Source organism: Ischnura elegans, chromosome 5 (genome assembly GCF_921293095.1).
Source record: "Ischnura elegans chromosome 5, ioIscEleg1.1, whole genome shotgun sequence".
Classification (NCBI taxonomy): Eukaryota; Metazoa; Arthropoda; class Insecta; order Odonata; family Coenagrionidae; genus Ischnura; species Ischnura elegans.
Window position 1 is genome coordinate 27,296,151 of NC_060250.1, and position 461,096 is coordinate 27,757,246.

Sequence of the window (461,096 nt, forward strand, 5' to 3'; positions counted from 1 at the left end):
CTGTTCCGATGATTCTAATCCAACCAGAAATTTTGACCAATCTTAACTATTCATTGATCCAATCAATCAGTTTTCATTTAAGTTTACCAACATTTTGATCCTCTCAAAGTTTCTCAATAAATCTGTATTTTTTTGGAAAACGATGGATCTTATTACGACTGCAATATTGGCGATTCCATTTTTGCTTCTTCTGGGCTTTCAGATTATAACGGGGATAATAAAACACAAAATCTAATATTGCCTACTTCAGCAAAATATTGCATCCAGAAAAATTTTCTCCTTATTTATTTCTACCTCTCTCAATCTATCTGAAAGTTTTCATTTATTTAATTCATTTATTTTGTCATGAAAGGCGATTATAGTACTTTTAATTCATATTAAAATTCACTAATGAAATGGCGGAACAGCATTACATTTTTCCTCAGAACACCACTATTGTCTTTATCCATCAAAGTATTTTCGTTCTCGGAATATATTTTACAAAATATATTTCTAAGAAAACATCTGCTCCATTTAGAGCATAAGGAGTGCTACGGAGAGATAAAGTGGAATGAGCGCCATATAAAAAAAAACAATTATATTTATGGTTTCCCTCGTCAAGTCCTGTTGACCTAAACTAACAGTGTGATCAAAATTGCTCACATGAAATGACTGATACTCCATAAGAAATTACCCTTTTCCAGGAATAGCTTTGAAATTATCAGCTTCATCGCAGATGCTCGACTTGGCGCTGTTAAGTCATTGCCCTTAATTCATACGATCTCAAGGCCGGTTTATAGAAAGAATTTACGAACAATTAAATGCATTGAGATTAATAGATTTAACCCATTTCCACCCACTACCCCTACGTTAATTCAAAACCGACCTAGATGGTAATTTGTCCGTTACATTAACGAAATTACGCGTTAAATTTTTCTTATGGACGCCACTATATGTGCAAAGGAACTTAAATCTCATACCAAGTGCTTTCCACGTTTATTTAATTTATCGCTATGTTTTCGATGAATCGGCTTTAACGCTTTATCCAGCGTCTCTTTTAAAAAAAACTGTCCAGTGCAGGTGAGATATAAGGAGGATGCTATGATCTTTGCAATTTTGCTTTGAATAGAGCTTTGTTGAGGATGAAAATAAAGTCACAAATAGAGACGCTTATGGGCTCTATCGTTTGAAGCTATGATAAAACAATATACATTTGATATTTTTCGCTTTCCTATAATCACAAGTTATTCAAAGGCTGATGCACTTACTTAATCTTTTCGCTGGAATTATTATTTTCCGTTCATGTAATCGCTCCGCTCATTTTAATTCAGATACTTTAAAGCAGTGATTTGTCTCAACAAACCATTCAAACGTCTGTGTCCGTGATTCATTCAACAAAGTTTTGTCAAGGTGGTCTTCCATGTTTTATTATAATACCTCTCGGAAGTTCATACGAAACTGGAAAGTTACACTCCCTCCTTTCTACCGCTATAACAATGCTAATTAGTCTTTATTCAATGGCCAAATTCTTATAATTACCAGAAAAACAGTGTCAGTGGGTACTAAGCATAAGAGTGGGGATAGTAGTTTTTTCTTTACCTTTGAATTTAGGATGATTGCAAAGAATGCTTTTTAAAACAACTTCAGCACCAAAAATTAACTTTTAGCCGCTAGGTGAGTTGCAAAAATAGATTTGTGGATAATGCAGCCAGAGTAAATGTAAACAAAATTGGCCTATTAATCGAAAATATATCATGTAAGAAGTTATTTTTAAAATTTTCCCTGAATTTTTAATTGTCGTTCACAAATATTGGTACTCCGTTGCATCATGTGTTTCCAGAAAAGCTAAAATATTTCGTGTTAAAAGTCTTTACGACAATTTTTAGAGATGGTTTTCATGTTTAGGAACCTAGGACAAGATTTAAAAGGATTGAAAAACTCCATCATTGAGATATTTCATCTCAAGGTAATAATCCTTTGTTATGAAGTTATTACTGATTTCTTTGACAGAAAATTGGAAGTTAATGGCTATTTTACCATCATTGCGGTCATGCTCTATTAGCAAAATTTTATCACATTAGCTTGCCTCGGCTATTTTTTGGGCTTATATCATGTTGTTGCGGCGTGAAAGCTTCATAATTTCAACCGACCACATTAGCATTAATGGAGCCATAATTTATCGGTGTTTTGACCTGTATCGATTTCATCGGTGAGTTTTTTTTTTTAAATGCGTATTAAACTGGCTCAGATAAAAATGCCGCATCCCCTCCGGAACAAAGCGCGGTGGTATTTATGCAAAAAATTCTCTTTAATTCGCATTCCATGCGAAGCACTGGGGGCACTTGGGTAGTCGAGGAAACGAGAGTGAATTTGCAAGAGCCCGCCTCGATGTGCCTTCCTCGTCTACCCCTGAGGCCATTCCTACGATCTCCAACTGTAATTTCATGCACGAACGTGCCTCACTGTTTGAATCTCCTGAGAAGGCTCTCTAGTTTTCAAATTCGTTCAGCGTTACTCTACGAATAAATGTAGAATCATTTTCCTCGCGCATTCGTCTTTGTATTTTTTATTTTTTTATTTTATTTTTTCAGTTTATAGAAAAATAGCGAAAAGTATATTTAAACGAAAAATTAACTCGATACCTTTGGGGCTTTTATGAAAATACTCGCGTTCGCTCGCTGGGAGGGAGGCAGACCCATCCCCCGGAAATAGCGTGCGGTCTTTTCTGATCACTGCCAGTTCTTACAATTTTTGTTTTGAAATTTTTACCTTATGACGCCATAACGTATCTATCATCGCTGCTGAGGTAATTCACGAAATAGTGAATTTTCACGAAAAATTAAAGTGCTCCGATCGATCTGCAAATTGGTTTCTCGACGTTTTACGAGGTCTATATTCGTAAACTGACATTTTTGAAAAATCATTATTTTGAACCCCTGGTGTTCCCAAAAAGGAGAGGCATAGAGTAAGTTGGAAACATTGTAATAGATAGAAAATTAATGTTTTTAAAATTTTTTGCTTGAGTTTCAGGCGTTTTGAGGGGGGGTGGATTCCATGACTTATTGTCGTATCTCGTCCCGTCCACCCCAAACAATTCCGTAAATGAGTGATTCATTCAGTGAGTTGCCGGAGGTGGGTTTTATAGTATATTTATAGATTAGCTCTCACAGGACGCCATCAATAATTCTTGTGAAGGACAAACCGCAATCCACCCAGCACACTCTATTGAAATTGAATTGAGTAATTTCATTGCCTCCTCGATGTCTCTTCCGCAGTTTAATTCTCCATTCCATATTGAATTAGAGTAATTTTTCATACCGAGAAACAAGATCCCATTTTTCGTGTCTCCTTCCATAATCCGCGGTTTGTGTTTGCAAAACACGAATGAAATGTGCACGAATCAAATTACTGCGACGCTGCGTGTTTAAAATATTTCAATCTAAAATCTCGTCAGTGCGAATTCAACCACACCCCACGGTAGATGTCGCATTAATATCACCAAATTCCTCGCTAACTTTTTTCTATGAACACCGCCATTTACGTTAAGGTACTTGTTACGATTTTCACGGTTATTGCTTCGGACCGATACTTTATTGCTAACTTTTACGTCACATATGACCCATATAATGCATTAAAAGGATCGTTCACATCTGAACAGAGATATATTTTTTGAATAGTTGTTTGATTTTACCGTTGAATTGGAATTGCTTTTTGAGGAAAAAATACGAAAAACTAAAAAATGGCAGTGATATTTTGCTGTAATTTTTAAATGTATTAATAGCGCGTTATTAGATGTAGCAACAATTTTTATTAATTAAAAATATTGGTGGTAGTTGCCATGTTACAGTTTTCTATTTCCGATAATGTTTGTTCACAGGTAGTTAAGGTTGTTGCCTTATGCCTGGGTAGAGTGAAAATGAATCACAATAAAAATAAAGGTGTTATTGGTGGAAAATCTGAAAAAAACAAGCAATGAGAGTCAAATTTTGCTTTAATTTTTTATACTTATAGCGAATATCGGAAATATGCCATATGAAATTAATTCTAGCATGGAATGATTACCTAATTTTAATTTTTTTCTAAACAAACACGAAGACATTCGTTTTTACTATTGTAGGTCCACTCTCAAGTCACTGAAAACAGACGCAACAAAATAAGAGCGCGATCTTGGGACTCGGAGCAGGCAGTTATATTTGACTTGCCGCTCCGAAAACCTGTGTATTCTCCGAAATCCTCTAGTTCATCCTATTACCTCCGTTCCCATACCTCGCCTTCGATTGACGCCCGACCTACGTCGGTGGTACTGTATAGGTCTCCAGAGAAAGCGCTGTGATGGTATTCAACGATTTCATCACCAGAGAAATGCCTCCAGTTCGCAGCACTAGTGCCCAAGCGGGAGTTGAAAATGGAAATGAGAACGCCCAGGTGTAGATGGCGCATTCCAACTACGAAAACTGTAGCCATACATCTTCCTCGTACAAATTGGTTTTGCCTTCTCCGCCAACTTCTCTCCGTAGCCCGAGGAGATTTGACTAGGACGTAGCTTCCTGAAAGTATTTTCCCTAGCCATTTGATCAACTTTATATCCTCCTGCGTACCTATCTGTTTCCGGGGAATAGAGAGAGAAAGGGTGAAGAATGATCGAATTAGATTCCTAGGACGTGATGGTGATCTTCATGTTTAAAGTTCCCCAGCATCAATGTCTGCGCTTTCAGTAAAGGTAGTTTTTGAGAGAACTCGTTCTTTTAAACCAGCGTTTCCCGAACTTTTTCTTTCCATGACCCATTTTAGCCCATACGTTTTAGCCGCGACCCCTTAAAAATGGTTGTCTAAGTTTAAGTACATAGTTCACCATATTATTTGTATACATCTCGCGACCCCTTTCCGAACGGCCCGCGACCCCGCTGGGGGTCGCGACCCCCAGTTTGGGAACCGCTGTTTTAAACGATTTGTTATTAGCACTGAACTTCATCTCAGAGTAAATACTAATGCTGCAACAGTTGATTGTAAGATTCCGCATAATTATTCGCCCCTGAATGTAAATAAACTATTACATAATTACACTCCAAATGAGGTTCCTCAAGCTAGTCTAAATTAGCTACTTAATTCTATTGGTACAAGTATTTAATGCTATGACTTGCGAAGAAAATTTAAAGTTCTTGTCCATGCGCCACATTAACAATAACAATACTTATTATTATTGTCATCTCTACTACCGGTATCGTCCCAAAACAAATACGAAATAGTTTTTAATATATCTGTTTGCCGTTACGGAGCGTTCGTCCGACAATCGTAAAAGGACGTCTAAGAAACAATTATCGGATCGGTTGGCCCTGCATCTTACATCATATCGGTATAGTAATCCCTACAGGGACGTCTGAGAATACGGTCATCAGTCCTAATCGTCCTAATCCAAATACATATTTTATGTGTACTGAAAAAGGCCATAATAATCTCAACTTGCCACATCACGAAAAAATTTCCCAGCTCAACACAACAGTTAAGAGTTACTTTGGTGATAACCCGCACTCCTTAAATAAAACATCGTGAAAACTGGATAATAAATAATGAGAAACGATAATAATAATATTAATAACAGCAATAATAATAGAAAAAGAATCGGTAAAGCGCGGTATCTTTATCATATCATTAGAATGTTATTTCGGGTCTCTTTAAGCCCTTGATTCTCGACGGGAAGGATGAAAAATGCATGAATCACGCAGCGCGCGCACGGGAGACGGTCTCGTTTTCCACTCGGCTCCTCGTTGAAATTCAAGAGTCGATGCGACGGCGTATGAATTGGAATTTATTAATTCGAACGGCGCACTTCTTTATGATGCCGGGTCGGTGGGCTGGATGGATGCGCTTTAGAATGGGGAGGCCACTTCACCACGCTAACGGAATGCACGAATGGATTTGTGAGAGATGATAACGAGGCAGAGGGAGGCAAAAATGTCGTGGGAGGGGAAATTTCAGCGAGGGATGATGGCGTTGCTATTAGTAACGGGAGAACGATTTTTTTTCATATTCATCATTATTTCATCATGTAAATAATCGATTTCCCTTCACAAAAGTTGAGTAGATAAGTTAATAATCTTAGGGTCTTGAAATATTATTGCTATTAGATCTAATTCATACTATATTGAAAAAAATAATACTTAGGGAGCATATTTTTCATATCATGATGAGAGTCGGAGGAGACAGAAGGTATAGATGGAGCGAATAGTTAGCGGGAAGGGATTTTGAAAACAGTGATAGATGGTAGAATGTTGGGTAAACGAGGGAGAGGAAGAAAGAGAATATGGTTTTAAGATAGAATGGAAGGCTGCAGGCTTTATTGTGAATTTCAGAGAGAAGTCCATGAAGGGAGGGATGACTGCCAGAATAATTATTTAGTACTCCATAGAAGCCAACCTTAATCGGTGGAATACTTTAATAATAATAAATATGTTAAAATATGGCATTTCTACCAGATGAATCTCTATGCCTTCGTATTCTATTGCAATTAATATCAGTATGAACGAAAATAGTGGCCGTGATAATCATAAGTCAATAATGAAATGATTGATTTGATGCGTATCACCATTTTGCTCTCCTATCTGCTAACCTTTTCATAGATGCATATTTATTCTCTTTTACATCCTTAAAAATCTATCCGATGTAATTCTCTCGGGGCCGACCCTTCCATCCATCCGCTTGTCCTTCGACGATTGTGTCCATCGGGTCATAATGCACGACCAATTAATTTATTTTATCTTCTCATTAAGCTTTTTAGAAGACTGCTATTTTCCCCCCTTCCTGTTAGCTGTTCCACCTGGCATACTCGGTCGATCCATTTTATGGCTTGATAAAATTTTGGAAAAAATCATCATCATAGGCAATTTAATGAAGAAATCACTGATTTAACTATCAAATCAGTGATATAATAATGATTGGTTAATAATATTCAATAATCCATCTCATTTTTCGAATTTGTTTCGTCTTCATTAGTTTTTTCGTCATTTTCTTGAGGTTTTTTTTAGAAGACTTCTATTTTCATCCACTCTTCGTGAAAGGAGGAATCACTGATTTGGCTATCAAATCAGTAATCCGATAATGATAAGGTAATATTGTTTAATTATGCATCAAATACCTCGAAACCTCGTTTGGAAACGGAAAGGGGTGATGAGATGCAAAACGGGAGGCACGTATAAGTGAGGGAGGAGAGGTAGGGATTTGAATGGAGGAGCTGTTGGCAAATGAAGGTGAGGGTGGGAGAGGTAGAATTTGTGGGAATGAAGATGGAGGCACTCGAGGGAGGGGATCAAAGGGGATTGCTGATTGGATAGGATCCCGATCCGCAATTCGGTGAGGAAGATAGGAGGACCGAAGAAAGAGGGGAGGTTTTATTTCTCTCCCCCTAACCACTCTGTATTCTCCGCAGAAGTGATGAGCATGGGTCTTCTCCCGACTCACTCCAAAGGAATTACCTAGCAACTCATGTCGAGAAACCTCCCTCATTTGTACACTGGAAATAACAGCTCTATTTCTTATTTTTTCTAGCTAACTTCAACTTTCTAATCGTTTATGGTTCAATTGTAAGTACGAGCTGGAGTGTCTCAACGTTGATCTCAATTAAAGGAGAGTTCAAAAGATGAATAGAAATGTAACAGTGTTGTTAATTATTGTGGTATGAAATATATTGTTTTGGCGAATGTAGGCTTTAAATACACCGAAGGATGAAGTTCGCCATGAAAAAATATTTGACTTAGCCGGGAGCTCAGAGCGATCTTCGGGATGGGTTTTACCGAACAAGATGTTGACGTCACGAGTCCACACTGAGGCACACTGTTGACACGAGAGAATGGCTTGGTGATGTAACTGGCTAACACATCTGACCGGGAGATCTGGGTTCGAAATCTGGGCTAAGTCAAATATTTTTTCATGGCGAACTTCATCCTTTGATGTATTTAACTTTGCACCCGTGCGCGTGACTGAGTAGGTACAAAGTCACATGTGTCTGTAGTGCTTTGGAACGTAGGCTTAATTGAAGCATATTCGTTCGCAGGTTTTCGGGGCGTTGCATGAATTATTTCAGTATTTCCGGGCTATGTCCACGTATGTTAACAAAGATTTACGACAGTTTCGCCAACTATCTTGCTGGCAACCACAAGTGAAGGACGACAAGAAACTTCGCGGCTCTTTTGTATGTTCCCTCTTATATACTTTATATAAGATAGAAAGACGAAGAATTTTGCCATTCTCCATCCTTCACCTGAGCCCAAAAAATGCTAAAATAGTAAAAGCAATGTGCGAATCATCCAGGTCGTAGCCCCCCTCATCATTACCTTTTACACTTCTACTCTTCGACCACCCGTTTTTTTATCTCCGTTCCTATTCAACTTCGTCTACTTTTTCATCTCCATTTTGATTTTTGAAGGGATGAATCGTGAACCAGCCATTAGCATTCCTTTATGGAGGCACTCGTAGTTGCACTTGAAGTTCGTAAATTCCAAAGAGGAAAAATCATTTCCCTTGAACGGGATTCTAATCCGGTAATCCGGAAGACCCAGACTGAAATCCCTGTCAAGGCAGAAATTTTTCCTCTGGGATTTTCGCACTCGTCCATCCTCCCTTGCACCCATACCTATAACGCCTCCAGTCTTTCCTGGTCTTCTTCTGTCAGGTTCCACGTGTCCGCACCGAAGGGTCTAAGCATCAGATCAATTAATTTTTAACAGTTATAATTTCAGTTAACAAAACAGGCAGTAATGAGCAGAGCCGACCTTCCAACTCAGGATTTTTCCATATCTCTGTAGATCTATGTTTTCTCAATGCCTTTCCACTGTTCGTCTGTATCCCACCCCTTCCTCCATCTTGTTAAATCCTCCCCCATCCCTTCCTCAAAGGTATAAATGTGATTTCCTTATATGCTAGAGAGTCTTGCACCAGATGATGGCTCTGCGAGCCGAAACGCGTTATGCGCCATGATGAAAGAACATAAATGGTAATTTCCACACTTTTTAATTACAAAACTCAAAAACCGACCATGGTTTCAACACATTGCGCCATTTTCAAGGAAAAACGGTTGTTGAGTTTTGGAATTGAAAAGTGTTGAAATTATCATTTGTGTTCTCTGATCATGGATATAAAAGGATCGAGCTTCCATAAAATCAAGCCAAAAACGATTTTATGCGTCATACGCATTAAATTATTGTGGAAAAGTACCTTTATTAATAAAAGTAAATTATTGTATGTACATTTCATTTCTATATGTCGAACTTCCACCAAATCACGCTTGCATCAGTTGAATTTATTCAATAAACTTTTTTTTGCTCTCTTCAACAAAGGTACTCGAATCATAAATCTCTTTTGCTTGTACCTCTCCTACTCTAACGCTGTTACCTTCCTGATATCCTTCATAATGTGGCCGTTTTTCCCTCAGATACCCTCCTTCCCAATAAGGTGGTAAATTATTTACCACTGGATAATAAGGAAAAGAAAACTGTGAGACGCTGTTTATGAAAAAATGCCATAAAAAGCAGGAGACGTATGGGATGAATACAAATGGTACAGAAACTGCGAAAAACTCGATATATTTCACTCAGAAAATATAATCAATTTCTCATGGGAAATGGTAACATGCGGCGGCGATGGATGAAGGCTGTGAATAAATAATCACTCGGCATAAATTTCAGTTGAACTTGAAAAATTGACCTACGCGGACTAGTCGTATGATAATAGATAAAAATATGGCCGTACTTTGCCCTGTTGGGGCCATAATGGTCATCATGGATCCTTCTCAAATTATTTGAGTTTATGCGAATTTTAAAGTATTATTTGCAAAGCCGGAATTTTACCCCGAATACAAGTTCATGCGTGAATGTAAGTTTGTTATTGAAATTCAAGTAAACAATTATCATGGAGTTATATTTGATTATTAAACATTTACTAAATGTGAATTGTTTTTTGACTACGAAAGAAGTGCTATATTTTAAAGTCAAATGAGATCGAGGTTGAATCGAGTCCAACTTATTTTAGTTGATCACTCAATGTTTCAACCCAAAGGTTTGTTTAGGTGAGGGTGGAACTCGCCCAAGACTAGGCTACATTAGGGTGACATTCATACTTTCAGGGCAGGGACCATTTCCATTTTCTGGACCAACTCTTACTTAGATTTTTCAAATTAATCATTTATTTGAAGATTGATTAATAATAATTATAAGGGTGAAAGGAGTGGAGCCTTGAAAGTGAACCTCCTTTGATCGGCGCTTGCAAGGTAAGAAATTGCACATCTTCTAACCAGGGGCGCAGCTAGGAAATAAGGCTAGGAGAGGTTTTAGGCGCAACTAATGCTGGTGTGTCTGGGGGTATGGTATACCCGCCAGGGTAAGCGGGACTTGTAGATCCCTCCCCAGAAAAAATTAGGATAAATAGTAAGTTTTACGGCTTTCTGAGGGATATTTTGTAAATCCTTACAAAATTCTATAAGTAATATTAATGTAATTAATTAATTAAACTTTAAAAAATTTCTGAGCTCTTTATCCCCCAAAACCCCCCTCGCTGCGCCAACGCTTCTAACTGCTTGTTTTCTCTCACGCAGGTACAGTCATTTGGTGCAAAATAGACCTTACGATAGCAATGGCTTTTTTGCCAAATTGATTACATGAAATTCCTCTTGCGTTAGTAGAATTCGCGGCTTTACGCATTGCATTTTGAAATTCATATTTATCCATGCATCAGGTTATGCAATGACGTGCCTAATGTCAAATAGATTTAACAGGAGGGATGCCATAATTTAATAGAGGGCATGAGGTTCAAATACCCTCGACCACCTTCACCTTCATCTCTACCGCATGCTCAAATACACGTCTATAGATTTGATCTGTTTAAGTATATCCATCGTTGATACCCCTTTGAGTTTTCCTCATCCCACCCCTCTGTTTTTAAAATGAAACCGGTAGTTGACTGCATTCTCATTGGCTCTTCCCGCAACGAAATTCCCCGGAGATCGTGGAAATATAACGACGCTTGAGTTTTCAGCCTGTCTTTTGTATCCCCTCTGGAACTCACAAATATCCCACACGAAATGTTTTGGCACAAATACCTTTTAGTACAGTATCAACTGCATGTATAAATATTTTTTTGCGGGTTTCTGATCTTTTGAAGCCCTTGCTTCACGGTTAAAAGAAAAATGTCACCGAGCATACCTGCGGTGAGGTTGAAAGGGGGTGCACTGTCAACATCAGGGATTGTATGGCGTAAAAGGCTCAGGGTTTTTCGTGAGAAAAGCGTCGAAGCTAAGGGTCGAGTGAAGGGTATAGTATGGGTTTGCACGACGACTTAGGGGAGTTTGAGAAAGAGGAGGAAAGCTAGTAGGGTACAAGAGAACGGAGGGTGTGATGGAAGGAGGAGAAAGATATTTAATGACGAGAAAAGGGTTGATTTGATTGGATTGGAGCCGAGGGAGTGGATCAAGGGGTGTCGGAATTCGGAATGTATATTTTTTTCACCAAACATTGTCGCGGAAAACCGAGGAAAAGTTGCTGGATGAAAATTAAATAAACCCTCATTCCCTCTGCAATTACATCGTGCCCTGTCGACGGGAGATTCGTTAGCGTCCGCAAGAGTAATTAAATTCGTTCGTTCTGCCTTTGTGTGCCTGCAAATTTCTGCGTTCTTCGTGGTCCGACGTTTCACCTGCCCCTACCTACCGTCTCCTTTGCTGCCGTTGAGGTGGGAGACAGTTTTTTATCCATTCTCACAGGCTTCTATCCTTTTTCCTCTGCTCCTGACGTTCGAGGGATTTGGATAACGAGTTTTGTTCCGACAACTCTTTCCCTTCCTGCATATCCCTCTTCCGACCTGCGATTCGATTCACAAGAGACAGACCCAGATAACGAGGATAAACATGCAAGTGGAAGAAATCGAGATAAAATAAGGGATCCCACGAGACATTCATCTCCCCCGAGACGGTGCTCTAGACAGCGGCGATGGGAAAGAGGGAAAATTGGGCGTATGGCAGGGGAATTGAAGTGATGTGAGGCTGGGAAAGTTTTTTGAGTGACTTTTAAAGGAAATGTCACTTAGTGATATAAAAAGGATGGAGTCTCTAGGAAGTAGTAATTTTTTCCAGTTCATTTTTAATACTTCCTTGCTATGAATATCAGTTATTTCAAAATGGAATTCATCAGTGGAAATAAGGTTAAGTATTCCGTTCATACTATGGGGTTTCACAATATCATAGGCCTGTGCCATTAATTAATTTAGTTTTTTTCTCCATGAAATTTTACCATTTAATAAATATCCAGTATTCGTGAAAAAAATACCTGTCATATACTAGTTTGAGGTTATACCGCCTTTGTGAACCTGTTTTCATGTTGATAATATTATCTTACTATTAATTGAGCTCTTTTATGAAGGAATTCCATCATTTAATATGCTAAGATGCCAATCTGTTCCCAAATTTTGCCGTGCTACCACTATTGCTCAGTCAGATATTAAATATTCGTCGCAAAATCCTATAATGTTGTAATTAATCTATTGGGAAATCCTCCATTTGCGCTTGTATTCAATCATATAAGTGATTTGCACTTGGGATAATTCGACATGCGGTGCTTGATTAGGATAGAAACTTAACTTTTTTAATGGGGCTGCACGGATTAGTTCGTGTCTAAGACATTATCTATGTCTTTGTGTTTTTAATATTCAAAATTTTTGAATATTCGTCTTATATCTCCTGCTAAAGCTGTATATTTTTTTACTTTAAAGCGATTCTATAAAGCTCTGTGTGAAATAAGTAAATGTGCTCAATCGCGCACGGGTGCAAAGTGATTTTCGCCGAGGATGAAATTTTCCAGGATTCTAACGTGTTATATCTGATTGACTAGTTACTCCACCGGGGTCTACTCCTGGGGTGAACTTTGATCAAATGTCGTTTATCAAATGTCAAATCTAAAAAACATGGGCCTTAGCGAATGTTCTTTAGGGTAATACGACGCACTTCTCCACTTACGGAAACTTTCGCATCATGCCGAAGAACTTCCGCTTAAAATAAAGAAAACCTTCTAGAGTATCGGATTGCAGCGACGCGTGGCTAAAAGAGATAAGGAACCGAGTATAGCTGGAAGCCAAATGGTAAGTTCATATAGTTTCATAAGTTTCTGCTTCTACGATATCGCGTTGGGGAAAAAGTGTACGTCGTTATCGTAAAAAAATTGAAAATATCCTGACAAAGTACCTCGTGGTCTCTTGATAAGAAGTTTGGAATTTCTTGGTAAGATGCATTAGGCAGTTTCGCCAAAAAAAGCATTTACGTTCGATTATGGCCATTACATTAATGCGGATTGAAACTGCAATGTAAGTATCATTTTAGTGACCTTAATATTAATTTATGATTTCTTGGCTCAAAATTAATTCTGTTAATGAATAATGGTGAGATTCATTTGCTTGAAATTTCTGATTCAAATATTTTTTTGCCTTCAAAATTTGTTGGAGGGTTGAATCGTCAGGTTTAGGTGGGAATAAGTAGTGGTAAGTAAATAGTTACATCGGCAGCTGAGGCAGTTTAGTGCAATTCTCATTGAATGAAAATGGCGCGAGGAATAAATTATTAGTCAATGAAATGGAAATTTTAAAATATAACTTTATAACTGAACTCCATTGGCATCGGCAGTGAATGCGTTGTCCTTAATATAATTTCCAAATTTTCACTTGAACATTTTTGGAGAGGGTAATTTATCAGTAGTTGTCCAACGTTGGAAAAATATGTATAACTTACTTTTATAATATTTTTTGTAATTTTGACAAAAATTAGTGAAATATTTAATTTGCAAAAATAATCATGGTAAAAATAAAATTTCGGCTGGTGACCTTACTAATTTTTGAGTTGCTAGCTAATGAATGTTGTAATCAAATCAAAATCAAATTAGTTTTATAAAAATGGCACAACGGATGGCTCGAGTAGTTGAAAGAAGTTTGAACTTAAAAATATAAATATTAAAAGAATAAATATGAAGAATCAGGAAAAAAGGTTTTTCGAAACGACTACTTAAATGTTAGGCAGGATGTGGAGATACCCAGGGAAGGATAGATTGACGAAATTGTGTTGAATAATGTATGGAGTGCGTAAAAAGTGATCTCTGGGAGAGAGAAATACAGCATTTAGGTTGGCGTAGTAGGTGGTTGTTACGAAAGGTTTAGATTGTTGTCTGAAGGCTAGGAATGGGGATGAGTGGTAGGGAGGTGGGAGGAAGAGTTCTTTCTCCGATTCGCGGAGCAGAGGGCGCGACGCGTCAAGAGCGCGATCTTCCCCGTCTGCGGTTTCCAGTTTCGCGGCCCAATGGATCCCAGACGTCGCTCGACGGAAGAACAAAAGACGGGAACGTGGGCGCAGTCTTCGTTCGGGAGGATCACCCACCCCCTCTTCGCGTGCTCTCCCTAACCAGACTTCAAATTAAGGATCGGTGCGGGAATTCACGGAGAAGGCAAACAACCTCCAGTGCCGTGAGGGTGCTGTCGAGATGAAAGGAAAATTAAGAGCGAGGCGATACCGTTTCCACATGCACGGATGTCATGCTAGTATTCTTATTCGGATTCCCTTATTTGATTTACACGTCTCGAAGCGCCATTTTTTTACTCTTGAGATGACTTCTCCAATGTGACTGCCATTGGATTCGATCGGCACTTTTTTCTCCTCAACAATGATATTTCGCCAATAAGGCAGTTTTTTTGGGAGTGATATTCGGATTGGGATAGTGAGATTGGGAGGGAATAACGGCCGAAGGTGTGTTTCACCACTCAAAATAAAGTTATCATACATAAAAAGATGCCTATTTCATACATTGACTTTACCATTGAGGCAGTTCCCAATATCAACTCGTGTTCAAAACTCGTGAGAGGCTCATTCTCTTCTTTTCCATTCTAATTTTCTAACATGCATAACCGTTGTCAGCTCCTTAAATTAAACAGATATAGAGTGGAGATAGTCCCTTCACGTTAGCACAGAATAGATAAACTTCAGGGCCATCCTCATTGCAATGTGATTCTAATTATTTTGCAGATCTTAACGGACAGATCAAACAATAAAGTCGGCGGAAACAAAAGTGCACCGGATATTTCAATGCACCTGTATTATTTGCGTGAGCAATTATTACTACAGATTTTTGATAATATTACTTACAACTTATGAAATTGAGTTGAATTTGATAGGGTTATCGCCTACGGTATTCAGAATCTTACTAACTGTGTGATAATGAGCTTACTAAAATAACAGCAACATTTTAGTTAGTGACCGTGTATTTCCATAATTTTAGCACGATATATAATAGGTGTATTCATAAAATTTTTGGAATTTTTGTTTAAAAATAATAAATTATTTATACGTCTACATAATTTTTGTCGCCTTCAAAACAATCCCCAATAGATCGTAACCATTTCTTTCACTTTTTCCACGTTTTCTTTGGTCGTTGATGTGCTGGGGCGTTCGTCATCTTCAATGTCTACACGGCCATCTTGGAAACGCTCATATCTCTCGTAAATTCTTGTTTTACTAAATCAGACAAACCATAGTCCTTTTTAAACATTCCATACGGTTTGCTGCACATTATTTGCGGATCATTCTATGCTTTTGAAATCATTCTTTGATCCATTTCTTTTAACCAACGGAAATCGCCAAGCTCTTAAAATCACGCCCAACCTTAGCGGCCGAAACAGACGGAGAGGAAACAGCCGAAAACAGCTGAAAATTTTAACGTACTTCAGGGGAGTGTATTTAAAAAAAAATACCGATCGGACTCTTCAAACCCGCGGGATTTTTAAATTTCCGATGCATCCTGAACACACCTCGTATCATCATACTTCTTCATGAGCGAGATATGTATTAAACCGAATGGATAGATATTGGATTTCGTTTTATCCCTGATTCAAATAAAAGGTAGGTCGAACTCAAGACGTCAGATATCTAGCAATGCGCACTTTTCTTTGTAAATATTATCTAATTGTTCCCCGGCCGCCGGTCGATGTCTCAACATATCACGATTACTGAGGTGGCGTGAGGGGCGCTATGTAGAAGTAAACAAGAGTTTATGTAAAAAGGTTTCTTTGAAGAAATGTGCGCCAGCCTTTGAAGTAATACGCTTTCTACGTCAAGACAATGCCTCCTCTTTGCTTTAATCTAGGGGTTACATACTAGGGCGGATCCAGGATTTTTTCTGTGGGGAGGAGGGGGCACCAGGGTCTGACAGGCGAACGGTCTTCTCATATTTGGAATTAAAAACTACATGCAACAATTATCTAAGAAACATATTCTTGATTCTAATGTAAAAGTTATTAATAAGTGAATATTTATAGCATTTATATTAAAATATAAAATTTATTAATATTTGTATTAAAAATCTCGTCTATTTTTTAAGCGGCTGGTTGGGGGCACATGCCCCCGTGCCTCCCCCCCTAAATCCGCCTATGGTTACATACAACGCCTCTATGCAACTCGCGATGGTGGCAAGCAACAGAAAACGCAACAGCCCTTCTTTTTTTCATTCCTTTGAAGAGAGCGTCGCTCCCCCATGCAACCCAAAACCTCCCCAACCACCGCGAAACGCGCCCAAGAGACGAGAGAGAAGAGACAAGAGAAGAACGCACCGCACCCCTTCAACAACCCTCCCCCTCTCTCTGTACGTGAGAACTCTTTGGAGTGGAGACGACCACCCTTCCCACCGCAACACATGCAAAGACGACATAGTATGCGAGAATACGTACGTGACAAGTGGAAGGGAGACCGGCCCTGAGGGTGTCTCCGGGCCCTCATCATCGCCACCGTATCCTTTCATCCTTGCAACCAACATGCGCGACGCCGTGAACCTAAAGGCATATCCTCTCACGGGGCGAAATCTCTTTCATGTGCCATCGCTATGGTTGCGGTCTAGTCAACAGCGACCATGTTAATGCCAAATTATTCAATATGCAATATGTAATGAAAAAACTCAAATGGCCGTGTTGTATCCCCCAATGCTCCTCCACCTTGGAAAAATTTATCACTGAGTTGGGACGCGGGAAAGGGGGAGTTTCACCAAATACCAATACTCAAATTCACTTATAATCACATGTTCACCACCACTCACGCATATCATAGCAAGCAAGTTGTGGAATCGGCTACATTCATGCGTGTGTCCCTCTAGGTAGTCATACAACCCCAGTCCTTCTAGTGTTAATGTAAAAAATTTCCGGCCTTGATTTCTAATTAAAAAACCATATATAAATAAAATAATTAATGACATCAACTTTGTAAAATTAATTTTTGGGTCTTCTTGCATCAATTATAAAACTAGGTAACATTACTTCTACACTGCCAGTTTTACCTTTTAAAGCTAAATTTAATGTAACTATAGATGGGTATTTAATATTTTTTAACGTGGTCAAAATTAATACGCCGCTAGGTCTTTTAACCCTACGCCATCGGAGGCACTCTCTGACGACTTTTCACCCCTGAATCCAACAAACGAAACCATAGAATTCTACCGCTAATTATCTTTTGAGGAAAGCCCTTTTAATTGCTATTGCTATTCAGTCCAAAATAAATGGAATTAATATCTTTCAGGAAAATATTGTTTAAATTTTGCCTAGGATGAATTTTTTGGTATAGCATGGAATTTTTAGAAAATTGTAAATGTTAAAACTTTAGAAACCCTTAGAATGTCTCTCGGCCCTCATAATGGACACCGTGGTTCACCCTCAATATTATTTTCTTCTCGTTACCAACAAAAGTACTCAAATTGAATCTCTCTTTCCTACCGACCAAATATTACTTTCACATGCAATCGATCTCGATATTAGTTGGGTCTACAATGGCCAAAGGTGCGAGCCGATGCAGTTGCTAATTTATCTTACGGTACCTAGAGGCTTGGATTAGAGGCATTCAAAGGCCATTCATTCATATCTTTCATGAATAACTAGACAATCGCGGCATCTTGAGGAAAATATTCAATGTCCTAGTTTAAATTGAGTAAACGTTTTCCAAAAACAGTCCTTTTCGTAATATAATGATACGTAAATGATTAACTGCCTGGGGGACAGTGGTGGATAGAGATGGGGGGCGCGCGCCCCTCCCTTGCGGGTCCGCCCGAATTGCCAAACATTACAGAACCACAATTGTAACTTTTTATATCATAAGATGGCATTGTCTTTCATATGTGTATAATCACTTTAATTAAAATTTTCTTATCCTCTGTCTGTGACTTGATCATTTTTTATCACTATAAAAGTAAAGGCAACTCTTTTGCGCCCCCTCCCCTTGAGTTTTTTCTGTATCCGCTAGTGTTGGGGGATGCGGAGAACTGTAATGCTCAAGCAAGGTAACTCCTAAACTTGGCGTTGTAAATCGATTTCTTCATCATGGCCTCAATTTATACAGTAATTTCTTGGAGTGTAGGTCAGTTAAATGAAATGAAAAGTTTTGCCGAAGTTTCGGTGTTATATTATATCTTCGTCAGGGCTATGAATAACTTTAGGCTTCCTCATTTAGGGTTATCTTCCTAGAAGTGGCATGTGTTTGAGCTGCTCAGTGGTAAAATCATCAGCATTGCTCTTAAATGGCTACTTCCAGTGTATTTGGCCACGGGGGATTTACAAAAATGAACGACACAACGCTTGCTTACACTCTTACTCTCTCAGTGATTCAAACGGAAGGTTGGGAAGGATATAGAAGGACATGGTAGGCTATTAGGTAGTATTTATGGCCAAAAGGTCTTGTGTTCCCTCATGAAGCTGTCGGGAAATTTACTAATAAATAATCCTCTATGTGATAGGTGGCCCTGTACTAGAATTGGCCTCTCTAGCCCAAATAATAGGCGTTCACATTCGTGTGGCTTTATTAGCGGTGAAAGTTATCCTATCTTAACCTATGCAAATCAACTTTCGGGTTAGAAATGTGATTTAGTGAGTAAGCTTAAGGCAATATTTTATGCTCGAATCGCCAATTTTTTTTACTCTGTGTTTTAATTTTAAACACTAAGGCAACCTTATTCATAATCAAGCGTGTCATTGTGGTGGCACCTACTTATTGAGTGCACGTTGAATAGAACCACCCACCCCTTGCCTCACACCCTAGAGGTGGCCGGCAGGGTATCATGTGGGCGTAGCTGACTGAACACCATCCCCTCATCGCCACCACGTCGTCGTCTACCGTCCCCTTATCCTTTCATCCCTGCTGCAAGCGGACGCTTCCCTGCACTCCAAGCGCGAACTCCCCTCTTTGCACCGAAATCTCTTTCAGATGCCATCGCTCCTCGTTAAGGGAGGAGAGGGCGTGGCAGATTTGCGGCCGCGGCACCCCCGCACTGAGGCGCGTGAATGGGCGAAGTCGGTGGTGGATGTGTGCGCGTTTAATCTCTCGTGCGCGTTAATGACACGTGCCTCACTTTGGGTGGGAGTGAGCAACACGTAGCATCGTCGTGAACAAGGGGGGAGTGGAGATCCATGCTTATAGGGGGGTAACTTCGGAAGATTTATGGCTCGCAAATGCGTCCACCATCTTTTGGAGACCTCGTCGCAGCGATACGGGTTATAATTCATTATTAACATGGAATCATGAAGGAAGTTGATTCAGAGGAGCCATTATTCCAGCTCAGCTGGTTGTATTTTGTCATTTTTCTTTAATTATTACTTAACCCATTATAACCCATTGCTGCTTCTAAGCAACATCAAAAATGTAAAAATTTTCCGCTCTATTTAGGAAGCATTTAAATTACGCATTAGTTTGTGGTGTAGATTGTGATGACGAAATGTTTAGCTCCAGCGAAAATTGTGATTGAGTGCAAATATTTTCAAGTTTTCAAAATTAAAAAGTGCGAAAAATCCACCTCTGTGGATTTTTCGCACTATTTGTGCATTGCGGGTGACTCCGTAAAAAGTTATCACCGTGGCTAGTCCCGGTATACTTTCATAAAATTAAAAAGTCTTGAAATTTGATATTTCCCAGATGCAGCTCTGCATTAGAAAGGGTTAAAACCCTAAATTACTATCCTGATATCCTCATGGTATTCCAGTAGATCACTCCCAACATTGGCTGTATCTCCAAAATGAACATCATACATTTGAGACGATATTGAATTGAAATTTGCAAATTATAGATGCAGACAAATATTGGTAGGAGTTTTATCTCACTCACTCAATGATTCAACCCGAAGGTTTTTTTGGATAGGTAGATCTCACCTCAAACTAAGCCATAAGCGCTCGAAATTCTCACATTCATGGTAGGGGGCCGGTTCCGTTCCCTGGGCCACCTCGTACTCTGAGGATTTTGTTTGTCCAAAAAGGGATATCCGATGGATTCATCCGAAATTTATACCGCAGACCCCTTGAACAGCTGCCAATTGCTCTCCCCTCTTATTATCCATAGACCTTGAAAATTTCAAGTTGATACGTTAAGTTTTGAGCACATTGTACGTCGCGAATAAAGACTAGTCGAGGTGGGAGGTAAGTGTCTGGAAGATTGGCAAAGCAACACCTCGAATTAATTATATGAGGGAAGTCATTGGGGTTAGAAATGGGAAGACGAATAGCATGAATATTTTTTTGCTTTAAGCTTTTATTGGAAAGTTGAGTTTTACCAGACCTACGATAGCGGATCAATGGTGATGATGAAGAGTTTCGAAGATATGTCGGAATTAACTATTTTCTGCGAAAAATCACTCGAAGCCCAGTTTCGAGCTCTAAAAGTATGAACTGCTGATCGCAACATTTGCAGCACACGTGTTAGATTCTGACAACGAATTTTTAGAGGCCATAGAGTGAGAGAAAATAGGGGTGATACATTCAAGTTGATTGAAAGAGTTATTTCGGATATCATCTCATAGTTATTCACAGTGTAAAAATGGGTGGGCGATGCGTAAAATTTTTTGCGAATTGAGGGTTCAATGGAGAATCGTTTTATTTCATCTCGTGTGTCAAATATTGCATGCTTCAGTTTTTCGTCCCAACGCTACAAATTTGCTAGGAGCATGTTTTCGTTGTGAAATAACTATAGCCTTTCTCTATCTTGTCACATATACAAGTTATATTGTTTTCGTCAACTTCTCTTTCAACTTTATTATTGCCTCAGTGTCAATTTCTTCACTTTCACAAAAATACCATGTTATGGCGGGAGTTCAACGGAGCGGTTTCCTATTTTATCAAGGAGACAATCTATGGCTCGAGGGATGTCTTACGTAGCGATTCCAGCGGCGAAAACTGTGACAGGTGTCTTGTTGACGTTATTCTTTTCCTCTTACCTCCGCGAGAGAATTTAATATTTGTGTTCGGGGTCGCTTGGTGTGGTGGAAAAGTTCTCCCCCGCCGAGGGGTGCGGACGAGATTTTCCGAGGATTGGCGGTTTCAGCGGGTGCCTGGGGGGAGAGGTAAGGGGTGGATATGTAGATTACTGGAAAGTGCGATGGCAGGAGGAAGAGGGGAGAAAGGATGAATGGGCAGACCCTGAGGAGCAGGGGCTGGCGAGAAAAATGGTTACTGCTGAAAGAGACGGAAAGTTTTTTTATTTTTGGAGGACCCTTTTTTGGGAATTCGCCCCCGAAATGTCGTGTTTTTTATGGTCCTGCGTATGCAGTGCAATATTTTTCAAAATAAATATCATATCATATACTTGTGCCAAAATTCTAATTTTTTTCCTTTTTGTGAATTAACAACGTTATTTATTTCTATTTTTTATTTTTCTATAAATTTTATTGCATAAATGTAATTTAATTTGAAGCCGTGATAAAGGTTTATAGATAAACAGAAACGTTGACAAATATGAACTTCAAATATTTCAAAATCCTGATTTAATATGAAATATATAATATAAACTAAAATACAAAAGAGTGTTCCAATTTTCAAAAACGTTACCATTCAGCATTTATTGCTTCTAATAGAGAAGTGCTGAAGCTTCACATAGTCAACTAATCTAATCAAATGCATTGTCTACTCTATATGGGTGGTTTATTACGTCCTGAGCTTATGGAAATATTTGCTCTGCTCCTTTTTCCTTGACCTTTCATGCAGTAAAAAGTCCGTCTTTTTTTACTCACGTATAAACCCCGATGTCTCTGTTTAAGTTGGCCTTATTTCCCCAGAAGAAATATTTATTTATCTCATATCATCACTCTCCTTGGGTCCGCTAGAAAAAAATGTTTCTGTAAACCATAATAGAGTTTACCCTTCTTTAATTTGACGAAATGCTGATTTATTAATTTTAGGATTACTGTTTTCTGCTTAAAGTATTCATTTTAAATTCATTTGAAATAAAAGGAATATAAAGTTTTAATTTTCGATTGTTATGGCAGAGGTATTATTTTAATCATCTGTGTGGTCTTTTGATGGTTTATTCGCCAGCTTTTTTTCGTTATTGCTGGCAGAAATATTTATTTTGCGGCATATTCATCGCTTAATTAGGTAATTAATGGAGCAAAATAAACACTCTTTCCGTCATTCTCATCTTGCGGGCACCATTATTACGTGATGCACTTGATCCCTTTCGGATATCGATTTTCCACAGTTGCACAACTGCCCTTGAGGTTCGGCGTGTTCCTTGAAGTCAGTCTACCTCCTAAAGCGACCTTGGCCCGCCTTCACCTTTATGTGTGGTGCTCACAACAAGAGAATCGAGCCAATCAGGCGATGCCGTCGTGATAGCGCTTGCGATACTGTGATCACTTCAACGTTGTTGGAACTGATTAAAGACGGTGAGCGAGGAAAAAAATATTCGTAATAAGCCATTTATTATGCCGCTTCAGGTGAATTATTCGTATATCTGCGTTGCATGCACATGCATTTTTATCTGGAGAGCGAGCAAGTCACTGCTTATATTCATAAAAAATCACGCTGCTCCTTATATCTACTAAATTGGCCTCGACGAAACCATTTATTTTGTTTGCTAACTCAGGGCAAGGAAAAGTAATTTTCTCTTGAAAAAACGATGTTTAAACACTGCTTACATTAGGTGAGCAGTGGGTAGATGCTCACGAATATGAGTATTCGGTGACTTTGCGTGGGATATAGATACTTCTTTGGAATTCCTCGTCCTTTTCACTCTAGCATAGTAATTGGCGACTTCCTGCCTTCAACATCTGCGGTTGAATTTTCAGGCGTGACTTGTCGCGTTGTCAGTACTTACCTATAAAGAAGACTTGGACCCTTGCGGGTAACTTGAGCCCAACGTGAAATACTGATTGCGTTATTTATTATATGCTTTATAGCCGCTTGGATTGACCAAACTTACAGAAAGACTCATAAGATAGAAGTGACTGGCAGAAATAGAGTCCTTGTTGCATGATTTCATTACACTTGACACTTGTTGCTAAAACTAAGGTCAGCATTATTTAAGCAAGTTAATGACAAATGAGTGAAAAATTAACATTGATTCATCATGAGATAAAAGGAAGTTGCACTTTTCCACAGTTTATATAAAGCGTTCAAAACGTGGAAATTGCATTGCGTTAATTGTGGAAAATTGCAACTACCTTTTATTTCAATATGTTGAACTACCACTATATCACGCCTGGATCGGTTGAGCTAATCGATTCATCTATTACCACTTTTTTAATATTGATGTCCTACGAAATACTACTATTGTGTTTAATGATGATTTGAATCGGAAGAAAACCTACCAAATCTATCCTATTGCAATTAGGCGTTGTTTGAAACTTAGGTAAATAATATAAGTTTTTTTATTGTTAATATTGTGAAATATGTATGGGCGATTATATGTTTCCTAGATAGATAACGGGGGAAATGAGCGCTACGGCTTCTATAGATTGATGGTTCTCAACTGGCCGTAAAACGTTTACACCACTCGTTGTCGACGAGTGGTGTCAAAATTTTTACGGCCATTTGAGAACCCTCTTTTGAATCATCTATATGTTTCCTGGAATTTAATTTCTGCAGCCAGAGAGAGTGAAACTCGCTAGAGGGTTACAAAATGGAGGAAAATTCCCGAAGATGTGTCTTGAATTAAAACTTTTTTTTAGAAGAGTATATCCGTTCACCCTGGTGCGCTTGTGAGTTCATATCCTTTAAAGGGCGTGATGCCCGCCCTCGACACATGCGACTGCAAGTGGTGCGGATTGGAAGCCTAGTTCATTGCCGGGGTCCCTCTAAACGTTGCGGTGACATCACTTATTGAGGCGAAAATTCCTCGTGGGCAGTCTTGCTTGTCGATGTAAGAGGCTCTAAATCGGTGGTCACATTGTCCTCACTCAATGGCATTCTCATTCACCAAGAATTTTTTAACACTGCTGAATATTCAGGGTCACATCATTAAAATTCATTTCAACATAGCTCTATAAATCGTGAAAAATGCTAGCCGTCATTTGAAAAATGATCTGATTCGAAAACAGTAAAAAAATAACACCAGATAATATCATCATCATTATCATGATCATTGATCGGTAATCTTAAGGTTGTTTTAACTCAGTTCTCCACTCGATTCTTCTAAAATCTAGTATTTTCATATTATACTTATACAATTCTTTTCGTTTATATGCTTCATTACTTGATCTGTTTACCTCATGCGAATAAATCCTTTACCGTTCCTTAGGCTCAAGGCAAAGGAAGACCTCGCATGATTCGTATATATTAAGTGATTATGACACTATAAAGTCGGACACCCATACTAATGACGACCTGAATGATATCGGGGAGTATGGTTCAGTGGGATATTTGACCAGTGACCGAAGGTCCTGAGTTCAAAACCGTGCGACGACTGTCGTCTCCGTCATGAAAAGTCCTCAAATTGCGACTTGGCTAGGGAAATAAGCTGACCCCCCTCCCCTGAATATGAGTTATCACATACTTGCGGCTTAGTCTGGAGTGAGCTCACCCCCCGATTAGCTATAACAATCCTCGGGTTTCTGTCTGTAAGTGAGTGAGCGACCTCTCTATTACGCAATATCTGTCTTCAATTTCTTTTGTAAAGATAGACTATAGGCAGCATTGTCTTTTATAATGATTGAATTTTCCATTTTTTCCCATAAACCACTCTTAAATCTTTACTCACGTCTGCAACATTTTGGTCGTTAAGTCTTGTTTAATTAGCCTTCATTAATATTTCCATATGCTGTCGAAAGTGGCCAAACCAAGTATTCTGCATTTACTAAATAGTTACCAGTAATATTTTAGGTATGGTGAAATAAAAATGGGGAAGTGAGAAAAATTGATCATTACCATGGTTACTATTAGCTAACTCCGCTAAGTAACGCTCTGTTTCGTCAGTCTAGTAGAAAATATTATTTCCACGCTATCTAGCATCACAAAATGAAGACCTGATTAAACTTCAGGTTAAATCACAGTGCTTGAAAAATATCATAAAAATTTGAAACGTATGCATCGACTTAATCAAGGTGCGATGGAGCGTAATGCTAAATTGGCAGACTTATTCTGTCCTCGACAATTGTGAATTTGTGTCTATTTGATTTTTATTCATATTTATTTCTCCCGAAAAAAGCGCACATTTTGCCTTAGGCGACGGAGGGCATTCAACAATTAACGATGAACAAACATACGTGTCCACGATAGCGGCAACCTACTCATGTGGGACTCGAACCCGCGACCTTCGGATTCGAATCGCCATCAAACTCTTTCGCCCGGGATGCGCTGATCGAATAGAAATTCTATCTGGCATTACGGAGCTCGGGAAGAGATGGATGTGGGAGATTGCTTAGACAGGTTGCTTCTCGCGCTAGGCATGATGGGAACCGCGCGGAAACTCACGCCTCACGATCACGTCACGAGCACTCAATCTCTGGCGAAGTGCGGTGCCTACCCATGTCGCGACGTGCATCTCGGGGAAAGGATTAAGAAAAAATAGCAGCGAGGACGCAATGGTGGGTAACGGCTGCAGGAGTTATGTCAGATTCGACTTTGATTGCTTATCCGCTGACACGCGGACCCCTGGCTCTTAAATTGCGTCCCATTTTGGTTTTATCTCATATATGTGTAAAATAAACACAGCTGGATGCTGCGCTGTCTCTCCCGATTTATATTTAAAACTTGCGAATTATTAAATTCGGTTTTGGAAGTATTAAAAAGCATAATATTTCTTCGTATCGCCATAATAATTTGTACAATAAATAATTTCAATTTTCCACCGTTAAAAAAATGTATTATCACCTAGGTTTTAATTTCACTACATCATCATGGAAATTATGTAATTGCATTATTTATTTCATTAAGGAAAAAAATCCGCTGCATCACGATTGAAGCTTCGAATTTAATAATGTGTCTCTAGTGGTGGAAACGGAAATGACAACTTGCATATTTTTAAAATCTGCATGGAGTTACGATTTTTGCTACGTTTTCTGGGTTAAGTATATGCAGCCCAAATTTTCATTCACTACCCCAAGTTTTAATTCGTGTATTGATTTAGGCTATTAATTAAATTATTTATGTATATTAAATTATTAATGACGGGAAATTTTCGAAAAAATAAATTCAATCTGACCATGCATCAGCGTTAGCCGTCATATCCCTATGAAATTCCGGTCCTAATATATCTTATTCACTCAGTAAAAAAATTACATTGGTTAACAACATTGGTTAAAACATTTTTCCACTGCGCGAAACACCTTTGTTTCCGATGCCTTGCAGGACCGCCTTTGATTCCATTTTCGACTCCGTTATGTGATGAAAACATTTCCCTTTCATCACCATTGTCATCCGGGGGAACTAAAGGATATCACAAACAGCGAGATCGGGGATCGGGTTGGTGTGGTAGCTACAGTTTTGGCTTCCCACACCGTGGGCTCGGCTTCAAATTTCAGAGAATTTTCATACGAAATACCCCCCCTAGCCTTATTTCCTAGCTGCGCCCCTGGAGATACGTATGTTTCCGTTTTTCGATCCGTCGCGAAGTCATCTGGGCGATGTCGCTCCGCGATACGGGGATCGGGTTTGTGTGGTGGCTAGAGTGTTGGCTCCCCACCCCGTGGGCTCTGCTTCAAATCCCGGCGGTGGCAGAGAATTTTCAGAGACTGCCCGATCCCTGCTTGAATGTTATGTGGAGAACATTTCAAGCGCAACACTCCGTCCGTCGGATGGGACGTTAAGCCGTGGTCCCGTTGGCACTTGCCTGTTTCCATACACTTTTATTTAAACCGACCATGGTTTCGCCTTGATAATGCCTTGGACACCTTGATAATGGCACGAGTTGCCGAAACCATGGTCGGTTTAAATAAAAGTGTGTGGAAACAGACAAGTGGTTTTACTAAGCTGAGGGTTAGATTTGGCTTCATACTGACATTTTGACAGCTCCGTCTGCTGAATCACTTACTACCTGAGGACGAAAGCACAATGCGCTGTCGAAACGTCGACATGGGACAAATTATAACGCAATTTGGTAACCTAACAGTATTTCAGTAGCTCTCAGGTAAAGTAAATAATACTTCCTCTGGGGGATTTTCGTGATATAATCATAATCCGAAGTGGAGATTCAATTGCAAATTGGCAATTTGTGTCGTAACAAAATAAATGCGACATTTCAATCCATTAAATTCGTTCGCCTCTATCAAAATGGTAATTTTTGGTATTACTGGATGCCGCTCATTTCCATATCCATATATATATCGATGGCTAAGTTCTAACAACACGTATCTCAAATTCGCCCGGTTTGAATCGGGTATCTTAAACAAAGTGTAATATCATTAAAAAAGTAAATTAAAAGCAAAAAGAACAACTCTTTGTTTGCAAATGGATGCTTCTTTTTCAGTTTTATGAACTTTTGGTTTTTAATTTCAGTGTACAAGTAAAATAATAATAGTTGTTTTTTTGCACTCCTGAAAAGTTGCTATTTTTGAGATACGTGTTGTTATAACTTAGCCATCGATATATGAATCTCACCCGTGTGCACTTCAAATATCTTTCTCGAACTTGCGTATGAATTTTGCGTCTACGATTAAGGTCAAATAACGTTTTTCATTTAAAGAGGTTGCCGTTTTTTTTTAGACCGTGGCCTTATTGAATCCCTTTTCTTGGATAACTATTTTATTTATTCTTGAAAGGTCATCTCTAGTTGATAGATAATTATTGCCACGTCTCTCTTAATGGGCCCCATTTATAAAATCTTGACACCGAAAAACGTGTGTTGTACGCAGGCGATGAGGTTAAGAGCCAAATATGGCCGTTCTACCCCAAACCGTCATCGGCTGGAAGAATAATCGGCTCGTCTCCCATGCTGGTCAAGGAGCTCCTCTTTATTCGCATTCTCGAAAGTTTATTGCGGTGTTGATTTCTCTCATTTTGTCCCTTTTAGAGATGGCGAATATACGTCTGAGGTCACTATTTGCTAAATCGAACGCCTGCCATCTACTTCCACAACTGATTCCATACTGATGGTTCTGAAGGAGGGGTTAGTTCTCTCTTGAATTTCTTGCATAAAGGACTAGTAACTGTACTAAAGGTTTGAGAAAAAATGTATTCCTAATCTCTTCCCCTCGTTGAACTATTTAGTAGATTTCCTCGGCAAGTCAATTTTTACTGTGACGCTCATGATTTTTGCTAAAATAGTTCTGCCGAACTATGGCCCTCTTTTGAAACGTTGACGATAATTCTTTAGTGAATCTTAGCTATGATACAGCATAAAATTTGCATATATCACTCAATCAGTGATGCAACCCGAAGTTTGGTTTGGGCTGGTGAGAGCAGTACGTGTGTGAATTTCACAAATCCATGGAACGGTTGCTTCCACTGTGATTTTTCTTCACTGAATATTTTTGCTGATTGGCACATTTTTTGCACCGCATAAGTATTTTTGTTGAACTGAGAAGTCTACATTTGCATGGTTTAAAGATTCACGGGTGCCTAAAATGTACATGAAGGAGTCGTGAGTTAGTGAACTTGGAGATACCATTTCATAAATTCTGTATGAGGAATTATTATAAGCATGTTGTCTCATATTTATATTACAAAAATACTATATGATAACTACATATAAATAAACAATAATATTATGTTTTTTCCATGGGGTAACTGTTTCCCAAAGATAAGTTTTAATCGTAAGTGTAATAATCAGAATAGAAGGCACTTATTGTGCCATCCCTGGCAGGTTCATGCATTGTCGAAACATAGTTTGTTAATCATATAGTTTCCTTGCTGAAAAAAAGCCAAAATTAATTTTTTATCATGAAAGTGTTAGCTTGAGAGCCACTGAAGACTTTGAGGATTCACTCTAGGTGAGGCAATCTAGGATTTACCTGTGTGATGGCAATGTGACTGAATTTGAGGAATACTACTGAAGTATCCGAGATCGCTAATTGACTCAGAGATTGGGTTCTGCATTAAGGCTTAACCAATATTAAAGCTTTTAATGGCTTCCCTCGCAGGTCTACATATAAGCGAGGGGTTGAAGGGGCTCTATCTAGGAAACTGTATGACTGAGGACTGGTTTTTAAAAATATGCCTTCATGTCCTGCCTTCATGCCAATGTGCAAAATTGACTTCTTTTCATAAGTAAATAAAGACATTTTTTTTAGCAAGTGTTCCGTTCTGAAGTTCCTTTAAATTTATTTTGTTTTCGTCCCTGGTAGGGAAATTTCTCCGTCTGGCTTTAACGGGCCGCGATTGGTGGACTGCCGTAGCGTGTTGGTGTCATGGAAAGGTCAAGGACGGAGCACATTATGAGAGGCAAGGGCACTGGGCGAATGGAAGCAGCTCGGTGCCCTTGGATGTTAAACCACTGACCTCGGGGTGGTTTTCGTTGGGCTTGGAAGACAGCGACGCGGGTCGGAGCTGAAGGGAACTATGGCCACACGAAATGTAAGTGGATATATCACTTCCTCCCCTCACCTGACGTTTTATGTGCCAAAAATACCTCCTTCGCGCAGAAATTTGGAATTAAATATTGTTAAGGGTTTCATGCTTTACCTTTTAGAATCGTTTGGCAGGGAAAATAAACTTGGCTTCGTTCATTCAGTGCGTTAATTCTAGAGGCCATGGTTTTGACGCAAGACTCAGTGCTTCTATTGCGAATATTTATTGGGATTTTTTAAATTTTGAACTTAAAGCTATTGATGTGTAAGCATTCTATGAGGTCATATTATAGAAAGAAAAAGGCATAGCGATAACTTACCTTTTTTCGGAGAAAAATCAATTTCACAAAAAAATTGCGACGCATTTAAATATCACCTTGATATTTACTCATTGTATCAAAACATGGTTATTAAAAATCAAGTGCTGAATGTACGAGTATACGTTTGCTTGAAATAAATACAAGGATATAAAGCTATTTGAAAAATGATTTCATGTTTTGGAATATCCATCCAGCAATAGCATGGCTTGGTTTAAGCAATGGATTTTCTGGTGGAGAGAACGCATTTCTCTCAATCTGCCAGTCGTGTTTTGTTTTTTTATGGTACTTGCGTGGAGGAACCCTTGTCAGTAGCAGTGGACATTTCATGGCGAAATATTATTCCAGAAAAATCATAGATATCTTGGAAGTGATGAGGTCTCTCCTGGGTGGCTTGCTAGATGTGAAAACTCGCTAATGGTGGTTCTCTCAGTAGCGGATCGAAGATGGGGGCAGGGAGGGGGCTATGTATAGGGTAATCTCCCAGAAGTATTGCGGGTCCGAAAAAAATTCCATTCTATCTAGTGTAAATTGGAGGTCAAAGGGGGGGGGGCGTTAGTCCCCCCTCATACATCCGCCACTGCTTGAGAATATATAGATAACGTCTTCTCCGTTGATGTTGTTAGGGTTATTGGATGCCTTAATCTTGGGGTGGGCTCTTATCTTCGACGTGAACGTGTTTTACTCCACACTAATTACCCTGAAAATAATTTCCATGGATCAGAATTTAAGTGAAAGACCTTGAAAGTTACAGACCACTTCGCTGACCAAGTCCAATCAGATGTAGTTGAGGTACATCTCAGTAAAGGTTGGTTTTATCTTTAGACAAAGAATCTCTGAACATCTTCCATCCTGAGCGGACGAAATGTAATGCCTTGCGATTGGTATCAGAATATCAAATGCTATTTCCATCGTTAGCAAAAATGCACCAGTGCCTCCGGTGATACACTTCAACGGTCGAACGGTTAAGTAATAATATTAAATAATAAAAATTATATTTATATAAAAACCGCGATTTGTTAAGAAGAAGAAAATAACTGCCTACGGCCCCTTAAATTTTTGAAAATTTCAAGTATTATTGACGAGAAAGTAAAATAAGTTTTAGAATAATATTTCAGATAACAAATACGAAAAACGTAGTGCGCATGTAAGATTACATCCGCCTTCGCTCGGAGACAAATCTGATACATATTGACCAGCAGTTATTAATTTTATAATCTTGATGCAGAGGTACCTTACGCATTACAAACAGACACTTTATTTCACCTACTGTTATTGCAGCGCCTTCATTGGATTTAAGTCGCCATTTAGAGAACTCCACATTAAATTTTTACTTCCGAATTTTACTCGAGGAACTCTTCCAATCGTGGTAAAAGTGTAAGAACATTGCATCGTCATTTAGTTCTGAGTTATCCTGAAAATTTCAGCGCTCTAGATAATTAGGAAGTGGTTGAAATTTGAGTCGCAAGATTTTTCCCGGAAAGACAAGCAAGAAAGCGAGTGCAATAAAACGTGGTAAAAATAGAAAGCCTACGGTGGAAAATTACATATTTGATGTTTATGATGGAGTTTAAAGATCCAAATATTTTGCATTTAGCGTGGAAATATGTTTCACATGTGTCGTGAGTTTCACAATAAATTGCACAAAATCTCATATTTCACCAAGATTCATGTGCCGTAATTATCGGCCTACTAGGTCCGTACTTTAGTATGGAGCGGTAGTACGAAGAAACCTCGTTTCATGGAAATTAAGAAGCCTTGGAATGAACAATGGCCAGCAATATGGGTCGTAGCGTTTAAGATGCTTCTTAAATCGATTTCTGTTCAAGGGTAATATTTTATGTGACCCCTAATAAGGATTTCACCACCGTTTATGTGGCAGATATTAACTAACCACTAAGTTGAGGTGCCAGGAGGCCCTGTAGGTATTACTGGGTATCACCGGTGCCCGGCGATTCAACTCTATAGTGGAATGTAACACGTGAGTGTATAAGTCAGCGCTGACCAGGTCAAAGGATTCGCGCTTATCAACCTCAAGGATATTTGGGTGAGAATTTTCATATATACAAGTTATGGCGGCCTATCCTACCTCTGAACCATCTCGAAATTCAGGTATTTTTGTTCTACGAGCGTCCGATAGCCTTGGCACGGGATTTGAACCTTAAACCCCTCTACCCACAAGGCTACCATCCTCGCCTATTACTGGTAACCAATATTGAGGACTTCTGTATCAGAGCAACTCTGAAGTAAATGCGAGATTCGACCTTTTGGAAGTTAGCAACCACCTTGATATCCGCACGTGGAGACTGCTTGGCACCCTCAGTTTGTTTGGGGGGGATTTTCTGCTGGAAAGCATCTCCTGAGCGACCGCCATCATGTTTCGCTACGCCTGTTCTCAGCCACGCGAGAAAGTTGGCTGCCATGGTGACGAGTGTGGGAAACCGCGGAAGGAGAGGAACAAGAGCGAACCCTTGTCCTCATCGCCCCGTGACTCCCCTGCTCATGTCCGCGATCCTCGACCCCAAAGCGGACACCAACCCATCGTATTCTAACATACAACCAGCGTTTAATTCTTCCTCCTTAATGGAACACAAACGCAATAACTCTCCCGAAAGAGTTTCATCCTCCTTACACACCGGGAAAACCTTAAGTCATTCACCAAATGAATTCTCCTACGAGACATGTATTCCACCCTGTGTGCAACTGCAGATGACTTCGCCAAGGCAGAACGCTAAGAAATCCTAAATTAATTCCCTGAGTTATGATCATTTTTCTCTTTAAAGGATTGTCATTCAGTTTTTCACTCTCAATTAAAGTAAACGTACATAAATATTAAGACAAGAACAAGAAGGAAAACTTAAATTTACAGACCAGAGACCCAATATCGTGTGTATTTTTCATTGGAAATTCATGTCGAATAAGTATCATATTTTACAAAAGTAAATTGACTAGTAATTTTTACTTTTTGAACCCGAAATGCAGTAACTTACTCAAAAAACGTATTTTTTCTCGTATCCTTCAACTTTTATTAGAGAGCTGCAAATCGACCAGGTACAGAATCTATTAACAGAGCCGGATTCAGGGTAGTGATAAGGAGTGTTAGTTGGGGGGCCTAAAGGGTAACCTCCCAACCGTAGTGGGGTACGATCAAAATTATCATTTTACCTAGTGTGTTGAATACCTTAGGGGGATATAGTCCTACCTACCCCCTCTGTGTCCTCCACTGCCTAGTAATATTTTCAATAGTTATGCAATAATAATTATGTAAAGAACTTCGGACATTACTCTCTACTCTCATTACTCCACCATGATTTACTAACTACCCTATTTGAACACGTCCGTGTCGTTTTCAAGGGACAAACTAGTAGTCTGAATGTACCGAGGTGGAAGAAGGAGTTAATCACAGAAGTCGTAAATTGTGAAATGCTCAATTATAAGGAAGAATAACCAGTGAGTTCCATCGTTTTACGCAGCCAGAAATTTAACATTTTAAAGCAGTTGAGGAAGGTGCTATGAAGAATAATAGTCGTAATGATGTAGCTCGCTTGGAAATGACACTGATTTGTTGAAATCGGTTTGGCAATGAAATCATCGTGGAAGAGTTTGAAGTCTCTTTCAAGTGCGGTAATAATACATTGCAGTGAATGACTTGTGCGAGAACTAAGAGATATATGCCCCACGTATGATGAGATGCAATATTTTACTTTGTTTTAAAGCTAGATTATAAAGATAGGCATTTAAAATTCATATCGAATAGAATTAAATCACAAAATGGATATTTAATCAGGTGAAAAGTTAACAAAAACTCATGGAAAAATAACGCGTGGCGTAGTAAGTAAGATTTAGTTGATTCTTTTGAGGTTTGAATTACTAAATACCACTAGGCGATCGATGTAAAAAATATAAGTGCACTATACTTTTGGACCTAATTTTCCAATCTCGTTAAAAAGTTAAAATTTTTGCAAAACTTACCACTAATTAAAGCAATGCTTTGTTTTTTACAATTTTTTACAAAATGTGTCGTTAAAAAATAAATATCCAATTATTAGCTTTGTCCCATTGCGAAGTTTTTTCTGACTATTTACAACACAGCGAGACAAAAAATCTCAAGACCTCAAAAAAAAACTCAAGAACATCAAAGTTTGTTGACCTTATCTAACATGTCATTTATTTTGATAATGGCAGAGTTGAAAAGCATTGCCAACTAATGTATCTAAATAATGACGCTATGAGCAACTTTTGATATTATGTATACACAGTCAAGTTTCCTGAGATTGTTACATTTGTGCGTAAAAAGCTTTTCTACTACTAGTTTCAATCCATGGTTATTGCAATTTCATCATATCAGCACACTAATTAATGGATCAGTGGTGTTATATTTCCCTCAACTTTTGAAGTTGGCTGCGATGCAAATCAGAGGGCAACTATAATTTCGAAAATTGTCATCAAAAACTGGCCTAACATAACCTCTTATGAAAGGGAAGAGAAGTCATTTCTTTTATTCAGTTTCTGAGTTTTCCTCAAAATGGAACTCCTCTAAGTATCGACCTCAATCATCGATCATATTAAAATGTAGAAAGTCTCTTGGTGGTGGCGGGGAACAGGCGGAAGGGGGTTGTTTGGCGGAGGGGTGGGGTTTCATCAGGTCCGGTGGGTGGTTGGGAGGGTGGAAATGAGTTGGGGCGGAGAGAAGGTATTACTTTGGGGGGGGGGAGGGATTGGAGTTGGGTTGCCAAGGGTGCAGTTAGCGGGGGCAAACTGCCGGGAAAATGAGGAAAAAGTGGGCATTTGGAGCTCCGGATGGCGGTGGAGGGGAGGAGGAGGGGTGGAGTGGAGGGAGGTGGCGTGGGTGGAGGATATCAAGTCTGGGGGATTCGGGCGGTTGATGAGACTGCCAAGACTTGTCGGGGGATCACGCGCGACTCCGCAAAAAGTGCTCGGAAGTGGGAAGGAGCTGGAAAATGCCAAAAGTTAAATTTTGTAAGAAATAATTTCATGTATAATAGAAACGAAGACGTTAATTACCCTTAAAGGGAATGAATTTGGGTATTGTACGACGCCCTTATTATCCATCCGACCATCCTATAATTTAGTATTATTATTATTATTATTTAAAAGTCTTACGATAATCTCTACTGAAAGCAATTTTGGATCTTTTATGAGTTTGTTTTTCAATATCCTACCTAAATGCGGCGGATGTAACAGCGTTTAAATATTACATTTCGAAAGTCATTATCTGTAGTTTTTCGAGCTATAATTTATTTATTGGCATTTTTACATTGTTGCTACGCAAATAAATTTTATTGTAAAAAATAAACACTCATTCTGGTTTTGACGAAAATACAGTGGACATCGATGTCAGTTTTGTAGTTCACGTTGAGTTCTGGTGTTCTTATTTCGGGATTACATATTTAATTAGGTTCATGGAACCCTTAAATGCGAGCAATTCTTGCTGAGGTTATGTTCATGTTACTCATGGCATCATTAGGTTTTTCATTAGAGTCAGAGTGTTTTAATATGATGTTGCTTTAAAATGAATTACATCCAGTCAGAACCAACCAATCTAATTTTCAAATAGAGATTGCCATCACCACCATTTACCTCTTTAATCTTGTAAATATTATACTTTATCGAAGGTTTAGCATGAAAACTAGATGGAAATTTGAATGTTAGTAACTATAGTAAAATTTAACAGAAAATTTCATGTCTTCTGCCCTATACATCCGCTGTGTTTGCAAAACATCACCTATAAGTCACCATATATCACTTATTACTTTGCTTAATTACCATGGCTCACATAGTATTATACCGTTGGTGACGAAAGAAATCCAGCCTCAGGAGGAAGAAATATAAATTGAAAGCCTAATAAAATTACCAGAAAAAACATTTATGATAGAGCTATGGCATTTTCTCACATGGAGTCATGCCATAAAAATAAGTTAATTTCGTTGTCTCTTGGACTTTTCCTTCACCATATATACAACATTGAGGGTCTCAACGATCGAGAGAAAATGCTTCTGCATAAGTATTAGGTCTCGGGTCTGGACACTAGGTCCTTTAAAAAATATGGAGAAATTCTGACGGAGACGATATCCGCTCCGCTATTAAGCAGCTTAGTCTGAGATGAAGGTTTTTTGTGGAAGCACTGTCAAGCCTCTGTTTCGCACACCATTTCATGATTCTGTTATTTTCTTCTTCTTTAAGTCTTACGATAATCTCCACTGAAAGCATTTTAGATCTTTTCTGAGTTTTTTTTCAATTTCCTACCAAAATGCGGCGAAAATAACTGCCTTTAAGTTCTAAGGGATTGGGGTATCACCATAGACACTCGGTTTGGTGACTGCTCGTTGTGTGGTCTCTCTGGATGAGATTCGTGGGAAGGAAAAGATATTTCATATGAAAGTTCCTTGTTCCTTAGCAATTAAATAACATTTTTGAAGCAGAAAAATATATTTGTTACGTATTTCCATTACAACTTGTGCGACATAAATTGCTGCTTCCTATTCATCAAAATTAATACCTCCTGGCTGAGCCTGAAGATTAAACCTCCAGGCTTTATGTTGGTGAAAATGTTATAAAAGCATTCATATAATGGTATACTAGTACTTACAAGGCTAGGCGTTACTTAGCCTTCAATATGCTTCTAGAAGCCAATAGGGTCCCCATAACCAACATGTATTTACTTAGTTTGTGGTTCTTTATTATGGGACATCAATTCGTGACATTAAGTTTGGTGAAGTCTTTAAAACTGATTTTGCTTGCGTTTTAGGTGCCATTTATAGTTAAAATTAAAACAAATTTTGGGAATATAAGTGTAAGGTGGCATAAAATAATTTAAAATAGTAATCTAAATTTGCATATGGAAATGCAAATTTCTGGCCGTTAATTTTTTATTTTTTTCCATCCAATGTTGCTTTCCTTTCAAAGAAAAAAATATTTCCAGTTTGATCCATCTGCATAATGATGACGATATTTTTTCTGTCTTGTGCATGATTATAGGCAAGTTTTTTCTAGTTGGGTTTCCGAATGTTATGATTTTAGATCTTCAGTGAAATGACTTCGGATAACTTTTTGTCAAACATTTTATTATAATCCTAGTTCCCATCTCCTGAACTTTGTAGTTTGTAGTATTTATTTTTCATATTACTAGGAAAGGCGTTTGGAGAGGAAACCTCTGGAGAGAAATCCTCCAAATGAAGAAGTAATAGAAACTGTATGGCTGTGTGATGTACATGGTTCAAATTTATTATGGACGGGTTCATAATGAAGCACGAGCCTTACCCATCATCCTAAATCACAAAAATAAACTTCAAGCTTACTCAATTTTTGGGGGATGAAAATATTAAATAACAATGCCGCAATTACATGTGAAATGGAGATGAACCAAGCAATAGCGCGAAGACGAGGAAAAAATATAGTAAGGGTAAGAAATAAGGAGAAATAGAGCATTGAATCATACTATAATTTTTTCTGTCTCTTGCGAGCGATAGCTCCAGCGATCGCACCAATGATAGCGGAAAAATGACCTTTATCTCAATTTTCAGGTATTGCTCCAAGGATGGATATCACATACCTTTTTCCATCACCCGGCAAGTCCCATGTCCACAAAATGATGGACCAAGCCGGTGAGGAATTTCGCTCAGGGGGGATCCTAAACCAGGGGGGTCAATTAAAAAAAAACAGGGTACTAAGTATAGGGTTGTAAACTAATTTTAACCCTTGATCGAAAAACTTCATTTACGAAAGAAATATTTTGTAAATTCATTACTTTTCAATATTCTGTTTTCTTTATGAAGGAAAATAATAGCGTTTTTATATTTCTGGGGGGGTGTCCAGACCCCCCCCCCTCGCTAAGCCACTGGGTCGAGCGATCGCTCTTTTGGTCCGTGGAAACCAGTCACTGAAACTCTGAGGGACGGTAAAAAAATGATCGTGTGATTCAGGCTTTAGATAGGAAGATTTATTCTATCCGATCAAATCGATCCGAATATGATTTTATTGACGTTTCGGAAATGTTCCCGATAATCCCTGGAAGCGGTGGCGGAAAAGAGGGCAATTTTCCAAGTGTGGCATTATGCAGTGAAATCACCCGTAGCAAACAGCTGTGGTAATGACGATAGATTCAATATGTAATCTTAACGTATGTTTCCTCTTCTGATACCCGCCTCGGGTACTTCTTCGTCCTACTTTGATACTTCATATGATTTTTGAGAAGATTACCAGCCACTTTATGTGAATAATTTGATTCACCTCGAGCCATCATTTATGAATTGATTTTTTTAGGGCGTGCTCGGATATGGTAGCCAGACGGTCATTCATCAATCTGTATTTGCATCCTTATTTCTCGTCTGATGAGAGCTTGCAATCTCTTTAGCATGGTTGGGATATGATTGCGAGCTAATTTGTTTATTTTTCAAGCACTTAAGCACTTTATCCCCTAAATTACGCGACGAAGGGCGTGTATCAATTGAAATCAAATATGATTAATGTAAGTAGTGATTTCATAGCTTCAAGTGTTCAGAAATTGGCCAATTAAGAGGGTGATTTTTTCGTTGTTCTTTTTGTACAACTACCCACCGTTATTTACGATAAGTATCAGAGGACATCTACATGTTATTTTCAGGTTCTAGCCGATGCTTATACATATATTTTCAAACCCCAAGGCATGTTTTTCCGGTTTACCTCTTTTTCAGGACATAATTCAAGCTAGCTCTGAATTCTATGAATCCTGTCCTGCCCCGCTAGCCTAAAGTTATTTAATCAATCACGTATCATTGTTTATTTATTTGCTGTATCGAGCAAAAGTCTTGTTATTAACTCAATTGTTCAGTTGAATTTTCACATTGTCAATGGCTTTTGGGCACAGCCAGCTCATTTCAAACCATTTACTCTCCCCTATTTTCCATATAATAAATCACCTGCAACCTAGTTTCAGCTTCAAGCCCAAGTTTCTGCCAAAAGCCACGTTGAGCTCTGAACGTTTTTTCAACCGCTAATTTTAAGCTCATAAATTAAGTTCTTGCCGTAGAATCTTCCATGATGCGAAGAAGGTTGATCCGCGGAAGAAATTGCATCTCATTTTCAAGGAACATTTAAAGTTTGTCTTCCTCACTTTGCTCCATCAACCATTCCCCAAACAAATTGTGAATTTATAATACAAATTTGTTGAACATTGGACCCAAGCCATTTATTTGATTTGTATTTAAAAATCTTCAATTTTTTAGCTGTTCTTTTGGCGATTGTTTTTTTGCTAAAATAGTTCCACATAAACTGACTAGAATTATTACAGCATTGACACCAACACTAGGTTCAGATGCAACATTTCATAGAAATCTTAATTTAACTCTGCTGTGGGCACCAAATTCTAGAAAAATATTAATTTTAAAGTGCATTAGTTGTGCAATCTGCGCTGCTATGAAGTCCATGCTTACCGTTTAATATGTATGAGGAAAACATCCAAACATCCAAAACTTCGAAGCATATGATGTTTTCAAAGAAATATTTACTTGCAGAAATTAAGAAATATAAGAATTGCGTTTTGCCTTGTATCACGCTTCCGAGTTATTCTGCGTCCAGACATCACGCACACTATTTCGCCGCAATTTTGTGCCTGATATGCATGCTCATACTTTTATAAAGTCGTGAAATACTCGTGAAATCAAATTGCAACCGAATTGACAATCTGAAAAGGAGAAAGCATTTTTCATTCTTAAAAGCGGATAAACCCTCGTGAATTTCGGGGGAGCGGTCGGAGACTTCAGGGAAGCGGGCCATTCGGATGATTATCGCTGCAAATTGCTGCGCCGAGAGGGAAAATTACGCCCTCTCTGGCTTAATGCCACTCAATTGCCTTGGGAAAAAAGTAAATAGGGTGCAGCTACCATGGAAACGAATGATTTTCCTTCATCAGTGCCATGGATTACGCTTGCACGTAAAAAAATCGGAGACAAGCTCATTTTGAAATGCCTGCATTGGCATCATCTCCACTTTCTGTGTCCATTAAAATGGGCAGCCAGGGAAATATTAAACTTCATGGAGCAATTTAATGAAATTTTGATGTTACGAAGAATTTTCTTCAAGCAATATCTAATGACTAATGCCAATGTGCAGTAATAACTCTAAACGCCCGCATAGGTATCCGGTAACGATTGCTGTCATGTAATAGGTGCATTTATTTACATTTGTGTAAGACCTCTAGCATTTAATTTCAGCAAATCACCTAGAACTAACGTTTTTGTTAAAACGAGATGTTGTATCGGTGTTGATAGATTATATTGAAGCGGTATTCCCTCCGTCCATGTTAATATTTTAACCACTTTATCGTACCCTTGCTAGTAAAATGATTTATTCTCAAGAGAAAATTATGCATGGGTGGATTTAGGGGGGGGGGCGTGGGATCACGTGCCCCCCCCCTAGACGCTTAAAAAATAGACGAGATTTTTAATATCGATATTTATAAATTTTATATTTTAATATAAAAGTTTTAAATATTTCCATATTAATAAATCTTATATATAAAAATGAATCGCAAAATGTGTTGGTAAGCGCATAACTCAACAACGCCTGGACCAATTTGGCCAATTCTTTTTTTTAAATGTTCGTTGAAGTCCAAGGATGGTTCTTACGGCGAGAAAAAATCGAATAATTGCCGGGAAAACCCTAAAAACAGCCCTTTTCTTTTTCACATACAAACGTTTTCTAACTAAAACGTAGAATCAATTTGAGCTTTATTGCTATTATATAAAGTTCATATTAAATTACAAGCACTCACTGTTATCTAAGAAATGCAGGTGTGTTCCTAACGTCAAAAAGTAAATTTGCACTTTCTTACCGCTATACAAAGTTCAAATTCAATCATATCTATCAAAACAGTGTGCGTGTGTGCGTTGGAGCACAGAATACGTCGTTGGAGGATTTAATGTCGCGTTCCGAAACTAAAAAAAAGTGATCGCGGACCCGACCAAATTGAATAGTCACAAAATATAATAATAACAACTTGGTAGGCTTCGCGATATTATTTCTTTTGTTTTACTTTCGGCAGGCGACAAAAAAAAAAAAAAACATTGGTATGGCTTTAAAGGATTTGACTTCAAGTCATTTCAGATTTAAAAAAAAAAAACAAATTAAAAAAACAACTGTCAATGTCGATTTGCCGCCTTTGCCGGTGTTGTTTTTCTTGGATTTTCTGTTATACTCTACTGAGTGTGCTTTTGTTTTGTTTGCAGTGTTTTGTTATCTACCTATGAAAAAAAAGTTATTGCATGTGACACAATATTTTAATAATGCCTCCTATAAGACGAGGCAATTTAAGTAGAAGAACACGAAATGCTACAAACCAAGCTAATTACCGATCTAATCGTACTGCACAAGAACGTGATGACCGAAATGAACATGAAAGAATTAGGATATCACAAACACGTGAAGCGCGAGCACGACTTTCAACTAATAATCGCGCAAATTTGAATCGAGCTGCTTTCAGTTACGATGTGTCAATTGACTACAGTAACTACCAATGTGTTGTTATTGGTTCTATGAACTCGGTTTGCTCACATTGTAAAGCATTAAAATACAAAAACGAAGCCAATGGATTGTGTTGCGCAAATGGTAAAGTGAAATTAATACCATTGAATCCACCACCAGAGCCATTGTACTCATTGGTTTCAGGAATAGGAACAGATTCCATACACTTTTTGAAAAATATCCAACAATATAACAATTGCTTTCAAATGACTTCATTTGGGGCAACAAATGTGGTTCGGGAAAATTTTATGCCAACTTTCCGACTGATGTGCCATTTGAGTTTAAACGACTACAGTTTCCAGTGCGGCTTGCTTTTGCTATGACCATAAACAAGTCCCAGGGGCAATCATTAAGTGTTTGTGGTATTAATTTGGAAAACCCATGTTTCTCACATGGTCAATTGTATGTTGCCTGTTCCCGTATTGGAAAACCATCAGATTTGTTTGTCTATGCGCCAGGTAATCAAACAAAAAACATCGTTTATCACAAAGCACTACAATGAAAATAGAACTGATTTTTTTTTGTTAATAATTATGATTTACATGATTAAAATTACTTACTTTTAAATTATTATAGTGTTTTATTTAATTATTTTTAATTCACACAGAATTATTACCAGGGTGACGGTTCTGTTCAGGATAATTTTTTGCAAAGAATATAAAAAAGGTAGGAACAAAACACTGCCACATTACAAATTTTTTTGACAGGACGAAGTCTGTCGGGTCAGCTAGTTTTATAATAAAATTAAGAGTAAATTTCGTAGCTAAATTGTTGCTTGTAGTTTCTCATCCCAAATTTGCGAAGAACGTTTTACTGTCAGACCCTGGTGCCTTCTTCAGAAAAAAAATCCTAAATCCGCCCTTGAGAAAATGCATTATAAATTCTCACTAGTCATTGGGAAATTCAAGTATTTCGTGAAGGTTACGTGTTAGTGCTTATTATGATGCATATTTTTTGCTGAAAAAATGTTAATACACTATTCCTGTGTTGCTCAATTCAGCGTGAAGGTAAAAAATTTTCATTTTTCATATAATTCCACCGCTTACTCGCAATTTTTGGTAGGTATATACGAGCGAAATGCAATCGAAGATCCTACACCCCTCTACCACATCCGCTCTTTTTCCATTTTTTAACTTTGAATGATCTAAGTAGTCAATATTTTGGCTATTTTTATCAAAAACTGTCCACATGTTCATAGAATTTATTTTAGTAAATATCACCTCAGTGTACCCATGCTCAAAGTGGATTAGCAGTAGATTTGTTTTTTTCCAAATTTAAGGACGATCACTGATAAAATTACTCAAATATAAATCTTTGGCGTTAATTAGAGTACTTTTAGATGATAAAGGGAATCGATTTTTCCCTTAAAATAATGAAAAATAATGCTTAATATCCGAGCTCAAATGATTTGGATACATGTGATTCGAATACCATGCAAACATGCAATTAAAATATTTTTCAAGTGAAAGACAATATATTTTAGCCTTATTATTTCATTATAACTCGCCCTGCGTGCCCCTGAAGACTTCCTTTGTTTGTCTATGCATTGGTTTCAATCTAGAGGCTGCATAGCTTGCTTTTTAATGGTACTTTTGCTCAAAATTGAAGGCTAGCTTGAGGGTATTCTTTATCAGATGGCTGAGTAAATAAAATTTCTTATCCTTTATTTCGACTTCTAGTTACCCTTTGTATTCGCCTATTAAACTTATCTTTGCTAAATAATTTCACGTTTTTTAGTTAAGTCACGTATGGCATAGTTTCTTGTTAGCAAGCAATATTAATATTAAAAACCTAATGATTGTTATAGTAATTCCCGAAGGAATTGTAAATACAATACCTATTTTATTGGAAGTGCCTCAAAAGCTGGGAATTTACATGAATACCGCTCCTCTTTCAAAAAAATGTTTTACCTGCTTTATGGTTCTCACTACCTATACCTAATATATACTGAAGTAGAGAAATTTACTCCCAAAATACATCTGCCGCGTTCTGCAAATATTACATATTATTTTGGGGCGTCATTCCTTTCAAACCTTTCTCCATATAACATAACATGTTTCAAGAGAAAAATCAGTGTTGTCTGGGAAAAAACGAAATATATTCGAAACATTCCCAGAAGTTCTACATATCAGAAATTTTTTGCTTACATTGCTTCAATTCTCATCTTGATTCCTATTTTCATCAATAAAAGTTGCGAATATTCCAGAAGAACCCAATTATTGACTTCGTTTCATGATTTCATGACTGCTATATTTTAAACGGTAGTTTAAATTCAAATTCAGATAAATTATTTGGGGTCCTGAATAATTCTTTCATTTTCTTTTCCTTTCGAAAATGCGCGAAGGAACTTTTAATGATCCATTTTATTCGTGGATCGCAAATTCCAACTCCTAGAAAATATTTTTTTCATTCTCCATCTAGTTATCGTAACTTATAGGTTCCATTGGGAAAGTTTTTAATATCTCAACAGCAGCACTCTTTTCCAATACGACCGTATATCCTGTTAAAACGTAGATACCTATTCTGTCATGTTCGCATTTGATCATTAGAATTTGCATTTCGTCAGCTTCGTAATTCGCGGACCTCCTTCTCGTGGGCGTGTAGGCCATTCTGTTCGCCCATAAATTTACATGCAGATAAATAATTTGGGTTCCTGAATCAATTTCCTGCTTTTCTTATCTTTTTTTAATGCCTAGCCCAAGCAATAATGGGTACTCTTTACTGGGTGATGGGCTGCTCTCTTGATATTATCTGGCCTCAATCAATTTCTCGAGGGCAGGCATCAAAGCTCAAAAAACCTGTGCACTTTCGCTCAAAGCACAGTATTTCTCATCGTGATTCCTGTTTACATCTATAAAAGGTGCCTATGTTCTAAAAAATGCTAATTTCTTCGTTTCATACTAAAATTAATCTAACTTATTTCAAAAATAGTTTAACTTATAATACATCTATCGACTTTTGAACTTGTTTAATAATGTTTGGAAGGCACTTCAAGTAAATTAATTTGGGGAAAAAATAAACCATTGCATGTATGCTCATATAGCTGCTCTGTTAAAAATGTTTCAAAATTGAACTATTGATTTTAGAAAAATAACAAGCAGATTGGCAGAAAATATTCGCCAATGAAATATGTATGTAAGCGTGTAAATATGTATATAAATATGTATGTTGAAAGCATTCAAAAGCCTTAGGGTTGTCTTGGATACTGAAATTCTGGATAAATAAATGTAAAGTTGTTTCAAAATATGGATTCAACTGAGGTCAATTTAGTCTTAGCATTAGTACTTTAAAATAAATCAATTTTAATGTAGCCAATTTCGGGGAAATTTTACGGGAGTTAATACGTATCACCAATTAAAGCATTTCAGTAGTCTTTAGAATAAGTGACGTGAGGGAATCGTCGGAAACATCGGCGCTCTTACGTTTTCCTACCCGCGCGGATACCCGAGTAAAGTTTATTTACAACATTTCAAATATTCAGCCGCATCTGTTATTTCATCCGAATAAATGAAAACAGAAATAAATTCAACTGCTATGACTTGTTTATTGTTTTTATCGAGTTTTTAGAATAGAGAAAAGGCGTACTATTATCTTACGGTCTTAATAGAGACCAGCCATGAACATATACATCGTTATTAAGTTCCGTGTTCCCTTTTCATTGCAAAGAGAAAAGTAATTGACGGCTCACAGGCCCCGTAGCTAAAGTCGGTCTAAGGATATTTCATCGCACTTTAAGTAAAGCCAGACATGCATCAAAATTGTCTTTCGAATGCGTTTTTGTAAAGAGATCGTGTTTGAAAGAAATATTTTCCCGTGCCATCGTATATGTGTATCTTCCTAAAATGCAATAGATGATCCATTCCACCGATTGCTATGAACGAACTATTGTTTGACTTCCATTTTTTTCAAGTACTTTAGAGTAAATCAATGAAATTTCAGCGTCTAGCGGTAGTGGGGTATTTGCATTCTCATAACCGTTGGTGTTATTTTCCTTCGAACTAACCGGTTAAATTTATTGTGGTTTGTCATCCTGAGTTCATCTGATAGCAATGTTAATGAAACAATAGCAAAAAAATGAGTCTTATTCGTTTTATGTGTCATAAATTACGTATCATGGAAATTTTACGACTGATTAGAGTTTTTAGTCACATTTGGTATTATATCCCAACATATGACTTAATTAATGTTGTATGCAGATGTTATAAACTAGATAACAGCCAAATTGCTTCTTTATGGTCTTGATAGAGACCAACAATGAAGCTTTAAGATCGAAATGAAGCTACTTGTGCCCCTTTTGATCGAGAAAAGTAAATGAGGAAGGAAGAGGGTAGAATGAAAGGCAGGAAAGGATAAAGTAGAATATATAATGAGAAGGGAAGAACGCTAAATTTCTCTTCTTGTCCTCCGCCTCTTTTCAATTGGAAGCCCTGGATATAGGGAGCGGATTGAATGTAAAAGGAAGGTGGAAGGGAAGCTGCTGGCGGAGACCGTAAAGTTAGTATTTTCAGCGCTTAGTAACAGATTCAATTTAAATCCTATTATCCTATCCTCAATATAACTCCTAAATTTTACTTTACTTAAAATAGACGAGAAATACAGCAGCTGTACACGGAGTCACTGGTCTTCCCGGCCACCTAAGGGTGTTTACCTATACATATAACATTGCTGCCAGGTTTACAATCTAACGCAAGCACGCAGGAAAGGGTGATTACTACTAGTCACTGTACTTTGGCTGACCGTAAGAGCATAAGCAGGTGATGTAAATACGTATTATCTCCACATACCAAAATTTTGAAACGCCGTCACCGAGCTCTGACGTCGTGTTGCATGTTGAATCAACCATAGTTTTTCTGTATACTGCGACTGCGATAAAATGGTTATTATTCTCCTACATGTAAATATATTTAATAGTTATTTAAAATTTTATCGATAAATATTTTAAATAATAAGTTAATTGAAATGTAAAATATATAAAAATCAAACAAAAGGATTTAAAATTCTAGTGTTTCAAATAATTTTATTTCATGTTCTACAATTCCTTCGCCGGGAACAATTTTGGCAGAAGAGTATTTGTTGAGCTCGAATCAAAGAAGGGAAGTTCGAGGGTGTGAATGAGGGTCCACTTCATTTATTTGTGGCTCGATCCTCGAAGGCTCTCCTATTGTGATGCTTTGAAGTGTACGACCCTTTGGAAAATGAAGGCTTCCGCCCTTCTGTCCACCCCTGCGGGATGCTACCTCACCAGACTCTCTTTCGCCACAATTGTTAAACATTACTTTTTAGGGAACCTTGTAGCACAGTGGTAGAGGTTGGTTGTTGATCGAAGGGTTCCCGATTTATATCCTGAGTTAAACATCCGGGTACGACCAAATAATATTCTCGAGTTGTGAGGTTTCCTAGGGAAAGGAGTTGGTCCTCCTAACCTGTTTGTGTGATATTCATAAGCTTTGTAGTTTAGTCCAGGGTGAGCTCCACCGTCACCCATTCAAACCCTTCGGATTGAATGACATTAACGGATACAAAAAAAACTCAAGGGGGAGCGCAAAAGACGTTTTGAGGTTCCTATATTTTTATCGTCATGAAAAATAATCAAGTTACATGCAAAATTTAAGATAGTTTTAATGAAACTGATCATACGTATACGCAAGACGTACGTATACGATTGTATGTATTTTATATTTTATGATATAAAAAAGTAACAATTATGGTTCTGCAATGCGGGCAGCCCCATAAGGGGGGGGGGCGCATATTTATCCGCCGCTGTTGAGTGATTGAGTGATTTAGTGGGTGTGCAATGTTTAGTCTTCATCGACGCGTGCCATTCTTTGTACGTTCGCGTGTCCCTTCTGAAACGCATGTCAACGTGTCACCCTCACTGAACGCGGACTCGATCAATGCAGCATCAGTTTTCAGCATCTTCAGTGAGCGTGGCAGAAAAGAAGGGAAGAACAGATGAGGAAGGAAGGGAGGAGGATGAGAAGGAGGGTGTAGTAAAAGAGAATAGAAAATGAGAAAGGAAGAAGGGCAATCGCCGACCCTGCTCTTCTTACTTCCTCCATTGGCCGCTGTGGATATAAAGGAAGGAGAAAACAAGAGAAGGCAGAGAATTCGTGGGCTGCTGGGAGGGGGATCGTAAAGGTTTTCGTAGCGCGCTGGCACGGCAGCGGCACGGTAGGGTTTTATTCTGGCTGGGGGGAATGGACGAGTAGGGATGGGGAATGGAAGAATCGCGTCTGGAGGAGAAGGAAGAAGGAGGGAGGAAAAGAATGGAAGAAGGTGGAGGGAATTGGATGGTTTTCTGAGCGGCGAGGGAGGGTAGGAGTGGGGTTGAGCTGCTGAAAAGTCAGTTAAGCACGGGGGTGGAACGAGCGAAGGCATTGGGGTGGCTGATATGGCAAATAGGGGCGGGGTACGTTCGGAAGGGGATGCGAAGGTATTGCACGCCGCCGTGTCTAGATGCGAGAGAAGGAAAAGAGAGGGGAACCAAGAGCCTTGGGCACGGGGTTGCGGACTTCTGGGCTGCTCTGTGGAGCGTCGGATTCTTTAGGTTTTTATCTCCGACCATACAGATTCACATGTTAAGGATTCGCCCATGCGCTCCCTCCGTCTTATATAGGGGCTACGATTCCGAGGTCAAGAAAATATTGATGTTTTTGGCCATATATATTCTAATTTTAGACAGTATTTTTATTTATTCGTATTCATCGCCTCAAAAACAGTTATGTTGACTTTTATATTATGGAAGGCTATAAAAGAAAACAATGCACTACCGGAAAAGTCCATGCTAACTTTTACGTGCTTCATTTTTTATCTTTAAATTTCGATTTTATTTACTTTCGCCCTTACCACGTTGGGGAAATTCAACGCCCAGTGAAAAAAGGGGGATTCGTGTTTTTTTGTGCAGAATTGATTTTATTTTATGTTTTAATAAATTTTTAGAATTGATTTTTTTATGGTGAGGTTCAATAGTAAGCTTAAAGCAAAAAAAATGGTCTCTAGGTGTTGAAATTTTGAAATATTGGAGACATAAAAAACTAGAATTAGCCATTGAATCTGTTAAATTATGATTGGAAAGCACAAGAAACACCATGAAACTTAGCTTGTTTTCCTAAAAAAACGTGACCCCAAAAAAGTTGCATTTAGGGAATTCAATACCAATACCTTGACCTCCACAGAACACGACGACAGTCTCGCTAAACTATCTGCCTTAGATCCTTCATAAAGTGTATGAAAGGCGTTTATTTACCTACATAATCGAAGACTAAAGTTCGAGGATTGAAGTTTAATATAGGGTAACCAGCAAAATCAAATTTAGGTGCGAATAAAGTACCTTGAAAATAATATCATTTCGGTCAAAATTTCTCATGATTTACCGTTCGATTCGCTGAAGACCACTATCCGGCGCCTGTAACATGCTTTTCTGTTTATATACCTAAGTCATTATTTTATTCTAATACTATTTTCCCATCATAACTCCGCTATACTTCTTTATTAAGGCATTTCCTTTATCATCACGTAGCAGTTTATCATGCTCAAGATAAGGATGTGAGGTACTGAATGATCGTCGGTAAGGGTTGGTGACACTGTTCTAGCTAGGTGTTTGCTTTGAGCGTGTGGTTGGCCGCCTTGAGCCTTAGATGCCGGGTGGCTGCGGCTTAGCACAGCTGACGTGGTTAGGGAGGGAGTTAAGTGACGATTACGTGCCTTAGCGGTGATTGACACGATGAAGAGAGGCTCTTTGCAGGGGAGACTCGAGACGGCAATATAAATGGCAAATAACAGCCGAACCCTACTGTCGTCCACATCTCATCCATTAGAATTCCCTCACGATGCTTTGCTCTCACATTTTTCATGAGCGAGTATAATAAAGCAGCGAAAAAAATCTCTTACTGATTTCAATCAATCCAAAGGTAGGTTTAAACATGTGAGGGTCGACCTCACATCGGAATAACGTACAGAGGTGTGAATTCTAGATGATAGACAATATCTTGCCGCGGGCCACTTGGAACTGGGAAAAGTTTTATGGGAAAGTGTTTAGAGGTTTTAACCAGGCACAAACCCAGGGATTTTCGATCATCAGCCTAACTATAAACCCCCTCACTCTCCTCCGGAAGCCTCCGGATTTCAAACAGAAGGTTGGTTTGGATAGGTGAGGGTAGAGCTCATCTCGAAAAAGCCACAGACGCGTAGATTTCACACATTCAGGGTTGAGACGGTGGTTTCTTTTCCTGGCCACCTCGTGCTTCGAGGATTTTGTTTAGGGGTATCCCAAGGTTTCACTCGGAACTTGAACCCGGGACAACTAGATCAGTAACCCGGGACAACTAGTAGAACTGGGCTACCACGCCATCACTTAGCTCTGTTGATTCTCCATGAACCCGCTAGGCCAGGATAAATTCGACAAAATAAACTATTTTTGCTTTTTCATCGTAATTTTATTGCCTAATAATATTCCGTTCTCTTTATATAGCAACCGATAAGTTAATCTAAGTAGAGGTAAAATTATCTGCCATACAGAATTCCTACATAATGCCAAATGGAATGCCAAAAAGGAATGAGTTGGGCCCTTAAAAAATGCACCAATAACGAGAAAAATGGCCTCAATAAAATCTTTTATAAATACTCGTACAAAATTACTGTTTTTGAGTCCTAAAAATCATATTTTCAGCATCAAAAATCCCAGAAGGAAAGAGAAAGAAGAAAGAGAAAGGAGAAAAAAATCCCAAAAAATCCCAAAAGATTTTTCCTGGGTTGTTTTCCATACACCCCGAAATCTCTGGTAAACTCCTCCTATTTCAAAATCCTAGCCACGCCACTGAGCCTAGGAGATATCTTGGCTATCCCACGACCCTGCTTGTTTATTTTTCACTCGATAACGTCTTAGTTTGGAGATAGGAATACCCTAACCTATCCTAAAAATTCTTCAAGTTGAGCCATGAGTGGGTACTTAAAAAAAATTATAATGGGAAAAATATAAAAGCTAGTGTAAAAGAACTATTTGAAAACCTAATAATACTAGGACTAACTAAAGCTGAGCAGTTGCATTGCAAAGTAAAGATTCGGTTGTGATCAAAATTACATTATGAAAATCAGTCGTTTAAACCCGGATCATGTTATATGTTTTAGATATTTGATGTTTTGGGGTCCGTCTTTTGGGTCCTGTATAAATGTAAATAATGCCTGGAGCAAATTTGATTTAGATAGGGAATAATTCAATTTTTTAACCGAGAAGAAATTATGTCATCCAGTTTAATACTATCAGGGAAATACAAATTCCCGAAATATTTACCTACAGTTCCTGCGGATCAGTGGCGAAGCTATGAGGGGACAGATCCCCTCCAAATCCTCAGACAAATAAAAAAACTATTTAAAGCTATGGTCTATTTTTGACATATAATAACTGCATCTGCTTAAAGTTAAATTTTAAGTGCCAAAATGATGTAACATATATCTCAGACATGTCATTTTTCAAAACTTTTCCCGGAACTCCCGTTGCCTGGGAGAAAAGTCCCCCCCCCCCCTACCATGGCCATCCATCCCCCCAAAGCATATTCCTAGTTACGCCACTGCTGCGGATGATATATGGTTTCATTTATAATGAAACTCGAGAGAACTTCCTGAAATTATCAAATTCTGTTCATACTTGAGGAAAAATTATGATTTAAAAATGATAGACTCCTTATCAATGCATTGATCTATTTTTCCTAGTACGATGGAGTTGGTTATGGCTTAGTTCCGACTTTTAATTTAGAATTAAACTAAAATTTATAAAAGTTTATCTAGAGATTAGCTCCTCGAGCCGTAGTTGATGAAATATATATATTCGAAGCTTAAAATATACGGATGAAAGTGAACTTTACTCCTCTGAACGCTTTCGAGATAGGAGTGAATTTTTAAAAAAGAGATTCCAGAAAATATTATGAAACCGCTGTATCAATCATGTAAAAAGCAGCGCTTCTATGTAAGTAATATACGCAGAATCTTTACGTTGGGTACCGCTTCTCTTGTCCCCTTTATAAAAGTCATTAAACAACATAGGCAACAATGGAAATTTGGTGGCATACATTGTGTACAATCTAATACTGTATTTATTTTAAATCATGAGAATATTTTCCTATTGTAAAACATAATGTAAAATTACAGGTGGCCTTGGAACTAGCTTTACCACCATGCATGTTAAAATCTTCATGATTAAAAGAAATAAATATGTGTTAAATTCTCTTCCGATCTAGAATAGGTTTGCAATAAGTTTTTTATGAAAGAATTATTTTTGATGCAAACAGTGGTGCCAAGCTAACATGTATGACATTCTTTTTCAAAGTAATTTTTGATGAGAGCATTGATCACGATCGAGTTTTAAAAAATTAAAACATTACTACCTCTGACACATAAATGGAAGATGTATGCTTTTTGTATCCATGAATATTATTGAAATCATTTAAATTCCTAATTTAATCGCTGAACCTAAGCCAGATAGACATGCAAATCTTTTGAGCTTTATATAAAAGAAAAGTCCTCTTATGCAATTCGTATTCGTAAGCAGTGCTGAATTTTTTTTACCCTGGCAATACTTTCAATGAGGGGAGATGGGAGTGGTTTGGTCGATCGATAAAAAAAAATAAACAAGGATTAAGCGAAACGACGGAAGACATAAGGAGAATGGTTTGGTAAGACGTGGCCGAGTAGGGACGGGAACTATCATTTCCCGGAGCAATAATGCCTCCTTTATCGCATGATTCCACGTGACACTTAATATCGCTAGCGGAGGCTGAGGAGGGCAGTAGAGGGAGCTTATTGGGTAGATATATATGTGCGTGACGCAGATAAGGAGGGATGAGGGCGTCTGGATCTGGGGACTATTAGGGTTGGCACATGAGGGAGTATTGTTGGGAGTGAGGGGGATTGTTGCTGAAGGAGCCACGAGGGTTTTTGGAGAGGAAGGAAGCGGAAACGATTAGGGTTACCATGGGGGACAGGAGGGGAGGGGGAGGGGTAAAGATGGAGGCGGGGATGATGGTGCAGAAGTCAGATTTAAGTGAAAGCCTGTTTCTTTTGGGTCCGACTGTCCTGAAATGACATTCCGCATGGTATGGTACGAGCATTAGGGACACCCTCCGCGCTACGTTCCTTCGTTATCAGATTCCAAAGCTGGGAGATATCCACTGGGGAATGTAAGGTTCAATAAGCTGAAAGACAATTAAATCCCACGGCCCACCGGAATATCATTTTTGTTTTCTTTTTCAACAGTCCCAGTCTCCTGTTCATTTCAACGATAGAAGTCATTTTAGCTTAGTTCAAGGGTCTTCCACCCGCGGCCCGCCGGTTAATTTCTTGCGGCTCCTAGAGGCTAAAGAAAATATTATACAGCGCACCAAATATCGACACACTATAATCTATTCCTTTATGTTAGCGGGTGAGATTTCGTGAGAGCCCGGACACTCTCGGAGGGCTTCGCTGATAGGGGGGGGGGGGAGGTGGCACCGAGAGGGAGAGGAGGAGCGAACATAACATTGCCAAATGTACATAACCGCCCTACTTTGTCACTGAAAACGTCGGCGCCGGCACAATGTACCTACTCATTTGGAAAGTATTGAGGATAATGCTTTCACAGAAGTCCATGACATTGTCAGCTACCGTGAGGCACCGTTGGTGAAAGGCATACTTAAAGACATACAAGGAGAGGTTTGGCAACACTTCACCACGAGCAGATTCACGATGCTAACTCGGCGGAGGTCTGAGAGCGACTGAAGCACCGCCTACTGTCTGCTGGTTGACTGAGGGAAAGTCACGTGTCCAGAAACTTTCCTTCCCCTCACCCCCAGTTGCTTTAGCCAGGTCTCCCGTAAAGATAAAGTGAACGGAGTATAGTGAAAAAATGTCAAAAATCGAATACAAGAGCAGTCGCTGGTGAAAGGTACAGCATGGGATGTTGCAAGGCAATTTGAGTGGACATATAGCTATGAATAACCTCATAGCTACGTAAAGAATTGGAGAGACGCCGTAGAAAATGATTTCCTTGGTTTTCTATCACCAAAGACCCATAGTTAAAGAAGTGCGCCGTATTCATGATTTTGAATGCTACCACCACGTTATTGCCACCCGGCGCATGGTGAATGTGGGGTGCATATGCTTGAGTTTCACTTACAGGCAGCGCCGAAGGCGCGAACAATAAAACTGTACCAGTGAGCGAATCTCATCTCAACCAGTCAGATAACAGAAGTACTGAAGGTGACGTGCGCATATATTCTGTAGTGTAGTTTATGTGAAGATGAAACTTAAAAACTAAATAATACTTGAGGTATTTGAACTCAAAAAGAAACATTAATTTTTTATTATTGCTTTTTTTGATGCAATTGTTGAATAGGGACAATTGATTAATATTATTATTTTAATTATTTAATAATTTTTTGTGATTTTTATTTCTTTCTTTTCTTTTTTGTTTTATTTACTTTTTCACAAGTTCTCAACAGTGAATTAAGATATTTGAAAATGAGATGCAAATGCAATTTTTGAAAGACTTGTGATTTGAAGGAGGTTGAGACGTAGGAAAGACTCATAGGCGAGTCAGTTGGTGAGGCAGTGTGTATGTATTTGGGATAATTGGGTCGTAGTCCCATATGTCTGTCCCTGTGCCCTTCAGCCTGGACTTAAAAGTTATTTATAAGATGGGAAATAAATTCGTTGATGGTAAGGAGTTTATGAGCTGATCTGACATGATTTATATTTGTCAGTTTGCTGACATTAAGGAGGGAACGGAGAGATTTATTCCGGAAACATTCTAATTTCCTGCGGATTGTTTTATTTTTTGCGTAAATTGACGGAACGCGCCAATTTATACTTTTGGTCACGGTCCATATGTTTTGAACCGTCCGTGATGATGCTAAGATTAATTATGGGCGAACCTGTCATGACCTAAGGCCGCGGACCACCAGCTGGCCATCACTACTTTGTAATATAGTCCCTATACAAAGCCCTTGAGGCACCTTTACGAGCTTTGTCCCGGACCTTAAGGCCATGGGATACCACGTATGTCACCATAAAGCCGCCTCAGCTGTTTTGACACTCCTGCGACCACCTATCGCCTTCCTGTAAACCCCATTGCCTTAAAGCTTAGACCTCATGTTGCCGTTTACACCGATTATGTGACACTCTCTCCCCTTTGGAATATCGCCTGTATATCGCTTAAAAATGCTTACAAAATAATCCTCTCCCTTCCCGAATAACGTAATTTATTCACGGTTGAAGAGCTTTGACCTTTGGGCCACGTTCAATTAATTCTTACGTAGTGGCATGGAAATTAATAATGGGTGCCTGAAGAGAATGAAGAATTATTGGTGTTGGAGTATAGCATTTTTATTCCAGGATTAGCCCTCTTTGTTGCTGTCAGTGGCTGAAACTACGCTATTTTCCTCGTTAAAAAATGTTTTAACTCGGTATCTCAAGCTTTCACTCTTCAGAAACTAAATTTGATTTAAAATCTGTAAAATACCATTCATAAAAATTTTGTTCATTAACAGATTTTTTTAAACGATTTTAATTTTCCTGGTGAATATTTCTGACGAATATTTCTCGGACTTGCAGCCAGGTTAATGCTTTTATACAAGCCGACGTTTCGGGAGCCTTGAGGATGGGAGACAAGTCGTCTCCCGAAACGTCGGCTTGTATAAAAGCATTAACCTGGCTGCAAACCCGGGAAATATTCGTAAATTTTTTTTTAAATTTGTAGTAACAGAATTTTTAGCGTTATCCAAAAAATAAATACTTTTACCAACAAAGCTTGCACTTAAATCCTTTCTTCTTACTTGGTATCACTTTTGCTGCGCAAGTATGGTGCATTCTACTGAACGTTGTACAGATTCAATCCTTAAGTATGCATATCTCCTTCTTTATCTCCTGGCCAAAGGCAGACTATATTAGTCAAACGCGTTTAACATTCTCTATTCTGAAATATCTGTTATAAATGTTTATGTAAGCACCATTTTTATATGATCTTTTATTGTTTTATAGGGGAAAAAATTCCCGCACGTATCCGTTTGACAATAAATTTATCATACATGAATTGATATATTTCTACGTTTCTGCTAAACAAGGATATCTGTTGATGTTGTAAATAATTCCCTCAGAGTGAATGAGGTTTGTCCTCAATTATTCAAGCGATTAAATCCTATTACGTGGCCTCCGAGTCTCTGGCGTTTCCTAACCTAATTCTTTGTAGCACTCTCCGCTGATTTTAAGGCTGAAGAATAAAACGCAAGATGTTCCTATGTTTGGTCGAGAAAAATTTTAGTTCAATTAAATGATTTTAAAGGAAGTGGAAGGTTGTTTTATTTCGTCAACCGCAAAATGTTGAAATATCACATAATTTTCTGAGCTCCCATTCTTTTCACTCGTAAAAATTATTAACAAATCGCGCCGCTTTTAAGGCACTTCACCCAGTTTGTTCTATACTTATGTACACATTGAAAAGCATTACATCAAATTTTCATTTTGTGCATGTAAAGATTAAGCTCAAACTCTTCCATCGTTTATTCTAGACAATGGTAGCAAGTAAATACCAATTACTAGGTTAAGCCATGAGAATGCTTTATATACAAATTGTAAAATATTCCGTAAAATAGAAGATAAAATGCCTAGTGAGGTAATTCGTTTGCTTTTTGAGGGCAAAAAGTATTTGTGTATTCTGTTTTGGATTCGTCTATCGTTGCTGATCAGGGCTTAAGTCCTTATTTCCAATCACTCCGAATTGCTTTGGTTGATATGCACTCTCTTATAAATCCTTCCCACTTGCGTATTACCAGTATATATTTCTGAGCCGTTATTTCAAATGTGAGGATGATATCTGGAGGATGGAAAGGGACTAAAAATGAGCATGTGTACATAGCATCTATAGATCTCACTCTCTTGCTCTTTCAAGAAACAATAACCCATTCCATTATCCTCACGCTCACGTTTACGAGGCGGTCTTGGTCCTTGACCCGCCGATCACACCTGCGTCAGAAAATGTATCTTAAAAACAGGAAAACTTTAGATAGTTTTATCTGTTCTTTGGCATTGGATTTCATGGGCTTGGTGGATCCATTGTTTCGTTAAGTTCCTTTCTGGGTTTGAAAGTATCTCTTCGTGAGTGGAAATCACGAGGTATGTGGGTCGTCCGTGTTTGGGGTGAGTGGTGTCGCTTCATTTCGTTTTTACATAGAACATTTTCATATCCCTGCGAGCTTACTCCATCATAATGGTTTGCACTCTCAAAATTCTCTCTCTCACTGTGATCATGACCTTGAAGATCAATCTCTTTAGGCTTTCAAGAAATTACGATTGAGGTATAAATGGATACACAGGTATCTAGGAGAAGGCTACGCCTTAGCTTTCAATGGAATCTTCGTTTGTCTTAAACCTCTTAGTCTCAAAATCAAGTGTGGAAAGTTTTGTTGTTTTTTTTTCTTATTTTCAATTGGAGGTATCTCAAGTTGGGGTGAGATATTTTCTCTTGTTTTAAGGGCAGGAAAATTTTTACTCTGTATTTTGTTTTTTTTCATTTTTTAAGTGCAAAATATTTGGCATGAAAATGTAGCTTACCTATTTTAGCGCCCTATACGGATAGAAAACCATTATTTGTAAATCGATTTCACCTCAAATTCCTGGAGCGTGTATAAATAATTTTCAACGCATCCGTGGGTTTGAGAGTAACTATTAGATTAGTGCCTCTGAATCGCATAAATTCTTTTTCCGATTTTTCTTAATGCTTCATAGTTATGCAAAGCGTGTAAAAGGAGGGAATCATATCATTCCCATCAACAGACAAAAAAAACATATTCCCGCTGCCAGTAAAGCTCTAGGCGAGGAAACGGCGGAAAAGTGAACTCTAAGAATCCTATATATTTTATCCCCTCATGTGTTACCAAACGGTTGAATGGGTACACGTGCAAGATTGTTTGCTTGCTTCATAGACTCGATATTTTCCAGAAAATTGGTCTTGGCCCACCAGCAGATACATAATTGACCCCGAATCCATCGTTGAATGCTGAGCATCATCATGGATCTTCTGATGAATCGAAATAACCCAGGTTATATCAGTTTGGTAATTCATTGCTTTTCTTAGGCATGGAATTTGGCTGCTTCAAAACAAACGCTAAGAGGAGAAAAACAAAAGAGCGAATGAGAAGCATACATTTAACCCTTCCGTGACTGTGCCTAGAAAACTTTCCCGAACGAGTGTATGGGGTACCTCAGGTACCACATTTATAATTCATAAATTATGTGTTGTATTCAAGTCTTTCCTGGAATTCAACAACATGGCTCTTTTTTTAATGGTTTAATAACTCGTTTTTTATCATTCATAAATAAATTGTGGGCTGTATTTAGGTTTTTATATTGATTCTGTGCGAAATGGTAAGACTTTCATATTTTGTTATTTTAGCGTCTTTTAAAACCTTTTTTATTTTTCCTACTTTTTAGTGGTGAATCATGTAATCGACTAAACCATAGCTGTTCAAGGACTTTCTGCCGAAACATTTAATACTACCGCCATTTTTTGTGAAAATTTTAAATTATTATCCATATGGAAGTTTCAATTAATTAATAAGAGCGCAATGGAAAAAATCGCTTTATTTTTTAATATTGAATCATCGGGAGCAAGAAAGTTTGAAATATTGCAAGCCGATCCGATAATGGGAAGAGGGTTAAGAATCAGTTATATGTTCCATTCAGATGAAAGAGAAAATAGACCAAGTATGTTAGAAAAAGACGTGTAGTAGAGAGGAGAATAAGAGAGAGGGAGGAAAAAGGAACAGGGGACGGAGATGGGCGAGAGACATAAATTCTTGGAACGGGAGATGTTACGAAAGGGAAGAAGGGAGCGAAAAGGAGGAGGAGAGGGGGAATAAGATGGTGTGTGCATGTGGGTGATGTTTTGAGGGGCGGCAGGAGGGAGAGAAGGGGGGGGAGATGGGGAGGATTATGGAGGGAGAGGTTGACCGAAGGCTGAGTTGTCGTGGGGGCGGGGGCGAATGTGGAAGGTGGTGCGGGGTGGAAAGGATTTTGTATCTCCTCCTATCTCTTGCGGTTTTGGGGGAACCGAGTGAGTGGACATGGGATGGGGGATATAAGGAAAGATAAAGATGGGATGGGATGGGGTCGGGGGACCGTGGATATGTCATTGTATTGCCATACGGTGAGTGCGTGTGAGTTCGAGAGATCGACCAACATGAGATTGAATCGCAAGGGCGGAAAATCGATCCTCCGGGATAACTCGTTGCTGGTGGTCACTGCATCTAAGGATGCAAGAGCAAAGAGGTAAATGCAATGCGCACATGGGGTCTGTCGACTGTATCCACTATCAATACTTAGATTGCGATCTTTTGTAATCGAAAATATTTAGTTGCAGTTTTATACTGTATAGTACAGGTGAAATAAAAAAAAACAGGTGGATTATTATAGCATTTGAAGATAATAATTTTTGAAGCGTATCATGGTGCGATTGGCTGTTAAGGAGTTCCATATGAAATGTATACATACATAGATTGACTTTATTAGCGAATACAGCTTGGCCCTTCAAAGTCATATGGCTTGTCAGAAGGTTCCATTTATCCTACATAGTGGCACATTGAAAGCGTGGCATTTTTATTACATTTCAAGTTTCAACTTCATAAACAAAAAGATAACATGACAGAAATTTTTTAAGGAACTTTGACACCAAAATATGAGAATTTAATATAGTTTGAACATTTCAGATTAGTTAAAGAAATTACAAGTATACAGTTTCACTAATTAACCATTCTTTCACTTCGTTTTTAATTGCGGCCTAAGATTTTAGGTTGCATAGTGCCTTTGGCATACAATTAAAGGTATGAGATACGACATACTTCAGCACCTTTTACCATACATGTTATTGTAAAAATACGTTTTTAAAAAAGGACTGGTACGTTTATCCATAGAATGTGTTTAATTTTAAGGTTAAGCTATATGTAGTATGAATTATAATTATGGATTATTTCTGTTGGGTGGAGACTTTCAAGATGTTGGTTGTGGAAAATAATTAATGGAGAAATTGAAGTGGATAGAGGTAGAGGAACGACGAAGTGCTAGAAGTGGAGAGGGAAGAGAGGAATCATGTAGATGAGATACGAAGTGTCTGGAGGGATCGATTGAAATAATTATTGAACTGGAACGGGATACTAAAAACCGAGGCAGATGGAAGTATAAAATTTTACACAAAGATATCGTTCTGTCCCCTGAATTTTAACTTCATAAACTCTACTACACGTGTTTCGATTGGCTTGCAAACATCAGCAGACATTTGACTGAAATTAAGTGAACAGTACGATATCTTCGTGTATCATTAAATTTACTGTTCCGCGATATCTCTCCGGAAAAAGTTGGCTTCATATTGTTTTGTATTGTATTGGTATGTTGAGCGAGTTACGGGACCCCCGCCGGCCTCGGTGTCGGCAGGGTAGAGTCATCGCCTGCCAAACCGAAGGTCGCGGGTTCGAGTCCCGCCTGGTTAAGTTATTCTTATCCAGGGCAGGGCAGTAGGTCTATCCCGATCTAAAGGGCGAAAAATGCTGTTTTCGGTGGTGTATGAAGTAAATAAATAATTAAGTCCAAATTGAGAAGGACTTGCTTGCAAATTGCTATTGGAATAATTCGAAAAATGTTCCATGTTACCCACCTTGACCGGTAGAAAGAAATCTATTTTTTTAATGTCTGCGAGTCCATTTCTCGAAACGTTGGTATTGGTGTCACCTACCTCCATCGCTTGACTTGCTTCCTTGCCCAAACCAGAATGGTTGGAACAACTTATCTATTCAACTGGATGAAATGATAACCAATTTGGTTCGGTAAGAATGGTCTCTCAATTCTCTACCTCAGTCAACTTCCGATAACCGAATTGAGCTCTGTACCAAGAAATTGGCAATTTTACCTCTTTAGGTATTTCGCGCGGATCGCATCGATGCAGCCTTTTCTTCCGATCTTTATGCAGACGACCTGATTCCTTCGTAAATTTTGTGCAAAATGCACGCTGCATCTTGCCGGTGTCTTGCAAGTGCCTCACTTTGCGGATTGAGTGATCATGACTCCACTTCCTAACTCGAAATTGCCGTGCTTTCTAACGATTTGCTGTTCACAGAGCCAATTTCGTTGTCCCTCCAAGTGACGCATGGTTTTCGCTACGATTGGATACTCATTTGAATGCCCAAATTGCACCCACTTGCTTAGAGCCTATAAACGGTTTCCTCGAATGGGATTCGACGGGAATGTACATTGGAAACACTACTTATAGCGTCTTATATGTGAAGAGAGAACATTTTTATGGCTATTTTTACCACTTGACATTATAAAAATTAAGTTAATTTTTTAGGATATGTAGGCTCGATCATAAATTTAGTTTTCAATTAATTGAAGGAAATCACCAGAAAAAATATAAAGTAGGTTATTTTATTCAAATTACAGATTGTAAAATACACATTAAGTAATGGATGAAATGTAGTGGGTGATTTTTTTTTTGGTTCTCTCAGACCATTAAAACAGCAATAAAGTTCTCGTAACAGTTTGAGCGTTGCTCAGTGAAATAAAAATTGGGACATCTTAAATATTTTCATTTTCACTTTTGGCTCGACTGATTGGATTCCTTTGTTTATTTACTAATTTTTCCACTCTTTGTTGCCGCGTTAGTGTCTTTTGCCCATATTTTTTTGCTATTTTTAGCTCCAGAAATTGAAATCACGGTAAATTTATGGATGTCATCCAAAATTTCTTTCAAAGTTCATTTAAATGGATGGAGGACACTTTCACTGCTTGGATATTATAAGAATTCTAGCTCATTAATTTTAGTAGGTAATAATCAGGATTGGTGTACTGCAGAATAAATAAATAATGCTTTCCTGTTAAAGATGGACACAAGCATGGAAAATTCACATCAACGACTCCAGAAGTACACACGTTCATTTCTCAATAAGACAAAAATTCACGCCACAAACACAAACACACATCAACAAAATACGAATACCAAGAGCTCTCTCTCACAAATTTCTCGGCTATTTTTTAGACAATAAATTAACCTTCCTCCCCCATCTAAAGTACTCTTCATCAAAACCAATTATTGCGAGGCAAGCAGTTTATTCCCTATGCTTCCCATCCTTTTCACTGCCGCATATATCAAGAGTCCGTATGTTTATTTCCATTGTCCGACCTTCCCTTATTTACGGCTGCGAAATCTTCGTTCTCAATAGAACTATCCGCAGCAAACTTGAATCTTTTCAAAATAAATCCCTCCGCCTCCTCCTCAATCCCCCTCTACTTATTAACATGAACCACGTCCGATGTGCACACAAAATTCCATCAATCAACGACTTAATTAAAAGTCTGGTAAAAACATTTAAGTCCAGGCTCGGGGCAACCAAGAATACACTTATTACAGGCATCTGGAACTATCATCCAACAGTTCCAACTACATATATACTGTCTCACCAAGTTACTCTCCTATGAGTCTTTCCTATGTCTTTCCTTCGTCTAGGTTAAGTAAACTTCGTGAATGTATTTATTGTTTATATTCCACGACAAAAAATATAAAAAAAGAATAGCAGTTCAAAAAAAGAAATAATAACACAAAAATTAAAAAATAAATAAAAATAAAACGTTAAAATAAATATTAAAAACTTCATTGCTTCTTGAAATTTGACAAATAAAAATATATACATACTGTGGACTCATTGATTATTAATTTCAATATTTAATGTATCTCCAAAATAACTAAATTCATTAATGGGGTGTTTGCATGGATTTTTTTAGCGATATATGCGGAAACTTCACTTCATGCTAGATACGGAAATGCTATTTAAACTTAAATTTAGGGTAATTTTGGCCATTTCTGGCTGCGTAAAAATTACCCGGATTGAACGTCCGCGAAAACAAGAAAAATGAACATGGCCGCCTGTGACGTCACGTGCTTGTAACTTCGAGTACTTGCCGTACGGGTATGCTGTAGTAAATGGTTACGCGCTCTCTTGAACGAAAGTCAGAGATAAACTGTGCGCAATGTCGGCATATAAATGGTGTTTTGTACCAGAGTGTACAAATACAAGCAGCAGGAACCCTAGCAAAGTGTTTTTCGCGGTTCCGAAGGAAGAGAAACGGAGGAAGAAATGGTTTAGAGCTGCAAGAAGGGCTGAAAGCTGCCCTTTATTGCAGCGAGGACCATTTTAAGGTATTTTAATATTTATTACTGACACTTATTGAATAGATGCTAATGCATGTGTAAGACACGTAAATTGAGCCTTTAACATCTGCTGAATGAATCCATTAATCGTAAAAAAAATAGCCAACGTAATGAAATGGAAAATAGATGCTTACAAAAAACTGCAATTCAAAGGATGTAAATTGTTGACGAAGAAAACCTTGGAATAAGCATCTAGTAGTACAGAAGTAAACAGTTTGAGCAATGATTTTGGTATGCACAGTCAAAAATATATACCTAATGCTTTTGTTCATAGATGGAGGGCGACATGGAACATTTCATGAGGTTTTCAAAATGGTAGGAGGGCATAAGCTATTGAAAAAATGCGCTTTTCCCCACGTATATGGCTGCCAGGAAGATCAACCACCCGAAAATTACCCATGAAGACGACTCAGCAGAGATTAATAGAAGACGCACGGAGTGTAAGTTGTACATATGCAGCCCTCCCTAGGCTGGTTCTTAAGATATTTGTAACCTCAATATGAATTGATGAATATTACAGTCTTATTATGGGAAATCTTTATAAGTACCTACTTTAAGTGTAGACTGCATTGTTTATATTGGCCCTTTAAATAAATTAATATTTTAATTAATGAATAAAATAAATGATAATCACTAAATAGAAACAGTTACAGAGACATAAATGTGTTCTATAGGTATGGACTGACTTATATATGATATGCTGCCATATGATAGGCGGATCCAGGGGGGGGAACGTGCCCCCCCAGACCCTTAAAAATGTGCTAGATTTTTAATGCGGTCCCATTATCATTTCCTTTGGTTTTGTATGACGAGGTATCCTTGTGCCCCCCTGAACAAAATCCTGGATCCGCCCCTGCGCAACATTGAAGCCTAATAACAAGAGAGCAGTTAATATTTCTGAAAAATATTTCATGTTAAAATGTAGCACCCACACTCTTGGCTTCTAACTATTGGCTATACTTGGATTCTAACCCCATCATATCTTAAATAAAATGGGCAAAATAATAAGCTTGAAAGTGAAATAAAATGTTGTTAATCATATATTTAATTCTATACTTATATGCCCAGTAGGAGTTCGAATATTTTCATATAAGCCCAAGTGATTATTGAAAATTTGAAGTGAAGAGTTTGGTGCTGCTCAGGTACTCAAATAAAAAAAATCAACTTGGTACTATGGAGATAAGGGTCTCGTTAAATGTATGTCAGTTACTTGCAAATAATTGCATGAATTATTCAACTCATAAAATATATGCTTTTCTTTTAGGTTGATAAACATATCCCTCCCCATATAACCAGTCATGATTTGGATGAGGAGTCAGTGGACATAGAACTAGACTGCTCTGAAGCTCATGAGGGTGGAAATGCTGCATCAAACTATGAGCCATTGACTCTTACTAAGACATTTAATGATGCTAGTGTCCTAACTTCTGTTTCTCACAGGAGTAAGAGTATTAATTTCAATATGACAAAAAGGAAGTACTCAACATTGCCACATCACCCATCAAGTTACAGAGAGATATGTCGACATCTCCACTGAAGAGAATAGGTGGGGCTGTGGATGAAGAGGAATTGCAGTCTGTCACAACAACTGAGGGTGTGGAAAATCGCAGCGGGAGTGAATATGAGCCATGCTCATCTGAGAGTGATGAGTCTGCTCATTAATTTCAGGACCCTGCTGCAATTCTCTCTTGTGTAAATAGGAAATTCAAAATGTATTTTGACGTGCCAGATGAGTGGTTTCCTCATGCAATGTCTTTGATAATGAAATACACTAAACTTGGCCAGAGAGACATTGTATTTACTCTCATGAAAATCAAGGTAAATGATTCTTTTGAAAGGCTCGCGGATCAATTTTGCATATCACGAGGCCATGCATGTAATATTTTTAACAGAACTGTCCCAATCCTGGCACACACATTGAAGGAACTGATCTATTGGCCTGATAAGGTGACTATAAAAAGGCAGCTTCCCATACCTTTCATTGTACTATGGAGATGAAATCATCAGGTAACTTACCGAAGTGCCTTCGTTCCTCTAACTTCCGGAATGCTGAAGCAGTCCTTCCCCTTCAAATATACCACCACCATAAATACATCTACTTTTGATAGATTATTTGTATTTCCTTTATCAAAATTTACTTCTAATGCCATGCTTTCGACAATTTTCCCAGTCGCAATGAGGCCTCATACGGGTAACTACGGGCAAGTGACGTCACCAACCGTATCTTCTCCCGCTGATTTCCTTGGCATTTTAGCGATTTTATTATTCATTTAATAATATATTTCTCTATTTTACTGCATTGAGACCTATGTTCTCTTCATCTACTTCCTTTCCTCTATACGATGAAGAAATATTTAAGAGCAAAAAATTTTTATGCAAACACCCCATTGTTTAGTATGCAGCGAAGTTCTCCAATTTTTCTACTTTTTCCTCACATTGTCTTTAGTTTTCCCCAAAAACCGTATGCCTAGCTTCTCTATCAATTTCTTGTTTCCTTTTTTTTGGGGTGTCATATTCTCTCCTTCTTTTTCGCTATCATTTTATTTTTTCATAAGCATCAATTATTATATACTGTTATGACCTATCCATGAGTAGGATATACATTAGCTTGTTGGTGGTAGTTTTCGGGAAAAAAATCTTCATAAGAAAATTATACGTATATTAGCTTGTTGGCATTTTCTCTCGCTGGCTTTCCTCTATTATGCCTATCCTCAGTATACTTAGTATTTTTCGTCTAAGGCCGCCGGTTTGATCTCCAACATATTCTTGCAGGAAACATTTTTATAGTTTTCTCTTCTTATACTTCTTTGCGGTACCTTTCTCTCTATGAATATTTTATCAAATTTACTTTTTTTCGGGATAAAAGATTGTTTCTTCGCCGCAAAAGCTGTTCTTTCCGGAAATATCCTTCGCTTGATGTCCATCACCTTCCCTTGAACGAGGCTCAATGGGTGAAATTGCAGGTACGGAACGAATTTCGAGAGACCTTTCACCCAGAGATCATTGACCGTGGATGCCCTCACAATCATAGCACATTTGGTATGCATTTGCGCACCAGAGTGGATCTGCGCCCTCTGTTCGATGAAATTGGTTCGTAACATTGGGCCTTCATCACTTGCAACGGGCGCACAGTGGTCGGAAATCGAAAAACGCCGGACAAAAGTCCGAAATGGCTTTTTTTGAGGTAGACAATTGAAATTTGGCACAAATACGGGGAAATAGTTGCTGATTTTGAAATATTAAGTCATTTTTATTAAGTCTCAGCCGTTACGGAGTTACGGAGGCTTGAACATGACGAAATTTCGAAAAACACGCCATTTATCATTTTTCTTCGAAAATGTAAAAAGTTACGCAGATGGTAGAGCAGTGGATGGATTTTCATGAAATTTTTAACATGTTCATCTGTCATTATAGTTTCTTGCCTGTACTTTTCATAAGTTTCAGACATTTTTGTTGATATTTGTGTGCTGTAATGTATCAAAATGGCGGAAGCTTTTTTCAAGCAAAATTTCACTTAAAGCAGTCATTATCTTTTTTATAAGAAATATGTATGTCGAGATATTTCGTAATAATACTAAGAAAACATATTTAAACGTTTGTCTGCAAAAGGTTTGGGAAAAAATTTGCGGCCCTGAGAGAAAATTCGAATTTTCGACCGCGCGTCGCGGTCCGGCTCCACGCGGCGGACCCCGGTAATATCGATTGCGTGTGATGGTTGAAGTTGTTTGCACCTAAATTCCTCAAATTTGCCTTTTTCAAGCAAAAAACACTTTTGTGGATTTCCTAAGGTTCTATATCGAAGATATTTTGAAAGCAGTATTGGTCATTAGGTCATAAAATGGCGGACATTTTGTTAGGCAAAACTTAACATAAAGTAGTCATTATCTCTGGTTTTAGAAAAATGTATATCATGATTTTTTGTCAGGGTATTAAGTAAACATAATTTTAAAGTATTCTGTAAAAATCTGCGGAAAAAGTTTGCGACCCTGAGAAAAAATTCCAATTTTCGATCGCGTTTCCCGACCCGGCTCGGCTCAGCGCGGCCTATCCATGCTGTCAATGATAACCAAATGTCATATATTTATTATCATGGAGGGATACTATATTTAGATGGTAAGGTACGAAATATTACAAAATAAACATGGTAAACCTCCGGGATAAGCTATAAACTTTTCAGCTGATCCTTCTTGATTGCCAGAGTCCTGCTATCCCTATGACGTATAGCCGTTTCTTCCGAAAAATGTTGCCTCCTATTGAAGAATGATCGTAGGCTTCCCGGCGTATAGAATTGTGGAAGGTTACACGGGATTTCCACCGGGTCAGGTTCTCCAACTCCATCTCGGCCGACGTTTCGATGGGCGAGTTGTCCATCGTCTTCAGGGCATGTCGAGTCTAGAAAATCGTTATCCTTATATATGGAAGACGGTGGTATCAACCGGGGCAGGTGCTGTGTGATTGGTCGAGAGCTTCCTGCCTTTTTTCTCGTTCCTCACGAATTCTCCTCAGCACTGGCTTCCATGAGGCGCTCAGAGTGTAGCCAGTGTCACGGTTCATGGTGGTGTTGAGACGAATTTCATTGCCTCCTATTCATTTTCCATCCAACGTTTCAATCATCATCCTGAGAGCGTTTTCAAGAGACTTGTCTCTCTCTTGATATTTACGTAGCATTTCCTGGTAAAGAAACAGCTATTGATATAAGAAGCTGCGGAAATCTCTCACTTCAGAAAGCTAGAATTTTTCATTTTTTTCACATCAATATTTGAGAAATGAATTGAGAACTAGCTAACGTAATAAGCTTGAGTTATTCCGTATCCCAGGAAAAATTAATATCGTGATTATATTTCACTGCGTACCAGTTTAACGGGGTATTAACGAACGCCATAGTTGTATGCACCATTATTCAATCATTTATTTCCCTGAGAAAATGCTACTTAGTTCATTTAGGGTGCTACATATCCGACTTCGGAGGCCTTACGAAACAACTTGTCTCAATTAAATAAAAAAATACAAAGATTCAGCGCTAACGTCCAAGAAATGTTCTAAACAAAGGGATTAGACTCCATTGAGTTTAGCAAGAGTTTACCCGACGAAAAATGAAGTTCTGAAATTTTTAAAATTAATATAACAATATACCACCACCTAGGCGTATTGCAATGTAAAGTTTAAAAAAATGGCAAAATGAAAAATACAGAGTTGATTCTCTCATTCGTTTTTATGGCAGTTTCGTGATGATCATCACCATCGCATGTCACAAATTTATTCGGAGATGCACAAAAGATATATTTTTGAAGGAGATCTCCCCTCAATTTTTTTATCTTTCAACTCTATATTTTTCATCTTTTTTAATTGCTTCATCCGTTGTTTTGAATATCTCATAGCGTAATTTTCTTTCCGATCTCTTCTATACCGAAGTTTGCTCACAAAATGGATACGACTACGGGATTTCCTGATGGGATGTGGTCCTTTTTAGTGGCTAAAAAATGAAGACTCAAGGTCTGGTGATTTCTCTTTTCGCCCGAAAGATTTCGCGACGTCATTCCGTATTCCGCGTCCTCATCTTATTTTTCATTCGATGTCACAGGACCGATTATGCATTTCCGTTCCCCTCTCATCAAAGATGAAAATTTAAGGTCCGCCCACCAGTAAATCTCAGAGCGCTCCTTCGTAGACATTGCAGCGCAGCCCTCAGGGCGAAGGTATATGAAATGGTCGTTTTTCTCTCATCCACTTCCAACCTGGCCACTCCCATCCCTCCTACCAGCGTTCACTGAAGAAATGGACGCCTCCCCTCCCCCGTAGCTGAAAACACCGGTTCACCCAAGCGTCGCACAACGTAGATATTTTCGGCGACTCCACTGTACCATTTGAATGATCAGATAAAGGTTTTTCTGATTCCATGCCCTAATGTTTAGTTTATTTAGGTAGGTACATACATATTTTATGGTAACAAACAAAAAACTATCCCCTTTCCCAATAAATTCTTTTTCTGAGCTTCCACTCCTTAATAATCAACTCCTTAGCTTATTTATAGTGATGTATTTCTAAAATAAGAATAAATTAATTAGACTTAATTGAAGTTTACCATTAAAGTTCCAAATTAATTAAAGATACTAGCTCCCATTGCCGTATAAAACTACCTAGATAAAGTTGTTTTTTATAAAACTCGTGAAAACGTTCGAAATCGTAAAAATTTAATTGCCTGAAAAGAAAAGCTTTGTTCAGATTCTGAGGGTTTCTTTGATGCGTTCGATATAGGAAATGTCGGATAACCCCACGTGACTATCCTCAAGATCCACACATTTTGACGAGATGGTCCAATAATAGTCCAGATAGTCCGTCAAACCAATGATACTGGCGATCATAATTTTTCCTAGAAAATCTTTTCCCCAATAATACGCTCCACGAGTAAGTGGGCATGATGGGCGAGGAGAGAAAGCATCTAGATAAGATGCAGAGAAGACAGAGAGCTCAAATGGAGGGAATACTGCACGGGAGAGTAATGTTAAACGGTCTCAATATGTGTCAACGATGTCAAAACGGTGTTATAGAAATATGTAGCGCCTATTGAACACTTTGAAATCTGTTTCAAGGGGTCATGCATATCGCTGTCATCTCCATCATCATTTTCCAATGAAGTATTTCGTTGTTGCCTTAATCTCATTATTCCCCTTAGTGATTTGGCTCCCAGTTTTGCCACATTTTGATCAGGCATTGATCTCTGAGCCTCTATCAAATTATCGCCGCTATCTTTTTCCCGAAAATGTTTTTCACAAACACTGTGCTGTACAGTTTCTTTTTCAGGATATACACTCCGCTCATATAATTAATATCACCTAATGCGCTCCTTGAGGGCAGTTTCCTCTGGACATTTTCTCTTTGAGCCGCTAACCACTTATTATTCAAAGGGTTATGATGCATCTCGCTTTCATCTTTCTCTTCATAATCCGGTGGTTGGCATCAGGTATTACTTTTAAGGATTCCTACAGGCGTACATCTCCAAGTCTATCTCATTGTGACCAGAGACGTAGTCAAATCATCGTTCATATATATTACAGGACAACTTGGCTGTAAGAAAGGCATGAGACAGCCTCGAGTTCGTTACTTGGGACAGGTGATTGAGGATGAACGTAAAAGAGAAGAAGTCGGGTCGTCAGCATGAAAAGGCTAGGAGATAGGAGAGCGGAGTGTAGAGCCACGTCAAACTCGTCAGTATTCGGATTCAAAACTTATGATGCTGATTTATTGTAGAAAAAGTTTACATCAATAATATATTCTGCAAGTGAAACGAGACTCCAGGGCGATCTCGCGGGGTTACACTCCTGGGGCAGGGTCTATAAGCGCTAGCTTTTCACCTCCGCACCACAGAAGGGGTAGGACAAGGTAGGAAAAATGATGGAAGCGCCTCCGCGATGAGAGCCCGACGACGCTTCCTTGGATAGGATAGGATTGGAAGGAATGGGGAAGAGGAATCCCGCACCGTCACAGAGGCGGGTGGGTCCTACTACTAGCGAAACCATAATTTAATGTTTCTACTGAAAAAATTCCTACGATCTTCCGTAGATGATGTTCTGCAAACAGAGAATGAGGGCTCAAGGGGAGCCCTTCGAGGATACAACATACTGGGGCCGGGAACCAAGTCAGAGACTTATGCGTCCGGTCACCCGGGGAGGGGGCGGAGAGGAGGGAAAAAGGAAAGAGGCGCCGCCGCGATAGGAGCCCGTCGATGCCTCTGGGGTAGGATAGGGAAGGAAGGGGCGGGACGGGGAAAAACACCTTAACGCTATAGAAGCGAAAAGGGCCCAACTAAATAGCGAAACCAGGAAAAGCCATTAATGTCCTAGCGATTTTAGAGGATTATCCTACGAGGAAGAATAATCCATCGATCAAATCGCTAGATAGATATGTTTTGCAGTTTCATTTCTCTGAATATAAAAGTCTGTCATGTTTTGCAAAAACTCTTGCGGTCACCTCTCACCTTGATAACGTTTTCAACAGGCCATTTTCTCTCGAAGCCACCAACCTCGTATTCGAAGGGTCATGATGCATCTCGCTTTCATCTTTCTCCTCATCTTCCGGTGGGAGGATTCGCGTTACTTAGTCTCTGGATTCCCACAACCGCACTGTGTGTGTTGAGGCGATGGGTGGAGTCCCATCGTCGCAGGTGCATCCGTCACCTCCATGCGATCGTCATCATATTCCGGTCGTGGCTTGGCACGGAAATAGTGATAAAAAAAGGACCGAACGTCGGGCGCGCGAGAGGATCAGATGAATAATGAAATAAGTGAGACCGCGGAGGGAAGAGGCGATGGAGAGCACTTGTGGGCACTTGGGAGAGGGTTCCTCAGGCGATGGGAAAGTGAGTCGAGGTAAAAGGAGAGGGAATATGTTTTGGCGTTCTGAAATTGATGCAGGAAATAGCGATGACCGTGTCACCAATAGGTTGGGTCACCGGAACCTTTTCTGTGCGTATGGCTCTCATTAGGGCCTGTTTACTAGGTACATTAACACATACGGGTTAATGTCTTAAGGCCTGGTTACACGGTGCATTAACACGTACGAGTTAATGTACGTTTGCGTGAATGGTTTTGGTGAACCGGAACGGAACATGAACGAATGCATGAACCAAATTTGAACAGGTTCTATTTTCCGTTCATGCATTTGCACAAGTTGGGTGGTTACACGGTGCATTTTCGTGTTCGTTCACTCGTTCATACATTTAGACACTAACCCGAACATGTTAATGTATCGTGTAACCAGGCCTTAAGTGTATGAACGCGAGAATAAACGCCAAAATGCACCGTGTAACCACCCAAATTGTGCCAATGCATGCACAGAAAATAGAACCTTTTCTAATTTGGTCATAATCATGCATTCGCACATGTTCCGTTCCGGTCCACAAAAAGTCATTGGTGCAAACAGACATTAACTCTAACGTTTTCATGTATCGTGTAAACAGGCCTTATGAGCTCACTATCTCTGCGACGAGCGTCGGTGCAAACTATCATAATTTTTGCTCGCGTTTCCTTAGCTCGATTCGTCAGGCAAACAACAAACAAGAGTTATAATAATTTATGGAAGCAGTTCATAATACCCTTTACATTTTGAGCCCTTTTGAGCCGTATGTGGCTGATCATAAGGTTTTCTACATTCCTCATTTTTTCAAATAAAATATGCATTAAAAATCGATTAAACAGCCGAAAAATGCGTTATTGATATAATGCTATTTTTTCTTTTGAATCGCATATTTATGTTTTAATTGGTTTGAAGATACAGTTTTGAAAATGCAAATGTTTGTTTAAAGTTTTTATAACTTTTCCTCGGTATTCGTAATAAAAAGCTGAAATGTTCGTTTTTATATTTCCGTCGATACACTTATATTAAGAGAGTATTGCATTGCATTCAAATATTTGGATAGAGGGCCTGTCGTTAATATTGGTTTTCGAGTGCTACGCTTTCCGAAGAGGTTTAAGACAGTAAAACAGTTCCAATATCATCAAATATATGGAGCTCTAGCATAGATAAACTTTATATCTGTTTTCCAAAGCACTGTATGAAACAAGTGACTTTGTATGCAGTCACGCGCAAGGGTGCAAAGTTATATCCACACAAGATTAAATTCGCCGTGAGAAATTCATTACGTTTCGCCGGGTTCCGACATCGGATCTCCAGGATAGGTATGCTACCAGTTACGCAGTGGGTTTTACCCAAAGGAGATAAGGGGAAGAGAGTAAATATCTGGAGGGGAACCACTGGTTTCGAGCGTGGAACGAAGTGTGGCCGGAATGAGGGTGCTTGGGTAGGACAAACCACGTCCACCTTGACCAGAACATTGACTATCCCATATGGGTCGATGCTTTTGGGGTAATATTTGGTTGTAACTCGTTAATACGAGTACGTCAGTGGCGCCGACTCCATGGGGCCTGAGGGGGCCCGAGCCCCCTCAAAGATTCGTTTGGGGGGGCGGAGCCCCCTCAATAATTCAAGAAAATAATTAAGTTATATTATGCTTTGTGAAATCACAAAAATATATTGGTGATTTTTATTTCCCATGCTTGACGATAGTTACCTTTTAAAATAAATTCAACAATGAGTGTTGAAAAAAATAATTATAAGGTTAAGCAGGTTAACTGAATCAAGTGGTGTGAATCATGGTAGTGTTTCGGTGCTGCGACACACTTTGAATTTAACCTCTTCCTGGGGCAAGACCTCCGATATGGGCCCCCCCAATATTTTTATAAGTCGGCGCCCCTGGAGTACGTAAATTGCGTACACATACGTACATTAAAATGACCTATGGAACGCACAATGCATACCTTTTAATATTTGGTCGTAACTCGTAAATACGAGTACGTACATTGCGTACACATACGTACATTAAAATGACCTATGGAACGCACAATGCAAACCTTTTTTTTTCTTACTTCACCGGTAGGCTTTGCGAAGTTATGACTCAAACATCTTTTCTCAGGGAAAACCTATTATCAATCACCACGGTTAAGTTCTACAACCAGCTCAGCTGAAAATAAAATTTTGCGAGAGTGAACTAGTTATGTACCTGCACTTATACTGGTTTTTAATTTTATCATAGCCAACGGAAGTCTAACAATTACAGTTATAAAGTATATTTTCGAGGATATCCCCACCCGTAAAGTGGCTAGCAGAGACAGAGTATGCATTAATAGAAGTATCGCGAATGGTGGGAAAAATCCGATGACAATCGCTGGCGAAATACTAATGACTATGGTAGCATTTTTCACTTAATGTAGTTCATTTTCAGAACAAAACTTAGCCACCTCAAAATATCAGTCGGAGACTAATTGTAAGTCCAAAAATTGTCAAACCAAGATGGCGGAACTTTGACCACGCTAAAAACTCAGAAACAGGTCCTCCAGATATTTGCAACCTCCTTTGTTTGACCGAACAAACCCCGATAATTCGTGTTAGGTCTTTTGTTTCATGCAGTGCTTTGTACAACGTCCGTCGCGGAATAGCGACAATGTACGGAGTGAAGATTCCTCAGGTTACACACCGGGTAAGGTTCTCAATATCTCCTTTCGACGTTCCGATGTGCAACTCGCCCAACGTCCTCAGGGTTACAGAAATCCAATACCATTTCGTTTTTTTTTCACTTCAGATGACCGCGCCGAAAACCATGCCTCGGGATTTGTATACAAAATTGCCGTGTGGTTGCCCTCTCAGCGTCTACGGATTGGCTGCCTGTCCCGCTGGATTTTCGGAAGGTGGTGCAATATAGATATGTATGTATATCTGATGTTATTGTGGCGCGTCAAATAATATGAGATCGTCGCAGTCTCTTTTAATCGTGTTGTTGACCCTACCCGGTGTGAAATCCGAGAAATCTTCTCTGTCATTGATCGCCAGGGAAAAAACAGATATTACATAACGCGACATAGTTCGGTTTATTTCTCAGTCTTTTCTTCTTGTAGCGAAAGTAATTAAATTCTCACGGCATATTTGTTTAATTTTTGTAAATTATTTTGTTTTTGATTGATAAAAATTTTAAAAATGAAAAAGAAAAACTGCTAATTGCAATAAAAAAGAGAGAAAATAAAAAAGGAATAAATAATAAAAGAAAATCATAATAACTAAAATAATAATAAAAACTAAATGAATAAATAAATAAAAAATGCTTGTGCATAACAAAATTTTTATTTTTTATTGCAACTGGGGGATCCGAGAAATTATCATATTATTTATAACAGGGAGATCCGAGTTCGAGTCCCGGCTATGACAAATGATTATTGAATGGCTAATTTCATCCGTGGATTTATTATATGCGTTGGTGTACAATATGTAGCCGAGTGTTAGCAGTCATACTTAACTTAGGATTCAGATATTCGATTTAGATTTTGTAATATCACAAAAATACGTTTATCGTTACGAAATACCTTTTGTTCGTGATTCATTACTCGTGACTCTGACATCATCCGAAGATTCTGGCCCACAAGTGCATGAAGGCTAATGAAATTTTCAAATAAGTGGCGTCAAAATCAATTATGCCTTCGTACGAGAGAAGGTAATTTGAAAACAACACCTCACATCATTTTAACGGTGGAGATTGACGTGCTACGGAGGACTAAAATGTATTGAGTCACCCCTGTAGTCGTGACATTTTTCATCAAACAACTGACGGCGATCCTCCGAGCGGTGATGATTACCTTGGCGCGACGTGAGAGCCCTTCCTGCCGCTTGGATGAACGGACTGAGGGATTTGAGGTGAAGGATTATTATGGGATATTCGTGCGGCCGTGCTATTGATGAAGGCCTCCTTAGCAGCGAGTTGCGGCTGAACCTTTGGAACGGCTAAAATGCTCGATGCGCGCGTACTATGGGAAATTGAAGTGCTTAATGGAGTGTATCTCACATACCATTGGGATATGGTTCTTTATGCCTAAGGACCTCCTGGAATTCGCATTGGAATTTACTCCGACGTATTGAATAAAGATTGTTCACAGCTATCGCATGTGTGACTGTTCGACCGTAAGAATAAAATCTTTTAGTAGGATTTATCGGGAATATATTCCTGCAGATGCCAACATAGTCATAGATACATGCTAACTCATACATAAATGCAGGAATCAAGTCTTTTAGTAGAATTTAGTGAAAATATATTCAAAAAGATGCCAAAATAGATGTACAAACATGCCGGCCTCGATTAAGGTGGGGCAAAGTCCTTGCCTACCAAATCGAAGGTCGAGGGTTCGAATCCCGCCTGGGTAGGTGGTCCCTTTCCAGGCCATGGGTGTTTGTACCCAGCTTCGTTAAAGTTGGAATCTCTGTTGAAAATGCCGTTATGTGCTGTTTCGGAAAAATTTGAAATAAATAAATACATATCTGTTTAAATGAAGTATCTTAGGTGTGCAAGCAAATCATAAAATTAGTGTAATAGATAAGCACTACAACCCTAAGATTGGTATACTGCAGATTTCCTATTTCTCCCTTTCCTAAACTTGTTCCATCGGTTCCCTTGTGATCTTTTTCCTTTTGTCCGTCTTTATCTGCTCCAAGTATTTTTATTTTGGTCATACTTAAGAGAAATTCCCTCAATAAAATTTTCACGCATTCAGTGTCTGATGAAGTAATAAGCGAAGATTGAAGCCCATCCCAATCTCCTAGAGATCGCCTATGTTCCCAGAATGTTGGTGGTTTTCCATGGATACCTTGGAATCGACGTGTGTGTGCTTAGAAATGCTTTGTGGGTAGGTTCAACCTTTTTTACGTCTTCAGCGGAGTAAAAGTTCTCCGGTGGAACATGAGAGGCTTTCGAGGTGCTTTACCTCGCTATCAAAACCCCTTCAGACTGCGTAGACGAGGAGGAAGTAGAGATTTCGCGTTCTATGGGCAAGTCAAGGGGCGGAGGAGTTCTGATATGAAACGATGCTTCGGATGGGGTAAGTACAAGGCGGGGATGGGTTTGAAAGGAGTGGGGGAAATGGGCTACGGAAGGGAGGCAAGGATTTGGCAAGGGTTCTCTTTCAAACCCTACCTCTTCCCCTATGGAGGAAAGGAAGGAATTGGGGCTTTAAATGGATGTTTTTACTGTGAGCTTGGCAAATTTATCGCGGGACAAAAAATAATAGAAATTTCCATGTATTATTATCCTTAATCACAAGCAAATGCATTGCTTTATATCAATCCTACATTTATGTTGTAGAGAAGCACATATATATAAATGCTACAAGCTAAATACAAACCCATACGGGGCTCAGGTCTGGATTTGATTAATCTAGGACTTTATCCCGACACCAAAGGAGGCTGCTATTTACGTATTGCGATGTGTCCCATAAATACCCAGGAATAAATCGACGAATATATGTGCTTGGTAATTGTGGATTGGTTAAGTACTGATGAATTCAATTCGTTTTCTCTAAAAAAAGAAAAGTTCCACCATGGTGGGCTGAAAATGGGCGAGGAAGATATTTTTGTACTGGATTATCACATTTTCACAAACAGTTATAAAATTTAATAAAGGGTCATATCATATGGGAGAAATAAGAAATTTTCATTCTTTACGAGAATAAATTTAACTCCATGGCCTAGCTCATGCGTCCATACCCTAGGGGTAAAAATAACTCACCCATGCAGGAGCTGAACCCCCGTACCTCATGACCAAAAAAAGGAGTCTACCCCAGTACCACGGCCGGCGGTCTGATCTATCCGCAGTGACGGCGAGCATTTCCTACCCAGGGATAGATCAATGCTAGAAAAATGCGTCGGGAGGGTAGGGAGCACCAAGTTGCGCTATCGTTCGTGAACAGCATCCCTGTTTTACTTTGAAAAATGAGTGGCTCTTGAGCTGATTTACCTCTACATCGCAACCCCTTCAGACTGCGTCGACGAAAAAGAGTAAAATATCGAGGATGTTGGGGAGGCGGAGGACTTCTAACATAGAACGAAGGTATGGGGTGAGTGTACATACGGAAGGGAGGCGAAGCGCTCTCCTATACCTCCCAGACATCCCCCAATGAACAGGAATAGAGTTGGTGGGGGAAAGGATGATGTTTTTGCTGAGAACTTACTTTGCCCATTCTTCTCTGTTACATAAATGATAACAATGCGTGAAAATCCCAAATTTTCCAAACGATTTAAAATAATAATAATTACCTCTTTATTTAGCAAGCGAAAGCAATGTATTCATGTCGAATCAAAAACTCTTTCATTTCTATGTGAAATCTACAACGTTTTTTGATTCAACATGAAGTAATTTCACGAAGTCACGCCTCAAAATATCCATTTTACAAATGTATTACTCCTATGTTGCTGATTGAGAAGTTATCTCCAGAACATGTCTGGTAAAATCTTTTCCAAGCGGGATTCGAACTCTAGACCTTGAGGTGAGCTAAGTAATGACTTAGGGTGGTGTTTCTATGGTGAAGTCTGTCGCGAATACCTAGTTGAGATTCTTACGCTGGAAAAATTTCTACTGGGCAGGTAATGCGACATTTGATGATATGTTGGTTTGATGATGAAATATGCACATTTTACGGCGGATCTTAAGTGCTTGTTGTAGTGGTTTACCATGCCAACGCAACCCCCTTCGGTGGCGTAAGTGGAGTAGCGAGTCCCTGAGGAGCGCAGGGTTAGCGGGGCGGAGGACTTTTGACGTAAAATGTAGGCTGGGAAAGGAGAGATTGGGACGGGTGGGGAGGATTTCATTGCATTTAATTTTTCACGTTTTCCCCATAAAAAACATCACACTCATTTTAAAGAAGTGAAATATGGAACTTTTTAGTCTTCTAAAATGCAATCCCATCGCAGTGCACATGCATCTGGGTGCACATGTGCATCCTGGCGGGAATCGAACCCGCGACCTCGTGATAAGAAAGAAAGGAACAGCTGAAATGCCGGCATTATCCTAAAGAGTGGCGTTATGACATGCATACTCAGGGATGCTAGAAAAATGTGTCAAGCTGGGAGGTGTTACGATATTTATGCTTTGCTTTACGACGAATCGTTAGTGGTATTTTAGTACGTTTACCGTGCCAACGCAACCCCTTGATAACAAAGAGGAGCGGGAACTGTAGGAGGACTATAGCATAAGCGGCATTTACGCGTAGTAACATGTTATATAAACATGTTACATTTAACATGTTTAACGAAAAAGGTACAAATTCGTGTAACATGTTTCATATGACATTGTGTTATAATACAAAAAAATCGTGTTATACAACAAGTTTTTCATAGCATAATGTTACATGTTAAATGTCATACGGATTCGTAACCTTTTCGTAAAACATGTTATATGTAACTTGTTTACTTAACACGTTATTCAGTGTAAATCCACCTTTAAAGGCACTGAATATACTCGAATAGCGATTATTAGTTCATTTCTCTTCAACAGTTCACTTTCATAATTGTCTCGCACTCTGCAAAATATGTCTACGTAATATTTATGACATTTTCATGCTATAATGAAGTACAGGAAAAAACTTATGTTAACTGAGTATTATCATTATTCGCAAACACTCGGGAAATTTGTATTGTGTATTTGCCTTGAAATACACGGGAAAATAAGGACCTCTGCTATGAAACGAAGGTATGTGCGGGTGGAGGGAGGACTACAAATTACGTCTACATACTATTTATAACATTCCAGTATCTCTATATGCTCTGTATCACTACTTAGTACCGAAAAAAAACTTTGTTGACTAGCCTTGGCGGATTTTTGTCGGCTAAAGTTAACTGTGCGTTATTCGGTATGTGTAAGCATAGTAGGGGAGGCGGAGGACTTTTGATATAAAACGAAGGTAAGTGGGGGATGTGAGGCGGGGGTGGAGGGAGGAAATAAGGGGAAGGGACTTGTGGAAGGGAAACAACGTTTTGCGAAGGGTTCCCCTCCCGCCCTCACTTCAGGAGGGGTGCGAATGGGGCGAGGAGAGGGGAGGGGGAGAGAAGGGGAGGTTGCGCGATTTGGAGGGGCGGGGGATCGCGGCGTGGCGTGGTGGCGTGGTGGAAGGGGGAGGCGCATGGCGGGGGGAAGGCGTGGTGGTGGTGGTCTTGTCTGTCCGTTCGTCTGTGTGTGTGCTATGTTTTGGAGGGAGGTGGCTGACTGAGAGGAGTCGGCGCACAGCACAGTGCATTCTCCGCTGCTCCCTGTAGTGTGTAGTGTGCCTCCGGGCGACGTCGTTGTGTCCGTCGCGGCGAATAAACCCGCGATGAATGGTTCCGACGAGGGAACCGCCTGCCCTCCTCGCCATTCCTGCTGCTCCTGCTATTCTCTCGCCTTCTGCCAGTATCGCGGTGAGTAAAACAACTCCTCGCAGTGCTTAAACCCCTCATTCGAGTACTTCAGGACGTGAAAGGCCCTACCGTAATCAACGTGTACCTCGTGGTGGGATGAATGAACGTGGAACGCGAGAATGAGAACCTCAAAAAACACAGGGATGGCATGCAACACACCGTCCACCTTTCGTATTGTTTGTTGTACCCTGACCATGCGGTTTATCGAGGCTCATTCATGTGTTCCCTCATAAGGTACACGCTGATAGCCTTCAGCAAATTGGAGTTTTCGTGATTGGGCATTCTTGCATGCAACTTATTTAAACTTTTTTGAGTGTCGTTCTTTGATATATATTTTTTGAACCTGCGGCCGAAATTTTATCATTGTTCAATTTAGACATTCTCGTGCCCTTGTAGAATACGTCTCCAGCTATCTCAACTCATTCCCCTCTATATTTCCCTGCCTCCAAAACTATGTCCTTGTTTACAACGCCCCTACGCTGCAAGTGTTCCACCGGCTTGTTCAAATGTGCCGCGTAAACTGCTGCATAGCAACGATGCGTCGAAATAGTGATAAAACTCTTTCCTGGAGCATTTTCACTATTTCGACGCTAAGATATGGAGTCTATTTAAGGACTATGAAAAGACGTGGTATTTGACCAACACCAATGGAAAAGAAGGTTCAACAATAGGTATGCATTGCAAGCGAGGACACTTTAGCTCCTCGGTGAAACCGATTCAGCAAAGAGCTGGAGTACTGTAGATATGTACTGTATATGACGATCATCCAAGGAAACAAAAGTTGAAAAAAAGCCTTCTCCATAAGGGTATTGGTGGCTATTTAGGAAGGCCTTCACAACAAAAAGCTGTTCGAAAGGGAGACCGCGAGAAACGCGAGATGATGGACCACCACTCTACTATTATCTTCAGGAAGGCCTTCGGATTGTCCATGATGAAGAAAATTACGAAATTTCGACGGAAGAAATAGCCTGAGGATTTTCCAAACATGCCATCTTAAAGTGTTCTGACTAGCCAAGTTTTTTACGCCAAGCCCACGAATTGCTTTGTGTTAAGCCATTTACTATCCTGTGTCCCTGTCGAGACACTTTGTGCTCCGCGTTGTTCCGGACTCATGAGAATCGTGTGCGATCTTTCGCACAAACACGACCACACTGTTAAGCCGACGACGTAAACAAACATGTGGAAGGGCTGCGGACGGATCGTAAAATTCTTTCGAGTGGTTTTATTTTGACGACCTTGGTGTGTGCTACTGTGAAGCTCCAGATGGACCAAGAGGCCTCCCTCCTAGAAAGTAGACGACAGGACCATAGGACACATAACCAACGCGTAAAGTGTGAGGTCTGCCAATTTTTATTGAAGAAACACTGGAAATTCTTTTCCTCCGAAGTTTTCATTTTAAGGATTTGCTAGTTAAGAAATCACTTGAATATTTCTCATGAAATGTATTATCCGATGGCCAAATAAATTAGGAAATAAATTCTTCGAAATTACTCAATGGAGTTAAAGGAAAAGCATCGGTTTTGGTATTTTTATACTGCTTTCATTGGCTTTCGAAATATTCTTTTCTTTGCAATTTTTCGAAATCAGTAATTCACTTCAATACGTCCTTTCACACTTGCATTGAGATTATTTTTAATGCCCTTAAAACTAGTCTGGAAAAGAATAGATTTTGTGTTTTTTTACGCTCGAGCTTATCTTGTTAAGGCATATATCAACCCTCCCTCTTCCATCCAATAATCAATTTCCAGGGATTAAATTCTTGCGGCAAAGATCAATGGGTGCCAGTCTACTAATGTAACTCCGTACTATCTTATTAGATCCTAAGGAGTTCCTGAGGTGGGCAGGTGGAGGTGTTTGTGGTACAGAACTCGTAGATTCAAAGAGAAATCCCTCTTGTGGCTTCTTTATGTCACCAAACGGAGCGAAGAGAAGATAAGCAGTAGGTTAAGGTCGTTTTACACAGCGCACTCTTGTGTGTACAGTTTCGTATCGTCTAGCGTGCTTGAGAAAACTTAGTTCAGCGGCTATTTTTTACCTCATGTGTTTTCCCTTTTGTTTTTCCTTAAGCCAGTTTTTATCACATTACGAGATTCAATTTTCGCTGCACCTCTGCACGAACAAAATAATCGCATTTCATAATGCGTTTGCTTAAATGCTTTGAGTTTAACTTGCTAAGAACTGGAGTTTAACTTGCTAGAAAATTGGACATTTTTGCGGCTCCCACTCATGCATTCGTGCATTAGCTATCAAAAGTTGTCACTTCAACGATGCACTTCAAGCGATGCAATTTTCGCTGCTCTCCATTACGTGGCGAATCCAAATGCACATTAAAATGCATCGTGTTCAGCGTGCAGGAGAGAAATTAGAACATAGGCTGTCTGCCGATTTCCTATTTATGCATTTTCTCATTCTTTTCCGTAATTTTTCACGTTTTACCGCAATGTCTACTCCCCCGCAGCACTCGCTTCATAGTGTTCACTGTTCAACACGGCCTTCGTAACTCTTTTTACTCGTCTCACAGTGTTGATATTCATACTCGCTCCACTTCGCTCCGTGTTCCTCACGCGTGCCGAGGAAAAGGATGTCTCCATGGCGACCACTCCGCGCGCTCTCCGGGGTACAGCATCATCATCCAAGGGCGTCGTCATAACAACAACCCTCTCCCTGCCTGGCCGGTTGTGAGAGCGGGCGCGGCGCTCGTCTTTCGCTTGTTTTTCGCGCAGTCTCCGAGCGCCGGCACTCGCTCACTCCTCCCAATCTCACGGCAAGAGCGCGTGCGAAGCGGCAGGAATCGATGCCGAAAGGGTCTCTCTCTCTCCCCGTGTGTACCCGCCTGCCCTGCCGTCTCATTCGCCCGTGAACGTTCGCCATCCAGCTCAGTTTACTCAGGGGATGGCCCGAGAGGCCCGACTCCGGGAGATCAAGGGAGAGAAAATATGTGTTTGGTGGCAGTCGATAATTCGTGATTCCAGCCAACTACACGCCAACTACCGGTCGAAAGTAGAATCACTGGTCCGGGTATACTTTTGCGCACGGCTCATTCAGAAAAGGTTCTTCTGAGGAGAAGTAGTGTCGTTTGCTTGCGATGGAGAATATTCCGATGACTTTTTCTCCAAGAAAAGGGAAATCTAACAAGAATTGCTGTGTGCCACAGTGTTCTTTAAGGCCTGTAGGGACATCGTAGTTCGATTTCACGAATTTCCAAAGCCAGGCGATGTTTTCTATCGCAGGAATGATTGGTGTGAGATGGAGAAGGGCGATCGACGGAATTTGTGGATCCACCGGCTGAAAATCGGGAAAAAGGTGACGAAGAGCATGGTGGTGTGTTCTTTGCACTTCATAAAGAACGATTATATATTACCGGGTACGTATACATTTTTCTATTTCACTTTTTTCTCTTAATTTGTTTCAACGTGGCTGAGATCACGTTGTGAAGTCGATGCGAATGTTAACCTCCTTGTAGTTATCTATGTTTTAACGTGTTCTTTCTCAATAGATTTTCCAGCAAGACATCGATTTTTGAAGGGATGTGCTGTCCCGTCTATGAATTTACCAATATCGTCGATAGAAAAATCTCCAGTTTGAGTACACAGACGGCATGGACGACGAGGAGAGCCAATTAAGGTAGGTATTTCAAAGGAATGTATTATTTAATCTTGTAGTTTTCAGCCGTATATTAAAAATCAAAATTCATTGATTAGCAACCATAGTTAAGGCTGAAACTAATGCGAGCATAGGTGGGCCAACTGTCTAACTGAGTAGTAACAAGGAAGTGGTTATTAGCTGTTTTGGTTATAGAGTGCTGAACTTGCTATCTTTCTCGTATTTAGTGGTTGTGGTAGTATATTGGGACACTACATAAGTTGTGATTTTTTCGAATGAATTGTGGCTTGGAAGTGCAGCCCTATTTTTTTACAGATGTTTAAAAACGTTGCCGATAATTAAAAGTGCATACATCATGCAAAAGGTTGCATTATACCAGCGTGATGTGATGCAGCTATTGAAAAAAATGTATATGGATTTGAAATCTTGCAGTCTACCACCATATTTAGATATTTTAGGTTTTCAACTAGAGGCATGTAATTTAGATAAATATGGGAACGGTCAATCTTGAGTAATTGCGTGAGTAACACAAGAGAAATTGTTAGAAAAATAACAAATTATGGTATTTATGGTTATTCAAAAATAAAGTTTCCACTAAGGCCATACACTTGGTTGTTTACCTATTGGCCAAATTTCTATGGCATCAACTTATCGGATTGAAAAAATGTTTTCATATTTTATATTATCGTTTTATCTCTTATAATTTGGATAAAGATCAGTTTACATATTACTGTAGAGAACTAAATCTTCAGTCGTTTCTTTGGTCCATCTTAGCTAAGTATTACCAAATTCAGCACTGAAAGATGGTTAGCATTTCATGTGTCTCACAGTAACAAACTCAGTTTCACTTACAAATGATGATCATTAAAAGCTTTTATTAATTTTATGGAATTTATACTTAAAAGTCCCTAATGTGTCATTTACCTTAAACAATGAGGAAGGGGAACAGGAAATTTTTCGTTTTGGCCTCATCTTTTTAGTTGTCTCAATTGCCCGAATTCATAGGGATTTGGAAAGAGTTTCACTGAGGACATTTGTCATTTACCATTCTTCTATGAGGGATCTTTTCCGTGTTATTGTTTTTTACCAATGCCAAGTACTGTTTTGAATCATTGTAATCTGGTTATTTTTTATTTAGATCCAAAGTGGAGGGTTTGTGGAGGCAGTTGCTGAGTGTGATGAGGCCGATATCCACCAGATTATTGCAAGCCCCATTGATGAGCCCACTAAAGATTTTTCGATGTAAACTCAAGAGGTTGCAGCTGCTGAGGCCCTGATATCCATTGGAAATGGAGATGTTAGGGGTGTACAATGTAGTATTGGCACTCAATGTGTGAATGAGACAAGGGATTTTGGGTGCCAGGTAACTAGTGGTGACTTTCACTCGACGGTGGCTGACATGATCGTCAGTGAGAGGAACCTATACACGATGACTGGCCTCGATTCCTTTCTGCAATTGGCCAGTTTAGTTACTTTGTTTTCGGAACTTCAGCCTGACAACATGAGGTACTTCTTAAACAACTAGTGCAAAATAATTTTATCGCTCACGAAAATGAAGCTAAACTTATCCTTTGCCGTGCTGGCACATATTTTACACATTGTATGGCAGTATATAATATTTTTTTTTCATTGTTTTGCCTTCCTTAAAAAGGGGGATGAATGACATTAGTTCCATGGTGTAACTCGGCTGTTATTGAAGTCTAAATCTAGTTTGAACATTGTAAATCAGCCCAGATATTACCATCGTATAATTGTGGGGAGTTATACCACTTGGACATATTTTACTTATTGTATTGCACTGTATTATATATTTTGTCATTCTGTCTTCATTAATGTACCACAAACTTCCATATCAAGTGTATTTTTTTGCATTGTTTTGCCTTCCTAATAAAGAAGGATAAATATCATTTATTCCATTTTGAAAACTGGCTGTTATTAAAATCTAAATCTAGTTTGAACATTGTAAATCATCCAAGATATGACTACAACTGTTGGATATTACACCACTTGGCATATTTTACTTATTGTATTGCTTTGTACTATATTTTTTTTATTCCATGGTTTTATAATGTACTTAAACCACGTACTTCCGCATCAAGTGTACCATGAATGATAATGTTGTCAATGCTAATCATGTCATTTGTATATTATCTTTGTATACATCTCCCATTTGATGTCTCCGACTTCTTTGGAAAACATATATCGACTGATATAAATTTTGTTATCTTGTTTCATTTAACTCCTTCAAGACCCCAGTTGCTTGCTGTCCATGTCACCAAGGTTACCTCTTTTGCATGTTAGAATGTATTTCTAATGTTCTCTATTTAGCTTACTGTGAATGACATCTTTTTCACTCCATACTCCTTTTGAGGGAAGAAGGTACGTATTCCATGCAGGGACAATGGGCGTACATAAAATACATGAATTTCTTTTTATCTGCGCATATTTTCTGAGAAACAGATGCCATTATGGAAAAGCATTGGTCTAACCTTTGGGGGTATAATTGGTCTTAGCTAAAGGGGCTGCTGGTATCTCATGGGTCTGGGGAGGGAGGGGATAAATCCGCCTATGTGTCAGTATGTGGTTGTATTGCTGTCATCTATGATGAATTGATGATTTCATACAGGTAGGTTAGTTCTGTACATTTTTCAGTGGGCCCAATTTTAATCCTTAATCTGAGTATTTACATGTATAATTGCAGTCATATACGACCAGTGAATTGTTTAGGTAATACCTAACTATTTATCTTTCGGCTTCATTATAGTTTTTGATCGAAGCTGTAACTTTATTTATTTTTTTTATTCGAGGCATAGGATAGAGAATTGAAGGATATGTACCAGAGAAAGAGGTCAGTGTAGCCCAAAGTGGTCGTGGTCTATGGTTAAAACAGCTCCTCTTTAAGGTACCTGGCACAAAAGTTTTCTCCATTCAGTTATATCCCAACAAAAACAATTTAAATGTAAATTTAATTTATTTTGAAATTAGTAAGAAGCTTGAAATTTCTCCTTTATGACTGCTTATTTGTTAAATTTCTTTCCTTCATATTAGCTTTCTTCTGCCATAATTGTATGGTACTCTTACCACTGACTTGATGGACACTGCAACATCCACAAACTAGTAATAAATGATTGGCATTTTTTGCATTATTATTCATGAATAATAAGGTTAAATTAATGTAGCATAACATTATTAACCATTAATAGCTACTAATGTAACTGGGTTGTCTACGAATGGTTTCTACCTATTCCTAAACAATTCCCGCTTTGCGAGAACAATCAAACTTCCGGATCTCGATTTTTTCATCAATTGTTAGGCTAATGAGACCGTTTATTTGAAGCGGTACCTTGGTAAGGCCACTTTTTTGAAGAACAAGAGCCATTATTTTTAATTGACAGCCATTTCCTTGGTGAAGCCCCACAGTGATCACCAAACCCGCGTTTAAAATGCTCTCCCCTTCAAAGATATTTCGTTGGCTGCAATTTCCACCCAAATAACGCACAATTTCTTAGTAGGTCACAAAAACTTTGCTACTCATGTTCCTTAGAATACAATTTAGTCCGAAAACGAAGAACGGTGCCGATATGCGCAATCGAATCCACAGCAATAAGGAGAATCACGGAGATTGCAATTGAAATGTGTTGTTATTCACGAGAAGTATACCCGGACTGACGGCCATTTTGGATTATGACGTCAGCGACGACAGCGCCGCTAGTGGTGATTTGGTTTCCGAATATATGGTTGTGCGTGCCGAATCATTCCGATCGGTTCTCATTCCGAACGGTTCTCATTCCAAACGTTTCCTATTCCAAACGGTTCTCATTCCGATCGGTTCTCATTCCAATCTGTTTTCATTCCGATATATTTTCATTCCGATCGGTTCTCACTCCGAACGGTTCTCATTCCGAACGGTTCTCATTCCGAACGGTTCTCATTCCAAATGATTCTCATTCCGAACGGTTGATTCCGTTTGGTTGCAATACTATCGGAATTAGATGCATATGAAAACTTTCACTCCGAAGGCCGATACGAAATTTCATGTCGTCATCAGAATGAAAAAATTGAAACACAGCTAATTCTGAACGCGTTGCCAACGAATCGAAATCAAGTTCGGAATGAAAACCGCTCGGAATCATTCTCATCAGTTTTAATCACACCCAACCAGGGGGAGAAAATGTGTCCAGGGACAGTCGATAGTCTGGGGGTGGGGGGTGTGCTTTACACTGTTCGGAATTATCCCGATCGGTTTTTAACTCGAACGGTTAATTCCGATCGGTTTGCAATGGGCTGTTTTATGTGAGACCACCAATTTTTGCTCTATCGTAGCCACCAGTTGCAATTGAAAATTATCCCTGTCGCCTCTAACTGCGTGGGCTCATACCGTCATCGCAATGAAAATTTTCCAACACAACACATTTCGATAACACTGCAAATCAACCGTTGTTGTGATTGATATTAGATGATTTGTGTTGTAATAGTCATTATATTCATATCTGCGATTCTGTTGTAACCCTACTTGAGCGTAGTAATAGTAAATGACGGCACTGTATAGGTGTGATGGCTTGGTGTTATGGTATTGGTTTCCCATTCACGAAGTACCAGATCAGAAGATATATATCTGGAGATTTCTTTGGTGTAGCAATAGTTATGCTGGATTGCTATGTGGCTAGAATTTTTAAGTAAACCTATAAATCTGTCTCTCGGTTGGACGTCAAACCATTTTTGTGGCGTTTAATAGTAAGAGTGTATCAATGTGACACCGGTTTTTTTTACCATTTCTTCATTTAGAGGATTATTTATTATTTCATTTCAAAAGGTTAAAGTTCTGATTCGAATTTTTCCAGGTGCACCGCTTTCAAATGCTTATGCCGGTAAGAATATTTATGATAAATAAGTAAGGGAATTCCCCGAACTGACATGTCTTCCATTATATTACACACTCTTCACCCATTATCCTTTCTCCTATTAATATTCCCACCGCCTCGGTTCGCGCCTTCTGTTACTCTTCTGTTTTTTCAATGTTTACGTTCGTGTCATTGTTTACTGCGTGTCGCACCCAGGCATTGATACGAATGAAAAGTGGGATGAGGATGAAAGTGGCCTTATTCCCAACACTCGCATATTCACCATGGAAACCGAAGGGACATTCTTGCTTCTGACGTCTCGTCTTCCGTCACATTTTTTTCATTCAAATCTTTTTTCCCATCTTTCAATATAAAGGTGGTAGGCGGTTGTTCCGAGGTCGTCCATAAACATACATGAGGCGCATATCATACTCTTGAGGTTAAAAAAAATACTTTTTTTCGCTTTTGCCAAAATTCCCAACTTTGAACGATTGGGTAGATGTGAGATTTCGCTAAGAAATATTACCCTTTTCCTTGAATATTTTCTATCACCTATGGTATTGTGAAGTCTTTCAGCAAATGGTAATGATACGCTTTCTTGTGTTTTCCGATTGAGTTTCCAAAAAGTATGTCCACAATCACATTGTCGAAACATGCCTGGTGGCTACGATAGAGCGAAAATTGGTGGTCTCACATAAAACAGCGAAAGTGTCCCAAGAATCGATTTCGAGAGAGTAGAGGATAAAGAATTCGGAATCATTAAAAAATGAAACCGCAGAAATCGTTTTCAGTACTGGCCATCGAGAATTCGGCAAAAAAGTGAAAATTTCCTCGATTATTTCATAATTTTAGATAAATAAACCATGAAACAAGATCGAGAGAAGTTGAAAGAATGGCAAGCCTGTCCATCTATTACATACCAGTGTTACCTCTTAGTGTTTGAATTATTAGGAACTTTATTTAGACCCACAGCTTAATACCTTAGTGTCTTTCATGAGAATTGAGGGAATTTCATAAAAAAATATTTTCTAGCCATAAATATATGTATGTATTTATATGCCTAATGAAATGGAATTATTGATTTATAACCGTGAATAAGGATATTCTAGATTAGCAGTTATAAATTTGTCACACATTTTGCAGGATTTAGTCATATTTGAGATACGTCTAAGTACATTACAATCGGGACATATTGAAAAACAGCGAAGGTTGCTTGAAATTTTGTTGTCAGAATCCATAAAATATATAGGTTGCCTGTATTGCAATTAACCTAGTACCTCGGTAAATATAAGTAAAGAATAATTTCAAAATAAAACATGAATAGTCATTAAATTTTTGGATCTGGAGGCGCCGAAATCAAATGTATTTCCCCTTGTCACTCCCATTGTGTCTAGGTATTTTTCTTTGTTTACATTCATGTATAGTATTATTTTCTGCATAGCATAATCCTAGAATTAGTTAACTTCAGCCCTTTGTTTCACCTATCCTTTTGCAATTACATTTACTTCCAAAATGCCCTAATTCCTACTATCTTTCTTAATTTGTCTCAGGTCCTATGCGCAGTCAATGGGCGATTTTACTTTAGAATTGCCATTAATTAAGTTTCGCACGCATCGGTCGTGTAATCCACAGATGTCTATCAATGCACAGACATTCATTTGCCACTGCACTAAAGAACATGCATGAATTTCTTCTGTTCTTCGTCCAATGAAAGCGAAAAATGTAAATGCAAATCGCCATTCTCATAAATAAAATAGTATCAGGGCGGCCATCTCTCCCGTAGGCAAGTGATTCTTCGTTTGATGATGAGGAAGGAGAGAGACATGAGGTAAGGCAGATTAAACTGTGGACGATTGTGTCAGAGTGTGAAAGAGCCATCGAGTGGCCAGCGGTGAAGATTAAGGAGCGTGTGGAAATGAGTCAAATAATGAGAGGCTGATTGCGGTGCTCAGTGGGCAATTCCAGAACATAATGAGGGAGTGCGGCATGGCCAATCGGAGAATGGGAAATTGGAGAGTGAAATGGGACGGCCCATTTGACTGTGCATCTCCGTGAGTGCGTAGAAGAATAATATCACATTATGGCAAAGTATGAGGAATTATGGGTGATGGCGAGCGGGAAGCTGAGCCCTAGCAGTAGCGCGAAGGTATTCTGAGAATTACTTGGAAAACAATTTCTTCACGGAAATGAGCAGACTTTTTTTTCTTCTGAATCAATTCAATCACTCTTTTGTGAGCAGATTCGACCAGTAACTTCTCAAGGCTAAGCTTTATCCTTCGGATGCAAGATATCTTGACAATTGTAACTCCTATTGGACAGAGCTTTAAATTAAATATCAATGAATGGCTTCCAAACACGGTTACCCGGTGCTGTAAAGAATAATCTTTTTTCAAACTAAATATAAACATAAACACAAACAAAAGAGAGGTATTCAGTAACGCCTGATATTTTATGCTTGAATATTTGTCCATTTTATGCAGACTTTTAGAGTGTAAGCCGGAATAAGGTATCATCTTCAGATCTATTTTTGCAGGGGAATTATAACTGATGCTCCTTTCGCTCTGGGTTCTCAAAATTTTAGCAGGTGCATTTGAAACCGTTTCTCATTAATACCCGTGCGTTAATAGTGCAAATTGACCACTCACATTGAAAACCGCAATTAGGGAAGAGAAATTCGGTCTTACGCTGGCGGCCAAGATTGAAAACACCGTAGTGACACGTCTTGCTCCCATATATCGACCTTTCGGTGACAACGAAGACTGATGAATGGGCGTTTGCGTCTTTAAAGAGGTGTGCGTTGTATCTGGGAGTTTGTGTATTTTTTATGAAAATTTTTTGCCACCATTAAATCTGAAAATTGCGTGTATACATTGGTAGGTTTTTATATGTGCAATTTTTTAAAAGTCTTAACTTTATAAAATTTTCAAGGAAAATTCAAATTTTTAAGAATTAATCCGAATTCATGTTGCTTCTACGTTGGCACCGACGAATCAAATTCCATGGCGCCTCTTCCCATTTACCTTTAGATATCGAAAGGAGAGTAAATTCGGCGTCATAATCGACCCGTATCAAAGTCTGTCCCTCATGGCCCTCAAAGCAAAGATATTGACTCGTCATATCTTCTGACGCCAAAGCGTTTATCGGGGCTTTTGAGCTTACCAATCGTAAGTCAAACTGGGCACCATGTGTGCGCCCTTGTAAACCCTATCGTCCCTTCGACCTGCAGTATGATGAGGTTCCCGAAATGTTTCAACGCACGTTTTATCCAATTTTATTCTCGGAACTGCCTCGGGCATTTTTTCTTTTGATCCCTACCTTTCTTTGCGGGCAGAACAGCGTACGTGATCCGAGGGGAACCTCTTCTCAATGGACGTAGCCTTTTTTTTATATATATAGAGCGTTTCCCTTCGCGTGACAAAGTGAAATATATGATTAGCTTATTTTCGCTTCGGCGAGCAATTTTTGTCTCTGATGTAATTTCGCTCGGGAAACTAAAGGATCGAAACGAAAGGAAGATATCCGAACGTACGCTCTGGAATTTTCAGGTCAAGGAGAAATTACATTTTTCGACACGATGGAAAGGCAGTGGATCTCGAAGTTACCGCAGAAACTTTGGAAGGCAATCAAAATATTACGACAGAAAAACATCGCAACGTATTTTATTTGGTTCCATGAAATCTCTTATTGAGGCTTCATATTGTTTATTGCAAAGGAATGTCAAGTTCGCTTTCGTTTTCAGTTACATTTATCATGAATGATCCTGTAATGCTGCTTAACACGTGACTAATCTGTCTTTTTTTGATAAGACATAAATATTGATTATATATTTAAGTAAGTCTTTAATGCCTAAGTACAAATTCTAAATTTCATAAAGCCACTTCTCATGGTCAGAATTATATAACTTACCCACTTCCCTCTTTCCGAGAAGGATACTTCTTTTTTGCCCTTCGCCTTTTTATTTGAGTTTGAGAATGAATTAAGAGAATTTGGAAGCCAATATCATCGACGTGAAGTAATAGATCAAAAACATGAAACTAAGCCATGCATTTTCAGCAGAAGATTTTTATAGCTTTTCTAGATGTTTCATCGAATAGGGTTTTTCTCTGGGATATTTTTTTCTCATTACCTTTGCATCACCTCTTTATATGTGCGTTGAAGTTATCATTTAATTCTGGCCTTACATTGAAAATTTGTTTCCTAGAACCGTCAAATAATTTTAAAAGAAAATATTTATACAAGAACTTGTTCCAGAGAACAAAATTTCTAATAACTATATGTACAATGAAGCAGTGGTGGATGTATGGGGGAGCTAAGGGGGATATGGCGCCCTCTCGGGGTATCCAATTTACACTAGATGGAATGGTAATTTTTTTCAACCCCCACTACTGCTAGAATTTAAACCCCCCACTTAGCACTATCCTGGATCCACCACTGCTAAGGAGTAGCGTGAACTGGCTATTTTTCGTTCGAATTTCACTTATCACAGTGGGTAATACATGATTCAAGATAGAAAACAGTAGAAAAATATGTTTCATATTGTAGTGAGCGGTAGCTAATAATAATGTGTCGTAGAATACCTACATGCAAGCACCGGCGTATTATAATCTTCAAAATCTTCTCATCGAGATTTCCTTCAATTGGGAAGCAATGACTAACCGTAGCACTCCGCCTCGGCCTTTATGAGTCTGACATTGATATGTCGTCGAAGTTCGAGGCGTGCTATAATTATTTCTGCCAGACAAGAGATAATTTTGATTTATCACTCTTCCATTCAGTAGCCTTTCATATTATATTGATTGCTCCAGACTCAATGAATTCGATTGTTTCGGTGTCTGTCCTTTTTTACGAGAAAGTATCGCTCTTGACCCGATCTTGCAGTTATCTCAAATGGACTCTGAATATTTGCGGACCACTATCGCGACTGGTACAGGATTTTCGATAATTTTGATTTATGATGCTTATTCTTCCAAATCGCCTTTAATAATGCCCTTCCAACAAAGCTCATCGCGTTTTTTAATTTCATTTTCGTGACGTAATACTTTAAACTTCTATTTAAGGTAAATGCTCCTGCCGGGTTTGGAGAATTTGACTGATCGGGTTAAAAGGGCACCTCAATTCCATTCTTCTGGCGGTATTTTATATTTTTTTCGCATCCTATATCTATTTTTAAAAACTGTCTGAAATATTTAAATTTTTAGGGTACAAAGAAAATAATATCACCAGAATTTAACTCCATGTACTTAGCTAAATTTTAGAAAATTTTTAATCAGAAATATTGAGGTAAAATGTTTAAACTTCATAATGCTCAAAATGTAATATTTTATATATCTTGAAACTTCGTAGTGATGGCTTAATTTGTAAACAAATAATACGTCAAGATAAAAGATCGTTCGAGCTGGAACGTCTCGTCCCCCTAACTCCGGGTTTCTGGAAATCGTAAACTTAGAAACTCGTTTTCTTCGACGCTACTCCAATTTACTCCTTATAATGTCATTCAAATTACCCCTCAGATGTTTTCGTCTTTGTGATCTGCCACCTAGCTCGGGACCCACATCTCATTCATCTTCGTGACATTATAATGCTCTGTGTACTTTAAATCGAGAATTTTGAGGGTGATTTCATGTCCTAGAGACGATGTGGTTTCACGTTCATAACTAGACTCATAAGTAATTCTTTAAAGAACTGCCAATTTTCCACAAACAGTTAAATTTCACGTTCGGCTTCTTTTCAATTTGTATTAATATTCCGGTGAATTCATCTCAAAACATTTCGTTTATATACCACAGCGCTTACCTGGAAAGACTGTCTAAGACCTTACTAAAATTTCCCTGTATCTTAAATATAAAAAACACATCTGAGAAAATACTGAGGTAAAGCTTTAAGTTTGCGATACAGAAGACTCTAGCGAGAGTTTACTTTATATGTATACCAAATATTTCAAGGTGATGGCATACACGTTTTTAACTTATAAGCTCCAAAGCATAGCGGTTGATCAGTACAGATGCGACTTTGTAAATGCGACAACGGCGGCATTTTAGTTTTAAGGGGCTCATATGGGTAACCTCTAGGTACTGACAGTAAATAGGGAATTTAATCCTATCTCTTCGCCCGAAGAGCCTCACTTTCTCCCATTGAAGAGACTGAATTTGCTGCTATGACAACACACTATATTTTCGGAGAAAATACTGCAGTAAAGTTTTCAAATTTGAGATACGGTGAACTTTGACCAGAGTTTACTTTGTGTATCCAGTAAATTTCAAGGTGATAGCATAAGTTTTTAGCTGGCAATACGCCTCCGAAACATACTGTATGATCAAGAGAGATGCGACTACGCAAATGCGACCACAGCGACATTTTGGTCTTCAGGGACTCAGGATGGGAAGTAGGGTGTGCCTAAAAAAGTCAACTTCGTCCTACCAAAAATATGTCTTGCCATGTCTTAAAGTCTGTGCATTAGCAGTGGAATAAACTACTTAAACTATTAGGCGTAACGGATAATATCTTTAGACTGCGCAAACGCCTTAAGATTTAATAGTATTGTGAAAAAATGAAATTTTTAGATAAAAATTTGTTTTAATTATGTCATGGCGAAAACATGAATATCTAAAGAGTTCCGCTTTCGGTCTAGCATCAATAATAGGACTTATTTGACCTGTGGTACAGCAGTGTTAGACTTCGCAATTTGGCTAAAAAAATTATAGGCTCGTGGCTCTAGATTTTGTCTATAAACGGAGACTTTAATCCTGTCTCTTCGCCGGGGATGCCTCACTTGCTTCCGTTGAAGAGACTGCATTTGGTGCCACAGTAAACACACTTTTATATCAGAGAAAATACTGAGGTAAAGGTTTCAAAGTGGAGGAACAGCAAACTCTGACCAGAGTTTACTCTGTGTATCCGTGAAATTTCTAGGTGGTATCATAAGTTTTAAGGTAATATTACGCCTCCTATACCAGTCCAGTTGGTTAGGATAGATGCGACTTGGTAAATGCGACTACAGCGGCTTTCAGTCTAATGGAAATTTAATGGAAATCCTCTAGATTTTATCTAAAAATAGGGACTTGAATCCTGTCTCTTCGCCGTGTTAGCCTCACTTCCTTCTTTTTTGAAGAGACTGCATTTGGTGCCACAGTCAACAAACTTTTGTATCGGGCACAGCGACAGGTCTCTGATTTCATTAAGCCCTCGTGATGAACACCATCGGCCCTCCCCGCCACACCCACGACGCTCCCCTTTAATTGATTCATGACTTTAAAGACACACATACCTCCGACTGGGGCGCGTTTCGCTTACAAACATGCCTCGCTGTGTCATGTAACGCTTGCGTTAGGATCGGACTCTGCAGGTGGAGGAGAACTCTTCCGAAAAAAAAATCAGCTATCTTCGTGAAGATTTCCAGGGCTCAGCACTGTTTGTAAATATTTTTGATTGCTCGTGCGAAATTTTGGGAACCCTAGTGCGTAGAGCGTTTTGCTGCTGATTGAAGAGTTAAAATCCTGGATGAAGCCATCGTATTCCCCTCAATTAAATTCTATATATAGGTATAGTTTTCGTACTCAGGTATGAAAGGGCAACAAATGAATGGAAAAGGCGGGGAAGAATACGTAAGGGTTCAGACTACCTCGAAATATCGTATAACGCTCGAACAAAAATAGCTGCGATTTGTCCTCCACCTTTGTCTGAAAAAAACTCTTTGCAATGCTTCTTTTTTAATATAAATATACAAAGGTGATGCATACATTTTCTGATTTTTTTGTCGATAACACCGTTTACATATCAGTAAAAATTCTCAAAATATCAATAAGAATCTTTAATTATGTAGCTTTCTATTATACATTCGTCGATGGAGGACCAATATTTGTTGCGATTTCGTGATTTCTTCATGTTAGGGGTCGAATGCATGTTGGAAATTGGGGAAATTGGGATTTTTTCCTCATATTCTGCGCTATAATGCACTGGGTTACATATTGATTGCACAAATTCATTCTAACCTTAGGTTATGCAAAGAAATTGAAGTTCACCATGGGTAAGGCTATGTAACGAAATGAGCTATCGTTATGGTGTACAGCGACTCTTTTTCCCTTGGTAGTGAGCCTTGTCGAAGGTATTTTTGGGCATTCGAAGAAAATTAAGACTAACTTTAAAAATTAAGATTAGCATTAAAATTATGACTAACAGGAAAATAGGGAAACAAAACTTGAAAAGGAGGATGAATTCTATTGTTTAGGAAGCAGGATAGCTAGCGATGGGAGAAGCATGAAAAAAAATATTAGCAGGACAGCAAGGTGAAGAGAGCATCCACAAAAAGAAAGATCTACTTATAGCGAAAACTTTAAACATAGGAGTGAGGAAACAGTTTGTCAGAACTTACAGTTTGAATATGCTTCTCTACGGAAATGAGGCATGGACTATAAAAGCCGTGGAGAAATCAAGGACTGAGGCCTTCGAAATGTTGCGCTGCAGAAGAATGATGAGGATCAAATGGATCGACCGAGTAAGTAATATTTAAGGAAGTCTTAAGAAGAGTAGGAGAGAAGAGAATCCTCATGAAAACCTTGACATGAAGATGGAATAACCTTACAGGCCATATCTTGAGGCATAATGGCGTGATGGAGACAGTATTCGAGGGATAAGTAGATGGCAAAAAACGGACAAGGCCTCAAATGAAATATATGGAACAGTTAAAGAAGGATGTTAAAGAGAAGATATACCTAAGTGTGAAAAGATTAGTTGATGGAAGAATTGAGTGGTGAGCGGCGTCAAGCCAATCTTAAGATTGATTATAGGTTTCCGGGTTAATTCCACGTCGACTCATTTTTGGCGGACGACAGTTTCGGGCGCGTTCCAGTTCCCTAATGCGGGATTCTTAATTGGACGGGATAATACATGGGCGTTTCCATTTGTGACGGAATTACCTTTAGATAAAAAAGTATGCAATAGGATATTTCGATAAAATTGTAAAATACACAAAAATCGCCAAACTTCTACCTAGGCATGATCAAAAAAAATTTTTTGAAGGTGATGGTCATATACAGAAACAAAATTAATTATCGAAATACCTTCTAAATATGCCCAAAATTAACATGTGACGGAATTACTGCCAGGTCAACCCTCTAAGTGTAATATTTCAAACATCTTCAAAACTCTGTGAATCGAAGTATAATTCGAAAACTTTTAATAAGGCTCTGAATAATGTGTCTAATACTAATTTCATAAAATTATATCATTTAGCTGTTGTTTTTTAAAGATAAAATATTTCCATCCTAAATTTTAATTTTTGAGAAAACGTTGACATTTTCATGGAATTGCCCACGTACAATAAAACAATGATTGTTGACCATTGACGATGGGAGAAAATTATAGAATTTCTAGGAGGCGAGTTCTCTCGGTCATTCATGCAGGAGTAAGGTGAAGAGAGGCGTCAACCGTGTGTGATAGCTCTTGATGCTGTGAAAGGTGAGGATATTCCGTAAATGGCAAAGGAGGGGGAGGAATGCGGACCTTAAAGAGGTGTGCTCACGAGAGGGTAGTTAGCGGGGTATTGTTGCGAAGAATTTAATGGAGGCGGAGACGGAGAAGGGGGGAGGAAAGTGTTTTAAGGTGAAGTGGACGGAAAACGGGATGGGAAGAAGGGGTCAAGTGTTGCGAGGGTGGGAAACGCAGGAGAGAGGGTAAATATTGGGAGAGGGGTGTTCGAGAAAGGGTTTTCTGGGAAACGCGTGTGTGTGCTGTTCGAATTCAAAGGGCAAAGGAAGGGTACAGAGAGAGAGAGAGAGGGAGGGAAGTCTTATCGCCTTTGTGCACCCTCCATCCTGTAAGAATAAAATAGGGGTTCACCGGAAGGAGGCCGCGGAAGGAGGCGAAAGAAAAGGGTACGCATTAAGGGGGGCCGAATACCCTTATATTCAGCAGTGGGCAGTTGAATGCGAGGGAGGAGGGCGATGACTGGACTGCCGTTTGAAGAATTGTAGGTGAAATTAGTGTAGACAATAATAAAACAGGGTAAGAAATTAAATAATTTTGTTGAGTAGGGCTTCACTGGGAAGAATCAGGAAAAAGAATGGTTTAGAGAATTATCAACGAGGGTGAGGGAAGCAATTATTATGTTGGAAGATTTTTCAAAATGACAATGGAATCTGAAAACCACGGTAAATGTTTTCCTTCAGGTCACTTAAAAAATTTGTGCACTTATTAGTCTGAGAAAAGCAAGTAAAATTTGGCCATTATTTTTTATAAAATCGTTTATTCTTTTTCAACAAAAAAAACTCAAATTGAATATTCAGTGTATCCATCGTAACTGAATATAATTTTAATGCCAAAAAATTGTCAAAATCATAAATGTACATGTGAGACCTAATTATTTTCCATGTTATATGAAACATTTTGGAGAATTTTGATATCCCGTAAATAATTAATTTTTGATCCTTTGCCCTACCAATTGCATGAATACCAAGTCAAACTCCGTATTCCTGACAATCCAAACAGCTAGGTACCCAGTTTGCGACATTTGATATGTACAAGGAGACTAATTATTTTTATTGATTTAATTAATTTATGTTGATCAGTTAGTAATTCGGGATATTTTTTGTGACAAAGAAGTGGGTTCAAGCATTTTTCGTTTCTTCTTTGTTCCTGTTTACCTACTTAGCATTCTGGATGAACTACCTTCAGGGAAGGGAGCGTCATATCCTGAGAAACATCTTCATTTGAGGAGTCAACAGTGCCTGTGAACCTAATGTGACTCACACCGCGGTGGTACACACAAGTATCCGCGTCCATAAAAAGAGCATTCTTCACTTGGAGAATGCGGTCATTTTCATCCCCCTCATGTTCGTGAGGTTATCGTTCTCTCCCCACACATTCCATTCCTCGCCGTTTCAATTCGCGAGAATCCTTCTCGTCGGCCCGAGATGATATATCCTTTAACATTCCAATGAAGACGTCTCCCGTATCTGATTACGGGGGTATATCGACGTGGAGTCTTCGCAAACTCCTCGTCTTGGCAATTTGGGCCCGCCTCATTGGCACTTTACAAGCGCACCCCTTCTCGATGTGGGCTGATTGCCATGCATTGCAACCGGGGCTCATATGAGTTGAGCCTGGCGGGGATTCCACCATTGACGTTTTTCATCTGCTTCGAATGGCGTTCCGGTCATTACACTTTCATCCATGTTTCCCGTTGTTGTGGCTTGCCAAATGAATCGGGAGAAAATCTACATTCAAGCTAAATGGGAACGGAACAAGGCGTATGTATTCATAGAATCATTGGGTGCGTCTAGTTTTCTTCTGTCGCCTTAAAAGATTTGAGTTAAAAGGCATAAATTTATTCTGCATTTTTAAATGTTTATCCATTTCTTTAGTCTGATCACGTACCGTTTATTGCACTTTCCATACTCCCCGTCATTGCGCTCGTAAAATGAATCGGGGTAAAATCTACATGATAACGAGTTGGACCATATCATGGGTATTTCATTAGGATTGCTGAATTTTCTTCAGTCATCTTAAAACATTTGAGTTACTGGATATATTTTTTTACCTCTCAATTTTCTGAATCGTAAAACATTGAATTATGCATTAACCATCACAGTCACCTGGAGTACTCTTAAAAGGTCTCGAGTTCGTGAGAATGGCTTATCTTCTCCTCAAACCTGGGGTATATTCACGACTACCCCAATTAAAAGTATGAATATGAAACGGTAAAAATATAAATGTCTGCATTAAAAGTAAGCATTCCCGTTCAATTTCTATGAATGACTTAATTTCATGTAAATATGTGTAGGTAAATCATTTTTAGGGGTTCATTCTAGCTCCAGAACAAAAAATGGAGGCTTAGAAAAAGGAACATTGACGGCTTCAATGATTGCGGTTCGCTATTACGATGCGAGAAGCTGGCAAAGAAGCAGTTTTTGTTGTCTTTTGATGGCTGAGTGAATTTATGAATGGGATTTTTATACACATGTATTTATAAGTATGTAAATGTATTCCATATTTTCGTACTAATGCCTTGTTTTTTTAACTTTTGCTAGATATTTGCGATAAGGTTTCACTTAAATTTTGGATTTTTCAGTTGCTTTCTCTCCTCTCATGCAATTTCTATGAATTTTTTTACCAGTGGGTTTTTTATGATGACATGCAGCAAAAAACGCTCGGTGGACCAAAAAGTATTCGAAATTAATTCTCCTTTATTATTTTGGAGGAAAGTAATAAGAACAAACGTAAGGTTACCAAATATTTAGAAAATAGCGATACCCAAGAAGTACGCGTAACAGCTCAACTCTCCATCCATTTCGAAAAATTCGTCGTAAAATACGTTTCACTATCCCTTCGTCTTCTTTAGGAATTTCGCCGTCTGACGCGCGGCACATGAAACGGAGACGCATGCAGCGTCCTCTCGGAGGTCATAGACGAATATTTAGGACGTCCGAGTGTGTCGCTCGTATCTGCTTCGACCGATCTCATATTGGAGGGTCAAATGAGGCCTCGGTCACGTGAACGCCCTGTGTTGATCGGCATTGGGAAACCATTTGGCTGCGCTAAGATTGTGAACACATGCATTCCAGCCCGGAAGAGATGTTCAGAGGAGAAAAAAACTTTCGTTTATGGGTGAGATGGCCGCTTTTATTGCTTAAGTCGTCGAGCTTCCGAGTGATGGTTTTTAGTTATGCTTCCGTCATAATTTATTGGTTCCCGTCTTATTAATGTAAGGCAGTCCTCTGAGAGCTTTTGAAGGCTCGGGTGAAGACGTGGGGCTCAAAGGGGGCCAACGAGTCTAGTCGCTATTTTACCCTTCCCCCAGCAGAATTATCCATCGACGCGTATTTTATGTGGAATGCTTTTTCGAAAAGGAAGCTTTTTTCGAATACAGATATATCATAATGTAAGAGTGTTAAGACAAGGCTAGTGAAGAGTCTGATCTGGAGTGATGAGATTTGCGATAAGCAAACGGTATGGTACTGTATTTGTGGGAGGCAACCGATAGCTGATTTTATTTGCGCCATGAGGGAAGGGTAAGGAAGGAAGGCTGGAGAGAAACTGGGCGTCGGCATTAGCCTGCTCTTATCGAAAGGTGACGAAGAGACCGCGGCTTAACGTCCCATCCGAAGGAGGAATTGCTACGCTTTAAATGCCCTCCGCACAACGTACAAGCAGGGATGGTGCAGTCTCTGAAAATTCTCTGCCAACGCCGGGATTTTAACCCTAGCCCTCGGGGTGGGATGCCAATTCTTTAGCCACCACACCAACCCAATCCCAGGTAAGGAAATTTGGACAATGAGAGAAGAGGACAAGAGGAGACTTGAAGGCTTTGGAGATTTGGGTTCTTAGGAGAATGGAGAAGAGGAAATGGACGCAGAATAAAAGAAACGAGTAAATATGGTGGACGACGAGATGTGACTTCTTGAGGTTATACAAAGGGGACATATACAAACTATCCCACAGGTTGTGTGTCATTTTCGGCCTCTAATTTTAGTAACTTCGAGCAATATTCATGAAAATTGGCATGCTTATAGGAAAAGTTCCTAAGTTTTGTTGAGTGTAAGCAAAATTTTACAATTTTGGCCTTTTGACCTCTCAATGAGGGTCCAAACCAAAATTTTGAATTTGCCTTATGGGGTTTCAATGCTAAAAAATAGAGATACACGACCTGTGGGACAGTCTGTATAGGTTCGGTTGGTAGATGTTCCAAACAGGGAGCTGCTTTAAATAGCCCATACGAGGGTAAAATGTTAGTTGGGTAGATGGTAGGGTAGAGAATAGGATTTATAGATATCTGAAAGGAACTGCTCTCAACCATCCTGAATATGTGAAATTCACATACCTATGGCTCACACCTTGGTTAGCATCCTCTTCTTGCCTATGCAAATTATTCTACGAGTCAAAGCTGTAAGCATAACATTTCATTTTATAATCATAGTATTGAGCATAGCCTTTCATTAAAAATATTTTTTCAGCAATATCTCTGAGGTTAATGTCGCTCTCGTGGGGACTACCGATGGTCAGTCGCCCTAATGAGGGTTCACCCTCGACTCCGAGCCTAATCCGACCCTTTCCCGGGGTCCGAGCTCGCGACGGATGGACCCAAAACACCGGGAGGGCCCCCACCCATGTGGGCCACGTGTAGTACAATTTTGATTTTATATTTCCTCTCATGCTATCAATAATTTATTGCCTTTATCGTCTTCTTGATGACACCAGAAATACGGTCCTTTTTTGATCGTCTTTCTACGATGATTTTCAAGAATTTTGTCCAATGTGCACTAAAAGTCCCCTTTTGACTTGGCAACGCTGCAGCCATCATCTGTGGGGTGAGGTGAGAAAGCCCTATCGGGCCCAAAGCGTCCGACAGCCAAGAATGCCAAACTGTGCCCTGACCTTGGATTTGGAAAATTTTATGCTTACTAACTTGAATGTAGGTGGAGATTTTAACATAACTTATATGGAATGGGAGACTTTCAGCTTTATTCGTGTCCTGGCGTGCTTGGATATAATGAGCAGAAGCCTCGACAGTTGGTCTACTCTACATTCTTCGATTTCATTTTCATTATGAATTAATAGTCTCTGGTTTACGTTTAGTACCTAAATTAACGGTCACACTTGGTCGTATAAGGAGATTTTTTAGTTTCCTTGCCTTGCAATCAGGGATGCCGACTTAGGAAAAATATTGGGGGGGCCCAAACCAGGGATATTGCCCCAGGAAATTTTATAAGTATTGAGTTTTATATTTTTTAAGCATTATAGAAGACTCATATGATCAACATTAGAACAGTGATAACTTTAATCTCGATATCTGGACACTCCGGGGAAAATCAAAAGGCTGACACATTTTTTTCTCACACCCATACCGAATTTTTGAGGGGTCTCAGGCCCCCTCATGCCCCATGGAGTCGGCACAACTGCTTGCAGTATTACGAATGTGATATGATCCTATTTCTGAATTTTTGCTTTGTGTAGCTGCAACCGACAGGTTTTGATTTCAGTCGGGATCTTCCCTCTCGATCTGTTGATAGTTCCAAATAAACTAGTAAGGTTACTCTTCAGTCTCTGCAAGGTAAAGAGAAGTAAATGAACAAGATATAATCCTTCTTTTTCATAAATAGGTGGAAATCAACTATATCACCACATGGCATCCGGGACGCATATCATTTGGCCAGAGATGATATTTTCCAAGATAAGGAAAAAGCATTCATGAAGTAATTTTTATCCGTATCCACAGCTACCCACGCTTTTTGAATGTACTTACTGGGCTTTCTCGGAATGAATGACGAAAATGGATAACGGGTTTTAGTGGTGAAAAGTAATTGTTACGTAGGGCCCCAAAATTAACAATACACTACAAAGTCATGTAATCTATTTGTTCTGATCCTTGACAATGCCCGTCACCTCAGTGCTGATGCAGCCCAATAGCTCCTTTAGCAATTTCAATGGGACGTTTTCGAGCACCCGTTCAATGTCGACATAGCGCCGTGTGACTTCATATTTACGCTGAAATGAAGAATTGGCTAGGAGGGAAGCGTTTTCAAACGGGCGATGAGCTTCAAGGCTAAGACAAAATTCGTAGCAAGCCATTGGCGGCAACAACCTATGAAAAAGTATAGTAAAGCTTGTCCACAGGCTCGATATATCCTTTAGGGGTTAGATGGAAGATGGGACTTTCTAGTCCCAATCTCGCCCAATAAAGACGTATTATTATTATTATTAATAGCCGAGACGATTCTGTCGACAGGATACCACAATTTTACTCAACATTTAGCTATGAAATAATTTTTAATCAATCACTTCGTCTTCTGTTCATGAACCATCGGAGGTTGAAAACATACGGGCCCTAGTAAATCCTCGGGTCCAGACGAAATCCCTTCTCGCTTGTATAAAGAACTAGCCACAGAAATGTCCCTCTCCTTGCAGTCAATATTCAGTAAATCCAACAAGGAACACGAAGTACCTAATAACTGGAAAATTGCCTAAGTTAAGTAGTATATGATTCCTTATTGCACGCGGGAAAAACATCTAAAATATTTCGGTTTTGCAGTTAATTTCTCAAACCTTATCCTTGTGATCGTTTATACCATAATAAATTTTCACGCTCATGTATCTCCAGGTTTGTGAACAACTTTTAAAATCCGTATTATTGGCCAAAGTAGGATCAAAATTACGTTTATTTGGAAGCTGTATCAATTAAAATACGAATGGGGTACCACAGAGGCGTAACTATGGGGAGATGAGCGGATGTATCCCCTCAAATCTTAAGAGAAATCAAACATTTATTAAAAATTTTGTTTGGATTGGATACATAATAACTGCCTCTGTTTAAAAATAAATTATAAGCGCCAAAATGATGAAAATGCTTTTTCAGGCATGTAATTTTTCAAATATTTTCCTGAACTCCCCATTTCATGGGAGGGGGGGGGGTTGCCCCCACTAATCTCCCTCATCCTCCTGCAAAGTATATCTCTAGTTACTCCGCTGGGGTCCCAGATGGACCCTATTTAGTAACCAACGTTCTAGACAGAATGCTTGACTGTTTTGAAAATGTTTGAATGTATAACTGAATCTTTATTAATTAATTATTAATATATATATTAATTCTTTTACATAACTAATTTAATTATAAACAATTGATATTATTAGGCATTATTATTTTTGTGTACTGTCATCAAGATTGGGATTTTGGCGATTTTCATGAGTAACATCTAAATCTACATCTACATAATACTCTGCGAGCCACCTCTAGGGTGTTTGGCAGGGGGTGATCAATCACCAGCATGCAGCACGCATTTGGACTCCTACATGCACACCACACCGTCCAAAAAACGTCCCGTATAATAACAAACTATAAGTACTACTATATGCTGTTAGAAATAGAATATAGAATAGAAATTCAGAAACATGCATTAAGTTTTACATTGGTTAGTAGGCTACACTACAAGTCATGCAATCTATTTACGAGTTCTATTGCTGCCATTATAATCTCTTATTGATCGTGGAAAAAATGACATTCGGAATCTGTCTGTTCTGCAATCTATCTCTCTTATTTTATTTATATGATCTGATCTTCCGTAGTACGTTGGCGTCCGCAAGATATGGTTAACTTCGTCAGAAAAGACACTGCTCTTGAATTTATCTAAAAGGTTTAGTCTATTTTTCAATCTACGGTCCGACAGAGATTCCCATCCGAGTTTATCTAAGAGGTCAGTTACACTAACAAGACTATCGTAACGACCTTTCACATACCTGGCAGCTCTTCTTTGCACGCGTTCTAACTCTGTTATTAAGCCTTTTTCATGAGGGTTCCAAACACTGGCAACGTATTCCAAATGTGGTCTAACGAGGGAAAAGTAGCTAATTTCTCTCACTTTGTCGTCGCACTTTCCTAATATTCTTTTAACAAAACCCATTTTACGATTAGCTTGACCGGTTATTTCTCGAATATGTTTATTCCACGATGGATCATTATTGAGTCTATCCCCAGATATTTCACGGATTCAACTGCCTTTAACTGGGTGCCCCAAATGATATAGTTACGCTCTAGGGAGTTATTCTTCCTCCAGAAATTCATTACGACGCATTTTTCCAAATTTAATTCTAACTTCCAAGCATCGCACCAAGCTTGGATAGCAGCAAGGTCATTCGTTAGTTCATCTATATCTTTGCTGGAACGGATTTTTCTGTAAACTACAGCGTCGTCTGCAAATAATCGCAACTTACTCTGCACTACTTCGCCAATGTCGTTTATATAAAGAAGGAATAGGAGTGGGCCAATGACACTACCCTGAGGAACGCCAGAAGTGACTCTAACCTCATTGGAGACTGCACCGTCTAATACTACTCTTTGGACGCGGTCGCTCAAAAATTCTCTTATCCAGGAAATGACATCTTCGTCTAGACCATAAGATTTCAGTTTTATTATTAACTTTCCGTGGGGTACTTTATGAAATGCCTTTTTGAAATCAAGAAAAATCGCGTCTACTGGAATGTTGTCTTCCCCGGAGACTAAAATATCGCGGGCGAAAAGCGCTAACTGAGTTTCGCACGATCTGCTTTTCCTGAATCCATGTTGAGTTCCCATTAATAAGTTTTGCGCTTCTAGGTGTTTCATTACCGAGCTGACTACGATGTGTTCAAGGACTTTGCAAGAGATGGACGTTAAAGATATCGGCCTGTAATTAGATGGCTGTTCCTTGTCTCCACTTTTAAATATTGGCGTTACATTAGCGATTTTCCAGTCATTAGGTACTTCGTGTTGCTTGATGGATTTACTGAATATTAACTGCAAGTAGGGGGCAATTTCTGAGGCTAGTTCTTTATATACGCGAGAAGGGATTTCGTCTGGACCAGGTGATTTATTTAGACTAAGCGATTTCAATATATTTTCTATTCCGAGCGTACTAATGTCAATAGCTGGCATCTTATGTATACAGGGATTGTCATCGGTCTCGGGTGAGTTTTCGGAAGGCTCCGTGAACACGCTCTTAAAGTAGGAATTTAATAAATTGGCTTTATCGTAACTGCTTGTCAACACATCTCCATTGTCGTTTCTCAGCGAACATACGGTAGATCGTTTACCTTGAACTTCCCTAGCATATGATCAAAATGCTTTTGGGTTATCCTGTAAGTGCCCTACTAGTGTTTTTCTTTTAAAATTCGTGAACGCATTCCTGAACGCTTCCTTTGTGGCGGCTTTAGTCAACCTATATTTTTTAATTATTAGCTCGTGTTCATTAGCGGATAAATCCGTGCTGACTTTTTTCATTTTAGCAGGACACGCTCTCTGTCGCCTCAATGATTTTCTCACTTCCGCGTCGTACCATCTCGGTTCGCTGCCTTCTTTTACTATTTTACTAGGGATGTAGATATTTATTCCCGAAGTTACGAGCGAAAGAAAAGCTTTCCAAGTATTCTCTACATTTAACTTTAATACTGATTCTTGAAACTCGGGGAAAGCATTTTTCAGATGACTCTTAAACCCATCAAAATCAGCTCTTTTAAAAATGAAAACTTTACGCTCTTTTTTAAAGTTTACAGCGGTATTTAGAGAAATTTTGCTGTTACTACCCGATGGTCACTTATTCCTTCGACAGTGCCAACATTTATTACCTGATGTGGTATATTTGTCGCTAATAAATCAAGAATATTTTCTCCTCTGTTTGGTGCGGATACTATTTGAAACAATGAATTAGATGTAAAAGTTTGTATTAAAGCCTCTCAGATCTATTTATCCCTCCCACCAGGAATGAAGCTATAAGTCTCCCAATCTATAGAAGGTACGTTGAAATCTCCACCCACAATCAAGTTTCTTTCAGGATACTTGGATGCTACGCTGTTTATTTGATTTTGAAAATCCAACATTGACGTTATGTGTGTGTAACATGTGATCAAGAAAATTTTTATCATGGGGTTGTGTTTACTTATCCTACTGTCAGTCGTCTCACACTATGTGAATGTTCTTAGAGTAATATTACAATTATCGCACGGTCCTCTGTCCTGTTTTACGTTCCTTCACTGGCGATCTTTAGTACATGTCGTCCGTTCGTAAAATCCGTACATTTTCCCGGTGAAATACTGTTTCGTCGTATCGGACTACGCAAAATTGGTGAAATATGTAAAATATATATCTGTGATTGAGAGTTCGTGTTCTTCACAGTGGTAGTTCTCTGCTCGTTTCAGCTTTATCCCCTATTACAGTGGTAATTCACAGTCGAAATAGTAGACGCGATTTTTCTTGATTTCAAAATAGCATTTGATAAAGTACACCACGGGAAGTTAATAATAAAACTGAAATCTCATGGCCTAGATGATCTGATGATGTCATTTCCTGGATAAGAGAGCTTTTGAACGACCGCGTCCAAAGAGTAGTATTAGATGGTGTAGTCTCCAATAAGGTTGAGGTCATTTCTGGCGTCCCCCAGGGTGGTGTCATTGGCCCACTCATATTCCTTCTTTACATGAACGACACTGGCGAAGTAGTACACAGTAGGCTACGATTATTTTCGGACGACTCGGTAGTAATAGACTGCAAATCAGAGATATTGAAATCGTTATTCTTCCCTCGTACTATCAACAATAGCAATGGTGTCTCAATTACTAGAATTATTCGCGTCACTCCCTCGGACGACTCTCTGCATGTTTTGTTTTTCTTTTTAGGTTTACACTTGCATGGAGTTTCGTCTTCAATGCTGCATGTTGAAGATTAGTCGCCCCCTGCCAAACACCATGGTGTTAGGTGTAGATCTAGAATTTACTAATAGGTTGACTTGTTGTGTATCCTACTGACTTATGTATTCCTTAATTCATGTTTCAGAAATTTTCCTTTTTTTAAGGCCGCTTAACACGGTGAATTTTATTTCGCAAGATCATTCTAATGATCTTTCGAATGACCATCATTAACCGTGTGTAACGGAAATTTCCTGCGATCGAATGATCATTTGAAGAAAATTTTAGGCCTGTTCTAATTTGCTTCTACATCTACATCTACATTATACCCTGCGAGCCACCTATAGGGTGTTTGGCAGGGGGTGATCAATCACCAACATGCAGCATGCAAGAGGACCGCCACATGCACACCACACAGTCAAAGAAATATTACGCACACTAAAAAAATATACATGCTTATTCATTAAAAAATTGCTAATGGTTAGTAATTCCTAGAGCAAATGCATGCAAGGTTAGAACTACGAAAAACATGCAATGGGTGATCCTAGCGAGCGTTGCCATTAATGCTTTCAATTGAGACAACATTGCTATCCTTAATATCACGAGGGAAGAATGACATTTTAAATCTCTCTGTTTTGCAGTCTATTTATTTTATTTTTTTCTCATGATCGCGTCTACTATAGTACGATGGTAAACGAAGGATATGCTTCACGTCGTCTGAGAAAATATTATCTTCGAGTTTCCTAAGTAAGTTAAGCCTATACTTCGATCTACGCTCCTGTAAAGATTCCCATCCTAACTCGTTTAACATACTTGAAACGCTGCACTTTTTGTCGTAACAACTCATCACAAATCTGGCCGCCCTGCGCTGTACTCGATTAATTTCACCTGTTAGTCCTACCTCGTAAGGGTCCCACACGCTAGCAGCATATTCCAAGTGAGGCCTCACTAGAGTCAGGTAGCTTATTTCTTTCACCTTTTTTGGGCATTTACCGAGAATTCTTTTTACAAATCCAAGTTTACGGTTGCTTGAATGATTTCCGTGAATGATATGAGCGCACGGCGTCCATCTTGCCGTTGGCATACACCTCGGAATTTTAAGATCATATTTAAAATTTTGGAAGCAAAGTAACCATATACAAAGCTCAAATAATAATATGTACTTTGAGAGAACATAAATTCACAAACATCAATTGTCTAAAATGGGTAATTCGGAAATGACATTCGGGATATTCAATGAATAAAAACGTCGTTTTTCTCCTCGATTGCTTCAATATTTTGTGTAATTTACAATCATTAAAATATATTACATGAGATGAGCGCTGAAGTTTGGGTTGAGAGCCCCAATTAATGACAAAATCTCTGTTTATTCGGTGAACACAGTAGAACGAAAATGAGCCGTTACGTTATCTTGGCTCCCCTATGAAATCACAATATTGCCTATCTCTCATCATTGAAGGTAAACATAAGAATTAAATTTCAAGCATTTCCCAATTTGCTTGAATGATTCCGTGAATAATATAAATGATATGGTCATTTGAAGAGTAAGTTTCCTTGTGATCATGTTCTAGAGCGCACTATCTTGAAGCAGAATGATCGTTGCCCTTCAGCGAAAACAACTTATTATGTACTTCGTTACGAGTTCACAAAACGCACGATTTATGAAAGTGGTTTTCCGCTATCAATTCGTACCGTTCTAATCTCTACTTAGTACGTCATAACCCACCGAAAGACGAATGAATTTAATTCGAATGATCTTTCGAATGAAAATTCACCGTGTAAAGCGGCCTTTATGCCTTCTCATCTTGTCTGTATGAGCAGTTGGCAAGTTTTTCCTTTGCATGAATGTGGACGTATTTGTTAGCATGCAATTTTCAATTCTTTGCAACTTTCCAATTCCCAGGTCAGAACAGGGTTTGCCATTGTTGAGCGTCGAGCGAGAGGGCTTTCCTATCCCACCCCAAGGTTGATGGCTGCAGCGTTGCCAAGTCAAAAGGGGACTTTTAGTGCACATTGGACAAAATTCTTGAAAATCATCGTAGAAAGACGATCAAAAAAGGACCGTATTTCTGGTGTCATCAAGAAGACGATAAAGGCAATAAATTATTGATAGCATGAGAGGAAATATAAAATCAAAATTGTACTACACGTGGCCCACATGGGTGGGGGCCCTCCCGGTGTTTTGGGTCCATCCGTCGCGAGCTCGGACCCCGGGAAAGGGTCGGATTAGGCTCGGAGTCGAGGGTGAACCCTCATTAGGGCGACTGACCATCGGTAGTCCCCACGAGAGCGACATTAACCATCTCTGATAACAGTAAATATCTTCCCAGTGCATTTTAGCCTTTTGAGAACCAGTACCATGATCAATGTTGCTGGATGTTCATCGATATAACTGAGTATTTTAAGCCTTTGTATATTCAATGTGATATAAGTTGCATTAATCCTCATATTTTTTCAATTATTCCATTTTGACCCCTGCATTCGTAGTTTGGAAGTTTTAAGTCAAAGAATTTTTCTGTTTGTTTTCCACCTCTCCTCATAATTAAAATATTGTAAAATTTGGTAAAAATTAAATGAAGTTTTTAAAAATGTCAAAAAAATCGAGGCGTAATCCTCATATTTTTTTTCAATTATTCCATTTTGACCCCTGCATTTGTAGTTTGGAAGTTTTAAGTCAAAGAATTTTTCTGTTTTTTTTCCACATCTCCTCATAATTAAAATATTGTAAAATTTGGTAAAAATTAAATGAAGTTTTTTAAAAATGTAAAAAAAATCGAGGCGTAAAAATGTGTTGCTGAAAGTACAGAAGTGCTAATATAAGTGACCACGCATGCGGATTTGAAGGCGGAACTAGTTACGGAACGGGCCACCATGCTCGAAAAATACCATAATAATTGTCATAATATTATCGTATTTATTTTTTAAGCGCATTTAAGACAGTCAGGTTCTCCCTTGAATTTAAATCATTAGATGAAAATAACAAAATTTCATGTCGTGGTGGGTGGAAATACTCGTGTATTTGAACCCGCAACCTATCGAATAAAATCCGAAAATTCAAGCGTGGTGGAGAGGAAGTTTTCCATATTCAAATAACTACTTGCAAATTTCCAGGGTCATAAAATTTATTACGACTTAGGTTTCGATGTTACCACATCATCTTCAAGGTACAAATGGTTTGCATTGTATTCAATTTATACAACTTTTAACTGTGAAGTGGAGGAAGTAAGGGAAGAGAAGATGTCGTAGATGATGTGGTAATGTCGAAACCTAGGTCGTGATAAATTTGATAACCGTTGAAAATTGAAAGCATTTATTTAAAACTGCAACATTTCGGTTTTCAAAGCAAGGTCGTCACCCCGCTATCATCTAGGACGCCAAATACAGAATCAAAACATTTTTTTGAGCTTCAAGACTTTTAATGAAATAATTTCAATGCAACGATCCCTTATTTTTATAAAAGTGCACCCAATATGATGTCTAAGCTTCGGCTCTCCAGAATTCCGCAATACTTCAATTCCTCCTGGCGAGGGCGATGGCTATTAGGGCTATTAGGTCAGGCGAATGCAGTTCCTGGAAATAATCCCTAGCTTGGGGCCTCCCCCTGAACCACGATCTCCTAATCCATGGGATCACCGCAGCCACCCGGCATAAATTTGGCTCACTTCATGTATGATGCCGAGGGCCGGCGCGGCGATGCACTAGCGGCGGCGACTGCAGTCGTCTCTTCAGGTTAATGGGATAAGTTTCGACTCTTCGCCGGCTCCACATTCCGCTCCACCTACCCTCAGAGACGATCGTTGGAGAGATTTTTTTCGCCCTTTCATGGTTTAAATTACGCGATAGTTGAGAACTTAGGTCGTCCGTGATTCCGTCAAGCTGTGGGTGGTGCATTTTTTTGTGCTGTTGGCATCTGCAGAGATAGTACACGTGGTGGATAATTAAGGGAAAATATTAAATGGAAGATTTTAATGTGAATACCCACACTTTTTTATGCGCCTCTTATAGTTACAAATGATGTATACCTTAAGCCGTTTTTAAATTACTACGTTAAATCTGAGTTGTCCCCAAAAAATGATTTTTAGTCGTTTTTCATCAACTAGATAAGTTTTACGCTTCAAAATTCTACAAAATTTATATGCAGAAGGAACGCTTATAAAAATCCTGGGAGAACCTCGGCAGATAGAATTAATATGATCTACTTACCTAGTTCTTCCCTGAAGGAACTTTATAGTAGTATCGCTAAAAGATTTTTTTATCCTTAGATTTTGTTACATCAAAGTAAGTTTAAGTTAAATAATTTTAAATTAGGTTATCCCATGATATTAAAGATTAAAATGAATTGTGATTTATAGAGGAAGGGATAAGGATATAAAGTATCTTAATATTATCTTATTAGTACTAGCTACTAGCACATCGATAGGATAGATGCGATAGGTCGAAACGACGCGACGGGCGGTAGACAGCTTTCACGATGCAAATTCTCATTTCTGCGGCTCTAGGCCCTGTGGGCTCCCTCCTATATACCCCCTACTACGTACTAGTATAATAATATACGTGATTCATACGGTATTTTTGGACATCGGGTTGGTGTGGTGGCTAGAGTGTTGACTTCATACCTCGTGGGACCGGGATTAAATTCCGGCGGTGGCAGTAACTTTTCAGAGGTTGCCTGGACCCTGATTTTGCGTTCTGTGACAGATAAGTCTGGTGCAAAATTCCGTCCGTTGGATAGGACGTTAGACCCAAGCTGCCTCGCCAACCTCCGTATCTAATACCATACCGTACTACACTACTACCTGTATTATTGTTATATTTATGATTTATTCTTTAAAAGTTATATTCAGGGGCATAAAAAGGTAGATAAAAATGTAAAAAAGATTGAAAAATTCCAACAACACCCATAGTAATCCCTTTTTGAACTTTCACCCTCTCAATTCTTGACACCTTTGAGCTGTAGAAGTGCTTCTCATCAACCTTCGTCTCACGGCTCCTCAAGGATCCCATGATGTCACACAACACTTTGTGTATACTTGAAGCGCCCATACGTGACCGGCTTTTCGACGAACTTCCTGTTTTGAAGGAACACCCATCTCCGAACGCCACGAACACGCGGTTAAACTGAGGAGCTAAATGCCTGGGTTGATGCGGAGGATAGTTTAAGAAAACATTAATTTACTTGTACGCCAATTCACTTCAGTCAACGCCTGTTTCATGCACGCGCAGGGTAGTTCCAAGTATTTGCGAAGAGGAGACGTAAACTTGAAGAACTGATAAAAGATACTGATCTAACAGGCATCCCTTGCAACGGGCTTGATTCTGAGAAGGTAATATTTCTAGGTGGAAGGTTAAAATCAGTATTTTTAGCGCTACTCGATGTATTACCATGCTGAGGCAAAATCAGTCAGACATTTGCGGTATCTAATTTATTCTTAATATAAATTTCATTCCACTATTTAACACAGGTGATTAAATTGATGAAACAGCTTATTGATAACTGACGCATAAAATCAAAATTCTTGGAATAGCTAAAGGTGATGTTTCGAAAGCTCTGCCTTCTTAGTTGAGTAGACATTATCAATAAAGACTGTACCAAGGGTCGTGTGTCATTTTTTACCTGTAATTTCAGTAACTTTGCATTGAACAATATTCATGAAAATTGGCACACATATGGGGAAAGGTCCTACGTTTTTTTGAGTGTAAGCAAATTTTACAATTTTGACCTTTTGACCTCACAATGTGGGTTCAAACAAAAAATTTGAATTTGCCTTATGGGGTTTCGTTGTTAAAAAAATCGAGATAGAAAAAAGCCTGAATTTCATTGACCAAGATGTCAATTATTAGGTTTTCGGACACGAGGAACCCGAAAATAACACTTTTATTTGTATTGTAGCTTGAATTGGCTGGTAGTATGTGCATCGCTAATTTTTTTCCTTTAGAAGCGATGATTTCTTTCAGTTTTAAGCACTAGTGAATGAAATTCATCATATGGAAAGTGAACTACATCAGGGGCGCAGCTAGGAATTAAGTCTAGGGGGGGCGGTTTAGGCGCAAAACACTGGGGTGTCTGATGGTGTGGAATACCCGCCAGGGGAAGCGGGAGGGGCGGGGTCCCTTCCCCAGAAAGAGTTTAAGGTAGGTAAATGATTCAAAATGGTGAGTTTTACGCCCTTCTGAGGGATATTTTTCTTAATTTTTTTTACACATTTCTATAAATAATATTAATCCAACTAAGTAAAATGGATTAAACTTAAAAATTCCTCTGAGCTCTGGGGGGGGGGGGTTTATCCCCAAACCCCCCCCCCCTCGCTGCGCCACTGAACTACATTGATCATTCTGTCGGCAGCAATGCTGAAATACATCTGATGATTTAACATAAATATCAGAAATACGTCAACTGTGAAATCGCTGAAGAGCAGAAATTTTCCTTCATCTTTATGTTTTGGTGGTTTCAATGGGTATATATTCTATTCGTGTGATCTCGTCGTTGTACCCTATTTGGTAATCATTTCGCCAGTACACATCAAGGAAGCTTTTAAGGTTTTTCTTGCATTTTCTATGACTGCAAAATTGTCGACGTAGAATAGATAGCTCTAGGCAACACATCAGAGACATGAATTCGGCTCATAGGTCGTATTTCCGCTGGTATATATGACTCTATGGCTGAAGCTTTGAGATTTTCACACATTGTTTTAGTGTTTCATCCTGACATTAGGTTGGGATATCCTAAAATGGAACTCCACTGGCATTTGAAGGGTATAGGATATGATTGGGTCGTGCTCTGAGTAGAATACAGAAATATTTGGTCGAGGGAAGACTGCTGGTGAACGGAGAAATGGAAAAAAAGAGAACAATTTTGGAGAAGACCACGGATTAGCCTGCGGTCGGCTTGAATGAAGCTGCCCACAAATGACTTCGAAGCGTGAAAAATGCCGTGGAGGAAAGATCACTTGCCTTGAACTGAAAAAATTATTTTTCCTCTGTTGGACCTAACCAGGATCTTCCGTACTTGACCCTAGTTATTTCATCTTTTAGGAGCCGACGTTACTCAGAAGCATGAATAGTTGGAGAGTATTTGGAGCGAATTAAGGGAATCCTAGCCTGGTATTGAGGTTAATTATTCCAGCTAAGACATAAATGTTCCTGTCTGAAATTTCTGCGTGAAGAAAAAAATATTTTGTGCGAAATAAATGAGGACAGGAAGGTCGTTTACTACTCTGAAGAAATAATTAGAATAAGAAATAATGTCAAATGGGTAGAAAAGTTACCAGTAATATGCCTTGGCGCACTGCCTTATTTATGTTGAAGTAATCTTTACCGGTAGAATACCTGTAAAGTCAGTTATAATTTTTCGGACGGTTAAATTTATTTAGAGGTAGTATTTGATTGGATGTTTTTTATCGTGCATAATAATTTAAGGAAATTTAGGCTAATTAGCTATCAGTCCTTGAAAATTCATGGTAACCATACAAAAAATTGATTGCATTCGATTATTTACTCAGCCGTTAATGTGCAGTACTATTCTTCACTGAGATCGTTGGAGGCCTTTTGCAAGAGATTGCTCGTTGAGAGTGATTGAATGATTCAGTCAGGTGGATTGAGGTTGTGGGCTAGGTGATCGGCAAGTTCAAAAACTTGAATGAGCTTTCGCGTCCTGCAAGGGGATACTAATTGGCCGGCGTGCACGTCCTTTGGCAATCAAGGCATGCGAGAGAGGGCGTCCTCCTCCTCCCTAAGACTAAATGGACGCCATTTTTTTCTTTTATCCTCTGAGAATACGTGAGCAGCTAACGCGGCGTGAAGCGATCATTATTCAGATGATCTCCTCTCCCTATTATCTTGTCAGTAAAAGCGCGTTCTTCGAAGTTATCGGTCATTTTACGCTCTGCTGAGACAACATCTTACATGAGAGAGGTTATGCCTCTTTAGAAAGGCGAGCACGACTTGTGAAAAACCTTTTAATCTTTCGCGTCGGTAAACTTGGATTCGCTTCTCAAAAATGACCCCTGGGATATCCTCACTCAAGTTCCTTGATAGGGTGAGAGGTTTCGACGTGAATACCAAAAGGATCTGCCTGAAATAAAAGCCTCTATTTTATCATCTACTCCCTCCCTAATAGCTTTGACTAATCAATTCACAGATTTGGAAAGTTTTATACTTAGCTAATAATCAAGATTTAGTAAAAGAAATATCTGCTTACATCAGGTAATTTAAACATGGAAGTAAGGAAAAATTTATCAGAACTTGCATTTGGAGAATGCTTTTCGATGGAAGTGTGGCATGCACAATGGCGTAGAAATATTGGGTAGAGAGGCCTTCGAAACATGGCGCTACAGAAGAATGATGATGATCAAATGAATCGACCGAGTAAGTAATTAAAAAGCCCTAAGAAGAGTAGGAGAGAAGAGAAGCTCCTTGAAATTCTTGACAAGGAAACGGAACAACCTTATAGGCCATATCTTGAGACGTGATGGTCTGATGAATACAATCGTCGAGGGACATGTAGATACCAAGGCGGAAAAAGAAGACCTCGAATGAAATATGTGGAACAGGTAAAGGAGGAAGTGGAAAAGAAAAAAATAGTAGTTGCGATAAGATTAGCTGATAGGAGAATTGAGTGGAAAGCTCCGTCAAACCAATCTTAGGATAGCTGACCAGCGATGATTAGTTTCTCAACGCTCAGGTATCCTTCAATAGGTGAGGGTAGAGCTAGATTATTTCTATTTCAATCCGAATCACACGAGAATAATTTCGGTAGTGACAGAGGTTTTTCAGAGGAACTCTTTTCCCGTATTGGATACTATGCAGGAGGCATATCAAGTCCAGTACACCATTCATTGGATGGAGAGGTAATCCCTAGGTCCTTCGGGTGTTTCAAGTGCAGTCTAACGCTGAGCAATTATTTTCATATCCTCTCTCAATGATACAATTGATTTAAGCTGCCATTTGTCTCTTCCTTATTACCTTATTAATTAGTGTAACTTCTGAAGGCTGATAGCAAGGGCACAATTGCTTCATTCTCGCCATTGAGTATGGCCTTCATTGTTTCAAGCGAGAATCATTGGACTTTCTTTGTTTCTCTCTAACCTTTTGTCATCGGTAGCCTCGTTGAGTCTGATTTAATGAATTCCAACATTGTCAAGTGACAATTATTTTCCTCTTTCCTCTTGTTGATTTCCGTGTTCAGTGTTATGTTCTGTGGCTTTCGTCTCAGAGCCTCCGACCATTATGAATAAGCTTTTGCTGGTGCTTGTTATCAGGGATTGTTTGTTAATTAAAAATCACATCCTCGCTATCATTGTTCTCGTTTATTTAGCTCCTATTTATTATTATCGCTCGTATATCCATATTTAAATTAGTAGACGTTTTCATTGGTTTACTGAAGGTTGAAAATATTTGTTTTCTTTGAGTATTTGTGGCATTGTTGTTATTATAATTAATTTTTACTGTAAAAAGGAGAGTTATTTATTTTTAAGTAACTTGGTCTTGGTATTTAAGGGTAAAGGATCCCATGTGATCAAAAAAGTACTTCACAGTCTTCAAATAAAGTGCATAACTAACTCCTGCACAGAAAAGCTGAGGAATCGTAGGTTTCCTCACTGCATAGGTGTTATGATTCATGAAATATCTCTACTCCAAAGTTGTGATCAGAGGCGTCTCTAGTCCTTTTTAGCTGTAATAATCTATTGACAGATGGAGACAAATCCAAGTCACCAATCTGGAACACTTCAAAAGATACCTGATTTTTTAAAATTACACCTTTATTTTGAAGTTTATCTTTATCGATAGAATACTTATAAAGCCAATTACTGTTTTTCGGGTAGTTAAATCGCGAAGTTAGAGGTAGTATCCTATTTTATGTTTTTTATCATGTTAGATTGGAGGAAATGGAATGCTAATGCAATACAAATGATTCCGAGCCTATGTATTCCCGCCCATTCTATGCACCTGAAATCATCCAAAGAACGAAGGGAACACTAGAAAAATACAGGAGAGGATATTTCTAATGTTTTAACTCAGTTTGCATTGACTGTTAGTGCCATAGTTGCAGTAAATGAAGGTACTCTGCAATAATTGGTAATTACACGTTAAAATTGAGTTCATGGGCGTACTCAGAGAGGGGGAGGAGGGGGCTGCTGCCTCCCTCCTCTAAAAGCAATAATCGCAAATGTATTTAAGGAAAATAATATCTTTTCAAGCAAATTATTTTAAAACTAATAAAGAGCTGTTACATTTTCCTTAATATGTTGATTTCATTCACCTTTTCCATGCTTAAATCTTACCTACAACTTGAACAACCATGGCTTGCGTTATTATGTTATTCCCCCCTAGTTTTGATCCTGGGTACGACCTTGATTGAGACAACTATCATATTTATGAATTCGAGATGGTCTCTCTCTGAGCTGCTGACGACAGATATCCATTTTAGCCTATCTAAGTGAAATGTGAGTGAAGAAAAAGAATGAGTATTACAGATACGTGAAGTGTTCACGGTAAACAGGATATTTTATGTCAAATTTACGTGGGTTATGAAAGAATTTTGATAGGTCGCTCCATTACGGAGTAAGTGAGATAGGTGTGTTCCTCGCGGGTTTGGCCTTGGGCAGAGAATGACTCGAGAGCCGAATAAGGAAGCCAACCGCAACTTTCCATCTTCCGAAGCTATTTTTCCTTAAATTTGCCATCCGCAAGTATTTTCGGAGAGATCTGAATTGGCGTGTGCATGCATCAATTTTAAAAAAGTGACGCGTGTCGGTGTGGACCACCTGTGGCCATGAAAATAATGATATCACAAGCGCTTCTCTTTTGAGGCAATTTCAATTTTTCTCCACTAATTTACTCGACTCGCCGCGGTCTAAATTTACTGGTGTTATTGTCTTCATCATTTTCATGGGCTGCTCTTGGGGTCCCGGGTTCCAATCCCTTGTGTCATCCCAAAAAAATCTACGAAGTGCGACGTAGCCCAGGAAAATGGAACTGGCTTTTCCGCCCTGAATGTGTGAAATTCACAAGCCGGCGCGGCGGCTTAGTTTGGGGTGAGCTCTACCCTCTTATACGCAAACCAACCTTAGGGTTGAACCACTGAGTGGCATTACACTCATTTTTATGGAAAAGAATGGATGACGAGCGTTCAATGGTGAAGGGTAGTTAAAGAAATTTTCTCATCGGTGTATACTGAAATAACTCTGAGAAGAATTGATTTTTTTGTGAAGCATAATTCTAATATGTTCCTTTGCCCGTTATCATGATGCTTTTGATTATCAGACGCTTGGGAAGCGCAATTATGTCTGTAGCATTATGTAGAGACTGATTGTCAGTGTTCCATCCTGACAGTCGGTTTGGATAGTGAGGGGAGAGCTCAAGTATGTGAATTTCAAGTATTCAGATATGCAGACTGAGCGTCTTTTACCATGGCGCTAGAAGGCTTTCCCTTAAGGGTTTAAATAAAAACCTTTAACTTATTAATCATAATATTTTAAGCGATTAAGAGCATATTGAAATAGAAACTTGTAATTTTCCACGATTATAAAACTTATTACGACCTAGGTTACAAATTTTATTACATCATCTTCATTCACCTTGAAACATTTGTTGAAACCTAAAACATTGAAACCTAAGTTGTAATAAATTTTATTACCCTGGAAAATTGCAAATAGTTGTTTGAACACGGAAAAGTTCCTCTCCAACACGCTCGAGTATTCGGATTTTATTCGATAGGTAATGGTTTATTCGATAGATTCGATAGGTTCGAATACGCGAATATTTCCACCTACCACGACATGAAATTTTTTTATTATCATCTCATGAGTTTAACTCAAGAGAGAACCTGATTATCACTAACGCGCTTATAAAAATAAAGTATAATATTTTGACCAAAATTATGATTATTTTCAAGCATGGTGACCTGTTCTTTACCTAGGACCGCCTGCGAATACGTATGCATGGTCACTTACATTACCACTACTGTACTAACAAATTTTTGCGCCTCCATTTTTTACATCACCGAAGAACTTCATTAATTTTTACCAAATTTCGAATTATTTTAGTTAGTGGAATTTAATTCGATGATTTAAGTGGAAAGTTTGGTTAATATTCAGTGGAAAATTGCAGGTATTTTTTTATTATGGAAAAATTCCACTTCATCACGCTTTGAATATTAGGATTTTACGTAAAATTAAGAACAGACCACCCTCGGAAAAATAGACGTGTCTTTCGCATGATCCGTTTCATATCTCGAAAATGTTATTTCGAACGCTCTGAGGCCGGAGATTCGAAATCGGGACCCTGAGATCAGTAAACCAACGCTTTGCTCATGGTCAACGAGTTATCCGTGGATCTTCATCCCAAAATAACCAAACATCAACGCCCCGAAACTCACATATTATCCTTCCCGTATCGCTCCCTGGGTGGCCCTCAGGCTTTAAGACTCAGCATTAGGTTCCAGCGACCCTGGCACTCGCGTTTCTGCAATCAATGGTGGCAATTGTACTCCGGGTATGGATAGCTGGAAAAAGAGAAAAAGAAAGAAGCTGCTGGAGAGAGAGGAGTCATATTGTGGCCATCGTCCACAATGTGCGGCCGCTAAGGAGTGTTGAGACACTGGGGATTGATTGTAAGCGATGGCGAGGCTGTAAATGTGTCGACGCTATCCTTTCTTTCGCGAACGACTCCTTTCGCGGCGTTCGCTGCCACCAGCCGGTGCTTCGCGAAGGCTCGCCTGGATACTAAAACACAGCAGGCTCAACAATAATGCCCTTCTTCACGGTTGGGTCTTCGTGAGACCTTCAAAGGAGCTCCTAGGCCTACGTCTGAGAAGAGCCCAACATTCTTATTCGCATTTATTTTTTCAGACGAACTCTTTGTGGAAGTAACGTGGTATATAATTCTATTTCTAAATTTTTGAAACATTAAAAAGGTGGTATTAACGCTTTGAGTATAGGGGAGCGTTATCGCTCTCCTCCTGCAATGTTACTCTTAGACTCTGATAGTAATTCAACAGTCAATAATCATTTTATTTTAGCATTAACTATTTTTTTTAACTATAAAAAATTAATTCATATTACCTAAATTTTGTCAAATAATATATTAAAGAGGTGAAACCACATATAATAAATTTTTCCTGAAATCTTTTAAAATATACATTTAGTGGTTTTTGAGACCTAATTTTTTCCTAACCTTGTGCAAAATCAACAAAAATGTCTCGGCACTTTTAGCGTAGTACCTAGAAAATCGGTTGGCACTCAAAGATTTAAAGAAGAATAATAAAGATCAAACGGATAGATCGTGTGAGTTTGTCGAAGTTCTTAGAATATTCGCTTGAAAACCTTGGGTAGGAGATGGGACAATTTTATCGGCCACATGATTATATGCGATGGTCCGAAGAAAATAATCGTTGAAGAACTGGTGGAAAGGAAGATTGGTACAGGAAGCCCTCTAATGTTTTACATTGAGCAGGTGATAAAGGTTATTGAAAAAAATTATGGTGGTATTAAAAGATAAGCAGATAGGAGAACTGAGTGGTGAGCTGTGTCAAACCAATTTCCGCATTGTTGAAAGTTGATGATGATATAATGATATAGAGTCAGAGCATCTCTCTTATCGTATTCACAATTTGCAGCGACTAAAAAGTGATTTTGACCGTAATATTATCTCATACTTTGTGGCGTCAGCCTCGTCCATCCATTCTCACAACTATCTAACGAACAACTTTATCAACAGCCTCTTCACAGCCATAAATATTCTTCTACCTAAATAAAAGTAAAGCGTTGAAATAAAATGTCGCAAAGTAAAACACAAACACCGAAAACGGCCATTTAAAAGGTAATCAATCGCTGCAATACGAGGAACATTAATAAAAATTAGTTTGACAGTAGCATACCTATTCGATCCCTTGTTTCAAGATTCACTTCATCGAGGTAAGTAAAATCCATTGGGAATAATAGAGATTTTGTTCTTTTTTGTGCTATTTATCGTAAAAATGTAGAAAAATATACGGAAAAAAAACAAATGTTGGGCACAAAGTGAACTTGCTGAAAGTGGATTTATGATCGACTAAATTCGTTTTGGCCACCGTTAAGAGAATATTCTTCCGTTCTATTAACTGCGAAAAATGTGGAAAATACTACCAAGTGGTGTGTGCCTCAATAAGAATAAAATATGCAACAAAATAGGTATTATTTAATCTGTTCACAACATTGGTGAAACCGTAGCTATACTGCGGGTTGAAACTTCTCATATTGAGATCTATTTCAGACGAAATTAATGCTGGTAAATTCACCTCTTATAGTTTGGAAAACTTTGAAGAATGGTTGTGAGCAGATCGAGACGTGTATCCATATCGTTCTTCTTGTAAAATGAGGATATTCTCTTAAAAAGATAGACCGAAAAAAAATGTATCCCTGTTAAGTGTGTTTATTGTTTTTTACCTGAAGGCAAGCAATATTACTACCGATGCGTGACTTTTCCCTGTAAGTATTCTCGTACTGAGATTCTCGTACTAAGAAGTAAGGACTATAAAATTTCACACAAAGCGATGATAGATGAATTTAAGTTTTGAAATTGTGTCCCGATTTATATAATAAATGCCTTTATGATACTTCATTATAATAGCTTACCTTAGACGTCTTCATTGTTACTTCATCAACAGAGTAAGGCCTAAAGCAAGTTAATTCTGAAAGTGTATTGTAATATTGAAGCCAGTAAACGAATTAGATTTCCAAATGAAATATTATTTTTAGTGAAAATGGCGAATTTTGGCAATACCAGATATTTAAGTAATGCACTAGCTACTCGTGAAATTATTACATTACATTCTAACTCAAAAATATTTCTTAAACCCATCTATGGCAACTCTTTAGCAGTGACCATGAATACGGGCCTAAATCTTCGGGCCCGTTCTGATGAGATGTTTTGATGAGAGAGCCTCGGCTTGATTGAGTGTTTGTGTTGCAAGCCGTCGCGTGCCGTCAAAAGGGAGACCGAGATGAAACTTTTGAAAGCGTCGTCCGCTGAAAGCTGTGCGGAGCTGTGCGTGAGTTATTGCTGGGAACCAAGAGGTGACATTCGTGACGAGGCGAGTGCGATATATTAACAAAAAGAAAAAAAAACAAGCGACTGTCTATACGCGCGGGGCGAGACGTAATCTCGCGGATGGAGCGTATCGCTAAAGTACGACGAACGTCCTTCGCGCCATTTAGGCCCGTGCATCCCTTCCGCCCCCACTCCGTGACGTCATAGACGGACTTGCGCTAAACGCAGCAAAGAGGCGTTAACAAATTGCTCAAGAAGACCGCTCGGGGAGAGCGGAGGTGGTTATTTTTTAAATGAGGCACCGCGGTGCACCGGTTCGATTATTGCGCAGGAGATATTTAGTCACGACCTTCGAGTCACCTTTGTTGACCGTCAATATGTTGGGAATACACCTTTTTTGTCAAATATATATGTATATTGTTAAGGTATTGAACAAAATATTTTCGAAGTCCATCTTTTTTTGTCTTTTATTGAATGTATTTTATGATTTATGAAAATATTTTATGATTTTAAATTATTAAACAAAACCGCTATATTAGTGCACAGAAATAATGAGTGCAATTTTGGTCAATTTGGGGCTTTACTGTAACGAAAAAGTCTTGCTCTTATGTGGCTTATCATTTACAATAATTGTATACGATATAAACGAAATAACATAGGTAATAATTGCATTCAGCGCTAATTACAAAAGCGTAAAGTGTGATTATGCTCATAAGTGTTTATAAAGATTCTCTTTTGAGAAATTCATTTCATTACACGTACCACTTCTTTAGTATTCTTATACCACTTCTTACCATCAGAATTGCTATCATTATACTACGTTCCAAAATTGCAACTCCAATTCACAATTCCATGAAGTTCTCCGCCGTATCTCAGAAGATATTTTTCACTGGTCCCTCTACCTTGCATAAGATGATGAAATTTTTTTTCGGAATTGGTCTGCGAATAGTGCTTGAAGCATTTAGGTGGTGGTACTTAATACAAAAAAAATCGGCTTGATTAGATCAACTGCTCTCTTTCGTCAAAATTTGAAGGTATTGCGAAACATTTTAAAACTTTCGCCTCTTGATATTCCAGGAGGGATGTAATGGCAAATGAATACCGGCGCGGCGTGTTTTGACCAATTTTGGCGAGTTGAAAAAACGTTTCCCGAATCAAACGCACTCATACGCTAATGTTAGGCGATGTATATAGTTACTAGCCACCAGATCCACTATGTAACATCTATAAACCTTCTGTATAAATCGGGAACCTTCGAGTGTTTCGTAATAGTTTGCAATGTTGACACAATAACGCTTTAAGGTAGAACCATTATGGGTAATAAAGACCGTACACTTTAAGAAACTGGTCTCAGAGCGGATTCCAGGAAAAAATCGTCGCCAATCCACCATTTGGAACAAATACATATAATAGGCATTGGCTGGATGACGTGTGAGTTTTTTAGAGAAATTTTCGCATTCTACTGTTGAGAAACATAGAAATTGGCAACGTTCTAAGGCTTATTGGTGAAGGAAAGGGAGAAAATGGCTTTGTTTCACATGTCAAGCCTCGTAAGCATAAATGTAAGTCTTTGTCGTGTTGCCACTTTAGGCTAATTGGGAAAAGCATAGGCGTATGAATCTAATGCACCTTCGTCTCTAATAGGTGTTACCGAAGTAAAATGTAAAAAAAATGAAAATACAATTATTCCGTGTATTTCCATTTTTTTAAGTTTCATATTTGCCATGCCATACGCTTTTAGATTTTTGTAGTGGTGCAGATTATTTTCACTGCAATTTTCATAATTATCCTCTGGAATTACGTATGCACTGAATGAGCGGATATTAACTTTACCGTCGAATAGACATATTCCGAGTATATAAAGTGAGCAACCATCCAGATAGAAACATGAATGTTTTTAATACTACCTTGCATTCTCTTCCGATTCCTCCGGACTCGGGTGATTAAGCAGGAATAAATTGAGCACAGGTTAAAACAAATGGTTTTTCCCCTGGAGGCTTATAGGTAAGTTCAGGATGGTCTGCTTGTGTTTCCTAAAAGTCGCTGTGGAAGTCTGTTTTTGAAACCTAATTGAGTTTTTTTTAACTGTAGAAGAAAATTTTATCGAATGAAATTACCTTCTTTGGGAAAAATGTCAGCATCACAATAGAAAAGGGATGGTTCGGATTGCCCATCAAAATGCCTGTAGCGGTGAAACAATTATTTTTTTAAGAGTAATCTATTTTTTTAATTCTAACTGTGCCATTTTTTCAAATTGGTCATTTTATACGTCCTTTTATATGAATTCCGCTGGGTAAGTTTAGTGAGCCCATACCATCAACGAAATTTCCATAGTATAAAATTTAGCCTGTAAGATGAAAGAGATGTTGGAACAGCGACTTGCACAAAAAATATAATGGCTTTTGAAAATTGGATAGCCCACTCTCATTCGCTCTGTAATACTCCCTGGACTCTTTGTGAAAAAAGTAAGCCAGAGTTAATTCTGGCACTTATAACAACGATGTACCGAATTACCCCTAAATCTCTCTGAGTGACAACGTGATCCAACAACTGACATAATCATTTTCTTTCTCTGGAAGAAAAAAATTCTCATTCTCTTATAAGCTCACGATTTTAGTTTTAGTGCCTAGTTTGCTATGTGCTTCGAATAGAAAAATTCTAAGGGTGAACTAACTCTTAACGAGGTAGTAGGGTGCATTTACTGTATTTTAGTTATTTCTGTTGTATGTGAATTAGCGAAGTTTAAAACGAAGTAAATATCTTTCTCACTCGACCGGTCGTGTTTTACCTTTAGTCCCTGACTTTTTAATATTGTTCGAAACTTGCAATTTTTCATGTTATCTACCAAACTTATCTACTCTCATCAAGAATAACATGCATCTCAAACATGAAAAAGAAAATTTCCGTACCTCTTCTGGCATGCACGTAGGTGGTAATTGATAAGAGTCTAATCTATGCACCGCGATAATTTTTTTAAGGTGAAAGCATAAGGTTTACACCAGTAATTCGTCAGGAAATCAGGAAAAAAACGACCATTCGCGTGAGAATATAAAGATGCGATTTTGTGAATGGTTTTTGAGAAGTGGCAATGTTAATAACGGATTTATCAGTGAAATAAATATTCGGTATAATTATTCCTAATTGTCGGTAGGGAAAAAATCGAGGAAAACCAATTGCATATGCTCTTGAATATCTTCATTGTCAGTGTATCCAATACTGAATATATCAGATAAAGAAGCCTCTGTACAACTTTCTGTGATTTACTCATATCTGTCGCCTAGAGGTTTTTTTTCCAAGATTAGTCTCAGCCTCATATCTTTACAATCTAACAAATACCTCTTGCAACAGTAGTTACTGTGCCTATGGCCTCTACAGTCTTTGCCGTTGATCGTATATTCTACTTAACGAACATCGGTCTATCAGAATGGAAGCAATTTATATCTGAAGCAAGATACGATCTCAACTTAAGTTGATTGCGTTATCTTAACTTCGATTCTTTATCGCTCTTCCTGCGACAAAGTGTTCTGGTGTCTGCCGCTGTGAAGAACATAGGATCGGAAGGTGCGAGGCGTTTTAAGAAAGCAAGTACCGTTTTGAATAACATCATAGAAAATTATTTCAGGACCACGATTTTGTTTGCACGTATGAGGACATATCTTAAACTACCATTCTACGTAGTTTGTAAGTCTTTCGATGCACCTTTCAACCAACTTATACAATCCTTCCTCATTGAAAGACACCGCCAACAATGACATCTTCCGCTGTACAAAGGATTTTAGGTCATCGTCCTTTGCAAAACTTTCCGTATCACGCATCTTCCGCATCAACGCATGACCTTGATGCAGCCATTCCGAAATGCATCAAGGCATTGATGCCCTGATGCTGATGCGTGATTCGGAACGGATTGATGGGATGCTAGCTGGAAGTATTCCGCCGTTCAAATTATTAATAGTTCATTATCTTCATTACGAAAGTTCCAAGTCGTAACTTGCAGCTTTTATTTTTTTATAGTGATAGACTGAGTGAATTGACAGGAATTTGTGCTGCTAACTCGAACAACGGTCAACAAGGAAGTGTAGTGTATTGTATATCTCCGCCATCTGTGAGTTTTACCGGTCAAATTGTTTTGAAGAGATGATTTTACGATAAATATACGATAGTACGTTTATTTGGCTGCTGGACATCAATTTGTGGCTTTCCAATGAAGTTTGAAAATCAGTCTGTAAACTGCTTCCCCTCTTTGCCGCCCGTCGCGAACCTATGTTGCAAACGCAAGTTGTTATTCATTAGCTTACAATTATTTTACATCCGTAACATTTGAAAAAATGTTTTTAAAATACATAATATTTATTTCATCTTGACAGACATATTTTGTAGGTGCACTAAGAAAAATTCTTTACATAATTGTTAAAATAGCTCTTAAAATAGTCATATGTATAACGTTCTGCAAAAACAAGCAGTTCCTAAACTAAAAAATGACGCACAAATACTAGTGAATATATAATGCATACAAATATACTCCAAGACATTATTATTATTAAAGTATTCTACCGATTAAGCTAGGTTTGCATGGAGCATTCACTAAGCTTTCCAACTGTCCCCCCTCCCCTTATGGACTTCCATACTGAATTCACAATGGGGCCTGCACCCTTTCATTCTATCTAAAAATCCTATTCTCTTTCACACTCTCCTTTGTTTACTCAACATTCTATCCTCTAACGCTGTTTGCAGCATCCTCTCCCAGCTCAGCACTCGCCTAATCCATACCTCCTGTCTCCTTGGAATTCTATCCAGATGCTGCCTCTCCTCACTCAACATGTCCAGCATTTCCTTATTCCATCTCCTCTCAGTCCACTTCTCCTCTTTACCCACATCTCGAACACCTCCAGTCTTCTCTCGTCCTCCTCCCTAAGTGCCCATTTTCCCACACTGTAAAGTGAGAACTATACTCCAGGTCAAAATGTTCCAAATTTATCAAACAATTTACTATATGTAAGCAAGCTAGTTAAAAAAGGCATGTAGAGTTGTCTTGCTTGATGAATCTGAGTACAGCTTATTTGATGCCAGATCTTTGGAAGTAAATGGAGTGATGAAGTCACTGGTTCTGAAGAAAATGGCATATGTTGTCAAGTAATAGAGTATAACTCTTTCTACTCTTTCCTACGACCGTAAGAGCACAATAGAGTCGTATAATCATCGTAAGTCAACACCAAAGATACCGTCACAATTTTAAATGTAGCGCCCGTCCTCGCCTTCGCATCAACTGCATCAAGAATTTCTGATGCGAGCCGATGCGAGTTGATGCTTCTGGAACCTCGAAAAATGCTCGATGCGGGGCAGCATCGATGCGCATCAATGCTTGATTCGGAACGGCCTGATGCTCATCGATCCACGTGATTCGTAACGCACCCATGGTGAATAGTCTGTTTTCACGAATTAAAAAAAATTGTAGATTGGAACAGATTGCCTGCAGAGTTATTTGAACCTTTTCCTGGTAATGTAAAAATATTTATGAAAAAGCTGAAAAAAGTAACTTAATTTTTTAGAAATTTTAATTGAATTATTAAAATTTGTACACTCTCTAGTTTATATGTGACTTTGTGGATGTTTTGTGTGTTCATTTTTGGATGTACATGTTACCACCTGGCCAGTTGCCAAATTGTAACTGATTACGATAATAATAATAATAATAATTTAAAAACTTCTTCCCAATTTTCTTGAATTTGACCGTGAATTTTGTCCATCTTTAGGGTCATTACGTTCAAAAACCGAAAATATAGAATTGACGTAAAAGTCGGCGATTTTGGAATTTAAAAAAATATTTTAAATGCACCTGGATGATAAAATAAATTCTATTAATCTATAAAAAGGCACAAATTGTGGTGTACAAGCGTAGAGGACTATTTCGTAAAGGCGGAGGATCAACAGTAATGCAGCTACGGCGCTAGAAAAAAACGGTTCTTACATTATGGCTAGCCATCGTAAATATTGCATGCGTGCATGTATGGCATTAACCATTTCTTTTATCTTCGAAAAGAAGTAAGTTTCGTAGTTTATCTTAAAATTTGATATTCTAAGGTTATTTAAGTCTTCAATATAAAAAAAATCGCAAACTGCTGTTCACCACCTGCCAAAAAAATTCAGCCTTGGCAATTTTGAAAGTCGTGAATCTTGTTGAAGCGTGAAGGAGGTAAATGAAGTATTTCATCAGGTTGAAGGCCAAATAACCATTTATACCTCGGAAGGTTGTAGAAGATCAAATGCAAGAAGGAAGCGATACCTTTTTCGATTGTTTCTTTTTGGTTGAAGCTGCTGAAGAAATTTTTTATCGGAGAAAGCTACTGGGCTTGAAATATTTACTCTTTTAATAGGATTTTCAATATTTACAATAAATTCCTATCCATCAACCTTCTTAAATTCGTTATGAATCAGCGAAAATAAATAAATATCGATTTATTTGATGTATCGGATAATATTTAATAACCGGCTAATTCTTCCGTTAGCTTCTTAAGTAATGTATGTAAATGTTTGTAATGTAAAGTAATGATTAGGACAAATTTGGGAACCTGCCAATGTAATACAAGTTTGAAAGCTTCGATTAATTTGTGTGTACGTTTTCCTCTCTATTTTTCTTGTTCAAGCGACTCAATCTTCTATTATTTTCTATGTTTAATTCTTAATTTATGGGGAATCTGTTGTTTTTACGGTCTGCATGGTAACTGGTAATTCAAGAATGGCATCCTCTGGCTATGTTGTGGGAAGTAGCCTCTTCAAATAACTTTTACCCTAGTCAAAACCCTTTGAAAAGTATATTAATGCCTTTATTTTTAATTCTATTCTTCAGGTATTCTTTACTCAATACAATTACAAGACATAACTGACAAAAATTAACGTCTCTCTTCATGTCAATCAGTGGTGTTTATTTTTCTTTTATTTATTTCTGTTGGTCTCCTTTAATTGAGAAAAAAACTTTGTGAAATTCCAATAAGTTTTATTTTCAGCGGATACGAGTTTCAAATTCTTGGCAGTAATTATCAAGGTTGCAAGTGTTTGTCCACAAGTATCCTACACATTAAAAGATGGGCTGGCAAGGCAAAGAACAAAAGAAAGGCGAGAGGCGATACGAGCGCGAAGCGTCTGAAAACTATTCATCATTCATTTAGCCTCGATGGACACTAGTTACTTCCTATTCAATCCCTGTCATTTTTCATCCCAAAAAGTCATCTTCATTGGTTTTCCTTTGTCAACAGCATGTCCATGGACTGTCCCTGGCTGTAACAACCACCTTATGCTATTCCTTGAAACCATGAGTCATGTACCAAGTAATGTTCGAATCTGGCGTATACTTTCGTCTGAAAAACTCATTGTTTGCTTACCTTACCAATTCATTGTTTCTGAACTAGGTATTCGCGTTGCTATGCATTGTCTCATACAATGAGAGTCCTATTGATCAGTAAAATGGGTGGATGGCCTTAGCAATGCAGTCGACGGAAAGAATGGATAGCACGGTGGTCAGTTGCGGTTGGCAATGCTAATAGCTGAAGGCAGGCTTTGCTCCATCGCCAATGGGCATCCGAACGAGAATGCTTAACCAGCAATTCAGTATGTCATCCCATGGTGGGGTCGATGTATTATGTAACTAACCTTCCATCTAATTACCCCTTTAAAAAAACCCTAGCTCATAGAAAGAATTTCAATGAGGTATTTTCGTTGCACAATGGAAAATAAAGAATATGGCGGTTTCGAATGAGTCCGCATCATTAAACCATAAAAGTTCTGCAACCTCTGTTAGGTAACTCTCGTGAAAGTTGAAATCATATTAGATACAGCCAAGTATAAGGTTAAGAAACACTAGAAAATAGTTAATTTTGGATTTTAATTTCCCCATGAACTCGATAAATCAAGGGCATTTTGATTAATTGGTGATATTTTTCACGACTTTCAAAATAAAAGGTTTAGTGTGGTGAACATGGAATTTTCTATTATAATGGCAATAATTATTAAAATTGAATAAATTATCGCTACAAACTTACTCTTACATGACAGTAAATTTGTTTAATCTGGAAAGAAGTGACTCACAACGCGCAGCTCAAGGTGAAAGTAATTTTGAACCAACATACGTAAAAATATATCGGCTACTGAAGGATATGAGTATCAGTGAAGGCATTTGAATAGTTTTGCAGGGCTTATCTCTTCTGCTCGAACGACCTCTATTTCTTGACTGAATGAATGGCTTAAATTCATGCTATTGTCTCAAATTTTCATGGCAAATTTCATAATTATATCTTTGTAATATAATTTGTCTTTGTAAACACAAAAACTTTGTAGGAAAAAAATTCATACGCATGAAATAAAAGGAAATTTCAGGCCGCTAAGTCGTTAGGGAATTGTCAGCAGGTGATATCATTTAACTATATAATTTTATAGAAACATTTTGCTTTTTTATACGAAGCACCCATTCCAATACTCAATATATACAATAAAATATGCAATGCCAAAACCAATGCACCATAAATTATAAAAAAAACGTTTTATTCGTTGACAATATTTGTAAATTTATCCGCATTTCGATTCTTTACAATTTTATTTTAAATAATATAATCTTTAATCGACTATCTTTTAATTTTTTACCTTAGTTTCATTTCTTTTCGTATGCTTACTTAAAGTACGTTCTATCTGATAAAATTCTTAGATACTACCACTTTGAACGTGTTATTTCTATTTCTTGAACATCGGCGTGGAATAAATATACAATATGGAGCAGAATTTTATCTAAATTTACCTGTTACTCAACTTATAAAAGCCTCGTTACTTCAATATTCCTTCTGAGGTAAAGAGGATTGACTCTCACAAGTTCGAAGCAGAGTATTTCACGAAGGAGTCAAAACAAAAAATGGCCATATCGAAGGGGAGAAATGCGACTACTTAAGCTGAGAAAGTTATCTTGGTTTCATGGATGGATTTTTCCATCCTGGGCGCCAACACGCTCACCAGGCGACGCAGCCTCAATCCGGTCGTTACGTAACGACAGCGCAGCGCGTACGTCGTCCCCCGCACCTGCGGGTTGCGATGTCGTCCGGGAGACAGCCCCAGCATCCCTTCCCTCTTCCACTCCGATGGACCGCTCGCCTGTCTGATCGCGTTTGTCCCCCCCTAACCTTCCGAGAGAGCGCTCTTCGTGTGCTTGTGTGTATATGGCATATATGCATCGCCTTCTTGCTCCCTTTTTCGTGGCCGGCGGAGCGCGAAACTTTCATCCATCGATGAGAGTCAGTGGCAACAAAGGAGGCGGGAATGGAGAGGAGATGAAAGGGAAAGGTCCAAAGGATGACCGTAACAGAGAGGGAAGATAAAGAGATGATGTTATGGAATGTAAAACAAACAGCGCTGCTGTCCTCTGTGTTCATTGGTGGTCCTTACGGATAGCCACGATTCCGTTTCCTTTATGATGAAAGCATAGAACTAGAACCTCAGATGGAACCTTCTGAACTTAGAAATAGAAGTTTAACCTCGGATCGGAATTTACGTAAGTCAATATTGATGTATCTTCAAACATGCCTGCGAATTTTTACATCACTGTGTTTAGCGTTTTCATTCATTGTTTCTTAATCACAGAGTACTTACTCTTAATTTATATGCATAACCTATTACATTCACTGACATTGCCAGGGAATGACTCCATGCGTATTTCATATTCTCTTTACCACAGTGTAAGTTGGCTCATAGTCATCAAAATCTATGGTGCTATTAAATACAATTTTATAAAAACATATGATCCACTCTGTGTGATCGCTAATACGGTATGTTTTGAAGTAGGGTGGTTTCCTATTATTTTTTTATTGCCTAAATCGAAAGATTATTACTCCTGGAGTACCTACGTATTTCACGCTTTTAGATTTTTAAATGACGATATCTATTTTTCGCGTTTAAATGAAAAGTGAAAATTTTCAAGCGCGCGAAAACGTAACGCGTAAGTATGAATGCCGGGAAAACTCCGTGTGACGTCGTTCTGGTTCCCGCTGCCGCAAGTGAGGTGACCTTGGGGCGAGGCTCTGAGCGTTGATACGACGCAGGATGCTAGCAGGTAACAGAGTACCCTGCTAGCTGGTGGCGCTTGGCTTAAATAAGGATTATTAATACCTTATCAAACGAAGAAAACTTTCCGATCTTAGGCAGTTTTTATAGGTGATTATTAAGGCATGTTTCCCTGAGCTCTGTGCCTCATACATGCATTGGTAACCTCAGACGATGTAAAACTCCAATCTACTCGTATAGAAACTAGGTCCCTGTGACGTCACGTGGAGTGGCATCGCATGGGCGCCAATCTGGCCTTTTTCAAATGAGGATAAAATTGACCATTGCCATTCGTCTAAACCAGAATTTCTACAACCAAATAATTTGTATATTATGAATACACTAATGGTGGGTAACGAATCGCAATCAATGCCTTTCGTTTTCTTTGATGAAGGAAACTACCCTATTCTCAGTGTTGATTTAAATTCGAATATGCCCTGCGAATTTATGCATTATTGCGCGCAGCGTTTTCATTCAGAGATACAACGTAGGATTGGCATTTGAAATAATATTTCCAAGAAAGTGGGGCTTTGATACTTCTTTTATAATCACTCCACTGCAGAGGAAGTGACAGGCATCTATGATGTTATTAAATAAAATTTTACAAAAATATATGAATGACTCTCAATCTGTATATTCGGGGCAGTAGCATTATTTCCTTGTTTAGAAAAGCATTGCCATTCAGACTGAATATAATCAAGTTCTTATTGTATACACTAAGGAAAAATATCATTTAGCTTAGCCGGGATACTTGCATCATTCAGTGCTTTAAGACCTTGTTCTTTCCCGTCGTAATGACGGGGATGGCAGCAATGGAATCAATGCTAGCGCACTTGAATCACTCGATAAGCAGTAGCTTATGATTATTATTAGGCCAAGGTTTGGAAAAATAAACCCTCAGTTAATTATAGGTTTGTCTTGTAAGATCAAGGTTAACATTTGAAGTATAGAGAAGGAAAATTTAATGATGTTCGGCCTCAAGATTTAAATTACGCTGAGATCTAGTATTGCGCAATTTTTCTGTCCCGTAATTCCAAGGAGGTAGGATTGTTGAGTAATAGATGATGAGTCAGCATCATCTATTACTCAACAATCGTCGCTCAATTTATTGCTCTCCATTATTGAATGATAATTACATTCTTCGTTTAAGAGGACGCATCACTTGTCCTCTTCCTTCGTTGTACCGTTCTTTTTTCCTGACTTTTTTACGTTCAAACTCGAAATTAAATCGTGATATTTTTACTTTAAATAAAGCAGGCCTTTTTGATTTGAAAACTGAAGTTGTGAGTTAAATTTGGCTGTACTTTAGTCTCATGAAATATTTTTTCTTTCACATTCAGGAAAATTATGAAAAATATTTATTGTATTCACTGTGAAAATGACATAATATTCGACAAGATTTGATGAGTAATGCGTCACTGAAAAGTAAATACCACCGGTCAGCAGGAATTATTGTATCCTCTAAATTTTGCGCGATGTAGAACACTTCAATAACAATTGAATTTTTAATCCCCTCATCACTCTCATTTACATGTGCCACCGCAATGGTCAGTTGGGATTGGTGAGCCTTAGTATTCACCATATTTAAAATGGGCATTTCAAAGGTGTTAGCGTGCAAAATTCACGAGGAAAGAGTATTTCAAATCATCACGTTCAAAAATTTTTGAATTGTAGAAATTTTCGAAATTCATATTTCTTGGGGCATGATAAATGATACATATAATAAAAATTTGATTTGAGCCTCTTGCAAATATTTCATGAAAAATGTGCGTTTTTAAGATTCTTGTAAGAATAGTTATTAGGCTACACCCATAAACTTCTCGCCATATTTTCCTCCACTGTAACTCATTTGTAATAGCAATATGATGCTTCATAGACCACTTTTCCTGACCATTTCTCTTAATAAAATTCGCCTACGCGGAATATTTGTGTGCTGATATCTCAGAACCGAAGAGTTTTCGACATAGGGTAATATTAACCACTGCCTCCCGAGCCGTAAAGCTTCAAATTTAGCGAAAATTCTGGCGGAATTCAGATGCAGGTGCCATTGAAGATATTTAATTCTTACTTACGCCATGCTGGTTATAACAAATGAATATAAATTTCAATGATAATATTACTTTCAATATTATATTTAAGAATGTTAAAATTTATTTGGATGATTCTACGGTTTTGTGAATGCTGAGAATGATAAAAATGATTCAATATATGATATAACTTTCAGCATTATATTGTGGAGTGTTAAAGTTTATTTGAAGAATTCTATAGTGTTGCGGTGGTTGAGAATGATAGAAATGATATTTAGAGTGGGTACTTAGTGATGAGGATAAAAAATGTTCTATTCACGTGAGGGAGAGAGTTACTAGTACAGGATTTCGTTTCGATATTTTTTTGGGAACGTATGCTCTCTCCAGGGATGGCAATAGATACGGAACGAAAGTCAAAACCAGTCAAATTTCAATAGTTTCGTTCCCGGGAGCGAAATGTAGAAACGAAACGAAATGGATTTAATCCCGGGGAGCTAAATTAAGGGTCGAAACGTAATCGGAGACAAAACTACTTCGGGTCGAAACTAAACTAAAACTCCGGGACGAAACGAAACGGCGATAATTTTTCGCACCGGAGGGACCTCGTGCTTCACCTCCGAACGGTTTAGTTTCGACCCACTCACCGAGTACGAAGTGTGGTTGAATGAAGGAGAGGTTCGGCATACCGCCATCAAATGCACGGGGCAATCATATTTTTACCACTCCCAGGAGAACGGTGAACGCAAACTGGCCATTCGATTTTTAAGCTCAATGTTTTAACCTCCCTACACGTATGTCAAAACGTTATGGGTCGAAACTATTCCCTCTTATCCCCCTCCACTCAAATTTTGGGATCGAAACTATGAGTAGCGAAAGTTTGATTATTCTAGTTTCGTTCCCGGGAGTAAAGTTTCGTCCCGGGTTTCGTCGTTTCGTGCAGGAACGAAACTAAACCTAGGCCTCGTAATTTTTTTCCCTCCTGGTCGAAACGAAACATTTTCGTTTCGTTTCACTTGCCATATACCCTGGTCCTCTCCTGTCGAATCGGTGTTGGAAAAATGAAGGCGCAGTAAGCGGGTTCTCTACGGTACCATGAACACTTTGTCTCCGGAGTGAGCATAAGGGAGAGAATCTTTGTTCCTCCTTTTGACAAAGGAAAGGGATTAATGCCCACTAATCGGATTGAGATTTTATCATATTTTTTGGCGTATTACGGGTTCGCTTGCGTCAACGAAGTCGAAACAGTCGATGAAACGACGAAACTGGGTCAGGAGGGAAAACGGCGTCCATGAATGTAATCGCCATTAAAGCTCATATGTTCTTTTACCTGTTACCGAAACTTTATTGGAAAGGGCAGGTGCAGCTTTTAAGTTTATGAGTAACAGCAACTAACTCGGCAGAGTGATGAGGTTTGAAGGGGAAATTCATAATATATTCCTTCGGAATTCTGAAAGTGAATCTCTTCCTTTCGAACCGAGCAGTAGAGGTAACTCAAAGAACTTCTCTTTATTCTCTGCAGTCAACGCTTAGCTTGTGCTGTGCTAAGTACGTTATGGAAGTTTCCCAACTCGGTAACTCGATTAGAGCCTCAGATAAGTACCCGCTAATCAGTTTCTCATATGCATCCTTCTCAACTTCGATAAATTTCCGAACTAAAGACATGCAATCTGCCATAAGCCGTATGGATGCATTATGGATTTTGTGTGCTTATGCGCATTTTAAATGTCAAATTAATTTTTTAAACATGATAACTTTCAGCTCAGAATATTGCAAGCCATTTTTGATTTTATTGTGGATTCCTTGGTTCTTTATAGTAATTACTTGTTTTAGTAATTCGTATCTAGAGGTAATAAGCCAGTTCTGTGAGTTGAAATAATATTCACTACAAATATTATTTTTGGTAGTCAGATTCACTGATATGTCAATGCTCGCAATTGGAGCCATAGACGAATCATTATTCCTGTCATACTCCTAATTTGAATGAAAATTATTTTCTCTTCGGTACCGGAGTTTGACACGCAAAATATAGAGGCGCGGATTTTTTTTAAACGAGTATCTTAATTTTATTTGCAACATGGGCACTTATTGCCCGTAAGAATATATCATCACTTCAAGGAATTTATTCAGCCTGTTCCTTATTCCCTTCAGTCTGTTGGTTATGAATATTAGAAAAAATGCATTTTATCCTCTTACAGTATTTTTTTAGCATTCCAACGACCAAGGATACATTTTTACGTGACTCAATCTATAAATGCGGCAGCCAATAAATTTGGATTAATGAAAATGAAAAATCAGGAGCAATTTCCACAATTTTACATTTATTAATACTACCGGTTTCGCTTTTCAGCATCATCAGGTACCTGGTACCGAAAAGCGAAACCGGTAGTATTAATAAATGTAAAATTGTGGAAATTGCTCCTGCTTTTTCATTTTCACTATGTCACGTTTCCACTCCATCTCGCCTGAAACCTCAGACTAAATTTGGATTAAGTGGTCCGACACTGTCGTGTTTCATTCAACCCAAAAGTGCTGCTATTTAAATGAGTGAGTGTTTCTGTAAGTCATCTACGCAAGTCTGCTGTTCCTATTTGCGTAGAATCTAATAAGAAAGCTCGCAACCGCAAAGGCTCAAGTTTACCGGTAACGTGAGCTCCAACTTTTTGAGGCCTCAATGACGGGACGAGCATGAATGAATAACTTGCTTTACTTAATTTTTATAAGCCATTTCTGTTGCGTATAAAGAACCCAAAGCGCACAACTTCCGTTCGTCATGCCGGAAACGTCTTCAGGAGACAGAATCTTGAAAATATCCTTCACGTGGAAGTTATTAATTTTTATTTTCAGACTTTCGCTGCGATTCAAAGCACTGGAATAAACCAAAACTGGAATAAATATATTCTGCTGTACCGCTCGGTGGAATGAATTTTATAAGTTCTCAGCAGGAGGAACGAAACGTTAAGATCCATTGTTCGAAACAGAATTCCTGAAAATGGTATATACCATTGGAATAGTGCAACTTATTTATTCATCCTCGACGCTCCATTGTCGTCTCACAAAACTGCAGCTGAAATGACCGTCAAACCATAGCTTTTGCGGAAAAATTCTGAAAAGATTTTATTCCAAGATAGCTTGCAGACTTGTCTAGAATATTCAATCATGCTAGAAGATTCTCTGCGCCCGGAAATTTTGTAATTGTAAATTGAAATGGCTACGAACATTTTTAATGCGAAAATTGCCATAACATTTGCTACATTTTCATTTAATCCTACATATTACTTATCCCGCAAACCGCCTTCATACGCGTGTGGTTGCAGGTATTAGGACATCAGTCGTTATATGAAATGAAAAGGAAAGGAAATTATTCATGATCATCGCTCCGATGTCGTCTAACAACGCTGCAACTGGCGTCACCGTCAAACTCGTGCTTTTGTGGTAAAACTCTTATCATTTGTTATACTTATATCACTAGCAGACTTGGCTAGAAGATTCATTCAATCTAGAAGATTCACTACGCCAGAAATTGGTCTAATTTGTGCATATAATTGCTGCGAAAAAACTTATCTTTTCCTATATTTTTATACACATTTACATACCACCCCTCAAGCCTCCTAAATAGGCGAATGACTTTTAGGAAACCAGCCGTTAGCTAATAAAAATGAAGTAAGTGTAATATTTCGAATATTGCCGCGTGATCAGCTATGAAATATACACGAATTGCCGCAAGAAAAACTCTCCTGGACTGGGAATCGAACCACTTTGACTCTCCGGGCCGCTGCGTAGACCACTACGCTGCCCAGGTTCTTAATACCATGAGTTTCGGTATAAGGTAATACCTTGGGAATTCTGGAATCTGGATAGCATAGTGGCCCAAAAGCTTAAGGCCCATGGTTCGATTCCCGGTCCTAGGGATTTTTTTCTTATCACAATTCATGTAGAAAAGAAAAGGAATTTAATATATATTTATATTTGTTTAAAATACTTAATTTAATGTAGTAAAAAGGTTCCACTCATTCATGCGTGAAATAGTGGAGGTTCGACATATTTAGATGAAAGGTAGTTGCACTTATCCACAATTAAGTAATACCTACGACGCGTATCGGCGGCTAACGCATGATGGCTTAGTGAGCCGAAACGCGTCGTACGCATTAAATTATTGTGGAAAAAAGCAAATACCTTTCATTTCAATATTGAAAAAGAAAATATTTTTCACCGCTAGTTCTCAAATTTTTCTTCCGTTCCTTTAACAGGTCGAGGGGAGTCGGTGGGAGGGTGCGGCGAGGCGGAGGCGTCGTGACGCAGGGCCATGCAGGGGGACGTGTTGGTGCAGCTGATGGGGGCAGGGGATGGAGTGGCGGGCACGGAGGTGGCGGGGCGGAGGGCGTGGGGGGCGGAGGACGGCGAGGAGGGCGGATCGGCCCCCCTCGTGGTGGTCGGAGTGGGCAAATCGGGCCCCCAAAGTGGAGGCATCAAGAAGGACCGCGGGGCCAAGGGAAGGAAGTCAGCTGCTGCCCCCGCGGACGGGGGGCGGAACACCTCGGTGCTCGCGAGATGGCGCGCCTGGTGGGGACGGACGTGGGCCAAGAAGCCTCCGGCGAGAGGACACCCCCAGGGGGCGGAGGATTGCTCTTCCTGCCCCCCGCCCCTCTTCATCCTCGTAGTCAGCATCGTGGAGGTGAGTACAAGAAATTCATGGGAAGACAAGTGGGTGCAAGTGATTTTTTTTTCTCAACAGATTTAGGTACAGAAATTTATAGAGCGAATGTACAAAAACTTGGTGGACAAGGAGTATGAGTGAGTCTCTGTTCTGTTCTGACATCGAGTGGAAAATAAAATTCACAACCTAATATGAGGGGGTCGGAAGCCAAGAGGTACAAGTGATTTTTTTCAGAAGAGAGTTTGGAACAGAAATTAGGTAAAAAAGCAAATGAGATCAACTAGATATTTAGTAGTGCATTTCATTTTACGCTCTCTAGTCAGCAGTGGACAGAGAATCACTCGCATCCCTTGGCGTTACATTCCTTCCGTTAATTTGTGTAACAAATTCTGTTTAGGTACCCAATGTAAAGGCCTTAGTGCTGTTTTCCGTGTTAAATAAATATATAAGTATACCTTTTATCAATTTCTTCACCTAACTCCGTTTAGTAAAAAAATTCACTTGTACCCTTCGGCTTCTCACACCCCCATATATATACTATGCGGTCTCGGTAATCCGACACATATGCAGCCGTGGCATTTCCGGATTATCGGAAACGTACAAGAAACAAGCACATCGCACATAAAGGTTTTTAAGGTATTTTATTTTATTCTAAAGCCATCTTATACAGCTCACATTGGCCATTTTATATTGGAGAATCCAGCAATTTCAACAATTAAACATACAGGAACAACCATGCCCTGGATAGGGGAAATCTACTCAGGCGGGACTTGAACCCGCGACCTCTTGCTTGGTAGGCGAAGACTTTCCCCCTCCGCCATCGAGGCCGTATTTAAATACATATAGTGACGTCAACTCTCCCTTCTGTCTAGGGTGCGAATCAAGGTAGATTAACAAATTAATAATATCGATTGTGATCGATAAGGGCAGAATGAACCCTGGACGCCATTCTGACTCTGCAAAGAACATTTCTTTCCCAATTTAGTTGGTCACGTAACCAAAACTGGTTGCAAATTATGAACTGACGAACACCTACATACATAATAATAAAACAAATACTTTCTATGCATTGGAAAATCTTTTATTTAAATCTGACGAAATTCTATTTAATTGGCCGAAGGGAGGTCGCAAGCCCTGCACGCCAGATTAATGAACATGTCGTATTACCGTAAAGCCGGATTACAGAGATTGTACTTTATTTGATTAGCACGCTTCATGTGGGCGAATGACGTGTTGAACGGGTGTGCTGCTAAATAGTACTAGAACTTTGGGGTACCTAATTTTCGCAGAAGTGAAATCGCATGGGTCAGTCGATTCTGATGATTGCGTATTCGTAAAAAGACGTGATTCAAATGTAAAGAATACGCATTTAGACACATTTTTTTTACTTTGTATTAAACATATTGATGCGAATAAATTATTGAGCTGATGTGAAATCAGTACTTTTTACTATTCGCGAAAATTTGACACGTTTAATTATCATACCGGTATATATTTCAGATAGCGTATTGACATCCCTTTCAATCTATGATGCCCCTCCAACCCAGAATTTTGAGCGTTAATTTTGAGTAGTTAATTTGAGTTAATTTTGAGCGTATTTGTGTTACTTTCACCCCTTTTAAAATTTGGAACAGCCATCTGGATGCATTTATTTTCACCGTACTATTATTTAAGGAATTAATTCATTATTGTATTATTCGTCCATAATTAGTCTCAGTGGCTTTTACGCCTTTAGCTTTTTTATCTCATGTGAATTTTAGGATTTTTTGCTAACCAAATATTGGGAACTCCAACGGATACCTCGAATAGATATAGTCTTCACCATTGTCGATAGTTGGTATTAATTGTCGAATAGATAATAGGATATTCCTCTTTTCTTCTCAACCAATTCTCGGTGGTCTTTTGTATCAGCCATTAATATTTTAGCATCCGCAAAGATATTATACATAAAAATTACCATAGAAATGACAGTTTTTGATATTTGGTGAATGGAATACAAAGCGGTTATACCCAACTAATATGTATTGTAACCGCCTCAACCCCGCAGTAAAGACATATGAGATTTTTCTTCTATTTCCAAAAATATCCAGTGCACAGATTCTTTGAAAAAATGCATTTTTGACGACAATGTTTGGGACTGATGTGCTATATCGATATTCCTGAAAAACACCCGCGCGCAACTTAAATTCTGCTTATGATTATTCTGATATTTTGTTATGGTGCGACAATCTTAGAAAATGTATTGTTTAAAAAAAATGTATGGGTTGATATTACAGGATTAGACTCAACCGCTTCGTGATTAACTGTTCCAAACCAAAGCGAATTTGATGATTGCTTATTGCGTGACATTTGTCATGAGGTATTTGGCCAATTAGTGTCAGCAATTCTAGACCTTGAGTGTGTTTTCTCCTGAGATCTGTACCTCTGGATTTCATTCTGATCACTTAGTGCTACTTTCTAGTCTGCTCATGTTGTCCTTGAGTGGGGAGTCCTAACTGTTTCGAGGAAAGTCAGATGCAATCTTAATTTCGCATCGCCCGAGGAGAGCACATGAAACGCTTACACAACATCGTGAGCATCTGTCTTACCTCAGCTCGAAGATACCGCTCGCGCGGTGAGAACCATAACTATTCACACTTTTCCATATAATAGTTTCTTGTTTCCTGCCTCGATCGAGACCGTATCAGCTCTTGGAGTCGTGATGTTTTCAGGTATTATCGCCGCGGAAAACTTTTTATGAAAACAATTGCAGTAACTAATTTCGGTTCACATGGAATAAGTATATTTATATCAGATATCAACAGGTCTATGAATGATTAGCAGACGGACCAGGAAAACAATATGAAAAACATTAATAATTTCTTAAGACAATTTGGTAAAATTATCAACCATTTTCTAATGTCATTGTCAATTTCAACAGGTATATGGAAATATTAATGTAAATAATTCGCTATAATTATTTCGATTCATCCCCTTCATCTCGCGCCTGATTAAAAAAAATGTCAAACATTAGAAAGAGCTTCACTGAAGAGATTAAATCCGAATGTGTGGGGTACACCGCGGTACGTTTACGTAGTGCACTTCTCCGAACCGAATTATAACTAGCGCGCCACGAGTCATGCTGCTCACGAGGGGCGACGAATTTTCACGAGATTTTGAGCGTCAGTCAAGTATCGGTCTAGCGTGGCGTAAACTTGACCAAAGAACGGATTTGACATTATTAACTGCTTTATAATACCACATTGTTTTAAATTTCCTAAGTTAAAACAGAGAAATCAGATAATTCATTGAAAAAACCCGCGTATACATAGGATGTATACGCGGAGCATAGGACATGCCTTGGTCTACGTCCCCAGTGTCGTTTGAATAAAGAAAACATCTTTCTAAAAGCCATTGTAATACTTATATTTGTATTTTTATCGAATTTTTATTATTTTATTACAATAAACAAAATGTTATTATCGGTTAAATAAACAAAATATTAAATCAGTACAGCCGCTCAAGATCAATAAATGGTGTAACTAAACTGTTCACTGATGATCACTGATTATAATTTTAAATAATTTAATTTGTAGTTTTGACCGACTTAACAATTGTTGCAGTGGTAACTACTCCTAAAACCATATCCCAAAGTTAAAGATGAATTTTTTTCGAACTTTTCCTATTTTTTAATGTTCTATATGTTATCCGGTGCTGAGACGAATACAAATAACCTAATATTATTAAAATTGGTGCAGCAGTTCTCGAGTTATAAGTGTTCTAGTTTACACGATTTTCGACTTTCTTTTATATGCATAGATGGGCATTAAGTAGTTTCTGACCTCCGGTTAAGAGAAATATTGAAACATCATTAATATTCAGAGGCATTGCGTTATATTAGCTCTACGTTATCAATTCTTTCAAGCTCTTCTGTAGCATATAACAACCCTCAATAGGGTAGTTGCCTTCATCAAAGAAAACGAAAGGCATTGACTACGATTCGTTACCCACCATTAGTGTATTCATGATACTTATACAAATTATTTGGTTTTAGAAATCCCAGTATAGACACTTCATGTGACGTCACAGGGGCCTAGATGCTATATGAGTAGTCAGGAGTTTTACATCGTCTGAGATTACCAATGCATGCATGAGGCACAGAGCTCAGGGGAACATCTCTTAATAATCACCTATTAAAATTGCTTCTGGTCGGAAAGTTTCCTTCGTTTGATAGGGCATTAATAATCCTTATTTAAGCCAAGCGCTACATGCTAGCAGGGTACTCTGCAACCTGCTGGAAGCCTGCATCGTAGCGGCGCTCATCGCCCCGCACAAAGGTGGCCTAACACAGCGGTAGCCGGAACCAGAATGATGTCACACGGGACCCTTACTAGCTAAGTCGACCGGGCAATTTTTAGGAGGACGGACGGACGAAGATCATTTGGACCCGAAGACCGGAGCTGGAACGCGCCCGAAACTGTCGTCTACCAAAAGAGAGTCGACGCGAAATTAACCCGAAAAATAATCATCAATTTAATCTCCGCGGAAGCCTCCGTAAGAATGGGCTAACAATAACTTGTGATTGACTTTGTCAAAAGCTTTACTGAAATCAGTGTAGATGGCATCAGTTTGTCTGCCGTTTTCAAAACCAGGTACAATGCTCCATCCTATTAGTAATAGGCTAGGCATGGTTGAATTACCCTTACAGAAACAATGTTGGTAACGGTCTATGATGTGTATAAGCAAGGGATCCAAATTATCAACCCTTAAACTCTCAAGGAGTTTAGCAAAACAGGATTGAGTCACAGCTGGACGACAGGCAGGTAAGGCATAAACTCTTGCATATCGACTAACGTCCGGGTTAGAATTTAGTGCTTTTGCACATGCTCACTAGAAGCCTGTCTTTCTAATTCTCCTTCACTAACACTGGAAAGGTAACACGGTAACACTGGTCCCTATACACTTACATCGTCATTTTCCCTTGTTTACGCACTTCGCGTAAAAATCATCGCCGCCGAAGAGGTGGTATATATACACACCGGAGGCTGGACGGACTTAGGGTATATAAACCCGTCAATTTTGAGGATCGTCGTCGTCGACGTCCGGGTTAGAATTCATCAGATACAATGAAATGGAAACTGAGTGCTGTCTCCAAAGCTACTTACTACTTATTCCTCTCGCCAAAGCAACCATGCCACATAGATTACCAAACACGCAACGGCACCTGGCCTACTTGGCATAATTACGAATGAATAAGTTCATAAACCTTCAGCATTAATCATCTCCATCAAGTGAGGTAGACATATTCTCGCCAGCGAACGTGAGGAAAGTAGAGTACTGGGTGTGATGGAACGTGTCTCTCTATCTCTCTCTCCCCATGTGTTTCCCCGTGGAATTAGCATCGTCGTCCGTGGGTTGACGGAGATGCACTTGGGCCAGCGCCAACCTCATTAGCCCAAGGCCGCCGCGGATTCTTCCGAAGGCCGCAGATGGCGGAGGCACGTCGCCATAGACACGAGCGAGCACGCTGAGTGGGGCGGAACGTGATGCTCAAGTGTTATCCTTCTCACCCCCTTCCTCTTCTTCGACCTCTCCAGCATCTCTTTCTCTCTGGTTCCCCTTACGATGGGTTTGTTTACGGGAACGTCCTTTTTCAAGCTGCACTCGATTTCTCTAGAGTGAAGTTGAGCTAAAAACATCCCTAACTCTTTCGATATTTTCGTCTCCTATGAACTCCACGTGTTACTATTGGGTTTCTTAGCGATAATTAGCTGAATTATACGCCCATAATCGGAATATTGATCAATTAAGTGTCTCATTTTTTGGATTACGCATTATATATTACCATAAAATAAGGGACATTGGGTTTTACATGATAATACTTTTTATAAAATACGAATAAATCGGTTGGATATGGAAACAAAGAAATGACGACGTATTTTTATTTGTAGCCGTGTATTTATGCATACCGTTAATTCTATATTTAAAGATAACGCAATCAGACATAAGCACTTAATCCTCAACATATTGAAAAAATATTTAAAACCACCCAAAAATTAAAAAAAAACTTGGTATTCGATCGCTGACCTGTCAATAACGTTCCGTCATTTATAAATTCGTCATATTCCAATGTTCATGCGGATTTTCAATGTCATGAATATCTAAAAAGGGGAATTCCACTTTTATTGACTTGGCCTTGTTTGCCCTATGTGAAGCTTTTATGTAGCTTGGATTTTATTTACATTTACGGCGATAGAATAGTTTCACAACTTTGATCAGATAAAGCTAATGTTCTTAATAGTTACTTAATGCGATTGAATTCTTAATAGCCGATAACTGGTTATCCGAAATTGAAAGTTTTATGCACCATCAAATAGACTGGATTATGTAAACAAAGAACCTACACGGATTATTCGTGTTAATTGTTAGCGGCCTTTCGCTCTCTTTACGATATATTTGTCCTGGAGGTGCGTAAAATGACGTTTCATTTTTTGTGAATTTGTGCTCACGCCAAGAACTTGGACGTTGACGTTCGCAATCCTTTTTTATCTTATGTTGTCTTAAATTTTGTTTCAAAATGTCGGCTTCCTCTTATCATATTTATCCGACGTTCTTAAACGTCAGCGTAGGGACGCTAAAACGTTAGTTTTGGGTATAGAAATTCATTTGAAGCAATGAATGAAATTTTATGATAGAGGATTTCATGTGTGAATAAATCGTGCACTGAATACATAGGATTGTGATACTGCAGTCATTCTCCCTATTCCAGATGCCAGTTCTTTTTCTTCTTTGAGGTTATAGTGACCCATATCGTTTTCACTGTCCTTTGTTGTTTATTTCTTTCCCTTCATCAGGGTTGTTTTACTTTATATTATCCCTCGATTATGCTCCCTAAATAATATCTGTTCTTCTTGTCATGATACCGTATCCTTTTTCGCTCCTGCAATGAATTAATGTTGTTTCCTTTAGATAGAGAAAAAGATGTTTGACGAGTTATTATTTTACAGGTCCGTCTCTGGCTCCCTCTAAAATTTCATCTTCTTGCAGGTATATAAAATACTTCTCTCTCAAAAGCTATAAAGTAAAGTTACTCTTGGGCATAAAAACCAGTTTCATTTCTTTCTTCAAATCCAAGTTCACGAAGCACAAACAGTCTACTGATAAAGAGTAGCTTAAAGTGACACTCTTTTTCTTTTATGGTAGCCAGAAGAATAATGCGTGAATTTCCGTGAGATAAGCACATGTGCTACTGAATCCCTTGGACTCAGTTATACTTTTAGATATCTCATGAAATAATTCGTATCCAGCCCCTGCTTTTTTACAATATGCTTTTTTACAGTGATCTTTACGTAAAATCAAACATTTAGATTTATTTATCATGGATGAAGTTCACCTTCGCAATCCTAGTCTATTGCAATTTTATAGTTATTTTTTTCATTTACGATTTATGGATTTGCATTGGCGTCGATCCGTACTTTTGACGTCTTCATAAATAAATTATTAAACTTCCGTCAGTTCGAACGACTGTAGCAACCTCTTGTTCCTTACATTTTGTGTCATTTATTATTCCATCTATGAACGATCCTAAATGATGTCATATCTATTGCCCTAATTTGATAGAGAAGTATCAGGACCGTAATTTCACTTCCTAGGAATAGTGAATTTGGATAAACGTAATTTGGCTTCAAATTATCACGTAATGTGGTTGAGGGTAGACGCTCTCCCACGAACGCTTGTGAATACTCGTGGGAAGGGGCTAAATAGAGGAGGCCCAATTCCATTTCATAGAAGCCTGATTTCTGCCATTTCGGTCGCATTATAATCGGTTTTCAAAAATATCCGCGGCGCGGTGATGAGTGCAATGCGATCCACTTATTTCCAATATTTGGCTCTATTTTGTTTGAAATTGCGGGGAATAGCATTGAAGAGTTATGAAGTTGATAAAACAACTAATCATGAATGTAAATTTAGGTTGACACCCTTAATTATACCTTATTTTTCCGTGAAACTGGGATCAATTTGTCCGTCAGCGATGCGAGTGGCGACTTTTGCAAATCCATTTAAATGCGTGATGGTTGACATAATATTGACATTGACATTGATGGTTGACATTATAATTAAAGCATATTTAGGGTTTGAAGTGAGGATCCTCTTTTGTAATATTCGTAACTCATTGAATACTTAAGATTATACTTTGCATAATTTTTATTGCAATCTATTTGAATGGGTCAATGTTGGAGTACCTATTGCACAATCTTTAATAATATGGAGTAACATAGAAATACTAGTTTTTCTGTGGCAAAGTTATATCAAGGAATCGTGGTAGCGTATTGGATACAGCACTACATTTATAGGCTGCGGATAGAGGGGTCCAGGGTTCTAATCCCGGTCGAAGCCTTCGGAGGTCCTAAATCAAAAATCCTCGGAGTGCGTAATGGCCAGGGAAAGGAAATGCCCCCCCACCCCCCTACACTGAATGCATGACGTTCTCACGCCTGTGACTTAGTCCGGGATGCGGGTTGAATCTCTGAGAGAGTGAATGTTACTTCTACTGCTGAATTGGCTTCTCATCCTCAGGGTCAAAGTGACGAAATGTGCCATTGATGTGACTTCTGGGAATTAAAAAAAAAATATCTAGCGTCGGCGTTTGGCAAACTTTTTGCCTTTCGACTCCCATAAATTGTCGTCCTTTCCAATTTTCCCCCAACATTGCGTTCCATCGATCCTTCCAAAGCGACGAAACCAACTCGCCAAAGTTTCACAATCTCTCTGAGCCGGGAATATAATCGCCTTGGGATTTGCGCTCCAAGGTTGGGGCGGGTGTGAAAAAATTCACATTGGGCGCGAAATGTGTTTGTTTTTTTTTTGTTAGCGAAAATCTTTGTCACAAAAGTGAAAGGAAGAACCATCCCTTTTATTTTATTAGGGTATAAAATTTGACCACTCGCGCTCACACCTCAATGGCATTTCGTCATAGGTTGGCTCGACTTTTGCGCTGCTTTGATGGGAAGTACTCGATTTAAATTATTTTTATCTAAACCGGTTGGTCATGTCATTTAAAGCTGAACGTTCATTATATAAATTTTTAAGATTGATTTAATTCCCGGTTTTAATGTTTCTTAATCAATTGACCGATGATGCCATATTATTTTCTTTTTTTGTGTGTCATTCCTTGGGCAGGAATTTTTTTTTATAATATTAGTGTAATATGGTTCGTTGAGTCTCAATTTTCAAACTGAAAGAATTAATTTTTCAATTTCTAGGTAGGATATCAAGATTCACCTACTACCTTTATGATTACCTCGCTTACACTTTACAAGAATGATATTTGCTCTCATTTTTTTATTTACAAAAACTCGACCATCATTTACAATCGCTAGTGCAGATTGCAGTTGTCACGGAAACCATTATGCTCTGCTATTTTATGAAAATAGCACTCCTGCTTATTTGTTCGTACATTCAAGTAGTAGTATCGAGAATAAGAATAGAATGCGCTCCGGATTTCTTCGGCGCTTTTTGGGCTGTACTACTAATCAGCCAGAGGACGGTAGCAGTGAGTTACACATGAATTTTAGTCATAATAGTGACTTCACGGAGCAGGAGATAGATGCATTATTTTGCTTATAAGTCATAGAGTCAAGTCAGTTTTTTAATGTGGTAGTAATGTTTGAACACAACCAAAATCGAGGAATTTATGGTAAATATCGCCGAGAGTGAAAAAATATTTTTTTAAAGTACTCTACCGATTAAGGTAGATTTCCGTCGAGTATTTAAGATATATTCTGTCAGTCTACACTCTTTTCAAGTACTTTCCCCTTCGATTTAGTAAGGCCTCCCTGACCTATTAACTAAAAATACTATTTTCTTCCTTTCTCCCCCTCGTTTATCTAACATTCTACCCTATAACACCGTTTTCAACATCCACTCCCTGATTAATAATCGCTCCATCCACTCCATCTGTCTCCTCCGTATCTCATTTAAAAGCTGCCTCTCCTGGCCCACCATCGCTAGCACTTCGTCGTTCCTCCTCCTCTCCGTCCACTTCACCTTCTGCATTCTTCTCTAAACCCGCATCCACTACTTTCAATCAGAAAAAACTTGCACAGGCTGCGTAACCGTAAAATAACAAGGACAAAAATAGAAAGGTTAGTACCTTTCGTTTCATTTATTGCCAAACTAATATAGCAATCTGTATTAAAAATACCAAAGTTCATTGAAAGGAAGACCTTGGCTGCCAAAATGGCTGAACCTAAAGGTACTATAAATATGCAATTTCCAAGTAGGCTTCCGCGGAGATTATGATGATATCTGGTGATTTTTCCGGGTATTCTTCCGCGTTTATCCATTTTGTAGGACAATATTTCGCCAATGTTCCAGTTGGCTTCCTCAGGTCCACTGAAGCCTTGTCCTACAAAATGGATAAACGCGGAAGAATACCCGGAAAAATCACCAGATATCATAAATATGCAATTATTGACCATTGTAAATGATACTCTCATTGACTTGTGCTGATATCTGTCAGAGATACACGGAGATCTTAGACCCGCGTTTCGTGTCCCTCTATACCTATCACTGATACTGTGTACTTCTTAGTCCGACGGAAACGTAAAATCTATCAAAAAATAAAGACACTAGCAGTAATATTTTCATTACTTAAGTATCAAAAGTTTACCTGGAAGACGTTTTTAGATATTCAACAATAAACACAATTACAATTGTTTTCTGAAGGTAATTCCACCAAGAGGCAATCTATGATATTTTTAAACGTTTGAATTGTTTGAGGAGCAATAAACATATTTTTATTCATCATCATCGCTGGTCAACAATCCTAAGATTATTTTGACGCAGCTTACCACTCAATTCTCCCATCAGCTAATCTTTTCACGATATTTATATCATTATTATTATTCGCGAAAATCAAAGAGTCCTTAGTCATTACCAAGTATTGCAGAATCGGTGAGCGGCCGCGAGCCTACCTCAACTGTTGGCCTACCTCGTGCCGTGATTCATCCCGTGTTCTTCCCCCCCCCCCACCTCCGCAATGCGTTCTCTCGAGTGATCTCAAGTGTCTCGTGGTCACTGCTCCCTCCTGCCTTCGGCCTCCGCCGCCGTGTCTGCCGCTGCTGCGATGACGGTTCGCCGACCGCAGACGGACGGACGGTTGGACGTGAGGTGAGCCCCAGATGAGTGCGACCGAGAGTGTTTCGTATGCATGCGCTCCGGAGGGCGTGTCAACTGCGTGGCTGTTGATCGCGTGAGTTGCTTGTTCCTTGCTGCCGAGGGCGATACGCTCCGAGGATAAAAAGGGAGGGTGTCACTCGCGGCCTAGGCGGTGGGGGATGAGGAGCAGGTATACTGGGGTCACGGCGAGGAAGAAACCTAAGGACCGAAAGAGTGATCGCTCGACGCGTCATTTTCTGAATCACATGGTCATTCCCACCATTCCTTATTTCATCGGTTTTTCCGTCACCTTTCGTAATTTCAAGTGTTATTAAATTAAAAGCCAAGGGTGGCGCTATAACTTCTGTTGGTGGCCGTGAGTTCCGATTGGCTGAAAGACGCTACCAGTCATGAAGTCAACTATTTGCGGAGAGATATCGTTGTACAGCATATCGAATGATAAAGATATGTGAAAAAATATCATTTTTAAACAGTTTTAAACAAATATATATACTTCCCACTCATGTTATTTAACAGCTCGTAACACTCGCAAGTTGTGAAATTAGTTTATGAGATTATTTCCTTGAAAAAATAGTTCTATTTTAGTTATATATCTTATTCTAATTCTTATCATTTTTCGTGGGTTCAAAGAAAATTTGTTGAATACTTTCGTTTCAATTCAGTACTGATTTTTCTTAAAGACTTTTGCGATTTTTGCTTCTAGGGGGGGGGGGGGGCAGCTGCAGTATGCGCTCTATACTATAAGTGGCGGTTTCCGCGTCGGAGAAAAGGACATGCAGAATGATGGGAAAAGGAATAATATGGTTTCCATCCCTGGAGCCATCGCGAAAAATGATTGGGTGAAACGGTCATTTTTCCGCCATTATTGGAGCGATCACTGGAGCTGTCACTCGCACGGAAAAAAATGATCGTGTGATGCATGCTATAGGGAGGCTGGTCCGAGAAACGCGGTATTTGCACTCTTCATGAAATTTCGTGAAATTGGCGAATGGCGACCAAGGGTAAGGTTAGTTGGAGGATAACAAAGACGTGAGAAAAAAACGAAGGACGAAGCACTTAAAATGGCTTGCAGGGAAAAAAATATTTTTTTAACGAGATGAGAAACTGGTGGAGCTAATTGTTGACGCAGCATTAAAGTAAGAGATATACCTGAAATAGTTTCTAATGGAAAGATACTGGTCACGTGAGATAGGAGGAAGAGGATAAGATTTATGAGCAGGAAAATTGAGGCAAGATATATTCCTAGATGATGAATATGTGTCAGAACTTACTTATGTATGTAATGTTGACACAACAGAGGTGGTGGGATAATTCGGATTGATTATTTTTGCCTAAGCCTACTGTAAACAGTTAACTGCTACTCCAGTACATGTAAATTAAGGCAATATATATTCCTAGATGACGAATATGTGTCACAACTTACTTAGGCATGTGATGTTGACACAACAGAGGTGGTGGGATAATTCGGAAAGATTATTTTTGCCTAAGCCTGCTGTAAACAGTAAACTACTACTGCAGTAAATGTAAAGTAATTTAATCTGTACTACCCGTTGAATTTCAACGGGCTCCTTCCTCAACTAATTATATATAGGTAGGTAAAGGTTATTTACTGGCGCTGACTATGGCATGTCCTTCAGTCAACGTGTGTAATTACCCTTTTAAGCAGGCGTCATTAAATGGACCATTAAAAAATCGGTAGTTCTTGTGAGCCTGTACGTAAAACTCTCCCGTGGTCTGTTATGTGTAGCATCGCCGGCCGAGCTACGATGACTTTCGCTGAAAGGGAAATGGAGCGAAAGTGGTCGAGAAAAATTAAACCCTGGCTGTATCGCATAAGGGAACAAGCAGCTCTAATTTTCGCTATTACTTCGAATCATATCTCAACGCTGAGGGATTCGTTCTCTTTTCCTGGTGTTCAAAACTGGCTTCCTATTACTTGTGCCTTCATCCATTCCCCTTTTCCCAACATTATTCTTTTAGTTCCCTGTCGTTCTTTTATCTGCCCCAAGTACTAATCTCATAGCTTTCTTCGGGCGATAAGTCCGTATATTTTTCCCGTATTTTATTTCTGAAATAATCACTTCATCTTCTGGCATAGCCTATCCACCAGGTCTTTTTCTGGCGCATAGTGCTTCTTAGATCCTTTTCTTCTCCCATTATTCTTCACACCTCTTTTCCTACCATATCCGTATATTTAATTTTCGGTACCCGCCGCCAGCATAAGATCTAGAAGGCTTCATGACTGATGGATAGCATTTCTTATGGTCCACGAATCCGATGCGTAGAGTGCAACTGCTCATACAAACCCATTCCGATACTTTCCTTTTGTGCAGTCTTGTGCTCTTGCAGCAGATTATAGGGCTTTATGTCATGAAGGTTCTATGGGATTTAAAGTTACGAGGCTTTATGTTGATTGAAATGTTATATTTCTAACCTTTTGTACTCCTCAAATTTTCATTAAAGATAATCCAAAATTTTCTTTATTTCACTATTCATATTTTCGCTATTCCATAAAACCTGCATTCAAGAGCAGAATCTCTGGATGAGTTGATTTTTTTCCATCGAACGTATTGTTAGGAGTTGTTCCGCATGGGGTATATGGGGTAGTGTTTCTTATCTCCAACTGAATCGTCGGAGAAGCGAAGGAACAGCAGCGGGCCCTCCAATCGATGCGGGCGATCGCTTTTATCCCTTCCTAATTCGTAGGAGGTCATCATTTGGCTTCTCTCTTTCTCGGTCGGAGTTCCCCCCTCGTCCTCACCCTCATCCTCCCAATTTATTCGCCCAATCATTCCCTGCGGATCTCCTATCGTGCGAGGGGCTTCTTTTTGTTACTCCAGCTGGGGGTGAGAAACCTACTGAGAAACATTTCCCCGACGAATACCCGCGAAACTTATGGCAAAGAGTGAGGGCTACTCATTATAGAGTGAAAGTGGTTACAGTTATTTTCTTAGCTTCTGTGCGTGTCCGTAAGCATTTGTATTGGCGATAATGTCCAGAAATTATTGACATATCCATATGCATGATATATTTTCCTTTATTTTTACATATTTATCACACAAAAATTATGATTTCATTATATTAAATTATTTATTGTATTAAATTTTAAGTGCTAATTTCTATGAAAAATGATTATAATATATTATATAAAAAATTAAATTTATTTTCATTATTTCTATCGCCATTAACGTTATGCCTCATAAGTATTTGGTTTATCGCAAGTACCTTTATTTTGACATTTTAAATTACAAAGCGGCTTTACGATTTACGACGTATCTATATTGCTGCAGTTTCGGGATGCCAGCTGATTAAACGCGCTATTTGTATGCTAATCTAACTCTTTGAGATGTTCCGAGAATATGGGTGGCACTGGAAATTGCACCAATGCATCTCCATGTGTTTTGGCAATTTTCTAAATACTGATTCCTGGTTGCTAGGGTGGAAATAAGTATTCCATTGTACTGATTTTGATGAAAATTGAGTTCGTTTTACGTTCATTTTTGATTAAATTGCTGGAATCATCTTCATATTTTCCGGGTTTATAGAGTACATTCTATTGAAAAAGTTTACTCCCGCTCGTATTTTTATATTTATTTCCTGGCTTATTAAACGTTAAAAAGTACGCTATCATTTTGAAAATTTCATGGTATATAGAGCTGACATTTGCATTAAATTAATTTTTTCCCTTATATCATAATTTGCCTTTTTTCTTTTTTAGATGAAGGGTTAATTAAATACATAGCTTATCATTGACAAGGGTCTGCTTTGTATACCTTGAATATTTAATGATGATTCACTTAATTACAAAAATGTAAAGAAAATGAAATGCGACCTCAGCGAAGCAAGCAGGAATGAAGCGTCCTCATGATGGTCGTTCAGTCGTGACTCGAATCCTTTATAGTGGAGAGTGCCTCTCGCCTCGTGCGCTATGAGGACGGGTGGACCAGACGCCCATTTCCTATATAGCCGCGACACACCCTGCTTTTACTCCTTCTCAAATCCTACTTCCCCCCTCCATTATTCCAACTTCTCCATTGGCACAATCGCCCGCAATTATTGCTTCTCGTGTTGCGAAATCGCATTGGACTTCCATCACCTGCATTTCCGCCCTCTTCTCCTGTTCCATTTCCGCAAGGGTTGGTCGTAACGTACATGCCTGATTGCGTAGCTGCATAGAATCTCCGTAGGTACCTCCGTTTTCATTCACAACTGCAAGGACTTCCGTATTTACATCGATTCCGTGCACTTAGCGTCGGATTACATATTGCTTACTTAAAGCCTTTAAAACGTTGTAATTAGCTCTCTAGTTCTACCGTTGAATCCGGATGAATCATTGAAACCTGCCCGAGTGTTAGAGAATGCGTTATGTCTGATGAAAAAATAGGGGAAAGAGGAAAATTAAGAGGAATGTTTTTGCTCGATAGTTAAATTGAGCGTATCGAAGATGCATTATTTAAGAAATGAGGAGTGAATAGCAATTCGGTTGACTACCACGAATAACGCTGTGGGTAGGCAATGTGTAGATATTGCGTCACCGTCTTTGTGCGCTGAAATAGTTGTGACCATTCCGCGTGCCTTAGTTTCCGTCGCCGTGATTAGGTCTAGGAATAATTTTCCATCAGAAATGAAGCTAATTTTTTCATCGACAGATAGTGGCTGTAAAGATTTAGTAGATTATACCATTTCCCTTCATAGTACTTAATGCTGTCATTAAGCTGATATTGCTTGCATTTCTGCATCCAGGAACGTCAATTTTGATTTTTAAGGGCTAGTATGATGACAATCCCTATGCATTTACCAAGTGTAACAGGTATAGGTATCAATTGGTGAACGCTCACATTTGATTTTTGCTTGTTTTTTTAGCTTTGTTATATACTATTATCTGATTCTATTTTCAAAATGGCGATTGAGCGTTTGATACTTTCCACGCGGCTTGTCGGGAATACTCGGACTGTATGTTATACTAATTGACCATGGTCCCGTCATTCCAATATCGTCGTTCGAAGGAAACTATATTTAATAAAGTTTCTATCCTTTTATTGACATTCTACGAATATTTCTTAGCTCCTTAAAATGTAATTAGATCTTCAGTGTGAGATTGTTCATTTTAATATGGCTTTTTATTTTTAAAAAAAGTAAAGAGATCTGCGTGGATTTTAGTTGGATTGTTGCTTCTAAGGTAAGAGTTCCTTTGTTTTAATTACTTTTTTTACTCAATTGATCCTTAAGCATCAGCGTATTCAGTGAGCATCTCTCCCAATGCAAGCTACCTGTTGTGCGAATAAAGGACTTGTTAACAATTTTTGCTAAGAGTATAATGGGAGGCGATGTGGTGTAACGACCTAGAGATGACTATTACTTTGTGGATAAAAATGTAGTCCTCTTTCTCTCCTCAGGATATTTATCGAGAAAGAGCGTTAAAGAAAAGTAAAGGGCGTTACGGGAACTCTAATTATGTTAAGGCTTGATAAACCCTGTTGTCACTAGCGTGACTTAGTTGAATTTAGTTATAATTTTGATTATTAATAGCGATTTCTTTGTATAATGATCTGCAATCAATAATTAACCGGTTTTCGGGTTATTACGTCATCATGAAGCACATCAGTTGCGAGTGTTTGCACTGATAATGACATGTAACTATTTTCTTGGGAACCCAGAGGTATCTGATACATTTATGTGGATAAATTTATTACATCTGTAATAGCGCCTGATGTTCCTACGTATTCGCTCTAATATGGAACTATATGTTTTTGGGTCACAAAGATGAACTCTTTAAGCTGGAGATATTTTTGGTGCTAAGATCGAACTTAGCAACCTATTTCCACTATGAACGACTTTTCAATCTATGAAACGTCAGTTTAAGGTGCGTTATTGGTCTTCATTCGTAGTATTGCAATCTTAAAATTGGCGACCTGCAGCCCTACTTTTCTCATTTCCCAAGTTAATTTCTTCAGTTCCATGATGTTCTTATTCCGTGTGTCATTAATATGTACCCAAGTAATTTTCTCTTGGTTTTCTTAGGTGGATATTTTCTTAAAATGTCCATGCATCATAGTTTGCGCGTATTTTTTTGCTTTATGGCTTGAAAAATGAAAATCTCAGTGTACTTTACACATAAAAAAACTCTTTGAGCTGGCCAATTTGGGAGAAAAAATTCTTCAATTACTTGATCGACCTTATTTTTACAGTCTTTATATCAACTCACCAACCTGTCTGTTTGTTTGTCTGTTTGTTTGTCTGGTACAAATCTTGTAACTCAAATTTGACTCACTTCCTGTGAAGCAAAAACGCTGAAATTTTGCACACTTCTTCATTTCCGATGACAATACATGAAAATATAACTTTTTCTCTCCAACCCCCCTTTAACCACCCCCCAGTCAACCCCCCCCCCAAAACATGTTTTTGATCTAAGAAGTTCCAAATGGTCGATTTTCGTGTTTCGTGGCATTTTTAACATAGGGGTAGGCATTTAAAAGCATAGGGGTGGCATTTTGAAACATAGGGGGCTTACCATTCACTGAAAATTTAATAAATATAGTGACTTTTTTAATACGTCACTTTTGGTTTTTCGGGGTCACTGAGTTTTTTTGCTTTGTGTCATATATAAACGTTGCTCATCCCCTGTAATCTAAATATAAAGGCTGGTTTTTAAAAATTTTTTTTTATAAGAGCTTATTATTTGCAGCCTTCTAGGATTTATGTCACGGATCTATTCCACCCCTCAATGCATTTCACTAAAGGCAATTAATTTATTTCTTTTTTCAATTTTGCTATTTGCAATAGAGGATTGACTTTCGCTTCTCAAAGTTTTTCAGAAAGCACATCCACATAAAGTACAACTTAGTCGGCTGACCTTTAAAATAAGGAGGCTCCATAGTTTTGACACAAGCTCCGCTATTTTGCAAGGAAAACTCTAGATATTTTGAAATAAACCGTACTCGGAATGCAACGGATATTTTTCGCGCTCAAAAGTACACACATGCTGAAGCTCGACAGATGGTAGAATGGATCATACATCAAAGAGCCTACTGGAGTTGACGTGACGCCGCATTATCGATGCGTGGTTTTTCACGCGGGCGAGCTATTTTGCAGCCCCAGAAACGAATTGTGGATACGCGAATGCTACGTGTCATCCCAGTCCATTTGACGAGGGCAAAGGCTGCTTTGCTTCTCCGTCTCGTTTCATTCCAACAGGCCGTGTGTACAACTCTTTTTATTTGGCGGCCGCATCTCTTTTACGATCGCTCTGTTTGCATATGCGTTGCATCACGAGGGTTCCTTTAATGTTCGTCTGCGCATATCTCAAGCACTCACTCCTTTTGCTGCTATGGCGATTGGTTCGCCGGCGACGAAAGGGTTCGCGCATTGTTGGAGTGGCGCTCGACGATTCCTCGGGCGGCAAGAGTGTGTCGGTTGTTTTTTGTTCGTTATACTCTCCTTCTTCTTCTTCTTCTTTTTGTTTTTTTACGATGATTGCGTGTTTGCATAGTGGGTGTGTTCTTTGACGTTCGAGAATCGCTTCGCACGCGTATATTACGAGAGATGGTTTACGGTCGACCACTAGAAATGCTGTCATCCTATGCGCGATTAAATAGTTTCACATAATTCGCCGATGACGCAAAAACGATATAAATATCACTAGGAAGTAAACTATAATTAAAGCTTTGAAAAGAAAATTACTTTTGAGATTACATAATTTATCTTGTATATAACTTTTAATGTTAGCCCTCGCGAGGGCAATCACTCTAGATGGGAGTGGTAAAAATGGGAGTAAATGAATCGCTCTGGAATTATCGCTGCGCTGTGGAAATTGTATTAAAACCGATTAAAAAGCAAGTCAGGTTGCAGAAAGAATTAGGGAATCATTAACCACGTAGTAGTGACATTCTCGAAGGAATATTCTCTTACATTTTTGAGTCCTTAATCACATGATTTCACATACTAAAAGCCCGTGACACCAGAAAAATGACCCCAAAATTAGATTATTTCCATTAATGTAATTGGCTAATTTCTTTTAATTTTCGTGTTTACATGTTAGCCATATTTTGCGTATCATTTAAACTGCTTCGATTAACATAAGACGCATCCGTTTATAATTAATTTAAAAGGTAGTATATATAATACTCCAGAAAACTGTATACCAAAACTGCGTTGCACTTACTCAGTGAAGTATACTTATTTCAGTTTCATCCTAGGATATCATACAATTTAGACGCGTGCGAAGCTGCACACAAGCCTGCGTATAATCAAGAAAACGTACCAGCCTCTGTTATATGGCACATTACAAGATTATATGTGCGTTCGCGTCGATATATTTTATCAAAAAAATATGAGATTGAAAATTTATTATGATTAGGGAAATGGAAATTCCGCGTATTGTGATATTGAATTCACTACTGCTCAACAATCTACGTTACCGTTATTGGAAAAAGGCTAAAACCTATGTCTACGAATGATATATGGCATTTTCATACAGTCTATATTACCATTATGCAAAGAAAAATAGTAAAGCTTAACAGCAAATTATCGCTATTATGAAACTTTCAGTGCCTCTGCCTATGACACCTCGTCTTGGTATAGATAGCATTTTGAATGAAAGTATATAGAGCAATATATGCTCATTTAATGATTTAAATTATCAAATATGAGCTACTGTGATAAAAATTGAGCATCGTTTGCGGTTTCAGAGATGGTTTTAATGCCAAGAATAATGAAGCCACATGAACGTAACGATATACTTAAAATCTTATGATAAATTACATATAGTGAAAAGAAGATCATCTGTTATTGATGCATATATTCCTCCACTTCACTTAGTTATGATTATTATGATGCCGTCAAGTTTGCAGAGATGCTGCAATTGTACGGAATTGCGTCTTTCCACATTCTAACAGTATCACTTCCGTGGTCCACCTTATATTCAGAAATTATAAAAACATTAATGTTATAAAGAATAAATTTTAAAAGCTAATTTCGAATTATTTGTATATTAAATGGACATTTCCATGAAAATGTCAACTTTTTCTCTCAAATTAATATTCAGGCTGGAAGTATTTTATCTTGATAAATCAACAGCTAAATGATTGAATTTTATGAAATCAGTATTTGAAACATTATTCAGAGCCTTATTGAAAGTGTTCAAATTATACTGATTATACTATTATACTTCGAATCACAGAGTTTTGAAGATGCTTGAAATCATTGCATTTAGTAGGCTGACTTGTCAGTAATTCCGTCAAATGTTAATTTTGGGCACATTTTGAAGGTATTTAAATAATTAATTTTGTTTATGTATGTGAACATCAAATTCATAAATGTTTTTTGAACATGCACAGTTATAAGTTTTACAATTATTTTGTACTTTACAATTTTATCGAAATATCCCATGGCATAGTTATTTATATTATTTAACATCTTACATCAAATTTACCTCCAAGTAGGCAAGTCAATTTAATGTTTGAACTCCAATAAATTATGATTCCCATACTCAAAGCGATTTCTACGGTGTATTTCCAATTCCAATTAGATACTTCAGAACCTCTGATAAAAGACACGAGCGGCGGACGGGCGTCGCAGTACTTCACCCCTTCCACTTCGATTTATTTTCCGAATATCGAGCTCCTATTCTTTACTTATTTTTTTCTGTGGTTCTCATTTAAATGGTAGGTAATGAAATGATATTTTGTAATTTGTAATAAACATAGAACCGTGAAATAAAGTGTGATCATTAAACATGATGAAAACAGCTATCGCTACTCGGATAAAATCATTTTAATCCGTCCAATGACTCATGTTTCATAAAATATGAATTATTTATGTATACTATGTATGTTTTAATATTGTTAAGCTTTCACAATAAATATATTGTTCCTCTAAATAGTGCCAAAATTATGAAAATCCGATGACGAGATACACTCGTCATTGCGCGGTTTGGCGTCGAAAGTTCATGACGAGCTAGACTCGTCATTACAGCGCCAGGGGTTAAATACACGGAATGGAAGGTTGCACACAAAATATTCTCTAATAAATCTTTTCATTTTCTTGTTTGAAAAATCCTCCATGTTTTACCCCTTATATTTTTCTTCCTTTTGGATTGGTTATTCATAGTGACATTTTGTCTGGGGTAACTATGTGTTAGTTTCAGTCTTTAAAATATTCTCTTCTTTTTTGAGGATAAACAAACTCCGAGAGCATTTATTGAATAGCTGGGTATCTGTATATTCGTTTCAAAGAGTAAAATATTTTCTTTAGCTCCGTAGTGTATTTGTTGATTGTTTGGGTCTTTGTACATTCGTTTCTGGGAGTAATATATTTTCTTTCCGTTTTTAACCAAGATCCATTGCGCATTTTTTTCCGTCTGGGTGGGGCCGTGGGTACGTACATCCAAACGAATTGCAGTCGATGAAGGCGAGCCCATAGTCAACCCTCGTTTTGCCGAGAGGAAATGCGAGACGGATGAGCGAGGGATGGTCGGTTGGGCGGCTCACTCTTGCATGAAAGGCATCTCGGACGACTGCATCGGCTATTTTTATTTTCTTTCCCAAGTAGCCGCATGCCAGCATCGTATCTCTTTCGCACAAAGAAAATGGCAATCTGTTTTTCACTCCTTTTTTTCATGCTTCCCTCCAGTATTAGCGATTTTTAGCCGTGAAGTCATCTCCGAAGAAAACAACTCACTCGCTCTTGCTAACAAGCCATACCGCCTCCTTGCACTGTAAATAATTTGAATTCAAACTTGATATTTTATCCAAATTGCCACTCTTTAAAGTCGCCAAAGTATAGCTTTCGGTTTTTTTGTTTAGCAGCAACATCAGTTGACTGGAATTTCACTGTTGCATCCTTTTCATACTTAGGATAGCTATTTTTACGATTCAAATGCTCGGTGTAGTACAGATGTACTCCATTCAAACATCATTTCTAGATTCAAATTGCTTGTGATCTCGTTTTTAAAAATTTAATGCCTTGTTTAAGTGAATATTTTTACTCCAATACCAAATTCTTCCTAAAAAATGTATCTTTCGCAGTTTCCTGCTGCAGAAACTTCACTATTTATTGAAAATGTATTTTCAACTCTACATTCAAGATAAAATCTACGTATATTTGGGACTACAGTGAAGTTTTACTAACAATCCGTCCCTCTCATTTCCAATTTGATAGCACGCCCGTCAGTAAAATAAATTGTCCAATAGGTTTTTGCCCCACTCTCAAACGAAGTTGGCTCTTGTGTCAGTTGGTAACTTTTTTGCAACGGTGAGGTCGTTGCCTTTTCAAAGGGTGAATTATTGGGATTTATTCGCGACGTCGCCTTCCATACTGCTCATGCCGATAGGGAAGCTGGGAAAGGGAAAAATGACTCGTGCAAAAAGAACGAAATCTCTCGAAATATGAGAAGAGTTGGGTTGGAGTCCCCGTCGCCCAGATACGAGCCCTTGTAATGAATGGCATTCATTTTAGTCTCCTCATATCGATCGAGAGGACTCTATGACCTTGGCGACCGACACATTTTAGCTTCGAATGCTATGCCTGCCGGAAAAAAAACCGTCCCCGCGGGTCTCATGAACTTTAAATGACGCCTCAATCCTTGCAAACTGGACGTATTTCGTATTTTTTCGCGATGAATTACATGTTTTTAAAGCATAAATTATTATAAGCTTATATGCGTGAAGCGAGATATGGTGGGACAACATGGTGAAATAAGTGAATGTAGCGTTTTGATCTACCCGCTCTGTTTAATGGCGAGAATGCTTTAGGAAGGAGATTGGGCTGGTGAGGCAGCTAGAGCGAATGAACTTCTCTTGGGTTTGCGTGCGAGTCAGAAAAATAAATTGGTTGTGTTGTGAACACCTAGGAAGGTTTTCCCGAGTTTGGATGGAGAAGGTTCGGCAGGCCCAGGGTTTGTTGATGATGGCTGGTTGTCTGTGGGTTGTTGATTTGGTTGGTGAATTGTTGTGCGGGACGCCATTGCGGAAAGTGGTGGATTGTGTGATTGTGGAGCGGTGTAAGTGGAGTTTGAAAAATAAAAGCTGAATTTAAAACCTTTCCAAGAGTGCATCTCTGGACTGACGAATTGGCAAGGACCCCAGGTTGTGCCCGCTTCGTGATACTCGTTCGTTCCACGTCGCGTTCGCACGACGATTGGTTTGCTGTTGGCTGCTTTAATTTTTCTGACCCATGTGTAAACTCGAGAGATGTTCATTACTTGTATTCGCCGGAGAAGTGTTTAATCATGCTAGTTGGCTTCCCACTCTGTGTGTCCGGGCTCAAATCCCGGCGGTGGCACGGTTTTTTTTAGACCGCTCGATCCCTTACTGAGTGGGATATGGAGGGCGCTTCGAGTACAGCATTAAGTCCGTCGGATGGGACGTTAAGCCGTTATCCCCTTGGCGCCTTCATTAAGAGCACACTAATGCCGACGCCAGGTTTCTCTCTACACTTTGCCTCCCTAATCTACCCCCATTATTCTAATGAACGCAGTTGCCTGTCACCTCCTCCAAACAACGTATACGAGTTGGTTACAACGCGTTTCGTTGCATAGCGTTACCACCGGCCCAAATTAATGCTGTAACTAGTTAAAAATACTATCAGTCCTTAGTTTGGCTTAAAGATGATGTCGAGACGTATTGACACTGACTAATTTTTGCAGCTAAAAATAGTGATAAGTACGCAAAGTGTTATTCTTCTTCAAGTAATTGCATCATTTTATTTTCGAATTATAGTATTTTATTGAATGCAACTACAAATTGCCTGATTAAGACACAATCCTTGTTTGATTGGCATTTGTAGGATTCGACCTAAGGCTCTTTGCGCGAAGTGTGGGAAACGATGTGTAGAGGAGAAACACGCCTTCGAATGATAAGAAAAAAATCGCTGTTTAGCGTCCTACCCGACATATGGAGTGCTGAATTTGGATAGCCCACCTCTCAACCCTCAAGCAGGGATCTCTAAAAAAATATGCACTAACGCCAAGACTTGAACCCAAGCCCATTGGGCGCGAAACTAACATATTACTCATCACACCTGCCGTTAACCCACACTACTAGTGTTTAGTCCTGTGAAACCTACCCCAATGACCACCTATATTCAATAGCCACCTCCAAAAGCGGCCTTTAAAAAATAGCAATGTAAATTCCGCCCCTTTTCAGAGAATGGATTCTTCCAAACAATTCAGTCTCTGACATTGGAATACAGATTTTTTTCTGAAGTTTCTTAGGGATTTCAAATCTTCTAATCTAGAAAATCTACGTTTTAAAGGGGATCAAAAGATCGTTTTAAACATATGGAGCTCATAAAAACGCCCCTCCGCGGCTTGCAACCGTTACTGCTTCATTAATACCCCTGCCAATTACACTTTCATTTGTTGGAGGTTGCTTTTGGGAAATGATGCGAGGGTAACATTATCTGCTCGACGTTTCACTCCTCCTACTGGGAGCATTTTCAAGAGAATATTTTATTTTTTATGGTTTTTTTGCCCATTCTCTTGAAAACGCTCCCAGTAGGAGGAATGAAACGTCGAGCAGATAATATTACCTACGCAGCATTTCCCGAAATCAGCCACCGACATCGATAAAAGAAGCTGTGAAAATCTTCTTACAAAACTACACTTTCATTTATTGATGTATTCTTCCGACTAAGGTAGATTTTCATTTAGTATTTAAAAAGTATTCTTGCACTCTGCCTCCCCCAATGCATTCTCAATAGGGCCTACTTCCTTCCATTCTGTCTAAAAATCCTAATCTTTCCCTTTCTCTCCCTCGTTTACCCAACATTCTATCCTCTAATATAGATTTAAACCTCCTCTTCCCGCTCAGTACTCGCTCCATCCATATCTGTTTCTCCTCCGTATCTCATCTAGAAGCTGCCTCTCTCCACCCACCATGTCGAGAAATTCGCTGTTCTTCTTCCCCTCCGTCCACATCACCTTCTCCATTACTCTGTAGACCCACATCTCAAACGCCTTGTCTTCTCTCGTTCTCTCATAAGCTCCCTCCTGTTCATGAGCGCCTGCTATGCTAAAGAATTCTCTTTCTGATGTCCCTACTGCTGTATATATAATTAAATTTTCGCATGGAATCCTAGAGTTAACACTCGTGGTTGATAATAAGTCAACTTAAGGTAATTAATGGCTCATTAGTTGCCTAAAATTACCTTTATTTATTTTACCCTTCTCTCACCTCTGTTCAACGGTGACTTCTCAAGTGGTCACCTTTCTTCAACCCGTTTGGTGGCTGCATAGGGTGGCTGCTTAAGAGCAGAGTCCTCTGGATTGTTGATAATGCACTACATAGACCCAATGAGGGAGTAGTGTAGAGAACTGCCATCCAGAGGACTCTGCTTAAGAGGACCCATCATTCCCTCTCCACCGGTTTATTTTGCATCTTTGTTGGAATCCTAATTAGAAGGGTTTCACCGTAGTTAGTAGCTAGTCTGCGATCTTCTCCTGCAATCCAGATGTGATAATGTGCCTCTAGTAGTCGAGGCATTACCATTCGGCACATAGCTTTGGGTTTGATGCTTTGAAACATCGTTCGGCGAAAGCTCTAAAACTTGGGAACACCGCCGCCATGTGGGTCCGACCCCCCCACTGCCCCCGGGGCCATTATCAATTTGTAGCAGACCCCCCGTGCGCTCGCATGCAGCGGAGGCAGGCAGGAAAAGCTGCCTCTCACATCTCCATCCTCTTCGCCATCCGGTGCCGCGCCGTCGTAACGAGGTATTAATCAGTCCCCTCACCCAATAACTCCCACTTTCCGTGTCGTTTGACATTGATGGCGCTCATCGTGCGCCCCCGTGTGAACATTCCGCGAAATAGCGTTGTGAATCATGCGTCCTTGTGTGAACATTCCCCGAAATAACGTTGTGAGTGAACCATAACCGTGCGAATGAATGTAGTGCATTATTATTGCTTGGATAAACGTGATGGTTTTGCGTTCGGAAGTTAAACAAACATTAAAAAATTACGATAGGTATAGGAATAAATGAGATGAAACAAGTAGTAAGCGGGGAGGAGATGTTGGAAACAGTGTTAGAGGGTAGAATGTTTAGTAAACGATGGAGAAGAAGGAAGAGAATGGAATTTTTTAAATTTAGAATGAAAGGGAGTCGGCCATATTATGAATTTAAGAGGGAAGTTCATAAAGGGAGGAGAGACTGCCAGAATACCTCATAAATAATCCATAGATACCTACTATATTCAAATTTAATGGTTTGCGAATTTTTCCTTAAAAATTGAAATGTTATAATATCGTAAAAATAAATATTCATTAACAATTAAACTGATTAATGCTAACATTATTCACAACTTAAATAAATAATGAATATTTTAAATGCAATAAAAATTAAACCAAATTAAAAAAAAAATACAAAATACAACCATAAACGCTCGGAAATAAATGGGAAACTTTTGTAATCAAAAGTCATTTTGGAAGGACAAAAATGAAAACACAATTTAAAAATGCATAAGGAATAAAGATAAATATATAAATAAATAAAATTAAGAAAAATATATAAATAAATAATAAATTATTGAGTGGTAACTGAAAAGTAAATATAAAAAAGACAATTCCGAGTAAAACCAGAATTAGTATGATACTTTTTACTGAGTGTTGAGTGCTGAAAATTTTGTTAATTTATTTTGTCATCAAGTGTGTTTTACTTAATTTTCCGGTGTCCACTCTTCTATTGGGTATGAAATCAATGGTTCGCAAGTTCACTTTGTGGAATCGTGACATGATAGGTAAAATAGTAAACTTAGTTGTATGCCACACGGTATTTATTTAGAAAAAAGCTAAACCGGTTTCAACCTCTTCAGGTCATTATCAAGAGGTGAACAAATAGATATACAGACAGGGCGGTATATATACTTATGTAGGGTCTCCCAATAGTTAAAAGGAGGGGGAATAAATATTACGTACCAGCGGATCAGACCCTGGGTGGGCCTTTATAGGGTACAGCACACGACGGCCAGGAACCAAGTAAGTCAACTTATTCGCCCAGTCATCCCGGAGAAGGGTATGCAGAGGAAGGAGAAAATGAATGCTATCAATAAATTTCCTAATGAAACAATTTATATATTTTAATATAAGCTCTTATAATAGGGACTGTCTAGACAGAGAGGTAGCTTTAAACCGCCGTTATTCAGCAAATCGCCGACAGCAGGAGATGCTGGTTGTGAAATTGGATTTGGCTGCTTCGGCCGGGACCTTGATTTTGATGTGATGACGGAGGGTGCGCGAGGCTGGGTATTGGCCGTGGATGGATCATTGAGGCTCAGTTTGAAGGTTCACGAGAGTGCGGGTGACGGAGGCCAATGACACGACCCGCGCTGACACTTACGAAACTCCCAAATGATTGCGTGAATTGATCAAAAGTCTCGCCGCCGTTAAAAATAACCTGTTTCATTCGCTGGCCTAGTTATTTTATCTATTGGTATGCATCCTATTTCCACATTTTCGTAACGTTTCAATAAACTCGCGTTGTTGTTTGTCATCTTGTCCGGGTCAAATCTTGCAGCTCAATTTTAACCCACTTTCCGATTACCTACCAAGCTGAAAATTTCAGAATAATTGAGAACTAGATGACAAGGCAATATTCTGACACTTTTATTATGAATTTATCTGCCTCTTCATTGTTATTCAGAATTTAAAATTAAATATGGAGATAAATTTAAAAAATTGGCCACCAAAATGGCGATGGCGACGCTGCGAACGTTTAAAGAAACAAGAATGATCGGGAGTATAAGCAAAAAATTAGTTTATATCAAAGTTTTTTAATTAATTTCGCGTGAAAAACGCGTTATTTTTTATAATAGAAATATTTTTATACATAAATATGTCAAAACATAAGCAAAATTGCGCTTCAGCTTATAATATGTAAACAAGAGCGCTCGGCGGAGCGGCGCGGCGTGTAGTTCCCTATCGAAAATTTTTATTCTAGTTTGAATCTAAAGCCTCATCATTCTTCTTCAATTTGGTCCTTGAATATTAGTTTTAAATTTTCGCTGAAAATCAAATAATTGTCGAGTGGCATATTCAATGTTTTCTCACCTATATTTAAATACATTTAAGAGGCAATTTCGGTTAAAGCAAGGATTTTCATTAAGAAGGGTGTTATTGAAGTGATTTCTGCTAAATCCACTGCCAATGAATTATTGGCCCTTAATTCCTATTAGCATAGATTCAGGTAATTTTTAAGGTTTTTTCAATGATGCGTGTATTAGTGCTTTTGATTAAGCGCTGGTTAAAGATTGTGAACTTTTTCGGCTCCAAGGAAATACTGAAAAAAAGAACGTCTGTGTCGCTACAGTATACGCGAAATAATTTTTCCCTGAGGTGCTGTTTCTAAATAAATTCTTAACCTGAGAAAGATTCTCCCTCCATTTTCTAACACTTTCTGGAGCCGTGATCTAGCATCAAAGATGTTGTAGGCGTGATTGCTATGATATGATGGAAATGAAGAAGCAAAACGTAATCCCCAAATACACGTCCCTCCATTAGGCAAGTTATTATCTATTTTATCTATCAACTTAACGACGATTTTCAACTACATGCAGGGTATTCATTCATCTATATCTTTTGTGTGCTCGAGTGTGTGTGTGCATTTCATCGATTATCTTCTAAATTGAGGTCTTTACTATTATGCTAAGATAATAAATCTTTGTGTCGCGATATCTTGCGGATGGGAACTTATATACGTAATTGAGGATCACTACGTATTTATAGCAAAAAGCTAAAGCACTTCAGGACTAAGTTCTCCAGAGCAATTTTCTGCACTTCCCATCTAAAGTGATTAATCCATACCTCTCAGTTCCTTTTGGTTGGAAACATAACAATGAGTTTATTGATCCAAGTGCGAATCATTCATTCATTCGAATTATAGATTTTTATCGTCTTTACTAAAATCCGGAATTTGACAACATCGTATTGGGTATTCTTTAATTCCTTATTTTTTTAGACCCCGAAGGAAGTTATATGAGTTCGAAAAAACTTAATAGCTCTTGAAAAAGTGTCTGTATTGACCATGAAAAATCATAGTTCTTTGTAAAATGAGCCAATTTCGAAAAGAAGCCTATTTTCTCTAAAAAGATACATTTTTCATTTTATGTATCATCCAAGAGATTTTCTTCTCTTCTTAAAATTAGGCAAGGTTTTGTTAAAAAAGGCATCTGTCAGAAAAGTTCTCGCGTTCTCAGTCCTTTTCCAACTGAAAATATTGCCCTAACCAGCCATACTTATGTGTATATTTATTGAATGCATTTATCGGTCAGATACATTTTCTCCTTCTTTTTTCGCGATGATTTTCAGCCTTAAATAATATTTTCTTTTCTGTTTTCTAAGGCACTTCGAATGTTATTTGAGTTTCTGTAAGATGATTGTTTGCTCTTTTACGATTGTCTGCTCCGATCCCGAGATCATAAATCCTGACGTTCGCAGTCAGTTTCGGCTGGGAGCAATGAGTTCAGAGTCCGATTCATCGCAATAAAAAAGTGTGGGAGGAGTTTAGACTGGTCCTTATTATCCTTTCTTTCCGTCCAGTTAGTACCATATCCTTCGGCAGCAAACATTTCATTTCGAAGACACTTTGGTGCGGGAGAAGTTTAGGCTGGTCCTTCTGATCCTTTTTTTCCGCCCAGTTGATATTATATCCTTCGGCGGCGAGCATTTCATTTGATGGGAGAGGCGGGCCGATAAGCACCCGCCCCCGCAATAGGTGGGGTTCGTTTCTGTTTGAGGCTAAATGACGCATTCCCCGGGCTCTTTTGTGAACCCCTTTTCCGGCATTTGCGCAACCCGAATCCAATGTGCCGTACGCCCGCTGTTGTGCCTCGGGTTTCGCAGTGAAGCGGAAATAATGACAAGCTGCGTGCCAGCATCAAGTCGCGGCCCCGCCGACCAAGCCGGAAACATTTCCCGGAACGCCAGCGCTCAAAATTTTCAATGAATCCGACGGGACCTCTTGATGACCTTATCGGCAGCGTGCTAATTTATCTCGTTCTCAGAAACGTATAACGGAATTTATGAGGATGCAGTGTCGAATCGTTTGTGTCACTGAATGTGCTCAACTGCTGTGCCGCGTGAAAGTGCTACTTGTTAATTAGCTTAATTGACTTAAAAATGAGATACTTGTTTGAAAATTACGGTGAGACAGATGGCATTAATGCTGTGAAACACGTCAAGCACGGTTTGACGTATTTAGACTTTTGAAGGTGAAAAATAGTGTCTCTTGGGTAGGTTCAACTTCATCATTTCTTTTTTATTGTCTTAAAAGGTGATTGTATTATAATTAAGGATCGGGAACAAAATTACGCTTATCTGCATAAAATTATTTTGAAGGTCGGTTCAAGAAAATTATGAAATAAATATGCATTTGATTGTTTAGTTTTAAATGTAGTGTGCTTCGGATTATATATTTATTATGCTGAACTGGCCTTCACTAGTAGCGGCTAGAACTAGTTAGCGGCTAGTTGTAGGCTTGCGTATACTCGCCTTAATGCACTAACTGATCATTACAGGTTGAGTGAGCAGCATTGCTAAAATTGCGATTGATGAAGTCGGAGGAGGATCCAGACGTGATTTTATTTTGAAAGAATCCGGGAATCTTGGAGAATATAAAATACCTACGACTGATTGAATAGGTAAATGGTCTTTGGTTCTCTGGATGACAAATTTTGCTTCTCTTACTTTAAATATTTTTTTTCACTGTAGAGGACCTTATGGTACTGTAGAGAATTCTTATGCGTCATATATCAATGGCGCTCGGTTTAAAGGCTATAAATCATTTCTCAGTCTTATATGGAAGTTCCCTCTACCGTCATCGTGGATGAAAAGGCTTAAGCTATTACATTTGTTTCATCGGGTTCATTAGTTTCAGTCTGGTGTACGTCCGTGATGGTGTTTTTTTATACTAAAACGTCTTTAAACACGCTTTGTGGTTGTCATCTTGTACGGGTCAAATCTTGCGACTCAATTTTGACCCACTTTCCGATTAGCTATAGAGCTGAAATTTTCATGATAACTCATAACCAGATGGCAATGCAATATTTTAATAATTCTATTATGAGTTTAACTGCATCTCGATTTTTATTCAGAATTTAAAATTAAATATGAAAGTTAGTTCATAAAAGTCCACCAAAATCCTATGGCAGCGCTGCGATCATTTAAAGGAACGAGAATAATAGGAGAGTCATAGCAACAAATTTGTTTACATTAAATTAGATTAAAAAATCGATTGAACAAAAATTTACTCAATAATTCATTTTAGTTGGCGATAAAAACGCTTTTTCTTATAGAATATTATTTTTATTTCGTATGCATTTGTTATTAATCTTTTTAAATTACGTATAGTAAGCTGCGCAACCTTGTCTCACATTGCAGGCCAATAGACGGCCAATTTAAATCGTAGCGTTCTCAAACTGTTAGCGTCGATATCGCGTAATTCCGATCTCCGGTCACGCGTCTTCGAGGAAGGGAGTTGTCTCCCATCACGTCCGACCCGTGGCGCCACAGTCGGCGTGATGACTGCGCCGCGCCGGCTTCCGTGTTGTTTCCGGCGCACCCACGCTTCACTCCATGCGTGCGAGTGCTCTATGAATACATTTGCTGAATGAGACCTCCGCCTCGACCGAAACCAATGGCCGCATAAGGGCCCTCGGGAAGCGAAACATCCATGCTAAGCAGTTGAGGGCATGCGCCAGGACCAAGAGACTTTATTCATCTACGTGTTAACCCGTAATCTGCCTCAATTGACGGTTGGCGGAAGGTGTCGTAATGCCGAGAGTTAACCTGGGCGAGAATCCTAAAAGATTTAGGAGCGCGTTGTTTTTTTCCAAAGTTAACATTTAATGCACTATGAAGTCTAATACGTATAAGCTTTTCCTCACTCGGAGAATTATGCTGCTCAGAGAATTATGTGGGTACTGATTAAATAGGGTGGTTTCCTATTATTTTTAATTGCCTAAATCGAAAGACTATTACTCCTGGAGTACGCATTTCCTACTTTTAGATTTTTAAATGACGATATCTATTTTTCGCGTTAAGATTGTTCTCATGAGGCCCTCATATTCATAACATGACCAACTAAGTTGTCGCGTCTCCTCCTTAAGGTTTTTAGAAGACTCCACTTTTCTCCACTCTTCTTAGTTCTTCCTCATTACTTACATTTTATACCATCATTCTTCGGTAGCCCCACATTTCGAATGCTTTCGCTCTTGACTTCTCAGCTGCTGTCAACGTCCAAGCTTCACTACCATTGAGAAACATGTTCTATAGGTAGCCCCTGATGAGTATAACTTTTAATTGCTATTCCTCTCAAAATAATAGGGTGGTTTCCTATTGTTTTTTTACTGCGTAAATCGAAAGATTATTACTCCTGGAGTACTTATTTCACGCTTTTAGATTTTCAAAAGACAGTATCTATTTTTGGCGATTTTATGAAAAGTGAAAATTTTCAACCGCGCGAAAACGCGACGGATAAGTACGAATGCTGGGAAAAGTCCGTGTGACGTCATTCTGGTTCCCGCTGCCGCAAAATGAGGTGACCATGGGGCTAGGACATGTGCGCCGCTGCGATGCAGGCAGCTAGCAGGTAGCAGAGTATCCTGCTGGCAGGTAACGCTTGGCTTAAATAAGGATTATTAATACCTTATCAAACGAAGGAAACTTTCCGACCATAGGCAGTTTTAATAGGTGATTATTAAGACATGTTTCCCTGAGTTCTGTGCCTCATGCATGCATTGTTAATCTCATACGATGTAAAACTCCTTTCTTCTCGTATAGAAACTAGGTCCCTGTGACGTCACGTGGAGTGGCATCGCATGGGCGCCAATCTGGCCTTTTCAAATGCGGTTAAAATTGAACATTGCCATTCGTCTAAACTGGGATTTCTAAAACCAAATAATTTATATATTATGAATACACTAATGGTGGGTTACGAATCGCAATCAGTGCCTTCCGTTTTATTTGATGAAGGAAACTACCCTATTAATAATAAATGAGTGTAGAAGGGCCTGATAGATGAGGATTGTCCAGCCGTCCCCCTCAAAATTGGCTTACATAGCCGGAAAAAGGCCAGCTACCAATGTGTATATATACCACCTCTTCAGCGGCGATGAATGTGAACAGGGTGCTCACGCAGGGATATATGACGATACAAGTGTAAATGGACCAGTATTATCTTTCCAGTTTTAGTGTAGGAGAATGAGAAAGGCAGGCTTCTAGTGAGCGCATGCAATAGCACACTAAGAATAGCCGACTAGCCGACATCTGACTCCGGGTAAGGTCCTGATTGACCCAAAACATTTTAAAATTTCAAGTTTCCATTTTTCTTGAATTTTCTTGAATTCCTCGGTTTTTTGCTGCATTTTTATGCCTTTTATTTACTTTATAATTTTTTGTTTGGGTTTTCTACATTCTTTTTTCATTTTATTTTTCGTTTTGCAACTGTTTTATCATGTTTTTCTTTTGGCAATGTATTTTTTTTCTGATCAATTAAATATTCCATGGATTACTTCCTACAATGGTTGAGGGCCAATGCCAGTCCATTGAATATAACAAAAACACAACAATAGTAAAAGAAAACATAAGCATAGGGGAAAATTCGTTATCTGCGAATTAATATTTCTTTTAGAAGTGTGTAATTTTTGAAGCGTTTCAAATAAATTGGGCAGTCCCATAGTTTTTCTGTGAGCGTGTTGCGTAAAAGGGAGTTTTGAAGTCGAAGTGCATTTTACACTGTTTGTGGAAAAATCGTGATTTTTTTTCTTTTTAAATCATTTTTGCATTTTGCTCCAAATTTAAGTAAATAGTCATTTAATCGATTTAACCAGAGCTGCAAAAGAAATTTCTGCCAAGAACATTATAACTAACGCCAACTGTTGAGAAAATTTAAAACTAGTTTTCCACATGTAAATTTAATTAATCTGAGCACGGTGAAACGAACTTTCAAATTTTTGATCATTGAATTGTCATATCGTCATCAGAAGCAAAATAATGCGCAAAAAATAAAGCAGATCTGACAATGAGAAATGGTTTAAAAATCAATCGCAAAATTCCATCGATGGAACGGGCAAGCAGACGAAGCAAATTAATCAAAAGCGTGTAAAAAAAGATGGTCAAAATGAGTATCTTTACTTATCCGTCTGGCACCCACCCTTAAAGTTTTAATATGATAGCGTAAGTTTTAAACTATTAATTCGTCTCGAAGAAGAACGGTCGAGTGATCTACATTGTACATATTACGCCGCAAGCTGTCACAAAAGGAGTGTGACGGAAAGTTACAAGACGCCAGCCGCTTGCAATACGTAAACAATTTGGCAAGCATTGTGAGAGATACTGTAGTCTAGTCTTTTTTTGATCACATATTGTATGTCTACCTGAGGTCTACTTAATATTTATAAAAGTACTTGCTCGTTTGCAAAAGAATTCCAACAGTAATTCGCTTGGGAAAATATCTCCCTCATTTCATCGGTTCTGCCGTACCCAGGAATATGATGCAGCTTCACGATGATGTTCCCCGCGTCGCTCTCAATAAAATTTATCGTAATTTTCCATGAAATTTATCTCTCTGTAGTCTCCAAGTCTCTGGAGGCTCCTAGTCTAACTCATGCAAAAGTTGTGTTACGCTGTTCGTTCGTCTTGCATTAGCAGTTTTTGACGAATCGCGCCGCTCTTCTTTGTATTAAATATAGTTCGCGAATTTAATTCTTACGCGCCCGATCCCACATGCGTTGCGCGTATTGTAGGCGCGGACTGATGATTAAGAGTGAACTTTTCCTCACATAAATTTTCAGTTCTCAATTAGAAAATTGTTTGTTGTGTTGGAAGACAATGCTCGTTATTTTCGGAGTCATGGGTGAACGAATTATAGAAATTAATCGTAATAAAATTAAAAATAAAATCATTTAAACTTATTTATTACGCAAATGGGCAAAAAAAGACAATATAAAATGACGCTGGGGTGCACACAGTTGGTCGGAGAGGTAAAAATTAGGATTGAAATCTGTAGGGAATTTGAGGTAGGTACTTTAATTTAGAAATGTGAAGTTATTTCTTAAAATTTGAAATATTCCGAGTTGTAAAAAAGGGCAAGAATTAACAAAATTTTTCCTTTTTGTACATAGCCCAATATATTATTTAAAAACCTCCGATTCTGAATTCCGCAACCCGAAAACCATAGAATGAGGGAGTAATAAAAAAACCGCAAAACTACCCAGGAAGAACTCCATTTTGAGTGGACTTTTTGTATGAATCCCGTGCTAACTTTTGAGAACTCCGCAATATTCCTACTTCTCCTCCTCTCCACTGAGGACACCAATGTCGCGCGATAGGCCGGCGTATTCAGAGCGTGAAGCGCCTTCGATTGGCCGTGCCTCCAACCCCGCGATCCGCCCAGTGGCCCGCGTCGACGGCCCATCTCTGAAAAAAAACCCTTCCTCATGAGATCCGGCTCCACCTCGGGCTCTTTCGTGCACTTCGCCTGCGCTCCTATTATCAAAGATGGGAAAATCCACCCGTGGAAGATGAGGGATCTCTGGTGCATTGGAGCAAGCTTGATTTATCTCAGAGAGACTCGAGCAGGACGAAGAATACTTAACACTTGACTTGCTCTAGGCTATACACTAAGGGTTAGCTTGCTTGAGCAAACTAGAAAGGTCGAGCGATAATAACAACGAATTTTATTTAAAATCGATGGGCTGAGGTACCCAAGTTTTTCAGCGTTTATTTTTATTTATATTTTCGGTCTCTTTGCAAGATATTTTCATAGCTTGTTTTTTTATCTTTAGATGAAGGGTTATGGAAAGTTGGCCTAAATTTGCTGCTTGTAAATACGTAGAGCATATTATGTTTGAAAATAAATCCTGAAAATGATAAGTGTCATCATGCATGATGGCACTTATTATTTTCAGGATTTTCAGGACTCATGATGATACGTAATCCTCCTGACGATAATTAAACGTCTGATGCACAGTTTAGTATTTCAACTTATGGGTTTTCAACGCCAACGTATTTCTTGTGTTTCCTTGGAACTAGATATGAGATTTGAAGTATGTAGCAGCATTCAGCAGTTGTGGTAAATGTAAATGAAATTAAAATTTTCGCTCTTATTAAATTACTTTATCGTCAGTAGCTATTTCTCTGACGCTATATTTCGCGAAAGAGGAAAGCACCCCTACACTGCTTGAGAAATCCGTCGCCATGTGGGTTATATCCGGGTATTTTCTCCTGAGTCATTTCTGTGGGCGTAGTGATGCATTGCTTCTAAATATCAAAACTCGAACTTATCTTATTCTCCGGGTTTCTTTTATGAATTACCTTGTATATCCCAATTCTTATTCCATATTCGAAGTTATTTTTTATCTTGAGGTACCATCTGTCAAGCATCCTTTACTTCAAATGTGTCTGCTCAAGATATTTTTTCTTTTTGCTGCAGAATCTCCCTTTCTAGCATAATCAGAAGAATCAGTGCAGTTTTTTAAATTTTATTTGGTTCTCTAGGTATACTTTCTAGGCCTGATTGTAGAAATATTTATATATCTTTAAATAGAAATATTTATTTATAATCTATTGTTCTAATGCAATAGATGTTAAGCTTGATTCTATTAAATTAAAAATTCTTTCCAGTGATAACATTTTGTCCGAATTTTCTATTACTTATTCGATGGTCAATCTATAGCTTTCTCATAAGTTTCAAAAATACTTCCTTTGTCAAAGATTGACGAGTGCATGTTATTTCAAAAAGGTTACGAAAATTTATCAATCAAATGAATTTGATTTTTGCTAAAATTGATGTATGAAATGAGGAAGTTATAACCAGATAAAATACTACTTACTGGAAAACGTGGATAAGAAGATATCGCCGTTGTTGCAAATTCGGAGAACAATTAAAGGATAAAGGTCCTTAAACCTACTGTAGCGATGCATTTATTGAGAACTCGAAGCCCTCGTTTCGGTCACGTTTTACGCCCTCATTCTCAATGCAGAAACAATGATCCGGATGCATGTAATTGAGAGTCACTTTATTTTCTCAAGTGCACTGATGGGAACTAATCGGTTTTACTTTTTGAAGAGATAATTGGTTCGAAGAACAAGTGGTGACGAACTGTGTCTGTTTGATCTGTATAATTGGATTCCCACGAAATCCTTTCGGACCTACAAAATTGCATCGTATTGTGTTTCCATGGTAATCAAAGGACGAGAGGAAACACATGGCACAAATGACAAATAATCGTCAAAAAATTAAAAATCATCGTTTAATTGAGGTTATAAACCAAATGAAAATAGGTAACGAAGCTGAAATGCAATTTTTTTATGTAGCTTTTATGTTCGGAACACAATGAACTCGAAATAATGTTTTTGTTTCCATAGTGTTTCAGGGGGTTTGAATAATAAAATATAAAGATCTTCAAACGCAATGAGCCACAAATGAAGAGTAACTGAAAGGTATAGGTAGGAAAATAAGCATCGAATCAAAGGAAATTTTCCACTTCTGATGAGTTGTTCCTAATTCATGCTAATTTTGGACTGGCAGATGTTTGTAGCAAGCTTTAAATTTCACCATCGATCTATGACCTGAAGGAAAACTTCTCAATGGGTATGTGGTGGAATGTAAAAACAAACAATTTATAACAGAAATAAAACAGCAAGGATAAGCGATGATCATAAATAGCCTGTCAAATTCATGACAGATCAGCGAGCATTGTATTTTTTTTCTCCCATTATTTCGATCAAAGCCTGCGTCAGGTTGAGCCTCAAATCTCTTTCTTTCACCAAATCAAATACACATGAGGGAAAATAGATAGTTTGATGATGTAGTATTACTATATCTTTTTGTTCACTTTTGATTTGAAAATACCTCATTCGATTTAGCAATACTTTCTATGTGTTTAAGCTGTTTCTTCGCCCGATGTTTTAATATGTTTTATTTTACTTTCTTGGGTGATCATTTCAAAGAAGGGCGGTGGCCGCCCTTCATTCTGCACTTTTTAAGCCTTTTTTTAAGAATATTTTAAAATTCTAGAAGTCTTTAGAGGTCAGCAATATCCTCGGCACACATTTCACAACGGCTATATCAAACTATCTATTTTTCCTCTATACGTCAATACTTGTTTATCAAGTTAATTTGAGACTTTGATAAAAGTATAACTTCAAATATGAAGTATATTTCAATCGAAAGGCTCAAGATAATTAGTGATAGAGCAATCCTTTATTAACGCCTCTTTGAATCTCGATTCTCCTCTGTCCTTCCGCGGATAATAGGCTTGGGTTCCTTATTAAGGTTTCATTTCACTTGTCATTAACTATTCCTAAGCCTTTCAAAACACAAACATTAATCCAAAATAACTCTGCTACGCTTTCTTTCTCTATCTTCGAGTGATCAAAAATCGGTATAAGTATTTCTCTCCATTCCCTTATTTCCTAGTTGTCGTAGAACTAAAATTATCATTAATAAGGGGGCATCTAATAGTTACGTAAGGCGTTTAGTTTGGGGAAGGGGGTCAAGCCGATTCTAACCCAATCTCACGTGGGGGAAAGAGGGGTCCCAGCAACTATCACGTAATTTATTTCCGCAAGAATCAGTGTAAAATCGCGAGAAAAGCGAGTTGAATTGAGCAAAACTTATTTCTCTTCGAAGAATAATTAAACCATTTTTTAATGAATCCAACACAAGAAAGCATATATTAAAGTATTTACTCTCAAAATATGTCTTTTGAACAATCTCACGTGAGATTAGAGAAGGAGGGGGTCGAGCTAAATCTCACGATATCGCACTAAGTAGGGATGGGGTGAGGAGGAGTCCAACAATCGCCAAAATCACCTCTCGTAATTATTGGACGCCCCTCAAGCCACCTGTAATGTTAAATCCATATACTGGGCCAAGATCTTGGTTTCCCCATCCTCGAAGATGCTTATGTAAGAACAGTGCATGCGTCTGCAGGTGTTAAACTCGGCGCGCGTATCTCCCCAGGTGTTTCATTCCATCTCTCCCCACTCCGCATAACTCTGCTATTGCCCATCACTTACTCAGCGTGCATCATTCAACACATGCCACAATCCCCCCGCACGGAATCCTTCCACACTTACCCACTTTCCTCGACAAGCCACTCAATGAGTTTTGAGGTGTTTCGTGACTTCCGGTATTGATTCTCGTAGCTTGTTTTCGACGACGAAAATTCCGGAGAGCATCATCATGCTTAGAGGTGGTCATACAGCACCCATGAATTGCTCTTGGAAGTTTTTATGGTCATTGAAGAAGGAAGGAGCGTCAAAGAATACTACGATGAGCTATGGGAGAGTGATCATTGTGAGAAAAATTAATAAGAAGCTTAACAAAGTCGTAAGATTTTGATATGGGGATAATTTATTCATCGTTGAATTTTGTGTTTCTTTACCAATAGCCTTTTGTGTAATTGATGCAGCGGTGAAATTTATTCTATACCTTAAAATGTATCTTCAAACATTTTTAAGGAGCAATATACGGTTTTTTTTATCAATGAATATGGAACATTATGGAACAAATATGGAACATTTCTTCTGACTCAATCACGAGATCTGTGGTATAGTTAAAAGGAATTCTAAATGTTGATTCCAAAAGCTAATTTAGTAACCCTAAATAGATTTCCTTTCAGCGTACCATTTTAAAATCAATTGAAGGCAAAACACTTCAGCGAAACCATGATCGGCAAAAGGAAATTCTAGCGAAATTATCGGATTTCTTTCAAATTTACTACTTTGAAGTTAACCGATTAGGTTACTCCCGCTGCAGACTTGCATCTACATCTATATACTACCCCGGTAACCCACAACTGAGGTCTGGCGGTGCATTGGGCATCAGGAAATTTACGCATTGATGAACTGAAAAAAATAATATGTGCGTAGATGGAGTGAGTTTACGTTAAACAAATCTGTGTCGGACATAGTCATTTCTGTCGCCAGGCTGCTTTTGAAGCTCTCCACTATGTCGTCCGTTCCCTCATTTTCACGTCGGATCACTCGAGTGTCGGAACTTGATTCCTCCCTTGGTTCTTCTGGTAAGGATGTTTTGGGGTAAGGGAGCAGTCAGCAGTGAACACAGGGTTCGGGATAATCCTGTCTCTCTCTCTCTCGGCTGCCTGACCACTTGAAAGCAAAAGCGATCCAATGGAAGTATTAAAAAAAAAACACTGGAGTGGAAATCACTTGGTCACCTGGGCCCCCAGGGTTAACGTGAGCACATATACGCCTCCACGGATCGAAATCCCCCGTTCGTATTTTTTGTGGCTTTCGTGGAAACCTTTTAAGAGGCCTCGTAGGCGTTGAGCCGTGACTTATGTGCACATCCCTTGTGTGTTTTTGTTTCCTTGTCCTCTCAGAGCCGAAATTTATTTCTGTAGGAAATCGTCCATGGTACTCCTTTGAAGCTGCGCCTGACGTAATATCCTCGGAGTTTTCCTCCTCGTTCTCAATGAAAAATTGGATTAAACGCCTGCAGTAATCATAACTGAAAAAAATTCACCGAGTGCAATCTGTCCCAGGGAAAGGCACCTACTGGCCCCTTTCAACCTGAATGTATGATGTTCACACGTCTCTGGGAAATTTTGAGGTAACCTCTACCGCATGGGCGGTGTTTTTGGGGGTACAGGGGAGCCTGCCCCCCTAACTTAAATGGTATTTATTCCCGATAAAATACGACAACTGTATATTCAAGTACAACGAACACAAAAACATCAAATGTTTAAACAAAGTTTTGTCTTAGATAGCACTTAAAATGTTGCTTTCAGAAACTTATTTAAACAAATTTTCCAAGAACACTTAGGGGCTATCAATTACCCCTTTCACTGGTAGGGTGTTCCTAAGCCCCTAAATATCCGATAGGATTTCTGCCCCCCCTCCCCCCCACACATAAAACTAAACTTCGCCCATGCTCTGCCCTCACATATCTTAACCAACCTGGGGGTTGAATCTCTGTATGATAGGGTATAATATATGATGATATCAATTGTTTTCGTTGTAATTATTTCATAATTTCCTATCCAAATTTTGATAAACGGACCCCTAAATAATGCATCGTATTTTGTGCGCGAAAGTTAGCTTTAAGGTTTCGTTTTCCAATTACTAGCCGGTGAAAATGTATAAATTAGGTTTTTGAATGTTTTTTGAAATTAATTAATTAAGCTAATTATTCTATGAAAGGATAACAGCTAGGGATGTGCCTGTAGCACTTTTTGATCTCGAGTCGAGTATCTAGTCGAGTTGAAAACTACTCTCGAGCATCCCGGCGCAGCTGACGAAAAGGTATTCGGCGCCCACGTCGACAACTACAGTGTATACAGCAGACTGAAACTCCTTTGCCAAGACGTTAGAATGACTTAGCGACTTTACAAACCATATTCTTGCTTGAGTTTCATGATAGCGCTTCCTGTTGCCAGATTGCTGGACCTTCTGACATCGATAGCTCTGTAACCGAAACTACTCGAAGATTCGAAGTTTCGAAGTCAGGATGAAGTAAAATTTAAGTGCTTACAAAAATAACAAAGATGATAAAAGTAATTTTGCTAAACAATTAATATGCAACTGCCATAGGAGCGATTTTAAAATGAATATTATAAAATTATACAACGACCACCGTGGATTGAACTCTAGAGAGCAGTTGGAAATATAAAAAATTATTGAAAGTCAGGACAGCGCTCTGATAAACGAATATCTTTACCCATCCTTTTCCTCTCTTCGGGTGTCCGTTTTAAAATTCATCTTTTCTTCCGGTAGGTAACTAGGTAACAATAATAAGGTAATTTACGCCTAAAGATGATGATAACTCATCGAAACCCGGGTCGCGTTATGTAAAAAAGAAGTGGTATAAGTAATTGTGAATTATCCAAGAAAAATTATAATGGGTTACCACAAAGTTAATAAGGAGTTAGTGAATTTTGTAGGAATTGTGCCTACATCATTTTCATCAAAGAGAAATATCTGAATGAGCTTAAGTATCGCAATTTCACGCGCTTCACCCATCTCAAGAAGTCATATGAAGAGTTTGAAACTTGCGAAAAATATAATGAACAGTCACATATCCCTGCAATTTTGCATCCTCATCATCGAATATGTTTTTTTCGCTATAACGATAGAAGTAGTAAAATCTGATAAAATGCTTTGAAGTTCAATTTTATGGGTGCAGAATATATCCTTGCATGCGTATCGGTTACAGCACTATCATTTTGCGAATAATTTCATCTGCTCATTAAGTATACCGGGCCTATTTATCGTACAATTTCATCTGCTGTTATTATTTGCAGTTTAAATCGTTTTGGTCAAGCGGTACGCATCACTTTACTCCTACCTGGCACCTCATTACTAAGAATTCGCAGCAAATTAGTGAAAATATGCCATTTTACTGAATATTAGTCACTCAAAGCACTGGGAACAATTTGAGGGATGACTGACCGGATACCTGGAACAAGACCGGTCCAAACAATAGGTTTATTAAGCTGAGTTAATTTAGAATAATAATGATAATGAGTAATAGATCTTATCGCATGGAGAATTCAACAAAATAAGATTTGAAGCAGTTTTACAAAAGGAATTCTATTCCCGGAATACTCCCGACTCATGAGAATTTTTCCACACTGAAATTAATACCGGATTTTCACCGGATTGAAATTCATCGCTTTTACCACAAAAGCACGGCTTATGCGCTGGTATGAGGTTCGAAACACCTCGCACCGAGATAACGTAGCCATGCGTTCAGAGATCTAGATTGTATAAAGGTTCGAACAGTGACTCAGAGAGCGATAGGTTGGTTCGATTCCCGGTCCGGGGCAATTTTTTCCATTGGCAATTAATGTGAGGTATGAATGCTCTGAGGCAACCCTTCAAGGACACTACGCCTGTATCCGGGCATATTCCAGCCATCTCCGGCTTTCTGGTCTGCTGCACAGCAATCGATGTTTTGTAAGTTGTGAGGATGGACTGAAGTGCGGGCTTAACTCGAATCGGTCGCTGAAAAGTAGCCAAAGGAAACGAAGAGAATTGGCGGTTGGCGGAGGAGAGCGAGAGGGATCTCCACAATACCGCTCTCCACTTGATTGGCCCAGCTGCCCGACGTAAATGAGGCCTAAAATGTGAGCGTACGTCTACATCAGGATTCTTGCCGCTGGAATTAACTCATGGTGCATTAGCAATCGCTATGAATTAGCCGCTATACTTCTCAAGCTGTCGGGCGGACGGAAAAATATGAATTGAGAATAGTGGCATAGCCAGTAATTTTGTTGGGGAGGGGGTCAAAAACCAGGATGGAAATTTTTTAAAAACAGGGAAATAAGTATTGGGTTTTAAACTAATTTCAAAAATTTTCATAATAGAAAAAACATCATTTTTCAAAGAAATCAATTGTAAATTCATGAATTTTCAATACTTTGTTTTCTTTTATTAAGAAAAGAAATTGTATTTTTTTATATATCGCGGGGGGGGGGGGGGGGGGGGGGGGCCCTAAAACCCCCTGGCTCCGCCACTGAGTGAGAAAATTTTGAAACGAATGAAAGCGAGTCAATATCTATACGGAAATCTTTTTAGAAAGAAGACAACTTCACAATACAAGATGATTGTTAAATGAACGGAAACATAATTAGGAAGATAACTTCACTATGAATGTTAAATGATAACGATAGGTACTCAAAAGTGTTGGAATGTTGTGTTTAACGCGCCTAAGGACTATTGCTGCGCATTATAGCAGGACAAGGGTTTTAAATTTTGTCTTCCACCTACAGCTTATTGATTGTCATCGAAGTAGATGAGTCGCAGAATCAAAGAGCCGCGTGGAAAACCGGAACCGAAGAGATTATTTATTATTAGAGATTATTATTATCAGAGAAAATTACAATAGAGAATTCTCCACTCGGACCCTGAATGTATTGCCACTCAATGCGCATTTTCATGAGTTTACTAATGTCGTCACTCGCGTCGCTGCCGGGACAAGCAATCCGAATTTCAAAAGAGAAATTAATAATGTTACTGATGTGATGAGTGGGAGAATATTTTGTGTTCTTAATGTTATTTTCTACTGTAGCTGTGTTTTCTCTGTTATCCTTTTACGTGTTCTTTGAAAAGATAGTGAAATTAATTGCAATGCATTTCATATGTGTAGACATTTTGTTCGGCTGCATTCCCGATTCAAGTGTATGTAAATGTGTGCATAGGTTTATAGTTTGTTTTTTTCCCTTTTTGTTTTATTCATTATTTGTATTTTCACTTACTGAATTTTGTTGTAGTACTTTTTTACACCTCTTTCCATAGATTTTTCCTGAATTGTTTTGTAGTAGGAAAATATTTCATAGGCCATGTTTCAATTTCGGGAACAGGAAAAAGTCAAAAGGACTCAAATCAGGTAAATTGAGTGACAACGGCGATGTCATGGTGAAGCATCCACTTTTCTGTAATGTCTGGTCTCACACGAATCACTCTTGGCACAAATGTTTCGTATACTCCGATCGTCTGACAAAATTTGATACACGGTGAAAGTGTTTAAATTTAACTGTTCAATCATCATTATTATTTTTGAACGACACGTCGTCGTCGCGATGGTCTGCTCTCACAAGAGCCCTCACACGTTCAACGCTTTCATTAATTTTTTGAAGTTGAAGGTCTCCCTGAGCGAGTTTCATCTTCAATGTGTTCTCGGCCTTCCAAAAATGATTTGTGCCAGTGGAAAACTTGTGCTCTTGATAAGTTATGTTCCCCATAGGCCAGTTTCAACTTTTCTTAAGTCACATTCGCGTATCCACCAAGGTTAACACAAAACTTCATCGCACAACGATGCTAAAAACAACAAAAATACAACTTCACTAATGGCTAAGTTGAAAATAATGTATTAGCTGTTTGGAGTAGAAAATCGGGCTGATAAAGTGAAAGGGATGAGCAAATCGGTCTATCACAGGCCGATAGACACGACGTTGCCATATCGCCCGCAGTGTAACCAGTCTCCTTACTTTTCTCACACACATCGTATGTATGGAATTATAGCAATAATATAAATTAGTTACATTAATATCTATAATTGCTATAATTAATGCTGTAAACGGACATTTATATTCGATATGATGAGGATTTTTAGACAGATTGAAAGAGAGTAGGCCTTACAGTGAATTAAAGAAGGCAGTGCTGGAAGGAAAGGGATGCTCCCAGATCACTTCTTGAATACTCCATGGAAACCTGCCTTAATCGGAAGAATACTATAATAATAATAACCCAGTACGTAAATGGATAATTCGTCGTTAGGAAAGACAATATTATGTAGTCCAGAGGATGTGAAGCGTCATCTTAACTCCAATTCTATTTCAATATGTGAAGGTTTATAACCGGTATAATTTGTAATGTTTAGTAATATGACGGGCAACCATGTGCTCTTTGTTATGAGAGATTATCTAAACTAAATTAAGTTACTTAAGCTTGCAGTTTCAAGCTAAGAGCAGTTGAATGTCAGAGATTTACAAATACTCATATAACACCATACGCAAAAAAGGGGATAATTTTGAACAGAAAAAAAAATTGAGAAGGCGGACGAGTTTCAGAGCTTGAGGCCCGGAGGGCTACAGTGTAAACATTTCATCCTCATCTTGCTTGTTGAGTTCGGTAAATATGTTTTTTTCCGATTGTTATCTCATGCTATCTGTCATCAAGGGAAACAAAATCAGTTGATACAATTTAGCGTGTCAACAATCATACCCTGAGTTAGACTAGTAGGCATGAATAATCTTTACGTAAGCTTCTATTATTTTTATAGTAAATTCAAAGGCATCAAGAGTATTTGTGCGCGATTTTTCACTAGGGAATATTATATTTAAGAACTAGAATCTGAAATTAATGGCGAGAATAAAAAAACAATGCCGTGAAACTCAACAACGTTGGTGAAACTTCAATTAGTAACGATTTTAAACGTCTATGATCATATTTCATAAGATGTAGGGGTAAAACTAAGTTGTCATTTATTATGTTTGTGCATTCTATGTATGAAATTTCGTTCCATGATATATCAATTTTTCTTAAACTCTTGTGAGTGGACAAGCTAATGCTAATTTTTTCGTATGATAAGTTGTGATTCTATTATGAAAGTTAGTTTAAAAGCTTAAAAAACTACTTAATATTGCAGTTTTTAGAACTCTTACTTTGGTAGCCATTTTGCCATTTGGGTAACCCAATGGCATTTATTCCTCACATTGTTGAATATTGGCCGTAATTAGCCATTTTTTCGTGAAAAGCTTTGAACCTGTGCATATAGTATATAGGAAGTTGCATAGATCAGAAAAGGATGGAGTAGCATTTAAAATTTACATTACCAGATTCTAAGATATTTTTGTTTTTGCCCTCATAAAGGAGATGGAGGTAATTCATTCTGGTACTTGCGAGCATTTACAGATATAACAATAGTTAACATTTTCATTTAAAAATGTAACTATTGTTACTATGATTTTACTGTTTTAATTCGTTTTCATTTATTTTTGTGTATATTTGTGTTTATATATGTATATGTGTGTTTATGTGTATTTGTGATTTTTTGTCTCGAATAGAATTAACCATTTCTCTGAATGAACTTTGAAAGTATGAAATGGTTCAATATAAAACAGAGGCACAACTCTAACAGTGATTAAGCCGGTATTAGCTAAACATTGTCATAAGAACTGGAGCTGTCTGTTATATTTATGACTGATTGCTAATAACTTACCTGGCTTAAATAATTTTCAATGTCCTTGTGTTAATCTATATTTTTTCTCAAAAATATCTTATCACTCACTTGAAAATTACTTAATCCAAGAAGGTGCAAAAGTTAACAAAAATACGTGATGGTAGTTGAGACATAACTGTGACAGTTCTGGTGGAATTCTTTTACCTTCCAATTGACAATTTTGGTTGACTCGGAAGGAAAGAGCGCCTCTCTTAATGGAATACTTGGAATAATGAATGGAAAGCCGAAAGTTTTTTTCCGGAAAAGGTAAACGAACGGGAAAGTGGTTAGGAGGGATATAAAACCCGCACGAACCTCCCAAGTAGGCTATTTGGAAACCTTTTCATGTATCCCTGAATCAAGTGGTATCCGGTGTCATTCCAATCTGGTACTATATGCTATCCAAGGAAGAAAATAATGAAAACCACAGCGGCCACCCATGCGTCGTGTCGCTGGCCAGATGTGTTCCCCGAGATAAGGAAATTCCATCGCATCATGTATTTCAACGTACCTTTGATTTGAGGTGGCACATGCACAGCCAAGACACTAGACGACACCGTCTTTCTGTTTGGATCTCAAGTGTAATTTATGATTGACCTCTCGAGGTGGTTAAGCAATAACTAAAAGCTATATTCAACATTGAAACTCCCAAATTCAGTACCGTACATCTTCAGACATGATGGCCTGATGAAGACAATCGTCGAAGGACAAGTGGAAGGCAAGAATGGAAAAGGAAGACCTCGAACAAAATATATGGAACAAGTAAAGAGAGATGTGAAAGAGAAGAAATACGTAGGTGCGAAAAGATTAGCTGATAGGAGAACTGAGTGGAGAGCTGCGTCAAACCAATCCTAGGATTGTTGACCAGTGATAATGATGATGAAAAATGGAAAAATTTAGCTTCGTAAATACTTTGAAATAGGTTTCATCATAGTCGTGATACTTTTCCTTGAGTGTTAAATGCAGTGGAAATGGACTTCTAAACTATTTACGTAGAATAATTATACAAACTCGTTTGGGGTCGCCTGTCGAGGACTATTGTTATGAACTCGAAATATTCATGAACGACACATTCGTGGTGATAATCCATGTCCTTTTCATGCGAAAATATACCCTTCTAGAAATTAAATTTAAAATGAATCCATTGTTTCAGTATTGCCATTATTAAACTGGTTATAAACTGAGTTATATTGGGATCGTTTTTTTTGCACCATGCGATCGTGAGAAATGAGTTTCTCTTTTCAGACATGTAATGTATTTCATTCAATGCACGAATTGCCTTTTTTATGAGGAGGAGGAGCAGATAATATCGCATCAAGTAGCAATTAATGGTGTTCCTGGTTGTTAATCGTATTAACAATGTATTTATGTAATTAATGTACCTATACCTTTTATGAATAATTATTCCGTCAACGAATGAATGTCATTCAATGATGGAATATCTTTCAGAATACAAATTAATGTGCATCATAAATTTATTGATAATTTATTTTTCTCATTGGTATTTAATTTGTGACGAAATTGCTTTGGAATTGTTTTTTAGATTTTATCAAGTTTTAGGCATATAGCATCATTCTATCCCTATGTTTGGTGATCGTATTTGATCGCTAAGATTGTGCGCTAAATCAGGCCATGTGACAGTAGGAATCCTTCAATAACGGGTACGCGTGTGTTATTTTTGTTTCCATTGTTATCAAAAGCTTGAACAGATGGTAATAAATATGGGGGGAGAAGTCAACAAATAAGGTCAAGGTGTGCATGAATCTGGTTGCATGGTAAACGACCTTCAATCTTGTCCTTCGAAAATGCTGAGGTAATTTAGGCGAGAGATGAATATACACAGTGTTAAGGGACGTGGGTTTCTACGTGTCAGATCATTTGATTCGGCATGTGCCAGGTGGCGTACTCCTTATACGGGATGAAAATGAATGGGTCCCCTTGGTTCCATACGGTGTTGTATTGGTGTTAACGTCGGTGATAATTTATGCAGCATCTACGCGGTTCGGTCTCCTATAAGACCATAAGATTTCATGTTTTCATTTCGCGCGAAATGTTTTGACGAAGTATGGAGGGAGACCGATGGGGAAATTTGAAGTTGCTAATGGAGCCCATTAGTGTGACCTCGACGGCTCTGTACCAACACAAGGACGAATCTAGTCGCCATTGGGAGACCCAAATAACCTATCTCGACCATGCGCATGAGGCCTACGTTGAGGAGGCACTATTCTGTCCCGTGAAAAATTGATTATCGTCACGCATTTGGGCGCATTTTAAATGATTTTCAAAACTGTCCACAGCACGGAGATCTGTGGTGAGCGATCCATTTACACTCAATATTCACGATAAAGCAATAGGGCAATTTCCTTCATCAAAGAAAACGAAAGGCATTTATTGCGATTCGTTACCCACCATTAGTGTATTCATAATATACAAATTATTTGGTTTTAGAAATCCCCGTTTAGACGAATGTTAATGGTCAGTTTTAACCTCATTAGAAAAAAGGCCACATTGGCGCCCATGCAATGCCACTCCACGTGACGTCACAAGGACCTAGATTCTATACGAGTAGATAGGAGTTTTACATCGTCTGAGATTACCAATCCAGGCATAAGGAGAAGACGCGAGAACTTAGTTAGTCATATTAAGAACTATGAAGGCCTCATGAGAACAATCGTAGGATGACAGGTTGAAGGGAAAATGGACGGCCCCGAATGAGTTAAATAGGACAGGTTATATAGCATTTAAAAGAAAAGTAATACTTCGCTATGAAAAGGCTAGGAGAGAGCTGAGACACACCAATCTTAGGATTGTTGATTAATGATCATGATGATGAATTTGATGCATCGCAACATCAAGGACATGCATTTCGGTTAAAGACTCCAGTTATGGCTTACTTCTACGCGACATACAGATATCTCTCACTGTCAACAACGCAAGTAACGATTTTGTAAACTCATTTAAATGCGTGGTGAGTCGAAACGTGTTAGCGGCTGACAGAAGATTCCTCTGCTGTAGTATTCGTGCGCGGAAGCATCTTGCTCGCTCGACAGGTCATATTATTTCTATTTTCGTGACGTTTCGCCTTCCTAAAACACACGCTATCATCTTGAATTTTTGAGGGTAAGTGACCCTTGCCAGCGCTTTTACTTGTCTCTCAAAATTTGAAATTTTTATCTTAAAAAAATACTGAGGTAAAATTTTCGTGTTTCGAACACATGCAAGCGTAGTCGAGGATCTAATGTACCTACCCTGAGTATTTCAAGATGACGATAAAGTGATGCGTCCTCTTAAGCCTTCGAAGCAGAGTAAGTTCTTGAAGGCCGTCTGAAATTCTTGCCTGTAAAAGACACTTTCATGCTCCTCTGAACCTCAGTAGATTTATGTGGGGGTTCGTATGGTATAAGGTGTACGGGAACCTGAAATAATATTTATATTATTAGAATTGAAGGTGTGAATTATGAATATGTAGGTTGAGAATACCGTAATTTTTATCGCGGTCCTTCACCGCCCTTGGAAGAAGCAAATGGCGCGATCGGCCCTGTATTCCTCTTTTTTTACAACATCTGTCGGATCAACTGATAATGAACCATTGCTGCAAAATGATTACCTCAGTGTCAAACTGGAGGACGTCTGTTTGCCTAACCTCGAATCATTAAAATTTGTCGCTATTCTTCCGATTCCTAAGCAGATACATGTAGCAGAGGATAGAATTTTTTATGATTTTATGATATGATATTTAAATCCTCATCAATCATCTCCAAATTGTCTTTCATACAAATACAAGATATTCATATTTCAAAAGGTACTAGGGAAGACAATAGCTGATGGGCATTACTCGTTCTATTAATATAGTATCGAAACTCCTTAGTAACAAAATATGCATGCAACGGGAATAGGAAGAAAAATAAAAGTTTGAACAGTTTGCATCTTGTTAAGAATGGACAGCCGCCATTTAAAATTTGGGAAATTTCTGTCTCATTCTCATTTGTCTAATTGCTCAAACTGGGTTCCATTCAATCATCCGCCATATAATCGTGTATAAATTCTAGCTTCAGCAGATTTCATCTCATTTGAATCCCCTTTTATTGTGTTGATTTCGCGTCACGAGTCACATAATTTTATTCAATAGTCACCTTTATTCTATATGTACCTTTTCCCCAATAGGCAGTGCTGAATATTGCATGAGTTTTCGTTTGTATGTTGTACAATGTCACAGTCCCGAAAACACATTCTCTCTAAAGGGCTCACTTTACCTCAGGTGTCGAGTGAATTGCGTAGGTCAACACCTCCATTCTTTCACGCGAAAGAGGCGAATTATTTATTTATTCTTTTGTTTTTTGATTCTGCTCTCGCGCGAGTGGCGCCGCCCATCTCTCTCGGGAAAGAGAAAGAATAATGAAACAAAAAGGAAAGTCTCGCCGGGAGCGCGTCCGTCAGTCGAGCGCACTAATTAGCGGAACATTTCTTTCCCTTCGGCGGAGAAGAAGGAATAAAAATTGTGAATAATGGCGAAAGCCCTTCAAAGGCGAGCGAGCGAGTGGGCGCATCGGAGAGCGTGTTTCGCGACGGAGTTATGCAGTCTTTTGTTTTCCTCCATTCCTCTCTGTTCGACGCTCGAGAAGTACGTATTTTTGAAAGTGACAATGGTTTGAAGTGGCGACGGAAGAGCGTTTTGGATTGTGTTCCGAGACATTCATCTGCCCACGAATATAACTTGATATTAGATTTGCGGAATTCGACGCAGGTGCATGGATGCTACCGGGAGATGCTATGGACTTTGCACCTTTCTTGATCCTTTGTACCAGACCTGTGGTGAACTGGTGTAACCCTTGGAGACCCACGTCTCCAAGAGTTGAGATTACGCATCACTCCCGCTAGGCTGGTAATTTTTAGTGGCGTATTGCTAATTTGAAACACCCGCTATTGCCTTGAAATTTGCCGGAAATTTCAATATTTTTAAAATTAAACTCATGTTAGCATTTTTCTGTAAAATAAATTTGAAAATTATGCCTCAGTGATTACTCAAATGTTAAAATTTCAATTTTTGAGTTTCAAGTAAATGATGGCCAGGTTTTTTTTTATTTCCTTATTTAATATTTTTTTCAAGAAGATTGCAAGATGATGGCCTTTTCCGGTATCCTAATTTTTTTTTTAACTTTTCACTCCTATTTGTTTCATACTAGGAGAATATCTTTAATCCACAAACACTTATGGAATTCCATAAGACTTTAATTAAAAAGCAATAGATAATATTCCAAAACTTTTCAAACATATCAACAAAATTAAGCTAGCTTCCTTGACAATAACACTCACGTGATGAAACCGGTTGGATAAAGATAAAATTCTGGGGATATTTCCAATTGTTTTCAATCCGTGATTGAAAAAAGTCGATAAACCCTTGGTAAATTCCACAAGAAGTAGAAGGTGATATTAGATTTACGGAATTTGATGTCGGCGCATGGATGATCACGGGAGATGCTGGCACCTTTTACGAGGAAGGCCCTAAATGGTGTGTTTCCCGCCACGCACGAAGCGAAACCTTAATTTGTTTTACTATTGCACCTTTCATTATAAAATAATTAGATGCAATAGGGCGAAATACCGGTCCCAGCATCAAAACGTTGTCGTGAGGAGCCTTCAGGAATTTGTCCTAAAAAACTAGCGTCAAGCCCCTCACGAGGACCACGCATGCGCAAACCGACACAACCAGATCTGAGTATGCTATGTATGGACTCCTCAAACATCAGTGGTCCGGGTGTAAGGGGGAATCAGGTTGGTGTGGTGGCTTGAGTAGAGCGTTGACTTTACTCCATGAGGGGCTCGGGTTCAAATCCCGTCGGTAGCAGAGAATTTTCATAGACTGCCTGACTGTTTCCTGCTTGAATGTTGTGTGGAGGACATTTCAAGCGTAACACTCCGTCCGTCGGATGGGACGTTAAAGCGTGGTCCCCTTGGCGCCGTTCGTTAAGAGCAGGCTAATACCTACGCTGGGTATCTCTCCACCCTTCCATCCATCCCCTTCCCTCATGGAGCAAATTAATTAATTAATTTAACACCAAAACAGCTTTAAAGCCTTTACATTGGGTTTTATAGACAAAATAAATGATGTGAATATAATAAAAAAGTATAAAAATAATCTCATTAATAACAACCATTTTCAACACATAAAATACATACTAAAGGTGGGTATCATAAAGGAAGTCTTTGCAATTGGTTATTGAAATTGGTGCGGGAGGCAAAGAGGCCAAGAGAAGAAGAAGTATTTGAGATGGAATTGAAAAGAGAAGGTAAGCGGTTAAAAAGGGATCTGTGGGATATTGACAGTCGGAATTTGGGCTGGTGTAGAGTTTCAGTATTGCGGGTTTGGCGAGCTGGAATGCGGAGTGATAAGAATGTTAGGAGATCAATGCATCTGAGGGACCCATTCATGAAGCAGTGAAGACATTCGATGTCGGATACTAATCGGCGGTGGTTGGGGTGTAATAATCTAAGTGGTTGTGGTATTTCGTCACGTGAAGAGTGTCTGAGGTGAGGTATGCGATGTCGTATTACTGCTATGAAGGAATTGAGTGGACGAATGAGTAGTTTTAGTGTGGTGGGAGAAGCAGTTGACCAAATGGGAGAGCAATATTTTAGGGTGGTTAAATGACCTCAGCTGTCGGGCGCCTCCACCAAATATAATACAATACAATACCGTACTATGACCAGCTGTATCAATGGGGGATTGTAATTATAAAGGGGCGTATATGTTTACGCATATGATCGAAGTCTTGCACTCGTTTGGAACTTTTGGAACATTTTTTTTAAAGCCTCAAGGGCTTGAAGTGACGGCGGAAGAGCGTCATGGATTGTGTTTCGAGACATTCTTCAGTCCCCATATTCTTATTTCGCCCCTCACCATTTCGTTTCGCGAAGTGAACAATTGCCTCGCGACGAGCGTGGCGACGGCGTCTTCGCTTCTCTCACTGTCTGTCATTAAGTTCGGGTCGCCACCGCTTGCTGCCGCCTCATCTGCATTCCCTTTTGGATTGGCGACGACGACGAGCGAATGAATACAAAATACATCATCAATACTCCTCCGCGATCTGAATTTTTCTGCCGATAACAGCGTCAACGGCAAAGGGCTCACGATCGAGCGGTCAATGAACACAAGCAGCGAATCAATGGGGATAGCATGTGCGTCGCTAAGGAGAATAGGAAAGGGACTTCCTTGCTCCCTCTTGCTTCTTCTTGCTAAGGAGAATAGGAAAATTATTATTTATTAAGTAATCTTTCGTTCGAGGCTAGTTTCTATGAAGTGTTGTAGAAGTATTTTGGCAGTCTCCCCTGCCTTTATTAGCCTGCCTCTTAAATTCACAATAAGGCTTACTACCTTCTATTCTAAAAATTCTATTATCTTCCTTCCTCTCCTCCGTATAACATTGTACCCTCTGCCAATGTTTTCAATATCCTCCCCCCCCCGCTACTCTTCCCTTCCATACCTTCTGTCTTCTGCGTATCTGATCAAGAAGCTACTGCCACTCCTTACCCGCCATGTCCTGCACTTCGTCGTTCCTCCAACTCCCTGACCTATTATATACATAATACTGATGAATAGTGATCGAGCTTTTATTATAACGCAACTCAACATACCTGACCTATCTTAATTTTTTGCCTTCATCTTACTAGTTTCAACAAACATTCCATGAAAAATCATTGTTTATCTTTAGTAATATGACGCAACTTGGAATTCAGTTTTCTTTTGTCTTCATTTTCCTGGGCAGGGCAGATGCAAAGTAGGGCCTGTCCCCTTGGGGTCCAAATAAGTGTCAATCTTTCTGATACCCATGAAATCGCTTATAATGAGGTCGATATAGTTATGTGAACACATATGTTATATATATTAGTGTTCGAATGAATTTTAACCACATTATGAAGTAACTTGGTCAGTATATGGACCTTTAAATCAGACCGATGACATCCGTTGTTAGGGCTCAATTGTGACTTGCAATTATTTTCTGTTCCCATGCGCGTACACTTTTGTGTATTTTAGTTTTCATTTGCCAATCATAAGTGGACGTTCTTCAGTAAAAGGTGTTCCCTATTTTCTATTTTTTCTGGGAAAATATGCAATTGGCATTCATCAAAGTGGTTTTTCAACGCTAGTTTTTATTTATCAGTTCGGCATCAATTCTTGTGTGAATAGCACATGCGTTTTATCCTCTTATTTTATCAGGAAGATTCTCCCAAACTCTTTTCCGTGCAAAGTTTTTGCATGTAATACTTCACAGGTGCCCAGAGGTGATGCTTTCCCCTCTTCTCCCCAAAACAACGAACTGAATCAGCCTCTGATTGCGAGGATAAAACCGTATTTAAAGATGAATTTAGAAAACATATCGTATTCAGGGGATTTTTCTTATAACAACCAGTACAGAATCCGAGGAAATATTTCCGTCGGGTTTTGATGTCGAGACGTTTAAGCTTGTAATAGTAACGGGTAGTGTAGACATCTCTGCCAAGTCGAAGAATAGTATAGTAATCCATGAATTTATGGAGAGTTTTGGAAATATATTGCCTAACTTATTTTCTATTTCGTTTCGTCTGCTTTTGTGGAGTTTCCCCTCATTTTTGTCACCGGCAGGTGGAGAGAGTTCTTGTTTTCGACATGGTGTACGTTAGTAACCTCCGCTCCGGTTCGATAACTTTACGTTGAAGTTGGTCGAAATAAATCTGGATCGAGGACATTATTCACCAGTGGCGTAGCCAGGAATTTTGTTGGGGGGATCCAAAACCAGGGGGAAAATGTTTTGAAAAACAGGGTACTAAGTAGAGGGTTTATGTTTGATGTGGCATGATTTTTCAATATTTTTTCTATAATGAAGGAAATTAATTGTGTTTTTATATTTCTGGTGGGGGGGTCCGGCCCCCCCTGGCTGCGCCACTGCTATTCACTCTAGTTTATGAAGCCAAAAGAGTCATGTCAGGCACGGCTCATAAAGTGGTGAGGATATATATTTGGTCGATAAAATGTTTCGGCTTATTTGAGCGCAGGTGGGCGGTTGAAGAGGATTTTGAGATAACCTATCCCGGAGGTAATATTCCGTGGGCTGAAAGCTCATTAACGCATCAGATAAGCGGTTCACTTCCTATGGTGATAATCTGTCCTCTCCAGGTTTCGTCTGATGTGCGTTAATTGCTGGAGAGCTGTCGGAACGTGACTCATTCTTCATGGAGATAGCGTCGGCCATCGCTCAGACCGGCTGAAACAATGCTTTGTAGTTTTCAAGCGATCTAGTTTGGAGAAATCGAAGGTACCCTAAACAAGAATGGGGTAGTTTCCTTCATCAAAGAAAACGAAAGGCATTGATTGCGATTCCTTACCCACCATTAGTGTATTCGTAATGTACAAATTATTTGGTTCTAGAAATCCCAGTTAGACCAATGGCAATGGCCAATTTTAACCTCATTTGAAAAAGGCCAGATTAGCGCCCATGCGATTCCACTCCACGTGACGTCACAGGGACCTAGTTTCTATGCGAGTAGATAGGAGTTTTACTTCGTCTGAAATTACCAATGCATGCATGGGGCACAGAGCTCAGGGAAACATCTCTTAATAATCACCCATTAAAATTACCCAAGTTCGGAAAGTTTCCTTCGCTTGATAGGGAATTAATAATCCTTATTTAAGCCAAGCGCTACCTGCTAGCAGCCTGCATCGTATCGATCAAAGCCTCGCCCCAAGGTCACCTCACTGCGATAGCTGGAACCATAAATACGTCACACGGACTTTTCCCAGCATTCCTACTTAGCCGTCGCGTTTTCGCGCGCTTGAAAAATTTCACTTCCGGTTTAATCGCAAAAAATAGATATCGTCATTCGGAAATCTAAAAGCGTGAAATGCGTACGCCAGGAGTAATAATCTTTCGATTTAGGCAATAAAAAAATTAAAGGAAACCACCCTATTTTGAATTTGGTTCGTGAATAGAGGGTAATATTGGTAAACTCGAAGTCTCCATGCTAAAAACCCGTAGGTTGCGGTTGATTGGATAGGTGAGGATAGAGATCACCCCAAATTAAGCCAAAGACGAGTGCATGGTGAGGGAATCTGCAGTCCTTTTTTGGACCACCACCCGCTTTAAGAAATTTCGTTTGGGGATGTTCGAAGGTTTCACCCTGGGTATGAACTGGGGACCCTTGAGTCAGCAATCATGTGCCCTCCCCACCTCACGCTTCCTAATATTGGTGTGCGATATCGATTTTGCGCATGCTATCAGTTTTCATAACAAACTAACATCCAGTGCATACTCTAGCGTGTGCTTTAAACTTTCATCACAGGAAATTTGCCAATTACCGTTCTTTGGAGTTTTATTTTAGCATGAGTAACTTTTTCTTGAATTTTACGAGTGATTACCGTGCACGAGCAGAATATTTACCCACCGGAGTTTTTGAAAATTATATTTTTGCTCTAATGATGTCACGGAATATACTTCATGAGTATATTTTTGCAGGGGAAACGATGGTCGATGACACAGAGCGTATAAATTTATATAAGAAAGACATCAAAATTAACACGTTCGTCCTCATTTGTTTGACAATCATAGAGTTATTTCAGAAGAGTGCAAAGCCTAAGTATATTACAAGGTTTTGGTATCGAGGTATTATCGAAGAATTTTAAGCAGTGAAACTAAAAATGAAAGTAGGAACTAATATATTGCCCTAATAAAATATTTTAATTCTATTTTAGATTAGTAAAAGTTTTCTAAAAATGGTTTGAAATCACTCGCATATGACAGTTAGGCTATGAATGTAAAAAGGTGGTGCATACATGACTCGTTCTGATTGATTTTTTTAGTGAAATTAAACCTAGACAAATTGTTCAAATAGATGTTTCACATAATTTGAATACTTCCTGTAACTTAAAGTACTAAATTGGTGAAAAAATATCGAAATAATAAGAAGATTATGAAGCTTGAAAGTATAAATTATCAAAGTTCAAATACTAATCTTTTTCTCTTTCTTCTACATCCCTGTTGGGCGTCCTGGGCAGTGCCCTAAGCCGGTAATGTCAAAATTATGTTTAACAATTCCTTCCATTCGGGAATTTACTTTTATTATCGATATCATGAGAGCCATTGGCACGTCGTGGATTGATAGATGGTCCCAGTTGGATGTGGTTGAGAGGGATAAGCGCATGCAAATCGTACCATTCGGAAAGTGAGCAATCATTAAGCGGTCCCACCCCCTTCCCACACCACGCATACCGCCATATTTGGCTACCACCACCACCTCCGCCCCCTGTCAGCACGAGGCCCTCTCGTCGATTGCTCTTCCTAGTTCTTCCTGGTGCCCCATCCCGTTCGTCGGAAGCGCCCGGAATCGCAAATGAGTTGTCCTCGTTCTGATCGAACGGGCGTCTGATAGAAAGTCTATTTAGCTAGTTAGTTTAAATAGCCATGTTTATGTGATGGATTACTGATGTGCTGAGGGGGAGAATATATTTTGCATTATTATTTTGATATAATATTCCTTTGTTGTTGCATTTTTCTGTTAGACTTGAACATTTTCTTTGTGTAAATAATGGTATAATTTTCAATTTATTTGAATGTGTGGAAATTGTAGTCCTGTTTTTTTTGTTCCTTTGTTCAATTGATTTTCTTGAATTGCTGTGTTGTTGTAAAATATCTTTCTCATCGGCCAGAAATACCCACGATAATGAATGAATTTTGGAAGGTCTAGGGAGCGAAATTTTCGAGTGGGAGTATGCTAAGGATACAACATAGTACGTCGCATTCCTTTGTCGAAGAAATCCCTCTATACCGCAGTTTATAACACGTGAAAAATAGTACTCTCACTTAGATTATTGCACCCCACCCACCACCGATTGGCATCCGACATCAAATTTCATCTCTGCATCAAGAATGGGACCACGAATATTACAATGGAGGATCCTCATGTCGGACTCATAATATGTTGTCGCCCACGGCGCATTTAAATGGGTTTACAGAAGCCGCCACTCGCGTCGTTGACGGACAAATTATTCGGAGTTCCAGGGGGAAATAATGTGTAATTAGAGGTATTAACGGGAATTTACATTAATAGCGATTTTATTTATCAAATTTTCCATTGCTATTCCTCCCAATTAAATTGCATAATATTGGAAAAACGGTGGATCGTATTGCACTCATCACCGCGGTGCGGACATTTTTGAAAAAATATTAAAAAGCGACCGAAGGAGGAACAGAAATCAACCTTCTGTGGGATGGAAATGGGCCTCCTCCTTAAATTCCCCTTGAATGGGTCCTTCAGCTGCATTGATCCTCCTCTCATTCTTTTCCCTACACATTCCAGTCATCACGACCCGCAACACAGAAACCATGATTAATACACTGCTATGCGCAAAGCTGGTTTAAAGTTTCTGCCATGAAGAATACAAGTAATATAACTTTATAACAATATCCTATAACGATCTTGTTTTAAAGTATGGGGCGAATTCTGAAATGAATTGTATCGACAAAGACAACAAAGTTGGAAATTCTGCATTGAAACGCAATATAATTATACTCTGGGATGGACAATATTTGAGATTAATCGTGTATAAATAAATTTTTGATACGACAGAATTTAACGTGGTTTTCACCCAAGGTTTATATAGTAATTACTTCATGCACAGAAGGCTATTCAGATTTATCAGGTTGAAAATCAGTATACCTTAGGTATTTTATATCCGATTGTATTGATTTGTCAACAATTTTACCTTAACTATTTCAACTAAACAAAGATAATCGTACCATTTTTGCCGTCGAGTTTTCATATGATTAAAAATTTCAGTGGCTTTGGAAATTTCATTTTTCGTGAGCCATATGCTTTCATAATAATTTAATAATGGAGCACCGGATAAAAATTCTACTATGTATCACAGAAATATTAAAATTACGTAGGGAGGGACTACAATTTTAACTCCACGCAACGAATGTAACATATGCTGTATAATAACGAATCAAAGTAAGTGTACTCGGTATTATATCTGCTTTTCTTATCAATGGAAATTATTTATTTAAATCAGGATTAAATTTAACGGTTGTAGAGCTATTAAGGAATTTTATGTCGCAAAATGATTAAATTATTATCTACTGCTTGGTTCTGTAGTTTCGTCTCGATTATTCATACTTCTAATTTTAAATTGTGAGATGTCATTTTTTAATGAATGGTAGTCATTTTAGCATTTAAATATTTCTATTCAAAGTCATTGGTGTGTTTTCCCTTACACAATTACCTTCCTATTTTTCAACGATTACATGCATTTTTACCAAGAGCGGTTAAAATGGGCGTATCTCAAAACTTACTTTAACCGTAACAATGACGAAATGGCTCCAGGGATATTATGGACGTTTACATTTGAAATTTCCGAAAGAATTTGGTGAAAGCTTTCGGTGAAATCGTTTATTTTTATGTGATAAAACATAAGACCCCTCATTCATCATGCATTATGTTTTTTAGTTTCCTTTTCAAGTGTCATATTGACAACGCCTCGATGACTGGTGAGTAATCATTAAGAATGGAAGTGACGCTGATGAGACCACTTATAATACATCCCGTGTCTATCATCCTGCTCTTCCACGCTCGTGAATGGCAATGGCAATGCAATATATACACCTTGCATAACTGATCCTTAAAAATAATATATAAGCGCTTAGGAGGATGGCCGATTTAAATTTCAGAAATATAGCGTTACAATTTCCTTCAGAATATACATTCTGATAAGAGTGAAAACGTTAAGTTTCGGTCAATATACGCATTCTACAACCAAGTTTACCATGGAACTATTTACTATTTAGAACGATTTTCAAACAAAATTACCTTTGTTCTCAACTATTTACCGTCATTACAATCCCACATCCACCACTTTTACGCATCGTCACATCACCTTAGCTCTTAGCTTACCCGCTGATGCTGAAATTTATCAACCAAACTGATACACATTGAATTTAAGGAACGTAATATCTTATCTTTTTACCTATGAAAGAGTTCAGGGCTATTTCACTGGACCTTTTCAGTTCATTTAATCATTCAGGTGGCAAAGTTTATCTTTATCCAAACGAAAATAAGAAATGGATATTTGTGTCACATATTATGAAGCAAGCCTCTATTACAAATCTTGCGCCATTAATCCGTAGATATATGCCGTCGCCGTTTTATTTTTTGTATTGGTAAAAAGTAATCTGAGACGAAGATCTAAGAATGTTGTGATTATCGATGAAAAAAATATGCTTACAGATATCTTTAGGTTAGAGAACTCGTTTATGAGAAATTGAAAAATATGCTCTTCTCTTTTGATATTTTATTTCTGGTACCGTTTATAACATATTTAAGTCTGTGCTTTCAAGTCGCTATCTGTTTTTGAAAATTGTCATTCTTTGACTCTATGAAATAGTTGGTACACGCCAGGATAGACTTCTGCTGAATTTAGGATACAAATGTGAGGGAAGAGTATCTTCAGGAACTACATATGTATCTACCACACATTTTTCTTGAAGTTTTGCGTAATATTTGTTGTATTACGTCGGTTATTAGCAAAGAGCCCATTTGACCTGAATATGCATTGACAGATGAAAGCAATTTATGATTTTATGCATAATAACTGAGTTGGTACTATATCTCACCTTTCGTCTCGAGGTTGGGACTTTTATGGGTGCAGATATTGAAAGGGAACATTTATTTATGCGGCCCAAAAAAGTTGATATTCTTCGCGGCTTTGGCATGTGGAGGACATGTGGAGGCATGTAAAATAAGAGACTAAAATTTCCTGTTGATATCTCTCTTAGTCTTTCGTAGGCTATAAAATTATATTCTTGCTAAATTGAAAGTTACCTTCAATTGGCTTTTGGGTCATGAAAAAAATTATTTCTTTTCGCAGCATGGAAACGCAAGGTTATCGAAAGGAGTTTTTTTGCCAACTTGGTGATCTCTGTAGTCGTGAAGGAAACAAATCGACTAACGTTTTCAAAAGGACAAGGCCCCGTTCACTTTTGCCGAAGATTTTCTCACGTACTACAGCCAGATCACTTGATATATTCATGGATTTGGCACTTTGAAAAAAATATCGCAAACTTTCCCGTCCGTTGCATCACTCTGCGAATTTTAAAGAAGCGACTGAAGATTGATCTCGAGAGAGAATTCCAGAGAGAGCGCGTGCCTGGAATATCGCAATGCGACCGTTAAGTGCGTACATTCAAATCGTGGCGGCCTAGGATTATCCCTTTCTCCCTCTTGTCTCATTGAATTTCACTATGTCGGGACGCTCACCTCCGGCATTCTCGATTGCCTCAAGTGTGGAACCGTTCCGGGAAGTTTTCGAAAAAAGGAGGCTACGGTAGAGACATCTGGCGATCTTTGTGCGTACTACTGAGCTTCCAAGAGCGTAGCCCTTTCGCGGCAAATTTTGAACAACTTCTCTCGGTCGCAAGCGGGACTGATGTGTTATACCGTTACTAGCAATCACTGAGTTGCTAAATTATTATGTTGGAAGCACATGAACTCTCTTGACCCGTTAAAATTGTAAGAGGTTTAAATTGCTATTTAGCGAAGGCTTTAACTTAATTGCCTTCGGCTGGAAATAACACTTGACCATGTAATCGCGTGGTAATGTAATGGTAGAATGTAGGGTGAAGTTTGTTATTTGAAGTTATTTATATCATTCTTACTTGATTATTTCCACTTTCTTCAATTTTATTTTTATCAAATATTTACTATTTTTACTTTATTCTAATCCATGATTCATGCTTGTTTCGTTATGCATACTTAGCGAGTTCGGTCAAGTAAAAATATCACCAAATATTTGTATTTTACATTATTAAGTTTGAATAAAATTTATATTTTTTGGTGAAATTCGATAAATTAATTTTGAATTACCTGTTAAAGGATAGAGCAAGTTTCAAGGGCAGGTTATTCACTGCTTCGTCATGTTTCGTAGTTATCGCATAAAATATATTATTATATTCCCTTAATGGTGGAAGTGGTGGAAAATTTCTATTTACTGTGAATGCATCAAAGTTCAGGTTATTCAAATTGGCTATTGTCCTACTAACATTGAACAAAATGATAGGAGCCATGTATTTAATAATATAAACGTGGCATATTGGGCTATACCTTCGTCTTATTATATTTCGCGGTTTTACTTGCGGCGTATGAGCCGTTTGTTATATGAAATTTTTTTCCGGAGAAATAGATCATAAAGATGCCATCGGAATACTTTTGGCAGATGCTATACTTGCATGACATATTAGTAATATTTGATGGAAACTGGTCGAGAATTATGCATTATCAGCCATAGCCGAATTCCAGGGAAAAGTTTGTGGAAACCTCTCATAAACTCTCTGAACTCTGGAAGGGAAACTTTGACCGTTAATAATGCACGAACAGCTCCCAAATGAAAGGCAGCCCAAACCGTTACACATGGCATATTGCTTGCTCACGCGGTTTGGGCATTGTTTGCCACTGAATCCAACTCCCTGAGTAAATAACAGTCTCGTAGTTTTACCGAAAGTTTTTAGCTTTGACAATTACAATTTTCGGTTTCGCGAAAAATATTTATAAAGCCAACAGGGCATGAATACGTGAACGGAGTGTGCTATTTGAGTCTCTTGCGTTCGTGCCAAACTATGAAGGTAAAATCCTGGACACCAAATCCGAATTAAGGTTTTTCTTTTTCTTTTTGGAGAAAGCTTTCCTTCGACATTGAAAGCTCTGGCAAAGTGACTGGGGACTCTGGTCTTGTTCTCGTTCTCCCTCGCTTAGTTTCTTTCTGCTGGAACCTTCTCGTCAGCCCTTCCCCCTCCTCTTCCCCTCCCTGGTGTCCTTTGTCTTTTTAAAAGTCACATCTCGTCTTCGGTGTGTAGGATAGAGGGAGGAATACGTTTCCCGCTTGCAAAGTTTGGAGGTCGCGAAAGGAATTCACGGAGTGAATAGAAGGGCGTTTGGGATTGTCATCTTGAGGCGGTTCCTCGATGCCACGCTGTACATAGCTCAGTTGTTTGTAAGTTTGGAGTCCTCTTCAAGGAATTAATCCTTACTGCTCGCTCTCGTGATTACGATTTATTTTAAACATTATGTATTGGAAAAAGTACAAAGGTAGCCACGATAAAAGATTTCCGTTTTATTGTAATAATTAGCGAAATATCAATTTGAATATTCGACGAAAAATTTTCACGGTTATTTCAAAGTTCCGAGAAGTCCCGCACATACTGTAATAAAATCTAGTTGTGTTGTTCGTTAGCTGTCTCGATGCCTTTTTTGAAGCTTTTTTTATGATACCAATCTTATTTTATCATCCCAAGATGTCTTCCTCCTATTCCAATGATTTACTGTTTAAGTGAAGAAAATACGGAAGGAAAGCGCTGAAACATATCTCTATGATACTGTTCATTTTGAAATCTACAAACTAATTCAAATTCGACCGATAATAAGGATAATTTTTCGATTTATTTGCCTATATTTAGCGCAATTTTTTTCTATGAACGCCTCCATTGGCTCTTAAGGAACTGTAACCCAGACTTAAAAAATCAATGATCCACCAATCAAATCTCAGACCGGGTATTAATCAAGAAAACTATTCATAGAACTTAAAGTCGCACGAAGGGTCATCGTCAAGTATTTGTATTTGCCTACTGGCTACTTACTTGATCTATTATATTTAATTTTTCAATTAATGGCTATTCCGAGTCGAACTGCTCCAATTTGAGTTGTTTAGAACTTGTCGCTGCTCTTATGAATTTTCAAAACTTCTACGCCAAGTTAAATGAATTTGTGTTAGGAGTCGAATCACCTGCTTCCGCCGTCTCACTTCCCCAGTGAAGAACCCGTGAAGATTTCATCAAAATCATCAAATATTGAATGCACATTGTGGAAATGTATACACCCCAAATTCCGCTCCTCAAATATGTGAACACCCCAAAATGCAGCGAAATCTAAAATTTGATGGTGCAACGCAGTGCAATGGTTTCCTCAGACGAAGGAGGGCGTGCCTATTTGGAGGGGAAAGGAGAGAAAAGCAAGGAGGTTGATATTTACAACCTCCATGGAGAAAGGTCTCTGTCGAGGTGCGTATAATAGGTGGTGGTCTCAGTTGAAACTGCCGTGCGGGCATGTCGTCACGGAGTTCCTAACGTAGACGTATGCCAGGGAATAACAAGCAGGAACCGGGTCGTGATATCGCCTTTCCGCATCAAATTCTTATGAGTTACAACAAAAATATCGTCATAATCCATCAGATTACGTTGTATACTCTTCCGGAATGACCCCGTTTCCTTTTCAATCGCATCTTAAGACTAGCAAAGTAAGCAGAATTATCGTATTCTACATCCTATAGTTTCATCCGTAAAATATCGTAATGTATCATGCTATTTGAAATTTTAAACTCAGAAGAGGAATAAGCTACCGTAAAAAATAGGTAAACACGTTTATTTCATCTAAGTATTTCCAGCTTTAAAATTTATTATACGCACCTTGGGCCTCGGTCGTGTGGAATGTGAATGCACGTGTGTATTTAAGTGCGAGTGCTGAAGTGAACTGCACGCCCTGAGGGCGGGCGCCAACGCCTGCGACCGCTTTCACCTCGACTCGGAAAGGCGCACTTTCGACCGCAGGATTCCCGGAACACGTCAATCGGAGGGTTAATGCGAAGAAGAGCAGATAAAAGTTCTCGTTATGGGCAGAGGGGGCGAATGCAAGGTAAACGAGCTAATGGGACTTTGGGGCGACCCCTCCTCACTCCTGTTATAACGGTGTGGCTGACGCGAATTTGCATCCGCCATCTACGAGACCGTTAGGATGTTGAAGTACAGTCGAGACACTAACATTTCGCCATCGATTGTGAAACCTCTTCAGAAACCAGGCATAAACTTAAGGGAGCAAGTTTGAATCTTTTTAATGATATTGCTGATCTGATTTCTGGATTCGCCGTGTTTATTTTGATGCGTTCCCATCTTTTTTTGCAATCTCATGGAGTTGCAAGCGCAAAATATGTTTCTGTGGATTAATTACGTGTTTTCTAATTTATATTTCGCTTGTGAGATACTACACCAAAGGATGCAAATAAATTTTGATGAATTGAGCATCCACGATGAATTTATCATACAGCCTGCGTATCTCATACATGATATTTGCTATTTTTATGGGAAATAACTAAGCAATATTTAGTTAGCTAAAAATATTCATGATATTTTTTCCATAACTATCATTCATACACATGAATCAATACTAATCGGAAAAGGTATCAAATATGTGTTTATTCTTTGAGGTTCTAGTGTACTTCTTTCTATTGCTGTCTAAGTTGCTTCCTATTACGTACGTGTTATTGTTTTTTATTTAATATTTATTTCTCCTCTTTTCAGGTAAGACTCGGCTTCGTGGTAAAGTTGTGGATTAAATAACCGGAGACTTGGTTGAGTACTTATCAAATTATTTATTTAGGATTATGATATACGTCGTGGTGTAAGGATGTATTAAATATTATCAATATTTTTAGATGATATTGAAATTTGTTGAAGATGCCATTCTTACTGGTTTTTACGCGTTAGTCTCATCGCAATGGGCACAATTGAGGTCCTAAATCTGCGTATAGGTCGCGGAGAATTTGCGTCATCGCCCCAGAAGATTGGCCTTGGCCCATTGAAATGGCTTTAATCCTCGCAGCTTACGGGTGAAATTACATGATAAGGCTGCCGAAACGACGTTTAATTGCAGTTGCTGGTAGAAAATGGGTATTATAAGTATATTGATAATTTACCACATGCATCATGTGCGTATATATCATTCCAAATTGAACTATATGTATCATTCCATAAAATATATTTATCATTCCGTAATTCAAATTATAGCAGAGAGAGGTGATGCATGCTCAATCGGTGGTAGGTACTCAGTATGTCAAAATTGGATCCATATTGGGTCTATTGGAGTTGATCATTAAAATTTCTAGTACAAAAATCAGAAATGTGCTATCAAAGATGACTCTTTGGTGTTTAAAGTCTATCAAAAATATGAATAGGGATATACTTCTTGGTGAACCAAGGGGTTAAGCAACTAAATTAACATCAAAGATGAATTATTTAATATTTATTTTTTAATTAGAAATCTTTATTTTTTTCTTTCCATGTAACACAATAATATCTGGAATACGTATCGCAGTTGAAGTATAAATATCGCTAAGATAATTGAACTAATGTAATAAAAAAAATTTGGTGAAAACTCATCTCGTAGCTAGAACTGTCATCATGACAATTGCTTGTTGCTGGTACTTACATTTACCATATTGCACTAGCTACCGTATTTCCCTGCTATTATTTGTATATCAGGTCAAACTGTGTATCTCTGATTAGATATCACATTATCCTTAAATAATTTCATCAGTTTTCGTATGATGCCAAAAATACTACAAATATCAGGCTGCTTGCCTGTAACAACGCAATGCTCTTTATGTGGATTGAAGGGGGGAACGTTAAAGTACTTGCGTGAAAAAATTAATATAGGTAATGGCAGTAATTCTAATAACTATTAGTATTGAAAGAACAGAGAGATGGCACTTTTCCATAGGCTTATTATAGAAAGTACGACGCGTTCCGACCGCCTGATTGTACTTGATAATGACATGACGGTCGAAGAGCGTCGTACTTTCAATTATAAATTTATTATTAACTTACACATAAAAATAAAATAAAATTATCGTCTCATTTTCGTAGAGGTTTCTCAATCCCTATGCACAAGCCGAATTTAACGATGTACAAAAGGAGTATTTTGTATGTGGGACCAAAATTGTATAATATACTACCAAATACAATTAAAGAAACAACTTTCTTTGGTAAATGCAAAAGGTTGATAAAGAAATGGATAATAACTTTTCATGACATCGAAAAGTTTTGGTAAAGGGTCAGTATATTGCATTAAACACACTTGGCACCATATGTATTGTACATTGAATGTTGTATTTCATCTTACGGTCAGTTTAGTTATGATATTATTACGCACAAATGTTTTTTACTTTCTAAAGGTATTGTGTATTTTGGTTCTATGTGTTTTCATTTCCGCATTTTATGAAATTTGAAGTTAGCCTAAACACAGGCTTATTGTCTTATAGGCTTCCTTACTTCCTTGAATGGATATAATAATCTGTAAAAAATATGTATGCATGGAAGAATAAAATTATATAAACCAGCATGGAAAAGTGCCATATCTCTGTTCTTTCAATACTAATAGGATTTCATTCTACTATATCTCGCCTGTTTCTGTTACTCCTAATAACGATTGGTTTTCATATTTTTATGCCACTGTTTGAATTTTGCTGGAACGACGCATCGCAACGTTCAAATTGTTTAGTAAAAAGTAATCGATCTTCGGAAGAAAAGAAGTGAAAATGATATTGCTAATTCGTGGCATGGATTCAATTAAAAGATTTTAGCTCGTCTTATGGCAGGCTTTAAAACATTTATTTAAATAAGTTTTAAGATAAGTTTTCTAATTGATCGTTTTAGTACCATCTTTTTCCTAATGCTGCCTTGTACTTTGAACTTGAACCAGGCAATCATAGCAACGCGTCGCGACGTTCACATTGTTTCGCCGTAGTCGTCAATCTTGGAAAGGTGTCAGTCGTTTGTTTTTTCCTCTCGAACAATAAAGAAAACGTAGGTGAGTGCAGGGAAAGTGGGATGAATATTTGTGGGAGGGGGGGAAGAGGGAAATATAAAAAGTCATAATGAGAATTCACTTCTGGAGAGTGGGGGGGATGGGCTTCCTTAATCACTCCCCTCTACGCCTATATGGAGGCGCGTCCCCGCTCGCGACCAAATGGAAGCGAAAGCGAACGATGACGTTGAAGTTGCGCCGCCCGTCATTATATTTTCCATTACCTGCGAGTGAGCCATTAGGGAAATCACATCCTGGTGTCCCTTATATCCCTCTTGTCAAAAGGCCACTCATTCAAATGGAAGTTTCAAACTTCTAGGTGTTTCCAGTTTTTTTGTTTGGCGTGACGTTACAGGATATCTTCACATCGCGACGGCAGGGGCTGACTAGCGAGGTTGGGCGGGCGGGAATCCCCACCTTGATGCCGCAGGTCCCGGATGGCATCTAGGGTACGGCTCTTCCATTTTTCTCGGACCCTGATAATATTTAACATAAGCGGAAGGAAAGCGATAAATTGTAGAAGCGTTCGCTCAGTCATCAGACACTTAGTAAGGATATATTTAGGGGACATTATGAGAATATATCATTATAATTTAGCGCAACTAATTAAGCTGACTGTAGACATTCTTGTGATTTGACACAAAACAAATCCAGCAAATACATCTTAAATGTTTGTTTGCTGCTTAGCGACCACAGTTAACTTATTTAGAACATGTCCAAATGCGTATCGAGTGATTGTCTTTTTAGTGTCATTTGTTCTCTCTGTTTTTACTTATTCTGTAAATGAGGAGAAGTGGAAAAAACTGTGACTTCAAATTGGGAACTGAACCGTCATTGAATTAAATCATTAAAAGCTCCTCACCTAATATGTGTTCCCACACTTTTAATGAGGGTGGTTTTTCTTTGCCTGAAAAGGTGTCCTTAGAGCACTTTGCGTCGCCGCCTTGCTTATGAAGCCCGGGCCTGCACAAAAGTCTGAAGAATACGTTGACTAAGAAATAAAAAAATTTATCAAAAATAGGAATATTTTGCTTACATAATCATGGATGTATTTTACAGGGAAATTTCAATCTGTAAATACACAGAATGAGGAATTTTTTTCAGGAATCGAGAGATAGTAATTTATAGAAATACAATGTAATTATCCCCATGATTTATATAAAAAGTGCGCTAAGGTTTTTTCCTGAAGGTTTCTCTCTTCTAGTCCATTTTTTTGTCCCCCATGCTTCAAAATCGTACCGAAATCTGGGTCTAATTCCCCCGAACTTGCTGTAAGCGTATTTCAAGGTACTCAGCACCATTTACGTGAGTAAGATGATGCAAAAACATCTAATGGTAAAAGTTAACTATTAACACAGCCTTTTCAATTATTCAGGATTATCTAATACCCTTCGCCTATGTCTGATAGGTATTGAGAATTCGTTAAACCTTAGAAAAATAAAAAAAGTAATTTCTTCCCTCTCTTGCGATGTCTCGCCGCTTCAGCGCGACGCTCGGTCGTGTTCCTCGCGGTCCGCCTAGGTCCACTACGACGCAACTTCGAAATCGGATGTCGCGGCTTCTGACCTCATTTTTGGACCCCGCAGTGAGAGAGGTTGGAGCGATGCGACGTCACCACAGGTTTTTCCACCTTTGTGTCCGCAACCGATTCCTGAATTCCTCTCATCTCATCCCCTATCCACGATTTTAATTTGGATGTTTCATCCACATTTAATGCGTCGGGATCATTTCAATGGCAAACGTGGGGCACGTGCGTATCCGTCTAGTCTATCCGTCCGAGTAGGTGATATTCTTTCAAAATAAATCACTGCAAAGTTTATGCATCAGGCAGCCCTACGTATTCCTGAATATGTTTCAAATTATTAATGCCAATCCAAGAAGTTACACTTAATTTATTTTTATATTTCATTAACTATCGACCTCTAACTTCCTATTCTCATGACTCTTTTCTAGAATAGCATTGGTTTATTGACATTAATATGCATATTATTATGGCATTGGGTATTGGTAATAATGACATTTAGCGTAAATTACCCTGAAAATCTTCTCACAAACACCACTGCAATAATTAGCAAATCAATGCGACTCTCACGTACTCACCTCTAGGCGAATTTTGTCGCAATCCTCTCTTAGAGGAGAGAGAAACAGGAATCGTAGACAGTACCCGCTTCAATTGCAATTTCGGGGAAAACTGCTTTAAAGGAATTTCCTGGACATAGTGGTAAAGGTATGCATTCCCTTTCGCCTATCTCCTTCATCGTAATCCACTATCTACCTCTGTCGACTTTTAAGTGGTGATTAGGCGTCCGCCCTTTTCAGCGAAATTATCTGGAATTTCCAAGCTCATACTGAAAGTAGGCCGCGCATTTCCTTTCGATGAATTTCTGATGGTTACGACTATCAAACATTTACAACACAAGGTTGATCTTCGCACATTTAGACTATTCCTTGAATACTTCTCTCGACGCGTTCGACATTACAAATTGATACATCTATTTTTCGTGATGGCTCCGTCGTAAAAAAAGTAAAAGCCATTTGGAAATCTAAATATATGTCTTTACTAATCTTCCTACTTTATCAGTCTCCGTTCAAAAAATGTGCTTTCTTTGTTATAATTCATGGAAATTACTTAAAAATTCGGGACAGGTATTGGATTTGCTCTTATAGTAATACACCAAATATCGATGGCTAAGCTCTCACAAAACGTATCTCAAAAATAGCATCTTTTCAGGAGAGCAAAAGAAACGATTTATATTTTTAATTGTGCACTGAAATTAAAAACTAAAATTTCATAAAACTGAAAAAGAGGTATACATTTGCAAATAAAGAGTTGTTTTTTTGCTTGAATTTTATTTTTTAATGTCATTACACTTTGTTTAAGATACCTGTCTCAAATCGGCCAAAATTTGAGATTCGTGTTGTTAGAACTTACAATTAGCCATCTATATGCTCCATAGAACTTTAGATATTTTTGAGTCACAAATCAAGCTACAGTACACAAATCTATCTTGAGCTGTGACACTCAATTACTCATTAATTAAAAGCTTAGTTTGGTGTGAATAGCTTAAGGTAGTGCTCAGCATAGACCAAGCCACGGGCTTATGAATGTCACATATTGAGAGTAGGGGTCCCAGTTCATTTACTTGAGCTGTGCCGCACTTCGAAAATTTTGTTTCCTGTCTGGGATATGGGAACATAAGAATTACATTTAAAGAAAACATAAACGAGCAACTTCAACAAACCAACCATTGAGTCACTAAACAATAAATGGTGCAACTGAAGCTGGACTTTGGACCTAAGTAATACGTTGGACGAATAATAATGGTGTTTCAGTCGCCTCAAGTGCGATATACTCCTAGAGAGAACATATTTTAATAAATTTCTAGTGCAGCTGTAATTACTCCTAAAATGAGATACTGACATGTTATTTTGAAATTCACATCTGCCGTATTAAATTCAATCCTGTTAAGCAGAAGCCGAGTTTTTACTCATGCTCTGAACATAATTTTAACGATACATTCAGGGCTAGTACTAAAATGCTGGGCATTCCTCCTCTATTTTCGTCTTTCTTTCTCATACTTTCATTTTTTTAATTTCCTCATCTTCTCTAAAAGTGAATCCGTATCATCAACTTTTTTCATCGTAAAACGCGCCTCTATTAGGTAGCCAGAGAGTTTTCTCCATTTCGGTCCATCTGAAGACCAGTTAAGATGAATCACGCCTGCTAACGGAATCTCTTGCTTCCTATATTGCCGTAAATTGCGTATCGCGGATGTGGAAAGGAAAAATAACTTCCTCCGGGGAAAGTGTAACTACTTGAAAGCAGCATTAGTCATAATCGCTCCCTACATATTCGCTTTCACTCCTTAATTCGGAAGCTTCGCCTTTGCTTCCGAAAATGCCGCGTTTAGCGGACCGCGAGACCTTCAACCGTCGAAACCGCTGAATCGAAAGCTCACGGGCCAAGGTGAAGGCGATTCGCTCAATCTTCTCCCCACCCCCTTCCACCTCGCCTGCTACCCCTCTCATTGTTACGCTGATTTCTCTCTTGGCTACCTCCACTTGGCTACGTGATCTAAGCCTTTCGGAGTGAGTTTTTTTCGCTATCGAGTTTTTTTGCTGAGGTTCCTTTGATACGAATTCGATCGATGACTGACCTGGATGAAAGGATGGATCAATTTTCTGGCAGCAGCGTTAAAGATATTCAATGAGACCAAACTAAACTAGCTGTAGTAAGTCGTGATTATGGTTAGAAGCCCTGCATTGAATAAACGCCCTCAATGAAAAAGAACTAGTTCTTTTTTTCTTGCTAGTATTATTACAAGGTATCTGGTTGGAGTTCAACGCTTGGTTTATAGTTAGCAAAGGCAGCTATTCAAATACTCTCATGACAAATAATCTAACACGCATAAAAAATATGGGCATTGATTCCAACCAGCCAGTTCGTATAACATGATAGTGTGTACCTCTTGGATAATTTTTTACTTCACCTGAATGTAACCATGAGTGTAAACTCATCATTAAATTCAGAATGATTGACTTGAGGCTGTTGCCACTAACTTCGGGTATCAACAGACACAATACGTGATCATTACCAATGAATAAGAAACCGAGTAGTTATGTCGAATTAATTTTTGTGGAGGTAACCATCATTCAATAAGACATACAATAGGATATACTCGATAAAAAGTGCTTAATATTATCACATAATACCTGTAGGTACCGACCGATTATATTTAGTTTTTATGATTCGTTTTTTTTACAAATTGATATTTATATGGTAGAATAGGGCTTAACTTTGTCTCAATTAAGTATGCGCCTGTCAATAGATTACACAGGTAGTAAAAAGTAAATTAGCACGACATAGGGATGATCTTTCAACACTTGTAAATCAAGCACAAAGATGAATCTAATTACCAGATAAAGTAAGCAATTTTTATATTCTGGTATGCTATGGACATATTAGTCGTAATTTTTTTTTCATTCCCAATTACCTATTATGAATTAATGCTATCATCCTTATTGAATGCTGTTCGTCTTTCTCGTCTCACAAGACATAAATTGTCCTTGCCTTTGCATCTCGTAATGGGTGGATCAGTGGTTCCTCTCTCTTATGTCGTTCCTATTATGGCATTGCGAGCATCAAATCTCTAATATAAAGTAGCATTTCCTGACTGAGTGACTGTCACACTGGTTGTTGTAGGGAAATTTATTTGATAGCTAAATTTTTCTTTGTAAGCTACCCGCTGAAATTCAATGGGTCCGTTTAACTCATCTTTTCATGAAACTAGATTTGATGCTATTTGATACTTCATTTTGATACTACATTTCTTTGATCTGACTTTCCAACCCGACGAAGTTGATATTTTATTCTTTAGGTGCTGTTGAAACCATGTAGAATGGAGATTAGTTTTTGGATGCGCCTCTCTTGAGTGTAGCTGGCTTATCCTTAATTATGGGGCCTATCAGTTATTTTCTTAGGCCATCTTAAGATTATCCGGTATTTCTGAGTATGACCTCAAATGATATGTTCCTCTATCTAGACTCATGTCTCTTTCACTTTTTTCAGGCCACTCGCTGAGGTAAATCTCTATGTTAATTGCTTTCTCTCTGACTATTTTTACACCATTACCACAAGTTTTGTGAGTGGATGCCGACGCAAATGGTTAGTTATTTTGCTAAGTATTACCAGGCAAAACAAGTATGAATCGTTAGCGAGACGGAATATTCCCGGAAATTTAGCTTAAAAATATTTTTCCTTTAATTATTACCTCTTTAACCTATCGAAAGTGCCTGGAAATAATATCACGTTTTGCGTTCTCCGTCTGGTACATTTTATTTAATACCTCATTTGATATTTTCTCACTGTAATGGGTAATATTTTATCTCAATTTCGCATTCATTTGAATTCATGTAATAATGATTTTTGTAAGTTTGAACAAGTGAATTATATATTTTTCAATGCTGGCAGCGTTGCCGCTATTATTCAGCCTTTTCGTGAAATCCTTCAATCTCTATCAAGCAGAAATTCTGATAACAGTCATAGTAAATGTTGTGGTGTTGCAGTATACAGATTGAAGTCGGCTTAACTTCATACACTGTTGATTTATCACAAGTATTTAATGATATAAAATGCGATGTCAATTTATTGAAAGAGATGCGATTTTCACAAAATCTTAGTATTTCACTTTCACCCTGATTCCCCCCTACACTTTCAGCCAAACCACAGCGCGGCGTTAAGACGTTATGCTTCAAAAATGCGACCTATTCCGATAGCCGCTTTTTTTCTTCTCAAGTCAATATTTGAGCCCTTGTCTCGGGGACCTAGAATCCCAGGGAGAGGACCCCTCTCCCCCCTCTCTTTCCAGCACCCCTTTTTTGGGTGGTGCGTGGCCGCCCACCTGCTCGGAGACCGCCGCCGCCAACGCCAGGGGCAAGGTGTTCCTCAAGGTCGTCGCGGGATGCTGCCTTCCCCCTTTTTTTTCTATATCCCCCTATGGACACTTGGAGAGTTGCTCGAGGCGTTTGTGACGGTGGATGCTGTTGTTGTCGAGGGATGTGAAATCCTGTTATCTGCTATCTTGTCGCCATAGTCTGAGATTAATGGGGACTAGCGAACGCACTTAGATACCTGCTTAGAAACGATGTTTATCTATAAGGAGAGTATTTCTTTTTACGAATTATGAGCGTATGTAGTGAAAATACTTATCCTCTCCCTACGTTTTGGAATTAAAACCTCTACCATCGTTAGGAATATTTGAAAAGACAACCAGAACGTATAACAAAACACGATTGTCGAAACGTTTATTGAAAAAATTATAAATAAATATAAATTAGAATTAACGAAAAAGTTAGTTTCCAAATGCTTCCATGAAGGCCATAAAACCCGCATATATTTCCTACCGTGGTTATAACCAACTTTCATTCTCAGCATATAACTAGAGATACGTGAAAATCGCACTCTCGTTTTTATTTTATCGCACTTTCAAGAACAGTTTATCGCATTTTGTAACGTCTATTTTTTATTTCCATAATGTGGTAGATGACGATAAAATGTAGTAAAACACATTTATACGACAAAATACAGAATATTTTAAATAATTAATGCTGTAGGACAATAATAAATTAAGGAATAAGACATTGTGGCGGAGGTGTAGCTTGCCCGCGCCCACTTGTAGGTCGCGGCCACGTAAGAGTCCCAGCCAACTAGCAGCTGGCCAGTCGCTCACATGCTTTAAGCGGTGAGTGTCAGCGGAGAATTTAAACTGCGCTCGGCACAAAATGTACGAATTTTGCCGTCGAAAAGGCAAATTTGCGTAAAAATATCATAAAATTCCTGTCATCGCATCGATGTCGCATTTATTTGCATCTACGATTTATCGCATTTATCGCATTTGCGATTTTCACGCATCTCTACACATAACCTAACGAGAGTCACGATGTCCCTGACCAGCTTAAGATGATATGGGTGAACTCAAGCATCGAAGAGTTTGAGATTGTCGGAGTACTTCCTGAAAGTTGGTCCCTTCCGAGACTAATCCTCCAAGGCAAGGGCTCAAGCATGAGGTTTCGAGATTGACGAGCACGTTTTTCATATCGGATAGAGATAAAAGTAAGAGGGATTTTGTGTCAAGCAAATAGTACGATCATACCACCTCCGTTTCCCTCGTGTGTGACGGCATCACTTAAAATAATTGGAAACAAATGTATTCGCAGCCGAGTCACTATGTACACGATTCTCTGGGTTAATCTGGTGTTTTTAAAGTGCTTTTTCCATTAAGTCCCACTGTATTCTTCAATTGTGAAGATTCTCATTGGAAATTTGCGTTTACAGACCGCAACATCCGCACTGCGTAAAAAAATAGATACCGCTAGGTTATAGATGTTTAAAATTAGTTGTTCATGTTATATACGATTTGGACTGCCCTAAAAACGTATATGCAGCCTTGGAAAAAATTAAAAGGCTAAATTATAAATGAATAAAGCATAATTTTAATTAACGAACGATTAAATGTCTTGAGCAGGGACTGAAATAATCTCGGAAATAAAAAATAAATAAACCTGATGATGAAGCTACGCTACGAAACTACGTTACTTGTACATTTAAATACTTGCGTATTTAAATGTACAAGTGAACCTTACAAAGTTTTATTCTTTTATTTCCAATATGGAGAGCTTTCACAGAGTCGAGCCTGAAGTTATCAGTTATATTTAATGAAATAATCTCGATATATATTCAATCCTGCCATTATTTACGTATCTAAGTTGCGTGTAACCTTCTAGGAATCTTTGTGTTCATATCTTTGGCTAAAGAAAGCAGTTCATTTTATTACATCATTTTTATTTATTACATTGGTTTATGCTAAGATGGCATATTTTTGCTTTGGAATATACACAGTATGTGCAGTAAAACCTGCCTTCTGATTCAAGCTTCAGGACATGTTTATAAAGTGATCACTTAAAGATAATTTTTCGAATTTTATCTATTTTTTATAAATCTGTTTATTTCTTTTTGTTCATAACTGACATTTTTGATGCGAAGGGAACCGTTGGGGTATCATTAACAGACTCGACTGACTTTTTTCCACGATTATATACTCATAATGTCACCTCATGTGTGTCTATTGTATTACGCAAGCCGAAAACGCCTCTGGTGGCCTATTATCACATATCATACCTGCATGTAAACCCTTTCTATCCGTCTACATAGGCCAATTTGCTTCTCTCGCACTCTTGAAGCACAGAAATCTCTCGTTAGAAAGCCAGAAAATCCTCTTGAGAAAAGGACGAAGACCTATTTTTTTTCTTCTCTTTCACTTTTTTCCTTCGACCACTCGATTCAATCCCTCCAAGCATGTTTGTGACACCCAAGGTCGAGGCGGTTGAGTTGTGTGTTGTTTTTTGTCCCAATGCGGCCTTTCCCTTAATCGTGCGGGCTCCGTTTCACAGGGTGGTGGCGCTCCGATGTGGGGAGAAATCCCATCGGTCCCACACCACTTGTTGTCAGTGCATCCGGGAGAAAGAGTCAAGGATGCAGGCGAAGTGTGTCTTAACGGTTACACCGCTCTCACAATGCACACGAATCTGTATTCTTAAAAAGGTCGAGGTGGAGCTGTGGTAAAAGACGTAAAAACTTCCATGCCGTGGGAGAGGAGACGGGGCTCGTGATAGTGGAGGAAGGAACACATCCAAGGAAAACTCTCTATCTTTCTGGAGTTTTACGAGCAGGAAATGGAGATCTCGTTGCATTGAGACTTCGAGTATGGAGGGAGTGTTATGGAGGCTACTCAACGCCTACGAGATTCAGAATATATACAATAGACCTTCGCTTAACCCTATATAATCCAATGTTGCTTCTGAGTCACATAAAAAATTTATACATTTTCAGCTTTATTCGGAAAAGATTTAAACTACGTGGTCTTTTCTGCGGTAAAGCTGAATGGTGAAATGTGTAGCAGCCACAATAATTATGATTGAGTAGAGAATTTTCGTTTTTTTTAAATGAGAAGTCTTGAAATCTAATTCCTCCCAGAAACAGATCTGAGTTAGAAAGGGTTAACGACATTGATTCGTTCCGGAGGACAGGTTTTACAGTGAATTCCATCGTATGCTGAATTTACGTTTTAACAGATAAAAAATCAATTTCTAGACGATCAGCGGGCACAAAATTTGCTATGTAAATACTATACGTATAAAAATTAGACTTTAAATTACATAATCAATCCATTGTGTGTTTGGAAAGAATAGAATCGACATACTTTGCAATTTTTTAAAGGCCCGCGCAAAATCAGCTGGGAAACAAATGCCGAATTTTACGATCAGGGAATGAAGGCCTCGATGCGCTTAGACTTTGAGCCAGTGGCGTAACCAGGAATTTCGTTCGGGGAGGGGGGGGGGGTCCAAAACCTGGGGGTGGGGGGATTTAAAAAAAAAACGGGCACTAAGTAATGGGTTTTAAACTAATTTTAATACTTTTCATAATCGAAAAAAATTAATTTGTTCGAGAAACTTTTTGTAAATTCCTGATTTTTCAATATTTTGTTTTCTTTTATGAAGGACAATAATTGTATTTTTATATATCGGGGGTGGTCCGGACCCCCCGGACCCCCTCCCCCTGGCTACGCCACTGCTTTGAGCATGAATAGCGTGTTATGTAGGCTACAAAAAATACCTACGTTGTTGAAAGTGAATACAGTAGACCTCCGCTTAACGATATTAATCCGTTCCGGAGGAGCTATTTTACAGCGAATTCCATCCTATGTTGAATGTGCATTTTAAACGGATGAAAAATTAGTTCCTATGCCATAAGTGCGTATAAACTATGCTACTTAAAAATTTGCCTTTTAAAATTAAGCGTAAAATTGGTGACGTATTGTGCATGTGGAAACAATATTGACGCAATTTGAAAAAGCCCGCGCAAGATCAGCTCAGATCGTATACCGAATCCATCGTAAAACTAAAGTCAAGTGTACTTAATTGTAGTTTTTTGCTGATATGCATCTTTATAAATTATATTTATTTATTAAATATTGCTCTGGTAATGATGGATCGATTTATGATCACTCGATTAGAAAATGCAAATTTAGGATGTATGAGAGGCAGATTGGTCAATTAACTTAATTTTAAGTCTCATGAAGCATATTCAGGTGCCTGTGTTTTATAACCTAGACTCGACTTTCATGCCATGGGTACATTCTACCTCTGATGTCAAAAAGAAATGTTGATATATTGTAACCCTAGTAAAACTTCTATCGACATCATTGCGGATATCTAGTTCTTATTAGCATGCACGGGGTTGATTTTTGCAGGCTTACTAAGAATATTAAATGAGCCTCTCAATGAAACCTGATAGATTTGAAGCATGATTTAAAAAAGCGAGGAAGTAAGTACATGAAAACGCTTGTATTTATTGCATTTGCGAAATGCAATGAAAACACACGGTATTCGGCTGTCTGTGGTCCCTATCTACAATCACTAAACCACATAAGCGACTTTCCTCGATCTTAAATGCGGACCAATATGCTATCGAACCTTAGAAGTATGAAAATGTGGAACTCGAGTTGCGCAAAAATTTTATCACTCTAACTGATTTAGAACTTAACTCATTGCAAAGGGTATTTTTTAAAAACAAACAAACACTTGATTCTCTTTCAAAGCAAATTAAAAACAATAACCACCACAAATAACCACTGCTCAAATCAAAATACCATACAAAAAATATAACAAAAAATTAAGGAAAGGCAATAAAAGACAATATTTGCTCATTCCAACAAGGAATTCAATTTGTTTAGATATATTTGTAAATAAAGCTCGAACAAGTGCGTGGATATGTCTTTTCATTATATTTCCTTCCCTGTTCTGCACCTGTTCCTTTCGCATTTGTCGGCCTCTGCTCGGAATAATGAAGGTTAAAATCTGTCGGCGTGTGGGTATTACGACCATTTTTACTAGCTTTTCCATTGACTCCACGGAATATCAATTCAGCTTTTTCCCTGACTCATCCTTTAAACCTCTCATTTTAAAATGCGTCTTACTGTACCATCAAGCGACGTTCCTTCTTGGGGCAGCTTTCCTTCGGACGGTTTGACTATAAAAGCCTCTTTCCAGGACGGCGATGGACCGAAGTGATAAATAGAATAGGCATACTTACACAATGGGATATTAATCTGTAAGTGAATTGACTGCAGCGCTAAAGGTGACAAAAAAACACGGTCATTACTGAGTTTATTCAGTACTATAACCTCAAGAAACTGACTGGCTAGTTATATTTACTGCAAAAGCTTGCTTAGTTCAAAAAGTTAAGATTTTTGAATTGAATTCAGTTTAATGTGTTGCAATATGGATAAGATAGATGCACTGCCAGGCTTTTTGCCTTATTAAATTATTTTTCAAATATCGTTTTTCTGCATTTACGATAAACACATGGAGTTGTCTAGCCTTATTTCAAATAGTAACGTAATATTTTCATAGAGTATTTTCTGTCGTATAAATTTCTCGTCTCCTTTACCGTCAGGAATAAATGGACTTAGTGTCTACTAATATCGCATAACTTTTCATTAGAACGATAAGTGAAAATGTTATTTATTGTCATCAACGTTATTTCATGCCACTTATATCTGATAATAAGGATAAACGAGCTTCTGTTATTTATTTGTAAAAGTTTGGATGGCACATTAATTATGAACCCTTTACATTCTGGATAATAGGCCTGCTATTTTATGACCCGGCGTTGCATTATCCGTCATTTAGTTAATAAAAAAACCATGATTTTTCGTTTAATTATTCGTTCATAATAGAAGCCTTTCTATAATTTACTCGAATCACTTTTGGCAGATTACTATTTCCCATTGATTCCGAGCGGACATGTAATTAGCAACCGGTTGCGTGTGAAGAAAATGACAACTTTCTGAAGGTCTTTCCCAGAGAATTATGCTGTTGGCCATGAATCCATAACCCGCTTGGCTATGATTCAAGAGCGAAAATTTCGGCATGCCCGTGCACGGAATATTGAACTGAAAAGATCACCTTGAGCGTGCTCGCTCATCACTCATGAATGAAAGATGCGGACTAGAAAGGAATTTGCATGGGAGAAGAATGTAAACCGCCCTTGGCTTTCTGAATTTTAATCGTGAGCAAGGTTAGCCGCCAATTCATTTCGGAGGCAATTTTTCTGACGCCGACGCGTCGAAGCTCTGGGAAAAGATGCGCTATAACGTCTTCCATTTGATAAATTATTATTGTTCACATGCCATGAGAACGTCTTTTTTCGTGATGAATTACTCGATTAAATCGTATCGTATATTGAAATTTTCTGGGTGTATGATGCCTGCCCATATTTCGAAATTGAAAATCTTCCTTGAGTAATTTCTTTGTTGTAAATTTTTTGCGTTTGAGATGTAGACAAATGTAGAAAATGGTCTGCTCTCTGCGTGCTATGAAAATTGTACAATGGTGAAGTAGTTATGTTTTCATGGAGTAATTCGAAAAAAAAGTAAGAAAACGTTCGGTCGAGATGAATTGATGCATTTTCCCAGGGATGAAGGTCGTCGTTGTTGTTACACAAAATTTCCGTTCGAAATAAGTTTGAATCGTACCTTGCATTGTTAAATATTTTTAAGATGGCGCTATTATTTCTATTGCGTCAATTTTTATAGTCAGGCATATTAAGTTGCGTGTAAATACCCAAATTGTTGGCACTCATTTTTCTTCTGTCGTCAAATTTTCTATGACATATCCAGTGGTGTCAAGTCATTATTATTTGGATTCATACATAGGAGGAGACTTTCGTTATAAAATACCTCTAATCGTTAAGCACTCAGCTGTAACAATGCTGCCGAAAAGTACAATGGATGATGGAAGTGTATCGCGCAGGGGGATATTTTTTCGACTAATATTTATTTATTAGGCTAGATAGTTTTATTTCATGTGGTTTTCCCAGTATAATAGAGACCAATTTAAGCCTCATGGAAATTCTTCGAAGCTTGACGTCAGTTTATGGTGCGATAGGAAGGATTCCAAGGACGCAAACGCCTTTCATATTTTTTCCCCGGGGGAAGAAGACACCCCTAGAATTGAGAAGTCCGACGGTTTCATTCTCGTCCCTTTCTTTTTTTCTTTATTTTTTTTCTCGAAAAAACGAAAGCATCGGCGTTGCTATCGCAAAGGATTAGGCCTCCCCGACCTCCAGACACTACCTTCATACCCCTGGATTCCTGAGGGGAAACCTTTCTGAAGAAAAAAAAAATAAAAATAAAAACTTGGCCCTTTTATTCCCCTAAGACCCTTAGCGATCCTCAGCGGCTATTACCACTCAAAAGAATATTTAAGCCCTCCTTCGGCCCTATGTTCTCCCTTCGCAGAAGAATCTCTAGAACGTTTTCGATAACCATTTTTTGAGAATAGGCTGTACCACTTGGTAATATGAATAATTTCCATTGCAATTTCAAAGTATGCTATTCAAAATATAATTCATCGACTGAAAGTTAACCTCTCGGTTTTTTATGTTATATTTTCTGATAATGAAACTTAATGCAGGCTGTTTGGAATGTCATAGTAAGCGAAATGTTTTTATTAAAGCTCAAAAAGTATGTTGTTTTGACGAAAAAAGATATTAAATGCGTAAATAAATATCAATCATAAAAAAATCATTTCCTTCGTTGAAGTTTAATTACGATAGCTAAGAGAAAATGGTGGTCGTCTCCATTGATGGTGCACTGGCATTGAATCTTAAAATCCGGGTCGGTTTATTTTATAAATAACTGTCGATTCAAGCTTAGTGAGTACCATTTTGAACCAAATAAATTCATGAGGATAGAACCATCCATTATCTGAAAGAGAGAGTTAATTTTGATTTTTAAAGCCATTGAACGTCGCCAATGATGGCCAAAATTTTAAAAATTGAATTCATGAAAATCATTTTCTTTGAATCGCTATCTATCGCCCGAGAGAACCGAATTATAAAGAAAAGTGATCCTTTTATCACATCGACCCTTCATAATTTTCCGGGCTATTATCTCTCCAACGAATGTTTAGTCTCTCCCTCTTCCCTTATCTTCTCCATTCACCACCAATTCTCTTCCTTCCCTTCATTTCCCCGAGTGATCTCCGCTTGAACCCTTCCCACCTTGATTCGGCTATTACGAGGAAACCTGCCATTATATGAACTCCTGAACTGATCCCTCCTCTCCGTGCTGCCGCGTTGTCTATCTTCTCCATTCCTCTGGGCTTATAAAAGCAAAGATTTCTCTCGTCTACTTTTGGATTCACCGGTTGTTTGCATTTACAATTCTGCGTGTCCATAATGCCCCTAATTTCTATCTCAAAATGGCTTGACAGATGATTGGTTTCCACCAAGGCAGGGTACGCTTTTTACTTTAAAAAATAAAGGTACGGCTGAGAGAGTTTGATTTAAATGAAATATTTTTCTGGGAATGAAGTAGATAAAAATTTCTTCATCATAATTTTCCCTCATCCATTGCGGGTAAAAAGAAAAATGAGGCTATACAAAATGTATATCGAATCCCAATATTTCCTATAATATATAATCCTCATTAAAAGTTACCAAATTCCTAACTACAATTACATTTTTTAAATCGCTTCAGCCTTCAACATTATTTTGACATGTATTGAGCACCAGCAGTACCGTTTTCATGCAACTAAAGTGATTTGATGCCATTTAAAACCATTAATTTGCTAATAAATAAAGACTCAGTCGGTTGGCGACCTTATACTTTTTGCTTATCATGATTGACATTTTTTAACGCAACTTGTACCTGTTTTTTGTCCAAGTGACTCGGGTATTCAAGCATTTAAAACATATGCCGTGTACCAAAAATAAGCACCGCCTGTGTAATGTGCATTTTGAAATTCGTTTTCGGAGAATGATTATCATGTAAGGTCTTGTACAGGTGAAAATAGGTCGAATTGAGCATGTTGTGAATTACTATATTCTATGTAATCCCACCTCCCCAAGTGCACCTAACATTCTCAGTAAGACCTATTCTCTTTCACTCTGCCTATAAATTCTACTCTACTTCTATCGGATAGAAGCGGCGTACCAAACATTCATCTGCCTAAGATGGAGTTTAAAAGCCCCTCTTCGCGTAATACTCGCTCGTATCACCTCCGTATGTCCTCCTATCCTCACCGATCATTCCTGGTACTCCGATGTTCTTATTTCTCTCCGACCACTTCAACTTCCCGTCTCCTTCATATCCGTATCTCGAACGCCTCCACACTTTTATCAGTATATTCATATAAATATTTTACTCCACTTACTCAGAAAATATAATATCTTCTATCTTATAATTTTGCTATGTACTCCTTAAATAGTACTCCTGTGACTTTCCCTGCCGTAAATTGACAGGAACTGTAAATGATGGAGTAAATGTATGATTATGAGAATAGGGGGAAAATTGTCGAGACTCATTATAGTGAAACCCCTTAGGGTGGCTCCATTTCGGGAGATTCCATTTACGTCAGCGGTTTCGAGATCACTTCTGTCCCATTACCGGCTCTACTCGCACACACCCTTATGATGACCCCCTCTGTCTTGACCTCAGGATGCCTCCTTCTCCCATGCACGACCTCATCTCCATCTGCGGGTGGTCCTCTGACTTGAGCGGCAAATGATATTCGAGGTGGGTGGTTGGATCTGCGCCTTCCTACGGCCACCACTGATGGAAATGCTGCGTGGATACGTAAATAATTGAACCTAATCGTAGAGCAAGGAATACCATACGATTTACCACCTGCTTTTTTTATTTTGATACCTTTTTTTTAAATACTGTGACCTAATGTGGGTTCTTTTAAGAGATCGTATCACTCCCGCTTGAGCGACACAAGAATACCGATGGTACTCTTTCATCCGGGATTTACTTGCAGGACATTTTTTGCTTGCAGTATTCCATTGAATTTCAATTTATATATTACCTTGGGCCTCTCTGGGCCCATGAGATATTTTACAATTCAGGACAATCAATAAATGGACGTATAAAAAATCACAACAACAAGGCTCCATAAGTGCAATTACAAATAAAAGAGTAAAACGCAAAGAAAAGAAGAAAAAATAAATATACCTATCCAAATGTGCTCAAACACTTGCATCCTGAATGTGGATAGTCGGGAATCCAGCCGCACGAAATGTCCACACACGAAATAAATAGAAAAAAATCGCACAACATATTCAATCAATACGTTCAAGGCAACAGCAAAACTCAAAACTATTTTTAAGAAAACTCAAAAATATATCAAAAATATATTCTCCTCCTCATTAGATCAGTAAGCTATTTTTGCTGAGAAATGGCCATGAACTATCAAGAATCCACTTATACACTTTAGTATAAAGTACTCGTATTAATGGCAAGTTTCTTATTTCTGTAAGCAGTGAATTCCATATTCTAACATCTATTGCAATCAATGGTTCATTGAGGTGGGAAGTCCTATGTTGGTGGATATGAAAGTCAACATTGTGATTCCTGTTAGATATTTAATGAATATTTATGAGGTAATACAGTCGACGTTGTTTTTATTCCAGCCAGTTTCAGTGGGCATATGAGCTACTAATCCGATTCCACTTTTTTAGGTCAAAAATGAAGCTTAATGTCGATTTCATAGTCACTTGAAGGCTATTGTCATTTTCTTCATCGATATTTGTTAGTAGGTAATGAAGAGAAGTAATCCAGATGTGGAAGTATGAGTGCTTGTAAAAGGATGGTGCTTATTTTAGGGGTTAAAACATTCCATGATCTATATATCTCGTGTGGTATGCCTACGGTTTTCTGTTTTGTACTTTGCACTGGAATTTCAATGTTACCACCACATTTTACCGTGACAATCCATCTTTTCCGCTCACTAAGAAATATAAATGATTGATGACGGAATTTTTTCTGATAAGAGGCAATTTAACCACATCGTATATTTAAAATGAAGTCATCAGATTAATTAAATCATGACATTTTATATCATTTCATGAGCCAACGTTTTCATGTTAATTTTACGCGAATTAAAAATTAACATGGGAATTAATTATGCGCGAATTTTGATCAAATTCTCAAAATTTCATTTATTTCCTACTGATTGTCATAAAAGAGAAAGGTTATATAACTATGAATGTTTAAATTCACAAAAATTCAAGTAAAATATGGAAAGGGCGAAAATCATTGATAATAAAATTCACTTTTTTTTCTTTTCCGTGTCAATGCATACTGAATTTTTGCACCTAATTAAAAATGTGGGATTGCTTCATTCCTCGGGAAATTTCTGTTCGTTCTTATAAAAAATTGCTGTGAAAAAATTTCCTCCAGTATGAAGCTTAGAGTAGATATTTGCGACCGCCTAGTTTTGTATTCAGATGCTATTTTTATTATGTCAGAAAGGAAATTCGTCCCCTGTTGAGGTTAAGATTTTTGGAGCCTTTTCAAAGCTCATCTAAAACTTTTTAGACGGTTCACAGGCATGAATGAAAATGGGAAGCCGGCAAAGTTTTCGAAAAATAATCAGCGAACTTTTACGCCTGTTTTGTGAGAATTTTGAATCAGTTTCTTTCTTTTCATGAATCCTTCGCACCACGTAATAATGATCGGCAATTATTCGAAAACAAATTGGTCGTTAAGTTGGGTTTCAAGTCCAGAAAATTCGGTTTTACGTACCAAGTTTAAAACTCCGGCTATCTGGAGTTTGAACTTCGAATGTCTTTTCTTGCTTGCTGTTAATGAGCAACGCCTTAAGAATTCTGCAATTTCTGCCCATATTTAATTTTTTTCGTTGAGAAACTTGCGAAATTTTATGCCTTATTTTTTTCTTTCTCAAGTGTTATGTGAACTAGAGGTCGTACTGGTGGTAGAAATGTTCGGAGTGAAAAAAGGCTACCTTGATATGTTCCCCAAAGGCAGAAGTAACAGTTGGGAAGAAATAATGATTCAGCAAACTATTTTGATCTCTTTTGTATCCTACACTTATGTAATTCATTCATCACGCTAGTGGGATTGACTAATTTTAACCTACGGAGGCCTTTCTGACTGGTTGAAGAAGTTTCTTACTATGTCGAGGCTGTGGAATTTCCTGATGTAAAGTTAAAGTATGATAATACGCGTGTGGGAGATTTCAGGCGTACTTTGACGCCGCTTTTTCCAGAATCGTCTGGAACCGAACTAGTAAGCAGTTTAATTAAATTGTGCAATCAGTAAAGAAGTAGGATTTATGTTATTATGAGCTTTATGACCACCTACTGGTGCAACGAATGGGCAGATATTACATATACCATGACTTATTGTGATTTCTTAGTTCCCAACTCATTATCTTTGCATTCATTGCAGTGTGGACATCTGACCTGACATTTTTCTATCCATTTTAGTCAAACAATAAAATATTAGCCCTAAGTATCCCAATCTCCTGATTTTTCCATCAAATATTATTTTTCTACGTACAAATTTGATAAATTAATAAAAACTTTACTACTCTAGTCCTTTATTATAGCTAACAACATCTTAAAATTGGCCCCCTTAGCTACTGGTACTAAATTGACTAATTCCCTGGGAAATCCTGGTTCGATTTATCCAGCTAAATATTTAGGTAGTAGTTATATCGTAACATTTACTTTCAGGAAGCACATCGTTGTAAAAAAAACAAATTTCCCACCGAAATTTTATTTTTTTTATCGTCATATCTTGTATTTAATTCCGTGCCATTTTGAATGCTGGAGTTATTACTTTTACCAAGGAGCCTACATTGTATGAAGGATTAATTTCGTTCATAATTCTGGGATGGTTGTTGAATTGCTGTAATTAGCTGGTCGTATCCAGGATCAACACCAGGGGGGAGCAAGCCGTGGTCAAGATCAAGTTGTAACAGTTTGGAACAGAAAAGGTTACTGAAACCAAAATGAAAAAAAAACGTAATAGCGCTCTATTATTTTATTAAATTGTTTACTCGAAAAAATTATAATTTTTATTTTAGTTCCATGTCTTATATTAATATCATTTTTATTCAAAAGAAAATTTGTTCAAAACTTTCGTTTTGAACTAAATTTATTTTAAATTCTAGGGGGAGCAGCTGCCCCCTGTTGCCCCCCCCGCTGGATACACTCTTGTAGGCAGCTTTCTATTGTCTTGGTCCTCATATACAAATGTACATATATAAAGACTATGGTCTTGGTTTTCGAGGAAAGAGAAATTCTACCACTCCAAGAAACGGAGATGGAATGATAGTTTGTGTTTGCTCCACATCTCGCTTTGGCGCCAGCTACTGGAGGCAAAATGGGCGGGAAAGCCGCTTTTATACATACACAACGCGCTCATCCGGAATGGAGCTAAGAGCGATCGCCCGTGGGCAAATTCGCGCCCCGTTTTCGAGCCTAGGCCAGGCGGTTATCAGTCGGGGTTGTTTTTCGTCTTCGTTCTTTTATTTATTTGCGCAACGGGGAAAGTGTGGACTCAAATCAGACGGTGTCTCGTGCGCACCCTGACCATCCCTCGCGGGAGCATGTAAAAAGAAAAGAAAGAAAAAACATTCTCATCCCATTCCGAGTTTGGAAAGCGACGCAGAGCGCGAGTTATCTGGAAACTACTCGAGAGAAGCGTTTCCTTTCGTGGATGTGTCCTTTTGCCTTGCCTCGCTCTTAAGTGTACACAAAAACATAAAAAAAACCTGCCCGAAATCCGAGTCATTGAGAAAGTCGAAAAGTGGACACGTGGTGGCGTCGAATTCGGCCAAATCTGGTATGGCTGTAGATTTCGCTTTCTATTATAATAGAGCAGTCATTTGGAGACACGAATCATTTCGGCCATCATTATGAACACGAAAATAAGTAGTATTTATCATGAGTTACTTTGTCTGTTTCCAGCATGAGCGAATCTTCGATTTCTTTTCCTTATCAGCATTTTTCGAGGAAATGGCTGCTTTTAAACTGAGAAAATTCGTGACTACGCTATTCCTTGTGCCGGGCTTAGATTTCTCGAGCTGTTAAAACAGATATTCTACAGGGTAGTATGGATAATATCGTCTTAGAACTGGGGTTTTTAATCCGATGGAAACGATAAAATAAGAGAGGTTTTGTGCCGAGCAGTTAGGTGGGTCCAGGAGTTCGTTTTTCCCTTGATTTAACCTGAGGTGTACTGTACTGAGCCCCAATTTCTATGTAGTCAAATATCTCTTAAGAGGACTTAATTTATTTTAATTTTAATAAATTTTTTATTAACGGATGGTTGGTTTCTTAACAACTCCCTCTCGCCGCAGGCCAGTTGAGGCGGTTTGCAATATGTGGACGTAGATCTTTAGATACCGAACTCATTCTTTCGTTATCTGAGCCATTCATTTATTTCAACGATCGCTGCTTATCCAAACTGGATTCTTTCCTGTGCTGTGCGCATTCCATCGCAATGAGCGACGAACCTTTGTTACAACAGCTTTCCAAGTACTCTGGCCCTCTCTTTTATTATATCTATGGCTTCCCTTGATGCTTACCATAGAACTTTTGCATAATATAACGAAGAGCCTCTATAACTTGTTTATAAATCTACGCATTATTAAAATTTTATTAAAAGATTCATTTACCGATTACCTAATTGCTTATGACCTCTGAACAGAAGCACGCGCAAAGGATGATTTGCAATACAGCGTAGCAATAGCACTAAGCATCTCACAGCGGATTCACTCATCAGGAGCTGTACAGGGTGTCCATTTTTAATAAACTTTGTGATTCTCGGTGTATTAACTAATTTTACCCAAAATAATACCACACGTCTTTGTCCGTCATTATATCTGGTAAATACGTTACCATTGTGGAATGGCACAAAAAGTGAACAAAAGTAACTAACTGTTTTAAGGAACAGTATCACTTTTAACCCCGATCCTTTGCCTAGAAAGGTCTTTATTTAGGAGACTTTGTGAGAACATTGAATGTGGCACAATTTTTGCTGCACTTTTAATTGCGAACTTATAAAACTTTGACAACATTGACTTTGGTCATAACTGGATACTAAGATAATTATTTGTATCTTCGAATACATTATATTTTGCGTAAGTTTGTCCGCAAATTTCCATCCACCCCGCTCTAAGAAACAACCACTTGATTTTTGGAAAACTATTTTCGATTTCAATCCATTCAACCGCCGGCAGAACCGATGAACCCGGGAGAGAGCCAAGATATGGTGGCACATATCCATTAACACTGACAACCCTGTTTAAGACGAATTTCGAAGAACGAAATTCACTCGGAGAGAGAAAAATAGAAGACCTTTCACAATTGAATGAAACTGCTGTATAAACTTGCAAATAAATTTGCAAGTTTACAAAGCAGTTTCATTCAATTGTAACTTTATTTAATGAGTAAATATATTTCACTGCACTGCAGAATCATTGGAGATGCAAGTTTGTCGCCCAGTTTTATCAACACAGAACAAGTGGTCAACCTCTAAAACTACCCTAACGATACTGTAGAGCAGTGAAACATGACTATTCTCTAAATAAATTTTTACATTCGGAAATTGTGCAAAGTATTTAATTTTATTCTTACAATGAAATTCTTCTCAGTTACAACCTCCTCGATTAATTCAAAGAAATTAAAGCTGAAACTATACACCGAAAAATTAGAAAGGATGATAAAATGCGGTAAAATTCCGTTTGAAATCAATTTCAGTCGAATATACTTCTACATTTACTTAATTCCTTGCGAGCCACCTCTATGGTGTTTGGCAGGGGGTTATCAGTCACCAACATGCAGCGTGCAAGAGGATCACCATATGAGTGCGTATCTATACCGTATGCTTCCAACTTCCGAATCATCTTTAAAGGTGGAACCTAGTCGAATGTCTTTCTGAAGAATAAAAATTTGACGTCGACTTGAACATGTCTGTCACTCGCGGCTAAGATATTGTGATCAAAGAGAGCAAGGTGAGTTTCAAAAGACCTACATTTTCTTAATCCGTGCTGTTCTTTTTCAAGCATATTTTGGCTTTGAAAATAATATGTTCGAATATTTTGCAATAAATGGAAGTAAGTGAGATAGGTATTTTTCCCCATCCCCACTCTTTAATAATGGCCTGACGTCCGCTGTTTTCCAATCTTTAGGGACTGCGTGCTCTCTTTAACTTCTTGCTTGCTTGCATCCGTTCTCTCATCTTTTTCATCGTGTATCCACCCATTTAATGTGTACAAACTATCGAGGACTCTTCTCTGATACTATGCATATGTGAATTTATATTGGTGTATGCGAAAAATGAGGGAGTAATTACTTTTTTTATGTTTTCCATTGCCATCAAAGGAACCGAAAGATTGCCGTGAACGGTAATCACGTGTTCCATGTTTGGGAACGTCGTCAACTCCTTTTGCGAACGCTTTTCGATCGCAATCATTTGTCCCGAGTCTGCAGGAGGGCGTGACACGGACTGACTCTTTCGAGATATCGCCCCCCTTCGATGCGGAGATAAAATTAATTTCGTCCTTAAATGGGGATCGAGCAATTTAAAATAAATCACGCCCTCTGGCCAATCAGAGATACTTTTGTTGGAGTGGAAACAGATTATTTTTACCGCGCAGTAATCGGGAATGCTTGAAAGGGAAGTGGTTCTGTCACTATGCTCTTTCCTCTCCGAGTTAGAAGATCTAAATGCTGTGCCATCCCAATATTTCATTCATTTGCGGATTGTCCATCCCGACTGAGTCCCAATTCAAAACAAATACTTTCCAAATATTTTTCCAAATAAACTTTTGCATTCATGCGTGACATCCGTTTTTATTTTTTTAAATCATAGTGCGGGCTTACAGAATGACGGCAATTTACCTCTTTTTTTATCTACTCACTAAGCTATATGCGCTATTTTAATCTATCTAACGTGGTTTGACTTCAGTTAAGATCTAGTATAGGAAAAATATTCGATGAAGTTCTTACGTTTGTTTTTTATAATAACACTAATGGTGCATCAAAGCTGATATTGGTTTCTTTTCACAACGACATACCTATTCTGATATAACCATATAAATGTCCTATGCTCAGACAAATATCACCATGAAAGCCCTTTTTATTTTTTATACACGATTTCTGAGAAATCGCGCTTTGAAACCACGAAGTTTTGAAAATTATGAAAAAGAAGAAACTTTGTAAAGCACGAAGTTTCTTCTTTTTCATTTTTCATAATGAATCGCTTTCACATAGTTACGCCTCAAACCATCAATTTTACCCCAAAGTTTCTTATCACCAGTTGTTGAAGCACAATTAACCCTTTCTAACCCAGAGCTGCTCCTGGGAGAAATCAAATTTCAAGATTGTTCACTTTGAAACCTTGAAAATGTTACCCTCAATCATAATTATCTTGGAAGCTAAATATTTAGTCATTACGGTTTACACCACAAAAAATGCATTGTTTAGAAATTTCCTAAATGGAGCAGAAAATGTGCACATTTTTGATGTTGCTTAGACGCTACATTGGGTTATAATGGGTTAAAAGTAGTATATAATTTTAGTGCTTTCCCGGATAACACTACCATTGAAAATTTCTCAGCTGCCACTCCGGGTAGGGCTCTCCGAGTCTTTTCCAACGCTTAGACCAGAAAATCGCCCATCGCCATCAGGGATTCATGCGTCTAGGACTTAGAATCCTTGATCCTGATGGTCGAATGGCTCGTCGAAAGTTGGAAGGATACGTGGGGAATCTAACCCGGTCTGAAACTGGAGATATCAGAGAGGCATGTGATGAAATTTTCATCGAAATTAGATTTAATTCGTTTTTCGGCAGAACCTCCGTGGTCTCCATGATATGTGAGCGTAAGTGTCGGCCGTATAAATGTTAGCTCATTTTATTTCAAATGGAATAAAAATTCTGCATCTTTCTTTCAGCGGTTTGGCTATCTTTCTATCAAATTATTCGAGCTGATTCAACTATTTGTATCTAATATTCTGTATCAAAGTTGTCACTCGAGAATTACCGATTTAAAATTTTAATTAAGAAGATTTTAATCGGGTTTAATCATAATGTGGGCTAAAATTTGCATCGGTTTGACGTGCGAATTCTCGAGATTAATAGAGAACGATTTCTCTTTCGCTTTTGCAATGATAATTACCTCTCTTTTTAAATTGCCCTGATGTGACATGATTATTCGCTCTCTGATCAATTAACCCTGGATTAAATGTCAACACGTTCGGCAACCGGAGACGTATGTGTTTCATTTTTCACTTAATTTATAATTTATATTTTAATGAATTTATTTAAATGGATTTTTATCGCCTCATCCGCTGTAGCTCTGCAATTTTCATATAAGATACCTCCTTGCAAATTTAGTGAATAGGTAAAGTCTACTAGGTAAGTGGAGAGATAGGTGACTCAAGGAACGCAGAAATCGGAGGATATAAAATTTTAAAGAAATAGCTGTCTATGTTATGGTATCTAAATGAAAACTGGAACATTGCTCACTTTTCTTTAAAAAAAAAGGCTTCAGTTGTTTATTATCATTGAGTTCCGTTTACCTAATAAAAATATTTTTTCCGATGGAGAAAATACAAAAATACGTCTTACCATAGAGTAAGTGTTTACTTACCCTATGTTATTACAGAAATCCTGCCCAAGTGATCTATTCAGAGCTCACCCGATGCTGAACGTAACACCCGCGTACGCATTGTGAATTCCATCTCTTTTCAGCGTCCTTATTTTTTCGGCTAATCACCACCAGCCCCTCAGCTCCTGAGGAGGACCTGCCCCTCAGATTTACGTCGACAAAAGATTAAGTAATATTGTCAGGAAATCGATCCATTCAAATCTAGAAACTCTACTCCGCAAATAGCACCTAAGTGCGATCTAAAGAGATTGATTTTATAATATCACGGCCGCCTCTCCGTGGCCTGCTACCACTATGTGTCCATTCATACATTTGGCAATGGCATTTACTCATGGTAAAAAGTTTTCCTAGATAATCATGCCAGTTTTTGGGAGAAAATTAATTGATGGCTCATTTATTAACACTCATTCTTGAAAATGGTGCATCTGGATACGATATGGGCCATTTTTTTAATCTTCCGCCGACCTTTCGTGATGCGAGATCATTTTGAACCGCTCTTTTCAACTGCAACGAAGAGCATACGAGTTTCAAACGGAAACCATGAAGGAGCACCATTTTACGCAATAAGGAAAGCTTAGTAGTTTTGTGCCTTCCATAATACTATAAAACCGAAACAAAACCACATGTGTCTCAGCTCTAACGCTGTATGCTTCCCTGAATTAGTAAACAGGCCCGAATGTGACGAATTAGTACCTACTTTTTAGAAACACTTTTACTTATTGGATGCAAAAAAATATCACAATATTTCATTTCAGTTTCTATGCGAGATTAATGCTTTAGTGAAACACACCGGTTTTGATATTTTCAGGCCATTATCAAGTGAACTTTATGCTCAGTAGAGGATGCAATTGAATACCGAATATTTCTGTACTGGTATTTTATGGTCAGCTGTGGGCATACATAATTTATCTTAAAATCATTCACTCAATCAGTGACCCGCCTCCCCTTCACATCTCTCAGGCGACCGCTTGAGACAGGTTTCACTGACTATGAGTAACTATGGTTTTCGAAGGAATGAAAAAAAAATGGTGTTAATGTTGGGTATCATAATGAGCCTGTGTTCATGTCAGTGATTATATGATCACGTCTAGCCAAACTAATGTTTTTGCGAGGAATCGTTATAGAAGCTTTTAGCGACGCCACAAGAAAATATTTCACCGGAGGAAATATGTTTTCTCTCACTCCTTGGACGATTTGATTGATGTGGAAGTACTCAGTCTTAGCGGGGGCCATTTCTTAGTGTAGGCGATAAACATATGTTCGGGTATTGTAATGCGTCATATAGTGTGGGAAGAAATACAGGAGACAAGAGGATTCGGAGTGGGTTTAGATAGATCATTCATCCGTAGAACAATAATCTCTTCCATACATCATCTTCACCATCCACTCCTCTTCAAAACAGTCTCTTCCTCAATTGTTGATTGACTCATCAGTATGCTATCCACCCTAATGTTGATTTTTCAGCGTCGAAAGATGTTTTTTTCGTATTATTTTCTAACAATATCTGCGTGAATTTGGATTTTTGTATTTTTTCTGATTTGCGTAGTCGCAGCGAAATTATCTTCATAATGAACAAGCAAAACACGGCTGACGTTCTGACGGTATGCGTGTAATTCTCCTTCCCAGGATATTTATGAAAAGCAATAAACCTTTGAAGTATGGTTATTTTTATGTGTCTACCGCTAGGCGCATTTCGAATAAAAATTGAAAATCGCATATTTAAAAATAATTACCTTATATCCATCTCCATTGCTATTTATTGTTATTATCGCTCATTACCGTGGAAATACGCTGTGGTTAATATTTGAGAAAAATATGAAATTTTTTTCGGCTGAATGCACGATCTTCATACAAAAACCGGGTGCAAAAATAAATTGCTACAAAGAAATAGCTTCAAAAATCAAACCCATATATCCTCCAGTTTTCTCTCGTTGGTTTTATTTCCTTGTGCATACCTGAGGTGGTTTCTTGAAATCCTATTTTCAAAGTTTTCATCAAAGGTGAGTTTTTCTCCCCCTTCTTTTTGTCGCTATCGAATAAAAGTAATGAGTTTCTCCACACACCATTTCTTTCATTTCTCTCTTCATTTGTTTTTTATTTGATGGAACACTTGTGGCAGGTTCTCAGGATCGTATTTTCAACTTTGATTCTTAGAGTTTTACTTTCATTCTTCTGCTGACATGAGCTGATGTGAAAATTATTTCACTTATAAGTCTCATCGGACATCATTTCGGAGGAAAAAAATGTTTTCATCACTAATATTCATAGATGGTTAAGTATTTTGGGAAGACAACCAACATCTCAGGCTATTTACGCTATGAGGAGTCATAGGGTCGGAAGGGTCAAGGGAAACCCTGATGTGGGCTTTAGTCTGGTTATATTGAAAGGTACCAAGGGGACATCGGCTCATCGCCCCATCCAACGGACGGAATGTGCCCTCTAACTGCCCTCAGCACAGTACAACGAAATGATCTTTGGATGTTTTCCTTTCATAGAAAAATCTTCTAATTTCATTGGTATAACAAGAAATGGTTTCTCTAGGAGTGGGCCCCGTCGTTCCCACAGCTGTGCGGGTATTCTCTATCCTTCCCTAATCCCTATCCCTTCCTTGGAGGTATCGTAGGGCTCTCATCGCGGCGATACCTCCTGCCCTTTTTTCCATCCTCAGTTATTCCCCTCTTGAGATGGCCCGGGCGTGAAAGTCTCTGACTTGGTCCCCGGCCCTCTTGAGGGTAACCTATGCGGGCCCGTCCTAGGTACCCGATTCCACTGCCCTCAACACAACCCTTAATCCCCGAAGACTTTCCGACAACTCCGGGATTCGATACCGGGCCCATAGTATGTGAAACCACCACAGCCTCCTGCTCCTCAGACCTCGTAGCGATTACGACATTGAAGTTATGTACATTCACATGTAACATATCCCAGAAAGAGTTTAGAAGAGTACAATTACCTTGCTATACGATGATGGATATGCAAACATTTAACTCGCCAATCATCAATTTAACCATTTGGGCGTATTTTCGGTGGCCATGTGCACGCAGATGTTGCTTACTACGCCACCTTTTTGGGAAATAAAAGAGACCGGAGAGGGAGAATGTGGGTCGAGATACTTAGATAGACCAGTCATCCGCCTGACTCATGTCTCTCCCCTCCATCCTCTTCATTATGCACTATTCCTTCAAAACGGTGGCTTCCTCCATCATTTATTGACTGATTAACATGCTCTCTATCCTCATTTTAATTTTTCAGCGTCGCAAGATAGTATTTTTGAATTATTATTTTTAGCATAACCTGCGTGATGTTGGAATGATGTGTTTCTTCTGGCTCACGAAGTCGCAGTGAAATTTACTTTATAAATAAACATTAATTTTTACAATTTGCTCGTATCAGCGGATTGGCCAAACCCGTGGACATGACCAAAGCTGATTGTATTCGGGCTCCTTATATCATCCAGTGTGGTTTTTTGCTCTGAAGCATTAGCGGTATCTTTTTGTGATCACATTTTTCATCAGAGGTTAGAGTTTTTCTCACCCTAGTCCGCTGATATTCTAGAAGTGGAAATGATCAGTCTCATCGGGCAAAAAGTTTTCGGTACTCTATCTATCTGTTTTTCTTTATTGTGTCACACCTTTGGTGGATTCTTTGGAGCATATTTTCAATATACATGCACGCCGGTCTAATTGGGCACAATTTCGTTGATACAAAAAAGGAAAACTATACTTCTCCCCACCTTCATTGTATTTTTAGCGGTTTTGACTCATAATTTGCTATGAAAATACTCTTTTGAAGTCAAAACTGCGGTTACAACTCCCAAAAAAGGTTTAGAAGATCGCAATCTTCATGCAATACCAGGATGAATTTGCACAGACACAACTCTCCAATCATCAATTTCATGATTCAGGAGTATTTTTTGTGACCATATTGCATGTGGATGTAACTCACCGCGTCACCTCTTTGGGAAAGAAAAAAACAGAGTCAGGAGGGGCGGAATTTGGGTCGGGAAAGATAGACATAGCATCCGCCTGACTACAGTCTCTCCCATCCATCACCTTCATCATCTCCTCTCTTCCTCACAAACGCTGACTTCCTCTTCTCAAAAGTCTCCCTCTACCTACTCCTTCCATTGTCGTCGGCCTACTTCTCCCGCCTCCGGCTCCTCTGACTCTTAACTTTCTCCTTCGGAGACGCGATATCTCTCTCTTCACAATCTGGATCTCGGCTCATTCGCCCTAATATCATCGCCACCCGACGGACGTGTTGTTACCCCGCCCTGCGCTGCCGTAACGCGTGTTTTCCCAGCATGCACCTGATATCCAACACCCCGGAGGCACTTCCACTTTCCCCTCTTGAGTCTGCGTGAACAAAAACAACACAAAAACGCGACGCTGCGGAATAAATTCTCGAGTGGTTTCATTCATCAAAAAAATGGAATATTTCATCACTGGCCTTTTTTTTGGGCGTACTTTGACTCATCGTCTTGTCTCCATTTTAACCACACATACGTGCTGCCCGCCAACCCAGATTATTGACGACAAAATTTAAAAAAAGGAATTGGAAAGAATTTGGGAAGACTGGATTGATGTGAATGAAAGGGAACTTATGTTTGCTTTGAAACTCTTGCAAAGAATCAGGCAAAAGACAAATTAAGACATATTTTTATGCGACGAAAGCGATCAAAAATCAAGCGTTGGTCGTTCACTTGATTTTATTACATTGCCGTGAAGTTTTGAATCCTAGATTGAATCGGTGAAGGTTTATGAATTTTCCTCTCTTGAAAGTTTTGATTGTGGAAGCTTCTTTAAGAAAATCTTATGGAAAAACTTACCTATACATGAGTTCATGCTACTCGGGTAATATTCCGCTAGTTATTCACCATTTCGTAGGGTGCAAAATATCATTGACCTCTCAAAGATACGTAAGGGTATATTTAGAAGTTGGAGGTATGGTATTAATATTTATGGGCATATCAGTTATAAATCGGTTGATTAAGGGCCGAACAATTTCGGTATCCTGTAACGTAAAAAGAGGATAAACCCACCGCATAGTGTAACTTCAATGTCTTATCTTTATAGCGAAGTTAATTACCTAGTTGATTTGTTGGTATTACTTTATGATCTACCAGGATAGGAAATCGCAATTGCTCCGGTATTTCACTTTTTTGTTAGGAATATTTTCGATGCATGGAATCGTTGCTAAATCTCTTTTACAGACTTGAAAATCGAATCAGACTTGAAATTGAATCGAAATCAGTCGTCCGAAATGAAAAGTTTAGAAAATATGAAGGGAATTTCCTCTACTTTACCTACTATTTATCTCGATAGTTCCTACCTGCGATACATACGTATAGGAAATGTATTGCATAAAAGCACCCGGGAAAGATACATTTCGTTTCGTCACCATTGTGTTCCTTAAAGCATCCAGATAACGCCCTGAGGGCTGATTCGTTAGTCCGTTTGACATCCATTGTTATGGTTTCGAAACTCCTATTGGAGATTTTTTCAGCGTGGCTTCATCTTTAGCGTTAGGGCGTTTAGTATCCGTATAGCTGTGTTACACACCTTTTTCTAGTGGATCCGGCTTCTTGTGATGCTCTTGAAAGTAATTTGCATCTGAATAATGCCCCGGGGAGAATTACAATCGTGTTCTTGAGCCATGTGTGGTTACTTCCGTTTTCTAATGCTAGAATTAATTGAGTGGACGCCACCTGGAAGGCGAAACTTATTGTACACGTGCTTTTAAGAGCACAAACTCAGTAAATCGTTGGAGGTACTCAAGCCGATGCCACATGTTTCCTTAAGTTTTAATATGGTCGCATTTATGCTAAAAATAATCAAATAAAAAACGAAAAACAGCTGATTCCAATAATAATGATGAACCTGAATTTCCCGGTTTCCGATTGATCTCCTCTGAGCTTCAGAGCAGCTATTTTTGTGAAGCTTTATCAATTCCTGATGGTAATTGGTGAAATGACTAATAATGTTGTCCATCGCGTTTTACGGTTGTTTCTGGCCAGGGAATTAGGGTGAAGGTGCTTCTAGCCCGTATTTCTGTAAGTTCGCAATTTTTTCTATATGCTATCATGTTCATGTAACTACTTGCAATTTGTAGTCACATTTGATGATTAAGGATAATGAGAGATTGATACCATCTACCCTTATTTATAATAACTCGCTTACATATCTTCCTGTGGGTGGAAAAAGGTTTTCAGAGAGGTAACAGCTTACAACTTTGTAAGACATAAACGGGCAAGAACGAGTGTTCTAGTGACAGGATTAATCATATCTCTATGATGTATTAGTGCGAGGAATAGTCTGCAATTTTACTTCATGGCTGATGTAGATCTATGTGTCATAACGCTACCAATACGAGCAACTATTCAATTTACCCAGTACCAGGATATATACCTACTTCATATTGAATTTTATTGCTGTCATCAACTCTTGGAGCCGAATTTTCAATCTTTAGTGACAAAGTCGCGCTGTAAAAATCATCATCGTGGAAGCCAGCTCTCCGCCGAACACTGCTCATATTACCTCCGGACGCCGCCATCAAATTCTACTGTAAGCGCACAGAGGTCACCGCTTAATCTAAGGTCATCGGTTGGATGCTTGGTGGCACTATTGTCTCCCTGGGACCCACATCATAATAAAGTCGAAAATCCTAAAAGACGACAGTCATGACAGGAACATGTTTCGGGACCCCCAATCTTCTTGGAATCAATCACGGCGGCTGAAATAACTGGGAGGAGACTTAGAGGAAAACAAAGGTTTGAATACATTAGGCAAATTAAGAGGTGGTTTCATTTGAAGAATGTCAAAGTAATACAAAGGCATGCGAGAAGGAGGATAGAGAAAATAATAACCAACGTTGATTCATATCGGTAGCTACTGACGACGATGACACAGCCATTTATGAGGGGATCGGGTTGGTGTGGTGGCTAAGAGTGTTGGCTTCCCACCCGGCGGTCTCGGGTTCAAATCCCAGCGGTGGCAGAGAATTTTCAGAGACTGCCCGATCCCTGCTTGAGTGTTGTGTGGAGGACATTCCAAGCGCAACACTCCGTCCGTCGGATGGGACGTTAAGCCGTGATCCCCTTGGTGCCTTTCCTTGAGAGCAGGCCAATGCTGACGCCGGGTTTCTCCCCACCCTTCCTTCCATACCCTTCCCTCATGGCGCAAATGAACTCAGCTGTCGATCGCCTCCTCCAAATGCCGGACCACCTACTTATTTATGACGTTCCCCTTAAGATCCCTAGCTCCTATCAAAGCATATAAATATTCGCTGATCTATCTTTCCACGTTGGAATTTTTGAAGGATTAAAAACTTCAGTAGATGCAAATCTTCCTCAGAGGAAAAAATCACTCACCTTGTCCTTCATAGGATCCTTCAAGTAGAGTCCGGCTAGGATTTTTTTAACCAATGATGACGCAAGTCCTTTTTTATCTTGAGGCTTACTAAAATATCCTGTTTCGAGTCTAGATCAAAGGGAATAGTTATTCCTCAGCATTTTTTCACATTTCCAGTGCATAGGATAAGTTTATGGTGGGCTAATTCACGGTTTTGTTCCTGGAACTTAGCTGAAAAGTTTTACGGCAATATTGATACACTTTAACTTGCCTTGCTCCTTATTTCGAAAGCATTAGAAGAAATTAGTTCTTTTATGATCTTGATCCGTTAACTTCGCTCGGCAAAAAAAATATTGACGGTATTTCATAAAAGACTTAGCGGATCCATGAAGCCCTGGTCTAAGGAGTCTCAGGTATCATGACAGAGGGTTAAATTTATGAGAGTCCTTAATTAAAATCCTTGCGTGGTGACTGTCTTAAAGTCAGAGCCTAATAGGAATTTACTGGTCTCCGTTTCCATCGGAAATATATGCGAGAAATGAGACAATTTCATACGCCAATGCCATTTTTCGGGTTTATTTCTACTCCCATATGCGAACCACCAAAATGATGAAATACTGATGCTTGATGAAAGATATGGTCAAATTGGCTTATATTAAAGTATTTTCTTGATATTCTTCCAGCCATTAGTCCACCTTATTTTTAATGATAGCACAAATCGTTTTTTAAGTAAATGTGAAAGTGAAAGTAAATTTTGGAAGTCTGATAAAGACAGTGCATGATGCAGCCTGGCCCTTGCCATGACTTATTTAAATAATGAAATTGCGTAACTTTAGTTTTTCTTTTCTATCCTAATTTCAGGTGGGGTTGGGTTCGGGCGCCCTGGTTTTCCCCTTCATTGGGCCCTCAGACAAAATGCTTGCCTTGGTTCACGCCATAGACGGAAATTTTGATATTAATGCCACTGCCCGCCTAAGGAGTGCAGAGCTTGTGCACTATGTGCATCCGCCTTACTCCGGGAATAATGGAATGAGAGCTTGATAATCACAGACAATTCCGAAATTGGTGTTATTCTGAGTAAAGCGAAGAAACAATTCTCTAAAAACTGAGTAGAGGAAAGAGCTTCGAATCTTCTTAGAATTATCCTTGTCACTTTCACCATTAAGGTCCACTGCATCACATCTAATTATAGTCAGTCATAAGTTGGATATTTGCTTAGGAAAAGCTTACGTAAAACAGTTTACACATCGACTCTTTATTAAAGGTTTTATTCTTCCACTATATTGTATTGTGCCACTAGATCATGGAGTGCGCTGTAATGACTACGGAGAATAGCCGGCAGTCAGCAGATTTTCCGTTACATATGCATATAAGCAAGGGGCATTTTTTTAATTCATTGGTGGTGATCAGAATATAAGCTCATCAACATGGGGAAATATGTTCATTGGAAAAAAGAATGCCTTAATGTATCTGCTGGCCCTGACTGTATGAACTCCACTAGTAATGCTCCCTTTGCCGACCGCGTCGCCGTGAAATGCCATTGAAAAAGAACGTACACGCGACCCATTCATGAGAGGCAGCATCCGTGCCATCTATTGGCGGACGTAAGCACTAAACTCAATCTGCCTTCCCGTCCCCTTTCTCTTCGGTTTCCCTCCCTTCCTTGAACTGCTCCGTCGCCACTCGTAATGAAAATTGTTCCGCAGGTCCAAACCGGACGGTTCATTTCATTCTAATTGGTCTGCTATCGATTCGCTTTCAAAGGGAACAGGGGGGTAAAGGAATTACCGCAAGATATTGACGCAGATGGACAGATAACATTCATCAGTCAATCCGCAGGGCAATGAAAAAGTTTGGATTGAAATCAATCCAACGATGCACATCTTGCGTAGCCGTAAAATATCTTAATACTACGCCATAAGAGGCGTGTGACTGGAGGTGTTATAATACCAGACGTTAATAAAAATAAATAAAATGAAATTACATTAAATTTTTTAAAAGGTGCACGACTTAGATATTTGGTCACAGAGTCCCATTCAGCACTTTTTAGGCCCTTCATTGATCGGGGGGAACAATCCAAGTCGCTATTGAGGAATCGCGCAGCTTTCCTGTGTATTATATTAAGTTCAAGAATCAAGTCTTTCTGTGCCGGATCCCTTGTCCTCGTCAAGATTATCTCACCTTGTTGTAGCAATCAGATGCATTTATTGATTACCTGTTCCAATTGATGAAAATTGCCGAAAGAAAAAAAATCACATTAAGGAGGTTGGTTCGAGAAAGGTTAAAAAAAAGTCAATTTAATGAATGTATCAAATTATGCTCTTATAATGGTTCATCATCGAATGACACTCATTTAAAAAACTGGAAAGTGAATTTTATTACGTCCCGCGGACTTCCTACTTGCTTCTAAAGAGGACTCACTGATGTTTTGAAGAATAACTTCCAGAATCGGCCCGAGAATCAACCCCGATGGTTCTCACATAGTTTCAAAGCTATCTTATAAGCCACTTCGCTAATAACAAGTACGTCACATGTAGTCCTTTGTATGTGACAAAATACCGAGAAAGGAGAAGGTATTTTCGGCAAAGTAGTCCAGTGCTCGTGTTGGAATAAGCCTTTGAATGTATAATGGTGTCGAGTCTAGCCTCATATAGTTGTCGCGGTAATTTCAAAAAGAATTAGTAGCCGGGGTATTACAGTAAATATATAATAACTTCTGAGGAGAAATTTACCGCATGATAACTGAGGAAAAGTTTAGATTACCAAACAAAAAAATGGGAGTGATGAATCCTTTTGGAATTTCTAGAAACTGGCTGAAGAAGTGAATGCGTTCAATGTGAAAATCGTATTTTCAAGTTCCGAGTATAATATTATTCATTATTTATTATTAAATATGTATGATTTCTTCACAAGATTTTTACTCATATTTTAATATTATGGATTTAATTATTACGGATTATTATTTACTTTAATAAGTTCAGTCTCAGATACCTAATCACTAGAAGAAATCGCAGCGTTAGCTAATAAGTAATATCATGTCACCTTATTCACGGCTTTGAAATCAATAGTTCACACTTTTTCTAAATTTGGCGTGAAGAACGCTTAGAAATGTGAGCATGAATGTCAAATTTTCAGGTTTATTCCATGACAGATATCAGAGATTTTCGCTTTCAAATTGGTAACACATTTTATCATTATAAAGGATACAATCAATCCTTTATCAAGGATAAAATTTGTCAACAATAAAAAAACATATCATTGTACTACTCGCTGAATTTCATGCTACCGCGTCTAGCCGGTTTGTCATTACCATGGACTACGAATAAAAATGAAGTGGAGGAGAAGAACATGAGAAGGTCTTTTACATCAGAGTGACTTCAAACTGGTTTAAATTAAATTTTATATAATGCAGTCTGTATTACCTACATCATAATGTATTTTTCCTAGTCCTCTGATACGTTATGATAGAAAGTCGTTCGCTAGCATATGTAACAACGATAGTTGATAAATTCTGAAAACTGAAATTAATACTAATATTGTCGTGTTTTCGTAATGACCTTCAAATTGCAGCCACTTTGCTCATCCAAGATAGCAGTGTTTTCTCTCCTCTGCGATGGACCTCTCCTAATAGGGTGTATCGCTCTTTTCCCCCCACACGCTGGGTCTGCAGTTGTTTCCGTTCCCGCCATGAAAAAAGGCGGCAAGGACCGCGCTTTCGGCGAGACTGTGGTCTGCGCGAATATCGATCTTCACCTGTTTTTCGGCGGGACGCCCGGTCTCGGCGCAATCCTCATACCATCCTCGTCTCCTGTTGATTTTGTCCTCTGTCGAGAACCCACCTCACATCCGGACCAGATCTTCCCTCTCCCTACATCTATGAATTTGCTAATGCGTCCGTTAGTCCGGTAAAATATAACAATAAATATACACACTGATAAACACATAGTCCATTGTAATTGAATTAGCCGCATCCGTAGCTCTTGTATTATTTTCTTCTAGGGGAGTAGTTCAGCCTTAACACAGGAAGAGAGCCAAAATTGATTCAAAGTGAGTGCAGAGGACGAACTCGAACTCGTAAATGAATTTCATTATGCACAATAAATTTACAATGAGAAATGTATTTATTCCTCTGGCAAGTAACTTTGTATGCTTATAACGAAGTCCCAGGACACACTTCTAGTTTTCACAGAAAGCAAAAAAAAAAAATCTTCCGATCCGCGTTGCCCAAACTATTCAAAGGGTTTCTAATGGGTGAATCAATCTGAAAATTTGCAAAAATAATTTCCGGCTATTTATCATCGAATTACGTGGTGGTATGACAAATTTGAGCACTTTAATCTCCAAAAAACGTACATTTTCTACAGGAAAATTTAAAAAATTAATTTTTGTTTATGTAAGATCCAAAATTTGTGTAATTACAGTTTGTCAATCATGCAATGTAATGACGAAAGTGGCAGGGATGGTTAGTAATTTTTACATCGCTGTTTTTATTTTCACTTTTGTGCTGTCTAAGAACATGATATATATGTCCACGGACATAGCAGAAGAGGAATATTGTGTTTACTCACGAAAAAAAATTTTATTTGTCATTGGAAATTCTGTAACTAGTCATAGTGTATCATCATGTCCGTCACCATATGTCATGTCCATGGACTGCAGATTTCACGAACATGATGTCCACGGACATGACGATTTCCTCTAAATTAAGTTATAGTTCGGACTGACAACAAGTTAGGGCACTATCCTTACTAGGTACATCGATCTTGCATCTTATAGCTGTAAAAGACATCTCAATTGTTATTAGTAAAAATTTCACTTTTACTAATTTTTCTTGTCCATGGATATGACTGATCATCTTGGGTCTTTGAAAAAACTGAACTAAAATATTTATTCCAGCGTTAAAACATTCTCTAAACCAAGTATAAACTCAAAGAACCCAATATAGCTGACAATATCTTTTCTCTATACACTGGTTGTTCAGGGCTGCCACCATATCCTATGAATAATTCCCCCTTTTTCCTGTGTGTCCACGGACATTGCTTTTTTGGGTAGGACAAATGTTTTTTTTATTTTATAATAAATGTTCCTTCCAAAAGGGCTATTCTTGAATTTTTATATAATTGTAACTTATTGAATGATAGATTTTATAATAAATTATGTAGTAAAGGGTGTTAATACAATAAACACCCCTTCGAAAATCTATGTGGGACTGTTCACGGACATGACGAATCATAGTCTGTGGACATTAAATTTGGGGAATATCTTGTTTTTCTTCACTAATTTGTCACTTAAATTAGTAAAAGGATACATAAAATAATATACCTGGGTAGTTTTGATTTAACAGTTTTGGTTTTTTTGCGGCAGTCCATTGACGTAATTTTTACGATTATGGGAGAATGACCAACCCTAAGGTGGACCTTACCTTCCATTCTTCCTTCCGTTATATACCTCACGTAATTACTAAGCGAAATGGCAACCCATTCGTATTGTCCTAATCTAGCATAGATTGCTCTAAAGTCGACATTCTTTTTTATTATTTGGGGCATTCCTTTGTTTTTCACCCGAAATGTCCATACTTAAATTTTGTTGAATATTTGACGGAAATTTTCCTCAACGAACAGTTTAGTGCGATCGCAGTAGCAGTTATGCGGTTGATACCATAGGGGTTAAATTCACGAGGGAAGGCAGAAGAGCCCGCGGCGCTTCATCTCAGTCAGACGGATTGGAGTACGAGATTGACGTGGGCAGTGTTTGCTAACGTCTGGGTCGGAAGGGGAGCGAGAAAACCGCGCCGCAATACGAGAAAGCCATCGCAGGGTGAATGATCCCACTTCTAACCTTCACAGCAATAGCTCCCGTCCTTTCAGCGTGAAAAGATTCTTGACTCTTTGACACTGAACCATTGCACATCAACATCATTACAATAGGGTGGTTTCTTATTATTTTTTTATTCTTAAATCGAAAGATTGTTACTCCTGGAGTACGTATTTCACGCTTTTAGATTTTTAAATGACGATATCTATTTTTCGCGATTAAATGAAAGTGAAAATTTTCCAGCGAAAGTCGCGAAAACGCGACGGCTAAGTATGAATGCTGGGAAAAGCCTGTGTGACGTCATTCTGGTTTCGGCTGCCGCCGTGTGAGGTGACCTTGGTGCGAGGCTATGAGCGCCGCTAAGATGCAGACTGCTAGCAGGTAGAAGTGTACCCTGCTAGCAGGTAGCGCTTGGCTTAAATAAGGATTATAAATGCCCTATCAAACGAAGGAAACTCTCCGACCATAGTAGGCAATTTTAATAGGTGTTCATTAAAAATGTTTCCCTGAACTCTGTGCCACATGAATGCATTGGTAATCTCACACGGTGTAAAACTCCTGACTACTCGTATAGAAACTAGGTCCCTGTGACGTCACGTGGAGTAGCATCGCATGGGCGCCAATCTGGCCTTTTTCAAATGAGGTTAAAATTGACCATTAATATTCGTCTAAACTGAGATTTCTAAAACCAAATAATTTGTATATTATGAATACACTAATGGTGGGTAACGAATCGCAATGAATGTCTTTCGTTTTCTTTGATGAAGGAAACTACCCTATTCAACAATCGTAAGGTTCGTTTGACACGGCTCACCATAACGCTCATGTCTTCATAAGGCCATAATGCCTCATGATGTGGCCAACCAAGTTGTCCTTATTCCTAAGGCTTTAAGAAGGCTCTCTTTTTCCACCCTGCTTATCACTTCCTCATTACTTACTCGGTCTATCCATTTCATCTTCATCATACTATTGAATATGATTCTGCTGAATTCTGTCATTTTATATTCACCATGATATTCTGGAAAGTTTAGCCAACGTACGGTATCATATATACTACATCTTGGTCGATTAATTTTCTTGCAAAGTAGGGATCTTGCGGATTATGGCATAGAAAGTTAAAATCTCCAGGGATGAATAGGTAGTACAGGAGTCGTGTACAGTGAAAAGTAGAGGAGTAACCTTCTCTTTTGATATTCCATTATTATTCCATGCTGATAAGTCATGATGCGTCGCTCAATGAAATTCTTTCTAGATACCTGTTGGAGTTGTCATAGCGTGTGAACTGAAAGCGGGGCTTCAAAATTAACCGTAATAATAACCTGTAGTTTTAACGCGCGCGGAGGACTGGCATGATTAAATTCTTTAGTTTGAATTGTCTTCATTCCATTATTATGCATTTATCCTATTAATTATCCTATTAAGTTTAGAATTTGAAATGTTTCCGCAGATACGGGTATTAACTTTTTAATAACATTTTGTTTCTAGAATTCAGTATGTATTAGCACAGAGTTGAATAATACTGTAAACTATCTCTACGAAATATATAAGGCAGTTCTTTAGAACCCTACAGGAACCTCTAGATAGTTCCGTAAACCTTCTCTAGAAATTGCTTGGGAACTCTGAACTAGTTTCTGTAAGGGAATTAGGTAGAAATTCTTTGGAAATTCAACATTTCAAGGAAACCAATAGACCCTCTAAAGAAAATTATGTCAAAATACTGTTTGGAACCTGCACAAAATTTTGTAGCAGGACGAAGAAAATGTCGGCCTGCAAATTATCTTTTCCCTATGTGTGGCGATTATAAGAAAAAAAGTGGTCCACTCGTGGTATTAAGTTGTGTTTCCGCTCTACATTCCATGAAATTTCTCCAGCTTCGTTTAGAATTTCGCGTGCGGAGGAAATTACAGAAATATAATGATACCATGTCGTCTCTCCTTCGTCTTGAGTGGTCAGCCCAGGAAACGATGACGATTAAGGTGGACCATTTCGCAATAATTTCTCTTCCGCCGCCCTCTCATGAGGTGTGATTATTTTGAATCGATTCTTTCAACGGCGACGAAAGGTATACGAATTTCAAACGAAAACATTCGTGTCAATATTTGGTTGAGAACTATTTTTAAATGAATTTCTAAATGACTGAAAAAGTAAAACTTGATGTATTTTATTATTTTTTACCCTCCATAATGTAATTAGGCGGAGAAAAAACATTTGTCGCGACTCTAACGCTATTTTCTACACCGTCAGGTCTGCTTCATTCAATCAGCAAATAAATACGTGTTGTTTGATTCTGATTGATAAATTTGTGGATAGTACAAAACAACAAAGTTTTAATTTTTGGGAGCGCATTAAATTATTCGTATTTCGTGCTATTCGGCGTTAATGTTTTGAATAAAATGAGGCAAACTGAAAATTGGGCGAAATAGCTTGAAATAAACCATATTCTTGCTATAAATTCACCACCGGCTTTGAAATTTTCGGGTCACTATCAAGTGAACACACTACTCACTTTATGATGCAATTGAATATCTCTACTGCTATAACAAGTTTTGCTGTGATATTGATATTTTCGGCATCGTTATGGAAAAGGATTCTTCCATTGACTTATTTATTCTCGTGTTCTTGAATAATATGGCTTATTCTTTTTTGTCGTCTAGTTTACGAACAAAATAGTTCTGACATAAAAAATGATAATTTTAATATCCCTCTCGGGATTTTAAAAACTACCCATTCGTATTTTGATGATCCCCAGAAGGATAGCATCCCACTTGAAGACACTAATCACAATATCAACGTCTCTGTCGCGAACGGCGTCACTTCGGTCACCATAAAAGATATCCTATTTATCGATTGATGCTGTAGGGTCCATGCCTCGCTTAATCACTTGATCTCCATCTATTAGTCAAGACCTCATGGGAAGTTTTTTTTTACTACTGCTCGCTAACATAAGCACCCTCTTGGAGAAGATGTTTTCTGTTGTATCCGCTGGTCAAACATCGCAGGTCAATCCCACACTATCTTGAGGTCATTCCTCTTTCATCCTTGCCGACGTGCTACATTTTCAATTTTTCTCACGAGCTTTGATTAATACTTTTAATTAAATGCGTTTATCGCACAGCTGTTTGCTCACTTGCCCGTGGTTTATCGTCCGTGTCCGTTTCGCAACATGCAAGTGCTATATTCAAGCTCTGTGAATTTTAATACGCGAGTCCATAGTGCATTCAATTGGAGTTACGATCCAAAAAGCAACATCTTTTGCTCTATAAGATCACAGAATTGAGTTTATAAATGGGTAGATTGCACATTGGTATTGTATTCTCTCGTAATATGTATCCGAGTCAATAATAAAGCAATTAAGCAGTGATTTTTTTTTCTTAGAAAATACATCTCTCCAGGTTTTGCTTGCGCGTTGAGGGTCTAAAATTGTTCAAGTATCTTGCCATATTTCTACCAAAGGGAAATGCATATAACTTATGGCTTTTCTCATCTAACTCTCGATATACAATTAAAGTGAGGAATTAATCGTTTGAGTGCAATCTTCAGCTGTGATCGTTAATGAAATTTTAGTAAAAATACTTTTCCTTTTTTCCATTCCCTGGGCCAGGGCGTTATCAATATAGCGTGCTTTTTCATTTATTTATTACTCATATGTACAATCATATTTTCTTGAATGGTTTCTGTTTATAAACTTGTGAAGCAATGGAAATAACTAAACAACATGTTTTTCAGTTGCTTGATACATGTTGTAGACATCTATATGTGAAGAGCCCAGAGATCATTATGATCTCGATAATGGTTGATTTTTTGTAAAATTTCACCATTCATATATCTTTGCACCTAAAATATTCCAAACAATTTTTTCTGTCGCCATTAACAACAGTTATTGAACACTGGTATCCTTGAAAATATTATGGGCCGAATTTTTAAAACGGAAATGATCGAGGTGTTAACGCTGTTTTCTTTCAGCTTCAAATGAATTGTTAAATAGATTCTAAGAAAGAACACGAATATCCAGAAAAGTTATTTACGCGTATGAATTCATTAATTCCTATTTCTTGTATAATTATTCACAAAGTTCGCAATCCATTAGGGGAATTAATTTCTTGCAGCTTAGAAGTGAGTTAACATGGTAATTGAATTCATTCGTGAAGACTTTTTGGACAGGTCTAAAGAAACCTTGTTAGCGAAGAGATATTTGTCGGATTTCATTTTATGCTCAATTTTCTTTTGCTTCGTACTCATTCGGCGTATGATTCGAGCTTTTGATTGTACAAATTGCTCCATACCGTATTAATATGTCCTACAGCTTTAATCATAAGCTATATACGCAACCAATATTTTTTTATATTATTATCAAAATAATTTTCACGAAATATCCACCAAAGTTAAAATTGAGATTAGGATTTAAATAAAATAAAGTTACTTGATGTTTAAGTTGACTCGTGCCACAATGAGATTTACTTTCATGCAAAGGTGAGCCACTATTGGAATTCAATTTCCATTAATATCGCTATGGCTGCTTAAAGAATAAATTTTATCGATAATAAATAGTTAATTAAATATGAGAATGGAAAATTCAAGTTGGAAGCCTGCATGCAGAAAAATTTGTCTTTCCTGTTGCTTGGTCTGTTGGTGAGCTGAAGTTGACGTCGAGGTAGAATTGATGTGAAGAGTGGAATTGAGAATGGTTTTTTTTATGGCTGCGACTGTAAGTCGGAAGTGATAGGCCTCTGTGGCGTATAAGAAACTTGTACTGGCCTATCTTGCTTATAATTCTCTCACTTGTCATCAGAGAGTGATTGTTGCGATCAAGAATCTTTTTAATGCTATAATTATGTAATTAAAATGGTAGCCGATGAGCTGGTTATCTTTTTAAACATAAAGAAAAGACCAGGACAAGAGACAGAGTTTAGGTGGGTATAATAGCCATAAACGCCAACTTTGAAAGAGACAGGACACGAAACTTTGTGCTCAATGTGAGTGAAGTGTTTTTTTGCGGATGTCAGAAAAGAAAGAAAAAGTAACCAAGGTGTTCGCCAAAAATATAGGGGTTGAGGCTGGCACCCTTTGCATGTCCTTGAAATCGTTTGGGCAAACGTCCATCAGACATGAAGACTTAAATCGGGTTTTTGAGGCTAAGTTCACGAAAATGATTTGAAACAGGGCTACGTTCAGCAGGTAGATATTTTATAAATTCCAAAATGTACAACCAAAAATCCATCCCGAGCAGCTATGTGAATGTAAGTGGCTTATAAGAAACTCTTAATAGCTTACAATTATCAGTGAGTTGTTGTTGCGATCATGAGGACTGATGATTGGAATATATAATTAATTAAATAGTGTTAATTTAGTGGTATTATTTTCATTTCTATTATTCATTTTATACTATTCTCGATTTCTGCAACCGATCAGTCGCGAGTTACTGGAAAATGAACGGCAATATTTTGCAATCACCAGCGTGATTGAAAAATTGTCATTTTTCATTACCTCTAAATATCTTGGAGTATCTGCAAAGTAGGATATTAGGTTTGTGGTTATGCAGTTGGTGGTTGTGAGCATGCAGTAGGTACATTGGCTTTATGATTGTTCAGTTGAATTACGTACTCATTTCACAGTTTTAAAATTTTATAATGTTCCTCATTACCCATGTAGTGCTGCACATTCTATGACTTAATGAATCATGCATATTGAGTGTTTATTTCATGTGTTCGCACCATGAAATCCCTGATCGTTCGTCAATCATTATACGTTATTCTATTTGCCGTTTCCCTTGGGAACAGGCAGGAAGACGTATTAATCGAAAATTGCAAAAACTTTATTTCAATACTCGGTTAGAAACAGCAGTGATTCCCATATTCCCTCACGAGAGGTGAGGTTCCACGTGCAAAAATCACATAAACAGATTCGCGCAAGCGGTAGTGAACATCTGCGAAAGAGCCTCGTATCGTTCGCGGTCACAGCTGTCCATAAATATCGGCGGCCTCGTCACTTTGATCTGAGATTTTGCGATATTGAAGTGCGGTGATATGCATCGCCCTTATGGGTTAAGTGGACGCGAAAAATGTGTCTGCGTTAATTCCAGAGGTTAGAGGTGGCCCTCGGATGTCTTTGGGTTAGATATGTCCCATGAACCATGCGATGGCTTATGGCAAACATTTCTATTTCTCTCGGCGAGTTTTCGCTGCCGTCAAGCCTTGATCGTCCGCTTCGGAATCTTTTGCTAAGTAATATTCATTGTTGAAATACTAAGAATATCGAGGGCTATATGAAAAAAATCATTACACTCAAAACAAGCTTCTTTACCCAAAAACAAAATCAGAAACCCATAAAAATATAAAAAGTAATGTAATATGTGAAATACCATGCCTCATTGCTACAAAGAACAACTCTTGAAGTATTTAAAGAACAGGATATCTTGAGACAAATCATCTATAAACAATAGAATTTCACTACGTCCCCTTGAAAATCACAGTATTAAACTGGTATAAACAAAAGCCATACATTTGACTTCGAAAATATCGAAATTTTATGAAAATAATAAAAAAAGATTATTCAAAGGAATGATGCATATTTTTGAAAACAAAAACAGCTATAATTAAAGGCCAGACTACGACAAATTAAGCAAAATACATTTTTTAACAAATCAAAATTGATAAGTAACTATTTCATGTATATGCTTAGTTACAATCAATAATAAAATCATATTTATTGTGGAAAAAGGCATGTTAAAATTCTTGTCTCTTCTTTTTACTTATTTTCAATGTATTAAAAAAAATATTATTATGGTAAAAATCATTATAATAACTTCTCATGCCTTAATGTATCAACTTAATGTAATCATGTGCTTCATAGCCCTGAAGAAGGTATAAAAATATACCGAAACATTGGCAAAAACATTTGGATTTAATTCTTATTTTCTATATTTAATATTCATACACTCTAAGAAACTAATCAACGCATTCAAATAACTATGCGCGATTTTTACATGAGATATATTCTTAGTGCATGTGGGATCCGTGAAAGTAGTGAGCAGCTAAACGAATTTACACCTTATTTGCATTATAAGTATTCGTCGCGGGTGAGAATTGCCATTAGTTAAAAATCCTAATCGGAGTGAACTAACTTTAGCCAAGCTTATTCATAATATCAGTCTGAGGCTGAACCATGGTCTATGGTGATTGCAGACCGAATTACCATGGTTATATGCCAGTGTTATCCATTGCAACTGACATTAGCAGGGCGAATATTACACATCGCCTTCAGATGATCGACAGCGCAATGGCATCGGCTCTAGACACTCTTTCAGGGCTTTGTTTTGTGTGATTCACGGATGTACTCGAGACTTGATTATTGCAGGGAGCCTATTCATCCCTCGCTCTTTCTGGATTGATTTTTGCCCCGCACTCTTGGTCCTCACTTGTACTGTCTGCGGGCTTCCCATCGGTAGGGGTAGGGATAATTTAACGCAGCGCCTTAAAAATATATAAGTTACCGTTTCTTAAAAAAATTAATCTGTAAATTTTTCGTTCACTTACACCCGAAACTGCAATTAATTGAAAGATTTCGGTATATGGAAGAGAAATATAAGCGGCGACGAACGCACCGTTACTTATAACTCCATTTTCCCGTTATTTTAAATTAAATAAACGTAAAAGTTCCACCCAATTTTCATGAGTTGTTGACGTCATTATTTTCCGGCCATAAACTAATTCAGAAAGCTGAAAACTGATGCAGGAAAAATGCGTATTACAGGTGTTGACTGATGAGTGCGAAATAGCAAATGTTATTTATACAATTAACTACAGCAATCTCTACATTACTACCTTCGTTAGAACGTAGGTTTCCGCGGCGATGGTTTGATCTCTGCATTTCTTCAGGATTTTCTTCCGCGTCAGCTTGTTTGTAGACAGCAGTTTCGCTGGCTGTCCTGCCAGCGAATTCAGGTCGAAGGTCTTATGCGGCCCCTTCATTGACTACCCCAGATACTTATATTTCGGTGTTCCTTGGGAGACTTTTCACTCCATCACAATTCTCACGCAATCATTTTCTTATAACGTGGGCTTTCCACCTGGTTTTCCTCTTTTTTATTGTGCTCCACAGTTTTTTTCTTCTCCTTTTCTCTAATACCCCTCGTTTCTCTCCCCAGTCTACCATTCGATCTCCAGAAGCTTGTCTCGAAGCCTTCAAATCTTTTCTAGTTAGAATTTTCCAATCGGTATTGTGTATTTCTCATCCTCTAAGTGCCACTTTATTCTTAGCCTCCTTTGTTCTGACGTATTTTGTGCAGCACATCGACGTTTGCATTTTTTCCCTCTTGCTAAGTGGAAAGTTTTTATTGCGACTAGTTCAATGTTTCCTGACAGATGACAGCTGAGGTCATTTGCGCCATGTGGGGAGGGCTAGGCCAGGAAGGGTGGAGAGAAACCCGGCGTCGGCATTAACCTGCTCTCAACGAAAGGCGCCAAGGGGACCACGCCTTAACGTCCCATCCGACGGACACATTTCGTTGGCACATAAATAGCTGAGCCAGGTTTTGCTAGTAGTGGGCCCTGATCGCTTCTGTAGCGGCGACGGTTACCCTTCCCTCCCTTCCAACCCTATCCCTATCCCTGAGGCGTCGTCGGGCTCCTATCGCGGCGGCGCCTCTTTCCTTTTTCATTCCTTTCCAAAACCCTCCCCGGAAGCGCGAGCGCATCAGTTAAGTTACTGGGTCCCGGACCCGGTGTATTTTAACCCTCATAGGAGGGTTAAAACACAAAGGAGGACCCAGGAAGCCTTGGGTCCTCATCTCTCTGACAGATGACAGCATCATGTAGAAGCACGATTCACAGAAATCAATAGTGTTGTTTTTTGAACAACTTATTAACCAGAAAACATGAAATTCAGGCCAAAAATGACGGCAGATACGTCCCGGTATTAAGGAGGATAATGCGACAACTTAAAATTGCGTTACCCAGATGTTAAGCGAATTAGGCTGGGAGCCGCAGGAGACTCGATGGCTGCGCGCTAGGCTTAGATTGCTTGAGCAATTGAGAATGGATATCTTTAAGAGCAACACGGAGAACATAATACTAGAGCCCCACTGTATTTCCATGTCCGATAGAAGCGATAAATTAAGAGAGATGTTTTGCCAAATGAATAGATATGGGAAATCGTTTTTTCCCCGAACCATAAAGTACTTGAATAAATGCTAGTCGTAATTTCCTTAGAGCACTTCCTTTTTATGTAAGTACGGCAGGTGTCCTAAAACCCCTGCCACACGTCTTTTAGGCGGCTTGCGGGGAATAATGTGGATGTAGATGTAGATGAAAATTATGTGACATGAAGTATAGCCGGGGTGTGATGTCCAACCATTCGGCTGAGGTCCTCGCGACGTGGATGCCCTCACGGTGTGATGTTGGGACCAATAATTTGCCTTAGCAACGCATCTGACTTTGAGAGATCGAAGGAGCTGAGATGTCCTGAGTTACGATGCGGCGCACGGAGAAAACAAGAGACGATCGCCACCGATAGTTGACGTTGATGGGTGGGTGGGTGGGAGACGTGAAAGGAGGCCGCCACTATTGCATCGGAGCAGCTGGCCTCAGATTCTCACTTGAGAAAAAAAAGAAACAGTAAAAGAGATCCAATTGAAACGTAATGGGTGCCTAATGATTCCGTCAGAGGAAGCCATGTGCCGCGTTGTGCGGGAGAATAGTGTTACATGACCAGCTGTTCACGCAAGCTGCACCGCCATTCAAGTTGTGTTCCGCAGCGGGTAGAAATCGAAAAAAAATTGGCCGAAACTATGTATCGGTTATTTTAACGCATACCTGTGATTTCTCCTCTAATTGTGATTTTTATGTCCTCTATCGGATTATAATTTTGGCCTCCATGTAGAAAAATCTGGAGATATTAAATTAGGAAAACTTACAACAAAACCGAAAGATCTTAAATTTCAAATGAAAATAGAATTTATATATAATTCATACCTTTATTAAAATAGCTAAATTACTATCAATATAAGTTTTATTTAGTTAGATCAATCCATATATGCCGACCTCGGTGGCGGTGGGGTAAAGTCCTCGCCTGCCAGTCCGTATGTCGCGGGTTCGAATCCCGTCTGGGTAGGTGATCCCTAACCAGGGCATGGATATTTGTGTTGTAAGTTGCTGATGTTGAAAAACCCGTTATAAAGGCCGCAAAGTGCTGTTTACGGGGAAATGGGAAATAAATAAATAAATATATACAGGATATTTTCTACAAATACTTTTTAGAATTGTATTGATTCGGGGCATCGATAATACAGGGGTACCAGTAACGACGTCATGTATCAATTTTGTCTTCATTGGCATTTAAGACATATTTCTGGGTCTGGAATCAATGAGTCATAAAATATACGACGTATATCTTTGTTTGTAAAATGCATTGCACGAACGGAGATCATCGGCTCTTTTACATAAACGTCTTCTTTCATGTCCCGACTGAAGGCGGCTCATAATAGCGATCTCCCACTCTTCCAATCCTCGTGGTTTATGTCCGATTAGCTCGTCGCTTCGTCGGATGGGAATGCAATGATCTCTGTCCCGCTGAATGCATCGCTTCAAAGGGCTGATGGCCGTACAAAAGGAAAATTGTGTCGCCCGAGTGATTGCCGTTGTTATGCCGGCGATAAACAGTCGTTTCTGAGGGCATCACTTAATTCTGCATCGGCCGCGATCCGATGATCACGAACACCATTCATATATCAACGATAAGAGATTTTGGTTTAGAAGACATTCATCTATGATATCTTCCTAGACCAACATAATTTACATTTAGATTAAATTTTATGCTGAATTTTTTATAAGCATTCCTGCAAACGTTTTTTTTCCAGTTTTATATGCCAATGAAGAACAAACTTAATATATGACTTAGTTGGAATATTTGAATACAAACTTAAAGCTATTATAATTATCTGAACTTAGGATAAACTGGCATACCTGTATAATCTATTCCGTGAATCAATACAGAACTAAAAAGTATTTAATGGTTGTCTATCGATAAAGTAAGTAAAATTTATACTAAGACTAATTTAGCTGCATATTTTAAATCACGGCATCAATAATAGATGAATTATAAACATTTTTCGAAATTATGTTGTGATATACGGAAATCTGTTACCTAACTCAAAATTTTACCACACATTCCGTTATTGTTATATGCCATTGAAATCGAGATATTCAATGCAAAAAGTGCAATCGACACAAATAAGGTATAATATTTTCTTTCAGAGTTATCTGATCGCGGAGTAGCCAGAATAGTATCTTCACGGAGTCCCACATGTTTATGTGAAATGTCGTCTAGTTTTCTACGATTTAAAGTACCATAGCATAGTTCTCATTTGGGAACTCCGCAGATGAAGAAGATGTCCTAGCAGTTGGAATGATAAAAGCTAACCGAAACTCATGCATCCGTTATCCGTATAACCATGATTTTTCCACTGATTGTGATTTCAGTGTCCTCTATCAGACTATGATGTTTGTCTGCATTTAGAAAAATCATGAAATATTAACAAAACGGAAGAACATCGCTTTTAAACAAAGAACGTATATAAAATTTATGCAGTGATTAATAACAGCTGAATTGCTGTCAATATAAACTCTTTATTTAGATAAATACATCGATAGATATTTAAATAAATACTTTGCGCGAATCGCGAGTGACCATTGTTTATAATAATAATAACACGTCTTTATCAGGCGAGATTGGGGCTAGAAACTCCCATCTTCCATCCCGGTTTAAATCCCGGTCAAGACACGTCATTTTTATTTGCTAATCTTTGCACTTATAAAATGCATCCTCCGTAAAGTGATCAGAGATAAGTTCTCTCACAGCGAATACCTATTGTTTACAAAGTCCAACCGCAATATTTTCTCAGTCTCAGTCTGCGAGATTAAAAGTCATGGAATTATAGTTTTGTACTAATTGTAAGTTTAATTTAAGAAGTAGTTTGTATGAGCTTTGAAAACTGGATGAAGTTTAGAATCACTGCCATGAACACGCTATATCCTTCTGCCATGCAGACGCAAAGGGAGGGTAAGGTCGTCTCTCCATCCTACGCCTCGAAATACTGCCCACCCACCTTCCTCCGATGAGTGACGCGAATGAACTCATCTGCAACCTCCGCTTGCCCTCCCACGGCGAAACCGCCCAACACCAGTGGAAGAGATAGCGACCTCGGAAGGTCGTTCGCGCCCTCGACATAAGGTAGTGTGGGCCGACTTACCTAGCCTCTCTCCCGTGAATCATAGGCTAAGGCATCCGATGAGACTAGGCAGACGCTTTGCCAGGAAAAGCTCCCTTACAATGAGCAAAATCGGCTCACTAATTGTGTTGATTATAATTTGAATGGGGACTAATTTGGATTAGGTCTCCATGACTAGCATTGAATTTTTAGCTTCTTGATCTGAAACCAGTTCACAATCAAAGGGTATTTTAGATAATCACATCTGATGAGATTAGGCAGACGTTGAGCCCGAAAAAATTGCCATGCGATGAGACAAATCGGTTTGCTAATCCTTGTTTTATAATTAAATTTGACAAATTTGGATGAGGTGTCCACGGGATGGCCTGCATTGAATTTTGGCTACTTGATCTGATACCAGTTTGCAATAACTAACGTTGGAAAAAATTCCTTTAGCACAGGATCAGCAAAAATATACTCGTTAAAGGAAAATTTAAAGAAGATAATAAAGAGGTACTGCAAGTAGTTTTAGATAATAAACTTGAAGTGAGAGAATGAGTTTTTTTTTACTCCAATCAAAGTATATTGACTAGAAAATATAAGTTTCTTGGTTGAATCTGGTGCTTCCTGGAGAATGGAATGGATCATCACAATATCGAAGACGAGGGAAAGGATTTTATGTGCCGACGATTCCATAAACAACAACATTAGTGCGTGAACTATTTCAATTCTATTGGATGAACGGCGACGATATTCACATTAACTGCCCTAGGGTAACTTTCTGTGTTTCGGGAATCGAAATTATGACTCTCTGGGCCAATGCGCCGACCACTTCACTCTTCATCTGGTTTCTTGATTTCCATTGCAATTTACCAATATTCATGACGCTAAGTTCTTTGCGATACAAAAAGATTGGCGTCCATGGGTATCAAGGGCTTAAAATAAGCTAATACCAGTAATGAATCCAGTGGTCAATCATTTCTTGGCGGTAAATGCGACATATTTCAATTCCACCGTGTAGACTGCGATAAAATTTAAAATAACTACAATAGTAATATTCCTATATTCCTCGAGTAGAACCACGAATGCAATCCCGTGTATTCAGCGTAATTCCGTGGTTCGATTCCCGGGTCAAAGGAATATTTCTCATGGAAATGACTGAGAATATCATCACCGTTTATCCGGTAGCATTGAAATATTTCACACTCTGATGTTATGTTTTGCCATGGAAATGCTGGAAAATATACATAAATACTTGACCATCCCTAAAAATTCAAGTTAACAGTTAATAAATTACAAAAATGGAAAATATCTATTAAAATATTTTTCTTTGCATTCTGTTGCCGTTTTTTCAATCGTTTCATGAATTTAGTTTAAAATTATTAATTTTAATTGGAAATAAAGAAATAAAAACATTGCAATGTTCACTGTTGTTTAATTATGGGCACGACCCGGGTTTCGTATCTTGGTTACATCGTCAGGTGACTGGATGTTTCACAAAGCAAAGCCTGAAGTTATCAGTTATATTAATTTTAAGTTTTTTTTCCACACAATCAACATTTAAATCGGCAACGCAAACACATGCGCCGATTACCTTTAATATTTTGTTAACTGGCAGGTTTTGGGGAGTTTTTGAGTCACCGGTACAGCATTTGGAAACTTAGTCGTCAGCATTGGCTATGGATATTCTCAAATTTCATGTTATTCTTCTCGTTTTTTTTAGGTGACCCTGTATTTGTGGGTCGGAGCATCGGATGCCTCCATGGAGGGACTCACTCTCAGCGGCTTCCCGCCCCCCGCCCCATCCCTCGCCCCTCCCCCCCTGCCCCCGATGGGCGGCCCCCACACCCTGCCCCCGCCGCCCCCCGCACCCCCGCACCAACAGCCGCTCCCCGACCAGCACCGCACCCCCGCATCTTCCGCATCTTCGCAGCTCCGTCGCTTCCTCCTGTACGACCCGCACCGCCGCTGGGAGGCGTGGCGCTTCGCCACTTACATGGTGCTGCACACGGGAGCGCTGCACCTGGCGCTCAACGTGGCCATCCAAGTGGTGCTCGCCACTCCGCTCGAGGCCGAGCAGGGACATTTGAGAACGGGGCTGGTGTACGTCGGCGGCGGCCTCGGAGGTGAGAGTGATGATGCTGCCAATCATTAATCATTAAAGTGGAACCTCAGTTGTACCTGCACCGTAATACTAACGTAACCGTAACAGTAGATTATAATCGAATGGCCACTTTTTATATGCATAGATTGTCTTCATTAGCATATCGATGGCTAAGTGTTTTACAACACGTATCACAAAAATAGCAACTTTTCAGGAGATCAAAGGAAACGATTTATATTTTTAATTGTACACTGAAATTAAAAGCAAAAAAATCGTAAAACTGAAAAAGAAGCATACATTAGCAAAAAAAGTTGTTTTTTGCTTGAATTTTATTTTATTTTTCAATGTCATTACGCTTTGTTTAAGATACCTGTCTCAAACCGGCCAAATTTTGAGATACGTGTTGTTAGAACATAGAAATCGATGTACAACTTGGTCCTTCTAAGCCATATGGATTTTCAGAAGGTTAAATTTATCCTACACAGTGGCACATTGAAAGCATAGCATTTATATTAAATTTCAAGTTTTTCGGATCTTCACCAAAATTCGAATTTTTCACTTAGGTATTTAGCATTCTAAATTACCCTAGATATTAACGTAAGCTCGGTGACAACAATTAAATTTATGGTACGTATGGACTTATCTTAATAAGGGAATGGTACATCGTTTACATCGGCTTCAATAACCGATGACGACAGACGATCGAATCAACAAGTTTTTCGTTAATCCTTCTTCATATATTTTGCTACTTTTGTCAATAAACCCTTCTTTGGGCTTAAATTGACCCTTATTGTTCCGGTTTTCCATCCGTCGCCTCCTTTTGCAGCCAATCGTGGTGAAAAATCGACGGCCTTAACCCTTTCGCAGATGAGTTGATGACGTCACGAATTTCTGAGGAGGGTTTTACCGCTTCGCTCCTCGGCCTAGCGCTCGGACCTATTTTGGTTCGTGGTTGTCTGCACTATTGTGAGCGATTCCTTCCTTCAATCATTCAATCATCACCTCCATGAACGAGTTGATGAGAGGAGATTCAAGTGACGTCACAAACTCATGAAAATTCGGCGTTGAGTTTCCTGTCCCTTTATTTTGAAAAATAATTATTATTGCCAAATAAGGATTTTTTCCTTTTCGCCGAATCTTTTCCTGGCATTGAGCGATTTCTTTTATGAATTGACGTTTCGAGTCCAACAGTGAGTAAACGACTCCATTCATCACTCCATTAAAATTTGTAGATATTGATTTTGGTAAGTGAATTGCGCCCTCAACGCTATTTAAAGACAACTACAACTATTTTTACCTATTCAGGCCATTTCAAGTGAATTACTCCTAAAATTAAAGTAAAAGGATGATGCATCACTACCGCTAGATTAGTCTTCTTTAATTAGGCATTATATGTTAAAAGCCCATTTCACAATAACTTAACTTGGCAAAACGTAATTTGTAATAAACCAGACCAATCTTTGACTTATTCCTTTAATCGCAGCACAAGGCGAGAAATCGTGAAAACGATTTATAAGGACCTTGGACAGTTTTTATGTCTCCCGATTGTATATTTCCTGGTCCATAATTATCATGCAGAGAAATAATGGAAATAATGGAATCTGATGCATATGCTTTGAAAGTTTTAAGATGCTAGCATGTTTATAACGAGTAATATACCGCAAAAATGACCGGCGATGTGGTATAAATGCATTCTCATAAAGCGCCAGTAAATTGATCATCCTTAATCGAAATCCTACGGAAAATATTTTATAACTATTTTTAGTACTATTACTAGTATTTATTTTATTAAAGTATTTTAGCTGGCCTATCAATTTTCGTCTTTGTAGATCGCAATTTCAGTGTCAAATCCATTACCTGGACGTGAGCAGTTAATGTTCACTATCTATTTTTGGCCTACAGTATTTTTATTTCAGGTTGGATAGTACTTTCTTATCGCAGTGGCAAAATTTCTTTTGTACTAATTCATATTAAATAATATTCTTGTGAGTACAGAGTGTTCACGTAATATTCCTATTTTATAGGAGGTTAACCTAAGGGTTTTTTTTCCTTTTGATGGTTATTTCTGAAAAAATATTACTTTTTGACATGAAGAGAATTGGATTTTTACATAGAATGAAAGCGAATTTGTCCAAGAGAGAATTTCCATTTCGGGTGGGTCTGACTGGGGTAATTATTTTAAGAAAAGTTTCCCCATGTAAATCTACCGATTATATAATACAATGCCTTTAATGCTACTGGTATTGTAATATATTTGGAAAAAATGAATATATAATTATTATATTAATGAAATAATAATATAGCATGTTTTTATTTGCTTTTTTGCCTTGGGCGGCGTGAATCCTCGCTAAATATTTCTCGCCCTGTTTACGTCCAAAAGTGTGACGGAATGGAATAGGGGGGGGAGTAGACGTCCTTTGCTACCCCCTCAGTTGCATGGGCGAAATGTGCTACGCGCCACATTCACGTCACGTCCGTGTCCACTCCTCTGTTGGGCACGCCGGTCACGCCGCATCACCAGGGAATGGACAGGGGTGTGCACCAATCGGACGATGTCAAGCGACGCCTCCAGTGGCGGGAGTCCAAGGGGAGGGAGAGGCATGCATGCGGACATATCGGAATTCCACCGGGGAGGGAATCATAAGTTGCGATGGGAGTGAATTAAAAATAGAGGTTACATTGAGAATCCTTGTTCGGTAATATTTTGTGCATCGGATGAATTTTTTCCGCGAAGTGTCGAAAAAAATAGCGTCATGCGTTTAAAAACTGCGGAACATTTTTTATGTAAAATTATACAAAATGCTATCGTCATAATTTCTACTTCAACAAAATCAAGTGCACAAGTAGTACTGGACTTATACCATTACTTGAAGGCAACGCTATAAGCACCGAAACTAATTGTACCGATATGTTGATCAAAATTGCCACGAACGGTAATATTTTGTATTATTTCGTAAAAAAAGTGTGATGCGTACTACGGAAGAATTGCCCAACGAAAATAAGGAAAGATTTGGTGACTGTGATAGCATAAAAAATATACATTCGATACACCCGAAGTAATGAAGGGGTACGCGTATCAAATTAAAATTGAGGAGGGAGAGAGTTGTCGAAGGGGATACGGAATTCCATTAAATTACCGGACATAGGTCATGCAAGCTATCCGAGATATGCCCCAGAATGGTATAATTGAAGCATAAATACTCTACACTAATGTAAACTCTATGAATTGAAGGAAGCTCATCCCAATGCATGTCGCCGCTGGTATTCACTATAGAGAAAGTTGGATCCATCGACGTAAGATCAATTGTTAACGACTCAAGATTAATTGCGACCTCTAGAGCAGCAGAAGAGTTATTCCAGCTGTGTCGGAGTGAAGTTCCTAACTTATGTAAACCTTGCAAAAACTTTTAACAAATACATCTCAGCTACACAGACAATCGAGGCAATATTGCGCCTTTTCCCCTGAAGATAAGGTCTACTAATTCAAGCGTGTACTTTTCGGTTGTCTACGTCTAAACTTTGTAGACGAACTGCTGACATCTCGAAATACTTTGAAGAGCATATACAGCATCTAAAGTCCGCGTTGAGAAAAATTACACAGTTCAAACATTTCCGTTAACTTTTAAAAGTCAGAATTTTGCCGCGGAAGCATTCAATCCCTGGGACAAGGAACGGGATTACGATATCGGAAGAGAAATATAAATCAATCGATCAAAGAGCATGTAAGATCCTTCATGGAATATAATTGAGGTATTTAATGGTTTACATGATTATCATCCAAAATTTCACCGAAAACATGCGGATTTGACATATTTTGAACGACTTTAAGAGGAAGGACCGTGCCTGGAAGTGGACAGAGCAGCATGGGGACGCATTCAGACGTACTAACGAAGAATTTTACAGATCCGTCATGCTACACCACAGAGATACGATGAAGGAGTAGCACATACAAACCGATGCAAGTGGTTCTGGAGTTACAGTGTCCGGCGTGATGCGGTGGAAATCTTTGATATTCAGCTTATTAAAACAACTTGTCTGTTTCCACACTATTTTATTTTCACCGACCATGGTTTCGGCAACTTGTGCCCTTGACAATGGCAAAAGTTGCCGAAACCATGGAAGGTGAAAATAAAATAGTGTGGAAACAGACAAGTTGTCTTAATAAGCTGGTTCTGAAGTATCGAGCCGACTATTTAAAGTGGCAGAGGGAGGAGAAAAAAGAGTTATATATTTCGCCAGTCGGAGTTTGAGGGATACGGAGCTGACTTAAAGCACAACGTTGGAGGAATTGACCCCTTTAATGCATGCCCTTAAAAAATTACGTAATATTTGTCCTTGACGACGTGAGAAAACAATGGGAGCCACGTAATGGTTGTCAGTGGTGTTCGCTTGCACGGCGTTGTTGCTCCCGATTTTTTTCGTGAGGTGTTATCCAGGGCAATATCGTTTGTGTTTTGCGTGTGAATTCGATTTTTGAAGTAAAGTAAACGTTACATGTTTCACAAAGAAAATTAATATTAAACTCGAAAGTTTCCATCAATTTTCATGATTTAGTGACGTCATTTGAGATCCAGTGCATTATCTAGTTCAGGGAGAACTAATCATTGAGAGAGGGAGTCGTTTAAACATGTGTAAACAGCAATATACCACGTGAAACCGATGCGCGATGCTTTGGAGTATCCTAGAAGCGGTGACCCGCTGGGCAGGAGCACGTGACATCATCAACTTATCTGCGAAAGACCCGTCATTTTTCGCCTTGAATAGTTTTGAAAGTAGGCGATGAACCGAAAAGTGGAAGAGTAAAGTGTCATTATTTATAAAATTCCTATAAAGTCCACGGTTCAAAAAATTGATGCTGAACAAGCCTGTTGTTATTATTGACGGGATTATCTAACTTAGCGCCTTGTGCTATTATTATTATAGTATTCTACCGATTAAGGTAGGTTTCCATGGAGTATTAAAGAAGTGATCTGGGAGCCTCCCTTTCCTTCCAGCACTGCCTTCTTCAATTCTATCTAAAAATCCTATTCCTTTCCTTCCCCTCCCTCGTCTCCCTAACATTCTACCCTCTAACACCATTTTCAACATCCCCTCCCCGCTAAGTCCTCCTCCCATCCATACCTTCTGTCTCCTCCGTATCTCATCTAAAAGCTGCCTCTCCTCGCCAACCATATCCAGCACTTCGTTTTTCCTTTTCCTCTCCGACCATTTCACCTTCTCCATTCTTCTCCATACCCACATCTCAAATGCCTCCAATCTTCTCTCGTCTTCTTTCCCCAGTGTCCACGTTTCCGCACCATAGAGAGCTACACTCCAAGTCAAACTCTTCACTAACCTTTTCTTTAAACTCTTACGTAACGATCCTCTCAAAAGCTCCTTCCTGTTCATGAACGCTTCCTTTGCTAGTGAAATTCAAGGGATGAAATTCATCCCTTTCGTCTCTGCTGCTAGACGGTCCCGTAGTTGGATATTGGACGGAAACGCTGTCACTTTCAGATATTCACGCCACAGAGCCACTTCTCCTGAATGGGGCGGGTCGCTTTGCGCGTCCCTGGCCCGTGCGTGCTGTGAAATGTGCGTAAAGAGCACGCACGCGTGGTGTGGGTATCCGAAGCATGTATTGCCACTCATGCGGAACTCATGGGCAACGACAGCGCAATTCATGAATTAAATATTTCTAGCGGTCGTTTACGCGCGCCCCCTTAAGGCGAGAAGATGCGGAACCCGACCCTTCCCGTCAGCCCCTTCGTCCTTCCAAGATGGCTGTAGGGACTTCCTAAGATGAGGAAGGAAATGAAATATCCAATCCAATCTTAGCACCGAATTCATCTCGACATTAATGATATTACAGCCTTCCATAATTACGGTGAGACTCGTGGACGTTCCAGCAATGAAGGGTTATGTCATGAATATCATTTTATTGACATCTCAAAGTAAGAGTCTTCACAAAATAAATCTTATTCTTATTATCAGATCTATTTATTCGTTTTACTTCAATTTTGAGCTATTCGTGCTCGAAATGGAAATATCTTCAACCTGGGTGGAGATTGGCAATATCGTATATGGATTATTTCTATATATTTTTGTTTGAATAACTTATTAACCCCCCAGGTCAATTTTTCTCTTTGCTTTGGCGTTTTATGCAATTAGAATTCACGGATGTGGAATGTTTAAGTTAATTTTTCAGCACCCGCCGTGGTGACGGGGATAGTTTCAAATAAATCTGAAATAGATATGAAATTCATCTGAAATAGATATGTGCATCGGTATTTATGTGAAAGAAGTTAATGAATCGCGGATTTCGTACAAATACTCTTTATACTCTCCAACTCTTCACAAATTGCATCGTGAGTTTATAAATCAGCTGGATGCACTCAATGGTAAATACTATTTGGAACTACGACGAGACTTTTGTCATCGTAAGTGTGTATTTGCGTTAAAAATCGCGAGAGAACTCGAGAAAAAGTCGCCGCTAGGCCAGTGAAGTTGTGCACTTTCATACGATGAGGGCGTGACGAATTTCACGCAAATACGATCCCAGATTTGGGAGTTCTATGTCTAATGGGCTGACGTCACGACATCCGGTTGCCATGGAGATCGCCGCCTCATTTCCAAAACAAAATCGAGTTACAGTAGTTTCTGTCATAAGGAATTTTTATGCAGAGAATCTATGACTTATATGGTACATTTAAGCCATCTCATCACTACTTAAAGTTGCTACAGAGTGCTTGCACTTGCTGGATGTTTATTATGAGCTTGGTGTTTACTTTCGATTTATAAAGCGTATTTTTTATAACGTGACAGACGATATATAGGCGTACGAATGTCAATCCCACGGTTTGATAATCACCCATATTGGCCAGAGCTGATTCACTTATGAAAATAGGGGCTGAATGCATTAATATTATTGTGGCTTAAAAAATATAGAACTCTTTGCGCTCCATTTTCATGACACAAAGTCTACCCACTAATGTTACCGAGACGAATTCGTAATTTGTTGTACCAAATGTTGTGAATATCGGGCTACCATAATCTCTTCAAATACAAGTATTAGTATGTTTTGAATTATAAATTATGAGTCATCATGCGAAGTTATTTCCCTTCCAATTTTTTCCCAAAACTGAACGTAGTGCAGGCAACGTGATCAACAAGTAGTTCTCCATTAGGGGCTGCTAGCGCTTAATTTATCATCTTTTTTAACATTAAAGTAAAAAAAATCCCCGGAATAGTTATTTTAAATACGGAAATCTATGATTAGATTTATGGAGTATCTTGGAGTTACTTTTAGTATCACTCTAATTAGCTGAGAAAGACAGCTGCAAGAAAATAACTTATGGGAAACATGGCTACCGTACGGAGGTTTCTTGATGTGAAAACTAAATTTCAGTTTGAAGATTACTATGAGTGCGATATGAGTATAGAAATAATTAATTGCATGCCTAAAAAACCTATTTTATTTGACGAATATGCTGAGAACTCCGCCGACGAGAGACTCTAAACTTTCATTCAATGTTTTGTGTTAGGCCGTCATGTTTTTTTGAATAAACAGATAAAAGTTACTGAAGCAGGCAACATATGGTGGAATGACATCCTGGTTGATGAATAAGGGGGATGGCAATTTTCCATAAATTTTTGGAAAATTGTCTTCTCTCTTATTCATTAAGTAAACAGATGACTAGCGACCTTTGACTTCACAACTTTACCAGCCCATAGAGTATTTTTATTCGACGACTTAGGCGCGAACACGATACCAGATTTGCGCGGCGTCCTATTTCTAATTCCCAAATGAAGGCGCCGTAGTCCCTCGTGAGCACGGCGAACCGTCTTCTCCCCCTTTCCCACCACGGGTGTCTCGTCTATCTCCAAGAACCCTCTCTCTACATTTCCTCCGTATCCCCTTTACTTCTCAGTATGCCACAGCTGGAAATACGGTGCCAGCGTGAGACCTTAGGGGGAGCGGGGTGGGTTCTTTCATGGGGCATGACTAATGTAATTACTGCCGAATCCATTTGCGGAGTTTATACTCCCGAGATCCCCCTTTTACGCGCTGCGTCTGTTTCCTACCCACCCTCCACCCCCCTCCCCCCCGCTTTGGCCCCATGTGCGCGAATAAATCACTCAACCGAGCGAGTTTTCCGCGAAAAGCAATGGAAGAAGACTGTGTTTGATCCTGTGTTTCCGGCGATCCGCCCAAACTGCTCTGGCCGTCGAACACTGTGTAACCCCCATGAGGTCGAAAGCTCTTCTGACTCAGCCGGCTCCTAACATGACAAAAGAGGTCTATTGTATTTCACTTTTACCCTAAATAGACTTTTTTTGGTGCATATTCCAATTTTCTACTCAAAAATGGGGTAGTTCAAGCTTGCAGGGGTAAGAGATGATGCAACACTCACCTACGACCGGTCGTATTTTGTTTTTATTTATTATGTGCCTATTTATATTTCAAAATTTACGATATCGTCTAGTTTTTTTTCAATACATAGAAAGTAAATCATTAAAAAGTTTCACCTGTATTAATGTCTTTGGGTGTCGAGGGGTTTGCCTCCGTTGTAATAATGACATCATATTTGCTTTGCCAACGTTTCGGCGTATTTAATCGTTCTCCTCAGGCAAAACAATTCAGAAATATATTTGTTTGTTTATATTATCATCTAAAAATAAATTTTATGAATACGTACACGCAAAAAATTGTCGGTTTCATTTAAAAAATATACTCATTACCAGTGATATTATTTTACTTTTTATTACGCTCTGTATAAGTTGTATATTATGAGGGAGTTTTCTGTGTATCAACCCCAGCCGAAATCGTAGTAAATTTAATAAGCGTCCTGGGAGCGCAACTGGTAGAGCACATGCCCAGCAACCAGGAGGATCTGGGTTTGAATCCCATTCAGGCCGCAATTTTACCCTCTGATTTCTGGCTTTTTTATGTATCACTTGTATTTCCTGCATGCGTCGCGTCTATTTGTATTTTTGCGCTTAAGGCGTTGTGTGAATGAATGAAGTATCATATTGTAAGCATATATAAATTTCTGTATTGTTTTTCCTATTCCGTGAGGAGGACGTATAAATTCACCGAAATGTTGGCAAAGCAAATATAATGTCATCATTTCAACGGACATCAACCACTCAGCACTTGAAGAAATTATAAAATAGAATTGGTAGACAACAAAAATACCAATTTATCTGTATTTTAGATGTAAAAAGCTTACATCTGAATTAAAGATAAGTCAAAATTTTCATATATGCGGCTGTAACGAATGTTGACAATCTACACGCTCTGAATAGTTCAGTGTGATAGCATATTTTTTTAGGACTAACTGCGGAAATTCGCAAATAAGGGAATTAACTCCGCTTGAGCGGGAATGATGCATCCACCCACGAATTCATAAGAACGTCGTCTTGCGATTAGTTGGAGGAAAGAGCTTATTTTTACATGAAATGTTTTCATTCCTTCAAATGCGGTAGTAGTTCTTTTACTCTCCGAGATTTACGTGTACGAGACAACTTATAATGAGAATTCACCAGTGATTTTACTGACGTCATATCATTGAATGCAACTATGTTCTTGTATTTTGCAATACCCTGCTACAAAAATTATCCTGGTATAAGGTAATATTTTTTACTTCTAGTTTTAAGTGCGGAGGAGTAATGTAAACATAAATTATTGAATGCTTTACTGGCAACAATAAAGTTAATTTAAAGAAATAATATGAAATAACGTTCTTAATTCGACGATTTAAAATGCCTACCCGAAAAAAACGCAGGCAAAATTCAGCCTTCTAGTCACTCTTTATCAGTGTCATACTTTATTTAATGATGCATCCGCACAAGAAGTCATAAGAACGTCGTCCTACGATTGGTTGGAGGAAAGAGCTTATTTTTACATGAAATCGTTTCATTCTTTCAAGTGCTGTAGTAGTTCTTTTACTCTCCGAGATTTACGTGTACGAGAAAACTTATAATTAGAACTCACCTATGATTTTACTGACGTCATATCGTGGAATGCAACTATGTTCTTGTATTTTGCAATACCCTGCAACAAAACTTATCCTGGTATAAGGTAATATATTTTACTTTTAGTTTTGAGTGCAGAGGAATAATGTAAAAATAAATTATTGAATGTTTTACAGACAAAAATAAAGTTAATTTAAAGAAATAATATGAAATAAATGTTCTTTATTCGACGATTTAAAACGCCTACTCGAAAAAAACGCTGGCAAAATCCAGCCTTTTAGTCACTCTTATCAGTGCCATACTTTATTTAAACCGACCTCAATGTGCTCTTTTGTATTCTCTTCTATTTGATGATACCGAGTGTTTCATTAATTGCCATGGTAATAAATTTCCCTGTAATAATCGAAGTAAGTATAACGAACCTCGGTAAAATATGCCACAGGTATGAAGGAATACGTTTAATCTAGTAGTCTGCGTTGTAATCCGGGAAGTCACAAGTCTGTGGTTCGATTCCCGGTCCAGGTGATTTTTTTTCCATGACAATAGTGTAATTTTTTCCGCCGTTCATGCGGCAACTTTGAGTTATGTCTCACGCAAATGAATTCGACTGTGCAAATTAATCAATCACAACCCCTATTCTGCGTACCAAAGAGTTACTCCCATAGTCCTCCATTAATATTTCTTCCCTTGCTTTCAATGTGACACCAGGTTCGCTGAGCACCTCGATGCTGGAGCCGGAGATCTACATCGTGGGCGCATCGGGAGGGGTCTATGCGCTGCTCATTTCACAGTTGGCCAACATCCTCCTCGTAAGTAAAATTAACCCCTTCCGTACCTCCCCTTTTTACCCCTCCATGAACCCTCCAATGCTCTTCGAGAGGAGCATCTTCTGCGATAAGTGGTTTTCGGTCTTACTCTGAGCGACTTCATAAATAGGAGCAAAAAGATATTTTTAATTTCCACACTAAATATGCATGCATACATTACAATCGATGATGATATCTACGATTGAGCTAGGACTCTGTCGTTAAAATGTATTTTAAGTGCCAAAACTATCGTTTGTAATTTTAATGAATTTTAAATAGAACTCATATTTTTTCTGTATTTATTGATAACATTTCTGTTTCCATGATATTTCATATATTCAAGTACACTAAAGTTGGCTATGTAGGGTCAGAGTTAGAAGAAATCCTTGATATTAAAAAGGTAAATTAAAATAAATTAACTATTTACACCATGTATAAGAAGGAAAACTAATTCGCTAAATACTCTTTATATTCTATATTCTTTTGATTACGTATAAAAAGTATTATTTAAAACCGCGTCTAAACTGCATCGGCTATGAAATAAAAATGTAATAGAATAGCAATTTGCAATGAAATGTTTCAGTCAATTTATTTTTCTCGAATATTTTTTTTTAAGGAATAAAATAATTAAACTTCATTTTTGTGCTGATAGCAATGAGATTGTATTACTTTATTTAATATATATTTACCTATTATATGTTTTTCACTCTTTGCGATATTTTCCATTTTTATTTTTGGGAGCCATTGGAATAACACAGAAATATGGTACTTTTGCTTACACGCTTGGAATTGAAACTTATGAGCGTACTGCTTCATATTTTATGAATTTATTTTCACCATTTTAGTCGTAAATTAGTATAGTTCCCTGTTTAATTGATTAGTTGATTACAAAGTTATATTTTTAGCAGACTTAAGTAAAATCATTATTTATTCATATTGTAGGGTTCTTTACAAGTACTCGGTGATTACCGCTAGGGTATTTCTTTCTTTCAAAAATTTAACAGAATGTGTTTTCTGTTTCTTACATCAATACGAGCAAATCAATATTTTGTATATTGATCAATTAAATTAAGATTTTTAGTTTTCTTCTACATATAATGATAGAGAATATATATTACCTCAGCCAGGAGAAACCTCACAAATAAATTAGCTCAAATTCGCTAATAATATATTTGCGATTTTATTATTTTTCTAATTCAATTATAACATAGTGCGCTAAGTTTTAAGTTTATGACACAGAATTTTGCCTCTTTTTCATAATATTGAATGCATTCTTCTGAGAGGCTACGAACAATTTGTTCAAGGCTACTTTCAAATTTACTATGCTGGAAAAACGTCACACATATATGAGAAACGTTATCCTAAAAAAATATTTGTCCGAATCATTCATTGTGGCATCGGCAATTGACCGTTAATGTGTTTAGAGTTTTAAGTAGGTATGTAAAAAAATTAATTGGTCTTTTATGAAAAATTACCTTTTGCCCAAACTCTTTGCGGCAAATATATCTTCGCATACAGCATTAGAGTTTTTTTTAAATTAATAGATTTTGGAATGATGCGGACTCATAATTTTCGCGCAGTATCTAAAATTAAATAGATTTTCGTAGTCATAAAAATAAGTGCAATCAAAACCCACAGTTTCCTTTTAAAAACGATGTGTTACATGCGATTTTTAGGACAGATTTATCGTTCCATAAGCGATATATTTTGTTGATATTCATATCTGGTATGTTAGTCCTATAATTGAATTAGTCTTGCTAAATTAAACCTAGTCAGAAAACCTCTTTTCCCTCACCAAATTATTTAAATGGTATTTTTCACTTCTGATTGAATGTATCAATCATACAAACTACTCTTTAATGCTGTCAAGCCGTCTATTTCGGTAACTCTGGCAAATCCACTCGCAGAAAGTTCAACCCAAAATCTGATTTTCTCAAGTTGACGCTAACTCGATCAACTCAACGGAGGAAACTCTGCTAGAGGGAAAAGGAAGTTATTTAGCGACAGTTCACCTCACATCCTTCGCAAAGGAGCAAATGGGCAGATGGTTCACAGTGAAAATGGCATATATTTCTATTAAATGAAAAGTTTATACGATGCATAACTTTAATTCGTGTCTCTTGAGGTGTAATGGTCGTTGAATTTGAAGAAAATTTCCTCCGTTGAGGAAAATTGAGGTGGCATTTATGGTCATCATAATTTTTTTTCGCGTGTCAAATTGGCTTGTGTTCAAAATTTAATTGATTATTTCACGGAATTTCTACATTTAGTTTAAATGGTTTTATTAAGCTGTTTAATAGTCATCTGTACAATTTGAGTCGCAATATTTAGCATTTTTAGTCTTCCCGGCAACCGCCCCTATCCCTTAAATTACTTTAGTCAGTCAGTGAAATTTAACTATTATTCTTGTCAAAATCAAATTGCGAATTGGTATTAGCGCTAGTCTTTATAGCTACTCCCTCAAATTTTCCGGAGAAGTGCCTTCGAATTCTCTTCTCACTTCAAATGTTGAAAATTCTAAATCTAGGATAATTCGTACCCTCAGGCTTGTTTTATGCTCAACGTAACTACCCGTATCCGTGAATTTTTATTAATCCGGCAAAGAAATAAAACCATTTACTTGATTTTTAAATTATTATGCTGGAAAAACGTCACAACACGTAAGAGGAACGTTATCCTAACAAATATTTGTCCGAATCATTCATTGTGGCATTCGTAATAGACCGTAAATGTGTTAAGCATTTTGACTTTTGTAAAAATTTTAAATTGGTCTTTTATGAAAAATTACCTTTTGCCCTCACTCTTTGCGGCAGATATATCGCATATAGCATTAGAGTTTTTAAAAATTAAGAGATTTTTGGAATGATACGGATTCATAATTTTGCGCGCAGTATCTAAAATTAAATAGATCCTCGTAGTCATAAATGTAAGTGCACACTCATCACTGGCCCTTTTTACCTGTTCCCTCCGCCTTCATCTCATTGACCGGCGTGACACCTAGAATTTCCTAGATGAATATTTAAATACTGTCAGGTGTCACTTTGAAAAAAACAATGCGAAAAAGAACGGATTTTAGGGAGAAGACCCCAGAAAAGACAAATAAGAAGTTTAACACGCGATGTCAGAGTTCCCCTCATGAATTGATGTTGATTATTCAGCCGTCAGTTTTAAGTCTTTTGCATATAGATCGATACTTTTTTCTGCGCCCACTCCCGCTTACGGTCAGCGACACTGTTTTTGGAATGTTTTTCCTCTTACATAGAAGCATTTAGCATGGGTTCTTCGACCAATTTCTCAGAATTGCAATGATTTTTCTCTATACCATGGGTAATGAAAATAGGAGAACGAAAATGGCCAAACCAGGTCCGTTAAATGACACACGGAAGGAAAATTAATGAATAACGTCCTGGGAAATGTTAACTCTTTGGCTGCATGCGGGAAAATGTGTCTTCCGCTCCACGACCCCGGTGAGGGTCTTGTTGCTAGTGGAACTTTATTATACCAAACGACTTTTTACCCCCCTTATACCGATGTTGATTTTGCTTTCATCGCTTTCACAACAAGATAATTTTTTAATGTTATAATGTAGGTTTCCGCGGCTATGGTTTGATTTCTGCATTTCTTCAGGGTTTTCTTCCGCAAGCTGACGCGGAATAAAACCCTGAAGAAATGCAGAGATCATATTTTTTTAATATCATACATTCCAAGACCTTCATCTGCCATATCCACGGATTTATTTGACGTAAGAAGTAAATGTAGCCTGTTACTTCTAAAAAAATCGTAGTGATTAGTATTCACATGGAATAGCAAAGTTAGATTAACATATTTCCAATCGCCTATTTTGTACTTCGTGAAGAGTTCTCCGGGTCGCCACCGATTCGCAAACTGCAGTACTTCCGACATGTCGATAGCCGTGTCGGACATCTAAAGCAATGCAGTGATGTAGTTCCGGAAGTAATAAAGTTCCTGACCCGGTGGCGATACCGATAACTCTTCACGCATTCAATTCACCGGGAAAGCACTAATCCTTTCTTCTTTTTGTGCTAGTTTTCTAATGTGTGGTCCTTCTCTTTGCACAGAACTTCCGCCGTCTTCGCTACAAGGCATATCGCGCTGTAGCAGTGGCCGTCATCTCTTTGGCCGACGTCGCCTTCTCCGTCTACCACTTCGTGCGACGCGGGAACGAGTGCCCGCGGATTGGCTGGGCCGCGCACACCGGTGGCGCCCTAGCCGGCCTGCTCCTCGGACTCGTCCTCTTCCGGTCCGACGATCACGAGGAGGAAGCTGGAGCCGGGGCGTCGATCCTGCACCCGGAGCCCGCCGACGAGGCGTCGCGGCGACTGCGGGGAGGGGGCCGGCAGAGGCGGCGGCCCGCCGCGCGCGCCCTGCACCACTGGCGGAGGGTCCTGGGCGGGCCGCAGGGGGCCGCGCGATGGGCAGCCACCCTGCTCCTCTGCGCCTTCGTGACGGCGGCTGTGGTCACCAACGTCCTGCACCCGGAGACCACGCGCCCCATCACGGAGTTCGCCCCATCGCCCACCCCAAGGAGCACGGAGTAGCTCAACTCAATCGGTGGACTCGCACTCAGAGGGCAATTGTGTCCGTTTGAAAGATCTCGGCTCCCAAATGCGTACAACGGTGGTGAGTGAGTGAGAAAATTCAGTTCGGGGAGATAGACAAACCTCCTCCACCGGAACGCTGGGAGTTGATGTCACGCTCATTTCGTGTGGAAATCTTGGCATGAAAAATATACGGTGTAGAGAACAATTGTGCCACGAAAGTTTGACCTTGGATAGCTGATGACAGTGGGAACAACAATTACGAATTAAGGCAATTCGTTTCCTCTGTGGTAGCGCCATCGAGGTGGCCAGCCATCGAGGAAACATCGCGATCTGCGGCAGGCAAAGCACTGGTTGTCATGAGCTGTACAGAGCATCCGACAACAGGGCAAACTCGTGGCCAATCGGAGCGCTTGGCTCAAAGTTTCTGTAGTTTTATATTGGTGTATTTTCGTCCTAAACATCATAAGTGATTTTGTTCATACTGGCATCACCTATCCAAGGTTAAATTTCATGACACAATTGTTCTCTAACTCAATTTTTCTCGACCCTGTGTATGGATTGCATAATTTATCGCAATTCAGCAGCTGCCCATGACGACAAATTGTAAGCAAATGCGTGGAAGGTGGATAACAAGGGCCCAAAGAATTCCCTGACAGAACGTGAGAAAAGCTGTGTATCCTGAATATATGCAATCCATTCACCTTGCATGCCAAGATAGCCGCTCGAAATGGACTTACTTCGCCTCCGCGGCGCCGATAGGAGATAAGCTTTCTGTTCTGGCACTCTCCCTTCGTTGCTAAATGCCAAGCGAGAACCCCAAACACACCTCCGGTGGGTCCTTTTGCCAAAATAGGCAACTAGATCTAAAAGGGGTTTCTTCGCACGGGCTACGATCTTTCAAACGGACTTTTAGGATAGAGCAGGTCATCACACCGTCTCGTTTTCCAGTGATGAAAACCAGATTAGAGTGACGTTATCCAAAAATTGTGATTATCCCCAAGTGTTCACCTGCTGCGTTGCCCTTCGCTAAAACAATATGCCGTCATCCAAACGCTCTCTATGACTCGTGAATCGCGGTGAAATGAACAAGACTTCAAGGGCGTGGATAAGCGGTCGACAGCTATCGGAAGCTTTTGCGGAGGGTGTGTTCGTGCTATACGCGCACGGTTCTTCCAAGTGTTTACCAAAGAATGTGCTCCATGATGTGCATCTCCAGATCTCTTTCAAACTTCCGTGGGGAAGTCTATTCATTGGTGTAAGTGAGGGATTTTTATGAGCTTAGCTGTAAAGATTCTGTTTTCAAGCAGCAGGTACGGCTGTCTGTCAGTTCAACTGATCAGTATGGCTATGACTTTAAACCCCGTTAATTTTCGGGGATGGAAAATAGTTGTTTGATAAATTTCTCGCATGGATGATATTTTTAAAGGGTCATTCATGAAAATATCTTATACTTTCTTCAGGGCAAGTGTTCAACACGAAGAGTGTCCTTCTATTTGAAGCTTTCGTGTGATATTTCAAAGGCTTTCATTCAATTTTAATTATTTGATTAATTTTTTCATCAACGTGATCACTGAGTGAGCAAAATTTTCCCTCCTCTTCTTTGACTATCGCGTTCTGAAATGATTTGGATAGCGCACTTTCTTTGTAGTAGCTGAATGAATTTCCATCTCACTTTTCCCATGTAGCCTCACATTTCCCATGTAGCTAGGTAGCTACTTGAGGTATTATGACTCTTTATGATATTTTGATATCAAGAATATTTTCACCACTAGCTACAATTATTTATCATCATACTATTATATTTATTTCATCAAGTCACAAAATTTTTTTGCGGTCGTTTGTTTATAATTATAACCTTTTACCGCGTTCAGTCCCAATTATTCTTTAGAAATATTAATTTCATATCCCAAAATTATTAATAGTTGAGGGAGGGTTTAGTTTTAAAGCGCGTGAATTTAGCAGTTGGGCGAGCTTCCTTGCGGTGGAATATCTGCGCCAGTCTTTGATTTTTTAAAGAAAACGACCTTGGTGCCCGTTATGAACTATTGTAAACACTGCCATACACCATGGTGCCGAAGTTATTGTATGTGGTTTTTTCTCGGTGGCCAAGGATAAGCCAATCAAACGACTGTAAGGAAGAGGATTGGTCATTTACGAAGAACACTTTGAGCATCACAGCTCTAACTCACAACTCCACTTGGAATTGTCTAATATGATGCTTTTGTCGCCATTTTAGAGAAATGCCCACTTCGGTCATCCTCGAGAGACTCCATTTTTCAGCTTCCAAGGAAGTGCCTTGCGGCGCGGCACTTGCGGCGATAGCCATATTTTATTTTTCGCAATAATTTTCTAGTGCCTTCCATTGTCGGTCTGATTTCTTTTCTCTTGGTGGGCCTTGAAAAATAAAGCATGAATACCGCATACTTACTGTAACGGCCAAATTCAAATTGTATTTATCGCAATTGATGACTACTCAGGGAAACACGGCTCAATTTACTTTTTATTCAGGCCACTGCGTCCTTAAGGTGCTTGAATAATAACGGATCAATTTAGTGGGTTCAGGTTTCTGATGAAACATTTTTAACGAAACATTCATTTGGAGAATAGCAAGGAATGGAATGGTAGAGTACCTGAGGAAGTAAAGAAATATTTAGGACCCCAGCCCAGGATATATGTTACGTCTAGTAAGGCTTTGAGGCTAAAAAGGCTAAAAGTAATCCAAATAAGATAAGAATTGATTAATGTGCGATGAAAATTTGTTTATTCATTTTTTCAGTTATACACGGACTAATTCCACTTTTGCACTGGAAGCATAGCATTTTCAGGATGAAAAGGATGTTTTGAAATTAGACTCAATTTTTACCAAAAATTGTATCTAATACCATTTTTAAGTAATCGCTTCGAATATACGTGCACGCTTTAAAAAAGAGGAAGCAAATTTTTAATCTCCTCAAGAGTTTAGAAAGTAATATTTCAGATGAAAATCACGAAACTTTGGCATGAGCAAAATTTTTATTATATAATATTTACCATTTATCAAAATAAAAAAATTGGCCGAGGATGCAACACGTTTCGTGTTATCTTGGTATTTATCTTGCTCTGAATGCCCAGGGTAATAGGCCCACGAGAATTCATTTACTTAGGGTGAATGACTCGTGAACTATTTGCTACCTTTAGCAGAAGCATGTACAATTAATGAGTATTTTTCAGCGGTTCAGTTACCCCAGGATATGATGATGCATTCTGATGATGCATCGGGAACGCCCGCGTACCTCTGAGAGTGCAGTAGACATGTCCGTGGGGCGCCAACGCCCACCAGACGGCCTGCCGTGGGTTGGTCGCCTGGCCTTCCGCGTGGGCGAGAAGTTCAGCGACTGTCGCGCGTTCATCTCCTATCAGTTCATTGATCCACCTCACGGGGATGCTATGTGAGAAAGGTTATATATGAATAGGATGCTATCTCATATTTTGCGGATTGGGAAGACTCCATATCGTAGACCCTCGGTTTGTGATATTAATCCTTTAGGGAGGACTGCATCGTAATGCGAATTCCGTTGTTTGTTGATTGGCATTTTTCCGGACGAGGAATCAGTTTAAAGAGCATCAGCGCATATTATTTTTGCCGTGTTAAAAATTTTACATTTACAAATAAGACGTAGACTAACGTAATTGTGCTAGAGGAAAAAGTGGGCGAAATTTGAAATTTTAAAAAGCGCATGCAAATATTAGGTGAAATCGTATTCCGAATGTATAATAGAAATTTTTTGGAAGCATCGAAGGCTAATAACTTTGTAGAACACCTTATATTTTCTAGAGAGCAGTCGTCTTTGTCAATAGTTGGTTTGAACACAAACGCTGTTTGGACCGTGGCCTGTTGTAACTCAAGAAACTGGCATTACGCGTGGGTCTCCGATGCTTCCGAGTGATGAGTGTCAACCCATTAAGTGGATGAGCATATTGATTCGAGAAGTCATCGGACGCACAGGAAAGAGCTCCCGCCCACACCGTGCGACCATCTTTAGCGAGTAGTAGTCCACCCACGGCTCACGGGGCTTCCTTCGCCACTGGGCGTTCTCTTAAGGTGGGAGCGAACGAGTTGCTCGGATGGAGTGTGAAATGGGTTTTACGCCTCCTCAAGAATACTCTGCTTCAAAAAGTTACTGACACATGGCGAATAGAATCAAGTGTTTTTCCTTGCGCCAATTGAATGTTTTTTATCGCTTGTCTTATGGAATTAATGGTGTGTGGTTCAACCCTTGGAAATTCAATCATTCACTAGAAAACGTTTTCGTAACTCACTTCACTTTAAACATTGAGTTTCACTAGCTTCAAAAACAATTCATCTTTAATACGATCCCTCAAAAAATATTTTAAATATTAAAACCAATGCATGCAATTATGGAAAGTGTGAAAAAGGCAAGCGTTAAAGTAACTTCAAAAGATAATAATAAATATTTCATGAATAATTTATATTTCTTTAAATTGTCTAGTTGTAAAGCGGAGAAAACTCAATCTTGTCATACTTCATTTTTGATTTATTTACCAAAACCGAATGTTAACTTTCTCAGTGGCAGTGGTAGAGGTTGCTTGCTAATGATGCGAATATCTTTTTGGTCCAGTTTTTCTTTGGGTGTAAATTTATGAGATTAAATTGGGTAAGAGCAAGGTAAATCCTTTAGCGAGTATTCTCACTCACGGAGAATTTTTATTCCTATTTTTTCTGAAAACTCATTGTTCACTTTAACATTAGCAGTATAGGGGTGGCATACAGTGGAATATCTTCTTTGTTCAGATTTTAATTTTCGAGTACATTTATGAGATGAAATTAGATGCGGGCGAGGTAAACGGTAAATATATCTTGTGCTCTCACTCCTGGATCATTTTGTCTGTCGAGGATGACCACTCCACAGAAAACCGCCAGACCGCGGACGGAGACTTCAACGTCCGTCTCACCACTTCGCGTGAGGTCGTCTGTTACCGAAGGCTTCGCGATAGGCGCTAACTCTTGCTTCTCCTCTCCCGTACACTTTCAGAAGGGACGTTCAACGGCGATGGTTTCACCGCGGTGCGGAAAATCGATACGTTTTCCCGTGGTGGACCCTCGGAGAAGTGTCGCTTATTAAATAGGAAGGGGAGGTTAGGATTTCTCGACTGCCGGCGGTCCATCAGCGGGCATTTTTTCCTCGTGCATGGGGTTAATCAGGCCATTTGAATCATATCACATCGCGTGCCCTTTTTTTCAATACTGGCGCAGGGTCGAGGAGTTGGATTTCGAGCCCCGATGGGGGCCAGGGCCGACGAGACGCGACATTGACCCGAGATGTTTGCTCATCTTGCAGCTCTTTGTCGCGGTCTCGATACAAAAGGTTGGACTCTTCTCTTAATTACTCCGGTATGTATTTCAAGGGTACGATGTGGTCGGAACTTGAGAGATTGTGCCCTTCTTTGCGGCCGTTGTGCGAATGCTAGATCACGCGGACGTCTGTAATTTCTGTTTTTCAGGGGCATTGAATGGGGTTCAGTATAAAAAAGCGACGGAAAGTAATCTCGATAGTTTATAGCTGATTTTTTTGGTATTTTACCGTTGTATGAAAACGATATGAAATATTGCAGTTTCAATAGTATGAACCCATGTAGCGAGCGAGTTTTTTTTCGCTTACGCCGTGGACGCTCAAGTGGTTTAACTCCAGAAATGCACTCGCATATTCCAAACTATCGTTAAATTCATTAATTCAGTATTTCATTCTGTTTCCATAGAAGATAATAGACCCATATTTGATACTGAAATGCCATGAATTTCTTTTTGGGGCCTTAAAATTCATCAATTCATTAATGAAAAACATAAAGGACTTTTTCGGAAGTCTGTTTCTCTTTAGTATCAACTCTAAAATGAGCAAAGACTCGTAAAAACAGTGCAGATGAATTTCTTGCTCAGAATGCACTGCACATTAACAGAATCTCTATGCCAGCGATATCTTTACGAGTGGCACTTTAATATGGTCTGTGGCCGTGATAGCTAAAACCCTCACGTCTGCTTCTAATCAGGGACTTCGATGTGTTTGTCGGCCCTGATGGAGGATTTAAATGGAGGACTTAACTGAATAATTTGATGAAATGTTATTACACATGTACTTAACGCATATATCACTATATTGCAATGTATATATTCTCACGCAAAATTCTCAAACGCTTTGTGATAGTGTGACTAATGGGATGGAATGTATGAGCTGCGGTTGTATCATAGCATTATCAACCGTTGCAAACAGTGTATTTAAAATCAAATTGTCACTTTATTTACATCTTCTCTTAGCGTTCATTTCACAATGTGAGTATGATTTGGTGTAAATATTTTATATGGTAAGTTTATCAACCTGAAGCTGTGTCAGACAATTAGTTTCTGAGTATACAATTTTTTTATTAATTTTAGATGCACGCTGTTATGTGCTACCAAGGTAATTTCAGATTTTTGTATAAATATTCCATCTTTTGGACTGATAAAAACTAAGTCTGAAATTTATAAAATAATGATAAAAACTATAGTATGATCATCTGAATTTTATCGATGAATCTGTTTGCTAATTTTATGAATGTTAACAATATTTATATGAAGAACGACTGGGCAAGTCTAATGGTGGAGTAAAAAATAATGCAGAAACCCTGTTTGGTGTAAGGAGTTTGCTGGTTGATTCATTGCGATTTGAAATTCTTAGAATTTTGATATACCTAGTGACACGCGCTATTTAGAACTTAAGACCCTGGGACACAGGGCAGGATTTTTGTCCAAAGACTCATCCTGTGGTATTTGCCCTCCAATAGAGGGGTTTGAAATACTGTCCACGTCGAAAGGTATCCAGGGAGGGAACCCCGATAATATTTTATTACCATTAACCTCGTAAATTAAAAGGGAACAATACTACTGCCACATGTCAATAGCTTATCGATCATTTTCAATTCATCCTCAAGTACCTTCGTGAGTTCGTGAGCAATAAGACATTTGAATTACGAATGAGTATCTTTAGTCGTTTTCACTCCCAATATTACGTATCATGACTTAGAAAAAGTTTCATTCGTTTTCTAAATATTTTGTTTCGTGTTCTCCTGAACATGTACGCAGAGCTTAAATTCTTTCTCTCAGGGATAGCACAATCTAAGGGAGAACACTGACTTTTGCTTATCCACCTACGGCTGCTAATATCTAAAGCATCTTAACGAAACCACATCTTTATCAAAATTATGTAACCTACGACTCATTTTGCATTGATCTGATTACCGAGAATTCCCAAATATTTGTCTTCCTTTTACCGGAATCCTTTTTATTACGATGTTCAAACGAGATTCGCCCACTTGTGTGTTCCAAAGTCATTGGAAGATTGTTCCAGTAATACTCGTCAGCACCTTACACTCTCTGTGTCATTACTTGCTCCATTGTAGGAGCCCATATGGTCTTAAAATTGTTGTCCAAATTGGACTGTGTATTAGTGAGTAATTTTTACGGTTATCCTGCAAGGAGATCTGCTTCTTTTCTCGTATTTGAACATGTAGAGACACCACCAAGTGATTATGTGCTCAAAAATGTTTGCAGTGGGTCTCTCGTTCTCACAAGTTGTTATTGTTGTACTTCAGTGTAAAAATGTACAAGTTTTACAGATTTTATATCTATCAAAGCCTGAAAAAAATCTTGTATCAATGTAAAAAAAGACTAGAAATTTCTCGGACGACATGAGCCGTTAAAAAATAAATAATTTGCTTCTTAAATTTATCATGAGCATTTTAATTGGCCTTCGGATTCCTGAAGATTATTCCCCCCCTCACTTGTTAGCTGTCACATTCCATCCCCTTGAGGTACTAGCCCTTCCATTTATTATCTTCTCTTTGTGCTCTGGAAACTGATTTGAATTTTTGAAGGCCTTTTTACAAAGGGCATGTAATTTCATAGGTTAGAACTGCATTTCTTTCTCAAAATGGATTAAAATCAGTGGTGCCAACTCCATGGGGTCTGAGCCCCCTCAAAAATTTGTTATGGGTGTGAGGAAAAAATGTGTCAGGCTTGTCAATTTTCCCCGGAGTGTCCAGATATTGAGATTTGAGTTATCAGGGTTCTAATTCTGATCATATGACTCTTCTAAAATGCTTAAAAACTTAAAATTCATACGGCAAATTCTCCTGCAGTGAATGGAAGACTTGCAATCTAATGAATGCAGCTGAAGGTTAAGGGTGACATAATTTCTTTATTAACTTAAAGGTGACTTAAAGGTCATAAGCTGGCCATATTGTCTTCTGACTGTTTATTAGAAAGTCATGGTGTGAGAAATTTTCCCTCAGCTAATCCCCATCTTTTTAGCCCTTCCCTTTCACCCTCAAACACAACTGGAACCAAGCAAAAAAATTCCTTATAGGCCAATACTGGTGACAGGATGTGCACCCAGCCTCAAATGAAAAAAATATGTATACATATATATAATTTTTTTACTTACAATGAAGTTAATTTTGCCCAGTAATTCTCAATGTCTGCCCATTGATCATATTCAAGCATACTTATTTTAGATTAATATAGATTTATGATTTATGCTCATGGGTATTCATGGGATCTAAACATTCAAACAAAAAATCATTTCAATTTATTTTCCATCCCAAAGATTAACATTGATGAACAGAAGAAAATACATATGTATTTTCCACTTCTGCCATCAGTAATAGACCTGCATTGAACATATTAAGATCCAAAATACACGATCCCTTAAGTAATTGAGTCTTTGAATGCATAATGGATCACTTGTCAGATATTTGTTATAAATAACTTGTTCTAAATTTAGATACTCTTTAAGCTAAAGAATAAACATGTACTGAGATAAACATACATTGAAAGAACAAGGCACTATACATTTTTTTATAATTTTATTCTTTGATATTTCTAATAATTAAGAATATCATAATTCCAAAAGTATTTACTTCAAAAATACAACATTAAATGTCCATAATAAAAATCACAATCACACATTTATTTCTAAAGACATTATAAATGAGCAAACAACTATATTCTAATGAAATGGCATTTCTTCATGCTTTTAATTCCTCCTAATTGGATCATGGCTGGTGAAATATAATGTGCTGGTAAAAAGATTTTCCATAAATATTTCCACATAACAAAGAATACATAAAATATTCAATTTCTTCCAACTTTTCACTGCTTAAACACTTGATTTGGGGACACTTTTACACTTGACGTTCCCAAATCTTGTAAGAGTTCTAAAAATTACTAAAAAGCCTCTCCTATTCGGCAGCATCAATGGTAATATCTTTGGGGATTGATGATTCTTCATTCAGAACCCATGAGACTGATGTTGAGTAAAAGAGGTAACATCTCAATCAATATTTGTGAACAATAATGGAGACCATTATACCGGTGGGAAATCTATATAATATGTATTAAAATAATAAGTTGATGGTATGGAGTTCTTCTGCCAAAATTTCCAACAATCTAGGAAAAAATTCTCTTCAGCAGTCTATTACCATACACAGGGCCGTAGCTGCTATCGGGGTAACAGAGGCTCAGTCATCAGTTAGAGAGCCCCCCAGTGATGGTTTATTTTATGTGGTTAAATTAGGTTTATTCCAATGCCTGATAACAAGATGGCAATGCTTGGGTGATACAAAATAAAGAGAAAGTCTTCAAATTTTTCATACCTCCCCCAAATAAAATACAAATTACTTTTAAATTATTTACAGTATATGTCTGAATATAGTCCCCCCCCTTTTTTTCCAAAAATGCCCAAGGTAAAGGTAAAGGGGGGGACAATGTTCGAACACATTTTTTTAACTTTTCCGGAAACTGAAGCCTCAAAATTAGGGGGGGGGGGACTATATTTAGCGGAGGACTATATTCGGAGAAATACGGTATGTATGCATCAACTGAAAATGTCTGCTTTTAACCATGCTCCACAGTTTTCCGCTGCATTATTACCCCCAATATTTATAAGTGGTCTGTATGTAGTGGTTCAATAAACATGAGAGAGTTCAAATAGTTATTGGTGCTTGCAATAACTTCTCGTCTTAAATATATTCACACAAATAAAAGGAGCCCTGTGATTATACTCTGTCCTGGGACCCCAAAGTTTGCAGCTTAGGCCCTAGCTACAGAATACTTAAGAGTCGTGCATTAAATTGGAAAAGACCAAACAAATTTTTCCACATCTATGCAATTATAGCATGATCCTGGTTGTTAGGGACCAACAAATTGGCATGTCTACAATGAATGGTACTTTTTTACATTCACAACCTAGAATGTCACTGTTTCCAGCAGCATCACATTGCCTAAAAATTAACCAACTATGCAGTGTTATCATTATTTCAATCACCTTGGCTGAAATTTCAATTCCTCAAGACTATTACAGCAATAGAAAATCCTCCGAGTTTTTTTTTTTCAAATTTCGGTACAATGCATTTGTCAGTTATTAGGACTAAGCAGGTATATTGTTTTATAGATCCAGTGTAAATAATCAGATCAGTAAATCATAAGTGAAGCTTATCATTGTTACATGACTCTCATATATGAAAGGGATTGAGGAACTATTGGCCAGGCTTATTCAACATCAGAATCATATGTAATATGATTAGTGATCTTAAACAAACAGCACTCTAAACACTTAACTCTGAATGCCTACTCTATTAGACACTGAAATAATGAGCAACTGCACCAAATAAATATTCATCGGCAAGAGCTTGCAGAAACAACATTTACCAATTAAATGTATAGATCATTTGTCCATGCATCAGTTTAGGGATACTGATGGTAATGAATTTTTCTCATGGAAATATTGAAATGGTATTGAACAAAGAATTATCTTATGCTAAATGATGCATTGCTTAGAAATATTGTCAACAAATAAGATTTTCCAGATATGAGGATGGGAATGCGTTATAAAAATGTCCTTAACATATTGCCCGTAGACTATTAATCTATATCTATATTCAACATATCAAACTCTCAAAATGAGTCTGACAGATGAAATTTTCTCACATTTTCATTCAAATCTGCCTATGAACAAGCACTGAAATCATAAGAATATAACAGTCTTCAACATATGGCCACCCACAAATCCTCATCTGAGTTTGAGGATAATTATAAAAATATTCTCCACACCACCATCAGAACAAGGTGCTTGCATGGGAGCAGTCATTACTACTAATTATTGCCATTAAGCTTTGTAAGCTATGTCCCTTAGTGCTGCCCTCCTCATTTCATATAAAAATCTTTTAGGCAATGTAAGCATCAAAGTAAATAAGTTGAAGAGGGTAAACTTGCAAATTTCAGAGAGTAAAAATATTCTTCCTTCAGGCTATTGATAACTTTTTCACCCATCAACTGATTCCTAACTACCTACTCTAAGAGGTGACTTGCATTCAGAGGATTGACAAGAAAGATAATTGGGGCAACCATAATCTGAATTTTTCTAAAATGTTGCTTTACTCAACATAAAATTGTGTTCTGAAAAGGTGCTAATGAGTGGATTCTCACTTTGTCAATTAAATATATGCCAGTTAATGCCAAGAAAAAATTTCCTATCTCTAATCAGCTCTTAAGGATAACCCATTCAATATCCAATGTCAGTAACTTATTACACTATCAATGTGAAAATTTCACTCAAAAATTTAAGTCGAAAGACCTGTGGTGAATGAATATGTATAGCAAAGTCAGTCAATGTCTTTTAAAATTGTTACGTACGATACGACATCTAATTGTGGCTCTGAAAGTCCTCTTCAAATCTAAGTTGATGAAAGGTGGAATAGAGCATCAATTGATTCGAGAGATTGAAATACAATCTCATCTAAGCCACCCAAATATTCTGAAGATGTTTACATATTTTCATGACCAGAGAAGGGTAGTTTAAGTGCTTAAATATGCTGCTGGAGGCGAATTATACACTGAAATGAATAGGCAACCTGGCAACAGATTTAGTGAGGCAAGATCTGCCAAGTGCGTGTATCAAGTTGCTGATGCATTGAAGTATTGCCATGAAAACAAAGTTATTCACTGGGACATCAAGCCAGAAACTCCTCCTGGACTCCACCTTGAATACTCTAGTAAATTTTGATAATTACCTTCAAACATGTTTCCATGGCCACCTCTCTCATAGCACTATTATGAATTTGTTAGAGTAATTGCATGTGCATGACAAATAAAAAATTCCTCTGCCAGAGGTCTATCTCACATTATGACATTCATCAAAAATAGTGCTAGAGACAAAACAATGACTTTCCAAATGGAGAGAGGACAACACTAAGTACATGGTCACATTTTCATGTACACATTTTTTAAACAAGCAATGGCTTCTGCCAGGGAAATCTTTCAGCAAAGCTGAACATTGACTCACTCAGACCACAACAAGGCATTGGTTCACAGAAATGGACACAGCCTCATACTCACTACTCACTGTTACACCTTGCTGCCATCTTTTGGATGATTATGAGCAGAAGATCTTGGCATATCCACTGATGGTCCCTCGCAGAGGGTAAATTTTACATTTTTATTTTTTTTCCTGAAAAAATAACGGTCACTCGAGTAACCAAAAATCTGCACGTCCTCAGCAGGGAAGCGGCCTGCACTGAACCCCAACTTCAGTACACCTACACTCGAGGCAGGGTCCAGAGAGCTCCGAAATGATTCGACCAACACGATACATTCGCCCGTATATATTGCAGCCTGCTAACTTCAACAGCCCCACGGCCGGGGAATTCTGTGGCACAGAAGAGGCTGACCCAGGGGAAGTTGAAGAAGTCACTGGTGGTGACGTGAGAGGTTTCATGGATGGTGGTAGGTTGGGGCCGACAGAATAGGGGGCTGACGTTGATGGGGATGGTCGGGGAGGTGTCGGCCCTAAGGGTATCACTGACACTCTATCCGAGGAAGGAAGCGGATGCCTTTGACCTCCAGATGGTGATCCCCCAGATGGTGATGACGTCATCGTTGCCAGAATGACGCTGTTCTTGCTGGTCGTCGTTGCAGGGGTTACCCCCATTGTCGGCGACGGTCTCTTGACGGTATTTCTCACGCCGGAGAAGGGAGAGGCTGCTGTGCCCTTGTGAGAAGAAGACGGGAACGTGTTGTAGTTGGGAATTTTAGTGGGAAGAGGAGAGTATGTTACAGGGACTGTCTGGCTCTTAATTGGAGAGCCTGGGACAGCTGTTGGGAGGGGTGGATAGTGTGAGGCATTGTTGTAGAAGGTAAGGGTGCCTGGCATCGGTTTTAGTGGAGTTATTTTACTGTCCAAGAATGATGGTCTGACAATAGGAGAAAGGATAGTGTGAATGCCCGTATCCGGAGGTAATTGATCGAGTGGAGAGAATAGAGAGTCCAGAACACTAGAGCCTAGTGTCCCATTGACAACTAGACTCTGGAGGCCAAAGTCACCTGAAATGTAAAGACCAAGGAATCAATAGGAGTGAAACGAAAGACGGTCAAAAGATGTCAAAGAGAGCTGTCACACAATGTCTGGGGGAAGGGTGAAACATAACATGCAAGAAAAGCCCATCTTTTATGAAGAAAGAAACAATATCACAGGACAATTTTTCTCACCTAGCCATATTCATGATCACTAATTTTATGAATATATCAGCAAAAGCTGCAATGACCTGGGGCACTTTTACTGCAAGCACTTTGATGGATACATTATCACTCCAACAGAGACTATAAATTTTTATTTATCACATGGCTACCTTATAGACATCCAGTTTGCAACAGACAACAACATCCTAAACAAAAAGAAATTTGAAATAGCTAAGGCTGCATTGGCTAAAAAACATTAGGATAAGAAAGGAACTGATAGATAAAACAGTGACAATATTTATACACTACTTGGATCTTTGGCTCTGTGTAAACCTAATAAACTACCTAAAAATGGACAATGGGGGCCTTACATCTAGTAGGTACCGTGAGCCTCGGTAAAATTGCCATGGGAGATTAGGAACCTGGATAGCATAGAGGTCTGCACAGTGGCCTGGAAAGCTGAAGGTCCATGGTTCAATTCCCATTCCAGGGGAATTTTTTCTCATGACAATTCATGTATATTTCACTGCTGTTCACGCAGAAAGCTTTGAAATATTATATGTACCTACCCTTACCTTTACTCATGATACTAGCTGCATCCTTTGGTCAAGTAGATATCTAATTTTACCTGTTCATTATAAATATCATTTGAAAAAAAAATAAATCACACTGCAATTAACAAACAAAACATATTGGACCCCTCATTTCAATATCAGTTTGACTTGTGATGGATTCAACAAACAATATGTGTTGTTTTGGCACGACCTTTTAAAATTTTCAATTGTCACTGGTTTTGGCTTTATATTTATATGTAATAATATTGTTAATAGTTACAGTGCAAGATAATTACTATACGTTGGCTCTGTCATTTACAATTAATGGATTGCCACAGATACTCCTTACACTGATTCCTCATCCTGAATTAATTCCAATTCAACATACAATGGAACTCACTTTACCCCAGAGCAGATTTATATCATTGAATCTGCAGTCATTATGCTTCCTTAGTTAATCACAGTGGATAGAGAAAATATTTAAGACTGATGTGGATTTCAGTAACCTTTTCAGTGAAGTAAAACAAATTGCAAAATTAGAAAATGTGTATATTTTTGGTCACTTTTCAGCCTGACACATACTTGGCCACTAGTGACTGCCGCATGCTGAGGTCAAAGTTACACATGCATTGAACAGCTTTGCATACTAAGCAACTCTAGTTATCAGATCACACCCCAAGGTAGGGCAGTTGCCAGCACTGGTTTCTTGCCGTGGTCACTAATGGTCAACTGTATGTAAACAATAGACCTCCAGCAGCCACCACAGCTCACTTACCATGGTTTCCTGTGTTTCTGGATAGTCCTAATATTGGGGGCCACTAGATGTTATATTGTGAAATGACATAGGAGGAGACTGGAAGATGGATGAGAATCCTTGCCAAAGCCTCTGACCCTGCAATGGCCCAAGGCCTATACCGTTCTGTGCACCCATGTCGAACAGGGTGCATTCCATAAGTAATGCAATTATTTTTTTAAAAAGAAACTTATTGGACATATTTGCACAAATACTTTAAATTCTTCAAAGCAACCTACACATTTTTCTAGCGAATCGGTCATAACTGGTACGTGCCCAGGATGGCTTCTTCAGGGACCTCTTGCAAAGTCATCATCACAACTGATCGTCTCCCTTCTTAGGACAAAACATGGCTTTATTTCAGGGCTGAATTAGTCTGAAGTAATGGAAAGAAGTCTTTTGGTGTGAATTCTGGACTACAGGTGGTTGGGGCAGGGTTTGAACCTCATGTTTTGCCAGAAACTCGCAGACTCGTAGAGTGTTGTGGCAAGGTGCTTTGTCAAGATGGAGTAGCCAGGCATCAGAGATACCTTTTTTCGCCCTGATGATCCTTTTTCAGAATCTTTCCAGCACTTACATGTAATAGGCAGCATTAATTGTCTTTCCTTAAGAAATAAATTCCTTAAAGACCACTCCTTTGCTGTCTAAAAAGACAATGAGCGCTGATTTCACTTTTGATTTACTCATTCTTGTCATCTTGGGGATTTACTCGGCTCTTCTTAAAGGCCTTTAACCACCTTAAAGCTTGTGTGTAAGACAGAACAGAGTCCCCATAAACCGCACAAATCATTTTTTTGTCTACTCAAAAGATGTTTTTCAGCTTAGAATAAAACTTTAACATGGCTTGAATTTCGATTCCATTTTTTCGTGACACGGCACACAGACGTTTACAGTAACTGATGTCATGCTGCTTGCACAGCTTGGAGAGCACTGAGACTTTCATTGTGAACCATACCATGTTTCGTTGTAAATCATAGCATTGATCTCACCCACTCCATGTAGTTTTATCGCTCTCTAATGAATAGGAATGGAGGAGGAAATTCAATTGCATTACTTTCGGAACACATCCTGTATCTAAGGAATGAATGTCCTTCAAATTCAAGATATGAATTAACTTCTAGGTTGCATAGCTCTTGGTCTCAAGTAAATTTTGAGAAATCTTATGTGCTAAAAAACTGTTCGCTTTTATGAGCAGAATTGTGGGCATGTTTACTCATTGTTAGACATCAGAAGAACTGAAAACAATGTCATTTTACATTGTAATTTTTTTGTTATGTATCTGTTTCACTTTAATCATTAAAAATGCTCAAGTAATTGTTTGCTTTTGTTTCATTCTTTTAAGAGGGAATTTCCCTTTTGGGGACCCCTTATCCACATCACTGCTGGGGTTCTTGGGTAACCCATTTGCCCCAGTGGTGGTAGACACATGCAAAGATAATGGTCACAATTGGGGTCAAGTGTCATGCAGAGTTGTCCTGAAAAGAAGTTGCTGAAAGGTAAATGTGGTCATCTTTTGTCCCAAAGATTGCCCACCATAGCCTAGAGCAGGTACGTATGTTCCGCATTTATATGTACGTGAATATAGAACTGAGGCCATTACCAGTAAAAGCCACAGGAATGTTTGGTGATGGAAAAGTTCTTACCTCCCACAGAGTTTGGACTTGAGATTGATCAAAGACCTTCCCAGATGCTTCAGCGGAGGCACTTTCTGGAGCCTTAAAACTAACATTGCCTATGCTTTACATGCAAAAATTCTAGCTATATGAAGCTGACTCTCATGCATTTGCTACTACAAAATATCGACCAAAGTAAAGATGTTGCTGTAAACTAAAAGGCAAAAATGTTAACTTTTCATAGATGCTTTGAGGTATTATAACTTCCTAGAAGAACGATAAAGGCAAAACTACTATGAAAAAACAAGAGAACGGTCACGAAAAAAAATCTTTTGCTAGTACCTACCATAAGCACAATGAGAATCAATATATGTAATAGATAAGAAAAAAATGTTCAGAAAAAAATTTCAGATAACCTTATGGATACAACAATCAAAAAGATACGACGAAATTTGCTAAACCCGTTCCGTATATGTGAGGTTTCCTGAAAAACATTCTTTTGCGATACAAATTTGCAGTCTCTCAGTGATACAAATTCCACATCCTTTGAACTCCAGGAAATGCAGCCTGGATATATATTCATGTCCATTGAGTTGAGAATGTTAATGGTATGATAAGTCTCCCAGAGAATACCTAGGATTAATTTTGATTCCAACTTCATTAGTATTAGAAAAACACTAAAGGTCCAATGGTACACTCATGTTGGAATGCTTTTTGAAAATTCCATCCCAGGAAATTGACAGTTACCTCCCCTATTTCTCAGCACCGCGTGAAACTTCCTACACAGTCATTCCCATTGGTACAAATATACACCTGGGAAGAAATTCTTGATGTAAAATCATGTGGCTTAGCCAAGATTGAAATCCAGATTTCCTGATTGCCTGTCAGGTATGCTACCAGTTACACCAACAAGCCAACTTCCTTCGAGGCAAATTTCAGGCTGGATTTACTAAACTAGGTGTTGATGTCTCAAAACCCACCCATTGTAGAACAGCAACAAAGTAGGGTTTTTCTCATTAATAGTGGCATTGCCAATAGGGGAACCAGGGGGTCCAAACCCCCCCCCCCCCCTATCCCCCAAAATATAAAAATACAGTTACATACTTTACTTCATAAAAGAAAACAAAATATTGAAAAATCATGAATTTTCAAAAGATTTCTTTGACAAATGAAGTTTTTTCAATAATTTAAGCGTTAAAATTAGTTTAAAACCCTTTACTTTGTACCCTGTTTTTTAAAATTTTTCCCCTCTGGTTTTGCACCCTGCTACGCCACTGCTTCATAAGTACGACCTCCATCTCCTGCGCCTCAGTGTGGATGGTTGGTGGGGTACAAAATATTTGTGTGGTAAAGGGATGCAAGCAAAGGAGGCGTTCATGAACAGGAAAAAGCTTCTGAGAGGATCGCTATGTAAGAGTTTAAAGAAAAGGCTAGTGAAGAGTTTGATCTGGAGTGTAGCTCTCTACGGCGCGGAAACGTGGACACTGAGGAAAGAAGATGAGAGAAGATTGGAGGCATTCGAGATGTCGGTATGGAGAAGAATTGAGAAGGCGAAATGGACGGAGAGGAAAAGGAAGGATGAAGTGCTGGATATGGTGGGTGAGGAGAGGCAGCTTTTAGATGAGATAGGGAGGAGACAGAAGGTATGGATGGGAGGAGTACTTAGCGGGGAGAGGATGGTGAAAATGTTGTTTGAGGGTAGAATGTTAGGGAAATGAGGGAGGGGAAGGAAAAGAATAGGATTTCTAGATAGATAGAAAGGGATTAGGCCTTACAGTGAATTGAAGAAGGCAGTGCTGGAAGGAAAGGGAGGCTCCCAGATCACTTCTTTAGTACTCCATGGAAACCTACCTTAATAGGTAGAATACTGTAATAATAAAGGGATACAAGGGAGTCACATAATTATACATTTAGATTCGATGGTTCACTTTTTATCCCTTTGCCACAATAATATTGTGTACCCCAACAACTATTACTTGCACTCATCTCCAAAATTATAAAAATTGCACTTCTACTCCTTAGCTTCTAGGATCCTCATATACGCATCCTATATGTGTATTACTAAGGCAATCCAGTCTCCCCTCTTCTTCATAATCCATCCCCTAACATTATTCATGCACATATTAAATAAGAATGCACAATGTTATCAACCAAATGGAAAGGGCTGAACATGCATATGAAATTCAGGATCACAAGATTAGATGACCTGGAAGCAACCAAAAATACCAGTGAATAGAATATTACCTTGAACATTTGGTTTTGAAGTAGTGGTGAGTTGAATGGCAGCAATTCCAGTCAGTGGCATTTCAGTTTGAAATGATGGTAAATTGTCACTAAGAATGGGTGATTTATAGGTCACATCATGCAATCCCCCATCAAGTATGGGAGGATCCCGAGGCACAAATCCTCCTGAAGAAATAGAGAGAAAATGAGCATAGAAAAATTCACGATACACTTCATCCTTCTAAATAATTTTTAATTCTTGATTTAAGTCACGAATTTTGTAAATACACAAAAAAATAAAAGAGCACAAGTTTATAGAGCATCGTCATCATCACTGGTCAAAAATCCTAAGATTGGTTTGGCGCAACCTTTCCACTTAATTCTCCTAATCGGATAATCTTTTCACATCTACATATTTCTTCTCTTTCACATCCTCCTCAATGTGATATATGTATTTTATTTGTGGTCTTCCTATTTCATTCTAGTCATTCACTTACCCCTCAGTGATTAGGTTGTTTCATCTTCTTATCAAGGTTTTCATGAGGCTTCTCACCTTCTTATACCCCTTTCCTTGAAGTAATTCCTATCCTGTAGGCGGCTTCTACTCCCCCAAGAACAAGATTGCTCCGTAAATCTCCACAAATATTCTTCATCCACAATTCTTCAGCCTTCGTGGTTTTACAACCAATGTCATTCCGTGATCTGTTCTTTCTAATTGGTCCTTCCTTTGTTTTTGTATTCATGTACTTTCTTCAATGAGATCTCAGACTTCCAGAGTGATCCAAGGCTTTTTCTTGACAACTATTTTTCTGCCAATAAATTCATCAACTGCTGCCAGTAGTCCACTTCTTATATTTTTCCAGTTCTCTTCCTCCGATGTTTTGATAACATCCTCTCCTATTTCATTCTCCACAGCCTCTTGAAATTCTCATTTATATTTTTCCTCCTTCAACTTTTCAACCTGCCAAATGTTTCTCACTGTTTTTTTTAATTTAGGGGGCATTTCATCAAGTTATGGTTACTGTATACATCTGCCCCAGAGTAGCTTCTGCAGTCCTACACCTGGTTCTTGAATATTTGTTTCACTAGAATATAGATGATTAAGAATCTTCTTATGTCTCCTCGAATTTTCCACAAGTATCTTCTTCTTAGGGGATTTTTTAATATGTTGGCTGTGCCCTGTACATAATTCAAGAATCCTTTCTCCCCTCCCATTTTGGTTTTCTAATTCATATTATCTGGTTATTCTTCTGTCTTGGCCATTGCCTATGATGGTATTCCAATCACCCAGGATAATATGATTTTTCTCTTCCCATACCTGCTTGATTACTTCCATGATATCTTGGTAGATGTCCTCTAATCTTCATCTTGATAATTTGATATAGGCATGTAGACCTGTACCCGTACAGTAGCTATGGGTTATCTATCTTCTTCATAACTATCCTCTCATGACACTACAGATGGCTTTTCACATGAATTCAAGTGCCCTTTATTATCATTATTCCCACATCAATATTACCATTTAGCGATCCTCTGAATATCATTCTGTAGCTTCCTCTCCAAAAGTCTTCATCTTCAGGCCACTTATCTGAATCTTAATACATCAAGATTCATTCTTTGCATTTCCACCTTCAAGTTCTCCTGCCTACTACAGGTGCAAAGTGATCTAACAATCCACGCTCCAATCCTTAAAATTCTGTCACATTTGAATGATGTGCCCTCTTGAGTGGTCCCTGCCCAGAGATTTGAATTAATTAGTTTACCTCCAGCATACTCCAGATAATTCCATCATGTCAAAATATAAAAATGAGTGGAGTAGCTGCAACTCCTCAGGGTAGTGTGGTGGTTTCCCCTTGTCTTCCACATTGCAGTAGTGCAGCTGTTTAATTACATATATGTACATATGTTACTACACCTGTATGGAAAGGTGAGTCACTGTACCAACCAATGGTCTGGTGGTCTCCACCTTCACATACATGAAGATAAGCTGCTACCCACTCCCCCAGGTGATGGGAGGCATAATGGTTGTTGGCCTCCACTTAGCAAGTTGGGGGATCTTCACAGGTTTCAGTATCATTAAATTGGCCTACCTTACCTAAGGATAGACCAATGCCCCCTCAGGTTGCCATCGCTTTTTGACCATGACTGCTAATTCGAAGAGTAAATTTGCTTATCTCACAACTATCCTCCATATCTAGAGGTCAAACCACCACCCACAAGCTGGTAGACTCACTTGGGGGCTTTGAGTTTAGGTTTATAGAGCATGACAATTTTTTACATAAGGATATTTGGGGGTATTTGAAATAATCCCACATGGAAAAAATCATTTTTATTGGCAGAGATTTAAACCTAGATCCCTTCCACTTATGCCACGGGCTCATAATTACTCAACCTACCAATGTGTTTTAGTATTTTAGGCATTTACCAAAACTCATCTTTAGACCCAGATCCATAAAGCCATTCACACAAATCTGGTGCAATTAATCCCCCACAGAATAGACCAACTTGCCCTCAAAAGCCACCAATATACTCTAAAGATAATCTAGCTGAAAATCATTAAGTAATGACAATGCCTATGTAGCTCAAGTTGTAAGAGTTCTTGGATGAGTCTAACACTCATGGGAATTATTCCAGTTTGATTTTATTATGTGGTATTGATAGGTACCAAGTGGCAGGTGGTGTGATTGGACTTCAGTGGATTTAAAATTATTTCATTCCTGCATTGAGATGAGCTTTCATACAATATCATTCTTTAAATGAATCAAATTAACTAATTGAATTAAAATCATTGAATTGTGCTGATAGAAGAGGAAGAGGAGTTACTGCAAAAAAAAATCCTCCTCATTCCGGCATTCACTACTAAAAGAAAAATAAGGAAGTGTTAAAGTTGCCAGCCACAATTCATAAGTTGGTGACCTCATGAGAGTTTTGGCCAATTTATTTGTTCAGGGCAAACCTTTCAATTGAGAAAAAAACTGTTAAAAATTGTATGCAACAACAAAATCTTAGAACGAGACATTTCAGATGCAAATTCTGATTGTGTTACCAAACACTCAGATTCAACCACTCATATTGAAAGCCAGTCAGAATTATTCCAATCAGTTTCAAGCACACTTATTTAAAGTGAACTGGATTGGAATTCCAGTCCAAGTGAGTGATTTTACTCCTTTGAGTTTTTGGTGCAAAATGTAAAACAAAACATTTTTGCACTTATGGGTTACAAAGGATGCCACTGGCTAGTCAGCAGTAATATCCAAGAACATATAAACTCTAAGATAACAATCACTCTACAGATACATTTTGATTAAAATTTAAGACTCTTGAGGATGAAAGGGTTTGTTGAATTGAAATAAAGAAATAAAACTTTGTAAGGTTCACTATTATTTAATTATTGCCACGACCCAGGTTTCATAACCTGGTTACATCGTCAGGTGATGGATTCCTGACAATGTAACCAAGTTATGAAACCTGGGTCATGCCCACAATTAAATTCTCATAAACCTTACAAAGCTTTATTTCTTTATTTACAATATGGAGAGGTTTCACAAAGTAAAGCCTGAAGTTATCAGTTATATTGTTGAATTGAATTCGACTGCTTCAATTCAATGCATCTATGTACTATAAATGATAACAACAATAACGTCCAGCATGGATGCATAATGTATTTTTGAGCTGTAAGGGCATAGACACTGTGTAATTAACCCAGGATGGCTTAATTTTTTGGGAGAAAGCTTTACCTTCAGTCTCCACAGGAGGAGAAAAAAGACTAGGAGGCACACCATCAAAGAAAATTGGAGCTTCAGTTGTTTTATGCTTGTCCTTGTCCACTGCATCTTCGGCCAAAAATGGTATGATCCTAGAATGGGAGAAAAATTTTTGAGCCACTGCCAAATATGGCAATTCTTTATAGCAGCATCAACTTATTCGCTGAAAATTTTTGACTTAAAAATCTCAATTTTAGTGATTATGAATGAGACAGCTATTATAAAGGCCACTATACACGGCGAATGATCATGCGAATGATCATGCTGGATGATCATGAGAATGAAATCATTCACAGTGTATAATGGAAAAATTTGCAAATGAACTATCATGTGCATGATCATTTAGTGAAAATTAGAACATGCTCTTTTTTGCACGCATGATCCTGTGAATGATCACTCATGAGAAAATATTTTAGAGCTTAATGGATAGAATTCCAGAAAGGAAAATAACTCCACAAAATATTTTCACATCCTTTTGTAACTCAGTGAATTTTCTTTCTGCATCAGTCAATCACCTTCCTGGTTTTTACTTCTATGAGCCAGTAAGAATATAGTATATATATTGTTGTAGTTTTTACAACTGTTTGATTGATATCATATGGATCTGTAAGCAAAAAGATAAATTTTAAGCATATCACTAAGATCTACCCAGAAATAAAGTGGGTAGAAAAGAAATGGTCATATAAGTGCTGCAATAGCCGTGAAAACCATTCTGTGCAGCTCTTGCACTTTGACCATGCAGAGACAATAGCTGGCCTGAGCACCACTAGAGCATTGTGCAGATAGTGTTAAGGTAGCTTCACATGGAAAATTTTATGAATTACACTGGCCTGCCCCTTCTACATTAAATTTTCTCTTTTTTCAGTTCAGCATTGCCTTATTAGTTTCCATTCCATCAATGAACTCTTTTTTCATCCTCTCCCTTCCCCTCATAAGTGCCCATCTCTCCTGAAAAAAGATCGGATGCTTTCCCAACGTATGCTGGTAATGAAGGCTATTCGAGTTCTCCACCGGGTAATCTCCTCCATGGCTGCCGACGTTTCGGGGTACGAGTCGTACTCCATCTTCAGGGCTGAGTGTCATTTCTTGGAAGGTGTTCACCATTATATATGGAAGGTATTTGCCACGCTATATAAGGCGAACACCTTCCGAGAAATGACACTCAGCCCTGAAGATGGAGTACGACTCGTACCCCGAAACGTCGGCAGCCATGGAGGAGATTACCCGGTGGAGAACTCGAATAGCCTTCACTAACGCCCATCTCTCCTGTTTTTCAGCATCTCCCCCTTAGCATTTATTTGAACTTTTTGTAATTGAAACAATATATTTTGAAATTTGGATAAATTATATGGAAGTGAAGGACCCCTAATAGAAGAGATGATTGGATGTGAAAATATTAACTGATTGAGAGAGAGCTGCGTCGCACCAATCTTTGTACTGTTGACCAGGGATGATGATGAACCTGACCTTAGATTGGTCTTGACCCTTATCCCCAAAAAATACTCTTTATACTCAGCAGATCTCTACAGGTAAGAATACCCCTTTTTTGCTTCAGTCTGGAACGAAAGCCATAGAAACACACGATTACCGCTCAGGCGGCAGCGGCCAACCCTTTCACCTCAAGTATGTTGCTGCCTCCAACTCGGTCAATTTGAAAAATCTGCCATTGCGGAACACTGTGCCCAGGAAAGCCATAATATCCACTGGGAAGAAACTACCCAACTCGGTTGGAGTAGAGGTTATTGGGACCAGTGGCGCTGAGAGGGGGGGTTTTAGGGGATTAAACTCCCCCCCCCCCCCCAGAGCTCAGAGAAATTTTTAAGTTTAATCCATTTTACTTAATTGGATTGATATTACTAATAGAATAGTGTAAGGATGAATAATATATTCCTCAGAAAGCTGTAAAACTCACCATTTTGAACCATTCATCTTTAAAATTCCGCAATTTATTAATCTTGTACCGACCGCTTATCCTGGTGGGTATTCCATACCCCCACACAACCCAGTATTAGCTGCACCTAAACCCCCCCAGCCTTAATTCCTAGCTGCGCCCCTGATTGGGACCGCATTACAAAAGAAATCGTAGAGATCCGTCTTCACCCAAATAACTTCAACAGAGATCGAGGACTGCAACTAAGAAGCGCTTGGAACCCGGCAATAAGTAGGGCAAGAAAAGAGGGAAAATCCCAAACTAATCAGAGACCACCTAGTTGAAGGAGGAGGGTATATAATATATGTTATGAAAACCTAAGAATTGACATCTTGGTCAATGAAATTCAGACTTTTTTCCATCTCGATTTTTTTAACATTGAAACCCCAGAAGGCAAATTCAAAATTTTGGCTTGGACCCTCATTGTGGGGTCATTGTGAAGTCACGCTTACACTCAACAAAACTTAGGACCTTTCCCCATAAGTATGCCAATTTTTATAAATATTACTCGAGGCGAAGTTACTAAAATTAGGGGTCAAAAATGACACACGACCTGTGGGACAGTCTGCACAAATCGTAACACAGCGACATCGGCATCGTTAGCCCTGAGGATATTGGGAGAGTTCAATTGAATTAGGCTCATCTATGAGGAAGTTAATACTCGAAAATGAAAAGGAGACTTCGTTGATTTCCACTAATTTATTTCGTCCGTACGACATGTTTCGAACCATAGAGGTCACCATAGAGGTCAAGTACTTGAAAATGACCTCTATGGTTCGAAGCATGTCGTATGGACGAAATAAATCAGTGGAAATCAACGAAGGCTCCTTTTTATTTTCGGATATTGGGGGAGTCTGTCAACGAAATCTTCGGCCTACACCATGCAGACCCTAACCCGGTTGAAAACCAGAGAATCTTTCATCCATGCTAATTACCGGGTAAAAAGCTAAGATTCTTCATCTCTCACCTCAAGTTTGGAAGTGACGGAGGCAGCGTGGGTTCGCCGTAGTCGTAGGCCTCCTCGTAGTCCATGTCCTTCTTGCGCTCAATGCTGGCCGCCGTGGTCGGAGGCAGCTCCACCTCGGAGCAGTTGACGGGCGATGGCAAAGCCACTTCCTCGCCCCCCGCCTCCGCCAGGATCATTTTGTCCATCGTCTTCTCCTCCGCCGCACCCCCGGTCGCGTTCCCCGCGCTTCCTTCCACTCCCAATCCCACCGCACCCCCTTCCTCATCGCCTAATACGCCGGAGACGTTTTTCGCGGAATCCAGCGCCGCGTCGGCCGCCGTGGAATTGTCTGCATCGCCGGTAACGTTCGCCGTCTGCTCGTAATCCAACTCGGCCGTTTCGTTCCCGGCTGAGTAATCGTCCGTGATAGGGTTCTCCGTCTCCCCTTCGACCTCCATCTCCAGCGTGGTGTTTCCTTCGTCCGCGACGGAATAATACGCCACCGTGTCGTTGTCTGCGGACTCCACTTCCGTCGTAGGTTCCGTGACGGGCTCCCCCGTGGTCGTCTCCTCGACCTCCGTCGTCGTCAATTCCTCCGTTGTGGTGGTGGTGGTGGGCGTCTCTTCGGTGGCCTCGTCGGGGGACGCGGGGGCGGCTTCGGTCTCCGTCTCCAGCGTCGTAGTCGTCGTCTCCGCCTCCTCGCCGCCTTCCGTGCTTCCCTCCGCAGCCTCCACCTCCGTGGTCGTCCCCACCTCCGTGCTGGTTTCCGCCTCTGGCTCTCCTGTAGCTGAGAGAGGAGTCGTTCATTAATAATGTCCGATCTTTATGAATCACTCGATGAAGAAGACTCATGCCTCTTGCTCGACCGATGACCTGCGTAAAACTTATGCTGTCATATTGAAATTTCAGGGTAAGCAGACAAGTATAATATTTGCCCGTATCTCAAATATCAGAATATTATATATGTAAAAATGATTAGTGGGTCAAAGATGAATTCATCAAGTTTGAAATAATCAAATGTCGGAGACGGTCTACGTTAATTTATTCCGAAATTTACTTGATGATAACATGCGTTTTCAGCGAGTCATCTTCCACCAAAAAGACTGGTAGAGCAATATGAAGGCGCCCTTTAAAAAGGATGCATCTACTCCAGACCGTATTTGTTCTTCTTTGGTGACTCATTACTCATTTAAAACTGATTATATCATCTCAAAAATCTTCATAGTATGGAGACAAGAACTTTATCAATATTTGACTGTTTCTCAAATATGAATATATTTGCATCACTGAAAAATTTAGGAAAATTTCAAAATTTTAAATACATGAAAATACAGATCAGAGTCTAAAGGCACTATTAAAGTTCCTAAATGATTGCGTAAATTTTAATTAATCCGTAACTAAAAAAGATCAGTCCAGCGGGAGGCATTCTCCCTGTAAGCCCAAATATCAAGGTTATTTATCCATGTATTTTGAGCGATGTATCCAGCAATACTCATAAGACCGCTTAAAAATAATCTTTTCTCTTACTTTTCTCCCAAGCAGTGAGTATAATAATGAATACTAGTTGATAGAGATCTATTCTTAGAAATTATCCTTATCCAAGAATAAGTGAAAGAAATTCGTAAAATGACTCAAGTTGACAACAGGTATACATAAATGCATATATACATGGAATATTGGACTTTTGCTGGTATAACTCAATTAAAAAATATCTCTACAAAATGCAATTCAATTAAGTTCTTTTCGTGATGAAAGTAAATATTTTCCCAAAAATTTCTTTGGCGTCCATGTGAGATCAATTATTCACCGTTCATGACTTTCGGAACAAAGCGGAGGTTGAAATTATTGATGATTAAAAATAGGCTCATTAAATCATGAAATGAATCACGAGTCAATTAATTCTCCCGCTGATTCAGTCATTAAGAACGAATCAATCATGAACGATCCACCACTCCTAGTAATGATGCGTACCAGTCTCCTCCCCCCCGGTTGCATCCTCAGGTGAGGATGATGATTCGTTGGCTGCCTTGACTCCTGCGTCCTCCACTGACCCACCTCCCGCTGGCCCTTGCTGGTCTCCATTCTGACCCGTTTTCCTCTCCTCGGTCGTTGAAGTCTCCATGTGGCGGTCCTTCCTCAAGTCGCCGACGCGGGGGCCAGCCGCGGCAGACTGCGCGTCGTCACCGGCTGCTCCTTCCGGGGAGGTGGTCGCGGAGGGGCCAGCCGCCGCCGTCGTGCCTTTCTCCTCGCCCTGAGAACGGAGACAGTTTTACAAACGAGTTACGCTGCTGCGTCTTTCTTCTTTCGGACCGAGAAGACCGTCATCAACCGAACAAGGAGAGCGACATCCGCACCAGTAGGTTAAATGAATGATGCGCGCAAGTGAAGAAAGCACAGCAATGACTATTTGAATCCAGTATGGTACAGAGAGCTGCGATAATTTCTTTGAGCTCCCCCATCTATCGGAGAATACTATTATCGACTGCACAAGACGAGCAAGATCACCAGAATTGAGATAAATGAATGAAGCGTGCAAAAGGAGAAAACACATCCGTAGCTATTTGACTGGACTATTGCGCAGACACTATTTACAACCACTACCAAGGTCAATTGGTATAGATGTTTTTCCCCGGACTCTCCTGGTTTTCCATACCTATAGCTTATCTGGATAGTAAATGGCTTTTTTTCCGGAAAGTCGGAATACAACAAGTAACGGATACACTCACTTTGGCGCGGGAAGGACTCGAGACCCTGACCCTGGGTTAGCAGACGAGGCCTCCACCCCATCGCAACCGTGACCAGCTATTCATGCAATATATTTTATAAAGGCATCCCCATCACTGTGATATGAGGTCATTTTCTTAAGCATGAGGCAGTATTTCAAGAACAGATAATTGAAAAATAACCATTCGTTAAGATGGATTTCTGAGGAAACTCGATGAGAATAAAAGTAAAAATGCGCACAACGCTAAGGTGAATTGTAAAATAAGATCCATCGCAGCAAAACAAAGTTGTTGATAGCTAATAAATCAAAATCATATATCACTGTCATGATATTTCTTAGACTCAAATAGTTAGATTAAGTAATTATGGGGAAAACATGCTCATACAAGATAGTCATTAAAATAATAATGTATACGAAGTATGACGTTTCCAAATTATCAAGTCCAGTAATTGGTGCAAAATTTTTACCTGAGTAACTTCGGTAGAATTTGCTCCAAAATAGCCCATTAGCTCTTCATGGGAAGGCGGAGCTAGTACGGACTCAATATTGGAACCTGAAAGGGAGATGATTTTAAATTAATAAAGAAATTCATGATGATGGAATGGAAAAAAAACATGAAAATAAGCACACTGAAAACTCACTGAGTAAATAACCTAAATATACCTGCAAATCCATTGTTTTTTGGAATTCATTTTTCAAAAATATGAGAGCCAGTGTTTTATAGGCAAGGAAATAACTTCGTAAGCGAACATTAAAATTAAAAGTAAGGAGAAATGTTAATGATGCTTAAAATTAGGTTATATTGTTCTGAATTACTCTTTTCTCAAGAAAAATGCTGAGGGTGTTATAGGTTGCGACTCAGCCAGCCCTGACTTTCACCAAATAATTAAAAATATGAGAGAGAAGAGCAACTAAACTAGACATTTAAGGACATTTTACACAAAAAGATACAAAAAATAATACAATACTAACTGGTCATAAAACAACTAAAATTTTAAATTTTTGTGCTTCAAAATGGCAACTCCACTTAGATTCACAAAAGCAAGATATTTTTAGCACCTAAATGCTAAAAATACGTTTTTATCGATTTCTAACCCCACCTAGTTAAAGTAACGCTCACGAGTCCAATTAAACTTATTTATGACAATTTATCTGTATGGAACTCCATCCACTTCTTAATCATTTAGGGTTATAACAGTGATTAATAGTGAATATACAAGTTAGAACATAAACGACCATATGAAAGTGCGAATTGTTTGTTTAGTTATGCCATACAGAGAACATTTTTCGGCCCAATCATTTTCATTCCACACGTAAGGGTTTCATATGGTGTAACATAGGCCACCCAATTTACTGAAATATGTTCCAACTGCAAAGACCCGTTTATACAATATTTTCCGATGAAGAGCATATTTGTTTATTGTAGATTTTTCTACATGTGCCTGATTTTGTAATCTCTCAACAGAAAATAAAACTATTTCCACTGCGAAGTGAATTTACTCATCACTTGCGTTCATTGCCTACATTTACAGCAATAAAATTCAGCTTGTGATAGAACAATTATAAATTACATATATTATTCTATTTAAAGCACAGCTAAAAAAACTGGTATTTTGGTGTGATTAAAATTCATTTTTAACGTCAGCTATGAATAACAAAACAATATTTATTACTTAACCATCTGATAAAGTAATCCGCAGCGAGTTATCGAAGCCTATTATTAAACTACAATAGATAATAATAAAGCGCACCAAAATAAGTTATTACAAGACATTGGCGTAGCCAGGATTTTGAAATGGCAAGGGTTTACCGAAGGTTTTGGAGCCCTTCTGGGGTGTATGAATTACACCCCAGGGTCCTGGTCGTCCCCCGGAAAACTTTGGGATTTTTGATCTTGAAAACGTGATATTTAGGACTCAGAAACAGTAATTTTGTACGAGTATACATTAAAATAAAGTATTTTAAATGCGTAAAATAAAGTAATAAAGGCTCATGGGGAGGTTGTAACCCACAAAACCCCCCCGTGGCTACGCCACTGTCACAAGAGACATGTGAAAAGTGGGGTTATTTTAAGACCAGAAGGGGTGTCGAGTTTTTTGCAAAAGTGGTGTTATTTTATGCCGAAATCGGTGTTATTTTAATGACAGCATGATGGATGTTAGTTGATTGCAATCCTTGTGTTAGGCCAACCTATTAGCTCCGAGTTTCGCGTACCATCGATTAGGGTAAATTTAAGAGATACACTTACAATTTACACTAAATGCACCTTGTTATTCTTGGCAAAAATATGAGCAAGGAGGAAGTCATCAGCCCCTGACTTTAATTGAAATAAAGAGGGAAACGAATGTAATTGCGTAAAACAAAGAAATTGCAGCAAATTTATCAATTTTAATCAATACTCATGGCAACATATTATTTTTGTATAGTGCATTTACTGGATATGCATATGAAATACTTGAAAAGTTCGTAATTCTATGAAATGACTGCGAACTAGCCAGTGGTATACCTTAACGGAGTCACCCGAAAGTGAACATCATGGGCGAAAATGCCACCGAGGAAAAATTTGCTTTGGCCAGGATTTGAGCCTACCTTTCCCGACTCCACGCCATGTGTTCTACTACTTTAGCAACTATGGCATTACCTTCCTCGAAAGGGTTTTAATTAAAAAAAATGCCGTATGAATACATAAAATTTTCACTTACTTATGGCCTAATGCTGCTTAAATTACATCATTTAAGACATGATGTAATTTATACAGACACAACATATTCACTACTAAATTTTAAATACTTAAATCTTCCACATTTTCAACGAATTATTTGCTTTTATGAGGACCTACGATGAGCCTTTTGAAAATGCGTAGGAGACATATTTTTTTCCAATTGTCAGAAGTAGTTTTGATACAAATGCTTGCTGAGAAGTTCCACTTTTAATTGGAGAATTTCTTTTACATTAGATTTTATTTGTCATTCAAAATTTGTTTCCTGCATCTGCGCTCCCCTTCCTACGAGACAATTATTGCAAGTAATGATTTTTCATCAGCACTATGTGTGTATGTTGTCGAAATTTTGCTGCGCGTTGTCTTCCAGTTTTTACCCATTTCGGTTTAACGCGTTGATTGAAAATGAAACGACGAAATAAAAATCACATTTTCAATGACTTCATTGCCTTTTAGCTGCTTTGAACGCGCCGTATATTTTTCTTTCCTGATATAAAAACGGGAGCGCCGCCAGTAGCGAAAATATGAGCTTCGTATTTGACGTAGGCATCGTTGGCATTACCAGACAAATTACCATAGAAATAATGAAATTTGTTACTTTTTGGACACTATTCTCAAAGGAAAGGCACCTTAGTTTTATCAAATCCACGAATAAGTCTTTTACATACCTAATGTGACGATTTTCGACAAGAAGGGCAATTTCAAAAATACGTTCGCGTGCGCTACATAATGTGCGCATACGGAATATCTCTAAGGTATATAAATCAGGTAAATTGACCAGTTTTCTATCGATAATAATGTTCATAATTGCCGAGTATGTTTGAATAATAGCATGAAATCATAGACGCGAAAACATTGTATGCCGCTGACGAAGGCGGTACGTAGTAAATTTTCGATAACAAAGCACAATAATTGCTCGCAAGCGTGGATTCCTATGTGTTATTGAAAATTTGGAAATAAATCTAAACTTTGAGTTAAAATTCGAAATATATCACATTTGAAAATTTTGCATGTCCCTAGTTATTAAATTATAGACTATTATACTGTAATTTCCAAACTGGCAGGTAGTGAGCATTTTGCTAATCACAGCGGTCTTCATCCTATTTAAAATCGAAATGAACATAGGTACTGTGTAGAAATGGCTTTAATTGAATACACTGATAATGCCAAAAGACCCCTGCATAAATAAATCCTTTAAAATAAAATTAACGCCCCCAATGCACTATTTTTCCTCAGCTCACTACAGCAACCTTGATGACAAAATACCATCGAGGTAGATCAAAGAGTATCCATTTTCAATTTCACTCTTCCGCATCGAGTAATTCCTCACTGAATTTGTAAATAACGTATCTTAACCCATTTCCCCCGACCGCAGCCATACGGCTACACCCTACCATTCTAAGTATATGAGACTCTTGATATAAAACTACTCTCTATTTTGCTTACAAATTGCTACAAATATGCTTCTAAATGTTTTGTTGACCTTATCCATCTATTAATTATTTTTGAAACTTGTATACATAATCTCACTTGCTTAAAGATAAAGGTGCAAATCGGAATTTGAGGCGTGTTTGTGGGTGGAAATGGGTTAATTTATGCTCATTTTTCCGATGTACATCGGTCATCGGTTTTCTTCTCTCAAGTATTGACCTTGATATCAATAATTCTTTTGTATAGCTTTCGAAGACGTACAACAATTTTGAATTGTTATCGCACATAGCTAATCCTCTAGTTGATATCTCTCGATAAAGTTACGCATTCGTCTTCTCCACGATAATGTCCTTCGAAAGGCCTAACGATAATACCCTAGGATATTAGCCGTGCCGGTTGCTAAACAAGTCACATCGCACCTAATGGTAATTTATAATGACTAGTACCGCATCCAAATTCGTGGAATTCGTTAAGCCGAGGTTTTAGAAAAATTATATTTCCTCCCTCAGGGCTTACATCTTTTTTGGAAAGATTTTTTCCTTCAGTTGAAACAAGTACATTAAGTTTATCTTATATACCACAGGTTATAGCCTATCATATCTGAAATGAAAGCTCTAAGTAAGTAAAAATTACATCATTGCAACGCTCGCTGTAAATATAGAGCAAATCTATTTTTTTAAATACCAGAATTCCCCTAAAAAACAACAATTCACTCATAGTATACTTATTGAGATGGTTTGGAAACGACTCACATGAAATTCCCGTCATAACTATCTGGTGGACTCATCAGTTACCACGCATTTCATGTGTATGTAGAAAGCGGCATAATTTCAAGGATGAACAATTCGCAGAATCGTTTTGTTTATGTGAAAGGATTAATACACAAACACACCGATTCTCGTCTGAGACGGAGTGGCTACCTTAGTCAATACAGTATTAACACCAAATTTCACTCGAAATTGAAACTATAATTTGTAAATTACAGTAAGCGAATCTGTTAAGATGCTACGGTAGAATAAATATACATTCGTTCTCGCATACCTTGAGCATATTCGCTTATTTCGAAGTCGTATACACCCATTCCTGGCCAAAGCATTCCAGTTTATTGAAATCTAAAGAATTGCAATTCCATTACTGCCTAATAGTATTGTACATTAATTCATTTTTAGTTAAGCCATTTTTGTGTTCATGAAGTTGGACGAAACCTTTTTCGCTTGAATTTCTTGGAAAATTTAACGAGATGGTCCCTGTAAATTTAACGAGATGACTTCAGATCCCTGAGGAAGATGGGCAATTTGAACATCGAAACATCGGAAGCATATATGGAGGACCGGGGTTAGGTACGAGAAATCTTCACTCTCATTGTTCGCCGGGAAAAAATCAGACATTAAATCAGATGGTGGTATTTTTTACCCCACTTTTAACGAAGATTTCAGTCTTTCCAAATTAATTCTTTGTTACCGACTAAAATCGTCATTCTTCCAGTTCAGTACAGACGCAGGGTATCAATGAAAGTTAAGTGTGACTAATAATACGAAAAATATGAGCTTAGTTGTATGAAGTAGGACTTGGAATTCTACGATTCCCGTATTGAACCCAATTAAATGGAGAATAAATTATTCAACTGACTGAATAACAGATAGGAGTGATAATTCATGATATATATCGCTATAACTTGAAAATAGGTCACTCAGAACTTCTGATGAAACTATGGAGTGGAAGAAATTCTCGAGCAGTCCCGACGGCTGTAAGACTTTGGATTTTGGCGCAGAGGGTGGCATTGCCGTTAGGGATCTTCGTGAGCCTCACCGGACACCATCTCTACGTGAATTAAACACTCAAGTTCTCATAGCAGAACGTTCAAAAAATAGTGATATAAAATGAAAAAAATAGTCAATGATGGCATCTATGAACAATACTACAATGGAGTGATCAAACTGAACTGTGCGAAAAAGAACATTATCGTAACGTACATGTCTCCATTACAGAATTTTCAAGAAGTTAATATGGCAGAAGGCTGAGGAGAGTTAAAGATAAAATTATAATTAAGTAGGAAGACAATTGGAACCACAGATTTATTTGCTGAAAGAATATTAACACATTTCCCCTATGTACCGAAGGTAATAGACATGGTAGCAAAAATATATTAAGATCATGGTAGATAATAGGAGATTAGAACCATAACAAATTCCAAATTGAGATTTTTTTCAAGGGTAAAACACTTGAAACTCTAAAAAACGATGGCTTTTATAATAGATTTCGCCGATGCAACAACGAAACTATAGTTTCACCACGTACGAAACATGCATGGGAGTTGGATGGATGCTGCAAATACTTTGTGGAGATCCATTATGAGATATGGAGTGAAACTTTTTGCACTTTCCACATACAAATTTATTAAACTGCAGTCGACTTGTTTCGCTGCACTGCAGCATTATCAATACTACATGTCGACTGTAGTTTAATACATATTTTTGGGGAAAGTTTAAATTGTTTCACTTCATATCTCACGCATGGGAGGTTATCGGGTATATTTTTAAATGCTGCCATTTTTCAGAGCGAATTTTTACACTCCAAAAGGCCATTCTTTTCCGTTTTCAGGAGTTCGATATTACGTCAAAAAAAGGAACGGAGACCAATGTGTGTTACTGTATATGCCCATTAGTAGTCGGGGCGCGAAACCATTAGCCTGCGCAGACACAATGGCCAGACTGCGAGACCTTCCCCTCCCGTCAGCAGCGAGATCACGCACGGGCGGTCACGCCGTGTCGCCAACTCAATGCGCGCTCGACCGTCGTGACCGCGAAACGAAGCTGGATGAGCGAACATGTGCACCCGCGCGCGGCGGAAGACCACTATATGTGTCTCTCATCTCAGATTCGCCCCCCGGCGGGCATTCAATCGCTCATTTCGTGGGTCAAAGCCCGAATCACACGATCACTTTTTCTGCATTCCTCAGGATTCAGTCGTAGATTCTGTTATACTAAGATTGGCGTACCGCAGCCCTGTCATTGCCCCATTCCCAAACTAATTCCTTCGGTTCCGTGATATTCTTTTTCCTTGCTTCTTCCTTTATCCGTCTAAAATATTGAGATTTTTTTGGAATTTTTAACATTAATTTGCTGAATGTTATGAAATAAACTGATATTTGAATAAATAAAAGATCGTAGCACTTTTCCGCAAAAAATTTTTACTACGTACAACGCGTTTCGGCTCACTGAGCCATCATTTGGTACAAGACTTCTTGTGATTATACCAGATGATATGTCAGTGATCCGAAACGCGTTGTACGCAGTAAAAATTTTTCTGGAAAAGTGCTACGATCTTTTATTTATTTAAATATGCCTAACTTCCACCAATTGATGCCCGAATATGTTTAACTTAAATAAACCGATATTAATGCCAAAAAGCGCTGTTTTTCGGTGGCGTGGAAAAAATTTAATGATAGCAGTGGAGGATCTGTGGGGGGGGGGGGTCTCCCCTTTAGGTATCCAATTTACACTTGATAGAATGGTACTTTTTTCCGACTCCCAAACTGCTGGAATTTTAACCCCCATTTAGCCACCCCCTTGTCCCTATCCTGGATCCGCCACTGAATAAAAGCACTTGTGGGAATTCGCAAAGAAAATTTAAAAGTGATGCGGATTCCAAAATTTTAGAATAAATTATGTAGGTGCGTCATAAAAAATACGAATTATAGATCTTACATTAAATAGTGGGAACGCCTTTATCCAAGCATCCTACCCTTCATTTTCGTGAATTTTCACCGAGAATTCTTGAAGTAACATAAACTTGATTCAGGTACCCTGTAATCTACTAATGAAGTAAGATGAGGCGAAAAAGATGACTTTTGTGATATCTTCATATTGTTACTGTTATATCTTCATGTTGTTAGGTCTGAAAAATGGTGACGCAAAGTATCTTAGCATTAGAAGGACGGAAGACGGTCATTTTTGACCGATTACGATTTCGCTAGTTACGCGATTAATCACATTCTGCATGAATCGTCCCAGGATTTGGCGAATTTTCCTCAATTACTCTATATATTTTGCCACGAAATATTTTTTTTTGTAATTTCAATATCTTTTTATTAGTACTTTTACTCTAAAATACTAACGCAGCTGTTGTGTATAATAATATTAAAGCTAGTTACTAACAGATTGATCACAGAGAAAAGTTACAGCCAAAGCAATTTCATCCACTCTCATGTGCAACAAAAATATTAATTAAATTAATAGATTAGCGAATAGTATTGCCCTTGGAGGGCTATAAATAACTAAAATTTTAGGAATGCAGTCAGAGAAGTTACATTTGAAGAATTTAATTCAGCTTTGTCGTGATGAATGTGGGCGAGTATAGTATTGATTTAAGGACCTTCGTTAACAGAGACAAAAACAGATGAGAAAAGAATTGCAAATTTTGCGAAAGGGTGAGCTATTATTTTCCTCAAGCCCCTAGAATTATGACGCGAAAGCTCACATCCTGGTGGTGAATGATTCTTTTAATACAATGCGAAGAAATTCTTTGGCAGATTTCCGTCCCACGAAAGCGGACGTTTGAAACACTGCACCCTGGTGAGACGATTTCAAATCGCTGGTTTCCATATGAAAAAATAACAATCCTTCTCCCAGTTTCCCAATACGAAAGGGTTTCATTCTTCCCGTTCCATTGAAATCGTTCGGCTTAAGGGGTGACAAGAGATTTTTTCCCTGTGATCCCACGACTTTCCTGAAGTAAGGGTAGGCCTATATGGAACTGCTTGAGCTCTTAATGTCATAAGAGTTGGATAACTTCACGAGGTTAATAATGCAATAAAATCGCGGAAAGGAGGAAATTTTTTCAGAAAATATTTAGTAGACAATAGCCCAGTTTTCATCAATGCCAAAACAATTCTATAAAATTAAATTCAGTTAAAATTTTCGGGTTAATAGAAATCTCCCTGAAAAAGAAAAGTTCACATGAGATACAAAAAAAATTTGAAATACTTCTTTTCTCTTCGCACTCATCGAATTTTGACCAATAAAGCTAGGGTTTTAATCATAGATCATGTTTAATTGAATTGGAAAGTAAACCATCATGAGTATAGGCTCTTATTTTGGTGCTTGTGATGCGAAGAAAAATGGAGATTGGATAAAATTATTAAGTATTTGACAAATGTGACATAAAAGAGAAATGATATGAGGTTCGCCATAATGAAAAAAAAAAACATGAATGAAACCAAAGCATATGTATCTCCTTGTGCATCATTCGGAGTTAAAAGTAAATCAATGCTGTTATAGAAGTCTCAACGTGTTATTTCAATATTGTAATATCACTAGTCTAAACAAGGCGAGTGAATAAATGTGAATTTAAAATTATAGTGAGCGACTGGTCTCCATGCTTTGAGACTTAATTTTTATTATTAACAAGTCACTTGAGAAAATGGTATTTTTCATTATCAACTTAAGGAAAATATGGATTTAACTCCTCATATTTATAAATCAATATATTTTTCATACAATTTTATAGTTTCTGGGGAACCATTTAAAAGAATTTCACTGCCCTGGAGGATAGTCTTGCTGCATCCCATCATAGTACTTCTATTCGTTACTTAATTCCGGCCTTAAAATACTTAACATTTACAGTATATATTAAGAAAACGATGCATCTGTGCAGACATAATGAAGCTTGTCACATTTCAACGTTGTTTTCGAGGGAAATCAGCCTTCAAAGTCATGTTAATTTTTAGAGATACAATATGAAATATACGAACGCGTGTTCGGAATATTTACACTGCAACGTGAAAGGCGTTGATGAAAAAAACTCAACCAATTTGTAAACTCTATACTGTACATTCGTATTACAATATTTGTATTATAATGCAGTATTGTATTTTCGTTTAATACGAAGGTAGAGGAAAACTAGCAGCCGCTAATTTTTTACTATTACGCTTTCCGCCGAGTTAGTGATTCACCTTAATAGTGGTACTAATATACCAATTCGGATTCTTCTCTATGATTCTGGGGAAGTCAACAAATGGTCTTGAAATTGAGACATTGAATCGTCATTTCACTCTTCACAATATTTTCCATCGACGCTGAATGTTTACTCCGTTTCCTCTGGCTGTATGGTCTCCCCGTTAAGCCCCTTCACTTCGCTTTGATGCCGTTTGATCGCGCCCCGCCAATAGCATAAGCAGCGCTGCGCCTCGTCGAGCCTTAATCCGATTGCGGGCTCTCCAGGAAGTGCATGCCGCAGGATGAGCGATTTATTGATGGTTCATAGCGGCGGCCGAGCATTCTTCCACATCATCCTCGTCTCATGCCAAAGCATCGAAGGCTTGGCTCGCGAATGCCCATGATTTGTTGTTCGTTCAACAGCTTCCGCGACGACAATGCCGTTCAATTATTTCATAGCACTGCAATCCAAAGGTAGGCACACTCGGCGGTAAAATCCACTTCATCCCTCTATTTCTTCAAAGCACTGCATGAACCGAGTGACTTTGTTCGCAGTCACGCGCGCGAGTTCAAATTTACATGCACCAAGGGTGAAATTCGTCAAGACTAATCAATTGGCTCAGCCGAAATTCGAACCCCGGATCTGCCGATTACCGATCAGGTATGCCCAGGTAACTGATAGACGCTGATAGCCGCCAGTAGCCGATAGCCACCAATTTAGCATAATTGACCTGCAATCGGTAGATCCGGGTTCGAATCCCGGCTAAAACAAATGATTTTTTCATGTCGTATTTCATCCTGATTTCCTCTCTCTTCCCCATTCTTCTTTCTTCAGTTTCTTGACGTTCTTCTTTCCTTGTATCCTTCTCCATCTCCTCTGAGTACATAACTCTTGGTCTTCTAAGGTATATTGGGGCAGGAGCGGCCGACCACCAACCTCCACTAATCACAGAGACAATAGATAAATTGTAACCTTGAATATGATTCTCCAAGACAAGTTTCTCTTTCGCCCTTTCAGTACGGAATACTTAACTCTAGATAGGTGATGCTCGGTCGATCTGATCGATCATTTGATATTTCTGATGATTCAGATGCAAAATGAAAAATATTACAATCCATACTATTTATTAGTTTCCTATTCAAAATATAACGAACTTAAAGTTTACTTAGTGCAAGAATTTGTACTGATAGAGTCACTTTCGGTCTCACAGGCCGATCGTCCACTACTAAAAATAAAGATGGAATACTAAAATGATAGATGGATGATATTTGACATTTAATTAAAATGTGGAATGGTTTTGGCCCTGTGGAACCTCAGTTTGGCGTTTTTACAATTCATTAAAAGTATTGTCATTATCAATACGTTTTACGAGTTCTGAGTGGCCTATTATTAAATTATAGCAAAATACATCATGCAACATCACTCTTTAGCATAATTTGATGAATTACTGCATCTCCATATCATGTGGTGCAACACCAGAATCATAGAATTTCAGCTCCCACTTAATGGACCTCAGCTCATATTATTCATATGATGAGCATCCTTCAGTTTTCACTGTTTCCTTGCGTCTTTAATACATAATTGATCATCAATTTATGAAAGAAATAAATCATTCAAAAACTATAGTTGAACTAATAAACGCAGAGATGCGAAAGATAATTTCTTCAATCCAAAAAAATGTACATATTGACCAGCACCGATTAAATTGGAAATGAAAACGTCATTCGACTAGATCCCTTGCTACTAGTACAATGCGATAAAAGCTAGATGCGTGCTCTAAATTCAAATTCAAGTCTAGCAAAATAATTTTTTCGCATAAAATTGCAACTTCGGTGAGTACTATTTTCCTCAATGAATTATAGGGGAGTTTGTACATGCTTTGCATGTATCCTGCATAGTTTTTTACCAGAAATTTTGGAATTTTGATAAATTATTTCTCGAGGCTTTTGAGTTTTATTCGGTGATTGGTATTTCGTAAAGAATTGATTAAAAGATTGCGTAATGTCCTCAAGGGTTCTACACCGGGTCGCTGACTCCATCCTGACCGATTTTTCATTGGGATTCCTTTCCCTTAGTTCTCAGGGCTGGTCTTGGATGAATTTTAGATTCTATCCCCAGCCCTGAGGAGTTTGGAATAGATTTCCAACTAAATGACGCGCCTGCCATCATGAAGGTATTGACCCGCTGTAAAACCCGCGCAGAAATTGTCTAATGTTATTCATTAAGTCTTCCAATACACATGGGAAAAAAATATCAAATTCAACCCACACAGAACTCCGTGAGGGGGTAATTAATAATATCCAAAGTTTTTGCAAAATATTGCCTTTGCACTGAAACCCGAGATTTTGAAAAACCCAAAGGGTGAAATCAGATTTACACCAAGGATAAAATCGATAAGAAAAAATCATTTGACACAATCCGGATTCGAATCAGCATCTGTCAGTGCTTCAGATCTTCCCGCTATCTAATTAGGATGTATACTATTCCTGTCAATCAACGTTTTTAAAGAAAAAAATCATGCAAGAGTTGGACAGAGTCTCGTGAACAATCTGCTGAAACTCCTGATCCCCCTACCATAATTTAACTTTTTACATGTTTATTGAATAACTAGAAAATCGTGATGAAGCGTGAGCCATGAAGTGAAGCGACAAAAGGATATCAAACAGCAAAATTTGCCAAAAAAAAAAATGCCTTCATCATTATTTGGCAGGATTTGAAGTTAACCAAATGCGTAGAAAGTAAAATAGGATATTTTTGAAAATTCTAATTTAAATGATATTCAATAAATGTTTAAAGTAAAATGTTCTTAGAATTGAAGAGAGATCGCATTTTTAGTGAGAGTTAATACACGATATATTTTCCTCGATTCCGCCATTTCCAAAGTTTGTTGCCTGGACCACATGGTTATATAGAGACTACAATTCCGGCATCGCCTTTCGTCACCGCGCAGAATGCAACATGACGTAACGATGACGCCATCGAACAGCCAAAAATCGCTCCGACAACACGCCGCCCTCCGCAGACGAACGAAGGCGACGAGGAGCAACAACGCTGGACCCCCCTCAAGGTTCAACGACACGGACGGGCGGGGCAGAAAGCGGTCGTAAACAATAGGGATCCGCGCGGCGCAATCGATCACCGGCGAAGGTGTCACTGCGGAATTCATGCTCTCGCACTTGAAGGGAAGCCGTGTTCGACAAGGGGAGGGGAGAGGCAGGCATTGCGGAGGTCTCACCGAGGTCAATGTCTAGGAGGAGGGCGAGAGACGGCGCTCCGGGACAGTCGTAGCGCGAAGGGCAACACTCCTCTTGGGAGGCGAACAGGGGGGTGCAGCCGGCCGGGGCGGGGGAACATGGCGTCCGCGCGCACCCGACCTTTCCCCCGGAGCAATGGCACTCCTCACATCGGCCGGCGATGCCCGGGATGCTCGAACCCTCCTCGAACTTCTGACCGTCCACGTCGCAACCTGCACAAGGAGGATAAAAAAAAGCACCAGGTTACTCGGTGGAAATGAACAAAACTTGCAAATTTTAGTTAAAATCCGAAGATTCAAGCGAATTGATTTTTTTCGATACTGATACAAATACTTTCAATTTTCTACGATTATAAAATCTATTAAATCCTAGGTTTCAATGTTACTTCATCCATGTTACAAGGACATAATTGAGATATGAAGTGAAACATTTTGCACTCCCACTTAATATCTCCTAATGGATCTCCACAAAGTATCTGCCTCATCCATCCAATTCTTCAAGGACATGATTATTTTGTATCATTGAAACCTTCAAGGTGGTCCATTCACATTAAAATCTAGGTCGTAATAATATAATCTAGGAATATTGAAAGTATTTATTTCAATGCTGCAAATTTCACTTTAAAATATTTATATTTCAAAACTATCCAGGTTTCGATGTAAAAATTACTTTCAGTGAGTATCTTCTTAAATCATTTTCTTCATCACCTGCAGATGTGAATGCAAGCATTAAAATCTGGGTCGTGTTATCACGAAAAATCTCAAAGTATAATTCCCAAGTTTTGTTAATTTCAATTATGGCAAAGTTTCACATAATTACGTCTGAAGCCGCTCTATTTTTTACCAGATTACTTAATGCTAATAATAACCTCAGGCTTGTATTTGTGATACATATCCATTACTGAAATAAATTATATACCTACAAATTAGAAATAAAAATTAGTCTTGCGGAGAAAAAGCTCAATTGAAACTCGAGGGAGAATATCAGCGAAATATAGAGAACCACAGTCGACAGAATGGAATGCTCGCGGAGATTCTTTGAGAAGGTATCCGCGGAATAGAGGTGAGGTGAAACACTTTGCACTCCCACTTAATATCTCCTAATGGATCTCCACAAAGTATCTGCCTCATCCATCCAATTCTTCAAGGACATGATTATTTTGTATCATTGAAACCTTCAAGGTGGTCCATTCACATTAAAATCTAGGTCGTAATAATATAATCTAGGAATATTGAAAGTATTTATTTCAATGCTGCAAATTTCACTTTAAAATATTTATATTTCAAAACTATCCAGGTTTCGATGTAAAAATTACTTTCAGTGAGTATCTTCTTAAATCATTTTCTTCATCATCTTCTTGGCGATGTAAGGGATGTAAGATTTTCAGGAGCGAATAGATTTAAATTGAGCAATTAGTTTTCTACTGAAAACTGGCATTGGAAAGCTATGAATTGTAAAGTTTGTATTATTGTGAATATATATTTTGGTTAACAGCCCTAATTATGGCGTATTTCTCCGTGAAATTTGGATCGATATGCCAATCAGCGACGCGAATAGTGACTTTATAAACCCATTTATAATACCTGCCTTAAGTTTTAAAATGTATATTTTTAGTCTATTGGCAGATATTAGAATACCATGTGGCATAAGTGGTGAATGCGGTAACCTGGATCGGGTATGAGATCGAGATATTTTTACCTATGAAAATAAAATATCCTTGAATATGTCTAAAAGACAAGTATCCATTATTTTTTTGTAATATATACGCTAATACGGTTTCAATAACCCACCCCACTGAGCCTTTTTCTTCACGCTTTTCAAAAATTTGGCGATAAGTGGGCACATTGTGCACACGCATTGCCTAATGCCATTTTTAATTGCCTAAATCGAAAGATTATTACTCCTGGAGTACGTATTTTACGCTTCTAGATTTTTAAATGACGATATCTATTTTTCGCGATTAAATGAAAAGTGAAAATTTTCAAGCGCGCGAAAGCGCGGCGGCCAAGTATGAATGCTGGAAAAACTTCGTGTGTCGTCATTTTGGTTCCAGCTGCCATCGTACGAGGCCACCTTGGCGAGAGGCTATGAGCGCCGATACGATACAGGCTGCTAGCATGTCGCATAGTACCCTGCTAGCAGGTAGCGCTTGGCTTAAATAAGGATTATTAATACCCTACCAAACGAAGGAAACTCTCCGACCATAGGCAATTTTAATAGGTGATTAATAAGAGATGTTTCCCTAAGCTCTGTGCCTCATGCATGCATTGGTAATCTCAGAAGATGTAAATTTCGTATAGAAACTAGGTCCCAGTGACGTCACGTGGAGTAGCATCGCATGGACGCCAATCTGGCCTTTTAGGTTAAAATTGACCATTAATATTCGTCTAAACTGGGATTTCTAAAACCAAATAATTTGTGCATTATGAATACACTAATGTTGGGTAACGAATCGCAATTATGTCTTTCGCTTTCTTTGATCGAGGAAACTACCCTATTCACATACTTGTGGTAAGTGAACTCTACGCTTGAAATAATGCATAGGTGAGTGCGTCACTTTCTATCACCTATCGAAACTAATATTTGATTTGAAATCCAAGTTAAAATCAAAATATATATTGCAAACAAACACAGACGTAATAAACTGTGGAGAGCATTGAAAAACGTTTTCTAGCTCTGAAATTGTGATTACGCAATTTGAATTTTGGGAAAAATGATATGGGACAAGAAAATTTAGTCATTACAAATTAGTAGTTCAGTTTTAAATTACGAATTTCAAACGTTTTTCCAAAGCAAGGAGACTTTTCTTACAATAATTTATTAAGGATATCGACGTATATAGAGCATTAACGTTTTGTGATAGGTCAGTTTGAGAGCGACATTAATACTTTTATTAATTTATATAACAACTTTTCAACTTTTTTTTAATAAATAAAAGATCGTAGCACTTTTCCACAAGAATTTCTTTTTCTTTTCTTTTGGAAAAGTGCTACGATCTTTTATTTATTTAAATATGCCTAACTTCCACCAATTTAAGCCTGAATCTGTTGAACTAATGGTTTCAAGTTTCACGTTTATCCCTTAACCCGCAATAAGGCTTTCTTGTCGTAAGAAAATAGCAAAGCCACTCACCGGAAATATTACGGGCTGGTTCCGTTCCAAAAGTCATCTCTTCTATGGCTCGTCCAACAGTATTGTTGACTTCATCTGCAAAGAAAAGTAAAGTGAATCGTAAATAAATTTTTCCGCATACATACAACCTTCCCTTTTAAGATAATCTTCTATCATATGGATCAAGAGTAAAATTAGTGCTATGAATAATGATACAACCTTTCCGAACTGAATAGAAAAATGTGCGAAAGATCCATAGTGAAAAAATCATTCGCCTTTACCGCCGAATGATTTTTTCTCTGTGGATCTTTCGCACGATTGTGCATTGCGGGTGACTCCCGTAAAAATTATCACCGCGGCTAGTCCCGGTATACTTTAAACTGAATAGAAAAACTTTTGCTCACGACCAGGGTATTTAAAGGATCTGACAAATGCAAATGTAAAACTTACAAAGCCAGTGTCATAGAGTTTATATTAGAAATAGGAGAAATTATTAATAATACACGTATCATTAATAAACGAAGTATCGCCTAGTTTCCTCGATTATTCCTTCTACACCAGTGTCGTATCTTCAACGTGTCATCAAAAATTTTTGAGCATTAAAGAGGCATATCACTGGCATACAAAACGTGCGCAAAAGGTTCTCCTCGTGTGAAAGAGGGAGAAGGGAAAGCTGAGCAGATTATAAGTCTTTTTGACGTAATATGAAAAGGCAAAATTCCCACGATGAATTTTTGAGGTCATTGTGTTCCTTTATAATTAAAAAGTGGCACGAATAGCTTCTCTCCTTTGAAGACAATCGCAAAAACTTGGGGAAAAATAAACTTAACCCGTTGATACCAACTTCAAATTAAAAAAAAAACAGGAATAACATCGCGGTGAACAGCGGCGTACCTTTACGGGGTCACCCGTAACTACACATACAGCGCGAAAATTCCACAGAGGAAAAATTGTATGCCTTGGGCGAGATTCAAAACAGATGCTAGGTGTTCCAGAATTTTTGCACTTTCAAAGAAGAGATAAGTTTCATCAATGGATCGAAAATCTCCTCGCACACCACCTAGCTCTCCTGAAGCACCTAGTTGATCAGATAACCTCTTTGACTAAGTTGACTTTGCTATCAAATCGTTTTAAATGCCGTGGAACACTTATCCACTTCACAAGTACTTTAAAAAATTTAAGCAGCTTTTATAAATGTAAATCGAGAATGCTATAAGGATACTTCATTTAGAATAGGTAGAACTCCTTGATTTTCGCGAATGCGAATTTTTGTGACCCCATTACTGCATGCATTTCATGTATCTGTAGGTCATATCCGAGCACCATAAAAATTTGTGAAAAATCGTATATAACGCCACGTATACTATGAGTGGAGAAAAACATTAAAAATATGAAGTCACGAATATTTAGGATAAAATGAAGAAAGATGGGCTACAAAATGCATGCCTTAAGGAATTGTAAGGGTATATTGGTTGAAGACGACAAGAGGATTCCCTCCGTTGGGTCCATCTTGATTTTGAATGATGTACGAGTATTTATCTTCCCCAATGACCTTCTATGAGCTTGTTTTTCCAAATTTTTATTCATGCATGTGTTCATTACGCCAGAGTCAACTATGTCCTTCCTAACTTTTTCACACTATTCCTATACGTCTTTTCCTGAAGTAGATTCTGTCCTCAATGTATCAATGTCCTTATGTTTTACCCCAAACCCGTACGCACACACTTATACAATTTTAAGATATAATTGATATATTTTTTTTATTTTTTCGATTGAAAAATTCAATATTCAAGTTATTTTTTAGCATAATGTATCAATGTCCTTATGTTTTACCCCAAACCCGTACGCACACACTTATACAATTTTAAAATATTATTGATATATTTTTTTATTTTTTCGATTGAAAAATTCAATATTCAAGTTATCATTTAGCATAATAGAGTCTATTTTATTGTAAAGAAATAGTTTTAATTTGATTATCATTGGTCGAAATACGGTTCTAGGAAAGAACTCAAATCTTTCAACTTTTACACCAGTTGAGGTGCACTTTTATCATTACCTGCTACACTTCTTTTTGTAAGAATTGAAAGTTTTATTTTCTTGAAAAAATACTTGATAACTATTGATTGACAGAGATAAGAGTGAAGAAAGGAATCCTAAATTTCTGCATTTTGAAGCAATTAAGGCACAATTTTACTTTTTATTCTTCCATGTTCAGAGTAAACCGTGATCCGGGAGCCGATTTTGCCTTTATTTTTCCGAGCTCAGTAAACCACCGCTAACGTCACGAGCGTTGCCGCCCTTAATGTTTTCTTTTCTCACACTCCGTGGGAAGTCAGTCATCTTTCCGGGACACCTTAAGAGAATTTCCTCTTTTCTCACTATGTGCATGAATTGCATAACCCAGGACGCAAGCACCACGCACACTTCACGGAATATTTTCATTGATAGCTTCAATTTCTACCTTAGGCGAGTGACATTACATGGGCTAAAAGTCACCATCGCAATCAAAGCCTCTTGGCTCCTGGTGGAATTGATACGGTCATGCTTCGAACCCAGATTTACTGAGGATTTTGAAGGGTAGATACACTAAATGTCTGCCTAATTAAAAAAACTTAAATCATAATTACTTAAATTCTATTTATTCAGCAGTTTTTGACCAAAGTTTCCAGATAAATATTTACAAGTTTAATAAAGAAATTCATATATAATTTAAAGCAAATCTCTCATAGCTATTTTTTGATAAGTAAGCCGTTATTAGCATACAGTTATACTGCCTTTAAATATATATTCGTATGCTACAATGCTGCAGTTGAAACACAAAACGGTGACAGAATTCACTAAATGTTATGCAATATCATCCGAAAGAAATAATACTTTTTCGTCGGAATCATCTCCTTGATCAGTCTTAAAAAATAAATTTTAGAATTTTAAAATTTTATATTCCCGCTAAATTTGCTAGTGCGTGGTGCTTCCAATCGTAAAGAACATTCTGAGCGGCGACAAAAATTTTCCGAAGCGTAGTTAAAATTATGACTCATCATGTTTGTTTTCACGAAAATATTTCTAAAGCTGCGAGCTATTTTTACGCTGAGAAGAACATTCGGGCCAGTGTGGCTAAGCTATTTTTGCTGAACTCTCCAAATATTTTACAGGAGGGAAGTGAGCTTTTTTGACAGAGTTTTAAAGAGAGTAAAGGTTATTGAGAATAAATCATATGCTCTATTCCAAGTAACGATGCCACAGAAATTGTCAGAGGCGCCGACTCCATGGGGCCTGGGGGGCCCGAGCCCCCTCATAAATCGTTATGGGTGTGAGGAAAAAATGTGTCAGGCTTGTCTATTTTCCCCGGAGTGTCCAGATATCGAGATTCGAGTTATAAGGATAAGGAGGTTAATATTGATCATACGACTCTTCTAAAATGCTTTAAAAAAACTTAAAAATCACTACTTATAAAATATCCCGGGGCAAGATCCCCGGTTCGGGCCCCCCCAATATTTTTTGTAAGTCGGCACCCCTGGAAATTGTGAATAGTGGCTATAAACGCAGGTGATTGACTATTTTCATATCATAAAAACTAAAATAAAAGAATAATTCGAAAAAACATTTCCCCAAAGTTTACGAATTATTTACAAACATCCGAAAAAGTAACCCTATGAAGAGTTGACAACATAATTTTGCAGATTTGACACTAAATCAAGTCTCCTAGACCTAAAATAAGTTTCCAAATTTGAGAAGTAACAGTTTCTGTTTTGAATTTGTTGTTGATGCTGAGAAGCAACAGTATAATTATTTTTCGTCCCCTCTCTCGACTCGCTGACAGTTAGGCCACAGTATTTTTCAATTTATGAAATGCCCTGAAATATTATAACGTGATGTCAGCCAAAATCACATTAATATGCGTCAAATTTGTACAAAAAACACAATAAGCAGCAGATAAATATTTTGAAAACCTGGTATGAGAATTTACTGCTTCCTCTGAGTAAATAAAGAATATCCTAGAAATTTAGACCAACCCTGCGGGGCTGAGGCGAATTCTATGATAGCTTTGAGACCAAATGGCCCTTGGACTAAGTCTCTAAATTTGAAAAGTAATATCATAAAAATTTAGACCAAATCTGCGGTGCTGAGGCATATTCGATGGTAGACTTGACATCGAATGGTCCTTTAACTATGTCCCCAATGTTAAAAAAGGTTATTAGTTTTAAAACAATCGATTTGAAAGCATCATTTTCAAAAATAAACGATTAAAATTAATTTAATTATATCTGGACTAGCCACGGTGATAAATTTACAGGAGTCACCCGCAAATCACTGAACAGCTTAACTGACTAAAGCACTCGGCCGGAAATCGAGGTATCCGGGTTCGAATCCCGGTCAAGGCGAATAATATTTTCTCTGTGGATTTTTCGCACGATTAAAATTAAGCTAGCTAAACGAATGTTCAAAATATAATATAAATTGAAGCATAGCAGGAAGGTAAACCGGTCAGATTAATTCCGATCAGTGCTGTGAACAATCTTCCAGGGAAAGGAGCTGTCCCGCTTACCCTGAATCGTGTTATCACATGCCTGTGGCTTAACCTGAGGTGAGCTCTAACCTAAAATCAATCGCAACCAACCTTTGTTTTGAGTCGAGTAAGCATATCGTAGCAGGACGCTTGAGGAATCCGCCCTACGGTGTAATACCCCTCCGATCACAAGAGGAGTCGGCTTCCACTCATGTCAGTCTGTCTCCTCACCTCTTTCCCCCTCCCCTTCACTCATCCTAGCGACGCGACGCTAGTAGACGTCTGGCCAACGGTATTGACGCGCCTGCCTTGGCGACCAGTTTGCAACAATTTTCCGCAGAAATCGCGGGGTTAAGGAGAGGGGGTGGTGATGGTGGGTTTACCGGCTCCTTTTATATTCTCCTTCCCTTCCGCGGAATCCCTTATTAATTCGCGTCCCCTCAGGGCATTCCGTCGCTCTCCCATCCCCTCTACATCCCCAACCAGTTCACCGCATATCCATCCGTATCAAAACACTTCCCACGCCGATCACTCCGCAGCCGCTGAAACTGTATCCTGTCGCGAGACAGACACCACTTAAGCTTGAATCACACGAACATTTTTTCCCTCCCATCCAGTGACGTCATGGCATAATAGGGTGGTTTCCTATAATTTTTTTATCGCCTAAATCGAAAGATTATTGCTCCTGGAGTACGCATTTCACGCTCTTAGATTTTCGAATGGCGATATCTATTTTTCGCGATTAAACGAAAAGTGAAAAATTTCAAGCGCGCGAAAACGCGACGGCTAAGTAGGAATGCTGGGAAAAGTCCGTATGACGTATTTCTGGTTCCAGCTATCGCCGTGTGAGGTGACCTTGGGGCGAGGCTTTGAGCGCTGATACGACGCAGGCTGCTAGCAGGTGGCGCTTGGCTTAAATAAGGATTATTATTACCCTATCAAACGAAGGAAACTTTCCGAGCTTAGGTAATTTGAATGGGTGATTATTATGAGATGTTTCCCTGACCTCTGTGCCTCATGCATGCATTGGTAATCACAGACAATGTAAAACTCCTATCTACTCGTATAGAAACTAGGTCCCTGTGACGTCACGTGGAGTGGAATCGCATGGGCGCCAATCTGGCCTTTTTCAAATGAGGTTAAATTGGCCAAAACCAAATAGTTTGCATATTATGAATACACTAATGGTGGGCAAGGAATTGCAATCAATGCATTTCGTTTTATTTGATAAATGAAACTACTCTATTGGCAGTGCTGGAACGCACTTTCTTTTAGAAGTGAAATATTACTCTGTGTGTTCAACAACAACTAGGTATTTTCTGCTGAGCTTCGTTCAGCATTTGTCTGTTCAGCAGTATAAGGCTCTTCAGACAAAGAGTTTGAGGTTTCTAGGTGAACCCTTCGAAGGATACAACGCACCGGGGCAGGGGACCAAGCCAGTGGCTTATACGCCCGATCACCCGGGGAGGGGCTGGAGAGCAAGGAAAAAGGAAAGAGGCGCCGCCGCGATAGGAGCCCGTCGACGCCCCTGGGAAGGGAAAGGGACGGAAGGGACGGGACGAGGGAAAAACACCCCAACGCTATAGAAGCAAAGAGGGCCCTACTATAAGCGAAACCAAGCATAAGCAATTAATGTTTCAGCGATTCTAGTGGATTTTCCTATGAGGAAGAAAAATCCATCGATCGAATCGCTAGAGGCTCTTCAGAGAGTGATAATCCTCGGATTGTTCTTCGTGAAGGGACTTATTCCCTTCTTTTAGCCTCCCGAGTTGAGGCCGATGACTCCTTTATGGAGCCGCTGTATCCTGCTCCCTCTGCGTGAGGTTCTCCCGATCTCCGGTCCCGGCACAGGGGCGACGATAACGATCCCAGGGCCGCACAGGACACTCTGCTATCCTCCTCAGCTCCGACTAGCGGGATTCCGAGACGTCCCCGAAGGACTTCGTGCGGTATCTGAGCAGGTCTTCAAGGGGATCCATAATGTTTCTAATATCACTAGTTTTTATTTACATTTTATTACAAAGTTTTTGTTTATGTTACGAATAAAGGTAGCAGAAATTTTAAGGCAACGAAATTAATGAAAGTGTTATTTCAAAATGATATCTTTTGATGACTATCATCCATTTAAAAGCCAAGCATGGCGTTACAATAGCTTTTAGCCACCATGCGTTCTGATTGGCTTAAAGACGGTGGCAGCAATGGTTTCAGCGACGGAAAAAGGATTGGATTTCCATCCCTGGAGGCGTAGCCGAAAATTATTGCGTGAAACGGTAATTTTTTCGCCGTCATTGAAGCGATAGCTGGAGCTATTGATCGCAAGGGATGGAAAAAATGATACTTAGTGTGATTCAGGCTTAAGATTGATTTGGACAAGTTGAGAGCTCACCCCAAATAAAGCCGAAGGCTCGGATCGGAATTATTCCGATTGGTTTCAAAGCGATCGGAATTTGGTGTGTTTGAAAATTTTCATCCCGAGTACTCACTACGTACATTCATTACGAGGGTCCACATCGCAGTCGGAATGGCGATTTTCAAACGCAAAAATTTCTATTGCCTTGCAATTGATCCAAATCAACTGTTCGGAATGAAAACATCGAAATCATTACTATAACTATCAAGCTAATCCCCCTGGATTTTCTCGCACCTCGAAGATTTTCTTATTTGGGTGTCTTCACCTGGGATTGAAAACCGTGGACACGAATATTAGAAAATAGAATCCAAAACAGTCGCTACTCGCGTCACTGACGGGCAAGGCAATCTGAATTCCTCACACAATTGATCTATAATCAGAGCTGTTAATTAAAATTTATATTCCTGATTACGTAATCAATACAATTAATCAGAGAAATTGTTTCCCGCTCTGCCAGTGAATTGGCTTTATTTTGCGGTGAACGGAACCGACACGTTTGGTGTTAACTTTGAAAACTCAATATATTTTACGAGTTCCAAGACAGATGAGACCTAAATATTTTCAATTTTATCCGAGAACGGAGGACTTGGGCAAGGACGGACATAAGGAATAAATTTTGAAATAGAAGGCAAGGCAATAAGTAATATTAAAATTGTCATTACAGTAAATAAAAATTTTCCCACGCGTATGCACACGCCTGAATAGCTTTTGAAAATTCCGCTTAGGGGAAAGTCCTTGAAGATTTTCCCATAGCTTAATGAGCTTAATAGGTTGACCATTAAGTATTAATTATTCGAGTGAATTTTTTGAAAGTTCAAGTTTTGATAATCCAAGATAGCCCTGAAAACCCAAAACAAGGATAAAAATTCACCACCTTACTGATGATGACAAGCTTTCCCCGACACGTGTCCGTTTTTCTAATTGCCCAAAGTTTAGGAAACATTCTTCATTTAGAGAGAAACTGATGCACAAAGACAATGAAATATCAATATATTTTCTGTTCAGCATGTGTTGCCATGTGAAACATTAAAACTACAATGTAAATAAACTAGGGCTTTTCTGTAATTATATCCATAGCAGTTTGCTTGTAAATCTAAAAAATAAAAATATTTGACCCTAAATTGCCCACAAATTTTCCATAATTTCAATCCCATGGTCGGACAGACTTGTGGCGAGAAAAATATCACTACAATTTAATATAAATCATTAAGTTAGAATCAAAATTGGCTCGAAAGTTCAAAAAAAGCATACGGTACGTTAAGAAAGCCAGGGGCCGGTGAAAAAATAATGTTCACACACAAATAAAAAACCCTGCTGAGATGATGGATAACTCCTTCTCCGTTGGTTATCTTTAAATTGTAAGTCTTCATCAATGATTAACCAAGATCGACACTAACATTATAAAAGTTGGCAAGTGCGTCAGCCAAATATATATTTATGCATACTTAAAATAGCTTTACTTAACTCGATTACACTAAAATTCAACGTACCATTAATTTTATCAACGAGCTAATCTACAAATCAATTAATTTATTCTTCAATATATTATAATTAAAATCTTTATTATGCGGTACTAGGATTTCACCAAATGTGTCTTAATAAAGAGCTTACTTATCAGAGACAGGATCTAAAGTCAATAACTCATTAATCCTACGTCGTCCGTCAAAAGAGGATATGGGAAAGGATTAAGGGATAGGAGCCACGTCGTGATGAGCGCAAGAAACTCCACGCTATGAATAATTTGGAATGTTTGGGAAGCATCATCTCACGCCGTCATTGATCGAGCCACTATCAGCGAAACTAGATATTGTATGTTTATAGAGAAAGGGAAGCATTATGGCACTCGCAAAAATTAAATTCTCGAAATGCTATGTGACCCAGGGGAAGGAACGCGACCCTGAATATGTGAAAAACATTCGCCTATGGCTTAGTTTGAGGTGAGCTCTACCCTCGACTATCAAGGCCAACCTTACATTTGAGAGAGAAAATAAGTGAAAGGGAAGAAAACCCTATTATAAGTAATTTTCAGAGATTTTTCTGTAGGTCCATCTGCGCCATCGAATAATCGAGTGAATGCCTAAAGACAGGAATATACTTTTTAACAGATTTAAAAAATTAACTCCCCAATAACTAGAATTAGTAGTATACTGTCTTTAATGCACTTTCACTTCAACCAATTAGTTTCTCAACTAAAATATTATAATACAATGGAGTGAAATTGTCTGCTCCACTCTGCCCAATGCCTGTATTGTTCATATATTGTTGCTGTTTATAACTTGATACCTCTGAGTATGATTTGTATATCTAATGTTATTTCTAGCCAATCAATAGCTATCTTTACAATATGTGGCTGTTTACACTATGTTCATATCGTATACTAATTTTTGCGTTGAATATATTAATATTTCTGCATACACCAGCCTTTATTCTAAAGTGACTCGAATCAGTAAATTAAAAGAGTGCTACTATTATTTTGCCTCCCTCTCCCTGTTATTCATCACAGAGAAGAAGGCGAGCAATGTCTTCGCGGCGTCGCGACGCAACATTTGGCGACGCTGGCCATGGCACATTTAGACGCTCATCTTGGGATCTTCTCATTCCACCAAAGCACGACACAATCCCCTCGGAAATGGTCAATTACCAGAAACGAGGGGCTCGAAGTAAAGCTGCGCTTGTTTCCTTACATTACCACCTGACTCGAGAGTCAAAAGAGGGCTCCATCTTAAAGACCTATTAATCAACCAAAAAGTACCAAACTTTTAGACGTAACAGGATAATCTCGATTATTTAAGTTTCACGGTAGTCCTGTAACGATCTGAAGCCTAAGCCCAATCTTTCTAATGCATATATCCAAAATAGTAGTCCCATAAGATATTCCACAATGTCAAATAAAAATTCATTCATAACTTACTTAGTGATGATTCTCTTTTAAAATATGAGTTCAGCAAGCCATAAAGAAAGAATGAAATTTATTAAAAGTATGGCACTAGTGTGGAACTACACATTCCTAGTTGTTAAAAAAATCCGACTCAATTACCATGATTATAAATTGTGAACACCAGAGACTCGATTAAAATATTAAGAGAACGCTTACTCAATTATATTCTGTGGTATTCAATCAAATGAGGAGTGTGGCAGCGTAGTGGATAGAGCGATCGGTTGCTGCTCAAGTGGTCCCGGGTTCAAATCCCTCGTGAGGCCTTCGGACAACCTCAAACAAAATCCTCAAAGTGCGAGGAGGCCCAGGGTAGGGAAACGGCCCTCTTACCCTGAAAACGTGAAATTCACACGCTGCAAGCTTAATTCGGCGTTAGCTCTACCCTCCATATCCAATCCAACCTACGGATTAAATCACTGAGGGATGCAATAAGTCCTCTAGTGTGGGTTTTATAGGAGTAGCAGGTCTCTTGTGCCTAGTTTTATTAAGTATTCTAGCTGTTAAGTTAATTTTCGTGGAGCGTTTGAGAATCACTCTGGCTGTCTCCACTCTCACCATGAACTACCCTCTTCAGAACACAATACAACCTATCCTCCTCCATTCCGTCTACCAATCCTATTATACTCCTACCTCCTATAATCGTATAAAATCGTATCCGGCTCGATTTTGTGGAAGTTCTTTATATCCATGATAAAAAGAAGAACACAATGGTAATCCCCACACTTTTAATATCACAACTCAGCAACCGACCATGGTTTCAACACGTAAGTGTCATTTTCAATCCTCCCCCTTCCCCACCTACCAAGCATTCTTCCCTCAAGCACGGTTTTTAATATCCCCTCTCCACTCAGTACTCGGTCTATCTTTCATCTAAAATCATTCTCTCCCTCCAACCATGACTAACCACGTTCCCTAATAGCTAATCAAACTCTTCAGCGGTATTTTATTGAAACTCTTAAATACTTCTCCGCCTTCCTATTCATGATCGCCTTTTTTTTATAACACACGTCCCTTCCTGATATCTTACTGTTGTGACCTTTTTCTTAAATGAGTTGCCCAAATAGTAGAACTTATTCACCCGCTAAATCTTGTGACCACCTACTTTTATATTGAGCCTCGCATTTCTAGCTTGGGGTGTTTTACAAAATCGCATAAATTTAGACTTCTTATGATAAAACTTGATGCCATCATCTTTCTAACGCATTCACCAGTTCCTGCAACCCCTCGCCGACTGGCTAATCAATACCTGATCATCCACGAACCTCACTGATTACAATATCATTTCATTCATTCAACTCCTGCCTCTAACTCATCCCATGCTTCCGCACCATTTCTTCTGCATATACGATAAACAGTGAAGGCGATAGAGGACAGCCCCGTCTCACACCTCTACCAATCCTTGCTCAGAGTGACTCTCCGTTCGCCACCCTCACTTGAGCAGTATAAGACATATATAGGTTTTTAAGCAGTCACCCATCTCTCCAATCTATGCCTATTTCATTAAAAATATTAATCAACTTAGCCAGCCTACGCAATCAAACGCTTTTTCAAAATCCACGAAGAAGGGATACACGTCCTGGTTATATTCTTGGTCCCTCTCCACTCATCATCGCATCACGGTTTAATTCTCCACTCCTGAAACCAGACTGACCCTCACCCAAATTATTCCTTATCATCGCCTCCATTTTTCTATTTAAAAATTGATATTATTTTTTCTGCCTTTGATATAAGTTTCATAGTCCTAAAGTCTCCATATTCTACAGCGTTCTTCTTTTTCGGTTGCAGAATTAGAACTGAGTGTACGAAATCCTTCTACCAAGACCCTCCCTCATATACCTAATGGACTATTTAGAAAAGTTTTATATAAACAACCTTATTTACATTCTGTAGAAGCTCACAAGGAATATTATCAACCCCCACCGCTTTCCTAGCCTTCATATTCCGAAGGGAACTCTCAATTTCCGCATCTAAATCCCAGTCCGAAATCATTCACCTCCACCACGTTTTCCTTCTTTATTTTAAGTCTCTCTGGCCTGTTTCCGCTACCATAATGATTGTCTTGTATTTCTTCCGTCTACTCTGAATCTCATTTCACTCAGTAAGCACATCTTAGCTTTAATATTTGGCATGGGATTCTCTGTTTTGCCCCCCGAAAACGACCTCACTTTGGCATACAACGCGCCTATCTCTCCCTTCTCCTGAAACTCCCATTCCTTCATCCTGCCCTTTTGATTAAGCCTCTATTGTCTTTTTGATTTCTCGACGTATTATATTATTTATTTCCCTAAGCATCTTTTCGCCTTTTCGGTGTCAACGTCCTCCCATTTACTTCTCTCATCCATTTAATTTAACATTTCCCCTTTCCTTTTCGCATGCCAATAAATGTTTTTACGATATGTTTTTTTTACGAGAACGTATAATACCGAAAGTGAAATGTGATCTGCTGGGAAAAAAGTGCCGCACGGTTTAACCTACGTTTTCCTTCACAAAAAAGTACTATTTTAAGCTATTCTATACATGTTAGGCTTTAAAGAGCATGTTTGAACCCGTGCAGAGGGTTTCAGATGCGAAAAGCATGCTTAAAAAATGAAGGTATCCTCCAACTGTGCTCCAGCTTATGTTAAAGCTTGCGCATAGCATTGCAGTAACTTGGAACAAGGAGTTTTGCAGTACATAGCTGGTGTCTCCAACTCAGAAAATCATTCATATGTGCTTGATCATCAACCACCATTTGTTAGATAATAATAGGAAAAACTTGGTAGAATTTTAAGTAGCAAAATTTAAGGATTCGACATAATAATTTTAGATTTTTAGTGTTCGAAAAACTTCAGATTTATTTTAAAGTCCCGTAGTCAAACCGTAATCAGCGATCTCAGAAACCTATAAATACCCTAACTTGATCTCAATAGGCTACCGTGCCGCAATTTTCAGCATTCTGGACTGCGTATGTGTGGCGTACAGAGGGTTGACATCAAAAAAAGGTAGCCAAAACCCCCGAAAACTTTTTTTTTAGATAGATTTGAAGTTTTGCATGATAATTCTCAAGTAATTTGTGAATAATATTCCGTAATTATTTATTTCATGTGCCGGAACGTTACCAAACCAAACTTATGGGGTCAAAATTTGAACGAATCAGTGGACTTTGGTGGTCGCTTGATACAACTTTTAACTGCAATTGTTGGAGGGGAATCTTGATATACTGACCGCAGACGATGGAGGGGCAGCAGGCGTGTGATCCTGGCGGTCGGACGGCCGTACACCCGGGAGCCTTGGGTGGGGCGGGGCAGGCGCGCAAGTGACACACGAGGGCCCCACGGGAGCACGTGCAGTTGAGGCACTGCTCATCCGTCACCACTGCCTCGCCCTCACCGTACTCCGAACCACCGTACACACAACCTGCGAACGCAAAGTAAACCACAAAGATCAGAATTTTATAACCAGGATTTGGTCGTCCTTATATCTGCATAATTCTACTCACCCCCAAATATTCCAAAAAAGTGTAAATGGGCTTACAATTAGTTACAGTTACTTTTTAAAATATTAACCGGCAAAAAGAGAGATTTGCAGAGTTCCAAATTCATATTGCAACCAAATAATCTGAAACGTATGGCAAACTGCTAGACGTCCCTTCTGAAACTACATTGAAATCTGAGAAGTCTACGTTAAGTATGGAATAAACTAAAGAAAGTTAGCTAAGATATTTTTTAGGTTGCATGTTATGAATTAGTTACAACATATTTTTAAAATTCATAATATCAGACAGATATGGCGTTGAATTTTGCAAATGTAGTGTAAGTAATCTGTGATTAATAAAAACTACTGTTAATAAATATAATTTATTTATATGCCAAATTACAATTAATTATGTAAGAATACGCAAAGTCAGATTTAAATATAAAAGAATTTCGAAATACATATGCATGTAAATTATGTATGTACTGAATATGTAAAAATTAGGCAACCAAAGCATCTGCGCGTTGATTAAATACTGAGATGAAAATTCCCGAGTGGAAAACTAGGGAATCTTAGAAATAATGCTAATATGATTGCAAGATAAATTGCAAGGTTAATCAGGGGACGAGAAGTGGTATTATTACCATATATCATGCGCTAATTTGAAACGTTATTGCGCTGTTTTAGCCTGAAAGACTGCCATTCAAATTAGAAAACAGGTATGCCACATTTTAACAACAGACTACGTCCTCCGAGGGATATGCTTCAAGCTAAAGAGGCAAGATGAATATGCTGAAGTCACAGTGAGAGTAATTGTGAACGTCAAAATTCCTGAGAATGCATTCGGAGAAGGAATGCCGGAATAAGAAACATAATTAGGGATATTTTATTTTCTACGTGTATTATTAGCATCCTTCGGGTATTTTGATGTGAAGAGAGCGAAACTTTTTCTTCCGCACTTCCCGCGAAAGCATTTAAATTTCCTTCCTTGAATCCTCTGAGACTGAGGCAGCTCAATCAACGTCTACGAGCGACTCCCAATACCAAGAATAGGTGGGATTGGAGGGGGGGGGGGTTGAGTGATATCGCGAGGGAATCGCTCCGAGAAATGGCTAATGCGAGAGAGAGAGAGAGAGAGAGTGCATGTCGTTAATCGGTGAAGATTTATGTCCCCACCGACTCTTTCTCTGTCGGACCGCAAAAACCCCTCACCGCGACCGCCACCTGCGGCCGTCCCGGACGGTGGGTGGGAAAAGCCGGCCACCCACCCACTCGTGCCGTCGCGCTGATGGACAGGCCCAAAGCGTGGTCCAAAGCGACTACCAATCGGACTGCATTGAGGAGGCCAAATAGGGTGGTTTCCTATTATTTTTTTATTGCCTAAATCGAAAGATTATTACTCCTGGAGTACGCATTTTACGCTTTCAGATTTTTAAATGGCGATATCTATATTACGCGATCAAATGAAAAGTGAAAAATTTCAAGCGCGCGTAAACGCGACGGCTAAGTATGAATGCTGGGAAAAGCCCGTGTGACGTCATTCTAGTTTCCGCTACCGCCTTGTGAGGTGACCTTTGGGCGAGGATATGTGTGCCGCTGCGATGCAGGCTGCTAGCAGGTAACGCTTGGCTTTAATAAGGATTATTAATACCTTATCAAACGAAGGAAACTTTCCGACCGATAGGCTGTTTTAATAGGTGATTATTAAGAGATGTTTCCCTGAGCTCTATGCCACATGCATGCATTGATAGTCTCAGACGATGTAAAACTCCCGATCACTCGTATAGCAATCTGGGTCCCTTTGATGTCACGTGGAATGGCACCGGATGGGCGCCAATCTGGCCTTTTTCAAATGAGGTTAAAATTGACCATTAACATTCGTCTAAACTGGGATTTCTAAAACCAAATAACTAGTATATTATGAATACACAAATGTTGGGTAATGAATCGCAATCAATGGCTTTCGTTTTCTATGATGAAGGAAACTAACCTATTCTACCCCTTATAAGGCTGATTTCTGTGGCCACTTTGGTCGCATTTTAATCGGTTTTCAAATATGTCCGCGGCGCGGTAATGAGCGCAATACGATGTGCTTTTTTTTCAATATTTTGCGGTACAAAGTTGTAATTGCGAATAACAGCATTGAACTGTTATGAGTTCGATAGATCACATCATCATGTGTAAAAATTTTGGTTAAAATCGCTACTAATACCTTGTTTCCCCGCGAAGCTCGGATCAATTTGTTTATATCGACGCGAGTGGCCACTATCGTAAACCCATTTAAATGCACGGTCTTCGACAACACATTATGCAAATAGGCAGTTAATAAGGATTTATTCCAATTAAATCTTACAATTTTATGGCGGTTTGCCTACCTTCTGGTGAAGCCTATCTGTGACGGGAATGCAGAATGTACCGAATTTGCCAAATACCTCAATTTAAATCAATTTTGAGAAAAACGTTTTAAGAATGGGTTGGTGTTCTTCCCATGAACTCCCTTGATTGGTTGATATTTGGAGGGAAAACATTTTTTCCACAGGAAAAAAGTGTTGTCCAGAAAGGGTTAAATATTATGACTTGAATAATATGACTTGAAAATCATCTATTGTAATATCCTAGGGCGCGGCGTTGAATTGATGAATTTTTCTGGCTTGAATATCGAAGTAAAAAGTGATGAAATGTCATGAAATAATATTTAACCCTTTCTGGACAACAATTTTTTCCTGTGGAAAAAATGTTTTCCCTCCAAATATCAACCAATCAAGGGAGTTCATAGGAAGAACACCAACCCATTTTTAAAACGTTTTTCTCAAAATTGATTTAAATTGAGGTATTTGGCAAATTCGGTACATTCTGCATTCCCGTCACAGATAGGCTTCACCAGAAGGTAGGCAAACCGCCATAAAATTGTTAGATTTAATAGGAATAAATCCTTATTAACTGCCTATTTGCAATAGTCAGTCTTGCTAGCACGAAATTGAAACATCCTTGTTCAAATTTTACCTTCCATGATATATTTCAATGCGCGATGTTGAAATCATTAATACCTAACTCTATTACAATCAAACATCAGCTGGCAGCATAAAGATAAGGATTTGGGATAAAGATAAGGATTGAGGATCCTCTTTTGTAATATTTGTGAGGATTACACATGGGAGACCCCATTCAATCCCATTAGAGGTTGATATCTGTCGTCACTTCGGTCTCTTTTTAATCAGTTTTCAAAAATGTCCGCAACGCATGCTATGAGTGCCGAGCGATCCACTTTTTTCCAATACTTTACAATATAGTATTTGCAATGGCGATAAATAGCGTTGGAAAGTTATGACTATGATGTATGAGGGATAAAATTTTGGTTATCATACCTGATTATAGCTTATTTATCCGTGAAAACCGGATTGCTTTGCCCGTCAGCGATCCAAGTGGGGATTTTCGTAATCCCATTTAAATTCGCGGAGGGTGACAACACATCCGAAGACCAACTTGAGAATCCGCAATATTCGCGTAGTGGTCCTTGCATAAAATTGCCACCACATTCCACTCAAATTTGGCACATACATGTTACTGTCGTAGTAATATCGAACTTAAGGTCAGCGGGCAGATAAAAAACGTAGACGAAGTGCAAAGAAAAGTGATTAGGTAGTAATGGTAAGGAATATGATATGATATGATTCCGAGGAAATTGGTAGGAAAAGGCTAAATGAATAGAATAATCAGTGGGTAAAGGCTTTGGGAACACCTGAGGAAGGAAGTAAAATAACCAAACTAACTGGAAATAAATGGTCAACAGATAAAGGTGAAGTGCCGATCACACAGGACCACTATAAAAAAATTTCCTTTCTTAAATGCGACCATAATTTACTGAAATAATTTAAACAGCAAAACTTTTCTATTCCTTCACAAAAATTTTAATATTTTAAAGATACATTTGAGGAAGTATGCGAATATTTAGTGTCTATTTCATTGTTAAGATTACATTTTTTGTTATCACCATGAGTTGAAAAGTCTAATTTTTTAATCTGGATACGTGGGATCAGCATATATTTCCACAAGTTTAAAAAGTTACCTTTTTTTAATTGCATCTGACTGCAGGGTACCAGGTTCAAATCGAGGGAGACGCCAACGCGCATCTCCGCACAAAAAAATCCTCGACACCCAAAGTGACCCTGTAACAATAACAAGTGCCCTTACCTTGAATGTTTGTATCTCACCCATTGCATGGGATGAGCTCTATGCTCGCCTATCCAAAAACTTTATACAAAAAGAACTGACTCAAATCCAGAATGGTTAAGAATATTGTTCAATTTTAAATTATCCGGATGCCTGATCGATTCCACTCCATGCGTATTCCTATTTTGTATTCCGAAAGATTTGTGGAACATGACAGCCAAAATTTTCAAACAGCTTAAGGGTACGTCCGAAGCCGGCCCTGCGTGCCACGGAAATCGCAAGGTCCTCAAGGGGTGGCCGTTGGCCTTTACGGGAGGACCACACGATTCCGCGAACCCATTTCCCTTTCGGTTAACGGGAGACGCTTTTCTTTTTTTTGATCCCCTGCCCCGAGCAGAAGCTGGCTATTCCATAATATTCCCAGCCGAGTTGCTGCACGCATTTTTTGAATTAATGCGGAAGGGATCTCCAACCCTTCCGGGAAGCGTCTTCGCGGGGTCTTCTTTAATGCGAGCAGATGGGGAGAGGACCGCGATACCACGCTCAAAAGAATGCAATCCTTATATTTCTCAGGCAGTCAATCCTTTCCCTCGCGCCGTCGGATTTCATAGAATGGCATATGGTGATGACCGCTGAGCGAACGCTCTTCCGAGGATTGAATAAGAGGGAGGGGAAAAGAGGCGCATGCATAAGTCTTGTGTGTTTTGATGAGGGGCAAAAGATGCGGAAGCGGCTAGATTATTGCGTCTTCGGCGGAAAAAGGGAAAACGGGATTGTGTCACACGGACGCGTTACTCCACCTTCCGTCCCCGCATCGTCACTCTCCCACGATGACTCGACGCATGGCGAGCGCGCCTTTGCCGTCGTCTTCCGAGAAGATGAAAACATCTCATCACGTGGGCAAAAATACCGCAGCTATTGGTACGCGCTCTCGCCATTCTAGGTATCCAACGATTGGATCGATGGATTTTTCTCTTTAATTGGAAAATCCAACAAAATCGTCGGCACATTAATGGCTGATGCCTGGTTTCGCTATTTAGTGAGCCCTTTCCGCTTCTATACATCTACGTAATACCCTGCGAGCCACCTCTGGGGTGTTTGGCATGGGGTGATCAATCACCAGCATGCAGGATGCAATAGGATTCCCGCATGCACACAACGCGGTCCAAAAAAACGTTACGCATACTAACAAATTTGACTACCACATTCATACGAAGGCAAAACTTACCACAAGTCATCTAATCTATTTTTTTGTTATGACGCCGCCGTTATAGTCTCTTATTGATCGTGGAAAAAACGACATTTTGAATCTACCTGTTCTACAGGCTATCTCTCTTATTTTATCCGTATGACCTGATTTACCGTAGTATGTTGGTGTTCGTAAGACATGGATGGCTAACTTCGTCAGAAAATACACTGCTCTTGAACTTATATAATAGGTTTAGTATTTTTCAGTCCACGGTCTGACAGAGATTCCCATCCGAGTTTATCTAAGAGGTCAGTTACACAAAAAATACTATCGTAACGACTTTTCACGTACCTCGCAGCTCTTCTTTGCACGCGTTCTAACTCTGTTATTAAGCCTTTTTCATGAGGGTCCCAAACACTGGCAGCGTATTCTAAGCTGACGATCGGTGACACCTACCGACGATCTATACACTCAATATTTTTAATGCGGTGTAATAAAAGGATTGACTGCATGGGAAATATATCTAACGATTTGATCGTTGGATCATTCTTCCTCATAGAATGGTCCTCCAAGATTGTTAGAACATTAATTGCGTACGCTTGGTTTCGCTAGTCGTAGGAACCGCCCGCCTCTGTGACGGTGCGGGATTCCTCGTCCCCTCCCTTCCTTTCCTATCCTTCCCCAGGAGGTGTCGTCGGGCTCTCATCGCGGCGATGCCTCCCATTCGTATCCTTCCTCTGTCCTCCCCCTCTCGAGGTGGCACGGGCTTAAGTCTCGGACTTGGTTCCCGGCCCTCGAGAGCGTATCCTTTGCTGGGCCCGCCCTGGGACCCCCGAATCCACTGCCTGGGAAATATAAGGATAATAATAATCTATAGTGGTGAGGTGTTTACCCCGTCCCTCACTTCCAACCCTATCCCAGAGGCGTCGACGGGCTCCTATCACGGCGGCGCCTCTATCCTTGTTCCTTCCCATTCAAACCCCTTCCCGGGAGCGCGGGCGTATAAGTCTCGGACTTGGTTCCCGGCCTCGGTGTGTTGTATCCTTCAGAGGACACACCTAGGAGTCCGAGAATACTCTCTGGTACTTGCTCTCCCACCGATAAACGATCCTCTAAGGGGCTGTGTAACGATTACAAGTAAGCCCCAAAGAGCAGTATCCAAAGACCGTAATGATGTTAAATAAAAACTTTTGGGCTATGTCGCCGCGTCAATTTTTTGGGTGGCCCCAACATTTTCCGACCGATAATAATAATAATAATATATTCATTGGTCCTGATACTTTACCAGAGTAAAATGTGGGACAAGTTATGCGATGAAAAAAAAAAGTTATAATACAAGAATAACGTTACATAAGAATACAAAAAAGTAAAACACAAAGAAAGAGGTTAAGATACAAAAGACTCTTTTAGAAAGTCTTGAGCATTGTAGTAGGCTTTCTTTAGCAGAAAGTCGTCTTTTAAAGGATTCTCTGGAAGTAGTACATTTAATGCTGGTCGGTTTCTCAAGGGTATCTGAAGTTTTAACGAAGGCCGTATTGATGTTATTTACTGCTGCTTCATTGATTCTATTGCCTTTTGATTTATGCAACCATTTAAAATATTGAGTGTACAGGTCGTCAGTGTCAGCAATAAAAAAATAATTTTTGGCAGCGATTCGGAATTTAATGAATCCCATCTCCAGGGCAACGAATCAAAAAATACAAAAAATGCTATATTTGTTGTATTTTTTTATTCGTGGAGGTCTCTTTTCTGCGGTTTCTAGAGGCATAATTATATTTTTAACTTCCCTTATTACATTTATTCCACTTAAAGTAAGCGTTTGAGGATTCATCCACATGTGATTAAAATTATATGGATAAAACGCTGCTCCCATAATTTACTTTTTGGGAGTTGTAATAAGGTAACGAATAATAATACCTTCATCCTTACTTAATTCACAGCAAAATTAATTTACTATGGCAAACTGCAAATTTCTCTTCGTACCAATATCCTTTCTCACCATAATTTTGAGGGATATACCTACAATGACAGAGTATAATACACAGTGGTTTTAAGGTGGGTTGCTGGTCGAAGAGTTTTGGTTTCAATTCCGATTGGAGTTTATAGACACTCAAAGACATTTTAGAGGTACTTAATGGCCCAGTGAGAGGGATGCGATCTCTTACCTTACCTCGTATTTGAAATCCATAAGCTTGTGGCTTAGCCTGGCGTGAGCTCAACGCTCAACTAAAAAAAATTCAGATTCGATGCACAGAGCAGTAGTTAAAAGCACTAAAACCTCTGAATAAAATATTAAAGTGCAGCCATTTCAGGGCATTTTCCGAGGTCGTATTTCTTTCTCGATAAACTTGATATCATTAAATTTTTCTTATCCTCTTAAGATTTTTGTTTGAAAATTATATCGTGAATCTCCCATAAATGCTCATTACTAAGATGCATGCTTGATATTTAATTCTAGTTTGATACTTTTTTCCAGTTACAAGAATTTGTAACACAATTTTTAAAAGTTAGAGACCAATTTTTGCCATAGACGCTGGAGCGCGCATCGCACGCCGTAATAAATACTTAGGTACAGACGCCGTTGACATCGAATTTCACTGCTGTGTTTACACCTCTAGTTGGGTCAAAAATTGTTTAATATATATTGTAAAAAGAAATACGAAATTAATTACTCAGTACCTGCCAGTTCAGTAAGACTTAGAGAACTCGTGGTAAGTAGCGGATAAATGGAGAACATTTTTAAAAATGCGTTACCATTTATGCTTACATAATTGAATAAACTGATACCTTCCGCCCTCTAGGCCTAAATCTGCCAAAAAATATCTAATTAGAGTGATGAATCACGAAATTAATTACGTAGCACCTGCCACTTCAACAAGACTTCGATGAGCTCGACGAGAGTAGCGGATATAAGGAGGAAGTAAATAAAAATACGTTCGCATTTATGCGTATTCTCTTAAGTTTTTATTTGAAAAGTACAGAATATCACATCGTATAAATGGTATCGTGAATATCACAGAAATTCTCGGTACTAAGATGCATTATAAACATGCTTAACTTGCAATTAATTAATAACTAATTAAATTGATTAATATCATTTGGCATATCACTCCCTGAGAGAATTCCTTGAAAAACTGAAGATTTTTCCTACATTAATATCACCAAACGAAAAGAAAATCTGACACAGATTAGACAAAGCAATCTAATCACTGTAAAATAATAAAGAAATAACTTACATAATACCTGCAAGTTCAACAAGACTACGATGAACTCGTTGAGAGCATTGGATATTAGGAAAAAAATTAAAATACTTTCGCAACTATGCTTACATGACTGAATGAATCGATAAATTTCCGCTCCCAAAGAGCGTTCCTTGAAAATTTGAAGATTTTTCCCTAGATTGATAACGCCAAACAAAATAATAGATGGAATGAGGAGATAAATTAAAAATAAGTTCGCAATCACCCTTGAATTACTGAATAAATTAATAACCTTCGCTCGCTGAGAGCGTTCCTTGAAAAGCTGAAGATTTTTCTTACATTGATTTCTCCCGACGAAAAGAAAAATAATGGCACAGATTAGGCGTCGAGATTTTCATTAATTATTGCTATCACAATTCAATTTGTCCTCATCGGGTGGCCTGCGTTTGGTGTGAACTATCCTTGAAGAAGCAAGAGGAAGGGGTTTAAAAAGGGGGGGGTTGGGACAGGCATTGGCCCCTCTCCGGTCACACCACGTCCCACGGTTATCTCCGCGTGCTCCTTACGTGCACAATCGTTATATTCCTGACTCGGCGTTTTTGGATGGGAATGCACATTCACGCGTGCGCGCGCGGATTAAATTTTCACCCGAGTTTTGAAATCCTTTCCCGTCTCGATTCTTTCTTTTGCAACTCGTAATATAAGGGACTCTTCGACCTTGCCCCTATTCCCCACTCCAACCACAAGGGCAGCGGTTCTCTCTCGGCATGAATATGCATCGCTTACTGACATGAATATTCATGAGCGTTGCAGCGATATTTGATCCGCGTAAAAACGATACCAAGTATTATTCGCACCATCAGAGTGATCAGTTTTTCCGTCCTCACTCAGGTAATGCGACTTGTTGAAAATGAAAAGTTAAAAGAATCAAAGGATGCATTTCTCCTAAATTCGAATCTCTTCTTACAATTAGTATATAAGAATTAACTATCTTTTAGCTAGGCAGCTTGCTACTACACAATATTTCCAACCTAAAAATATGATGTATTAACACTAAAACCAAGCTTTTCGAGACCCGTGACAGCAATCATTCTTTACCGCAGTTTAATCCGCGAACAAATTATGGCGTTTGAACTACATATACCAGCCAATAAAGATTTCTCTTGGTGGTCACAGAATATAAATATTGTTGGCATTCCCATCAGCTTCCTCCGTTTCCCAACCATAGAATGGAATACCTTCATGGAGGGAATTCGAGACCCGTGACGGCAGTAATTCTTTACCGCAGTTTAATCCGCGAACAAATTATGGCGTCTGAACTACATATACCAGCCAATAAATATTTCTCTTGGTGGTCACAGAATATAAATATTATTGGCGTCCCAACCACTTCCTCCGTTTCCCAACCATAGAATGGAATACCTTCATGGAGGGAATAGACATGATATTGAAAACGAAACGTCCTGAAATTTCAGCGGTTAAATAATGGACACTGCTATTCTTTCTGTGGAGGCCAGCCTAGCAGATGTTACACCTGGTGTTAGGTTTGTACCCTAGATTTTAACAAGATTCCCTAGCTAAAAACTCCATCACTTTCTCTGAAAGAAATCTTCAGCTCTTCTGACTTTTCCATCATTGTTTGACATTTTTAGAAGCAAAAGTCAACAAAAAGGTATTTTTTAGTAAAAATACATTTTAATTCATTTTAAGCGTATTTATTTATTACGAAAGTAGTCAAGCAGTTACTAGCAAATTTTATTTCCTCTGAATAAAAGCCAAAATGTGATGTCAAATTTAAATTGACACGTCAAACGAAAATGTTAAATACTATCACAAATCTGCTGTATAATGTAATTCGATGAGAGCCTTTATTTTCCGAATACATAATTTAAACGGTTATATCGAATTGATGTACTTCCAGAGGCAAATTTACCTTAACTTTCATGGTCACAGAACCCTCAACTAGCCAACAGTGAGCTAGTTCTTTCGATTCGTGCGTCGTGACATAATTTTCTCCTGGCGCCATGAAGCCATTCCCTGACTTTTGCCTTGTTGCCTTAACAAATTTCAAATACCCTGTCTTTTTTCTGACCTATAAGAACCCAGATTTTTACCATTTAAAGTCATTAATATTATCAAAACTGATGACGATGGTAGAATCACTCGTCGAACCGTGGGCCTTCAATATCCCATTCCAATGTCCAACCCAGGGACATTTATAAAACCCTGATTCCTCTTAACACGAGCCCTCATCTCACTTAGCCAATCGTTGTGACAAAATTAACATGAAAATTCCTGCTTCATGCGTCTACGCACACACTTAAGCAACCGAAACACGCTGTAATCCTGAATTATTTGTTTTCTAGTTTATTAGTTAATTATTAGTTTTGTTTCCCTTATAAAAAGTGAAACTTATAATTAAAAATTACTACAGTTTCCTTAAATTGCTTAAGTCAGGAATGATGCTCTTGGAGAGGCTACCGCCGAATATCGGTGTGGATTGGCAGTGAATAAAAGCCATGAATTCCCAAAAGAAAAGTACAAGTCCCTTCAGCAACGTTTTGAGACAAATCACTTTCTCCGCACATTTTCGAAGTCATCAATTGAAAAATTCCCCAAAAAATAAGTAATATACAATACCTAGTCATTAATAAGATCGTTTTAACCTGTTTTGGTAACCTCGAAAGTTTTTTTTTCGATATCTGTTCATCCAACATTCCTTGGCAGACTTGTGAAATTTTGTAAATCATAGTGTCAATTTCTTTCCTCGATCATTTTCGTCAATCATCAGATATTGCAGTCTATATATCAGTATCCTTCATCAATTAATTCAATAATCGCGATTTTTTGCTCAATGCATGAATTAATTGTACGAAAAATATTTTATCAATGATCATATATCTAGAATCTTCACATTTATTATGTTTTGCCATATTTTGACGAGTTTGATGGGCTAGTGCCGCTAATTATCCTGTATACAGGGAACTTTACATCAAATATGTTCTTCACATAGACGAGTTGGACGCTATCTGAAAGGATTACACTACCTGCTTGCTTCCAGGGGAGAAGTCATCCATGACTTTCATCTCCACAACCGGAAATCGAACCCGTTTCCCTTTCTGAGGGAATCAGCTGCCGCAGCGAGACGAGCACAAAGCCACTTTTAGATGTATTCCCCTAATGACACTGTTAGCAAAAACGTCTTTGCTCTTGACGACATCTTTCGATCTAAGAACAATGTTGCGCGTCCAGCGAAAAAAAACATCTATTCGCCAACAACTCGATAAATTATCTACCCTAGGGAAAAGATTGCTTCTCTGGTCGTAATTCATCAATCGATTCCGTGACAGAATAAGTGCGTCATCGAATAAGTACTCAAAAGGTATGCTCGAAAGTGCAAGTGGTAATACTCTAGTTGAAGCTGGTGTCTCATTTTGAGGAGATTTGTTACGTCAAATTAATGGGAGCGCTTCATTTTAGACCCGCTAAGCCGAATAAGTTGCCTCTTTTCGCAAGTTTTCACCATATGGCTTTGTTCGATCACTAACGCTTAAAAACTGAAATAATATTATCAATTAAAAGAGATTTTTTCCAATAACGAGTCGCTTAAAAGTGATGGAATGTGCTAGCCTTCCCACCGGGGTTAAAATCGATTCGAATGGCTTCTATAACACTTCTATACATCAATCGAATAAAAATGCGGCCTACTGGTGCGATGAAGACGATCTTTGTTGGACTATAAGACGGGGAGAACGACTAAGAAAATCATCGAATTAGGTGAGTAGGAAAAGTCGTAAGGGGTGAAAAAGAAAAGACTTGTATTGGTATTAAAACGTTAACTAATTGAGGTTTGGAGGAAAACTGTTCAAAACTAATCACAGGATTGCCGACGTGACGATATAGAATTATAAACTATTCAATGTTGTCACGAATGCAAATACTATACTGCAATTTACGCAAATTTATTGGTCACTCTGCGCTCATAGCCGCACTGCGGACTTTTTTAGATTACGATTAAAAAGCCCCCGAAATGACAATATAGATAAACTTCTAACGATATAAGGTCTGAGCCCTCCTCTTTGTAGACTCTCAAGGCCGCTATACACGGTGAATGATCATGCTGAAATATCATACGAATGAAATCATTCGCACTGCCATCATTCGAGCAAAATGTTTCGTATTACCACTTGCACTCTCGAGCGTACTTTTAAATACTTTCATGCTGTCGCACTTATTATGTTACGGTATCGAATTATAAATTAAGACCAGAGAATCAATCTTTTCGTTAGGGTAGCAAAAATGGAACGTGCTCTAATTTTCATTGAATGATCATGCACATGACGGTACATTCGCGAATTTTTTCTGTTATACACGGCGAAGGATTACATTCGAATGATCATTCAGCATTATCATTCGCATGATCATTCACCAAGTATAGCGGACTTCTGGTAAGATTTTTTCCTACAATGGTAAGTGGAGGTAAGGATTTTTAAAGCGATTGCCTTCTTCCTCAAGGTGAATGGAAGCAGAAGGGAAGCGATTCCAGGGCCATCGCGACGGGAGAGAGAGAGAGGCAAGGGGAATCCATTATGAGCGAGAGTCTCGGAGGGTGGGAAATGGTACCTGCAACCCCCCACACCCCCTTCAACACTCTCACCTCCCCGGCCAACCAAACTACGCGAGGGCGCCATTAAAAAAAATAATCGAAGGGGGGAGAAATATTTTAGAGAGGTGAAGAGAAAAAAATGGACGAGGAATTCGTCTCTTTATTTCCCCCGTTTCCGCCGCCATAGAGCGACCGATTGGTGTGTAAAGGGAAGGAATCCGACCCCCACTCCGCAATTTTATTCTCTCAAAGCACCCCCTCCCTTTTCTCTTCTCCCCTCCCGAACGTCATCAACCCCCTCGGACGATTCTTCCCCGAATTTCCGGAGGATTTCGCGGTCGTGTCGACACCACTCCGAGTAAAAGATTATAGTTTTCCCTGACATTTCTCCATCCTCTTATTTCTACTGTATAGATACCTTTTTCTCAACTTATACGCAACCAAACTCTACAAATGAGGCACCAAAATGCACAGAATTTATCAGAGAACATGCGACGGCATATCTTACTTCCTAAATATTGCTATTGTTTCCTAAAATTGGTTTTTAAATAATTAAAAAAAAAACAAATAATAAATCGAAAAAAAAACAAAAACCGGTAAATATTCCCGACGTTAACGGCGCACAAACTGATAAATTGGTTCATTTGCAACAATATCTCGCATTCTTTAAATAACTTTTATCAAAATGCGGCTGATTCCACAGTCAAGTCTCCTGTTGAATCGTAAGTATGAGTCATCATGTGCGTTTAACAGGGGATAGTGTAATTACTTCCAATGTTGTGTTTTAAGAGGTCCTCTGACATCAATTTGTACATGAACATTCCAATTAAATTTGTACATAAGACCCTGCTTTTTTTTCAACATTTTAAAATTAGAAACACGCCTATCCCTCTGTGGACCTGCATTGAATAGAGCGGGGGAAGCCCGCTGGGAGCGGGCGCAGCACGCTCGTAATTCATTACTAGAGATGCGTGAAAATCGCAAATGCGATAAATGCGATAAATGCGATATACAGGGTGTCCCATTTATCTTGACCACCCGAAATAACTTTTTGTCCAGATGCAAATTCAAAAATATGTCAAGCAAATGTTCATTAGCCGTCAGGGGGACATTATCAGCATGATTGCCTTCCTTGTAGCTTTGTTATTTACAAAGATATGAACAGGAGGAGTTATAGGAGAGGAAATGAATTGCCGATTAAAAAATATAGGGTGCCATTTAAAAAAGACATTAATGTCCCCCTGACGGCTAATGAACATTTGCTTGATTCATTTTTGAATTTGCATCTGGACAAAAAGTTATTTCGGGTGGTCAAGATAAATGGGACACCCTGTAGATGCGATTTGCGCAAATAAATGCGACATAGATGCGATGACAGGACTTTTGTGACACTTTTACGCAAATTTGCCTTTTCGACGGCAAAATTCGTACATATTGTGCCGAGCGTAGTTAAAATACTCCGCCGACACTCACCGCTGAAAGGATGTGAGCGACTGGCCAGCTGCTAGTTGGCTGGGACTCTACGTGGCCGCGAACTACAAGTGGGCGCGGGCAAGCTACACCTCCGCCACTATATGTCTTATTCCTTAATTTGTTATTGTTCTACAACATAATTATTTAAAATATTCTGTATCTTGTCACATAACTGTGTTTAACTTCATTCTATCGTCATCTACCACACTATGAAAATAAAAAAATAGACGCTACAAAATGCGATAAACCATTATTGAAAGTATGATAAAATAAAGATGAAAGTGCGATTTTCACGTATCTCTATTCATTATGAATCTTCCATATGATGTAAGGAACATTTTCTATCGGCATACTAATCCGCGATTTCCCTCTTTAAGCGTTTGATGGGAGGTGAAATGATACCAATTGTCAACCTACACAACACATATATCAAGTGTTTAGGCTTCACATGGTGGAACAACATATCTGTAGTGGGAAATAACTCGCTTTATAATGTTCGGCAAACCTTTATTATTCCGACTCTGGGTATCAACTACTAGATAGTTTATACCTACTAGATGTTTTATAACTTAATAATGACTACCTAGTAGTTTAAACCCAGGGTCGGAATAATAAAGGTTTGCCGAACATTATAAAGCGAGTTATTTTGCATTGTAAACCTAAAAGACTGCCAAAATATTTGAGGGCGCGTTGCTAAGAAGAGTGAGAATTAGCACCGTATATTGAATGAAGAGACAAAAATAGTTTTTATAGAAACATTAGCGACATGCTAACCGTAGGAAGTACTTAAATTAGTGAAAATACAGTACCCTTGGTTGATGGCGGCATGTATATGAAAATTAGCGTGAGAGTTGATTAAATTGAAAGAAAAATTGGCGTATGGTGTGGTTGACTATGCACAAGCGTGAAATTTCTCGATTTCGCTGTGTAGCAGTCATTTTTTTCGGAACTTTCCCGCTTTTTGACCACCTCAAACTTTGAATAATGGAAATAATCATCTCCGGATGACTACATAATTTGCACTGTAAAAATAAGCTCCAGACTCAGCATCAAGAAAGCTACAAAATAACTAACTATTAAGGCAGAAAAATGTAAATACAGTGTGCGCAGCAGTCTGTGAATTCCTCTAAGAGTGAATTTTAAAATTTTCATTTTTTTATTCACTCCTACAGGAATCCGCATTTAAATGCGTTTTGCGGACGGGATAGAGGATAAGAAAGGTTTCTTTTGGCTTCTTCTGCGTGAACGAAAATAAATATCAAAGTATTCATTATTTCGCAGGAGAATCAAACAAATAACGTGTTGTTTGATCGGAATATTAGTTGATGATACACAGTATGAAAAAACTCTAAGGAATAAGAAACATTGATGTAGGCTCAGGTGGAGACGCGAGAATATAGTGTTCCCATGGGAGTACTTCAATATCCTTCCATGGCTTCAGATGGATGCATTGTTTAGAAACTCTAATGACATCTGGCAAGACCCTACACGGCTAAGGTAGGCAAAGCTCCTTATTGTAGAACCAAAATTACGGTTCGCGAAGAGACTTCTGCAATTGAAGAGAAACCAAATCAGAACTATAACCGGTTTGCATTGCACTCTTATAGGGTAAAAAGGCACTAACACCTTTTGACAGTATCAGAAACGGCAGAATTCAGATGATGTAAGGAATTCACACGATGAAACAACAATCATATATGATGCGAGTGTCCCGTCATTATGAGGACCCGAAATAGGTATCTGGGTTCACTATTTTTGAATCCCAGAGATGTTAGGGATTTACCCTTAGGAGACCTATTGCCTTAAGTAAGTACATAGGGCTCTATGGGAAACCAATTAAGGGTGGGTAGCACTATGGACCTTTTAGGTCTAAGTGTACAGGAGACACTTGATGATGCCCTACCATCGAGGAAATTTAACCTAATCTTATTCTAATGACGAAACTGAGACGGACTGGCTCAGATAAGGCTCGATTTGATGTAAATGCCGCTATCTGAATGTATCTCAAATTGGTCAAGTCGAAAGTTAATCCCAATACTTTGAACCACTCTAGTCGCCTAGGATTCCTAGAACCGTTAAATAGGCTGGCCCAAGAAACGAAGTAATGTTCCTGAAATTTAAAAATATTTTGTTCTGAATAAATGGTGGTCGCAAAAAAAACAGGCTTTTCGTGCTATACTTTCTGGGCACTACATTTGAACATCCGCAATATAATGCAGACTTTTATATTCATAATTATCGAATTTTATTTCATTTCCAATGTATAATTATGAATATAAATAACTTCCACGTAGTGAAGCCTGACGTTATCATTAACAGAAGTTAAACATAAACAGGCTTTTATGGCGGTACTTGTAGTACAGTATAAGAAAAAAAAATATTGATGTTATAATATATTAAATGTTTTTTGGAAAAAGCTGATATAATGACTGTTGTCTTGGAGGAATCGTCTATGAACAAAACTTCAGCCCTTAACCAGAATACTTTTTTTAGTCATAAACATATGAATGCTGTGATTGGAGTCAAATCACTTAAGTGACATAAAAATGGCTGTCAGTTACGGTGAGTATAAACAACTGGTAAACCTGTTAGCTAAAAATATAGATAATAATTGAATTATTTGGATTATATGCAACTCTATTTTATTCTTTTAACTTAATGAATATCGTTTACGACAGAACTAGTTTTAATTGTGCAGGTGAAAAGTATTCGTTTCAACTCGCGCGGTCTGGAACCCAGCTACTTACTCGTAATAACGTAAAAATAGAATCAATATGGAATGAGCTTAGAGGGAGTTATTGCAGAAGACATAAAAAAACATAACCTTGTTCTGAGGGACGCCATACTCTCTCTACCCCTATGCAAGCCTCAGGGTCCGCTGAGCAACCTCCCCAAGAAGAGAATTAATTGATCGTTAATGAGTCAGCTGGTGGGAGAGGGTCGCGTATCTGCTGCAGCCGGAATTCCATCGCGAAGAAGGAAGAAGCGTGAGATAAAGGGTGCGCTTCGAAGCCGCGAGGATGCCCTTGACCGAAAGCATTTGCATCTCGCCATCGATGCAGCTTCCGGAATGGGACGAATGTGCCTGGGATGCAGCCACCAAACAGGTTTCAGAGGACTGCAGGCACATCTCCGGTCGTCGCTCGCGTGCACCGCGCCCATTCCACTGCATGGCCTTTCCCTCATTTCAAGCTCCGTGGAGAATGTCACAACCACAGATATACAAAGGAAAGCTGCGCGGTTCGTCAAAAATCTGCTACGACCGAACAGTGAAATTGTAAGAGAAGGGAAGGGAATAGGCGTTACTGGGAATTGAAGAGGGAAGTTCAATTTGGGGAGAGGGTATAATTCGTGGCGATACGAAAAGTGCTCCATGTATAACTACCCTAACTGGTATAATACCTTTACTTATCGAAAAAATTAGTGGTCGAACAGCCTCTGGAACTTAATAGCACAATTACAATTTGAATTCCAAGAACTTACCATGGGATATGAACCTCAGGTTTATTTTTATTGTGATTCTTAAGGTATAACGAATACCATAACAGTTTTTATTGCCAAGACGCCATAAGTATTGAACGAGAAATCAACATTTTTTGCACCGTTACAGAAGTATTGCTGAAGTGCTGCTAGTCCGAAAAGACTACTTTCAAGGACATCAGTCGAGTAATAACAAATAGAAAAACAAATTTTGTACTTTTCATGACAATGACATTCACTACGTTTTTTAGGCCAACCTTCTTTACTCTCAAAGTTCCCTTACCTCCTCGGCTAAGTTGAGCAGCTCTCTACGAGCAATTCCAAACATCGAACCATACCAATACAATATTTCTCCGCACACACATATCATACACTTCCAGCTTACTCTCCTTCCAAAGGGCCCACATTTCCTTGCAACCTAACACGATGGAACCATGATAGTTTCATAACCACCCTTTTTCTAACAATTCTAACGTATATACTATAAAATATGCATTTTCATAACGCCACAAAATTCAGCGCTGCATTTCAAACGTCTGTCGTCCTTTCTCGAGGATTTTCAAGACATTTGACATTAGTAGATCAGCGAAGGCAAAGAGATGAAGCGTGAATCTTACGGTCATTTTTGACGCACATTCATTTTCTTGATTGGCGACAATAACAGCTAATATTATTTCTTTCGATAACCATCATTTCTTGGGAGAACAGAAACTATAGAGATTGACGTATGCACCTGGAACACACCCACGCACCATACAGATTTTTTCATCAATTGCGGATACAGTATTTCTTTTCCAGAAATTCTAAGTGGAATCCCTGCCAAAATCAATTCATCGTGGCTTAAACAGGAATGCATAGTGAAGAGAAAACACATTGAGTCGCAAGATGTACCCAAATGTGATACAAAAGAGTCTAGTGCAGTGAGCTATGAAGAGAAGATCATTTTGTTAGAGTATAAAGAAAAGGTAATAAAGGAGATAAGGAGTGTTGCACTGCGGAAACCTGGACGCTGAGCCTTGAGGACAAGAAAATACAGGCGGTGATCGAAATGAGGGTAGAGAGGAATGTAAGAGAAGGTGCACACGGACGGAGCGATAGAGGAATGACAAAGTGCTAAACATGGTGGTTGAGGAGAGAAAACTTAAAGAGGACATAAAGAGGAGAGAGAGGGTTTGGATAGAGCGAGTACTCAGCGAGAAGGAGATGCTAAAAACCTTGTTAGAAGGATGAATGCTGGGTGTGCGGGGAAGAGGGAGGAATAAAATAGGATTTACAAATAAAATTAAAATAAATACCTATACGTTATTTTGAATTAGAGAGAAAAGTTCAAAGTTAGAGGGGGCAAACCGGAGTGAGTCGCAAAATCTTCCATGTAAACCTTCCTTAAGCGGTTAAAAAAGGATCACCAATGGCTGTAAAATTTGACGCGTTAAACTAAAAGCACTGACGAGTAAGTAATATTCCCGGAAAATACCACAGGAGGGTATTCTGGTTTTGATTTGACAAGTAGTGCCAAATTTTTCGGCTATTGGACACCCATTTTTAACTGTTAATCCATTGAGGCCGCAAAGGTCATTTCCCTTTCTTCACTTCCTTACACAATTGCCGTATAATTGTGGAATACAATTTTCGTATGCTACAGATTATCGTATTATTTCCCCTGCTACTTTAAATCGCCGCTCAAATTATCCCTGGATATGAACGTGAAAAATGGTCGTGCGATTCAGGCTGTATACCGAAAAGCATCACAACGCTTATTCTAATGATCTTTCAACGACTTAAAACGGAGTTACTATAGACAACCAAGGGATACGAAAGGACTCCTGCCACCAAATGAGAAGCTGACTTCTAAAAACGACCAATTTTATGCCCATTATTCAATGATTTATGAATGCGGCACGCTAACGAACCGTGAGTTTAATTACGTGTAACAGAGCCTGGAATACATCCACGCCAAATCGGGACTTCGGCGAGGCCGGAAGTATCTCCCGTATTTCGCGCTCTATTACTGGCGGATGGCTCCGTTTAGGGAGACTCCAAGGATCGGCCGTCACTTACACTACTATTCCACACTCGCCGACAAGGTGGCCATACAGAGGAGCAACATTCCACCCTGAAGAAACATGATTTATGTTGCCCCTTAGAGTACACTTTAACAGGTTAAAAATGTCCTCAGAGTGGTGGTGAGTTCAGTGTGATCTCTTTATTCCCAGTGTTTGCGATACATTAGGTGCTCTTCGCAAGGAATATAATGGTACAATAATGTCTTTTTTATTGTTTACCATGGCGAATTCAATTTACTTTTAAGAGTCCTTAACAGAGTTGGGGAGTTACTGAGTGAAAGTACCTCAGTTACCAGTAACGATTATACAGGGTTGGGCAGCAAAACTTCCTTTTTTTAATTTAATAAAACGCATTGTATGAATCAGAAAATTTTTATTTGGTCTTTACAATGTAGGTGCATACCTAAAGTTGTGTTTTAAATAGTCTTGAAGATCAAACCATGTAGATAACGTCCTCCATTCTTGATACATTCAGCATACCGATTTCTGGTGTTTTTTATGACCTTTTGAAGCATAGCAGGCATTATGTTGGCAATTTCTTGCTGGATGTTGTTCTTTAAATCTTTTAGGGTCCTTGGACGGTTCACATAAATACGGGATTTCAGAAAACCCCAAAGAAAAAAATCACGAGGGGACAAATCGAGAGATCAGGCTGGCCACTGGATATCGCCCCTGATTGAGATAAGATGTTCTGGGAACTGTTCCATCAAAACAGCCATCGATGCTCTCGCAGTGTGTGCTGTTGCACCGTCTTGTTGGAACCAAATGTCCCCCAAGTCCAACCCATTTAGCCGTGGGAAAAAGAATTCCTGTAACATTCCTGCTGGGTTGCGATCACAGAACATCCGCTCGAAAAGTAGGCCTCAACGGCAAACGCACGCACCTCACTATTCAAACGCATGAAGACGACTAAATTGTGCTTCGATAAAACTTTATAGCACTGCTTGTCGAACAAGACCACAAACGCTCTGCTATGACACCAACCGACCGAATGCCGCGCATTACAAAAAAGGAAGTTATTCTGCCCCACCCTGTATTTAAGGTATTTTTGACTTGCAGTCGTTACATTTGAAAAAAAATCTTTGTCTTTACTTTCTCATTAAGACTTCACCTACTGGAGAATGCCAATATCTTAGTATGAACTGAAGTATTCCTACTCGCGTAACTCTAACAGTACCAATGAAAAGTAGTGGGTTAAACTTGTATTTTACGGAAACATCCAATGAATCCTCCAGCATGAATCTCGTAAACAGTTTTCAAAGGGTTAAAAAAAAGAATAAAAGAATATACTAAATAGAAAGAAAAAATTATTACAGGCTCATATAAAAGAGTTAACCTGACTGAGAACCCGAGAAATATTCATCATATATATTCAGTAGGAGAAATTAAAATCGTTTAGTTTTCAAAATATTTTATGAGAGGTAGCTGTAGCTTTACTTGTGACTGCAACTAGTTACTTTTAGAAACTGTAACTGGTACTTATAACTGATTACAAATTTGAAGAATTAAATGTAATTGAGCCCAGTTACTTCTCTTTCTATCTCTGATTACAGTTTATTCACCTGAAAACTTTGGGGAAAAAGTGGAAATCAATCCAAAAACAATTTCGCCTAAGGGACAAATTTTTCGAAAGAAAAAGAAAAATCGGGTAGGTATTACGAAATATCTCACCATCGTCACATTCCTCATTATTTTTATATAATAATAAAAAAAACGTCGATTGCGGCACAGCAAACGTCCCATTTCTCAAACTCTCGTGGGGGGTGTGGAAGGGAACCTAAGCTGCAGCCTTGCGTGGAAAATTCCCGAAATTCTCTAGATGTGCGACAGGAGCGGGGAAGCTTCCCCTCGCTGCTTATCTCAACTAGAGACAATGGCATGGAAAGATTTGCCCTGTCCCAGTTCCCAAAAGGTACGGCCACCCCCACACCAACGTCCTTCCCGAAGATGAAAGTATGACAAAATATAATAGGTTCACTCATGACATGCATGTGCTTTCTCACCAACGACATGATAAACACACACGCGCACAATCATCTACTTCAGTGTCGAATATCCACGGAATGCTTATGAGGTATTCGCGTTCATTACTTATTACAGGCAGCTTCTTAGACAACAAATACTCTCAGACTCAGGTCTGTCCATGTATCTCTTTATCCGGTTTTGTACCCATTCTGTTCCGTTAAATAAATCTATTATTTCGGTATTGAAATTTCTAATGCACACTTTTAAGGCCAAAAAGAGATAAAAGAAGATAAATGAGAAAATATGCCTTAGACGGGAAGTAATATTGTTTAAAAAAGGATTCTGGATAACAAAAAATCAACAATAACAATGATAAAATAGATATAATAATAATAGACATGTGTACCCCACGGAAAGTTAATGATAAAACTGAAATCTTATGGTCTAGACGAAGATGTCATTTCCTGGATCAGAGAATTTTTGAGCGACCGCGTCCAAAGAGTAGTATTAGACGGTGCAGTCTCCAATGAGGTTAGAGTCACTTCTGGCGTTCCTCAGGGTAGTGTCATAGGCCCACTCCTATTCCTTCTTTATATAAACGACATTGGCGAAGTAGTACACAGTAAGTTACGATTATTTGCAGACGACGCTGTAGTTTACAGAGAAATCCGTTCCAGCAAAGATATAGATGAACTAAGGAATGACCTTGCTCCTATCCAAGCTTGGTGCGATGCTTGGCAGTTAGAATTAAATTTGAAAAAATGCGTCGTAATGAATTTCTGGAAGAAGAATAACTCCCTACAGCGTAACTATATCATTCGGGGCACCCAGTTAAAGGCAGTTGAATCCGTGAAATATCTAGGGGTTAGACTCAATAATGATCTATCGTGGAATAAACATATTCGAGAAATAACCGGTCAAGCTAATCGTAAAATGGGTTTTGTTAAAAGAATATTAGGAAAGTGCGACGATAAAGTGAGAGAAATTAGCTACTTTTCCCTCGTTAGACCACATTTGGAATACGCTGCCAGTGTTTGGGACCCTCATGAAAAAGGCTTAATAACAGAGTTAGAACGCGTGCAAAGAAGAGCTGCCAGGTATGTGAAAGGTCGTTACGATAGTCTTGTTAGTGTAACTGACCTCTTAGATAAACTCGGATGGGAATCTCTGTCGGACCGTAGATTGAAAAATAGACTAAACCTTTTAGATAAATTCAAGAGCAGTGTCTTTTCTGACGAAGTTAACCATATCTTGCGGACGCCAACGTACTACGGAAGATCAGATCATATAAATAAAATAAGAGAGATAGATTGCAGAACAGACAGATTCCGAATGTCATTTTTTCCACGATCGATAAGAGATTATAACGGCAGCAATAGAACTCGTAAATAGATTGCATGACTTGTAGTGTAGCCTACTAACCTATGTAAAACTTAATGCATGTTTCTGAATTTCTATTCTATATTCTATTTCTAACAGCATATAGTAGTATAGTTTGTTATTATACGGGACGTTTTTTGGACGGTGTGGTGTGCATGTGGGAGTCCAAATGCATGCTGCATGCTGGTGATTGATCACCCCCTTCCAAACACCCTAGAGGTGGCTCGCAGGGTATTATGTAGATGTAGATGTGATAGACATTGCCGTACCTAATTCGAATAACATCACGACAGCCTACACCAACAAAATGGAAAAGTATGAAGAACTTAAAGATGAAATTAAGAGATTATGGAAATCAGATAAAGGAAACATACTAACAATAATTATATCTGCTACAGGAGTAGTGCCTCATTCAATCCATCAAGGTCTCAAAACTATTGGACTGCCGAAAAACTTGTTCATTACAATACAAAAAGCAGCAATTTTAAATACATGTCGGATTGTCAGAAAAATTTTCAACACAAAGTAAAAAGACGAGAGTGCTTGGTAATACCCGTACCTCGCCTAAAACCAGCAAAAATGCTGAAAAAATAAAATAATAATGATGGGAAAAATGCCTTGTCTGGATACCACTGAATTTTCAATTGATTTATAATTTGAAATTTTTTAGACTTAACGTTCTCATTTGCCGGGCGCAGAAGACCAATGATAAAAAAATTTCATACCTGAATAAAACAATTGAAGATTGGAACAGATTGCCTGCAGAGTTATTTGAGCCCTTTCCTAGTAATGTAAAAATATTTAAGAAAAAGCTGAAAAAGTATTTAATTTTTTAGAAATTTTAATTAAATTTTAAAAGTTGTACAACTGTCTAGTTAATATGTGACTTTGTGGGGATGTTGTATTTTTCTTTTTTGTATATACATGTTACCACCTGGCCAGTTGCCAAATTGTAACTTATGCAATAATAATAATAATAATTTCATTCTAGCATTACATAACACCGAACATAAATATATGCACGAATTTTATGCCCTCAGTCTACTGGCTGGTTGAGGTAGGTTCCTGGACTCAGCGGTACTACTATATACCGCGCCTTCGGCGGGTTCATCTTTATAACGTATGTTGATTATTATTCGTGATCGTTACTTCAGAAATAAGCGACTCTCGCCACGATTATTTATATTTTATTTATTTTTATTATATCCTCTTATCCAGGTTATTTTATCCCACTGCTCTTCCTGCTAGCTGATGTTATCGATATCTTATCCTTGGCGACGAAAGAAGCACAATAAATACACGGTCCATATTATTAAAATCTTCAGATTGGTGTAAGCACGTAAAACATACGTATACAACGAATCCACAATTCAATTTTATACTATATTTCAAACTACCTCTCATGAATTTTTTTAGCAACAAGATTTTTATGAGATTACTAATTACCTATATAAGGACATGTTAGAGTAACGCGCACATAAACTCAGCTGCATAAGAAATGTGGATAATAAGTAATCCATTGGTTTGACTAATTAGAGCCACATTCTAAAATTTTATCCTCAAATCCTAAGCCTAAAAATAGCTCAATTACGCCCGCCTTACAGTATCCGAAAATATAAAATTCATACCAAATGTATCCTAAAAATAAATCATCAAAATATTTATATAAATTATGCGGTATAAATTAGAGATTAAAAGAATGTCCATGTCCTCTTACGTATTAAGAGCGCATGAAGTATTGATCTTAATCTACTATGACAAAACATATTCTTTGTGACTACTGGCTGAGAAGAAAATGGTCTACGAAAACATTTAACATCCCGATCCATTATTCAAATATTTCGAAGCATTTGACCAAACGAAGTGCAGTGACGCTGATTTAAACAAGAACTACATAACTATCAATTCCTGAAAGAAAAATATGGACAGTATTATAGCTCATGTACTGAACGCTGAAAATCATATTTTTCAACAAATGACCGAAAAGTCAACCTCGCCCTTTACTCCAATGAAATTCAGCAATTCTTTACCAAAGGATTTCCTGGAATATTTTTTTTGGAGGTAAATACCCACATCGCGAGAAATAATGACCTTATCAAAACAATCGTCAGAAGGCAGAAGGGAGGGAAATAAAGGTGAATGAACGCCTCAAAAGAAATCTAATAACTTTGGGATGAAGGATATAAAAGAGAGAAATTGAGAAAGAGAAAAAAAGATAGCCTAAGAGGAGAAATAGGTGTGGAGCTGAGTCAAATCAATCTGAGGAATGATAGTGAAGCTGTGATAACGATAGTGAAATACCCACTTCCTGGCGCTTTTAAAAAGGTGACCCATAGATTAACTATTTGCTTTATTAGTTAATATGAATGGGAAGGACAGCTGCATATTGCTTTTTTGACCAAAAATTGAAAGTTTTCATGCACGAAACTTTTCCTATTTTTGACATCATAAACTAAGGAACAGTAGACTTCATCGAAACCTTATTAAAGTATTAGGTAAATGAATGTTGAATTGTGAATGACCAAATGCACTTGATTTATTTATGACCGTTAAAATAATTTAAGCAAGTTAGGGGGCAAAAAATGAAGACAATGTGGAACAATAGATGATTGGAAATAAGTATAAACCAAAGCACTGCATGTAAGAAGTGACTTTGTGCGTAGTCACCCCCAAGGGTGAAATGTGTCACTGGTTGCATACCTGACCTGCAACTGGGAAACCAGGGTTTGAATTGCAGCTTAGCCAAATCCCTTTTTCTAACGAATTTCACCCTTTATATAGTTATCTAGAAACATTTAGTGACAGCTAAACAGCTCTAGCTTAGCTGCCGCTAAAGAAAAAATAACCAGTCAATGCAAAGGTCATGCCATGCAACACCATCATGAAATACAAAAGAAAATCTGCTCCATATTTTCTTAGTGGCTCATAAACTATTCCTTGCATTTTGCATTCAAAGGTTAACGAATATATTTCGACGCTGATTCATCACAAATAGGCTGTAATAATTCTCTTAGCCTGTCAGTATATCGGCACTTATTTCACCACCTAATACACTCCATTAGACATGAAAATGGTCCGAGAAAGACTAATGGACAGCATGCTGTTCGTAGCGGAAAATCGGTGAAATGACTGACCCGGAGAACAAGAAGCAAACGGTGCGGAAAACCTCTTTCTCTCCATTGAGCGACATGGGAAAAAGAAATTAATGGGTCATTTATCCTTCCGTGTTTTCTTCTCGGCTCTCACGGAAAATTGATCGAGAGAGAATGGAAAATTAAATCAATGGTCTGTGGGAGGAATATTCATGTGCCGTTCACCTCACATTGTTTCATTAACACTTTCACGCATGACCTCAGCACCTTGACCTTCACGGTCAATACATATTTCTTCTAGAAATTCTAATTCTCGAGTGGAAGAGGATGCAGGACGTACGAAAAGGCTTTGCCTAACATTTAGCGCTGATGATGACCATTTATATTCAATTTAATGGCAGCTCCATTGAATTCAAAGCTATAGTGAATGGTTTATTCTTTCCTATTATTGTCTTATCAACTAACTGAAGCATGCGCACATAAAGACGATTGTTTTTAATTAGGAATATATCAACGTTCTTAAAATAGCCTATCTCCCATTTAAGATAGGACAGCCATGGTTTTTATTAAGCCTAAATCACACGATCATTTTTTATTCATTTCTGAGTGATCACTCCAGCGATCATTCGCAAATAATCATCGCCGGCCTTTGTTTTTCGCGATTGCTCAAATTATGGGGATTCCCATCACTTTTTTCATCCGTGGTCTAGTTACATTTTTCGTCGATGAAACCGTCACTGAAACACCATATCAGCCAATCAGAACGCATGCCCGTATAAAGTTATTGCAGCGAAACGTTTGACAATCGTGGGAACGACACAAGTAAACATAAACACGCAATATATACCCATGATGCGGGTCCTATGACAACGAGCTGTGATATCGGAAATGATGCGAGAAGCGATGGCGGGAGGGACCGTGTGGTTCAGAAAAATGATCACTCGAGCGATCACTTTTCCGGTAGCGCAAAACTCATTTTCGCGACGAAAAAAATGATCGTGTGATTCAGGCTTTAGGTTCATCAGATAAATTATACCGAGTTTAGCAGGAAAATTTAATAAACTAGAAATTAGTATAAACAAAGAAGTTTTAAAACGCTTGAAAAAACATTTCATTAAAGAAGCACTTCCCCATTAAAACGACCAACTATCACTCTTCCAACGTGAAAGCTTATGATAATAAAGTACTTGAGTTTTTCTCGACTAATAGTTTATAATTCGACTAAGAGTTCAAGCATAAATGAATAATAGGAAAATCATTCGTTTACGATAGGTTTATCTTATGACAGGTGAAATTGCTCTTCTTTTCAGATGATAGACTTTGCGTTAAACTTCGGAACTTCGGGAGCCATGGAGAAGCTAATCTAAGAACACTCACCGAAGCGAAATTCTATTAAAAACTCTTCCACGAATGACAAAGTAGGTCGATCGAAGCGGTTTACAAGGATCATTCTGCTAATCATCCCAACCCCTCCTTTCCCCACCTCAAATAGAACTTCACTCTTTAATTCCCAGCTAGGCCTATTCCCTTTCGTTTTTTTATTTAAATATTATTATTCTCCTTCTCCTTACCCGCCATTCTACCCCCTAGACCCCATCCTCTCCTCACCCAATACTCCCTCCATCCAAACCCTACCTCCTCCAAACGTTTCCTCTCCTCGCCCTCTTTGACCAGTACTTCGTCATTCCACTTCCTCTCCGTCCACTCCACCTTTTCCATTCTCCTCCACACCCAAATCTTAAAAGCCTCCAGCCTTTTCTCTTCCTCATTAATTGTCCAAGTTTTCGCGCCGTAAAGCGCTACACTCCAGATCAGACTTCTCGCCTTCTTCTAATGCTTCTACATAACGATCCTATGACGAGATCAGAAACTTTCCCAATCAGAAACGCCTCTTCTGCTAGTCAATTCTCCTTTCTGATATTCTTACTGATATGTCTGTACAACTGCCACTAATATTTGATGAAATTTAGTGGATTCAGAGATAAGCGTATGGTACTGACATAGAACTTTCACTCTTACTGACCTGTTTTCCACATTAATGATAATAAAGTCAATATATTGAGAAGTACGGTTTTTCAAAACCAATCGGAAACTCATTTGTTTTATTTTTACTACACTCTGAACATCTGTGGGTTTAACACGACCAGCATTCACAGACGGGAATCTAATTAGTCGTCCACGGTGAAAAAAACCAGGTACTGTTCCACAAACTTTTTTTTATTATAAGCTGTCAACTAGTTTCGACGTCTATACCGTCATTGCACCATGATGCATATCATATTGAAAAATATTTCATTTGATCCTTGAAAGCATGCGTAAGATACATTTGTTATCTTAAGATTCTTAATACGAGCGTACCGTTAGCTTTTCCTATGCTGTTATAATTGAGAAGGAAATGAAGAATCCTTGATTTTGAGGAAAACATAAAAAGCCTCCAAAATATCCCTCACCTACTCTTTCCGATTTATGTACTCCTCCTTTGCCTACTCCTCCTATTGATCAAATCTTAGGGTTACAGAAAATTCTTTTCGTCGTGGATGTGAGTGACGGATGCCCGGCAATGTCTGCCGTGGAGTCAGGCAGGTGGGGTTGCGGGCGACGGTGGGTCTGCAGACGCATTAAGAAAAGGGAGGCTGTGAGCGCGCGTGAACTGCCCTCGGCCATTTCCAGTTTCCGACCGGCCCGCGTATGAATGGACTCCTTTATATGCAAACGAAATCACGCGCGCCCCACCGTACATTGCCCGCCTACCCCTTCTCCTCTGTCCCTCCCCTCCCACCGAATTCCTCGTGGTCGCCGTCGGATCCGCAGAGCCCCGCTCACTGGGACATTCCGGACTTCATTCTTTCAAATCAGTCTGCACGGCCAACCACTTTCGTCGTACCTTGGAGAGCCGTCTTCTTAAAAATCAAATTAGCAATTGTAGACCGCATTGAAAAGTTTATCATTCGACTCTCGATGCTTGGAGAAGAAAATGTTAATTTTCTGACAGAACTAGATACTTTATCTACATCTACATACTCTCCGCAAGCCACCTCCATAGGTGTGCGGAGTGGGGTTTAGGACTCCAGAGGTTTACAAGTAAATAGGGAATGCTCGTAACGAGATTACGATATGCATTTATTAAAGTCCTTTTTTGTTCGGGGAAAACCGAATTGCCATACTTATCTGTTCAACAAAAGCTCGCTTAATTTAAGTTTTCCTGGATATCACACAATTACTTATACCGCTTATTTTTTACAGAGCGCGACCCGGGTACATCATAATTTACGCCTGAATATGATTATAATTCATTGGAACCCGGGTCGCCCCCAGTAAAAAATAAGTGGTGTAAGTAATTGTGTGATATCCAGGAAAACTTATAATGGAATACCACAAAATTAATCGAGAGTTAAAGAACTCTCTTAATTTATCGTTTCTGTCGGACCTGAAAATAAGTTCTAATACGATGTTTTCCGCGTCGCACTTAAAGATAACTATTCTCAAGTGATCATGCATTCTAAGTCTGGCGCGCAGCCTCCGAGTCTCTAGCGGCTCCCAACCTCATTCGCTGAACATCTCGGTAACGCTGTCTGTACGCCCGCAGCAGTTTTTGACGGACCGCGCAGCTTTCTTTGTATTTTATTACGTTCACGGATTAAGTCTTTCTGCTCCGATCTCCGTATATTCGAGGTGCTGCTGGATCGGTGCGAAATAGCACCTCTATTTTACTTTTTTATTCGAAAATACGTAATACGTGAATAACGTGAATTTTGTCTAAGCTATTGCGTATGATTCGCACATTAATAATTACTCAAATTTAGGAAAATATCTCAAGCCTCCAAAGGTATTTCATCAGCTCTTTGAGATTCATGAACGCCTACGATGGTTTCCACTTTCTTTATACCAGAATGACATTATGCTCGTAATATACACTGAAGTATATATTAAACACCTCATAATAATGAAAAAAATTATCAGGGCAAAGATGTGTGTACCTGGTTCAACCCCCGAATTTCTTTTTTTCAAAAAGCTAAACAGTCTACCTTTAAGACAATTATTTATGCATAAAATATATTTTTTAATCTTTATACAGTTATGACTAGAGCCCTCTCCCACAGTAGGTTTCCCGCATCTCTTAAGTTGTAACTTTTATCACCGTCTCCTATCTGTACGCCTCTTTCCCACCTCTTCTTCAAACATGTCAAATCCTCCCCCCACCCCTTTCTCAAAGGTATAAAGGTGATATTCACATTAAATAAAGTGTCTTGAACCATAAGATTGCTCTGAGAGCCGAAACGCGTCGTACGCATTAAAATATAGCGGAAAGGTGCTACCAGTTTTTATTTACATATGTCAAACGTCCACCATATAACGCCTGAATCTGTTGAACTTATTCTTTAAGCAACAAGAGAAATTATCATAAAATTTATGATAAGAACTAATTCATAAAAGTAATTTTTATGTAAACAGGTTTCCAGATATGAAAATGATCCAAGTAAGGTATGGTCAGAGATACATAAAATAAATGTTGGATATAGAAATGTGTTGATAAGTATTTTAAGGTATTTAAAGAAACAACTGAAATATAATTTGGAAAATAAGTTTGAATTTCACTGCAGAAATAGAAAAAAAACAGTCTAAATTGTAAAAAGAAATCTTCACATTCCTGGTGTAATTGACATTTAAATATCATTCAAAAAAGTATTTATGTAACAGATATCTCGGCACTTGAAGTAAGTAAAATATTTAATTATTTAAATGCTCTTTGGGAAAGAGTCTGATTCTTTTTGGCAAGGATGATGGTCGGATTTGACATTCAAATATCACTTGGTATGGGTTTTCTTTAGATAAACTGAATGCCCTTAAATGCAATCCGCCTACTTGAATAGCCCAAGAAAGGAAGCTTGTTGTTTTCTTCCAATTTCATTGTAAATTAAATGGATGCATTCTATCTGCTTAGGTACAGAAGGAAGTTTCCCAGATTTCAAATTCCATGCTGGAAATTTATGGAAATACTGCGGAGGAGTGGATTGGTTGTTTCAACATGAGGACGTGGAGTCTTCTACACTTTCTGCTGGAAGTTGAAATCTTGATAATTAGATACTATGATTAATGTAAACTTTGTAAGCGCTCTTTTCATTATGAAATGTTAAATTGTCTTCTGAGTATATTTTCCGTTTTTCTAGTGGATGAGAAGGCAGCCCAAGAGATAGACCGTAAAAAGTCTATACGGATGCCTAATGCCTAGTTATTGTGTTCTTCCATTTTTTCAAACTTTGCAAATTGATATTAAAAAGGAATACATATTATTTATATTGTAATGAATGGGAGCGTGGTAACCTACTGGATAGAGCGTTGTGCTACCGACCTTAGGGTCCCGGTATCAAATCCCAGGCGGAGGGAAAGGAACTATAATGGGTGAAATTCAAAGACCCGTAGTTAATTCAGGAGTGAGCTATACCCACACCTAACCATACTAGCCTTCGTGAAAATTCATTGAGAAAGTTAATAAAATAATTGCCTTTACAAGGCATAATATTTATCACCAAAATAAAGGAATGAAACATACCAGTTTTATAGGAGAGTTTTAAGTAAATAAAATGGGTTATTCGCCTGATATTGGCCGCGTGTTTATGAAGATATTTTCCCTACGCGTGTAAACTGGAGTAAATCCCGTGGGGGAAACATTTGATCCGTAGGATGTCCCCCAGATTATTTAATGAGGTTATTATGAAAGTATTCTAAAACCCCGAACCTCCCGGAAGCCCGTCTTCCACAAAGTTTTACTACAATCGACGCCAACGTGCGCGTTCATGGCAAAATCGGCAAATAATCCAAAATGAAAACATTACATTGGGGGAAACATAGAGCCGTATTCTAGAACCTGATTCAATCTCGAGTCATCACCATACTTCCGTGGTTCAGATCTCATACTAAAGCTGAGTTTGAACCAGTAGCGTGGCGAGTGGGGAGGTCTGGTAGGTCCGAACCCGCCCCCCCCCCCCCTAGTCCCCCGAAATATGAAAACGCAATTACTTTCTTTCATAAATCAAAACAAAATAATGAAAAATCATGAATTTGCAAAATATTTCTTTGGAAAATGAAGTTTTTCGATCATGAAAATTGTTAAAATTAGTTTAGAACCCTTTACTTAGTACCCTGTTTTTTTTCAAAAAAATTCCCCGATAGTTTTGAACCCCCCCCCCCCCCCCCCCCCCCCCCCCCCCGAACGAAATTCCTGGCTACCCCACTGGTTTGAACTCGAGTTTTAGGAACTAACTTCGACTCATTTCACTTGAGCTAGAGTTATTACGTGGTCTAAAGTATAAATGACTGTGCGATTCAGAAAATGACTGGTTGAGGGATCACTTTTTTGATCCCTGAAAAGCCAACACTGAAGCTATCACTCACAATCAGTGGGAATGAAAAAATGATTCTTCGACTCAGCCTCATCTCCTGATTTCTGACCGTTGATAATGGTGATGGCGAATAGCAGTGATAGGGAATTTTCTTGGATATCTCGCTATTACTTATACCACATCTTTTTTACAGACTCAGACTCTAAAGAGCAGTTGGAAATTTTAAAAATTATTGAAAGTCAGGACAGCACTCTGATATACGAATATCTTTACTCATCCTTTCCCCCTATTCTGGCGTTCGTTTTAAAATTCATCTCTTCCTGTGTTGGGTAACTAGGCGACAATAATAAGATAAATAAACCATAATTTACGCCTGAAGATGATGATGATAACTCAGCGATACCCGGGTCGCGTTATGTAAAAAAGTAGTGGTATAAGTGACAGTGAAATATCCAAGAAAACTTGTAATGGAATACCAAAAAGTTAATAATGATTTAGAGAAATTTGTTAGATATGGAGAGGACAATGGATTATGATCCACGCAAGCTGTATATTTCAATTCCCAAAAGAGAAATATTAATATTCAGTAATATCCTTAAATGGATAAAACTGATAAAAATAGCCCGGAGTGAAAATTGTTTCCTACTCAGGCACCTGGGTTGTTGAACTAACCTGTTGAAAAAACGCGGGAGTTAGGAAATGTATATTAAGATATTTCATTCAAGCAAGCCATTTTTATGGATAATAACGCCACCGTTGAAAAACTCTTTTTGGAAAAATATAATAATTTTATATCAAATGTTTAATGATTAAGTCATGGGTTTGTCGACCTAGGCTAAATATTGTATGCATTGGCAAGCCAAAATATTCTCTAGTGTTTGCGGTGATATTTCTCATAAAATATGTATGCTAGGAAGGAATACTTGGCATCTTACTGTTAAGACAAAATACGGACGTAAAGGAGAATATTGAAATTGTCTTAACCAGGGCCGGATAAAAAGGTCCCTAGGGGCTCTGATGCCACGCACCAAGCATGAGGCTTCTGCCAATATAGAAATCTCAAAAAATAGTAAATCTCAAAAAATCGGAAAAAATAGAAAAAAACCATCATGTGTGAGGGAATACCAAGTGAACCTGGGTTGTTTTATGGTTGACCTGTAGTCCTCAATATTGACGTAAATAAATGGTTAACGCTGCTGATAAAATACACTTTATCCGCTGGCGACATTAATGTAGCTCTGGCAGAAAGCAGTGGCACGCCAAACGGTGCCCTATGGATCCATCTAATCTTCTAATATATAAAATTCTCGTGTCACAGGTTTTGTTGCCAAACTCATTCAAAACGGTTGGACCGATTGCTATGAAATTTTTTGTGTACTTTTAGTAGGTCTGAGAAAAGGATGTAAACTATTTTTCACTACCGCCCATTTCAACATTATTTTTTAAATTCTAATTATGTTGCGATAGAAATGTAATCATCAATTTATTGATTAAGATAATAAAAGAGCAATGAATTCAAAAAATGAATGTTTGGTGTTTCATCATTTTTAAATCGCGTTATCATTGTTCATAGCGCGCCGTTTCAGTCATATACCACACCCCTACACACTTAGAATAAGTTAGTTATTTTTATTTGAATACCAAAATACCTGCTAGAAATAATTTATATGGCAAAAAACGTGTGCTGGGTTAGCTAGTAATGTAAATAAAATTGCAGAAAATAGTTTTACTTGAATTTCCTGTTATTACTCTACAAATTGCAACACCTTGAAACAATACGCCTCCCACCAAAATGGGCCCCGGGCTACCCACATCCTTAATCCGGCCTTGGCCTTAGTGTTTGATTAAGTGCGACCAAATTCTCAAAAAAATATCGTGGGATTCAGGCTTTAATGGACGACTCCATTTAATGATGTTTCGAGGCGGAAGTGCCCACCACTTCAACTGGTTAAAGTTAGCAGCGATGCCGAGGTAGGAGCGTCCCGCCAAATACGTACCAACCTTCCTCGCGCCTACCCACTCCAGCGTTAACATCATTTCGGGAGGGGGCGGTGGGAGGCGGATGGAAGGAAGGGTGGGGGTGGAGTAGCATTGGATAATGAGCGCGAGTCTCTGGGCCGTCTCGTCGTCATCTAACAAGTGAGTCACGCGGACCGTCGGGCGATAACCCGGGTGACGGAAGAAATGGCGAACCCGCACTCCATTCGTACACGAATTCCTTTAAAATAATTCGAAACATTGAAGGTACGTTACGGCGGTAAAAGAAAATTCCCCTTTCTGCGATCTCTCGTGAGGTTGAAGGAAGAAAACACGTAAATTGCCACCAACTTTGAATAAGTTGATACCGTAATTATATTTAGGTTCGAGGACTCATTCAGGAAGAACCTTACATTTAAGAAAGTGAGTGATAGCTGAATATAGAGTGAACAGCAATGAACCATGTGATGACCATGTACAATGGCGGAGAAGTCCAAAGAATACCGATCAACTTATCTGTGAAAGAGCCGTTAATTTTTCGTCGCGAATAGATCGAAAAGTACGTACATATATTTTTCAAATTTCTGCCACAAAAGATGTAAAATAAAATTGTTGAACAAGTACACTAAGAGGTTCCACCGATAAAGTGCTACCTATCTACGTGAAAATGTCAATTGGCTCATCTCTGACGGGAAACCTGGCGGAAAAACAATCGTGTTGGCAGACGCTTTTGATGGATTAGACACAGGTAATTGGGAAAAAAGCTATAACAGAATAGAATATTTCGAGATGTTGGTGCCAGGTTCTGAAGATCGAATAGATTAGATCAAATCAACGATAGGGTAAAGTGCAAGAGAGGAATATATATAATAGAGGAAAACATATAATAGAGGAAAAAATTGAAGAATGAGAAGGATAAAAAAAGGAAAATTGAAGGAAGCATTAGGAAGACAAAGGAATAAGCACTTGGGGAAGATAAGATGTACACAATTAAAAAGAGAATTAGGAAACTGAAGAAGGAACAAGCTTGGAAAAGGGATAAATAGAGGACTTAGTGCACCAATCTTACAGTATTGAAGTATACACTTCTATTTGTGCTACTTCGACTTTTGCAAAATAAATACTCAGCTTTTCACTTTAATTTTTTTCTCTTTTATCTAGAATTAGGATTTCAGTCAGTTTCGGATTCACATACTTACCATCAACATCACTACATGACCGAAGTCAAAATATTTCCTGTGTACATGGAAGTACGGTTGGATGAAAATTTTTAGGTAAAGCTTTCTTTAAACGAACATACATGGATTTACTTACATTACATGCTATTACAAATGTTTATCGTAAAATAATGTCATTCATAAAAGAATTCTAAAGGATAGATAAAAAGACACATCGATATGACAGTTAGAAACTATAAAATGTCATCGCAACCCGCAGTTATGCCTTGACTAAGAATGTTTTAAAATATATCCTAATTATCTTGCTAAACCGATGGGCAATCATCGAAATTTTTCTTTCAATCATCGAAATTGCTCTTTATAGATGTTCATTTAGGCGCGCATGAACAAAGTTTGACCAAAACTGTAACATAATACCTTGTTTATTAAAAAATGACAGAGAATAAGTCACGGTGTAAGAATAGATATAAATATGAAGAGTTGACACATTACCACACACTTTCTCGGTCATTATCAACGTGATGACGTAAGTGAATTGAAAGCACTTTGCTTGAAATCATTTAGAGCAAAATTAGAATTAATCTGCTATGAAGTGGGTTTGTGAAAAATACACATTCTCTGAACCATCAAAACGCTGTGCGGCCAAATCTCTAATTAATAACAATTAATAAAGTCTCATTAGACAAAATTATTTCTAACTTGAACCTATCATCAAAAAACATCGTATTTGAAGTGAATGTTCGATGTCACGGCTAAAACTCGATGATGCGGCGTCGATAAAAGCGAAAAACTTAAGACCTCAACCCCAGGGTCGCCTAAGAATATTATAGAGAGTGAATCTCACCCAGCAATGAGCAGGATGGACCCCACACTCAGGGATAATGAGAGGGTGCGGGGTCAGGTTGTTCCCCCTGAACCGCCTGCTGTTTTCTGAGAGATTTGGGGGAGTACCTACGGTGAAAAAAATCACGTAGTTGTGGTCTTGCTGGCACTTTCCACCGGCGCCAACCGCAATTGAACCCGGAACACTTAGAGTCACTGACCTCTCCACCGATGAGAGCGGAGGGCAACATTTTGATACTATCATACCAAGAGAAAAATCGATTTTAGCTACAATCTGAAGCGGATATGCGCAGGTAAAAGAGAAAGATAGAGCTATCGGAATGGTTGGAGGATATTGCTCATCTAAAACTGTATTCTTATTTGAAAGTGTGAGGCCATTAAAACGTCATCCCACGGTTAACATAACGTCATCGTAACATTTTTTCATGAATCCTGCATTCAATAAACTTTATGTTTCATCAGCGTGTATACCCTCACATGAGAAGGAAAAAATATTTTATTGGGCGATTATTGGTAAACCTTCAACTTATCTCTCTGTTGATGATTATGCATAGTACGATATTAACGATCACCACATATTACCAACTTATTTGAAACTTACCTCGTTCTCCTTCTCGAAAAGAGAGCGGGAAACTCAACATATGCCTTCTTTCTCACTTGCTAATCTTCGGAAGGAAAGTGATGGAAGCGCATTCGCACAAACAACCCAATCAGTGACCCATTTTAATAAATATTTCACGGAATTTCCATCTTTGCAGAAATTTGACGAATATTTCTGAGCGTATGCCCAGTGTAATTCTGACAGAATTCATGAATTATTCATGAAGAATTTTGCAAAAAAAATAACTTCTTCTAGTTAATTTGCTTCAGCATGAAAAAATACGGAATAATATTTATTTCTTACTTTTTACAAATAAAACTTTTCATATAATAACTGCAGTGGCGGATACAGAAGGAGAGCGCAGGGGGCGCCACACCTTGCGGACGCGCCCGTATTGCCAAACATTGCAGAACCACAATTATAACTTTTTTTATAATATAAGATGGCAATATCTTGTATATGTGTCTAATAAGTTTAATTAAAAGTTAACTCTGCATGCGACTTGATTATTTTTGATTGGGATAAAAGTAAAGGTAATTCAAGATATCTTTTGCGCCCTCGCCCCCTTGAGTTTTTTCTGCATCCGCTACTGAATAACTGTAGGAACAATTGTCAGGCGACACTGCGCCGCCATTCAACTGGGGCATGGGAAAAAATTTGTCATGAACACACCTTTGATGTAGAAAGTCTACTATTCTCTATAAAATTCCTAAAACAGACAAGTTCCAGTGGTGGAAAACCTGACATGAATTTGGGAGGCACGGGTTCGAAACCCGGTCGAGGCAAATGATTTTTGTTATGTGGAACTGACGCTCATAACGTACACTTGCGGATAACACAGTCAATGTTCGCCGTGGTCTAGGCCGCGATTAGCTCACTACCATCACCAAATACATGTGATTCAAAATAAGGATCACTGGGGAAGCCCTTGAGATAAGAAATTATAAAAATTGTCCAAACAGAGACCCCTGAGCGTAATTTGGCACCGCAGAACGTGTCTCTCTCCCGAGTATATTAGATTTCCGGGAAAGAAGAAAATGGAAAAGTCGGCGACATGAATCATGAATAGTGCCAAAAAATTAATAGTTTGAATGACGCACGGAAGGACTAGATAGAGAGAAGGAAAACGAAGTTCACGGAAAACTTAGGTGGGAAGGACTACTTTCGAAATAGCAGGCAAAACAAATCGCTTAACTGAGCAAAAAAAGGATGAACAATCATTGCCAAAACGTTTGCTAGAAATGGAAAAATAATAGGCTTTCCAACCAAATGAGCAAGGAAAGGTAGGTAGAAGGTATCTTTTGATTGTATGAGGAAGGAAGCCGACATATTTCGCCGAAACTATCACGTGAAACACGAAAATGAAATTTTTCCAACCTACATAGTGATTTATTATTAGCTGAAGGAGCATAAGCCTTCAACATGGTTTCGTCATCTACAAAATCGATTTCAAACGTATTTTTAAAATAAACTACAAAATATTGTAAAAGCTAAAACGAGTTAATTTAGCTGCTAAGTTTAAACAAGCCAAATTTCTCACGAAGTGTGTTTGTAAACGGTGATAATTTAATAGATGAATGTCTGATCACTGTTTTGTAAAAATAGGAATATTCATGGTGCAATGAGGCGTATAAGGAAAGCTTAATCGATCGACTAAAATCTCAACGACATGAGGCCAATACAAAAAGGGCGTAATGTCTAAATTACTTTCATATCTCTTTTTTCTCTTCACCGAGTATACGAACCTAAATTTCCTATGCGAAAAATACACTCATTAGTACTTTACAACAAAATAAAATACCGCGTGACTTAATGCTGTGGAAAAGTGACTGTAAATAAAAATATAGATTTTTTCAAGTAATATAGAAGTATCCGACAAGGGATGAGCAGTAATTTTCAAATTTAGACAAAAATAAATATGATAATAATTATACTTCCCGAAACAGGGGATATATTTAATGTGAATGTCTTGTAATTAGGAATTATTTAATATAATCCCATTATAATTAAAAGCTCCATTTTTCGATAAATATTAATTGCCAGACGGAAAAAATAGTAGCGAACGACAAACAATATCAAAATTTGTTCTGTGAAACAGATATAATTAATCGATTATCTCCCGTCAGACGTAGCCGTAAGTAATCAGTTGTAATCACTCCTATAAAATAGGGCTTATTGATCAATTCATTTCTTCTCATCGAGGAGGTTATAAACCACCCCACTGCGTCGATTGAGACTACTCTCAGCGATATATCTAGACTTAGTGTCACAAATCCGGTCCTTTCGAACAATAAATAAAGCCAGCAAAAACTTAGAAGATATTCCTGGTAATTGTCCAAATACTCCCACCGTTAATGGTTATTTAAAAAAACAGCGTCATCACCTATTTGTTGACAGTCGTGTTTTACATAGCGACTAGAGTTTTTTCATATACGTAGCATAATACCCTTATTATTTAATCAATCCTTTATGTTTATTTAAGTCATCAATTTATATAATCGCTCAATGCATTCAATTTAAAGAATATACAGATGGGAAACGACCGCATGACGCTCTAAAGAGGAGATAAGTATCACGAAACCATGGTCGGAATAATTTTTAAAAATTGGAGGACGATAGAGCGAAAAATCCACAGAGAAAAAATCATTCGCCTTGACCGGGATTTTTCTCTGTGAATTTTTCGCACAATTTGTGCATTTTGGGTGACTCCCATAAAGTACCGTCGCGACGACGCGTCGTTAGTTCCAGTATACTTAAACCGGAGGGTCTGATAAATTCATGTATACCAATCAGGAAAGGGATCCTAAAAACCGTAATAGAGTGAATAATTTTAGGTAAGCGTAAAAGGGGAAGATCGAGACAGATATAATGAATTGATGATAGACAAACCTTTTTAGATACAACGTCTAGAAATAGGCCTTATTGAGATTTGTAATCAGAAGTAACCTAGGCGGTGAGACAGACCCTGGTGGTTCGCAATACATTCATTGTAAACCTGCCTTGACAGTAAAATACAATTGTAACAATCTCATAATGTGTATGTGTATGTATAAGTATGGGAAACCCGGTTCCAAAATAACATGAGTTTGGACGGGTCGGAGCATGGGTTTGGATGGGTGGGCATTGCGAAACTTCGGTCGGCAATATTTTTACACCGAAAAAAAAAGTTTTTTCTCAAATTAAGTGGGAAATATAAATAACGATGACATCTAGGAAGTGATTCTAGAATTTAGAGAGTTAATTAATCTGGCGGAGTCATAACCAATGCCACCTTGTATTCGCGCTGAAACCTGTTGGCCTGAATAAAGTAGTCTTTCTGTTAGAATAAATTGTACCAAAAACACGAAGTGGCCATTCCTAATTTAAAGCTGAAGGAAAATAATCAAAGTCAAGAGAATATTCCAAGTCGAATAACGCTTACTCGAGACTATTATTCTAGTAGGATCCCATTTTGAGAAATATAATATTCTGGACACCACCCATTTTTTTACCCCTTCAAACCAGGCGTTTCTCCCTGGAAAAACCAAATTTGAAGATTTTCTATTTTTAAATGCACGTATTTTCAACTCAATTACCATGGTAGTTACGTATGCACCTGACCACTTTGTTTTACGACACCAAATAACTAGTGGTTCAGGTCTATTTTTGATATAACTAAAACTGCACAATTTTTCAAACAACAAATCCTCATATTTGATGTTATTTAAAAGCAACACTGGGTTTGGAAGGGTTAAAAGTGGCCTACTCTCAAATAGAGAAGGAACTGGTCGATTTAAGTAAATCTTTTAAAAATTCAATCATAATTTTTTAGGGCTACAAAAAGTAATCGATGCTCAGCAGAGCAAGGTAACTTATCTCACACTGTGTGCACAAAGATATGGGAAACCACTCCATTCCGACAACAGGATGGCATCGGAGGAGGAGGAGGAGGAAGGGGTTTGGACAAGCGGTAGGCAGTATAGGCGGCGGAGGGGGATCAAAGCGGTGAATTGCCGAGAGGAGGCGGAGGCTGCCAGTGGAGAGGGGAGGTAAAAGGTTGAGGAGTAAAAAAAAAGTGAAAGGAAGGGAGAAAAAAAAGAAGAACGATGAAGAGCGGTGAGAACACTCTCCGACGTTTTCCAACAAACTATCGGGAAAGACGTCCCTCAATGGTTAGGCATCCAATAAGAGGGACCTTGGGTCGGTCTATGCCCTCGCCAGCAGCAGGAGTACCACCACCCCTCCTATCTCCCCCCTCCTCCTTTCACTCCCTCTCCACCCTCTTCCAGTGTCCACTCCTCGCCTCTCTCTCTTTCTCGGCCACTTTCAAACATCGCGTGGATGTATCGCACGCTATAAGCACTCCCTAGTTCGCGTTCGCCACAATTCACTGAATTCAGTAGACCCCCGCAACACTATAGGTTCGTCCAGGTAAACTACAGAGAGGAGGGCCCATTCCATACATATCCAGTCCATATATCGCCCATATGTTTCCATAGTCCATATAAGCACTCCCAAGAGCACTTTCGCCGCGATTTACAGTGTTCGGTAGACCTCCGCATTACTATTTGTTCGTCGAGTTAATTACAGAGAGGAGGGTCCATTCCATGCATATCTAGTGCATGTATCGCTACTATATCCCCATAGCCTATTTAAGCACTCCCTCTAGCGCGTTCGCCACGATTTGCAATATTCGGTAGACCCCCGGATAACTATTGGTTCGTCCAGATAATCTACAGTGAGGAGGGCCCATTCCATATATATCTAGTCCATACATCGCTCCTATGTTTCCATAGTCCATATAAGCACTCCCAAGAGCGCGTTCGCCACGATTTACAGTGTTCGGTAGACCCCCGCATTACTATTTTTCGTCCAGGGAAACTACAAAGAAGAGGGCCCATCCTATATATATCTATCGCTCCTATGTTTCCATAGTCTATATAAGTACTCCCGAGAGAGCGTTCGCCACGATTTACAATATTCTGTAGACCCCCGCATTACTATAGGTTCGTTCAAGGATACTTCAGAGAGAAGGATGAAATCCGAACCAAAGGAGTGTGATTCATGTTGCACATCAGGGCCAATTTTATTTCGTTTACAAAAATGTTCACAGTGTTGCGGAAGATGCAAATCGATTCAATTTTCCTCAAGATTTGCAATAGATAGCGCCAGATACAGGATAGGGGCAAGGGGGGCTAGGTGGGGGATCTGGGGGGTAACTTAAGTCCAGTAGTGGGGGTCCGAGCAAAAATATAATTTTTATCAAGAGTAAATTGAATACTCAATGGGGATCTCTATGTCCTCTCTGGACCCGCCACTGGCAGCAGGAGTACTTAAAATCACCAGTAATATTAAAATATTTAGCAAGCATTAAAATAAAAGCAAATAAGCATTAAAATGTTTGAATTTCATAAATCATATCGTCATCAAAATAAATTTCCGTTAACACCGCAAATATTAGTTTAATACCCCGTGAAATACTGATCGCTTTACCGTCAGCGACGCGAGTGGCGATTTCATAAACCTATTTAAATGAAGCAATGTCTAGAAATAACGCCGAAACTACGTGCGGCGAAATTCACAATAAGATCTGTCCTCCGTAACGGATTGAAATCGGAAATCCAGAGTCAAATGTATCCTATTCCCAACGACGCCACAGAATGAAGCAGAAAATGCCAGAGGCGCCAGCGAGCTTCTTCGGCGCTCGCTAAGCGCAGTGCCTTGCACCTACCCATCAAACAGCTCACTAAGTTGCGGCCTGACAAGGGCGAAGTAACACATCTATTGCCTTATTTCGACCGAGGATCCTGCCAAACAAGCTTCACGAACCCTTGCCTCTATAAAAGGCTCCGCCGCAAAAATCTCTTTTGTGCATTCTCCCTGATAGGCTTGAATTCATCGAAGCTCCCAGTCCAGCGCGGAATTGTAAAAACTTTGATAAGGGCATGGATTAGCTCAGTCATTTTTTAGAAAACGAAGCAAACCATTACTTCGGCGACCTCCCCCTTTGATACAGATCAAAACGAGGCACTTTAATTCTCGCTCAGATGCATGCAGTGATTCATCTGCATCTACATATGATACCGCAAGCAGCCTCGATAGGGATAGTGCTAAATAGTGCAATTCCAGAGTGCTAAATAGTACTCACTTAAATAGACGATAGAACGAGGGAAAATCGAATTCCTATACCAATCTATGCGGAGTAACATCTTTAAAATTTTAGATTTTAAATTTTAGGTAACAACAGACTAAAAAACAGGCGAGTGAATATCACGCGTTCGAGTTAAGGGAGGCAGTTCTTGGGGCCAACTCGATTATTTTTGTTGGGTAGTACTTAGGATTCTCCAGTAATTTGGACCCGAAATTCACGGGCCAAGCCTTCTACCTAATAATCTACCACGCTGAATTTAGTGAAGAGCAAAATAAAAATAGCTTTCGAAAATCCAACGCTTCGTCGTAAAGATATCACGCACAATTTCAAGAGCAAAAACCTATTGAGTTCTACTTTCACATCAGCCACCCTGATCCCGTTTTCGTAAAAATGTAACGAATAATTTTATCAAAATAAATTACCTTTTTCAAGTTGTGATTTCGGTGTTTGCATATAATTTTGGATGCGTAAGATTCGAATGATGAAAATTATCAATAGAAGTTTCAAGTTTAAGTAATGCGAATCTTTTTCAAGATTCAAATGAATTCAATGTTTCAGTTTGTATTCCCTCTGTAGTCGAAATATTCCCTTTGAAGATACCTCGATGATCCGCCAACTTCCGTTTCCTGCATTAGATTTTCCCAGTGGTATGGAGGTTCAACGGAAGAGTCTGCACACCCCTCTGGGAGGTATAGTGGCGCACTCAAAAGTCTGTTCATGCCGCGGCCCCGGAATAAGAAGGGATTTATTAGGATTTGACCATCGAACTGGTCGAAAACTGCTGGCCTCACCGCTGATCCCCATTCACCGACCGAGAAAGAATGATTTTTACACAGTCCATCGGCTGGAACACACAATTACGAATATTAGAACAGAGGATTCTCATTCTAGCCTCCAGATGTGTTGTAACCCGCCGCGCATGCAAATGGGTTCACTGAAGTCGCCAATCGCGTCGCTGACGGCCAGGGAGATCCAAATTTCATAGAGCAATGAGTTATACTTAAGGGCTGTTAACTGATTTTTATTTAATATTAATGCCATTCAGGTATAATTTAATTTTCTATACACATTCTTTATAATGTAAAAACTCATCCGTAGAATGTAAATATCTGATACATTCAGCCTTAAATAATCTTAAACATTTAACTGTCTTGAATACGGGTTCTATACATATTAATGATAAATAAAAAATCTATTGTGAATATGACGATGAAAATTTCGAAAGTGGCGATAGCAATGTTTTCTCTACCACTATATATTTTATGTACAGTAAATATTCTCAGTGACTGAAGCCTTGTTGGTTCTAAATTATGACAATAAGACCTGTGCTTATAAAACTTTGTAATGTAATGTATACTGACTCAATGTCTGACATTGCAGCACTGCAAACAAAGCTTCAACGCAGGGACGGATACACCAGCTATACAAGGACACCAAGATATCAGCGAACGACATCAAAGCGAGCACTTAATCAACAACAACAATACATTATTTTTACAAGGCGGTCTACGCGGAGTTTTGTTGGTTTTTCTCACGTCTCGGACGGGCGTCGGTCCAATGACCATCCCGGAGAAAAAGGGTTCCAGCCTAATTGAATTTGACCACATCTGCTACAAACTCGCAAACAATGTATAAAAAATGACAATTTGTGACATTCCCTTAAGAGGAAACGTTTTCCTATTACGGAGACCTAATTGTATGCAGATTTAAAACAACCTCACTGCGTAAATATGTAAATGTAAATTTTTATTTAGCTAAAGCTGCGTCGATTAAAGCTGCTGTATGGAAATAAACCTTTTAATTCTGAATTCTGACAGTGAAATGATCAAATAAAATAGTAATTATATTATACAATTATACACATATATAAATGCAATTAAAAATGTTAACAATCAGGTGATCTAATAAAATGCGTGATGCTGTGCATGAATATATGCTATGCAAAATGAATACTATCCTTCGCGAATGGAAATTTTATTCCACAAAATTGATAATACTCGGATCACTTTGCACTCATGGCTACGCTGCGGGCATTTTGAAAACCGATTAAAATGCACCGAAGTGGTGACATGGATAAAGTTTCTACGGTATTTAATCGGGCCTCCTCTATGCAGTCGCCTTGGTCAGTCAGTAGACTCTTGGTAGAGTCTATGCGGTAATGTGGCACATACACGACGCCGATCTGCCATTGCAGCGGCCCCGGAATAAGAGGAGAGTTAAAAGGATTTGACCGCGTAACTGGCCAAAAACTGCCGGCACCGCTCTTTCCCATTAACCTCGGGAGAATGAGCGCTCATCCACCGGTCGAAACACACAAGTTGAACTTGAAGCCGCCGAACCGCCCTTCCTTTTCAAGTCTCCCGAGACGGGGCGCTATTAATTGCTTCCATTATCACGCCGTTGTAATTAACGCGAAATTGATTGTGCAAGCAGCATGCTTTTATGACGGATCGAGAGAGAGAGGCGGGTGGGGGTGAGATGAGGCTAATTAGTGTCGACCTCGCCAATAATCACATAACCGCGAGCACAGACAGCTTCCCCAACTCCTCGTCTCCCACACACACACACACACATCGGTACACCTTTGCTGGCCTGTCAGCCGCTATTCTTTTTTTTTTTTCGTTTCCTGACTTTTATAGCGGTCTCTTATCTCTGCTGGCCCTTCCCACCTCCCCTCTTTTTCTCCCTCCCTCCTCCCCTTCCCACCCCTTCCGCACGTCGTATTTCCATCGCTGACTTCACCACCCTTGGGTCCGCTCCGGGGACCGTCCGCTCGCCCGTGCACTACACCTCACAGACACCGCGCCCTCCGACGGCGACGGGACATCCACCACCCGCTCTCCACTGCCTAAAGCTTCTCCCTCGCACCGAATCCGTCACTGCTCTCCGAATTAAGCCTGAGGTTGCACGTCGAAATAGACTGCTATGGCATTATTCATAATTATGCATTCGTACTTTTACCGCTGTAACAGATGCCGGTTTTTTTCTCTTGACGATGTAAGACTGGAACGAAATTTCATCTGAGCAGTACAGCGCTTTTCCAAATCTCTGCTTGTGAATAGCCTGAGTGAGCTAATTTTCCAGAAAAATATTTTCACGCAAACCCAGAAGTCGTATACAATCTTAAAGTTGTATTTTGATCATAATCTGGAATTGAAGTGAGTCTTGAAAAAATACTCGGAATACGAATTCTCTTATCTCTACGAATCTTTATACGTTTTCATCATTCGAATCTTACGAATCCAAAATTATTTTCATTACTATTTGTATTATTTTGGTATAATGTATGCAACTCCCAAAACAATCGATATCGGGAATAGGATATCAAAAATTTCCACAGCGGTGTTGAGGTGGGAACGATCTATTTATTCTCATTATTTATTATTTCATATTTACAATAATTCAAAGATTTGATGCATCACATTATCGCGAGTATAAATTTCCGTCTACAGCCATACAAGCGAGGGGCAGGGGGGCAGCTGCCCCTCCTAGGAGCAAAAATCGCAAAAGTCTTAAAGCAAAATTAGTATTGAATTGACACGAAAGTATTCAACAAATTTTCTTTAAAAACACGAAAAATTATATGTATTAGTATAAGATATGTAACTAAAATAAAACTATTTTTTCAAGGAAATAATCTCATAGACTAATAAAGCGCTGTTATAATTTTCTTAAAATGTTGGTTTAATTCACCCTTTCCATGCTAAAATGTCACAACTTGGCTTACCCCCAAGATCATGGCTTGCCCCTCCTCCCCCTGGTCATGATCCTGGGTACGCCCTTGAGCCATGCATATAGCTTATTGCCCTGCAAAATTCGGATTGCTCTTCTCGTCAGCGACGCTGGTAATAAATAATGTCATTAGACTTAAATACAGCACAGGCACTTATGAATGACGTGAAAAATTCGAAACGCCTGGTGTGTGTAAGTGGTATCTGTAAAAGGTCTCTCATTCTAGTTGAACGCCCTTCTTTCAATTTACTCTGAGTTTCGACTTCTTCATAATACCTACTACAATCGTGAGATTGGTATACTGTAGCCATCCATTTCTCCCATTCCAAAGCTGGTTCCTTCAGTTCATCGATGTTCTCCTTCCTTGTGTACTTCTTCATGTGCCCCAAGGAATCGTGTTATCTCCATATCCTCCTCGAGGAACTTTTCTTTCAATTTTCCTTCCATTTAATTCCACACGTAACTGCTGTCATATAATATAAACCACCCATCCTTTCCTTTTCTTACCAACGGCGCTCCACTGTTTTATTTAATCTCCTAGTCCTCGGTACCCCCCCTCCCCCACCGACGTTTGTCACTCCATGCGTCTATTTGATCTTCATCACACGCCGCAAACACCTGGGCATTTATTGCCATTATTTCGTCGCTTTGGGATAGCGACAGCTTCACTTAGTTAGCCACATCATGATAGTTCAAAAATGGTAGCGGAAGTCGCAAATATCCTCGCTACTCTTAGTAAGTAATCAGTAATTATAACTAGAATGAACACCCAGCTCGCAAAGTCTTCACATACTTTCTACTAGTCGGCTTCGTCCAAGTTTCTGATCCGTAGAGTTAGAGGTTCAAATACCAAAGAGAAAATGCATATGGCACACTTTTATGGGTGCGCATCTCGGAACATTGAGTACACCGAATTTCCAGTACTTAGATTTCTATCAATTTCTGTCAATCAATTTATTCCATTTTTATGTGTTCCTGTACAGTTCCATCCATTTCTCTCAATTTTCAGAGGTCCATTTCCGATCACTTCTATTTCTTTCCGTCCATTGCCATCAATTTGCATTCTTTTCTGTCCTTTTCCTACCATTTGCATCCATTTTTTTCCTCATCCATTCTTATATAAATTTATAAATCATTTCCCATCCATTTCTCACTAATTTCCAATCATTTCTATCCATATTTTAGTTATTTATTTCCATGCCACCGAAAACAGCTCTATACGGCCTTTTACACCGGGGTTATTAACATGTTAAAAATTTAACGTACACAAACAACAAATATCTGTCGATTTCAATCCAATTATAATAATGCCTACGCATTTCTATCCATGCCTGTCCATTTCTATCCAATTATAATAATTTCTGCTCATTTCTACCCAATTAAAATAATTTCTGCTCATTTTCCATTCATTTCTATCAAAACTCATCCGTTTCCGTTCATGGCAATCTATTCCGGTCCAATTATTCTATTCCTATCCATTGACACCCATTCCCATTCATTTCTTGACCTTGTCCATTCATTTTTTTAACCAATTCTCAAAAGCGTACACTATTATTCCAGAGTTGCATTCCCCCTCGGCACTCTCTTTCTACTCGGGGTCACTGGAGGAGCCCCGGTTCGCTCAGTCGGGTTCGTTCACGCCGCCGCCCGTCTCGCACCGGGCCCGACCATCAATTCTTCGTGTGTGTGCGCTCAGAGCGGTGGCCCCGGCGTGGGCGTCACTTCACAATGAGAAGGAGAAGAAGGAGAGGTGTTTCCTCCCCTCCAGCCAACACACGACGATTAATCTCCTCTCTCCCCCCCCCTACAATCCCAGAGCCACAGCCACCCCCGATCACGTGCGTCCTTATCCCTTCCGCCATTTCCCAAGCGCCTCCCATCCAACTTCTTCCTCCGTTTTTTTTTGTTTTTTTTTAACTTCCCCCTCCCACCCATTCTTACACCATGGGTCACGAAACCCGCCCGCACGAAAAAATTCCCCCTCCCATTAATATCCCTCCCTCCCTCTTTCTAACAGCGCTTTTTTCCTTCCTACTCTCAACCCCCCTTACCACCAACTCACATCTTTTTTTTTCATCTCTCTCTCACTCTTTTTCCTCTTTCTTTTTTAGCGCATCCGTATATTCCTTTGTTTTTTTTGTTCTCCTCCTTTTCGCGGCCAGACGCCGCGACCCTAAAGGTTGGTTGGATGGGCTGGTCGTGTCGTCGCCGAAGATGCACCTGCCCTCTTCCCGCGTCGCCAGCCGCGCCCACAGAGTATCTGCGTGTGGATGCAGGCAGCGGTGGGAGAGAGGTCTCCATTCAAACTCAGCCTCTCCCTTCCCACGATGCGATATCGCCTCCCCCTCCTCCTCCGTCGCCGAGGTCGTTCACTCTGACCCGAATTTGGTTTTCAATTCATGAATGGGCTCGTTCGCAAATTTCCGTTTTTTGGCGATTGTAATTTGGTTTGAAAAATAAATAGACCCATCCGTTAGTACCCGTAGAGACTTCTCGCGCATTTCACGACGAAATATCAACTGCTCAACCCCTTTTTTTAGCGATTTGATCGTTGGATTATTCTTCCTCATGGGATAATCCTCTAAAATCTCTGGCACAGAAATGGTTTTTCCAGGTTTCGCTAGTAGTAGGACCCGCCCGCCTCTGTGACGGTGCGGGATTCCTCTTCCCTTCCCTTCCTTCCCTATCCTGTCCCAGGAAGCGTCGTCAGGCTCCTATCGCGGCGGCGCCTCCTTCCTTTCTCCTTCCTTGTCCTCACCCTTCTGCGGTGCAGAGATGAAAAGCTTGCGCTTACAGACCCTGTCCCAGGGGAGTAACCCCGCGAGCCCGCCCCGGAGTCTCGTTGCACTTGCTTAACCCCTTTCGCGGGTGAGTTGATGACGTCACCCACTCATTCCAAGAGGGCAACCGATTACTGCACGGCCTTGTGCATGAGCCTCGCTTAGGTTAGTTGGCGCTTTACACTACACTCTTCTTGCTGATTCCTTCCCGCAATGAAATGTTTTCCATGATAAAAAAACAGGACTCTAATGACGTCACCAACGCATGCGAAATAGGCGACGACTTATTTTTAATTTACGAGGGAATGGTTGCATGGGAAAGATTTATTTTTAATCTAAACCTATGTTTTTCTTCCATCTGCTGAATTCTTGAAGTGAATTACGAATTCGGGTCTGAGGGTTCGACGCCATTTACTTACAATTAGTGATTAAACTCACAGATTGGTATGTTTTGCGAAGTACAGAACTGGAGTCGTGCGCCACCCCACAGCCGCCGCGAAAAAGCTAGGAAAAAACTTTTTTAATCCTATTAGCAGTGCATTCCAATGGCTTATCTTAAATTCAAATCTATTGCATGTCTCCGTTGCTAATTTATACCAATAAAGCCATCCTTTAACGATTATACCCTTCTCTAATAACTTAAAAAGATAAAAATTGTCTTTCAGGAATTAGGGGTGAAGTCGTGAAACACTTAGAAGAAGGTTCCTGACAAAAACTAGAGTAAATAATCGAAAGTGATAGTGTCAGTTTTAACCTTTAGGTATTAAATAAACTCTATATGAAGTTATATTCAAGGAATCTTCTTTCCATATTCCAAAATGACGCATACATTTCTGGGCACAGTTCATATCAGCATCGTAAGCTCTTGTTGAACAACAAAAAAGGTCTGTGAGGTAGTTTCATTTATACCTCTACGATACTGCGTACAATGTAGTTTGCAAAGCCACTGGAATCGTCTGTGGGCGCTTACTGACTCGTAGTATGCTGAGAATTAGATCACGAATCTCCTACAATATGCTCGGAACTGGGATGAATATAACATTTTCAATATTTAATTGTAATTTTGAACTTCTTAATTCTTGTAACTCTATTTTCAATCGTTAATGATTAATGGCTTGCGTCAGCAAAGCTAAAATCATGGCACTTACCCTTAGAAGGTTATATTTTCCTCACCCCTGTGGTCGGACGATTTCCCACGAAGGAAATTTTACACCCCTCTAAGTATTTACAGTTCTCACAGGATTTTTTTGGGTCGGTCAAAGCCTTCATCCATTTTTTACCCAAGGCACCCCTTACATTAGAACCCAAGCGCTACAACCACTACTTACTACCGCGCTCTTACACAGCAATAAATATTTTACAAATGCATTCTTACTCATGAAACCACTCACTTACGGATTAACAGCAAAATATCTACAGTTACCAAATAATCGGAAAGTTTGAGACGACATCAGACATCCAAGGGAACTTGAGGAAAGAAAAATGCTGCCCACCGCTCACAGTAATTGGAAGATATCAGCAAACGACGTCCTAATAATAACGCGCCATGAATAGGGTCGAGAAACCGTCAAGAGATTCAATACTACGAGTATTACAATAGTAAAACGAAAAATGGGTGAGAGATCAAGAAACAGAAATTGAACACATTTCGCTGACTCCAACAATGTTGGCAGAAATTGCATTCCAGAAATTAAGTCCAGAATGATAATGTTCTTCTCGAAGTTACTTGATATACTTTCTGTTTGCACGTATTTTGAACATCCTCGCAAAGGTTCATCACCCACGCCTCTCAATCTTTCCTCGTATTGCGACGATTCTCGTTCCTAATTCTCCTGTAGCAAGACTGTCCTTACTCATTTGCATTCTTATACTTTCTCAGTACTTCAATGGGGTCTAGGACTTCATCCGTGATCTACGACTTTTCTTAACAACTTTCCTTCTCCCTAGAACTTCTCTTGCGACTTCCTGAAGTCCACTTGTAACATTTTTCCAGTTATGCTGCATAGATTTTTCTGTCAGATCTAATTCTATTTTACTCCCCATTGCATATGTAAATACACCTTGATATTGTGGCTCCCTCACTTTCTCCATTGGCAATTTGTTATTCAATGATTTCTTTAATTTCTTGAATTTCAGAAGGCATATCATCATCATTAGTTTATGAACACTGTTGATATCTGCCCTCGTGAATCTTTTGCAGTCTTATATCTGACAATGAGATTCGCTTCACAAAAATATTCTAGTTGAAATCTTATTTTTTATCCTGGCAGTTTCAATGCACATATTCTTCGAATGTGATTCTTTCCCAGATAAATCATTTTTAACCCTTTTCACCAAAGTTATCACTCGCGACGTTGACAGTTTAGCGATTTGAATTACAAGGTAAGCAAGCAACAATTAGGCCTGTCAAAAGAAACTCACATTCGTCTATAATTTACACAACTTTCAATGCTCGTGAGTGCACTGGGAAAGAAAGGATCCCTCTGCGCTCATAGCCGTGCTGCCATTGAAAACCTATAGAAAAGCGATTAAATCGTAATCGCATTAAAATATTCCACAAGGCGGAATTGGGCCTTCTCATCTTAATTCCCTAGGTATAGGGTAGAGTAGTGCAGTTCTACCCGCGGGATCTAAAACTAGGAGGCTCTATTCTATGCTATAAAAGTTTGATTTGTGCGACCGCGTCGCTCTATAATTTAATAGTTTTTCAATACGTCCGCCACGGAGAAATAAGCGCACAGGCGTCTATTTACCCCTAATGCTTGCAATTGAGTATTTGCACTCGCTAATAACAGCTTTGAGTAATTATGAATTAGATCAATTATATCATCTGAAATATGAATGTCAGTCAGCAAGCCTGTTTAGTATAGTTAATAGTAAAATACCTGTGAATTTCGAATCGCTATAACATCAGCGTCACGAGTGGCGAGTATAGTAAACCCACACCACACATCGTGGACGATTAGAGCATCCTAAAATAGCCTCGGTGGCGAAAGGGTAGTGTCCCCGTCCGCCAACCTAGAGGTCGCGTGTTCGAGTGCCCGCATTGGGTGTATTCTACCACCATTCATGGCATGGTTGCGTGATTGTCAAACAAGTAAAATGTGAGAAAGGACTATGCAGTCCTAAATTCGCTTGTAATAAAGACTGCGTTTTCATAATGTATTCGCAGTTTTACCGTAGTATTCTGCTCAAATTCAGAACCCCGACCAAAGGAAAAAAATGGCTGCAACGAGGTACATGCGTGAGTCTGGATGCAACACGTGCACCTGCCGTCCACGACTGCAAGAAGACAATGCCCGGCCCGGTGCACTATCTCCGAATCTTGGGCTGCGCACACACCGTCGCCAAAACGACCCGTCGAGATGCCAGCCTCCTGCCCGCCTCGGCAACAGCACGCCCAAATGCAATTTACTCGAGAGCACAGACCCCTGCCGATAAGGATCACCCACTCGCTTTAATTTTTTTTTCGGTCAATTCTTCTTCGGATTCGATGCGCAAAACGAATTTCATCCAAGCTCATGGTCGCGGAGGAAATTGTCCCGTATGGAGAAAGCGTTAGATTCAACTCCCAGGGCCGTAATTTTCCGAAGAAAATGTTCGGCGTTTCGAGTGAGAAACAGTGTTAAAAACTGCACTTGCAGAGTGGGACTATACGATCTCTACAAACCTTAAAGGATTTGGGGAGAGTACCAAGAGAGTAAAATATACAATGGAGATCATCGACAGAAAAGTATATTTTCTCCCCGTCTTCTACTTTTTCCTGCTTTCCCATCAAATAGTCCATATTTTACCAATTCAAAATGCTTTCCTTAAACAAAGGGCCCAGAACTTACAACCAAATGAAAATAACGGAAAATTTTATAAAAAAACTTTTCTCAAATTTATTTTAACTAACGCTGTAAACATCTTATATCCAACGTGGTTCAACGTACTTTCAATGATGAAAGGACCAGGAAGTGAGAACTATAGTAACCCCTCCGCAACGCCAATAGAAAATTGTACGAATTTCAATGATTCTTATGACGCTTAGATCGGGAGCATTGACTTACATTTAAACACCAACTGACTAGTAATTAGTATGGTATTACCTTGAATCAATACATCTAATGAATAGATCTGTTCACTCAACCATGACAATATTGTAAACAATATTGTAAGCGCCTTGATTTTCCCCTTCCTCCAACCTTTAAATACAGCTCAGTGAAGTTCTATGGAAAACAAAAAATGGCAAGAATACTTATGTTACCTCTGAATTCAAAACACTTTTTTCCTTGAAGCAAGTTCTTTATAGTGCCTGTGAAACGCACCAAATGTCTTCACTCACACTGTAACGCCATCACTGACCTCTTTACACTTAGTTCATCAATTTGCCCTAAGATTAAGTTTTAGAGACGGAAGAGGTGGATTCAAGACGAAACTTAATAGTAATCTTCCCCTCGGAATGCACTGCCGTCGTAAGCATGCGCATTTGTACTTAAGAATCACGACGCTACAGGAAATTTCCCTCTAGCGAATCTCCCATACGACCCCGTTGCTTACACTTCATCACCTATTTGTCTCTATCCACCGAACAGCCGACTCGAGTTCCCAATTTCATGCTATTACATGGAATTAGAAAAGACATGTTTAAAAATATAAAGTGTTCCATGGAACAAAATAGTTGAAATTTGTGAAGTCTTGGAAAGAGTCCGAGTCAAAATCACACCGACATCATTCTCGATGTCATATATTATCAGTGCAGCATCGATTGGAAATGGCAGGAGAAAGATATGGTATGGTATTTGGAGGAGGCGACCGACAGCTGAGGTTATTTGCTCCATGAGGGAAGGGTATGGGTGGAAGGATGGAGACAAACCCTGCTACATGTCATTTAATTACTCATTTTTTAGCTAGTACCCCAGGAAGAAGGTTAAAAATACGAAGGCTTTAGTCCTTTGTATGGTATGGTATTTGGAGGAGGCGACCAACAGCTTAGGTCATTTGCATCATGGGAGAAGGGTAGGTAACGAAGGGTGGAGAGAAACCCGGCGTCGGCATTAGCCTGCTCTAAACGAAAGGCGCCAAGGGGACCACGGCTTAACGTCCCATCCGACGGAAGGAATGCTACGCTTGAAATGTCCTCCACACAACACTCAAGCAGGGATCGGGCGTTCTCTGAAAATTCTCTGCCAACGCCGTGATTTGAACCCGAGCCCTTGGGGTGGGAAGCCAACTCTCCAGCCATCACACCAACCCGATCCCCGGCAGGAGAAATCTCCAGGGAAAAAGATAATTAGATTTTCAATGATAATACTTAGTCGCAGGTCACTAAGGGTGAGTGAAAAAGAGAAAAAATGTGTTCAAAAACCATTTAGAAGAAACCTAGAGCAACAATTCCACAAAATTACGATGACTTGTGAGCTGACCTTACTCCAAGTAACGGAAAGGGTTGTATAACAATGAAAGAAGGGAAATCTAACAGCAACTGAAATTAGAATGCGTCGCTGGCGGCGGAGTGAAGTCCACGGCTGCCAAACTGAAGGTTGCGATATCGAATCACACCTGGTTTAGTTGCCCCTATTCTGAGAATGGGTATTATTCATCGTCCGCTATTGAAATCCCACGATATGAAGGCCTTCAATGTCATTGGTTTGGTCGGTTAAGATAAATTAAAACTGTAAATTAGTAAAAAAAAACATAATCCAACATTCCCTTAAATCACTCTTGTAATTAAAAACAGTGAGCCTTACAATTTAACAAGTATAGTGTGCTATGCGGATCTGGATCTGAAGGATTTTCAATACTGAATGGCTCTAACATTACTCTCTCAGAGTATCTCAAATGCCTTTCTCCGAATGATTTCATCATTTGCTTTCCGAATAAAGAGTTTTGCAAGGCAATTGGGGAGAGAAACAAATTTGCGGAACTAGATATGGAAATAGATGGTGATTATCATCATTAGTGTGGAAACACAGGGTCTCAGAAAAAGATGAAAGTAGATTGAAGATACTTTACGACCGCGAAGAAGTATTTTGAATAATACAGCAGAAAAGATTAAAAACAGGAGAGGCATGATACCCTCACGACTTAGCGCTAAAAAGAAATGATAAGGTATGGAGATTAGCAAGAAAATAAACAAGCTGAAAAAGCGAAAAGGCAATTTCCTCGAAGAAAACTAAATATTAAGGAAAGATTGTACGCAGATTCCAAATCTGAAATCCAGTTCAGTGTCCAAATTTTTCCCCAATAAGGCCTTAAAATTTTCATAACAATGCGGTAACTATGATTTTACAACGATTTCATGAGCTTTATTACTTCAAAAATATAGCGGCAAGATGGAAAACAATTCCCACGCCCTTTGTAAGTGGAAGATTATTTTTTTAAGAATAGGTCCTTCCCTAATTAAAGTCGTAACTTTCCACTCAGAGCTCATAGACCGTAAAGTTGGGAAACGTTTCACATTAGCATTTTAGTAATTATACTTCAGAAGAGAATTCTATCAAAGTAAATGAGGTTTTCTTGGAAAAATTCATATCTTTAGGAATGGGTAGGCAACCCTAAATGCACATGTGGCCTGCAAAGCTCATTCGGGTGGCCAGCACAACAAATAGCAGTCACATAGAGAGTGTTTTCTAGCTTAATCCTGTAGAATTCTAAAATTCCTCGTAATACATTAAAATTCCTGGAAATTTTTCGCAAATGGTTTACTGGGATCTCACGAAATTTAAACCGAAAAACTGGTTTCAATACATTTTGTATTTAATTCTCATCACCCTTCAAGATGACAGAAAATATATTCAACCCGCATGTGAGAGTAAACCATTTGTGGAAAACTATCTTTTAAAAATGGTAATGGAGAAAGATATTTCGTTAAACAATCTACGATCGTGTTTTCATTTGAAATTTAATAGGAATAAATACGAATACGCAAACTACAGTAATTCCGTCCAACCTCCTACCTATATGCGGCCTGCAGTTGGGAAAAGGTTCTCGATCCCTCATAAAATAAATGGTACAATTTCTCTCGTGACGAAGCTTTCTTTAAGAGCAGGGGTCACTTCCGCACACGGGGTGATGTTTTGTTGGTATTCGAAGTCATTGCTTCTTTTTAACTTCTGCAATCGCCTTTAAATTGCCAGGATACATGAAGTAAACGCATTTTTACATTTAGCTCTCTTTCGATCATAAAAATTTTACCTTTAAGTAAAAAATAGCAAAAATTTTCTTATAAGGTGCAGAAAAAAATTGTTTGAAGATTTTCGCAGCATCTTTTAACTACCTTGTATCCTTTAGGGGTAATGTTTTCCACGCACCATTTCCTGGAAAGAACTTACAAGATAGGTACAGGAAATTGTTAAAAATCGTTTATTTTTATGAACCGGGACAGTTACAAGATGAGAGCGCAAGTTTTTAACAAGGCATACATAATACAAAATACCATAGGAGCTGGAGTTACCGCGTCCTCTTAAAAGTCCCTTCCCGATGGCCAAAATTATCCGCTCAGTTGCCATGGAGCCTCTGAGATTTTGCGTCTTCGATAATTGGGTAAAAATCATTATAATTTGAAAGAGATGAGGAGGTCTGTAGAATTTTCTAGGAACCCAAAACTGAGACGTTTTCGATGAAGTCGCGGTGAAAAATACGCGCTAAGACCATTCGGTGGACCGCGGACGGAGCGTTAGGAGAACAATATCCTTGGGCAATGCCGATTGCGAAAAGAGGTTTCCAACAGTGAACATTTCCTCTTCTCATTAGAGGCGGAATGCTACCTTCGCAGAGTCGACTCATTCCTGACCACCGCAAAAAGATGACTATTTTTATCTCAAAGCAAACGCGAGGGATATTGAGGGAGCCGAAACGCTTGAGGTACGCGTGAAAGAAATTATGGGAATGGAACGTCCCATCGTCGTTTCATTGTACCAGTTAGGTACACGGTAGATAAGTGGTTGGTTGGAGGGGGCATTGGCACCTGAGGGAAGGATAGGAATGAAGGCTAGAGAAAAACCCGGTGTCGGAGTTAGCATACTCTTAATGAAAGGCGCCAAAGTGACCTCTACTTGCGTAATCGAAACGGCAAGGCCTGTGCTTGGTATCTAAATGTCGAACATATCACATTTGAATCATTTTGAATCATAAGTTGCGCTTGACCATTGATTATAAATGGTTTTCCGATGAAAATCGTGAGATATACCTTAATATTAAACGGGCACGATAAAATGATGGTCATTTTCGTTAACGTGATGAACAAATATCGAAATTTAAAATTTATCGTGTGAAACGTAGACAAAACATTTGCTTCACTCAGTGAAATTGGGAATTTTTAATTGAAATAGCTCTTCTTGAAACTAGAGCAGGAAATGGCGTTATTGCTTGCTGATCATAAAAGGATGAGCTCAGTAGGTAAAAGGAAGCACGACTTCGACGTCTGATGCAATGGAAAACTTACGATCCTAAAAGTTAGATCTGCTGAAGTATCAAGGTAAAGAGAAGAAAATGATTCACTGCAAGGAACCTACGCAGTGAGAAAATGAACATTAGCACCAAATGTCGCGGAATCCTGAGGTATAAATCCTGTAGACCTTCATGCCAACCAAGCCAGAAAAACTTTGCCACCGGAAGAGCCGTATATCGGTATAGCGGTAAGACGTAATTCATTCGCCAAAGTAAATAAAGTGGAATCAACTCGACAATGAGAAGCATTCATAAAAATAAGCAACATCAAATGTTGTTAGTACACCTTTGAATGCTTTAAGTGATGACGGTAAAATGCAACTTTTAAAAAAAAATATGGTTAGCAGCTACGAATGCAAGAGCTAAGAAAACGTAAAAGCAGTTTCTGCGTCAAAATTCTAAACAAGCAGCACTATTTTCGTCCAATTTTCCACATGGACGGTAAACACGTTTACGAGAAACTCAAGACTTTTAAAGGCATAAGCGGCCTGAAAGAACATGTACGGGAAATAAGGACAGAGGAGAAAAATTAAGATAAAAGGCCTTATTAGATCAGTGTCAAGATCAAATAATTCACCTGCGGCACCGGATTACTATTAAGTTAAAAAAATTGAACCTCGTGTGAAAAGTTTCTGTTATCTAAGCATAGGGAAAGCTACAATTTATTTGAAGTGTACTTACCCCTACAAATGTAACAAGATAAAATTCCGAGTAAAATGATATATCACAGTCGGTTCCTGTGGTGGTCAGCATCAGGATCTTAGCTTCGGAGAGTATTTTTTTTTCAAGTTACTTTTCGATAAAACATTTACATTACCGTTTATAAGTTTTCAGACATAAAGTCAATTCAGGTTACTCGAGTGTCTTGCAAGATGAAACCATTTCAATTTCGCCGAGTCTCTGGGACATTCAACGATGGCCGCAGACAGTGGCGCAGCGAGCGGGGGGGGATTTTGGGGGATTAAACCCCCCCCCCCCCAGAGCTGAGAGAAACTTTTAAGTTTAATCCATTTTACTTCATTTGATTGATATACGTATAGAAGAGTGTAAGGAATAATAAAATATCCCACAGAAAGCCATAAAACTCACCATTTTGAACCATTTATCTAAAAAAAAAACTTCTGGGGGAGGGCCCCCGCACCTCCCGCTTATCCTGGCGGGTATACCACACACCCCAGGTCTAGTTGCTCCTAAGACGGATAATTTCGACAGTAGCCTTAATTCCTAGCTGCGCCCTTGGCCGCAGATAGTTTGCCTACAAGGACCGCGCGATAATGCCTTCACGTTCTTCAACCCTCTTTAAATCCAGCGTGGAGCTCAGATAATCGTGCCCTTTTGCTACTAACTTTACGTCACGTGCTGATTGAAAATATTTGGCAATGATCAAAACTTTCACACACCTCTGCGAAGCAATTGTAAGGCAGTTAAGCATCACAATCAATATTCGGGTTAATAATGAGGATAAGTTAACTCTTGACCGTCCTGAAAATTAAAGAATGGTTCTTCAAAATTGATCTATATACTCAATAATATTGCATTGGCATAAGTAAGGATCATTTCGCTGTATTAATTCTGGTTTGCGTTAAAGTAAGCATACGAAGTAGACATATCCCTCACGCTGTTCATTGCAATTTTTTGCGTAATCTAGTAGTTCCACAGACCGATACGTAACTAACTGGGTTTCAGTTTCCCTCCAATACCGATGCGAAAGTTTTCCTCTTTTCAATGACCTTGACCGAGAAGTTCCCGCTAAATTAAGCTAGAAGAAAGACAGCTCGTCTTGCAGGCAGTAGCGTAATAACTAGGTAACGTTGGTCGATGCTAACTTGATGGGAGCTAAAAGTCCCTCTAAGTTTCCAGGATAATTTCGGAGTATAATTAATTGAAGCTGTGAAAATAAGAGATCTATTGAATTCATATGCCAGGTTGTTCACGAAAAGATGTATATAAATGTACGATTAATCCTCTCAAATTAATTTCACCTATAATTTCAGATGCAAAAAGGAAAGTGATATTAAAAATGATAATGTCACTTTAGTTAAACGGAGCCGTGCCACGCATCGCATCGGCACTACCATTGATTATTAAGTTGCATTGAGAGTGGAATTTATTACACAATTTGCCAAAAAATAACACATAAATTAAACTGAGCCCTTTAAGTAATAATAAATTGCCAAAAGATGCATTTAGTATCCATCGAACTGATTTGGCATACAGTTCCATGGCAGTAACTTTTATGTAGACCGGGGCAGATGCTTACATTATTTCAATTGACAGTCTTTAATTGGGGGAATTCAAGAAGGGAAAAATACAACCTACATGTAATTATTAGCTAATATCTAAATATTTCTCCCTACGTTATGTTTAATTGTAATTAATACAAATAAATTATTTTAAATGCATTAAGATGTATTTAAAATACAAATAATAAATTAAAGAATGCATCTCCCATGGGTTAGAAAAAAAATAATATGCGAGTCTAGTTCAAGCTGAAAATATTCATTGGTACTTTTCAGGAGAGAGCAGCAACCATAGTCTCAATCAAAATTTTAAAAAATGAAACGGAATATGCCACTCATCCACTATAGTAAGGCACAATAAAGTCGGCATTTACATTAGGCAAGTTTACTAATGACACTGATAAGGTCACGCATTGCACTTGCATAAATAGTGCCTGGACCTACTACACGTCTCAGCATTGTGTGAGCAAAGATAAAAAGAATGTATTTACCTGACGACAAGGATATTTAAAACTATCCGACTTAAATGAAATTAATATCTTTTCATTTTTAAATGCGAGTCCTAGAATTAATGGCACAAAAAGCAACAACATATTAGAAAGTCAAATCCTCATGAACAAATAAAATTTATAAATAGCCTTTCTACAAAATAAAGAAATTATTATAATCAAAATCCTGTTAGGCGTCGGAAAATATTAATGAGATAAATTTTACATCAGCCATTCAGTATAAATACTTTCCACTCTTTCTCGACGCTATAGGCGTAGAAAAGGATGGATTCCTTCATATACATCGCGGTCGATACATAACAAATGACGCTGTCACAAACGAAGATCTCCTCTTCTTTCAATAAATTTTTATATACCAAACGAGATTTTGACAACCAGTATGTGATGAAGTTGGTAATGAAACTATCTGAATCAACAATTCTAATAAAAATAGGCAAGAATCGGAAATGCCTAGTTTACAAGCTACCAGTCATCTGTTTCTCAAATTATCGCCAAGTACACTTGGGTTGGTCTACACAAAAAATTTTCCTATCATCCTATTCCCCTCTACACCCTATCCTTACCACAATCATCAAATCTCCTGATCCCTATCTAAAACCCACTCTTACTTAACCCGACACTTCTTTGATGGTTCCCAGCCATCTGGCCGATGTTTTGTTTGAGAATAAATTAAGCACTATTTTGATAATTCAGCAGCGTTACCGTCATTGTACCTCTATTACTTTTCTTCACAGCTGACGTTGAATGTAGCACGTATTTGCTACAAAAATAGCATATCTCTTTCTTTTCGTTGCGTAATGTTTTCAGCATGCATTAAGAATACCATTGTAAATATTTCAATGCTTCTCAAACTTTAAAATTTTTCCTTTAAACGAGTAATTTTCCACGAAAAGAAATAAAATGCGATAGGTTGAGAGGGAGTGATCGTTTTCTTCGATAAATTGAAGACGTCTAAGGGATAGTCTCTTTAAGACTTGGGCACATATCTACAAAAACTTAAATTTTACGAACTATAGCTGCATTGAAGTACTCGTGAGGTGATATTCCGTATTCTAAAATTTGTTTTGAGAAAAAAATTGAAGTAATTAATGAAGAATGACCTCAATATAAAGTTAAACATATCTTTCCGGTTTCTAGTTAGAGCATCTATGGGTACATTTAATTCTTATACTTTAATTTTTGAAATATACTCGTAAAATTTTCGCGTACTTATTTCATTCATTTCCGATTCAAAACAGTGATGATTTGATGATGATTTCTGTAAGAGTCGCTGTTTCTGGAAGCAAAAACGCGGAGGGTGCATGTAACAATTTTTGCGGCGAAAATGTCCAACCGGTTTTTAAAAAATGTAAAAACAGTGTTTCATCGACTTCCAACATGATTTATCGCTTGCAGAGTCAAAGGTAAAATGATAAGGCATTGCTGATTTTTTAGGGCGATAAAACAGGAAAGGCATGATTTCACTTTTAAGCACCATATCGAATAAACCGGTGACTAGGGAGAACTAGGGAGGTTCAAGACAATATTAATGCGATTTACCGTATGATTCATGACGATGGACTGGCGCTGAATAAGTTCTTGTGGCGATTTGATTTCAAAGAATCCATTCGGTTTCACAGTTAAATAACCTATAAGACTCGAAAATGAAAAGGAGGCTTCGTTGATATCCACTGATTTATTTCGTCCGTACGACATGTTTCGAACCATAGAGGTCATTATCAAGTACTTGATTCGACTTGTTTTGATACTTGATAATGACCTCTATGGTTCGAAACATGTCGTACGGACGAAATAAATCAGTGGAAATCAACGAAGTCTCCTTTTCATTTTCGAGTAATAACATCCACATACTTGAGCCTAATACCATTGAACGAACCTATACGACATTTCGTCCGTTCATTACCGTGGCTCTGGGCAGTATGTATGCAACTTAACGATGAGATTCATTGCTTCCAGCATCAAATACTATGAGAATAAATCAGATAACATTTCGGGGGAGGCGATTTAAATGCACTCATGGAGATGTTGATCGCTCAGCCAAGAGGGGAACCACCTCCGGCATAATGGAAGTGGGAGGTCGGTCGTTGAAGTCTCTTACCTCCTGGCAAGTGCGGGGGCGTTGCGCCCTGCCCGAGTCGGCCCTTGAGCGGCACGCCGCCGACCCAGGAGCCACCGCACAGCAGCACCACAGCGAGCACCACGAAGAGCAGCATCGGCGAAGACCCCTGCGGGCGCCCACGCAGGTCGACGCCGCCTACACCCACGCCGTCGGCGGGCCCGCCCCGCGAACACATGGCCCGGCTACCACTCCCAGCTGAGCCCGGGTCGAGGGCAACAACACCTCTCGCTCGGAAGACACTACAGCGATGCGATCAGGTGAATTTTACACCTCACAGTGATTTGGTGGCTGTCTATCAATCCAAGACCTTCTTCAATGATTCGTCCACTCTTCCCCCTCTTTCTCAGCTGGCTAACTCTCAAGCTCTCGTTCCTTGCTGCACTAATAGGATTCCGTTTCACGATTACTGGGACTTTATTCCTCCTGATAATATGGTGTTCTTTCTTTCTCTTGAAAAAGTCACTCTTCCGTCCTCACCTCAGAAACTTACGATAAAATTCATCGCTTTCAGCATCAAATACGATGAGAAGAAATCAGATAACTTTTCGGAGGAGGCGATTTAAAGGTATTTTTGGAGAATTTTTCCAAACGCGTATTCCAAGTGTCAAACGCCCATGTATTAAAGTAATTCCACTTTTGATAAGAATGGGTGGCGTAAATTCAAAGGGCGTAACCGTAAGGTCTAAGTCTACCCCATCCAAAAGAGGGCGCTATTAGATGATCTGCTAGTTGAAGCTTGCGTCAGTCTGTTATGATGAATTTTAACTGAATAGGCAAAACCTCATCTCTTATACCGGCGGGGATTGTTAATCACGAGTTCAGCGAGCACAAATTTCTCACAAAGGGCGCCTACCACAATAAAATTGGCATCACTGGGGGATCTTTGATGACCTCAGAACAGTATACTAAAATGAGCTGTCTCCGTGACACCCTGACCCTTTGACGCTTCCGACAGTCTCTAAAAGTCCTCCGATAACTGGGCTGAAGGCGTCCCGTTCACAGTGATAAGGATTGTCGAAATTCAGTCCGATGGTTAACTCGATCCACAGGCACTCTTTGCAGAGGATCCTCGAATTTATCTTCGAGGGCACAATAAATTTAAGTCCTTATTGCGGTCATCGTGGAGGGCTGCTAAGAAAACTAAATCAACGACGGAGAGACATCAACGCACCACCCTTTTCGGAACCGACGACACACAAGAACATGAAGGCCACACGGCGATACGGAAATGCCTTGGAATCGACCACAAGAGGGCCTGGCTCGGCGAGCGAGGCACGTGGAGTGAGATGGATGAGAGGATAGCTGCGGGGCAGCGCAGCAAACGCGGTGGATGACTTGGAAGACACCAACCGACTGCTGGACTGTGCGAGGATGCGCCGTCTTTTTGTCCCCCCCTTCCCGTTCCCACCGACTCCTCAACCCCCTCCCCTCCCGGCCCGCCCCAACCCCCGCGGAAGGCCGCAAAGGCCTCAAACCCCACCCCCCCACACCTCCCCTCCTCTCCCGCCACCACCTCAGACGTATACTACAGAACGCACGCTTCGTCTCCCTCCACGCCCGGCCCGCGTGGCCTGCGTGCACATGGAGGTCACGCGACCTCCGGGCCCCGGTTCAAAAGGCCCTGACGCCGCGGCGTCTGCGGGCCACGGGCGCAGCCTTCCACTCTGTCCCGTACTAAATTAACCAAGGAGGTGGAAAATGTACTGGAAGCGGCAGGACGGGTCGTGTGAATGGGATTTGAGCGTGCCTTGGGGAGATGAGACCACGCCTCCTTCGACCAAAACATTAAGAGAGTTTCTCGGTGGTGCGCTCAATGGAACGGCGCGGCGTCATTTAATCCATTCCCGTCATTTTTTTCTCAGTCAACGCTCAAAAGATACCCCTTACTCTATTATCTCAGCTCAGGCCCTCAATACCCAAGACGACAATCATGATGCAAGGAAAGAAAGTAGTAGTAAGACAAGCCGTCGGCCAAATCATGAAAACGGGACGATTTAAGACAGCGAGCCCGGAATTTCCTCAGTGAGGCAGGGAGTCAATTGATAGAAATAGGTACGCTGCCCGATGGAATCAAACGCATTCCTCAGCATGATCTCAAATGGAATCGGGTTGATGTGGTGACTTAAGTATTGATTCCCCACCCCGAAGGCCCGGGTTCAAAACCCGAAGGCGATGGAGATTTTCCATAAACTGCCGGACTCCGTGCTTCAGTGCTCTGCAGTGGATACTTTAAGTACAGCACTCCGTCCGTCGGATTGGGCGTAAAGCCGTGGTCCCCTTGGCGCCTTTCGTTAAGAGCAGGCTTATGCCGACGCCGGGTTTCTCTCCACCTTATTATTTCTCTTCACTTCTTTCCTCACCCTTCCATGTGATGCTGATTACCTCAGTTGTCGGTCGCCTCCTGCAATAACAATATCATCGAAATACATTAAAACTTCTCTAAAAAATAATTCATACCAGTATTTCACCAATTCAATTGTAACTGTGCTCGTAGGTTCATAGAATTAAAGATATAAAGAATACTTCAAATTTAAAGGAAATTTCCCTCTTTTCAGCGAATAAAAATGCAGAACCACTGATACTGAAACAGTGGCGCCAACTCCATGGGGTATGAGGGGGCCCGAGCAACGCCACCTAGACTAAGGCCTGAGTGCTGAAGGCTTGACGTCACGAGGCGGAGGCCTAGCGAAGTCTGGAACCTTCTCGTTGCTAGGGAGGCCTAATAATAAATAACGTGATAAGTACATTTAATACGTGTATCCTGCGTGCATGCCTGCTTGTATTAGTGAAGTTTTGCGCGGATTTCGGTGATTTTAATTAAAAAACTTGAAGTGAACGAGTGGATAAGCGGATAATGGTGAATAAGTGCTGTGTACCTCACTGCCGAGGCAATTATGCAGGTGGTGAGAAGGTTTCCGTTTTTCGTTTCCCGGAAGACGACGAGCTGAAGAAGAAATGGATTAGGAGAATTCCGAGGGAGAATTTCATCCCTACGGCATATTCGAGGGTAAGTTGGCAAGGGTATGAACAATATTAATGCCTGGTTGTACAATTAATTAATATTTACGAGTTAATATACGAGGGTTTGGACGAAAATTGAACCGATACTATTTTATGGCCATCCATAATCAATGCATTCGTGCAGGTTGTTGTTAGTTTTTGGAACGTGCACTTGTACGTTATCTCTTATGTTTTCATTCATCTTGTGTAACCAGGCAATTACGAGATATATTTCTGAAATATTGTAGTATTTAGTTTTTCGCTGAAATAACTTAATGCTAATGTTTGTAGAAAGATCTCATAATAGCGCCTAGTTTTTAGTTTATGGAGGTTCTGTATTTGTACACTGTAATCATACAATACTATTTTCCCTTGTACTTTAGGTATGCATTAAGCATTTCCAGGCTCATGATGTTTACTCGGAAACATCCGCCTTTGATGATAAGACTGGCAAGGTAATTGCAGTGAAATTGCCAACTCCCAGACTGAAAGCTGGTGCAGTACCTTCTGTTTTCCTTGGCTGCCCGTCTTACTTGAGTTCGGCTTTATCATCACGTGAGGAACCCGATACGAAGCGACTGAGACTGGATATGAAGCACCTGGAGAGGTGTATTAAAGAGAGTGAAGAAGAGAGAAGGCTCTCCGAGGAAAAGGTGAAGTTTAAGGATTCATGTGGACTTCACAACAAATTGGGAGAATGTGACTGGTTGGGTAATTTTTCCATTGTCAAGAGAGGTGATGAATTGCTTCTCTGCTATATCACAACCAGAAATTAGGGCGAGTGTTTTGGTGGGAAATGATTTGGAAGTCAGAAGCTTTTTAGGCACTGTTTCCTTGAAAACAGTTGGTAAATATAAGTTTCCCATGTATGCTAATGATATGAATGTGCTGAAAGAAATTTTGGATTGGCTAAATGTTTTTTTGATGGGGAATAGACCCAAGGTTGAAAAGTCAGAAATGTGCCTTAAGTTAGAGGTCATTTTGTCTATTTTAGATGTTATGGCAGCAGATGATGAAGTAGGAGTGAAAGTTAACTTTATCATTGAGCAACTGAAGCTTATGATGATGAACAAGTTTACCTATCGTTATAGAAGTGAAACTTTAGTTTTTTCTTGTATATTGCTTACAATTTCTCCTCATGCCTATAAATTTGCTAGGAATTCAGGCATGTTCTCCCTTCCACATCCCACAACCATTCGTCAAGTGTGTTCTAGTCAAAATTTAAGCCCAGTAGCAGATTTATGTAACTCACTTACATATGCCAAAATTGTCTTTCCCAAACTTAAATGCCATAAAAGAAATGTCATCCTCATGATGAATGGAATTCATTTGAAGACATTTGTTGATTACAAAGGGGGTAATGTAGTTGGCTTTAGTCATAACTCTTCCTCAGTTGCCAAAACTGCACATGTTTTCATGATTTCAAGTTTAACGTAACCATTCAAAGAGGTGGTTCACATACTTCCAGTGTCTAATTTTTCTGCTAGGGAATTGCATAATGTAACAAAAAAAATAATCATCACATTGGAGGGTATTGGATACAGAGTGGTGAGCATTGTCTCAGATAACAATGCTATTAATAGGAAAGCAGTTTCAATGTTCGCAGAACCAGAGAAACTAAGCATTGTGTATCCACACCCTTGCGATACAACACGGCCCCTCTTTTTTGTATTTGACTCCGTTCACTTAATCAAATGTGTTAGGAACAATTGGTTAAATCAGAGTAATGGGTAGTCATTCTTATTCCCTGATTTGAATGATGACCGTGCACCAAAATTGACTGCGTCCTTTCAGACTATCAGGGAACTTTATTTTCTTGAGTGTGGTGATATTGTTAGGTTTGGGCATCCACTCACCTTGAAAGCACTCTACCCTTCAAACATAGAGAGACAGAATTTGAAGCTGGCGTTGCAAGTGTTTAATGACTATGTGGTCACAGCCCTTAAGACTTTGGGGAAAGATAAAAATTTGAAGCATCATAATGAAACTGCTGAATTTGTTAAAATAATTTCAGATTGGTGGAAGGTGGTTAATGTAAAGATTCCCAGGAAAGGGATTAGATTAAAAGACCCCTTGCAAACACCTATGGCTTTGGATTCTGAAGGGAGAAAGGTATTGGAGAAAGTGTTCGATTGGGTGCAGAGGTGGGATGGTACCAAGGGTGGGTTGTCAAAAGAAACCCATTCCGCCTTCATGCATACCACACATGCCCTCTGTGAAATGGCATCCTATTGTACGGTGGAGTTAGGAATGGAGTTTATGTTGCCTGGCAAAGTTCAAACCGACTGCCTTGAAGAGCGATTTGGTCTCTACAGGCAGCTTGCTGGCTCTAACTATCACATTTCTATCAGGCAGTTGTACGAGTCAGAGACCAAATTAAGGCTTCAAAACTACTTACCTCTGAAGCTTAAGTCTCAATCATTCAAAAATATATTAGTGGACAGTGCAAATGATGATGATACTGATGATGTACTTGAGCCAAAACAGTCAGTTAATTAGTTGTTACACTACAACATATCTGTGGAGTCTGACGATATAAAGAATGTAAGCAATCCTCTACCTGTGTTAACATACATAGCTGGGTATTGTGTGAGATCATACTTAAAATTGATTAATTGCCCATTTTGTAAATAAATGTTAATGAAGGAAAGAATGTTAGAAGAGGTAGGCAGTGATAATTTGGTGAAGTGCCTTAGTCGAGGTGGTCTTTTTGTGCCTCAGGAAGTTGCTGTGAATGCTGTTGTCCATGTATATGTTGCGATGAATAAAATCATCAGCAGTGATTTAGAAGAATTTCTAAAAGTCAGGCAGAGGAATGTATTACACAGTGTCAGCATGAATGCGTTGATTCTAAATGACTACTTAAATGACAATATCTGTGACAATGGACACCAAATGAATAATGCAACCAAAAAAATGTATATGTTTGTGCCAATTCTTTTAAAAAAATTACTGTTGTAGAAAGAATGACGAATGCTGTCGTGTTAGTAATGCAAGAAAGATAATGAAATTTGTGAAGTGATTCAGCATCAATAAATATAGCGATATAATGAATTTGTATTCTTGATTATTTATTACAGTTTTTTATTAGATCCTGGTGTCTTATTTAATCGCACGTTCGCATTTCTTTCTTTGAGAACCTCGAATCAACGAAAGAATTAACAATGGTAAGTGAAATTTGACTGGTTCCTGTTGAAATTCTTCCAAGGGTGTTTAATATTTCTAAAAAGCTTTCCGATTGTGAAAGAATTTAGATGAAGTCTTTCTACTATCTGACGAATCCGATTAATGAGTTCTGATATTTCATAAAAAGTTCGGCTTTCTACGGTTTGTGTAAAAGTGAAAAATATGCATTTACGGTAAAGTTTCATTGAGTGGGTCATGGTTTCCATAGACGCGAATTTAATGGCTATGATAAATACGCGGTTGCACTAGTTATATTCATCCTTTGATTTTCGGAGTTGGACGAAATAGATAATTCCCTTACATTTACAAGAGACGAGCTTTCAGTACGATGAATGGTTCACAATCGGCCGAATGGCCTTCGGGTTGTGACGTCACGCGCGAGTCCTCAGGCCTTAGTCTAGGTGGCGTTGGCCCGAGCCCCCTCAAAAATTCATTATGGTTGTGAGGGAAAAAATGTGTCAGGCTTTTCGATTTTCCCAGGAGTGTCCAGATATCGAGATTCGAGTTATCATGAATCTAATGTTGATCATATGGCTCTTCTAAAGTGCTTAAAATACTTAAAACTCATTACTTATAAAATTTCCCGGGGTTAGATCCCCGGTTTGGACCCCCCCAATATTTTTTGTAAGTTGGCATCCCTGCAATGTAATTACTATTGATTAGAATATTTCCTACGAATCGATAAAAAATATCTAAACTCAGTTTATACCGTCCTCAGCTAGTGACCTCAGCAGCGCGGCGCGCCGCCTTCAAATTCCATGCTATATGATTTTTAAATGATGGCTTTAGGAAGAAAAATATCCTAAAAGAGGTCGGAAAAGGATATTTATAAAACCAAAACGAAGCAAAGCCTTCGCATGGAGTAGTTTTTTAACTCATATGGAAAACTATATAAATCTCGTATAAAACGAATCTCTGGCAGCAAACATCACCTAGTCCTTTAGAGCCAACACAGCTCCACAGAGGAAGGAGATCCTTGGTAATCTTAAATGATTGAGCCACCATTTTACCACGTTTTATTATACTCCCTTTCTTGTTTGTCCGTCCGGGAAAATCTTGCAACTCAAATTTCGACCACTTCTCAATTACCTAGAGCTCAGAAATTTACAGAATAGGTCAGAACTTGTTATAAAATTAAAACTTGCCGGTCAATAAACATCAGACTTGTCTCCTAGAGAAAGCGGATATAACCTTACATCCGCACCACGTATTTCGTTTTTGATTTCTGAAATACTCTTCTAAAACTTATTTTAACTTTCTCATCAATCGCATTTCAAATTGTCAATAATTTAAGATGCCAAAGGTCGTTATTTTCTTCTTTTTAATAAAACGTTTTTTTATAAAAATACATTTTTATACTTTAATATTATTTAACTTTAATTTCAATTAATTGAAGAATCACCGCTGGCTTCTCCGGCGGATAGTATCGTGAAAGGTTATTCGGGATTTCCACCGGGTCAAGTTCGCTATCACAGCTGCCGTTTCGATGAACGACCCGTTCATCGAAACGTCGGCAGTCGTGGAGAAACTAACCAGGTCAAAATCCCGAGCAACCTTTTTCAATTAGTTGCTTTAACAAAGAATTGCCAAAATTTAAACTTTTAAAAATTTCAGGGATTTCATTTAACTTTAATCAGTTAGTTAATTTGGCTAACGTTCCGAACTGTAATGTCAGGATCGGTAGCACACTTCCTAAGCGCCTCCACGGGAGACGAGGAAGACCGTGACCGCCGTGACTCTCCCCCCCATGTTCATGTCTAGTGGATAGTTTCGCGGGGATCAGAGGGGATAAACAATCCCATGGCGCCGACGACATCGTCTCTTCTGGGAAACACAACGACTGCAAAGAAATGAGCCGCTTCAGTAACACTGGGGTCGTTCACCGAGGCGTGAACTTTTTCTTTCAAGCACGTCAACACTGTGCCGGAAATTGATATCATACCTCATTTTTCACACGCCAACGGAAAAACTAACTGGATAGGAAAAACAGGGGTCATAGTTTTCATGTACTGGCTAGAGTGCTGGCTTCCCACCCAGTGGGTCCTGGTTCAAATCCCCGTGGTGGCGGAGACTTTCTACTAGGAATGAGTCGATTCCAATTCTTATCCACTTTTCCATTTTTTTCGATTCCAATTCTTTCAAATCTATTCATCCCCATTCAATCAAATCTATTCAATCCCTATTCCATAGATTCTTATTCATACGAAGTTCAATAAATCTTTAGAAAAGAGTTAAACAAAAAAAACTGTAGCAACAAATAAACATATAAACAACTCAAAAAACAAACTATATTGGGCCAATTTTTTTATATTTCTCATTATAGTATCCTTTTAGCTCTAAAAATGTTTGTAAGCATTTTAACCCGTCCAAAAATTAAAATCTCGGAATATCCTCAAAATTGGCATTAGTTTGGGTGATGATCTCCTCCTTTGACGTAAAACTTGGTCCGTCAAGCTATTTCTTCAAGTCTTGCAATAAGAAAAAGTCACGTGTGAAAGTGTGTTAAAGTGAAACCTCTCTTAAAGATAACTCATATTTAGCGACGACCCCCTTGAAGACCAGTAATTCACGGAATCGATTGCAGCGCTCGTGGCTTCATGGAATTAAAGACCACTACTTTGAAGAAAATTTCCCTCTTTCAAGAGAATTAAAATGCAGAAGTGATGACTCTGAATTTACTATTAATTATAATATTTCCATTGAAACGGGAAAAATATTTACACAAGCTCGGTTTATACTACTTTTAACGATTCGTAAGCCCAATATGTTTCCACTTTTCTTCAATCCCGCCATCTTGTCATTAAAAATCATATGTACTTAATGATTAAACATATTCAGACCCCTGTTCAACAATCACCCCACATAACGACATTTTGCTGTGGAATCGTCGCTTCGGAGTTCGCTTGACACAGGTTTAACAATTCAGTGAATTATGCGATTATGTGCAAGTATTATGCGATGCGTGGCGGAGCAACAACGATCAGTCTAAATAAATACTGAATTGTATAAATATGGCCTATTGGAGCTAAGCGCCAAAACATGTTGTAACTCATTTTCGCCATTATACAGATTGGAATTAATTTATTTTTATTTACCCCAATCCAACTCAAGAGTGTTCGAAAACGGAGCTCGAATTTATAAGAACACAACCAACCCTACATGACCTGCTACCATTTTGCTTCATTCATATCCCTGCCAATGGAGATTATACATAAAAATAAATTTTACTCTATTCAAAAAATCATTTCAGCTTTAGGAATACAATTGATCAATGGATCATTTTTTTAGCACTTCTAATTCCTGAAAGCCTTGTATTCTTTTCCTTTGGTTGAACATATTTATGGTAAAAAATGATGCCATTAGTATTTAGTACAATGAATTTGTGATAAATTAACTGATGTTACGTTTCTATACGCAAAATAGATTTTTTACCAATGTAATTATTGATCAATAACTGATTATATTGACCAAAATAGATTTTTGATCAAAATGATCATTGATCAACAGTAACTTCCTTATATTTTTTACTCTTGTGATTTATGTTTTTGGTTTTTGTACCTTTCCATATTTGTACTTGTATCTTATTATACGTAATTTGGTTTTAGATCTTTCTTGAATAATTATCTGTTCTCACTAAGTTAATTACAACAGCGTTGCGTGGCATTGTATTGCTATTAGGTGGTTCTGCCACAAGACACTGAAAAATCATTGTATTTTCATTATATGTCTCTCAATTCAATTCAGCTATCGACTCTTTGAGAGGCCTCTCTTATTCAACTCGCTCGAATTCACGTAGTATAGGTTTCAATCCATGAAGTTTTGTATATAAAAGATTCGCTCTCTAAAATACGCAAAACATTGATCATTGATATAATGGCCAATATTAAACATGAACTTCTGTTGCCTTGTTATAGATTGCTGTTGAAAAATAAAGTGACTCGTAGTTTTGCGCTGTTCGATTCGTCGCCTACTACTCGGAGAAAAATGGACGCGGAGAAGTCGATGATGTCAGGAGCTCATGGTAAGCGGATCAGTGCTTTTCCTCTACCCCTCGGCCTTATGTATGGGGCCTCGCGTGGTTCTCTGTTGCGCACTCTCTTGTGAGAGATTCCTCCCCTCTATCAAAGATTCTCCATGTATGAGAAAATGAGCCTGGAATCAAATGACGAAGCAAACTCATAATAGGTGGGGGGCAACCTCGCGTTTTTTTACATTTTAAACTTAAGGGAATATGGGAAAGCACTAGATGAAGTGCGCCATGAATAAGTATTTGGCTTAGCCGGGATTCGAACCCAGATTTCCCTATTTCTGGTCAGGCGTATTAGTCAGTTACACCACCTGGGCAAATATTTTTTTAATGGCTAACTTCATCCTTGGTGTATACAAATTTGCACACGTGATTGCGTATTCACTTTTTTCATGCAGTGCTTTGAAATTTGAAAAGTGCTTTGAAATCCGATTAGCGACAAAATAGGGTTCCTCTCTAACAGTGGCTTAATAAGCACGACCTCCATCACATGTGACATTGAGTGGATATCAACATCTTGTTTGGTTAAACAGATATTGAAGTTCGCCCTAATAATGTGGCTTGGTGGTATTAATGGCTAACATGCCTGACCAGTCATCGGGGAATCCGGATTCGAAACCCGGCGGAGCTAAATTTTTCTCATGGCGAATTTTATCCTCCGCGCATATTAGAAGTATGTAAGATGTATATGGGAAAATGGCTGAACGAGGAAGTATTTTTCGATTTAACTAATCTTTCCCAGCCGATAGCCAAATTTTTTTAATTAATTGCGATTTATGGCCTGAGGGAACGACCCCATTTCGCCATTGACGGAATATTGTGGGCAAGGCCATAGTCAGCGCGAGGGAGGTCAAGGGCTCAAACCCAAACTCAAACTTTTTATGAGGTATCTCACACTCTCCCCTTGAAACAAATTCTAAATTCAATATTTAACGAAGGCCTTGATAGGTGGCGAAAAATACACGAACTTCATTGGCGGCTGGGGAGTCAGGGTTAGGATCATTAGGAAAACACATATTCCTTGACAATGCTTCGAAGAAAAATAAAACAATGCTGAATAAATAATTTCTAGGTGCTCGCGAAGTAAGAAAGGCCACGTATCAGTCATATAGGACAAGTTATGAAGGATGGGAAAGGGAAGACATGATACTCTTAAATGGTTAGCTAGTAGTAAAACTTGATGGAAAGCTGCGAGTAACCAATCTCAGAATTATAGGCCTGTTATGGTGAGAGTAAACCGTGAGCAAATATGATCCTTAGCAGCGCGTTGCAAGCTAAAAATTCAAGAAAATGGGCTGGTATTATCAAAGGAATAATTCATGGTAAAATTGTTCTCGGAGTAAGGCAAGTAAGGTCAATGTATGTGATGCAAAAAAGTAACAGCCAACGTTTCTGTTTATTTTAAGCTATCATCATGGCTATGAAAGAAAAACATGAAGAATAATTGTTAGAAACATAAGGAATAATTGTTAAAGACATGGGAATAATTGAGGATTGAGAAATGAACCAATGAAAAGCGCTTCAGTGGAGATTTTACAAAAATACGTAACATAAAGCCGGGCATAAAATAAGAAAGATGGTCGAAAGGGAGTTTTTGTAATGCGCGCGTTCAAAAATCTCGGGGAGGAATTGGGCATAAGAAGAGCAATGTCGATAAAAGAAAGTGCAGAAAAGGGTAATCAAGAGGAAACGGCTAAAGAGGGTGATGGAAGGGAGAATAATTGAGCGAGGGGAGCAGAGGAGATAATAAGGATGAGAAAAAGAAGCGGAAGCAGAGGATAGATGATAACAGGTAGCTATGCTGAGGATCGATTAAAAAAACAGAGCAACATTCTCTACAACGGATGAAGTTCGCCATGAGATAATATTTTACTTAGCCGGGATTCGAACCCGGATCTCCCGATTGCCGATCCCTTGTTCTTTGCACCCGTGCGGGTGAATGCGTACAAAGTCACTTGTTCCTGCAGTGCTTTAACATTCTCTACTTTTGCGAACAAGGCTATTCGCAAACAAAAACTGTTAGTAAGAGAGATATTTACCGAAAAGACAGACAAGGGAATTCATTTTTACTTCAAATGACGAAGGACTGAAGGGGATCGGGCTGGTGGTGGCTAGAGTGTTGGCTTCCCACCCTGTGGGCTCGGGTTCAAATCCCGGCGGTGGCAGAGAATTTTCAGAGACTGCCCGATCCCTGCTTGAATGATATGTGAAGGACATTTCAAGCGCAACACTCCGTCCGTCGGATGGGACGTTAAGCAGTGGTCCCCTTGGCGCCTTTCGTTAAGAGCAGGCTGATTCCGACGCTGGGTTTCTCTCCACTCATCCTTACCGACCCTTCTCCCATGGCGCAAATAACCTAAGCTGTCGGTCGCCTCCTCCAAATACCTTGCCATACAAAGGACTAAAACCTTCGCATTTTTAGCCTTCTTCCTGGGGTACTAGCGAAAAAATGAGTAATTAAATGACATGTAGCACCTAGAAAAATCAAATTTGGAAGCAATTTTTTAATACATCCATATACCACTTCTTTACAATAATTCATATTGAACAATTTGATAACAGTAAAAAAATTCTCCAAAAAAATAAATGCAATTATTGCAGCGTCATAAAATGTAATAATATATTTTATACGAGCCGATATATCGGTCCTTGGCACTTAAGGGGTTAAATAAACACACAAAGTAGTCATTTCTCTCAGGCAGCGTAACTTATGATCCTATATATCGAATCGTGTCACTTAATAAGAACATTTCTCTGAGGCAGCGTTACTTATCAAACATGATGAGTACAAATGGGGAGAGTGGAAGCCTATTGTATAGATCGCTTAGCTGCTTAGCGAAGGGTTCCGCGTTCCAATCCCAGGTGATACCTTCGGACACCCAATTCAAAATCCTCAAGTGTGAGGTGGCCTGGGGAGCTGGATTATCCAGAATATGCGATACTAGCACGCCCATGGCGTATTCCGGGGTGGGCTGTATCCTCAACTATCAATACCAACCTCCCGGTGGATTCACTGACAGGGGGAGACATCGTACCTTGCTACGCCTTTTTCATTGCCATATTTTTTATGGCATTCTGAATACCAAACGCATCTCGGAACTGGTAGTTGTCTTATTATGGGCATTAGTTTGCCTGTGATTATTTGTCATGCGGTACTTTTTGGTCCCCGCGGAGGGAGTTTACGACGCTAACCACTGCTCCAACTAAACCACATGATTGTTATGCAGCTACTTTGAAATAATATAAGTCATGTCAAAAGTACCGCATGAAAAATAATTAATTACAGACAAACTAACGCCCATTTTATGAAACTACTACCAGTTCCGAGATGCGTTCGGCATTCCGAATGCCATACAAAATATGGAATAGAAAAAGGCGTAGCAAGGTACATGGTCTCTCCTTGTGAATGATGGATGGAAAGGTGAGGGAAACCACATCGTTCCGACAACGGGATGGCATCGGGTGAAAGGGGTTGTAAATCTACCTAAAACCGTTAGAATCCTTCGATAATAATGATTCTCCGCGCTCAAAGGACGTAGGCCTTTGCGAGGACTGTATCCTGTTGGGTCTGAGGGCGCCTCGTAGGCGAAAAGGCCTCCAGCGGCGGCTCCTCGCGGGCGCACTCATAGGGAGGCGGGGCGGGAGGTGGGTGGGCGGAAGATGAAGGGGAAGCCGCCGATCACGTGATCACCCACTCCCCGATCACCCACCACCTGATACCTCACACGGATGGATGGGTATGGCACCAGGACCGACACCGGAGCGGAGCCAGCGAGCTCCATACAACCCATTCCTATACCACTTATTCTGCGCGCGGGCTGGGCAAGCCAAACCCATGGTTGTGAAGAACGCTTTACTCCGACCACAATTGGCCGAGTTGTAGACCCCATATGGAGTATACACAACGTGAAGCGCTCAATAGATGAATACGCTTATTGTTGGAAAATAGTAAGTGCAATATGGAAATTTTTGTAAAATATCACTAAACGGTAAAAATTTGTATTTTCAATTAAAAAAATTATGGATAAGAAAGTAAGAATAAGTAAGAAAGATAAAATTATAGCATAAAATAAAAAAGAAAGAAATTTACTTAAAATCAATATTTTTGAAAAAATAAAAAAAAATGTTCTGATTCATGTTCTCAATGCTCATTTTTACGTTTCTACTAACATAAACAACACACTACTCACACAACCCAGGAAAATGCGCCCCATAAATATTGTATTATTAACTGGCCGGTTGGGGTGAACATGGTTACCGGTTTACAAAGCTTTGAACTCGCATACGGCGCGACAAATAATCAAAATGAAATAGACTTGTCCGCTGGGAATGAAATTTAGCCGTAAATTGGCATAGATCATAAACAATGAGGAATAACTGAGGAAGGCAAAGCAAGCAATCCGCGCCAGACACGCACATGGATTTCATACAAAATTTTAGGGAGGTCTGACCAGTTGGATTTCAGAAAATCAAGATATATGTCCATCAATGAAATATAGCATATTAATGCCGCCTGTGATCCCCTAAATAACCATAGAAATACATATCCACTTTCTGGAATTATATCCGAAATAATTGCAAGGGATATAGATATTGCCACACCGATTAATCGAGAAACAGACAATAAACCAAAAAACCGTATTTTCATATTTTTGAAACTGGACCAAATCATGAAATACGAGACAAGTGAATAATTTTATTACAATGAAGATAGAACTGAATGAAAGTCACATTATAATACATCCTCTATTCTGTCATCACTATGATCTTAAGGTAATCCCTCCTAATCCCCAACCACCCTCGTTCACAGCCCTCCTTAAGATTTATTTTCCATCTCTTAGCTCATAAGGACACAGGTATGATTATTTCTCTCTTTCAATTTGAAAATCGTGATCGTTTAAACGTGATATTCAAAACTAATGGATTTCCTCTTTTTCGTGGACTCTGAGATAAAACGGTTTACGCAACGCCTCCGGAAACTCTAAGGTGAATCTGTTTCCAACTCCGTGTTTAGGCAGACGATTTTCAAGGCAGGAAGCGAAAGGAAAAGGGGCCTCGGTTTTGATGTGTTATTTCACGCGCCGCTGGGCCTTTTAGCCCGAGATGTGATCTATTCTCAAGTGTGAAAACCGGCCTTTTGGTCAATGACTATAGTTAGGCAGTTGAGGAGGGCATTGACCTCCACTGAATCCACGATACGTCAAAATTACCTATTTCTGTGCCTACGAATAAAACCAGTTGGGTGCGATTGGTTTAAAAGCCAAATAATTTTTAAGCACTAATAGGAACAAAGAATGAAATTTTATCAAATTGTCTACCACTAATAAAATAAAGAATTCAACCATTAATATGTTTATTTATTTAATTTTTTCAAGAAATAGATGAGATTTTGAAGTTAAAGTGTTCGGCATAAATTTTGACTTTGATACAATTTGTGCGACAATTAATTATTCTGCAGCGAAGGTTAAGCTGCTATTTCATACGTCGAGTCCACTGATCTCGAAAACGAGGAAAAATCATCAAAATATTTGTACGTGGAAAAAACATAGAAATTATTTGGGATTTAGCCTAGAACTCATTCATTCAAAGTATCGAGTACATAGAGTTTATATTACTATCGGAGGCTCCACTATGGAGTGTGCCGCGTTACTGTGAAACCGGTCTCTGCGCATTAATTTGCACTCCAACTTTAGTCACTAGTGGCGCAAGGATCGGTAGCTGTCAATGTATTTGGCAAGGTAATTCCCTCCAGAACACAAATTAGTCACACATGGAACTTCATAATGATATTCCAGCACAATAACGACTGGATCATATTAATAATGTAATTACATATCGTTTTGAAGGAAGTACATTTCACTTGTGAAAGCTTCACTGCGTTTTTTAACCATTGGATATGGAATTGAGCTTAATATTAATAAATTGAGCTTGATTTTGAGCAATTAACGATTACATTCTACGCGTAAAGTATCTCTTGCAGGCTAATACGTATGTTGACATGTAACCTGACGACTGGAGCGCCGCTATTTATTGCGACCGGTGGGAATCAATGGAACCATGGGAGTGGAGAATCCTGCGTAGAGTATTTATGATCCAGTAGATGGAACTTAAATAGAAGGTACTATGAGCAAAATATCTTCCCCATTCAGCCATTCTCTAGTAAATTTGAAGTAAGAAAACACGAAAGCTGCCGCCCACTCCATGAGAAAGTGACGTCATTACGTGACGTCAAGATCTAGTTATTTTCACGGCCAGGGTGAACCTTTCACTGAGGGAATGAATCGCTCACAAGAGTGCTAACGACCGCGAGCCATGCGAGAATATTGCATGGCGCCGAGGAGAAGCTGAAAAGCGGTACGCGCTCCGCATGAGTTCGTTAAGTCATCAACTTCCAGAAAATGGATGAAGGCAGTCGAAATTTGCAAAAAATGGCTTAAAACAAGGATTCAACGTATAGAAATAGGAACGAAAACGGGTTTCTATGTTTTTTCTCACACAACCGTAGAGAAAAATAGAAAAAAGTTAGTGAAAGAACCCTTAATGACGAAGGAAACTTAATAAACTCCTTTCATGTGGACTGGGATTTTATCCTGCAATCCCATTTCTTCCTGATAGAACCTCGAGTATCGGGGGAATCACCACACCATGCACCACACTCTTACCTAGCCACGGATTCAAAGGGAGCTAAGGAAATCTGGCATAGTGATAAGATTTGAAATGTTCCCGTGAGTTCTCCGATTTTTCCCCCGCGAAGGTCATCGGGGGAAATGCTGCGAATCACGTTGCAACATATCCGATGCCCGAACCGTTCCTCTCCCATCCGCGCGCCCTCTTCCAATTCCGCCGGAGCACAAAGAATTGCACTTCGCACGATAATCGCCTTCCGGTCCCACGGTGAAGCGCCCGCACACACCCAGAGCGTAAGGCTCTTCTCTTCCGATAGGAAACCCCGAATGGCGAATGCAAACTCAATGAAATGGAATGGAAATGCTACGCCCGCGAGAGAAGCCAATGCGTGCTGCATAAAGCTGATGCCTCCGTAATGTCATCCGAGCACTGCTTCTAAATGTAAGCAAAGTGCCCAGGGTTATGCGTAGAGATTCATGAAAATCGCATATGCGATAAATGCGATGTAGATGCGATGTGCGAAAATAAATGCAACATAGATGCCATCACTGGACTTTTATGATATTTTTACGCAAATTTGCCTTTTCGACGGCAAAATTGGTACATTTTGTGCCGAGCGCAGTTTAAATGCTCCGCCGACACTCACCGCTTAAAGCATGTGAGCGACTGGCCAGCTGTTAGTTGGTTGGGACTATACGTGGCCGCGAACTACAAGTGGGCGCGGGCAAGCTACACCTCCGCCACTATATGTCCTATTTCTTAATTTGTTATTGTTCTACAACATAATTATTTAAAGTATTCTGTATCTTGTCATATAACTGTGTTTCACTAAATTTATCGTCATCTATCTCATTATGAAAATAAAAAATAGACGCTACAAAATGCTATAAACTGTTTTTGAAAGTGCGATAAAATAAAAATGAAAGTGCGATTTTCACGTATCTCTAGTTATGCATGATGGGAGTCTGAGAAATGGTGTACGCTTGTTTAGAAATGGTTAAAAAGGATAAAAATTATATAAATTACCAGAAATGGATGAAAATTGACAGGTTTCCTGATGTTTTCAGTAATATAATGAACCAATAATTAATTTTATTCTTAAAATGGGCATAAATCTAATGCCTCTGTAATGCCATCCGAGCAATACATCTAAATGTAAGAAAAATGCCGAGGGTTGTGCGTAATGCGAGTCTGAGAAATGGTATACGCTTGTTTAGAAGTGGTTAAGAAGGGAAAAATATTGATAGAAATTACCAGAAATTGATTAAAATTGGCAGGTTTCCTGATATTTTTGGTAATGAAATGAGCCAATGATTAATTTTATTCCTGAAATGGGCATTTTTGCCGAGATGACGTAGGAATTTTTTTCTTTCATGCCTCAATGCCACTGTCAGGGAAATTTATGAAGCAAATTTGGTTGCAAGGCTTCAAGTAGTGTAGTGTGGTGTGTTTTATATATATAGACTCGACAGAATTATGAAACACCACGTCAACTGTTCGTGCCAACAGGCCCAAGCGCGTTCTAGCGCGGCAAATCGGGATATAGTTCTCCGCGAATTCATGTTTCGGCACCGAAGAAATGTGCTATGTAAATAAAAGTTTCCATAAACATGTTCCTGAGGCTTTCTAAAAAAATTGTTTGAAAAACGACACAAAAATCTCTGAATGCTGTAAAATAAGGACATCTTATTCCTGCTAAATGCGAGATCGCTTGTTCAGGATTGCGATCTATATTCACCTATGGCGGATTCAAGGCTTAAAAAGCCGCCAGTTTTTTTTTTTGCCACTCACACGAGTTCTACATTAGGCCACAAATGCTTAAGCATTGGAAAGCGTCATCTGATATTTTAGAGTTCTATGGGGAATTTAAAAAACAAGGAAATTTATTTTTCTGATCATAAAATTTGGATTGTATAGCGATTAGGACGATCAAACACTGGTATTCTTTGCCACTGCTCACGTCGAAAGTAATTCAAGAAACTTCAAAAAACACTATGATCGCAATCGGTTTCTTTCTGCATTTTCCCACTTAAATAGCATCAGCCGAATGTTCTCCAGCCGACATCGTGCGCGGTATGCGGCGATCGTCATCCCATTGTATCCAGTTCATTGGTGTGACGGAGCAAATCGGCGCGATTTATCGCCTCTCTCTCTCTCTCACGACCCGCCCACGACGCAGCTGATGATCTGTCGCCGTCGGAATTGAATCCACGCCCCTCGGCGTCCATCTGAATAGGGAGGTGAGCGATGAGAGGACTCGAGGCTTACAGCAATCAAACGATGCGGTGAGAGCTCAAATGGACATCGCACGGACCAATGAATATTACAATACAGGATTCTCTAGGGGGCCTTTAAATGTGTTGGCAATCACCTCGCGTTAAAATCGGTTTACTAATATCGCCACTCGCGTCGATGACGGGCAGAGCAATCCTAATTTCACGGAGAAAGAAGCAATAATCAGGGAATTTAATCGTAATGTATATCCGTGATGATGTGATTGCTCAAATTCCTAACTTTACAGCAACACGATACCTCCACTACAAAAACGCTCAGTAACCGCCCACCGAATCAAATCCGCTCATCTGGTAGCCCAACAATACGAAGCCGCTCAGCTGGCAGTAGCCGGAGCATAAAAGCTCACCTCCAAAGCTTGGATACTTGAAGATGTGCGATTGAGCGTCTATGCGTCGGCTACTGCCAACTGATCGAATTCGTACTGTTGGGCTACTAGATGAGCGGATTTGATTCGATGGGCGATTTTTGAGCGTTTGTGGAGTGGAAGTATCGATATATATTCCTCGTGTTTGTAAATATATTGATCCGAATTGCTTGGAAAAACGAGCTTTCATTAGGCAGTTAACCGAACTGTGTAGTCGTGATAATATGATCGCTCAAATTAAAATCAAAGATAGGAGTATTGATTGAGGACATGCGTCAAACCAATTATAGAATGGGTGAACATTGATGAAATTTAGGCGGGATCATTTGATGTTTTCAGTCATCGATGTTCTTTATCTACGTACTTCTATGATGTATTTGGAGAATTTTTCACCCTTCTTCAGCGTATGGAGTGCTTTCCATTCATCTACTCGCGAGTTGTGCTTATTTAAAAACTCAGTACGTGTTTGCTCTTTGTAATCTCGTGTTTAATCACGCTCAGGTCTCAGTGAATGGAACACGAAATCAGCCTACCCCTGCACTTACGTCGATGGGAGGGGAAGCGACCTCAAAACCGGACACACATAAGGCACAGTTGATAGTGCATCGTGTGAAATTGAAATTTTTGGTGGGACTCCTAAGCTTACGCTTGAAGAGACTACAAAATCAAATAGCTAAGGCTGTTAATTACTAAAACTCAGTGGCGAATCTTAGGGGTAATCTGAGAGAATGAGCAATTTTTGCTTCAATGTGTGCCAATTACTTCCATATAGCATTTTCCGATAGCCTTACAGAAAAAATGAACAATTGCATTTTTATTATTGCTCTGCGAATGTGAATCTTTGATGAAGAATCTGAGCTTTTCCCGGTGAATAGCGTGGATGAAAGCTTCTCGGGTTTCCAACCGGGTCAGGGTCTGCATGGTGTAGGCCGACGTTTCGTTGGGAGACTTTCCCAACATCCTCAGGGCTGATGATCTTTTTTTAATTAACCTCTCGCTCATCAGCCCTGAGGATGTTGGGAAAGTCTCCCAACGAAACGTCGGCCTACACCATGCAGACCCTGACCCGGTTGGAAACCCGAGAAGCTTTCATCCGTGAATCTTTGACGTTATAGATTGTCTTTCAAATTAAGCCTCTTCCCCATTTGAGAATGATACTGATTAGAAATGAATTGATGACACTCCTATAATTTTTCAAATTGTTGTATTCTCAACATATTTGATATTCCTTGCTTTTGCTCCACTTTCCAAAAAAAATTATTTTAAATCTCTCCTTTGGATTGTTTACATTTACTTGTGTTTTTTATTTTATGTTTGAAAATAAGCCTTATGTACACATTTTTTTTAAATTTACTAAACGTGTAATGTTTTTCCTAATACACCGTCTTCATTGTATACCTACCCTATTTGATGGTTTGCTAAGTTCCTCCCTTCCTCTTAGCAGATTTTTACTTTTTAAAAAATTTATAATGAAGATTAAAAAATGCTCGAAAAATCATTTGCAGGTGCCGAACCGCCGTATACTGTCCTGCCACCTGGTGCCTCCAGACGTCCCTGCGAGAAACGTGTACTACAGGGTCTACTTGGAGTGGACCCTCCCGTCTTATTCCCTGCCCTAGCGTTCTAAGTTCTGTATTTAGCCTTGGGATTGTGACGCTAATTCGTATGTAACACTGTTCGAAATCAGCGTCAACTTGGACCAATGACATCATATATTTATGCACGGTTTCTATTTAATCATTTAATATTTTTCACCGTTTAGAATAACTGCTCCGTGTTTTAATGCGGAAATATTATGAATACCATCCCTTTCCCTTCATTCAAGTTCCATAAATTTGTTTTATTTACAACATAGCCTAAAAGCATGTGTTTTCATCCATAAAACCTCCTACATTTCCTTGAGACTAATGCTAGCTAACATTCAATGCGCTTGCTCCGTAAACAAGAAAAACCTGAATACGTACGGAGCGCTATACCCACAAGAAAATTTTGCAAAAGGGCTTTCTGTACCATAGTCAAAAACTAAACTCAACACTCAAATTCGGTTTTATTAAAGGAAATGGAAAAGGTAAGCAAAGATTGCAAAATATAGCTGTTGATCCAGGCTTTCCATTATGGAAATGAAATAACAAACCTTGTTATATTCATACATTTCATTTTATTTACTATTTAATCTACTGTTTTCACCCATAAAACCTTCTCCATCTCCTTGAAGATTACGTTAGCTAACGTAAACATTCGGCGCGATTATCTTAAGCGATATTAGATACCTAAAAAGGCTATTCTTTCTTTTCCGTAAAATATTGTGAGATGGATTTTCTGAGAACCATATCTTACTCCGAAAGGAAAACTTTTTATAGAAATGAAATTTTTAGTCGAAAAATATAAGAACGCGCTATCGTCGGACGAAGCCAAAATGAACCATCAGATCCATAACGTATCTCTGATTTTGCCATATCACTATAGATAGTAAGCAATGGTGGATCCATCATTTTTTTCTGGGGTGGCACCATGGTCGGACCGGCTGTCTTCGCATCTTTGGGATTAAATACTACAAGCAACAATTATCTATGTAATATAATCATAATTTTAATATAAAAGTGACTAACATGTAAATATTTATAGTTTTTATATTAAAATATACATTTTTCAAATATTTGTATTAAAAATATTGTCTGTTTTTATACGTCTAGGGGAGGGCACGGGGGCACGTATCAATAATTATCTGCGAAATATACTCATAATTTTAATATAAAAGTTATTAATGCGAAAGTATTTATAGAATTTATATTAAAATATATATTTTTTAAATATTTGTATTAAAAATATTGTCTTTTTTAAGCGTCTAGGGGGGGTCACGTGCACGAAAATTACTCTTATAAAATCCGCCCCCTCTTTTGAAATCCCCCCCTTAATCCGCCTATGGTGCCGAAGCCGATTATCCCGCTCGTTCGCGTTCACTCTTATTTTCCACTTGGTGTAAGTTTAGAATAAATATTTTTCATGAGTAAGAGCATCTATTGCTAACATTTCGAGAAAGAGAGAGGCGAGCAATGCAAAGACGAGCGAAGAGCGAATAGGCAGCGGGGGCGGCAAACGAGGGAACATCGGAGTCTCATTCGGAAGGCATCCGTCGCTCTGGAAGACGCCGACGAACTGGACTTGGAGAAACCGGTAATGAGAGTGGTGAACTTGGCGTAAGCCACTCGGTTAGAGAAGAGGAGGAAAGGAGTGGACATCATCCCCTCACATACCCGGAGTACATAGGTATTAGATGGGACGTGCGGTGAGCGACGAAACGCAGGTTGCTGGAAACGGTCGAAAGGAAAACAAGTAAACGATGTGTTGCGAGCTCGGAGTAAATATAAACAAGAGTGCTGGACTTGCCTGCGTAGTAAGAAAAACCGCGGGGACTCGCAAACGCGACGAAAAGCGTCGATGCTGACGATTTCGATTTCAAATTTCGTCATCCTTGGTCGTGGCGCCCTCAAATTTGTTCTAAATGTTAAGATAAGGATGAATTTATGGAGTGTTTGTGAAAGATTGTTCAATTTAGCGTTGAAGATGAAGAAAAATATGCCAAAAAAAAAACAATTTTTTTCCGTAGGTTCGAAGATTTTCGCGGCGTTGGTTAGATGATCTTTCCATTCTATTCGGGTTTTTTCACCACGTATGCTGTATTTTAAAGACAACAGTTTCGCCGGCGTTACAGTCGGCGTCTTCAGGTCGAAGGTGACTGTTGTCTTTAAAATACAACATACGCGGTGAAAAAAACCGAATAGAATGGAAAGATAATTTTTTTTTCCGTGTTTACACCGTATATTCATGCATTTTTAATATATGAATATGAAGAAAATGTTCTAACGGGATGGAAGAACGAATGGTCAGTAGAATAGATCGAGCAAAGACGGCATCCTCCAAAAGAGAAATGTACTCGAAGCTGCGAATATAATAGTTGAAAAAGGAAGCAACATACCGTGAAAGGATGAAGAAGGACTTAGATTTTGATCTCTCTGGTAGTAATGCATGGACGATACCAGCAGCAGAGAAGTCAAGGTTGTAATCGTTCGATATGTGGTCTATTTAATGAACGTAGTATTACTTGAAATAATAAATAGTGCATGATTGCCGTACAATCTCGAAGTGATACAAACCACACTATCCCCAAGGCACATATGTGATATTTTGGCGCCTAATAAGGAACAATTATTTAAAATAATGAAAAAAATTGTCTACAATGGCCAATATGATATATGAGCTGTAACCTTCAAATGCGGAACGGAAAAACAGAAAAGAATGCTAAGATTTGATCAAAAACGAGGAACGGTTTGAGTGAAGTCGCACTACAAATAGTAGAGTAAAAACTTAGCAAAATTCACAAGTTATGCATTCGGAAATAAATAAAAAGTAAGGCACTCGCATTCCAGACACTGTACAATGTACTATCTAAATTAACTTCATGCTACAATTCTCTTGTCATTCCTATTTGATGAAATCATTTATACGTATTGCTATTTAATAAATTACTCATGAGGTTAAGCATGCAGAGGTTTTCGGGGATATGAAACGTTTGATTTGCCAATACCGGCGCATAGTCACCCTTAATTATATACTTCAACTACTACTAATATAGAAGCCCGTTTCCAGAAGTGGGTAACATCAAGTCCTCTTGGTATCTGGTTGACTTAAAACTCATGGACAGAAATCTCGTGAGAGATTATCGGACCGAACTACTCTATATTACCTGCTGTTAGTAGGTACTCTTCCTCCAAAGGTAGAGACCGAGCAGGGAAGCAGAAATAAGGTTTTAGAGGAGTAATAAAATGAGCCATTGACTACTCATCCACCTAAAACTGGTATTCTTATCCGTCTGAATTCTTCATATTTAACTTTCATTTATACGCTCCATTGCCAGGGAAAAGGGTGAAGCAATGTTAATATTAAAGCAATGGCTTCCGCGGAGGGGTGAAGTAGGCTCAGCTTGGTTTCCGCGTTGTCCTCCGCGTCGATTCAACTTCGTGACGACAGTTTCGCCGGCGTTGGTGCAGGTGATTTCAGGTTCGAAGGCCACCTTAAGACCTTATTAGGTTACGTAAATGTTATACCTTAGGACGCCTGCTGAAACAACGGTGAAACTGTCGTCACGAAGATGAATGGGCGCGGAAGACAGCCAAGACTACTAGCTGCGCCGCATGAAGCAATAGTGGTTGCAGGACTCGTGGAGGCGGCCGTGTTTTTAGACTATTGATCTCATTAGAACGCGCTTTTTGTGTTCCTTAAAACGTTGTATCCCCAGATAAGAATACCTATATCAATGGCTAAACGATATTACAAAGAATTTTGGGGATCGGTTTGGTGTGGTGGCTAGAGTGCTGGCTTCCCACCCCGTGGGCTCAGGTTCAAATCCCGGCGATGATAGAGAATTTTCAGAGACTGCCCTGCTTGAATGCTATGTGGAGGACATTTCAAGCGCAACACTCCGTCCGTCGGATGGGACGTTAAGCCGTGGTCCCCTGGGTGCCTTACGTTATGAGCAGGCTAATGCCGACGCCGGGTTTCTCTTCATCCTTCCTTACCTACCCTTCTCTTATGGCGCAAATGACCTAAGCTGTCCGTAGCCTCCTCCAATTACCATACCATACAAAGAATTTTCTGTAGTTTGTGGTAGGGGCTAATCGCTTAAGAATTGGCCGCTGGACGTCAGAGTATGTAGCCGCTGAGTAGAGGTGGACGTTATGCAGCATCATAGATTAAATAGGTATGTACTTACACTATGACAGTATATACGGTGAATGCGTTCTGTTCCGAAGATGAATGTAGCCGCTGTAAGAGCTGGACGTTGACTAGATGTGGCCGTTTGGACACGTCTCACAATTGCTAACCATACTGAAATGGAGTCGTTCACCAATTTTATTTGATTTCTGGTTGTGCTAGAGTTCGAACATTAATGAAATAAATTAAATAATTAATTTTAAAGTCCACGTTTTTATTCGAACTAAAACTAAGAAAATAAATCACCCTGTCCTGGACCAAGTTCCGACGTTTAATTTTTTCAGATAAAAGACTTCGTGTTCAAAACCAGAAACTTAGTGCGTAATATAAAGTTATCATTACATATTTATTACTAGTTAGTTTTAGTTCGTCTATGAATATTCTCAAATAAATAATTTAATTTTAGGCGCTCAGATTGATGCGCACCACGTCTTCGGTTTTCATCAAGTAGTTTCTTATCATCAGTAAAATTTAAACGAGAGACCATAGGCTAAAGCAGGGTGGTTTATTTTCTTCTATTTAGTTTTTAATAACACTTGTTTTTAAGATTAATTTGTAATATATTGTTTGTTTGATGATCTCTGATGTTCTTAATTTTATTATACGAATAAGATACCTATAAGTCTATCAAAAAACTTCTACTTAATAAATTTCGAAATAGGACAGCATAAAACGGTCAGATTGTACCAAAATAAATACACGTCAGATTGTGAAATCACGTGCCCCATGTGTACTTCAAGGCCTTCAAGTGCAATACATGTTGGTATATTTGCGTATGAAATTTCAATGTTTATTTCTCTGAGTTACCGTTTGCATTGTTGTTTTTTAATTTTTATGTATACTCTTCAGTGTGTGAATCTTACAACAGAGAATACATGCACTTTTAAGATTCAATTCATTAATTAATTTCCATCCAGCTTGAAAACCAACCCTAGACAACAATACAAACGTATTGAGAGAGACGATCACAATACAATTTGATGCCTCCACTGCACGAACGCTCAACGATCGCCCACCGAATCAAATCCGCTCATCTAGTACTACAAGGGTCACGAGATTAGCGGATTTGTTTCGGTGGGTGATTGTCGAGCGTTTATGCAGTGGAGGTATCGAATTACCGCTTTGCATCTGCGCGAGCCTCAGCATGTACTTACATGCATTGAAATTACTTGAATAAAACGTCCAAGATTGTATGACCTGATAAAAAGATATTCGGATTAATTACGACAAAAAATAGAAACTATAAGTAAAATAGAGCTAACTTAGAAAATAAGAAATAACTGTAGGATGGTATCTTCCACACTCCTCTGTCTCTCTCTCTCCCTCTCCCTCTCTTTCGGTCCTGTTTCTTCGAATACCAATAGAACAGACGATCCTTTTTATTCCTTCCGATTTCCACTTTTCAACATTTCTTTATTTCCACATGAAATGTCCCAAAAATCGGTTACTTCGCATCAATTACAGTATAAAATTTTCTTTAAAAATAATTTTACACTATCCCAATAAATAAATGTAGCTACAGCATGCATTCGTAGAAGGACTTGAACGAGCCAACTTGACCATTTTCCTTATGTGCCGTATACCTTCACTGTTTTAACTTTAATCTGCTCTTTAACGATCAACTACTTTTGTTGGATTAATATTGCTCACTGATTTCCTCTGAAATTTAAAGTTGGTGTAAATCATCAAAATCATTGGGATTTTGGTTCGAATTGTATATGAAAGGACTTCTTTGAGTACATCACTGTAATAAAGACAACCCATAAGAACCTTATATAGCACGATTTAAAATTTTAAAAAAAACATAAGATTTACGCATATGTCCAAAGAATATGTGACAAGAGTAAGCACCGGTGAGTAAATGATACGAAGAAAATTTTGCTTTAAAATTTTCAGGAAAAAAGCATATATATACGTTTAAAATCCGTCTAAGTGAATAAAAGTTCCTTTTCACAAATGAAAAATCTATCAGAGAAATAATTACTATGGAAAAATAAACCAAAAACTCATCAATGTTGTGAATTTTATTTATTACCTATTGCATGTTTTATTTATTATTATAGTAAATAAATGTACTAGCAAGATTTAAACAACTACATTTAAAAACATTAACAGATATATTGATGGATTTTGACCTCTTAGTTTTTAGTGAGAAACCAGCTCAAATTTTCCAAAGTTCCGATCGTTCAGGCGTACATTTACAAGTCTCTTTTGCGAGCACTAGGGCGAGGAAATTTGAAATGTAAACCGTGTGCAATCATTTCTTGTAAACCATCGTACAGAATAAAATAATCAAATTACAGTAGATTCCGTTTAATGGGTCCACCGGTTACTTTGGGTAGCCGCTTAATTGGGGCATATCTTGAAGAACAGAACCCAATAGAGGAATATCCCAGAGTATTCTCCGCTTAATTGGGACAGCATGCCGCTTTATTGGGCCATGAGTCGGCGACATAGACTCTATACTCGCGACGAAATTAAATTTTTTTGTTTTCAGAATACTCTTTTTTTATATTTTCCTCCTTTGATTTACTCTCAATTTTCACAAATGTTCCTATTCTTGCCCTATTTTCAAAGCTCTTGTTGTTATACTATCCACAAGAGAATAGGACTTTTCTTTAATAGGACTTAGTAAAAGACATTCATTCAGCGTCGCCCGAGGCTGTGAAAAATTGTTTTAACTAAATTGTTATAATTCTTAAAAATTGTAATAAATAACTAAACTCGCTGATTTATTAATCAAGTTAATAGTTTCATTAACTTATGTTGCGTTATAAAAATTCTTTATTCTTCTTTCTATCATTTCAACACTTGTTTATGCCCATATACAGGATAGTTCGCCTAATTGGGGCAGCCGCTTAATTGGGGCAAAGTGCACAAGTCCCGATATGCCCCAATTAACCGGAATCTACGGTTTAAATAAACCAGGTGCTTGAATTATTTCATGGTTCGCCTCGCCGCGTAGCGACAGCAACAGCTCACATTGATTTCAAATAGTGCCGCCTTAGTGGCGCTGAGTTTTCCGCGGATGCAACGAAAGATTCCCGGTACTAATGCCACCTATGAGCCATTACCGAAAGCTTTTGATAACTCTCTTGATTCATATGAAATGTGATTTAATTCATTCGATCCTGAAAACGTGTATGCTGTGTTTCAAATAATGACCCTACCCCAAGCAGCAGTGGTTTTTTGGGGTTTAAACTCAAAGAAATAGCTCAAAGAAATTTAAAGATTAATCCATTTTACTTAATTGGATTGATTGATATTACTAATAGAATAGTGTCAGTGTCAGGATTAATTAAATATCCCTCAGAAAGCCGCAAAACTCACCATTTTGAACCGTTTATCTTAAAATACAGCAATTTATTAATCTCGCACCTACCGCGTATCCTGGTAGGTATTCCATACCCCCACACACACCGGTATTGGTTGCACCTAAACCCCCCCTCCCGCGCCTTAATTCCTAGCCGCGCACCTGCCAAGAAGATCTCCAGAATCACCATTATATACACCTCTTTCAGCATTATATTGTATCCTAGTTCCCACTGTGAAATATGGGATGAAAATGAAGTTTTTTCCTCAACCACACACAAGCCAAGAACGATAGGCTAGCACATTACCCTCAGAATCTTCCCCAATGAATTATTCGATGGGTTTAAACAATAAAATTTTCAAAATGAATTTGTGATAACTAATCGCAATATTCTATGTGCATGCAAGCTAAAATGTGAATTATCTATCCTGGAGAATAGAATAAGAATTATCACCATGAAATGATTGACCATTACCTACTATGGTGACAAGTTATAGTTATACTGAAGATTCACCGGAGACATGGGCGTACCCAACGAGGGGCAGGGGGGCTACCCCCCCCCCCTCCTCCCCACCCCGAAGCAAAAATCGCAAAAGTCTTTAAGTAACTAAAAAGTAAAGCGCTGTTGTAATTTTCTTAAAATATTGGTTTTATTCGCCGTTTTCCATTCTAAAATGTCACAACTTGGTTTGCCTCCCCCTCCCTTAGGCTGTCCCAAAAAACATAAGGGTAATCAGGGTAAGTTATGTTCCATAGGTCAAAAATTTCGTCGGTTTTTGCGTATCTTTTAACATTTAGGCTTTGCGGTCCGCGCAGCCTTGCGCCAAGAGTGGCGCTAGGAGATGCGGCTCGCGCGACGCGGCGCAACAGAGGGCTGAGGCCGTCCCCCTCCCCTCCCCTTCTCCTCACCTGCAGTCGCCCGTCATGTTCACATGCTTCAGTGACTCTCTCTCTCAAATTCAGATTTTGAACTCGTTTCTTTGACCAAATCATGTCGGCACGTATGGTAATGAATCCTAAATTTATCATGAAAATTCGTTGCAAATTTGTTAGCCTACTGAGAAAATCATTCAAAAAGCCAGGTTTTAGCTGAACTAGCTCTTTCTTCGTACCGTCATTTTTAGAAATTGGGAAACTATCTGCACCAAATATTGCTTTCGTTCTTCGTCGTTAGAAATACTGAATTGCGTGATTACAGTCCGGCCGCCGAGAGTTGTCCGTTGACAGCTAGAAGGGGTGGGGGGCAATGTTGCCAGGTCAGAAAGGGAAACGCCCACCTCACATGTAAACAAAAGGGTTCCGTGAGGAAAGGAGCCAGAAGGGACGACGGGCGTGAAGGGCCAACGAAAGAGTCGCGGTCGGCATTACCTTTTTATCCTTTTCTTTCCTACTACTCTGCCCTCACTGAGAAAAATAGCGATCGCGCAAATATCACGAATTTCCCTCCAACGAACTGGTAATTGAAGTAATTATAGAAAAATGCTGCTAATTTAAATGCCGGAGTGTAAATTATAAGTCTAGGAAAAAAACAATCATAGAAAGGACTCCAGTGAACCAAATGCAGTTTCTGATTTGACATTAAATAAAGCAAGCAATTTTCCTTCTATTCGTTTTATCCTATCCTTTTTTCCCTTCTCTCGTAGTAACCGTGGATATGCCTACGGACTGCTTCCTCGTCGAAATTGTCAATACTTGTCTTCTGACTTCGCCTGCGTCTTTTCTTTCCGGGTGTTCTTAAAACAGGAGGTTCTATGTTTTCACTATTACGGTCACCATATTTTTCTTTCAGGATCCTCGAAACTGATTTGAAACTGATTCCGCATGCTTCAGCTGTTCTATCTATCACTATTGCTAATGGAATTAGGGGACTGCCATGGAATTTTTCCTTGTAGGGCCACCCCCTTCTCGGCCACATCATTCACCACCTTCCAATTTTTGATGTGCTGGTTACTAAGGTTCGAGACCTCCAAGACATTCAGATCCCGATGTTTTTGCATTGAATTTCCATTAGCCTTAATAAAACATTCCTTTTGAACCCACATCATGAGGTCAAACACATTCTCCTTTCTGCTGTGTGTTTTTTAACTTAAATAGAAATAGCAGCAAAAATTATCATTACAAATAAATCATTCTAAAATAAATTAACCAATAAAAATTACTAAAATAACCGAACAATATTGATATTTTCCGCCAAATCCACCGAAATGAATGCATGAAAAATATATGCGGCTATTGCATTCATCAAAAAACAATAAAAACTCATTAGCAAAAAATAAATTGAAAAAGAGCAGTAGTTCAAATTTTTAATCACTAAAGCTAATTCTGCATATACTTACAAAAATAGTATATTCAATGGTAATGAAATAATTATTGCTTTAATGTAGCACACACAGACACTACACTCACGTACAATGCATTAATCATAGAAAATCAACAAAAAATCATGTATATAAATGTATTTTTAGAAAAATTAAGCATTTGACTTGGATAACTGTGATTATCACTTCATTTTATAATATTTTTCATGTATAATGCATATCAATAAAGAACGCTTTTTAAAACAGTGAAAATAAATACAACACTGAAACCTCCATTGAATGTAAAATCAATTGATAAATAAAGAAAGGCAGTAACTACATTTCAAATTAGTATTTTTTCTAAAAAAGGCAGAAAAACTTATTCAACATATAAAGCAATGAGAAAATAAACAATAACGCAAAAAATTTGTGCAAAGCATAGAAACAGCAATAGCTGATAAAACGTTTATGATAATTAAATCAGTTAAATTATTATTAAATGTATAACAAGCAAAGGAACTAAAATAATTCACAATTAAAGCAATGAAAACAAAACAAAATTACAAAAGCAAAAAATTGGATAAAATTCTACACCTCCTAAATACGTAGAACATACACAGAATTAGGCACTAGATACCACACTGCTTTAGCCAGAGTAAAGTCTTATGTCACAATTCAATCATGAGTTAATATTTATAATTCATTCACATCAATAATTGAATTGTATAGTCCTTCCTCTGTTTATCCCCCTCCCCACGTAGAGGGAGCAGTTTGGATTTGAGGGGGAGGGAGGGTGGGGAGGGATTTTTAGTAAAGGAAGGGACAGTTAGTGTTAGTATTACTACTAACACTACTACTACTACTACAAGCATACAAACTCACGCACTCATACCAAACAACATTCACACACCTACGATACACCCCCATGATAATCTAAAGTGGGTACCCATCATCGCAGCGATCCCTACGGACGAAAATAATACAGATTTAAGCTCCTGCCCCTAGCTAAGCAACCTATGTACGAAGTCAGTTCCATCTGATTCCCTGGTAGATAAGCTACGCATGTCGACGACCTATGAATCTAACTTCCTACTCTCCTGCCTATATTCCCCCAATGCTGTAAAAAAACAACACATTACAATAAATAAATTACAATTAAGCGCACAACAATAAAAAGCACACTCAAATAGTCCATAGTCTCTTCAGTTCTTCAGTTTCTTCAATCTTCGGTTCTTGAGAGACCCTTCGGTGCACCTCTTCTCCAGGGTAACGCAGTGTTATGAAGAGTCACCTGTTGCAATAAGAACAATCACTTGTACTAACGATACAACTAACTACCTTATAGAGGTTTTCCCCTCTGTATAAAAAAAATAAATATGAAACAAGAAAAACTACAGAGAGACAGGTTTAGTCAGCACTGGATGAGGCACTTCAAATAATTCATTTTACAATGTACTCAAAATAATATATTTGATGGTAATTTGAATAAATTGGTGCCTAATATGAGTAAAAAGAATTTGCAAGTGCAATATGGTCTAGAAAATGAAGTAATGCATAATTTATTTCATCGACTTCTTTAAGAAAACGCACAGTGATAAACTTTCGTTTTAATGAATTTTAGTACTGCAGTACTACAATTGGACCAATCCATGGATTGGATTTCAAAGTAGACTAGAGTATAAGTGTAGTACTGAATAATATAATTTATGCATGAATGTGGTTCGGTCTTTTTTCACATTAATGCCAAACGAAAACATGCTACAATTCCAACAAACTACTCAGAAAATTATAACATTTTTAAATGTTCCATAAAACTAAGGAATTAAAAATACAAATTTAATTGAAAGTCTAAAAGGAGATAAGAACAAATAGCATCAGAGAACTTAAATGAAGGATTACAATAAATACAATGACCCTATTCGGAAACTACAATGAAAAAGCTTCTTTTATGCTACATTTTCGAAAAAATACAATCACATCAAAGAATATGATGAGGACTGTCTCATGAGGCGAACTTTATAATGTTAGGGGATTTTTATAGAGAAGAAATAGCTTACTTTTACTGGTTCGTAAATTTTGATATCGAAATGGGAAGGTATTACGCAAAGAAGCCAGTAAGCAAAACGGAATTATTTATTCTTAGTAAAATTATAAGTTTCTAAAAAATGGCTTACTTTTTCTTTGTGAATGAACAGGATAATATTTTTGATTTTCATGTGAAGGGTCAAAACATGTGCATAAGTTGAAAAGAAAATAAATTAAATCTATGCTTACCTCGTGCGTCAATGGTCCAATCCGTGTTGAAGTCTTCTTAACCCACAGCAATTCTGTTTCTTCCAAATTCAATTTCGGGAATGAGTCACAGCTATGAAGAGAAAAATGCGTATATTAACTTTAAGTCAGCATTTCAAACGCGAAAAGACTGAAAAAAGACCTCTTAAAATCAAATGAATGAGGCAGTTACTTAAAATAATATATATAGTCATTAACATGAGAATTTTATAGGTATTTATGATAAATCGTAAAATGAATAAAATTTACGGAGTAAAAGTACTTATTACCTGCACTCACTGTTTATTGGCATGGAATTGTGGTAAAATATTTTTTATTATCTTCCCATTAACGTTAACATTTAACTGGAAGTGTAAAATGCGACAACAGAATGAAACAAAGTGTTAGCTCGAAATTAAATTACTTTTATTGAAAATTTCTCGATTACTAAATTGTTTTATAAAACTAATAAGCTTATTAATTTAAAAGTGAGGTCTCATATATGAATGGGAATGAAAGTGGAATTTAATCTTACTGTAACGGGATGGCGCCATGAGTGAAGTTCTTCAAGAGACGGAGAAGCATGCTGTACGTCTTCGACCGTTGACTTCTGTCTCCTGATCGTCATATCCGCGGGTGACTTCAGCCTGAGGAGAGGTAGGATTAGTAGGCACATACAAAAATAAAAAACCCTTGCACTAAAAATCCCCACGATGCATTATCACCTAGCCTTACGTTGCGCCAATTAATCGGCCGTAAAAGCCCAAATCAAAGCTAACACTCGCATTAACTTCTTGTCTTGATCCTCTTCGACCGTTGTCTTCCGTCTTCTATACCTCAAATCCTGATGACATTGCTGTCTCCTATACCTTGTCCTCTTCTACTGATGTCCTCTGCTCTTCAAACCTGGGGAGAGGTAGGATTAGTATGCACATACAAAAATAAAAAAAAACCCTTGCACTAAAAATCCCCAAAGCCTCGCATACACTGCACGACAACATACAGGGGGTATCTTTGCACTTAAACCAAGTGAAAGTCCCATTCCTGTACGCTGCAATAGATTAGCGTGTACACAAAACCTTGGTTAAAAAGGCTAAAATTAACGCACGCATATAATCGCCTAGCCTTACGTTACGCAAATTTTTCGGCCCTAAAAGCCCAAATCAAAGCTAACACTCGCATAATCTTCTTGTCTTGGTCCTCTTCACCCGTTGTCTTCTGACTTCTTTTCTTCAAATCCAACGATGACTTGATTCTGTGGAGAGGTAGGATTAGTATGCACACACAAAAATATACATGACACACCCAGAAACACAATAAAAAAGAAGGAGAACATCTCAAAAAAATGTCCACACACACGCGCGCGCGCACACACCCCTACCTACATTGGAGCTCACAATCTAAATAAACCATACTAAAGGTTTATAAGGCCTTTCATTTTAGTATTCATTTTGGGACTATATCTTTGGCGCTATTTTCATCATTTCTTTACCTTCTTCTTGGCCAATGATCTTTGTGATTTTTTTATTCACGTGATCTGGTACCAGTTATTATAACCTTTCATTAGTTGCAACCATTTAACCATGTATTTATTTTTTACTCTCCGAGTCAATTTTGACTCCTTGCATTTCGTTCTTTCGATTGACGTCACCACCGAGATCTCGTGGACCTTTGTACCTTCATTCATACCATGTATTATTTGTGTGTAAATGTCAATGTATATGTAAAAAACGGATTCATTTAAACCCAGGGCATTGCACAATAGCATCGTTTATCAGCCATAAACTCCTTGCGATGAAGATATATGTATAAATGAAATAAATTACTACTTTTGTAAAATAAAACATACATTCGGCTGTCCCAATGAAACTAGGCGTGATGGAAATAATCTAAACCCAGATTCCGAATCAGCAAAAAATACGTCTAAGATCATCCAACGACGTCTCCAGGACAAAATCTTTGTTCACCAGTGTGGGGAGTTATGTAATTAAAAGCACCAACGCTTTGCTTCAAATAGGAGTGCGAAATACAAATATCTCCAAGGATTAAGTGGAAGTAAATTGGTTCATGAAATCTTTTGCCCTTAAAAACGGACGAAGGGGCGGCCTGGGGTGATTGTGTGACCTCGGTTGGGGCCCTTGGGAAAATTTTGGGAAATCGCATGCCCATAAATGGATTTTGACGCTATTCTGGCTCTTAAAATGAAGATTAAAGTTAATAAAAGGTAACTATTTCGTAAATGAAAATACTAAGAAAAATGAAAATTAGATAGCTTAAAATTTTAGGTAGGTGTGATGGTTCTATTATCTATTTAGTATATTTGTACACTAAAACCGCACTGATATATAAAAACTCTCCAAAATAACTTTCGAATAACCCTTTCAAAAAGCATAAGGTTCCCTTTTATCTTCTAAAACCTTTATTTCATTAATTTTTTTACAAACTTTGTAAAGTGATTAAGCTGTCAATAAAGCAAATAATCAGAGCTTAGAATTTTATAATTGTTAAAAATAATTTGGTTCAAGTAATCTGAGTTTTTTTATGACACCTTTCATATACACTGCGAGATAGACGCGAGCGTTGTGGGGGCCCTATAACCTCGGGGGCCTCGGAGATAGCCGACCAACCAACCTGACCAGACCGCACCGATCGGACAACAATAAATAATTATAACTTTATGACCGAATGGATATCATCCATTTCTTCAACGGAAATTTGACAGTAGCAAGGATAAAATACAACCTCTGCCACTTTCCCTGCTTATTTCCACTCTTTGCATAAACTTGCTTAGAAATAAATGTATTAAGGTAGACTGAGTCATTTATGTTAAAAAAATTAGTCGCTAAAATAATTCGGTGTTAATTTTTTTATTGAGTAAACTATATCTATTATTTTGATGGTATCAATGGACCTTTCACAAAATAAAAATAGCAATTGGCTCAGATTCGAATCCCCTCCTTAACTTCAGTGCATCAAATGCGCGTGAAGTAATCCTACTCACCTACGGAACCACATACACATTCCGTGTTCACGGTGAGTCCAAATATGAATCTGAAGAGAGGAAATCCTCGCCATGGAGCTCGCAAGGAAACACACCGAAAGCCCAACCTGTGCGTGGACCTGAGTTTCCTCAGTGCATTTTTCTATTCTCATTCCTCATTCTATTCGCTAGGGCATTTGAGCCTGTAGTTTGACTCTTGTCTCGCTAGCCCGGTCGCCCCTCGCGTCCGTCCTCGTCGGCTACTGCTGGCGTACTGGCGAGAGATGCAGGCTACCTCATGTGCCAACCTTCTAAGTTTTTACCGACCCTACCACATCAGTTAAGTGGGGCTCGTGGGTGTCTGCATACTTTTAAAAACGATAGTACCTACCTTCATCACTAAATGGCTAAAGGCACTGAATTTGTGCGAATAGAGACGATGAGTTCAGCTGAATTCAACAGCGTCCACGTCTGTTATTCTAATGCAGGCTATAAACATTACCTGCTATTTATATAAAATTCCACTCACTCCATGTTTCAACTATGAAAAATAGATCATTATACTGAACTTTGCGTCATCGCCATTCGCGAAAATGCGGTGCCTCCATCAATGGCTCAGCTCATCATCAATACTTTCTTGCACTTGATATTTTCATCTCTTTTTTTGGTGGTTGTCGAGTGATCGACAGTCGAATGGTGATGGTTAAATTTCTGTCAATTAGCCAACCGATGATGAATCTCCGGCTTTCTCTCCAACTCTGTTTATGTGTTTGGCGGCAGGAGTCGCGAAGGTGGAATCGCACGTATTCCGTGCATTCGAGTGATTGTGAGTCCGTGACGTGAGGAGCATCGCAAAGGCGGTGAGAGAAAGTTTTATTGAGCGGTTTATCACCAGGGGGAAAGGAAAAGCTCGCGTTTAATTCTCGGCAACTCAATCGATCCCGGTGGAGATTCATCCTTTCGCTTTCTAATTGATTGTGGTTTTCGGATGGGTTCATGTTTTTAAATTTTGGCGAGAGATACGCACTCCGTGCTCAAATCTTTCCGTATGTCATGAGGTGGAAACATAAAAATTGGTGATGACCGTTCCTTAGAAGAAATTAATAAATTCCTCGATGTTGAGTGAAATTCGGACTATTCCACTATGATGCATGTACTTAGTGTGACCGACATCACTTATATATATGTTTTTACATACGTTTCCATTCTTTTTATATGTTTCATTTTCTGAAGTTCATTTTTTTGTTGCATTTGCTTTTTGATTTTTTAGTATTTTGTGTTGCGTTGGCGCCTTGGTTACAGAGAGAAAAACAAAGGACACTTTTGGAAGAAACCATGTTGATGTGAAAGGGAAAAAGAAAGATAAAATTGTGTCAAGTGATATTGAAGTTTTCCTTTTAAATAATCGCTTTGATACATTAACTATTATCTTTTTATCAACGTTTACATGATTTTCCCGTAAGCCACTCTAATTTTCGTGTGTTCGAAATTACAAAATAAAAGAAAAGCAAAAAACAACTCTTTGTTGGCAAATGTATGATTCTTTTTCAGTTTAATGAATTTTTGGTTTTTTATTTTAGCGTACAATCAGAAAAAATAAATCGTTTTTTTTTTTTGCTCTCCTGAAAAGTTGCTATTTTTGAGATACGTGTTGTTAGAACTTAGTCATCGATGTACTCAACTCATTCATTGCCCATGGAAATACTAATTCCTGTCTCAATTCGTCCATAAAAATCCCAAAATCCGCAAAATGCTTGTTGGTTGCTAAGCTGCGCAGTCACTGCCGTTGAATATGCCGTCAGCAGTTAGCCTGATTGGAATATTTTTTTAAACATTCGTCTATGGAGCAATGAAAGGAAATTGGTATAAAAGATGCTCTTGGGATATTTACTCCTATTTAGTATCGTTTTATTTATCTTTTAAATAGGACTTGTACTCTTTCATGCCGTTATAAAATCAATTATTGCGCGTTTCTTGATCATCATCAATTGGGTTCCCAACTAAAATATCTACATCTACATAATACCCCGCGAGCCACCTCTAGGGTGTTTGGCAGGGGGTGATCAATCACCAGCATGCAGCATGCATTTGACTCCCAAAATAGCAACGCATGAATATGAAGAAAAAATAGCAACGTATGAGAGTAACTACTCAGTTTTTACCGCATGTTACCCTTGACATTCATATCCCTTGATTTTATATTCGGTGGTGCTGAATGGACACTACAGGAATGCAGACATGAGGTACCTTACTGCAATCAATCTATGCTGGTAGTTTGGTACTCCAAGGTGTTACGTCAGTTTTGTAACCGCTATTATGTAGAAATTATCCCTCAAATTTCTTCTTCCCAGACTAAGCGTTTGGCTGTGGCAGAATATTAATTCCCTGCCGTAATCCTAATTTTTTTCTAATCCCCCTTTTTGTTTCGTATTCTTTTCATAGCTCATAAATTCTCGCCTCATAACCTCGAGCATCTTTCCGATGCATACAGATTAGGCACGCCTCCTCTGCTTTCCAAGTATGCCGCGCTAGCATTTTCTTTGTACTTCGCTTCATTGTTCTTTCAAATTTTTCAAATGTATAGTAATGCGGGGATTATGAAACTGCTGGTGTAATACTTTCGAGGAAATGGCTATAAAATCTTAGACTCCTCACCAAAAATCAAAAAATATTTTTTTTTTCCAGCTATCCCATCTCAATGTGAGTGTTTTTCTTTGAAAAGGTGCAACACTCTAATGTGAATACGTCTGAATAATGTATACCATTGCTCCTACTCGTTTGTAAGAGCCGATAGGTCCGAGAAATGGATGTATTGAGGATATTTTGACAATTTAAGCTTGCATTGGTGTCATCTCGCGGAGCATGAACACGTGTTATCGCTATCGCCACGTACTTCAATTTTAATTGAATCCCTCAATTCCGTATAATTTCTCGCAATGCTCTTCATAGTTAACGCAAAATTGATTTTTAGGAGCGGAATACGATGAAATAAATAGAAGAGGGTCAACATAGAAGTTCCACCTCTGAATGAATTTAATGTCATTTTAAAGAATTTTTCAAAATGTAACTTATCTTTTTGCACTACTCACTATCGTTCAAGAATTTAAATTTTAATCCCATTCATTTTGGAAATTTTAATAAAGTATTACAATTTCTACCACGCCTATGGCGATATTTGTATGTGTTGAAAGGTGTTGATTGTATCTGGAGTACAATCATCGTTGTGAAGAAAGAGATGAATGGTGTTTTATAATAACTGAACCATGATAAATAAAAAGCGTTGAGGCTTCACTGTGCTACTTTCAGGGTTAATAGTGAATGAATGACGTAAACCTGGCCAAAAAAGAATTAGAGTGAAAATATTGCTGATTTACCTACACCAGAGCTGTCAGGAAAAGTGTTCGTTGTAGAAATATTCATGAAGTATCCTGACGATGTTAAACCTAATGTTGTTTTAGAGGACGTAAGGGCTTCACATCTAAAAGGAATGGATAAGCCATAGAAATGAACGGAATATTGTAAAGTACACTATTGAAGCTGTGATTCCAAAATTCAACAGTCCTGGTCCACCCAGGGAATTTTTGAGATAAATTATATTCTATGTGCGTCCTTAATATCGTCATTTCAACTTTTCCTCAAAGATAGACATGTTACTCTGCATACCACTCATTGAAAGAACAATATCTTAAAAGAAGAATTAATAGCCCCAATGATGTACAAAATAATTTTTCATCCTAAATACTCACCATTTGAATCTGTGTAAATCATGACTTTTTTGTTTTGAGCTATGAATTCATGATGGAACCTCCTTACATATGACTATTATAAGGCCCCTGGGGTGGCAAATGACACCACTTCCCTTTCTTCCTCCCACTTCAGGGGGGTTGTTGGTATCTTCCCACCCTCCTTTCACCTTTCTACCGCCGCTTCTTTCCACCCTCCTCACCTCCCCTCCTCCCCCGCGGTCGTCAATAATCGGGATGAGCGCTGGCTGCAACCAAGGGGAGGGAGGAAGGGAACCTGCTTTGATCTTTAACCCACTTGGTGGCCGCCTGCCTTCCTCCTTTCACTTGGCCCCAAGTTCTTATTGGCGCGCTCTAGCCTCCTTTCCCGCCGTGACTTCATCGCTGTTCGTCTGCTATCGCCTCTCCTCCGAAAACTCCTCCGCCGCTCCGAATACAGCAACAACGATTCCAGCTAGGAAGAGGAGACAAGCCCACTCGTCACCTCTCTACGTGCAAACGGAACGCAACTCGGCCGATGCAGGCACGTATCACACGCACGATCGTGATGCCTGGGATCCACTCCTTTCACCCCAGGAAACAGTCCCTACTTAGCCGCATGCATCACCATGCACACTTTCGCGCGTCGTATCGAGTCGATTGCAGTCACTTCACTTTCTAGCACCATCACACGTGCACCCTAGCTGTTGGGTTTGGTGGTTGAAATGAGAAATAATGACGAAAAATTTACAAAAAAATACTTATAAATTTATTAATAAAAAAATATAAAATCATAACATTGGGAAAAGATCATTTCCGAAGGGTGTCCGTCTACAGAAAAGCTCGTGCTGCGTGGGCAACGCAGGCATCATTCCATTACATCTCGCATGAGATAAACGAAAACAGGAAAGTTAATTTTCCTCGAGTTGTTTTCCAAAACCAATTTCAGAGTGAGTTATGCTGCGAAAAGTTGTGAGTCACAAGTTGAAAGTATAAATACTCAAGGAGATTTCGATGCCTGCGTTGCACACCACCATGGAAAATATTGGATGAAGGTGAAGGGAAAGTATTTTTTCGTAAAAGATGGGCAAACAGTAGATACGCGGATTAAATTAACACTGGGGAAAGAGTCTCTAGATAAGTCCAAGTAGTGAAGAGTGGGGAAGGAGTCGCGGCTCGGGGGAGCCAGAATGTTCGCTGCGATGTCTAAATGTTTCGGCCTTCTTACTGCCTGCCCACTTTGTCCACCTGAGCCTGCAAGTTGTTGACCACCTCGGGGGGGACGTTGGCGGCCTGCAGAACCTCGAACAGGTTGACCCTTTGGTCTCCAGGGATGGATTCCACGGCAGCTATCTCCACGCCCTCCTGCACTTTTTGGATGGTCGCCCCTTGCGGGATCAGGTATGAGTTCTGTGCTTGGCGGATCGCCTCGTCCGTGAAGAACTGCCCTTCCTTGGGGCCGCCCTGCGGGTGTGCGGTGGCCACTGCCAGGAGCACCAGCGCCCATGCCAAAACCATTTTGCAGGCCATCTCTCGTTTTTCCTGCCAAATGTAACGGGAGTCCGGCAATGAAAATGTCTGCAAGCTGAAGGTCAGTGAACTTCTGTGAAGTTCTGTCATAGAGTAATCCACAAACCGAACGTGATAATGATAAGAACTGAGAGCAGTTTTCGCCACGCTTGGAACTTAAAAAGAGAATATATAAGCCTCTCCTCAAAGAAACAAAAGTAAAGTATTTTTCAGTCTTACTGGAGGAACAACCTCTGGGTATTAAAAATCCAATCCCACGATAAGGCAATAAAAATGAATAAGTTATTTTGACATGTATTAAATATTTAGAGTTCAAGAAACATAGCTCGCAGTATCGGGTTTTATATTTGAATGGTAATAAAAGAGAACCATTAATTAATCATGAGGTCTGATTTTTGGCATAGTAAACACGAGTACTTCAAATTGACCCATCTTACCCATGCTCTTTTCTTTAACACGGAAAATTTAACTCAAGGTAAAGACAACTCAAATACTTTTCGTCATAAAATTTTCTCAATCACAAATTTTCGTTTATTTCTCTAAGGAAAGGAGTGTTGAGATACAAAAATTTTCATCGATTTTCTTGAAAAATATTATATCAATTTAGCCTGGGGTAGGAAGGACTTAGGCGTTTCTTGAACACTAGAGTGACTTTAAGCGTGTCTCCTCCTAAATGCAACGACGCAAAGCTATTTTACAGAGAGATTCTATGGATTAGGTTTCTCAAAAGTTATTAAAAGACTAATTTTGTTCTTCTACAGGCAAAAAATGGGAATTTAATCACAGAAAAAATGTCAATATGCTACGTAAAGATAAAATGAGGCCAAATTATAAGCGTAAGTATTTTATAATAAATACTTATTTTTTGAGCTAAGGCCGCAGACTTTTTACTTTGTGAAATATTCGCTTTCAAAGGAGATCGTGTATCAAAGTCATATAAATAAACTTGAAAGAGTTTTCGCCGACACCTACAGAAGAACTCCCATTGACTTCTTTTCGCCATTTTTATCACGATTGAATGAAAATAGTTGCAATATTTGGGTACGAGGTTCTAAATTCCTCAAAATAGATTTGGCCCCCACAGCATTGTGCATCGCGCGAACGTTCGCAATGGCAAAATTCTCTCCTTCCGAGGGTAAAGCACCCATTTTGTGATTTCTGAGTTCATTTCACGTCGATACCGCACAAACAAAGTTTTTATGCCGATTCGACTCGGGAGAAACAAAACTATTGATGTTAAATTCTCTTATGATAGAGGGCCACGCGAATAGGTTATTTCGTTCTTTGCAAAAAAAAAGTTGTAAGTTGAAAAGGCGCGAGATTAGGGGAAGACTATACTTGGAATCTCTCAAGTACCCACCTCTTTATCTGCAGGTGTCCAAAAGCGATGAGATCTGTGCCACTTCCCTTCCGCCGCGGAGTCCTTTATAGAATTGGATGGCGCCGCGGCGAATGTTGCCCCTTATATCGGGCTGCGGGGGAGGGAGGAGAGGGGCAGGGGAGGAGGAGGCGGAAGGGGGTGGAGAAGTTGGGAGGGGGCGGAGGAGAGAGGGTTGAAACCTCAGGACGGTGAGAAACTTTGGGAAGAGCTATCCAAGGAAGATACCTGCGAAGCGACGCGACAAAGAACCGATTAAATACGTCTTTACGCTCCTGACGCTTCATTAGACTTTGAACTCCTTTCCTTGAGATAAAAATGTATACTTGCCTGCTGGCTGAATAAGGTTATCATAATACCCATTACATTCGCAATTAAAAACTAATTTGCTATGAATAGATGCTTCACCATGTTCATACCTCTCCCATTAAGGTTCAAACGCTTCCACGCAAATAAAAATTAATCTATTCCAGTTGTTCGGAAATAATTTAAAAAACAGTGACTGAAAAATGTATTGAATTTCACTTTGTTGGTATTCGATCATTCTATTATTATGACGATATTAGTGAATAATTCCGGGTTTATCATTACAAGGCAATGATTTTTCAATTCATTGTCACATCTTGTTAATTAATCTTATCTTCAAATTCATTTCTTTTACTTTCACGCTACAAGTGGAATTTAGATGGAAATAATGTTTTTTCTTGGAAAATTTATTCTTTTACGCGAAAAACATTCAAGTAATTAGCCAATAGATCCAAATATTACATTTTTTCCACCAAAAGCACTGTCCAGCCTCATCCTTCTGTATCGGATGTAAAATCTATGCTCTTTTTTTGGCGAAACGTAGTTTAAAATTTTGTGTTTCGAGCATTTTTGGAATATTATACACGAAACCTCCTCAAATTTCCAAGACCGATAAAAATAGGATGCATGCTTTTATGATGGCAGCTCCTAGTAAGGTATTTACCGATGTACAAATTCATCCCCTGATACTTATGTTTATTCTAACGAATTCATTATTACTATTCATTTTATTTTTTTGTTACCTATTTTATTATTTCGATAATATGTACATTCGTTGTATTGGATAAGACGTTCCTGCTATGCCTCTTATCACCGTGAGCGTATGTATTCCAATGATGTAATGCAGTTTTGGGATCGAATATTCATCAATAATGGTGATGGCCTTTTATGAGAATCAAATACGTGTGTATAAAATTTATATTGAGTTAGATGAAATCAATACTTAACTGCGAATACTTCACTTAATCAACTGCGAAAACTGCATAACTAATGTAGCATCACGCCCAAACCGTAACCTTAAACCGCTATTTTTCAAAAATATTTTTTAATATATCATGATCTAGAAAAATTAAAGTAATGGATATGTACGGAATTATTCGATCGATTTATCAAAACAATTCCATGCAGGATATTTTTGTAAAATACTCAAGAGGAAACATGCGGTTATCATAACCTGTGGCGTGCGAGGAATGGCCACTCAGTGTTGATAAGGAAATTCTCCTGAAAATAAGATGACCTCAGCTTTGAACCCTAACCACGAGGAATCTCTCGCATATGTTTCTGCGATGACGGCCATTTTCGGCAACTTTCGAACTCATTTGAAAGTCTTGGTAGAATAGATGGCATTATCATGGGGCAATTTTAGATTCAATAAAATTTTAATCGGGTCATTGGATTTATATCTATGGCCAAATACAGCTCATTAGCATCTTAGAATTGTAATTTACGAAAATTCCGCAGAGAATAATTTGGATTCGAACCCGGATCCCCCGATTTCCGGTCGAGTACTTTAGCCAGTTACGCTAACGAGGCGTCATTCTCCCCTGTGGATATTTGCGGGTGACTCCCGTAAAGTTATGACCGTGGCTAGTCCCGGTATACTTAAACTCGATCTCGTAATCTTTCAGGAGAACCTTTAAATTTATAATTTTAGGAAAACTTGTTGTGGGGCCACCATTTCGTGGGACTACTTTATAGGCTCGTAAATTATCCAATATGAATAAAATTTACAATAGCGGGGACAGCTTTTGGTCATCATTTATGGTCATAAAAACCAAGGAAAACTTGTGAACACGTGCTCGTCACACCATAATTTCCATCGTAACGAAGCGTCGCACAAAATTCTATGAGTATATTTTTCGTGATTATATCTTGGGCCAGTCGAATGGCATTGAAACCAGCCACCCACTTGTTCCATGAGTCATTAAAGCCACATAATTTTGATATTTTAGTAGTGCAAGCGACAGTTTAGGTAATGGCGGTCATTTAGGCTAGCCGGGAATACTGATGAAAAAATGATGATTTGGAGAACAGGGAAGGAAAAGCAAAATTTTAGTTCTTCAATCGTAATCGAATCGAAAGGCATTCATCTTATAATTTCCTTCGGGATGATGGCCTAAAGGACTAAACATGTAGATATAATTCATGTATGATTCGTTATTTCTATTAATGACTAACTACTACAACAACTGCACAGTATTACCCTCCACTGGACTTTTTAGTATCTCATGGTATGTAGAAACTGAGCTAAATCCATCGTAATACCCCGATTTCCATTGGTATCACCTCCAACGCCGGTTGAAATAACTCGAAGAGAAAGTGATGGGTACTCGCCGCTAATGCCGGCCTTTCGTCTGATGGGACATAAATAAAATTCCGAGTGGAATGAGATTACATCAAAACACTCTTTCTGCCTTTGGCGCTTCATGAATAAAAGAAACATTTATCCCAATTTTTTTATAAAAAATAAATTATTCAATAAATATAATTTGAAACCAAGTATAAACCTACATAGAGATATCCAATTTAAATTATGGAGAAGCAGTCGATTAAAACAGCTGTACCCAGAAGGAAGTTCCTGTACCAAAATTTATAGGAAGCATGATTTTACGGGTCAGGGATTCAGAAGGATGAATGGGGAGGTGCACAGTCAGGATTTAGGGAGGCGTTCGAATTTGGCTCCCCTGGATTAACCATTAAGTTCGTGAAATATCGAATATTATCTCATTGACAAAAAATCATCCCTCAACAAAATTACTTCTCATCTATCTCGCTCAAGCATAATGGTCTAATTCTTCTGTTTGATTCAATATTAATTATAAAAAACAAATCATCCGTCCCGCCATGATTGCTTTGTATTTCAACATATAGCATTATATATGGCTGGAGATGGACAGAAATGCTCACTAATGGCCAACTGATTGCAAAAGATTCCTGCGTCCGGTAATGTGCAAATACATTTCCCTTTCTGAAAGGTCACAGGAACATTAAGACATTACGGGTTATTATTGAGAAATTCTGTCGTTTTGGCCATCATTAATCATGACGTACAGTGGAGTTATACCTCTTTCTGTATCTTTAAAGAAGCAAAAAAAGCGTTGCCTTTTTTATATCATCAGTCAAATTTTATTTTTCATAGTACTTAAAACACAGATAGCCGCAAAATAGCATTTCCCTTCGTGAATATCACCTATGGTGCGGAGAAAATAATTCTCTGATTCGGAATAATCCAAAAAAAAGTTTATTTCAACTACAGTAAATAACTAAGGAGCACTTGTTCCCCTTAGAAGAGAATATACAGTTGCCGTGAGGGTCAGGAAAAGCTAAAAAAAAATAGTATATCAGAGCTAAATCCGCTAAATCTTAGAAAAACATTAATTTAAAACCCAATCAAGATATATAGGCCATAAATTACTTTTACTGCTATTTATCTCGTGTTTGTGACGATAAATACGTCACCAAAATATTAACGTCTCTTTTGAGTGCTTTTTTAGTAATTCAGCAAAATAATTTTTCCTTTCCTCCTCATACCTTTGGTTCATATGGCTAGTGTTCTTTCTGTTTCGCTTATTAACGTTCATTTCTCTCTGTAAACTTCATCAAATCATTTCATGTTTGCCACTCTATACATAGAGCCTTTGAATTAAATTACTTGATTATGAGAAAGCTGTTTCCCTATGCAGGTGGAGATTTAAACGGCCGGTACATTTTCTAATGTTCAGTCAATTTTACTTAGTAACGTTCATTTTTCTCCGTCAACCTCATCAAATCCGTTGGCACATTGTACAGAAGAGCCAGTGAATCAAATTACTTATTGAGACGAGCTCAGTTTTCCTCGTGCAGGCGGAGATTTCAACGGCAAGCACACGAGGAGGAAGGAGGGGGTTTTAAAAATTGGATCGATAAGAGGTGGTGTTGTATACATGCATGATCTTCCCCTCCGCGATGAAAGTGATGGGAACAGGGTCGGTCGGATCATCGATGGAAGAGGAGGAAACGAAATTTCGCCCCGGAAAAGTGATCTCTCCCGCCTCGCGGCCTCTGAAGACGCTATCGTGCATGCGCTGCCTCTTTCTCCTCGGCCGAACATGAGGAGGCTAAACACTCTCCAGCCGCCTCCGCCGCGATGACCCGGTTAGAGCGGGAAAGTGGCGCATCCGCATCGAAAAGTCATCCTCACTCACAACACACGGCTCTTTCCTTTCCCTTTCCTCACTCCCTTTTCCAGCCGTACCCCTCCCCCCTCTAACCACACCGACACTAGTCTTTTCTCTCTATGCACTACCCCTGTCAACCCAATGACAATTGATACTTCCACCTCACGTGAGTTTGCCTTTCATCAAGAATAAGTAGGTTACCTATTAAAGAACCTCCCTCAAGCTTTTCATTGCCATCAACATCTTCCCTTCAGCCACCATTTTAGAAATTAATAAAATTTCCGGTGTCCCTACCCTTTTTCACAAGATGATTATTGAGTTTTTGACAGAATGTTAGGTTTGAAAAAATATGGAGCTAAGCTTGGAGTTTTTTATTGTCAATACAACCTTCCCTATTACCATCGTCTTGAAAATAAACAGCATGTATAGCAGTGGCTTAACTATGGGCGGATGAGGGGATAGATTCTCCCAAAACTTCAGAGAATTTTTTTAAAATATTTAAAATTAATGTTTGAAAGAAAGCTTCCGCGGAGTGGTGTCGATGATTGGCTGCTTTCAGGTTCTCTCTCAGGGATTGAACAGACTTGGGAGAGAACCAGAAAGCAGCTAATCATTTAAAGTTAATGACTAGTTTTGACATATCACTGCTCTACATCTACTTAAAGCTAAATTTTAGTGACAAAATTATGTAAAATGTATTTATAGGCATGTCATTTCTCAAAAATTTTCCCGGACTATTGCCTGGTGGAGGGTGTCGTCACCCCAGGCCATCCCATCCCCCCAAATCATATTCCTAATTAGGTCACTGATGTAGAGAGACTTTTTTCGTCTCCTTACCCTTGCCGGCTCAATCACAATTGATACTTCGGCCCCTCGTGAATTTGTCTTTCGTCTAGAATAAGTAGGTTACCTATTCAAGAGCGTCCTTCAAGCTTTTCATTGCTATTAACATGTTCTCTATTACTACTGTCATACAATTTTTTGTAATGTCTTGGGCCCCTACTCCCCCCCTTTTCCACCCATTGATAATTGAATTTTGGACCGAATAGGTATAAAGTTTAAAAAATATATATTGTCAAGCTTAGAGCCCCATATCAGTAGTTTTTCATTGTCATCGCCACCTAATGGTCCTTAGTAAATACTTATTTTCATCTTTATAAAAATAGGTAGCATTTAGAGGTATTTTCCACGTCTCCCTATCCTTGCCAACCCAATGACAATTGACACTTCGACCCCACGTGAATTTGTTTTTCATATGGAATAAGTAATTCAAGACCCTCCTTCCAGCTTTTCATTGCCATTAACATCTTCCCTATTTTTACCGTCATAAAAATAAATAAAATGTCTAGTTAGCCTACCCCTTTTCACCCAATTATCATTGAGATTTTGATATCTAATTGGGGTTTGAAAAAATATATTTTTAAGCTTAGAGCCCTATAGAGGGAGTCTTTCATTGTCATTACCACCTTAATGCCCTTATTAAATTTCTTATTGTTATCGTCATAAAAATAAATAGCATGTACTTGTACAGGAACTTTTCTCGCGTCCTTGTCAATTCAATCCAACGCTAAATGAGTGTGCGTTTCATGTAGAATTAATAGGGTACCTAATCGAGAGATTCCTGCAATACTTTTATTTCCATTAACATCTTTGCTAATACCACTGTCATGCAAACAAATAAAATTTCTGTTGTTCCTATCCTTTTGGCCCAATGATCATTGACATATGGAAAGCTCATGAGGTTCGTGTGCGTGATCTGTCAAGCCTAGAGCCTCTTCCCTATTGTAAATAAAAAACATGTAGAGGGATTTACTTGTCTCCCTACCGTTTTAAACCAAATGAAGATTGACACTTCACCCTAACGTGAGTTTGTCTTTCAACTAGATTATGTAGGGAATTTATTAAGAGCCTTCTTCCAACTTGACATAAAAATCTTCCCTATTGTCGTGAAAATAAATCAAATGTTAGGTCTCCCTACCATTTTTACCCGATGATATTTGACTTTTTGGCCGCATTTGAGGTTTTTTAAATCTATGATAAATGGGATATTATCCCTAGACCTCTCAAAAAACTTTTCATAGTCATTACCACCTTTCCTATCGTCATCGTCTTAAAACCTCTGTCTCACTATTTTACTGCCTGAAAAACCAAGCTCAATAAAAGCCTGCACTGACTATAAATGGTAAGTCATACATTTGAAGTTAATCTTTTATCTCTTTAAACAAAAAAGGTGAATCTTTTGAATCAAAAGGGGACAGTTTTGGTCTCGGATATTAGCATGAGCAAAGAATAAAATTTATTTTATTATTACATTAATCTTTGTGAAATCAGTACCGAACCTTGTTCAATAAAATGTGTACTTTCATCGCGAACTTGATGTAAACAATTCCGAAGCCTTTGTTCCTTAACTAATGAAAGCTTGAAGGTCAAGGGTGTGAGGGACAAGCTTAGGTGCGGAAGAAGACAAGGATTTTCTACAGTGAGAATTTTATTATTCCCGCTTCCCTCGTATACTCCTGACATTATACTCAGCATAAGTGGTGAGAATCGAGCTCTATATTTCAATGATAAAGATATCATTGACTGGGAAACGCCCTCGCATGATGCATTATGGTAAAATTTCATTTAAGTTTACACAAACTCCTTCATTTCTTATGTTCTTAACCCATTGCTCTTATTTTTATGCATGTGAAATCTTGAGTTTTTAGTCCTCGAGATATTTTGCATGCTCCATAGTCGCTGCGAAAAATTAGTAAACCGCTCCACATCAAAGGCCTTTACCATCCATTTTATAAAGTTATTCAAGCTTTCAACACAGAAGCGAGTAGAACCGGCGAGTGTGGCTGAAGATCTTCTAATTATTTCCGAATTTCGTCATACTCGAGATGCCAAAGCCTCATCCAAAGAACATTATCCCCTAAACCCTGACAGTAGAATGATCACATGATAATCATGGAGGTTGGTCTCCTTGACCAGAATCATCAATACGCCACAGTAACAATTATGAAGTTATTGCAGCAGAGACAAAAGTAGACGACTCTGTCCTTGACGCCTCGCGATTGCCGCGTGGGCGTTGAAATCTCCTTCAGCCGAAAACGTCGCACGTCTTTCGGTGTCGTCTTCGCTTCTCGAAGATGTCTCGCACAGTTTTTCCCCTCTTCTCGTTTTTTGCCTCGATATTCAAGTGAAAGTGGTTGTCCCAAAAGGCGATGAAGTTCAGTGGGTGACGACAGGGGAACCCGTTGCGCAATTGTTTCGTAATTCTTTGTTTGCCGACCTCGCACACGTCTTCTAGAGTCCGCGCGGGAGCGATTTCTAGCGCTACCTCCGAGGATGACCACCTGCCGGATTGGGACCAGGTCCTCCACCCCCCTCTCCAACTTCCCTGCAACTCACCCTGTGCCCCCTCCCCCCTTATGGAACGAGTCGAGTCTTCGGTAGCTCCTTTCTTCCGAGGGCGACTTCTCTTCTCCGAACCAGATTCCTTCGACCCCATCAGCATCCGTTCGGCAAAGAGATCAATTCTTCCGAAGTAGTTGGGGAAAAAGACGACAAACTATAGTGAAATGAGAGGAAAGTGAATTGATTGCCCTCTATCAAAAAAATCTAGTGTTTCCAGTCGTAAAGATTTCACGTTGGAAAGACGAAATGTAAAGAAATTTTGCCTGGTGCTGGAGGATGGTAAGGATGCTGAAGCCAAAAAGGCTGGATACAGCGGGAAACAAGTAAGTATTCCTAAAAAAGGGCGAAATCGATAAAAGTCAATTAAGATGCGAGAAAGGTGAACCGCGATGAAGTAAAAGAACTATGTAGTATGGAGACATGTAGAACTACAGCATACTAACTTTAGAGACGTGATACTATCCGTGTACGCTCAACCAGTGAACTACATTAATGTGTGATTTCCTTTTACACAATATTACACGACCAATATTATATAATTATTATTATTAAAATTGTTACAAGTAGGCCATTGGCCATTGTGATGGGTCTGACCACTATCTAATACTTCAACTAGACATAATATTATACTCCTAAAGATGCTGCATTACCTAAAGCTTTACTTTTGACAAGTCAGATAAAACCTTAATTCACATTAGTTCATGAAATTCCGAATAATTAATTTTTTAATAGTTTTACCATACATACATTGAAATTGTAATGCCTATGCACTACTCCATCGTGGAAAAAGGAGGATTCAGCGGATATGCATTAATTTTATATTTAAAAACTTTCAGTCTAATTACTCGTTCAGGAAATCACCGACTAAATCGTTCAATAAATTATCTGCTGAAGTAATTCCAAGTAATACCGTTTGATATAAGTAGGATTCCGTGACAGAATCGTATTTTCCTGTGCCCTTTTTAAGAATTGAAACGAATTTCTTCACCTATTAACGTACAGTTGCGAGAAGCTGTGCCGTAGAAAAAGAAAAGTATATCTTGCCCTAGATAATAACACAAAATCCTCGGAAAAGTACACTAAATCAGACAAATTATTTCTGATAGAGGTCTGGATGTGGATGAATAACGGTGCACTAATTACCGCTTGCGCCATGCGTCGAGATCTTTGCCTCGGATGGCATGGCTACAATTTGGCTCTCTAAATAATGATCCGAAGCGTATAATTGGGCTTTTCACATGTCGCTAAGGAACTTTCTACTTCTCTGTCTGAGAAAAAAATGAGTGAGCCGTCAGAGAAGACCGTAAATCAGAACTTTATCAGTTCATTCGTCTGATTTCATTTGAAAAAGAAACTGTGCACGACGTCGGCGCATATAGGTTTAAACCTTAGTTCATGCAAAATATGAGAACCTAGGAAATGTATTTCTTGAGAACTAAGTGGGATAAAGTTTGCATCATACTTTATATGCTCTCTCCTCTTTTACTTTTGATTCTTGAAGACAGCGACTGAAGATGGAGAAATGGTAGGAAAAGAGAGGATACGGTGAGAAATGAGATTGAGTTGGGAAAGAGAGGAATCAATTTAGGGAGTTAAAATATTGTCTTATATCTATTACGCTATCTTTTACGCGTTACTATTTAATGAACTACTAACTGCAATTGGGATTTTCGGCTTAGAACCCTGCCGTCTATGTTAGGTGTTTTATTTTCTGTCCCCGAATGAGTCGTGGAGGTAGAAACTGCAGGAGGCAAAATGAACCGGAAAGATAATGAACGAGGTGATATGATGCATAGTGGACAAAGAGAGGAAACTATTCAATGACATAAAAATATAATATAGTGTGTGCATAGTAGTGATTAAAGGTTGTTGATGCGGAAATATCTTTGCAAGCCACGTTTTTTATGCAGCATTTTCGAAGATAATTTTTGTTTGACCAAAGGTAATGCGAGAAATGGGCGTAAGAACGCCGTTCGTGTCAAACTTTCAATTATATCTATGAAGGGGAAGAAGAGAATGGAGACGCAAAATATCATAGCAAAAACTTTCATTGTGTGCAAAATTGCATTGCTTCTGATATTAATACCAATTATTGTGGATATTTTTGTACTAATATACCGTAGAATTGAGAGTACGTCGAGGGATGGCTACCTGAGAGACCAATATTCCCAGGTGCCCATTTTTGAAGAGAAATTGGACTTATTTTAATTAGTTTTAAATACGTGAATTGAAAAGACCTGTGAACATTTCTCAATGATGCTAAAAGTTTTAACGGTTTTTCTAGAATCCTTTCTCGCGTCTGTAACCAAAGTTGCCTTGCAATCAGGATATAAATAGAACTTCACTGTCCTTTCTCTTCTTCGCTTCACGAGAACGTAAAGAGAATTCATGATATTTGTTCGCAAGACGACATGATACACGTAAGCAGTTTCATAGATTTCTTTTAAAGTTTATTTCTCTTCAAATAAATATCATTTTTATGAAAAAATTATACTTAATGCATTATATTAATTGCATGAATAAAAGTTGTTACATGATTCTGAGAAGTTCTTTCATGATTGTAATATTTGAAAAAATCTGAAAGTTGACGCCCCCTTTTCTCGAGTTAACAATAATAAAATAATAAAAATATCGAGTTATTCGCATCATTGGTATTTTGGTCCATGTACACGCATAAAGTGATCCTGTCATTGAGGGAATGAATCAGTCAAAAGAGTGTAAACAGTAAAAAAAAACGCGCGAGGCCGATGCGATGAAGAGATGAGTAGATGAGAAGTGGAGCGAGTCAGTAACGTCATAGCCTCATCTGCGATAGAGTTAAGGCCACCCATTTTTCACCGTGAATAGCGCGAGAATTAGACGACGATTCAAGAAACGGAAAACATACGGGCTATTTATTAGACTACTTTAATGGATCGTTAAAAAATTTGGTGATTCTCGATAAAAAAAACGATTCCATTATTGGTATAATAACTAGTCCAATTTGGAACGAGCTATCCGGGCGGACTATCGTATTCACACTCCTGAGGTACAGCAACCAAGCCCGAGACTTTCACACTTAAGCTCCTCAGGAGGGGTGCGGAGAGGAAGGAAAAATGAGTGAAGGAAGCGCCACCACCATGAAATGCCGACGACGCGTCGTCTCCAGGCGACGCCTCCAGGGTAGGGATAGGGAAGGAAAGGATTGGGATGGAAGAAACCCACCATTGGTGTATTCATAATATACAAATTATTTGGCTTTAGAAATACCGGTTTAGGCGAATGGCAAGGGTCAATTTTATCCTCATTTGAAAAAAAACAGATTGGCGCCCTTGCGATGCCACTCCACGTGACGTCACAGGGACCTAGTTTCTATACGAGAAGATAGGAGTTTTACATCGTCTGAGGTTACCAATGCATGCATGAGGCACAGAGCTCAGGAAAACCTCTCCTAATAATCACACATTAAAATTACCTAAGTTCGAAAAGTTTCCTTCGCTTGATAAGGGAATAATAATCCTTATTTAAGCCAAGCGCTACCAGCTAGCAGGGTACTCAGCTACCTGATAGCAGCCTGCGTCGTATCATCGCTCAAGCCTCGCCCCAAGGTCACCTCACATGCCGACAGCGGGAACCAGAAATACGTCACACGGACTTTTCCTATCATTCCTACTTAGCCGTCGCGTTTTCGCGCGCTTGAAATTTTCCACTTTTCGTTTAATCGCGAAAAATGGATATCGTCATTCGAAAATCTAAGAGCGTGAAATGTGCACCCCAGGAGTAATAATCTTTCGATTTAGGCAATAAAAAAATAATAGGAAACCACCCTATTGGAGGCGTCGCCACGATGAGAGCCCGACGCCGAAAGGATAGGGATGGAAGAAGTAGGATAGGGAAATCCTAACGCCGTCATTAGGGCGGCGTTGGCCTCTACTTTTTATTTTATATGATTTGATTTTTCTCCAGGAAAGGAAGATTTTTCTATGGAGACGAAAAACCTTACGATTTTCCGCGAACATTAATAGTGCCAGTGCACTTTTCGCGTCGGCCCCTCCATGGATGGCTATGCAGTAGTGTTTTGGCGTGGAGCGTGGGGGAGGGGAGGGGGTAAACGCCGCGACGCGAACTGTATGGATGAGAAGAAAGTGGCCGTACTTTCACCTCCACTGCTCCCCCATTACACGTGTTGTGACCCCCAGCGACTCAGTCGGGGGGCAGGAGGGGACGATAAAAGGGGGCCATCCCCTTCCCTATCTTTTCGCCCCCGAGAAACGATAATTCAACTTCCCCTCCTCCCCCACAACTGCTGACAAAAATGCTGTCCTACCCAGAGATGCTAACGTGTTCCTTGAAGCTCATCAATAAGTAAAATAAGTCATAGAATTGGCAATATCATTGGTATTGTGGCCTTTCTACGGAAGAATCGATAGATTTTTCTCCTCCATAGAAATATCTGCCCCTTCCATAGATACATTTAAATTATGGTTTTGCTAGTATGGCCCACGTTACCATAACGTGGGATTTTTCTATCCCACTCCTTCCACCCCTACTCTCATCTCAGAAGCATCAGCAGGTTCCATATCGCAGGAGCGCTTCCTTCCTTTTGTTCCTTCCTCTCCACACCCCTCCCCAGGATGACTGGGCATGTAAGTTTTGATAATTGGCTCCTGCCCCTTGTGCATTGTACCCTTCACCTTGTGGTGTTGTGGTCTCTTCTAAAGAAAAATCCATGTTGAACCAGCAAAAAGGCCTTAGTTAACTTCCACAGGATGTTTTTTTTTTGTTGGTTCAACATAGAGAGTATAAATATCAAATAATGATTTTTGGCTTCAGAAAAAAAAATATCCTGTTGAACTTAACTAAGTTTTTTCTTCTTGGTTCAAGATGAATTAAAGAATATTTCGGTCATAACCACTGGAAGATTACTAGGGAGGAGGAGAGAGGATCTCGGAGGAGTATAATTTCAATCGAGAGGATAGCTACCAACTCCACAGTACGTGGAAGAGACTCTTCACCCCATACCCATATGCTATTGGCCGCAAGGCGACCAATCAGGGAGAATATACACCACTGGGCTGCCTATATAACAGGGGCCAAAACACTGTGTGAGAACTTCGACCTGAAGATGCCTACTGGAATGCAGGAGAAACTGTTGTCTCCAACACAACACCGATGTGGTGAAACCCAGAAAATGTAGCCTACATTACCACCGCACAGCGTATGCCTTTGTACCAACCTGTAATACTTGAATTGATAGAAAAATGGGAACATGAAATGGTTTTCCGACTAGATTTTATTTCAGCAATTTATAACACAATATTCATGAGATTTGCTACAGTAATTTTTGGTAGAAGATCCCTCTGAAACCTCATTTTCTCCAGAACCATTTCTCCCATTAGGCCCCCCGAACAGTTTTAAACTTAACCACCTCAAAACAATGATCTTATTATCACCCTTGCATATAACCTGGGTGAAATTGCTCAAGGGAAAAGACTGGAGAAGAGGAAGTGGAGCTGCTAGGGGAGTAGGGAAATCAATTGAGATTAGGGACCTCATGCAATAGGCTGGTTTCCTATAATTTTTTTATTGCCTAAATCGAAAGATTATTACTCCTGGGGTGCACATTTCACGCTCTTAGATTTTCGAATGACGATATCCATTTTTCGCGATTAAACGAAAAGTGAAAAATTTCAAGCGCACGAAAACACGACGGCTAAATAGGAATGATGGGAAAAGTCTGTGTGACGTATTTCTGGTTCCAGCTGTCAGCGTATGAGGTGGCCGTGGGGCGAGGCTTGAGCGCTGATACGACGCAGGCTGCTATCAGGTAGCTGAGTACCCTGATAGCTGGTAGCGCTTGGCTTAAATAAGGATTATTATTCCCTTATCAAACGAAGGAAACTTTTCGAGCTTAGGTAATTTTAATGTGTGATTATTAAGAGATATTTCCCTGAGCTCTCTGCCTCATGCATGCATTGGTAACCTCAGACGATGTAAAACTCCCATCTACTCGTATAGAAAATAGGTCCGTGTGACGTCACATGGAGTGGCATCGCATGGGTGCCAATCTGGCCTTTATCAAATGAGGATAAAATTGACCCTTGCCATTCATCTAAACCGGTATTTCTAAAACCAAATAATTTGTATATTATGAATACACTAAAGGTGGGTAATGAATCACAATCAATGCCTTTCGTTTTCTTTGATGAAGGAAACTACCCTATTGGGATAAGGGGTGGATTTGAACACTGTTCCTTTCCTTTAGTTACCTCAAGCTTCGTTAAATTTAATGTTTTAGGGAGTACAAAGGTTTCTTTGATTACCCCCTTCCATTAGGCCTTCAAATGATTAGCCAAGCACTGCACCCACTGCCACACCATGCTCCCCAAATAAAAAAAAAGTATCTCTATATGTTAACTATCTTTCCATGAAATTGCTGCTTATCTACTGCTAAAGCCATTAACAAAAATGTATATAATCCACTTTTGTTTAATCCCAGGGGAATGTATTTCATTGAGATCTATAACAGATATTTGAGAGAAACTTTCCCAGACAACACAGCATTTGTATTAGAGGTTTTTTAGATCTCAGTCCAATTTCAAGAAACAAATTCACTAAAAACATAACAGAATCATAACACATTATTAAATCATTTAAAATGTGAAATTCTCACTTTTTACAGTATTTTTTTTAACAAAATCGCTATTTTTATTGCCTTTTATCCTTTACCTTTATTACTTTTTAATAGCCAGAATATTGTCAAAATCCATTTCCAGACATGCAGTTTCCAAAATATTTTTGGATTGGACCCTGCATCTCCTGGTAAGTAGGGCATCTGAGGGCCCCCAATCACCCCAGACCACCCCTGCGTATGCATTACAAATCGGAAATCTGAATGCCCATGCAAGAATTATACATATGTATATGATGCAATACAATTTTATTACTTCTGTATGTGTAATATAAATGAGCTTCAGAACAAGGGTGTACCCAGGATCATAACAAGCCATTCAAGTAAGTAAAATGGATTTAACTTGAAAATTTCTTAGAGCTCTGGGGGGTGGTGGGGTTACTCCCCCAAACCCCCAACAGAGATTACAAGGGTCTTTTAATTTCTCTACCCTTCCTGGCAAAAAAGAGCCTCTGGTCTCCAGGGAAAATTTTCTTGCTCAGAGTAGCAGTCTTGCAAGCTTGCTACCGAAGCTAAAGAATTAAAGAAGGGCATGTTCCCACCAACATTTACTTGATTCACCCATGTAGGCAGAAAACTGCTTGAAGCTACATTGCCTCTTTCCAAATTGGCTTTTATGAAGGCAGCTACATGGGTCCTGACACAGCCATGAAGGCACCTGCACATGTGCCTGCATGGCTCTGGATATCCATTAAATATTGAAAGTTCCCACCTTTAGATAGGTATCTGTCAAAAGTACAAAAAAGGTTACAATATAGATATTTTGGATTTTTGCCCTCAATTCTATAGAGGGATTACTTCTCTGACAGAGTCTTCTAACTTCTAATCGACAACCACTCTCAGTATTCGGCATGGCATTGTCTCCTGTGCTTCAAAATGGACAGAAGATATGAACTCCTTGTTCAGTAAACTCCCTCAGAAATTTATTTTCAAGGATGATGACCCATCAGTTAAATGCATTAGCACACTACATACTTTTTTCATTACCCTTGATCAAATAATTTTTACATGCAAAGTTTCATCCTTAACCCTTTCGCTGCTACTCATTCTCCAAAAACCTACCCCTCACATGCGGCGAAAGTGCTGGGCACATGACAGGAAGGAAGAAAATGCATGCTCATAGCAGCTTGCCATGCGAATGTACCAGGTACGTTCACAGCAGTAAAAGGGTTGATGTATATGGAAGGGTGAGGCTGATTAAGTGGTAAGTGTGTCTTCTCAAATAATTTCATGGCCATAAGGTGTTCATGCACTGCCTTAAATGATTACCTATTCAATGAGAACTTATCAAAATGAATACAAAGCAAAAAATGAAGGAACTCGTACATTTCATAGTTATATAATCATGGGTTACGCAACCCAAAAGCTATTTGGGTAATCCACCATGGTCAGTGCAAAACGGATGAGTTAATTACATCAAGACTTTTGGAGCATTTTCATATTTTATACAAGGCCATAGAGCTCATATCCCTCCTTCAGTTAATTAAGGTATGTTTACATTAAACATTTTATTAATCACTTCACCTATCCACCTTCCCAGGGGCACAATTTCTAGGGGGGTTTTAGGCACAGCTAATACCGCTAATATACTGGGGGTGGGAGGTGCTGCCCTCCCCCAGAAAATTTTTATGATAAGAAAAATGGTAAGTTTTACAGCTTTTTGAGGGATATTTTGTTAATCCTTATACTATTTTATAAGTAGTATTAATCCAATTAAGTAAAATGGATTAAACTTAAAAATTTCTCTGAACTCTGGGGTGGTTTTATCCCCCAAAACTTGCTGCGCCACTACACCTTCCCATATTAAGCTTTCCTCTCATATTTACAGCATATTCCCTATCATTCTTGATTATCCTTTTTAATTTGTTCACACTTTTGTATCCGTTGACAAAAAAGGTTTTATGAATTAGTACATTTTTTTCTCCCTCTTCTTAGTCTTACCTATATTCCTGCATCATCATCGGTCATTAACCTCAAAATTAGTATAGCTCTCCACTCATTCTATTTTAAGCTAATTTTTTAACACTATAATTCTTCTACCTTACATCCTTCTGAACATATCTTACGTCAGGTTGCCATTGAAATTAGCAAGATAAAAGGTACCTTAGTACCTTGAGGGCCTTGCCAACTTCATAGCAGTGACCCTGTCAACTAGTGATGGGCACTGTGCGAGTGAGTCAGTTCAAATGTGCAACTCAGCAGATAGAGCCCTGAGGTGAGAGAGTCTTATTTGGACAGTCGCGACTCCCACCGCGCACACTGTGTGGGTTGGAGTCGTGAGTGGTAGAAGTCGGCTCCATACGCACACGGACTCCCTTTGCGCACAATGTGCGCTGGAATTGTGCGAGGCGAAGTCAAGAATCCCAGGGCTCACTACTCCCTCAGCATAAATTGTGCACGTTGGAGTCGTGAGCGGTGGAAGTCGGACTCCATGCACACACGACTCCTTCCACAAACATTTTCCGTGTGAGACTCATCGCACATTATTGGCAGGTCTAAGGGAGCACATGACACTATTCGTGGGTAGCCCACGGCTCACCTTTTCATGTCGCTTGAAAGATTCTCCTGATTCATTTTCTGGGTATTACCCTAAAGAATCTCACATGACCCTTACAGTAATTCTCTCTCCTGTATGTTCCACACATCGTGAAAGAAAATTGGTGGACGATGATCATGTTATAGTTTTCGACAACGGCAAATTTATGAAAATAATACGAGGCAAAAATTAAAATTTGTTCTAACACAAGGAACTAATATTAATCGATGAAATGAATTATGAATTGTTAACATGATCATGTAGTTTTGGAGAGAATATTTTGTTACAGCAGAATTTTTTTAAATGCCATCATCTATAAGCACAGGAGACGGAATACATTTTCTGTCTTCCATGAAAGATATAATGTATCGGCAGAAATGGTCCCTCAGTTATATCACCTTATAAACATTCTAACAGTGCAATACATACGTGATTGATTTGAATACAATTTTTCAAATTGTGATCTATGAAATGCTGGATTTTAAATGTTAGTTCAGAAATCCCCCCCTCACCACCATCCCTTCTTTCCCTTTCTTCCACTCCCCTCTTCCCTCAACCTAGGAGCACTTTGCTGAGTCGCACTGTGCAAGCGGCTCTCTGCAATGTGTTATGGGTGGTGAGGCAGCTCCACAACAAGAGTCGTTTATGCCATCACAACTATCAATGGATGATAAAAAAAAGTTATAAATCAATCTGATGAAATACCAACTTTAACTTACATTTCATATGAGGGTCTAGTTGTGAAGGATATATATGAGATAGTTATTCTGGCTGAAAAAATATAAGTCCAGTTCTCTGGAATTACTTCCCTAACTAAAGTAACTTCCCTAAACCCCACGTTGCGGTCATACTGAAAAAGTCGGAAGAAATTTAATTGTTATTGACTATTATTACATAATAATTCATAAATTCTGCATCAATAGTTGTGTGCAGTTCTTTAGCCCGCCCATCTTCAATAGGGAACTTGCATATATTTCAGATATAATCAATAGCCCCAAAATTATATAAAAATATATGTTTGCATACCTCGGTGAAAGTTTTTTTATTATTTTATGACGTGGTTTGCGATATTTAATGCATCAAAGTTCACGAGAATTTTCAAATTCTAGTGAGAAGCGAAAACGCCCGATGATTGGCTGGTAGAAAAGTGACGTCATAGTTCAGTACGAGGAGGCACGGCGGCCCGGCCATAGTAGAGGTTGCATACTTGAATACATGCGACGGCATGGTTATGATTCATTTATTGAAGTGCAGACGTATCGGAGTTGTCTATTGTGACTTCAGGGCTATTATTTGATCTATTTCTCCTCCATTGAAAGCGATAAATTGCGTAAAGATGAAGGAATATGGTTATTCTTAGGCCGATCCTATCAAGCTTCCTGTTATTGATTCCATCATGATAACAGGGTATTTTACTAGACTTCGTCGGCGCCGAAAGTCGATGCCGAGAAATGGAAAGGTAGCTGATGTGCATCTGAAATGTTTTATAGTTCATAACAAAGTGAGACTTGCGTGTAATATTGGCGAAAGCGTATATACTCATGTGAAATGTGTATTCTTTTGGCAGTCCGGTAGAGTCTTATGGTGAACTTATTTCCACCTCGAAGCTGTCGATGATACTTTCAACTTAAAAATACCTTGCCTGGAGGGCGACAGGAAGCTCTGAGGAAGCCAGACGAATAATGTTTCAATTTAGTAGCGATAATATAGACGAACTTCCAACACAATCTACCATCTTGTGACTCAAAAACCCCGAAGCCACTTCCTATTCTGCAGAAAGAATCGGTCAATCGCACTTCGATCAATGTAATTAACACAACGTTTTCAGGTGTTAATAAGTTACTTTTGTAATGAAATCCTTCCTAAAGTAGCATTAAAATGTGAATGTTTTCCAAGCAGAGTCTTTAATACATTTTGGGAGCTTTTCTCTCGATATATCTGAAACCTACTCTAAAGGCGAGCTCATCGTCATTGCCATCGGTTGTCACTTAAAAATTCCGTATCGGAAATCATAGAGGGATGACCTTCGACGATAACCATGATCACCTGCACTCTCACTATCACTGGAACCCGTGGTGAAAATATCATCCCAATCCAATTTCTATTTGGTTTTAACTGGGGAAAGAGCAACATATGAGAGAACTGCACATTCTTTGGGCAACTTTAGGTTTGACTTTCCCTCAAACACCCCATTTCCCCTGTGGTGAACATCAGGATCCTATCTTCATACGATGGCCTGACAACCTTTAAATGGATCCTTGGTTTATCCTGACAACCAACTAAATGGAAATTGCTGATCCACACGTCTTCCTCTATCTCCACAGTTTCCAAATTAAGGGCCGCGGAACATTCCTCTTGTGACTCAACTTTTTCTGAAAAGCAAGCAACGGCGTAGAATAAAATCAAAGAATGCTGCGATTAATTTTTTGTGACCACCTCTGGATTCCATTCTTTTTCCATCTACAACTTCCTTTATCTTTCGGGATAAACTATGGGACAAGATAATGTTTAAATATTTTCATTAATTTATAACAAAATATAAGTTCTAAAATTACCCAAAAGTCATTTCATTAATCCGCACTAATGAGTGTAAATTAATGTGGAAGATGAATGCTGTAGACGTAGTAGTTTTCCCTAGGTTGAGTTGCAAAGTTCATGAAGTTGACAAAACGGCTAATTTTTCGGTGCGCGGAGTCATTTATTGCACTGGCCGTGTCTACATTTTTGAAATTTTTTGTAATAAAATAAATCAGAATTTAGGATAAAATTTCCTTTAAAATGACGAATAGTTCATTATTATAGCATGCAGTGAAGCCAGGATATAAATTTCCAAGTACAGCGGCACATCATTTTGACGCCGAGAGTAGAAGAAAACGCTGTCTTCTTGGCTGGCACTCGAATGCATGAGGATCAACGTTGCTCTATATTTTCATATTTCCTCCCTTGATTTTAAACAACATGGAATTTTCTATGTCCTTCCGTAACTGAAATTGAACAAGCGCCTTAATAATCATTAAGGCACTTTAATTTGAGTCCATCGTAAAGATCGTAACCATCGAGAAACACCTATCTCGATTTTTGTTGTGAAGTTGAGTTGAGTTTATTCTACGGCGGCCGAATTATCGAAAAATCTCAGTTTCAAGATATTCAGTCAATGAAATATGGAAATATTATTTATATTAAAGTTATCTTCGCTCACATAGCACACGGGTTTATCATTCCGTTTATTATACTCTTATTTTTCCGTAACGCTCATCCCGACAGACGGCATGCATCGAGGCTTTTCTTCTAATTTCCTCCGTGGGAATGCAGACGAAAATTTTTTCTGGGGTGTTATTGCACCGAGGAACAATGCACCACTTGTAATTTTTCCTTATTTCACCCGTGTTCTCCTTTAAACGCAACGTGGCTCTTCCAAACCTGCAGTTGCTGGGCTTGGATCTTGGACTCGTACTGAACTATGACGTCACAGCCAAAGATTGGTGGGGGCGGTATTTTTTAGCCCGCGAAACTCGGGCGACTTTTGGGAGTCATTTTCTAGGGTATAAACTGAATTTTAAGCGGAAAAAAGTATATTGCGGTACTAAGTATTTACTGTAGTATATCAGCATACTGTTTATAAAAAGTATGCAATTTCCCTATTATGGCAACTCAGAACTCTTTTT

The 461,096-nt window shown here is 38.8% G+C and overlaps 3 protein-coding genes across 3 annotated transcripts; 1 reads left to right on the plus strand and 2 right to left on the minus strand.

Annotated features, from left to right (window-relative positions):
- The first annotated feature begins 79,366 nt into the window (after positions 1–79,366).
- Positions 79,367–284,002, plus strand: LOC124159657. The gene is made up of 5 exons (XM_046535567.1): positions 79,367–79,541; positions 139,503–139,927; positions 260,538–260,940; positions 271,584–271,684; positions 275,761–284,002. The coding sequence occupies exons 2-5, from the start codon at positions 139,559–139,561 to the stop codon at positions 276,238–276,240; spliced, it is 1,353 nt and encodes a 450-aa protein (XP_046391523.1). The 5' UTR covers positions 79,367–79,541; positions 139,503–139,558; the 3' UTR covers positions 276,241–284,002.
- Positions 284,003–286,828: 2,826 nt separating this feature from the next.
- LOC124158629 (flocculation protein FLO11-like) lies at positions 286,829–398,936 on the minus strand. The gene is made up of 10 exons (XM_046533818.1): positions 397,578–398,936; positions 333,849–334,040; positions 320,808–320,882; positions 317,657–317,887; positions 304,802–304,887; positions 303,581–303,860; positions 301,631–302,396; positions 298,707–298,825; positions 294,991–295,155; positions 286,829–289,651 (listed from the first exon to the last, which is right to left on the minus strand). The coding sequence occupies exons 1-10, from the start codon at positions 397,771–397,773 to the stop codon at positions 288,825–288,827; spliced, it is 2,937 nt and encodes a 978-aa protein (XP_046389774.1). The 5' UTR covers positions 397,774–398,936; the 3' UTR covers positions 286,829–288,824.
- A 39,262-nt stretch (positions 398,937–438,198) lies between these two features.
- LOC124159802 lies at positions 438,199–440,424 on the minus strand. Its single transcript, XM_046535720.1, has 2 exons — positions 440,343–440,424; positions 438,199–438,994 (listed from the first exon to the last, which is right to left on the minus strand). Exon 2 carries the CDS (start codon positions 438,980–438,982, stop codon positions 438,677–438,679), a length of 306 nt encoding a protein of 101 aa, XP_046391676.1. The 5' UTR covers positions 438,983–438,994; positions 440,343–440,424; the 3' UTR covers positions 438,199–438,676.
- Between the last annotated feature and the right edge of the window lie 20,672 nt (positions 440,425–461,096).

Excerpts from the sequence above, each read along its gene's own strand:
- LOC124159802 (XM_046535720.1), bottom strand. The coding sequence starts at position 438,982 with ATGGCCTGCAAAATGGTTTTGGCATGGGCGCTGGTGCTCCTGGCAGTG.
- LOC124159657 (XM_046535567.1), top strand. The coding sequence starts at position 139,559 with ATGCAGGGGGACGTGTTGGTGCAGCTGATGGGGGCAGGGGATGGAGTG. Across the intron at positions 139,928-260,537 it reads TCGTAGTCAGCATCGTGGAG|GTGACCCTGTATTTGTGGGT; the intron begins GTGAGTACAAGA and ends CGTTTTTTTTAG. Across the intron at positions 260,941-271,583 it reads CGTCGGCGGCGGCCTCGGAG|GTTCGCTGAGCACCTCGATG; the intron begins GTGAGAGTGATG and ends ATGTGACACCAG.
- LOC124158629 (XM_046533818.1), bottom strand. The coding sequence starts at position 397,773 with ATGTGTTCGCGGGGCGGGCCCGCCGACGGCGTGGGTGTAGGCGGCGTC. Across the intron at positions 295,156-298,706 it reads TCCTCCTGTGGAGACTGAAG|GAGGATTTGTGCCTCGGGAT; the intron begins GTAAAGCTTTCT and ends CTATTTCTTCAG. Across the intron at positions 289,652-294,990 it reads TTCAAAACCAAATGTTCAAG|GTGACTTTGGCCTCCAGAGT; the intron begins GTAATATTCTAT and ends TTTACATTTCAG.